Consider the following 538,735-nt stretch of genomic DNA (forward strand, 5'->3'; position numbering starts at 1 on the left):
CATCTGATGCCAGATGGGAAAGGTACCACATATAGACAGGTAGATGTGGTTTCCTCGGGACTGCAGAAACTGAACTGGAAAGTTTCACAGAAGTACACGTGTTTTGCCCAAACCTTCCATTTCTTTCTTCCCACTGGTCTGGGAAGCTGGATGGTGTTGCCTCCATGCTAAAGAGGCAGAAAAAACATCCAGAGCAACATACATGGGCAGATTCAATGGCTTTTTGGCCTAAAGGCGAAAACGGTTTATACAGATTTGTACAAAGACAGATGCAAAAAATAAGATAATTGAAAATTATCCTAACACTAATAAATCTACCTATATTTGCTAACCGTCTAGAAAGGAATCCTGCACATCAGTTTCTGTGCAAAGGCTCAAGATTTAGCTTTTGGGGTGATTTATTTTTTGGAAGTAAATGTAATGAATTTGGTCTGAGACAAATAACAATAATCTAGTCTGGTTTATTTTATAACACTAAAATCTGCACAGAATTTGCTAGGCTGAGAAATGTCTTGCATGGCTCAGCTCAGCACCAAAAGGCCTGTCCGAGGTGATGACCTCAAATGCTTCTCCAGACCTGCAGCCCCCAGCCTGGGCTGTCACCAGGAGCCAGGACGGTACTGTGGGGAGGCTGTAGCGGGGGAGCCGAAGGGCTGCAGGGCAGCAGCAGAGACCCACGAGGCACCTCAGCCCTGCCTGAACTCCAGGTACAAAGGCTTGCTCGTACATGTCTGGTTAGCGAAGATGTACATGTGACTGCTTCAATTAACTACGAACCGTCTGAACTAGGTTTTAGTTCAAAGTGCTACAAGCGTCAGCCTAACCCCATCTAAAGTCTTATCTTTAGATAAGTCATTGACATCTGGGTGTAAATCAGACCCTTAAATGCAAAATATGCTCAGGCTTTATGAGGCCAGTTTTACGACCTTGGAATGCAGTTGCTGCCGCTAAATGTCAGGGAGTCTGTCCATAAAAGCATATACCTTATTCTCATTCCCTGGCTTACCTCCACCCTGGCTCAGATAATAAGCCTCACTTATGTCATTTGAAGATGTTAGTTCATCAGCTAACAGAGCTCTTGTAATGAAACAAAAAACCCACCAAAAAAACAAAACCAAACAAACAAAAAAAAGAAGTAGCCTTCTTCTGCCTGATTTTGTTACACTTTCCTTAATTATGCCATAACTTTAGCTCTGGAAACCCACAGTACAAACTCCTTCCCTGAATATTACAAATATCATATCCAGGTAGTTACATATTGAGTCCTCCAGATCCAATGTTTAGTCAAACATGAGCCAAGGCAATGTGTTACTTCTTGCAGTCCACTGAGGTTTTCATTTTCAGTCTTATTTTACGCTCAGAACTAACTTTTCAACAAGAGGCAGCTGCTGAAGTGTTATATTCTGTGACAGAAAGATGACTGCCTGGTCTGCAAGAATTAGTACAAAGACTGCAGGTTCCATAGACTGTTGTTTGTGTGTATGGTTAAGATGAATAGTCTCTATTTTGCACAGCTTGGGTGAATGAAGTACGTGCACCTAGAGCTAAGCCTTTTGCATGAGAAGAGGACTAGTAGCTAAAAAGCAAGTTTTGCCCCAGAAGACATGGAACATGATGATTCACCTTGAAAGAAATGAACATCTTGCTCTACATAACAATGTGCATTTAAAGCACTCAAGGACCCTTTGAAAAGAGTTTTCAGTGAGGTTCATCTCTCGCTGCAAAAATCCTTTGGGTTACCTTTGGGTAAAACATGTTAACATTCTTCCATAAGTAAAAACTTCATGTACATAAATGAGCAGATGGTTTGGGGCTGTTCTCAAGATTCTGAAGCCACAATAGAACTTGCCAGGCAGCAGCAGAAGCGAATGAGACAGGTGATTCAAACTATTCATGGCATGCACCAGCTGCTGCCTAACTTCTCTCCGCTGACCCACAATATGGTGAGTTAGCTTAGCAGACATGTCCTCCTTGTAAACAGCAAGAAGTTTCCTGGGTGGGTGATATCTGTTGCTCTATGGCTAAGCTTTACATCAGAATCCATTTGAGTTAACTTTTCTGAAGATCAGATCAACTGGATCTGAATATAATAATTGTTGAAAATGCTCAGTCATAACAGAAAATTATTTAATCTGTATTTGTAACATAGGAAAGTTCTAGTATGTGTCCTACATGCTTGTTAGAGTCATGCTTTTCCTTGAAATGGAGTTCTGCTTCACAAGCAGTAACAGCCCAGCACAAACTGTTGTTTATTTTCTCAACCAGGGACAGTTACATGTGAGCGAAGATAAAGCTTTGCTGATTTATTACACTTTCTTTAAAAATCGTGTGACAATTTATTCTGAATACTTCTACAACAATTAGAAAAAATTAGAAAAATTCCAGCAGTTCTGAAATTAGAACTCCTGTGCTCAAATCAGAAGTTTGTGAACCCTAGGAGAGAGTTTATGTTTGCTGCATCACAGTCGTGTTTCTAGAACAGAATTAAGAAGTTTGAGAAAACTCATCTAGACCAGTCCCTCAGAGATTCTGGGGCATGGTTACACTAATTTCTGTCAGAATCCTACTTCCCTGATTGGCCATGCCCATCATGTGTTAGTTTTACAGTCAGTCATGATCCCGGTGAGATCCTTGGGCTGTTGTATCTCCTTAGTTAAAGGGAGTGGGAGACCTGTCCAGGTTGCCAAAAGCAAGGAGTTCATGTGCTTAGCCATCTCCTGAAGGGGACAGATGCATAAGCCCTCTTTGTTACACATCACAGGGGTATTCAAATCAATGTCTGGAAGGCAAAACCCGCTGCATTCTGCCTTTCAACGGGGATACAAAACCACCTTCAAAATGCATCATGGCTCTGAATACAGGCTGCATAGTCTTAGGACTTCTGCACCTCTGCTCTGCGAGTACTACACTCCCAAACAGCTGAACTATCAAGCTGACAGCAAGTACAGCTGTTTTTCTCTCCGAGTAACTGAAAATGTTATCCTACTACAGGATTTGAAACTGCTGTGTCTCCCAGCTTATTTAACTGAGACAGCTTTAAATGTGACAAAGGCAGCACAGACATCGCTACAGGTGTGAAAACCTACTCAAAAAGCTGAGTAAATCCTAGGCAAGTAGCCCACCACAAGCATTCCTGCATAAAACTGATCTGACTGAGTTTCTTCACTCTTTCTTCTTCTATTGTCTTCCTTTTTTTTTTTTTTTTTTTATCTACTGCCCATCAAGGATGATGCAGCATTTAGTCCTTCGTTTACAAAAAAGCTGAAACAGGCAACTACTCCAAAAGCCAGGGCAATTTGACTAACCTACAGTTTGAAATACAGGAAGGAAAAGATGGGATTTTACCTTTACAAATGAGAAAACATTTTGAAGGGCTTCAAAATACTGAGAAAAATAAACAGATTGAGAAATTCTACAGCAACACAATCCAATCAATTTGGGCTGTCTTGAGTCCATCTTTCTCCCTTACCAGTGCTGGTATTCACATATTTGCACAGAGAAGTGATCTCAGGGAAGAGTGACTACTGAGTAGCTCCATGCATGGCTCTCCGGGGTCCTGCACAAAAGAGGGCACAGGGCCCTTGGTACGCCCTGACACTGCAGCCACCTTTTGGTTTGTGCTCTACTGCTACTGAACCTCCTCCCCAGTCACAGCAGCAGGCTGCATCCAAATAATGCTGTTAGAAAGGGGAAAATCATCAAATATTATGGATCAGAAATTACAAATCTTATATAAAATTAGCTTCCACTTTATCCTGAACAACAGCTATTTCATGGGTGGGTCCTGCAGTATGAATCCACTCTCTAACAAAACAGGATGTTCTCACTCTGCTATACATAGAGTTGTGCCTAGAATCCCAAATTCTGTAACTTTCAAGGCAAATACCTTTAACATGTGAGATAAAGGAGCATGTAAAAGTTATGGGACAACAGACACTACTTGTCTTAGCCACACTAAACCTCCAGGTGGTATTCTAACCCACCAGCCAGTATCCAGAAATAACCAGGTCAAAAGCCTGTGAAGTTGTGTATTTCAACCAGTTGTGTATGTGAAACCAGTTCTTGCACAATATACTATCTGGGCAGAGACAAGAAATTCTGCACTCAATTTATTCTCTTTTAATATGTAGGTTATCACTATTCAGTGCCAACTTATAGGAAGTAGCTTCATATGCTTTTATCAAGCCAGCAAGGTGCACTTAAGAAATCCAAGGAATCAAAACTATAAGCAAAACATCTCATATGACTGACAGTCTATAGCCATACCAGAGTTCACATACCAGATAAGAAACATCTGAACTTGGTTTCATCTGAACTAGTGTTAGATGCCTTCTATAGATTTGTAGAATAGGTGTAGATAAACCAGATTTCTAGACTACCGTTAATCTTTATCTCTTCAGCAAATGGAGGTCAAGGTATGAGTCCTCTGCCAACACAGAGGTGCCTGGAGTTAAATGAACTGTGCTCCATTTGATAAAATGAGGGGGGATCCACTGACTTGGTAGCATGAAGAGCAAAACAGTTTCAGCTGTTCAGTTCATACAAAGAACAGTTTAATGAGGCATTTTCCTACTGACTTAATAGCTCTCCAGCTGACTGGAGTAGCATCGACAGCCTGCTCAGAGTATAGGGTGTTCTCCACCTCTGACTTTAGCCATGGTCTGCGGACAAGGACAAAACGGGCTTTATCTCTTTGTGACCATTTTGGCAGAAAATGATGCCTATACATGCTAATTGTTATCTAGGCGAAGTGTAGCTGTTCCTGCCCTTCTTTTTACTCCTTACCCTTCTCCTCCACCCCTGTTCTCACCTATACTGACTTTGTGTTCAGTACTTGTTTGAAAAAAATGGGATTATTAGAATTTAAGGACAGAAACAACCTTAAAAGCAGCTAGTCAGACCTTCTATGTATCTTGCATGCTTACAATTCTCCACATACCATGGATTTAGGTAAAGATATCTAGATGGAGCTTGTCTTCCAGAAAGTATTGGAGGTGAAACTTTTATCATTTGTTGAGGAAATTTGTTCCCCTGTTAAACAATGTCACTGTTACAGAAAATATCACTTCTTGTGTTAAAAACTGACATTGGCTTAAGTTCCCAGCCACTGCTTCTCATTATGTCATTCTCAGATGCTTCACAGAGCTGTGGCAAAGCTGACATTTTCTCCTTATGAAGGTACTTAACACTTACAAGGAGGCACTTCTATTTTTTTTATTTTTAATACTTGCACAGGTCACTTTTAAGCTTCCCAGTGTCAGGCAAGTTTCTCCAATCATTTATTCATTTTTAGGGTTCCTTTCAACAAGTGTTTAAGCTTTCAATATGCACACCAAGAGATTGCAGTAGTATTTTTTTACAGTTTCACATTGACTGTTATGTTGATTTCTTTGTCCTGTACTACTACAAAATAGTTTTCAGTGACAAAGCTGCCCCCCCACACCCAGTCTGTTGCTATAGGTAGCTTTGCTCCTTAATAGCTATAAAACTTTGGTTTCTTTGGCTGTATTACCAAAACAAAACAAAATAAAAAAACAAGAAAAAAAGAGTCCACTTGAGACTGACCTCTCTATGTGTGGATCCTGGTTGCTAAAAACCGCCAGTGTCTTGTAAAACTGCTCTGTTTTAATCTCATTTTGTTTATTATCATGTCACTAATGACATATTGACCCGCAGTGATGTGTTCATTGTCTCTTTTTACTAATCTCTGTGTTACCCAGTTTCACACTGTGCTTGTAGTAAAACCTGAAAAAGAACCCTGGAGCAAAAAAATACCGTCTCATTTCCCATTCTCCCATCCTCCCAACAGACTGACTGAACAATAATGGGAGCAATGCCCTGGTCCAAAAGGGTCCAAACACGAATGCTGTCTGCTGCCTTCTTACCTTACCTCCTGCTGCAAGCAAGCACTGGCTTAGAATGTTCTATTTTCCTTCATCACCCATTCACTACCCCCCACTGTATGAAGACAGACTCGAAATGGTTCTCTGTACCTCTGGAATAAAATAATTCATTCTAAAGGTCAACAGTTAGCGTCTGCTCTCAGTTAGGAGGCCTGTAATCTCTGTGCATATGTGGTCAATTATTGTATTAATACATAGGATTAATTCCTTCCTTTTTAGGTAGGTCACTAGGCTAAGCTGAGTTTTAAGCCTTTTTCTTCCCCCTTTATAGAGGTTGTTTATAAAGTCTGGAAAGGTTTAAACACACACAAAACCAGTGCCATTTCTTGAGCTTGAATCATTTCATCTATTTAATTACACCCAAGGCAAACAGGGCAACGAATGGAACTGATGTGTATTTTTGTTGGTGCTTCTTTGTTTTGCCAATAGAAAAATATTTCCATGGGCCTGTGGCAAAACTTCTTAAGAAAGGAAGCAAGGAGGATGGAAGCCAGAGAAAGGCAAGAAGGAAAAAAGCCTTGAAACCTGATCATTAGAACAGACACTGCTTTCGTGGTATGTAGGTTAAGTAATTCTGACAAAGTGAAATATATATCCCTCCTACACAACATCATAATATCTTCAGATGGGGAAACTCATACATACAGAGGCATACGATGTGCCTGAAGCTATAGACTGATCCATTGCATGTATTAGAACTTCACCATTTCTATCAACACAGTGATCCTCCCAGTCAGCCCTAGTGCCCAGCTTGTGCCTCTCCAAACCCAAGGGCATACAATTATTCAGAATCAGAATGTCCATAATAAAAACATGATATTTTTTTTTTTTTTACATTAGTTCAAAATCAGTTTGGGAGTGCTCCCTTTTAGGCTTCATTCTTAGGAGTCAAATCAGATAAGCAGTTTGAAGAGCTGTGTGTAGAAGCGAGGCTCAGCACAGAACTTTTTCCTGGAGCAATTCCCTACCTTCACTTCTGTATCTATGGCTTGGAACAGGGATACAGCAATTCTAAAATGATAAAACAGCAGAACGATGGGTGTTTTCTTAATTTGTTCCCATTCCCTGCCACTAGCCCTTGCTACAGATCATCTCTCAGCACAGAACTGGAGCCAGCACTGCCACATTTTATACCTATGACATGCTATTACTACAGTGCTGTTCAGCAAACACTCTGGGTACACACGGGTCATAAACAAAGGCATTTTGTGACTTCACAAAGATGTACGTTTTGCTCAGACATTCTGAATAATAGGAGGTGTCTGAACTCAGTGGATTGCCTAATGGCAATCCGAAATGTGCTGCTTTTCTCAAATTTTTGCCCTATGCTTTCTTCTCTGGCATAGCACGATCCTGGGGGCTCTTCCATCTACAAGGAGAGTCACTAGTAAAAGACAGTAGCCTGGAAGAGGACCAACTCTCTGTCACCTTCATCCTCTCACACTACACTAAGCAAGGGCCTTGAACAAGGACCTGGTACTTTCCACAACACACTGGATTTGGATGAGACCTGGGTCAGTTCCGGGGCTCTGTAGCTGTGGGCAGAGTGGTTCCTTTCATGTCTCAGATGCTCAGGTAACCCCTGAAAAATACCCTGGGAATCTGACATGAAAAACACTGTGAAAATCATGTGCTGTCATCTCAAGTAGGCTTGTCTTTATACCAGTGGTCTTGCCGCTATGAATAGAAGAACGATGCAACAAAGAGCCCCAGCTCCTAGTTTGTGTCTAGCCTCAGGCCCCAAGAGGAACACAGCCACCCGTATCCTTTCTGCTGCACTGCAGGCACATGTGCTGTGCTCCCTGTGGTCACCAGCCCAGACACAGGGGTCCAGAGCAACGTAACTCTGGCTCTTACCTCAGAAGACTTATCTAGATATCTTGAACGTACCAGCAGCTATTTCTGTTGATAGGGCATGTCCTGTGCTCCACTGAGATCATGAAATCTTGTTACTCTGATGCCCCAGAACATCAGGGTGTTAGCAGATAATCTTTGGATCCATCTGAGCTGCAATTCAGATGGGATTTCTATGAATACTTTAAGTATTCACAGAACAGGTTGCTCATAGATGTCACCCTCATCACAACTGTTCTTGAAGTTACAGACTTCCATACATATGATCCATTTGACTGAACATAAAATCAAAACAAAAATAAAAATAGGAAGACAGAATTCTATATTACAATTTTATATTTGTGCTTCCTTTCAGAAAATGGAACTTCATAGAACTCCCACAGTTCCTGATATAAACTAAAATAATTTGCAAATAAAATATATTTGTTTTCAGATAGTTTAAACTTATATCAAAGGTATCTTTTGAATGAAATTCAAAAACTGTTCTGTTGGTCTAGACGAATAAAACACCCTTGCATATAGTTTTTGTAATTAACACATTCAACATTTTCATAACGAGTGACTAATGCTGCCGTTATTTGCAACGGCAGCCATTCTCTGGAAACTGGTCCTGCAAAGTCCATGCAGCTTCTAATCAGGAACAATTTAAACATGTATACGCTGGCTACTGATGATATATCTTACAGAAGGAGTCAATGCTAACAATCCTTTCAAGTAATTTCAGCACATCCATTTCTGATCAAAACACAATCTCTTGGTGTATTAAGACTTCTTGTTAGCCCTTCTGTTCGTCATTCTGAATATGCTATGACAACTCAGTCGTCATGAAATTAAGCAAACTGAACTAGTCTTTCCCCTCTTGCTTCTTGCCTTGTCTTGCTCCTCCAGACATATCTACATGTGATTTAGGGATGATCCATACAAAGCACTTGATTAGAATCACTGTCTTCATAAGCTCGTATGTAACCATCCTCACCTCCGCCTCAGCAGCAACCAGAACTGCCAGCACACTATATTCAGTGTATTACTGGAAATAATAGATCTGGGGCAATTCTCTATGGGCACACCAGCAAGCCTTGGAAATGTAGCCTTTGTTTCAAAATAAAAACCAAAGGTGAATAGTTTATTTTACAAGGTATTAACTGTGAGTGCTCTTTTACCTTCTTCAGAACCATGCAGCACAGGGTATCAACAGTAGTGGTATATTAGATTAGAAAAGCCTCTGGCCAGTCCAAGTTTAAAACCACTGAAATAATAGTTTATTATTTCAGATCTATTTGATGAAAACAATTTTAAGGAACACTACCAAATACCCCTCTTCTATGATTATCAAAATAAAAAATCTGGAAAGCTCCAAATAAAACTCATGATGTTTTCTTAATAGACCAGAGTTCTCCTCCAAAATACAGCTAGTACAGCTAGGCTGGAAGCATAGTATCTACTACTCTGTTCGTTCCAGGAACAGGTAACTCAGGAGATAAGGATTTCCTATGCCCTGAAAGATTATCTCATCTCTGATATATCTCCATTTTAAAAAAGTTAGGAATTGAGGTCTTTGAGATTGTGGTAAAGCGGAAGGACCTTCATTAGAAGGAATATAGATTATATGACATTATAAGGTACCGGCGTCCATGACTTTAAATACTATATTATTCTTTGAGAAGCTCTTGCATACTGAACTTCTAATGCATAAATGCAAGAAATAAGTGGATATGTTTGAGTTCCTAATTAGGTTATTTTTATTGAAGAAAACATAGGTGAACATAAAAAATGTCTATGAGTAGATGACTATCAAAGCAAATAGTATCGCGCATGAGGTATCTGATTTGGTACACTGGAGAGTTCTTTTTTTTTTTTTTAGAATAAACCTGAGTTGAGGTTAAGATTGGGACCTAATGCTCCTGAAAGTAAGACTCAACCTTATCTTATTTTTGGCCACAGGGTGCTTCTAGAGCAAGGTTGATGGAATGTCACCACAAGAACCTGGAGTAGTTGTGCAAATAAAAAGAATACCTTTTCAGTTACCTGTGATATGCACTTGCGGAACCTCTTGACTAGAGTAGTGCAGAGGCACATCAAACTTCTTGAAATCTATCAGAACTCAAACACTTTGCATGTCTTAATATTCATACTTGGGTTTACTCCACTTAATCTAATGGAATTGAGGATTTGTTGGGGACGGTTTCGTAATTTTTGCAAAGGAAAATGCAGTTTGGACTTAAGTTTATGCAGCAATTTGGAACAAATTTTACAAAAAATGTATAACCAAAAAGTATTAATCTGTTATGGATTTTGGATTGAGGCACAAATAACAGAACTATCATAACCAAAATTTAAAAGAATAGGAAGCAATACCTTACTGTGTCTTTCAATTCAGTCACCTACTCTGTGGCAGCACTCAATTTAAAACCATATAATATACGATTCAGAGCAAGACTGGAATTAAAGTCTCAGAAATGGCTCTGACCAGACTCCTACCAAGTATTCTGTATTAAATCGCTCCCCGTATCCCCAGGTGGAAGATAGCTTCTCTTTTATATATATATGTATAAATATATAAGCAAACAGTAAAAAGATGGAGAACTCCTAATTCTGGAAGAATCCTATAGTTCAGTAATGTGAGCAGCATCCTGCACAGAAAGACTCATTCCCTCTTGGAATCAAGGATAACTGGTATTAGAACCTGAGCTTCTCACACGGCTGTGGCAGGCCATCTCCAGGGCGCTGGCAACCCTGTACCTCAGCTTTTGTTAAAAAAGCAGACCTGCTAAAGGCATCTCTTTTGTAAAGTAGAGCACAAAATGGTGTTTAAGAAGATTCTGCCCCACCTACCTTTATTTTAATTCACTGAACTTACTATGCATGTCTCTACCTGATGAAATAACCTACAAAGGCCTTGGGAGCCTGGGGAGGTCATCGCTGACTGGGAGCTAGGCAACATTATTCTAATTTACGAGAAGGGCATGAGGGAAGATCCAGGAAACTACAGACCTGTTAGCCTAATCTCAGTACATGGAAAATTATGGAGAAAATTATACTGGCTGCTATTGAAAAGCATTTAAAGAATTATGCAACCATCAGGCACAGCCAGCGTGTTCACTGGGGAACGTCCTAACTCATTTGACGTCCTTCTACTGTAACGCTGCCTACCCAGTGGGTGAAGGGAAAGCAGTAGACGTAATTCATCTCAATTTTAGTAAGACCTTCAGTACCTTCCCTCACACTATCCTCCTGGGCAAGCTGTTCTGCTGCGGGCTGGGCAGGTGCACATGCGCTGGGTGAAGAGCTGGCTGGGCAGCCCGGCTCTGAGGGCTCTGGGGGACAGGGCTGTGTCTCCCTGGTGACTGGCCACCCGTGGTGTGCCTCGGGGCTCAGTTCTAGGGCCACTTCTGTTTAATGTATTTATATCAGTGACCTGGATGAAGGAGCTGAATGCACTGCCAGCAAGTTCACTGATAATACCAAACTGGGAGGTGCTGTTGACTCTCTGAGGGACAAGAGGCCTTGCAGGGGGATCTAGATAGATTGGAGCACCGGGCAGTCACCAGTGGCTGAAATTCAACTGGAACAAATGCAGGATTCTGCACCCGGGAGAGAGGAACACCAGGCACAAGCACCAGCTGGGAGCAGAGTGGCCGGCCATGGCCCCGCAGGGAGCGCCCTGGGGTGCTGGCGGGCAGCGGGCTCTGCAGGAGCCAGCAGTGAGCCCTGGCAGCCGAGGGCAGCCGCACCCCAGGGCGCAGCACCCGCAGCATCACCGGCCGGACCGGGGGTATCCCACTGCACTCAGCGCTGGGGCGGCCTCATCTCCCACCCTGGGGGCAGCTCTGGGTCTCACACTGTGAGGAGGGTGCAAAGACCCTCGAACACGTCCCGAGGAGGGCAACAGAGCTGCTGGAGGGGCTGGAAGGCACGTTCCATGGGGAGCAGCCAAAGGCACTGGGTCTTCCTGGCTTGGGCAGAGGGGGCTGAGGGGTGGCCCCGCGCTCTGTGACTTCCAAAGAGGGCAAGGGGAGAGGGAGCGCAGAGCTCTCCTCCCTGGTATCCAGCGATAGCACACGTGGGAATGGTTCAAAGCTGCACCAGGGGAGGCTCAGAACTGATATTCGAAAACACTTCTACACCGGGAGGGTGCTCCAACATGGGAACATGCTTCTTAGAGAGGTGGTGGATGCCCCAGCCTGTCAGTGTTGAAGGGGCATTTGGACAACGCCCATAATAACACGCTTTAACCTTTGGTCAGCCCTGAAGTGATCAGGCAGTTGGACTAGGTGGTCGTTGTAGGTCCCTTCCAACTAGAAATATACTATCCTATTCTAATTTAAAAAGAAAATTAAACTGGATTTCAAACATGAAAACAACTTTGAACTATTGGTGTAGCCTTATGAGACAACAGAAGAGGATGTGAATACTGGTCAAAAGGTCATCTGTTCTTGGGCTCACTTGGACAGACTAACTGAGGTCAATGAGGTTGGACAGTGTCACTGAGAGTAGGATTTAGCTCATAAAAATGCAGTGCTGTGGGCTGTTTATGTTACATAATAAACCTTTAGATAAACCTGTTAGAAAAAGTCACTCTTAAAAATACAGTCATTTATGGTAATGACTACTTTCCTAATACTTTATTAGCAGTGCTGCATTCCTCAGCATGTTATCTATGTAATCATCTAGAAGAATGTCACAGACAGTTCTACATGAAATTCCAGTTCCTGCTAGGTAGTGGGGTGCTTTTTAGATATGTGAATAAACAACACTGGTGTAACACAAAACATGAGCACACCACTGATACCACTTGGATTTACCTACATCAGGAACACATGTATTGTTGAGAAATGTTATGCATTTTTTCTAGTGATATATGCATAATTTAATGATCTATAATAATTTTAAAATGCATAATCAATATATATATATATAATCATTTAAATAAAAAAAAACCCTCTGGAAAATCAACTCATTCCTATTTTTAATGCAACACAAAATTACAGTATGTTACCCCTTAAGATATAGTCAAAGGTTTTATTCAGCATTAGCCTACTGGGAGACAAGAGTTCACCAAAAAGGAAGCTCTCCCTGCACTGTGAGGTTGAAAATGGGGAGAGGTAATACAAGTTATCGAAAGCCATGCACCTTTATCAATTTAAAATTCAGGATTAAAAGCTGCTTGTACTCTTTTTATTGCGTGAAAGTGGGGCAACATAGCCTTGGCCACGTTGTGCCACAGTGACAGCTCACTAATTCAGTGTTGTGTCAGAGAACACGGCCAGAGACATGTATGATGCAGAAAGATGCCAGAGGATTTTTAAATGCTAGTGTCGGGATCAGATCCGTTCGTAAAGTACACAAGGCAGTGTGCCTGTTGCGGGGCAGGGGCAGTGCCATATAAACTGGCATAGTAGCACTGAGGACAGGACAATCCGCAGTACCTGTAACTGTCTCTTTCCTGGTAGGGCTTCACCTTGAGAATGCTGTTAAACAAGTCTCTTGCATCTCCCACTGCATACACTAGTTCTGTGGTATTAGCCATGGTATGAATGTCATCTACCTTAAAAACCCCAACCCACCCCCAAACTCTAGTTTCTCTACACTTTTTTTTTTTCCAATTGTGCTGTGCATTTACCTCACTATACCCAGTTCCAGAAGTGTTTTACACTTTCTGTAAAAAGCATTGCTTTTTTCAGTTGGCAACATCTCTTATTTCTTCCATTAAATGAAGGACAGAATCAACCTTCCCTTTTCATTCAGTATTGTAGGAAATCTTCCCTCTACGCACACACCCTCCCACTTACTAATCTTTCTAAACCAAACAATTTAAACTGTCTCACATCGTATTTTCTTCATGCTTTAAATAAGTTTTTGTATCCATTCTTACATTCCCTTTATTTTTTTGAGACAGGATAACCAAGGCCGAACACATGATTCCAGCAAAAAGGTGTCTTACTCATTTACAGAATGGGACAGGAATAAGTCTTCTGCGGGATGTTGGCTCCACGACTGTCACTTCTCTCATTCAACTTGTGGCTGCTTCTAGCCCTAGGCATTACAATATTCTCATTGTTATCCTCTTCCTTTTAAATAGGCTAAATTTTTTAAAAAGGAAGTCACTAACAATGAAAATATTCTAACATCTTACCACTTTCCTGTTTTCAGACACGTTCCATTAATTTCAGTATTTGCTCTGAACAGTTCATTAATTCAGTGGTAGTGAACTTTGGTAATAGAGCAGGAGGGCTTAGGAAAAAGGTTTCCAGTTGCTAACCTTCTAGTTACTGTACAATTACTGGCCCTCTGGTCTTTGGTTCTCAAGCCAGGTTTTACTGCCTTCATGTTTGTGAATTCCTCAGGTGCAAGCCATCACAATTAAGCCAAACAGAATTACAGCATGCACACCCTAAGACTGAATAGAATGAAAACTGATCAAGCCAGTCCTGTGGTTCACCTGTTTGGCCACCCACAGGACAGTGATCAGTACTCACCCACATTGCAGTTCTGTTTCCCCAAACACCTTGCAAGAGCAGAATCCACAGCAGCTACTATGTTAGCACTATGAACATTTTTCCTTCAACAATTTTTTCTTTCTCCTGCTGTATTCTGACCACCCAGCTATAGAGCAGCAGGTCACCTTGATCATCCCCTCCCTCTCCTAAAAATCATTCCAGTAATACTGATGCTATGGCTACTATGGTGTGGGTCCCGAAAATTAGCAACAGCCATGATTGCTAACTCCCTGCAAGTAGGGATGAGATACTTCTCAGACAGCTAAAACTCAGAGGAACTAGTTGGCTACCCATTCACCAAGCACACTTCGTTGAAGTGTGTGCCAGTGTTGAAGTGATAGTCCCTTTGCCAGCCTGATTTCAGGCTGTTCGACTATCCTTCACCTCACTGGACCTCACTGTTGGAAAAGGATGTCAAAAGCATGGCAGCAGAGCAAGGTGGATCAACAGCCAGCACGTTCTGTCTTGGGTTGCAGCTGCACAACCATTGTGGGGGGAGCTCAGTCCCACCCTTGTCTCTGCCCCAGGTATGTGATCTCCCACATCTCCTTCTGCCACGATTAATTCCTGTTCAGTTCACAACACATCAAGAACCCACACAGCTGAGAACAAACCTTTTTCTCAGGTTTCAGTTTGCAACAAGCAACAAGCTTACTTCTCTGCTCCAGCACACAGCCCCGCCATGCCACACTAACATTGGCGTGTTCACAAGGGAAGTGATACAGTAGACATAGAAAGTCTTGGACACAAGGAGAAAACTTCTGCTTTCAGTGGCAGCCAAAGCACATAACATCAGCTTACTGAGACCACATCAATTCAGCCTCACCAAAGAGGCTCTACAATTACTCACTGGCTGACTTTCGTCCCCTAGGACTATGCATCTAGATGGTGGAAGGTGCCTGTAATCACTGTTTTATTCTTCTTCACAGTCACACATTTTAAAAAGCTTTAAAAATTTGTCCCTAGCCACAACCATTTTGGCAGAGAAGAGACATATCAGAGAGGACATGATATAAATATGGGTGTGACATATCAAATTTCTGGTTGCAATTAGGCCAAAGGTCAGAGCATGGCTCCCTCAAGCCCACGAACTATTAATGATGGCAAAAGATTCTTATGTCTGTTGTGCTTTCCCTGACCATCTGGAGCTGCTGAATTCCCAGTTGTCAAATCAGCTATGCCGTTGTGTTGTAGTGTCCTTCATTTTGTCCTCAGCATCTTTGGAATGCCCATTTCTTAACGCCCAATGATATATGAAAGCAAGAACTGTTTCTAAACTACCTGGAGACAGCAATTATTCTCTGCATCGAAGTCTAGGGCAAAACACTGGTAAATGCCAGGTGGGGACAACAGACAAGAAAAAACCACCAACCAACCCTGAAGCAAAAGGCAGAAGGAACAGTAAGTCTTGCACATACCTTTTTTTGCTGCAGTACGTTGATTTTGTCCAGGCACCTAGCCTGAGTTCTTTCACCCTGTAAGCTGGGAACAAAAGAGTTCCAGAGGAGCAACACACAATTCTTAGGCAGGACCATCCCCACAGTTCTGCACCCTCCACAGCCAAGCTCAGGCTGCTGCCTCTATCTCTTTCCCTCTCAGTTCTACATGGGGTAACACATTGCAAGTGGAAACAGGTGCTTCTGCAGAAATAGTCAGTGCAGAAGAAAGGCAGAGAACTGCAACCCTTAGCTATGACAGAAAACCTGTCTGGGTTTCAGAGACAGGCAGCCTGCTGCAGGGTTGCTGAGAAGAGGTAGCAAGCACCTCTCTTCCAGACCCCTTCCTGATTTAAAGGGAGGCAGCTTTCTTCAGATGCTGCAAGAGGTCTGCTGTGTTCTGCAGAAAGTCTTGTTTGTGGTCCACACAGGACTTCCAGCACATATCTTCAAGAACAGGTTTTTAAGAGAAACAGCAGAGTTACAAGAGAAGTGTCAAGGGTTGTCAGGGGCTCTGTTTTACATCCTCTCCTTTTCACTTTCTTTCTCTTCCAGGTACATTCTGTCACTGTCTGCAGAAGAGGGAACACTGATAGGGACAAGAGACCAAATGGGAAGATTTGCTTGAAGCTCCTCTTGCTTTAAATTCTAGGCAAGCTTCTCTCTTGCATCTCTTTCTACCACAAGTGAGCTCGCATGCATATGCTTAAAACCCAGTCCTGGCTGTCCTACCTATGCCCTCTGGCTGTCCTAAGGTGTTCTTTTCCCCATGTGTGAGTCATTAAACCAAAAGTCTATCAGCAAAGGGGTCGAGAAGGGGTCACTTCTGTAAGTTCTCTTTAGTGCAGACCTCTGTTACACCTACAAAAATATCCTTGCAAGTACTTGCTACCCCTGAATGAAAAATTTCATCACTGCAGATTGGCAATAAAAAAATGTGAGGGCCCAGGAATCAGGCTATCATTTCTTCTTTCTCTCATACTACCCAACTGACTGAACATGAAAAGCACACCAACCCAAAACTGACATGTGAGGCTGAGTTAGGTTATGGGTCTCTTGTTAAACAGATATAACATAGCCATAGTATAATCTAGCTGGCACCATAAACCCAGAATGGCAGTCTCATTCCCTAATCATGACCAGAAATCAAAGAAAACTTGTTTTGATCCGTAAAGCATGAGTTGGAATGATTGTAATCTGCTGCAGGTTTGGCAGGCTCGCTCGAGCCAGGTCTTTGGGTGCGAACCAACCACTGAGCTGCAGGAGGATAAACCCTGTGAACTCAGAGCCTCACTGCCCCGATGCATGTAAGACCGCTGCTTTCCTGCCAAAGGGCTTGTGGGGAGGCGGGGCGGGTGGGCAAGGACAGGTGTGAGAACCTTGCTGACGGGGAACATAAGCATCCCTTGCCTTCCAGCATCACGGACAGTCAGGGTGGGAGATCTGTCTTTCTGCAAACAGATAAATGGCTTTAAAGGGGTGGGGAAAACATAGGTAACTCAATCCGTATAGCTGCCTGGCATCTGGCTCACATGAGGGTCTGTGACAGTGGGTTCAGGTTAGATAGGAACACGTGTTCATGCCAGCACCTTGCTTCAGGCACAACTGCTCTGTGGGTTGTATTCTCAGGAGCATTTACTAGAGAGATGAGACAAACTTTGTTCTAGTTATCTTAGCTGAAGAACAGTCTCTCGAAAAGTGATTAAATGTGAAGGGCCTGACTTTTGACAAGGAAAAGGCCTAGAAAAGTCTGCCCTGCCCTCTCAGAACCATCTCACTCCCTGTCAGCCATTCAGTACTTTGAAAGAGCTGACCCATGTCTTTACTGAGAAAAGTCAAATCAGGCACAGCAAACAGATAGAACTTTTTAGATAGACAGGATTTGTTTTCCTCAGAGCTGAGCAGCAACCAAAACAGCATATAAGTTTGTCCACAAGCGGACACAGATGAGTTTGGATGCCACAGCATTCACATGGGTGCATGTGCTAAGGGGGGATTCCTGCAGACCCAGATGGGGCTGAAGTACATGTTGCAATGTAGTAGTCAAACTGAAAATTATTTTTTTAAATAAGATTACTCCAATACACACAGAGCAAAATGGAAATTTGCCCAGACAAAAAAGATCAGGTTACAAATGTTCAAGAAACTGTTTGATTGTCTGATTTTCCTAAGGTTTGTGGGGGCAATATCCTGGAACATCAAAATATTTTTTCTAGTGTTTTCAAAAGCATTTCATTTTTTTAAATGTAGATAGGCTTTTGTCCTTATAATTTAAAATTGATCCTTCTCCTCCAAATTTTACACTATTTTTATATGCTTGATGAGGTACTTTATTTCTGCCAGCCATTTCTCATCCTAGGTAACTCAGCTTTACAGCAGCCATGTACATTGATTTGACCAAGTAAGGAGACATTCTTTTTATCAAGCATTTCAGTGTTTGGCGTGAGAAGGAAGTCCTATTGCGAATGCAATCAAGCTGCAAAATGCTGGTGAAATGAAAGAACCTATCTATATACAATACAGCTGCTGGTCATTTAAAATATGTTCCTTCTCACACTTGTGGGTCTCAAAAGTACAGATAACTGAGCTGCACTTGTGATTCATATCAGCTTGGATTTAAATGGTCTTTGTGTGTCTTTAACACCAATCTAATCAGTGCTACTGGAAAATATAAAAAGATCACAAAAGCAGCTGAGGCTGGAGGAGGCCTCTGGAGGCCATTGTCCAACCCCCCTGCTCAAACAGGTTCACCTACAGCAGGCTGTCCAGGACCATGTCCAGACCACTTTTGAGTATCTCCAAGAATGGAGACTCTGCAACGTCCCTGGGCAAAAGAAGTGTTTCCTGAAATTCAAACAGAGCCTTCTGTGTTTCAGTTGGTGCCTGCTGCCTCTGGTCCTGCCACTGGACACCACCTGAAAAAGGCCTGGCTCCATCCTCCTGGCCTCCTCCCTTCAAGTATTTGTGCAGATCGATGGATCCCCGCGCCCCCCCGCCCCCCCCCCCCCCCAAAGGCTTCTCTCCAGGCTGAACAGTCCCAGCTCTCTCAGCCTCTCCTTATACAAGAGGTACTCTGTCCCTTTGCTGGACTCTCTCCATTATGTCCATGTCTCTCATGTACTGAGGAGCCCAGAACTTGACACAGGACTCTAAGTGTGGCCCCACCAGAGCTGAGCAGAGGGGAAAGATCTCCCTTGACCTGCCACTAATAATACTTGGTCTAATGCAGCTCAGGATACCCTTAGCTACCTTTGTGGCAAGGGCACTTTGCTGGCTCATCGTCAGCTTGGTGTCCACCAGGACTTCAAGGTCCTTTCCTGCCAGGCTGCCTCCCAGCCAGTGGCCCCAGCATGTGCTGGTGCGTGGGGTTGCTCCTCCCCAGGTGCAGGACTCTGCATTTCCCCTGGCTGAACTTCATGGGTGTCCTGTCAGCCCATTTCTCCAGCCTGCCGAAGTTCCTCTGGATGGCAGTGTGCCCCTGAATTTGTTCAGAGCCTATAGTTTATAGATAGTTGTATACATCCAGTAGAATGGCCTGCTCGCTATACTATTATATGTATCTTAGGTGTACTCTAAAGTGATGTTAATGTGACAGCAACTGTGCTGCCAAATACTTTTATTTCCTTGGGCAGCTTAACTCTGTATCTCAATTCCATGGTATGCAAAATGGGAACAATAACACTAAATTTTATTTGTCTTAGTGTGACCAATTAGCTCCCAATCTTCAATGATAATCTCAAATACTACTATGGTAAATAGCTTTTATGTCTTTAATGTTTGTAACCCTCTGTAGGCAAGAGGTGCTAGGAAATGCTTAAGAGTCATTGTGCAAGGCAGAGGAAGAGGATCAGTTAATTACATACTGAATTTGCTGTGTCGATAGTAAGGACTGTTGCAGGGGGGTAGGGAGAAGGGAGTATGTGGTCTTGTGGAGGTTATTGTTTGCACTTAGCAAGGCAAGTTTAAGCCTAAGTGGGCTGTGGTACTACCTTTTAACTCTAAAAAACCCTTCTCTCAATTAGGACTGTATCATGAGTTAGCTAACTTCAGGTGAGAGTGCATTCATGCATTCCCATTTCCTCCCTTTCATCCATAAATACAACCAGAGCAAAAAATCTGGTATCTGGGGATACTGATTTTATTTTTTTATTCAGCTGTTTTCAAGTGTAGTTCAGGTTTGGGAATTGAACCCTAAATATGTACCCTACATAGAACTCCATACTTATCATCTACTCTTTGGTAGTAGCCTCTCTGATTCAAGTTTTTCATTTGAAAGATATGAATTTGTCTAGCTCCATATTAACTGTTATTTTTACAAATTTAACCTGGGGACTAAGAGGTAAGCAATCTTACTTTTTATTCTCCGAATTTAGTCATCCTATAAAAAAACCCCAACATTGCAAAGCATGCTAGATCTCAAAGCAGTGATAGATCAGCACTGCAGGATGACAATTCTCACACATTAATACAATGATTTTACACAGTAGCAAATAAAACAAGTGTATTCAATTGGAATGATTTTCAAAATCACACAGTAATGGCTTTGCTCCCTGACTGGATTACTGAAATTTTTAAAGCATGGAAATAACAAATATCTCAAATAAGCAAGCTCTTCTTAATGCAAATTTTCAGATCCTAATAATCAGAAAAATTTAAGGACTGATAGATATTTATGGATATAAAAACCAGAAGTTACCAGTAAGCCTTCTTGACATGCTAAAACTGCCTTCTGGATTTCTGACTGAAAAGTAGCCCTGCCTTTGAGATTTGGAAGCATTCAGTTCCTACTGCAAATGAGGTTATTGAGGTCAAAGCAGAAGGCAGACTTCCAAAGTGACACTGAGCTCAGTGAAAGAGTTGAGTTCCTTTTCCTTCTGTAATTATGAATTGTGTGAAGTGCTAACATTAAATAGATCAACGCTTCAGCTGTAATCCCAAAGCCAGTGAAGTGATGCCTGTTTAATTGTGTTGCACTTCCACTTAAAAAGGGGAAACACTATAAACTTCCCCTAAAGGGAAATTGAAAGGAAAATCGTGAAAGTTTCATTTTTATCTAGTGCCTCAACGCTGTTGTATTTCTGGTTCAAATACATCTCTCTCTCTCTTGTAACTAGCTGTCTAGATTTTTATCATAATACAGAAAGGCCCCCCCAAATGGATGAAATGTTTGCTAAGAAGTAGACCACTTGCAGAGGAATCAAAGTTGAAATGTACACCACTAATTGTTGCTACTTTGAGAGTTCATAAATAATCAGTAACCTGCACTTAGTTCTAATTTAAACTAGTCACACATGTGTGTTTTTAAAATTAACAAGTATCTTATCACAGCAAAATCCTGCTACGCAAGGGAGTGATCAGGAAATTAACTTCCTTGCAGCTCAGCGTATTAGGTCTTGATTGATGTAGGGGCAGATATCTTAACTAAATTGTAGACATCTGTATGTCACTAGTCAGATAGTAAAGTTCCCTCTATAACCGAGAGAGGCTCCCAAGGCTGGATGTGCTCCCATCTGAAGCAGTCTCCTGCTGTTGACCATTGACAAAACCTGAGGTATAGCAGCTGCCTAATATTCACATGGTTAAACTTAAAGGAAATCCACTGCCTGAAGTCAGAAATAAACTTCTGAGTAGTTTTAGCTGGAATTAAGTAGATGACCTTGTGTGGAGAAGTATGTCTATGTTTTCCATTGTAATTTTTTGGTATGTTTTTCATGGTCCTGTATTTCTTTATGAGATTTCTTTACATTTTAATGTTTGTGTGATTTATTTAAAGCTTGTTAAGATTGTGAACAGGATTATATGGTATTACAGTCTTGTGATAGTGAGGAATCAAAATCTGTGATCCTTCCTGGCACACAGTGTATATATAGTTTTGCACTATGGAATATTTTTACCTCTCTTCATTAGCAAAAAAAGCTAACATACCTCCCAGCTTTGAAAACAATCTCTAAACGCAGCCATATGAACAAACCCTGACATCAGCTGTATATAAGGAATGAAGGAAAAGCCTTTTAACGTGTTTTTCAGTTGTGTCAATTTCCTGAACAAAGAGGTGTTAGTCAAGACAACTACAAGGGGGCTGTTGGAGGAAGCAGTCACTGGAGCGCACTGTTGGGTCGATCACTGCTCTGGATAGAGAAGCACATCCACTTAGCTACGTATCGTTAGCTTCATTAGCCTAGTACAGCTAGAAACTGATAGACATCAGTTAAGCAGTTGATGCCTGAACTTTCATTACAATTAAAACATAAGTCTTGCTATAGAAGACTAATGTCTTTTAAGATTCCATGGATACAGGGTTATTGTTTGTATGAGAAACAGATTTAGAGTGTTCTTATATGGGCAGCAGCACTACCAATTCCCTATATGTCTAATGGGAAAAACCACCTTGAGTAACAGGCAGTTGTGAATTACTTAGAGATTTATGGACTGAAGAGAGCCACGCATTGTCAACATGGAAAATGGCTGTTAAAGAACTTAACACAGCAATTCAGCACTTACGTTCCAGGAGCAGCAGGGAGGGGGTTAAGTCAGACGCTGTGGCACAGAAATGCTCATTCTTAATGTATGTGCTAGTCAATCTGGTTCTAGATCAGCTTAGCTCTCCATAAAGAGGCTAATAAAAATTTGCAGTAAAGCTGGCCATGAGACATTGCTGCAGAAGGTCATGACAGGAAGGCAGTTCTGTGGTTAGAACGTGTAAAAACAGAGAGAAGAGTAATTTTCTGTGTTGAGGTCTAATAGTATCTTCTCATGTAATTTTGGGCAGCGTTTAGGTTGAACACTTCAGGATCTTCAGATCTTGAGTAAAGATTTGATAGACCCAGTAACTAAACTTCCTCTAAACTGTAAGAATTTTCAATTACTCTTCTTTTCAGTTCCTTCAATGTGACTATTGCTAGGATGCACAATTGTGTCCCTCTTTATGGGATATTTCAAGTGTTTTGACATCTCTACATGGTTCTGGACACAGAAATGTAAATGCTACTGACAACACTCAAGATAAAGTTATGAGAAAGCAGGTGAAAGCCGGCTAAATATTACACACTCTGGAAACAAAACACAGAGGAAGGTTTTGAGCTGAACTGACCACATGATTTGGTCTTACAGAGCAAGATGCAATTAGAAAGTGGGAGCATATGTCCAGCATTGTAAATCTGAACTCTCTTCAACCTGGAGAGTGGATGCTTCCACTCTCCACAGGCAGCCTACTTATTTATTAAAGTAAGCCTTTACCAGAACGGTCAGAAATTGTCTAGAATTACTACAACACATGCCCAAGTTCCAAATAGGCTGGGCTGTTTATTCCATTATTCTAACCTCCTTTGGGATCCAGAGAACAGGAGCTCTATAGTACAAGATGTTTGATGAGCTTAGTCTGTTGCCTAAAAGTACAGATTCTACCATTGTTTTCTAACAGATAGACATTGCAGAAGAGTTGTACTTTAAGAGAAGATGCTCAATGTTTTCAAGACAATGTTTTACAAAGCAACTTCTGCCAAAGATATTGAAGAAATTGCACATGAAAGATGGACATTATGGAGAAATAAACCCATTTTTTTCTCTGTTCCATTTTTCAGCTGCCCCTGTAATAGCTCCTGTAAAGCAGAGGAGTGTCGTGTTGCCTGTTAATATGGAAGGGCATGAAGAGCTAGCATACTGGTAAGGTCACATCAGAAGGGCATTATTTTCATTACAAAACCAAACTTCCAAGTCTCTCTCTTCTTAATGTGAAAATACCCTGGAATTAGTTGTCTTATTTTTGTTTATAGCTCACCAAGGAAGTGGTAACTTAACTTGGTAAAGTTATACTTTATAAGACTGAGTTTTGTCAGTGCTCTGGAAAATACAGTTATAAAGGCAAAAGCAGGGACCACTGTAAGTGATCAGCATGCAACTGTATTTGCATGAAAAGAAGAATGATTAGTGCTGCATTTGTTACAAGGAGTTCATATGTAAAATCCATATGTAAATCCCAAGGTGTTATTTGAAACACTTTGTATGATATTAGAGATGACCATGTAAATAGCTTCAAATATGAAGACACAAAACTCTCTTTTCCCCTTTCTTACATGAGGGAATTATAATTTAACTCTTTAGGCTGTTGCATACATAATTTTTATAAATAAATTTGAATATTGGAAGAAATTTTTTATACAACTTTTAAAAAACTGAGACTGAAAGAAAAACGTATTAGAATTCACACCTATCATTGGCAAAATTTGAATCCCTATTCCATAATCCTAATAATCATCATTGATTTCTGTGATGCCATAGCAAGTTTTTAAATTTCTTTAATGGTTTTTAAGTATGACAAACTAATACTTTGTTACAATGTCCATTCATTTGATATGTTACCATCTCAAACCAGTTGGTGACTGGGATAAAAACACTATTTGGGCATAAAACTGGAACTGCTGTGACAAATATCTTATTTGGATGGTTAATTTATTTTGACTACTGATTTTTGCATTAGCTCTTCTGTTAAGATGCTGGTAGTTCCCAAAAAATGTTTATGCTCTGTTGTAAATCTGAAGAGAATTTTACTAGTACAGAGCATTGTCTATTGAGAGATTTTTACATTCTAAGTAAGAAGACAAATAAGATACACTATTAGTCTAAAGAAGGAGGTATGAAGAGATTGTTCCTGGAGAGCAGAAACAGAGAAAATACTGTTCAAAAAAGTAGAGAGGGAAGTTATCTGCTGTTGAGAAGAAAGATTGTCTGCCTTATAAGGCACACTGACAGTCAAGTTCAGTCAGAAAATAAAACCAAATATTTGGATAGCACTTAAGGTGGTAGCTGAGGATGATTTGCTTAAATCTGTGTAAACAGAATCCTGAGGTTTGGTCAGGTTTTTGGAAAAATGAGACGAGACAATTCTGTATATAATGTTTGCCTACACTAACAAAAGCTGTAGATTTTCTGAACATTTATTTAAAACTTCATTTTCCAGTGGCCTTTAAAGGAAAATCTGATTTTGCTTTTTACTTTTGTCATACTTTCAATTAAAGCAGTCAGCAGCCTCCAACATACATACACACACACACATAAATTCTGTTCTTTCTTTCTTTCTTCCCACACTTATCTTCAATGTTGACACTGCAGTTCTAAGTCCTAATTTATTTGATTTAGCAAATGCATTTTTTTCCCCCAGTTCTGCTTATCCATTATCGTTTTCTAGTGTTCTTATTTTCCTCAGAGTAAAAGCTTGACTCATACGTTGCTGTTTCTCTTTGAAGTATGGAGGTCTGAATACTAACATGACCCAACACGAACAGGTACTGAAACTATCAACTGTAATTTAACAGTTTATTACGTAAATTAGGTAGCTGTTATGAGAAAAAGCTTTTACTATGACACCACTCAGCTAAAAACATCTCTGAGATATAAAAGTATCCCTAACAGACTGCCACCAGACTGATGTTCACCTTACACAGGTACTGAAAAGAAAAAATAATGACAGAACCTGAAAGCAAATTCATATGTGAGTGTGCACGCATGAGTATTCACAAAGCGACAGGCACACAGATATGTATGAGGCCAAAGCTCAGAGTCCTTTATGAGCTTACTTAGAGGATTAAATTTTTTGTTTTAATCTTCTGTAATGAAATTGCTGTCCTTTGTTGGCCCTCTGAATAGTCAACAGTTTTTCTAGTTTGCTTTTCTCCATTTCATTGCATGCCCTCTTAGCCACTGCTCTGTCTGTAATGAGAAATCTGAGCTATTTTCTACTTCGTTCTTCAGTCTACACAGGATTTTTTTCACCTCTGCATTTTTTGAATCACTGAGTTCATAGGGAGAAACAGTGTATCTGCTTTTAACCCCTCTGATCCTCTGTTATCTTCTTTTATCTTTAAGACTTTTTAAGGTCAAGCCGAAACAACACTTCATGGGAACTGTTGTCTTCTCTATATGCCTTAAGCAGAAAACATAAAGAGAAAGACCTGGCAGAATCTGGTGCATGCATTGCACTGGGGCCACCCTCATGCCACAATGTTTTGGGGTCTGCTGTTGCATTTGCTCCATGGTTCTGGGAAACCTCACTCTTTCTGGTGTGTATTGTCAGCCTCCGAGCTGGGGAAACAACTTGCATGAGGTTCAGCTTCCATCACTCATTTTATCCGTGGGCTGGCCAAAGCTGCTGCTCAGGAAGCTCTCAGCCACGAATGGAAATTTTAGAGTATCTTTTAACCCTGGTTCAATTGGTACTCTGCTGTGCCAGGATTTCAGTACATGTTAAGGAAAATAATTCACACTCCTATTCTAGCAAATCTGGGCAATGTTGGACATAGCAAGTTATTGAATCCTTTCTTTTCCACCTACTCTTTTAGAGATGCAGCTTCAAAGAGTGATTAGTGCCTTTATTTTCTAAGTACTGGGTACTTATGTTAATGCTTCCAAGTCTTAAAAAAGCTCCCCAACAGTGTTCTATTAGACAACAGATATTGTGAAGCAATGTCTATTGGCTTGACAAACAAAAGAAGAAACAAATTATTGGAAAGGCAAAGTGACTTGGCAAAGAGGATACCACAAAGCAGTAGAGGAATGGGAATAACTGAATCCACATGTCCAGATGGAATGATTCATGTGTTTTCTCAAATAAAACTAAACTCATACACACAAGCAGGCTTAATATACACTAAACCACATTCCTCCAAACTGTCCTTTCCTTAAAGAGTACTTCAGACATTTTTTGCTGCTTTAATGAGAAAGAACGAACGGTGGGAGTTAGCAACTATCTGCTAAGCACAGCCACTAGCCCAGCCTGGTAACATACCTAAGAGGATCAGGCTTCTCACATGAGCTTTCCAGGGAAACCTGAGAATCCCTCCAGGGTTTAAAAAACAGAATTTAGATAGTTGCATGGATAGCTCGTCAAGGAAGTGTTGATGACCAGGCTACCTCATGGGTAGAAACATGGGGTCAGGAGTGCTTAGGAGTCTTCAGTACTAGAGTGTACCTGCCCAAAGGATTCTGCTGCAAGAAAAGGCAATTTATTACCATTTTCAGATCGCAAGAAATCATTATCTTCATATTATTTTCCTCATATTTTGGGGGTTCCTTAGTTTCTTTTTTTTTTTCTTTAGTGCTACTTAGGACCAGATTCGACAAGACTTAATGTCGATTTAATGCAATTATACTGTAACTTTGATGTTATACTTGGAGATTTTCCTAGTGTCTGTGTGAATAAAGCAGAAAGGATTTGGTTCCCAACATGACAGATCACCAAAGTTTCCATTGCTCCCTATGTAAACTGCCATATAATACTGCTGTTTAAATTCTCCACCAGAGCTACATGTCTTAATAGTTCCATGTTCTTCCTCAGCCTCAAGTATCAAAGGGCACGCATATCTTCTGGTTCATTGCTAAGAAATATTTATAATATAGCAGCACATGGTGTTTCCACCCTGTAAAATCACCACCATTAATAGGATCTGAAGTAATCATGGGCTCTGTTCCAGCTACTGCATAAAATCAAATTCCTAGGAAACCACAGTCACTCACTGCATTGCCTGTGGTGATGTTTCCTGCACTCAGTAATACATGGAAAACCCCTCACTTTCTTCGTCATTCGGAAAAACATTTCTTTTCAATGAAGTTCTCATTGCTTTTATTTACATATGCATTTTCAGCGCAGTGTTACATCTGCAGACAACTAGTATGAGATTTTTCCACTTTTGTCCAAGGAATCTCTTCATGCTCTAACACAGAGGGTGTGTATCTCCTCTTCAGATTATCAAATTTTACAATCTGCAGTTCCCCATGACTGTATAATGGCTTCTAAATCATCTGGGTCTTGCTGAAATAGAATTATTTTTTAATATTTTTTTTAAAAAAAACTTATCTCTGGATTCAAAACAGTATATCTAACACACTTCTTTATGGTAATCACTTCAGCTCTGGTAGCTGTTGTAATTAGTGAAGAGTGAATAGAGTCTTATGGTTCTAAATTGTAACAAAGCTCTGCCTTTGTCATAGTCTGAAGAGTAAGTAAGTGTCTACTAGTAGCTATACTAAAATTCATTGTGTCCATGAGCTGCTTGGCACTTTTCCTCTCTACAGCTTTAACAGAACAGGTCCTCAATCTGCTTATTTTTATTTTTTTAAAAATCTTTAGTATTTTACAAGCAGATGTTCAGTCATGGGGCTATATTCCCATGCTAAAGTTCAATCTGCAAGCAGAGTTCAAGCACTTCAAGATCATACAGGATGCTGATGAAAAGCTGAGTTTCAGCTTTCTTCCTTTGCTTATATTTCCATCATCCATGTACTAGTAACCTGACCTGAATTCAGATGTGTGCTTCCATTAGATAAACAGATAGCAGGAGTACATCGATGTGCAGAAGTAAGAAGGTACGATGTGCACTCACCCATTGGTGACCAAGCAGAACAAAGTGACACGCATGTACCATGACAACATTACATTGCTGAAGTAGCACCTTTCAGATTTTGCTTTGTCAGTCAGCCATGTATTTGTGTGCATAGATTAATACAGCATTTAAGGAAGAGAATAACGTCATTTTATTTACTCCCATTTCCAGAGAAGTCTCAGATTGTTATGGTTTAAACCCAGGTGACGACCGAGAACCAGGTAGCTGCTCATTCACTCCCCCGTTCTCTCCTGATGGGATTGGGGAGCAGAATCAGGAGAAAGGTAAAACTCTTGGGTTGAGGTAAGAACAATTTAATATTTGAAATAGAATGAAATATAATAGCAACAACAACAATTGTAATGAAAAGGGGACAAAGGCAGAGAGGAATTAAATCCAAAAGGAACAAAAACCAACAAGTGATGCACAGTGCAGCTGCTCACCCCCTGCTGAGCGATGCCCAGCCGGTCCCCCCAAGCAGCGATCCACCAGCCCACACCAACCACCACCCCCCACCACCACCCCCCCCCCCCAGTTCATACACCGAGCGTGGCGCTCTATGCTATGGAATATCCCTCTGGCCAGCTGGGGTCAGCCCTGGCTGTGCGCCCCTGCCCCCCCCCCCCCCCCCCCCCCCCCCGCCCCGGTTTCTTGTGCCCCCAGCCTGCTGGCTGGCAGGGCCTGAGGAGCTGAGAAGCCCTTGAGTTGGTATAACCACCACTGAGCCACAGCCGCAACCAGCCACGGGCTGCCAGCACCGCTCTCAGCCGAACCCAAAGCACGGCACCGCACCAGCTACCAAAAAGAAAATTCACTCTGTCACAGCTGAAAGCAGGACACAAACACCCGTGCTCAGATACGCGCTTCATGTGTACTCAAACTGTTTGCATAAAAGATCATGCACCAGCAAGTTTTTGGGCAAGGGGGATAAGAGTAGACAACATAGACCCAAACATGGAATTGTTTAGGGCATGGATGGGTCAGACACATTCAGTCCTCTTTACCTGAAGTCTAGCACCAGGTACATCTCATGACAGTTTGTCCCTGCTCAGCACTAGGTAATAAATAGCGTGTGGCTGTTGTGGATGCTCCTTCCTGGTTGCAGCAAAGAGTAAGGTAACAGGACAGCCTGAACATAGCAAGAGTGTTCTGTACTTCTGCACGGGTACATGGACCTAGCTGGCTTTCCCCAGGGACAAGCCACCCTTTAGGTTATCACACACAGCCAAGGTGTCTTGTCAAAATGAACTTAGGAAACCCTCATCAGCAATAAAATATGTCATTTTTCTTTACATTTTGCTTCTATGGGTATTATGTCTAGTATGTCTGATGGATGCATTTGGTATATTTTCATGATTATTATGGTACAATGCCTGAACACAGGAGGATAACAAGTTTCTTTTGAGAACACTACTACATCATTCCTCTACTCTGACATGGATATTTGTTAGGGAGAGTGGATGAATGCTGTTTGGAGGCAGAACAGAGAGATTACTGTCAGGGTATCTTGACTCACATCAGCAACCTGTGTTGATTCTTTTTTGCTCGATATATCAAACCCCCTTAGATGACAAAGAACCCAGTGTGTTACATGCATTGTAGGATTATGTTACAGGATGCATTACATTACAGGACAGCAACATCTGTTCCAAATTCAGGCACATTCAGTCCAGCACACAACATTTCATCCTTCTTGCCACTGTAGCGGGATGTTATCAAATAGAGTACCAAGTACTGACTAGAAAAGGATTTTCAAGGTTTCAAACATCTCTATGTACCTTAAGGAACACAGACCCTAACTATTATATAAATCAGTATGGGAATTTACATAAAGCCTGGCCCCATAGACTAACTGAGCAAAATTGCATCTAGAAGCACAGAGGAATTGGGAGTGGAAGGGCTACCTAAGCCCAGTGCTTCCCACATGAAAAGAAAAAAAACCACCTAAACAACCAAACCCAATGTTGTTTTGTCATCAATCAGTGACTCTTCAGGTAAAATCTTGTTGAATTATTATGCAGCTACAATGAAAGTGTTCTCAGAAGGACTTGATAAGCAGGAAGAACTGGTTGCACTTATTATAATCAGTGACATCCTTGAAATAAGGGAGCTCATGGTACTGAAGGGTGTGAGGAAGAAGAGTAGCAGCGTACAGACCCTGGATTTCAAATGACCAGATTCAAGTTTCTCCAGGAAACTGGCAGGTGGGATTCCACAGGAGGAAATTCTAAAGTGATCCCTAAAAACACTCAGGAAGCCCCAAAGGTCTTTAAGGACGGCACCCTCCAAGTACAGGAATAGTCCATCCCAGTACTCAGGCACTGAGACAGGTGTCCCTGGAGGCTGCTTTGGCTAAGCAGGAAATTCGTGGTGGAGCTCCAATGCAAAAGGACAGCATACAGAAGTGGAAGCAAGGTCAGATTACATGTCACAGCACTCCCAAAACTAGCTGGCTGCAACAAGGCTTTTACCATCACATATCAAGTTAACTTCAATAAGTAGTTTGCACACCTTGCTCCAGCACAGCCACCAATCCCCCACAAGATCTCAAGGGTCCATCTATTGTTCCTACTGTTTCTTCATACTCTTCAGGCCAGCCCCTCTGCTGCCTTCTCCTTGTCTCTCCTCATCCAGAGCACTCACTCTCCTCCATCTACTCCTTCCAGCTCTCTCCTCCTTAACTACTCCTCTTCCCACCCCTCCTTAGAGCTATTTAACTACTTAGCAGGAACCAGCCACAGCTGTACATTATCCACATCAGCCACCCTGCCGCCCCTGAAGCCAGTCCACAGCTGTATGTTGTCAATGTTAATTAACCCAGCTTCATTCCTCTACAGCTACAGAGGAGAAATATTTCATAAACAGGTAGGAATGACGTTAGGAAAGTGAAAGCTCAGCTAGAATTGGCATTTGCAGGGACATCAAGATCAACAAAAAGAGCTTCTATTGCCACGTTAGTAGTAAAAGGCAGAAGAAAGAAAACGATGGCCTACTCTTGAATGGGTGGGGAATGCAGAGTCAGCGGGCATCGAAAAGGTTGAGGTACACAGAACCTTTTTTGCTCAGTCTTCACCAGCAAGCCCTCTTAGGCCTCTGTGCTTGGCAGCAGAGTCTAATGAGAAGGAGAACTACCAGTGGAAGGCTGAGTAAATGATCACAGACTGGGGAACATCAAGTTGAATAGCTTCACTTTAGTCACTGGACAAAATCCTCTTGGGATGTGCACAGAAGGTGATTTGGAACAGTCCACATAGATTGGGTAAGGTTAAATCATGCCTGCCCAACTTGATTTCTTTCTGTGATAATATTATTTGATTTGTGGATAAAGGGAGAGTAACAGATGTTACTTACACCAAGTTTGGCAAAGCCCTCAATGCTTTCTTGCTCAGTATTCTCATATTCAAGTTAGGACATTGTGGTCTGGATGGGTGGACAGATAGGCTTTTTAATGGATTTCAGCAATTTGGAGTCTGTAAAGGCAATAATGAAGAACTGTTTTGTAAATTGGTCAACCATCTAATTTCTGACCTTCAGCGATGTCACTCTGAATGACAAGTCCATTATAAAGAGGGACAAGGTAGCTTTTTTTATATTACTGTGGAAAATAAATGGTTATGCCTTTGTTCTCATGGGCCCCATCTTCTTAGTACATTATATACACAGCCAGCAGTACAACAGGTGTGGTTATGTTTCCCTTTATTTCATTTTTTTTAAATTAGATTCCCCTGCATTTTGTTCTAAGCCTATACTGAAGGTACTGTTTTGCGTACCTTTTGCATAGGGCTTAGTGCCTAAGTGGAGGTGCTTGACAGACGAATACAGTTCTAGACCCCTTTGAACTATGTGCTGCTCCAGAAGGACCCTGTGCCTGAAGATGAAATTGATGTGATTAAGAGGTAGACAAAAGATTAGGAAAAGACCCAGAGGAGAATATACATGTGAAGAATATCTCAGAAGGTTGAGATTTTTTCTGTATTTGAGCCCCAGGAGAAGATCTTCCTATAAAATCTCATTTTCTAACAGGCCGTGCACATTAGTTTTGGCATCAGGTTGCACATGATATTAAAAAGGGAGCTTCTATTTGTCACAGCTGCAAAACCCTCTAAAACAGCTTTTAAGTCTATCATGTAATAAAATCAGGGAAAGTCTTGATCATATCTTTTCCTGTCAGGAAGTGGCCCCAGTGTTATTGATTGACAAAAGGCATTTGAGATAAAAATAGAGAGTTTTAAAAGACAAGCTGACAGATTATTCCATACTCAAATAGTTATATAGAAGTATATAGGGAAGGAACTGCTGGAATAATGAACAAAGAGAAGGACAGAAACAGAAAAATATTTATTCCTTCCTGCTAAAGAAAATCCAGACATACAGGAGGTTAAAATGTGAAGACAAATGCACATCTAGAGGAAGTATTTCTTAGCATAGATCATCAAAATGGGTGTCAGAACCCCTTACCACCAACAACACTGACATGACTGTTGTAAGTTTAAGGATTTATTTAATTAGCTATTAGCAATATCCTTTGATCAGTCAGTAGGAAGGCTGGTCTGATATAGGTAGACACACTTAAATATAAGCAATTTTTTACTTTAACATCCAATCATATGCCTGAATCTTTGGACTTAAGTCTTTGGAAATTATTGGTGAGGTAAAGTTTTGAAAAGATCTTCCCAAGAAAATTCAGAGTTCCTGACTATATCACTTTACCCTTTTCCTTTTAGTAGTGAAGAACTGTGCTATAGTTACAAAATGTCCTCATGTTTCAGCATTCATATATATATTTGAGTTTAAATAGATGATCTATTTTGTATTATGAGAAGGTAGATCTGACAGTAGCTCCTTTGGTCTGTATTGATTGCTCTGCCAGGAAAAACAGCACCATTGTGTCTACATTTGTACTACTTTTCTAACGGAGTGCTCCCTCAGGCCATCCTAATACCCAGTTCACCAACTACTGGTGTTGAAAAGCCCTCTTAAAACACTCAAAAATCACTTCCAGTGATGCTTTCTTTACCTGAGCAGTGTTCAAGGCTATAGAACTTGCCTTTCATGAAGGAAAAATGTTGAACAAAGCCATAAATGGCAACTCCCTTCGGACTGATGAAAAGGGGGAAATACGTTGCTACCATATGTAAAAAGCATTTCAGAGCATTATACCTTTGCCCTTCACAGAGAATAGGAGGAGAACATCCAGGCTGGTTATGAGAAGGTGGTGACTAAAGATCACAGCACAGCCAAATAACCCGCGCAGACCACATGCCTTCTTTCAGCATGGATTCCAGCAGACCATGGGTCTGATGAAACTGTTATGTGCTAAGACCAGCTAGGATCACCATCTGCAAGCTGGTCAGCCACTCCTTTCATCAGCCCCTCCCTGGTGAGATCAGTATTTGTTAAAGGTCAGTTGCTTTAGCATGACGATTGACACCCAGGTATGTGTGTACAGGCTGTCTGGAGCCAGTGCCAGTGGCTGACACAATGCCATGAAGGTGACCTTTTGCACACTGACTTTCGTGATCCATTCCTGATTATTTCATATGTGGAATATCATGTGGTCTTACTGATGGGAATTGGTGAGGCTCATCCCAAACACTGAGACATAGGAGGAATAAGCATGCCAGTGTTCGCAAGCACCTCAGCTACATCCCCAGTGCATCGCACCAGTGAGCCAGTCTCTGTCCTTCAACAAGCCTGGACGCTGTTCCCAGTAGACCAAGTACCTGAAAAAAGAACAGTAACTGAATAAAGAACTAACTCTTATCTGAATCCATTAGATTCCGGATTGTGTCTGTCATAAAGGACAATACGTGGAAGCAGTATGTACGTCTATGTGCAGAAGCAGCATAGGTGGAGTTCTGGGAAAATTATGAGTAGCTGTGATCTCATTGCTTTGTGAAAAAGACTCAGTTCAAATTCTTCTGCTTACATCTGCCTTGCACCTCCTTAAAACCTATTCTTGTCATTTTGTTGTCTTTTAGTTCAAGTGCAAGAAGATTAATTATATCCCACTTAGTCTTTGCATCTTTGAAAAGTTTGGATTTTTCACATTTAATTCAAGTTCTAGCATTTGCCATGTAACATCATCATCTACAGCCAAAAATCTTATTGCAGGTTTCTTTAGAAACCTAGTCTGAACTCAGTTTATAACCAGCTTAAGCAAACAGTTGAAGATAAAACCTTCAGCCTGTAATGCACACTTTTCACTGATTTAATGTAAAAATGGCTTCAGAAATTGGATGTTTGTGATTCTTTTCTCGTTTTCTGACTGTAGCTGTACTGTGAAGCTCTTTCCTTAATGAAAGAGAAAAAAACCCTCTCCTTTGCTCCTCCTCCCCTGCCCTCCTTCCCTACAACCTTCCTTCCCTGCTTCCTCTCCCCCTCCTTTTCCTCCCTCCCACCCTTCCTTTCCTTCCTCCCTCCTTCCTTCTTCCTCCCACATGATTTGATCATATCACAAACACCCTGATACCTAAGCACCCATGTCTGTTCCTTGTTAATCCCCAAATGTCTGCATTAGCACTTACTAAACTTTTATGATCACTAAATTCCAGTTTTATTTCTGCCAAAGAAGTGTTTCTGTGTTTTGGAATCTGTCAACTCAAAGATACTAAAAATGTATCACAACATCACGGTACTACAAAGTTGCATCCCTGCTGTAAAGCAAAGTTTTAAAATGGTGAGCAACTTTGTCTGAAGTTTGGAGTTAAATAATCATTCTCCAGTGTTTAGCCATTATATTGTCCCAAAGTTTGGAAACAATGTCTGTGAAAATCAGCTTTCCTGACTAACTCACAGGGGCACTGCTCTGAACGCTGTGTGACAGCAACCAGTTTCTTCTGCAGCATGCATAGCCCTGATCAGCAGGGCTGATTCCTCTTGGCTAGTTTGAGCCCTGCTGTGGCCAGCAAGCTTGAGGAGACGCCAGCATGACAGTGTGAAAGCCACACATATGTGCTGTCAACTTTCTGCAATCAGGGAAAGGCTGGATCATGAAAAATTGCACATGAACTGCAATTTAAGCAAAAGCAGCCAAACTAAGGTGGGGTGTAGATTCAGCGACTTGGGAGGAAGCCCTCATACTTTTTTTAATGACAGGCTGAACTATTTCAGTCTTCTGCATCACACAAACCGCGAACTCTGCGAAACACAGTGAGCTTAGCACTTCAGAAAGTCGTCTTTGAGGCTACAAAGCAAAACCAGCCCCCCGTTGCCTTGTCAGTATACCTTAAGCAAGGCACTCAGGGAGAAGAGTTTTCAAAATTGATGTTCTTGTCCTAATTACCAGTATACAACATTTTGTTGAAGCCTAGTAGGAGCTTTATGAAGACCCACACCCTCCAAATTTCTTCCAGAGACCTTTCAATATGCTTCAGCTGGTGTCCTTCGGCAGGGAAGGGCTCCCCAGTTTACTGGTGTGCAAGGTGACCCAGAAGGCAGATGGCGCTATCAGGTGTACCCTTAATCCCAGGGGTTACAAGGTTATTTTTCACACTAGGGATCAGAAAAACATCAAGACAGATGTACAGTTTAATACTATTTGCTAAGTGGAATTAAGCAAATATTTTTAGCTCAATTTTTTTTCCTGTAAATATAAAACTCATCTCTTCAGTACTGCAGCAATTAATGTGGTTTGTATATGTATATATTTAAGCCTATACAAAGTCATACTAAGCTCTAAAATGCTGGTGGATGACAAAATACAGGCACAAGATGGGAGAGGAGAAATTACAGGAGACAGTAATGATGGACTTTTTCATTTTCTGTGGGGATGAGGAGTCAAAGGCAGCTATTAATGTTTGAATAATAAGGGACAATGATCAATTGTGACTTGAGAGGTTCAGGCCAGACATCAGAAAAAAAAAGTTCTTACCAAGGCGTGGTGCAGCACAGAAACAGGTACACAGAGGAGTTTTTGGATCTCCATCTTTAAGATTTCCAAGAGTCTGGAAGACAAAGTCATGGTGGACACAATCTGATATTTGATGATCACAGATGTCCTTTACAACTATTTTTTCTATAAGCCAATGGATAAATCTTGCTAGAAATCTGCCAACCTCAAATCTTTCATTCACTTCTTAATCACTCGCTTTTCCTATACCTTCAAATCCAAGCTGATTTGTAAAATTCTCCTGTAGATAATGCCACTGTTAGTGATCCGAATCAATAGTATTTATTTGTGGGAAGAATTAGTCCAGTCTATTTCACCTCTAGGTGAAAAACTAGAGCTTTATTTGTCAAGCACTGAACACTTAAAAAAAAGGATGAAGGGTGACTGAGTCAAATCTCCTTCCAGAAGAGTTTTTCCAGGCAAGCTAGTGAATTTTCTATTATTTATCAGAAGCGTAATGGGAGAAGCGAGAGAACACTATACAACACAAATGAGAGCAACACTGGGCAAGTACTTAAATTGTTGCTTTAACTTGTTTACTTCTGTAAAAGACATAGATAGTGATGGGTTTGTTACTGTTTTTGTTATAAAAATCTGAAAAAAATAACACATTATGGGGACTAAAGCTAGATATTGCAAACAAAAAAACCCCAACCCAACTGCAAATAGAAAGCTATTGTTTTAGTATATTAGCAATTTTATTGATATCTAATAAACAAGCAAATCTTTGTTTACATCTGAGTTCCTCAAGAGTACAAAACGCCCTTTGATAGGAGTTTATGGGAATTCATTAATCAGGATTCATCCCATTAGTTTGACTTGCAGTTTCTTTGCCTTGGTTGCTTTAATGTGCAATGTAAGATGAAGCCCTTACCCAGACTAGAAAGGAAATCTTAGTAATAATTTATGAAATGGTGTAAACATTGAATTTGGTGAACTACAATTAACCATAGTTATACATGCAAAACTGGGCTATTTGTGTCTGTTTTGCATGTGTATTACTGAGACAACTCTCTGTACCTATGTGAATTTTAATTGCAGGCAGCTATAGCTTATATGTCACCTCACCACCCAAAGTAGGTCATTCCACCAACATGAAAATATGTCTTCTCCAGAGAGCTTGTACTGCAGTTTTCACTAAATATTCAATGACTGTAAAACACAAGGGCCTTGATAGTTCTTATTTTGATCTGGAGACCAGTGTTTGAAACTCTATACAAATTTTGTATAAAGAAATTTCTGAAGTGGATTGCTGTGGAAAACCAGCTTTAATTCAAAAGATTTAACATGAACCTGCATGTGACAATCCAAGCAATTTATCAGCTAATGTCCCTGACTGCTACTAAAGAAACAAACACAAAAATTGACCCATAATATTTATTTTAGACATAAAGAAGCAAACAATGTGCTCCATATATTTATTATTTTTATTGTCAGCGAAATACTTCTCATTTTATTACAAGCATCTGGATCAAGACATTCATTCTTATCACATCATAAACTCAGAAGCTGCTTCAGTAATGTAGAAGATAGTTTGAGGTTAGCCGTTTCAAGGAGGGGAGGAATGTCTACTTTGAAATTATTGCAATATTGTTAGTAGGGAGAGGAAAGACACCTTGCAATGGTAAGGAGCACCAACACTGTTTTAGAACTTTAGGATATAACTACATTACAAAATGCAAAAATTTGAAGCAAATACTGAAGCAGCAAATTCTTGCAGAATATATACAGCAAAGGTGCTTTGCCTTTGTGTGACTGTAGTCATTGCTGTTTCCAAGACTGAGCCAGATTGCATTGAGCCAGCCCAAATGTTATTCTAGTCTAGTGCCTCCTGTTACTTCATCATCTGAGGGTCACGTGGTCACAGCTCACATGTACGCGTACCAGCAGGAGAGGGCAGGTACTCCACATCTGGCAGAATGGTGTGCCCACTATATCTGCTGACTTTTCCTACCTCAAATTTTCTTCTACAGCTGTTTATTCTCCAGATCAAATAAATTATGCTAAAAATACTCTGCACCACTCATTATCAACAAAAAGGCTGGAGAATCAATTACTATTGGTAAAATACGATCTTTTTCCAGGATTTTTTTTTTTAATATGCAAGTCACCTCAGGAAACTGGAAGCCAAGTTTCAGTAATAGTCAGGGGGAATTTTTTTACCATGAGGGTGGTGAAACAGTGGCACAGGTTGCCCAGTGAGGTGCCCAGGCCCCATCCCTGGAAGAATTCAAAGTCAGATTGGAAGGGGGTCTAAGCAACCTGATCTAGCTGAAGGTGTCCCTGCCCACTGCAGGGGGTTGACGAGATGGCTTTTAAAGGTCCCTTCCCACCCAAAATATTCCATTATTTTCTATATTATTTACATTAGGCAACTCCAAAGACAGGAAATAAATCACACAGTTCTGATGCTGCTCTGAGCAAAGAGTCTGAAAGCTAACTATCACAGAGTGTAATTTTACAAGAGAAGGTACTTCCTTAAATATATCTGCTATTGGATTTTTGTTTTCTTTTTATGGAGAGCAGATGCGGAAATCTCTCACGGCCCAGCACTGTTATAGGAGTTCTGCTCTGCCTCCTGCAATGTCAGTATCTTTCTTTGAGTTCCAAGATCAACATTCTCATTATTGTTTATAGGAATGAAGAACACAAAATCAGAACCAGGGCTTAAACATCTTATGCTACAAACTAGCTTTTTAATTATTATTGTTATTTGTCACAAAGAGGAGTACTTTTGTAGAAATAGCTATAAGCGACTCCGTTGTATTTCTGCAGGTTTTTAAACTGGTGGCATTGCTGCTGCCCTTGGCGGGGGGGGGGGGGGGGGGGCGGCAGCGTCCCCCTTCCCGGCCGCAGCGGGTGCCGGTTGGAGCTGGACGTGTGTCGGCGGTTTGACTGAGACAGGCGGAGCGAACGGGCTGTTAAGGGTTAATCCAGGCTACGAACCCCGTGTGCGCCGGCAAACGCCGTTGTGCAGAAAAGGCCCCTCGCAGAGGCAGCGCCCCCCCCCTTGCAGAGGCAGCGCCTCCAGGGGCGAGCGGGCGGGGGGGGGGAGGGGGAGGCTTATCCCGGGCAAAGCTCGGTGCAGCCGGGGAAAGGCAGCTGCGGCGGGGGGAGATCGGCACCCGCGGCCCGAGAAACCCCCCTGCCCGGCAGAGGGGAGGCTGAGCGCGCGGGCTGGTGAAGGCGCGAAGCGAGAGAACGTAAGACAGACGGGACGGAGCACTGAGGAGTGACGGAGCTGGGTGGCTTGTAACCGGGGGGCTGATGGGTTTGTACGCCGAACTGCATCAACCGTGCGGGCCTTTGACAGCGGGGGGCGGGGCGGGGGGCGGGGCGCAGCGCCGGTGGGGGGAGGGGCACCAGGGACCGAGCCCGCTTGGGGGACAACAGCGGTATCGCCCATCCACAGTGAAAGAAAATTCCTCTACGACCAGAGCAGCAGGTTGCAGCGCTGGGTACCACACCGCATGGCCCCATCTCCACAGGCCGCCAATACAAACCCCAAGGATCTCGGGAACGGCTGACAATACTTCAGTAGGAGACCAGGCAACACTTCCAATTCAACAAAATGAGTCAACTCAAAAGAATGGGGCTGAATTCCAGCCAGTCTTCTGTCAGTCTTCCACCAGAACATAAATAAGGGAAGAACATACCGAAATAAATACACATAATCGCAAAGATCATTATGCCCATTACAGCACCTGCAAACGAGGAGATGGAGGAGATATTTGTAGTGATATTTCAATACAATTTGGCTCAAAATCTCATGCTAGATAATAATCCTCGGTTTCTTCAACAAAGTCTGTTACTAGTCCTGTTGGAAGGAAATGTTAAGACCACGGATTTCTTTCCACTTCTGCTATTGGAAAGAAAGTCCATTCTCTGAGAATACAAAGCAGCCTGAAACGACAGTCCATTTCTCTGACCATTTCCCCATTTTTTTTTAAGTGGCCCTAGGCAGATGACAAATTAACAGACTGGCACAGCATTGTGCCCGGGAGGGAACTGTGTGGATGACTCCGTTGTTCATTGCATAGTTTTAGACTTTCAGAGAGAGAGTGCACCAGTTTCTGAACTGCCTGTGCTATAGCTTGCTCATGTACCCAACATTTCCTCTCCATTTCTTTCAATGCTATATTGTAGCTCATATATGTAGCTCAACCCAGCCTTGATGGCTCAGTTACAAGCCAGAGAGCTATGGTTCAGAATCCTACTCTTCCACAGAAAACAAAAGAGGCGCTTCAGCTCACTCGGGAGATTAACAGCTCTTGCTGAAATTTCACGCTACTAAGTGTCACCTAACCAGGTTATACATGCTCTCATTAGGAAAAGAATTTCCCACTTCAGACCCTTCAGAATCCTCGCAGGAATAGCAATCACTTCTTTTCAAAAGCTTATAGTGCATTCACCTGAGTGACAATAAAATAAAATAAACAAAACCATACCAATACACACACCCACCCTCCCAAGAAGCAAATCAAACCAAGCCAACCGTCCTGCCAAGGTAGCAACGTTGAAAATGCAGTTCACAGAGACTGCCTTTCCTCAGAGGGCAGAGTCTGTCAGGCCCTGCACGCCAGCTCAGTAGTTACAGTCCTTTTAATCGTCACAGTGTCACAGTTACCTTCGTCCCCAAGCAGGGGCTTACAAGGTTTTTCTCAGTTCCATACCAGATCGTAAAACAGAACTTCAGTCAGGTCTCTCCTATGAAAGCACTGGGATTTTGTGGAACTGGAGGGTGAGATTATACTGTATGCAACAGTCTGGAAGAGGTCTTACTGATCACTTCTCTGTTAAATGGATGCTGGCCTCCTTCGCTCATTTCTGTAGGACTTTACAAAGGATAACAAACTACCACAGATCCCAGCTCAACAAGCCTATCAGCTTGGTGCAAATATCAGTGCAACAGCAGACACTCAGATGTAGGACAGAAAAGACTGCATTCATATCTTGTAGCATAGATGCCATGAACTGTTCACCAGCAGAGTTCTTCAAGGCTGACCAATGTGTGTAACATGCTGGAGTCTGTATGAAAGTTGGAGAAGACAACTGTTGTTGCAAAAGTAATCTGCGTTGTGAGGTAAAAAATCCCAGGCTTCTTAGACATCATAGACCTCCTCTTCCATGGCATGACCAACCTCTCCACCAAGTTGGTACAAGGTGTTACGCCTCAGGATCTCCCAGCCACGGTGAGAGCTAGTCCTGGATGTGCTCCGTGACAATGGCAGAGTGGTCAGTTCCTTCTTGTACAGGATGTCCCTATTGATTTCCAGCTTTTCCAAACTTTTGTCATAGTTATTCCCATCCTGAGCCTTAAATGCTTCTGTGTACCGCATCATCTTGTGTTTGTTGGGATCAACCCTGTCTTCAACTCTGTTAAGAGGATTAAAAGACAAAGTGAATTCATAGAAATGTGTTTGTCTATCCACAAGACCGAGCAGCCACAAGAAGCAAGACACTTCCAAAAATATGTCTACTGACCCAGACATTCCAGAAAACCTACATGGAAGCAGGAAACTGGTTATAGGCATGGTGCTAGCAGTGGCGAGCACAAAATTATCTCCTAGACCTTCATCCCTGTCATTGACCTCAGTACACTTATCTGCCCATGATTTCCTGTCCTTTAACTCATTTCCCGGTCATCATTTGCCCCTTCTATTTTGCCAGCTGCAAGCTATTGGCAGACCTGCCCCATCTGACTCCAGCTCCAGATCCTTTGTACATATGCATGTATTCATCCATTTCCTTTGCCCTTGCCTTTCCTCCTCTGACACTCCATGGCTGCTAGCCTCAGGATGCCACTTATCTTCTGTCGAACTTTTATGTAACTGCTTCACTTCCACCAACCCCTCTCTACACTACTTACAACTTGTCTTCTGAAATACTGGACCACAGCACACACAATGAGCATACATGTAATTCAACAGAACTAGATCACACTGACACACTTTTCTCAGAACATTCAATGAAGAACTGTTACTGGAATATTGCTTTTGCAAAGTTATATTCTGGACCCTGGACTGAAGGCATTGAATATTGGTACCACTTTAGGTCTGCTTGTTCTGCCCAGCAAATCTGAAAAAATCTACGAGGTTAATTTCTCTGCTAAAACCTGCAGAAATTCCCATTTCATACAGCCACCACTCCCCCTTCTGGATTTGTCAGCAAAAGATGACGCATTTAGAAAAGACACATGCCCAAAGTTTAATTTTTCTTCACCCTTGTATAAATTTTGATTAAAATCAGAAATAATGAGGAATCTAGTGTTACCTAGACTACAGATAGTTCATTTGTTATTTCAGTACCTAAACAGAAATTCTGGACCTAAAACTTTGCCACATAATGCAGTCTTTGCAAGGTATAACATAGTTACTAGGTTCACACAAGAAAGAAACCTTGCCTTTATTCCTGTTTTGGTTTTGAATCATCTATAGTGCAGGTCATTGATGCTGAATGCCTAATTGATTGATGTTGCTTCTGCCATTTCACACATCTAACGTAGGAACAACCAAACCCAGCAGTAAAGTACTGTGGTACTCATAAGAAATTTGAGAGAAAAATTCAGGCCTTATAACCCATGCAATTTCTGTCTCTTGTGACTACTGGATAAGAAAACATCAGCTTATTTCAAAAGGAACTGCACAGCAGAGCTTTCTGAGGGGAACAGTGCTTGTCTATCAATCGCAGACAGAAAATACACTGGGGTCTGTATTCTGCAAGGGAAGGACTCCAGACACTCCCCCCTAGGCCACTGGAAAGGCTCCTTACTAACATCCATATATCCATACATTGGATTCTTCCTCTGGGATCCTTATGCATGCACACTAGAAGAGACCTCACCTGAGGTACCATCGGTCCCCCAGCCCATACTCCCGCCCGCAGATTCCGGAGCGAGGCCAGAGACATCGCGGCAGTTTCCGCTCGAGCATCACGGTAGTAGCAACAACCTTTAGAATAAAAAGGAAAAAAAGAAAGAACTTGAATGAATTAGAAAAAAAAAAAATCAGACTCTCTTTCAAAATTATCAGTTTCCTAAGTAGTGACCCATTAACATATTTCATTACAGCTCCACGTGTAATGAAAAAAAATCATAGAGTCAATATTCCATTTATTATAGGGAAATTCACTATTTTAGTCCTAATTGTGCAGTGTTTTGAGGAATCAATGGTGCTCTTAAAACACTGTTAAATTTCTTTCCTTTTTTTACCTGATGGCAATGAGTAGGATAGTTAATTTGCAAGCTAGAGAAGAGGGCAGTATTTGTATCTGCCTTAGCTATCATCAGAACTTCCCAACGTGGCCACACAACTACATGTAACCATTTGACTTAAGATTTTCCCACAGAAAAATACTAGAAAATACATTTCCTGTTGAGCAGCTATATAACTGATCTGGCTGAATTTTTTGCCTTTTGAACAAGAGAGTCAGACCAACTTCTCATAATGGATCAAAAGACATTACTGACCTGCTTGTAATCATTACCTTGTATTCTATTGCCCCTCAGTCAATCCCTATCATTATAACTTTCAGTTACACAGGTATGTGACTTGTAAAAAAAAAAAAAATTGCAACTTTAATTCTATTTATCAAGAGATTCTGTGCATAAAGAACAAACAGCTAAGGAGACACAGAATGGTCCAGAAAGACTGGATGGGCTTCTAGCTGCTTTTTGAAGTAAGGTATGTATGCCTGCATGGCAAAGATGTACTGGAGAACAGTTTCACATGGGAAGATGTGCAGAAGAGTAGTCTTGTGCTTAGACCCTTCAGACTCATAACAAGGGTGAAAGAAATTTGGTGGATGATATACAGAAGCTGTAAAACAGAATTAAAAGGACATGGCTTCTTGTATTAGCCCCTGAGAAAAGTGAAGGTCAGGGAAAGGTTTCAAAGTACCTCCTTTAGAGCTCGGGTGGCAGAGTAAGTAATTGCACTGTCTAGCACATTTTCCCTGGACAACTTTCAAAGCAAACTCCCTACCATGTAAATCACATTACCTGGGCTCTCCAGAGCTCATCCCGCTCATGGGCCACTCTCCAGTGGGTGTCACCCATCATGGCAATTAACAAGTTGAGCATAAGGAGGGCAGCAATGATGGCGAAGGCAAAGTATACCACGCTGTACATAAAGGGCAGGTCCACATCATAGTTTGCAGGGCCATCAATGATAGTGAGGAACAGCTCAAAGGTGGTGAACAAGGACATGGGGTAGTTGTAGAACTGCCCAAGTTTTTCAGGGTTCTCTGTCTGGAAGACGATGTAGAAAGCTAGAGGAGAGCAACGGGGTGGAAAAGAGAGTGTTTAATAACAGGAATCACATCCCAAGAACAACAGGGTCCCTGTAAGAGGTGCTGACAACACAAAGTGGTCTGGGAAGCAGCTGCATGTGTTTCTATGCTAGTGCAGTACCCAGCATAACAAGGACAAACCCCTGACTAGAGTCACCGATCTGTATTATAAAATGACTAAGAATTACTTTGATTATTTATTTGTTCTCAAAATACTCATATTGTCTTCTTCAAATAATAAAGTTGTGTATCTTATTCTCATTTTCCAAAGACAAATACCATAAAAGCAGTATGTTTTTAAACCTTGACATAAATATATATACGTGGAATTATCTGGATCGTCCTAATTCCTGTTACAGTGGAAAGAACAAGAGTTGAAAACTCATGAGAACAGAAATTGGTACTGGGAAAGGGACTGTGCTCCAAGAAATAGAAGCTATACATCATCATAACCTCCACCAGCTAACTCAGCGGGCAACCCGAGAATGAACCAAACCCCATGCACTTCATTCATACTAAAGAAGTTGGCGGGGTAACACATTGCTGTTTTCCTTTTGTAGACTCACCTGATGCAAAGCCTAGTATCACCACAGCCATGAGCCAGCAAAAGCGCATAAGATCTCCGAATATCATCTGTAGAGCAGACAGAACCACCGTAAGGCCCAACCGTTCCACCAAGTGACAATGCAACCCCATGTAAACAGTTTCCCACATTCTAAGACCATGAGCAGACCGAAGGAAACTTCTGCTCTAAAGAGAGAATGTGAAAGTCCCAAACCCTCTGTGCAGGCAAGAACTTGTCCATTTCCCATTACAGTCCTGAGGGAAAAAAAGTGTTCTTTCAGCTCTCCATATCTGCAAAGATGTGTCAGGAAGTGCGTAACACCTGTATTTGTTTGTGTCTTATACCTTCTGGATCATGATAGTAAAGGGTCCGAGCATCTGAAAGCCTCGTGCAAAGTACATGACATTGCACCACCCTAGCACCAGGGCAAAGGACATGGGCACCACCTCGCCAGTTGTGCTGGTGAGACGCATCACCATGGTTACCAGAATCATGCAAGCATATGTGATGCTGCAAAGAAAGAAGAGACAGTGAAAAAAGTTCAGTAAAGTAATCTTTATAGATAGAATCATGGAATGGTTTGGGTTGGAAGGGACCTTAAAATGACCTAGACCCAACCCCCTGCCAAGGCAGAGACACCTCCCACCAGCCCAGGCCGCTTCAAGCCCTGTCCAACCTGGCCTTGAACCCTGCCAGGGATAGGACATCCACGGAGCTACTCCGGGCAGCCTGTGCCAGTGTCTCACCACCTTCACAGTAAAGAATTTCTTCCCAATATCTGACCTAAATCTACCCTCTTTGAGCTTAAAACCATTTCCCCTTGTCCTATCACTACATGCCTTTGTAAAAAGCCCCTCTCCAGCTCTCCTGTTGGCCCCTTTAGGCACTGGAAGGCTGCGATAAGGTCTCTCTGGAGCCTTCTCTTCTCCAGGCTGAAACCCCCCAAACCTCTCAGTCTGCATAGGAGAGGTGCTCCAGCCCTCTGATTATTTTCGTGGCCTTCCCTGGGCTCGCTCCAACAGGTCCGTGTCCCTCTTATACTGGGTGCCCCGAGCTGGAGGCAGTGCTGCAGGGGATCTCACCCGAGTGGGGCAGAGGGGCAGAGCCCCCTCCCTCAACCACGCTGCTGGGGATGCAGCCCAGGGCTCAGCTGGGTTTCTGGGCTGCGAGCGTGCATTGCTGGGCCATGTGGAGGTTCCCGTCCCCCAGCACCTGCAAGTCCTTCTCCCCAGGGATGCTCTCAGTCGTTCCCTGCCCAGCTTGTATTTGTGCTTGAGATTGCCCCAACCTACATGCAGGACCTTGCACTTGGCCTTGTTGAACTTCATGAGGTTTGCATAGGCCCATCTCTCAAGCCTATCAGTGTCCCTCTGGATGGCACCCAGGCCCTCTGGAGATCCTCTTACCCTCCTTTTTGTTTTCTTTTCAAAAAATTCCAAGACAGGAACATACAGCCACCAGCTCCACAGGCAGAGACCTCTTAGCACCATCAATTCTACCTGTCCAGTCGCCTAGCTTCCTACACACCAACTAATCCAGTGGAAGAAAAAAATCAAGACGAGGAATACTTTAAAAGGTTGGAGAAAGTGACTTAACTAGCAAAAGACAGCAGTGGGGGAAATGAGAGATATTATGTTATATTTATTAGACTCAAGAGGTGGTGTACTTACACAATTATGTGGAAAGGTCCTCCTAGGATGGTTTGTCCAAAGTATTTTGCTGCTCCAACTCTAAGGATATCTGGGATCTAAAAGAGACATCCTATTGACTTTAGGACACAAATGGATTCAATTTTACTATTAAATGTCATGGTAATGGGCAATCTTCACAGGATCTTCAGGCCAACTGCATCTGCTTTGTTTGCAGGTTCAAAGTTTGAATTTTATATTACTTTAGAAACAGAATGATTGAGTCAGGTGTGCCCCTCTTGGGATGTGACGGAGATTGCTGGAAAACCTAAGAAAAAACTCTGTTTGCCTGGGTAAACAGAAAGGCTTTGGTATGTGGCAGAGAGATGTTGTAGCAGAGAGGTGTGAGCCCAAAGTTCATACAGATTACTGAGAGAAGATCATACAAACAGCTGAGCCTCAGAAATGAAGGCAAAAGACCTTGAGGAATCAAAGAAGTCTGTTATAATTCTCTCTGTGCTGGTTGTAGTGTAGCCCCAGAGTCCTGACCAAACGCAAGAAGAAGGACCTGCCCTTCTGGAACACACATGGCTAGACAGAAAGCTGTTAACAAGCCCCATTTGATTTCAGTTCTCCCTGGCATCATCATTTGAGTTTTCTCATATAGAAGTTTCAGTCTTATATTACATATCATAACAAAATCAAGTGGAGTATTGTTTTAAAGAACTTTTCCTTTTTTTGAGAGAGAGTTCATGGTAAGGAGAACACCTACACATGCCCACCGCAGAACTCTGGTTGAGCACGGCTCCTGTATAGATCTGTACAGTCACTGATCTCCAATTAAACAGAAACCTTTCTGTGTATGCTCAGAAGTTGCTTCACCCAGCACTAAACACATGAGTATTTAGGTGTGCTGGGTAAAGAATCTCTAAGAACCTCATGAAGCAGCTGGGATTCAGCTGGACCTACAGATGCTGCTAAAGGCAACTGTGTTGTTACCCTGCAAATGGTATTTGAGAGCGCGGCCAGTACTTCCAATTGCTGCTTCTGCACCTGGAGTCTTATTAGGACGCTGTCTCTGTCTCTGTTTCATTGGATAGATACTGTTGACAACATCTATTGCCCTAGACACATCAAAGCCCTTAGACTAAGCAAATAACCCCTACCAAGTTGTGAGCACAAACTCCTGTTTGTATAGCATGTAAAATTTGTCTTGATGAAACTCAAAAGTATCTAGCTCACTGTTTCTCTTACCTCAAGGATTAAAATCACGACAGCTCCAATGACTGTGATCAGCTCCCCCACCAGCCTCAGCTCATCCTCGTATGTCATATATGATTCCTGGGGGACAGGGGGAGGGGAAAAAGAAAAAGTGAATGGAAATTAAAATGACACTTTACAGGGAGTGAAATGAAATTAAACTAGAGGATGGAGGAAAAGAAGGCCCATTAGTGTAATGAATATGGCTAGGTGTGACAAGGGCACAGGAACCAGCCCAGCCCCAGCACGGGGAACTGACCATGCTGCACATTCTGCGCTGGCAAAGGGCAGCTGGCAGAAAGAGGGGAGGGTGGCGGACAAGTAGTGGGAACCTGGGAAAGGCTTGGGCTCCCCAGTTTAGTAGGTTAGATGAGAATTGCCCAGTCTGGCCCCGGCTCCTGTAGGCACAGTACCTGCAGCATTTTCTGGACATAGATTGTGTTGTCTCTGCTGCTTGTTTTGTTGCCTGCTCGGGGTTTCAGAGGCCGGTAGACGCAGCACATGGTGAAGCAGACCATGTAGAGTATATAGAATAAAGCCAGGAAACAGAAATAGGGACGACCATACATATTCCACTTCAGGCTCACCAGCTCCTTCACAGGTGTTAGGTCCAAGATCTGACGTGCCTGAGAAGGATAGAAAGAAGGAATTAATTGCCATAAGGGAATTTGTTTATAAGCATCATTCACACTGCTCCCTGGGAGAATATTAGCAATCTAGTCTCAACTACTCTAGCTGGCATTAGGAAGCTGAACTTATTTTGCAAAACTGGAATGGGCAAGTGGGTTTGGATTTGCTCGGTTTGCCGGTGAAGAGCTTTGAAAGAAAGAAAAAAAGATATTTCCTGAATGCCAGTGGGAATGCAAAAAACCCCATGTTAGATACTGGAATAAGTTTGTTGTCTGTGTAGGCCTGGATGTATATAAACACTTGAGACAGACCTATAATCTAAGTCCATGAATGTAAATACATGAGGATGTGTTGCAGAAAATAAAAGGTATTATTTAAAATAGTGTTTGATAGCATGTTTTAAGAAAGATCCCATTATCTTTTACAAGGCTATCTGCATCTGTATCAGATGATTTAGGGTAAGAGAACTGGAACATTTTTCCAAATAAGTCAGGCAAACAGGGTATAGTTTACATCTTGCTTATGAATTCAACCCACACACTTTTTTAAAATCTTCTAGACCTACTTCCTACAGTGATGTTTAGGGGAACACTGCAATAAGCCAAAAGGAGGTGCAAGTCAAACTGGCACGAGTGGGTTAAAGGAAAACTCCTTATGGCACTCTGGATGTTTTTCTCTTGGTACATTGGCCTGTTGCCTCTAAGGCAGCCAAAAACAGACTGGGCAAATGTTTCAGTAGACAGACATGACTAACAGAACTCCTGAATGGCCTACGGGATATCCTAAAGAATCAAAATTAAGTGAGAGATAATTAACCTAGCTAGATAGCCTTAGGTCTTCCCTTTTCTGTAGAAGTCTGTATTCTAGAATGTTTTCCATAGGAGAGTAAATTTCATTTTCAAAGGAATGATGTAAGTTTGACACTTTAATCTTCCTGTAGCTCAGTTGCCTTCTATTTTTTCCACTTTTCATCCACTTATGGGTCAGAAAATATATCTTAGTACCTATTTATGTATACAACCCCCTTAATAAAAGAGGAACCTTCTTCAGATTGGGGCCTAAAAATGCTCCTCTAATCCAGTACTGGACTGGGAAGGTATGGTACGATGGGATACTCAATCAGTATTGGTTACAGAAAGCTACTTGCTAGAGCTACTTTAAAGATACTTGTTGCTGATCTCTTTGAGCCTGGTGAAAGACAGAGAACCCTTCACTGAATCCCACAGTGTCTTTTTTTGTAGTTTGCTCATACTAAGTTCTTCCAATCACCTGCAAGTTTCACACCTCAGAATGAGGTATAGGAAGCACTGGATGTAGCTAGATCATGAATAAGCTGATGTGTTTCATGTATTCCCTGCAGCACGTGGTACAAAGCCCTTGCTCTACGCAATAGTATAGACCTTGAACCTTCAACCTCATCATTCTTCTCCTTTTATTATAACTGTGGCCTGCACATAGAAAACACGTGGTACCTCTCTCTTCTTGGTTGAGACAATGAGCTCAAGGAAAGACTGATCTTCAGCCCAGGAGTCAATCTCTGTGAGATCATAGAGCACAGTGGTCAAGGGGCCAAAGGACCAGAGGTTGTACTTGCGCTTCTGCATAAGGTACTGAAACATCTGAGGAGAAAAGAAGAGGGTTGAGAATATTAGAAACTTCCCAGTATATAGTGTGTTTGCAATGAGAACTGATAAAATTGTAAAAAGTCCTTAACTGCAGTGTATTTTCCTTGAACTTGGCAGTTGTTGTAGTTCTCATATCTCCCAGAAACAATTAGAGCAGGTTAAGTGGAAGAACTTCTTCTGATTCCCATTGGACTATTAGCTCATGCTTGAAGTAAAGGAGTGATTTTTACTCTAAAGTCTAATCAAGCCGCTGAAGTTACTTGACACAGTTATAAATCTTGACAGTCAATTTCATATGGAATTATATGTGAATTAGAAAAAAAATCCTTTTATACCTTTTATAATCTTCTATATGTTATGAGGAAAGAGGTGTTGCAAGAGAAATGACCCTGTCCTTTGTGGATCTACAGAAGAAACACTAACCACCTCTGCCTTTTCATTAAGGGGAAGGATGAGATTTTACATTAAATATTGAATTCTTGCCTATGAATAAATGCCTGTGGATACATGAAGAAGTTTCCCATGTGTCACATTTAGGGTAATGAAATCTAGACAAAGAGTATAATTTCAGTCATAATTTCAAAAAAATTACTAGGGGTGGATCATTCTGTTAATATCTTTTTAACTCAAATGCTTCAAAAATTTGGTGTAAAGTTCTATAACTTAAGCACTTGTTTTTTTTCATTAAGACAAAGAAATTTCTTGTAAAGGGTTTTCTGGTCCTACAAAAGACTTCTGGCAAAAAACGAAAAAGAGGAAAAGGGATTTGTTATGTATCTTCTACCCACTAAGGACATGCACACATTCCCTCATGGTCTGGTTGATGTTATTTCAAGTTCTCCATTTCTCTTATGTATGGGGCAACCGTGTCACACCAACTCACCACAGTGTTGCCTTCAACTCCAGCCAGTTTGAAGGGAGTAAGCCCCTCATTGTTAGGAATCATTTCAAGTGATCCAGGTCCCTCTTTGCTCTTGTCATAGGAAAGTATCAGGCTGTACATGTGGCAGGCAAACGTCTTTGTGGGTTGGAGAACCAGGAGGTGAAGGACAGTGTTACCTACGAAGGAAGCAGACCAGATGAAGTATTTTGAGTAGCCCAGCCCCATGCAAAGACTGGCACAACTGACTGATTACTTTCATTTTTCTTGCATCTCTCATCTCACAGCTGTTTGCAATGAGAGAAAAACACGTGCATGCACAGATGACAGTCTGGTTTAAAGTGTCCAGATCCACTGTATGCACATCACTAGGTCTCACAGCACATACCAAGGTAATCTTGAGCTCTAATGTCAGCTCCATTTTCAATGAGCAACTGTACAATTTCTTCATTTCCCGCACAGGCAGCAAATGATAAAACATGCTCTCCTGCAGAGAAAGGAATGGGAGAATCCACATTAAGACCTCAGGAGGCAGGAGAGGTTGAAGCACACTGAGGGAAGGCTATCCATGCTATGAAGCCAGAAGATATGAAAGGAAGAGTTACTTCAGGTAACCTGCAAGTTTCCTGCCCCACTCCTCATCTACTCAGAAAGGGAAAAAAAGACCTGCCCCACACAACACAAAGGAAGAAGTATTCTTTTCAGGGGATCACCTTCATAAGAAGGTTGACAAGTGGTATGGTTTAACCCAACTGGCAATTAAGAACTAGGCAGCTGCCTGCTCACTCTCCCCTCTCTCCTGGTGGAAAGTGGAGCAGAACTGGGAAAAAGATAAAACTCATGGGTTGAAATATGAACAACTTAACACTTGAAATTAAATGAAACATAATGATAATAATAATAGTAGTAGTAGTCATACTAGTAATGAAGAGGAGAAAGAGAGGGAGAGAGTAATAAAATCCAAAAGGAAAAAGAAAAAAACCCAAGTGAGGCACAATAAAACTGCTCATCACCCGCTGAGCGATGCCCAGCTGGTCCCTGAGCAGCGATCGCCTGGCCCTGGTCAACTCCCCCCAGTTTATATACTGAGCATGACATTCTATGGTATGGAATAGCCCTTTGGTTAGTTTGGGACACCTGCCCTGGCTGCATCCCCTCCCAATTTCTTGTGCCCTTCCAGCCCTCTCCCTGGCAGGACCTAAAGAACTGAAAAGTCATTGACTTAGTATAAATATTACCTATCAACAACTGCAAACATCAATGTGCTATCAATAGTATTCTCATAATAAGTCCAAAACACAGCACTGCACCAGCTACTGAAAAGAAAATTAACTCTGTCCTATTTGAAATCAGGACAATTTGTAGTATATGCTGATAGGAAGAAAATAAATTATAATTTAATGCAATATATATTTTTGTATACATGCAAATGTATAAAATGTGTATGATTTATACATTTACATTTATGTAGTATTTACATATTCAGGAGGAGTCTTATTGTCTGCTAAAAGGTGTGTGACTGATGATGCCTGGGGACAGGAGCCTCTGCTTATCCGGTTCAGATGAGGACTAGAGCAAGCCTCCCTTATATTCCCTCATCACTGTGCCAGCTCCCACCCGTAGCTGCAGGGGGAGAGGTAAGGCTGTACCGAAATAGAGAAGGTTCTGAGAGCTGCGCCTGAAGAAATGCCCAGTGGCCTGTGCCGTGCAGGCGTTGGCCCCTCTCTTGAGTAAAGCTTTCACCAAAGGGATGTTCTGGTTCACTGCTGCAATGTGGAGAGCTGTCTGTCCTGTAAGACACAGAAATAAAACCTTGCCTTTCAAGGAAGCACTTTCAGGCTGATCAGTAGCCTGCAGTTCACATTTCAGTCATGGTAAATCTAAGGCGTCTGGGACTGCTTCCCCAGTGACTATATGATTTAGCTTTGAAGTTGCCCCTGTTGTGTGCAGAGGGTTGGACTACAGATTTTTTAGAGGTCCCATTCTACTTAAAACTTTTTATGGGTTCATGAAAACTGACTTCGCAACCTGCCAAAAAAAACAACAGGATACACTTTCTAGATTTTTTCTGAGGGAAAACAAGACATGCCACACTCTTCCAGGAAGCACACTGAAAGCTGCGTGACTGTATGTTCCTTCACGAGACATGAAGGCTAGGTCAAAACAAAGCTCCCAAAGAAGATTTACTTTAATTTTTCTATGTATTAGAGTGTTTTAAACCACATCATTATTATTTTAGTGGTTTCAAGATTCTGTCTGGCATACCTGCATTGGTAGTCAGAACCATTTTTTAAAAACTTGGCTCAGAGTCTAGACTCAAAAGCAGTGGCCACATTTGTTTTCAATCCCCATTCTTTGTCAGCCAAAGAACTAGTTTTTTCTCCTTTCAGAGGAGACCGGGTGGGTATCCCCTTTGTTACACATGAGCATGCCAGAAAGCAGACTGCACATACCCTGGCAATCCCGCAACAGCAGCAGGCTCACCTGTGGCTGAGGGTTTGTCAATTGCGCATTGGCATGTTTGCACATGTCTGTACCTGGCTTTAATATAATTCTGCCTTCCACAGATGGTCCCATTTGTATGTTGGTTTTGCTGTGTAACAGTTCAGCAATATGTTGAACCAGGAACCATATAGGTCAGTTCCCTAAATGTACAGGTAGTACCCCCTCTCTCCCCTGCCGAATCCTGCCCATCCTCCTTCCCTGAGGTGTTACCTTCATAGAGCTCTGAAGTCATCCTCTCATTGACAAGCTCAGGAGCTGCTTCCATCAGAGTCACTGCTGCCTCCATGTTGTCGTACAAGGCAGCTACATGAAGGGCAGTCTCCCCCACTGCACCTAGGAACAGCAGAAGCATACGAGTCATCTAAATGCTCACCTATTCCGGACAAAAGCAGAAATGGATTTATTGGGGTGGAGAATTGCAGGAGTGCTAGGTCCTCCCTCAAGTACTGCTGGGTGCTACCTCATCAGATGTCATGTCACAGCCATGTAACTGCACAGTCTCTGTCCTTCATCAAAGCCTGACAGCTGAACAGGGACTTGGGTGCTTGTAAGGAACAGCAGACGCTGACATGAAGCAAACAAGCACCCATCCCTTCCACGGGCCACCTTCCACAGCAAATCACCTCCCGTGGTCCCTCTAGACAAAAGGCCCATTCAAGCTGTAAATCTCTGATCTTCACCATTCCTGCAGGGTTTGATGAGCTCGCCAAGTCAGAAAACTCACTTGGTCGCAAAGCTGCTGACACAGACTTCAGCAGTTTGAGGTTGCTAACGCAAATGTTGCAGCAAACCAACGTACATACTACTCTGTTTGTTGTAGCAGGCTCTTGCCTTCCACAGGAAACCATTTGTTGCAAATAATCATTACCTCTCTGATAGATATCACATGTTCCATCAGTGAGAAGTTTCCTGATGGCTGGGAGGTTGTTCTCTTTGGCAGCCTGGAGGAGCGGGGATTCCCAGATCCTGCAGTCAAGAAAAACTGGCTGATAAGAAACGCAGTCAGGTACGTGGTGCCTCTCTGCAGAGCCAGCATGGCCTTTGCCTGGAATAGCATGTATCCTCAGCATCGCCACGGACAGGTCATGCACACTTACTGTCTGAGGTATTGTTTGAATGCAAAAAAATAAATCAAGAAAAGAACCAGGAAAAGCAGGAGAGTGCAGATCTAAAAACCCAGGTAGTTTATCACTGCTCGGTTCACGACGCTCAACCGTGCGGCGGCAGCAGAGGGAAGGATGGAGAAACCAGCAACCACCATGTTCTGCGTTACACAGCTCATATTTTGAGGCACAGAAGACAGCGAATGATGGGTCATTTGATATCTTTCCTGCCAGCAGACTAGGTATCTCAGAGGCCAGAAAAAGGCAGTAGTTTGTGGTTTGTGTGGTTTTGGGTTGGTTTTTTTTGGTTGTTTGTTTGTTTTTTTACACAGCATAATAAATTGTAAAAAGGTCAGAATCTTAATTACTCCCATAAGGAATGGAAAAGAAAAAGTACAAAGAAGAATTCACCTGGTGTTGTAGCAACACTTCCTATGGCATAATTAAAAGAATGAGCTCTGAAATGTAGCTCCTCATCAAAGTTATGAGGCAAAATCTGAAAGCTGGAATTCTCCTCAGTGTGCCTAAGTACATAAGGGGACATTGCAAAGAGCTACCTGCCACACTGCTTGCTCAGCATCCAAACAGGTTTTGCCAATATTCAAAATGATGAGTTAGCCACCCAAAAATCACAAAAAATAGGACAAAATCCACAAATTTGGGGTAAATATTTATTTTATCCTCTAATATTTTGAGAATATACTTTAAATTCATAAAAAGTGGTTTGGAGTGGGGCTTTCTGATTTTTGTTTTTATGCAAATAAAAATTCTAGTAGCCCAAGTTCAGGAGCTAAAGATTTAAGGGGAAGAAACACCCTCAAACCCAAAGAAACAGACTATATCTCACAAATGTTCAGTATTGAATAAAGATTCCTCTCTCCACATAGGAGATTTCTCCACAAAGCAAATTTTGTGCTTTTATCTCACCTCTGCTTTCCTGTAGTACAGATTTTTAATCTATTGATTAATAGATAATTATTTTAATTATTTTTATAATATTATATATTATTTACATTATATAATATATATTATATAATTAAAGAATTATATATATTATTATTAATAGAAAAAATCTAGATATATTAATATATCTAGCATGGCTCAGGTCAAGCTGTAACGTGTGATGTTGAACAAGTTTAAGGAGCACAGTAAAACAACAAATTCAAGCTGTTATGAACAAGGAGAACGGCAGCCCTCATTTTCTTACCTGTCCCTGTCTGTCCTTTTACTACCATCTAACAGCCACCAACAGATGAATGTTAGTTTTTCACACACACACAGAGATGCATAAAAAGCATATGGGACAAATGCATTAGTCAAACCAGGAGATACATTCGGTGCTTTCTCCTTGTGACCTCCCAAAGGTCTTCCTTTTATTCTGGGGTTATTGTGTTAACGAGACTTTGGGGATACAGTTTATAAGGCTACTACTATATAAAGAAATAAGTGTTTTGCATTAAGTGATAACACTGATGTTAGAATACGTTATCTATGAATATAACTCTATCATTAGTCACATGAAACCCCAGATCAGAGAAAGAGACAGAGAATATAAAATGGCAATAAAATTTATTGCACAAAAGTCTTCTCGGAACTTGTGCTTGCTAGGTATGGATAATTTAAAAATAAAACTATAGGAAAACAGGCAACGTACATTCTGGTGCTTACAGAAATGTACATTTCTTGCTTTAAGTGATTCTTTTATGCACAATAGAATCTCACAGCAAAAGAAAACATTTGATACACCATTATCTCTGAATTTAATACACCTCAAACGTGAAAGTTCTGCACACCTTTGTAGCAGAAAGATACTGACACACTTGAGAGGACTTGGGGGATAAAGCAAAACAAAGGGACAGGTTAGATAAATAGGAGCAATTTGAATAAGTGTAAATTAATGGGCACGTGCTACAAGTAATAAAAGAATAACTGAACATTATATTTATCATTCCACAAAAGGAGCATTTCCTGTCACTGGCAGCACCTCATTACCTAAGTCACTAGAAACTAGACTAGAAAAATGCTGAAGAACATAGGAGAAATAAAAACATTCAGAATACGAAGAATCATCCTGAACCACCCAGGGAGCCATTCTGAGATATTTTTGTGTGTCCTTCAAACTCCCAGCCTTTCTGCTTTGAGAAGCATTCCTTCTTCAGCTTCCTCACGTGCCAGTTGCCTTAGTCGCTAATTACATGATGATTTGATGAGAACATTGCACCTGGGGTCAGGCAAACAGGAACAAAATAAAAAGGCACTCTGAGCAAAAGCATAAGGGCAGGTATCAGCAAGGCAAGCTTGTCACCCCTGCCATTAGCCTGGCTGAGAAAGACCCTGTGTTCCTGAAAATAGAAGTGTCAGAGGCAGGACGTGAGAAGGAGGTGGGGTTTCTATAGTATAAACACTGCTACAATTAATACGTTAGTGTTTTACTGGGTAGGCCTTTATCCCTCAAATGACTTCAGATAGGAGGAATGATTGGGCAAGAGACAATGTGGGAGGACACAAACACAATACCTTTCTCACAAAATTCTCCAAAGCCCTTATAAACAACTAATTAAACTACAAGCCTGCAAAGAGGGAGATACCTAATAACTGATATACTCACCTTTCAGAAATTTAGGGCAAAACTGTCAAACCTTTCTAATTATGTAGGAACCTCCAATTGGGCTTAAAGAACTGGAGATCCCAGGCCAAACAGCAGGCTGGAGAAGAACCCAGAAAGGTTAGTAGATGTTGTGGCACACTACCCCTGATGCCTCTAAGGTCCCTGACTAACACGTTTATACCATATGCTTTTACTCTCATTTAATTTTCTGTCCCATATTTGGGGAAATAATTTGCTCCCATTTAAAACATACCATTATAATTATCAACTCCTTTTTGATACATTACAGCAATGTACTGAGTGTATAAATGCCAAGTACTAGATGAGCCAAATTCACCAATATAAAAATAAAACAAAGTCACCTGAATCTATACACTTCAAAACATTTGAATTTCTTTAAGTTCTGCATATCTAACCAATTTTCTTCCAGACCCATCAAACACAGCATGAATTTTACAACTCTAGTTCCTGTGTGTCAAAGCAGCAGCAGGTGAAATCTGTACCTTAGTCTCTTAACAGCGCTGCCTACAGCAGACGCTGAGTTTCTGTAAAGTGCCATTGCGTCACTGGATGGAGTGGGTGGCTTTCAGAGAATGATTCAGCAGAGACCTGTTGAGACACTCAGACGATAATCAGCACATCTAAGTTAAGCTCCAGTTCTAAATCATTCTCTTCATCAGCTATGGAGTCAAGGGGCACTCAGCTCCTAACTGAGGCAGCTGGGTTAGGTCTGTGACACTAGGCAATACCGATGTTGCCTGGCAGGATCAGTTTAGGACAGGCACAGCTACACAGCTAGCCAGTAGTTCCGATGGGCAACAAAAACCACAACGGTATCCACCTGGAAGCATTCCTGAGTTCTTCTTACTGAGCTAAGGAACTTAGCTGGGCTGAGGCACTTGGTAAGCCTCGATCATGCATTATTGTCAGTCGGTTTTCTTAACAGATGATTCAATTATATGCTTAGGAAGCTGTGAGTTGTTCTTCAATATAGGTGAGGAAAAAAATAAGGGATAACTGAAAATTCATTGTGAAACAAAGGAGCAGATAGAATGTAGGTCAGATTCTAACTGAGGGAGTCATGTAAAATGCTTTTAAACAAGGTTAAGGATTTCACAAGCAGTTTCTGCTGGTAGCATGTACCCTTTCCGATTTACAGCTTCTTAAACACTTCTTTTGGAGAGCATCCCTCTCACTACACTTATGAAGAGGAAAAGAATGCAAGGACAAGTCTATAAGTCTTAACTCTTATGAAAAGAAGAATTTGGATTTATAAGGTTATTCTTTTAAAACAAGGAAATAAGTTAAATATGTGAACTGCCTGGACAACCACCAATCTGAAGATTCTTTTTCAAGGCTGAGCTCACCAGAGGTGCAATGGAGCATATCTTTCTTCCCTTCCCTTCTCAGATTCTGCTACTTGAGTCATTCACTGTATGCAATTTTCTTATTGTTTGCTCTAGTTTAAGTTTGGCATCTGCTAGCTTCATGCTTCATCCCCAAGGCTGTCAGTTACTGAGGGTCTAAAGCAATTCTAACTGAGCTATAAATTCATCAGCAGGGTATTATTTCAACTTTCTTTTCCTCCCCTCTTGTGGTGTTCAGAATATCCATGCTCAGCACTTCATCATGCAATTGCCAGAGAAGATTAATCTTCTTCCTTCCTTCTGCTATTATGTTTATGTAAACATGTGTAAGACTTCAAGAGAGCAGAGAAGTGCTCAGAGAAAGCCAAGGAGCCAGAAAAAAAGGATCAGAGCAATCACCTAACAAGATGCTAAAAAATGAGTTAGGAAGTAATAGCATGAAGTGAAAAGTAGGCAAATAACAGGGCCTTGGGCAATCAGGGTCAGCAAATCTCTTCAGCACCAACAGCAAGGCTCAGCAAATTAACTGGAATCTCTTGTGCATGCATGTCAAAGCCCCCTCAGCTGACAGTAAACAGAGCGTGCCTGAAAATAAATTAAACAGGCTATTAATTGCTGATTCTACTAGAGAATAAATCGATGGGGAAGCCTTCTTCTTTCATCTATTTAGCCATCTACCACACTAAACAATAGAGATCTTAGTCACTTCCAGCTGGGCAAACTCCCTGCATTCATTTCCTTTTTTAAAGTTCTGCATCTGAGACCATCCTAAGAACAATCTCATGCTAGAACTGGATTATCAGTTCAGCAGAGGCTAGTTGTTATTTATTATCACTGAACTACTCATAAAACAAATGTGTTCTCTGAAGCATAAACCTCATCCTGCATCAAAACTTCCAGCCTGGGTGCTGGGTTTTTTTTTTCCAGTTTTATTCTAGGTTGTGTTCCTTACCCTGTGTCTAATTAGTTTTCTCCAACAATTTCTTAAATTTAAGTAGGGCTTGGTGTTTTTTTTTTCAGAACACAAATTTCATGTTTACTTCTTCACAAGGAAACCTATAGCCAAGTTTAAGGTAGCAGATTGCTTCCTCAATCTTTGAGCCCAAGCCATGTCTCAGGCACTGAGGGTAGCTGTGCATGTGTCTGTGTGTTGCTGGCAAAATGTGAGCTCTGCAGGACCTTTACACCTGCAAAATTAAGGAGGCACATTTGCCTGTTATTAGTCTTAAAACTTCCATTAGGATGAAAGTGTAACAGCTTAAGTCCAGAAATGCTGCTTTGACTTCATCTCACTTCATGGAGCAGAAGAGTTACCAACAGGCTGCTGTTTGCGTCTGGACTGCTCAGAAGCTGTTACTGAGACACAGCACAAGGGCAGCAGTGGAGCTGGGAGATGGCATCTTTATTGCACAGTCACCTTTGGGAGCAAAGGAACAGATTCATATGGAGACAGACACTGTGGATTTTAAGCAGGACAGTCCTGTGTGAATTTGTGCACTGAAAACTCAGGGAAGTTGTTTAGACAAACAGCAACACTATGGCGATATCTCTTATTCACCACCAGCTTGAGAGAGACTTGTCTAGAAGCTGCAGGCTCTCTGGGTCCCTGTACAGCTCTTCAGCAACTTAGTTTACTAGTGTCAGGCTGAGCTACTTTTTATTTGTGCCATGTTTGTTTTCAGGGTAAGCAAAGCACTTCAGTAATACATCTGTAAGACTGAAGAGCCACAAAAAGATTTGGAAATTAGAGGGGATATAAACTTTTTATTGCAATATGTTTGGAATGACCATGGCCTTCTGCTAGTTATGCAAATTGTCCCAAGCACCTCTAATGCGCTATTTCTCATAGCGCAAATTTCTATAGTTAACTATTGTGTAAAAATGCTTTGGGTTTCTTTTTTTTTTTAATGTATCACACAACTGTTTTATCATCATTAGAATAATCAAGCCTCAGAGCATCCCATGAAGGCCAGGTGATACCGCTAATTCCTAAGCAGCAGCTGTGAGAGAGAAGAGACACACAGAAGATAAATTATTAAATCAACCAAAATTATAGAGGCAGGCTACAGCAGAGAAAAACATAACAATTGTCCTGGATCCATGTGCTTCCTTCCTCTGATTCATTTACTAGTTATTTTTTATGAACACTGCAATTCTCATATGGTGGAATTTCTAAAATTACATGCTAGGGAGATTTTGTTCACATTTCCTTAGAACATCTTACACTGGAAACCAGATTACAAAAAAACCCACAACAAAACAAAACTCAAGCAATGGCTCTCAGTTTCTGGAAGATCTATTAGATCTATTAGACTGTGACAGGCATGTGATTTCTTTTCACCTCTGTCAGGTCTGAATTTTCATAAGTATTTATCTCTTTGTTCCCCATGATTATGAACTGTGTTGGGGTTTTAGGTTCATGTGCTCCAGGCTGTGTAGATCCCAGAGTTTATTTTCAAAGATAATTCTGGTAAGGACATACAAGATGTGACCACTCTCCCTGGGACTCCACACAGAGCTGTTTAAAACACACAGGCCGTTTAAAAACAAGAGCCTTGAACAGAAAGAAATGAGCAGAATAAGGCAAAATAAATTCAAGTTAAGTACCAAAGAAGTTAGCTTTCAGGTATCGTCATCACCAGATGCAGGTCAGGAAAAAGCACAGTTCTCTCGCAGACTTCCTCTGTGCAGTCAGAGCATACTAGTTAAATAGCAACAAATTTACCAATGGTTTTCAATAAGGTAATAGTAGAATTTAATTGCTGCTTATTACTGTATGTATTCCAGCACCATTAACACTAAGAACTCAAGCTGAAGCCATAACACTGCAATTCCACACAACAAAGTGACAGGATGAAGTAAAAGCCCTCTTGGCTTACAACAGTTTTTCCACAAAAGCAAAAGTTTTATAAGAGTACTTCCCACACATGAGGCACCACAGGTGTTTCTGGGTTTTCATCTGGACATAATTAAGAATATGAAAGCAATAAAACTGATTCCAGTCCTCTGCAAAATGTTCATTTTCTTTCACCTCAAACTGAGCATCTCTGGGGACAAGAAAGGAAAGGATAAGATAATAAGAGGGAGAAATGGTCCCGTCCCTCTTTAGGAAGAGTATCTGCATATTGGCACCATGGAATTTCTGACCACATAGCAGAAGGCTAATTATGTTAGTTGAAAGCTGTGGGAAACAGCTAAAACAGAAGGGAAGAATTGTGTCCCCATGCAACACTGATTTCACAGACAAGGATATCATAAGCAGAAAATGTGGTTTTACACAGAGTCTGATAAAGAAGACCAAAAATGTTAGGTTTTGGGACCACTGGAGTTGCACTGTAGTGCTCTAAGAGAAGTTTATGAAGAAGTGTTTATATGCCCAACAGTTTTTCTGATTCCCTTGATATGTAGCAACACACAAGATGTTCATGTGCCTGCAGCACATCACTAACCAGGATTGTCAGGCAAAGAGAAGGCTGAATGGCAACCTAATAGCAGCCTATGTGAAACGGAGCAACAAAAGGGGCTAAACCCTTCTTGGTAACAACAGATGGTAAGACAAGGGGTTACAGCATCAAATAATGATTTTGGAGGTTCAGGTTGAACATTTGGGAAAAACCCTTTGTCACTAGGAGTTTACCACAACCCTGTAACAAGTACCTAAATGTACGGTGGAATCTCTGCCCTGGGAGGCTTTCAAGACCAAGCTAGACAAAGCCAGAGCAGCATGATCTGTTGCTGGCAGTAGCCCAGCTTCAAGGGAGAGGTTAGACAGAGATGTCCAGATGTCCCTTCCATATCTCAATGACTTAAAAACATGAAGTTAATGTTATAATTATACAAATATTGATATATTTATACTTTTCTTTGGCACACCTTCATTTGGATATTGCAGAATATCTGAGAACTCAGTTTTCAGTTACCTGTGATGCTTTTCATGGATATACTAAAATGTAAAGGCTTCAGCATTCTGTGGAGACACTAATGTTCCCATTGTCCCTCCCCTTTTAAGCATATTTAAGTCACACTTCTCTGAAGTATAGTAGAACAGGCTTCTGTTATTTGGTCAGGAGTTAGATGATGATATATGTAAGTTTTTATGTCTACATAAAAACATTTGTCCCTCTTAAGGTACTATCCTACTTATTTCTGTGTATAGATAGTTAGGTTTTGTCCCACACAGCCACCGTTTTGTCGCCAGAGATGTTCAAAGTGTTGTTATGAAAGAAAAAAATTTACAAGGGACTGGAAGCAATTTGTTATTTGAGTACTGTAGAGTTTGTGCATACAGAAATTACAAGGAACAATGAAAAACAGATTCAGCTGGATTTCCATGAATACTCCTGCATGGCTGTGTGCAGAGGAAGCAACCCTGTACAGTAGTAACAAACAGCCTTGACTCAGTATTTACATGTGAAGACACAGGAAATCTTGATAATCTGACAGGAGTCGCTGTATGTGTTGACACCTGGGCCATGGGAGTGAGGGACAGCAATCGACCCCAGCAAGAGGCTGACCACCAGGGTGTGGAACAACTTTAAATCCACTCTATCCCACAGCAAGTGCAACCTTTAGAGAAACAGAAAGCAGAATCCTTGCAAAAACCAAGCCATTATTTCAGCTGGCTGCAGCGTATGTGTCACACACACTCTTAATAATAACTAAAGGAAATCAAACCCTCATGTATTTTCTCATGAGCTTTGCCAATGAAGCAGGGAAGACAAGAGTGTACATTATTAATTTGTGACTGGAGTCCGGCACTCAGGGTAATTAAATTGCGACCTAGTAAACCCACCTGTGAAAGCAGATAAGATTGGAACTTCAGAAGCATTCCACCTTGAAAGAAGAAATCTGATAGAGAAAAGTGCTCCAGGGTTGTTTAAAGTTTATCTACTGGCAGAAAAGCCTAAGGGAAAAGAGTGAGAATCAGCTGCAGGGAGAGAGCAGCAGAAGAAAGGGAAGAAGGCTGAAACACACTGTACCTTTTCTGCTGCAGTAAGTAGATTTCATCCAGGTGTTTATCCCAGGATTTTTTGCTTTGCAACTTTTGACTTACTCCACTCCAGATTCGGAAATAGAAGGGCTTGCTGTCCCCAAATAAAGGCACCCCCATAGCACGTGCCTTTTTTTCTCTTGCCTATCTGCCTGAAAGCCAGCGATCCTCACTTTGGAAGACCTCAGGGAAGGCTCACTGCAGGTCACGACTCCTCTGCCCCTGGACTGCCACAGAGAAGACTGTCCATCAGTGCATCAGCTGATTGAAGTACATGTAAAAACACAAAATAAAATCACTTGCCCCTAGCAGACCGTACCCTGAGCCTCATGAAGTACTTAGTTGCCAAAATAGCCCAACCCAAAGGTGTGTCTGATTAGAAGTAGCTCACCGGGAGCCTGCCCCTCACAAAGACCCTATACAGCGCCGAGGAATTCACACAGCATCGATGCCCTAGGCTTCTAGTAGTTCATTTCTGAAGCCCAGAATTGAGAAGCAATCATCCTTCTTATGTATCTCTGAATTCCTCTGGAAAGCAACATGTAAGCTATTTTGAAATCAACAACTGAACAGGTCAGGTGAACACCGTTTAAGTGAGTGAACATGTGGGGACGTGCCCTAAAAGGCACCATGCTCTGGGAAGGTAGCACAGAGAGCACACCTCCACCCCAGCTGGCTGCAAATCCCAGCAAAGAAATCATCATTATAGACTCCACCTCCTCTGCATCAAACAAAATCACTCTACCTCACAAGCTGGAATAAGAATTTATGTAGATTAATGTGTAAACTTTGCATATTTGTTTTCCTTTAATGTTCTACATTCTCTCACTCTTTCTTCACACTTCTTCCAGAAAAGCTTATTTAGGAAAGGGATGAAAATTTCTATTTAACAGAACCTAGATTTTGGTATAGAAAAAAACACCGTCAAGTTCATAGGGCGGTGTCTGCAAAGCAGTAGACAAGATATCAAAATGAAGAGAGGAGATAATTCTTCTTCTTGCGAAGAAGCTAGAAGCTACAGGAGAAGAAAAAAAAAAAAAAAAAAGATAAAAGCTCCTAGTTTCCAGTCTTCTTTCTCTAAAGACTTGTCATATTCTTGCATCTTGAATCAACAGACATGTCCCTTCGTTCTTACTCCTGCTGTAGTGGAAAAAGGATTTGGTTCAGAGTGCTGGGCAGAATCAGTGGGTCAGGGGGAAAAGTGTGTAAAGCAGCAGGGCTAAGTCACCTCTTGGAAACTCCTGCTCTGTTTTGAGGTCACTTACTTACCAAACCAGGATTCACATCTAAACTTCAGTAAACTCATGATGTGTCCTGTCCTATCCTATAAAAGTATAAATTACCACACAGAAAAAACAATGCTTTAAGGCAGACTTGAGGAGTCATGTCGTACAATGCAAGCTTCACTGAATTGTCCAGTTCTGGGAGGAAGTGTTGAGTTAAACTGTCAGAATGGGAAAAATTTATTGCTCGCTACACTGAGAGGTTAGAGCATAATACCAGGCAGACCCGACTAGCAAAGTGTGAGGGGTTTTAACAATATCAGTAATGTATCCCTCCTAACATTCTTGAGGAGGGGAAGCAACCCCACTCAAAGTTGAGAAGGTATTTAGACACTGAAGTCTAAATGTGTGAAGACACAATCCCTGTTTTCCTGAGCAGTTCTCCCAGGCAGAGAATACTTTCTGCTGCCCCTCCAAAGAGCAAAAGCCTTAGAAGCCTGGCATTGGCAGGATGGGCTGGCAGGGACACCGTTCTCCCTCCCTTGGTCAGCAGTGCTACAGCCACCCAGAAACGCTACTCCAAGGTGCAAAATCAGAGTAAGCCAAGAGAGCAGGCTGAGGGGAGTGTGGGTCCAGGGACTTTGAAACTAGGGCAGAGTCAGCTGGGCTACCCACAGGGTCTGGGGTGTTCGTTACAGCTTCATAATAGCCTCAAGTTGCACTAAATCTGACTCCATAGTTTTCCTTTACCCACTTGTTACATAAATATTTATATCTTAATACTGCAAAAGATGTTTTCTTGTAATTCATGACAGAGGTCAAAGCGCAGAGACAAAAGACGGGTGAAATAAGATGCGAGTATCGCATGGACCAAAGCCTCTGGCAGATCGTGACCACGCTGCCTAAGCACTGCCAGGCTCTCAGTCTAGCAGCAGGCTGCCAACAGCTTTTCAGAAACCAAGGGCCTGATAAGGCCTATAGTTGAGAGGTGGATTGTACATCTGTACAGCTTCAGTGTATGTGGGTTTCCATGTTCCTGGGATCTGCTTTTAGCTCTTTGTATCCCTTTCCACAGCTCCCCTCCCAGCTCCAACTGTGGCTCTGGCTCCCAGTCCTTGTTCTCCAGGCCTGACTGTAGCTCCTGACATTATTCTGGCTCTACTGTCCTTTTTCCCAGGTTCCCACTGCAAATAGGGTCTTGATCCCAGCTGCCAGTGATGCCCTTTCCTGGCATGTGCCTTGACTTCCCATTTCTGACTTGGGCTGACACTGACTGACCCAATTCCTAGAATCTCTTGATTCCAGCTTGGCCCTACCTAACGAATGTGACAGCTGATGTCAGAGTCTTACACACAATATCCCTCATATGTCCATAGGCCACAAGTAGCAATGTAAGCATGAAGACCTACAAAACACAACCTGGCCAAATGTGTTCTTCACACCACAGTGTCTAACAACACAAAATCGGAAGTGGGCTAGCAATGATAGGACAACATTGGTTCTGGGCAGTTCAGTCACCCCATGGTTCTAAAAGATCTATCAACATTACATATGGCAGTTAGCATGTGCTGCCCTTTGCAGAGCTATAGAAACTGTGTAAATAAGCCAATATGTGGAAATACTTCAGCAATAACCAAGGAATTCCTGTTTTCACATACCTTCTACAAAGGAAGAAGAAAGCCATTTTTGCCACTGGGGATCATGATCTTGCCAGACACTACTCTCACTTTTTTGTAGTGCATTGCATTTCTTTCAGTTCAGCCTAGATTAAAAAAAAAAAAAAAACAAAAAAAAACCAAAAAAACCCACACACAACAACAACAAAACAACCACATCTGAATAGCTAAGTATGAATTGCTTGACTTTTGGTGACCCTGGAACTTAAATTAGACTTTTCTAGCAACATGCCTGAAAACGAAAAATTACAGATAAAGACCACAGGAAAATTTTCTACATAATCTCCAGTTTTGTCTTCATCCCATCCACCTCTTTCTTTCAAAGATAAACCAAAATGGCTATTACCTGACCTATCATAAAAGTAGATTCAGTGCTAAGGCAGAGAGAGACATAATTTGCATAGTACATGGCAGGGATTCCTTTCCTTCTGAATGGCCCTGACCCTTACATTCCACGTTTTCACAAAACTCCTGTTAACCTTCCTGGGAATTTTGAGTGCTGAAGGCATGTAGGATTGAACCAAATGTGTTTATCTGCTGACATGGGAGTGCATGTTCTTTTTTTGCCTTTTCTGGCTTTCTCTTACAATTTCTTTAGAAGGGGGAAATTTACAAGAGCCACAAGATATTTTAAAATTACTACAAAGATCTAAATGTAATCCCAGTCTTTCACAAAATCCATGAGACTATGAACTGTGCTTAGCAGGAAACAAGACAAAAGGCATTGTAAAAGTAAGGAAGCCTGTTGAACCTACAGGAGAAACAATATTACCTGCACATGGTAGGAGTCCCCCTTTTATATCTTCCGAAAAGATCTTAAAGGTTTCTGTTAATCACAGAAAAGTACATAATGAATGGTACCAGGACAACTTAGACAAAGTGGCTTTTGAAGAAAAAGAGGATTCAACTTATATATTATGATGAATTGAAATTATCTTCTACATTTGCTTTCCAAATTTACCCCAAAACCCCATGTTAAATATCCAGTAGAAAAATAAAGTAGCATAATTGGATGCTTTACATATCTTCAGAGCATTGTGGAGCCACTGAGTGGCTAAGTTGCCTTGGTCAGTCAAGTTAACCCAAGTTGTCTATATACAGAGATAAGTATTGCCCCAGCCTTTCTGCTTGGACAAATTTCAGCAAAAAGACTTGCCTGTTTTGCTGACTTGTGGACAGCACCAGAGCCACAGGCTTCCAGGCCATTTCAGAATGACCTTATTCTTCCACTGTATATTTCTCCCTGTCTTGTTCCATATGTTCCTTCAGAATCACATACATGCTCAAACATTAAAAATAAAATGCCATTTTCTATTATTTGCTCCCGTTTGCAACAATCTTTCGCCTTGCCTCTCATAAAATTTTGCTTTTAAAAGATTCCTGCTTCAGAAATCATAAAACAAATGCTGTCATTTCAGCAACAGCAAAACCAAAGCGTATGGATTGCATACTCAAGTTTAGGCTACCATCTTAAGAGCAAGAGTGGAAGTTCAGCCTACAACCAGATTTCAGTCTTTCAACATCACCCCTGTACATTTCTGGTTCTACTGCAATTCTTTTTCTGACATCACAGCACCTAATACAAGCTCTAGAGATGTGACTTATAAGAGAAAAGAATGAGAGAAGCAGAAGTACAGGAAAATGGAATGAAAGATAAGTTTCTGAGTATAGACAGGCCAAAGAACAAAATCCAGAACTCACCAAGTCAGCAGTGATGTAGTTTCTCCATATGTATAATAGATAATCTTCCATTGGAGAAGGTTGTAATAATGACTAGCCAACAATTTCTTGATGTATTACAGATATGTTAGGGAATCCTGTTGGACTGTGATATTTCCAGTTATTCAAGTTACAGTATCTTACTTGTGTAGCATAGGAAAACAAAGCTGTGGATAATTGCATGCAAATGCATAGTATTATGTAGTTTCATATCACACAACTGAGTGGTGACATATATCAAAACCCAAACGTAAGTAACAAAAGAAAATAAGTAGATATTCCAGAAGAAGCATACTAGTAGTCTTATCTCTACCAGTCTTGAGAAACTCTTATGGTCGCAAGATCTCCTCTATGGTATAAATAGGAATTACTTAACTACCAGTATATCACAGATAACTTAGAAATAGAGGTAACTTAACAATGCATTAAAAACTATATTAAGGCCTAATATTGTTTTATATTAAAAAAAAAGAAATCTTTAAGGTTCTACAATATATTAAGCATCTAATACTGGCGGGCAGTTCTGCTAATCCCTCTCCCAGCCTGAAAAAACATAAAAGGCTAGAGGCAAGCTTGCTTTAAATAAAATACTACGCTGAATTATCTTAATTAATAGTGTGTGTTTCTTGTTTGTTAACATGTGTGGGCAGTAAGCCTGTTTAAGAAGAGACTTAAAGTGAAGTGGATCTCTACTTTTTGACTTGGAGTAGCAGGAGCAAGGCTAGCTACTTGTGGTGGGGAATGGCAGCACCAGTGCCTTTTGAAAGATGCATTCCCAGGGTCATGGTGAGTTAGATGAGGGAGCTGCCATAGTTTTGTTGGATGCTACAGAAAATCCTGGTGCAGTGGCACAAAGATCACTAGACTTCATAAAACTGACCCCACCAATGTTTGCAGTAGACTGTAGTGTTTCCAGGAAAAGCCAAGAGACAATAGCAAGAAATGAAGGCCCCCGGTGAGTGCAGCTATAGTAAAGGAAAGCTTTTAGTGAAAAGAGGATTGTCAAGAAACTTCCTAATTCATAAGTAACCTTGAATGAGTGGGTCAGTGGGATTCTGCCCCACTGGGGAGTCCTGGATGCTTTCCTACTGCTGTCATTTGAGCTATTAGATTAAGTCAGAAAGCTTTCTGTTGGTGAGCTGGGGAGTTTAGAGTTTACCATTGGTTTAACTGAGAGACCAATCCCCCAACCTCCCCTTCAGGGACAGTGTCTCAGGGACTCATGTACTCAATAAAAGCAGAAGTATATTCCTTTGGAAAAGATGGAATGAGTGAACATGAAACCGGCATTCTAGTTCTACACAGAGGGAACTGGTAGTGACTCCTAACATAAAAATAGGTAATGTAGAAAAGGGCTTGGAACCTCACCTGGACTGTGGGCTAGCATAAAAATTGTTACAGTAGGACCTGAAGCTTTGAGACATTGAAATCAAGCCATGAGAGCCTTTTCATCTGGACTTCTTCAAATGAGGTCTGGGATCTTAAAACAGCCCAAAGGTGATACTAAGAATCTCTAAACCAGCCTCTACCATGGGAGAAAGCATTAGCAAAAAAGAGCCCCTCACTAGTTTTACCTTGTGGTCAGGAGTGCCATATGAATACCTGTCTTTAGTTCAGTAACTGTAAAGTTCTGCATGGAAGTGTTGGAATTGGTACACCCTGCTTTTTAGTAGAAATTCTCCTGAAGATACAGAAAAGGGTGAAAATATGTATTTGGGATGCATACACCGGAACGTTAACCCCCAAACCTGTGGCTAGCAACACTTTTCCATTTGGAAAAAGGAAGAAGTTAGTGTGACAGTTGCTAGGTGTTCGTGCCTTATAGTGTTGAATTCAGACTGAGTGTGAGCACGCTGGCTCCCAGTTTCATAGCTTGCTGGCATCAGGCTTTGAAGATTCTTAGAAACCTCTGAAAAATGAATCTGTCCTGGCTTGACTTTTTGTTATTTGGGTCTTAGCCTGTGGTAATTGTGCTACTGTCTCAGGATAACAGACAAGAAATCAAACTTGGATTGTGGCTGGTTTATTTGTTTGACAACAGGTGACACCACTTAGTACTTGGAACAAGCAGCTCTGAGTTATGCTGTTGTCCAAAGCATCATTAGGGAGCTCCTGAATATATGTTTTGATGGAAAAGGGAGAATTTTGAGGGTAACTGCTTATGACAAAGGTCCAGCTTTGGTCCTGGCTAACATGGGAAATCTGGGCTCTGTTAAATATTTGTCTTTAAGAATATTATTTGCTGATGGTTTCTTAGAGCCATATATCACAGATCATAGGGCATGCTATAAACACCTGTAACCTGTGAAATCACAGATTACAGTGAAAATATTTTACTTCTTTTTTTATACCCCTCTCCTACCTTGGCCAGGTCCCTGAGTGTAATGGCCTTCCTTTAATGGCCTTGACCAGCGTCACATGGGGTGTCCACCCACATACCCATCACCTCAAACCTGGCCAGCATCCTGCTCTGCTACCCAGCCCCAAGTCTCCCACGCCTTCTTTCTCTCAGTACCCTGTCCTTGGCGCTGTGTCTCCTGAGATAGTCCTACAAATCCCCACAATTAAACCACTCTGCTAACAGTCCTTTCTGACCCCAGATACTTGTAAGGTGTGAGGATACATGTTGCTGGGAGGGGACACTATTAGGTTCCTGAGTACACTAATGGGCTTTGATGGCCCTGACTAGTCTAACCCGCAGCCTTCACAAACACACACACCACATACACCCTGCCCACGAGTATGGAGCCCCGTTTAAAATCTGTCTTGTGTCTTCAATTCCTTCCTGATCTGTTCTGAAGGAGCATAAATATTTAGCTCAGCTACAGCTCTGCTTGTATTTGGCCATGGGCTCCAAAGGTCTAGACCCTGGCCTGCTGACTAACTCCTAGCTTGACTTCAAACTTGCTTTGTCAATATGGACCCTACCTAGTGATAAGTGAATCTTGGTTACGACCACTGGACATCATTCTGATCAATGAATTAGCTTCCTAGTTTGATCTGAGACCTGCCTCATCACCACAAAACTGCCTGACAATATAGGCTCTTGCCTGAACCTGGCTACCATCTCCAGGCCTGCCTGCTCACTTCGCTCTGGCAGTGTGGGGCTGTACCTGGGGTGATGAGGCCTCTGTAGTCTGGCATGGAGTCATGCTCAGCTTCCCATCCCTTCGGGTGCAGCCAGCCCTTGCTGCTTCCTAATGTTTCCCTCACAATTTAAGTGGTCCTATAAATACCTCTGCACTTATTACTCTTCAAATTGCAGCATCAAAGATTGTCCCAGTGAAGTCTTGACCTGTTCTGAAAGTTTTGGCAGTAGCAAGAGATCATGGGAAGAGGCCAGATCTGACTGGCTGTTCTGCAAAATCAGCTTTGATAACCCACTGTTCCTAGAAGTAATATTAAAGTATAAATAAATATCTCTGCTTACGTGAACTTGTTGCTTTCAACAACAGAAAATAAGTAATCACTGAGAAATGGTAGAGTCCACTTCTGGTATCTGAAGAACTGTTTATAGAATTTTTCTGGCAGAGAAGTGACAAAGGATCCAGCGGTTTCTTGCATTAACTATTGGAAGCCCTTTGATTAGGTGAGTTTGATCCCAAGCAGAGAGAGTTTAAAGAGGTCTCCTCTGAAAAATAGCATAGAAACTAGAAATGTTCCTCTCAAGCAGGTTATCCTGAAGAAGGATATTCATCAATGGGCTCGCCTATAGACAGAGGAAGTCTGTCTGTTAATCATCTTTGGTTAGTTAAGCCAGGGAAGGTTCAGGCTACTGTGTTACTCTGCAAGTAATCCTGTTCTTTCTGTGCAGTACTGATTTGCAATAGTTAAGAAACATACTCAAAGGCTGTAGCACTCATTGTCCTGAACTTCTGGGAAAAGGACTGTTATACACCTCATGGAAAATTTTACAGTAGAAACTGAAGAGTGCTGTACGCAAAGTGAAACTGATTCAGGGAGAAGGCAGGGAACTAAACTTTATAAGAAATTTTAACAGCACTGAGAAAGGAAATGACAAATCTCCTGTAAAGTGGAACTGGTTGGTTTTTTTTTATTTAATGCATTTCTTAACTGCTAAGACTCAAATAATTTATTTGTAAATTTAGTTATTTATTAGCAGTTAGTTATTTTCCCCTTTTTTTCTGCTGGAAAAGTTGGTGGTTGAGATATTTTTGTTGTTTGAATTTTTGTTTTTCCTCAGGTTCTGTTGTTTTCACCCTATTTAATAATGCAGAATCCTTTTTTGTGCCTGCCAAAACACTGTGCTAGATCAGAAAGTTTCATTTCATTATCATTCTTCTGTATTATGTTGAGGTTTTCTTCACATTCATGTTATCCAATTAGACTTCATCAGCTAATGAATTTCAGCCTGATATACCATGACACCTGAAGAGCTACAACAGCTGTATGTGCATTGGTGATTTGTTTCCCCCACCCCCGCCAACAAGATGACAGAAATTTTACTCCACAGCAGAAACAGGTTTGTCATTACAACCACATAATTAAGAACATGATGAATGACCAAAATTAAACATTACCCTCTCTTCCCACTGAGAATGTTGAATATACCAAGAAGCTGTTCCTTAAAACAGACCTGCACTGATTAAAAACTGAGTACAGAGCAAAAGTGATGCCGAGAAGTGAGGTCTTCAGGCACTGGGCTTAGCTAAAGTGATGAACTTGTTGTCTCTGGTGTGTGTTCAACTGTTGTCCCACCCCCCCCACCCCCCCCAAGTAACAGTTGAATTTTTCTATTCTTCAGTTGCCTGAAGCATACAAAGCACATGTTTGCAACAACTACCAACTAGGATCTTATGGGGAAAGAAGTTACATTGACTTAGATAACTCTGAATAGGGCAAACATTTAGAAAACAAACTATTAAAGCAAGCATTCTATCATTCTGAGGGTTTCTAATAGAACCTGAATAAAAAGTTACCTTTCCCTTTTCAAGTATGATTCATGACATTTTCCAGTCAGAGGCTCATTTATAGCCTCCCTGAAGTCTCTTATTACCAGTGGCCATGGACCAAACAATTAAATATGTTTAAATATTCTTTAAACTACATCTTAGCGAAGGATTTCTTTCTTTTGTTGTTTAGGTGATCCAAAATGACACTTTTTCCTTGAGTGAGCAACAAAAATATCACTTGTGCTGCTGAAGGGAGTATAGATAATGAGACACAAAGATCACAACTTAAAAAATTACTGCAGACGTGATATCATAAAATGGCATTAGGAGGTGACTCAGTAGTAACCTCACTTCTCCTTGATTCAGTCCTTGTGTCCCAAGACGGAGGTGTGGTCACTGTATATCCACTCTCACTAAACACAAGCTCAAGGCTCAATGTAATGCCCAACAACCGAGTAACAAACATAAATGCATACTGTATTTAGTTATTCCCAGGGATCTCCGTAGTGGGTGTCCTAGTTCTTAACCTACTCAGGAGCTGGTGTAGGGGTGTACGTATGCTTTGAAATTCCTCTGTGCCCTGTGGGTTATTTAGCAGAGACCGACCACCCTCTTCTGGATGGGTGAAAGCTTGTTCATATCGTTAATGGTATCACACATACATTCAAAGCACAACGGGCACCTTCAGTAAGTTTGCAGATGACACCAAAGTGTGGTGAGTGATTGCAGTGCTGGGGGACAGGGCTGCTGTTCCGAGGCTACTTGATAAAATGAAGTAACATGGAGTTCAACAGACACAAAGCCAGTGCTGGGTCTGGGGTTGGAAAACCTCTGCTGTCAGTACAGGTTAGGGAAGGATTGGTCTGGGGCCACCTCTGCAGAAAAGGGTCTCCAAGTCGAGCAGAAGCCAGCAGCGTGCCCATGCAGCGATGAAGGTCAACCACGTGCAAGACTGCATTAGCAGCACTGTAGACAGTACGTCAAGCAGAATTATTTCCTTTCACTTCAGAGGGGTTACACCGCGCACAAGAGGCTGTGTCCAGGGCTGGGCTCCCCAGCACAGAAGAGAGACTGGCAAACAGGAGCACGTCAAGCAGAGCGACCCTAAGATGGACAACACTGTTCAAGGAGACACTGAGGGAGCTGGGTTTATCATGGAGATAGCCACAGGGGAGGGGAAGGTGCAGGTCTAATAGCAGTGTTTAACTAGCTTAAACAAGGGCATAGAGAAGACAGAGCCAGACTCTTCTCAGAGCTACCAAGGACAAAAAACAACAACTTTCAAACACTGCAGTGAGGATGGTTCAGCAGTGGAACAGGTGGTCAGGAGAGGCTGTGAAATCTTCATTCTCTGAGCTTTTCAAAACTGACTCTCAGCAAGCTGATCTAGTTTGGATGTTCTCACTGCTTTGAGCAAGGAAAGAGTACAGCCCTTTTAAAGACTATGAATCTATAGAAGTGCTTTTAAGAACAAAAAATTTGACAACTCTTTAGAATTTGTATTTTGTTCATTAACATATGGACTTTCTGTATCTAATCATTACCTGTTCGCTGAAATTAGTACATGCTAGAACTGTACAGCCATCAAAATTACATCACTGTCTTCTTCAAGTGTTAGCCAAAATAGATACTGGAGGTGAACAACTATCCAATAAATGTGTCCTTCAGGGTTTTGTGTGCGAACAAGCCTATTTGTATTTTCAGTACTTGCTGGATCTGAATACTGCTTACAAACATGCTTCTATTTGTGATATAGTCATGAGTTGTTCTAGCTAAATCAACAAATTATACTTACAAGTGGTAGAAAGCTAAAGCTGCAATTCTTATTCCTGCTGAAAATTAATTTTTAAAAGCTGACCTTAGGAAACAAGATCAACTCACATTGCAGAATTGTTTTTAAAACTATTTTCTGAGCTGAAATACGTGTGGTTTGGAGGATTTGAATTTTGCTAAAATAAACTTGCAAGATCTCAGTTTTCAGGGAAAAAAAGAATAATTTGCCTCTCATAATGCCTGGAAAACAACTGTCTTCTCAGGATGTACCCTCTACCAAATAATTTTAACCTTGACCTGTCTGGAACATATACACACCAAGGGTACAACCATGCTGTAGTCAGCATGGTAGCTCTGTGTGTTAGCTAAAGGATATAGCTAACCAGAACCTGCCACCAAGCAGCCAAAGCAGCTCAGAATTCAGTGTAAACTGATACTGCTGCCACTAACCAAGCTAGCTAATTTGGTTAGCTGGGGTATCTCACCACTACAGACTGCAGGGTAAACCTGCTTCAACAAAAACCCTTTTAGCTTTCTCTGCACACAAGAGTCCACCATGAACCATTCTGCTTCTTAATCTGGTATCTCTTGAAACACATATGAACTTTGCATTTATAGATAGGAAGAAGCAACTTCGTATCTGCTCCTCATGCTTTCAGAGTCAAGTTGCTGGAGGTTCAAGGCCATCATTCTCAAAAAAAAAGAAAAAAGAAAAAAAGTAGAATCACATGTTTTTAGGAAGACACTTCTTGAGGTATCCAGTGTAGCCTCTCACTTAGAGTGGGACCTTCACAAACACTAAATCAGATCAGCTGAAGCTCTTGAGTAGATGATTTCCCATTAATGTGGCAGAGTAACCAGCACTACGGCCCAAGTCTTTGCCCATCTTCTGATTTTAAGCCTGTAAGATCAGAGGCCACATCTCTAGAACTGCTGTAGGAACACTGAATCTGGGTGACCTTCATCCAAACCCTGGGGAAAAGTCCACAAAGTATTTTTCCACCTGAACATCCCCAGTGCACCCACGGCATTTTTCCATAATTTGCCCTTTGGAGTCACCAAGTTTATTCTCCTGTATGTGCAATTGCCAAGGAAAATTGTTATATACTAAAGCCTTCTCTGCCTCTTAAGTTCCTTCTGAAATCAACTGTAAATGTTGACTCCCAAACTATTTTCATGTGATACCATATACAAACTTTGTTTGAAAACAGATTATTTCTATTACAGATCAGTTTATCAGTTTAGTGTTTTGGTTCCAGTCTTTAAAAAGTGTAATGTCACCTCTTGCTCCTTTCTTCTTTAGGAAGAAAACAACTATGTAGTGTTTTTAATCTTTCCTCATTTGGAAATTTCTTTCTCCTTTTCCCAACAGTTTGAGACATTTTCATTTCCATCATCAGGTAACAAAACCCTGATACCTGTTTATTTTTCAGAAATAATGAAATCAGAACTTGGAGTATGGGAAGCACATACATATAACGAATACACTAATCCTTATGAAACCTTATAGGACTTACTTTGCCAGCTGATTTCCACAGTTCACAAAACATTACTGATTTGCAGACCCATGAGTGCTCTGCAGCAATGCCACTGTTTCACAGACACCGTTAGCTCCATAGCATTTTTGGTTAAAAATGCCTTTGAAAAGGACACGTTATTGTCAAGAAGTTGAGGACTGATAGTTACTTACTATTTATAGAAAAATTGGAAGCAACAACACCAAGAATAAAAATTTAAACTGTATTACTGAACTTCTTATCTGAACTGGTAGTTCCTTCTGTTACTGCAACTATGTCTGAAACTACCTATACTGATTTCTTTGCTGTGGTATGATGAACAAACTGCATTGTGCATCTTAGCTGCATTTTTAGTTCACATGCTGCCATACAGTGAGTGTTTTGTAAAGATATCCTGGTGATGACTCTGTGAATTAGGGCAGTCATTCAGTTACTGTTGAGTTTTTTGCATTACTTGTGGGAGATAATTTTTTTAATAATAGAGGAATGATAATACAATAATAAAGTATAAGATAATGTAACACCAAATAATTGAAACGGTCAGTTTTTCCACACCTATCTGCCCAAGGAGAGTGATATACATTGAAACCTTACCCAAATGAACAAATTACTTTAAAAACCAGGAGTAAATTACCATAGGGCTAATAAAAGATCATTTTGCAATTTTAAGAATATTTCTCACTACCAGGAAGCATATATAATTTCTACCATTCTATCTTTTGAGTCAGTTCTTTAATATTGTATATGCTCTGAGTAATATCATCCTTTCCTATGAAATTATATAACATATTTTATATTAATAGTATGCTTATTGATTATGTTACGTAGAAACAACAAGTATTCCAAGCCATGAGTAGGAACTCATGGGAAGAAAACCCTACAAATATACATTTCAGATATGTCATTTCACACGAAACGGAGCTCAGAAGGCAGTCACGTAAGTTATTAAATGTAAGGCATTTGAACTTCTCCACCTTTGGGTGAATCTGCTTGCGAATCTGCTATCTTTTGGAAAGAAAGAGGAACAACAGAAAAAAATATCTTCAAAACAACTTCTGCTATTTGTTTCCCAGGGCTAGACTACAGGACACACAAAGAAACTCGGCATGGAGCTGAGCTTCTACTGTAGTTGTGGGCACAGTTTGCATGCCGGAACATACAGATCAGATTGAGGGTCAGGCATCGCATTATCAAGAGTATTATGGGAAGAATGTACATTCTGGCAACTTCTGCCCTCTGGCGCAATTCTGAGAAAGCATGACAGTATCATGGTGCCAGGGAGTATTCTGCCACAACTAGGTTTCCAGAACGTGTCCATTTGCATTATAAACAGGGAATGTCACCTGTTGGTAGTACGTATGTATTCCCATTTTAGAAGGAATTTCTGTAAAAGGGAGGGCCCCAGGTTTAAAAAAACTTTATCCAATAGATAAAGAGAAGGTCAAGCACATTACAGAAGATGCAGATAATGCAAAGCATCTAAGATCCTATCTTTGCAGCTGCAGCCGTTACTTGTCCAGTCTGTCCTGCAGCACAGTCCTCTCAGTCCAAGTGCTTCACAGCCAGACACAAATACTTCTCCCTCCCTCTCCAGACAACTCTGTTGTTTATAAAGTTCAAATGATTTACCAAGAAATAACACAAACCTTTAATTGTGGGTTAACTGGTTTTGTTTCAGCAAACTGAAAGAAAAAACCCCAAACCCAAAAAACAATGGAAAACAAGGAGCACTCTGAAACATCCGGAGCACTGTATTGTGTAACCACCTGCATCAACACCTTGAAAAGTATTTGTAATACTCCCACTTAGCTAGTACATATGCAGATACTACTTAAAAAGAATCTTGGCTCCAAATTAAGGCATTCCTATTTTGCAACTTCTTTTAAAAACCCGGGTGCAGTTACATTTAAAGGGGCAGTGCAATATCTTACATCTGCCTATCCCCATACAGCAAGTCAGTATTGGAAAAACCAGGCTTATAAATGCTGAAAGAAGGAACAGTGAGATTGGAAGAGTAAAAATTCTCTGAACAGAGAAACACTGGAATGATAACTGATCCATGGGAATTCAGAAGTGAAAGTCACTGAGGTTAACACAGTGTTCCATGGCTATTTAGAAGAAAACAATTAGAATAATAAGAATGAAGTAAGACTCATTTTCTTAATAATCACATTTAAAAGTTTGAACACAGAATTATTTATTTAGTTCTTTTAGTGCTAAATATTCTTCGCTAGTAAGAGTGACTAAGACATGTTGCTTGACACAGATTGTGCAGTTTCAGGGACAGTTCATAGTAACACCTCTGGCAGCAGTGAACTATCACAGTCTTTCTTACAAACTACCTGATTATCTTGGATCTCCATCTTATCATTGTACTGCCCTGATTTACCCCAAACCAAATTACAGCCTGGAAGAAGATTGTAGCAGTGATTTGTGTACCTTATCTAATGAATAGTTACATCATGTGGTCAGCTCTGGAACAGGTTCAAAAGAAATTAAGACAGAACCTTGTATAATTGCCCATTCATAAAAAAAACCACGTCAGAACAATGTCACTGATGTTTTGCCTGGGGAGAAAGGGATTCCAGGCCCTGACCGTGCACTTAATGACTTTTGCATTCCCACAGTAGCTATTCTATTCCTCTTCTCTATACTTTCTGTAAGCCCATGGAGAGTTGCCTAACATTCTCATTTGCAAGAACCCTGAGTATATGTAGCCTCCACCCACTTGGAGGTCTCACTCTATTGTCATAATGATATACATTAATGTATTAAACAATAATAACTAATTATAGTTACAAATTTGATTAAATAATCATGCAATTATTTCTGTTTCTGCATAGGCCTTATATCACTTCACACATGAAGAAAAACATTAACATTTACATCATAAAAGCTGCATAAAAATCAGAGGGATGGATATACGTGGATTCCATGGGAAATGAACATAACTTGCATTGTACAAGCACTACAATGACTTCTGCAGAAAGACCTTCAAAGCCTATGGTGCATATTGGACTGCATCCCCGAGTTTTGGCAGTTTTTTAAAAAAGTGACTTCCTAGATTTCATTACTAAAAAAAGAACGCTGAAAATATTAAGCAAGTATATTCAGAGAGCATAAGGAAAACAAAATTTCCCATATTGTGTTTCCTATAATCTTAAAGATAGTCTACTAATTTTCTTAAGAACTCGCTTAACAACTGTGACTTTCTGAAATAATGGGAAGCTGAAATTCTTTTCAAGTCATTTATGTTTTATCTTGTGTCTAAATTCAGTCAGGGTAGCTTGAAGTAAATCAGAGAAAAAAACAACAGAATGCTTTAAAACAAACATAATAAGATGACTGTAAAGGAGATTTCAGAATTTATTGAACGCATAGGGAGGTGGTTGATGAGAGCCATAAATGTATTTGGATAAATGATGTGAGGCTTGACAGGCCAGACAGCAAGGTGCTTCTAACAGTTAAAACTTCTCCCTTGGCTACACCGACTTCTCTGCTGCTGCTGAAGGCATCACATTCCTCGTGTTTAAAAGAAGGGGCCTGGCAGGCGATGGAGTGGTCTGATTTAGAAGCTCCCAGCTGTGAAAGTCCTCTTTTATCTGAATTCACTTTCTTCAAAATTACAAGCAGGGGTGCATATCTCACTTAAATCTAGGTATTTAAAATTTAGTTATGTCTGAGTTAGTGTAAAAAGTAATTTATCTTGTCCTAGTGCAGCTGTTTGAGCTAGTTGGGAAGGATTCCCTGCTGGAGGTGACTCCTCCTCTTGCTATCAAAGATGATTAGGCTTAATAGCACTTTGATTCACACAATGTAGCTTGCCTATGCTTCCACTGTTATTATTTTAAATAATTAATAGCAATCAAGACAAGGGCAGATGAAAACAGAAATGGGACAAGAAGAGGATGAGCAGGGAAACTGGCAACACAGCCCATCCTCCAGTGGAAATCCATGTCACACTGTTTTTTTACAAGATCATCAGCCGTTGTCACCATGGCTCCCAGCTCAGGAGGTTTTAGTTTCTTGTACTGTGTCATGGTGAGATAGATTAAACCTCTGGGGTATGGAGATTATCTCCATCTCTTGTGTGGAATGATACACCCTGCCTGCTGCTATCTGCTGTTAGAAGCAGCAAGGCATTTTCAGTTTCAGGATCCATTACTAGCAGTGGAAAATGGCCATTTTTTGAAACTCCAGAGAGGTTTCTGCTCTTTCTCACTCGTCTTTCTAAGTTTTCTGTGTACTGATGACCTCAGCAGCTGTAAATTCTGCATGAGAAAGCGAAGAGGGAGAACCAGTGCCTTCCTGTGTAACGGATATGACAGTCATGAAAACGAGATTCCAGCAGACTAGTTACCATTCTGACAATAAGCGTGGCAGAAAAATAAAAAGAACTGTCTCCAGTGGGGAATTTGCAGTGTGCGTTTTGGCTCCCTGCGACCAGCCCCGCAGCCACAGCCGAGCTGCCTGCAGGCGCCCCGCGCCGGGCCCCGCCCCCACCGATCTCCCTCGCGCGGAGCCGGGGCCGCGCGCTGCCCTCGGCGCTGCCCCTCCCCACACCGGCGCTGCGCCCCGCCCCCCGCCCCGCCCCCCGCTGTCAAAGGCCCGCACGGTTGATGCAGTTCGGCGTACAAACCCATCAGCCCCCCGGTTACAAGCCACCCAGCTCCGTCACTCCTCAGTGCTCCGTCCCGTCTGTCTTACGTTCTCTCGCTTCGCGCCTTCACCAGCCCGCGCGCTCAGCCTCCCCTCTGCCGGGCAGGGGGGTTTCTCGGGCCGCGGGTGCCGATCTCCCCCCGCCGCAGCTGCCTTTCCCCGGCTGCACCGAGCTTTGCCCGGGATAAGCCTCCCCCTCCCCCCCCCGCCCGCTCGCCCCTGGAGGCGCTGCCTCTGCAAGGGGGGGGGCGCTGCCTCTGCGAGGGGCCTTTTCTGCACAACGGCGTTTGCCGGCGCACACGGGGTTCGTAGCCTGGATTAACCCTTAACAGCCCGTTCGCTCCGCCTGTCTCAGTCAAACCGCCGACACACGTCCAGCTCCAACCGGCACCCGCTGCTATCACCTCCACTGGCAAGTGTCTGTGCCCTGAGCTGAGCAGTTCATTCATCTCCAGCCCAGAACCTCCAACACCCATCGTTCCTGTCTTGCAGCTGCCCAGCCATTCCCATCCTACGGTCCCAAAAAACCTCTGCCAGTTCCCTCTGTCCTGCCCTGCATCTGTCCACTTATTCCTGTTCTGGGATCTTCACACAGTTCTGCATTTGGCATTTCTCCCTACCCTGGCCCTCGTAGTTCTGGGCACTCCTAAGGGGATCTGCTCTCAGAAGTTCCCCGTTACAACTGGAGTATCCCCAAGTTCTCCATCTCAGTTTTCTGATCATGGCATCAACTAAATTGTGTGCCTTTAGTTTCCTGGCATTACCCTGTTCTCTGAGGAATACAGCCTTGGGGTAGGATGCAGAAATTCACTGATTATGATCTTTCGTCCATTTCCTTTCTTCCCTCCATTGGTTCCTTTTTGCCTCAAGGCCCTCACTGCTTCATCTTGGAAATGACTTTGCGGCCTCCTCCACCTCCTCGTTACAAATCCATGGAGCTTTGACCTCACATAGGAGAGTCATCTGATGCAGACAGTGATAACCTTCCTGGTGCTGCCAATTCTCCTGTGCTTCACTGGACCGGAGAGCTGCTTTACTAGATTTCATGCACCAGCTTGTCCAGCCTGGTGAGGGAGAAAGCGTACATTAACTAGTTTGTTTTATCCCCCTGTCCCAGCCCAATCTGAGACCAGTGGCCAGCATGCGGTACTGCCTTGGATATTTTCCTTGCCTTTGCACCTCACACTGGGTCATGTTGCAGAATTAGCTAAGGGAGGAAAACATGAAATATTGAGTCAAAATCTCCAGAAAGAGAAATTATTGATATGACTCTGGTTTATCCAATTGTTTCAATGTGTTAATGTCTCTCATAGGCTGCTCATTTCCTGCCACTCTGGATCCACTGTCTGGACTGAGGAATCCATATCCACAGTTCCTTTCTACCTCGGAACCTCTACCTCAGAGTAGTCCAAGGGCAGGCCTTTGGACTACACTAAGAATCTGCTCCATTGTCTGCAGAACTTGCACCTCCTGTTAGGTTAGAAAACCACAGCCTTAGGCCAGGATCTGATGTCCAGCACAGTCAGTGTGACAATAAGCAGAAATGACTGTGAGGATTCCAGGAAAGGACAAGGCCATGTGGAATGGGATTTCTGAACAGAAGTCAGCCCTCTTCAGAAGTAAAGTGATGCTAACCTACTAGTGTGCAGGCCAGGGGAGCCCAAGCACCAAAAGGCTCAGTTCAAAATATGTCCAACTTAGACACAATATCCAACAACTTTTTAAACAAATCAGTTTAATTAATGTGTTGAAGATAGATTTGTATAATGTAGAACAATCTTTACCTCCACATGGGGTGGCAATGCTGACAAAGTATGATTTAATTATGGGAACAGAAATTAAATAGGGAAAAAAGGCCATATTAATTCTTTCAGCCTTTCTTTGCTCTATCTTTCTTATGCTGAATGCAGGGAAACTGAAATTTTCACACATACTTGCACCCACACATGGAAAACACTGTAACAAGGAACATCCAGAGAAATATACATACAAGGTCTGTCTGAGATGGGCAGCTGAATATCTTACTACTGTCAGCCAGACTGAGCAAAAATCCATTTGCTAGACTGTCTGGTTCTGTTCTCCAACTTTTCAATTTTTTAAAAAAATAATTTTGCATTTTGATTTTTATCAATTCTTCAGCGATGGAGCTGTGTTTCAGAAGTGCTGCTATTAGCTTGAATCTTTCTCATTCTGCATTTCATCTTAGTACATCCCTTTCCTATCTTTATCACAACATGTTCTTTGCTGGTGAACATATAGAACAACAAATGAAGAGAAAGAAGAGCCAGAATTTTCTGAACTCAAGCAAGGATTTGGTAGTCACTCTGTCTCTTCTGAAGACCATGGCTTCTATTGAATGTGTAGTGTCCGGCACTCAGTAAAGCGCAGCCTAGCCTTCCTCCATCCCACCCTAATCATTTGTGTCTTCTGCCTTGCTGCAGACTAGTCTTTGTGTCACTGCAGCTATCTGGATCCAAAACTCACCCATTAGAAAACTGACCTAATAAAGCCTGTATTTAAAATGGTTTTGTCACCTAATATACCTCATTAACTGAGTCACACCAACACAGGAAATGATGTAGGAGCAAGAGTCTGGTGGCAGGATCCCTTCCTCAGGCAGGAGCTTGGTCTGATGTCAGAGTAAGTACGTCACCATGACCTCAGTAGAAGTATGATTTCCCACATCTGGCATCTATTTACTTACCTACTTTGCTTAAATAAAGAGTTTTAGAGGTGTGGGTGAGGACTTGTAAGTATTCCACACTCCCTGTGAGGAATGCTGAACACTTTTGATATATAATCTTACGCTGAACTGGGTACAGATTCCTTTAGATCCAGAGATCTCTGTAGGGAACATGCCCCTTGAAGTTGCTTTACTAGTCATGCTGCAGGACTGAAAATCTCAAGTTCCAGTCCCACTCCCTCTTACTCTATCCAATGCACTCTGTCTTCAGATCTGTTGAAGCTTCTGCCCTTCTCCTATGTTGAGAGTACTCAACTACTCATACCTGGTGTATTCATCTCACTCCTTATTATACACTGTTCAGTAGGAGATCGTATATAAGAATTTTATACAGCCATGTAATATTCAGGAATTCAATTTAATGAATATTTCTGACAAATTAATCTTTGAAGTTCTTGAAGTCTGGTTCTAATTAGCAGTTTCTGGGCTGAGTGTAAAATCTTTTGAAGACTAGCTGGAAAAAAATCCTTTAGTATTTTGGACAGCAAGATGACCCAGAACCACCGCCTGGTGTAGAAATCTCAGTGTTTATAAATCAGAGTCTATATATCCTTGCATGTGCTTCCTTCTGTAGTGACTTTCAAAGGCTTGGGATAATTATTATCTTGATTTGACAAGCTAAATTCCCAACCTGCCTAAATTCCAGACAGGTTTTTTGGGCATCTCAGAAAAAAATGCGAAGGTCTTGAATAAAAATGCCATTATTAATAGTAGAAAAGGACAACCCACCCCCCACCCACCCCCCACCCCCAAACAAACAAACACCAACCCAAAAAGGAAAAGGGAAAGCCAATGGTAACATACAACTGTATTTAAATTCAAGAAGTGTGGAAGATATTTAGTACAGCAAATGATAGTTGGCGTTAAACGTGAGTTTGAAAATAAATAGAAAATTGTCTCCCAGGCTACATGGTGGAAAGTCATGATTAGACTCCTAAAATGTGGTCTGGACAGACTCAACTAGAGTGGGTAATTTGGTCTGGCAAAGTGAATGGCAAGGGTTAATAAGACTTGAGATCCACACCCCCCACCCGCGGGTGCTTTGTAAGGTGAGCTGTTTCTGCACGACGTTGTTAGATCACCATCTAGGGGACACTTGAAAACACATGCTTGTCATTCTACTGTTGGTTTAGTAAAATGGATTTCTATTCACAGAGGCTGTGTGAGCGAAACAGCACAAACTACTAATAATTAGTTAAGCAATGAACTGAGAAGGTCATAACATTTTCCTTCCCCCTCCACTCGCATCAGTTTTATAAAGCATTTTTTGTCCAGTTTCAGTCAGTTATTTGTGAGCACTGCTTCTGAGGGGGAGCTACAGAAACTCTCAGGATGGTATCCTATCGTTATGATCTCATATTCCATTTTCTTTTAACTTCGAGCAGAGACATACTTTTACTGATTCCCAAAAGCTTCCACACTTTTCATGCTATAGGGTGTCCTTAGCTACACATGATGCTGCGGAACAGTGTACGAGACACCTTTGTACATCATACACGCCCAGGGATGTCACAATGTGCCGGAGCAGGACCGTGGCACTGGGAAACCCTGACTCTGTCAGCTGGAAAGGCTTGAGGGGCTAAAGTGTCTTGTGCTTGATGGGAGAGTCGGATGGAGGGTAATGCAGCCCTGAGAGCTCCCCTGGGATTTACCATCTGTCTGGTGGTTGTGTTCCCAGCCACTTACTGTTCAGCCTTCGCTAAAGCCGTCACGCTGCTGGAAAGCCAGACCATGATTCGCACAGCCAGCAATGGTCAGTGGGAGGAAAGGAGTCCATCAGGAGGTGGGAGGGTGGGCTGAGGTGGGACAATGAGAAAGAGGAGGCTTGGAGAGCGAGTAAAGGCAGAAAATGAGATGCAGTGTATTCACAGAAGCTTGGCTTTGCAAAGACAAAAGTGGAAGAGGAATGCAAAGGTATGTGCCAGGGGACAGAGGGGTCCAATGGTCCCTAAGGAGAAGGGAGCCAGCAAGTGAGCAGTGGCAAGGCCAGCAGGCAGACAGGGCCCCCTCCCTGCAGGACAGGCCTGGGGATCGTCATCAGGATCATACAAGAGATCACCAGGGAAGTCTGCGATGGTGAGATAGGTCCAAGTTCAAGGAGGAAAGCTGGTCAGTGTCAGAACCAGATGCAGTGGCAGTGACCAGAGACGCAGTCCCGCAGCTGCCCAGCCCTGCAGCCAGGCAGGGCAGGGGCTGAGGGATGAGGCACATGGGTTCAGGCTGGCCAAGGACATCAAGGCCCCTTGGCTCACTCATGTTCCTGACTGCAGCCTCCCATCTCGGCAGTCCCCCCTCATGACCTACAGAGACCTGGGTTCAGAATGGACATGCTGTAGAGTGGCTTAATTGCTATGGGATGCCACAGGGCGATTTCTAAAGGTAAAGAGCCAGGAAAGAGATGGAAGACTGGGAAATGGGCCTGGCATATGGGGGGCTTAAAGCCTGGGGAAAAGGGGTGAGGTGTGGGCCAGGCTGCCCAAGAGGAGCTTTGGGGGTTCAGTGGGCTTGAGAAGAAAAGTCCAGGCCCCGCCAGGGAGCCCCAGAGGCTGGGCAGCCAGAAGGGCAGGGGGCTTCACTCAGAGCCCTGGGGGCAGTACGCAGGGCCAGGCTGCTCCTGTAAGAGGGTTCTCTGCCCCGCTTGGCAGCAGGCCTGTCTCTGTGGCAGCCACCTCAGTGCTCAAGAAAGCCCGAGTTAACTTCCAGGGAGCAGCGAGTTCCAGCTGCTTTCTAGGGGACAGGGAGATGGCTGGGCAGGTGCCCCACACACAAGGGCCCAGCCCCCACAGCCCCCACACGAGGCAGGCCTGGGGATGACGTTAGGTACCCATTGGCAGGGATAGGTAGGTATTCTGCCAGGAATACAGACCATCAAGCAAGTCCATAATCATAAGGCAGGCTCAAAGTCAAACCAGGAATAAAAGTCAGTGAGCCAGGGACAGGATCAGATCCAATGAAAGAAACCAGGGTCAGGCACAGTCCCATGACTACTGGGCAAGCTCATAGTGATAAGCCATATTCAAGGTCAAACCGTGAAGTCAGTTTGTAGGCCAAGATTCAGAATAACAGGATCCATGGTCAGGCACAGTTGTGGTGGCACTGGAGCGGGGGCTAGGTATGCTTGCAGCAGACCACAAATAGATTGGAGACTCAGGTCTGAGCTTACATGTTGCCCCTGGAACCATGGTCAGGGGATGGGGGTGGAGATGCCATCTGAGGCTGGTAGGGGCCATTAAGGCCTATTCAGTTATGGCTCTGAAAAGATAAAAGAATTAATCTAGCGTGACTCTTACAAGGGAAGAGCACAGGAAATGAGAGCAAAGTCGGATAGTCATTCTAGGAGACAGTCAGATTTGCCACTGTGGTTGCAGTCTTTCTCGTGCCACATCTCCTACTATTACTCAAGGGGATATAGTTTAATATTAAAGTTCTTTGCCCCAAAACCAGTGGTTTCTCAGAATAGAGCCTTAAGGAAGCAGTTGGTTTGTTCCAAGCCAAGTTTCCTCTGAGTGTGGTGGAACCAGGAAGCCAGAAGTCCTGTCGGAATCTTAGAGGCAAGAGTTAAGACTTTCTAAGAAGAAGATAAATTCTGAGAAGATCCTACCTGCAATAAGCAGCAACTTTTCCTAACACATAAGTCCTTCTAAAAATCAGTTTGCTGCTTGAGAGAACAATATCTAAAACAACTTAAATTGGCCTGTGACAAGTTGGTAATCAATGCCCCTAAAAATACCTAACTGGCTGTGCAGTGGAAAAGGCAACGGCTTCTGACCCTGATCTGCTATCTTTGGAGTTGTGGCTCAGTTTAAGATCTGGCACCTTTTCTGAAGTGATCAGTTCCTCTCCACCTGACAATAGATTCCTCTTTAAAAAAACCAAATTAGAGCTTGTGACATGCTGGCCATTCAAGTACTGTTTCCTGGGAAGGGCCTGAGTGATGCTCCTCTTTCCTCTTCCGTCCTCCTACCTCTTTGCTCTACTGAACACTTTTCTACTGTCTGTCATGCAGCAATGAAATTGAGGAAGAAAAATGAGACATTGTCACAGCACACAGCATACCCAGGAAACAACCAAAGTGCTGCAATTCAGGGAGAATAAGTCTGAGAAGTAGAGCCAGTGTGGGGAGAGAAAAAGCAAGACAGGCAACAGTCAGGGAGGAAGTGTGTGGAGAAATAAGTGAGAAATTGATCAAATGTATGAGTGAGAAAATGAGAGAAGAGAAATCAATGGAAGACAGACGCACTTGTGACAAGAAGATGGGAAAGATTGTGTTGAGAAAAGATGCGAAACAAAAAAAAATCCTGCAAGTGTCAAATCACAGGAGTCCAGATTCCAGTCCCTAGTCCTTCCAGCACTTTGCTTCTCTGTACCTCAGTTCCCCTTGTAAAATAGCAGTAATGATGGTCTCACCTTCCTGAATGACCACTTACCACCCTGCTACAATTGCATGCCCTTAGCAGGGCAAAGGGAGAGAAGTTTAGGTCAGGCTTGCGCACTCACATCTATACACATGAAGCAACCACACTTGGGAATTATGAGGATGCTATGGGGAGGGTGGGCATAGAGGAATATATACTTAATGAGGAAGAATAGAAACAAGGACAAGGGAAGTGGAGAGTGGGAAGGGGTATGGATGAAAACCTGTGTAGTATGAAGGAGAAAATGGACACATGGTAAGGTTGAAATGGAATTGAAAGTATAGAAAACAGGGGGAGAAAAGAGGGAGGGAAACAGAAGCGAAAATTATCCAAGTATGAAAGAAGAGAATAAGAAAGCTTATGTTGTTCTTACCCACCCCTAGTTACAGGGTACGAGCAAATGGAGGAAACATTTGTGGCCTCGTCAATGGGAGAAGGAATGGAGGTGATCGACATGGTGCAGCATGAGGACTCACAGAGACTGAGGAATTCAGTGGTGAAAGATCCACTGTTGGATCTGGCTCTTTTCCTGAACACTATCAGCATTGTTCTATTTTTCATATGTGTGACATAAAACATGAAATAATTTCTATGGTCATGGATGATAACAATTTGAACATCTACCTGTGTTTCATGATTACCTACTAGGGAGCATAGCTTCTCTTCACCAACCACATCCCAGGGAACTTGCAATACTGAGAACAAGGGCAGGGGCCTTGTGCACGTATCTCTTTGAGAAACACAATAAATTCTCAGTCCAAGACTCATGCAATTTTTTCTAAGCCAGACTTCCCTTCTTGCACTTCCCATATGTGCTTTGTGTAAAAACATCATAGTTAGTAATAAACAAGAATTGATTCAACTCACCAATTTCAAGGGTGACCCTGCCTTTTGAACAGAGTATTCGTAAATCCGTCATACATTATAAGAACAAGAAAAAACTGCGTATTCCAGGGAACTTTCCCCCCATACACTTAACAAGATAGATACAAGAAAAGTTAAAGATGCTTAATATGGAGACTGTTAATAGCTTTTGCTTTTTTCTATACATTATAAACAAAGAAGCCAAGTAGTCTCATTACACTAAAATAACTTCTGTATTACACACAAGGTCTGGTACAATGCTAATTGCTATTAGCATCTAAAAGAAAGACCGTCTGGACACTCTGCTAGGACAAAATTAATTAAATGAGTAGAGTAAATGCATACAGTGTTTAAATGGTAAAGATAAGCACAAGCCCATTTTTTTAATATTTCATGATGGGTAAATAAGTCAAATTGTTTTGAGGTATTATTATTTATTACTTGTGCAGTCATGCTGGGAACAGTACAAATACAGAACAAAGAAGTGGGCCTGGTCATAAAGAGTTTGCAATGAATTTTTTCCTCTGAAGCAAACACTTTATTAATATTTTAGTTAATTAATGAAAAAATATCTCTGAACAGTCTGTTCTTGGAAAATGTTTTGCTGTATTGGTCAGTATTTGGAAAAGATTAACACAATTTTAGGATTGTCACAATTTTTACAAAGCTTACATCGATAAGGGATGTTCCCACTTGCCATCACCTGTTCCCCAAACAATCCCCAGGCAGCTAACATAACAAGTAAAATAAAAATGCTCCCATAATCAAGAACAGTTTGAAGAGTCTGCAAAGAGTAAGAGTATTTTGTATACTTATTAACTTTGGTAAATTTTAGAACATTGGTATAAATTTTTAATTAACAGAACCTGAAAATGATACGATTATTGTGTTAATCTTGAGAATGTGCTTTAAGCACTTCTCCTGCTACCTTAAAATACGTTACTTCCTACTCTCTTTTTCCTCTAAAGTAAATAAATACCTAAAATTCAATTTCAAATAGAAAGTAAAATCCTACAGCAGCTCTACTTCTCTGTTTGGATGGTAAATATTTACAAATGTAGTGATGAAAGAACTTTTAGCATGAGAGAACCAGGTTCAGATCCAGAGAAGTTCTTGGAATTCTAATTGTTCAGTCTTCAGAGACTTCTAGAAACCCTTGTGACTGTCCCATACTCCACCTTCAGCCATAGCCTCAACCATAAATAAAGACTAAAAAAAGACAATCTTTTTGGAAAAGGAAGAAGAACGAGAATCTATGCTCAGCCTCCAGTCCCCTCCCACCAATAAGGATGTTCTAGGAGATTTCCTGATGAAACAAAAACAGAACTGGGAAGGCCTTCAGTAACCTTCATTATTAAGTGATGTCTCCTTCAGCCTAGAAGCTGCAGCCACTGAGTCTTTCCTAGTACCCATCTCCATTTATTGGCAGGAGAAAAGAAGAAGATTCTTCCCTCTCTGCTAACTTACATGTGTGGTTTGCATAGTAATGCACAGGATTTCCCTAAGAGCCAATCTTACACGAACAGGTCTTAGACCTCCACTTTATTGACCTGTCCATTCAACATGACTGTGAGGCTGCTGGAGTAGACAAGGAAATACACTGAACAGAGGGACTAATAATGTAACAGTCCTTCTGTTTACAGCTTCTCAGATGTTGTTGCCTCCTAGAGACTGGCTAGTCATCTTACTAATGTGGGACTTGCTGAACTCCAGAGTTGTCTAATCTGGGACAGTGTGCTGAGAGCAGTAGGAGGAGAGCCTCTTTCCTTATGAGCTCAGTGGAAAAAATTTGCTACCATCAGCTGCTGAGGAAAGGATAACAAGAAAAGAAAGGTAGAGGAGGTCAGGTCTTTCTCTCACTGAGGACATACTTCTCTTCCTCCTTTTCCAGGCAGATTACCAGATGTGGCACTTCTTGTGTGGGTTCATTGGGGATCCACTGGGACAGTAGAAGTGCTTGGCAAAGTCCTGGCTGTTGCTGACAGACCCACAAACACGAAGTGGCAAAGGACTGTGAGGATCTGTGTTCAGGGAAGACTGTAGTTTCTCAGGATCCTGGTGTCCACACATTGCCTGAAAGGAGGCAAAACAGGAAAGTCAGTTTGACTGAAAGTCCTTGTGTGAACAAGACTTAAGGCTCCTCGTGCCTCCACCCATGTGACTGAAACTGCTGGAGTAAACAATGAAACACACTTATGTGGGTGCCGACAATGTTCAGATTTTTCCCTTCACCACCACAATTTCTGACTGTTTTCCCTTTCCCTAAACTTCCTTGTTCCAATTTCCTATCTGAAAAGCCATCTGCTCTCTTTCTATACTGTGTAGTCCAGAACACAGGGAATTTAGACCACCTTGGAGTTTAGGCTCGTGCAACCTTGGACTCCATCTAAAATAAAGGTATAGATGTAGTCTCAGTGTCCAGATTCAGCATCTTAAGCAAAAGCAATGAGAGCTCATCAAGAACACAACATCTCATTACTACCTGAGAGATTGAGGGGAAGGTTATGTGACTTTACTGGTGTTAAACTAGCACTCCAAGTCTTCACTCTTGTGATTTCAGTCTTTTTTCATTGGTAAATTATGCAGTAGCTGCCAGATAGCCTCTGAAATGCAAATCTTGCCACCAAGACCCAATAATATGCAATTTCAGAACTGCTTTTCTACGTACTGCTCTGACCTAATGTCAATACATGCACAAAACTTTTCCCTTTGTACAATTACAGTGACTTACAAGGGTGTGACTTTTATGAACATAGAAATCCAACGATCTATGATGAAGAACTCAACTGTACAGTTATGCACAACTACACAACTTGGCACAAATCCTTAAACCAGGTTCCCACAGAAATCCTGAACTAGGTGTACATGTACTTCTAGTTCTTTATCTCTAAATAACATTCGAAACTCTCTTTTTTCACTATCAGTCACTCAATGATACAACATCTAGTTATTCACCACAACAGAGAGGCAGATGAAGGAAGGGATGGAAAGAGACATGCCTTTTCCAGTAAAATTCCACTTTCCCTGTGTAACATTGCTCACAACAGCAAAAAATATACTCAGAAGCTGGCAATGAAGCATGCTTTCCCTGACACAGCTTATCTGCTACAGCTTAATTTTGGTAGATTTCAAAGCTTTGTAAAAGATATATTTGCAGACAAGCCCTTTGCTAGCTTTGAGATCCGTAACAGGTTAGGGGCCCTACATGTGAAATTTAGTTTTCTAAATAAGATTCTGCATCTCTCGGGAACATCGGACATTCCCAGTTCTGTGAATAAGGGGAAAAGTGATTAAATATTGAGAAAGACAAACTCCAATGATGTGGAAGACAATGGAGAGTGAGAGACATATGGCTAGCCTAGAATTCATTACGTGAGCAAAACTGAGGTAGAAAAGCTGGTCATGTGAAAGTCCAATCTTAGGTAAATCCTTCTCTTCTTTGTGCTTTTTCAGCCAATTCTTATAGGCCTGTGGAGAAAGAAAACTATTAATAAATCCCCCCTCAGACAGTGTCCCAAAACCATGTCTTCTGTCAAAGAATTATATCAATCTAATATATAACAAATACGCAAATTTTTATATCTCTCTCCTCATTGGGATGCTCCCTGCTGCTGGCCGTGCCCTGAATAACTCTAAGATGGGAGAATAACAATATAACCCCTTTCCTTCCCATTTCAGACGCTACCACACACACACATTGTCATAACAGAAGATGTGGTGACTGCACCATGAAAGAATGAAAATTACTTTCAAAGCAAGTCACAAGTATTTGAAGAAAAATTAAAAGACTTTCTCCCTCCCAACATTCTTTGTGCAAGAACGTAACAAGTAACAATCTGTGACCTAGAGATCCCAGAGCACCCTGCATTCATGAGCTGCTTGAGCAAATAAAAAATTCTCTCTAGACTAAAGCATTGCTGAAAACATCGTTATGGAGTCATTTTACCACCACACAGAATTCTGGTTCATGTCTCATCTTAGATCCTCAGGTATAACATAAACATATAAATAATGACATGGTTTTGTGTGCATGACATAAATAGGGAAGTAAAGAAAGGCCCATCCCAGGACTGGTGAAGGGGAGAAGCGGTCTTACATGGAACTAGTGAGGTTATGAGCAAAGCTTTGTGAGGAACCTGTGTCTGGACTAGCAGAGGACATGCAGGACACACGCTGCACTGGCACAGGCGTGCAAGCAATCTCGAACTGGAGCAGCATGCAGGAGAGGGATGCGGCAGAGCAGTCTTGCGATATGGCCATTGAGTTATGTGGTAAGGCTGTGAGATTAGAGAAGTAAGTAGACTACAATACCTGGTAAGCGATGGCAAGCCCTCCAGTGTCAGCTGTATTCTCCAACAGTGTAAAAGTACCATTGACCTTAAAGCCATAGCTTTCATACTGTTCAACTAAGCAGTCTATAGATTTCTGTAGTGCACTACTGTTGCATGTAGGACAGCCCCCAGGCAGCACTGTAGGGGGAAAAAAAATCCTGGAAAGTAAAGGTATCCCTGGCATTCACCTGTATTCGTCACATTAACCACCGAGTCTTCTTATTAGTCAGCATGGCCTGGAATGGGTTTTCCTTACCTTCATCTACCTTAATAATATATACATTATACATTTATATAAGGACCATGATTTCACATCCCCTGAGGGAAAGCACCAGTGGGGACCCAGAAGAGCAAAGAAAGACACCACAGCTGGTACCCACCATAGCCATAGAATGTGTGAAGAAGTTCATGTGCCATGAAGACCCCAATGGCTCCGAAGTTCACAGCACTGAAAAATGAACATGAAAAGAGTGCTTTTGAAAAGAAAAAGAGGGCAGATGAACATTCTTTATAGCCACTGAGCACAACTGTGGGCTACACAGGAACATTCTATTCTGACAGCCCACAGAAGCATTTTCTATTTATTGTCTCTCAGATGCAGTGCACTGTAAAAATGCAGATACAAGTGTAAATTACTCTATTAATCTTTAAAATTGTACTATGGGCTTGCTTTAAAGTATTCATAGCTAATAAGCCATCATAATAATGACGAGTCTGTGAACAAGATTCTGCCTTTATTAACTCATATTTGTTATTGTTGGGGTATGGCCTTATTTACCCACTACTGGCTGAACTGCACAAACTAACTGCAATGGTAATCATACAAAAGCAGGATAGTTGGAGAAGCAATCTTGCAAAAGTTGTCTAATGAAAGACGATGCATAAAACTGGCAAGGCAAATTAAAATCATGAAAGTTTGATTACAGTTATTCTGGTCTAGCACTGGTGATCTCACTGCAAGCAAGAGATTGCACAAGAGACCTCCAGCAGTTCTTTCTAATCAGAATATATATGATTTATTCAATGAATTTACAGTCACACAAGAGTACACTCAAAATGCATTTCTGTAATATGAAATTATGAGCTCTTTCTTTCTTTACATGTACTGATTAACATTGCTTAAGCATGAAATTATTGTAGTAGATCATCACTGGGAACTCACTAGGAAGTGACAAAAAACAACTAATGCTTATCTTCTTTTAGAACTGCTCTTTCAGAAGCTCTGTAGCTGATAACTTGTAATTGCTGCCAGAGAAGCTGTGGATGCCTCACCATTGGATGTGGTCAAGGTCACATTGGACAGGGCTTTGAGCAACCTGATCTAGTGAAAGGTGTCCCTGCCCATGGCAGGGCGATTGGACTGGTTAACTTTAAAGGTCCCTTCCAGCCCAAACCATTCTATGATTCTAGGATTCCATAACAATTTTATTGCTTTGCTGACTTCTTATTTTAAAAATTTCCCTTACAGTCATCTGATTTGGCTTTTGTCAGTAAGATTTAGGCTTTGGAGCATCATCTGAGAAAATGTTATTGTGCCAACTCACCAAAAGCTGTTCAAGTCTGACTTATTTCATTCGATGGGGATGACAGTGAGAAAAATATATTTTACTAACACTCAACAGAAAAGGATTAAGAAGTTGTAGACACTTTTTCAGAGAGGAAGGATATGGCAGGTGACAGCCCGTACCACTGGAAAATTTATTTTTTCCTGTTATTCTTTTGAGGTGTCTGGTTTTTCATGCTATAATGAATTCATTAAATACTGCAAGCGCTAGAAGATGTCATACAACTAGTGGTAGAAGATCATCATGGAGAAAATAATTGCTTTTAACTGAGACATGTTTCTTTCAAAATGCAGCCTCTTGCCACAATGTGAGATTAGCTTTCAGTACAATGGGATTAGGATGTTTCTATCCATTATTGTGTAAAAAAGGACATCAAATAATATTTTTACAGTCAACTGTTTTAAGTGCTTTTAATATCAGAAAAAAATCACTTAATAGATCTATTCCATATGATGAAAGAACCCAACTCTAAGAGTGTAGCCCACAGAAGTGTCATTGTTGCAGGGGAAGACTCAGAATGAAAAATGTATTTCCTTTTTAGAAAAAGTTTCTTTAAAAAAAAGGAAGAGAAGAACTATGTTTGATCCATTTGAAAAAGACTTCTGATAAGAAGTTGCTCTGTGAGGCTCCTATTTTCTCTGCATTAGATTTCTATGGGTTAGATGCTGGAACTCTTGGAGTCTAGAAATTAGAGGCAAATGTGAAACATATTTTTTGCAGTTAAGCTACATGGGACTTCTGTCTTTTCGCTCTGGAGTAATATACTTGGCTTAGCTTAGCTTCGCCTAGATTCTGATTTTGTTCCAGCAGAGTCAATTATCACACTCTTTCAGAATTCATAAGGCAGTATCCATGTGGCTTTAGAAAAAGCTAGTTTTCCCCCCTTTACAGTGTCATTCTGGGATGCAGTAAGAAAGAGGTTAAAGACAGACCCATTAAGGTTCTTCCTTGGAAACATGGTGCAGCCAAGGGCCTACATCCATCTTCCACCTTTGCAGACCCTCCATACCTGGGAAACTCCATGTGGAAAAAAGGGCTGCGGAACATTCCAGCAGGAAAGACCACCATGTGGTGCCTTATTGAGTAGTAAGAACGCACAGTCCAGGGGGACACATACCAGCTAGAAGCAGAAAAAGAGAAATGAGAGAATGTGTTAACTCCTTATCTCATACCTTGCTCCTTTCCTCCACTGGGCTTGCAAAAATGGTCTCCTCAATACAATTATTCATACAGCAGCAGCAAATGATGAAATTCACATTGTCTGGAGTTAAAGGAGTTTGAAATAAACCTTCACTTGTTTACAGATGGTCAGACCTATTAGCTTAACTTTCACACACATTAGGGGATTCACTCTCACAACTTCAAGGCTATTTTAAGCAGCATGCAGCAGTGCAGCCTTGCAGCAAAGGACAACAGCATCTTGTCTTGCATTAGAAGTGTTGCTGGCAGGTCAAGAGAGGTGATTATGCCCCTCTAATCCAGGACTAGTGAAACCACAGCTGGAAGTACTGTGTCCAGCTCTCCCCACCTCCCTGCCCGTCCCTCCTGTCCTGTCCCTCCTTCCTCAGAAGAAGAGAGACAGACATTTAACTGAACGCAGCCCTGAGTGATCTGATCTAGCTGACCCTGCTTTGAGCAGGACAGTTGGACTTGAGGATCTCCATAGGTCACTTCCAACCTCAGTTAGTCCACAAGTGCATGATTCTGTTATATTTTTCAGATCAGTATCTGTCACTTACTTATCCTGTGAGTGATTCTGAAGGAGTTTCAAGTAGGAATTTTCCCTCAGTACTTTCAAGCAAGCCACCACATTGAGGAAAAAAGTGTCTTCATTTATCTCCAACTGAGGGGAGAGACAGGTAATGTGACTCATAGGGCATGAGTGAGAAGTGAATTAGTATGAGAAAAAGTCTCATGGGTCAAAAAAGGATTCATCAAAAAACAAACCAATGGAATACTTGTGGGTTTTCTCCCCCAGTTCTAAAGATCTTCAGTTTAAGATATGACAGGAATGTTATCTGCAGGCCGAACAGAACGTACAAGGAGGTAACAAACAATCTGTATCAGGCCAGCCACTCTGAATAGGAGACAGCACAGGCAACAGTACAGAAGCAGCAGATAAAGGTTCTGTGGGCCCATATGTTCCCAGAAAATGAACAGTAGGAAATTATTATTGTTCCAGAGGTCATAGCCTCTTTTAGCAGCAGATAAGATAGCAGTTGGTACAGGTAAACTGCCAATAATGAGGCAGGCATGTTTACATTGTATAGCTCACATTCTGGTATTCCAGGTTCACTTTGGCAGACTGGAGTATGTCAGCTGGATAGCCAATGTCCACTTGTAGTTTGGAAACCTAAAATCATAATAAACAAACAAACAAACAGACAAACAAAAAGAAACATGACCAATAGGAGGCTTTACATTCTAGAAGTCCTATTTAAACTCTATTTCTAAACAACTTAAATATAATCTGTGAATCAACCCTTCAAAATGACAGCTACTCTGTTTCAACAAGACTTCTACTCTTGCTGCTCTGCTTTCTTAACTCAATGACCTGAGGTCTAATGTTATTCTACTCTGCTTTTTTTTTTATAGCATAGTTTTTATCCGTGGACAAATAAACAATGAGCCTTTCTATGCCTACACATCAACGTATGGCCACACGTGTGTGATAGCACTTGCAGACACCACATACAGTTTGCACCGTGTACAAGACATCTATTTAAGGCTGTGTGCCTGTGGAAGCAGGTGGAATATGTGAAGGTGCAGGCCCCTTCCTTTCCTTCTCCAAAGACTTCAGGGAAAGGAACGCCTCAGCAACTCCTGCCTTCTGCACGCACCAAGACTTTAGCCTCTTGGCGGGTCTGTTCATCCATCCATTCCAACTGATCCAGTTGGCCATAGAGAGCATTTTGGATTTCAGAGAACATCTGCTCAGCCTGCCACGGAGAAAAGAAGGCACATTCAGGACTGCAGAAAAACATTGCTCAGGCTTAGGTACCATCACTCCATGTTCCAGCAATTCAGCCACAGAATAACTGGGGGGAAATTCCTTTTCTTGTGATGAAAGAGGAGATTTCAGTTTCTACAATGATTTAGGTTATTTGGCATTCAGTGGTTCCTCACAGGGCTCACCATTCTCTCCCATACACCTTTTCATCTTGCCTCTCATGGTAACTGAGGGAAACATAATTCTTTTTTCATTCAATCCCTGCAGGGATAGGAATGGACCAGATGATTGCCCCACTTCTTAAATGAAATGAAAATTCAGTATCCACAAGTATTTCATGCTGGTGTCTCCCTTTCCACAGTTATGGCAATCTGAGTCTCTTCACAAAATTATGCTTTGTTCATTCAGCTTTGTGCTTCACTACACATAGTCTTAGTTTTCCCATTAACATTTCTTGGGATTACTTACTCTTGTCACTTTTTACACTGCAAACTCTTTACAAGACCTAGCACCTACATTAACTTCCTTCAAAAGAAAAAGGAACGCTAATCATCAAAGGAAAAAAAAGTATCTTTTTCCACACTGCAGGCAGGTGTTCCTTTTACTGTGGATCTACTCAGAATGTTTTGGCATTGATTTGTTTTTGTACAACTGGTCATACAATGGTTTAATGGCTTTGCAATTGAAAATCTTATTTGATACGTCAGATTGGTAATGAATACTGTTAATACTGCCACTCCAGGAAGCACAGGGAGACTGCATGCATTTGTAGGGCTGTCATAGATATTGGTGCTGCACACATGACTTTGCTAACAATTGAGATAAAGATATTTTTTAATAATATTTTAACATAGATTATTCTAGAAATGACAGCAATGTCTTGGTCTGACATCTTTCATACCCAAAATAGGAGGTGAAGTGTGTAAGTACGGGAATATGTAAAAAGGTATAAAACCTACACATGATTTTGCTGCCTTAATGTGGTCTTAAACTGGCATGCCAAAAAAAGAAAGAGGTGAAGCTGAGCTCTGCTTGGGGGTTAGGAGTATGAATACCTACAAGTTTCTTGGTCTGCTGAGGGAAAATTTCTTGCACAATCATCTGCCCTAGAACTGGCTCAAAGAAAGAGCTGGTATCAGTCAAGCACTTCCTCCAGCGCTCAGTTGGGACCTGTAAGAACAGAGAAAGAAATAAAGACATGAGAGTGAGGCCAAAGAGATAGGAAGACAGTAAAAAGATATGTAAACATGCAGTCAGTATCAAATACGCCGCTATCTAAAAATGACAGCAGTGAGTGATAAGTAATGTAGTTCCATTTAGGCTACCTCAGAAAGCTTTAATCAATAGAAGACTGATTTCCTTACGATTTACTTCACTTACTTTCACACAAGATGAAGTTCACATGCTAGCTGACACCCCATGATACAGTGCACTTAGCTCTCTAAAGTTTTGTGCCATGTCTACTCCCACATTTCTTTTGAGAAAAAGGAAGCAGTTAATGCCCTAGGGCAGGGGTCCTCAACCTTTTTAACCAGGGGGCTGGCACGCGGATGACATGGCAGGAATCATCTGTGGCTGCTTGGTTTCCCCCGCCAACCCCCAGCGGGTGTGTTTGTGTGTGGGGGATGGTGGTTCTTTAAATACAGGGAGCCAGATTGAGGACCCTGGGGGGGTGTATCCGTCCCACGGGCCGTAGTTTGAGGACCCCTGCTCCAGTAAGAGTAAGAGTCACAAATCTGAGAAACTCCATCCAGACGAGGCATCAAGAGAACATCCAGAAGGCATGTCCCGGTGTGTTCAGCTGCTGGTGAGTCTGAAGAAGATGGTTAAGGGCTAACTCACCATTCTAGATCCCATTTTTCCATAAAGAATCTTAGATAGCTCCAGGCGTGCATCTTGGAATCTACTGTCAAGGGCTGGCGAGAGATTCCCAACCAGACAAACAATCATATAAATGTGAAGGATCCTGTAGGAAAATGACATTTAAAAAGACTGAAGATTGAAGGTTGGTCACTATAAACACAGAGGCGTGGCAAGTGTCAGAGGAATAATTTCATGCAGAGGAACCCCAGTAACCTGAACAATGGCAATGAAGTACTCTGGATGGGCTACACCTGGGGCTGAGTCAACCAAAGAAATGCTCTCCCCAGAACACTGATGACTCAAGGGGTAATTGCCTGCTGGGGCACAGGATTCTTTGTGGGAAGCAGGAGAAAGAGTGTTTTTAGGACTGGGTGAAACTTATAGAGTATTTTGAGGGGTCTGTGGGATTCGTTAAGACTTATTATGGGATGTTTACGGGAAGGACCAAAGGCAGGGAAAGGGAAGGGATCATGGTGTATTGGGGGAAACACATGTGGGAAAGTGGAGAGGAAAAGTGGTAAGAGGGAATGGTTGAGCATAAACTCGTGGCTTGCCTGACTGAGCCTTGCACATGGTCACCAGAATCTGTCCTATCTTATTAAATGCTGTTCTTAAATAACATTCTGTTCTCAGTGTGTGGGGATGGGACTGGATACTGGAGAGACAAGGAGTCTGAGAGTTGCCTGCTGGAGGGACTTTGGTTCAGGCTAGCTGCTGGAGACAGCACGGGTCTGAGGGTTGGCTGTTGGAGAGACTAGCAGTTTGGACCAGCTGCTGGAGAGATCTGCCTGTATATGTGTGTTTGTAACAGGAAGGTACTAGAGTACCAGCAACCAAAGTGGTGCTGCAGGACTCGGGAGCTCATACATCCAGGTGCCAGCAGCTGTGGACACCAGGGGATCTGGCCCCAGCTTCTGGACAGACTGAATATCTGAGACCAGCTACTGGAGTGATCCTTACTGTGTATGTTCATATATATATTTCACTAGTATAGACCAATACTGATCAGCTGGAGAGGAGGAACAGGATCAGGCTGTCTGGGCTGTTCATGTTTGTATGAATGCTATGCATGGGTGGGTGCCAGTAAAGGCACTGTGTTCCATCTCTGTTCATCTGTGTGACATCACATACATTTGTATGTGTGTACATATATGGTGCGTGAATGTGCAAGTCTATTTGGAATATATGCTAAGCCTTAGTACTGGCTAAACCTGTGGATACAGAGCCACAGCACCCTTGCAATCATTAGGCTACTGGATTCAGCAGGCTTTAACATAGGCCTCTTTAATATTTCTTGAGGCGTGAACAACTAAAACCAGAGATATTGACTCCTACCTTTTCTTGTGCCACTGTTTGATGAGCTGTGACATGCCTCTTAAGTAATCCATGTCATGCACTGCAACTGGCTGAGAGAGGTTCATTGGCATAGGGTGGAAGACAGCCTGGAGACACGACAGCCAGTCAATAGCAGGTGCCTTTTCCTAGAAGTAAAACGGAGCTTACATGCTGAACTATGGATCCAAGAAATAGCTGGGATAGTCTCCCTAATACTGTGTAAAGAGATACTTCCAACAAGTTAAACTGCTTTCATAATGTGGGTATTGATTATAGTAGAAAAGGACAATTGCCTTTTTTTATCAAATTAGCACTGGGGAAGGGGTGGGCCTGAAAAATCCAACTGCTGTCAATAAAAGATCATAAGTTAATAGATTATTTAAAGCTCAACAGACTTCAAGTTGCAAAGGAATAGTATCTAAACAGACTGTCTCATATCTGTTTTAATCTAGATCTTTGGAATGTCTATGTATGAGCCACATGGAATTGTGTTGCTCGAGTTCGAAGGCATAGATACCTGTAGCTCCCTAATGGTAGTGCGAAAGAACAGCATCCCCCTCTGCTGTCTTTCCTGCAGTGGGGTGACAACTCGCTGGAGGTTAGAGATGAAGGACAAAGTAAGGGAAAAGGAATCAGTGGGATCATCCAGTGGCCCTCCAAGTAGACCCCCCAATTTCCTCAAATATGAGAGATACACACGGAGAACCTGCAATACAAAGCATATGATCAGCGGGAGAAACGTGACTGAAAATTAGTCACCCCACCCATCCAACCACCTTGACCACGTAAGCTTCAATTTTTCAAAACCACTACATCCCTGTACCTAAAACTGTCTTCTTCACTGCAACATTCTCATGTAATTCTTCATGTGGAATCAGTTTGCCAAGTACAGCTCCTCTCTCAGTGAAGAACACCGAATTCTCAAGAGGCTATTTTTGTCCCAGCTTACAATTACATTAAATACCAGAGTAATTTTGGGGATGTAGGCCTGCCTTTTCTGAAGGCAAAGGAGAGATGTGTAGTAATACAATGAACCAGTATTTTTGATGGAAACAAAATGCCAGAGTCTTACTTCTATGTTCATGAGGTATCAAAGGAATGCTTGTGATGGGTAGACAGGGGTTTTGGGTTTTTTTGAGGACTTCTCTGAAATTCAGACCGAGAAACTGAAATAAACTCAGGTTTTATAAAGTTCAGAAAAATGACAGAGCTCTGATTAAATTAATTTTGCTGCAATGACTCCCAAAGTCAAAGAGCTTTTTTCCCCTGCTTAGGTGAAAACATTTTAAAATAACTTCTAAAATGCTAGTTACCCCTCCCCCAATACACAGATTTAAAGTTACAAAGCCTTTCTTTGGATGGTATTTTTTATAAATGTTCATTCAAGGTGGAACCTAGAGGGAAGCCCAGGTTCATGTTATTTAGCAAATACAAATTTGAACTATAGCATTCTGTTTCTACAGTAGGAGTTGTAATCCTGGCATATAAAATGATTTGCACTTTACAAACTACCTTTTTGGAAAAGTAGAGACTTTTGTAAAGAATTCCTTCTGGAGACATTTTCAGAGGTCAGTGACTGTAACCCACGGAAACAGACCACTCTGAGCCAGGAGGCATTTCAAGGAAATTCCTACACCAAATACCTTTTTACCTTTCTTCAGCCTCTGATATGTTACCTCAAGATAATTTTGTTCTTTGATTTTACTCTCAGGTGGCATCTCAAACTCAGGATGATCAATCTGCAAAAAGGAGTAAAGGAAAAGCATCTCACTATTTTCAGAAACACTAGAAATGTGAGAATATGCTTAACAGGCTTTGTTAATTTCTGTGTCTTACTTTTGGAAAATGTTTGCTAAGTAATTTTTGTGGCTCTGTCATATTCTGCAGCTCATTTACAAGCTCATTACAATCTGCAGTGACTGATGGTCAAATGCAAACCACATTGAATATTTCTACATGATGTAGTGGATTTGGCTGACAGAGAGTTAAGTTTCTTCATAGCAGCTCGTATAGGGCTGTGTTTTGGATTTGTGATGAAAACAGTGTTGATAATGCAGGAATGTTGTAGTTACTGCTGAGCAGTGCTTACACAGAGCCAAGGGCTTTTCTGCTGCTCACACCATCCCACCAGTGAGTGGGCTGGGGGGCACAAGAAGCTGGGAGGGGACACAGCTGGGACGGCTGACCCCAACTGACCACCGGTGTTTGCCATACCATGACATTGTACTCAATAATAAAAGTGGGTGTGAAGGAGGTTGGCAAGGGCTGCCATTGCTTGGGAACTGGCTGGGCAGTGATCAGTTGATGGTGAGCAATTGGTGGGTTTTGCATCTATTCCTTTTTTACCTTATTGTTCTTTTTTTCCCTCTTTTTTCCACTATTAAACCATCTTTTTCTCAACCTGTGAGTTTTCACACTTCTATACTTCTGATTTGGGGTGGGGGTGTGAACAAGCAGCTGTGTGGTGCTTAGCTGCCTAGCAGGTTTCAGTCACAACAGTGAGCTGCAAAATTCATAGTACACTGTGTATTAGACACTTAGCACTCAGAGTCCGTTATTGTACTAGTCATACCAATCAGCATTAGAAGAACCGGTCCCTTCCACAATGAAGTACAGTCTACACTGTCAGGCAGGAGAAGTGAGAAGTAAGCAATTTATTCTTCCTCATCTGCTTATTTCCAGAAATAAGTGCTTTTTATGTCATAAAATCAAGTTTACTGAAATTTAGGGAAAACTTTCTTCACAGAAGAACATAGGCTTAAATTCAGCAAGTTTGGGTCTCATGGGCCATGTAATTGACTCTTTATTCCCAGTGCTTCCTGAAAAATTTCTTTCTTTAACCTGCTTACCTGAATAATATTGGTCTTGAGGTCAAAAGGACTGGGTCCTACATGGACTCTGAAAAAGGGAAATGTGCTGTATCTGCCCATGAGAGTCCGAAGAGTTTCATTAAAGTCTTCTGCTTTCCCTGCACCTGTCATATTCCATCCACCAACCTAGAGAGGGGGAGACACAGCATGACAGCAGGTGAGAAAAACACTTGTTTGGTCCATATTTACAAAATAATTTTTCACTTGTATGAGCTCAGTCATTATGACAACTGAGAAGCAACAAAGCAAATAGCAACAGGGAAAACTCGTGAAGAAGTCTACATACCCTGTTGGCTTTAAAATGACCTGATACTTTCACCTAAGCAAAGCAATGAACTGCAAAATGACACAGGGAAAAGGAATGGTATTCAACAGAACAAGTTATACAGGAAAAAAGCAGGAGAAGGTGAGACGAAAAAGGTCTCTGTTCTAAAGCCATCCAGAAGGACAGCCAGGGATCAGGGATTACAGGTCCCGCCTCCCTGACATGCAGATTTGCAGATAGACCTGCAGTCACTGTTCCTTCTGCTGGAAGGTTCTGCGTCCTCCTTGGAGATAGGTTGTAATCACATTTAGCATGGCAGCCATGTACAACCATCCCTGGCACTGAGAAGAGTCTCCCAGAATGGAAAGAAAAGCATTTTCCTCTTTAAACAAGCTCCCCTGAAGCCTGGAGTAGTGGATGGCCATCACATCTTAGACACAAAAATTTCACCCATTTTGCAAGATGATCCTTGATCTGGAAGTTGAATCCTATTGAACTGAGCTTCTGAGATTAAAAGTGATCCCTCTTTGCAGTCTTGGTTGTTGTTCAGTCCTGAAGTAATATGTAAGGTCATGAGGAATGATTCAGATACCTGATGTCAGAAAATCACATCTTGAAACAGCATTTAAAGCTAGACTTCTGATTTAACACCTAGAAGTTGTACTGTGAACCATGAGCTTATTTCAGGGCCAGCTGCCAGCAAAATTCCAATATGTAGGGCCATATGATCCTAACTTCCTTTTCCCTGCAGGAATTACCTTCTAAAGGGAGAGGAGATAGCAGAAACATTCACCTGATTTAGGAAGTCCTTCAATGGTTGAGTTCCTTGGGATTCTATCCGTTGCGTATCCATGCAGGATCGATAGAACCGGATTGCTTTCTCCTTAGCTGAGCCTCTTATCCCAGACTGTGGGGCCTCTGAGGAAAAAAATAATTAATTTGGGACAGTATTAGAGCACAGAAAGCTGTGAGAAAATATTATACTGTGCTTTGATTCAGACCAATTTAGTAAATACATCCACACTTTCCATGGTCACTCAAAGCAAGAGACCTTCTAGTGCCATGAGTCTTCCTGAGGCCAAATACGTGAGTTTCTTTGCATGGGAACAGGGGCACAAGCAGAAGGTGGTACACATCTGGGCTTCAGTCCCACTTGGAGTCAGGACACATGACCAGAGCGCACATTCAGACAAGCACAGTGTCTGCTTTTACAAGGGAACAGGAAATGGTTTGGGCTGCTGTCAGAATTTTAAAGTGTGACTTTCATCTGTTAGATTTGGTAAAGGGTACTAAAATGTTTTAAATGCAGCTGTTGTAATATGATATGATCAAGAATAAATCTGTACATGTAAGATTGTCATACACAGAAGAATGAAGAGGCTGGACACAGTCCCTGTTAGGAATGATTGTGCTCTCAGTTAGTATTCCCAGCTCTGACTGAGGAAGATGCTGAAGGTAACACACCAATCATCTGTCCCTACCTAAGAGCCTTTTCAGGATCAACTGGTTTTCTTCCAACAACACATCAAATACATTTAGTGATTCTTCTGTGGTTCTGTTTGAGTGTTTGCCTTCCCAGCTGCCACAGGCATATTTGTAGAAATCCTCACAGGGGTCTATAGTGTCATTCCTAGAATTCAGGAGTCTGGCCAACAGTGTAAGACCCAGCTCGGCATCACAGGATCCTGGGCAGGAAGTAAATAGGAGAGAACTGAACAGTAACAGTGGAGAGTGAGAACAACTCCAAATGAAAAAACGAGAAGTTATCTGTGGGACATTTCCCCTGAAAGATTTAGTTTTGGTACAAACCCCTTTGCACGCAGAATGTTGAATTCCATGTAAGTTTTTGCTGAATATGCAACAAAGCGTGCTCTTTCACTTCACAGGAAGACTGCCTTTGCACATTACAAGGGAGATACTTTGAATAAAGGACAAGTAATCAGTCCAGAGATGGTGTCCTTTGTTCATACTACCTAGGCAGTCACAGGTTGGATTATTCTGCCTTCTCAGTGTATTTTCTCTGAATCAGCCAAATCTGGCCAAATGATAAACAAGAAGCAACTGATGGTGTCAACATATGGAGCAAAAGAAGGGCAGAGCACAGAGAAAATAAGGAGCCAAGTTTAAAATGTGGAGGGAGATGTTCATGTACGGGAAACATTTCTCAGCAATCACATCTGTTAAATCAGGACAGACTTTCTAGTACATCTTGCTTTGATCTAAAACTCCCTTTATCTAAACTGCTGTAGATCACTGGGTATGTGTTCTCATCTTGGTTCAGTGTCTTGTATCAACATCAGTTCAGATCAATTATTTACTGAGATAAGCTACTTGTAAATCAAAGTAAAGCATTCTATACTATGGTTTCAACAGTTGACATGGTAAAAGGTAGGCAGAGTAGAAGCAGACAAGATCTAAATTAACAGTTTTCCCTCGGTCTATGTAGGTTTCCAACACATAACAGGGGCAAAAGAATAATAGTACATGAAGAGTCAATGATTTATTTTTGAGCAGGGAATGTGTGTATCCACCAATGTAATTGCACTTTTAGTACCAAGCATTCCATATGCATAAACATCTACATGGACCATTCTTCAGATAGTCCTTTAGCAAATTTGAAAGGCAAATTAATATTTCTGGGCTATGCTCACAGCTCCCCCATTAGCGAGGGACTGTAGCTTTTCTTTTGATACTATGACTGCACTGATCTGTACTAGAGAACTAGGACTAGACTTACTAAGTCAGAGACAAAAAGGTGGAGGAGGAGCTCAAAATTTCATATTCAGTCCAGTTTCCTGGAGGTGACTACAGACAGAGCATGACATGATGATGAGATACAAGCAATATAATGATGCTTTCCCTCAAAACTGGGCCCAGGCATATTAAATGGCAGGCAGAGAAGGAGGACAAGTTTGGGGTTCCCTCCCCACTATGACCCAAGGAAGATACATAATAGTGTACCTTTTTTACATTTGGTGTTAGGATTCTTTGAGATACTGAAAATCTGATTCTTAAGAGAGATGCGAAGCCTAATACACAATGGAGGCATCTAGGAGAGAAAGGGGTCTTACAAATGGGGTGGATGAGGAAGCAGGGAAAAGGATAACCCATCTTATACCTAGACCACAAGTCATCATGATGTAGGTGACAAGCAGTGTAAAGCCAAGGAGAGTACTGAGAAGAAGTGTACACAGAAGTAGGCTTTTCCCCTGAAGGCATCGTTCTTTTGTTGCACCTGTTCTCAGCTGCTGGTCACAGGTCTGAAGAGAGAAAAATAAGACAAAAAATGAAGACAGAAAAATTAATATTAAAGCTAGCACCGGTCATATACTCTGTCTTCCATCTAATCTACTAGAAAATCACTTGCAGGACTACTGCCAGAATACCAACAGTCATCCAAGTCATCTAGGTGACTCTATTCCAAGGGGCTTTCTCACCTCCTTCGTTTCCCTGTCTTTTCCAGCTACAACTGTTGAACAGTGTTATGAATAATGCATTGAGAAGCCAGCTTGCCTTGAAGAGGTCTGTCCCGCCATAGTTCCTTTTGGTTTATGCACCTTGCATACACCTCCTGAAGATATCAAAGCCTTTTTGAGCCCATAAAGCTAATAACAGGATGGCTAGGACTGGTCATTCTTTATTCTGTTACAGTCTGGCAACCTGGGCACTAATTTCTTATTCCTCCTGAAGAAATGGCTCCTGGATCCTAAGCACTCTAGTCCAATTCAAGCAGGAGAAAAGACTTGCCCTAGTCTAAAAACTGCAGTAAGTCACAGAGAAGATGTTATATACAGATTTTATCTCACTTTAATTTAGTTGTGTTCATAATCTAGGTGTGTCTCTTTAGCCAGTGGAGAAGGCCAGGCACCTTATGGGGACAGCTCTGTTTTAGACATCTGCCTTAGAATGAGCTGAAGTGTCCTGCCCAGTTACCTGTCTTTTTCTCTGTTGACTATGAAGGAAGCTAGCTGACTATGTTAGGATACACCTCTGATGTCTACCTGAATAAAGTTAGATAAAGTGACATTTACTTTATGTGTCCACTGGTTCTACCTACTTTGTTGTACATAAGAGGGCAGAACAGCAGATTACAAAAGAACAGATCAGGAATGGACGCTGGTAATATAAGGAAAGGGAAAGAACTGGGGAAAAAAAAAAGTGGAATAACTGAATAAGAATATACAGTGAGAAAATGGAGGCAAAAGGGAGAAAAGCAGAAGATAATGGAAAACCCGAGAGGAACAGGGATAGAGAAGAAATAGTACAGCAAGCAAGGAGTAAAACTCATAGGTGTAAAACTGATGGGAGTGCTACTTGGAGAGTCTTACATGCCAGTGTCAGGGCCAATCCCAACAGCCTCAAGCTTAGCTCCCTGTGCTCAAGCCTGGTTCTCCAATAAAAGAAAGCTGTTTGAGAAACCTTGACAGCCCTTGGAACTCTTTGAGAAAAAGCTAGAAGCAGCCTCGGTGGAGGTGCCCACTTCTTCACCCAGGAGCTGCTTTATGCAGCTGCCGCGCATGATCTCCACCTGAGCTACGCTGCAGCAGCAGTTGTGCCTGCAGCCGGCTGTGTAACCCACTGCCCTGGTCCTGACCTTCCTGCAGACCCGATTCTGCAGGTTTGACCTTGGTCCTGCCTCCTTGCAATGGACTTGCCTGGCAATCTGCATTCTTGGTTCACCCTGGCTACTGCCACCAGACCTGCCTCACCCGCTGCCCCCATTCCCATGCTGTGGGGGTGTACCCCTTGCTGATGAAGTCTTTACTTTTTGCCTGCCTTGTCATGACTCTCAGTTGCTAGACTGCCTACCCTGCTGCTCCCTTACATGCAGTAGGTAAACCGCATTTGTCACTACACTCTGTATCTGTCTTCTTTTCCACAAAAACAGAAAACAGATCTTTACAAAAATCACAAGAAGAAATGAAGCAAAGGAAAGCCAAGGAAATTAATAAGTCTGCTGTTAATGATCTTGCCTAATATACTATGTACAATTCCTGTACAAAAATATTAGCAGAACAGAAAACGCAGAAAGAAACAGAAAAATGGACCTCATAATTTTATATTTTTCAAATGTGCATTTTATTCAGTCATTAACAGAAGCCTCTCAAGAGCAGACGTTAGCTTACTTGACTCATGGAAAATGCTAACAAGGGTTAAGTGCCTAGCTGCTTTTCTCCCTTTTAAAATACTATTCTCCTGACTTCTTTAGGCAGGATGCAGAATAACTAAATGGAGAGCAAGTACATACAAGTGAATCCTGGCATTAAAAGATGCTAGATACAGAACATGATCATACTGGCAAAATACAGTGTAGGAAATATAAAGCAGGAAATCCAAATTCCTTTCATACACCCCTTGTAGTAAAAAAGCTCTCAAGTAGAGACTAAGTGTCATGACCTAACAGTATGGCAGGGAAGTGAGTGAAAGAAAATTTGCTTGGCTGAAAAGGAATAAGAAAAAGTATTCTCCAACATGCAAGCCCTCATCTCTCACCATTTGGGAGAGAGTGAATTGTTTACATTCACAATGCTCCAGATTTCTCTATTGCAATGAACATTTTGCTTTTCACATTGAAAATCTGGCCTATTCCTAGTACAAAATATTGGTAAGTTTGCAGTTCTTTGGTTTCATGTTATCGGAGGACATCTGTTTCTCTCTTTTGAGTAAGATATGTCATGGCTGTGGAGATCCTAGCAAGACAGTGGTATTTCAAGGCTGTCACAGCAATTTCTGCTGAAATCCCAGTTAACAGTAGGTCTATATTGGGCTTATACATTATGTTCGTTTTGAAATGGGAAGTGCATTAAATAATAGTTTTTTTATAAAACTGTAGGAGAGCTAGACTGTCCCCCTCAAGAACCCAATGTGAAACAACTAGGGAAGTAGCTGTCTGAGCACAGCACACGCCAAAAGAAGAGACAAGGGTGGAAATTGGTTGTGTACCTCTACTTGGAAACTGTATTAAGGTTTGTGTTACGTGAGCCATAAGCATAAACAGTGTTCTTCAAAGAGTCCACCTTCAACAGGAATCTCATTCTAATCTTTACTCTGTTACTGGGGATGAATTTGAGAGAACTTGTGGACTTACATAAACCAAGAAAATAGAGGAAGGCAGTCATACTTAGTTTTCCCTTATATCTTTTCCATGACAACAGCTTAAAGAAAACCATACAAACACCTGCTCTTTCAGTACTCTTGTCAAGATACTGACCTGGGCAATAGCCTTGTCAGAATCCTTGTCTTGTGTGACCTCCACTTTTATGCCACAAATGGACTATATGTTTCACAGGCACCGAAAAACAGAGCCTTTCCTAATTCAGAGACCCTTGGTCGAGGAAGTATGCATTTGACTGGATGGAACTGGAGATGGGATATAAACACTTCTCACGCTCAGGATGCAGGAGCGTTACACACTTGCAGGAAGCAGAAGCACTTTATTGTGGTGTGTTTTGAGGCTTGGCTGCCTCAGCCAGCATGCTCCACATAAAGGGACAAGTGAATAGTTTGAACAAGCCTGTGGAACAGAATAGAACGCCTTTAAGCTCTGACAGAGGTTTTCCATATGGGCCTCGATTATGAGTAAGTGAGAAGGATGATTCGTATTTGCATGAAGTTGAAGGTGAATGTAATTTCCACTACAATTTCAGGTTTTTTATGCTTTTCTTTGAAGAATGTGCAAGTGCTCAGATTTAAATGGCTTCACTGTAGCTAAGTGAGATCAAATGCCTGTAAAATGACTAAAAGCTGACTTATAATTGTCCTTAATTATAAAATGAATAGTTTTGAATTTGTGTACTACATGAATCAGCCAATTCAAATATGAGCATGGTTTAGGCTAGCAGAATCTTGACAGGTACTATTATTACTAAAACAAGAACTATTTGATGCAATTAAATCAGCCAAAGAACTTTATTTTCCTTCAGCATCTCCTTCTTTCTGTTTGTGAGCTATTCTTCAGTTCTGCAAGGGACACTGAAGTTCTTTTGTGCGCTTCTTCCTCACCTTGCATTTTCCCAGTGTTTTAGTGCTGATGCAGAAATAGAAGCATCTAACTTTTATGAAAATCTAGTAAATTAAAATAAAGACATCAAAGGCAGGGAGAATGGGAGTTATTTTTCATAACTATTTACCAGACAGTTTTGGTGTATTATTTTTCAGCCAGTAGATTATCCACGAACTACTGAATTTGGCTATTACCCAAATTGTGTTTATCACATTAGTTATATGGTTGACATGTTTTCAGACTAATGCCTCAATACTCAGAAAAGCATCAACATTTTCTTAAATTTATCTTTTGTCAGTAAATCACCTAAGCATATAAACTGAGCACATTATATGCCATTTGAGAAATAGTATTTTAGCCATAGTACCTGCTAACATGAGGAACTAAACAGAAAGTTTGCTGAATTATATTCTGGAGTACTAAAAGCCTGAAGCATAACCACAGCCAATAACTTTAAAATCGTGGTTGTTGTCTGATCTTTATCACACAGAAATATGATAATGGATGCACAAATCAAACATTTCTGCACATTATTCAGCCGGAAAATTGCAGACAAGATAAAGTGACTGTATTACAGACACAATTCTTGCAATACATTGAACGGCTCTCACACAACAAAACATACACATTTCTTTTTTGTATTATTTAGTTACACAGAAAACTTTACTTATCTCTATTGTCCTTGAATGTTTTGTACATTTTAGCAACACTGAGCTAACAGTTCAGTTTGGTGCAATTTGCCTGTAAATATGCAATTAGCACTTCACTAGTTACTTATATAAGACATCAAATCAGGAAAAGGACAATGCATTAAGTGGGGAGCAATTAGGCTTAGCATACATTCAGAACATTATGCCATGTTTACCCACAATTATTTGTGGGGGGAAAATCTGTGTCTTAGTAACTCCTTAAAATATTTTGTTGAAAAAAATGGGGATACAATAAAAGATATTGTTATTGTTAATTGTTATTATTGTTACTATTACTACTACTACTACTACTATGTATTGGCCAGTGCTTCAGACAGATCCAAATGCAGCCTCAGAGTGGCCTTTAGGATGAGGAATAAGAAAGGCAAGAACCTCTGACTACTCACACCACATACCCATCATTAACTCTGAACACCCTGTTGCAGACCCAGCCGCTGCGGTTCCAGGGGCAGTGAGCGGCGCAGTGCAGCAGTGCAAAGAGGGGTGCAGTGCAGGTGCGCAGCAGGGCGCAAGGCAAGCCTGTGTTCTTACCTCTGCAGGAGTGCTCATCCTGGTCCCTGCACAGGCTTTGCTCCTGTGGCTTCCACAGCCCGCAGATCTGTTGCTTGTTTACTACCAGTCTTCTGTGCTGAGACGCCGCTAAGCTCAGAGACAATCTCCTCTTCCCAGCTTGGCTGATTGCTGTGGGGAGGAGAAAAGAAAGGGAAAGCCCTGAGAAAAACACCCTTACAGAAGATGGGAGGGGGGGATGGATACACTTCAGCTGCTCTCCACCACCTTCTCTTCTCAACACCTCTGCTTCTCATAAAAGTGTATTTTTTGTTCCCTTCTGCCTCCCTTGATGATCCACGTGTCTCTCTGTGCCTTGGAGGGGACTGAAACCTTTTCGAACAGAAGTAGGTGATTCTCCAGCTCCCCCAGCCTCTCCTCAGCCCTTTGCTGCTCCCTTTCTCCCCGACAGCCTTACTACCCTGCCCACCCAACGAGCCTGTTTTGGTCTGATATTCTCACTGCTGCTAACCTGTTCCAACCTGCTGCTCTGGGGCCTGGAGGCCCCTGCCTATCACAAGATAGCATGGGTTTGGATCCCGTGCTCCTCCCCCAGCACAGGCAAGGCCAGCATCCTGACTCTCTTGGTGCTGTCGCTCATCTGCACCCCTAAGTCCATTCAAGGGGTGAATACACAACTACTTCTGATTCTTTTTCTTTTCATTAAGAGGCATAAAAGAAACAGCTCATTACGGATTCTATTTACAGTGGTTTGTGGCTTCTCAGGTGACGGCCCAGCCTGGGGGTCATTGCTTCCCTAAGGATGCATATTGGAAAGATCTGAGAGGGAAGTTTCTCTGCTTTGCGGACTGGGAACCAGATTCCTTCCCTAAGACGTTAAAAGCTGAGTAGTGGACTTTGGGAATTGAGACCTTCTCAAGAGGCAGCTAGGAGGTGAGAAAGATGGTGGGGAGCAGTTTGGTGTCAGCTTCCAAAAAGACTGAGCCAAGCAGAATACCAGGAGAGAACTGTTTACCTCCCCGCCTCACTGGTTTCTCAGGGCAGCATGGTGCCTTGGTTCACTAGTCTGAAGATAATTAGATAACTGTCCAGTTGTTCAGAGCTTGCTAAATCTTTGGTCGCTGTCCTAAAGTCCAAATCTTCTCACCTTCATCAATTTGACTTTTTCCCCTATTCCTGTAGTGGTGCATAATTTCTTAACATCTTTGATTATACTGTGACAACAGACTTCTTACATGACTGAAAGCAGTAACTTACTGCCAGTCCTCTCCACCACTCGGGTCGCTGGTAGCTATACATTTCTACATTTACCAAACAGCTCTACATACTGTAAAAAAGGCCCTTGCATACAGCAAAAAAGGTCCCTGTTGACCTTTCTTGCCTTGCAATAGGCTACTTCCTTTCAGCTTAACATCAGAATCCAATTTGTGAATACTTCTTGCATAAATGACTGAGAATCTTGTTAGTGGAAGTAACAAGATGCTCTTGGTAGTCACAACTCTTGCATTGCTGGGAGCAGCATTACTGTGATCCACACTGTCCAACAGATACAGAGGTGGTCTGTTCATTGTGGCTTAAATTAATTTACAGCTAGTCAAATCTCAAATCTTTGTGTAAACGGCAAAATGGGAATATGTAAGAAAATTCAACCCATTTAATCCTTTGGTTTAACATAGCTTTAAGTCTTCCATATGTTTCTGCTGCATTCCCCTTTGAGCCTTTTCCACTCTTCCCTACTGTGCATCTTTTTTCACAATATCTGCATTTCCAGTACTCTCTCACAAATGCTTTTCAGTAGTTGCACTGGTAGTATAGACAAAGAAATGGTACAATAGTGGCCTGGCTAGGTTTAACTGTAAGTGATCTTACTGTGGAGTTACCTTTGTAAACAGATGGGACAAATTTTGTTCATAACATTATGTAGGTTATTTATCTGCTTTATCCATGTGTCTGAATTCTTCCATCTTCTAATTACAGCATCCTAAAGTTCTCGAGCTTTAAGTAATGAAATTAATTTTACTTCTATTTTTTCTCATGAACACTTTCTAGGCTTTGAAATTTCTCTGGACAAGGAATTTATTGCCTTTTTGATTATAAAGTGGCTATGATCATTTTGAACACAATGTAATTCAAATTGAAGAAAGTAATAAAATCTTGGCTGAAGTATTCAGCTTTAAAATAGAATTTGGGAAGAGCAAAAAAGCCATTTGCTTAATATGCCAGTGAGTTATGATTGGAGTTAACATGGTTTCATGAGCCCGTATATTTTAACAGGTCCGCTACCTCCTGCTGATTAAATGTTATTTTACCAAATAACTTGACAAAATCTTACATTAATATTGCCACACCAAATGGATTGTCCCACATGCATTATCTAGAAACACTTTGAATGTGTATATACGGACAATTTTTTCCAGATCTTGTAAATGAATCAGGACACATCTTGAAAAGTAGTTGGATCACAGTCTCAGTGTAGGTGTGCATAGGATGTTTCAGGACATGAAATGCACATCAGTTTCTCAGTGAAGAGCATGGGTGGTCTTCGAATTTAGTACACGCTTCAGTGGTGCTGTGATGCTGAGAAAACTGTCTTGCAAGATCTGGCATGGAGATTATGTTCCATCTCTTAAGTCATCACAGATCATAATAACATTATACACTGGATCTGACAGACATGACTGTTGGTTTCCATTGGAAGACTGTGCTCCTGAGCACCATTCTGTTGCATAGAGCTCATTAAATAATTCAGTAGGAAGGTTGAACTGTTACGGACAGAATGAAATCATTAAGATTTGTATTTATTCAAAAAGCCATATCTTTCTTTGGAGAAAATGTGGATTTATTTCACACATATGCTCTCTCTGTGCTTGTGCTCTGAGATACACAGGTATAAGACATATTTAACCCCAAATTAGATGACCCATGCTTCAGAAAAACCTGACTGTGGCCATTAGCTGAAGCTGAGTAACTCAGACACTGCAGTTATGTACTTCTCCAAGCAGAGTTTCTTGCAGCTGTTGGAGTAAGGGCAGAACACATTTGCATCTGGCAGCAACAAGCTGGGGCAGCATATCTTACATTTTCCACACTATCAATAGGATATGGAAGTCTTCAAGTTAGGTGCCACAGGACAGTGTAATGGCTGCATATGCATTTAAGCCTTGAAGAAGGTCTGCCTTGGAGGGGATTGCATGATGGCAGTGTGCAGTCCAACGTCTTTATTGAATATACATCCTGTAGAGCTTCAGGGATATTGTGAGCTGCATACGTGCAGTATTCACATGTACAAGAACATGGTGCTGTATACATGCTGTTTTTTCCTGCTAGCACATAAGTTTCTTTAAAGATGCCTTTATCAGCTACTGAATACAACAACAAAAAGTTTCCCTGTAAACTTTTTCTAACTACCGATGCAGGAAGAAGGACTGGTGTGTGTGTGTGTGTGTGTGAGACGTCACGAGTAATCCTTATCGGCTGATTCCCTTCTTATCTTTGAGGCACAGATGACAGCTCTGCTCTCTGGAGTCCACAAATTAGGACCCCCTGGCTTTTTTCTGTGTGATAGGCTCTTTCTCTTCTCTAGCTAGCAGTACACTAGCTTTTCCAAATGTAACACTGATCAGCACATTGAAAAAAAGAGCGTTGGACAGGCCTTCCAGCTGTCACACATAAAACTGTTTAATGGCAATTATCTTTTAGACTCTTAGATTTAAATAGGTGTATGGTTCAAAGAAATGTGGAATTATTAAGTGCATTGATGTGTGCTTGACAGATGGGGTTACAAGCGTTCCTTATAGATTCAAGAGTTAGAAAATTAGGCAGATTTCAGAAATTATTTTCTTAATATCTGTCCTGAAGTGAAATTGAATTGGGACTTTGATCTTCAGCATTGTGTGAATGGTAAATTCCCCTGCAGCACTTTGGCAGGGCAAAATTTTGCTTCATAGATTGATATCCCAGCTTCAACCTTTCCAAAATAGGTATGTATCATAGACTGCACAAAAATTTGCCAGATTTTTGTAATTAAAGGAAAAAAAGAACATTAGGAAAATATGATGCAGCAATGTTAATGTCACCAGACATCTTGGAAACTCATGTGGAAAAGTTATCCCTTACAAAGAGATTGCTTAGTTTCAAAAACAAGCTTGCCTAACTCGAGCTTTTCTACCTCAGATGGTCACTGATGGCCCTACTACCAGTAAGCAGTGTCATTTGTGGGGTAAAGCAACATGAAAGAAATTCCTATTTATATGAAAGACTGTCTGCCAAAGGCTAGTAGTAGTTCTGGTCACCATCAAAAGCACAAATTTGTTTTGAAAACATCAGAACACCAAAGCACTGCGAGAGCTTGCTGCTTCACTAGAGAAGTTCAGGAAACCGGAGGCAGTATAATCTGAGAGCCCTCGTCCTCTGCTGTGGATGGGAGGACTGATAGCAGGATAAACTCATTTTAAGCAGCCCAGAACTGGAGCTGCCAGTCAGGGATCTAGCAGAGTGTTCTAACTGCCCTATGGGTAGCACAGAGTGATCCCTTCTGTGGCAAAATTGTTCTCAGAGACTCTTAGTCACATAGGCAGATGGGAACTTTTCACTGCCTTTTTATCCCACCAAATACTTGCTCTCCCATCTACCTTCAGCCCACCAGGTACACAGAATCATAGAGTCACAGAATGGTTTGGGCTGGAAGGAACCTTTTAAAGATTGTGTAGTCCAATCCCCCTGCCATGGTCAGGGGCATCTTTCATTTGATCAGGTTGCTTAAAGCCTCATTCAACCTGGCCTTGAACATTTTGAGTGATGGAGCATCCCCAGCTTCCCTGGGCAACTTGTTCTTCCAACTTCTCTGGGCCACTTGTTAACACCTTTATTTAGGAAAAAGGACAGAAAAGTTGCTGATTCTTCTAACCACTAACATCAGGCAAAAGACATTAGGTTCAGAGGAGGCAGGAAGAAGAGGAAAGACAAAGGCTGTAAGCATGGACTAGCTCAGTGTGTGGTAGTTCAGTTACCTGGCTGAATCTGTTAAAGGTGATGAGAAAAAAGGAGGGCTAGCCTGACCTGTCTGGGTCCTTCTAACTGAAGGTTCATCAACCCATCCAAAAGGAAGAGCATACTCAGGCCTGGAAGCCAAGTGGATAAAAGAGATGCAAGGCATGTGAATCAGAAGTAGAGAGGAAGGGTAGCCTTGATGGCAGAAAAGAAAAGGGGTGGGTTTCAGATAGTAGAGAAGGGAAGCTTGAGAATTAAGACAGAAGGGTAAAGAAGGTTAGCCAAAGAAGCCAGAAGGGGAAAGCACTGAAAGTAAGAATGGCAGAAGATGTTGAAGCTGAAACTACAAAACACCCACCCTATTCTCCTGGATTTCCCTGGGCATAATCCTGCCCTACATGAATGTCTTGTGTTACTGTCTATCTCACTTTAGTGTCTCATTTTATTGCTTCACTGGGCACAATCTCTAAGGACAAATAAGCTTAATTATGATAACACTTCAGGCTATTGTTAATGATTTTGTAGTTTGTTGCAGTTACTGTACTAGTGCAAACTTGAATTTTTTTTCTATGCAACCAGGTAAAGACCTATATTAAAAAGGTTTTTCTGTAGTTGCCTGTCTTTTCACACAGTCAAACATTAACAGTGAAATCATCCCAAAACCCCCACGAAGCATTGTTTTCCATTCAGAAAAGCAAGCCTTAGCCTCTGAAACTTTTATTTAAAATGAAGGAGGGCAAGAAAGGGTAAAAACATAATCCCTGAATAAGCAGCCATGCAGCCTGCTATTGTGGAGGCATGGTCAGGCAAATGGAATGTCTGAGGCCAGCAGGCTGCCAGATGGACTGTTAGAACTGAATGTCTACCAGCTCTGCTCTTGCTTCTTCGCAGTGCCCCACCTTCTGAGATACATCCTAAAAACCCATTTTCTATAGTTCTTTGAAATACTGGGTACCTTCTTTGTCTTTTAAAATTGCTTACAGGCTGATTTAAAAGGATATTTGCTCTAAAATTCAGTTCTTATTCTGAAAAGTCAGTAGAACTAAAAATCCCCTTTCATATTCAACACAATCAAAAGTGGTGAATTTAATGACACCAAAGCTATGGCCCACATTAGCCCTACAGAATTGATTGAGATGAGAGGCAGCCTTGTGTGAGATGTGGAGCTGTTCACTAATACCTGCTTGCAGCATGCCCAGGCTAACTTCTGTGATTGTGGCAGCAAGATAGAGCTAAGCCTTATGACTTAACGGGTGCTGATGTGTGACGTGAAATTTCAGAGTAATTCCAGACATTATGGGGCTAGTAAGCAGAATCAAATATATTTCATGTGTAGATTAAGTTCTTCTGATGCAGCATCACTTGAGTCATGACTGTTAAAATCAATGGTCATGACCAAAACTCAGAGGTTTGTGTCTCAACACGTATGTTTTAACTATAATGCCACAACTAGAAATTATGTGGAAGCATAATTTTTACAGTTAAATTAGAAACTATAGGAATTCCAGGGCCATTGGTAATGCTTTAAAAGGTGTCAGCAAGAACACCATTTTCCAATTTTTTTTACAAATAAAAGTACATCCATATTGTTCACCTTTAATTACAGCTGTGGACCAGATATTGAAGTGTCATCGGTCATAAAAATTCTCCTCTTCTGTTTAGGCCCCAAATCTGCTGTCCCCTTCTGCGTTTTAGATTGTACTCGATTCTAAAGTTCTTCATATACTTTGCAGTATCACAAAAAATGCCTGTGAAACACAAAGAGGACTGACATATTTAAAAAAAAAAGAAAAAGTGACCTTGTCTCTCCTGAGCTGAACCCTCAATTGCCTGGTGTGTATTTCCACTAAGTTTTCATTTTATCTTGTCTCTTCCTATGCTTTTCATCCTGTTTGGTACCTCCAGCTGCTGCACTCTGTGTCAGTGGTTAAGGCCTAAACTCAGGACTCTGGAGATTTCGTGTTCCACTCCTTGATCCCGACGTACCATGTGGGTTTGAGCTGCCAGGTAACTTACCGACGCATCTGTAAATGGAGTGGTTTGTATCTGCCCAGCAATGTGGCATGTTTTGAAATTAGCTAATTTCCTGCGTGACTATGAGGTATTACTAAGAAGTAAAGACTCCAATACACAAAGTCAAAAGACAAACTGAACAGCCTAATTAGCTGGGAAAGATTTTCTCCCAGACTGATGAAGTGGAAACAAATGCATGTTTACTAGACTTCTGCGTAGTTAAATGACCAAGTTGTGCTGTCATTCACTTCTTTTCTCAAAGGCAGGATCAGCTTTCCCTCTGTGATACTCTTGCAGCTTCTTGTTCAAAATCTTCTAAAAATTTTGCAATAAGAATATATGTGACTTTTTTTCCTCTGAGTTTTAACACTCTAATTGTAAAAAGGATCAGACTTAGTTATTATGAAGCCTGACACTCCTTGCCCTCCCCATAATGTACACGGAGAAGAGCTTCAGTTATTTTTCGCATGTGTAAGACCTTTTGCAGATTTCTTCTCTCTAAACTAAACAAGGCTGGTGCTTTCAATTTGTGCATTTTTTTTTTTAAATTTGCAGTTCTGCAGAAAAACCTTACTAGAGCTACACAGAACAGTACAATGCCTTAATTTGTACAGCAAACAAAACCTGCTGTTTGTATTTCACAGCATCCCAGCTGTAGTTTTATGATTGTCTTCACAACTGTTGCTGTACCCACCAGATCCTTCCCTGTACTTCTGTTGACACCTTCTTCCTCATCCAGTACTTATGCATGTCTTTTTGTGTCTATAAGTATCTGTCCATATTTTTCAGTCTGCATCTCTGGTTTGTCAAGATGATTTTGAATTCTGAATCTGTCTTCCAAAAACTTTGCACCTAATCCAAACCTACTGAATCTGCAGATTTAATAGTCTCCAGTCACTAGAAAAATAAAATTACCCCTGAATATTGGATGCAGCATTCCAGATGCTGTCTTAAAAAGTGCTGAGAGAATCACTTCCCTTGGTCTACTGGCTATGCTCCTGTTCAAACAGCCCAGAATACTGTACACGGTACACTTGTTCTCTATACATTTACTGAACTACTTTAGTAATTAACTACCCATCTACTGCAGAAGTTAATCCTGTTTAAACAAACTGGGTTTTTTTGGTCGAACCCTTGGAATTTACTTGTGTTGAATAGCACTGATATTATTCGTTTTACCACCAGATGTCAGAAAGATGGTACTGGAATGGACTCACTGACAAAGTTCTCAGGTGCTGCCCCAGCAGTGCTGTCAGGTCTTGGGCCATTCCCTGCCCCTGCTGAGGGGTCTGCCTGCCTCAGTGTAGAGCCAGCACTCACAGCCTTGACACAGATTGCTGCGGGAAGCTGCAGTGGGGCCTGGCCCCCCATACTTTCAGGAGATGCTTCTAGGATGCTCACCCTTGGTCTCTGCCTGGGCAGCACTGCAGCTATGCCTGTGCCTTGACACATGCTCAGCCGGTCTGGGTGCTGATCCTGACCTGCAGACTTGAATTCCTGGCTTGGTCTTGGACATGCCTTATCACTATGGACTTGTCTGGCAATCAGTGGGCTGCTGGCTGACCCCAGTTACCATCACAGAGCTTATCTGGTATCCTTGCTCATATGCTGTGGGATGGCATGCTGGACCCTGCCCTTACTGTCCCTGCCTTGCCTTCTGGTAACTTCTTCTTCACTTTCCCTCATGGAACAGCTCCTCCTGATACTCCTTGACACCCATGGCCATTGTAATGCATACTTCATCCATAATTGTCTCTCTGGACTTGCAACATTTTGAGTAGCTTTTTAAATGTACTGATGTTAGCCTCTTCATAAATAGCATACAGGGATATGTACGTACACATTGTGTCCATGAAGATGGGGAGTTCAGGTTCAGCTAACACCCATCTTATCTCTGTGATGTCTCTGACTCATGGGTAAATAGTCTGGAAGATGGCCTGGGAGACCTGCACCTCCATCTGTGCTATGAACTTCAAATTGGCTGCCTAGCAATCAACATTGAGATGGTAAGGCTACACAATGCAGTAGAGGACCTTCTTCACAAGTGTTGGCACCCAGAATGTGATAAGGTGACACTTGGTGACAGGCACTAGGTTACTGCATAGAACCTTGAAGGTGACCTTCTTGATGTCAAAATTTGGCCATTCCTGCTGGCCCACCCAGGCACACAACACCATATGACCCCAGGAGCTGGAGGGTCATCTTCTGCAGCGTGAAGAAATGATCTACCCTCCAGCACCTCAGTTTTCCCCTTCCTGGAGAAAAAGATGGGTCCGGTACTTTCTGGATAAATCTAACTGAGACGACAGCAGGAGTAGAATAAAACCCAGCAGCTATAATGGCAGCAGCACCAGTTAGCTTGTCAGTCAGTTGCCAGACAAATGCTCCCCTTAGGTAGCACTAGCTATTCCATTCTAGTTCCTTAAGCTGAACCAAGGTCTGAATCCTTTGTTTTGTTAGGAAAAATCAAGCAAATAGTAGCCAAGCTGAATGTCTTTTCTGCAAACCTAGGACCCACAGTGAGAATGCTTGCCAAACAGTTGCAGGAGTGAGGGAAGAGGAAGAATAACTGCATCATGGCCAGATGTGGAAATCAGATCAAGCTCCTCAAACAGGTTTAAGATGCTTTAAGCATTTGTGTACAAAATTTAGTTAATTGTGTATTTTCTGAAAATGTCTAACATTTCTTGCACTTTCTGATATTGAAATGATCTTTCTCTCCCGCCAGACAGGGGCATGGGGCCCAGTCCTAGCATGAGACAGCATACACACATGTGAAACTCTTCTCCACCTGTAAATACATAAATTCAGAGAGTTCTGTGAACTGGATTACCACAAGTTTTTAAAAATGCATCTGAGCCCTTTAAATGCAAATCCTTTTTCTGAACTGAAAAGTCTGTAACTGAATCTTTATCGAATTTGCATGAATAGAGAAAACAGCTGAGCTATTTTAATCATCAAAAAATGTAAAATAACATAGATATTAAATGACTTATTATGATACTTCTTCCTCTGATATAAATAGGTGAGCATGCACTGTTAACAGCTAGTTGCATTGCCCTGCAAGTCTAAGGCTTTCAGGAGCTCACGAAAAGCTGAGTAAAAATTGTGAGTTCTTGAGTTGCTATGTCCATGTTACTTTCTCTCCTTTTTCTAGCAATTGCTATAATTGAATCCATGGCAGGACTTCTAGGAAATGGAACTATTTTGGTTGCCAGTTCAACTAGCTGCATCAGGAGCAAAATATTGTCCTCATATGATGCAATTATGATCTTTCTGAGTTTATCCAGATTCTTTTTGCAGTCCTGGATGATGCTGGATTTGTTCCTAAGTCTGTTTTGCGAAACTTCCTATTATGAAGAACATTTGTTTGTAATTTTAAAGACAGTTTTTATGTTTCTGAACTACTCCAGCTTCTGGTCTGCAGCCTGGCTTAGTGCCTTCTATTGTATCAAGATTGCTAGTTTTACTCAGTCTTTCTTCATCTGGTTGAAGCAAAGAATTTCCTGTCTCGTGCCCTGGGTGCTGATAACATCATCTCTTTTCTCCTTTGCAACCTCTCTTCCTTTCGCCTGGGATGTCTACGATGTGCACGACAACTTCTCTGCTCCTTCAACCATGACAAATTCTTCAGAAAGGAGAGTCACAATGAAAGCTAGTTTCTTTTTATTGATTATTCTCTGTAATGCTGGTATAGCTTTGCCTTTAATAGTGTTTGTGGTTTCAAGCATCCTGCTGATCAGATCTCTCTGGATACACACCAGGCAGATACAAAACAGTGCAACTGGCTTCAGGAATCCCAGCTTAGAGGCCCATATTGGTGCCATCAAGTCAGTCCTTTCCTTCCTTATCTTCTATGTTACGTATTTTATTTCTTTGGTTCCAATTTTAGCTGACGTTTTTTTACCTTTAAGCATCGGGGAAGCCATGTGTATAGCTGTAATGGCTGCCTGTCCTGCAGGACACTCAATGGTCTTAATACGGAGCAACCCCAAATTTCAAGAGCTACTAGCTAGGGTTTTGCACCATGCAAGCTGTCCTGTCAGAACTAGATCCATGGAAAAGACAGTGGGCTAGTCTGGGCTTTCCAGTTTAGATCCAAGTCACCACCAGAGGTATGAAGTAATAGAAGCATGAATGAGTAGGCTATAGGCCTGATCTGGAAACGTGAAGAAGCTGGGAATTTGCTTCATTTAGAGATGATCTTGTAATGAAGAATTCAAAAAGTTCTCTCCTATGTTGAAAGATGATTGCCTGCAGAATACATGTACTCTGCTTGCTGTATTTCTTTAGAAATCACCACTGTTTCTCTAAGACAGCAGAAAAACAAGGCCAAGACTCGGACAATAATGTAATCACTCAAAATGCTCTAAGTTACAAATCAGACTCATGATGCTGACAGAACAGACTTGCTTAAGCACCAGCACGTGCAAATGTTATATGTGAATATGAAACTTGAAAGCTGTTTCTGGTCAGTTAGCACATAATGAGGATGCTAAGGAATTCCCAAGAATTTTTGACTGCTTGTTGATTCTGTAAGTAGAAAAATATTTGTTGATTCTAAAAGCATCTTTAAGATTCCAGTATGATTTGGTAAAGAATGAGACAGCCTTCTGAGCTTCCTGCTATTGATGAACTAGTAATCAGTGTCTGTTCCCAGCAAAAAGGTATATTGGATAGGAAAAATAATTTCCTTAATATCAGACTCTTCTGAATAATGAATTGACAGGATACTATTTTGGGATTTGCTATGGAGAATAGATTCTTCAAATCAGAAGCATGGATTTGTGTCATTTAAATATTGTCAAGTATCATTAAATTACTAAAATATTAAAATTAATTAATTAGCATTACTGATAAAGTAGTTCAGAAATGTTTAAATGCATGGCTCGATATTATCTTTAAAATTTTCTAGAAATTGCACATCTCCCTGAAGTGTCTCAATTTTCACAAGCTGTGTCCTCTAATTTTTTCTACACAGGAATTCCTTCAGCTTTAGAAATAAATTACAAATTCCTGGACAAATCACATGTTTTGGCAGAGTCCGAAACTCAGCACATTATCGTTAGACTAGGACTGGAAGTTTATGATCTTTTTCAGTTGCAGTGGGAGTTTACGTTCTTTTAAAGTGATCATCACTTGTGTGGACAAAGCCCATTCTGATTTCACATACCTGGTTTTGATGTCATCACAGTCAGTCTGCTTGAAGCAATCTATCTGTCAACTAAGCGAGTGCCGGAACTGGGTCTTCAAAGAGATTTAAAAATACCAAGTCAAATAATTATTTCTGTTGGGAGTCATTCTTCCCCTTGTAAACTGTTCCACAGGTGACAGCAGTGGCTCACAGAGGAATTTTCTATGGCAGGACGTGGCAATGACACCATGATGTGGCATCTTCACCATCTGTGAAAAAGGGTTATTCCCAGCTTAGCAGCACAAAACACATGTGCTGGGAGGTCTGGTGTACCCTCTGCCCCTGTATGGCATGCTCTCACTGGCCCTGGGGAAACAAACTCTGACCTCTCTGGCCACAGGAACAAGCAAGACACATGGGGTACGGTCAACCCAGAGAACATGCGTTTTGTCCTGCTGCAGGCTGAGCCATAAGGTACGTGGCTGCTCAGCAGGAATAGCCCTTATCATATGATTTGATTTACATTATGTTGTTCCTTTTCCATTTCCCCCCTCATGAACAAAGAGCCTAACCGTGTTCCTCAGTGGACATGTGCTTTGAAAGAGGTTCCTGTGTTACCTTTAAGGCTCTTTAAATGGGTCTTCCCTCCAAAGCTTTCTTTGCCTAGAGTTAAATGAAAAAGTTACCTGTGCCTCAACACACATTTTGGAATCTAAAAGAGAAAGTAGGCAGAAATACTGGAATACACCTTGTAGGGTCAATGTTCTGGCAGATGTTTCTTTCTGTAACTTCTTTCTGTAACAGCTAACTTGTCATATTAATAAAAATATCTTTAAAATGCATCTCACAGTCTACTAAATCCTTGTTGTTCTATTAGATAAATTATTAAATAAGATTGATAAATATTTGTTCTGGGAAAAAAAAACAACCCATTTGCTAGTAAGAAAATAATAGTTACTAGAGTTAAGATTCTTTAATGTTATGCATCTTATCTGATAGTAGGCATTTTTCTTTTCTCTGTTTTGTTTAAAAGCTGGAAGTTGGTTTGATTCCCCCATCTCAAAGGAAATTGGAAATTCATCTTATCAGATCTTTCTAAAACATCCCAACTATTTCCACGCACCCCAATGTTAATTAGATGCACTGGCAGGTCTATTTAAAATCTGGTATCATAAATCAGATCAGGAAACAAGCAAAGTTCAAAGCTTATCCTGTTCTATCGTCAGCAGAATGAGATGATACAAATCATGTTGTCTTATAGTTCTTTGTATTGAGGATGCAGGAACAAAAAAAAAAAAGACAAAAGAAAAAAGACAAGATTTTCTAGGAAACTGCTCAAATGTAGCATAAAACAAAGATGCCAGCATTTAAAACAGAACTCTTTTCCGCTAACAAGACTTTTCTGGAGTTCTGTAGTTTTCTGGTTTAATCAGAAGCCTTTATTTTTGTCTGAGGACCAAATTCCTCTTAAGTTACTATGTGATGTGATTTCTGTTCCCTGAAGGGAAGTATTAAAATATGGCAACATTATGACTGTATTTTAACAAGGTATATGGCCTTTAGTATTCCTTTGTAGCAGACAGACAGAAAATTACTTCTGTTACTGTAGAGGAGTGAAGGCAGAGGGTTGATGAGCACTGATAATCTGCAGCTGTGGCCTTGCTGCCAAGGCAGTGGGTTGATTGACATGGACAGTGTGCAGCTGTAGCTTGTTCCTGCTAAGTAGTTAAATAGCCCTGAGGAATATGGGAGAGGGGGGATGAGTGGGGGAAGAGTGGTGTGGTCCGACCTCTGGAGGAAGAGCAAAAAGCATGGAGAGTAGAATCTGACTGACCATAAAAGCCTTGTTGCAGCCTGATAGCTTGCTTGTGCTGCAACAGTGGGTGCCCCATGTGAGGCTGACTGATTTGGGCTCCGACTGCAACAACTGGCGCCCAGCGTAGCTGAGGCAAGTGGGAGAACCTGCGCCCCGTAACAGACACAGTGAGAGGTGAGCCGTTGCAACTAATTGATATGGGTGTATTGCAATCTTTGTTGTTTGTCTTAATCCAAATTGCAACTTGTTATGCTGCATGAGACTGTGGACTATTGGATACTGATGAAGCCATACACCGAAAAGGCTCTGAACAAAATGGTTAATAAAATGGGTTACAGTTAGAACTTCAGGTTTGTGATAATATCAACATATGGTATTAAAATATCCTACAGATGAATGGTAAATCATAAATCCCTTCGTACAATAAAAGATCATCAATGGGTACTTCAGAGAAAGAAAAGGAAAACAGCTCTCATTTGTTTTCTAAATCAGTCTTGCCTTTTTTCCAAGTAATGAAACAGTAATTTGATTCTAGTCATTAGCTCCAGGCAAGAAATGCAAAGATGTGCTATGTAACTGACAGACTTGATCACTACAGGATCCTTCTCTGCTTTGCATACCCATAAGCACAGCTGGAATTTTCATAACTGAAACTCTGGAAAACCTGCTATGGATGCTATTTTCAATGCCTGTCAGAACATCATTTTAAGAAATAGGAAGAGCTATCAATAGTACACGTATAGTTCATTCCTCACAGACCTTCCTGAAATGAACACTACAGGCACACACCAACATATACATGCACAGGAATATATTGACAACCAGGCGTCTTGCATGATGGTTCTTTACACCTCTGCGTTTGCTTACAGAAATGGAAGGCAGGACTTCAACATTAAACTGGATAACTAATTAAACCTAATAATAGATCTTTTAAAAGAGCATAGTTTCTCATTACACTTCATTTTCTTTCCTCTCCACATAATTTGTGGGGCTAGCGGAATGCAGCTATTCCATGTGCCTAAAACAGTGTATCTGGTACGGCAGGCTGCACAAGTCTTGCCCAAGCTCAGGGAGCAGAGTCCTTGTTTCCAGTTCCTTTTCTGTCCATGGGTTGTCAGGCTTATGTGAAATGTTTATTGGACAAAAATCCAGTAGAAATAGGATGAGGAAAAAACCCCACGCAGATCCAATCCTACAGATAGGAGCTGTAGTGTGTTCCTGGGGATCTGATGTCATGCTCACGCTTGAGTTATGTGCTGTTGGCCTATATTTTGCTCTAGAGCAGCCCTGAGTGTTCTTTCTTTGTACATGGGTTCCAAATCCCCTGTGGGGATTCTATCCCTCTGCTTTCCCTAATCAATGTCATGTAACCTCCAGAGCCTTGATTATTGGTATTAGCTAGGTCAGCTCTATTCTAGGTGTGCAATACTCATTTCTACTTCTGTAGACTCTTCAGGCAGTAGTTACAAAGCAAATGCAGCTTAACTAGCACAGCTTCCAGTTAATTCCTAAATTTTTTATTGCCTGTTCTTTCTGGACACAAGATGGAACTGTGCAGAAAGACAATACAGGTTAAATGTAGAAAGAGTTAAATGGTTGAAACAGTATGTGCAAACAGCCATTCACTGTAGTTTGCATCCTTGTGGTTACTGATGGGCTTTTACAATCAAAGCATTCTTTCCTGAGCTAAGAGAAATGGAAAATCCTATGGCATCTTGGAGGCTTTCCCAGGGATCCACAACTCTGCGTTTATCAAGGTAGTATTTTAAGAGCAGTACTGCTATCCTGATTTTGTTTGATTAATTTTTTTGATTAATTGAGTTTGATTAATGTCTATACACAGATGGTACTTGCAAAGGGTGATAAATAATTTTAAGACAGTATCTTGAAATTGTGCTCAATATATGTTGTATGTAATGCAAAAATATAAAAAACCTTGAAAGTTTAGTCAAAAGTGACTAATCATACTTGGCACCCAAATGTTCAGTGCTGAAATTATTTCCTTGGAAAGATACAGGCATTTTTCTATTCTCCAAACTTGAAAATGTAAGGATTCAATCAGACATACATAACAGGAGCACTTAAAACTCTTGACTAGATTGTCTCCTTCTGTGTATCAATACATGTGATATTAGGGTTACTGCAAATCCTACTTTCCTTGACAGAAGATTACACCTTGGAGAAACCCAGATCACAAAAAATACTTACTTTAATGTCTTTTACTAATTAAGCTGCTGTTTTCTTAGAATACCTTTTTCATTAATAGATAGCTATTTGAACAGTACATGCTTACCCCCTTACACAGTTCCCTTCTCTCTTTCTGTCTCACATAGACCCACCCCCACCCCCAACACACACATACTCACTTGCAGTAGCCTGCTCAGAGTAATGGCTGAGAGACCAGCCCCAGCTGTTTATTCAACAGCTGCCCAACTGCAGCTTTTAGAACAATGTTCAGAAAATTCCTAAAGGGATCCTTCCTCTCATCAAATATACATAGATATGTATATATTTAATCTTATAATCTTTGTATATAACACCCATTGCCTCCTTGGCTGTGCCCTGAGCTATTCAACCTGTGCTGACACCAGTGGGTGCTGGTGGCTGAGCACCCATCCATCAGTCTTCTCATGTTCTGAACTTACCAGTTCCTGTGCATTCCACAGTACCACTGGTGCCCAGACTGTATCAGTGGTTGGGAGACATTCTCATGACACCTCTAAGCATGCAGTTTTCAGTTCTTCAACCTGCTGCTTTCTGTTAAATATTTCTCCACCTGCACCCTACACAAATTCATACAGAATGACTTTTGTGGTGTAGTGATGAGAATTTTTGCAAGAAGGTCTTGTGCCAGAACAGTGAGCATGAAGAGGTGCTCAGATCTTTTTTGCAGTTTCTTTCCACTCCCTTGACTTCCTTTAAATGTATTTTCCTTCCTACAGTACTAGATAGAATTATTTTTTCCTGTTTTTCTCCTGTATGTGTAGGATTCACTCACACACCCCTAATGTAATTACAAAAGGAAACCAGAATTGCAATATTAGCAACAATCAATCACTAGCACTGAAGGAAGAAAATATGCAAATGTTGTGGGCAGCAGTAGAAAGTTATTAACTGATTTGCATCCCTAGGATCACCATCTGAAAGCACTTTCTTAAGCTAGATTAGAGTTATTTTCAGTCTCGCTCTTTCTGAATCTTTCTTTGATACCTAGGGAAAAAGAATCCTGAAGAACAAATGTTCAGTCATGCTCTAGTAAAACCTTTCACCCCAGAATAATTCCTGCTGGAACTCCAGCCTGTGGAGTTTATCTGGGAAAAGGCTTCCTCCACTTTCTGAAATGCACTTCAAAATAACTTATGCAAAGTAATTTCCTGTCATCCCCAACATGTCCTGCTTGTTTACTTGCATCATGTAGAAACCTGTTAACAGTGCTTCTCACTTCAGGGGAGATGCTCCTTCAGTGCAATTTCTGCTGTGACCCTAAAGAGGTTCTGTTATGGACTGTCACTTGTAACAGATATAACAGATGTTATAAAGCATTGCTTTGTTACATAGGACAAGGACATGGACACACTCTTACATGTTTATGGAAAGTTAACCTTGAAAAACAGTTGGTTTTAATGTTTCCATTTGTGTTCACTGGTTTAATTTCTGTTCCACAATTTTTAAGGCTCTTACCTGTCATTGTCAGCTAGCCCAGGTCACTGCATGTTTTAACCACAACTTGGAACCACGTTTCCTCTCTTGCCCAGTGGATTTCTGCCTCTCGCTCTCTCCACGTCTGAGCTGTGAAGGCAGCAGAGCCTCCAGCCCCACCTGGGGTAGTGTTGGTCTTCCCCCCCACCCCCTGCAGAAGGCTGCCACAAGCCCCTCTGCACGGAGAGCTGACCCTGACCCTGTGTGCAGAACAGCCAGCAGCCCCCATGCGTGTGCCTGTGCAGCTCTTCTGGGAGGGGGGACAGGAGTATGTGCCTCGACTTCCTGGGGAAACCGAGGCCTCAGGTTCAGAACTATGAAGAAATTATAGGAGGTTCGTGGCTTCCTGTTCAAAGATCCTCCCAACCCCCCAACAACGGAGATTGTGGGATACACATAGCAGTGCTGTCCACTCTTCTGTTCCCCACAAACCAGAAGGACCAGAAGTCCATCCTGGGGAGGTGCGGCTGGCAGAAGTGAGGGACTTGGAACCCCTGTTCTCAAGTGTTCTCTGGAATTTTCCAACATTTGGGGTTATGTTATGCCACAGCCTGGTGCTTTTGGGTGCTACTAGCTCCTCCACCACATACAAGCAGCTCAGGAAGCCAGCCCAGCACCACTGGCTACCCCTCATGTTTGGTGGCTTTTGGAGCACAGCTGTCCCTGGGCATCTTTATTCCTTCAGAGGGAAGCCTGCATCCATGAGCTGTCACGCCAGCCCTGGCATTTTTGGGCATCGCTGGTTCCACTGCATCCGCAGGAGGTCCACAGCAGAGTTTTGGTTTTGGCAGTTGGCTGAAAATAATTTTTGTGCTTTTGCTGATTGTCTTACATTTAGGTGTGTTTTGTAGCCTAAGTTGGTGTTTTTTAGTGTGGTACCACACAGATGCAGATGGAGATGGTGGTGTACCAGCAAACTTCAAGCTGGGCTTGCTGGTGAGTAGAGTAAGAAGCTTAGGAGTTAAGTACTGGAGGACCTGAGGGCCTGGAGACGGCTGCCAGAGAGACCTGATCCACTGGTTTTTATCTGTGCCTTCAAGTTCAGGGATGAAGGATTTAAAAATTTAGAGAAAGTTTAGAAATCTTATCTTAGAAAAGGGACAAGCACAGACATACACACATCACCTCCCTTCTGTTGAAACTTGGAAAAAAACATTTTTGATCTTGAGAATTGAGGTCCTGGCATTTAATTAAAAAACAGGGGTCACCTCACAATCCTCTGAAGCAAAGGTCACAGCATAATGCACCATCGTTAATGCAACTTTTCAGGAGCCATTGGATCAGTTGTTCTGTCATTAGTTGATTGCATACTCATGATGAAACTGTGGACAGTTACCTCAAGTTAACTTTACCATACGTGGCTTGAATAAACAGTGATTTCATGACTACTTGGAACTAATAAAAACTGGGGGGGGGAAGCAACACAATCATACTAAAAGATTTTTTTCATTATTATTTTTAAGGAAAAATGGGACAGAAAGAAATAATAGCCACAAAAAGAAGCCACCAAAGTTTCCATGTATAAATTAAAATGTCTCAGAGAAAGTGCACCACAAACATCTGCCTTAGACCACAATTCCAAGAAAAAGTCACTAAGACTTTACTTTCTATTTAACTCTTGGGGACACAGACATTCAATGGATCATAAGATTGAAATATAGTTTATTCTGAAACTGAATGACATCTTAATTTTTCTTACAATATAAATCATATTGGCTTGCACTTAAGCCCTCTATAAAAACAAATTTTGTCAAATACATGTGTGTTTTTTAAAGTACACTTTTCTAAAGTCATACTTTTGTTGGAAAATTTCTTACAGCCACTTCTCCGAAAGCATTTGGACCCACAAGAGTAACAAAACGTATGACTAGCTTTTGGAAGTTTTTGAAAAATACATTCGTAAAGATACACAAAGGTAAATGCCACTTCAGATGACTTCATTTCAGATGTTTGTTTAAACCATTGTCAGTTTGAGATACAGAGATTAATCCTTATCAATGCTCAGGTTTAACTTAACCACAGGATACATCTAATTTCTCTGAAACTCGTAATCCCTCCAGCACAGCCCAAGTAAGAAAGTGGTTTCCTTCCTAACTGCTTGTTTTCCTGCAGACACAATCATCTTTACCTTAGCATCGCGTATTAGCTCCATCTATGTTTTGTTTTAAGATAACAGCAGTTCAAAGATGCATACTTATATAGCCCCCAAACAAGTTTTGGAGCAGACTGTATTAACTCTAGATCACAAGATGTGTGTTTATCTTCCTCACCCACTTTCATAGACCTATGGGACTAAAAGTCTTAAGACCTGGAGGAGTCTTTTAGAAATGTGTACAGCCTTCCACACAAAAAGGTTCGTATCCTGATTAAGTCCATTCAATAACACTGTAGGATAAATATTTAGGAGTTTGGCTTTACCTGCAGCAGTTTGACAGCTTACGAGAAGCCCTTACCAACAGCACTGTCTGGTAAGTGGGGAGTGCAGCAGCTCTCCCTGAACGCTGCAGAGCAAGCGGCTATGTTGGCTGGGGCGGAGGCTCCCCCACCTGCCCACCTTTTGGGGCCAGAGGGGCTGGCGGGGCAGCAGCTGAGGGCCAGCAGAAGCAGCTGCAGGATGACAGTCCCTGGAATGCTGTCCAGCTGCGCGGGCTGGAGACCCACAACTTATAGGCAAGGATCTGCTGTGCTTTGCCGGTTTAACTAGTGTGCTCTGCCAGTTTAACTAGAAACCCAGCACCCCTGGAGCCAAAACTGCAGAAAACAGAGCTCTGTGGGGACCCAGTTCCTGTCATCTGAGTGGGCTCAGTGTCTCGGCATGTGGTAGACTGAATTAAAACAATGGGGCTATAGCTATTTGCCTCCTGGTTTCTTTGCACTGAGTGACATATTTTAAAATTCTGGGTTTTAATGTGCAGCAACCATAAAGGTATACATTGTACATAAATACAAGAGAGCTGTGTCCAAAGGGATTGGTGGTAAAGATCGCAGCTGCGAGCTGAAATCTGGAGAGAAGTGTCCTGTGGATCACATGCAGATTTATGGATCAGCTCAGGCACTGCATTTCTGTCATAAAAGCCCATATCATATGAATTTGCCTGAATGAGTGGTGCCTACGTGTGTGAATGGAAAAACGGTAACCAGAAACCAGATCAAAGGAAGGACGGGTAGGTGCTGAAAGGCAGCATGCAAGAGTCTTCCGGAAACACACACTGTGTGGAGACCCTCAGTCCTGTGGGTCCACAAGAACACGGAAACAGAACAAGAACCTCAAGTCTCTTGGCGTTACCAGCACGCAATGATACCAACAGTGGCTTGTGTAACTTCGACTGCCTCCCAGGATGCAGTGAGTTCCATGCGCAAAGATAACAGGATTGCATTCAGACCTACTGAAAATGGGCCCTAAAGGCTCCTCCTGAGCTCAGCTGGCAGTCCTGGTGTGCCAGCCCTTGGCATACTGCATGGGCCTCCCAGATCCTGCTCTAAACAGGTAACTGTTGGTGTCTGCCTGGGAGGTGGTAACTGAGCGTTCCCTGTGAATAGTTATCTGCTATTCATAATAACAGATTAATTCTATTAACAGTTTAACCAGGAAAAGATGATCTAATAAACATCAACTGTGGTCTTCGCTGACTTGGACACCTGTCAGGAAAATTCATAGTTCTACTCATGAAACCATCCTGCCCCTGCTTGTCTTTTTAGGATTAGCTCAGGCTCATCAGTTGTTGTCTGCCTGAGTCCCATCTGTACCTCACTTGACCAATAAATATTCCACTAATATTGCTCATTCCCCCTTTTGTTGGTTGCAATGTAGGGAAATCTGGGATTTTACATGTCTACAGCGGAGAGTCCATTGTCAAGTACCAGGTGAAAATGTCACGTGGCAGCTATGGAGTAAGGGCTTTTTGTCTACTCTACAGCAACATTCTCTTCAAATTTAGATTTACTTCTCTGGGTAGTTCCAGGGAACAGTGGAGTTTGTAGTTCTATTGCGCCTTGCACTATGTTATTTGCTGTGTTTTTACAGCAAAAGTATGGCTTATCCAGAAGGTCTGTTGTGGTAATTCCTGAATTATGGGGCAAGGGAATTGAGGGGACCACCTCGGCTGTCAGGTCCACACCTGTGTTAACTGAAGGAAACATGTCCAGTAATTCCTTTCAGTGATTATGACCTTGGCCTTTACTACAAAAGTTTCTTTCTGTTACTATTTTTATTGGAGGTTTCTTCCAGGAGCTCATTTTTCTGATTGTCAGAAGCCTCCTTGTGACATCCAGTCTTACATATCTTCACACCAACTTCATACTTTTCTTCACGTTACACAGCCCTGCAGTTAGTGTTAACCTGTCTGAAGATACTTAGATGCAGAAGTTTGTTTTCTTAGGCTGACATTTTTTGTTAGTCTCTTCATCACCTTTTGACTGTAAGACAGACTTTGTATTCCTCTGGATAGGCAGACCAAGATGTTTGTGCTTAGTGGAGATGGTGCTGGATTTTTTCTTCTGCTGCCAGAGCACAGAAGATGCCCCCGAGTGCCTGTCTATCAAGACAAAGGATACCAACAGTGCTGATGGGTTGTGCAATGCTAACCGCTGGGTTACTTTTCCATAGAGGAACATTCTGTGTCTAGTGAGAAGATACCCTTAAGGTCATTCACAACTGTTGCTAGGTAGATAAGGATGACAGATGCAGTGTCATGTTGCTGTTGAACTTGTTCTTGAATACATGTCTTCTCCTGGTGGGATAGGAAAGTGTCCTGTGGATCACCTGGAAGCACATCCTGGTGTCACCAGACATATTCAAGACTTGTTAGAAGTCATTGTGGGGACTGTGGTTTTTAGATAAGCCCTCATGCCCATGGGGCACAGGGAATCCCTGCTGCTGCTGGTCTTGGCCCAAGTGACTACCAGTCCTGATGACATGCCTCTTTGTAATGGGAAAGAGAAGCAAAGGGGAGTACAGCTGGGAATTCTGGAGTTCTAACATCCACAGGCACTGGCATGTACCTGGTTCCTTGGTCACAGTGCCCGTGAAGGAGACTCCAGCCATCAAAGGGCTGCATGCTGAGAAACAGATCTCACTCTTAGACTTTCTGGAGAGGTTTTAAAATGTCAATGAGAATTCTGTTGACAGCTGGTAATCAGCAAGGAAAAGAGTGCTAAGTGAAACCACTGAACCTCGGTACAGGAGCAGGCGTTGTGATGGGTACCTTGTCCTGGTGTTGGCTGGGACGGTGATTTCCTCCCCAGCAGCTGGTGCGGTGCCGTGCTTTGGGCTCGGCTGAGAGCGGTGCTGGCAGCCCGCGGCTGGTTGCGGCTGTGGCTCAGTGGTGGTTATACCAACTCAAGGGCTTCTCAGCTCCTCAGGCCCTGCCAGCCAGCAGGCTGGGGGCACAAGAAGCTGCGGGGGGCACAGCCAGGGCTGACCCCAGCTGGCCAGAGGGATATTCCATACCATAGAGCACCACGCTCGGTATATGAACTGGGGGGGGGTTGGTGTGGGCTGGTGGATCACTGCTTGGGGACCGGCTGGGCACCGCTCAGTGGGTGCTGAGAGATTGTATTGTGCATCACTTGTAGTTCTATTTTTCCTTTTGGATTTCTTCCCCCTCTCCCCTTCTTTCCTTTTCATTACAATTGTTGTTGTTATTATTATTATTATTATATTTAATTTTATTTCTATTATTAAATTATTCTCACCTCAACTCACAACTTTTACCTTTTTCCCAGTTCTGCTCCCCATCCCACCAGGGGAGAGCAGGGCTGAGCAAATGGCTGCCTGGTTCTCAGTTGACAGCTGGGGTTAAACCACAACCCTTGTCTGTCTCTCATTCACACACCTGTAGTGTTTTCTTCCTCACCCTGATTAGACTTCCAATGGAGTGGCAGTGACAGTTTTTCAGAGGTCCATATCAGGCAGCAGAAGCAGGCTGCTCTGCAAGAGAAGGTCACCCAGGAGCCAACACTGACAGCAAGCCAGGCATGAAGCAGGTCCCTCAGCAAGAGGTACAGTCCCACAGTACCTGAGCAAAAGCAGAGTAGGTGCAGTGACTGCAACCAGGTTAAGTCGGCAGTCCTGGCAATCTGGACAAAGCCGTGGTAAGATAGTAGGTCCAAGATGAAACCATAAAGTCAAGTTAGCAGTTCAGGGTCAGTATGAGCAAAGTTCACAGCTGGACCCAAACTTGCCTGCCATATAGCTCTAGCAGAGACCGCAGACAAGTGTCTGAGCTCCTGAGTAAAGAACAGGGAGCCTCTAGCCAGACTTCTCCCTGCTCTTCTTCATGCAGCTCTTTCCACAGCAGTTTGACACTGCTGCAAGGTTATACAGACCTCGCATGGGCAGGCAAAGCCCAGGGAGAAGGGGAAGAGGCTACAGAGCTTGTTCAAAGGACCTGACACCTTGAATGTCACAGAGATTGGGATTCTAGCTGAACACCAGACATGCCATCAGGCAAAAGGCATGCGTGTGTCAGTGTCGTAAAGAGGAGTGTGTGTTTAGATGGGAGTAAGCAGACAGCACCCTGCAACTTGTTCCAGTTGCCAAGAATGAGCAACTGGAAGTAGCCACGGTGTGTTTAACAGCAGCTTTTATTTCCCTAAATTCACCATTCTAGAGTGAATGAGCGAGTAGGCAGAGCTACCAGTATACGTAACTTGAAACAAAAAGAAACTCAGCAGAGGAAGCGGGAGCTCACGTAATTTGCACCCTGGGGAAGATGGGCTTTCAAGGGCTTCTGCCCAGACAGTCCTCAGGTTTGGGCTGAATAAGGAAACCCTGAGCAGCGCTTGCCTCCAAGACAGTGCGAGTATAATTTTTTACTCACAGAACCACCACTGATGATAAACATAACTTCTGTTGATTTTATAGTAAGAGTACGATTTCTCCCAAGGAGATGGATGAGCTACAAATTTAGGGATTTTCTTCTTCTTTTTCTTTTCTGAAGTGACCTATAAAAAGACCAGTGTTCTGCACTTTCACATTACTTTGCCAGGTGAGAAATAACCATTTTGTGTACTGCTCTGCCTGTACAACTGATATTGGTCCCATAATAAAACAAGGCAATACCAATGGCGTCAGAAGTGCAATCGTCCTTCATATAAGGCCATAGGCACAAATTTCAAATTTTATTGGAGGTTTTGGTTCCTTCAGATTTGAGATTAATCTGCTGATAATGTCTAAAAAGGTGAACAGTATTTCTATTGGTTCCTTCACTTAGTTCATGCTAGCATGTGAACCTATATATTTCCTCCTTTGTAGTCATTCGTGAGGCACAGAGAAGCCCATGCAGAGTTTGGTCTAGACAGTGCCTGATAGAGCATGATGTTTCATCTGTCTGCAATCAGGATGGCAGCAAAAGGACATCTTTCTACTCCAGTGCTGTGGTTGCTTCTCCTCTCTGTTCAGGCCTCCCTAGGTAAGTACATACTTTTTTTCACATAAGGCAGTGAGATAGGAAAATACTGTAAATTCAATATGAATAAGTTGTTATTCCATCAATCTGCCAGGAAAAGTGACAAGAAGGTGTTTAAATACATTTCTGTCTTTGATTCAGTCTCCTTGGCAATCCTGAGAGAACGAAGGGTAAGCCGTGTGTGATGGTTTTGTGTTTTACTCAGACATCAGTGACTGGCCATTCTCACAGGAATTCGAGCCCAGGTTTAGTAAACAGCCAAACTGTAATGGAAACCAGCTAGGTATCCTTACTACTGCCTTGCCTCCCCTGTTGAGCTCTGTGTAGACAGAATTAATAACTCCAGGCTTTTATCCAACACCAGTAAGATGAAGTTGTGGTGCTCTGTGTGCCCAGTGGGGTTTGGCTGGATAACGTACCGTCCCCTCCATTGTTCCTGTATATCTGAAGCTTACCGCTATTTGTCTCTGCTCTTCTAGAGCTCTGTGTACATGTTTGAAGCTGATAATAAAAGACTGATTTGGAATCCTCATCTTTTTCCCTGTACACGTGGAGGTGGCACTTTGGTATTGTGGTGGTGGTTGCATCTCCATATAACAAGAACAAGACTTCGCTGTGGTTGATATTTTGAGGTAGCATGGCCCTAGTCTTAAAGGTTCTTACTGGTTGTGTGGATGTAGTCATGGTTCAAATGGATGGGAGGAGGAGGTACAGGCCTTTCTGTGCAAAGGAGTGGGAAGAACAATATTAAACGTTTGTATTTAGACCTCTTTGTAGCAATGTTTGAGTGTCAGCTGAGCAGTACTGTAGAAAATAGAGTAAGTTTTCTGCCAACTTCTTTTTAACAGTGATGGTATAAATAGTAATGGTAAAATAGAGACTGACTGGCAGATGCAGACAGGAGTAGCTTTATCTTGAGACCATCAGCAGCACCTAGGAGCCACATCTCTGCCCTGGCAGTGCATCCCCACGCCGCTGCAGCCCCTGCCGCTCACGCGGCCCCTTGCTTGGGTTATGCTGCCTCTGCGCCCAGCCCTGCATGCTGCCGCGTGTTGAAAACAGCAGGTGTTGGATTATTTAGAAATGTAGTTGCAGAAAGGTTGATCGGTCAAGTGAGGAGCTGTGTGTTTTACTCCTGGATATGGCTTATGGAAATAGTTATCTTGTTCCTTTAATAATTTACTATGAACTTCTCTTAGAAATTATTTCTCTTTTAAATACACATACTTTTAGCTGCGAAAACTTTTTCGGACTATGTTCTGCAAATACACTGTAGGTTGCTCTCCAGAACATCTTTCAGAATAGTTTTAAAGATTTCTTACAGAAAGATTATACTCCTGAGACAACAAGTTGCAAGTACAAGGGATTTTGTAGTGATCAGAGGTTCGTGCTACGTGTGTAAGAGACTCTTACTCAGGAAATTTGAGGAGCGAGGCTAGTCTACAGAAAAAATAGGTTTTGTAAGTTACTAGCTGTAAGTCACTTGAATAATGTACCTTAAAGTTTTTGTATTTCAGAATCTAAATAATAAAGAATAAATTGTAAGAAAGTCCAGCACTGTCAGCAAACAGGTAAAACCTTTTCCCTATGTATAAGAGGAAGTCGTGTGTCAGAGCTACATTGTCTGTGTCTGATGCAGCAGGCAAGAATCAGCTTACAATCAGACAGAGATGGAGGCAGAATCGCTTCTTAGTTGACTAGCAGTTTACTCTGGGAAGAGAAATGAAGCAATAGTTAGTGACTGAAGGAAGTGGCTGCGTTAGCATCAGTTCATGGGCTGATATACTGACAAGGAACAGAGAGAGAAATTAGGTCTGTTTTCAAATGCAAATAAAAATGACATATTCATGTTTCAGTCTCAAGTGACAGCAAGCAGTGTGATACCTAGGAACAGAATCACAGCATCACAGCATGTTTGGGGTGGGAAGGGACCCCTGGAGATCAACCAGCCCAACCCCCTGCTAAAGCAGAGTCACCTCGAACGGGCTGCACAGAGCTGCGTCCAGGTGGGTGTGGATGTCTCCAGAGAATGAGACTCTACAGCCTCTCTGGGCAGCCTCTGCCAGTGCCCCATCACCCTCACAGTAAAGTTCTTCCTTGTGTTCAGATGGAACTTCTCATGTTGCAGTTTGTGGCCGTTTCCCCTTGCCCTGTTGCAGGGCACCACTGAACAGAGCCCGGCCCCATCCTGCTGACACTCACCCTTAAAGTACTTGCATGCATTAATAAGATTCTCCCTCAACCTCTCCAGGCTGAACAGCTCCAGCTCTCTCAGCCTTTCCTCGTAAACAAGATGCTGCCATCCCCTCATCATCTTCGTAGCCTCTGCTGGCCCCTCTGATGTGCCTCCCCAGGGCAGAGCAGAGGGGCAGGATCCCCTCCCTCAACCTGCTTGTCACACTCCTCGTGCCCCCCAGGGTCCTGCTGGCCCCTTGGCCACACAGACACACTGCTGGCCTATGGGCAACTTGCTGCCCCCCAGCACTCTCAGGTCTTTCCCCACAGAGCTGCCTTCCCACAGGTCAGCCCCAGCTCATACTGGTGTGTGGGGCTGTCCCTCCCCAGGGGCAGGACCCTATACTTCCCTTTGAACTCCGTGAGGTCCCTCGGTGCCCAGCTCTCCAGCCTGGCCAGGGCTGGCTGAACGGCAGCGCAGCCTCTGGGGTACCAGCTGCTCCTCCCAGTCCTGTATCATCAACAAACTGGCTGGGGGTGCGCTCTGCCCCTTTGGCCGGGTCAGTGATGGACAAGCTGAACAGGACTGGCCCCAGCACTGACCCTGGGGAACCCCGTGAGCTACAGCCTCCAGCTCAGCCCTGTGCTGTTGTCTGTGATGTTTTATATCTTCCACCTTGGAGGTTTGATCTATACCATTTCCGTAAGTTAGCAGGTTCTGAAGAAAAGGCCAGACAGAAGACAGGGGCGGCAGGAGCCAGCACTCTGCAGGTGACAGCGGCCATATGATGGCCCTTTGGCTCTTTCTGGGCACCGGTCCTGCCTACCTGGTGCTCCCCTTTGGCCTGAGGCGCTGCTCGGGCATGCAGCAGCCCTCAGCGTGTGCTGTTATGGGAGCTGAGCGAGTGGTCACGAATGGAATGAGGATCAGAAGGGTAAAAGTGAGGAAAAACTTCTGGGTTGAGATAAACACAATTTAATAGGTAAAGCAAAATCTGTGTGTGGAAGCAAAGCAAAACAAAGGAATTCATTCACCACTTCCCATCACAGGCAGGAGCCACCACTTCCCATCAGCCACTTCCAGGATGGCAGGACTCCATCGTGTGTAATGCTTACTTGAGAAGACAAATGTAACTCCAAATATTCCCCCTTCCTCCAGTTTTATAAGCTGAGCATGATGTCATATAGTATGGACTATCTGTTTGGTCAGTTGGGGTCAGCTGTCCCAGCTGTGTCCCCTCCCAGCTTCTTGTGCCCCCCAGCCCACTCACTGGTGGGATGGTGTGAGCAGCAGAAAAGCCCTTGGCTCTGTGTAAGCACTGCTCAGCAGTAACTACAACATCCCTGCATTAATCAACACTGTTTTCATCACAAATCCAAAACACAGCCCTATACGAGCTGCTATGAAGAAACTTAACTGTCAGCCAAAACCAGTACAGCACCAAAGATATGTGCTTCTGTGACCTGTGGTCCAGCCGCACTCACCGGCACTTAGCCCTCCGTATACACACATGCACACCGACTAGTCACCTCACCCAGGAAAACAGCTAGAAACATTTTACTGAGGAGACACAATGGACAGTGCTGCTTAGGTGCAGGGTGTAGCCAGACAATCATACCGATCAGCAGCCCACCTACCCACCCCTGGCTGCTTCTCACAGAATCACAGAGTGGCTGAGGCTGGAAGGGGCCCCTGGAGCTATCTGCCCCAGCCTCCCACCCAGAGCCAGCTGGCAGGACCACATCCAGATGGCTTCCGAGTATGTCCAGGAGAGCCAACCCCACAGCTTCCCTGGGTAATCTGTTCCAGTGCTCAGTCATCCTCGTAGAAAAAAAGCGTTTCCTGAAGTTCAGAAGTAAGCTCCTGTGTTTCAATTTGTGCCTGTTTCCTCTGGTCCTTTTGTCCACCTAACCTATTTTCCCACACTTCCTCCTACCCAAACATCCTTGATCCCTCCCTTTCCCCACCTTTGATTCCTCTCCTAAATGTCCCATCATAAGCCTTGTGCAAGTCCAAGATGCTCTTCCCATGCATCCCATGGTGTTCCATCCCCTTGAGCCTCTACGGTGACCGGGGAAGCCGTTGCGTTGATCACAGCTGCAGAGCGGAGCTGGTGGCTCTGTTGGCAGGGTCCCAGAGAGGGTCAGGGCAGGGCCACCCCTTCACCCATTGTGCCTCTGTTCTCCTTTGCACGTGGAGACAAGCTTTCTAGCACATACCCTAACAAATGCATGCCATGCGTATTGTTGTTTAATTACAATGGTGACTGTTTTCAAGGAATTTGGCAGAAGGTTTGGGCGGGGTTTTTTTGTTTCAACATTTTTTTTCACAAACGTCTACAGAAAATCATTGTCTGTGTCAATTCAGAACCTTAACTCACCATGTTCTACGATTCTGTGATTCTGTGTATACTTTTCACAAAGCAGCTATGAACCTTCCTGTAAGTAAAGAAACTTTTTAATGAAAATATGTTCCAAAACTCTTGCCTTAGAATTCCTGACTCGGAAAAAAAACTAGATTAAGACAGTTCCTGAACAAGTCAACTTTTTTTCTTTAGGTGTCATTACACCTTAGACTACACACTTCAGTTTTTCCAGTGTTGACTGTCTGTGTAAGGTGCAGACTCAGACCTGTTCCCCTGCATTTCTTGGGTCCCAGTAGGTTTTTGTGTAGCTTGGCTTCCTAAGGACTGCATCTGGGTCCCACCGTTATTCCTGCATTTGACTGTAACAAAATTCTCTGTGTTCTCTACCTTTTAAATCCCTGTGCTAAGCTACTATATGGTATTTGAAGCATCTGTAGTAGCAGACCAGCATTGTAGAGCAAGAAACCAATGTGTGCATCTTCCCTCTTCTGTCAGGCTCTTTGTCAAGTGCTCTGTGGTTACTGCAATGTTATTTTGTGAGTCCACAGGAAAAAGAACTGGTAAAAGTGTATCCATACCAAAGGAAAGAGGCATGCCTGGGAGCAGAGCAGGAAAAGAGGGTTCTTTGGGCATCAGCCCCACTCCAAGAGATGATGGGGCGTGAGGAACAACATGAAGACCTACCTGTCCTTCTGCTGCTTATGCTGCTGCATCTCCTGAGATAGCTTGCCCCGCCCCCCCCCCTTAAGTAATCCTCTTCTCTTGTTGGGGACCCTGTGTCTCGAGCAAGAAAGGAGGGAACGAATAGAGAGTACTGGAACACTGAGGTGCAAGTAATAGTTTGTCTGAGAGGAAGAAGCTGAGGCAGATGAGGGAAATTGCTTCTTCACACCGTACTGAACATAGGAATGAAGGAACATGGGGATGTGCCCAGCAAGCATTTTCAGCTGAGTATCATCATGGCAGAACAGCAAAGAAAAAGGAGGCGTTCCTGTTGAAGCCACTGTGAATCACACAGCAGGGACATCACTCAGCATTTCCGAGCCCTGTCAGGTCAGAAAAAGAGAAAACTCACCAGTCATTAGAAATAATTTACATTTTAGCAGTATGGTTAGCTCAAACTTGTAAATACAGACACAACTCCCTGCAAAAAAAGTTTAAGTTGGACTACTTAGAAAGGTGAATGGAATAAGTCTAATTTAATAGTAAATTAAGAGTAGTAATAATCTCATTAACCATATGCAATAGGTAATCATGATTAGGCACTGTCCTTTCCATAACCTGGCTCTGTCTCTGTGTACAAAGGTGCTGTTGAATTGAGGCTGTCAAATGGAACTGGCCCCTGCTCTGGGAGAGTGGAAGTAAAATATGAGGAGCAGTGGGGAACTGTGTGTGATGGTGACTGGACCATAGATGATGCTGAGGTTGTTTGTAAGCAGTTACGATGTGGATCTGCTGTTCAGGCCCTTGAACAATCTCCTTTTGGAGAAGGATCCGGACCGACGTGGCTGTATCGGGTTGATTGCCGTGGTGATGAACCCAATCTCTGGAACTGTTCACATACAGGATGGGGTGCTTTTACCTGCCCTCATTACTATGATACTGGAGTGATCTGCTCAGGTAAGAAGTCATCCAACCTTGTATAATGGAAAATGTTACAGGGCTGAGATTAAACTTTGTCGTAGCTGGATAAAACCAGGCACTGCGTAGAGGTAATGCTTTCTCCATGGCCTCCGCTCCGCCAAAGCACGTTGCATCAGCATTATGTCTTCTGCTGACTGTCAAGTGTATGGCTCCTTTGCTGGGGCACAGCAATGACATAGAAAGGAAGCAGACATAGTAAATGACATAGAACAGGACAAGAAACACTTGGTTTCTATCACAGCTATCCCAGGCAACAGGAGAGCAGTACTAAACTTGTCTTTGACCAAGAATAGGAGTTAAAAAGGCAGATGTAGGTAGAGAAGCAAGAAAACGCTATGTTGTGCCATACAGCTACCCTTCTCCAGCTCTTTGTGTAAGCTAAGACAGGACAATCTACAACGGCAAAAAACTCCAATGTCTGTGTGGCTGCCTTCCTCTGCAAAATGTGCTTGGTTTTGCTCTTTGGATAAAGGACCATCGCAGGAGGTGTTTCCTTCCCAGCTTCAGGACTTCACATTTGTCCTTTTTGATTTTCATAAGGTTCCTGTCAAGCCCATTAATCCAGCCTGTCTAGGTCCCTCCAAACGGCAGTTCTGCCCTTGGGGTTCTCTCTCCAACCCCCTAAATGGATAAGAGTGCACTCTCACCTCCTCCAGGCTCTTGGAAAAGGTGCTGAACAGAGCAGTTCCCAGGAATGGCCCGACAAGTGGCATTCCCGTGCTGCCAGCCCCAGGGAGAGTGCCACCCACTGATGGCTCCTCTCTGAGCCTGATCCTCTGGTTAGCTTTCCAGCCAAGTAGTTGTCCAACCACCCAGACTGTAACATCCTAGTCTGGATACAAGGCTATTGTTCAAGAGAGTGTCAAAGGCCTTGCTAAATGTGAAGTAAATGGCATGCACTGGTCTCCCCCCATCCACAAATCCAGTCACTTAAATTTATCAGAGAAAGTAATGTCACACAGGCATGATCTACCCTGGGTAAATCTGTGCTGCCTCTTCCCACTCACTTTCCTGTGCCCAGAAATGTGTTCCAGGAGGACTCACTCCATGCTTTTCCCAGGTACCAAGGGAGGCTGACCAGCCTGTAGATCACCAGGCTGTCTTTTTAGCTTTTTCCGAGGATGGGTGCAACATCCTGTCTTCTTTCTGGGACACTTTGGTTTCCTATTCATTTGAACAATGGAGTCTCAAGGACACACACTAGGAAATGGCTATTTATTTATCTGTTTATCTGGGGATTGCTGCTCCCCAAGCATTTGGCAAATGTTCAAAACTTCCCTTCTTCTGTAGTTTCCCAAGGATTTAGTATTTTCACATACTAAGAAATCAGCATTCCTGCACACAATTTTCTCTTGTTAGTGGCATACAGGAATTGCCACAAAAGTGTCAGTGGTCCTCACAGAGGTGAGGTGTCTTGCTCACAGCAGTGATTTGTCTTGCCCACAAAGTTATGGGAGTTTCTAAATCAGGTCAGTACAACCAGCCCTTGATGATGGATTTCTCGGAATTTTTTTCCCAGGTTTCTCTGAGCTGCGTCTGACTGGAGGGGACACTGCCTGCTCAGGACAGCTGAAAGTAAAGCAAAAAGAAACCTGGGCTACGGTCTGCTTTTCACATGTGGATTTCAAAGCTGCCTCTGCTGTATGTAACGAGTTAGCGTGCGGCCAAGCTGTGGGTATCTCGAGAGGAACTCACTTTGGAGACAGAAGTGAAGTGACCTGGCAAGAAGAGTTTCACTGTGTGGGGAATGAGACTCACCTGGCACACTGTCCAAGGGCGCCGCACCGCAGCGAGGCCTGCTCGCATGGCGCCACTGTGGCGTGTTCAGGTGAGACTTCGGACTGAGAGGCATCATTCATAGGTGACATTCCTATGTCGTCTTCCCATTGACCCACAGTTCAGACCCACCTCAGGGCTCTGGGGTGCTTCCCCTGCCGTGCCTCAAGCCACCCAGGGAAGGCCAGGGCACAGTCGAGAGCAGCCCAGCCTTTTCTCGTTTGCTCTGCCGAGAGCCCGCGCCTCACACAGGCCTTACTGTCACTTGGCTTCTGCACCAGGGGTGCTGATCTCAAAAAGGCTGTGACTTATTTTATGCTACCAGAGGTGTGCACTCTATAGTGCTGAGAATTCCTTCCATGTCTTTCTCATGCACATAAAAGGGGAGATGGCCAGAGCAGACAAGCAGGAACATGGAGAAACGGAATTATTTTCTGTGCTGCCAGTGTGTGTGTTAATCCCTGGCATTTCAGTTAATCATGAAACTGGGAGAGGTGCCATATCTCCAAAAGGTTAAAGGAGGCACAAGTTACAAATCTATTAAAAAAAAAAAAAAGTTGTCAGAGGCCTGGATGTCTTTAGATGTGACTGTCAGATAACATTATTTAAGAACTCCATATGGTCTATGGCTGCTCTAAATACAGCTAACTTACTGCCAGCCACTACCGAAATGGTGAGTAGACCTAGCAAACACAACTTTTTTCCAAGGGCACAAATCAAAGTGAGTAAACTGAGCATGGGCCAGAGCTGCTACAACATGCTGCCACCAGACATGCCTGGGAAGGACCAGTTCAGCCGCCCCCCAGCTGAGCAGCAGCAGTCTGTCCAAGGCTGCTGTGGGCACTTCCCTACAGCCATGGTGACCTGCAGCCCCAAACACTGAGCTGTGCCCACCAAGCTGTGCTGAGCTGTGCCAGCCAAGTTGTGCCAGATGAGCTGTGCCCGCTGAGTGGCCCCGTTAGCTGAGGTATCAGTAGCTGGCAAGTCTTGATTCCTGCCTCCACTTGCAAGTCACAGCTTGGAGCAGGAATACAGGTCTTGTTGGGGAGTACGCTGCAGGGACCAGGGAAGTGCAAGTGACAGCATGGGAAGGCAGCGGGGCTGCACAGGGCCAGCAGCAGGGTACCACAGTCCTACCCATGCTGCACTTAAATTACTGTGAATTTGCCTGTGGGCATGGCCCATTGTGTTCAGAGTTTTGTGCTGTGAAATGGATGAAAGCTGAGAATTGCACACAGCTGCTTACTAGGTAGTGTGAGATGACCAGCTACTAGGAGAGAGAGTGTTACTGGGAGCTCCTGCTGTGAGTTTCTCACATGCTCCAAATGCAAGGTGTGATGTTGGAACTGCCTCTGCAAGAAAAAAATGTTGCAAGGTAGCAGCAGTATTGTGGGAGGAGGAGACAGCAGAGCAGAGGAGGAGAGGCTGAACTTAAAGAGTCAAGACACTTTTAGTCATGTAGTGCAGGCTACAGCATGGACAATTAAAGACTTATTTTCAGAGCTGGCTCGTGAACATCCTGGTCTAACATGCTTCCCAGTAACTTCAGACATAGCAACTGCTAGTTCCTTGCAGCTGCATCCCTCTTACAAATTTCAGTACAACAGCATGCACACACACAAAAGTAACTGCTAAGTTCCTGTATTCTTCCTGCAGGCTATGGTGGGTACAGGCTGGCAAATGGCAGTACCGCATGTTCAGGGAGAGTAGAGCTACTTCATGGAGGCATGTGGGGAACCCTGTGTGACTACCTGTGGGATTTCCCAGCTGCCAATGCCCTCTGCCAGCAGCTGGACTGTGGAGTTGCTGTGCTGATACCAGGTGGACGGTCCTTTGGGCAAGGAAATGCATCTGTCTGGAACGGCACATTCAGCTGCAAGAAGAATGGCTCCCACCCGAGAGACTGCCCTGTGAGTGCACTGGGTCACGATGAGTGCCCTGCCGGGAGAGAGGCTCGTGTGGTATGTTCAGGTGAGCAGTGGAAAAGTCTAAGAGCAGAACAGAAAAATCTCTTTGAGGAAAAATACTGACCCAAACTCCAGAGGGTGTTTGTGGAGCCAGGCTCTGTCTTTTGTCCACTGCTACAGGCATTTCCAGGAGTTGAGCTGCACTTTCACTCATGCCACGAGGCTGCTCTCTGTGAAATGCTCCTGGTGTCAGGGGACAGCAAGAACAGGGCTGCTCCACCAGGTAGGATGAGTTGGGGGCAGAGGGTGAGAACAACACAGGCAGCATCCTTATGCACCGAGGCACAGTCCACACCACCCGCACAGGGGAAGGTGCTGATGGCAAGGTCTATGGTCAGTTCCAGACAAGGCAAAGTAATGAATCAGATGTAGGGCCCAGCTGGAGAGGGTTGGCAGGATTAGCGAGAGATGGGACTGGAGACAGTTAAACCAGTCACATCGTTGAGGCAAGGACTGAAGGTCTGGTCCAGTTTCAGAGCCTTGGACCAGCAACCTGGAGGTGCACAGCTGGACACCCCAGCTGAGGCTGGTCAGAACAATCAAGGTCTAATGGCTCAGCCAGAGCCCTGAAACCTGGTGCCCTGAGTTTAAAAATTGCAAAGGGGACCAGATCCTGATTTCTAGTCATTCTTCTCAGTAAAATAGGATGGGCTGAATTCTAGGTATGAGTATGGAAGTTGCAGTGGTCCAGTGGAGTAATTTTTGCTACTGAATGCTAAGGAGAACTCATTCCCTTTTCCCAGTCCCTTTCAGGTCATGCCCATGAGCAGTTACCGGTGCCACACCTCAGTGCTCACCTTCTTTTGTGTGCAGGGTGCCCGGGGGGCAGGTTGGTGAATGGCACCACATGCTCTGGCAGGGTGGAGATCCGCCATGGAGACACATGGGGAGGGCTCTGCCGCTCCCACTGGAATTTGCAAGCTGCCAACGTCCTCTGCTATCAGCTGAACTGCGGCTATGCGAAGTCAATCCAGACAGGAGACCGTTTTTTGGAGGAGAGTGGGCCTATATGGAGAGATGCTTTTCACTGCGAAGGGACAGAGTCCTGCCTGTGGGACTGTGCTCAAGTGACTTTGGGCAATCCAGCCTGCTCAGCCAGAGAAGCAGCCACTGTTGTTTGCTCAGGTGAGTCAGGAGCAGCCATTTAGGCAGTGCAACTTCAGACCAGAGCACGGCTGGTGATCTCGCCCTGCCAAGCAAGTCTGGTATGTCAGCCTATCTTTAATGGCCTTTTCTTTCCCCCCTGCCTCCAACCTTTACTTCAGCACAGAAACTTCATGTAGTAGAAGGCTTCACATTGTTTAGATGTGCCTGACTCCTGACAGGATCTAGTCTTTGAGCTAGGGAAGCCTTTCTCGCTTCCCATTACAGACCCTTGTGTGCATGCAAGCAAATAAATCCTTAACAGATGCCGTCTCCTTAACCAGTGGTGAGAATTATTCTTTTACCAACATAGAGATTTGTCTTTCCCATCTTTTCTGCATGTTATTTCTACTGCAGTAAGAGTGGCAGATGTTATTCAATACATTTTCCAATTCTCTTGAGCCCAGGTCTTGATGAATCGCTCAGACTCTCAGGTGGTAACAGCCGCTGTGATGGGCGTGTTGAGATCTCACTCCATGGCATGTGGAGCAGAGTCCTGGATGATGACTGGGGCATTAAAGACGCCCATGTGGTCTGCAGGCAGCTCCAGTGCGGAATTGCCAAGAAAGCCTATTACCTCCCAAGGTCTGAGCGAGGCGTGGGTCATGTTGGCTTGAGAAGTGTCCAGTGTGCTGGAACCGAGACTCAGCTGATGCTGTGTAAGACCTCCCTTTCCCAGGCAGAGCCAGTGGGAGTTGCTGAAGATGTTGGTGTGATTTGCTCAGGTGAGTTACTGTGCAAAAGGTACACAGTGCTTCCCAGGGCTGCCTCTAGCCCACCATGATGTGGCCTCACCCGGTGTTAAACAGGCATGGGGCTGAGCTTGCAAAATCCACCTGCTTCTGTACTCTAGGGGACAATGATAGTTAAGGAAGCAAATGTAATTTACATAGTGTTTCCTTCATTTGGATTTGTTAGAGGATTTATCCCACACAATCAAAAAAAAAAAATAGAATACAGAAGCCATAAGAACACTAATTTGGCCACGACTGCCACACATTCTGGCTGTCGCTTAGGAATTAAATAGGTGACATTTTGTGACGTTTCTGTATGTATAGATAGCTGCAGTCTTTCCAAGGTAAATTAGAACTGTTTCTACTCTTATCTTGTAATCCATCTGTAACAGAAACTGTCTCTGTCTCTGCCAAACTAAATGAGTTTAGATAGAAAACAGCTTCTCCGGCTTTCTAAGATAAGGCGATCTCTGCATATACTCGCTATGACTAGACACTCCTTTTCTGCTACATCTCACAGGAACTGTTCAAACATTTACTTGATGCAGGAGTAGGCCTTCCCTTTTGTGTGGTTTTAGCATCACAGGCGTTCTACCCAAGAAACCATAACACAAGAATATAACACTGGAATATAACAAGAACGTGATGCCTTAACAGTGCTTTAAACGTGCATCCATTGCACTGGCCTGTGCATCACTGTTACGTTGCGTGCTGACAGCTGGGTTTTCTCCCTGCAGGTAGCAGACGGATCAGGTTGGTGAATGGAACAAAGCGGTGTGCTGGGAGAGTAGAGCTTTATCATGATGGCATCTGGGGCACCATCTGTGACGATAACTGGGATCTAGCAGATGCTAATGTTGTTTGCAAACAGCTGGGATGTGGACATGCCATCAAGGCATTTGTATCTGCTCATTACGGTGAAGGCTCAGGACAGATCTGGCTGGATGATGTGAACTGCACTGGGGCTGAATCCAATCTCTGGGCATGTCCCTCTAGGGCATGGGGTGAGCACAACTGCCAACACAAAGAGGATGCTGGAGTCCTGTGCTCAGGTATGTTTGGAAAAGCCTTTTCTGAGTCTGTGGGTTGAAAGGGAAGGGTTACATGAAGGAGAAGCAGAGAATAGAGGAGAGTTGCTTGGACAGCCTCTTGCTTTCTAGGCTACAAGCATAGCTGGTCAGCCCATCCCCTTGGTCCCACCAAGATGCAAAGGGTCTACAGAAGTCCTTATTTTGCATTAACGCACACATGCATATGAGTGTGTGGTGGAGTGGGATAACTGGGTGGTAAATTTGAGGGTTTTGGTAAAGATTTCCACAGCAAAGGGCTGTGCGTGTTCCTCGTGTGGGAAAGGCCATCAACTGCCATGTCCCCATTACAGTCAGTTATGACTGGCTCTGACACCAACAGAAATAAACCTTTGGGCCCCACAGCATCCACCGATCAGAGGAGCATATGGTGGCTCTGCCTATGCATATTTAAGACAGAGTGGCAGCTGCAAGAAAGCAGAAATGAAGGAGAAGTGGAAAAAGACACTGCTGGGGACACGGATGAAGACATGGTTTCTGTGCCAGAGGAGGTATGCTGTCCCTGTGGTAAGCCACACTGGAACAGATAAACTCCTGAGGGCACTGCAGCCTGTGGAGCACCCACAGTGGAGCAAATACAATCCCTGAAGGGATTGCAGGCTGTGGAGCATGCATGCAGGCTGTGGAGCATGCATGCATGCTGGAGTAGAGGAAAATGAATAAGAAGCCAGGAGCAGAAAAAACCACAACCTCCTGCACTGCCACCCTCACTGAAGGAATTGGGAGGGAAAATAAAGGAAGTTAGGACAAATGGAGTGGATCAAAGGAGTTTCCCTAATGTTTAATTGTTAATGTTTTCTTTTCTCCTTGTTACCCAAAGTAATAGTTAAGATTATATTAAGTGCAAAAAAAAAAAAAAAAAATATTCTTTTTCCCAAGTGGAAACTGTTTTGCCCATGATAGCAGACAGTAAATGTAGGAGACACTCCAGCAACACTGGTACCTGGCATGCCCTGGGACTGGAATAATTGCTGCTTGTGGGAGCACCTACAGCTCGTATTGGCTGACCTGGAAGTGGACCCTGACACCTTGGGAGGGGAAACTGGGGGCTTATGATGAATTAAAAAAACGAGTCCTTTCAGCAGCCCTAGTTACAGTAATTACAGAGTCCTACAGAAAAGGGTATGCTGCTCCGCAGACTATGACCATTCGATGGGTCTTTGAGCATAAATGAATGGAGAAACTTGCAGTCACTGCTCCAGGGAGAGGCCTCTGCAGTGGCTGTGGCATTGCTGGGACACCAGAGCAGAAGAGATAGAGCTGAAAGCTTCAGACAGCAGGGCTTTGGGGAGTTCAGGTCATAAGCCACTTGTAAAGGTCATACTGCACAACGTAGGAGGGCTTTGGGACCAGTTTATGGAGAGGTATGTTGAACAGTGCCTAATTGTGCTGATTCTACAAACAAAATACCCCTCTGAAAGGACTGGGAAGGAGCTAATAATCAACTGCAGTTTCCTGGACTGCTGGAGTGTGGTCACAGGCAAAGGGAGAGAGATCCTGAAATGCTTGTGATCATTAATGTTAGAGCTTGGGTTCTCCACTGGCTAGGCACAGCTACTTGTGCCCCTCTGGTACCACCTGGGGGGATGCCCTGCTGATCAAGTCAAGGAGTGACCTATGTATACCATTCTGGAGTGAGGATGCCAGAAGAAGAGTGCAAGCTTAGCAGCGCAGACTAGGATAATACTGAGGATCCAGCAGCATGGCCAGCCTCAGGAAAATGAGAATGGGAGAACTGTGTGTCCCCCTCCTACACACTGAGACTTAAGGATGGATCTGAAAGAAAAGGGAGACAATATGAGAGACTGGGAGGAAAAGCCCTCTAGGTCCATAGACCTAGAATTTTGAGCACAGGAGAGAGGTGAGAGCTTATTTAAACCACTCCCTTTTGCTGCTACCCCCACTTTTGGACCACATTGTGCTCTGCAGCTGATCTGAACTTACTGCACTGAGGGGGGGTGTCCCCTGGCCTGGCAGTGGATGAAGTTAACCAAAGTTATTAGGCTGGCCAGACAAGGTGGCCAGGCACCCTTGCCTCAACAACACTGTGCACTGGGTCGATACTGAACTATAGCAGCACTCGGGGCATCTTACTGTCCCCTCTGTGTAGCAGTGGCAAATAAACTGTCCTTGGAGTAACTGGAGGAGAAACATGCCCAGCTCTGGAGGAAGGGAATCTGAGCTTGAACAGGCGGGTTTGGCACACCCTATTTGCTGCCACTGGCTCTACTACCCCTGTCACCCTTGACACTGACTTTCTTGACCACCAGAGATGGATGGATGGGACAGAAAGGCTTCAGGGTTTTTGGAATAGGCACTGTGGCTTGCACAGGTGAGAACAAGCTATGGGACTCCCCAGGACTCTCTAATCATCCAAACATTGCTGAATTTGCTTAAATAGATCCCGGTGTCAGTCCTTTGCCAATCCAAGCGATTTGCTGAAAGCACTATCAACCTGACCATGGGGCTGCCAATAAAATCCCCTAAATAATTGTTTCCCTGGGAAAGCAAGTGGTGGTCTTAAACACACGCCATACAACAGTGCTGTTTGACCTGTGTGGAGTCTGCTGGAGGATGATGGTTTACAATAGACTTCAGAACTCTGAATGAAGTCACACACCCTTTAGCTGCAGCTGCTACAGTTCCAGACCCATTGCAGCTCTTGTATGAGCTAGAAGCTAAAGAATGTACCAGGTATGCCATAACTCATATTGCAAATACTTTTTTTTCTCTTTTCTCTCAATCCCACTGGTCGAAGATGCAGGACCTCAGTTTGCCTTCACCTGGAGTGGTGTGCAGCACATCTGGAACCAGCTGTCCCAAGCGTGGAAACACAGCCCTTGCTATTTGCTATAGCACCATCCACCAGATTTTAAAGCAATAGCATTCCAAAGAACTTTCCTCTAACTTGATGATGTATTGATTGGAGGAACAACTCCAGAAGTACTAAGTACAGGGCTCTAGGTAACCATACCTTTCTCAGTGCTGCGTTTGCCATCAAGCACTCCCAAGTAAAAAGGGCCCCTCAAGATATGCGTGTTTTAGGCACACAAAATGGATGCAGATACATGCCAGCTGACCAGTTTGCTTGGATAAGCACCATGGACCTCCACACAACAAACAAGAACCTGGGCTTTCTTGGGCACTGCTGAATTTTACAAAAATGGCATAGGAAAGAGTAATCTTACTTTACCTCATAAGCTATATTCTCGCTCATGCATTTTGCAGGGACAAGTTCTGAATCTTCTAACAAATATATGTTGAGATTGGTATATGATGTTAACTTTTGGGTTTAAGTGTTTGTCCCTTCCAGAGTGTTTTTTTTCTGACTCAGCATGATGAACAGGATTGTTAGCAGATTCTGGATTTCACTGATCACAGCCAAGTTCCTGGCTAATTACATTTTTGTGTCTTCACTTCTAGAGTTCTTGGCTCTGAGGCTGGTGAATGGCAATGACTGTGCTGGGCGGCTAGAAGTTTTCTACAATGGGACATGGGGGAGCATTTGCTCAAATTACATGTCTCAAGTCACTGCAAGAACCGTATGCAAACACTTGAATTGTGGAGACGATGGGGAAATCGCAAGTGACTTCCAGTACGGCAGAGGTTCTGGGCCCACGTGGCTGGACCACGTTGAGTGTACAGAGCAACATAGCTCTCTCTGGCAATGTCAGTCAGACCCCTGGGATCCTCAGTCATGTGATAACCGCGCAGAAGAGACCCATATTTCTTGCCGTGGTAATTAGAAATGCATCTGTACGGGACTGCCCAGGCATACACATAAACCTACGCAAGCATATATGGGCATTGTACTAATTACCTCATGTTCATTTGTTATCTGGTATATATTATTTCTAGTTTCATGCAAATGGCACAAACATTTTCTTTTGTCTATGTCCTTGATATAAATGAGTAAATTATAGTTACATGAATGGCACCGAGTGCAGTTACACAGTGAAAATCCCAAGGAAGTTCCTGATAGGATGGTGCCATTGCATATTTTTAAAGCAAAAAATCTATGCTACAGTCAGTCTGTGAGATCTGATTTAAGGTCAGACTTCTCAAGACGTCTAGAGGCATGTATGTGTTTCTACATGTATGGAGGTGCATCAGTGCATATGTACATGTACACTCATGCATGCACATAGCCATAGACAAGTGTATGAATTAGTTTAGTTCTAAAGGTCCATTTCTAGTGCCTGCTTTTATGACAGTATTTCATATCTGTGGGTTCCCACTGTAATATAAATGAATTCTAGATGACATTTAAATCTACTGAAAGGGATTGCAGCTGCCTCACACAAGAAGAAAGAAAGAAAGCAAGCAGAGTCATCAGGAAGATTATTTAATTCACAGCAATAGCCGAACAGTGATTCACCAAGTACAGGCCATGTATGTTATAGGAAAAAATTAACCTGATGCTGAATTTTCAAGCATTTTATTCTCCCTTGCACTTTTCAGAGAATAATTATTTACTTCGGTATTTAAATTTTGCAGGAAGAAAAGAGGCAACGACCCCAACCTCATTTGCTGAGTGCCCGAACGCTACAAGTTGCTCAGGTACCTCTACCTCTTTGGTTCTCCTTACCACTTCCTGCAGACCTTCCTGCTGTTTCAGCAATACAGAAGGTTTCTGTGTCTTGCAGACAGGGAGAAGTTACGAGTCATAGGAGGAGAGGATGGATGTTCAGGCCGAGTGGAGATTTGGCACCAAGGTTCTTGGGGAACGGTCTGTGACGATTCCTGGGATGTGGCAGATGCTAATGTCGTATGCAGACAGCTGGGCTGTGGATCTGCTGTGTCTGCTCTGGGTGAAGCTGCCTTTGGGGAAGGGACTGGTCCCATCTGGCTGGAGAAGGTGCATTGTAAAGGAACGGAGCTGTCTCTCTGGGACTGTCCTGCCAAGCCCTTGGTGGGCAAAACCTGTGATCATAAAGAAGATGCTGCTGTGGATTGCTCTGGTTAGTGACTGGTCCTTTGGTTCATTACACAGATCTGGGAAGGAGGTGGATAGAGCCCCACTGTGCCAGCTGTACAGCCCAGTGACTAGCCCCTTCATAATTCTGACTGCAGTAATATTATGAATGACATGAAGATGTTCTCCCTATTTTTCACATTTGCATCTTCCTTAACCTGGACTCACCTTCCTTTTGCAGGTATGACAGAAACAACAGCATCACCCACTAGAACAGGTAACACATTGCTTCTTCCCTCTTTCTTTCTTCCATCAAATGAGAATTTAAAGTCCCTGATCCATCAGCAGTATATTCCAGCTCATCAGCAAGCATCTCCAGCAGCCTTTTGTAAAGGAGAGCTCAGTGGCGCCATCCCCAGCTGCTGAATTCCAGCTGCTTGAGCGGGATCCACCACTGGGCAGCAGGTGACCTGCCTCACCCTGCCAGCGTGGGCACAGCAGGAGGCCACAGAGGATCAGCCCTTTGGGTCACCTGATTCTCTATCTGTTGCTTCTCCATTTCCATTCAGATCCTCCCCGCCGCCCTCCAACAGACAGTACAAGAATTTCAGTGCCTGTCATCCTCTGCATTGTCCTGGGGGCCCTTCTCTGCCTGGTCCTTGCCATTCTTGCTGGACAGATCCGACATGCCAGGGCACAGCAGAGAGGTGGGTCCCTTGGGACTGGTATGAGATGCCTCCTCCACATGGCTGGCAAGCGTCTAGTTGGCTGGGGAGGCTGGGGCTGGGTGACTGAGATGAGTGGCATGTGCTGCTACACTGAGATTCTCACTTACCATCTGGCTGGGAAAGAGCCTAGCAGTGCTTATCCTCAGCCAGCACCTCTCGGTGACCTGGGTACCGGCCGGGCCATGCAGACCCCTTTAGGTGACTTCTCCTTTTCATGACCCCAGCCTGAGTATGAGCAGAGGCTGTGTGACTGATCACTGCCTTTTACTTGCAGGCTATCGACTGTCCTATGACCCCTTCCCTGAGACTGTCTATGAGGAGATCGACTACGACGTGGTGAAGGAAAAGCAGGGCATGGCTGGCCTGGCAGGTCTGTGTGTCTTCCTCTTGTCAAGGGAAAATTCCTCCTGGTGGCCCAGATCCCAAGCTGAAACTTTGCAGGTCCCAAATATCCAGGGAAACAGAATTCCTAGATTTGAGTTGAGAAGTTTGCTGCCCACTGGACCCTGCCAGTTCCTCTCACAGGGACAGTTCATTTCATGCTGTCCTCACTGCAGCCATATAGGTCAAACCAATTAACAAGAAAACCTGCCACAAACAAACAAATAAAAAGATTCTTGCTGCCATTATTTAAAGCAGGAACAAATAAAGGAATAATTTGTATCTCCCTCCCAGCAGCTGTGTCTCTGTAGGCTTCCCCCTGCCGACTCTTTTCTTCCTTGGTGGCTTGCACCCCACCATGAGCCACAGGAGGCATTATGGGGCTCCTAGTGGATCCTTGGTTAGGGCGTTGTAAGCTCTTTACCTTGCAGGAGTAATACTGGCTGCCCAGGAATCTGTTGACCTTGGATGGTATTACTGTAGCCTACCCTTGTCCTCATGATGCAGTCTTAGCAGCTAAGGCGAGTTTAATCTGATACCATTGTCTTTCTCATTTGCCTAGATTCTTATTCAGAGAGTACAAAACCAAAAGCACAGTTTTATAGTGGGGACAGTGATGAAGAAAATGGTCCCGGAGCAACTCAAGGTAATGGAAGATGGGGATCCTACAAAGAAAGAGACTCAAAATCAGGGCAGCTTTTAATTTCCAAAGCGTTATTGGCCATTAAAACTTTTTTTCTTGCTGCACTTCATGTCCACTAGTGAAGTTTTGATGTGAGCCAAAAATTTCTGTTTAACTCTTGTGGTTGGAGAATGCAATGCAATCTCATATATAAGTGCTAGTCTTCTCTTCTATATGAGAAATTGCAAATAGATGTTTACTGGCAGTATTGCACTCTTCACAGGATCCAGTCATATGAATCTAACAATTTGACCACTGTTCTCCCAGAAATTGAGACTGTAGCAGCTTGTAAGCTGTCCCTTCATTTCTGAGATAAATGAGGAGAATTAAGATACAGGAAAAACATGCTCCAAATAAGAATGTTGGCAGGTCATTGGAGCTGATTTAAGATTTTTAATCTGAGTGATCTGAAGAAAATGCAGTTTGCCAGATGTGGGGGATTTTTTTGTGTTTTGTTTGGTTTTGTTTTTGTTTTTTATAATTTGAAAAAGCCGAGTAAGAGAAAGTGTTTGGAGAAGAATTTCATTTTCCTAGAGCTGATCAAAATGCTCTCTTAGCTATTGCCTGGTCTCTGAGAGATCAACTGTCAAAGGCACAAGCAGTTTTGGACCTCAGCTGCTCATATCCCAGACTCTCTGCTGTACCATGTCTTTGATTTTATTTTCTATTGCTTTTTTTATATTAAGGGGGTTTACTATTTAAAATAAAACTAAAAGCTTTTCTTTTCCTTACGCGATTTGAAATACTTATTAAGAAGATAATTATTCCAAAATAGATCTCTTTTTCTTATTCAGATTGAATATTGAGTAATAGGTTAAAAGTGAAATAAGAGTGCTTTTTGTTTTTTGTATGTATTTTAATTTTATGTATGTATTATTTGTATGTCTATGTGTATATACATTTATACATACATACACACATATATACATATATTCCATAAAACAATGAAAGCCAGTATTTTCTGAGGGGTGGATTCCAGTGCAGTTTGGATCACAGGGCTAGCTGCCCTGAGAAATGAGAGAGCGAGCTGGCTGCGCACAGAAGTGAGTGTGATGGGTAGAACGTTCCATGGATAAGGAATTGGCTGGATGGCTGCATCCAGAGAACTGCAGTCAGCAGCTCACTGTGCAAATGGGGTCCCTCAGTGGTCCGTCCTGGGACTGGCACTGTTCAACATCCTTATTAATGACACAGGGAGTGTGATGGAGCGCACCTGCAGCAGGTCTGCAGGTGACACTAAGCTGAGCGGTGCAGTTGGTACGTGTGAGGGAAGGGATGCCACCCAGGGGGACCTTGAGAGGTTTGATAAGTAGGCCAACGTGAACCTCATCTCATGAAGTCTACCAAGGCCAAGTGCGAGGTCCTGCACCTGGCTCAGGGCAATCCGCAGGGTCAGTACCGGCTGGCGAGGAACGCGCTGAGAGCAGCCCTGTGGAGGACCTGGGCTGCTGGTGACAAATGACATGACCTGATAGTGTGCACCTGCAGCCCAGAAAGCCAGCCGAGCCCTGGGCTGCATCCTCAGCAGCGTGGCCAGCAGGGCGAGGGAGGGGGCTCTGCCCCTCTGCCCCTGGGTGAGACCCCCTGCAGCGCTGCCTCCAGCTCAGGGCACCCCGTGCAGGACAGACATGGACCTGTTGGAGCGGGTCCAGAGGAGGCCACAAACGTGATCAGAGGGCTGGAGTCCTCTGCTGTGGAGAGGGTCTGAGAGAGCTGAGGTTGTTCAGCCTGGAGAAAAGGAGCAGAACTGCAGGTATTTTTCTCCACAGGTTTGCCCTAAGCTTGTAGCCACATGTCCATATGCAAACAGCCAAGGATGGCTACTTAGCTAGACCATTTCAGGGCAATTTAACAGAAGGTGGTTAAAGTAACGAAAATAGTAAGAAGCAGGTGCCACAGAGGGATAAAAAAGGAGCAGTTTGTCATTGTGCAATTATGAAATGCAGTGGGGAATCTTAGTCTGAAATAAAACCCTGTCACTAACTGCCTCCCTCTTCAGATCGTCTTCTGCCTCCTGTCCCTCCTCCGTGTTGATTTTCGCTTTCTACTTGTAACAGCAATGTATAACAATTATTGGAGTTATATCATTGTTGTCTGAAACACCTCAGAGTCCTCAGGAGGATTCTTGGGTTATTATTGTTCATTAGCATCATAATATCAGTATTACAGGCCCTTATTGCTGGATCATCAGCTACTGCTTTCTGTCGTGGAGGATCTTTCCCTGTTATAATTAATGCCTGTACTGTTCCAGAGGCCTCCCCGCTGCCTGAAAATGCCCTGGAAGATGGTTATGATGATGCAACAGAAGCTTTTGGACCTAAAGATGCTTCCCCTTCTGGGCAGAATGGACAGGAAATCACTGGGATCTCTGAAGAAAGTGACGGAAACCAGGATCCACAGACGGGTGAGGCCAGAAGGGCAGTGCTTTCATGTTTGTTTTCATAATCTATAGCTACTGTACTGAACCCAGGGGAAAACAAGGTGGAGGGTACCTCAGGGGATCACCCAGGCTCTATCTAAGCCCTGTCAGGGGGAACGCTACCTGCCTGCATGAGGATGCAGGTTGGATGTCATCACTCTGTTCTTATAGCCATTCAGTAGCACATTCCCACGTTCCCACAGCTTCTACAGGTAACGTATACCCGTGCAGTACCTTCCTTACAGCTACAAAATGCCTGCGGCCTAACATAAGTCTTCAATGCTGCAAATTAGAATTGTTACTTCTTATTCCAATGACCGTGGGAATAGAGGAGTTGCATTCATCTTTGTAACACCCTTTTTAAGTACCTGAAGACTGTTAACATATCCCCCCTCAGTTCGGTTTTGCATTTTGTTTCTCTAGACTACCACAACCTACATCAGTCAATTTTTTGCTTCTTGTCGACTAGACTTCTGCTTATTCTGTATGTCTCCACTCAGGCTGTGTCAGTAGGTCCATATCTTTCAATAACTGTTTCAGAAACAATATTTTACAGTATTTCTGTACAGCATGCTACTAAGACCTTACTAGTATCAGGTAGAGCCAAAGGACTACTTCTTATGTCTTAGAGGTTATTCTTCTGTTTATGCATGTTGGTGTGATGTTTCCCTTTTTTGCAACAGCATGACACTCCTGACTTTGAATCCTGATCTGGGTTCATCATCCCTGGCCTGATGCAACTTCAAATCCTGCTCTGTAAAATGCTACATACCATTAGACACCGATCTTTCTAATTATGCAGTTGATTGTTTCCCCCTTCATCTGTAGTCTTGTAAATGTCGTTACTAGATTTCATTCTATGTCCCTCAAAACCTTGTCAGTATGGCATCATCTGGAAAATGTAATAAGAACATGTCTCTCTTATCTTAGGACTTAATGAAAATGCTTAGTGGTATTTAGGGCTGTCAAAGAATTTCACCTGGTACAGTGAGCTACACCAAGAATACCATTTTTCACTGAATATGTACCCAGTCTACAGAGGTTTGAGTTAGACTCTAATTTACTTATAAAAATATCCCATGAGTTGAGTGACAATTTACTTTACTCCCTTATAAAAGCACTTTTAAATAATCAAAAAGAAAAATCAGATTTATCTGCTGTGATTTATTTTTGTTAAATCCATGTTACCTGTTATTTACCTGCTTTTTTTCTTCTGTCTCCTTACAAGGAGTTTATTTGTTCACATACCTTTCTGAAGCTGAACTTTCTGTAACTCCTAATCTTCTTTCTTCTCCCACACACACCATCTTAAAAATCAGCATAAGTTGTTCATGTTTTTCCAGTCCCTCAGAGCCTGATCTCTTTGAGCTCTTAAAGACAATGGACAGTGCCTGGAGGGTGGATTTAGCTAGGTTTACATCCTAGCACTAAGTTTTGTCAGGCACTTAATTCAGAAAGAATTAACAAAAAATATTTAAGACAGACTTTTCTTTCTCTGTGTACTTAGTGTAACCACGGAACACTTTCTGATCAGCTCCACGTTTTGGGGTAGGGATAAACATATTTGACAGACTGAAGGTGTGAAAAAAATAATGAAAATATTTTAGGACTCAAAGTGATTAGAGAAACGTTAGAGAGTTGGGGGGTTTTCAAGGCCCATGATTATATTAATTCTAACATTATGTATAAAGTTTTATACACTTCTACCTTACTCAAATGAATTCTCAGTGTCCTTGTGAACCTCACTTGCTGTTGACTTCATACAAAGCTGCTCTGTTGTATTGACGAACTTTGCTGTTTGCAAAAACTGCATATAGTTAAGGTATATTCACCTCTCTGGTCTGTTGCTTGTCTTCTAAAAATTAGGAGGTGCTAGGGCCTGCTAAATCTGGTAGTGGGATGGAGCTCCAGCCAGGGGTGAGGCTGAGCACATGTAGGCATGCACACACAGGCACACAGGGCTGGCTTACGGAGCCAACACAGACAGCAAACGTAGCCCTCAAACACCAGCAGCACCAACGGCCTCATCCTGTTCCCCACTCTGGCTGACCAGGGTGAAAGGCTACTGGTGGAACATGCCTATGTACACACGTGGCAGGGATTCCTCCCTCCCCTTGCTGGCCTTAGGCACTTTGTCCAGCAGCTGTCCCAGGACCCGGCTCGTCCAGCTGCTGGCACCTGCATGTGCTAACCCTGGGCACCCATGGACCCACTCCAGTTTCTGGTAATCAGACCTACACACACATGCACCTCCCCATGCACATGCACACTATACTTCCACCAGTAACTGAGACACTCGGCCTATCCAATAACTGGTCCTGGAAGCCCCTGGCTTTCCAGTTACTCCACACACCCACGTGCACACTGGTCCCCCAGTACCTGGGCTTAGACATGCAGCCTCCCAGGCAACTGGCCCCTGGGTCCCCTACCCCAGCTGCTGGCACCTGGGCAGGCCCTGAGTCCCACCCCAGCTGGTGGCACTTCAGAGTTCTGCCCACTCCAGTCTCTCCGGTTACTGGCATGACCCCTCTGAGCCATGCTCCAGCTCTGGTTGCTGGCACTCAGACCCCTGTGCACACACAGGCACACCAAACAGAGACACCTGGGAGGGAAGCAGTTAGAGATGGAGTTCAAGAAGACAACAGGATACTGCTGATCAGGCACAGGGCATGGCCAAACACACAGACTGGCCAGCAGCCTGTTTACAGGCTACCAGCCCCTTTTATCCACTTACTGTTCTATTTGCTCATGTTTGTTCCTCCCCAAGCTACATGGACCCCTCCTCTGTGCTTCTGTTTCCTCCCCTAAGCAGTCCCTAGTAAGCTGTCTATAGTCCCAAGATGTTCTCCCCTGTATGTCCCAACAAGTCACATGCCTTTGTGCCTCCCCGGTCACCAGGTTGGGTGACATCCTCTTCACAGGCTTCAAACCCAGTGGGCTGAGCACTCCGTCACAGCCCTGGGACACGATGTATCAGGGCATGTTTGTGGGATGGACAAGGACAGACCTACTAAATTTGCAATGTGTCAGATAACACTGGAGGTAGTAAAATGGAATTATTTAGGGATTTTGAAGAATTGCCCTTATTAGTAGTGTTTAAAGTCTGATCAGTAGCTTGTTTTCTGGGAACAACAAGCTTGATCCTTGGACATGTGTACATGTAGCAGGAGGTAAAATGAGACAAGCAGTCCTCAGGTCTTTCACAGCCATGCGTATCTCAGGTTCTAACTTCTGGAGGAGACAACTGACAGCCCATGCTGCCAGCTGCACAACCATGTACAGGTAATGTGCACAGGACATCCATTTACCTCGGTGTTCTTCCCTTCATGTTTTCAGACAGGAGTCCGAACGTGTCAGGAAACAGGACCGCTGGGGCTGAGAGGCGTGTGTCCCCTGCTCGTGAAGATACAGGCTATGATGACGTTGAAGAGCTGAGATAGTGACAGAGGCTGCTGAGTTGTACTGACCACTTTTCGAAATACACCTTTGTCCATGAAATGCTAACTGGGTAGTAGCAGAGGCAGAACAACCTGCATGTAGGATTAGTTTACCTAAGTTTGGTTTATTTGCAGAGAAGTGATTGCATACTTAGAAGACGTACAAGCGTGACTGTTAAGAAAACTTTTCTTATTTCCCTTACAATTTTTTGTTGCCAAAACTGCTTGGACACTTGGTGCTTCTTATTTCTAAATATTTTCTTTGTAACTTTTTTCATCTTACAATATTTTCTTATTAGAAATGGTTTAAAGATCTCTTCTCAAATTTATGCTTCTCCTTCCAGACACACAGGATGGCTTTCTGGAGACTGTTAGGAATGGAGACTGAACTGCAAGAAATCATCAAAGTTCTGTTTCATCATTTGGGTATTGATGCTTGTCACATAGAATGTGAGGACTAGAAATAATTTTCTAGAGAGCACTTTGTGAGAAGAGAAACTCAACAAGGTTGTTCTTGTCCTTGCTTTAGATGCAGGCCTGTCATCTGAATTATGTACAAGTGAATCACACATTCGATTGGAGGGAAAAGCTTCTCTTCTCTTTTCTCTCTCTATACCATGATGATTTATTGTCTCCCAAAGCAGTACCAATCATATGGTAAGAGAAAATTTCTTTCCACAAATGGCAAGTGGTGGTCATACCTACAGGTGTCTGTCATGTAATTTCTTTTAATCATATGAAGGTAGTTTGAAAAAGTCCACATGCTGATGGAATAGAGGGTGAAGTTTTGTTGCCTTGTCTCCTAATGGAATTTCTTTCAGGCCTTGAAAGAGAAAACCTCCCTTGCATTCTGTCATCTCTCTTGGCCTCCATTTATCCCTCAAAATCCAAGTCCTACCCTTCCAGTAGACACACCCTCTCCACCCAAGAAAGTTGCTAATTTATTGAAGAATGTGAAGGATTTTTTTAATGAACCTTATTCAGATCAACTAAGTATATCAAAAGAATAAGGTCTGAAACTTCAACATGGGTATGATTTTTTGGATCAGAGGGTAAATGTTGTGGAAATGCAGATTGTTGAGAACTTGTCCAGAGCACCCCAGCATCATATGCCTAGAAGAAATACCTGTGGGAGTCAGCACGGTCTAGACAAGACTCATTTGTGCATAAACACAACTGTTGTTCTAGCCATCATCATACATAAAGAAATATGAGTTTGTCTCAGACAGCTGAGAAGACACACAGATAAGCAAATCCTTTCCCACACAACGCCACTAACCTCATTAGCCCAGCACCAGGACCCCCTACCACCCCGTGCCAAGGACTGAGGCAGAAAAGGCTGCACTGAGATGAACGGAATACTTCTTTGTAATCGGTGAGTATCCCAGCAAAGATGCACTTCCCTGGCTGTCTTCCTCTCAACACCAAACAGAGCTTCCCGTGGAATATTGTGCAAGCAGAGGAGTACTTGGCACTGCTACGATTCTGGGATGCATGGGATGTTTCTGTCTGGGTACCTTCACCCTTTCCAAGCTACACTGCAAGCAGTGAGGAGGAAATGCAGAAGGGAAGGCTTGTCTGGTGAAGACAAGGCACTTTGTTAAAAAAGATCCTAAGGGAAAGCAACCACCTTGCCATCTAGCTCCAGCCAAGAGTGGTTTACTTCTTCCCTAGGTAAACCTAGGATCACAGGAGGACATAAAGCCATTGCAGCAGCCAAGGCTTTGAGAAAGGAATTCTTGCTGATTGCTTGCTTCTCCAGCAGCACCAGCAAGACCCGAGAGGCATGCTACAGGCACGCTGTGGGACACAGAAGGAGAGAAACACATATACCCATGTAATTTAACTGCATCACACCACCTGCTCTTCCTGGGTCACTAATATAAAAAATAGGAAAGTGGAAATAGTGCGTAAATAGTGAGTATCTGCAAGTAATAGGAAAAGGCAGCAGAAGGTGACAGGTGCAACCAATTCTATCCCAGAAATAGGTGTAGCACACTTTATCCCTGTTAGAACCACCTATAGAGGACAGGCCCTCCCCTCTCTGGGTGCACCATGCCAGGCTCCCACCCATGCAGACATACAAGCGTGCACACAGAGCTCACCGGGACAACCTGGGACCCTGCGGCAGCCAAGTCACGTTTACATACAACCAGCCCTTTTTATCCCCTTATACCTCTGTTTTCCCATATTCCTCCCAACATCACCAACATTCGCTCCTTTCCCTGCCTTTGTTTCCTCCCATAAAAGTCCAACCAGAAACCCAAAACGATCTTTCCTTGCATCCCAGACCCCCTTGCAGCACCTTCCCCCGCTGCTGATGTAATGGATTTTACCTCTACACCATGGGGCTGATGTCTATCTGGGGACAGCCCTGGAAGGAGCCCAGAACAGTGGAATTTGGGTTCTCATGTGCCATTGTACCCCTGAGCACCTTTGGGCTGGGGGAGATGGGACATGCTCTTGTGACAGCCTGGAAGCAGCCAGGGTAGGGTACCACTTAGGCTTTCCCCCACCCCCCATCATCTTTCTGTGCTCCTCTGTGGATGCGCAGATTAGTTTTTCCATCAGATGACCTAATAACTTCAAGCTGTACAACCCAGTTCATAGGAGGAAAACCTGGAAAGACTCATGTCTGAGTGGGAGGTGGCTACAGGAGCTTAGAGCACAGCCCGTGGACCAAGCTGGGAGCCTTTGCTGATGATCAAGGGATCGACAAGTGTAAAAGTGCTTGTGAGACAAATGTGTGAGTGTGTGCCTCTGCCAGTGAGCATGGAACTGAACTAGCTGGCAAGTAAAAGACCCATATACTGGGCAAGAGGGCTCACGATCAGGGCGTGAACCTGAGAGGGGCTGAGGGCCCATGCTGATATTTCAGAGACCTGCAAATACCCATGTGCTCGTGAATCTAAAAGATGAAGGGGTGTGTTTTCACTAGTGACCTTAAACCGCAGAGCAGCAGGACTGAACTATCACCACTTTCTTTCTGAGTTCTGGTAGCAGTGTATGCCAGTGTCCTTACAGGCAGTGCCCTGTCCATTGTGTTCTGTGTCAGCGTCCCCTCTGTGTGTATACACGACTGTATCTTGTGGGACACCCACTCAGCCTCACTACTGCCTGGCCCTGCATGCGAGGAAGCAGTAGCCACGTCCACAGGCTCCAGCAGCCTGACAAGAAGAACACTCAGACCCCAGAGAATGCCAGAGGCAGCGTCTTGTAGCATCCATTAATGGCATACACTACAGTTTTGTTGACCTCTTGAAAAACAATAAGGCAGGATTCTCCTTTAAAGAAGCCCTACCAGTTCTTCTAAATAGACTTTCTTATTCAATTGTTCATTAATTCTTTTTTGCTACCATGTCTACCAATGCAGCTGGTAAAGGCCTCACACACACTGAGGTTTCCTGGCAGTCTCTGAAACCCTTTCTTGACAGCTGGCTCACTGCCCAGTACTCAGGTGTTACAGAAGATGTCAATGAGAGGTCACAAGCTATTGTTGGCAGTTCAGATTTTTCATCCTTGAGTTAAAGCAACTTTAATTTCAGAAAGCTGCTTCATTGAAAAACCAAGATTACAGCAAGATGATTCATCAGGAGCATATTCCAGACCACATATCGGACTAAAGGGGGTTGCTGCCCAGGGGACTGTGACACGTGACAGGATGCAGGGGAAGAGCGTTTTGGGATTGTGCGGGACTCCTTACAGGATGGTTAGGGGAGGAACCAAAGGTGGGAACAGGGCAGGTTTAGGTGACTGGAGGAGGAATAAATGTGGGAAAACAGAGTAAAGGGATAAAAGGGCCAGTCACATGTAGTTTGCTACAGTTTGGTCTCTAAGGGCAAGACTGCAGGGGGGTCAGCTGCTGGGACATAGGAAGACCTGGCTGGCTCTGTGTTGTGTGTACGCTGACAGTCAGTACCGGCAGCTGGAGGGGGCTATAGCCTCAAGGGCTACAGGTGCCAGCGACGGGGCAGAGTGGCATCCAGGGGCAGCTCTGGAAGCAGGCTGAGTGTCCGAGCCCAGCCTCGGAAGGAAGCCACCTCGTACACACGTGTGTATACACGTATACACTCTCATTAGTGGACTTTCATCTTGCTCATCCGGAGGGCAGCAGAATGAGGCCATGGGTGCCGAGTGTTCCAGGCGCCTCTGTGACCTGTACGCTGTGCACGTACGTGCATTTGTGGCTCATGTGTGTGTGCACCTACTGGGAATCATCTTCAGCCTCACCACTGGCTGCACCTGGCGGGCACGGGGCCGCAGCAGCCTTGCCTCTCCCGAGCTGCGGGACCCAGCGCGATGCAATTCCTGCGGCATCCGCGACTTCCCTCTCCCGCAGAACCGCCCAGCTGGAGCCCCTCGCCCACCCGGATCTGCCCGGCCGCACTGGCAGCACCGCAGTTTCCTCGCAAGCTTTTCACAAGCATGGCACCAGCGGCCTCCTGCGGCTCCGCGTGGCTCGGGGACTTTACCCTCAACTCCGCAGCGCCCCCGGCCCCGCCCCGCGGCAGCGGGGCCCTCGCGCGACGGCCTCCCGCAGCCCCTCTCGGCGCGCACACAGTAACGCAGCCACCGCCTGGGCTTGGTGGGGCGGGTTCTGTGGGGGCGCTGCAGCCTGCGGCAGAGAGGCGGGCCGGGGGCGGGGCCGGGCGGGCGAGGGGCGGCATGGCGCGGACGGTGGTGGAGCTGTTTTACGACGTGGTGTCCCCTTACTCCTGGCTGGGGTTTGAGGTGAGGGAGCGGGGCACGGGCGACTCGGGGCGCCCCTCGGTCGGGCCTGTGCGGCGGCGGGCGCCCGGCCGGGCCCCGGCGGCGGCTGCCCTCAGGAGGCGGCTGCCCTCAGGAGGCGGCTGAAGGGCAGCGCGTCCGCCCGCCTCCTGCTGGGCTTCTATTTTCGTCCCGCTCGGGAGATACCGTTGGTTTTATGCCGATGTAAGTATATGTAGTTATTTTTGCGGCGCCCGTGCCTCACGTGCCGAAAGGCGGGGCACTGGGGCGGCGCGGCCCGTGCTTCGCGTTCGTTCGCGGCCCTGCCGGCCCCGGCCGCTGGCAGCGCCCCCGCGGCTGTCGGGACTGTCCGGGCTGTCCGGGCGGCCGCTGCGGTAACGGAAGGGTTCACCTGCAGCGCCTGGCGCCGCGGTGTGCGTGGCGGCTGCGCGGACGTCCTGACCGCCGTGCCTCCTTGCAGGTGCTCTGCCGGTACCAGCACGTCTGGAACATCGACCTGCGCCTTCGGCCGGCCTTCCTCGGCGGCATAATGCAGGCGACGGGTAGGCGGGGCGGGGGCGCGCAGCCCCCTCTGGGCCACTGGGACCTGGCGGGCAAGCTGCCGAGCGCAGGGCGCCGGGCCGGCCTGACGCTCATTTTGGCAGCGATAACTTTTAACTACGGGACTGTGGGGCTCGGCGGGGGTTGAGGCATCAGAGAGGAGGGATTTCGTACTGTTGCAACTACGAGCCGCTGTTTGCGACACATAGTCTCTGCCAAAGTTTGTCAGTTCTGAAATACGTTAATAATAACTTGATATGGAATTTTTCCTACAAGTTTTCTGTTGCCTGCAAGCCAGAAGTAATTTGTGGAAGATGTGCAGTTTGTAATATGCGTGGAGGATCCAAGTATGCCCTAAAACAGTACTTGTAGCCTTAATAGAAGGAAATAATCACTGAGACTTCGAACTTACAAATCATGAAATTAACAAGTTTCTACACTTGTTCACCCATGCATTAGTAGTTGTTTACCTTAAAAGTAATCTTTTATATATTTATATAAAACATATAAATCCCCGCTAGAACACTTTTACCTTGGTTTAAAACTGATTCTGCTAACTGAAAGGGTTGATCTGTGCAAAACCAAAGAAAAGTCATGTTTAAATCCCAGCATTATCTTTGGGAAAGCTGTGTGTGTTTCAGTTAGCCAACATGAAATTATACTCTTCCTTAGGCACTTGTATGCATGAGGTTTAATTTGTCTGATTTTGTTCTGATCAGTGTTACTATAATGCAGTTGAAAATCTCAACAGAAATTTTTCCTGAAAGGTAACAAGCCCCCAGCAATGTTGCCACGGCGTGGAGAATACATGCTGAAGGATATAAAAAGGATGGCAAAATACTACCAAGTGCCTGTAAAAATTTCAGAAGATGTCTTCCGTCGTATCCTTGGTACAAGTAAGACACTTAGCTTAGCTGGTATCTTTCAGCACTCCTGCTTCAAATTCTCCCTAACAGTAAAGGTGAAGATGAATTCTCTGTCCACAGCCTCTTGCTGTATCTGTGAGCAAGACGAAGTCTGTACATTTTTAACCATAAAAGGAGCTTCTGGAAAAATACAGTTATGACTGATATTAGCATTGAAGATACTGTGAATCAATATAAGCTTTACCGTTCAGGGATTGTTACAGAGAAGATCATACTGTTCTTAGTGCTTGTGCAGACCTGATTCTGATCCTGTGCCTTGTATCAGTATGTTTCTCTGTGTCCCCGCTAACCCCAGGCAGTCTTCAGGCCATGCGCTTTATCACAGCCATCGATATGACAGAACCACGATACCTGGAACCTTTATCTAGGGAGTTCTGGATGCGTTTTTGGTCACAGGTCAGTATTTTATGAAGCGGGCTTCTTGGTCCTGTCACCCTTCCTGTCCTGTGGAATTCAACCAAGAGAAAGGAAATGTCTTTTAATGAAAAGTCATAGCAGGAGACAAGGTTGTGGTCGTTCAGGAGTCATTACAGCTATCTTAATTACATGAAATTAATCAGCTTAATTTGCTTTCTCTAGGTATGTATGGTGGGTCTCATGGGCTGAGTGGATCCGTAGTTCACACCAGAAAGCACTTAATACACTCCTAAATTAGTGGCTTAAAATTTTTTCTGAGGAAATTTCTCCAGCAGCTAGTATTGTTTTGATTTCTATTTTCTTAGAAAACTTGCTTTCAAGTCCAGAGCTGAGCTTTGTTCTTAAGTACTGAATTACTTGTTTTATTCTTTTACCAGCATGAAGATATCAGTCAGCCAGACAACATATTGACTGTAAGTGTCTGCTTTTTGTTGGTGCTTCTGCATTTCTGATACAAATTCTTATTGATGACTTGAATCAGTAATTAGGCACGAAGACAGCTGATTCTAATGATCACTTATGAGTTTTAAAAAAATTCAGCTAGATAAAAGAAAAAAGATTTGATTTCTTTAGCAGCTCTGTTTGGAATGTGTTTTTTTGGTCATGCTTTGAATGATACTCAGAGCCAGAATGTCCTTTTTTGTTAATTCATGTTGCAAGATACCCAAGCTGGACAAGTAATTGTCTGTTAATAGTTTTATTGACGGTAGTGAAAGTATGAACAGTGTCTCCAGAATGCATTGAGGTTTTGCTGCTATATAAAATCCTCAGGTGAAATGCAACACTTTGGGGAATTTGACATTCCTTGGAGTCATGGAACCAAGTTTTACTATTAAGTTCAGTGCTGTGTTGCCCTTGTATGTGCTTAGAAATTGTAATCTTGTCATATATTTTCTTTTGCTGTCTAGATTTTATTACAGTAAAAGCGGTAATGGCATGTAAGTTAGTATGCCATGAGATCCTCTTTAAGGGCTCACGTTTCTACGTTATTTTTTTAATTTCTTGGAATATGAAGAAAAGAGAGAAATTGTCCATGACTAGTCTCCTATCCAACATCCCTATCTGAAACCTTAAAACTTGCAGCAGTCTTGGTGTTTCCCCAGAAGTCTAGTCCTTGCACTTCAGCTTCATCTTAGTGTACCCTTTTTAGCAGAATTTTCAGCAAAGGTTTGCATTTTGCCTTTTCAAGAGGCAAGATTTGAAGGATATAATTAAACTGTGGTGTGTTAACGCTGGTAGGTAGCTAAGCACCACACAGGTGCTTGCTCACTTCCCCCTGCTGGCCAGTGGGACAGGGGAAAAGGAAAAGAAGAATAAAAGCAAGAAAACTCATGGGTCAAGATAAAATTGGTTAGAGGAGAAGTGGAAGAAGAGAGAAAGAAAACAAAATGAGTGGTGCAAAGGCAATCACTCACCACCTTGCACAGGTAGATTGATGGCCAGCCAGTTCCCAAGCAAATGGTGGCTAACCTTCCTAAACCCCCTCCTCAGCTCTTAATGCTGAGCATGATGTTGTATGGCATAGATCATCTTTTTGGTTAGTTTGGGCTATCTGCCTTGTGTCGTCTCCCAGCCTCTTGCACACCCCCCAGTTTATTCGTTGCAGGGAGAGGGGCAGGGGGAAGAGTGAGAAACAGAGATGGCCTTGACACTGTGCAAACATCATTCAACAAAAGCTAAAACATTAATGTGTTACCAGCATTGTTTTGGTCGCAGATCTAAAACACAGAACCATAGAAGCTACTGTGAAGAAAACTTAACTTCATCTCAGCCAGACCCAGTACATAAATATATACGGAAAGTCCCCACATAGTCTCTGAATCCATCATTATTTAAAAAAAGATAAAGCAAGGACATGCAGAGCTTCAGAGAAACAAACTGAATACTCAGAAAGATCTCTGTGTAATTCAGTTATTGTTTGGCAGCCTATGAGTATCTGCCTGTGCTCGGCAAGGCAGAGGTAGGCATCTCCCTGTTTGCTTGTGTCTGTCTTCATTCACCCCTGCAGCAAATAGCTTTCCTCTCATGGAAGTAATCCATCCAGAGGTCGGTGAGGGGTCCCAACCCTTTTCATCTGAGTCTTTATAGGTGAATTTATTTTACACATCAATTAGAAAAATGGAATGTTGTTTACTTGCTATAGTTCCTTAGCATTTTTAACTTATTTTTTTAGTCAGCAGTAGCTTCACATAAATTACTATAGAAGCAACATGTAGTCTTTCGAGTCTTGCCACAGTCCACTTAAATACCCCTTCTGGCCTAAAATGGTGAGGACCAGATACTACATCTGTGTGTAAATATGGCAGTCTAAACACTGTGGCTACCAAGCATACACATAATTTTGTTCTGCTCCAATGCTACACTCATTTAATCTCCTGTTCAAGCAGTCAGAAAGAAAAGTGCTCCTAATCTCCCTGATGGTGAAGTAGAAGAAGGTACAAGAAAATGTGGATGCGACATGAAAAGTGATTGAGAGAAAGAAAGAAAAAATCATTAACACCTGCATGTGCAGGATTACTATCTATGTGTAATACTGTAAGCATTTAATTTTTTTTAAGAAAAAGCAAGGGCATGTCATCCAGGTAGGTGGCATGGAAGTTAACATTTTCGGTGAAATACTTCAATGTTATCTGATAAACACTGGACCTTTACCTTTGACAACTTTATCTCATTCCTGTGTGGCAGAGACAGACAGGAGGCTAAAAAGATACAGCAATACTACTAGTAACTTGAACCTCTGTGACAGTCTCTTTCATGCAGTATCACTTGGAGGTTCTATGCAGCCGCATTTGTCTCAGAAACTGTTTTTGTCTTGGCAGGCTTGTACAGTAAGATTTACTTTTTCAGAACAACTTTTTTTTTTTCTTTTTTTCTGTTACCTGATAAGTCATTGACTCAGGTTGAACTTGGTATTTATCTTCCCCCCTCCTTCTTTAGGAACTCCTGAAAAAAAGTGCAGATTTGGGGCTTAGAATTTTAAAATACCCTGTCTACTTCATATCTGAGGGTTGATAAATGATGAATGCGGTGGGAATACAGCCAGACAGTTGTGCAAGAAGTGCTTCAAGGGTATTTTGTAATTTGTTTTGGTAATAGACTTCAGGTGATAAAACTGAAGATTAAATTAATTAGATCATAGTAGGATTTAGAATATTTAGTATTAAGAGTATTCTTAATTATATCATCATTTCTTAGGTTGCCAGACAGGCTGGGCTAACATCAGAGCTCAGCCAGAAGCTACTTGAAATGATTTCAACCCCTGCAGTGAAGAACCGCCTGAAAGAGACAACAGAGGAAGCATTAAAATATGGGGTGAGATGCTTCCCATGCCATGTGGCATCACAGCTATGCATTCCTTCCCTATTGAGAACACTGGGAAGCAAGTAACAATGAAGGTGATGATTAGAAAGCACTATATAGACCATCTCTCTTAGCTTTCACTGTTCAAAGACCACCTAACTTGTTGGTAGTTTATCTCACTGTCATCTGGGAAACCAAGGCTGGCCCATTCGGCTCGTTCCATCTGGAGAGCAAGGATGGGGGACCTACAGGACCAGCACTAAGAAATACTGTTTATTGCTACTTTGCACAAAACTGGATTAGTCAGGTTGCTTTTTTTGCCCTGTAAAAAGGGGCAGACAGGCTTTAGGGAGTTCCTGACTTTCTGATGGCTCCCTTAGACTCATCTTTAAGAATGAAGAAGGTGAAAAGAAGGGGAGGAAAAAAGGCCAAAGTTACTGCTTTTTATTCCTTAAAACTGATGTCATCAAAAATTTCTCTCATTATAACATTCTCTGTTTCATGTCCATGGTGTCAATAGGCATTTGGGATGCCTGCTGTTGTGGCACATTTTCATGGGGAACCTCATCTCTTTTTTGGCTCTGATCGTTTAGAGCTGCTAGGCAGCATTATAGGTGAGTGTACTTTTGATTTCATGCTTTCACCCTCTTTTTAATGAAATACTTAATACAGCTAAATACAGCACTGTTAAGGTCTTCCAAATATTAAATAATGTGTGGCATCCTTCTCATGGGATGAAACTGCAGACTAGAATGTAATCTCGGTATAGTTAGTGACTTCGTAGTCCTTTTCCAGGCGAGAAGTAACAAGTTCTCCATCCTCTCTCGGTATGTTTCAAAGCTTTGTGCTCCACATGCCATTCTCAAATTACTGCTGAAACTCTTTAGTTTTCAAAATGTTCATATTTAACCTTGTGGTACTGGGCATTAGGTCTTACCTAAGGTTAAGATTATGGCTGATAGTGGGTTGTGGATTTTTTGTAGTTTTAAGATTTTCGTTTTATAGCTGTTCCTTCTTAATAAAAAGCACATTATCACAGCTCTCCAATCCATGTCTTGTAACTACCTGATTACACAACTTTTTAACAAATATTCATATATTAACAGGAAAATGAAGAGAAGGATGGTCAATTGAATACAAACTTTAAATTTTTAAAGAACATTGGAATCAGTTGTGTTAACTAATAAAACTCAGCCACCTGTTTTTATATGAGTTAGAGGGCATTTGACTCAATCTATCTCCAGATTTGGCACTTGAGTTTGTCACTAGATAAGAGTTCTATACATCATTAGCTCTGATGCATTTGTTGAAAAATTTCAGCAGAAGATCTTAATGTAAATTAAAATTAGTCATAAGCTTAAACAGAAGGGAAATTGGGGGGGGGGGGTATTTTCTTTTCTGGATGGGTTTCTGATTCTATAAAAATATTCTGGATAAAAATGAGAAGTGAGGAAGATGAATACCCAACACCCACTCCAGTAGGTGCTGATCTGAATTGGAATGTTGTGGCCTGGTTTGTATTCTCAGCTCCAAGGACTTTTAACACATTTGCCTTTTGTTTCTCTGACTCCCCAGCCTTCCACTCTTTTTCTCTTCCTTACCTCCAGCCCCTCAAGAAAGAAATCCCAAAAAGAATTGGCTTCACCCTCGTGTGGAATGCACCAGACCTACAGAATCTGTCTGTGACATAGGAATATAATTCTTCTGTACAGCTTCCGTTGTGACTAGACAGTGAAAGACTTAGGGAGCTGGCGGAAGCAAACCAAACAAGATACAAATCTGTACTCCATTGTCAGTAGCTACCCTTCAAAAAAGGAGTAGAAACAGTCATCCTGCTGCAGAAATGTGACCAGCCAGTCACTTCTGTGTATTAAATTTTAACATTCTCTTTTGTGCTGCTTTGTTTTGCAGGTGAAAAATGGCTGGGACCAGTTCCATCAGTGCCAAGCCCCAAGATGTGAAAAGTCCTAGGGAAATATATAAGATTGAACATTTATGTACATGGTCAATCTTCAGTGATTATCTGAATGTATCTAATTTTATGGAGAGATGGCTTTCGCATCCTTAACAGTTCAGTCTCATCTCTGCAATGATGAAGAATTTCAAGGTTTGTCAGTAATTACCAGTCTGGTGGGGTCTTTACCAATACAAATGTGCTTCTTTTCTTTCAACAGATTAATGATTTACATTAAAGATTAAACGTTAAATATTTAACTTCTTGCAGCTTAAAACATTCTTTCCTGAATAGTTCTTTATCTCTTACCCTAAAAGCATGAGGATTAAGTTGTTAAGGGACTGCAGTCTCTGGATTTCTCATACCTTCCTGCTTGTCCTTTAAAAATACCCATACATGCAGCCTATGAGAAGCTGGCCATGTTCTCCTTTTATTCCAAGTCCAAGGTACTACACAGACGCTACAAGCACAGGGACAAAGTATTCATGCTTCCTTTTAACTCTGCAGCATGGCAATTGGAGAGGACATGAGAGAGAAAAGTGGGAGAGAGTGGAACAATTCCAGCCCAGAGAATAATCTAGGGAATCAATCAAGTTCAATTCCAAAATGAACTTTCCCCTCCTGGGCAGGTATTTCGTACAGCTTGCTCCGCAGTGACCAATGTTGGAGGGGACCGCCGCACACATGCATTCTTGGACACCAACCCCAGGGGTTTTGAGTTAATGCCAGTTTTACAGTGATGTCTTTTGGAGGACAGCAGTGAATACCATGTAAGTTTAGTTGGTAACTGAATCAGACTCTGCTTTGCTTCCTCAGGGATGGCCTAATTGCTGCCTATCCGAAGGTGATTTGGATGTGGCTGTGAGGGGTTTCCCATCCCATAGTCTGCGGAGGGAAGGATGTGCAAACTAACATTCAGAAAGTTCATGCTAAAATAGTTTGAATCTGGCCCTGTATTGGCTGAATTGGATTTGAATTAATTTGATTTGTATGAGGCTTGAGTTCTTGGTGATTTGTGGCTGTCTCTGACGCATCACTGAAGGAAGCAGAAGAACTAGCAGCAGCTGGAATTCTGGTTTTTGTTCTCTTCCTGAACTTTAAGGTAAAGCATATTCATGCTTGTTCACTGGAACAGCAAATCCTGGAACAAAGCATCAGAAAAAAAAAAAACTGTACCCTTCATGTTCTTACAGCTCTAAGTGTTGGGGGAGTATCATTTGTTCCCCCACCCACAATTTTTCCTTCTTACACCTCTTTCAGCTCTTCAGGAAATATCCTATAATTTAAGAACATATTCCTTCTTTCCACCAGTGCACCCATTAGTCCTTGGGCAAATCCAGACTGGGATTTAAGGAGATCTTTGTGAGATACAAGAGGCTACATTCATTTAGGAGTTAGAATAGCTGGGAAATTATGTACGTACGTGGTAATGCCATAGGTTTCTTAGAATCCCTTAAAGCCATGTTAAATAATTTTTTTACCGTTCCCCCCAAAAAAAAATTTGCTAGTCTCTGGTTTGTGCTATCAAACTGATTCTGAGGTTGTGATAAAAATGGAATGACTGAAACATCACCTTAAGCCAGATCACCTCAGTGACATGGGCCACTGCCATAGGCAGTGCTGTTTCAGGAACGGCTAGAATGCAGTGCTGTGGAGGTAATGAACTCTGCGGGAAGGTGGGGAGAATGCAAGAAACATCTTGAAATAGGCTGATGGTGAAAGCCAGGGCCTCATGAAACTCTCCTTGGAACCAGCTTGACTGAAACAAACAAAAAACCAAACAGCCTTTGTGACTACATTGTTGATTTGGCAGATGGACCAAATGAGACAGATCTGATGGATTGCTATGCATTTCCCAAAATTATCTTAAAGGCCCTTAGACTTACTAAAATCAGTGGAAATGAAATGCCTAAAGCCTTAGGTACTAAAATAGTACCTAAACAGTACTGAGACAAGGAAAATCCAAACTTGGCATTTTCCGTACATTGCTTATTGCCTGTGGTAACCGCTAGCGAGTGGTTACAGCCTTTGCAGTTGTATCCGTGAGTATGCATGTTGCTGCAATTCTGACCGCGTTCAGATTGCAATTCAAGCAAAAATGCCATGGTTTGGGAGCAGAACTTTGAGGAAGTTCTGCCTCCTATTTAGGCAGCCTTACTCCTGTGTTACAGAGACACGATCAGGAGCACAAGCTCTCAGCAGGCACGCTGGTGACTGCCCCAGTGACACTGGGCTGGCAGCTACACTCTCATTCTCAGTACCAAGCCTCAGTGCTGAGCACCAGCAGCTTGACCTGGCTTCCCCTTCTATCTGCTGCCAAAATACCAGTCTGCTGTGACACTGTGGCCACCCACCACTGCATGGAGCTGAACTGTTTATCTGCCTGCTTTTAATACCACCAGGTGCCAGGGCAGCAAAAAACAGAGCATCGAAAAAATACTGAGGATCTAAACTGGTGTCAGGCATGGGGGGCAGATGCTAAGCACTAATAAGAACTGCCAGATATTTAGGAATAGCTGGAAGAATTTTCTTCCATAAAGATCTCTCTCCTACTTAGCTGTATGCCAGACTAGTTCCCAAGAGCCTCACATCCACATGGCTTTCATGGTAGCATGCTGTTCAGCTGTCAGGCCAGAGAAGGTACTGGGCAAGGAAAGGGACTTTGAGCCAAAAGAGCTCAGCAGCGGCAGAAATGCAGGCAGAACTGGACTATGAACTCTGAGGAACAAACTTGGAGCTGTGTTCCCTTTTATCACAGACCTCACCAGGAGATCCAGTCCCACTTCCTACATCGGGAAAGGCTGCAAAACTGGCATGAAGCAGCAGGTCCCACCAACGCTAGGCTGAAAGCAAACAAGCAAGTGCAGAGATAGGCATAAAGTCACAAAATGGGCAAATGAAAGTGGTTCAGCAAAATAATGAAAGTGTGGGAAGCACAGAAAGCTAGGCTGCAGCTGAGCAATGAAAGAAAAAGAGCATAAAACTGAGCATGGATCGGGGCAGAAAGAGGTGTCTCAATGGGAGATGCTGTTCCCTTGCAGGGAGCAGGCAGCCAGGAAAGGCAGCACTTCGGCAGACCGATCAGGCTGTAGCCAGCAGGCCATGGAAGATCATTCGGGAAAGCAGATGTGGGACAGACTCTGTTTGCTGTGAAGCCGTACAGCACTTGGTGCACCCTCCCCGGTGGCCGGGCTGGCCCAGGAGCTGCCGCCAGCCTGAGCCAGGGCACTGCCCTGTGTGTTACCTGCGCCACTCAGCCAGCCTGCACCAGGATGCTCCTCCACCGTCACCTCACATGCAGCACAAAATGGAGGCCTGCAGAACAAGGCAGCTTTTTAACCTTCCCCTGCAAGCACCTGCCTGCTGTCCTTTCAACCCTCAGCAAGCAAAGTTAAGCTTTCCTTAACTCAGTTAAGTCTCTTTTTCTCCCATCCTTATCTCTGTGCAAATGAGAAGGAAACATTTCATTAAAGCACTTACTGGGTTATGGTGCTGAGCATCTGCTTTGCTGCCGTTTCCTTTTCCAGTGGAGCCAGCAGCACTGCTGGAAGGAAGCAACCTGCTTCCTAGAAGGGAACCAAGCACAGAACAATAAAAAAATGATCAAGAGGGTATCACAGGAGCTGCACACATAGCTGGTTTTACCCCAAACTTTTCAGAGATCTGTGGCTCATCCACAGGTAAGAGTGTAAGGAATGTATCTACATTCAACTTGACTAATGTCACCTTGGTCTGCTTCTCATTCCAGCTTGAAACACAAGGAAAGTGACTACTTGGCTTTCCTTTCATTCAAAATAAAATCATTGGCCACAGGTTCCACACTGTGTTTCAGTGCCGTATATCTGTTCTGGCCATAGCTTCTTGCCTGAAAAAGCTACACCTATAGCTATCTAATAAGTAATGAAGGCATCCTCCAACTATCCCAAATGTTTCCATCAGTCCAGTTTTCAATTTCTGTTACAGTCTACTGTTATATACAAAAAAAGTATAAAATAATATGGCAGGTTCCAGTAGGTGACAGCATCATGCAGCTGAACTATGAAATGCCATTACTGATACACATGCGCAACCCGAATGCCTTATCCTTCAGAATACACTTTGTGAAGCGCAGTCTAGCCTTGGGCTCTCACGGTGTTTCTTTTCCTTCTCTTCTCTCTGCACCCTCCCTTCAGATTCCCACATCTGATCTCAGGGCTGAAGGAATTTGCCTATCATCACATATCAACACGATGGCAAAAGCAGGGATGAAATACTTCGCAAAATTCACAAACCTTAAACATCCTTTTGCTTTCCATGATCATCTTCAGAAATTGGTGTGAAGTCTTTAATGTAACAGCCCTCTTTCTTACACCATTCTAATTTATTCTTAGGTGACCCTCCATCCTATCCACTAAGGATGGTTTAAAATTATTAAGTATCATAATTTCATAAACAGTGTAGTTTCTGGGAGCTCATGTATAGCTGTATTGCAACAGTAGATCTGTGTTATAACTCTTTTCCTTGAATTAGAGGAAAATGGAATGAGTTTGAATTAAAGAGTTGGCATCAGTGTGGAATGTGCTCAGGGGGCAGAAGGAGCAGAGGAATGACTTTGATGGCATACCTATCGACCATTCAATCAGGAAAGTTAAGGAAGCTGTAAAATTCAGCTAACAAGGGCCTCCTGAAAGTTGGTAAGCCAAGATGCTCTTCAAATGATATTTTTTTTTCTTTTTGACCTATACATGATCATACCAGTATTTTCTAGGGAACAGATGAGATGCAACCATGTTTCAGCAGCTTTTCAAGAGCAGACTACCCTCTTTCCCAGTTTCATGATTTAATTTAAAGCTTTAAAGTTTAAAAACATAGCTGGTAAATCATTGTTACTTGTTGCTAAACCGTGGCTTTAAACAACACAAATTTGCAGTACTAGGGTTCGTCTCCATTTTGTGTATATCTCAGCTCCAGTACTCTGAAATTTAATTAAGAAGTATGTTTGCAGGTGGTGACTAATAGACCAAGTAACTGAATAAAAACACATCTAAAACATCTATGCAAATTAACTAACATAGAAGTTTCTTAAATATAATGTTAAGGAGGGTTATAGGTAAATTTAATTTATACCCTGGCCCTGAGGCTATGGAGAAAGTCATCTGCCTTACGTGATATGCGCTGCCCTATAAGACATGCTGGTGCTTTGACGCCAAATTAGAAAACAGCTGTTCTAAGACGGCAGTTCTCTGTGTCTTTATCTAGCTCTGGCAGCCCCATGGCCATGGGCTGCTGCCCTTTTTTCTTTTTTTTTTTTTCCTTTTCTGTAACTTTGCTCTCTCAATCTGAATGGCAAATTGGAGAATCCAAGAATATATCCATGGGCTAGGAATTCTAGAATCATTCAGCATAAGATCCAGACCTACAGGGGGCATCTAAAATGTCTTAGGTTCCTTCATAAAAAAACAGTTCAGTCTAATTTTACACAGTACCTTACTGCAGCTGAGTAGTTACTTTACAGCTCACTGAAGGGCAAAACTAAAACACCCGGATGCCTCTGTCCCAAGCTGTTTCCTTTGCTTTCAGTTTAGCTTAACTCTGCCATTTCTTCTAGTTTATTATGCTTGGTTACAGATGATCACAGTTCTTCCCTGATGCTTAGATTAACCCAAAATAACAATGTTCATTTAAATGTCATTTTGTCTAAGAATATTAACATGTATTGCCATACTCGATCTTTTGGTAATTAGTCTTCTATCAGGACTGGCTGTAGTAGATAAATAGAAAACATTTTAGTACTTGCAAAAATCAAAATAAGTATATCATCCTGTTTCTTTTCCTAATTTTTTTTAGCACAACGAATTGCTCTTAGTCCTGTCTTTTTCTAGCTCAAGAACTGTCAGTATGTCTGGAAAATAAAATTTAAAAACCTTTTAAATTCCTAAGTACAAGATTTCACTTTGTGCTTAGAAAATGCAGGGTCAACCCTGCTACCTCATGTACCTCATACACACACGTAGCCTTTTATTTCCTTCTGCTCTGCCCCTTCATCTGTTACCACAAACACATTCTAAATGGTGTGGATGGTGACACCATCACACTTCTTACTGCAATCAGCAGTTGCACTCAAGACTACATCTCTGCAGTCTCCAGATTAGGTGACTTGATGTAACTAGTCAGAAAAGTATCCACTATCTTTATCCCTTTTAACCACGGCTCTCTTGGCATAAAGCAGTTCAATCCTTATACAAACCTGCATGTTTGCTGGGGTACGTTTATATATATTTAATAAAAAAAAAGTTTTTAAAAAAATATCTGCACTGAAGATAGACAAGTAGATATGGTACAGCAAAACATCACCACTCCTGCAGGGTGCAGCTGTCTTACCACGCCAAGGTACTGAGAAACCACAGTGAAAGTTGTGCAGTGGCAGTATCAGATCACTGCCATTGGCAATGGAGTGTATAAAACCTAACATTTATGTTTAACTTTACATGACATTCTCTGTAATTGTTACTCTCAGTGATGTATATTAATGGTCCATACACCCGTGGGATAATAAGGCATCAGCAGATAGGGAAACTATCTGGGAAGAGCAGCAGAGGCCACTGGAAAGCACACCTAGTGCCAATATCTGTAAGGAAAGGAACAGCTAGGCTGAATACTCCAGTGCTTTTCTACTGGGCAGTATATCAAGTCAGCTTTTCCCCGAGGCAGCAAGCTGGGAGCTCAGAGCGAGCTGCACTATCAACCTAGCACTTGGGACTGGATCTGAAGTTCCACAGCTCAGCTACAGCTCCAGGATTCAGTGGGATTTTCTGGCAAGAAAAAGAATTGCAGGAAAGAAAATGTTGCACAAGTGAGTAGAGGGGTAAAAGGAAAGAGAAGCCAAGGCAATAATATAACGGAGCCTTACAGCGGCTCGCTTCCACTTTTATGTGACGTGGGTTGATGGGAGCGATAAGTCAATTTGTGGGAAGATCACGCGTGGATTAAATGATGGGCCATGGCAGGGGAGGCACACAACACTGTTAAACACAGCACGGGACTGTGCCTGCACCTGGGAGTGCACTCAGGAACGGAGGGCGAGAGGATCTGCAGTTACCCACAAGGTCAAAAGCAATCTGAACTCTTTTACTTGGTGCCAATAGACAATTTCTGATGCGTGAGCCAAACAAACGAGTTTGCATTTACATTACATTTCTGCTCCTGTTAGTATTTCTCTTCACAAGTAAACACAGGCATTTCATTCGCTTCCGACCAGGAACCACCTTTCACACCTGCCTGCTCCCAGTGTGGTGCCGCAAGGCAAAGGGAATGGATATGGCCCAAGCATTTGGAGGGCAGCTGTGACCTGCTGCAGGTAATCCCAGCCTGGGGGAATGGTGGCCTGGGCCGTGCCATGGTGGTGCAGTGGAAACCCTCGCAACACCATGCACAAAGGAGATGTTACCTTTACGGTGCCATTTCCAGTGCCCTTCAAAAAGAGAGAGTTCCATAGTGCTGGGCCTCCTGGCCTTACAGGATTTATTTATCACTCTTTCTCTCAGTGGGCAACACTGAACTCTCCCTTCCCTGCCTTCAATACAAGGCTCTACAGAAGCTCATTCCCAACTTCTGCCTCTTCATAGCAGCCCATTATCTGTCCTGTGCTGGGAGGGTTCCTGACACGCTGCTTTTTCTTATCACCACACCTAACGCTCCGCTCCGTGCCTCTCAGGCTCTGTACACAGCACCTCACTTCCTAGTTACAGCATTTGCTATGGTGCTCTCCTGCCTTCCCACGACTAACAACTCTGCTCATTTTTCCTGTTCTTCTGGAGTTTCACTACCTGCCCCTTGGGCTCTCCTGTGCCTCCCAGTATACAAGTCCTCACACTGTGAGTTGTTCTGCACAAGTAGAGAAGCTCTACTGAGCATCTCACCAAACAGAGGTCTCTGCAGAACATCGCACAGTACCACATCTTCAGTGCTGTCACTGAGATACGAGCAACTTTAAGCAGGGATCTGATGGCCACTCTTAGTATCTCAGATATGACCGCTACAGAGACTGAGACACCAAAATCTGTCTTCAGAGTACATTGGCTCCGCTTCCTGACCCTTGTAATCTTTTCCAACAATTCCTTTTCACAAAATTCCTATAAAGGTTTTTCTGTTCCTTCCAGCCACCTCTCTTCCTTGCCACCAACACAATCCTTAGTACCTCGTACCATCACAACCGGTTCCTTTTCCAGAATTTTTTAGAAACAAATGTTAAGTTTTGCCTTCCACAGTTCCCAATGACTTCCCAATCTCAAAAGTTCAGTCTTTTTCAATCATACTTTCTCAAAATCTTACACAGTCCCTTCAGCTTCGTTCTCAGAAACAAATTGAAACTGATTTAGATTTTCCATAATTTTAGCTTTAGGTTGATGCTCAACAAGAAATGCTTCAATCCCAAACAGTTCATGTTAATGAAGTGAAACAACCGCAAACAGGGTCTGAGGTCAAGGCAGCTGGTACAGCCTCAACAGCAGATACTGCAATGGTTCTGCCTGCTATGGGACTAAAAAGAACTTCTAACGACTATAATAATCTCTGCACTGTGAATGGATCCAAGCTGACTGTACTCAACTGCTTCAACTTCAATCAAGTACTCCACTAAGAGCCCAGCCTTGGCAGTCAAAAAGGGCAGTGCAGGCTAGAAATGAGATTACCCACCCTCTCAGGAGCTTGCTGCTTTGGTCAGGAAGCAGTTTCTGTAATTCCCATATCCAAATTATCTAGTTTATAAGGAGATATAAACTGCATGGGCACTGCATTCAGAAAAGTAATCACTGAAATACATGCTTTCCATAGAAACACATAAACATATTAATTATTTGCAATCTCCCCTAACTCCGTCCGTGGCGTGTAAAAAACTGCTCATTCACACTACTGAAACAACTCCCCCTCCCATACTCTCCCCATTAAAGTTTTCATGCTAGCTTCTGTCCCCCTTTCTCTGAGCCTGTCATCTACCTATGCTCCTCAAATCTTAAGTGCAGCATACAAAAGATGTGGCTCAACCTCCCATGTGCTTCTAGAAGTGTAAGCAGAGGCTTTTTTCTTTCTTTTTTACCTGGTGAGCTGGAAGTACTGGGTGTGCAGTCACTGTCATCCAGCCACATACTCTGAACCATTGAATCCTGTTTTGGAGGGCCCTCAAGAGAGCACGTCAGCTCCTGGAGAGGGCAAAGAAGATGTGTTTTAATAATGTACTTGGTAAAATCAGGCGAGGTAGCCTATGTTCACTGGGGATCGTACACCCACCCTGCCGTTCTCTTCTTCCTCAGATGTTTCATTTTCCCTCAAACCACTACAACAACTGCTTGCACTGGATGAAGAACGTGAGAATGGCTGCATCACACAGTATCCTGCAGTCTGACTCCCGAGCATTCTGTGAAATGCAAGCATTCAACATCGTCATGCTTATTGTTACACACAGGCTTGCACTTTTTGTGACATAGCTTTAAGATATAGCAGTCAGAAATGGTAAGAAGAAATTAGTCATCCACAGCTAGTTTTTCCACCTAGGAACAGACTTCAGGTGAACGGCCTTGCATTCCTTGTTGCTGCTTTATTTAGTAGAAGCACCACTTTTTGTTTCCATTCAGGATAACTATATAAAAGGACAAGACTAAGTGATTTTTTTAAGTCACAGATCCAAGTGTCTTAAAAGCAAAGTGAGTAAACCACCTGCATTTAAGCACTGTTTACCTGTAGACATTCATTAAGGTCAACAGATACCTTCATTTTGGCTGTCAGAGATGGCAGGAGCCTAAACACAATGTGACAAGGTGTTAAAGTGGGTAGCCAGCCTAGCCCACCCGTTCCCACAGCCACTCTCCGCCTGTCACAGCTGGTCTCAGGTGAAATTCCAGACAGTACAAGGTGACTGTAAAAGCACATTTTTCATGCCACAGAGCTTATAAACTGTTACTGCTGTGCTTCTGGGCAGCTGTAACAGGAGCAGTCAGGACAGCACAGAGACATTAACCAGTATTACAGAATGATTAACTAAGAAAGTTTAAGGAAGCAATGGGGAGGTAGAAACAAATTACTGAGATCTGCATTATCGTAGGCTGTCTCAGTGCCAAACTATTTAGGATCAAGTGCCAACCTCTTGCACAGACAGGTCAGAACCCTCCCCCTGCTTACAGACAGGAACATACCTACGTCAGGATGCCCATCCTGGTGATTTTGCATGTGCCTAGTTGCCAACAGACTGGCTCCTGTAGGACCATCCCACTAGACTTTTAGCTCTCACAGCATCATTACAAAGGGAATGTTCAAAGCAAACTGTACTGGATCACTTGACCACCATTCTCTCAAACTTCATGGACACTGAGGCAGCCTGGTGCATGTTTCAGATCTGTCAAGAAAGACCCTTACGGCCAGCTTCTCCCAGCTCAGAATTTGGGATCCACTGCTTGCAGTCATCTAGGAGAAAAAGCAGCCCACAAGGCCAATATGCTTACGTGGTGGAAGGTGTGCTGTGCATGTAAGCCTAACATTTATGGTGAAATACACACTGCCTGCACAAGAGACCAGCCAATAAAAGAGAGATTAAGTGCTTAGAAATGTTAAGAAACTCAAAAAAAAAAAAAAGCTGTCAGAGGCAAGAAAGATAAAGACACCTTTAACATACTAAATATATTTATTCTTTCAGAAACACTGCAAAATGTGGCCAGTCTTGACCTACAAGCAGCAATGAAACCTAAAGTCCCAGGCATATTACATGCCAGCATGCAACGGGGAGAACAGTAGATAGGGCCAATATAGGCCAAAGATACTTCCTCAGGAGATTAGGAATTATATTTTGGAGGAAGTGAAGGCCAACATGCTTCTCCCTTGGCAGAGCAAATCAATAACATGAATTTAAGTGAGCTGGGACCTAGATTTCCACAAAGTTATCTCCTTCTCAGTCTCCTTCCTCAGCACTTCCTGACCTATGTCATCCAAAGGCACTAGAGACCAGAGGTGGAAACATGTTCTTCTGCTCTTGCCTTCTGCAGGCCAAGCGGTTCTCTTCTCACTCATCTGAGGGGCAGGGGAGAGGAGGGGGGGCACTCGAGGTGGCCTCCTTCCCCCACCATTAGTAGAGGCCGGTTCAGTGGCTGCTGACTGGGCAATGGGAAGGGCACAGAGCCAAAGTGCTCCAATGGGAACTATCTGTCCATCTCCCTTTCCTGGGACTCCTGCTGCAGGAACGGCCAGTGGAGCGTTACTTGGTGCCACTTGGTCTCTCCACAGTCCTTGAGGTCCTCTAAGTAAGTTCATGCTCCTCTTAGCCAGGGCTCTCCTTTCACCCCAAAAGTCCCGCCAGTATCTTCAGTGAGGTAACCAGTGACTGAGTAGCATCCGGTCCACTCCTGACAGGCTTGATGTCCCCACTCAGATGTGTCTGAGGAGGGAAAACACACACACAAAACACCCATGTACTTTTCCTAGGATATGGACATACACAGTACAGCGCCTGATTTTTCCGATGCAGCCCAGAAAGCTGTCTGATCCCGAGGAATTTTGCTACCCGGTTACTTAGGCTAGGTTCACTCTTTTGCATCTGTCCCTTGGGAAGAATGATTGTTTGGAAGGCTACCTGCAGGCAGAGCAGACAAACTAAGGACAATTGCCCCTGCATGTGGGAGAGAAGACACTGTTAGCCCAAGCGAACAATGCGGTTTCAGGGACTGGAGGCTGCTCGATCCCTGCAGAAGGGCATGTTGGAAATCAGCACGCAAGGACAGAAAGTAAGTCCTGCTTCGTCTCTACTGTAAAAGTATGAATCTCTTATTTACATGTTCCCTTCGCATTTATTTCCAGGTTGGTTATAGTAGCACATAGGTGAAGAGCTTGATCATTCAAGTTGGGAATCGGAAACAATTATTCAAGACAGCAGCAACACGCTGGACATTTTTGCAATAGATTTCCTGTGACGCTACTCCCTGGTGAGAACCAGGAGCGCATTGATGACATACTACCAGGGATAACATGTTTAATATGGGCTGCGTCATTTACTTCTAGAACCAGCTGGAACTCCTTTTTATTAGAAATATGCCTATATCGTGACCCTGACTTGTGGTTCCACAATTAACAATGAATAGACTATTCCAGTAGAATGCTAATACCATTATGATGAAAATGGTGTGCTTTACGTGGAATTACACAGCCTTGAACCCCTGTCCCCGATACAATGCAGAAGGTATGACTGCACATGGGATGGTCTCTGACTATGAAGTCACAACTCTAACGCTACGCTACTAGATCACAGCTCTAACTAAAGCTGGCTAATCACCAGTTGTGCAAAACTCCGTGCTACATCCCACCTCGTAAACCAGCTGTCCAGAAATGGGCTAAACCACCATAATGGTGAAGAAACTTTTTCTGGTGTACAAGTGGTTTTGAGTCCATGACTGGAAAAAGATGCATAGAGAGAATCCCGGGGACAGAAGCAGACAGACTGCCAAATCATACAGGTCATGCCTCATGTGCACAACAATATTCATGCAAGTTTTGTTGAGTGAAACCCCATGCCACGTTCGCTCTCCGAAAGAATGTGACACCAACTGCAGCTGGGTCACCTCCTAAGCTGATGAATGGAAAATGGGTGTTGGGAAGTGGGGGAAGCCCACAACCAAACGCAGAAATCAAGAACAGATGGCAAGAAAGCTTCATCTTTTTTTTTTTTTTTTTCCCCAGGACACGCACACATTGTACAGTAGGGTAAGCAGCACTAGCTGAGCTACGAGATGTTTTCTTACTAGGCAAAATTCTTGCTGATTATGAAAAGTTATCTCAGCTACCTAATCGGAGCAAGTCCTTCACCCATGGCTAGCCAGGAACTTCCAGTTCTCTAACAAGGTCCCAGGCAAGATGAGGAAGGGGAGATGGAATGATGTGGTAATGCTGGAAGATGGGCGTTGCTGACCAGTCAGCAATTCCACGTCCTGTATTTTCTCTTGTCCTTGGCTGTTAGAGCTAGTGTCTTAAATAGTTTCTATCTCCTAGCTGTGCTCCCATCCTCCTCCCCACCAAAGGTTTGGACACCCACCCAACCCTAAATCTAGTATCACAAAAGCATACTTGCCAGAACTCTGCACCTTGGCTGTGACAAAATTCTGGGCAGTCCTACAAGGCACAACTGAGGAGCTGGGCTACTGCAGCTAGTCACCAGCCTGTGATTCTTAGGGAGCATTAGGTCTAGTTAGAAGGAAGGTCCTTCCTTGTCAGTCTGGCATCTGGAGCAACTACAGCAATAGAGGCCTGGTTCTAGGGCACGTTTCAAAATTGTCTTAGGGTAGCCCCAGTCCCAGGGACATGCCCTACCACAAAGTACTTATTGCCTTTTTTGCCACAGGTCTCATGCAAGTTCTCGTGAAAAAAAATCAGGTGTGGCAAGCTGCTCCAGAAAGCCAGCTGCAGTCCTGGATTTAGAGACAGGCTGCTCTGCAGTCTTGTAAATGTAAACGTGTGGTTTCCACGAAGACCTGGAGTATCCTAGATAGGATCACATCCCAGCATAATACAGCTTAGCAATAACAAAGCTGCACTATCAGGAAAGTGCATTTTTCCAGGTTTTGACCACCAGAAACTGAAGAACAATTTTGCAGGCTACTGCAGGAAGTGTTTGGCAGGAGAACGCTGGGTGCGGTGTGCTTTAGCAGCGAAACAGAGGGGCAATGCACAAGACCCTGCTGTAATACTCTGGGAGGGCTGAAGACAGGCTGGGTCATGCTGGTGGGGAGCAGCAGCATGAACCCTGCTTCAAGGGGCAGAACTTGAGTACAACCCAACACCACAACATACCCTTGTCCAAGCTTCTCCCTGAAGCTCCAAAATCACTCCAGAGCAAACTATAGAGGAAACATACACATGAGTAAGCATGGATAACTGGACAGCTAGGGCTTTGCGTATCCTGTTGGATGTAAGCTAACAATACAGTACAGATATAGCCAAAATCACTTTTAAGTAGTCCAGTCATTCTTCACTGGCTGCTTAAGAAAGCCAAGTTCTCTACTTACATGCTCTGAATTACTGTGCCACGGCCAGACATCTAACTTTTAAGATGCTGCAATGCCTGATGTGTACAATCTCAGTAAAGCCTCCCACAAAGCAAGACATGCACCACACTTAAGCAAATACCAGACACAGTGAGTGTACTTAAAATATTAAAATTATTTTCAACTCACTTGCTCTTCCTGCTGGGGAACTCTGGGGAGCTGGGACTGGATGATCCATCAGACTTCAGGTCAAAGAAAGTTCCTGGACTGTCCAGCACTTTCTGTATCCTCTCTGCAGCATCTCTGCTGGGACAAAAGAAACCAGCTACATTCCAGGACCAGAGTTAACCTCTATCTCTTCTAACACTTCCTTACAAGCCATGATACAAAGCTGGATCTCTCATATACACATGGAAGGGAAGCAAATGTGGTTGTGCTGAAAAGGGCAGACTCCTTAGATGTGACCTGTTGAGGGCAATAGATTAGAAATGGCCAACTTTAAACTCCTTTTGAATTGATATAAAACTGTAAATTAATTTAAATAGTAATTCTTCAACTACTTCTTCTACTCTCCCCATTGCATTGGTCTTAAGAAGCTTTAGCGTTGATTAGAAAGCTTATATATTTATCGCATAAAGAAAAAGAATTCAGCAAATTTCACTGTTTCAGGCTGGCTACAATAGTTTTATTGCTACTAGCACTTGTGAAGATACTTATGAAGAAAGTTGTGTGAGTAACTGAAAAGTGGGGTGTGATTAATTAAGGATTGGAAAACTCAGATATTTTGGAGTTGGTTTTGTAGCTTCAGTGATGGAGTTCACTAAGTGCCTCCTCTGCTCCCTTGGCCAGTTGGTGCTACCCGTGCCCCTCACATCACAGTGTCTCCTGCCCTCACTTGTGCTCAAACAATGGTTTGCAAGACAGGGAACTGTCATGACAGAAAACAAACCTGGAACTAAGGCAACCCTGAAATTTCCACGACACGCAAACAAGCCGGCCGGACTGGGCCAGCTCTGCCATCAAAGCCTCTGCACATCATTCAACCACAGCTGCGGGGCGAAGATGCCCGTGAGGCACTGAGCTCACCCTTGCCAGAGAGGGCTGCTCCAGCCTCCATCGCTCTTGTCCAGGGTGCTTCCACCCATGCTGGTACCCATGAGACACCCCTAGGAGCCAGTTCACAGCAGAATCTGGCAGACAATTAACCAACAAGAGTAAGTTGATACTTTTTCTGTTAGATTAATGGGCTGAATCAGTTCCACGAAGGGTCCAACTAAGCATCTGAGCCTTCCCAAGGAGTGGAGCAGGATGGGGTAGTTGAGACAGTGGGCGAGGGAAATACATCTGCTTTCCAGTAGCAACGAGCTGTTCGGAGAGACCAGCTGCCAGTAAAACCTTCAAGAACCACCCAGTCAGTCTTTCATAAAACAGAAGATAAGGCTCACTGTTCCTTGTATCTGAGACTGCAAATAAGCCAAAGGAAACCAAAATAAACCCAAGAGCTTACCAACTCCCTCCTAGCAAAGAGCAGGAAAAAAAAAAGAAAATAAATTCAAGGGTTTTTGTTACTGTAGAAAACTTTTACAGAACTTCTAAGGGGATAGTCAAGTATGTTGTACATGAAGTAATGGATTGAGGGGCACAGCTGCATAAGGTACAAAATTATTTAAAGTAATGAGGAGCTGTGGCTACTGTGTTGGCTTAGGCTGTTACAGGGAAGCTGTTTCAGAAGATTTTATTTGTCTCAAAGAAAGTTCTATGCTATTTTTATCCAGATTAGTCATAGGCACCTCATTAAGGAAAGGCCCAACAGAATAAATGGAAAGAAGGGAAAATGTAGTAATTCTTCCTGTCGTGAAATCACCAGTTTCTACATTAAAGACGGCTTCTCCCATTTTACACTGAGCCTCTAAGCTGTTCCCTGGAATTCTTGCAACTGGGAAAACAGCATGTTAGATGCAGAGCATTCATGTGACTTTTGAGACAGCTAGAGCCGAGACAAATTTATTGCTTTAACTAACCAATCTCTCATGACCAGTAGACAACTTCTGAATGGTTACAATTCAGTCAAATATGCCATATAACTCCTACAACTTATATGGTACCCCTTTATAATTATTTCTCAGACCACCCAATTTAAACACTAGTCATTTTGACTTGACTTTTTTTAAAAAAAAATCCTTTAAGATATCATAAGTTTTAGCTATTTTAACTTTTTAACATGAAAACAAACAATCAAGTACCCAGTTCCCCCTTCCCAAGAAAATCCTTTCCTCCGACTCTTATCTAAAAGTGGTGAAAACAGAACAGGAGAATCAAGAGTCCTGGATCACACTGCACAATGCTTCATAGCAATCTTACCATGTTCCTCCACCCGCCTCTTCCCTTCTTCCTTAAATATTGATTCTCCTCATTCCCAAATGTCCTTTTTTTATTTTGTTTTGGCCATTTGTCCATTAGCTGATGATCAGGCTTTTCTTCCTCTTCCAACCATTTCCATTTCAGTTCTCATTCCTGTCGACTGCCCTGCTGCCCTCGCTGCCTGCCCTTCTATACCTCCCTTTTCTCATCTCCTTCTGTTTTTTCCCTTGCTTTGTCTCCTCTTCCCATGGCTCATACCTTTTTTCCTCCTGTATGTTCTCAATACCAATGGCACTACTCCGTCGCCCATGGAAGCGGCTGGCTCGAGTACGTGATGGGCTCCTACCAGGCAAGGCAAAAGACTAGAAAAAAGGAAAGTGTGACAGAAAGGGTGGAGGGGAACAAGACAGGAAAAGCTGTGGAGAACTGGAAGCATGGGAGAGGGAGTCTGCGATGCTGATCAGGTCCTCTCCTCTGCTCTGCAATGCAAGAGCACAGCCCAGCTCCATGCAAGCAGGAGTGCCTGTTGTCAGTGAGAATGGGAAGCTAGAGCTTGCAAAGGGGCTATGAGAAAGAGACAGAGGGACACAGGAACAAAGGCAGAACAAGATACACAGCCAGTGTGCAGAGAAGGAGGCCCAGGCAGGGACGCATCCCCATAGTATGACAGAAGGAGAGGCAGAATCAGAAAGGTAGGGAAAACCGGGAGTTAAAGGAGAGAAGGAAGCAGGAAACCCAGCTCAGTTCTGTGCCTTTGTTGTCCTGAGATAAAGAATGTGTACAAAGGGTCACCAAGAGATTTCTTCACTGGAAGGCACCTTCTTGGCTTACTCAGAGATTTATTTATTTTATTTTTTTTTTAGTTTGCCTGTATTGACATCGCTAGTGCAGAGACCGCAATCAGCTGTGTACACTTTGGCCAAGGTAACCGTATTTCCACTATCAGAAGCACAGATCCTCTTCCGGAAACATCTGTCATGAATTTATTACGCTCACGGTGATCATGTATGTTTAGTGTCCCTATCAGATAAGAAAGGCTTTGATAGTGATTAGAAATATTCACTCTTTCTCTTACCCCAAACTATTAATTCTGCTGTTTGTTCCCAACATGCTATTTACAGCAAAACAGCGCCTTGAATAAACTTGTGCACCTGCTGATATTACAGAAAACAGCCTGTCTGGTGGGACCGAAGGAAATGGGACAGCTCTAGTGTCCCTGTGTTCTCAGCTCTTGCCATATGGCAGTACAGCACCATTCTAGTCAAACCACAGCACATGTTTTTTTAAGGTATGGCAACACAGAGGACCTAATCCAGGACAGATGTCTGACACAGAGCCACCTTTGGCTTTCTTTCCCCCATCCGCATCAATCTCGGCTCTAGTTTACAGACAGTCTGGGGCTGGATATCGGCACAGACAAAACAGCTGGCACCACATGCTGCCACCACTTGGGAAGTGGGGCGACACAGCAAAAAGATTCACAGCAGGACAAGAGGGCAAACTAATAAGGGAAGAGAAATAAAATGTATGGGTGGGTCAAAAAGGTATGCCAGGTTTCTCCTTAGAACCCACCCAAGTACCTTACCGCAGCAATGGCCTTAGGGCCCTCGGCGACACTCTGGCTGAGGGCAAGGCCAGCGGTAGTGGGGCGGCTGGGCAGGGTGGCCGGCTGCTGCTTTCTCATGGATATCCCCATGGTATCCAGGCTCTGGCTGCGGCCTCTGATCACCCGCTGAACAGGAGGGAGGCAGGGAAACAGACAAACACAGGTACACATATAGACATGCACACGGTAGGGCAGTACGAATTGCACCACAGGCTGGGTGGAGAGCTGGGACAGACCAACACCAGAACCACACAAGCCCCAACTCCTAGCAGGCACGGACGTGGATGCTGCCCACTTTTGGTCCGAGCTGGCTGCCAGGGAAGGATTCTCCCTCAGCTAGGTTCTCTACTATCCCCTCCCTTGTCCTGTTGCAGTAAGTGAGGGCTCCAGACCAGCACCACAGCGCACTGAGTAAGGCAGCAGTGTTGGGAGCATCCCACCCAGTACAGGCTGCAACACACACAATCAACCTCCTCCTCCTCCTCCAGACTGTGGGGTTCAGTCCTGCATGAACCTGAGTGCTGGGTCCAAGGGGAAAGCTGCCATGTCAAAACCTGAGGCATCTGAAAAAGCCATTTTCTGAGTTTATTCAGCCTTTTACAAAGGCCACCTGTGTATTGACATGCGAATCACAGCACCTGCTGAAGTCAGAGAAGGACATCTGGGGATCACTAGGGCGTGCCATGGATGGGTATGAAACTCCTGGTTAGCAGGAGTAGACTGATCGTACATAAAAATACACCTCACCAAAGCACCTCAGCTCTGATCAAAGCTACACGTATGGCTACCAAACCTATATGTGAATGGATTAGTTTCATAGCCCTTAAAGACTCTGACCAGCCTACCATACAAGGTGGTCGTCTGAAGAAATGCTGTTTGTAATACATTCCTCTGTTCAGACAGGTAACTTATTATACAAAAGAAGTATAAAAGAAGTTTCCCACAGCAGTAGGAAAGGGGAAGTAGATAGGAAAGTGATGTACGTTTCTCTGTGTATAATCAGTTCAAACCTCAGTTTGCCTGATTGTAATAAACCTCTGCTTTCTTTTATCATCTTGATCACTTTCAAAAGTAAATTCTGTCACCCAGTCCTGATTTATTAGAAAAAAAAAAAAAAAAAGGCATCATCTACGTTGAACAAAGGTAAATTAACTCTGGCTTTTGGAGGGTAAATAAAGCATCACAGTTTTTCTAGACAGTACACTTGCAGGTAAGTTAAAATTGCCTTGCAGTGGCTCTTCCAACTCCTTCAGTTGTAATGAAAATTAATTGGAAAAGATCTGTTGTAGGCACTGAAAGCTGCTTCCTTCTAGTTATTACAATTCCTCTTGCAAACACTCCTTTTTCTCTAAGTCATGGAGTGAAACCCCATCTGACACCAGATGCCAACATGACCCATAAAGAGTTTGACTTCTCAGGGACAGTACAGAATTCCACTCTGGACTATGTTGTTGCTCTGTAGGAAGGAGCACAGGCAGAGGGGAAATGTCTTTACTGGAGAAATACTGTGAAGCACAGCTGAAGATGCTCTAAAGACAGGCTGCTGGATGGCAAGATGACCTGAGCACAGCTGGTCAGCAGGGCCAATATTCCTTGGAGGGACACACGATGAGCTTAAGCATGAGCAACTGGGTAAGGAATCAATCCTCTATGGCTCACCTTGAAATTCTCAAGGAAGCCCCCACTGCCATTCTCTATCTTGTCATCCTCTCCTATGGGTAATCCCATCATACTGCGGCTGCGAAGCTGCAGCTCCTCAAAAAGGCTCTCCAGGAGGGCACTCCGGGTTCTTTCCTGCATCAACATTGGGAATGAAAATACAGCTATCATTGGGAGTGGAGAGACTTTTTCCCCTCATTTTTGCAATGTCTCACATTCTCCTTAAAAAAACCCAAACTTTTAAACGCTTTCTAAAGCAAGTCATAAAGGACATCAGTACTTTTTTTACAGCTGATGCAACGGAGGCATGTTTTTTCTAGATCAGTCAAGCAGCAGAGTCTGGAACAGAATTTTGGTGCCTTGAACCAAAATCCAGTTGTATCTGCACGCATCCTATAGCACAATACTGAGTTTCAGGTAATACAGAATTTCCTCCAGCAAAATGTACGCATCACATTCCCATTCTTATTTGACCATTAGATCTTTACCTTAGAATGTACCTGTTCATATTCTATCATGCCTGCTGTGAAACACAAAGGAAGCATCACATAGCTGAGCATAAGTACATTTACTCTTCCTGTTTTAAGCAACACAAAATTAGAAGAAAGTAAAAAATTGTACTTTTTCTTAATCTGGCAGTAATACAGTTTTATAATTTTAAAGGGAAGCAACCAGGTAATAGACTCACCTCTAATTTAGCAAATTTCTCAGCTCGATAGCAGCTGTACTCAGCATTGATGAGCTTGACCAGGAGGAATTCGCGGAACTCGGCGCTCTACAAGACAAAATGAAGACTAGACTGGAGATGAAAACAGTAATAAAAATATCCCATGAGAAAAGCTCTACCTTACTACTCTTTAGACCTCTGAAGTCCTCTAGCTGGACTGGCAGTACTGACCCAGAACACAGGGCTGTGTATCGCATCCCCACCATCTAACACTGGAACAGAGAAACGAACCTTTCTAAATATGGCTGGGTTTGGCAGAGGGGGTCCAAAGAAGGGGACATCGTCTCGAGCTGTGACTGAAACCTGGAACAATACAAGGAGAAAAACGTAAGTATCATAACTTCAAACTGCTAAGGTATGTCTGATCCCACCTGAATCATCTACATAGCCAAAAGAGATCTAACATGCTGTCCTGTGCACCCATCTATTTCTGCACTCCACGAATGGATGTGCTGATGTATCCCGCAGAAATTCAGTAAGCTAGATGCTCACACAGTAAAAGCAACAAAACAGTTGAACCAATTGCTTTTTAAAAAAATATTTTTCATAAATACTTTTAATAATAACCAGAGTGTTTAGAACAACAAAAAAAATATAAAATTAAGGTACTTCCATTCAGCCTGCAAGCTTTACCTCCACTAGAAGAATTTTTGTCAACATGGTTGTACTGACCTATTTTTTTTGACAGACTCCTCAGTGGAAATGTACTGCACGCTGAGGGGGCTAGCTCAGTGACACCACCTCTCTAAGCCACATATGGTTCACATACAAAAGCACTTTCCCAGTAAGAGATATGGAAATGCATGCTTTTTTTAAAAAATAACAACAAACAAACAACAAAACATGCTCCTACCTGATATACCAATACCAGAAAAAGAAACTGTAATGCAGTTCAATTTTTACATACTGTCACTTGGCTCTTCACAGCACTTACCTGTAATTACATGCAGCTGTCTTACCAGATACATACAGCATTTAAGAATATTTCACAGTTGGCTTTTTTTTGTCACGTTTGAGATGCAAAAATACCATTACTTGCCATTTCATACAACAGGGAACAATGTCATAATAACAGCAACTGCCTCAAAATAACACTCCAGTGTAAATGTCACAGAGGCAATGCCAGGCACAAGCTTAACAAGAGGAGGGAGAGGGGCCCTGAGCTTAAATCAGGTTTCTCACCTTGCAGGCCAGCCTCCCTAATTACAAGGCCTCCCTCTCCCTCCTAATAGACATCTACCAGTTAAAATCCTGCTTTGCATTTTTAATTTTGTGATTGCAAAAATTAGTTTGAAGAAATAAATTCCATTAATATTCCGAATTAACCACTAGGCACTAAAGCTGAAGCAAATGGAACAACAGATGGAAAAAAGTCTTCCCAAACTGCAGTCTCTGATGTACTCGAGTGCTTCAAGGCAGAATGAGCTAAAACCTCCTTGCAAAAGCCTTTGCAGAAAACTCTGTGTGGGCTCTAGGGTCCTGACCAGGACTACTTTTTCATGAAAAGACACAAGCAGCCCTATTACACAGACACAAACAGTGGCAGTGCAGACAGGCAAAGATGAAAACAATAGCAGGAAGAGACAAGACGAATGGCAGGCTTCCCCAGCTCTTCCTCTTGCCATCCAGTGAATTCCTGCACCCTACAGAGCCGACGGTGAGAGAAGAACTGGGGCCCCGCGCCCCTGATCAGCATGAGGCCATCGTGTCCCTCCAGAGCTGGCTGCCCACAGTGTCGGGAGCCATGTAGGGTGGCTGTCCTGCTCCAGCACCCTCCTTCGCGGCAGAGGAGATGGGGATCCTCTCCAAATTTTTATATTCGTGGTGTTCTTGTAGACCTCCAAGGCATAAGGGCTCATCATCACCAAATCAGCATTGCTACGTAATGTGAGACACAGCACTTTGATCAAAATGTTCCTACAATGGAAAATCCACCACAGAATGCAAGCTCCTATGTATTTTCTGCTCTCTCGGAGTGACTCTAAGTTGAACATAAAGTTATATAGACACCCATACAGAGGTGTGTGACAGGGAAAAAGTCATGTCCAAGGGCTGCAGATAGTGAATTCATGTCCTAGCAGGGCTTCTTTCAGCTGGAGGGCCCTGACAGGTAGGCATCAGTTTGGTGACCCCTAAAAGCAGATGTACCTCCTATGGATTCCACAGGTGAGACCAAGCAGCTGTATCTGCCCTGCAGGCTCCGGCCACACGCGCTCTCTCATCACAGCGCGGTGCGGCACAAGCCACGTGGACGTGGATGCGTTTTACCGACTTGTATAATGCAAGCAAGACATCCCGCACAATGGGGTCAACTGTGCCTCATGCTCTTTGATGTAAACAAAATTTTTCTATCTGAACTCATCCTGCTTCAATTCCCAAGTGTCAAGCTTCAGGAATGCATGAGCTGCTTCAAACAACATGCAACTGCGTTCTACTTTCATGCGTAGATACTCAACAGGTCAGATGGCAGCTGGCCGAACCGCACCTCTCCCGGAGGCACAAGAACGGGTTTCCACCTGGAGGATCAGCAATGGCAAGTCAGTACAGAGGAACACACTGACTGCGTTTACCTTGTAGAGGGTGTTCCCAGCGGTGCCGTGGGTGAGCTGAACTACCACATAAGCATGGAGGAAGTTAGAAGCAATCATATCAGGGACAAAAGTCGTGCTTTCATCCTGGAAGATGATGGCTACAATGTCATTCCCAATGTGACGCTTTCGCTGAAGCTGGAGAGGAGAAAATAAAGGCAGGTGAAAAAAAGCAGAAAAAGATACAATGGGCCTCAAATGTAAGGGAGGAAAATAAGCTGACCTTGTAGAGGAACAAGGCTGAATTGGCAGAGCTGTTAGTGTACAGGTGGCCATGAAACCGCAAGCACGTGAACAGCTCGTAAGGAGCAACTGCTTTGCTACATGTAGACATATTCCCAGGTGCTTTGCTGCACGTAGGCACATTCCAAGGCAGAATTTGGGTAGATAAGTGATTGTATATAATCAGCACTTATGCACGCAATAAACGATCTCACTTCTTCACTGGCTTGGGGTCCGTGTCTTAATATGCCACACACAAACACCAGCTGCCTAGCATCCCCAACCCCTCTGCTCAACCAAACCCCTCGTCTCTACTTTTACCATTACTCCAGCCATAATTCCCCACATTACACAGTCTGGCATTCCCCCCTCCTCGCCGTCCCTCAGCAAACACCCCTCATCTCTTAGCCAGGCTGTCACATGCCTCAGTTCTCCTTCCAGTACCTGCTGGGAGTCTCCTTCTGTGAAGGGCAGCTTTGTAGACACATGGAACATGATTTCCTTGCCCCGGAAATTTGTATAGACGGACTCAGTGCCCGTCTGACCTCTGGTGACATCCAAGCCTCCCCGGAACCTGAGAGAGTCCATGGGTCAGGCAGGACAGAGGGGAGAGAGTGGAGAGAAGAAAGTATCAGTAACAGTAGCATGGTACATCGATGTTATCAAAGGTAATTTTTAAGAAATCAGTGATAGTGAGGCACCACATCTTCCCAAAACAAATGCACTGACTGAAGCTGCACAACATTTCTGCCAAGGAGCATCCTTGCTTGCTAAAATCCATGAAGCTAAACCAGGGATCCTCAAAGGAGGTACTTTCTTTGGCACTCTTCTGAGCAACAAAAACCATCTTTTACAACTACAGAAAGGATGGGCTACCCCACAGAAGGAGACTAAAACAACACCCACCCTGACCATCACAAAACAAACATGCACTCACACAGTCAAATAACATTATTCTTTACTGGTACCATGGGTCAGATTGAGAGACCAGGAGACCTTTAAATGAAAATACCAGCAGAGACCAAAGCTCCAACTTGTTCCCAGATATGGTGGCTGACAAGAGCATCCTGGGCTTTTCCACCTGCACTGGATTCAGAGGACACAGGACTTCCCAGGAAGCAGGGCTCTAACAGGGTCACAGTCACAGCCCTGAGCACCCGCATCCCCTGGCCCAGCCTGGCTCTCCAGCTGTGCGGGGTACGCACCCACGGAAATCCTGCAGTTGAATCCTGTCACCAAGGAAATCCAGGAACTCCAGGAAGCCCAGGCTCTCTTCTGTGTTACTGAAGACTTCTTCTTCGGTCGTCTTCAAAAGGAAAGGAGGAGTCAGAAGGAGCACAGTAGTACAAACAGCAGGTGGGAACTTCTACGCGGGGTTCAACCAGTTTTGAGGACCGGTGCAAACACACCGACCGACATGGGGAACGCTTCCCTCCCTTCTCTTTACGGCATCTGCATTTGCCATGGGGTAGAGTAGACCATGTTATGACATTTAAGCTAAGGCAACGGACTCTGTGTTTTGTCTCAAGTGTCACGGGATCTGAGGGAGCTTACCTGCCCAGGCTTCTGGTAGATGACCCCGAATTTGAAGTTATTGCTTATTACATGTTCATCAAACGCAACAATAAGCTGTGAAGCCTAAGGTAATGAAAATACAAATTATCAGCTGGACACCATTAGCCAGACGTTGATGGAAAAGGGATAGAGAGATACATCAGAAGATGATACCTTGGGGTAGAGGACAGGGAAGAAGCGTTCAACGTTCACATCCTCACAGAGCAGCTGTGGAGCGAGAGAGGGAGGGAAGCAGAAGGGTGATTACCGTGTGCCCGAGCTCACTGCGGGCACAAGGGCATAGGCACCTGGCACGAGTCCCTTTAGGCAAAAATTATGAGGTAAAGTCAGAAGAGAGAGAAGTTAATGAAAGTATAAAAGGGAAGTAGATGACAGTACTGTTGGGGAATGGCAGAAGAGAGGGAAACGGGAGGACAGAGGGGAAAAGGACTTGGAGAACAAGGCGTTAGGAGTGAACAGGGAAGCATGGATCTCACCTTGGCCATCTGGACAGCATTGGGGAACTCATTCAGGCAGGAAATTGGGATCAGATCATGTTTGGTGCCAGTCCGAGTCCTGACACAAAACAAAACATGCCTTAGGACAAAGGCTGAGGGGATGCACAAGCAACAGCAGCTCTTTAACGGTCTCCTTTCTTCCAGATTATCCTTAATGCAGTTAATTCTAGAGGACTCATTTTAAGCCTGGTGCATAAAATCACTCAAAGAGGGAGGCAAGCACACTTTCTTTTTGAGGGAAGAACATTTTTTTCTCTCATGAACTCTAAACATGTGCCTGCAAATGCCATTTCGGCTTCCCAAAGAAAACTGCTGAGAGGAGAAGGCAAGAAAGGAAAGCTCACAGGTTTCTTTGCAGTCCTCCCCAGGAGAAAGACACGAGGTTCACACCCGTATCCCTGCAGGGGAAGCTCAGGGCAAGACGAGAGGCACAGCACAGTGACATATGCTTCAGCAGGCATCGTTACCTCAGCAGCAGGCGCAGGTTTTCCTGTTTCTCAATCTGTTCGTACTTCACAGAAAGTACCAGGTAGCCCAAGGACACGTCACTGGAGTAAAAGTTCTGGTGCTCCTGAAAACAGGAAGCCAAAATACATTACTCCTAACACAACCCCACCACGAGTTTACCAGATTTTTTGCATACAACCTGTCACTCAAGACAAGCTAACTTTCCACAACCTAGCAATGGCATGCTTGAAGACACGTGTATGCTGTCTCCCAGCCCCCTGGACAATCAATGCACGAGCATATCAGAGTTCATCCACTGTCATTTAGCTCCTTCCCAGCTGCGCATCATCAGAAGGGCTCCCAAGAAGGAACAGGATGAGAACATTCGGCAACATATTTTGAAGAAATCAGGTTTCTTGTAAATAAATTCATATCTTTCATGGATTTTCCTGTATCCATTTGGACTTTGTGTGACTAAGTAGTGGTCTCCAGCACACTCAGCTGGATGTGGTCTTGGGAATTCATTTATACAAACAGTAACGGCAGGATCGTTAGACCAAACAGTTGATCTCTAAGAGCACTCGCATCTCAGGAGGATGCAGTCAGAGCTGCAGGTAACTGCCTTGCAGATGAACACTGCTCTCAGCGGTGCCACTGCCACCGCCCGAGCTTTGTGGAGTGAGCCTCCAACAGAGGGAGTCACTCGGTCAAACAGGGAACCGTAACACAAACGTTTTCACGGGCTCTGTACAGAAGTGGCTGTGGCCATACGTTTCTTCTGGCTATACAGTCATGTTCCAATGGTCTGGGTATAGCAATATATATTTTATATATTTTTTACATATATATACATATATAAAACATACATATTGCTTACATATTGCTTTGTATAGCCTCTAACCTCAAAAGATTATGAAGCCTTTTGACAAGGGATGTGAACGGAAACCTTTAGCACAATGAGAATACTATATAGGTGGAATCACCCAGAAATGCTTAGATCACTCCCATCCTCCTAGTGGAACACCACTTTATGGCCAAGTTTTGGAGCTGTCTGCTACATTAACTCAGACCAAACAAAGAGCTGAGATTGAGCTCATGCTTTCAGCAAACAGTGCAAAATTATTTGGTTTGAGGTATAGCAGGACAGAGAGATCAATGAGAATGTCATGCAGGGGATCCAATTCCCTTTAGATTAGATTTTCTTAGATTAATATCATAATCTCTTGCTGCTAATGAGAACTTCTGTTGAAATGGGCAGAAGTACATTCTAGTATTTAGCCTCCAACCCAGGGGTATGGTACTTCTGAGCTAGCCATGATGGAAGCTGGAGTAAAACTCCTTCTCAGCAAAGCAAAATCATAATGAATACAACAAAATAAAACAAAATAAAGAATACCAAAACGAAAATAATCTCAGCTACCCTATCACAGGCAGAATTATCAGTGCCTCCTTATGCCTTGGGAACATGAAAATCAGAAGAAAGTCATATAGCAGTCTTACTGACAGCGGAATCGGGCATGTGCCCACAGAGATCTTCAGTGCATAACAGTTCAGGCAACGAAGACAAAAAAATTAAACCAAGGCTTTCTTTTAGTATCTTTTGTAGACAAAGCTTGGGATTTTCCAAATCCCAGATGACGTACTTCAAGATATCAGCTGGATCTCCCACTTGTGGTTCTGTAGGAAAAAGCAGCTCTGTCCATGCATTGAGAAGTCAGATGCTCCCAGGAGATAACATACACACACTTTAATGGGGAGTCTGATTCCCAAATTCCACTTATCAACTGTTTCACAGAGAAGAGGTACCCACTCACAGAGAAGAGGTATCTTGTTTGTTGATACATTTTCTAATGATAGTGTTGCTCACCACCAACTTGAAAGATATAACCAAAGTACTCTGCATACATTTCAGCGTGTACAGATTCTGTTCTGATGTACACCAGTGGGTTTATGCTGTTTGGTCATACAAGTGATGTCCCCAGCCTAAATGCCAAGTGTTTGCCGGTCAAATTCAATGGAGGAGAGATATAAAACACCATTCCCATGCAAATAATAAACAGGCTGTTCTACCGCCAGAGCAGCAGTCATGTCAAATCAAGGACAGTCACTTGCAACCCAAGAAGACGGCCAAGGAGCATGAAGCCAGTAATCAGGACTGCAAGACTCAGAGGGAGCATCACAGGAGGCACCATATTAGTGCATCCTAACACAAAAGTGTTATGCACTGGGACAGCAAGTTAGGTGCCTAGTTGTTTGGTCAGCACTTGCATGACTTGGAATGTGCTCTGTGAAAGGAATACTCCAGAGACAATAAATTAGTAATAAGGACTGACTCAGCAAAGTGTATAATTTGATCAGAAAGAGCTGCTAGTCTGACAGTTCCTTCCTCAGCCTTTTGCCTAGAAAATACAGGTCTGCTCTGTCTCTGGTGGTTTGCAACCCCTCTCAAGACGCTGATGAGATTGCCTTTTGCTGTGGAAAAAAATCTAAACTATTTTTTGTATTAGTCATACTCCTGGCTCACTGTGAAATAAAGATACACCTAGTGAAATACTGATACCTATGTGGACATAGGCATCTTGAAGTCAATAGACATAAATCAATCCCCACTTTGGAAAAAAAAAAGGGGGGGGGGAATAACTAAAACTACAGTCACTATCCTGAACCTGGACATGGAGATGAAGCTATTGAACTTCTTCAATTATTAGAGATATCGTCATCCTCACTTCCTCTTTGAGATGAAAATAAATAAATAAATAAATAAATCAACAGCCAGGACTGCCCTGCTACTGACTTGCATGGAAAACACTTCATGGCTTTTGGTGCTAGCAGCATAGTCTACCTTCTGCTGAAACAGGCCAAACAAGCGGGTCCTATAAAAGATAAGGTAAGTAAAGAGCGGCAAACAGAATAACATGGCCTCCAGCTGTAGCACTCAGATCACAAAGTCCAGTGTGATGCATCACACAAGTCAAGGACAGCAACTGAAATTCCCTGCACGTGGGAAGAAAAGCTGAAATCAAAGGAAGCCACAAAGGCTGAGCAGGCAGTTTATTTATTCTGACCGTGGCTTTCAGGATACTAGCAGATCTTTGGGATGCAAACAAGAATCAGGTGCAGTAGTCATTGTGAGCAAGGGCAGAAAGACAGCAGCTGAGGAACAGACCAACTCAAGGAGCAAAACAAGAGCATGCTCAATGGTCAGCTGAAGTCTGGAATCAAAGAAGTCCATAAACCAAAGAAGGCATACACCAGGGCAGATGCCCAAGACAGGCTGTTAAGGAAAAAAGATGTCACAATGCCAACAAAAGTCAGGGCCAGAAGGCAGAACAAAGGAATAGGAGCCAAAGCCTGAGGTCAGCTGCAGCCAAAAGTAACACTGAGCTGCGGAGACCAGGAAAGAGGAAGCGCCTTCCTAGGCCAGACCCCGGCAGGTCTGACACATGGGGGTCTCTGCTGCTTTGGAGACTGGGCTCTCAGCTCCGCAGCCAGCATAGCCAGGCAGAGCAGCCCAAAGGGGTGCAGTCTGCACAGGGGAACGGGCACCAGAATTAGTGGGCATCTTACACAATGGAGTCTTTGCCAAAGCTGCTCTGGCTGCCCAGCTTGATCCTGAACGTGACCCTGGGTTTTAAACCCAGATCTGAGTAATTGCGTGTATGAACAAAACAATAATTTCCTCGTTACTTTTTCTTCCTTCTGTGATTTTCTTTCTTTGTAAAAGCACGTAGGCAACAGAGGCAGACTCAAGAGTCCTTCAGCATACAAAAGCATTTATTGTTAGCTGTTCCGAAGTTAGAGATGAACCGTCAAAAGGCTTTACAGTCAATACTGAAGACCAATAAACTTATGGTACTGAAGTACATAAGTTACTGGTACAGCATCATTATTGCAGCAAGCCTTCTGGTTGGAAAAGTGTAAGGTGTTGCCTGCCAGTTGGATGACAACGAGGACCTGGAAGCTGCTGCCATTGCTGGTAACTACAGAACACAGACCCACTGAGAGTGGGCTGGTATTGAAATAATACCTGATAAGGCTGTTTCCTTGCAGGCCCCCCCTCCTGCACCTCTGCTTGGACAAAACTTAAAAAGAAAAAAATATTATCTTGGGCTGATGTTAGCATGCCATGGCAGGAAAATAGCGGCAAGCTCCAAAAGACATGTACTTGCATACCAGAGGAAAATGATCCTAAATATGAAAGACTTGCAGTCTCAGCAAGTTCACTAAAGCACACACTCAGACAGCACGTTCACTAAAAGCATAGACTTGTAGTAATGAAACAAAATTAGAGAGACTTTAAAACAGCAGAAGAGATCATTACAATTATACCTAATAACAAAAATGTCCTTTGACTGCTTCAGATGGTTTCTGCCTCTTTGTCCTAGGTTAAGCTAGAATTTCACACTAATAACTTAAATCATAGTTCTTTCCACGGAGAGGACTCCAGGGAGTCAGTTCCCCAGCAGCCCACAGGACCGCAGCAGCAGCACTTTAACCAGCACAAAGAAAGGACAGCCTGATGGAGAAATACATGACCACGCACCAATGCATGGCAAGAAAGCTCCTCTAACCAGCACTGCCAGCTCCGTGTGCTTGTGAAACGGCACCCCAGGGTTCTTCTGCCTGGCATGTCCAGTGCATACCTTTATTAAATCCTTCCTGGCCTCAGGCCATTTCTCTTTATCATAGTCCCACAGCACAAGACAGAAGGTTTTACAGCCTTCTTCCTACAGGCAAAATGAATCTTACCGTATAATCGTCATACAAAATACAGACCATGAAACAAAAGGAACTGGGCTACGGCTTGTATGTCCTAGCATTAATTTTTTGTTTGTTTGTTTTATAGGCTCTGCTGTAAGGTGCAAAAAGTGTCAAAAGAATTGTCTGAGTTTGAGTGACTTTGTATACGCACACCCGCAACAAGGACACACACATTGAGTTTGTAATACCACACATGCTCTGATCTCCTGTCTTGCTTAAAGGATATTCCCTAAACCACTGGCTATGCCTCTCCCATCGCGTGATGCTCATGGACTCTTCTTCAGCTAAGAACCATCTGCAGTTACTCCAAGCATGCAGGACACCTTTCCTTACCTTTCAAAATAACCTTCCCGTGTTATCAGCAAGAAAGGATCCAGTCCACACAGCATCAAAATCACTGGTCTCTCTGATTTTGCACTGATGAAACACCCTCCTTGTGGAAAAGCTCTGAGCTCTCTCCTGACCTAAGCTTTTGAGCCACAGGTAAAGACACGGGAACAGCCTTCTACCTCTGGGTAGAGGTTTCTACGACAAGAGTCCTGCTCACCTTGTTCTTTTCTGACACTGGCTTGCTCAAAGACTTGCATGTTTAACTGGACACGGACACACTTTCAATCAATTAAGACAAAGAATAAAGCACTGAACACTGTAGAAAAGGAAGAGTATAGGAGTGAGGAGTTTTTCTGTAGCAACGATAGCTAGACACCTTTGCAAATGCAGGGAGTCTGGTGACAGGGGAATTCCTGAATCTCACTTGGAAGCACACCGACAATACGGCCCTGCAGAGCAGGAGTGTGGACAAGATGAGCTCCAGAGGTCCTTCCAACCTCAACTGTTCTGTGATTCTGGAATACCAGGTCAGCAGTGAATCCTACAATCAGACTAAAAAAATCATATCCCAGTTTGCCTCTCATCCTAGCTGGCTCTGGAAACCTTCAAGCACAATCCTAAATTTACCACGACAGAAAAATAGTTACAGTTTGCATACTGAAAGCTTCCAGAATGTCAAAGGATGAGTGTCGATGTACACCAGATCTGTCAGTAGGGAGGAGGCTCCAGGAGCGGTGCTCCACATGTCAGGGGTACCCACATCAGCTTCTAGTGGTGCACGCTAGTGGCTGTGGTACGCAACACAGGATCATCCAGACAAGCCCAGCTACTGCAGAACAGGTCCTCAGCACTGCTCAAAGTGCCACCTCCTCCTGCTTTTCAACTTACTAAGCAGCCCCAGAGGGAAACCGCTGGATAAGATGCAGCGTGAGTATACCTTATCAGGCTCTCTTATCTCGTTATGCCACGAACTGAAACTCAGGAAAGATCATAAGTTTGTTCACGCTTGTTCTTGATGGTTGACATCATCCTGAGATCCAGTCCAGGAATCAGCCAACTCCCTAAACAGGCCAACCCAGATGGGCCTTCTTAAACAACTATAAAACATGTTGCCCAGTTTCTTCAAACACATTCTGTGGTGACCATACTCGCTACTTATCTACACCAAGGCAAACGGACCATCTGGCTTATGACTGAGGGGCTCGCGCTGCCAGCGCCAAAGCCCCCTCTACAAATAATACCGTCTCCATTTCCAGTATCATGACACTTCCTTCCTCTTGTCACCCCAAGGCTGGTATCTGTCCAGGAGCCGCAAAAGAGCTTCTTGGCCAAACATAAGCACTCCCTGTGCAAGTCCTTCTCACCTGTCAGCGCGCAGGGTGATGCACAATCACAGGGGGATGGGACGGAACCGACACGCCACAGGCCACACAGGGGCACATACCCTATTGGCATTAGTTCGAGGCATCGTGAGGGGTTCAAACAGAGCGGCGGCACAGTTACTTCCAAGTCTATCAGAAACAGCCCGCGATGCATGTCAGCCCCGAGGCTGGGTGGGCAGGGAAGGCTCTGAAGGCTCTTACCTTCCCCAGAAAGTGCTTGCGGTACAGCTTGGCCGTAGGGTCGCTTTCCAGTTTCACTTTCCCACTCCATGGAAAGGGCACATCAGGCAGGGCTGGACTCAGTCTGGAGAGGTTGTGGCTGGTCCCTTCGATCCAGTAGCCCCCAAACTGGGGTAAGATAATGAGAGGATACGGCCACCCTTTCTGTAATACCTATGCAGAAGGACAGAGAACATGGAAGCTGACAGGCCAGTAAAGTCCAAGGAAAAGCAGAAATGAGCAGTAGTAACTCACCTCGTGGATGCTGGGGTAAGGAATATACTCCTCTTCTGTCTGAAATCAGAAGAGACCATTAGCAAAAAAGGTTCAGTGTTATCCTCTCACAGCAGCGCAAGCTGTGTCCTCAGCCCCTGCTCTGCCCTCATCCACCTTTAGAACTTTACTTTAGGATCAAAGGTTAGGCTCCATTTCCCAGGTCTCAGCATTATCACACAGAACTTTGAGAACCAATAAATTTAGGAGTCTGACTTCACCCACCTTCCTCCTTGAAACTACACAGAACACAGGCACGCCACGTGAGAAGGCAGCCATACAGGCACACGGGTGAAGTCAGGAGTGACAGCCGGTCTCCTTTCCTTCCAGCGCCAGGCAGCTGCTGTTCTGCACAGGTGACAGCAGAGATGGTAGAAACTGTACCATCACCTGCAGCGAGACCAAGGCTCTGCCATCTCCACAGCTAGAGCTGTGGCATACAACCGAGGCGTGACTGCGGGGCCAGGGGCAGCGCCACAGCCATGTCACGCCAGGTGGGCGCCCCTTCCACCACCAAGAGCCAGGCCAGCTCCACCACAGCCCAGTGGCATCAGTGCTCTATGGGCTGCTCTTAAAGGCCATTAAAGGATTAAATTCAAGGTCATGGCTGATTTCAAGGTTACTGTGGCTGAGCTGAGACTGGAGGAATGGAGAGGAAGAGTTGAGAATTTAAAGATGGGAATCTGTTCTTATCGGCATAATAGTAAGGGAAACAGAGAAGCTTTCTAGTAGCATCCATAGCAGTCCTCAAGCATACTGAAATAAATGCAACATGGTTTCATAATTCTTATTATTATTATAGCTTTTAAACTGAATAAAATTAAAGAAAGTACTTAGTCAAAACTAAGTTTTTTAATAATAATAAACACTTATTGGAACCACTTAAATTTGAAAAAGGGAAGCATTGATTCTATTTCAGCTACATAGTTTCACCCTCTTGTGCAGTGACTTAAAAAAAAAAAAAAAAAAAGGCAAGCATATATGTGTCCTTGCACTGTTTGTAGGCTCCATGTTCATTTCAAGATGAAAATACACTGCAAACCAGATCAGTAATTATCTGTCATTCTCAGCAACTTCGGAGGCAACAAGGACTTTGCCTGACCTTGAGAGGAGCTGGAAGGGAACATCTTTGCTCATCCAGACGACTCCCCTGGAAACAAAGTCACAGACAGTGAATCCTATGTTTGAGCAAGTCTGTTTCTGTTACCCTCTGTCCCCTTCTCTGTACCCTCAATATGCATATTTTGCCTCTCTAATTTTCTACTTTATGCAGGTTTGGAGTAAACAAGAGGAGTAAAAGCTAGAACTTGGCCAGTCCCCTGGCTTGGCATGTAAACGGAAAAGCTCCCCTGGCCACCTTACATCTCTTAAAAAACAGAAAGCTGGCAGAAATCAAAAGCAATCTCCCAGACTGATGCTCTTACTTAATTCTCTAATCTCTTCTAGCTACTTTAAAACACTTGTTTTGACAATTGGGGCTAGGCGAGAAGACTTTTCTTATTAAGCAGGTTATGTGCCTTGCTCCCATCCACGTAAGAGAACACATCTGTTCTTACGTGCCACAGAGTGCGGCTGCGGAGCTTGGGGGCTGCTTCCCCAGGCAGCCTTGCTGGCAGGTGGCTTGGGATGCAGGGCAGGAGATGACTGGATGCCTGGCTGCTTCCTGAACCAGCAGCTGGCATCCAGACTTGCTTCTCTTTCTCAAGGCTATTCCATCCTCCCTTCTCACTGTGGCAAGAGTAGCTTGTGTGCACCACAGTTCCGCAGCAGAAGCACATAGAACAGCGAAACTGTAGTGAGGACAGTGCCAACATGAACGGAGCAGAGGCAGAATAGGAGGAGCCCCAGAGATACGGGGGGCAGCAAGGTGCACAACGTGCTGGCCACTGTCCAAGCCAACATCAGTACAGGCGAAAGAGTAAGAGGCAAAACTGGCATCACCAGATAGGAAGCTGCAGACCAGGATTTAAGTTGCAGCTGTCTCTTAGACACAACACCTGAGTATTCAGCTACTGGCACCTAAATCCTGTAACTCATATCAGAACATTTTTATACACCATCAGTGACGCTGCGCAATAAAGTGGCTATCAGGGATTCCAGACAGGAGAAGTAGCTCTCAACTTTGTTCTGAAAATAAGCAGGATCTGATTTATAACAGCTATGTCTATGCAAGTATTCTACAGTGGAACTAGCTTGTAAACTAGTGTCTGGTAGAAATACGTAACTCTCACTGGAGCCCTGCGGTGGGGATCTGAAGAGGCTCTAGAGCAAACATTTGAGGCCAATGCTCCACCATGCAGGGTGAAAAAACTTCCAGTATAGCAACAACATTAACATCGAGGAATAGCAGCATTACAGCATGGATTAATAATGATCCTTGAAGAAGCAACAAAAGAAAGAAAGGAAAATAAAAAAAAGAGAGAGAGAAAAAAAAAAGACATCCATTACACATATAACTGGGGTCATAAAAAAATGAGAAAGCTTATTAAACGAGCCATAAAAGAGCTAAACCTTCGTGAAATGATGAGGAGCCAGACCTTGAGCTTACAACAAATGCATAACACCTTCCAAAAACTCCTAGAAACACCAGAAGTAAGCCATAATGGCTGAACGCCAGGGTAAGGGAGACTAGTAGCAGATGCACGAGGGCATTCCTCATAAGTCTGAAGTTGAGTTCAAGCACAAAAAATAGATACAACAACAAATCTTAGTTGGTTAAATACAGAAACACAGTAAAGCAAGTGAGGAACAATCTGCAGATAACATAGTAACAGAAATAAACAATAATAATAACAAAAATAAAGAATTATTTTCCTTAACTACATTAGGAGAAAGAAGCTTGTCAAAACGTCTACAGGGTGACATAGGACCAAACTACAAAAGCTGAGCTTAGAAAGAATTACTCTCCCCCAAGAAAAGGTATTTTTTTAAAACTGTATTTTCAACAGGGAGCCTGAACAAATACCAGTTTAGAGCTATTCTTCATAGGGCAACATCAGAAGACCTGTTTCAAATTGCAGTGTCAGTAGACAGCACTGACAAAATGAACATTAGCAGGATGCGGTGGGTTGTGAAATTAAGAGGGAACAAAGGCTGGCGAGCGATCTTCACCTTTGCAGAGGCAGTAGTGACCGATTAGCATCTGGGGAGGTCACGAGGCTAAGAAAGGGGCGTGCATGAAATACAAGTGTGAACGGGTATTTTGTTGATGCAGCCTGGAGTTTCCTGGTCAGCCAGGGCTCACAGGGAGTGCTGGGCTCGGGAACAGGTCTCTGGGGCAAGACAGGCCCATGCTCTATCCAAACAGGACCGAGACGGGAGGTACGCATATGCACAAAGCAGCCCCAGCCCCTCCAGGACAAGCCCTGGGAAGGACTGGGACAAGCTTGCTACACTCCCGAGCATTTCTGCACACAGAAACGCAGGCAGGGAAACCGTGGTTTTGCGGGTTCTCTCTCCCCTTCCTTGGCATTTTTGGCAGATCTGGTAAGTGCAGAAAGTTTCCAGTTACAAGGGAGGTCCCAGTAGGAGACCAGTAGTTCAGAGTGGCCTGAAGGAAACCTTCCCTGGCTGCTGTAAAGGGGGTGCTGCCTGCAGTGGAGGCTCTGCAGAGCACGGAGGAACGCGCCGGCACATTCCATGACTCTGCACTGTTAAAGGAGCTCCAGGGAGCAGGAGACGCAGCCCGAACCCAACCAGCTTCCCTCTGGAGTGAAGCCCGAGGTACTGGCACAGCTCTAAGGCAGCCCTGAGCTGTGCAGCCCGAGGCTTTATTCCAGAGGGTGACCAGGGCCTCAGAGAACTGGCACGTACGCTGCTGACGGGTGGCAGCGCAGGCGGAACAACCGGTGGAGATGGCTGTCATTCCCCAAAGGGGGGCACAACCTGTGGCAGCGTCACCCACCTGCTGGGAGCCCCTTGGCATTCGGGGCGGCTCGGCTGCTGGTGCTGCCTTTAGGGCAAGGCCCCCCCTGGCCACCCCCAGCCCACCACAGACAGCAGCCTGGGGACCCCACACTGCCAGGGTCCCGCGCCGGGAGTGCCTGGCCTGAGCGGGGACAGAACAGACAGAGGAAAAACTGCCCGGACGCACAGCCGGGTCCACCACGGCCTAACGATAGCACCCGCTTTCTGCAGGGAGAGCACTGGTTCAAAGCAGACAGCTTGGATACGAAGGGGAGACAGGAAAGAAAACATGGAGGTGGCTGTGAGAAAATGAGATGGAAGGGTATGCTGGAACCATACGGATGCAGGCTGGAGGTGGCAACATCACACCACAAAAGACAAAAGCAGGTAAGTGAGGAAGGATTGGCTATGCAAGTATGCAAAGACCTACAACATCAGGGTTTATCAGCTGAAATCAGATTTGCTTGCTTTTCAACTGCCCGCACTGCAGAGCAACCAAGGAACATCGTACGGCCCAGCGCCCTTAGAGGGTATTTCCTGTGGCATCACCACATCTGCAGCACAGAACAATGTGGCCAGTAGCCCGTTTACTTCAAGTAATGAGTATTAAGATTACAAAGGAAGAAAAAAAAAAAGGAAAAAAAGCAAACTTCATTCCCAGATTTCAGAGGCAGGTTTCAGTTTAAGAAGATAGTACAACTTTACGCATTAATTCATCACACATAATGTGAAATGGCTACGTTAACTTTCAGTCAAGCGATTCTACTCCAATCCCATTGTTAAAGTACTCAGATACTAATTCTATCCTGTGGCTTTGTTGTTGTTATTTTACGGAGAAATGCCCAAGCCTCCTGCTTTGCCTTTTACTCACTTGTTTGGTAATGAAAATCCCAGATTTAAATTTCAAGAGTGATTCAACAAATCTAAAGGATAGCTGGAGTCAAATGGAAGGAAAGGGAAAGCAAATACAGAGAAAAAAAGGATAAAGAAATAATTAGTAAAAATCTAAAGAAAGATCACAATTTAAAGATAAATAATAAAAATAAATTGGGGAGAGTTCTTTTGGAAAACATCTCCTTTCAAAAAGTTGCTGTCATAATTAAGCAGCAGCTATTAATTCTCCTAGTGCAAGTCAGGTGACAAAACAAGCTAAATTAAAAAGCAAACAAACAAACTACTAGACAGTCTGAACAATGGGCAGCTAAGAAACCAATACAGATGCAAAATTAGGTGGTCTGCATATGCCAGCAATTCTCAGCAGCTCCTCGTTACACCCCTAACTGAAGCGGTCCGAATCCAGTGGGATGTAGTTCTCACACGGCCAACGGGGAGCTGAGGAACCCTGAGATCTTCAGTACCGCAGTGTCCCAGTGAGGGACACCTGGCAGCGGCCGGTGTTCGCCCAGCTGGCAGAGGCTGGACAGGCCGTGGCAGCGCCCGCAGTGCCCGCAGTGCCCACAGCCCCGCGCTCAGCTCCCCCCAGCGCGCCCCACGGCCTGGCACAGCCAGCGCTTGCGGTTCTGTCGTGCTGAGAACATACCCCAACGGGGAGGGGGGGGCAGCACGGTGGTTTCAAGGTCTGTGCCTGCCTACACATGACTGTACAGAAGACATACCTTCAGACCCCCCCTGTACAGAAGACATACCTTCAGACCCCCTCCCCCGCACCCCCTCCTAGCCTGCCAGGCAGCACTTCATCCTCACAGCTCCATGCTTGGTCCTGCACTGCTGCCGTCCACCTCCTCACCTTCACACTCCCACCAAAGCTTGTGTTTCCATCATATCCACAGTATGATCACCCAAATTCCAGAAAATAAGTTAATTGTTTCTTCTAAGTTTAATTCCTGCACATAATAGGAGGCAGGAGTTGTGTGCCATGTCAGGTCAGGCCAGTCACCCACAGCATTTTAAAGGTGTACCACTTAGAAAATACTGGTAATCTGTAAGGATGCTCTGGGAAGAGATTTTGTTGTTAGATATGTAACACATATAACATTATTAGATTATTATCTCTTTATTTGGTAGGGCAGGATTGGTTTTTTCCTCCCTTTTACTGTATTTTAATTTTATAATGTAATATATGCTATTAAATGCACGTATTGCCGTAACAGAATTAAGCCAGTCCTTCTTTCTTGTGCAAGTTGAAGACAGGGCCTGCAGTAGTTATTTATTAAACTGTTTGACCTTGCTAAATGCAGTTATGTTAACATCCTATTAATCACCTGTCATTAGCAGCTGCTGCCCAGCAGAAGCAATTTCTTGAAGATGCCAGAGATACCTTAACGCAACTTTGATTTTCTCAGAATCACACTTCTGCAAAGAACATAACTATAATATTTGCATCTATTCCTTCCATCATGCTGGTTGGAAAAATTAACACAGGGAAACACTTCTGAAACCCCATTTAAGGGTAGGTGTAGGTGCTTGGGCCTGGGAGAGCTAAATATTCTGCAAGACTAAATTAAAGCATACTGGGAGCAAAGCGACAACGCAAATTGCAGCCAATTATTTGTTTGGCTATGAAAAATCACGAGATGTCAAAGTCTGACAGAGTAGCTTCTCCTTACCTGCATTTTTTCAATCATCTCAAACAAGTCCACAGTCTGTGAAAAGACAACAGGGAAAAGAATTTAACATTTGCAGAAGCTAACATTATCTTCTCTGCTAACTCAGACACCAAAAGAGCCAACAGCTCCTTCCACATTTTGGCACAGAAACTACTTGCTCGCTGAAGACAAGATGGAATCATTCTTCCTTAGCTGACAGCAGGGACAAAAGAACTAGCCAAATTGTCTTCAGCTTGTGTGGCAAAAGCTTGCCCTGGAACCTGGTTGAACAGTTACTAGAAATTTCTCTCTTTCAATGGGCCAGACCACTGACTCAGTACAGTACAGCATAAGAAATGAATAAATGAAGCCTGGGATTGCCACAGAAGTGAGCAACTACAGCCATAAGACATGCACGCACACAAGCTTGCTTCAGTCATTTCTTCTGCTCAGTGGTTCAAGGCACATTCCAACCTCAGCCAGAGGGACATGGGCTGTCTTTACCTTGTTGGGGACAGCAGGAGCGAGAGCATATGGAAAGCCTTGGGTGGGAGGGTCTATAACATCACTGAAGCAGCGCACCCCTTCCTCGGACCTCCTGCAAGGGGAGGAGAAAGAAGGAATATCTTCTAACTCTTGGATATCTCAAGACACCAGTGCCTGCCTGCAGTGCCGCCTCTGCCTTCTGCTGCCCTCTGCTTACTGTTCCTCTCCCCAGACCACTTCCTGCCCATGAGGGACCTTCACGCCCTGTGAGATTCCCTGAGCTGTCTCAGCTCACCACTTGCCACCTGCAAACGTCCTGGATGTAACAGCAAAAGCCGCCTGGCCCCGACTGCTCCGCCTCTGTTCGCACGCTGTTTTCCTCACCACTGTCCTGTAAGTGCTGCACGATCTCTTTTGCCAGGTTCCTCCTCTATCATAGATCTGTAGCAGAATAAACACAGGACACGGGAAGCTACGGGACCAGATCTGAAAGCTGAACCATAGTAAAAGAGCAGAAAGTTCTGAAATGTCACTGAAATGACAAATGAGCACCCAAAGGACAGCCCCAGCTGCCACAGCCTGGGTATCAGTGTCCGAGACAGCAGCGTAGCAGAGATGGTGCTACAGCGGGACTGAGAGGAGCCTGCACCCCTCCTGCAGCCTGCGGGTTACTGCTGCTGGGAAAGCCAGCGTGCAGGCTGGATGAGCTTTTATCTGCACATCTTCTGTTGAAAACACATTGTTATTTTGGCCCTGCTGGAGCAGCAGTGTCAACAAATAGCAGCAGCACTTATTTGACTTCATAGAAGAGAAAGCAAAAAATAACACAAACAATACACTGTAGTTTAAAAGACATACCCTGCATCGGCCACCGCGCTGTGGGCAGCCTCACTGCTAGCTGCAGCTCTCCTACTGTTAGTTAATAAACCTCCTGTGCTGCTCACAGTTTTTACTAGCAATGACAACTGGGGTGTAAGTCATGGTAGAGGTCGCATAGGTGGGGCGGGGAAGAAAGCCCAAGTTCCTAATACAAGACTTGTCCGCTTTGTAATGCAATCATGAATATGCTGGTTACGTGATCATATAACACAATCATAAATTGCTATCCTTCAGCTGTTTGATGCACAGACTCCTACTGCTTCCACGTGAAGGGATCAGCACCTGTAAGTCATGCAGGCTCTTGCTTTGCCACATTCCCTGTTGCACGGAAGTGCGATGCATTCCCGTCATCATGAAGCCACACTCCATTACATGCTCCAACAATCTCAATGCCCACCAATTCTCTGACAATTCACAATTTATTTTAGTAGCCCAATGACATCATGTAACTTGTATATAGGCTGATCTACACAAAATAACACAATTCTTCCATCCCACAATTTTCTCCTAAAATTCAAAATGAGAGAGATCTGTGCAATGCGTCTAGAGACTAAAGCCGTAATGTATATGGGAGGAAAGATGTAGGAGTTAGACTTGACATCCTCAAACAAATATTGGAATAGTTAGATGGCAAATGTATTTTAAATGAATATTAATATCATACCAACACATGCTTTATTTATCATCTTATTCATTTACTTGCAAGTTTGGGAGTAGCAAAATTTATGTCCAAGCAGTACACGACATATTTTCATTGGGTTTTTTAGGAATCTGAAGTTTCTGCTCTGCAAGCCCTAAAAAGGTAAGAGCTTAATTTGATAAGTTTTCATTTTCAGAAACTAGCCATCTCCAGAGAAGTGTAATAGCAGAACTTTTGTGCAACTGGATGCTCTGGGGCCTTGCTACATGCTGTAGTGGGTTTTTTTGCCCTGTCACTGGTTTGAATCCTGAATCATTCAGCAGAGAGCAAAACACATGCCAGCACCATGGAAGCTGGCAGCTCCCAGGGCAGGTCAGCGTGGCCGGTCCTGCCCCGCTCCCATCTCTGCCCCTGGGGCCGGCCAGGGCACCTCGCACAGGGCTGCTTCTTACTGCTCAAGCCAAGCACAGTCCTAGTGTCAAAGGTCCTCCAGCAGATGCCAGACTCACTGGTCTTATTACATTTAGAGATGTTCTCAATTCTGTCATTATCTCAGGTTAGGGATGTGCTGAGGGAACTCAAAAATCCAGGTGAATGACTTAGATTTTATGTTATCTTTCACGAAATATCACGAATGCTTGGGGCCGTTGTAACTATTGCTTGAAAGTCCATTTGTGAATTTAAAACTTCTTGAATGAAAAACATTAAGCTTTATTTATAGAAAGAGAACATACTGCCTTTCAAATTGGAACTTCAAGCTCCTTGGCCACAGAAAAGCAGAATATCAACCTTCTGAGAAAGAAAACCAGTTCTGCAGGGAGAGGAATACGCATGTGCAAATGTATCCTGGCTGAACCTTTATTTTTAGGAAATAGCAACAAGGGGAAGCAGGGGGCCCAGAAAATGTCAAAAACTAAACTAGGATTTTACTAGTGACAGTAACCAGTGCATTAATTTCAAGCAGGTAGCCAAACTACAAGTAGGCACTGCTGATCCACCACTAACAATGCAACTCTCAATACTCAGCAGCACATAAAGGACCTTTGCAGACCTCCAAGCCACTATATCCACACACAGAGCTCTGCTCACCCCCTGTATTCCTGCCTGGCAGCATCCTTTGCTATTTTACTCCTGGGATCAGTCTGTACAGCTCTCTCAAAATCATTCCCATCTGCTATAGCTGAGCCAGTTCAATAACCAAGTCAATGCAAATATTTGCTCTGAGAAAAGCACAAGTCAGCCTTGACAGATTCCATCCATCCTTTCATCCATCTTTCATAAGTATTAAGGAAGTGAGAAGTGTCTGAAGAGATAAGTGCCCCAAACCCTCAGGTAAACCCTCCTGAAAGTTCACAGGGAAGCAGGCATATAGCTACTGTAAAAACCTCTGCTAACCTGAAGCCTTCCAGTAGGAGAAACAATACAGCATGGTCAGAACAACCCCCAGTATTGACACAGGTTGAGCGGGGAACAGACCAAGGGCATCCCTGAGGGGAAGGACTTGGGGGTGCTGGGGGATGAGAACCTCCACATGGCCCAGCAATGCACGCTCGCAGCCCAGAAAGCCCCCCGAGCCCTGGGCTGCATCCCCAGCGACGTGGTCGAGGGAGGGGGCTCTGCCCCTCTGTCCTGCTCAGGTGAGGCCCCCGGCAGCACTGCCTCCAGCTCGGGGCACCCAGTATAAGGACCCATCGGAGCGGGTCCAGAGGAGGCCACGAGGATGCTCAGGGGGCTGGAGTCCTCTGCTGTGCAGACAGGCTGAGCGCTGGGGGTGTTCAGCCCGGAGAAGGCTCCGGGAGACCGTGGGGCACCTTCCAGTGCCTGAAAGAGCCGGCAAGAAAGCTGGAGAGGGGCTTTTTTTCAAGGGCATGTAGCAACAGGACCAGGGGGAACAGTTTTAAACTAAAAGAAGGGAGATTTAGATTAGGTATCAGGAATAAATTCTTCACTGTGAAGGTGGTGAGACACTGGCCCAGGCTGCCCAGAGCAGCTGTGGGTGCCCCATCCCTGGCAGGGCTCAGGGCCAGGTTGGACGGGGCTGGGAGCGACCTGGGCTGGTGGGGGGGGGTCCCTGCCTGTGACAGGGGGCTGGACTGAGTGGTCTATAAGGTCCCTTCCAACCCAACCTGTCCTATGATTTGCAGCTAGTTATGGAATGGCAGTCAGCACACTGACCGAGTCCCAGCCTCACAGCTGGTTCTTGCAGTGAGACAAGGGCACGTTGTAGCCCCCCCCCCAGCAGGGCCAGGCAGCCAGCGCCGCGCGGAGTCCGGAGCGGCAGCCCCGAGGCGCCTGTGAGAGAAATCCTGTGCAACCGCTCCCCAAACAACAGCTGCTGCCCCTTCTCGCCCTTTCTCCCCCCTTAGCGAGGCACATCTGCCTCCTCCCACACCCGCAGGCAGCCCCAGAGCACGGGGCCCCCTCCCGTGCGCACCCGCGCCCCTTCCCACAGCTCCGCCAAGGAATGGCCAGCCCAGAACGGGGGGGACGGGGGGAACCAGGCCAGAACCCGGGGGTCCCTCTGCCGCCGGGACAGTTTGCTCTCAGCTGGTCACAGACTTTTCAGCCCACGGACGCTGCGCTCAGCCGGGACCCCCGGCTTCGCTCCCGGCCGCAGGGCGGCTGCCCCAGCTCCTCCTGCCCCCGCACCGACGGGGGGACCCGGGGAGCCCCGCCGGCCCCCGCCCCCGCGGGACCGAGGCAAGGGGAACTCCCCCGGGGAATTCATCCCGCCCGGCAGGTCCACGCCGGTGAGCCCCCCGCTCCCCGGGAGAGGGAGGGGAGCAAGCGGGCCGCCCCCGCGCCCCCCTCCCCCCCGGCACCCGCCCGGCTCCCCCCCTTCCGTCGCAGCGGCACCGGGGGGACGCGGGGCGGCCGGGTCCGAGCGGCCGGGGGGTGCGCGGCCGCCACCCTCCCCCCGCCAGGCTCCCGCAGAGAACCCCGGGGCCCCCCTCCTGCCGCCGCCGCCCGGCCCCGCGCCAGAGCTTCCCCCGCCCGCAGCCGCTGCCCGGCCCCAGCCCCGCACGTACCGGCCGCAGACTGCGGCGGGGAACCCGCGGCCGGGGAAAGGGGCCGGGCCGGGCCGCGCTGCCCCCCCGGGAGCCGCCGCGCCCCTCGCCCCGCCATGGGGAAGGGCCGCGGCTGCCCCCGGCTCCCCCGCCAGCCCTCCTCTTCCTCGCCGCCGGGCCCCGGAGCAGAGCGCGGAGGGCGCCCCGCAGCCGCCGCACAGGGGGCGCGGGAAGAGACTGAGGAAGATGAAGCCGCGGGGGTGAAGCGGTGCCTTGTCCCCTCCTCCGCCGGGGACGCTCAGCCCCCGCCCCTCGCTGGGCGCCGCCGCAGGAGCTGCGGGGGCTGCCGAGCCCAGGGGCGGCGACACGTGGTGCCCCTGGCCAGCTCCACGGCACAGCAACAGCTCTTCCCCAGGCTCTCAGTATCCAGCGGGAAAAGTGAGCATCGAGGCGACCCCCCCACCCCACCCCCCAGCTTCCCACACCCTTCCAGGGTAGACCAGGAGGGTACCAAAACCGCCCTTGGTACCTGGAGCCGATGGACATCGAAGGCTGTGGAGATCTGGCCATACGCCCCCCTTACGGGACGGCTCCCTCACCTGATGTGCAAGCTGGTCTCCGGGGAAGCCCAAATTTTCAGGGGCAGAAACCCCTCAGCCACATGTATTAGCATTCACTCCCCGATAGATCATAATTCCTGACAAAAACTGAGGATGACAACATGATCGTCCATTGCAAGAGCACGCATACACTTCTGTTTAAATAAAAGCAGAGAGTGCTTCCAGACACATTTTTGGCCTGTGATTCCCAATTTCATTCCACAGGATGATGTCATGTTTCCTCTTTACATGCAGACTTGCAAAGGCAGCAGCCCCAGCTTTAAGGTAAGTGTCAGCCTCACACTGGGCTTGGTCTGACCCGTGAAGGGGACAGTAGGGAACATGGGACCAGAGGCAGCATGTGCCAGAGGAGCTGCAGGAAGGTGCAAGGGAAGAGCAAAAGCAGAATTCGGAGAGACCAGACAGAAAACATGAGATTGCTAATACAGACGGGCAAAAAGACAAACAGAGAAAGCAAGCAGCTACACCAAAGTTTTAGGGACAGGAGTGCAGCAATTCATCCTAATGCTCTCTGCAAGTTTTACTTATGCAGGGCCTGGATAGAAATTATGGGGGCTTCGGGGGTCTGTGGGTGGGAAGAGAGCCTGTAAGGAGTAAGGAATCAATCAAGGCAGCTGGCAGCTTTGAATGGATGAAGAAGGGATCCACTTGCTGCTTGTAGGAACCTGCCTGGAGGCCAGCTGCTTCCTCTCCCTGGCAGCTCAGGTGCTGGCGTAGGGCCGGCACAGCACACCCCTTGCTCCCAGTCCAGTGCTGCTGGCAGGGCTCGGGCAAGGCAGGGCAGCCACTCTATGCACGGCAGCTCATACTTCCCTGGCCGAGCCTCCAAGCAGTGTGATGGGCCAGGGCGAGGAGCCACAGCCAGGCCTGCCCGCTCCGCTGTGGCCAGAAGGGAGAAGAGCCGGTTCCTGGGGAGAGAGGGGCTGCTGCCCACCCCCACCACGAGGCATCCACAGCAGCACTGGCGAGCCTGGCCCCGGCAAAAGCCAAGCACATGGACAGGCCCAGGTTCTTCTGCCATTCTTTGGCAACTTGCCACTGTGGACAAGAGCCAACTTTGTTCATGTACAAAACCACACCGGGCTCAATCTAACAGCCTTGCAGCTTTACCTAACCTCCTGTGCAACTCCAGCTGTGTACAATGCCCTCAAGATGCACAAGCAAACAATTATTAAATACCCTAGTTACTGTTCTAATTAGCCTTCTTTAGCAATAATCATATGAATAAATCATTTCCACATGTATGCAAATCACAGGCCACCCTTTCCCCTTACGGTTCCTTGACTTACAATGAAGCTAACCATTGCTACTGTTCACACAGCTACTGCAACAACGTCACCTAATACCAGCCTTTAGTTGTACTAGGTAGATTCAGTTCCCAGACTAATTCTCTGTACTTACAGTCTTACATTATGGATTACATTGTAATCCATATCTTTGTCTACATTTGCATAATCATTATGCATTTTATAGCTATCATGTGGCTTAGGGACTGGGACACAAATTTCTGTTCTTTCAGGTACCCCTGTAGGTATGTTAACACAGGTACTACAGTAATTGGTGTCTATACCTTTTGCTATGTATTTTTCCCAGTTTTTGTTAACAGAACTTTTTCTTTCTTATACTTGCATTAGCATTTTATCGCGCTCATAAAGGATAAGTCTGTATTAGCTGTAAAACAGAAACTGATCTCTGCAATTTTATTAATTGAGTCATTGTGAGAGCATCAGAAGCTCCACCAAAGCTGCGCAGTACCACATACACACAGCAGCACATCCTTCAACAGTAAACTCTTCAGGGCAGAAACTGTTTGGGTTGGTTTTTTTATGTTTTCCTACAATATTACACTCGGTCGTCACAAGCCCAGAGCTGCACCCACAAATAAAAACATACATGTTTTCCCATCAGCTGTTTCCACAGATCTATGCACACAGCTTCTAAATATAGTACTGAGTGTGCACAGACAGCACCTCCCACGGCCCGCTTGGAATCATCGTTTTATGTCAAAGGCTGACAGAATTAGGGTGGGTTCCCCCCGAGTCCGGACAGACCCTCTTTCATGCTCCTCCACCTCTTCACTTTGTCTCATTTCCTACAGAGGCACCCGCGCCCCCCATCTCCACTCTCACTCTCCCGGCTGCTGCCCTACATACAATGCAGCAGCACAATGTTCTTTAAAAATCACAGAGCCATGTTCCCTGCCGAGGCTGGAGCTGCCCCGAGGTCCGTCCATTACGCAACGCCATGCAAGCAGCGCAGGAGATCTGGATCAGCCCTCCCCCAGCTCTCTTTGCTCCCGTTCCTTCTAGATGCAAAATATGTTTAATTGGCATTGGAGGCAAGATGAGAATAAAGCCGCTAAGCTGTTCGTCCCCTACCTGAGCAAGGACCTCTCATCCCCAGCTGGTGAGCAGATGGAGACAGGGAACCCAGCTGCTCTCCTTTCCTTGCACCATCAATTATTCACGTAGGTTGCAGTGTCCTCCCTCCCTCTGCCTCCCTCCCTCTCTCCCTCTCTCTCCCCCGCTGCCCCCACCTGCAGATGAACAGTGAGCCAGGTCGGTGCTGTCAGCTGGAAGCTGGGGCTCAGGGTGGGCTGCACAGGAGCCGCTGCTGCTCCCCAGCATGGGAGGTCGATGCCAGCGGCAGGGGCCTGAGCGCGGGGGGCTGCATGCACCCCATCCTGCTCCCTGCACTGCTGAGCCCCGCAGCCATGACCCTTACAATCCAGAGCTGGTTGTTGGGGTGGGTTTTTTTCCCCCACGGAAAAGCACATTTTTTTAGTTCTCTCAAGTATAATGACAGTTATTTGCTGATAGTGAAATGGGTCATGTGAATTAGTGTATATAGATCAGATTAGGAAGGGAAAGTAGCAGGCTGGAAAAATCTGAAAGATGCTGACTTAGTCCTGACTTAGCCCCATAGCAAAGGCACTGAAAGGGGGTAATCTGGGGGGATGGGGTGACACGGGACTTTCTGCAAATGCTTTTGGTAATCATTACTCATGAGACGGTCTGTGGATTGGAATGATTGTTCAGTCACAATTTTTGCCGATAATTAAAGAATTTCCTACGTGGTACCAGTCATAGGCAATGGTAAAATTAGTTCTGGCAGACCTAGGTGAGGTGTTTAAAGCATTTTGCCTTTGCAGAGGGCTATTACCTACTGGGTGAGTGCTCTAGATCTGCCTCAGAGCAAAATCAGGTTTAATTCCCAGGCCAAATTAACCACTCCATTTTGCACTGGCTCAGCCTGACTCATTCTGGTCCCATCAGTAAGGGGTACCTCCTACTATGTCATCTCAAACATCACAATAATTTCTTCTGTTAATTCTTCCCATGACCAGACAGCCATGGCAGAGGCACCACAGAGACACAAAAAGCATACAAGGTTGCTCAAACACTAGGTCATCATTGGCTTCTCTGTCCTAGTGAACTTTTCCCATATTTTTAAAATATATCTGCAGGAGTTTTACCAGAAGTAATAGTTTCCTGAAATCAAGTGAAAAATAAAGTGCCTAATAAAAATTATCAGTATTGCAACCTCAGCTGTGAGCAAGACTCCTGAAAACCAGCAACTCTTTTTTAAGAGGACACTGTGATTTGTTTTATCTACAATTGGTTTCAATTATGTTCTTGCTTTCAAAACTTCATGGATCAAGCTTTGTCAAACTTTTATCCACAATTATACAAGCTGGAAATGCTTTGTTTTAAATAAAGAAAAACTCAGTACCTTCTTGTTTTCACATGAGCATGGGAACCGATGAGTTCTATAGATGGAACAGCAATGAAATTCCCATGGATTTGTTTTGTTTAGTTGTTCCAGGTCTCAGAGTTCTGCCTGAATCTGCTGGAGCACTTATAAGAGCCTTCTCTCCTGCTGAATCTTTGATGAGTGTCACTTTGCAACCTCCATCTCTTTTGGGACCTTTACAGAAAATTTTTTTTCCTGGTTGACCATTTTAATTAAGTTTATAGGAACCTTTTCTCTGAGATCAGAAAACTAGTTCTCTTTGAGATAATTATCAAAGTTATATCAGAGAGATAATTGTCAAATTATCAAAGTAGCATTTTGAGAAAATTATCAAAGGAACAAATTATCTCCGAGACCTTAGTCCCCTGGTTTTGGCAGAACTATTCCAAAGGTGACCAGAGGGGTGATGGTGTATGGACACACCCACACAGGGCTGCCTTAAAATACAGGTTTGTTTCCAGAAAAGCAGGCTAAGAACAAAATATGGTAAAACTCAATGAAAGTAAGAAAACTGGCACTGTAAACATTAGAAAAGCAATCATGTTTAGCTTTCCACTAAACAGCAGGTATCGATACCTGTCCATCTACCTAGATATAGAGATATACAATTAGGCATTTTATTCTGAATATTAGACTCATATTGGCCTTACTGTGTGACTATCCTGGCATCTTACAACTTTAAATTAGTATTATTTGTAACCTAATTAATACAATTATAATATCCTGCCATTTCTACAAGCCTATAAATCACCCTTAGATTATAAACAGACTGAGTCTTCACAGCTGTATATAAAGAATCTAGAAGAATATGTTTCTATATAAGCACTAACACCTCACATTTCCCTGCCACCTTTATCCAAAGATCTCACAACACGTTACTGATATTGGTTCCCATTATTACCGCTACTCCACAGACCAATAAACCTGCACAGAGAGATGAACCCTCACTGTCACCCAGGGCTGGGGAAGGAGAGCGGAGCTTGAAGCCCCTCAGCACAGCTGCAATGGCCAAAGCTGTCTGTGTACCACACCGACCCGCCAGCCCTGCCGGCATCAGCCCGCCAGCCCGGGCAGCATCCTCACTGCTACTACTGGTGCAGAGAAGGGGATGGGAAAAAGTGGCCAAGGATGGACATGGAATGTGGCAGGACTCCTTGTTTCACAAGCAACAGAATTTTAGGCTGGCCTGTGAAACTGCATCATTAATCTCCTGGCAGAGCCCCAAGATAACAACTCAGTTTATTTTCAAGCTTTGAGCAAAGCTGCCTGCTGGTAGAACTTAATGATATGAGAAATATTTATTAATTTTTCTGATCATCAGTACTGTATGAATTTGGGGAGCTTTTGGCACTATAACTCTGGATATTTGTCAGCAAGGAAAATTCATACGGATGGAAGTTATGGAATTACTTGCTAATTTCCGAGATGACTGGAACGGGGCCATGATTCAGAAAAGAGGAAGCAACTCCTCCTAGGTTCTCACATACGTGCCCAGCAGAAGGAGAAGAGGCAACATTCAGGTTGCACCAAGGAAAAGTTCAGCAATATGTGAGGAAAAATTGGTTCCCCCTGTGAGGGCGGTTCAGTACTGGGCAGAAGTGCCGACTGCGGCTGAGTAATCTGTTCTTGGAGATCTTCAGGACATGTATCGACAAGGCCCTGAGCAACCTCTTCTAGCTTTGAGGTTGTCCCTTTTGTGCAGGGTAGTTGACCTAAATGAGACCTTTCCATCCTAATCTACTCTGTGATTTTGCTCACCGCACGTCAGAACACCTGTATCATGGACCGCTCCAAAGCTCAAAGTTCTGTACAAAACCTAAGAGCTTCAGGCGCCGCAGTGCGTCAGGACACAACCGAGCAGAGGAGCTTCACAGACAGCTGCCGCCCAGGAGCCACCAGCCTTCCCAGCCACTCCGCCGGGGAACGCTGGCCCCGGGGAGAGCTCCACAAGCCGCAGGGCTCGCAGCACCCAACGGGGCCACACGCCGCGCCGGGCGGGTCCGGGCTCCGGCCAGCCCGTCACCCAGCGCCCATCTGTGCGGTGATCCCCACCCCGAGGACGGACTCGGTACCTGGGCTCTGCTGCACAACCCACCTCGTAATTGGCTCCAACTAATAATGTGAACGAAGAATAACTTACTTTATGCTCTCAGTCAGCCCAGTCCCTCAAGCGCAGCGATACGGGGGTGCCCGCAGCCCCCGTGCCAGCGGGCTCCCCGCGCGCGGCCGGCAGGGAGGCGGGAGGGCGCCGGGCTGGGCTGGGCTCGGCCCCGCGGCAGCGAGGCGGGTCCCCGCGGCGGGGCGGGCCGGGGGCACCGGCGGAGGGGGGGGCACAGCCGGCAGCAACGGGACGGAGGCAGCCCCAGGCGCGGTTTCTGCGCCATGCACGGACCCACAAGCGCCCAGCCGAGCCCTGGGGCCGCCGGGGACACACGAGGGGGGGAGGGAGGTCAGGCCCGGGGGGCGCAGCCGGGGACGGCGGAGCGCGGCCGGCGTGGAGGGGCCATCGGGCGGGCACGGCCCTTCTGCAGAGCTGGGGACAAAGCGGCTCCGGCCTCCCGCAGGCCGGCTCATCGGATCGTGCCCCCCACGCGTCCCCTGTCGGCCCGAGGGGAGCCGGAGGGGCTCAGGCAGGCGCAGCACGGTGGGGGACAAGGAGCGGCCCATGCCAGGGCCCCCCCCCCGCCGGGCAGCCCCTGGCCACAGCACACCCGCAGCCCAGGCCCCTCCGGCTGGGGCGCCCGCCCTTTGCCGAGACCCTAAGCGACGAGAAAGATGCCGCGTCCCCTTTAAGGGCAGCAGCGGCTGCTCATCAGTGTGGACGGCACGATCCACTGCGGAGCGGGGGGCGGTGTGCTGCGGGGCGGGGCGGGGCGGGGCGGGGCGGGGCCGGGCAGTGCGATGCTGCGGGGCGGGGCGCTGCCGCAGACCCCTTGCCCTAAGCAGGGCCGTGGAGCCGGGCGGGACTCGCCCCCCGAGCCCCCGCAGCCCCGCGCAGCCCCGCGGCAGGGGCGGTCGGTGCCGGTGGCTCCTCAGGCTCGGCCAGCAGCCGTAGTGCGGTGGTTCCCGCCGGGGCGGCTGCGGGGCAGCCCGGCACGGCCTCGGCCCCGCACGCCGGGCACAGCGCACGCCGCGGGCCCCGTTCCGAACCCATCCGTTCTCCGAGCGGCCCGCAGCGACCCGGGGGATCTGCTCAACCCACAGCCGCAGGGCTGCAGCAAGCGGGAACGGTGCTGCGGCTTCTGGGGCGGGGGAGGGACTTGACGGGTTGGCGGCTTGCTCGGGCCGGGGCCGCAAACGGGCAGCGCGGGCTGCTCCGGCCGGTCCTCGGGACGATTCCGTCAGAAAGCGCCGGGCAGTCACCGCCCGCCACCAGCCGCCCGGGGCGCGGCGTCGGGAGCCCAGGTAACGGGCCGTGTGCTGGCCAGCTGGTAACCGCGCTCAGGAGAGTCTAGCAGTGCGTGTGCCGCAGCAGAGAACAGCCCACGCTCGCTTTGACAAATATATAAGGTCTTAAAAGAAGCACTCCCTGGTATTCCATAAGGGAACGCCTACCACTTCGGAGCCATATGCTGACCCCAATCACTCAGAAAATCTGTTAATGAAGAATGTGGGGGATACCTTACTTGCCTGAATAGCTAAATATATATCCTGCTGTGTTTTGCAGTAGATACCACAGCAGGACATGGTTCCATTCGGGATGTGTGGGCTCTACCATGTAGGTACCCATTAATTTATAAAATACATAATATAACCTGTCTATCGGCTCCGCAGTAAAAACTGAATCCACAGCTTCACCTTTCTGTATTACAGAGAAATGCTCCCTAAACCTTTTGGAGCACTGTCAGGCAACAAACACGTCCCACAAAATAGTGTTTCCACATCGTACTTACATGACCGAATAACCAAGGAGAAGGGATTCCATAGACCACGCTGTTAGGCACCTCACTGGCCTGGGTAGCGCTAAGAGCACAAACAACTGAACACCGCTGGAAAATCACCCTGCACAGAGCACTGTGGACAAGTGGGATTCCTGGACTGCACGGAGCTGGACTGCTACAATAAAAAAAACCCTCATAGATTGCAGTGACATCAGCACAGGATAAAGTGCATCCAGCCATTCTTAGACAGCAGTTGACAACTTGGCTGGAATAGGAGACATCCAGTCTCTAAACTCCTGGAAATTGTGGACCTGAAATAAAGAATGCCAGCAAAGCTTTGGTGGCACATAACACAGAGACCATGCAGCAATCTTCTAACAGCAAGTAGAGCTCCTCTACCAAAATGAGGAGACTTAGATTTGTTGGTCAGTAAGTATTTCTACTGTGCTAGTGCTCAAACTCCAACTGGCTTGGTGTGAATGCTATGGAGAGAACTCAGAAGGGTCAACAGCTGAACCGGAGACTTCAGGAGCAGCAACAACAACCAGTTGCTCTCTCATCCTGTGGAGTTTTGCATGGGCATGTCAAATGTGGGGAAGCAGCTAACCACAGCCCCTTTGTTTACAATACTGGTATTTCATCTGTCACCAAAAAACCAGTAATTTTTCCCCCCTTGTCTTGTCCAAAGGCATACATCCAGTGTTGATTCAGAGACTATCAGGTTTTGTTCTGCACCATTTTCTGTGTGTTCTTCAAGCTGTTCCACTTCAGTTGTCTCTTACCCGCCTACCACGAAAACCTCTTACTGCAGCAATTTCCAGCCAAAACGTCTCCATCTAGAGAGCCACAATTCACAAGAAGCCTTCCTTTTGTCTACGGGTGGTTTTTATTTTGGAAACGTGTTTACAGTCAGATCCTACACTTCTTGTCTGACCTACCAGTTTCAACACAACCTGTAGGAAAAACATTCAGCCTGCAAATTAACAAAATATAACATAGGAGCATAAAATCTCTGGAAAGAGCTCTAGAAGTGTTCTAATGACTCATACTTTGGTCTTAATTACATTAAATCAGCCACTTGTAGTTTGCATGGAAATTAACGTATCTCTGCCTTCTCCAGCCCGGTGATGAAGTGTGTTGATCTGGTAGAAACTCATGTTGTCAGTTGCGTGTACTTGAGGTTTGGAATTTTAGAAACTGTGACACAGACTTAAAGTTCACTGTAGCTGGGCTGCCGTGCAAGGACACTTCAGGGCAGGGCTGCAAGGGGAAAGGAGAAAGCGGAAGCAAGGATGCAGAAAGCTGTGGTGCTCAACATAAGCAAACATCTTTTGGGGATTTTGCATGAATACAGTTCAGAGCATCATTTGGCCTTCACAGTGCTCACAGGGAACTGATTGAACAAATCACCTTCACCCCACACATTCCTCATTCTGCCCTGTCCCTTTGCAAATACAATCTCAAGAACAACAGCTGAACATGACATTGCCCAGAAAGCAGAGGAGTAAGCTCTCATGATGAAGGCCCTTTATCTTCTCTTCAGATGGCCCACTGTACATCCCTTAGCAATGGCTGAAGTAGAAATTTAGGAAGTCTGGATGACAGTCAGAGTTGGTGAGTAGCTTCTTGGTACGGTGGTGTGCTCACCCTGACTTCTGCTTAAGCAATAGCCACCAGTGGTGGTCATGGCGGCTGTGTCTGGCTTAAGTTGAAACTTGGGGAGACAGATAACAACACGTTGAGCCAGTCTGGGACTGGGATTGGATCCAGCCACACCGGGCTTCTCTCTGATAAGGAGTTTGGAAATCAAGGGGGTCCTTTCTGAACCTTGTGACTGAACAGGAGGGTCTCCCTGACGGTTCTGCCTGACCCTGTCCTCAGTGCAGTAAAAAATCAAGTGCATCTTGCCCCTGAATCTTGTTGAACCACTGTTGCATTTGCCACTGAATTTTGTTAAACCACTGCTTTATATCAATAAAGTATATTGTTGCTTCTCTCTTACCAGTGAAGTGCATTACTCCATTCACAACAGATAAGCAGGAGAATCAGGGTGAAAATAGCACCACCATGTATCAAAGACTTGGAAACTTCATCAACATCACTGGCGACTTGTAAACTTTGTCAGTATCAATGGATCTACAGCCAGGTGTGGGCTGGAAAATTGTGAGAGATCTGGGTGTCACACACTGCCATACTTACAAGTGTGGGAAGTAAAGGGTCATATAAAGGTGATTCTGACAACAGGCTATTTATTATCCCTGGGTTTAATCAAGTGAGACAAAACTCAGAGGAAGCGGGGAGGAACAGGGGCGGCAGTGGACAAGAATAGACACCTCATTGGTAGTTCCAATATATTCAAGGAAGTCTCTTCAGTCAAAGCTGTGATCTCCCAGGCACTGAGTGTCAATGAGAGCTTTTCAACTAGTTAACACCGTCTCCTGAATCCCTCTGACATCTTTCAGCAGCAAGGGATTTTACAGAACAGTCTTATGAACCAGAGGTTGCCAATAGCCAGCAGACTTGGCAACTCTTCTCAGGAAACAGTGGCACTGTTGTGTGGATCATCTTTGGCATCAAGTGTGACTTCAGTCCAACACAGATGTCTACGAACTCTGACCACTCGATCCTGAAATTCTCCCTTCATGGGCAAACTTCTCATGCTCGCAGAGAGACCCTTTGCAACCAGTCATCCCTTTTCTCATGCATACAGACATGACAAACAAACTTGCACAGTTATCACCATCAGTAACTGCTGTCAACACCATCTGTTCAACCAGACATACACTTCATTCCACATATTGAGGGTTCTGGGGCTTTATTGCCTACAGTGAACAAGAAAGCTATCCCTCAGCAACAGAAGCTTTGATTAAACAAGAGTTCCCCTTCACAAACAGTAGGAGTTGCTGTATCACTACTGCTGCTGCCTCAGGAAAAGCAGAAGTGGTGTATTGTTCTCCTGTCGCTGATTTACACACAGCAGCCTGCTCTGGCAGCGATAGGGCACAGTGCTTTTCACGGGACTGCTCCTGGAGCTGATGGCTGACCTTGGAAACAGTCATTCACTCCACAGGAAAAAACATCCCAAACACCTTCACAATGCCAAGCTAGAATGTACCAGGATAACGATTCAGATGCCATACAATCTGCAATCCCGCAGGGCACGATCATGGCACATACCAGAAATGCATTATGATGTGCTCTTGCTAATTTGGTGGTGTCCATTGGAAATGCAAATCCATGTTGGAACTGGATAAAACCTGTACATATCACTAAATAAACTGACAGCTCTCACACTGAGGAACCATGCCAAGGTAAAAGCTGTGTTCTTTTCAGGTCATGTTTTTCATAAAGTAACCATTTCCATTTGCTTGCATAAAGTAACCAAGAAAATGCTCTTTCACTGACCCCTATGAACACCTATTTGCACCGATCCAAACGAAATGTAACACTCATTTTTCCGGAGGCAGAGAAAGGAGCCCGTGGAGCTTCCTCTTCCAGAGGTGTGCTGCCTGTATGACTCGTGGCTGGAGCACAGCGCAGTGAAAACTAGCACTGAAACTAGCACTGGGACAAACCACATGCCTTTGGACGGACAACATCTAATGAAGCAAAAAAAGCGTCACTGTTATAGATCTAGTTTTCAAGCAAAACCTGCCTTTGTTAAAATAATTTTACTTTTTTTTTTTTTTCTTTCGTATTTGTTTTCTTACCAAGTTGTCTCTCTCTGGCCTTCCGTACTCAAACTGTTCTGTGGCTTTGTCACACTTGCCTCAGACTATGAGCACCTTGGGCTCCTGGGATTCTGCGCTGCATCTGCTATAAAGCACAATGCTCAGAGAATGACCAATACTGGTATCAGCACTGTATCTCCAGGGCATAGCTCATCAATAAAATACCTGTGAGCCCTTTTTCTGGCAACACCTCCCCTGTTCTCCCACCCCACTATTTACTGAAAGAATTTGAAGAAAGTGCGTTAAGCAGTAGGAAAGTAAGAGTACCTGAGGGAGAGGCACTGTGGGTACCACCAGCAACAGCGAACCAAGCCAAATTCCTGCTCACCAAGCTACATTCTGCGACAGCAACTCCAACCTCTTTCTCCTCCTCTCATGCCTATTACTTTTCAATCCACAATTATTTAGTATTACAATGAGTTTCACAGCTGCTATATTTTAATGTTGGGTGGTGATTCCTCAGCATCTCAGGTATGCTTTCCTAGCAGAACCATCTAAAGCTGTTGAAAGGAAAAGGGCATCCTCCATCCTTCAGCACAGAAATAGGCCATGAGGTCCTTTCTCCTCTCTTGTGGCTATACTGGTGCTTCCAGCAGGTTTGCATGCCTGTTAGTTTACTAACCCAACATAAAATAGCACTTTTTTCCTTCTTACTTGGTTAGTTTTACGCCCTGCTAGCAATTCAGAACATGTCAGGGAAGGCTCCAGTGCATAACAGGTTTGGCAACATAAGCAGCAAGAGTATGTCCTAGGACCAGGGAGGAAGATCGAGAACAGGATGTCTGTGGCATTTACACATCAACTTTTCTCACTGCATCTCACATCCTTTGGCTGAAACCCTGCCCATTTTGGAATGGTGAAATTACACCTGGAGAAAAGAAATGCACTGTTCTATAGTAAAACAGATCAGAGTATACAGGTCTTATTTTCTCTTATTTCCAGACACACCTAGTACAGTCTACAATGACAGCAAATGTTCTTCCCATGTTCTTTTAACTATTCTCAATCGATTCCTTAATTTCATCTTGAAACTATTCCTTTCTACTCGCTTGCTCTTCCCATGCTAGGTATTCCACTTGATTCTTTCACCATATTCCAGGAACAGGATCTTAACTGCCCTCATTCTCCTTCACCTTTAGTCACAGGCAAGTTGTCTCCTCCTCTGTCTGATCCACATGAGGAGCTCTAAATTAACACAAAAGAGGGGTCACTGTAGTGTTCCATTTAGCAGCATTACAGTCACCAGGGTGAATTCCTCCAAAAGAGTGCACGCCACCCGTCTACAACCTGTACGCAACAGTGTCGGCTCCTTCACCAGCAGAAGCACTGCCATGTGCAGAGATTCTGCACAAGTATACAAAGTTCCCCAACACAAAGTAAATAATACAGACCAGATCGGGCTCTGTCATCACACTAAACCAGCTGCAGAAAGTTCTACTGATGTGAATGAAACCTCACAGTTTTAAAGCCCCTGCCCTAAGGAGACCTCAGAACAAAAAAGATGAAGTTTCTAGCCTTCACTTTCTTTTTTTGCAGAGAAAAAGTGAAATATGTGACATAAGTGAATTTAAAAGGCTGTAATAGGAGATAAAAAACATCATATATCACAGCCTTGGTAAATGCTTGTTACTTTTCTGTCCTTCTCATGGCAGAAGAGGAGGTGCTGCTTTGTTAATTTTAAATACTTAGGAACTTTAGGTGTGCAGACATCCCTGAAAACACTCCTCACCTTGAATGTGACGCCCCGACTTTCAGAAAAGAGAAATCCACAGTTCTGTGCAACATAACAAGTGTCTCTGAGCCTCTGTAGGTCGATGCTTTTCAGGTATCCCTGAGCCACCTGAGGAGCCAGGAGCAGCAGCAGATACTCTCCTTGCAGTATCAGTCCTTCTGTAACCACATCTGAACCCTGATCAAAAGAGAAGAGCCATGGCAGGTAGAAGACAATGATGCCAAAAAACCACCATACAGTGACTACACATACTATAACTTTCAACCATTGTCCTGTAAGAACTGGAATAAGCTGGGAGACAAAAGGAGATTGCCGGCTTCCAACAAATATATGAACATTCAGCTATGGAAGGTCAAGAACAACTGGGTTTCTCAAAGTTACACAAAGTTTTTGGACACCCGAGCATAGACATAACTTCCTTTGGCTTTTGCTTTCTCCTGCTCAAGTCATTATACTGACCAGAAATATATCAACCCTAGTTCATGGCTGCCCCATGACCTCTGCAGATACAACGTCATCGTGCTCCTGAACAGAAAAATCACAGTCATATTTCACAAAGGTGACTAGGCAGAACCTGGGAGACAAAAGGAGAGGCCACCCAGACAGGAGAAGGCGGTTTGGTAGCACTTTGTCCCCAGTACGTGCTCAGGCTCTCAGGAACTGCTTCAGGACAAGGTTATAGGGAAGAATGTACTTAGTGATTACAGGGAGATTAATCATGCTGTGGTATGTATGTCACAAGCCCTTGGGAATAAAGCAAGCTTCTCTGCATACAAGCTGATAAGTGAGCTTACTGCAGGTACGCAGTTAATTAGTAGCAGTCTGGGCAGGAGGGAGAGTAGATAGTGAGATGGAACAGGGGAAAGGTGAAATGCTTCCTAGGGACTGGATGGAGAACAACGATCAGCAGTGAGATACTGCAAGAAAGGAAGAATAAAGAGAAGGAAATCTGTGCTCTCAACTAAAGAAAACTGCTGTTAAATGAAGTCGAGTCCCCACAGCATGACTGAACAAGGGAGAATGGAAAGCTTTTGTAAAAACACCCCTACTACACATGAAAGGGAGACAGTGTCGGACGGCAGTGGAAGTGTCCTCGTCTACTCTTCCTGACTTCTTCCCCTTGTTTCACAAACACGGCAGTGACACCTCTCAGGCCCTGCCTGAGCCCCATTTTCTGAATCTTATAACCAAAAACCTCCTGATGCAGCTATGTGACCAATTTTTCTTTGTTATGGACACCCCGCCCCACCCCCCCACCCCGCCGGTAACCAATGACAGTCTGAACCAGACCATGAAGAGACTCAGAATGGGGCAGACAGGTAAAGATTTCAGAAGTCCTTCAGAAATGCCAAAAGGCCTCATATAGAAGCATCGTGTTGCTAGCAATCATATTGCAAAGGTTAGTTCACAGTTCATCCTGCTTTGTCCCCTTAGATCCACAAAGCAGTCAGTGTCACATTCATAAATGCATCCAACCAATGCTTTCACAGCTGCATGGCAATTACCGCTCTTGTAAATGCATAAAAATAATTCCTAAAGGTTCAGCCCAGTCATCCATGCAACTCCATGGGTAAAATGTATAGGAGTTACCGAACTCTGAACTTCAACTAAAATAAACTGAATACAAGCAACAACTAATGCAGCAGAGACACCTACCATTTTTAGCCTTTTTCATTCTGATATTTCATAACTATGTCTATAAATATTTTTTTAAATGGTGCACTGATCAAAACTACTACACAAATTTACAGCAGAACCTGTATCTTTCTATCCATCCACAAATGAAATACAGCCTTTCCCATCACAGAGGTAGTTTTCCACCAAACAATGAAGAATTTTTTCACCTGACTTTCTCCTAACTTAGCAAAAAGGTCCAGCCCAAAGCAGCCATGTGCCCACTCCTCACCAGAGAACGTGCAGAAGAGCGAAGTGCCTCAGCTCCCTCCACACAGCTTACAGAAGGGTAAGTGCCTCCTGTGGGTACTTACAACAGACATTCAACAACAGTCAGGTTGTTGGGGGAATTTCGTGATACTCAGTGCAAGTACCAGAGCTGGGAGTTGCCTAAAGTCATCAGGCTGAACTGGAAATCCCTGATGTAATTAACAGGATTTGCTGAGGACAAGATGATTCTTAGATTCTACTCTTTTCTGTGGGGCTTGCTCCATCAAAGAAGGAAGAAATTCCTTCCCCTCCAGTGGGGCTGGGCTGACCAAACCATGCCCACGGCAGCCCTGGCAGTCATTCCTGCGCTCCCCTCTTCCCCTCCAGCACTCTAGCTATGCATTCCCATTGCTTGCCTCAAATGGGAATCTAGTGGTTAGATGATCTGTTGGTGACAAGCTTCAGCCCACTAAATTCCCTCTAAAAAACCCATAAATATTTTCCCGCCGGCTGAGGCAGCTGAGCTGGCCCAGCAAGAGATCGGCCGAGCTGTAGGATCACTGCAAGGAGGAGATGAAGAAGAGGCAGGCAGGGGAAAGGACTACCATGTTCTGCAGCGATTATCTATTAGGTTTGTTCAGCTGCCTTGTCAAACCACACTTTTGCTCGCTACTTCAAAAAGTAGAACCCTATTCTCTGGAAATTCACTGCTAGAATCCTTATAGCGATGATGCTCTTGTATTACAGTAGCTTAGTAAACAGAACACTTAGCCAGCATTTGTAGGTTATTTTAATTCCCTTCTCAACCCTGTGGGATGTAAATCTTCTCTCTCTAAGGAACAGTGCTAACGGCCACCAGCAACCCCAGTTAGAAGGAAGCTGTTGTTAGCACCGAGGCGTCCGGACCCCGCCACAGCTCAGGTATGCTTTCTGGGTAGAGAGGCTGCGGGAACAGTTTTGTCCAGTCTTCCTTAGCAGTTAAGGTGTTCTCCACACTGGGCAATCCCAAAATTGAAAGAGCTGTAGGAAACAAATTGGTTTTCCCATTTAAATTTCAGCCTTGCAAAATGACATGCTACCGTGCACCAGAAGCCTGACTTGCTCCCCTTCACATGGAAGTTAATTTTGGCATCTTCAAAGGAGTTCTCTTGAAAGTGAAGAATGGGTAACAACCAGACCTGACAGTCCTGTATCTGTCAGCAGTCAAAAAGGCAATTATAAGGGAAGAAATATTCGAAACATAGGAACATTGACAAGTCTGGGCTAGATGTGGAGATCACCTGGTCCAACCTCCCACTGAAAGCAGAGCCTTAAGACTCAGCTGCACCTTGAATATTTCCAGCCAAGGTGATTCCTCCAATTTTCTGGGCAAGTAATGGCAACGTTTTGCTGTTTTCACATTAAAGACTTTTTTTTTCTTAAATCCAGAGGCACTTACCCTCTTTCTATTGCCTCTTGTCCTGTCACCATGTGCCCTCATGAAGAGTACCTCCCTCCTTTCCGTAACTACCTACCAGACGTGGTAAAACTGTGAGCAGACACTCAGCACCTGCCCAAGCCTTCTCTCCTCTAGGCTGTACAAACCCAGCTCCTTACGTTCTCAGAGTTCTCCAACCCTCAAATGATATTGGTGGCAATTCACCAGACCATATCCAATGTTTCAATCTCTCTCTTGAACTGGGGGGACCAAAACTGTATGCAATATTCCAGGTGTGTCCTAGCAAATGCTGAGTAGAGTAGAATAATCACATCCCTTGATTTACTATTACTGATCTCTTCTCCCTGGTATCCAGTGATAGGATGTGTGGGAATGGTTCAAAGCTGTGCCAGGGGAGGTTTAGACTGGACATGGGGAAGCATTTCTTTACCAAGAGCTGGTCAAACCCTGGAACAGGCTTTCTGGAGAGCTGCTTGATGCTCCATGCCTGTCAGTGTCTAACAGGCGTTTGGACAGTGCCCTTAATAACATGATCTAACTTTTGGTCAGCCCTGAATTGGTCAGGCAGTTGGACTAGATGATTGTTGTAGGTCCCTGCCAAATGAAATAGTTTATTCTATTCTATTCTATTCTATTCTACTCTATTTTATTCTATTCTATTTTCAGATACACTCTAAAGGTTCAGGTGGTACCAGACTTCACAAAGTAATTCAGTACCTCTTCTTTTGCTTATCAGTACCCCTCATTCCCAGATACATCAGGGGGCAAAAAGGATTTTAACTCAGCTCTCTGTGAAACAATAACCCATTGCCTCCTTTTTTCCTTTTGTTTGTAAAATCAAAAAGGGCAAAACCCAACACCTGACAAACAGCCCCTAATCAGGATAGAAAAACGTACAGATTTGTGCTTTACAGAACTGATAAAAAGATTTATCTGGAGGCCGTGTGACGTGGGCTGGGCCAGCAGCCCTTCTGGCCTTCTGAGACAGGGATCAGGATTCCTCTGCTGTGCGGGGGACACACATAATTTTCAGGGCAGTTTCTCTCACCAAAGCAAAGCGGACCAAACAGCTCCAACACAGGTAAGCACTCCCCCACTGCTCACTCCGCCCTCTTCCCGAATGAGTTTCCTGCTTCTGTGGGACAGACCTGGGAGAGCTGCAACAGAGCAGAAGGTGTGTGATCGTCTAGAAATTGCTTTGGATTCAGAACCTGGGAAAACGAGGTTCTAGTTTTCTGCTCAGAATTTGTACCACGGGATCTTCCATCGTTTCCTATCTTCCCACATTCACTAGTTTCCAGCTTTTAGTTTCAACAGAAACCTTTGCTGCCTCCCTACCAGAAAATTCAAAAGGAGGAAGGGAGAGTTTTACTGGTGTCCCATACTCAGGTCTGAAGGGGAAGAAGCGGGGGCAAAAGAGCTTGCACATTTTTCCTTGTGATGAAGAGAGAAGTTAAAGCATGACTGCTCCTACCTACCAAACCCCCTCTCTGGTAAGTATATGCTGGAAAAGAATGTATTTCTTTTTCTGGCATTTGTGTATATACATCTATTTTTGCTGTAACAAGGGAATGCATGTAGTGTGCAAAAGCACAAAGTTTAACGTGGAACTATATAAAATTGTTTGTTTGGAGATGCATGTTCATAAAAAATAAGCCCACTGTCATGCTTTTTTCCTTCAAAGGGGACTTCATCAAAATGGTGGGATTTATGTAGGTTAGTATAACACCTGCAAGATGACCCCTTAATTACAGTATGCTTGCATACCACAGAACCCTGGTGCTCATTCCATACTGACTGCACGCAGCACCTGGGGCACTCTTTTTCACAGAGATGGGGTTTGGAACGGCGGACAGGAGGGGCTCTCCTGACTGAGGATGGTGCAAGAAAGCACATCCACAGAAAAAGAACTGAGGATATAGGCTAATATTGAACCGCATGTCCACGTTTGGCAAAACCAGACATACCCCAGCTGTATCTAGCACCTGAAGTAAAGTTATTGCTGCAGCATTACACTGAAGCCAGACACTTGTTCCGCTGGGGCAGACGGCCCCATGAATAAGGCTGGTTTTCTTCCGGGATCTGACCTAGTGTCTGAATGTTCATTATGCAAGGTACAAATGTCCTCGAGTTAACCTTTGGAGTGTTCTGTGTCTCATTTTTGTAGTAAGCTCAGACCTGCACCGCAGACTGCTCTGAGTTCCATTAAGAAGCTAGACTTTTTTAGATAACCCTGGCAATAAGTGCTGATGGTCTATTTATGCATTTTACGTCTTGCAATTGTGTGTCCGCGTGTTCCCATTATCAATGAGCATTTGTGCAGGAAATTCTAGTACGCTTATATCGGCATGCATTTATGCACAGGTTTCCCAGGCTTATGACATACGTCCATAGCTGCGTGTTCTCATGATGGTGTCGACCAGAGTGCCTATGTTCTTATTTTGGTTGCGATACTTGTGCTGTGTTTGGATACTCATGCTTCATGTTGCAAAAACTATTCTGCCTTCCACAGATGTCTGTCCCCTTAACCGCTCACCTGTTGTCAGCTGCCTGCTGCCTCCTTTCTTGCCATGTGGTTAGAGACACACTGGAAGAACATCCGCCAAACCCTGCTGCTTCTGTTCACCGCTGCTCTTCTCATCGGGGTCACCATGCTGGCCATCTCATCTAACATCAACCCAGTGGGCTATTTCTTCCTGGGGGTAGGGGGCGTGTGCCTCATCGGCTACTTGCTGAGTGTGTTTGTCGAGTGTTACCTGAGCAATCAGCACCGACGTGATGCGAATGAGACGCCTCCAAATAGGCAAAGCCAAGCAGGGTAAGGAGCAACTCGGCTACCCCTCTTGCTATAACTCTCCTCAGCCGTGGCCATTTTACGTATTGGTTTGCTGCCTTTCCCCTAGGGCACCAAACACAGACTTCATTCCAGAAGAAAAAGGTTCTTTTTAGGTTGTTTTTCTTCATTCTTCAGGTGGAGGTTGCAAACATCTATGCCGTGCATGTCCTGTGTCTTGTCCGATGTATTTTCTTCCCCACCATGAGCTGATCCACTAACTATTTCCAAGGTTAAACAGATCTGGGCCCAGTTTTATTTTCCTTTGAGTAATCAAGCCTTGCCAAACAATGAGTCAGACAAGGAAAAAGAAAAAACGCTGAAGCAATACGGAATCTTAGCTGGGTTTAGCTCTATAAACCTTATCTCCAGAGCACATGTTCCTCGGCAAACTTTTGAAAAGGGACCTGTAACTGGGTGTGTTTCCAGTCTCAAAAGCCCGACTTGCCACTGATAAACCCTGATTCTGAGAGGCTCTGAGTGCTCCCACATCTCTTTGGCTTCATGTACATTCGCAGGTTCTCAGCATCACCCAATTTAACCCCGATTTGCCTGCTGTAATTGAAGAATTTAATTTTGTATCTTTGCTTCCTTGTCTGTAAAATCCAGGTAATCATTACCTCCATCTATAAATGACCTGACATTCTCAACTACAGGGTTTGTAGGAGGGTAAAAATGTCATAATGTGTTTATTTTTAGAAAGACTACATAAAAAGAAGTCTACATTGGGCTTTGCTAGCTTGGAGGGTGTGCTAGAAGAAAGTCAGTATCTATTTGTTTAAAAATATGACCTACAAAGAAGAATGTTTCTAAAGTAACATTTTTTCTCTGCAGATACTCTTTTTAACACAGACTAACTAGTCCTTGTTTAAACTAAATGAAAATACTTAATTTTCTCCACTCCTTAAAAACAGATGAACATTGAGCTAACGTATTAAAAAAGCAAGGTCCTGTGCTATTCCAAGAAGTAATTAGCAGTTAGTAAACTGGCAGGAGATTCTAGAGGAGGGGCAGCAGGGTAAGCCCAGGACGTGGGGCTGGGTGGTGTGGGATGCTGGCCCTGGGAGCGATGCTCCGCGCTGGGGGTCACATAGCAGCGCCAGGCAGGAGGGACAGCCTGCCACAGCCCCGGCTGGGTTCGTGGCACGGTTCCAACAGCAGCTTACCCAGACTACCTGCCTCTGCATTAACAGCAATAAAATAACCAGTGCAACTGCCTTTCCCCTCTTGGTGCCCAGGGTGAACGCTGCCTACGAAGCGCCCACCTATGAGGAGGTGATGACCACATCAGTTCCAGCAATATGGACGATTGCCTCCAACCCAGGCTCGGTGCCCTCCCCGCTGAACGAGCCTCCTCCTTACAACGCAGTTATTGAATCGTCCTCCCGAGAGGAGATGACGGTGGAGGCTCTCAGGGTGTCGGTGGCATCAGAGCCCGAGGCAGGCGCAGGCTCCAGGCTCCAGCTGCAGCTGGTGCTGCCCCCAAGGCTGCAGCGCTTTGTTTCTGACATCCATGAAGTGAAAGGCATTGAGGAGAGGTTTGAGCCGCTGGCGCCACTCACTCCACCACCTGCTTATGAGACTGCCATCAATGATGATGTCTTCGAAGATGCTTTCCAGCCTACCATGCTATGATTAATTTCACCTTCCGTGACTGCAGAACCAATCCTCCACCCCAATACAGGATGGTCCTAGAGGGAAGGTGAAAGAGCTGAGATTTTTCACACCTGGAACTGCAGAAGTTTGTCTCACCATTCTTACAACCAGAGTGGAGAGACAGACGCAGCTTCTAATGTCACTAGAATCTTTTTGCACAAAATATCAATCAATGCAATACCACAACACTGTCTCGGCAGATACATAGAACCACTGTGAGGACAGTTGTGTTCTCAGTGGCACCAGTTCTCAAACAGGAGATGCACCTTCCTGGGGGAGGAGAGGGAACCACGAGAGAGGACAAGGTTGCCAAAGGACCTCTGAAGGACTGTGGGATGCAGCCAGAAGCTGCCTGGGGAAGGGGGGGGGGGGACAGAAGCTGCACCGAGGCAGTTCTACCTGCGCGTTGCAAACAGCAGCACTGCTGAGAGCTGTGCAGTCACCAGCCACCCTAAAATCCCTGCAGAGTGACCGAGGCTGCTGTTTCACAGCAATACAGATCTATGGTCTGTGCTGCTTGTTGCTACTCCCCTGTTGCACCTTCTCCACATCCTCGCTGCACTGCGTGGGAGCACAGCTGGGGGGAGGCTGGTGGGCCTCCTTCATCTGCCTGGTACCTGGCATTTGGGGTTGAAGCGCTGAAGGCAAACGTGGCACCAGGAATGACTTCTGTGGTTCACCAGGTCCTCATCCCACCCGGCCCGCCATGGTGGGCAAGAGGGAGATAATAGCAATGTGTCACCCATGAGAGTGGCCAGCAGTGGGATGCACCCACAGAGGCATCCTCTGCCTGCACTGCTGCCCTTCACAGCCCCACGGGGGAGGGGAGGGGGTTCTGCTGCCCTACAGACCCACCCAAGCAGGTGGCTCTCTGTACTTCACTGTCCTCATGGCCAGCGTTTGTGCAGAAAGGCACACGCTCCTCCGATTCTCTGTAGCTGTGCACGGAAGCTTCTTGTCAGCCCCAGGAGGGGCCACCTGCCTGCTGAGGCCACAGCCGAGGGCACCTGAGTCACAGCCCCAGCGCGCTTGCCGTCCTTGTCACGGTGGCTCTGCGTCACAGCCAGTGCAAGCTGCCAGCGAGTGACACTGGCAGGCTCTGCAGCGTCACGGCCGTCTGCAGTACACAGACTGACACAGGCCTGGGCAATGTCCAAAGCAAAAATAAAAATGCGGTGGCCTGAACCTCCTCATGGTGGGGAGCAGCAGCTGTCACAGCCTTGTCTCATGCAACTGCATTGTCTGTAATTCATATGAGGAACCATCAAACTGTAAGCAAATAAATTATTTCTTGTTTCTTTATAGTTCAAAGGAAAAAAAAAAGACCTTTAATGTTGTTTACAAATAAATGAGACTGTACTAAAAATGCCTGGTGGCATCATCAGTTTTTCTTCCCAAAAGAAGCACCCCACAAAGCCACGCTCTTGCGTGCGCTCTGCTTACTGGGTGGCCTTGCCCTAGAACGGGGGACCCCAGCCGCTCGGTATCGCTGGTGATGAGGCTGCGGCAACAGCTCTGCCCCGAGTCCTGCGGGGCACGGCCGGGGGGGCAAAGGTGGTAGGGAGCGCGGGGGGCACCTCGCAGGGTGTAAAGGGGGACACCCCGCAGGGAGCGGCGGGGGGGGGGTGGGGAACACAAGCCGCAGCGGGGGCGGGGGGACACAGCGCAGGTGCAGGAACTTCGGGGCCGCCCCGGGCAGCCCCGGCCCTGGGCAGCAGCCTGGGCGAGGTTCAGGTGGCGGCGGCGATTAACATGGTCCGCGAAGAGTCATCAGCGCCGATTCTGCGGGCTCCGCCGCACTGGTTCTGCTCGGCTCGGCTCGGCTCGGTTCGGCGCGGCAAGGCATAGCCCGCGTGCAACACAGCCTCCACAGGCAGTACAAAGTCCAGAACAATCCCGCAGCCCCCGGGCGGGTGCGTGCGACGGCGGCTGCGCACTCCTCGGTGCTGCCCGCACGCTGAGCTCGCCCCGCACCCTGAGGCGCACGGCTACGGCCACCGCCCCGTGGCTGTGCCCCGCCCAGCGCCCCGCCCCACCGCCGCGGCTGGGCCCCGCCCTGCAGCGGGGGGCAGGCCACGCGCGCTGACTGACAGCCACCGGGACACGCCCCGCGTGCCGCGGCCCGGCCCGGAAGAGGCGCGAAGCCTCCGCGCCGCGAGCCACCGAGTGGGCGGCCCCGCGCGTGCGCACGGCGGCTGCGCCTGCGCAGTGTCGCTGCCGCGGAGGGCGGGGCCGCGGCCTTGGTCACGTGGCCGGAGGAAGCGGGTCCCGCGGTTTGAATCGCTGGGGCCGCCGGGAAGCGGCGGCGCGCGGGTGAGCGGTGGGGAGTGCCCTGCGGCAGCTGGGCACGGGAGAGTGGTCCCGGGCCTCCCCGCGGCCTCCCGCCACCCCCGGGCCTCCCGCTACCCCCGAGCATCCCCGCGGCCCTCCGGCCACCTCGGGACCTCGGGTCAAGTGGCGACGGCGCCCCCGCGGGCGGGAGGCGGGCAGCTGGGGGCTGCTGAGGCCGGCCTGGGTCGACCCCCGGCGGGATGCTGGCCGCGTGCGGCATGCAGCGGTGCCACCAGGAAGCGCTGAAGAAGAACCGGGTGATGCTGGCGAGGCAGCTGGTGCTGAAGGAGCTGATGGAGCACATGATCGAGAAGGACATCATCACCGCCGAGATGGTGGAGACCATACAGGTGTGCGGGGGGCGGCCGCTGCGCGGTGAGCTGCGCTTCTGGTGGAGCTCGTGTCGTTCGTGGCAGGGCCAGCGCGGTAAAACTCATGTTTTACCCGAATATTTTAGTGTGATTACATTCGTAGAACGCTCAGAGTGGAGTGGGGTTTGACAGCAGCATGCAGCAGAACTGCTGGCCGCTCTTGGCAGGGCGGGTTTTATCGGAGGCTTGCATGCTGGTGTGCAGATGCAGCAGGCTGCACTTCAGGAGTCAGGGAGTAGTTTCCACTCCTTTGTTGTTATTTCGTGCATTCCCCCCCCCATCTGTAGAAGTAGGAGTAATACCTGTTTCCAAAAGAATTCAGTGCAGGTAGTTAAATGAATATGTTATAATCCAGTTTGTCGTGGCACCTTTCACTTAAAGAGTTTGTACCTCTTACGTGTTCTTGCACATTGTGTGAAGAGCCTTATGTGATCCAAGACTCACTCTCAGATAACAAATGCTGTTCGTAGGCTTTTGTTACTTATCCTGAGCAGCAGGTACTGTGAAGAGAAGTCATTGGCAGTAGCTTGGGATCCTACAGCCTAATGCACTGAAGGCTGTGCAGGATGGTGATACAAGTCTCCAAAGAGAAAGTAAACTAGAAAAAGAATGACTGAAAATGCACATCAAGTGTATCACAAGACTCAAGTAAGCAATTAAGGGACTTTTTGGTCCCTTAGTAAGGTTGATAGTCCTGGCGATAAAAACAGATGCTGAAAAATAGATTTATGAGCTATTTGGTGGGTACTAGCGCAGAAGGTGTGGACCTGAGACTGGTAAGGTTTTTGAAAGCAATGAAGAAATAACTTCCTGATGAATTTTGACTTGTTGTGTGTCAAAGGTAATGTGAAATTCCGCATGGGGCCTGTTGAGGATACCTGTGCTAAGCTGCAGGAGATGCAGGCAGTCTCACCTGGCATAGCTGCAGTCTCTAGTGAAAGAGGACAGTGAAAGTAAGAGAATGAATCAGGAAGTGATTGTGCTGATTTTGGCTAGGATAGAGTTAATTTCTTCATAGTAGTCTATATGGGGCAATGTTTTGGATTTGTTGTGGAAACAGCGTTGATTAACACAGGGATGTTGTAGTTACTGCTGAGCAGTGCTTACACAGAGCCAAGGGCTTTACTGTGGCTCACACCATCCCACCAGTGAGCGGGCTGGGGGGCACAAGAAGCTGGGAGGGGACACAGCTGGGACAGCTGACACTGATCACTGGCATATGCCATACCATATGATGCTGTGTTCAGCAATAAAAGCTGTGGGAAGAAGGAGGGAACATTTGGAGTTACGACGTTTGTGTTCCCAGGTAACCATTATGCATGATGGAGCCCTGCCATCCTGGGGATGGCTGAACACCTGCCTGTGATGGGGAGTAGTAAATGAATTCCTTATTTTGCTCCACTTGCGTGCACGGCTTTTGTTTTACATATTAAACCATCTTTATCTCACCCCATAAGTGTTTTCACTTTTACCCTTCCAATTCTTCCCACTATCCTGCTGGGGAGGGGGTGGCTGAGCAGCTGTATGGGTGCATGGTAGCCCACGGGGATTAAACATGATACTGCTGAAGTCTGGGTGGTTAGTAGGGATGTTCAGTTGCTGGCCTGCAGCTAGTCACTGAAGTGCGGGAGAGGAAAGAAAAGGAGAAGAGGGGAGGGAAAAAACCACCCTTTCAAAGGTAGGATAATGCCGGAGAAAATATTCTTTTTGGCGAAATGCTGCTGTAGTTAAGAACTGTTAAACTGAGATGGAGGGGAAGACTGAGGGAATCTTCCCCTCCAGGTGTGATTGGGTAAAAGGAGATGCAGCAATACTTAGGGTTATCAGTAAGGAGAAAGGTGTTATGGTGGGTAAGTCAGATAAATAGTAATAGCTTAGTGGAAAAATACAATGTATACACATAACTGAGAGCTTAAATGTATATAAAGAGTGACAGCAGCCTGAGCAAGAGAACAAAGTGTCTTAAACTACTGTTGCAGGGTATGAATCTGGAAGTTGTGGCAAAAATAGAAATATGGCTGGGGTAGGAGGAAAGCATTCACAACTGGAACAGTAGTATTGCAAAATACGCAGTGTACTAGAAGGATAGAAATGAAGGGAACATTTACAGGATAGTACTAATCATAATAATGCTATAGAGAAACAAAGTAACATGCATCAAAAAAATAATTTCAGTCAAAAATATTTTTACTTACTTTTCTTTTTTCTGTAGTAGGTCTGTGAATTTGTAACAGTCTTCTACTCTCTGGCTCAAATGTGAACAAAACTCTTGGGAGTCCTGTTAGGTAGCCTGTTCTTGAACATTTACTGTGACGCTAATTGTCAGGTACTCTATTGGTAGCAAGAGGAGACAAATGCCACCATGTCTGATGATATAGCATAAATTTTCTTGGCTGTTTTATCTGATTGGTTCTATGTATCCATCTGCTCCCCCCAAAAGTCAGGAAATCAAGATCTGGATAAGTAGTTTTGTTTTAAATTATCTTGACTTAAAAACACAATTATACTGGTCCTGTTGGTTTGATTTAAACTAAACTGAAGAATAAACAAAATGGTTCTGGAAATAGGGCACTTCACTTAAACTTTTGTAATCTAAGATATAAACAGAGGAGTTCAGGGAGATGAAGGAGGGGTGAAATTCCTTAGAAGTGTGAGGTGCTAACAAGTGCTGAAGCTTTACCACAAAGAAGAAAAAGGTGCGGGGGACGACGACGTTGCAGGAAGAGCCACTGAAGACAAAGGTGGTTGAGCTGGATGAAGAGCTCACAAGGAATATGAAGACTAAGTATAGAATTTATAGGCGTACACTGGAGAAGAATTAATAAATAGGAGCAGCTTCCTTTGGTGTCTGAAATGGAGAGAGTAGGAACTGACAGGAATTAGTTTAAACTGTCATTCAGAAAGAAACTAAGCAATTGGATTTTTTTCAATTGTATACACTTTAAAGAAAGAATAAAGAAAAAAACCCCCGCGTTCACTGTGCAGAGAAGATGATGTAAATATAGTTACCTAGATGAAGGCTCAGAAGAGAGGGATTTCAAACACAGAGCAAAAATTATAGTGGAAATAGTGGGACAAGTGGAAACAGCTGTTTTTAAGATGAAGTCCAAAATTCACTTCATTAATGCTTTCTTGTCAGAGCATCAGATGTTCTTCCAGAGCTCTGGGATGGACCTTCAGTATTGCAGATACAACAGCAAAAGCTTTCACTCAGGTTTTAAACAAGTTGAATACTCTGTACTGTAATGGAAGATGATCAGATTGTGTAGATACAGAGATTTAAATGCTCTGTGTTGATCACTAGACAGTAATGAAGGGATCACTGGCTTAGACAAAGTGACAAATTTCATTAGTATGTTTGTCAACTATATATGCTCTCTCTACAGAGTCTGTGTGTATGTTCAGGCTCAGTAATACAACTAATACTATGGGATTTTGACAGGAATTCAGTTTATTGTGCAACCAGTTCCTGTTATCCAGATTATCAAACTCATCTGTGAGAGCACAAAAATAAATTAAGGATGTACTAGAAAGTGAAATGGAATAAATCTGTCTTATGAAATTTTTAGTTCTGTCGTTTGCTGAATGTTATTTAGTGTAATCTAAATGTGATGTTCATGTGAAAGTTAAATGAGGAGGTACAGCACTTTGGGTATTTAAGGGAGCATTAAGGAAGAAGTCTGCCAAGAGCTGACTGCTGTATATACAAAGTGCAGAATATGAACTTTGTGGAAATTTCTTAACTTTTCTATAAAACTTAAGATTCGATTCTTGAGGTCAGATTGTGTTCTTAGTTATGACTTATGGCTTAGAGTCACAGACTATGAAGGCATAAAGTGAAGAACATTAATAATTCTAAGCTTGTTGTAAACAGCTACGGTTCTACTAGAAAGGAAGAAATGATTAACAGGTACTTTAGAATATCAGCTGTCATTTTACTTTGTTAGGCAGAATAAAATTCAGTGGGCTTACAGCAAGGTATAGGTATATGGAGCTAGTTATCATCTGTGGACTGATGGAGAAGTGTTACCAGGAGAAAGGCGCAAATATTTTCTTGCATCTGGGAAGGCACAGGTGAGATATTGCTGTATGCACTTCCAGGCAACAGTGCTCTGAAAGTTGAGGTTTCTGTGGGAATAGGAAGGGGTACTTGCATCGGCAAGGGGAAGAGGCCATTTACAGGGAGGCTGAAAGAAAGCAGCTTGTGTACTGTAGGCAATGGAGACGGGTTTGTGGAAAGGTGCTTGATAAATAAGGGGAAGGACAGGAGAAGGCTGCAGTCAAGGGACACTTGATAAATAAATGCTATCAGACAGTCATGAGTGAGCATAGGTCTGAAATTTCAGAATAGGTTCATAAGCATTGGCTCAGTAAGACTTTGCAGTATCCTTCCAAATAATGTGATGGAATAAAAGCCAAACTACTTTTAACACCAAGCTTGGGAGGAAATCGGATGATGTGAAATCTTCTGTAGCAGAGGATTTACATGTGTGACTCGAGGCTTTTTTTTTTTTTTTTTTTAGATTTTCTTGCGATTGCAAATGTGGTGTTAGGCCTTGATTCTGTGTAACTCACCAGCCATTTCTCTTCTTTTGATGGGTGCTAAGATCTTGGATCTAAGGGGTGATTAAAAAAAATAGGATTAATTCTGTTGAATGGATAACATATATTTGCGATACGCAGTATTTTAGTACATGACGTTTTGGTGTGTTTTAGATTTCACGGGGAAGGTTATTACTGTATAAATTATACCATTAGTTGGCAAATGCCCTATTAATATTTTAAGACTTAGAACGTGTTGAGAATTATTTACAGATACATAAATTTCATTTTTTGTTATTAATTTTTCTTATATACTACTGTATATTGCTGCTTTGATCTAAATGTTACAGTCTATACCTATGTAGTATCTTCTTGGAATTGACTGCATGTAATTAAGTATTTTATTTAACACTTTCTGAGGGGTTCACGTATTTGTTCATGAGACCATAAGCTATTGGACAGTAGTGGAAGCATACTCTGGACTTATGTATTCAATGAGGGGAAATAAATACTATTCCAACAGTAACTGGAAATAAGTTTAGAGAGAAGAGGTGTGTCATAATGTGTGAATTGATGGCTTGCTGTGTTGCCATATGCTTTTCCCCTTCACCTAATGCGAACAGAGGAGTGGGAGTGAAATCAGCTGTGAAGAGCTATAAAAATGGATATAGCACATCTAAGCATAGTGGTGAAACATTTACATGAAGTAAAAAAAAATTCAGTTGTCCTGAAGATGCATTGAAAATTGATTGTGTTGGGGTGTTACTTTGAGTGTGGATTTTTGTTTTTTTTTCTGGATCTAGGCCAAGTCTGGGAGCTTCAGCCAAAATGTGGAATTCCTCAATTTGCTGCCCAAGAGAGGCCCCAATGCCTTCTCAGCCTTCTGTGAAGCACTGCAAGAAACCAAACAGCAACATCTGGAGGCAGTGATCTTGAAGACTGCATCCAACCTGAGCCATGGGATTGCAAGGGTACAGCAGTTTTAAAAAAATAAGATGGATGGACTGCCTTTCAGATTGGGTTTAGGCACAAACTGATCTTTTTCAAAGGGAAAAAAACCCAAAAATTGTTTACAAAGGACAGGTTGGGTTTTTGTTGCAAATTGAAACTTGTAGTAGCCTCAGTCAAAGCAGAGGGGAAAGAATTTGAGAAGAGAGTTTTCACACAGAATCACAAGACAGTAGAGGTTGGAAGGGACCTCTGGAGGTCACCTGGTCCAGCTCCCCTGCTCAAGCAGTGTCACCTTGAGCAGGTGGCCCAGGACCGTGTCCAGGCAGCATTTGAGTATCTCCAGGGAGGAGACTCGTCTGCCTCTCTGGGCAACCTCCCACAGTGCTCAGCCATCCTCCCAGTGAAAAGGGGTTTCCTGGTGCGCAGGGGGAGCCCCCTGTGTGTCTGTGTGCCCACGGCCTCTCGCTGGGACCCGCTGAGCAGAGCCTGGCGCCCTCCCCCTCGCACCCCCCTTCAGGTGGCTGTATGCAGTGATAAACCTCCCCTTGAGCTTTTTCTTCTCCTGGCTGAGCAGTCCCAGCTCTCTCGGCCTTTCCGCAAAGGAGAGATGCTCCAGCCCCATCCTCCTCTCTGTGGCCTGTTGCTGGCCTCTCTCCGGCACCCCCGGTTGTGCTGGGGAGTGCAGAGCCAGACACAGGACTCCAGGTGCAGCCTGGCCAGATCTGCACCCAGGGGACGGACCCCTCCGCAGCCCAGGCAGCGCGCCTCCTAAGGCAGCCCAGGATGCCATTAGCCTCGCATGCTGGCTCCTGGTCACCCTGGTGGCCACCAGCACCCCATGTCCTTTCCTGCCAGGCTGCCTCCCAGACATGCCCCCAGCAGGTGCTGGTGCGTGGGGTCGCCCCTCCCCAGGGGCAGGGCTCTGCGCTTCTCTTTGTTGAGGTTCCTGGACGTTCTTAACACCCAGCGCACTCTTAATGGCTGTGTTATCAAGAACCCAAAAGCTGCAAAGGAAATATTTTCTCTGAAATCTTTTAGTTCAGTGATTCTCTGAATAGAAAGCTACTAAAAGCTAGTCTGGTCAGTTGAGGAGAGAGAGACTTCTCTTTCTTTTGTTATTTTCACCTTTTCACTGTCTGCAGTTGGTAGTGTTGGGCTAAAGAAAGAATTTAGCAAAGATTCAGTGTTTTTAGTGCATGGACAAGCGTGGAAACTCACAGTAAATAAGGGAAGACCAGATATTTTTGCACAGAGATGTTCCCTTATTAAAATGTAGGCTTTATTAGACTACCCTTTCTGTTTTTTGTTTTCAGTTGTGCTTTACTAGACAATGAAGTCTTGAAAGCAAACAAAAAATATAGGAGTCACTAGACAATTTTTGGCAAAATCAAGGAGGGTACCATAACCTCAGTGTGAAGTTTTCCTGGGGATTTGGGCAGAAGTAGAGATGAGCAAAGGAGGGTAGGAATTTTGCATTGCCAGGAAATGCTGTTGCTGTTATGTCGTTTGATTTGGATATAAACCAGAATATTTGTAGTTTTATGTGTGTGTGTATAAATGCATGTATCTTTGTTACATGATGGCTACAGGCTTGTACTGTAGAGAAAAAAATAGCTGTTTTGTGCTACTATTTCTCATGGATTTATTGGATGTCTTGTAGCTTGAACACTGTTATGGATCAAATCTTCCATTCCCTGCCAGTGAGTCATGTAATTCAAAAAGACGGCGCTGGACTGGTGAGTTGCACAGGACATCATGAATACTTGGTTGGCTATCTAGTTGCTTCCAACTTCTTAATACTGTCTTAATTTTATTCTAGAAATAAGCTTGCCACCACTTTGCTCATTCCAGGAATACAAACCTGACAGTGAACTGACCATGTTACAATCGGATGCAGGAGGCAGAATTAGGCTAGAAAATAAAAGTTAAGTAGCATACTGGGAAAGAGAACCCAATCAGTTTCTAGGTAGCTTCATTTATTCTTACTGGAAATCTTGTTGCTTAAACAGCATATGTCAGTAAAATTTAGATTTTTCAAAAATATTATTTAAGATTTGTAGTAGAGTTTAATTAAACTAGAGCTATGAAAAGATACTGGTTTGGGGTAATGTCTTTAACTTAGATTTCCTTCTTAGCAAGTAAGTACAAGGCCTTACGCATGTTACGTGGGCCCAATGCAGATTTCTGTAGCTTCTGTCAAGTGCAGCAAATCAGCTTTTCTTCAGCAAGCATTTGTGACTTCAGTCAGGGAACTAAATGTTGGAGTGAATCTCCCTGGTAGTTTTTACGTTGCCTCTGGTAATGCTTGGAGTAATCATGGTCTCTAACCATGGTTTTAATTGTATGCTGGCTACTAGGAGCTCTCTGATACTAAAGAATAAGTGTCTAGATTTTGAAGGTTTATTTTCTTATTTAGGTGCAAAGGTTTTAGGGTGGGTTGTTTTGGTTTTTTAGAGCATATGTTCCTCCAACCAGGAGAGCCATGCCTCAGAAGGCTGAAAAAGGATTTGAAAGGAGATTGTGAATGTCTTTAGTTCCGTTTCTTCAGGACAGAGGAGTGAGTGTTTGTCTGCAAATTGCAAATAATTGATTATCATTCCCCTCATCTACTGTTACCCAGAGGAAAGGCTTGTTCAGAGGCAGATAAACAAAAAAGGGCATTGCATTTTATGGACGTTAGAAATGTCAAGTTTGATCACTTATGCATGTGTTCAGCAAAAAATAAACAGTTGTATGTAGTGAGCATGGGAGGCCTTTTATGAAAGGAAAATAGTCTATTTGAGTATTTCTAGCAATGGTTTGTCAGCCTAACTGTGAAAGGAATAACATACTGTGCAAAATGACAGAAAGCACACAGCTCTGATTTGAAATAAGAATTCTGTTTTCATACTCTGTAGAACCAAATTTACTAGGCCTTGGGTAAAGATAACCCACATACACAACAAAAGTATTTGCCAACTGAAATTATGAAAAAAGTATACGATTCCGGTACTTTGTTTTCTTCTGCCATGTTTCATTGTGTTTCTGTAGTCCATGATCAAGCGAAGTTTTTAGAGGTATGAATAGCATGATAAAGGAATATACCTTAGACCACATAGTTCAGAATTTGTGAGTTACTACCTTAATGCAGAGGTTTTGTAGTTGGAATTTGTTACTGTTATTGATACGTTTGTTTTGCACAGAACCAAAGGAACATTCCTTGGATAATGGAGATGGTCCCCTGATACCTTTGGTGAAGTACTGCACTCCTGAATTTTATCATGATCATCAGCACTTGGTAAGTAGTTGACAGAGAAAATCTCCTTCACATGTGAAAGATGTGAGGTGTTTGGATATATGAACTGAACAAGTGCTACTTAAAACTGAGTCGAAACACATGCTTCATTGGGATGCAGATCAGTATTGTGCTGTTTGTTAGTTGTGTTACCAGTCAAGTTCAATTCGATGTAGTTGTCATCTGCAAGTTGCAAGAAATTCTGGGAAGTTCTGTAACTGTATGAATTTCTCCCTGGTTTTTGTTCACGAAGAACTTTGGAGAATGCCTTCTGTTCTGTTGCTCTGTGTATGCTGTCAGTATTATTGCCTTGTATTTGTCTGCATCCTCATCCCCTTCTGTGTGATGACACACCCTGCAATTGACTGCAAGGTACCAAAACTGTACTTCAACCAGTAGTCACAGTCTGGGCTGTTTTAATTGCTGGCTATACCCAGAAGAGTCTCTCCTTGTGCTCAAGAACCTGTGCTGCGTAGTACTGGGTAGATCAACTGGAATTTCTAATCTTCTGCAACCATTGAAGTTATATAGGGAGTCTAATTACTCTTTATTCTGTTTGTAAAGCATAGGTTATGGTGGGGTGGGCTTAAGGAGAAAAAATAGTTTTATGTAAGGGGGCAGAGACTTTGCTAGAGTTACACAATGTGCTAACACTTAACACCTCTGTTACAGGCTCTGTGTACAGGCAAAACAGATATTTATTTTTTTTTTAACTGTCTATTGAGGAGACCTAATTAGGCATTGTCGGTGTGATCTTGACTTGGCTCCTTTTACATCTGTGCCTGGGTAAACCTTATTTGATATGCTCCTTTATTATTAAATTTCACTTACAATTTACAGGAGCGTTAGTAACTGATGTACTATTGATTTGTTGTTGTTAGTGGGAGGGGCAGAGAGGGAACTTAATCTGAAGATACCCCTCTTAAATTAGTTCTTTCCCTGTTAACTTTTTTTGTCAGCTGCATAACTTTCAGGATCAGTGACTGACAGTCCCTTGCTGTTAGAATTGCACATGTGCAATTCTAACATCTCTGTCTGCTCCCAATAGCAATTAAAAAATGTTAGCTAAATTTTGCATAGTATTGTCTTAAAGCCAGTGATGGAAATATATGGGGCTGTGCTGGCATAAAGGTGGGGAAAGGGAAAAAAGTTAGCAAGACCTAATTCCCAGTTTAAAATGGATTAACTGTGTTTCTTTTAAAATGAGAATTAAGGCAAGCTAGTGTAACATCTTAGCAAGTGTTGTAGCATCATCAGCTGTGGACACTTGCAGTTGTCTTTGGGACCCTTTGCAATACAAATATTTGTTTATCAAAAAAACCCCAAACAAACAACAAAGACAAAACCAAACTTCAAAAATTTGACCTCTGCTGTTTTTGTGACTTCTCAATCAAGAAATTCTGCATCTCATATCAAATTGTGATTGCTGTTCTACTGTAACACTTTATTATTTCCTTGTGTAGTCTAAATTTACTGATTTTTAAATCTTCTCAGGCATATAAACTGGTATCAGAGCCCAGAGGCTTGGCACTTATTCTCAGCAACGTCCATTTCAGCAGTGAGAAGGACTTGGAGTATCGCGCAGGGGGGGATGTGGACTGTACTGCCCTGGAGATGCTTTTCAAGCATCTTGGGTATCAAGTGACTGTCTTTCATGATCAAACTGCACAGGTAAGGAGGATGGATCCCAGTACTTCACAATCAGTATGGATGAGAGTTTGTGACTGTGACATAAACACCTGAAGAGGTTCCCTAAGGTAGAACTAAGCTTGAACAGGAAGATGTGAATGATCACTTATGAATAGAAAATAAGGCTAAATGTGGTAATGTCTGCTCACATACTGACAAATATGAAGAAGCTTGGAAGGCAGAGGACTTACGATGGAAAGTAGGATCACAAAGGACCACAAGAGTTACTACTCTGGTCTGACTAGTGCAAGGGGCAAGAATTTCTAGACCATACTTGGCATGTGTGTTTAAAATCACAAATGAATGAAGTCTCCAGTTTACTCTAGATAGGCTTCTCCAGTGTTCTGCTATCCTAAAAGTTAAACTTTGCAAATATTTGACCTAGTCTTTGCAAGTGTTAAGTGATATTTTCATGTCGTTTCACTGATGGAGTCAATTGCCATCCTATTTATCAGTCTTCCAGTATTTATGCAGTTCAGTTCCACTGCTTTGGTCTTTGCTTTGCTAGAGAAGTGGCTGTGCTTCACTTAGGAAAATTGGTAGCTCCGTGACTGACTGACTGAAGCCGCCTTGTTCCCTAGGAATTCAATTGCTGCCTTGTCCAGGCTCATTTGTTCTTCCTCCTTTTAAATCCCTATGAAACCAAGTGATACATAACCTGTTAAAAGCATATTTTATTCAAGAAGGAAGCTTTTGCAACAATATAATAAGACTTTTGTACTTACCATGTTGTCAGAGTTCCTAAAGTTTTCCATTTCAAATTGTGTTTTGATCACTAATGTTTGAATGCCTGAAGTACCAGGGTATGTATCTGTTAAGTTGCTGCAGTATCGCAGCCAGACTCAAGTGTCAGTGTAAAATCTTTGTAAAATATTGGTTGGTTTCTCTTATGTTGAATCTGTGTGTACCAACTCATACTTCTTGCATCCCCCTGTTGGCCTAAGTGATTCCTACTTCACAGTGTTATACTTCAGACTGAATGTTACGTAAAGAGCAAGAATGTTTTGCTGGTGTTTTTTTTATGGAACACGTGTCTTTAGTCCTATAAATTTGCTGTACATAAGGTTTATTTCATAACATGAGGACTGTGTATGTTCTTCCCTGTATATTGACCCACTTCCTCTGTGCAAGTCTGGAAAGCGTTGAACTTTTATTTTTCTCTCTTCAAGGAGATGCAGAATGCATTGGAGAGATTCTCTAAGCTGCCAGATCATCGGGATGTGGATTCCTGTATTGTAGCTTTACTTTCCCACGGTGTGGAGGGTGGGGTTTATGGCAGTGATGGCAAACTACTACAGGTATATTGCTATGTTCTGACGTGGTGTTGTAGGTTATCTCTTGGAAAGTAACAATGGAATGGGGGGAAAAATGTTTGGGTTTTTTTCTAAATCAAACAAAACCAAAACCCGCTCAAAAAACAACAAAGTGACTGAAGAGTCACTTTTTTCTAAAAGGAGAAAATAAGGGTTGTGGGAAGGGCAGGAGGCTGTCTTATTATAAGAGGTCTGTAAGATAAAGAATGGCATACAAATAGGGCAAGTAGGGGAGGTTTTTTCATTCTCTCTTCCTGTACAAGTACTAGGTAGAGTGCATGAACTCAGACTGGTAGGAGCCCCAGGAAAGGGTAGGGAGGGGATGTGTTTGTCACATGGTGAGTTTGGAGATAAAGGAGGAAATATCAAGACTGGTGAGGTAATCGCCAAAATGCAGGGAAGCAAGGTGACACTGGGTTTTGCTCACAGAAGGCTGCAGTGAAGAATTTTTATCTTCTTTCTTCTCTCAGTTGCAGGAGGCTTTCCGGCTCTTTGATAATGCAAACTGTCCAAATCTCCAGAATAAGCCGAAAATGTTCTTTATTCAGGCCTGCCGAGGAGGTGAGTGCCTTAATACTAAAAGCCATGTATTTGGCATGCCATTAAGGCTCATTTTACACACATACACACCCTCACATTCAACTTGCTGTCAACTCTCCTCTTTGCTTCTCTCAGGTGTAAGTGGGACCCATATTCACCTCCCTCTGCCCTGCTGCTGCCACTGCATCTGTTGCTCTGTAAGTGTCTTTTGCTCTGCATGAGGTGTGTGCATTGACTTGCAGACCCCAGAGCACCATAGCGATGTGAAGCTCTATCATATCCCACCATATGTTGAGGCTTTCTCTTGCTATGCCTGCAGGAGGGGGAGTGGGGCATACTCTGCATCAAATTGTGGCACAGCATGGAGTGGTACACTAGCACTGGAGTCTTGTTTGGGGTCCTGTCTTTCTGTTGCTCCTGGATGTGTTGCTGTCTCTTGAGCTATCAAGCTGGGCTCAAAGTTTTTTTTTGTTTTTTTTTTTTACCCTGTCCTGTTTTGAACCTCCAAATGACCTTTCCTTACATCCTTTTTCACATACTGTAGTAGAATTCGTACATACTGTTGTACAGAACTCTTTTCTTGATTCTCATAGACCTTTTCCTTTTCACTCTTTCTGTTCCTTTTTTATTTAATTCTGCTATTTGTTTTCCCTTCTTTTGTTTCTAAACACATGTCTGCAACTACCTACCTTTCAGATCTGCTAATGACCACAAATTTTCCCCTGAAGTGTCTGGACTTTTTGACATTGCTGTGAAACTGCAGATACTCCAAAGAGAAGTTCTGTTGTAGAAAGCTTTGTTTTTTCCCTTATGGTAGAGAAATTTTTCTAACATTATGCTCTTTACCCTTCTTTTCCCGTGTTCCTTGCATTGTCGTCTGCCTTTTTCATTTTTAGCAGAGGTTTATAGTTTGTCCTCTAGCCAAGAGGATGTTTCATTCACCTGTTACCTACTTGTGTTTAAATCCCAATGCAGGGAAAACCCTAAAGTCTACGTGAAGTATTTTGGTGATCAAAAATGTTTGTTCCTTCTAAGTGTTTGGAAATATTGTAATGTCCATGTTTACAATACAAATTGAATGTGATTGCTTTCCTTATGTTACTGAATCTTTAGATACTCTAACAAATGTGAAAATGCAGACTCGTAACAGTGTAGAAATAAGTGTAATAAGCCAGAACTTGCCACTGACCTAATTGGGTAATTAGGTTTATTTTACTGTAATGTTACCATAAGGGGTTGTTCACATCAACAAATCAGGCTTGGCCTTCCTATTCCCAAAAAGGTTTTGGTTAAGGGTGGTAAGCTCACTATGCAAAATGATGTAGAACTGGGATACTGCAGTAGGCCAAGGGTTGAGACTTGAGCAACTGAAAGGGAAAAAACTTTCTTCAATTTAAAAAAAAAAAAAAAACAAAAAAAAAAAAACAAAAAACAAACCTGCCTTTTTTTTAACCCTTCTTGTAAACCTTGATTAATAGTTGGAGGGAAAAGATAGTTACAAGGTAATTGAGCTATCAACAAAAATGTGTATCTTTTCATGTTAGCGTTTGAAGGTTAGACTAGCCAATACAAAGACTGTATAAATAGTGTGGATAACTTCAAATTACTACTCAGTATCTCTTTGCCATACAAGTTAGCTGGAACTAGTTGAAAAAAAATGAGAAATGCACAGGTTATTCTTTCTCCCTAAGTTTATGTAATAGGCTTTTACCTGTCTTCTATTAATGACACATTAAAAAATGTAGATGAAGAGTTGGTACAGTCTACTTAATTTCCAAAAGGCCTTTGGCAGAAGTCTACTAAAGGATTGAAGCAGCTGACCTACAGTTACGGATCAAAAACCAATGGCAACAGAAAGCAATGGGAAAAGACAACTAGTTGGATTTCACTACAGCATAAAAGGAGATGTTTTAAGCCACTTTACATCTGTGTTTAAATATAGTGGTTGATCCAGAAAAATAAAGAACTTGGGTAGATAATGACAAATCGGTAGTTAGCTGTTTTGCCAATTGATTTAAGTAACTGCTATCAGGGAGCTTCCGTAGAATTGACCCTGTCTGTTTAAATCTGAGTGGTAGTTACTGCTGATATAAATTAGAGGTTAAGTATGTGGAGGATATCCTGATAGGGTTAATGCTTTACACTTTTTAGTTCTGTTGATAAGTTGACTGGAATGATGCTTGAAGACAAATGCATGAGGAAGACATCTAATTCCGAAGCGTTAATGAAAAAGGTTTTGACTTTGTATGTTATGAGATGATGTCAGTGTGAATAATATAGCCTGACTGTCAAATTACCTGAGTCTTACCTGAAATAACATACACTGTGAACAGCACACTATTTTTAAGAAGATACAGAACTATAAAGATTCGGAGAAGTTTGATAAAAACCATGAAAAAAAGTGGTTAAATATGGAAAAGTTTGCAACCCTAAAGAGATGATGAAGGGACTTGATGGAAATAATCATGAAATTGAGCTATGGGGCCTTAATTATAGGCTATATCTAGTCTATCAATCACACCCCTCCCACTGCTGCTTTCATAGAGGAAAAGAATAACGTTGGTGACTTACAAACTGACCATTTCCTGGGCACAACTGAGATGCCACCAGTGTCGCTGTCTTTAAAAGGGTTAGAAATCCAAATGCATTTCTAGGCATGACCTGGCAACAACAGTCTAGAATCATCGCAGCAGGAAAGCTCTGAAGTGGAGGCTTATGCCTCCTAAGACTAGAATCTGACCCGTGCTGTTAGGATGGAAGTAGAATAGTACTTCATCTTAAACACAAGGGCAAAGTCATATAGAAAACCTGTGAAATGCAGTTTTATTTTTAATACAGCATATCTGGACTATCGCCACTAAGCAGTTGGTCTAGATTACAATCGAAACTCTGCATCATGTAAACAACCAATTGAGAATATCTACATTTGTCATAATACATACTAATGAATCCTGGAAAGGACTTTAAATGTCTCCGGGTTTTAAGCTAATTTCCATGTACTGGAGTTCTCTCTCATGTTCGGGGTCAATTTATTTTGTATTTTACTGTTACACAATTTATGCTTTTGATTGAGAAACTGATATTAGTCAAGATTTACAACGAGGTGAGATATTTGGTCCATGTTTTCTTGATGTCTTGGAGGTAGGACTTAGCAACTAAAATAATAGCTGTCGTTTGAGTTCTGCAGTAAGTAGGTAGTTAGCATTGCAAACTAGAATAGACATTTTTGGACATTTCTAAGATAGGTGAAAGTGGAAAATAGAAACTTTTTTAAGGCTAGGCAGTCAAATCCTTCCATGTGTGGTGAAGAACTATCAGAAACTTCTTTGCTTTCTGGTTATCCCATGATCTGCCTAGGAAAGGCGGGGGGGAGGGGGTGGGGGGCAGAAATCAAATGGTGTGTGGACTAAGGGTCCCGTTAGGTTGAGCAAGTTCAGCAGTTGTGGGTATCTGCATTAGTCTGTGCAGAAGAACTGTCAGATAAGCTTTTTCAGCTGTTTTTAAAACTCAAAGTTAATGCAAAAGCGCAAAAGCTTTCTGCTTGACAGCAGTTCTGGCATTGCTGACCAGAGCCCAAAACAAAGAAAGTGCAAGAAAACTACACCCAGTAATTTCTTCTTTTGTTTCCGCCCCCCCCCCCCCCCCCCCCCCCCCCTCCTGCTTGCCCCCATTGTTTATTGCCCCCCCCCCCAGACGAGACTGATCGGGGAGTGGATCAAAGGGATGGGAAAGAATGGTCGGATTCCCCAGGTTGTGAGGAAAGTGATGCAAACAAGGAAGAAAATCTCAAGCTGCGTCTGCCTACATGCTCTGATATGATCTGTGGATATGCTTGTCTGAAAGGTACTGGGGAGAGGCTCCGGTTGGTAGGGGGCGTAAGGAGGTTTTGTGCGTCTGTGTTCCACAAACTTTATCACACCTGCTTTCTTCGCAGGCACTGCGGCCATGCGAAACACCAAGCGTGGATCCTGGTATATTGAGGCTCTCACCTCTGTGTTTGCAGAGGACTCCCGAGACACTCACGTGGCTGACATGTTGGTGAAGGTGAGGTGGTGTGTCTTTTCTCTCCCACACTTACCTGGTTTCTGAGGAGCCTTCCAGTACCTCAGATTGCTAGGATTAATTAAAGCAATTGGTCTTGCCTTGATTGTAGCAAAATTATTACTACTTTCTGTTTTTATATATGTTTATGGTTTTATATATATAATATTTGTATTTATATGCAGTTCCACAGCAGTTTAACCAAAGTAAAACTGCTGTTTCATTCAGTCCTTCCATTTCACTTGTTAATCTGGCTTGTCAAGAATTACTTTTCCTCTATAGAAATCGCTTTTTTTCAGGTGGATTTATTCCCTAAACTGGTTCACCTTTACATAAGGTAAACATTTAAGAAAATAAGGGAAGAGGAAGTGGAGACAGCAGTGTGACTACAGCAACCTGAGCTGCTGTGGAACTCTGCACCCTAATTCTTTATACTTCTTATAATTAGAGAATATGTAGGGGACTACTTAATAAGTTAAACAGAATAATCTATGAGTATAGAAAGCAGTGACATTTTATTACTTGTGTCATCTTAAATCGTTCCAGTAATATTTTTTTTTTCCATTTTCACATCTAGGTGAATAGGCAAATCAAGCAACGAGAAGGTTATGCCCCAGGCACAGAATTTCACCGCTGCAAGGAAATGTCAGAATATTGTAGCACACTCTGTCAGGACCTTTACCTGTTTCCTGGCTATCTGCCAGGAAAATAACCCAGCAGGCACTGCTGGAAGAGAGACACTGCCAAAGCAGGACTTCTGAGTACGGATGTCTGTGTTTCCATTCTGACAGGCTGTGACATTAGATGTGTAAGCAAGGAATGCTTGTTTATATCTGGCCAGTCCAAATCTTGATGTCTTTTGTCTAAAATAGTCTGGCAGCTCTCTTTTTAATCTGATTCAGTTCAGGGTTTAAAATTCTAGTATCCTGACTTATTCCATGTATATAGAAATGGATAGAAAGAGGATCAGCACTGGAACTGGGAAGAACTGGGAACATCCTTTGGAAGAATACATAAGGACATTTGTAAGCGAAGTGAATATGAAAAGGGAAATGGACTATTCATACGGCTTTTTTTAAGTTTTCTAAAAGGAAAGTTATTCATAAAATGCTACTTATTCTTGTATTGTAAAAATTTTAAATACTTTCTGCCTGGTTCTTCATGTGGGACAGTCAGCTCCTGTGCACATTAGAAAAGGGCTCCCTTGTGAAAGAGAATCCTTCCCCTTTTTAAATGGAAGGTTATTGTTATCAGTGCTTGACAGTTTCCTATCCATCTTGATCACTTAAAAGTCTATTTTTGCACATTCTTTCTTATAGCCAAGTTATCAAGAGAACTACAAGACATCCCAGGCTATCAACAAAACAGAGATCCGGCATTTCTCATACAGACAAATAAGCCTCCATGAACTGCCCCAGAAATAGTTTTGAATCTGGAAATTCCAGATTAGCTCCCCTTAGTCCCAAGAATGAACAACTGCATGGAATATTACTTTTGAGGAATTTGTTTGCCATAGTATCTGTGTGTCACAACAGGCACGGCATTCAGTCCACTAGCTTTTCGGGAGTCTATAAACTGCGCTGTACAACTGAATCCCTAGAGTTCTACAAAAGGCTCTTTTGGCTTTTGTTTAATTAACAAAAATATTCAAGGCAGCTCTTCACAGTCCAGGCATGTTGCTTGGATTATATATAACTGCAATTTGTTTCCCTTTTAAATCAAAGGGAAGAGTTTCACATTATTATCCTGTTATGTGAGTTTTCTTTCTTCAGTCGTCATCATTTAAAGCTGTTTGTTTAGCTAATACTTTTGCAAAGCATCATTTCAGCTGATCAACAATGTTGTGGCATAATCCATGATGACTTTTGGAAATTTCCTACACAGTCTCTTCATGCTGTAATTTGTCTCTTGCTTGTGTCCGGTTGCAGTTACTCCCACTTGATGTGACATGGGAGATGAGCACTGTTCTCTTTTTGTGGTAGAGCCTAAATCCTGATATACTGGGTTATAGACAGACTATGGTCTGTTCACTTGAGTCTCTATTTTCTCCATTTTTATAGCAGTAAGTTAGCATAGTATCTGGCTTTCTTTTAAAGTAGATGTGGCTTTAAAAATATTTTTTTCATGATAGAATTATGAATAGGAAGCACAAAGGGATATGGAGGAAGGCTGGAAAACTAGTCATGTGCTTTTTTTTATTGTTCTGTCTAGGAAAATGAAGGCTGCGTTTCCTCCGGCTGACAAAGGTGCAGCATTAACATGTATCTTGCACTTACCTTACAACATGATGTGATGAACAGAACAAGGATCATACCTGCCAGTTGGTGCCTTACTCTGAAATTTAAGATACCAGTTTAGGGGCTGTTGTACCTCCCTGGAGTATGAACACTTTCTTCCTGAGTGCTCCCTCTTTGAAATGGTGCAATATTTTACAGATAGAGTGGACTGCTTCATCAGTATACCTGATGGATTAGATTTCTGTAGGATTGCATCAAGCTGCATTATCACTGCCACTTTCATATATTCTTTTTGTATACTTGTATTTTACCGCCTTGAAGTGTCAAAATAAATAATTCTTGTTTGATTAATCTGTGCAGTACCTTCCCTTTTGGAGAGTTATACCTCTGTGTGGAAATGGAGCTTCTATATAAAGATTTTTGCATCATTTCTTGAGGGTAGTACCTCACGGAGGCACTTTTCAGCTCTCAGGCAGAAGCCTACTGCTTGCTAGCTGCAGCAAGTATGGGCTGCTTGTACTTTTTGATAACACCTGGACTAAATGAAAGTGAATGTTAATCAAGAGAATGAGGCAGAACCACCCAGCAGGAGGCTGATGTGTTTCAGCACATAAAATATTTAGACTGGGGAAATTGCAGGCTTGGTGTTTGTGAATGAAGAGTTGGTGCCAAAATGAATCGTTCCTGAAAAAGGGAGTCTTGGAGGGAGGAAGGGCCCAGGAAGAAGGTGAAGGTGCCAGCTGCAGAATGTCCAGGGGATCAGTGAGCTGCATGGAAGTGAATGCCAGGGGATGTCCAGAGGCCCTCATGTGTAATGCCCAAGACTGGTGACTGGGAGCAGCTGTACAGCACAGAACCAACACGGCTTTCTGCTCTACCTTCACAGATCAGTAATGATCTCACTACTGGGAAGGCAAGCTGAGACCCCGGTACTGCACCTGGGAGAAAGCCAGTGTGTGCTTGTATGTTCAGAGAAGTAAGTTTTGAGCAACTAGCATAGGAATGACATTTAATAACTGTGGGATAGTAGGAAAGTTTAACTGGTTCACGTTTTGGCTCGAAACCAAAAAAACAAGGTCAAAAGTTTTCATGGGATGGGGAGTGACAACAGTGTACAGGACGTAGACGAGGTATTTAGCAGATCTTGAGCTGCATGAAAATCATTGTATTTATAAATAGAACAAGTCAGTAAATGAATACAAATTGTAGCAATTCTAAACTAATTTTCTTTCCCTTTTGGCCATTACAAAAGTGAGATACTTAAAGGATTTGATTTTGTAAAAATAGTCATTGATCCCCTTAAAAATTAGGATGTACAGAATGGTGTTGAAAGAGGATATACTTTCTAAAGCGTGAAAAGATTTGGCTAAACATCTACCAAGCAACTTATAAAATAAAATCTATGCCAAGCAGACACACCTAACATACACCGTACTTGTGTTGTGCAATGTGTTCTTACCCTTGTCTTCAGGGTACAGAACTCTTTGCTGCACCACAACACTAAATTATTAAAGTTAGGAGAAGGAAATGCAAGAATAGATATTGTTACTAATAGGTCATTTCATTACAGTGATGATGTCATCAGCACATGCATACAGAAAACAGTTTCTTTAAAAGGAAGGAAATGAAACAAGAATCTCCAGAGAAGTTAATAATCAACTGTTGTCACAGGATTGGCAGCCTTGGTGAGGCTGTGTCACAAGGAATGAGTACCAAGTACTGCTCGGTGCAGTTTGGCGTAGCGTTGCTGCTTTTGCCAGTTCTACTTGTGGAACTGTCTTGTGAAGGTTTGGTATTCTTTTGTTTCCTGTCATCTGCATTTGGTGTCTTGTTTATGGTCCCTGTTGTATTGAAGTTAGTCTCCAGACTGTGTTTCCCTAAACTGTTAACACCCGTGTGCACAAATTCTTAAGAACACATCTTCTATGTAATTCACTACATCTTTGAAAGAGCTCAGGGTTGTATTCAGACTTCTCTAAATTAAGAAAGAGAACTGGAATTGCTGTGGTTTAGTTGTTTTTTTATTTCCTTTGTCACTCCTAAAAGTTGATTTTCAGCTGCAAATTAAGGAGAAACAGTAACACCTCCCACAGAAACCACGCTTTGACAAAGGTGAACGTCATGCTGCATTGAGAAAATAATTAATTTGTAAAGAAAACACAAACTAGCTAGCTGTTAGTTATTCAGTTGCTTTTAAAGTGACAATGTGAGGGGAAAAGGTCACACATAGGCTTAAATTTTGTAAATTGATTTAACATAAACAGTTAAGGGATGGTAATAAACTGTGGTGGTCTCCTGCCCAGCCCAGAAACCCTGGGCTTTGTGTCTCAGGCTGGTGGCTGTAGCTGCTGATTTTCTATTTGCAGGTTGAAACGGTAGGAAGGCTGAGTGTGCATCTCAGAAACAGACGCGTGTATGAAGGATGCTGACATGGCTGGCTCCACAGACTGTGACAGATCTAAGGCACTGCCTGCAGCAGCACTAACTTCAGTGCTACCAGGACTCAAAGCATAAATACAGACAGCCACATGCCCTTTCTTCTCTTCAGCTAGTAAGGACTGAAGGTCAGTAGTAAAAGCAGTCACACCCCCACTCTCTAGATTCATAGGCATGTTCGTGGATCCATGGAGTATGCAGGGACTGTGGCCTCTCCATCACCCCCATACTCCTGCCTGGATCTTAGGCCACCTTACCTGCTCTGTGTGTCTGCTACCTGCTGGTGAGTCCAGCTTGGTGCTTGCTAGCAAACAGGCAGGTGCACATGCTCCTCACACAGGCACCCCATGCTCATGGGTCCTCCTGAATACCCAGTAACCCTGACCAGACCCAGGGTCTCCTGCTTGCTGGTTAATCCAGACTGAAGCTTGCCAACACCTTATGTACTCTCAGCAGCTGGCACCCAGCATGAGGGCTGTTGTGACCCACAGCCCTGCTCCAGCTGCTGGCACAGAGTCCTCCCCACCTTACCTTGCTCGTGATGGTCCCTTCTGCAGCTGTGCCCAGGGCTTTTACTGATCCCATCTTAGAGGCTGGAGCAGACACTCACCCACTCTTGTTGCTGACACTGCAGGTCTGGGGTGCCTACGCCCCTGGTCTGACTCGAGTTGCTGGCACCAAGTCCCCTCATGCAGATTTGACCTGTAGCTAGCACCCTGGGCACCCAGTGAGATGATCTAGAGAGCTATGGCAGCTCCAGCTGCTGATGCTGGACCCCACTTGCTCCAGTTCCTGGCCCCAGAGTCCCTACGCCCCTGGTCTCAGTACAGCTGCTGACCCCAAATTTGTTTGTGCCTGTCTTGCCGGTTGTTGGCACCTCAACCTTACAACACTAGTATGTGGGATAGTGAGATTTCATGGTGAGAGTTAAGAAAGGATTTAATAAGGAGATAGGACAGACCCTGGTCATCAGGAGTCAGTGCTCAGTCAGACAAGTGCACTGACCAGGCTTGGTTTTCACAAAACTGGCCCCTTTCCATCTATCCCCACTTTGTTTCTCCCCAGCCCTTTTCCTTGACAAGTTTTGCATAGCACTACTGCCCAGTTCAAATATCTCAGGTCCTTAGGTTCCTCTTATTTCCCCTTATTAGTTATAAAGTCCCGGCTGGCCCTCTCCAGAGCTGTGGCTGTAGTTCCTTTGTGGCCCATTGAATAGTGACTGGAGGCATTTGGTCTTTAGCATGGTGTCTGTTACCGCTCGTCTCTCAGGTCTGTCTCTCCGGGTTTGTGGCTTCCCCCTTTCTTTATTGTCACCTTCTGTACTGGAAAGGTGCTTGCCTGGATAACCTTAATAAAGGAGGTGTTTTCAGCTTTCACATACCCTTATGTAACGTTTGGTGAGAGAGACAGCTCAGGAAGCCCTGATGTTGCCCTAAGTAACTGTTTTGCCTAGGTACAGAATTTATCAAATTCCCATGACTTCCCTCAGTGCTTTGTTTCTCAAGGTGGTAGCCCAGAGCAGCAACCTGATTTTGCCCTTTCTACCCTGTTAGTTCATCCTTGCTTTTCTTGTGTTCTGCCAAAGGCCTTCGCTCTGCACCGCTACTGATGGTCCAGGATCCTCAACACCCCATCGACCCTTCCTGACTGTGCAGGTGAGCAGCTTTGACTGGTTTTAGGTATAACATTTGGTTAAGCGTAGCTTTTTTGTAGTCTTCTATATTCCCATATCATTTCTAGTCGGAGATTAAGAAAAAAACCCCAACATTAACCCAAGAGGAAAATATGAGATCTTTTCAAGATAATTCTCAGGAATGAAATTACATATATGTAGATGTTAGAATGTGCATTCTTTTAGTGTATCTATTGTATCATAAAATGTTTCAAAACATTAGAAAGCAAACTGGAGGGAAGATGGGAAAGTGAATCATTGAGTTGAAACCTCATGAAGTCAACCTCATGAAGTTCAACAAAGAGAAGCGCAGAGCCCTGCCCCTGGGGAGGGGCGACCCCACGCACCAGCACCTGCTGGGGGCATGTCTGGGAGGCAGCCTGGCAGGAAAGGACATGGGGTGCTGGTGGCCACCAGGGTGACCAGGAGCCAGCATGCGAGGCTAATGGCATCCTGGGCTGCCTTAGGAGGCGCGCTGCCTGGGCTGCGGAGGGGTCCGTCCCCTGGGTGCAGATCTGGCCAGGCTGCACCTGGAGTCCTGTGTCTGGCTCTGCACTCCCCAGCACAACCGGGGGTGCCGGAGAGAGGCCAGCAACAGGCCACAGAGAGGAGGATGGGGCTGGAGCATCTCTCCTTTGCGGAAAGGCCGAGAGAGCTGGGACTGCTCAGCCAGGAGAAGAAAAAGCTCAAGGGGAGGTTTATCACTGCATACAGCCACCTGAAGGGGGGTGCGAGGGGGAGGGCGCCAGGCTCTGCTCAGCGGGTCCCAGCGAGAGGCCGTGGGCACACAGACACACAGGGGGCTCCCCCTGCGCACCAGGAAACCCCTTTTCACTGGGAGGATGGCTGAGCACTGTGGGAGGTTGCCCAGAGAGGCAGACGAGTCTCCTCCCTGGAGATACTCAAATGCTGCCTGGACACGGTCCTGGGCCACCTGCTCAAGGTGACACTGCTTGAGCAGGGGAGCTGGACCAGGTGACCTCCAGAGGTCCCTTCCAACCTCTACTGTTCTGTGATTCTGTATGAAAAAGGTACTGAGTGTTGGTTATGCCAGTGGATGAAGGCTCATGAAGGTACAAAGACTGTGAGGAAGGCTGTTTATCTGTGGTAAGGTGTTGTGGCCAGGGAATCTGCAGTAATGGGTATGCTTTAAGAAAACTTAAAATGTGAGGACGCCATGCAATTTATATGAGGAATGATCTCCCAAGGCCCGCTGGGAGGACTTGCCCTCTCAGATGCTGGTGTTTCACAAAGTCGTCCCTGAAACAGGTTGTAGGAATAATTCTTCTGAAGTTGCAGGATGGTTCACTTGTCTCTAGTTCTGGTACTTTACTTCCATCCTCTTCTTCCTTAGTCTCTCTGTCATCAGCCCCCATTCTTTCTATGGTCCTGCTGTTGATCCCTTCCAAATTCAGTGAAGAATGATACTGCCCAAGAGAGGAGAGGGAAACCTTATCTCCTGTTAATTTACTGAGCTGTCCTGATGCCAGGGCAGCAGAGAGATATTAAAGCAGGGAAGCGGCTGCTGTGTCCCAGCACAGAGGGAACAGGAGGGGCCAGGGAGTCTCTGGTTACACTGTCCCTCTCTGTCTTTCCCTCACCAGTAACCTTCTCTCTCAGGGTGCTCGGTGGGACTCTAGCTAAAGCCTTATGTCTGTTGCACACCCATGATTTTGCTGTGGAGAGCAGCCGGGAAGACATCGCCCTGAACGGCCCCTACTCCACAGAACGTTGTCTCTGGGGATATGACTGGGGATGCCTCTCCGACAAAAGCCTTCCGATACCAGCAAACTCTGGTGAGTACAATACCTGCAGAAGGACAGAATGTTTTGTACATGATAGCGGTTCCCTTCTCTGTTCAAGGGGCTAAACACTTCCTTTGCCTGCAAAATATCCTTCCCAGTTTGCATTAGGAAGAATCTGTGCAGGTTCTGCCTGAGCACATGCCCAGTAGCATCTTCCTCCAAGACAGAACGAGGCCATATTCTCCTTTCGTCGGTATGGAAACGGGAAGCGTTCCTAATTCCCTTGAGTGAAAAATATACACCACTGAATTCACCAGACAAGGGAAAACGTGCTGGAGAGACTGAGGGCTGAGTCTGTAGGGATGCCTGGTCTGCAGAGCTGTGTAGAAATGCAACTGCTGGTTGTAAATAGGTTTCCTTTTTCCAGACAACCACAGATAAAGCACTGAAACCTGTCTCTGCCCTTCGTTACAGCTGCCAGAAGGTGTGATTAGGATTCTGCGGCGCTGGGTGTTACCGGGTGCTGTGAGAGCACAGAGCGTGTTGCTCTATGGTGTCTTTTGGGCACATCTGAGAGTGGGGTCTTTGTTTTATAGGTGTTAGGATATAGGCTGTTGCCCCACTTTCTGGTTTAAGTACTTTTAAGACATTACTGCCAACTAGGGAGAACTGCGATCTGTTGCATTTCATGAGTCCTCACACTTCTCTGGACAAGGTGAGGTAGCAGTTTGTACTGTATCTAAAAAGCTACTGCCTTTTGTCACTGAAGTGAGAGTTGGCATCTTGCACTCCAGGTTGCCTAAGGAACAGTGCAAATGGAATCCCAGCCTCTAAAAACGAATGGTGGCATGTTTGTGCCTGAGCACGCAGGGTTTTAAAGGTGGCAGTGTTTGGAGACAAGTAAGACTGTGTTGGGGCTGAGGAAGACATTAAATCTCTTCTTCTTTGAGCTGCTGCAAAGAAAGGTGGAGAGAATTTCTATAGAAGCTAGAACACCGTTTGCTAAGAGGAGTGTATGGTTGCCTTTGGGAACAGAAAGCTGAGGTCTGAGTTCCAACGTTTTCTGCTACTGAGCCCTGCTCTTGTATATGAATGAAGAATTGCACAATGTTTACTGTGACCATGTAGCCCTTCATGACTGAAGGCTTGATTTCAAATCCAGACTTATGTAATGAATGTAAATTTCGTAGCACTCCACATAGGCACATCACAAGCAAGGCTCTCAGCTCAACAGTGTTTTACTAACGTTGCTGAAGGCTGGTCATTACAGTGGAATGGCTAGATTATGAAATATTTCATCTCTGTTGGCCTGGCTTTCTGTAGTGCAGTACAAAATGTAGCATCCTTAGTGTTGGGATTGAGTAACACCAACACTAGGGCACTGAGACTGGGCCTAACAGACATACTGGGATTGCAGTGGCCTCGGCACAGTACACAGACATGTAAGGTTTGTGGAGGGAGAACAGGAGTGTGGTTTTGAGGTCAAAAATTCAGACTGAGTTGGTTGATCTGAGCTGATCAGATTGTATGAGGTACTGAACTGTAAGGGAATACTACAGACCTGAACAAATGCAGTGGTAAAAGAAGAGAGCGTGAGACAGCAAAAATAGTGAGTATGCTATATGGGAAAAATGGCTGCATTTCCTCTGTAACAAACTCATGAATCTCTAGAATTTTCAGTTTAGATTATTTAATTTAGAACTAGACTAGTCAGAGTAGAATAGTGACAGTTTTCTTGCACACTTGTGAGAAGACACAACTAGTATTAGACTTCTTGAGTTCAAAGGGCATCATCTATATAGCTTGAGCTAAGGCAAGTCTGACAAAACATTTGTACATTACTAAATAGCTGTTTAGGAGAGGAAGACAATGTATTGTGGTGTTTAGTCTGGAGAGGAGGAGGCTCAGGGGAGACCTGCTCGCTCTCTGCAACTATCTGAAAGGAGGCTGTGGCGGTTGGGGGTTGGTCTCTTCTCCCAAGTGACAAGTGATAGGAGACGAGGAAATGGCTTCAAGTTGTGCCAGGGGAGATTTAGATTGGATATTAGGAAAAAATTCTTCACTGAAAGCATTGTCAAGCACTGGAACAAGCTGCCCAGGGAGGTGATTGAGTCCCCATCCCTGGAAGTGTTTAAAAAATACATAGGTGTGGCACTTAGGGACATGGTTTAGTGGTGGACTTGGCAGTCCTGGGTTAATGATTAGACTTGATGGTCTTAAAGGTCTTTTCCAACCCAAATAATTCAATGATTCTATGATCTTCATTTATTAATAAATTTATCCCAAATATTTACCATTGAGAGCTTTTTTGGCTTCTGGACAGGACAGGATTGTGTAATAAATGGTAGCTGTTTGATCCCTCAATTGTTCGCATCGGTAAATGCTTACTTCTTTAATTAAATTCAAGTCACTCACATCCCTTTATAATGAGCTTTATGATAAGGAGGCAACTATGCTACAACCTATTTTGTTAAAGAGGTGGCTATAAATTTAGAAATTCTTCAAGAATTACCATATATACTTGAGTTCTTAGGGATCACAGACAGAGTGGCAGCTAGTTGCTGAGAGCATCTAGTTGCTGGATCTAATCCCAGGCATCAGTGCTAAGTAGATGCTGAATCACTAACCTTGATGAAGGATGAATTACTTCTCAAAACAAGAAAAATGTAGAATAGTTACAAGGCTTAGGTAGCTCGTGAACAAGGGACTGTAATTGTGGATGTAGTTGCCTCAAGTGGATCCCAGACACTTTTCGGACTTGAGTGTCAGCAATTTATGCCTTAAAATGCTATCATTAGGAGCATGTTCCTATCAAGTATCATCGTTACCACTATCCACTCCATGTAGTCAGTTATGTTATTTCTTGTTTAGTAAGTGAACAGTAGCAGAGAGCACTTTGAAACTAATGCTACATACATCAGTTTTCATACATAGAGCAATCGCTACTCTGGGCATGCTGCTCTGTAGTAGAAGAGAGACAGTAGGTTATCACTTGTCTTCAAAGACTGTAGGAAGGACTTCTGTTTTCCTCTGATTTAGAAAATCTATTGCAGTGGCACAATCCAAAACCAAAGTCACTTAGGAAGCCCTTATCTTGGGATGAGGGGAGATGGTAGACTGGGTAGTTGCTGGTCAGCCTTCAAGGTCACATATCATCTGCATAAGAGTGCTGATGAGTCAGCAGACCATTTCTTGTCCTTCGATCTCTTCTGTGATTAAAGTATCTCTGGTTATTTATATAACATGTCCACCTTATTAAATTTTCCTCCTCCTGGCTCAGCCTTTTGCCATTTCTTTTCCAGGTGTTTATTGCCTCTCTGTCACTTATGCTTTTAACATTTTCTTGTTATCCTCACACCCCCTTTCCTCACTCTTTGTCTTCCTCTGTGTCTCCTCAGTTTGTTTCTCTGCCGTTCCTGCCCTCAGTATATATGAAGCCAAGTGTTAGGTTTCACAGCTGTGTTTTTCTCTGTGCCTTCCTCACATCACTGCCGTTGGATTCTGTTCTAAAAATATCCCATATGACCCTTTCCCTGTGCTTTCTCAAGGCAGTGAGGGTATTCTCCACAGCCCCCCCTCCCCTCTTTTTGAAGATGTTGTCAATCATACAGAAAGTAATGTTAGAAGGCAGGAGAGACCTGGAGAACTGAGGTCATGAGAAAGATCACTTCTGCTGATTTTTGTTGCTAATTCCAGTGCAACATTCACTGTTAATACAGGGCCAAGCTCTACAGGGCAAGCTGTAGGCTGCTGACAATGACAACAGAAAAGAAGAAAAAGAGTTCTTCAGTTTCTTACTGTCTGATTAAAAGTGCAGGCATTTAGAAGCATCACCTACGGCTATCTGAGAACAATTTTTAGCTTCTCATATTCAGTCTTTGTGGGGGGAGAGAGTCACCTCTTGGATACTGGCAGTATTTATTGGCTCACAGGCTAGCCTCTGCTGAAACTAATGGAGGAGAAAAGAAGAGGTCCATTGCCCATCTTCCGGTAAGTCAGATGGGAGTTTAGTATCTACTGAAGTTAAAGGCTTCCTGTCCACTTACCCACCGCACCCACCTTGCCGTCTACTTCCCCTTGCTCTGGCATCTACTGACTCAGTTCTATAGGCATGTTTGAAGATCTGCACCGATTTCTCTCCCTGCTTCCCATTAGTGGGATCACGCAACTAATACCTTGCCTTGTCAGAAATCTGCTGCAGAAATCAGGGACAGGGTCTTGTCCTGGCTGCATGGTACAAATGCCTGGGGAGCTGAAAGGCATTGCCTTCTGATGTACACGTAGCAGTACTCCTCTCCTGTAACCATCAGCCAGTCCCCGGGCAAACAGACCTCCTGCTTTTGTGCTGTGGGACTGTGCCTGCACATTTCGGAGCTGAGGGCTGGGCTGGTTTCAGAATCCCACTGGGCAACAGCAAGGTTTTCCATGCCACCAGGCATGTCAGGAGGAAGGCTGGGGAAAAGAAAAATGAGACCAGGCCTAGTAACAACTAGCTTTTTCTTAAAGTAATGTGGATTTTACTTGAAGATTTTAGTAAGGTGGAAGACGCATGCCATTCATTGATTCTGGATTAGGAGCAGGTTAAAGGGTGTTTTGAATATAGATTTGCTTCTCCAGAGTGCCAGGCCCTAGACACAAATCATGAGGCACTGTTAACAGCTGTCCTGTCTACCCTGTTTGCAAATAATTTGTTTAAGAACTTCTTCCCCAAACAAGAGTAGTGCTATGTCCATCACTGCAAGGGAGAGATGTTCAGAGCTACCCTACCCATTTAAAACTTGGGAATAGGGAATTTTCATATATTTTGCTGTGGCTGTAAGCTCCACCGTGAGACCTAGCAGCTTCTTGAACAAATTACCTCATTTCCAGTTTCTATTGCTAGCAGATCTGGTCTTCATAGTTATATTAATAATCAAAGTTTATCTGCCAGTATTTTGTTATTGTCTCTATTGAAGTGAAAACAAGAGAGGCACAGAAACATTTAGATGAGAAGGAGCCTCTGGCAGTGTCCAGTTCAAGCCCCTGCTTAGTCATTAATTTCCCTTGTTGCAAGTCATGGCTGTTGCCTCTTGGGCTTTCCCTGGGCCTCTCTGAGAAGAGCCTGGGTCCGACTGGGCTATGCCCTCCCTCCTGGGTAGTGGCAGGCAGCAGACACGTCCCCTTCAGCCTCTTCTTCTCTGCGGTGAATAAACCCAGCTCCATCAGCCTCTCCAGTCAGCAACCCAGGCAAGACTTCCCGAGGTGACACCCACAGCTGCTGTTTATTACTGCTTTATGTTTATATTATTTTATTATTTTATGTTTTTATTATTTTATTATTAGTAATTCATATATATATATAAATAATGATTTATATTATTAAATGCTTTTCCCATGGAGAAAGTTTGATGTAACAGTAACGTGCAACAGAATCAGCACCAAAGATTTTGCTTGCCACTCAGCACTATCTTGCCGGGCTGTCGCCCACATTGTCCTCGTACTAAACTGCAGGAGCAGTTGCAGCCTGGCAGGTGCAGGTTGCCTGCAGGCACCCTACCCTAGATGGCACCATCCTGACAGGGTGCTGCAAGGGGCCTTTTCTGTTACTTCCAGAAAAACAGATTTTTCACCCATTTCCAACACCGTTCAGGTACTGGGTTCTGTCGTGAAGGTGTCCGGGATTATATGTTCTCATATATTTCCAAACAGTCCGAGGTGTCCAGGTACAAACTGGAGCTCTCACACACCAGGAACTAGCTGAAGAGTGGTGGTGGTTGATGCCTCTCAGCACTGCAGTGGTCTATTCGTGAGAAAGCTGTCACAACCATAGCACAGTAGCAGTAAGAATATCTGTATACTTAAGTGGGTTTGTCCAGTTACATGTCCCTTATAATGCTATAAAATTGAAGCTTTTCCACAACCTGTACAGACCTCATGTCCAAGCGATAAATGCTAAGGGCTGGCAGCATGCTGATCAATATAACCCTTCCCATTGATCTTGTGCTGTAAGAAGTAAAATAACCTGCTTGTGTGTAAATGGCATAAGGGGGCATTCCACATTTGTTTGAAACCTGGTCATGTAGCTGCATGCTATAAGCTTTTTTACATGGACTAAGAAAGTACATCATTGTTTTGACAGCTGATACTGGCATGGTAATTTGGTAGTATAGCAGACTAAATTATTTCAGACAAGTTCAGGGTGGGGCAGAAAGACCATGTACTAGCGTTCCTGATATTTAAAAAAAGATAGACCTGTTGCTAGTAAAATCATCAACAATGGTAGTAGAGGGGCAACTGGAATACAGAGGTTACTGCCCAAGCTGTGCAGCAGGTGGCATACAAAGTACAGTACATGAGAAATAATGCAGCAATACAGCAATGTAGAGCAATTACAAATTCTCAAGGTAAACCCCCTGCTGTTGTGAACCTCCACAAAATCACAGCAAAGAACCTGGCCACACTGGAGAGAAGCTGGCAGTAAACACTACCTAAAAATAATTTATCTTGTCAACGCTTGCTTTACTGAAGCAGTGGGAAGTTGCTGATGATGTTGCTGCTGCCAGTGTTGATAGAACAGCTTCTACATACCTGCATGGTGCAATGATAAATGTTAACACAAAGGGAAGACAGATGTAGGTATTAATGCTGGAGGCTACCTTATCAGAACTGCTTTTAAAGTGTTTTCATTTACTTTTAAGTGAGTTAGAACTACTTAGGGAACCAGATTTCATTACTGGTTATTCATGCGAAGGCAATGCTATGCTGTTGTATTTGATAATGGTACAAGCCTCCACACTGAACACAGGAGCAGCAAAAAGATCCTCCACAAGTTGCTGCAACAGAAACTTCAGTGTTTGGACATCACTAAGGATACACGCAGGGTTAAAGGGTTTGCTGACATTGTTAAAACTGAGCCATGTATCTCTACAACAAATTCCAGCCTCCTGGTGAAGTAATTGATGCTTATGTGTCTTTAAAGGAAACAAGTGATTGTTGGCATTGACAGTCATCCATTTCCACAAATACTTATGAAAGGTCATGGATCAAGAATCTTGCCTGTCAGCTGTCGGTATGGGGAGTGGATTCTACAAGTACATAAGACTACAGAGCATCTTTACCGTATTTATTGCATGGTGCTAACACAAGTGTGAGTGGCACCTACACCTTTTCAAAGAAAGCCATTACCTGCAGCATTAAAAACTGACAAATTACATGCATTGTGTTCTTTCCTGCTTTGATGATGTGAGGAAACACAGTGTTTAAGTACATTACCTTGTGGACCCTCAAGTTTGTATCAGATTGAAATTAGGCCAGTTAGTCTTGATGGTGCATAGTCTAGTATACACATTCTTTGATTCTGGGTTAACTACTGTAGTGACTATGGATGTCTATAACCTGAGACTTGGAGGAGCTACCCAAAGCTCTGCTGGGACACTGACGAGAACAGAATTTGCCTGAAGATCAGTCACAGAAGCCGACGAAATGTTTCACTGTTAAAATGAAATTACTCCCTTTAACAGCTACAGAGAAATACCCATTTTTTGAGTACGTGGTCAGCCTAGGTAGAGGCCACAGTCCTGAAGGAGACTTCAGAATTAGATGTGGCTTTCTTCAGACAGCTGGCAGAGCCTCCTGTTCACAGTCCCTGGAAGCAGTCTGCTGGAGCAACAACACAGCAGGGCACACGCAATCCAGGAGGTTTCTGGAGTGCATTGACAACAAGTTCTTAACACAGATAATCAAGGAGGCAGCAAGGGGAGGTGCTAAGGGCCTGATACTTACAAACAAGGAAGGACTGGCTGGGGGTGTGAGGGTCTGGGACAGCCTCAGGGTCTGAGGAGGGCTAAAAACAAGGTCACGGTGTTTGAGTTCAGGAGAGTAGTCTTCGGCTCTCCAGGGCTCTGCTTGGAAGAATCCCATGGGATATGGCCCTGAAGAGAAGAGGGGTCCAAGAGAGCTGGTTGATGTACAGGAATAGTCTCCTGCAGTCTCAGCAGTGACCCATCCTGATAAGTAGGAGGTCAAGGAGAGGCAGCAGGAAGCCTGCCTGAATGAGCAAAGAGCTCCTGGCTGAACTCAGACATAAGTGTGTGAGCAGGGTCGTGTGACCTGGGAGGGATACAGGAATGCTGGCCAAGTGTGCAAGGATGAGGTTAAAAGAGCCAAAGCTCACCTGGACTTCAATCTGGTGAGGGGCATGAAGGGCAACAAGAATGGCTGCTGCAGGTGTATGTGCAGCAAAACAAAGGCAATGGAGAAGAGGACTGAGGACTGGAAGAAAACAAATGTCACTCCTATCTTCAGAAGAGGCAAGAAGTCAAGCAGAGTGCAGGCTTGCCCACCTCACCTCGCTCTCTAGAAAGGTGTGGAGCAGCTCATCCTGGGAACCATTTCCAGACATGTGAAGGACAGGAAGGCAATTGGGAGTAGCTAGCATGGATTTATGTAGGGAAAAATCATACTTAAGCAACCTAACAGCTGTCTGTGATCAGAAGAGAGCTTGGTGAATGAAGGGAGAGCAGTGGATTTTGTTTACCTCTACTTTAGCAAGGCATTTGACACTGTCTCCTACAGCATCCTCATAGCAAGCTGATTAAGGACAGGTTAAAATGGACTTTGAAGCCGATTGAAAACTGGCTGCACTGCAGGGCTCATAAAGTAGTGATCAGTAGCACAAAGGCCAGCTGGAAGCCAATCATTAGCAGTACACCCCAAGGGTCAATACTGGATCCAATACTGTTTAACTTCTTCATTAATTATCTAGATGATGGAACTGAGTAAACTTCAGCAAAGTTGCAGATAATAAAAAGCTGGGATGAGTAGTTGATGTACCAGAGGGTTGCGCTGCCAATTCAGAGGGACTTTGGCAGGCTGGAGGAACAGAGAAGAACCTCACGAAGTTCAGCAAAGGGAAGTGTAGAGTCCTGCACCTGGGGAGGAATAACTCGATGCACCAGTACATGCAGGGGACTGACTGACTGGGAAGCAGCTTGGCAGAAAAGGGCCTGGGGGTCTTGGTGGACACCAGTTTGAAGGCAAGTTAGCAGTGTGACCTTGCTGCAAAGAAGGCTGGTGGCATCCTGGGTGGCATTGGGAGGAGTGTTGCCCGTAGGTTGTGGGAAGTGATCAGTCCTGTCCACTTATCTGTGGCAAGGCCACATCTGGAGTTTTGTGTCCAGTTCTGAGCTCCCCAGTTCAAAAGACATACGGAGCTACTGGACAGAGTTCTGTGAAGGGCCACAAAGGTGATGAAGGGACTGGAGCATCTCTCAGGTGAGGAAAGGCTGAGAGAGCTGGGGCTGTTTAGCCTGGAGAAGAGAAGGTTCAGGGAGGATCTTGTCATCTGATGGGAGGCTGAAGATGATGGAGCCAGGCTCCTCTTAGTGGTGCCCAGTGACAGGGCAAGATGGAACGAGCACAAACTGAAATACAGGAAATTCTGTCTGAATATAAGGAGATAGGGTTTTTTTGCTGTGATTGGGTGTTGGCACAGGTTGCCTGGAGAGGTTGTAGAATTTGCATCCTTGGAGATATGCAAAAGCTTTCTGGACATATCTCAGGGCAAACTGCTTCAGTTAACACAGCTTGAGCATGGTACTGGACAAGACAGCAGGTGTCCCATCCAAAGCTCAAATATACTGTGATTCTGTAATTAACTGAAGTACTCGGAGGAACAGTAGTGCAAGTTACCTACTGGTTGACAAGATTATTGTCTTCTGTGTATGACACAATGTATTTTTACTTCCTCATCTGTAATGAACTCTCTTATCTACCCTTATTTTTAAAGGACTCACAAAAAAAATGGCATTTACTTCTATTACAGAAAAGCAAATTGAACTGTTTACCTGCATCTAAATCCCCAAAAGTTGTGGCTTTAATAGAACAAGATGCATACTGTCTGCCCAACAATATTTTTTTTTGTTCTGAACCCACCGCCTACCTCCTGAGATATAGCAAAACAAACCTTGCCAGTTGGCTTTCTCCATGTCACTCATGGTTTTATTAATATCCAGCTCTCGTTGCTCTTCCCAGCCTGGGAGGTTCAAGTCTGCTTAGCTGTTCCTCATACAGAAGCTGTTCCATAATTTTGACAATCCTCTGAAACTCTTCCAGTCTACTATATTATTTTTGAGAGTGGGAGAAACAGAAATGCAAATATTACTCAAGATGTAGGTGCACATTGCATTTAATTTGGTCTTGCTTTCCTACTTCTTAAGCCATGGTTCTAAAAAAACCACTGAGGTAGTCGTTACCATGACCATTCTATCTAACCTCGAGACCTTGAATAGTAAAAGTCAGCTTAGTGACAGTTGGACGATTCTTGTTTATGCAAAGCTAGAATGTATGTTCCTCCTCACAGTGATCACTTTATGTTTGTTGCGACTATTTCATCTGTCATTTTATTGCTCAGTCATCTTCAGCCAGCCTTTGGTTTTACTCCTCTGAATGACTTGCCAACAAAATGTGAGCCCTTTTCCAGACAGAGAGGTATTTGATGTTACACTGCTTGGCATCAAGTTTATTGTCAGTGGTAGAGGATAAGGTGCTGCGTGTATGCTGCTTTTAGTTCCAGTTCCATATAGAAACAGGGCACGTCGGAAACCTCATTTCCATGAACTGGAAGTCCATAATGCTCCAGGCCCGTAGGGTGAACAAACGGCAGGTTCACCTGAGCTCTGCAGGAACGGTAAAGGCAAATGCAAGATGGAACCCATCACAGCTGTGCAGTGTAGTGGTGACAGAAGAGACAGCTGACGTGTGTAGGAACTTTATTCCATATGTATATGGAAATATTTCCATTGGGAAGACTAAGCAGGGGTCAAGTGAAGTCCTGCTCTTACCTAAACATGTGTTCTAATGCTTCATATGAGGATGTACATTGTGGCTGAGATGGTCTGTTGGCCACCGCATGTAACAGCTTCTTAAGAGCTGCTTCCCTGACCTAGGGTGAACTCAATCAGAGCAGGACCCTGAGCAGTTAACAGCATAAAGACACAAATGTTTTCCCATCGTTTACTGGTGTGTGGGGCTGTCCCTCCCCAGGGGCAGGACCCTATACTTCCCTTTGAACTCCGTGAGGTCCCTCGGTGCCCAGCTCTCCAGCCTGGCCAGGGCTGGCTGAACGGCAGCGCAGCCTCTGGGGTACCAGCTGCTCCTCCCAGTCCTGTATCATCAACAAACTGGCTGGGGGTGCGCTCTGCCCCTTTGGCCAGGTCAGTGATGGACAAGCTGAACAGGACTGGCCCCAGCACTGACCCTGGGGAACCCCGTGAGCTACAGCCTCCAGCTCAGCCCTGTGCTGCTGATTCCAGCCCTCTGAGCTCTGCCATTCAGCCAGTTCTCAACCCACCTCACCATCCGCCCATCTAACCCACCCTTCCTGAGCTCACCTATGAGGATGTTATGGGAGACAGTGTCAGAAGCCTTGCTAAGGTCAAGGCAGACAACATCCGCCACCCTCCCCTCATCTACCCAGCCAGCCATTCCATCATAGAAGGCTATTAGGTTGGTCAGGTGTGGTTTCCCCTCGGTGAATCCATGTTGTCTGCTCCTGATGAACTTCTTATCTCAGAGCATGTGGAGGAAGACCTCCAGGATGAGCTGTTCCATCACCTTTCCAGGGATGGAGGTGAGGCTGACTGGCCTGCAGTTTCCTGGGTCCCTCTTTCTGCCCTTTTTGAAGACTGGAATGACACTGGCTTTCACAATGCTAAGGGTAGATATATCAGAGCTGGTGCAAGGAAAAGAATGTGACTGTCTTTCTTTATGCTGCTCACAATTTTGAGGCAACTGTAAAGGTTCAGGCCAACACTGAAAAATCTTGAATTACTGTGCGTTCTCTCCTCTTTAACCCACCTCGTACCTATCTACCAAAACCAGTCTGAACTACCCCTACCCCATGACCCCTAAAGACTTCCTTTTCTTTTTAACTGCCCTCATGCCAAAAGATAAAAGACCAGACTTGACACTTTGCCTGGAAATGTGGAATAAGGGAGACTAAGAAGTTCAAGGTCTGAGGCATTATTCGCTTTTGAGGAGGCAGGTGCACAGTGTGCCGGGCAGCAGGGCTCAGTGCCAGCCTGACTAGTGGCCCTTCACCACAAGCCCACAGAATGAGAGTCAAGAGTATCTGCAAGAGCAGCCCTTCCCCACAGTACCCTTCGTTCAGTTCTGGGCCTAAGCTACCCCATGTCACCCTTACTCTTTACTTTTACTGTTCCATCACTGTGGGAAACTGCTCGAATGCTATGTAGGCTACCCGTAAGCACAAGCATGTTAAAGAAACACCACTCCTGAAGCACGAATCACAACGGTTTAAACCTGTGAAGAAGTACCAACAACTGCCCAATGTGCCCTGCTGGGTCAACCCTTGTGAGCTCTGCCCCGCTCCTTCATCTCAGCAGTCTTAGGGAACAGAAACCTTTTCCTTCAAAAGTGCTAGTCCTGGGCAGGAAAGAGAGGGAACTCGTGTATCTTCAGTTGGTAGCAAGAAGTTCACCAAATATAGCTTGCTTATTATTTCTTAATGTGCTGTTTCTTCCCGTCTTGCTCGTTTTATATTCTACTCTGCCACCTAAGTCCTGATACCTTACAGAACCTGATAATCCTTAGAGCAAGTGTGCAGTATAATGTTAGTATAATGTGTTAAGGAAACACCCTAAAATACCCAAGCACACGCTTTCCAAATCCTTCCCCAAGGATTTTAGACTGTTTCAGAATGTCTAGTTGTTTCCGCTTCCGACACAACCCCTTTTTTACAAGTGTAGGGGTCTCTGGCCTTCTCCCCACTTTCCCAGATCAGTGTGTTTGGGTTTGTAGTAAACGAATCTTGTCTAAAGAGAATGAGCAACCATCAAATGATCTTAAAGGTCTTTTCCAAACTAAATGATTCTGTAGTTCTGTGATTCTATGACATTTTGCTAGTGAATGTGGAGAACTGCGGGTCTGACACAACTGCTTCTGTAACAGTATATCAGCTGACTCTATGCTTTTCAAGGTGAAGTTTTACAATATAATGTGATCTACTGGTAGGTAGCTGTGAAAGGGGCAGGCTTATTTTTTTCCTTCTGTGTTTGGACTGCCCCTGTTGTGATGGATCTAGTGCCCGTGATTGCAATGTTAAATGAGCTCAGGCCATTGATTGAACAGAAACCTAACCCATCAAAACAGTTTTCCATAAATGCAGCTTGGTCACCTCTCAGTCACGTGATTGCTCAAACCCCACAAAAGGAAGAGGAAATTGTTTGGTAGTACAATGCTATGGACTATTGTAAAGAATGACTTTGTACGGGAGGGACAGCGCAGCTACGGGAGTCAGGCTTCTGATGCTGAACATTAAGAGGGTTATCAGTGCACTTTCAGACTGAAGATTTAGGAGAAGAAAACAGATGCAAAAAACATTTTCTTTAAGTCATTTCTATGAAGGATAATTCTGTATCCTCAAGTGCAGGGCAGTTTGGAGTCTGTGAACAATCAATTTAGACATAGAAAACAAATATGGTTCCATTTAAGTAGAGTACCAAAACAAGAACCAAAGTAGCAGTGTACCTACTTCTGTGCAAATGCTAGGATTAAAATAACATGTAGGACCAGTCTTTTGTCCTAACAGAAGATATACCAGGACATAAAAACCTTTGTGGCAGAGAATCAATGGGAAATTATGATACCAGAGTACAAAATATGCAGAAAGATAAGGTAAACCATACTAGTGATAGACAAGGAGGAGGAGTAGAGGGAGTGGGATTTTAAAAATTTCTCAAGGATCATCTCTGCTTTTTTTTTGTTTTCTGATTGATGCCTATCAAAATATGTTCTAGACATAACACTACTTGTGGAATAGAGTATGGCAATACATACAATAGATAGGCAAAAATAGAGTTACACCCCAGATCAAGAGCATTGTCTGAACAAGGTACCACAAATACTCTTAGAGATTTTTGCTGACCCTGAACACCAGACAATGCACGTGAGCAGGACTGTGAGCAATGTTATTAAACATATGAACATAGTATCTAAAAATCAGTAATCTCTCATAAACAGTGTGAGTTAGCAGCTTCTAGAACTTAAGTTCTCAAATTAAATGCAAGTTAGAATAGTTCCCATAATTTATCCTCTGAGCCTTCTTTTTCATTGGCCCTTTACCCCTTCACCACTCCTGACTGATCAATAGCTTCTAATACTGATCTACAGCTACTCCCTGGATTCTTGTTCCAGGTTGAATATTTTCAGATGACATGGACGTTAAATGTCAGCCCTGGTACGCAATGCCATTTGTGAGTCATTTCCTGCACTTTCTTCTAATGATTGATCTTGTCCTGGGCTTGAAATACTAGGCTACCCATTCCTTACATCAGGAGATTGTGGCTCCCTCATGGCCCTGGGGTACTTTTTGCACCTCTTCCCCTCGTGACAGTCAAAATTGGTCCTTGCTGGGAAGTATACAGCAGCTTTAGTTTAATGAATCCTGCAGAGAAAAAGACTCTCTGTAGCCTCGTGTCGAAGTGTGACCCAGTGCTTCAACCTGGATGCGCTTGCTCCATGCAGTTCTTCCCTTCCCCCATGCAGTTCTTCCCTTCCCCCAACGCTTCCCTGCAAGTCAAAGCAGGGGGCTTATAAAAGAGGGAGGGAGTCCTGTGAATGTTATGCTGACTCTCACTATCATCCCTGTGTCAGCAGCCAGTGATAACAGGAAAGGTTACTGCCGCAGGGAAATTGCTTTGCCCTCGTTTGTGATGGATTTAGTATGTGCACTGCCAAGGGAACCGCTGTCTTCACTCCATTTACTTCGTCTTTATCTCATATTACTACCAGGGATCGTTTTATGGGAAACAGGCAAGAACCTTGCTGTGCAGGGTGGTTAGGTGGTTTTGTACAGAATCTGCGTTTGGATGGGGAAGGAGGAGAGCAGGAAGCTTAGTCAAAACTGTACAGGATTTACTAGTATAACTTTGATAGTAAATTAAGTATTTAAAAAATCCGTAATGGCAGTGATAACGTATCAGTGCTACAATTTTTGATATTGACATCATTTATCTCAGTTAGCTGAGACAGGGCAGGACAAACTAGTACAGTCAGCAACTAGTTCTTGGCAACTGTAGAATTCATACAAGTGTGGCATTTTCTTTAATAATGGTGAAAGTCTGAAATGTAAGCAAGACCTGAGTGTTACTGAGAAAAGGTTTATGGTTGCTTATGTCTCTGCTGCAATCAGAAAAGACAGTCCCTTTCCTAATTTCTAGGTTTGTTCCTGACCCCTTTCCTAACATGCATGTGGCCATGCATCAACTGGAATTGAGATCTGAGCAGGCTGAAAATTAATTTTTTGTTGTCTCAAGCTTCTTGATCACTAGTTCCAGTACGTAACAAATTGGGACTGTCCTTTTCAACAAGTCTGCTCCTTAAGTCCCCTAAATCAGTAGCATGATCACCCTCTCGGAGAGATCAGTAGGTTCTAGGGCCTCAAAGAAGTGACTTTTCAGGCATTTGAAAGTTGAACATCTATCAGGAAAATGAAATAAATTATTTCTTTTCTGTCATCCATTTAATCCTAGCCATGGCCTCCTGGAGGTATCTGTCCATACTCAAGGTTTCTTTTTCTTGCCCAACCCCAGCTCAAGCATACCCCTAACATGTCCTTGAAACCTTCCCTTTTCATCTTATTCCAAATAATTTTGTTTCGTAACCCAGTCCTCCTCCTAAACTTTTCCGTGATGACCCTTTTTTCCTAGTTGGCCATGACTTACATAAGAGGTAGCATTCTTCTCTTGAAATTAGCCAAGTCCAACAGAAAACCAGGAGCCCTAGCACAGCCGGTGCCAGCCCATTTCTGCACAGCTGACCGCTGCCTTTTCTTTCCACCCTCACGATGTCAGTCATGCTGCTGTGTAGTTCCATGATTGATAGATTGAATGTGCAATTATTAATTTTACCTGTGCAACAATCAGTCTACAGGGAGGAGGGGAAGAAAGGCACAAATTATCTACCATGGACTGCCTACCATCTCTCAAGGATGGTTTTAGCTGACAACAAAATACAGGTCATGGTGCAGGTGACTTATTAGGAGGGTACATTCACCATTTGGAATCAGAGTTCATCATCTAGACCAGGGGTCCTCAAACTACTGCCTGCAGGCTGGATACGGCCCCCCAGGGTCCTCAATCCGGCCCCCGGTATTTACAGAACCCCCTTGCACCCCCCGCCCCCCCCCCCCCCCCGCGGGTTGGTGCGGGGGAAACTGAGCAGCCGCAGATGACCTTCTGCCACGTCATCCACGCGCCGGCCCCCTGTTTAAAAAGGTTGAGGACCCCTGATCTAGATACAAAGGTAAAGAGCAATTTCCCAGACAGTCTGTAGATTCTCTGTCCTGGAATAATAGCATTCACAAGCTTAGAAGCATCTCTAATATGTTTTGGTCGCTAGGGACGAATCTGTATTTCCTAGATGTTCCTTAGTCTCTTTGCTAAAAATGTCTTCAAGCTGATTACTTCAGAGAATGTTTGTGATGCAGCATTACTCTCCTAGAAAATAAGAAATCCACTGAACCCCCTTCAAACCGCTCATCATGTGTTTGCTAGTTCTTGATTTTAGCTGCTTTTGGATGCATAATACAGTTATTAGAAGTTTTCTCCCTCTCAGCAGTCTAATTCTACTTTTTATATTTTATTTTTCTTTTTTGCTTTAACTTTTTGATACTTGCATACACACTGTGCCTATTTGATTTGTTCTCAGCTTATTCTGAGACAGGACAATCTCTACCCCACCAGTAAGACATCTCTTCCTTTGGAAAGCCATTGAGCATAAGCAAGGAAGAAATGGTTTAATAGAGGTTACAGGGTGCTGTAGGGTAGAGAGTCACCGAGGGAATTGAGGGTTGCAATTTAAGAAGAGGGGCAGCTGTAGGGGAGGAGCCATCCAAGCTGTGGAGGTGTGGAAACAATCTCCTAGGCAATGAAGTGTAAGCACAAAATTTTAGCAGCTCAGAAGGTCACCGAGTTAATTGCAACCAGGGGTGTAGTGGGTGGGCAAGAGTTGTGTGAACACTATAGATTTATTTCTGAGCTTCCTGACTTATACTGAAGTTTTCTCTATTGAAAAAAAAAAATCAAATAATCTTATTTTTATTCTAGTAAAGACTGTTTTATTTTAAGTTTTGAAGCCTGCTGGTCCTGACCAAAGCGCTCGCCAGGGCATTCTAGGCAGATCCACTTTGAAGTTCTGGATGAGCTGGGATCCATTTGAAACACCTAATTTTGCTGTCTTCTCTTTTATCTGATTTTCTGTGTCTGGCTCTTGTTGCTTGGTTTAAGTTCTCTGCTTGTTCCTTTCGCTGTCGGTTCAAAACTACACTGCAATGTAAGATAAGTAATTTACCTTAGGTACCCGCATCAACATAGATATGGCTTTGTTTCATTTGATTTTGGGGTGAATTCACAAAGTGCTCTGTGCAGACTGTCACAGTTGGGTTGTTTCTGGAACATAAATGGAACACAAAGGACATAAGCCTGCCCTTTAAAGCTCATTTGGTTTTTGCCAAGTCATGGCATATCATGCTGTTGTATGATGTTGTACCACGGTGTCATCATGTCTTACATGATCTGTTCAAGTTTCCATCCAAGTTCATCTGTTCCAACATCTGCTTCAATGGCTCCTTCATGACCCCGTCTTCCTATAAGTGTTTTTCTGCTCTCAGCTGAGAGATCTTTTTTTTTTTTCTTTTCCATTCTGCCTTTCCACTGGTAACATCACCATGTCCCTATTTGAGTTATCAAAAGCTGATGATTCTCAAAATCTGCCCTGTTTCTGTCCATTCTGTTCTATTCAGCCTAGTATTAGTCAGTACATGTCCTCTTGAATGTCATCATATTATCTTGTTATGTCTCCACGATGAAAGCCCTTAAACTTTCTGGACTTTTTCTTTCTACTTTTACTGTGAACTCAACCCTTCTTTCAAGTGTCCTCTGAGAGTTCTCTGTCGTCATCTTCCCATGTTCAGCCTTGCTTACAAGGCGCTCCTGCACTGCTTAAATTTCTGTCTTTTGCTGCTGTTTAAGCCTTAATCCATGGTCTATTTCTCTCTTTCATTATAAATGCTGTCTTTTATCCCAGTCTTCCTCCCTCTTCCTAATACTTTTAGCAGCATTATTTCTCTCCCAAAGCTCCAGTTGCCTCCTGTACCTCTTTGAATCCTCCATGGGTATCTTGTCTTATAAAAAGTCCCATTTAAGCACCTTGTTCTCCTCTACAAGCCATTACCTTATCTTATGTCTACTGAAGTCTTTTTCCTGCCTTTCCACTCTTTGCTGCTCCATCTGCAGCTGTTGCTAGAGGTAAAGAACACTTGCTGTGACTTCTTCCTGTCCTGCATCCCATCCCTTCGTGTCCTCCTGTGCTTTCTTTGTCTCTTGCTGCCTCTGTGGTTATTATCTCTTAGAGCTGCTGTTACTGTTAAGGAGTCCTCCTTTTGTCACCTTTCACAGAATAATTTAGATTGGAGAAGACCTGTAAGATCATCAAGTCCAACTGATAACCCAGGACCTCCTCCTTCAAAACTCCCTTTTTCCCTTTCGCCTTTACAGTTTCTTTTGTCTCATAGCCTGTCTTTTATATTCTCTCCTTCACAGCCTTACGGACCTCTTGGACTGAGCTCTCTTAAGCTTGGAATATTATCTTTTCTTTATTCTTGAATGACTGCTTTTCTATTCCACATACGTGGTTCTGAGTAACAATAACCCTGCCTCCACAAATCCAACTCTTCTGTCTGGGGTGGTGGTGGGCTCTGTACCACCATCTGCGGCGGTGCTTGTGTGTGCAGTGTGTTACATTCCAGTGGCAGCTGCAGTCGTAAGGCTCGTACACAGTGGGTCAGGAAGTGGGCTAGATCTTTTAGGGTGAATCTGCTAAAGAAACAAAACCAGAAAGCTCTGGTATAAGCAAAAGGCTCAGAAGTTAGTATGATGTCTGATAATTTTGTGGGCAGGGCACAGAGAACAACATCAAGCTTGACACTGTTGATTAAAAGCACTTGGATTTCAGGTGATAAATCTCCTGAGACAGGACCGTGAGAGAACTGCGAGTCTTCAATCATCCCTCCTCCCATACTGTCAGAGCTTTCACTATAAAGGCAGTAGGATGGGAAGGCTAGGAGTTCTACTTCTGCATCCTGAAAAGCATTCAGGGAAAAAAATAAAGGCAGAGAAAGGGAGACTTGTGACAAAACTGGGAAGAAGAGAGAGAAAGATAGATGTCTGACTCGAGAAGAGACCCATCTTGGGTAAGAGTTCTTCTGTTCCTTTCTTTTTCCTCACCTAAGACTCTAATTTAGGCTGTAGCTGTAGTTTTATCTGTCCTGAAGATGTCCTGCTCGAAGAAAGTACCACAGAAACACACTCTGAAGTCCTTCTAAGGGCCTGTAATATGCAAAGAAAGAACTGGTGTATGAGCAGGTTGTATACCTGTCCTCTTGTGTGCTGTGGGGCAGGCTAGGAACTGCGGTGAGCCCTTTCAAGAGGCTTAGGTGCACCAGAGGAGTCAGGCCATACATACAGGTCATCTCTGTTTGTTGCAAGCGCAGGATGCATCCTCCTCTGTTTCCACACTAGTCTCCTGGGTCTGTGGGCAGCCGCTCAAGCAACAGCAGTGCCACACTGCTGTGTCCTGGTACAAACGCAGAGCTAGGTCTTGGTAGTATAAAGCAGGACAGATGAGCAGTGAAGCAAATACGTAAAGGAGGACTGTGGCAGGAAATTAGAGGAAGAGCGATAGGGAGATCGGGCAGCAGTTGCTGGGCAGCAGCAGTGCAGAAAGGCAGGTCTAGTCAGGCTGTGCTCAGTATTCTGTACCTTTGGGACTCTGCTCATCTAAAAACGTGGACAAGACAGTGGGCAGAGCTGGGACAATACCTTTCGTTAGGTCAGCTGTGACAGCTGGAAAAAGTGGACAAGCTGTTGGGTCTACAGTTTTTCCTTTGAGTCTGAAGCAGAAGCAGCAGATCTCAAAGTGAATACAAGTTGAGAATAGCTGCTTTGAATGTAACTAGACTAGTGTCAGTGAGACTGTGGCGAAAGGTTATTGGTGCCTTGTGGGATAAAGAGGACATTAATAGTGACCAGAATGCTGACAAAGCACTTCCCTCCCAGGGGAAAGAGGGAGAGACTGATTTATAAGCTGTGGAGCATGGTAGGATTAGTGTTCAGGACGCAGGAAACAATGTGACATAAATCCAGTATCTCTACAAATGGCATATATTTTGTCATGCACTGGAATGGTGAATTTCAGTTCTCAGTTTTTGCCTTGGTACCAAGACAATATCTGGGTGCAGAAATTTGAAGTAGTGATGTTATCTGATGAGAAGTGGTCTCCCACAGGGACCGAGAGAAGTGCTAGGTCCTTAGCTGCAGCTGTCCGTAGGACTAGGTCCTTGGAGTCTACACGTGCGCCGCTGTGTGCATAACGGTTGTTCAGTTTCATGCTGTGTAGCTGTCAGTCTGTCACTTGGTCTAGTCAGTGAGGTGTATTACACTGCGGAAAGTACGAGTGAGGGCACAGGGGGTTTGTGGGTTGTCTTCCTCCAGGTTTCTTGTTTGAGTAGCATCTAGAGCCATTTGATGAATGCTGACCTTGGGGTCCTTCATGCTTTTATCGATGAGGTGAGTGAGGCTGGGGCCAGTTTGGAGGCTGAGAGGGACAGCTCTAGGAAATAACTTTTCAGGGTAGGAAACTATAGGGTTACGCTATAACTATATAATTATTTTCCGTGGAATTTCCACCACAGTGTTGTACAAGACAGAGAGGAGAGTTTGATTAGCTGGCAGTATGGCATTCTTTTTTATACTGAAGCAATTTCTGATGTGCTGTTCTTGTGCCTTTTGAAAAACAAGAGCTAGAAGAGTGCACTGTGGGGTAAAGGTTCCCAATAATTTTCTCCAGTGTCTGTGATGAGTGTTCTTCTCCAGTAAACGTAATAGTAACTGGAGATCTGGAGCTGTATTACAGCTTCAAAGTTTGCTAGGGCTTACTGTGGTTGGTCTTTAGGTTTCCTACATATGATGTACACATATTCTATACAGTATTTTGTATTTTACACACTATATAGCATACGCTATGCATAATTTTTTATGTAAGCCATAGTGACATCGGTCTTCCAAAAGCATCTCAATATGTTGGGAACAATTAATGCCTTTATGATGGAAATCTGTGGGGGTATCCCAGAGTTCTTCACTGAGTTCCTAGACATGGTCACTTAGAAACTCTTCTTTAAGATGGTTTATTACAAGTTTTGTCCTACTGACGGGCCACAGTCTTCCTCCAGGGAACATGGCTTATTGACAGTGAAGTGGGTGCTGGTGAGAATAAAACAGATGAAGCTGTGTGTTTTGAGTCAGCACTGATACTGCTTCTGTAAGTATTCAGAGCTTACCTGGCCTGCCACCAGGTGTGGGTTGTACAGACTTAACACTATCCATATGGGTATTTTTGCTAATGGATATCCATATGGATATGGTTAGCAGAAACGTTGTAGGAGGTAAGGAGGTGGTTTATGGAGGAAATCAAGTATGTCTTCTTCTCGGAGACTTTCTTTGTACCCCACTCTCAAGGAGCATGCAGACTGAGAAAAAGCAAAACGAGCCTCCAGGAGAAATGTTTTACAGGGATCAGCAAAATGAAATAAGGTTCTGGACCCAAAAGAAGGGTGTTTTGCCTTTCTCTCCCCACTATCCTGCCTGCAAATGTCTTATCCTGCAGTGTGAGAAGCTTGGAAACCGTTACTCTGGAGAGGTGGCAGTGTACAAGAGAAGGAAGAAGGAGTTAACAGTAGCTCTTCAGTGACTGTGTTTGAGGGATGTGGGGCCATCTTTTCTTGTACACAGTTTCTAGGATCTTGAACTCATTGCCCTTCATTGATTAATAGCCATCAAAAGACATATGGTCACAGGCAGCACACCGACAGTACTGGGAGGTGTCTTTAGACCACGTTGCTGGAACATGCTTCTAATTCCTGTCACTGGCTCGTAGCTTACGGGTGTTGGCTGAGCTTATTGCTTTTTTGCCTGGCTGAGAAACAAGTGGCAGAGTGGAAAGGAGAAGCTGTTGAATGCTCTAGCATGTGGAAAAGTGAGCATCAAGAATAAATTTCTGCATATAACCATAATTGAATACCCACAGAGCAATTTGGTGACATTCTGCGTAACAGGGATGCCTGACTTCTCCACTAGGGCTTGCTGCTTCTCTTGTGGACCATGGACTTGGAAAAATTGTCTTGGGACTCTGAGTGTGCACCCATCTAGTTCTATCTCACCATAGCTGCTGGTGTCTTTATGATTGCCACTCAGTCTTTTGGACACCTGGTATCTGCGCAGAGAATGAGGAAGCCCACTGAATTTTGTTCTCATTACAGATATGGCTTGCTCAGGATGGGGCGGTGTCAAAAAAGAGATCCCCTGGATAACAATTTCTGCTTCCTCCTGTCTGCTTTCTGTCTCTGTACCTCTAGCTCTGTCTGTCTTAGCGCCTTCTTTTCTCCTTACCCCCCCTTCCCTCTCCTTCAGGAGTTCCCCTCTTGCACGCACCTGATATTCAATCCCAGCAGAGTTAGTGCCTTTTGCTGAGATCAGACATGACACTGGGGAATCATGTGGCAGAGGAAGGTTGCTATAAATATAATTAAACCCTGCAATCACTGCCTTTGGGCAGGAAGGGGAGAAAGTGAGAGAGGCATAAGGAGGAGGAGGAGGAGGAGGAGGGGCAGAGAGAAAGTGAGCGCAGGAACAGGGTAAGTCAGAGTGGTCTGGGGAGAGAAAGAGAGGAAGGAGGGAGCAGAAGTGCAAAGGCCATACTCTCAGCCAGAACACAAGGTGGTTCTAGGTAAGCGTGAAGACAAGTAGAGGCATGGATAGCTCAGAGATCATGACGCAGGAACCCAGCTCGAAGTCAGCTTTGTGGGGGGGCACACCGCAATACAACTATGTCTGCTTTGAGAAATGCACCCATTACGGGATACGTTTGGAGGCAGGACGCGAGGCCGGGGGGACAGGGGACGACCTGGAGAACTCCCTCAGCCACCCACAGGTAGGGCTGGACAAGGGGATGTTTGTGGCAGCACAGGTCTCCCTGGGATCGCAGAGGCTCCTGGGGCTCACAGAACGGTGCTGCAGAGCACACATCCCTGTCCATTCCCAACCCCACCAGCTCTCCCCATCGCTTGCTGACTCCCAGGTCAGGCATTGACTTTCATGTTTGTACTTAACATCCGGGAGTACTGTCAGCATTTTGAGTCAGGGACATTTTCACCTGCCATGGACACAAAGAGAGTTAGAGTGGGTGAACTGGGATGGGGAAAATCAACCAAACCATTAGTGTATTTGTAACAGCAAAGAGGAGCTGCAGCTGCCTTCAGCAGCATGATACTAAGTAGAGCAGAAGAGTGAATAAAACCAAAGAAAACCGTAATGTATATAGTGGGTATCTTTCTGCACAGCTGTATAGGCTAAGTCATGCGGAGCTCTTTTCTGACTTCCCTCTGACCGAAAAGCACTTCGTGGTCAGACCCATACAGGGAGATTGATGGTTTTGGTAACTCTTAGGGGAGCTGTGAGGGGTTTTCTAACCCTTAAACTTGACCTGACTCTTGCCCGGGTTCATACAAGCTGCGGTTCAGAAAAATATCTGGGACATAGATGTACTCTGGTTATAGCTTCTTGTTCCGTTATCCTCTGTATCTCCTCTACCTCCCCGTTGGGGACAGCCTCCTGGAAAGGGGAGGTTTCACAGCGAGCCCCGGTGTCTTATTGCCCGCGGCTCTGCTCAGACTGAGCTGCCTGGGAGGGCTTTGGAGCACTGCAGGCAGGGACAGGGTGAGGGAGAGGGCCGGTGAATCTGGCATTCATAGCGTGAGTGTTTATCCTCACATGACTACAGATCCCCAAACATGAATGCTTAGGTGAGTGGCTGGGGGGTGAGGGAGGGGATGCATTGACCACCTGAATGCTTTCGTGATTTAGTGCTAAGAAAAAATCCACATTTGCCACATAGAAAAACTTCCAGTAGATAAGCATCCCAGCGTGGATATGTGCCACACTGCAAAAAATTGGAGACTGGGTTCCAGGCCAGTGTTCAGGAGTTTCTCTTCTGCAAGTGCCTAAAACACCCGCGGGTTTGCAGCGTCTCCTGCACCGAACTGCCCCATCGGGCGCCGCTGCGCTGGGGTCACCCCGGCGGGGGCCAACGGCTCCTGCAGTGGCCGCACTGAGGCCGAGCTCCACCGGGGTTCAGTCTTGAATCGCCGCCTGCTGCCGAGTGCCAGCCCCGCGGCCCGGCCCGGCCCGGCTCGGGCGGGCGGCTGGACCCGGGGCGGGGACGGGAGCGGGACGACACGGGGCGGCGGGCGGTAGGACCCGGGGCGGGGCGGACCCGGGGCAGGCGGGGGAGCAGCGCGTGCCTCAGCGGGGCGCAGACCCACCCCGGCGCGTGCCGCCCGGCGTACTGGTGCCCCGCGCGTGTCACGGCGCGGGGGGGAGGGGGCGTCCCCCGCGCAGATAAGGGCGTCCCGTGTGCCCCCCGCAATGTCCCCAGGCGGGCACGCGCCTGCGAGAGGCCGGCGATTGCGGGACAGGGCGCGGCATCCGCAGGTCCGCGGGAAGTGACTGCGCCACGGGAGCGCTGGGACCGGGCCGCCGCGCACGGGACTGCACGTGTGTTCACGTGTGTGCTCCGCACGCAGGCGTGTGCACGTGTGTTCATGTGTGCGCTCCGCAAGCAGGCGTGTGCTGGCAGAGCCGGGTGAGCTGCGTCTGTGTGCTGTGCAGGCGAAGTACAAACAGGCATGCTGATGCACACCTGGTGCACACGTGCACAGGACGCATTATTAGCATGACAACCACCGCGCTGCACGTGCCTTCGCCCACTCCGGTGCGGGTAACCCGTAAGGTTTCCTTGGCCGCAGTCCTGTGAGAGAGCAGTTGGCAGAGGGGTCTGGGGCGGTTGTGCCCTTTGCCGTTCGCTGCTGGCTGTTTGAGGCGTGGGCTGGAGCTTGGTTCGGGCTGGCTCGGCACAGACCCCACAGCAGCACAATCCTGACCGGCGCCCCAGGCCCTTCAGGTCACGGATGGTCAAAACCATGTTGTCGTTAATGGATAATAAAATAGTAATAGTAGTCAGGTGATGATATTAATACAGACATAATTTTGGGCCATTGAGATAACAGTAGATATATGATAGATGAGGTAATATACATTGGTAAAAATACACATTATCGTACACTGTAGGATTTTGTGGTGTTTTCTTTCTGCATGAGAAAGCAGCTACAGCTATGCCAGGCTGTGCTACTCGGTGCTCGGCATGTGTCCATGGCAGAGAGCTTGCTCAGCAATACACAGAAGGGAGGAGTGGGAGGGATGCCTAATGACTAATTAGGCAACGCAGTAATATAGAGTAACAGACCCACAGAAAGGGGGTGGGGGGGGGGGCTCTGGAGGTGTTTAGCCCAAGCTCCTGCTGACAGCCGGGCAGACTCCAAAGCTCGGTGAGGTTGTCCAGGGCCATGTCCAGGCACGTTCTGAACATCTCCAAGACTGAAGGTTCCCCAGCCCCTCTGGGCACCCTCTCCCATGCTGAACCACCCTCAAGAGGAGGTGGATGGGGACACTGTCCTTTCGCACAGTTTCCTTTCTTGCAAGTGATACCTTTTTCCTTTGCCCTTCTCTCTGCCCCTCTGAGAGGTCTTGCTCAGTTGTTTCTGTCCAAGCCCCCTCTCCCTTCAGCTGGTGGGGCTGCTGTTGGAGCTCCCCTTTGCCTTCTGTCCTTCGACTATTATTCTGTTGCTGCCCCCTGCCCCTGGCATGTGCCTCATTGCCCTATGCCTGAGCAGTTGAGCCTAGACTTTTTACTGACATTTCAATTTACTTACGAGGTGAGTTTGGGGAGATTTCACCTTTGAGATGAAATATGGTTACTCTTTTGTGATCCATCAGAAAACAAACCTAAGAAAGGTCATTTCAGAACAGCAGAGTGGCTACAAGGAGGGAGTGAGAGGGATGAGCAGCAGAGCCCAAGGCTGTCTCAGTGGCCAGAAGCAGCAGGTAAGAACAGCATGCACTGGCAGTGCTGGGGGAAGGGATTTCGGGACTGGGGTATGCTGTGGAGAACGACTGCTCAGTCTGAATGGCATGGGAAGTAGCTCAGGCTTTGGGCTGTGAGGGCAGTGTTATGCAGGTGCTGAGCTCTCAGAAAATAGTGCCCAGAAAGGTCTTGAGGCTGTGGTGCTGTATGTATTTTTCCCCTGAGATTCCGTGCAGCTTTTCCTCTATTACTCAAGCAATGAAACTTCCCCATCTTTTTTGAAAGACAGAACCTGCTGGTTTACAGTTAAACATTAATAAATGCTTCCTCCCTGAAAATGAACTTTACCCTGGTTGTGCTTTCTCCCTGGATGTTTTTTAGGGTTCCTCCCCCACCCCTTAGTGGTATTTATACCATCAGCTGTTTTTGCACCATTATCATGGTCTTGCTCAGCATTGAGCCAAGCTAGGCATGATGGTACTTTTTCTGGCTCAACCCTTTAGGTGGTAATTGATATCTTTTAAAGTTCTCTCCAGTTCTTCTGGTGCTCAGAAACCCCATGTCCCTTGTGTTAGAGAGGGCACATCAGAAGAAGGAACAGTCTTAAGTCCTACTGTGTTATATTTTTAGGTTTACATGTCTTCTAATAAAGTGGATATTTCTTGCCTAACCTAATTTTGCTTTAAGGTCATCCTCTGATTTCCAGATTCTTTCTCTGTCCCACAGTCTCCTACCATTTTCAATATTGCCAGAGTCCTGGAGAAGGAAAGCACATGTGTGAAGCATTCTTTAAGTGAGCTGAGACTAACTTGTTCTCTAGGACAGAACCTTCATTTTTGTGTCTGGAGACTAACTGCTTTTCTCCCACATCCTGAGTGTACCATTTTCCAGCCAGCCAGAAGCAGTGAACTAGGTTACCCTCTGAGAACTTGTACCATTCATACTGCTATACTGTTATGCTGTTCCACCTGGGCAGATTTGCCCTAATTTGAAGGCTAATTTGAACATCATACTTGGCACAGGTTTGAGTTTCTAGTTTGGATTAAGCTGTATTTGATATAAACCCATCCCTCATGACCATGTAAAGGCAATGGAACATCAACTGAGGTGATTTGAAGATGCATTTGTCTAAAATCTGCTAGTACTTGGCGTTTCTGGCTGAAACCGACACAGAAAAAAGGAGCAGCCTGCTGCTTAGAACTGGGTTCCGCATGTGACAGCTTACCTTGTACATGCGGTTCTTCAGCCTGCTGTTACACTATCCTGTCTGTATTATGGGGGTCAGAGCATGGCCATTCCTCACTGCAAGGAGGCTGCACTGCTTAAATTTACCTGAGTGTGTATTGATAATCATGTGGCGGTTAATTAAATTTGTCACCTTCCAATACAGTGATGAATGGAAGAATACTTTCAGATGTTCAAATAGGATCGATTTTTCTAAGAGACAGCAGGTAAGCCACATTAAGAACAGGATGATTTAAAAAAGCCCAGGTGTGTCTTCTGTGAAAAAAACCCCTAGGGTTTTCCAAGGGAGTTATTGCATGTGGTTCAAGTGTCTCTTGAGGAATATATACAAATAAATATACTACTTAGGACCTTCAGTCATATTTGTTATGTGGAAATACGAATTGGTAGAGCACTGAAACAGGTGCTCAGAGAAGATGGGGAATTTCCACTCTTGGAGATGTTTAGGAGTTGCCTGGACAAGGTCTCGAGCAGCCTGATCTGGTTTTGGAGGTTGCATACCATGAGCAGGGGCTTGGACTAGAAAACTCCAGAGGTGCTTTCCAGTGTAAATCTCTCTCTGAATCTCTGAATCTATTTGATCTCGGTGGAACAGGAGCAACATCTCCTGTGTCACTTTGAAAGGAGGCATGGAACTGTCAAATAGAAATGTCTCCTAAGCATGTGATGGTGCTTTATCTCTCTCACGTCTTGTCATTCTCTGACTGAAGTGTCTGATTTTGCTATGCAAAGCATTGCTTGCTCTCCTCCTGCCACTCGAACATCTTGGAGAAGCAGGTGTGCTGGGGAGGAAGCCAAAGGTCACCTCCTTGCAGGTGGGAAGTGCCACACTCAGGGGCTGTGCACCAGGTGGTAACCTCACTTCAGGGGAAGCCAAGGCTGGTTTGCTGGAGGACGTGTGAGGAGGAGAGGCTTGTTCTCTGCTTCTCAAATGCTTACCTTCCCCTCTGTACTCTGAAAGAGTGAGGTGGGGGAGCTGTTCTTTGGGGAATCTGATAAACAAACATGGGGGCACAGTCAGGATTCTTCGGGCTTCCTTGAGATCTTGTTGTTGACGAGATGGTACAAGTACCAAGTTTGCTGCAGATCCGTGTGAGAAATGGCATTGGTAAGTTAGCTGTCCATTGCAAACCGACTGCAGTTCAAGATTAGCATTTGACCACAAAGATAGATCAAGTCGTTAGGAAATTCAGGGAAACTGGAGATATGTGTGCATTTAGCATGTTGATTTGGGTAAATAGGGGGAGGAGGTGTGCAGTACCCTGTGATATTTCTGAGCTGATGCTGCTGCTTTTCCTCCACAGGCACCATCAGTCACTATGTGCCCTATTAAGCATTCCTTGGCAGCAGGAGGAACAGATGCAGGACATTCCTGCAGCCTGTTTGATAGTGTAATACTTCTCAAAACCTTCAGAGATGTGCTACAGTGCTACTGAAATCTATGAGACAGTCCTGAGGGTGACAGCCTTGTGAACTATTTTGACCTTTTATACCTCCAGGAAGCCTGCTCAATCTCTTCAGACCACAGCCACCTCTTTTGCAGGATGTTAGAAATAAATTAATATTCTGTGATCATGTACTCCCAAAAAGACAGTGAAAAGATTTTGGAGAGATATGGAAGAGGGAAACAGGAAAAAGAAGGAAAAAAAAGATAAGCTGCATCTGTCCGAGGGTTTCTGTGTCTGTGTCCCAGCTTGAGTATGTTTGGGTCTGCACCTCGGACTGTTAGTAGCTCTGCCTTTCCATCTTCAGTGCTGTTTGTGAAGAAGCATTTGCCTCACCTTTTCTTTCTGATCTGTCTTGCTTTCTGTTCCTCTAGCTTTATGGCCAGTACACAGACCAGGTAACTGACTTCGCAGAGAAGGAAGCAGCAAAGCTACTGAATAAGAAGCTGGCCCAGAAGAACAATGGAAGACCCCTGAAACGTGACAGTCAAGTACAGATCAAAGAAGAGCACTATTCCAAATGTCAAGGTGGGGACAGTTCATCTTTCACTATCCTATGACCAGATATTGGGTAGGCCAGCCAGAGAGAGGTAATTTAATCAAGGCAAAAAGACAGGAAAATTGTGACTGGGGAGAAGCAGGGAAGGAAGGAAAAGGAGGCACAGTGGATTGAAAGACTTTTTCATGAGAGCTTTCATCCTAGGAAGAGCCAAGACCTGTCTGGAAAATTAACCAGTCCCAAGTTAATTTTTTTCCACAAACAGATCTCTGCAATGAGAGGAAAAGGGCTTTCTTGTGTCGGATTTTTGCTGCTGGTGCACAAGATGTTAAATTCTGCCTTGTGTCCCCCTCTGCTTTTTTTTTTTTTTTCCTTGAAACACATAGCTTTTTGCAGCACTGTGAAAGAGAGGGATGGGTACCACTCTTTCACACAAAGCCCATGATGCTTCCAAATAAATCCTTATTGTAGTCTGTTCTTTGCATAGGAGTGGAGAGACAGGCACCGGCTTCATGCTTCATCTATGTTCCCTCAGGTTTTTCTGGCTCACTCTTCCCTCCACAGACTGTGCTAGACGCATCCAGAAATATGTTACCAAGAAGCTTGGAGAGGACTGGATTTTCTTGGTTCTTTTGGGTCTGGTCATGGCGTTGGTGAGCTGGGGAATGGATTATGCCAGTGCAAAGAGCCTACAGGGTAGGTCCTGTTCAGGTGTTGTGAAAGCACGCTGTAAATGATACAAATGTTTTACAAAGCCCAGTGACTAATGTTCCTCCTCCTTTAACATCAGTGTCCCATCCTCACCCCACACTGCCTGGGAAGTTTGAAGTACTTGCAACATAGCAGAGAAAAGGTTAACTAGGAAGAGATTCTTCAAAGGGATGACAGGGAAAAATTTGGAAGTAAGTGGTCAGAAACAAAGGATACGTGTATGATAAGTCAAAGACAAACGGTTATTTTTACTCCCTTTCCCTCCTGCTCCCTTGAATATGCAGGGACACAGGGGTGTGGTACTGTGGTCCTTCCTCTTAGGCTGATTCCCATCCTCCCCAGGAATATTGAGCACAGGGGGAAGGGGAGAGACACTGTTTTTGATTTTTACCTCATTATTGTTCATTCCAATTTTTATGTATGCAGTGCCCTGCAGTTTTCTGCTACCTGACCACATAGCGCTCTCTCCTTTGGCTCTTTTCACAAAGGTCTCCTGATCACTGCCTTATATCCTTTCCCTGCATTTTTCCTGTGGACCCTCTCCCTTTATGCCAGCTGTAACAATTACAAGACCTTTCTGTGCGCCTGCCCCCGTTTCGTGCACACACGACATTGCTCATATTCTGTTAACTGCACTGTTCCTTCGTCCTTCTTCTCGGTGTCCCAGTCCGGACTTGCAGACACCCCCAACCCTTTCCTCTTGGCGCTCTTGGCTGCTGACGTCCACCTGCAGACATTGCAGCTCCTCAAGGGCCCCCACGCTTCAGCCCAGGGCTCCTCCATGTAGAGCTTCCCCACCTACCAGCCATCTGGCTCAGCCTGCCAGTCTTGGAGAGCCCCTGTCTTTTATACTCCCCGCAGCTGAGTCCTCTGGGGTGTTTTTTTCTCTCCCTCCACCAAGCCTGAGGCTCCTGCTGTGGGGGAGCCAGCTCGAGGGGGGCAGACGAGTGGCACAGGAGCTGCAGTTCAGTTTGGACTCTGGGCAGCTTGTGCACGGTACCTGGCTGAGCGATGGTACCACTGCGCTTGCAGCGGCTGACACAGCTGCCTTCATGCTGCTGCTCTAAAAGGCAAATCATAATCTGAGCTTTTAAGCTAGTTTTTGTGAAGGAATGATTTTTCACATGACTGAGGTGGAGGAGAGGGTGCTAGCTGTTGGTGGACCACTTTATTGTCACCCTTCAGGACCCACATAAGGCCCTCAGGCTGCCAAATGAACAGACCCTGTACAGTGGGTCATTCTCACAGCTGCACGTAACACGCCGCTTCTTACACCACATCTGGGCACAGGAATTAGTAGCGTCTAAGAACAGAGAGCCGCTTCTGTCCCTTCCTGCAGAACATCTGCTTTATTTGGGAACTTGTACTCAAAATGTAACAAGGCTTGTCTCAGAGGCCTCCAGGACAGCATTTCTCAGGGAGATTTAGCAAGGGCAGGTTTAGCAATTGTGTGATTCTTTGATATCTGCCAACCTGTTTGGAGCAGCTGTGGTTACTGACCGCTTCTTTCTTTGTCTGCCTACAGCCTACAAGTGGATGTACCAAGCGCTGCACCCGAATGTTCCTATGCAGTATCTGGCGTGGGTCACATACCCACTTGTTCTTATTCTGTTTGCGGCCATTTTCTGCCACCTCGTCTCTCCGCAGGCTGTTGGTGAGGGCAGAAGGCATGGCAAGACCTGTTTCTGTCTGTCTGAGTTACTCCATTTGCCTGCTGGTTTTGTTCATCCCCTCCTCTGCTGTTGTTTTCAGGGTCTGGGATCCCAGAGCTCAAGACTATCATGAGGGGAGTGGTCCTCAAGGAATATCTCACTCTCAAAGCTTTTGTGGCCAAAGTTGTGGGCCTCACGGCTGGGCTTGGAAGTGGCATGCCTGTGGGGAAGGAGGTAAGTATTGCTGTTTTCATGTTCAGTAGTGGCCAGGGTCTGGGAGGTGGGAGAGTTGTCGGTGAAAGAAGAGTCATAAATGTTTTCTTCTTTTTGCCGCCATTCTTCTTCTCAAAGCTCTGCTCTTGCTAGCAACACTTACCTTCAATTGGCCATTTTCCTTCCACTTTGCAAGTCTTGACATAAAAAACATCAAAGAACTCAAGTCAAGTAGACTTTGAGATAAGGAATAAAAAAAAAAATAAGAAAAGAGAGTTGGAGGACTGGCTGAGGTGGCCAAAGAGAAATTGCAAGATCTGCCATGGTTAAGTGGTTGTCTTAGACCAGAGGGTAACTAACCCTCTCTGATTTCCTCCTCCGCTCGCAGGGTCCTTTTGTGCACATTGCCAGTATCTGCGCTGCTGTACTCAGCAAGTTCATGTCAATCTTCTGTGGTGTGTATGAGGTAAGGCACATGTCTCTGCATGCAGTTCTGCCATAGGCTCAACTCCTAAGACACGTAGGATAGCGTTGGTAGGCCACAAAACACGGAGGAAACATGGATTGACGTTCACTGTACTGCTTTAGAGCAGCAGAATACAAGCTAAAGAAGATGGTAGTGGGAGACCAGATAGACAGTCACATAACTCTGCAGGACCACCAATGTGGCCTAGCAGTTACACAGAAGCTGGTTAGGAATATACATCTGACAAGTTTTCAGCCTCGTGATGCTGATACCTTTGCACTGTGATCATTGTATAAAAAAGTACCTGCAGACAAAGATTAATTTGTCTTTAAGACAAATTTGTACAGCATTGCTAATTATAGGCACTGACAACTGTCTCTAGGCTTTTGCTGTTGCAGAACAGCCTCTGCAGGCTGATCACTGTATTGACTGGTTGTATAAAAAAATCTATTAGCTGCCTATGTAGCTAAATGTAGGAACTGCTTTACATACAGGCTCCTAGCAGAAACTGGCTGTGTAATGCAACGATGGGAGGTGCTGTTCTACTTGAGTAGATCCTGTCTGTGCATAAGAACCAGATGTCGCTGCTGAAGACCAGCTGCCAGTACTAAAGACCGCACTGAAGCATGTAGAGCCTGCTATTTGTAATAGCAAGGGCTGAATCTGCTGCTGGCTGTTGCTTTGTTTCATTGTTCTGGACCTAACCCCTAGCTTTGCTCCCTCTAACCCCAGCATGCCCTTCTCTGGCTGCACTCTCTGTTCCAGAATGTGCATAGGCAGTTCGACCTCCTGGTGGTGGCTTGCGCAGTTGGAGTTGGATGTTGCTTCGGGGCTCCTCTTGGAGGCAAGTGTCTTCCTGTGTGTGACATTTAATGCACAACTCATTTAGCCTCTTGTGAGATTTCCTGCACTCAGGAAAGGTTCTCCACAGATACCTCTGCACTCTGGCAATATGAGTTCTTTCTTTTCGCCTCTAACTGGTGGCAGTGGAAGGAAAGGAAGGTTATAGGAAAAGTGACACCTACGGATGTGCTGATTTCCAATGATGCAGTGTGTTCAGTCCCTGCCTGCCATGGACATTGTTGAACCTGGTGAGCACCAAGGGTTGTGCAGAAAATCAATAAGGATCAAGTAGAGAGCAGGAGTTGAAAACAAAAATTCATGTAAGGAGTAGCAACAGCAAAGGTCAGGAGATGATGGCAAGTGTGACACGACGTGATAATGTGAATAGGAAACTACTATCAACAGTGGGCTGGAGGACAGAAATAGCAGTGTTTAAAGGTTTGGACCTCTCATACAAGAGAGGTGTGAAGGGACAGTAAGATTGTCAGGAGGCTGGAACAATGGTATGTGAGGAGAAGCTGAGGAAGCTGGGTTTGCTTGGCCTAAGGGAGAAAAGGCTAAAGGAGGATGCTCTAACTGATGTCATCTACCACCTGAAGGGGGACTTCAGTGAAGAGTGAAACAGGGCTTTCAGAGCGGCACAGTGCAAGAGGCAATGGGCACAACTTGCCCCAAGGGAAATTCTGACAGTGTATAAGGAAAACACGTTCCCCACCCCAGGGGTGGTTCAGCACTGGCACAGATGCCTCAGGGGGTCCAGGGAATCCCTACCTTTGGAGACGTTTAGGAAGGATTCACCTGGACAAGAACGTGATCTAGCCTTGGAATTAGCACAATTCTGAGCAGGGGGTTAGAGGAGACACCTCCAGTGTTCCCTTCCCACATTTCTGTGGTTCCATGCGAGGAGAAACAAGGAAATTTCTCTCAGTTCCTTCATGTTTTTCCTAGTCTTCTGATTCACAGAATTTCCTTAAACAGCACACATGCCAGAGCCACATGGCAACTTCTTCCTAAAACGGTGGAAATACATCCATAAATAGTCTTTAAATGTTCTCCGTTCTTCATTCTGCCTTCATTTCACTTTCCCCCCATGCACTGCCCTGAACCTCTCTCCATGGTTATTGTGCCCAGAAGTTTAAGGAGTTTTTGAAATGAGATGTTTTTTCAAAGTTGGCTTTATTTCTTCCGTGCAGTACTTTCCTGTTAGACTTCAAATGGATGCGTTAGCTGACAAATGTGACCATGGTCTTGCACCAGCAATAACAATGATCTTTACTCTGGTTTGATATTAAAAGGAAAGGAAGGAACATAGTTTGTCAGCTACAAATTAGATGTTCTTCAGTTAATAACTTGAGAAAAGATGTGCCAGGAAGAAAATCAGGTTCAGCAAGAGAGAGGCTGAGAGCTCTGTGTGCGTGGGCAGCGTAGCAAGTTTGAGACAGCCTGAGCTGGACCTGAGGCTTCAGGGCAAAACCTGTAAGTCTGCCAGAAACGCTGAGAGGAAGCAGGTTGAGACCCCAGGACTAGAGCACCGTCAGGTGGAGCCTTTGGTAGTGTGCAGGAGAGTGGTACCTCTCAATGGTAAAAAACCCATGAAAAAAACCCAAACCAGCACAACACACCTTCCATAACACACTCCGCGGTTCTTGTTTCTTTCTCCATACCTGGAACTGACAGTCTCAGAGACTGCGGGACACATTGTAGGTAGCCCACTAGGAGAGGCTAGGGAAGAAAGGTCTGAGAGGGGAGAGGTCTGATTGCTGTCCTCTGCTGCTGAGGAGAGGTTAGGGAGACAAAGTAGCCAAACTTTGCTCAGAGAACAGTGAAAGAACAAGAGACAAGGGCAGAAGCAACAAGGGAAATTCTGTCTATGCATAAAATTAATTTCTCCCCTTGCCCCTAAGGTGCCTCAGGGTGGCACAGGTGTCAGGAGGGGCTGGGTAATCTCCAGTCTTGGGCATGCTCAAGGTTCCACCTTGCACCCTCATCTGAGCACCCTGATCTCACCTTTGTCAGCCCACCTCTGGGTGGTGAGTTAGAGAACCAGCGTTCAGGGCTGCCTTCCAGGCCAAAACCTGCTGTCAGTCTGTGGTAACTGTGCTGTGGGAACAAATGAAAGTTCTCACAGCTTTTGTAGCCTTAGTTGGGTTCCTCTGACAGATTCACACCAAGTTGCTGAGTGGGATTTCCATTACCTGGGAGTCATTTAGTCCTGAGCTGACCTTAGTCCAGGATGTAGCTTGCAGCTTCACACCATATTGCCCACGGTGCAGAACTTCGTGGTGGTGTTGCTGGGGAACGCCACCCTGTGTATTGATGAGGAGCCCTCAAAATGCATTTGAAAAGCCAGTTTAGCCCTTGACAAGCAAAAGGTGCCCAGTCTACTTTTTCTGGGCGCACTCTGGTACTCTTTGTTTGCCTGTTTATTTTGGTCTGTCTGGCTACTCCTGTGCTGCTGCCCAGCACCAGCACTGACACAGTGCTGGGTCCTGGGTGATGCCATGTGCCACGGGCTGTTCTCAGGGGTTGCTATAGGTGTCTCTCTTGTACCCTTCTTCAACACTGTCCCATCAGGATTTGTGCCTTTGAACAACTCAACCTCTTACCGTACTGCAGGCCATGTCGTGTGTATCCTTGGTTTCCAGCTGTTAACCACCATGCTGGTGGGCTATAATGCAACACTCCCACTCTTCCAGACACTTTGAACTGAAACCCATCCCCATTCTGGACACATCTTAGGACTGTATGGGCACAAATAGGACCTAGAAGTTACCCGGGACAAAACATGGGTAAGGACACCTTGTTCTGAGTCAGGGACTGGTCATGGCCCTTTTCTGTTGGGCTGTGCAGGGATAGCCCTGGGACACCTCCTGGCTGAGGCTGTGTCAGTCACCTTCTGGCCTTAGAATTTATCCTGGTCACTCAGATTCCCACCGTAACACAGGACCACCCTTTCTAGGAACTCTCATGGGACATCTAACAGGCTACTGTGGGAACATGCAATAGTGGAAAGTACCAAATGCACAGGCTTCTAACGCTGATGCATTTTACACCACCTAGGATATAGACAAAATAAAATTAAATAAAACCTCTCAAGCCACCTTTCAGCATTCTCAGACACTTCAGGGCCAAGTCTTGCAGAAAGAGTGGCAGAGCATTTTCTCCCTTTCAGCAGCTCTGTGTCTTCCAGAACTGTCTCAGGAGAGACTCTCTACCTTTTATACCTCCCATTTCCCTTTATTGTTTTGGCCAGGACAGCACAGTGCTTTACGGGCAGGTCTGTCACCCACTGACCTCCCCGGGGTGACAGGACCTTCAGCACCCGCCCTCACTTGGCTCTGGGCACGCCTGTGCCCACGGCTCACAGGGGAGTTCTGAGGCACTCCCGGCACATGTGCATCCTGACATTCCGCACCAAAGTAAAACAGATGGAGCAAAACGTACTTATGTGCCCTCCACCCTCTGGAGGATTTTCCACAAGACTTTTCTTCTACAGGGACAGAAATGTGCATGTTTCAGTGAAAGATGAGATGACGCCCTCTCCACATGTGTCAAAGAGGTGATGCCAGTTGTATGCCTGTCTTGTGCCAGGTCTTGTCTTTTTGAATATTTTGAGGCAATCCAGAAGGGAGAAGCAAGATAAATATAGCTATAACTCAGACGGGTGACAGAGCTGGGTGACATCATTTGGCCATACCTGCCAATTCTGTTACTCACTCTCTGCTTTCTTTCCTCTTTCTTCTCTTTGTCTGTATCCCTTTGTCTCTTTCACCAGTAGCAGCCATATTATTACACAGATGTCCTGACCGTGGGTTGTGCTGTGGGGGTCGGCTGCTGCTTTGGGACACCACTTGGAGGCAAGTGGCTGTTCTGTTTGCTTTTTCTCAGGTACCAAAATTCTCTCCTGCCTCGTCCTTTTCTCCTCTCCCCCCTCCTGCACTGCACTTTTGATCTGCCATCTACTCTGAACAAGGCAGCTTACCTTGAGTGTTACCAGCCTCCCCAGCATCTCTGACAGCCCCTTTCCCACATGTTGTCAGCCTTTGGAGGCAAGGGGGGAACGCTCTCTAGAGCAGTGGTCTCCAGGGGCGGCGTGCAAACCCCAGGGGGTGTGCAAGATGGTCCACTGCGAGGTGGAAAGGAAATGCTGGAACTTCTTTTTTTTTTTAATCTTAAAAAAAAAAAAAAAAAAAAGACGTACACTAAGCTTTACTAATATTCAGTGTACATATTGGCATTGGTGCCCTCACTCTGTCCGTGTGTCAGACGGCCACTTGTCACATCCAGTGCACGAGGTGTCCTGGCTGCAGAGCTGTTCACAACACCGAGGGCTGACCGTGGTGCCCTCACCCACTTGGTGGCTTTCAGCATATTGCAATTGCATTGCAACCAGTCTGTGCCCACTTAAGTGGGTTTATGGATTGTATTATCTACTGTTAACTAAACTAGCCCTTACAAAATGGACAAGTGGCTTAAAAAGGTTCCTGCGAAGAGACCGTGGCTTGAAGATAATACTAATAGTGTGAGTACAGAAGAATGACAGGAAAATGACAGAGCTGACACTTCTACTCCTAATGCAGGCTGTTGATCAGCCATGTTATGCGGTACGAACAATGACCAGCTAATCAGATCTGACAAGAAGTTGGCCAGAAAAAATCAAAATTATCAAAGGCTATTTTAAATATGGATTTACATCTGCTGTCATTAACGATGAACCTCACCCTAAGTGTATATTGTGCTTTGAGAAGTTAGCTAATGATGGTATGAAGCCATCAGAATTAGCAAGATACTTAAAAGCAAAGCATCCGGAACGTGGAGACAAACCTCTACAATTTTTTCAGCGACTTTTCAAGCTATTCTATTGAAAATACTCGGTCCATTAATTTAAAAAGTTTCACTGAACTTAATGATAAATGTTTAGAAGCCTCCTTTGAGGTTTCTTGCCTCATAGCAAAAGACAAAAAGCCACATACCACTGGGGAAAGGCTCATTCTTCTTGCCATGGTAAAAATGGCTGCAGTAATACACCAAAAGCGATACAGCGGCAAACCAAAATGCATTCCTTCGTCAGTAAACGCTGTTGGAAGATGCATAGAAAACATTACTAAAGGTTTGAAGAAACAAACACGAATACAAATTACAAAGTGTGAGAGGCTTGCTATGCCGCTGAGTGAAAGTACAGGTGCTTCTAACCTGGATCGGCTGATGGTATTTGCTAGATTCTGTTTTGATAGTGAAATACATGAAGAACTACATTCTGTGAGCCACTAAAGGAAAGATCTACCAGAGAAGCTACATTCTCAACAGTAAATTACTTCTTTCATTAAATGTTTTATGGAAAAGCTGTGCAAGCGTGATGGCCGGTGGAGCAGCTGCTTTGAGTGGCATAAGCAAAGGGTTGCACGGTGAGGCTGCAGGCACAGCCCCGCACCTGGAGTCATTCGCTGCGCTGCCCGTAGGCAAGCTATTGCAGCACAGAAATGGGAGCCAGATGGGCACCAAGTGCTACAGGACATCGTTGATGTGGTTGGTTTTGTAAAAACAAAGACCTTGAAACAGTAGAAGCTTTACAATAAATACTTCCTAATGAGATGGGGAGTGACCATAAAAACCCTTTGTCCAGTGCAGACCTGTGCTGGTTATCTCATGGCAGTGGGCTTTTGAAAGAGCTGTTGAATTGAAAGACCAGTTATGCATTTTTCTTTTACAAAAAGACCAGTGTTCTGAATTTGCTGATCTTTTCTGTGATGATGAGCATCTGTCAGTAGCATGCTACCTAGCAGTTGTTTTCAGAAAAATAAACATACTTGATGAAGCCCTTCAAGGTGAAAGCGCTGCTGTAGCAGTGGGTGAGAAAGTAACAGCTTCTCAAAAGAAACTTATTGAGATTTTCTGGATTTGTTGCCAAATACAATGTGAGTATGTTACCTGCAAAACCTCATATGTGTACACTTTAAATACTTGGAAACAGACATTTATAACCTGTTTAAAATTCAGATTAAGAGTTTCAGTGTTAAAGATATAAAAATTCAACACCACCTGATTAGTTTGCAGGAACAACTGATTGACATCAGGGAAGATGGAAATTTACTATCCAGATTTTAACAAAAATCTATGCATAAGTTCTGGTTGAGATTGAAAAAACAGTATCATGATTTACTCAGTATGGCCAGCGATGCATTTCTTGCGTTTGGATCTATGTGTCTTTGTGAGATATCTTTTTCAGCTATGACAGCCATTAAGACCGAGTATCAAAATAAACTGAACATAGAACTGGACCTTTGAATCACTGTGTCACAAATTGTTAAAACAAGATTTTGAAAAATAATAATATTTTTAGTGAGAACAACAATTTTTTGTTCCATTAATAAATGAAACAAGTTACTTTTAAAAAATTGTTTATTTCATCTTTATCTCATTCTTTTTTTATTTCCATTTTTCATGTATGTTTTATATTGTACATAATATATTAGTACAGTAGTGCTTCATACAGTTTTGAAATAAATACACATATGTTGGGGGATACATGCTCCAAAAACTTTTATGGGTAGGGGTGCACAGTCAAGAAGTGTGAGACCACTGCTCTAGAATACTGTTTATAAGCCTCTGTCATGCTTCTAACATCACACTTCTGATTTTAACTTTGCTCCCTTTCCAACTCTTTCTAGGGGTCCTTTTCAGCATTGAGGTCACTTCCACTTACTTTGCTGTGCGCAATTATTGGAGAGGTTTCTTTGCCGCTACCTTTAGTGCCTTCATTTTCCGGGTCCTTGCAGTCTGGAACAAGGATGCAGGTAAGCTAAGAGCCATTTCTGGGTTTTGTACAAAGGTTGCTCTGTGGATTTTTTTCCATCTTCTTCAGAACCCCAACCCTGTGGGGTGTTTGAAACCTCTGCCATGGCATGTGACTTCCAGCAGTACAGAAGGAAAGAGAAAGGGAAGTATCTGATGTCATCAGTTGTACAACCCAACCTACTCCTAGGTGTGCTGGGGATATGACCGGGAAACAACTGAATATGAGTCCTTGGCAAGTAAGAGGGCCCCTGAGGTGGGTAATTTCTTGACTAGAAGCCAAATGGTCTAGAAAATTAAGGTGATGAAATGATTAGGAGGCTACAGGATTGGGAAAATCTGACTGAAGGTCCTGAAAAAATAAGTCTCGACTGAAACGTGTGAATGCAACACAGAAATAGCACAAGACAGGCTTGTCCAGGAGAGTGTTTCAGATGCTGCAGGCATGGAGTTCAGCTGATGCAGCAGGCTGCCATTGCTTTGTAAGCTTCTTGCTTATGCCTTTATCTTTGATTCTTGCACCTACATCTATTTTATTGATCTGAGCTCCATGTGGGCAGTTCCCTTACTTAAAACTGCTATAACGTAAGCCCCTCCTGACTTCACAGAGCTAGATGGTTTTTGTGCTACATTATTTGTCTTGAATGTTCTCTGGAATATAGAAAGTGACTATATCTTTGTTTATGAAACATTGCCTCATATTGAGGGGTATTCAACCGTCAGATCTGTCACAAAAACCACATCTTTCTGTTCCTTCCAGAGAAAAACGTAAGAAATTCAAAGACAGATGACAGAGATAATCTCTTATCCTTCATTCTATCTGCTCTAGCTCCCTTGCTGATCTCCCAGATCATTACAAATTAGCTTAATCCTGAAATGTCTTAATTACTGTCCCTTCTTCAAAACCATCCAGACAGCTTTAATACCCATATTAATGGCTCCTTACAGTCAGCTTCATTAACTGTCTGGGTTGAAAGGTTCCATGATCCAATTGTCTATGAAAAATAATTCCTTTTCATAGTTCTGAATTTTCTTTGTCTATATTGCCAGTCTTCTTGTCCTTGTATTAAGGAACCAGAAACTTTTGTCTAGCAAAGTCATTCATTATTTCACAATCTTTTATCATGCCTGCTCTAACTTATCTTTCATCTCTTTTCTTGCTCATTTCCTTCTGAAAGGTACAAGCCTGGCCTTTTCAGCCTTTGTTCATGCAAGGGTTTTTCTTAGGTCCCCTCTTCGATGTCTTCACAATCTCTAAGGTCTTGCCTCCTCCCAGAGCTGTGCATTCGGTAGGTGAGCAGGTGTCCCTGCTGTCACCAGCTGGTGGGAAAGCCTTTGTGTCAGGTAGGGCAGCATGCTTGGAAGTGGAAGAAGCTGCTTGCCTTAATGCGCACTGTGTGCATCTACCTGTAATGTCCATGTGGAACAAGTAACCTATTGCAAATTCATACATAATGTGTGGACTGACTTTTCTGCTTAGGCAGGTATTTGCCAACTTCTTCCAGAATATTTTTGAGATGAAACGATCAGAGTTCCTGCAAGTGTGGCTATTGTATGTATCTACTAGGAGGCATTACAACACTGCAATGCAACACTGTGCATTATGATACCATTTTTATGCAACTTTTGCACATTTCTAGAAGCTACAGTTAGGAAGAAGGTGAAAAGACCATTTTCTTTGAGCTGTCCACACTGATCCAACTCTCCCCCACTGTATTACTTTACATTCTTCAACACAGAACATTGCCTTTCTTATGCAGTCCTGTGTGATTCAAACCAGGGTAAACTGATTCAGGATCACATGCAGATTTTGCCATCTTCCACAGAAAATTCTGAATCACAGAAAGATTTAATTTGGAAGAGACCCCTGGAACTCTCTACTCCAAACTCCTGCTTACAGCAGGGACAAACTTCCACTGCCTCTCTGTGCATCTGTTCCAGTGCTGAACCACCTTCCCAAAAAGCAGCATTTGTCATTATATGTAGACAAAATTCCCTCACTAGAAGTTGGGCCCATTGCCTCTTTCACTGTGTCTTTACAACTTCCCCGTGAGGAGGGGAACTGCTGTTTGAACCCCCTTGGGCATTCTCATTTCCAATGGAGTTGACCTCGGCCCTGCAGCCTCTCCTGGTGCACATGCACTGGACCATGTTGTGGCTCACTACTGGGCCCTCTCCAGTTTAGTCACATTTCATTTGTACTGGGTTTTCTAGATGCGGCTTCATCAGTGCCCCGTAGAAGGAAGCACCCACCGCTCTCACCCAGCTGGCTGCACTTTTGCTGACGTGGCCCAGAACACGGTTAGCTGTCATTGCCACAGGGGCACGTACTGAGCATTGTATCCAACAGGGCCCACTGGCATGGGAGCAGAGCTTCTCCTGTTCGCTGGGCCCCCAGGCTGTAGGTACACCTGCCATGCCAGGTACGGGACTAAATATTTGTCTTTTTGTTGCATTTATGATGTTCCTACTGGTCAGCTCCTCTGGTTTGCGGAGGCCACTCTGAGTGAAGCCCTCTAGGTGACAAACCACCGCCTTTCCTCCCTCCCCAGTTCACTATGGTCACTGACAAGTGAGTTCCATCCTGTCATCTGGGACCTTGATGGAGATGTTAAACCAAATACTATGACACGTATGGTTACATGGCTGACAGGATAAACTCACTTTTTTTCTCTCTCTGGCTTAGCTTCTGATCCATGGTAGTATTTTCCCATTTGCTGTTTGACCAGTGGAGCTCTACATGAGGCTCCACAGCCTCACGTGGGACTGTTTAACAATCTAAATAAATACAATTCCCTTTAATATGGTTTTACTGTTTTGTTAAAAAAAAAATCCACATCACAAATTTTTTATTCATTTGAATTCTCTTTCTGGATTTTTTCCTCACTTTTGAGGTTAAAAATAGGCATTTCCAGTGTTGTGCTTGCTTTTAAAATCTATATGTATTTTACCAATTTGCCAGGTGCTAATGCTCTCTTTGCATTTCACCATGTTGCGCTATAACCTTCTTAAACACATCTGCTACCTGTCAGTCCCCCTCCAGCCCCTGGAAGCCCTGATGCTCATGAGAAGTGGTGAGTTATTTTTATTAATAGCTCATCCACCTCATTCCTAGTCTGCCTCAGATCTTAATGCCTTTTAAGTCGACAGCTTGTTTAACGCCTCTTTTATTGTCATTGTTTAGCTCCAAGCTGCACCGTTGGAGCCAGGAAGCGGCAGGTAGGGAAGCAATCACATCAGAGTAGACGGATGCGAATAAGTTGTGTAGCATCTCACCAAAATTCTTTTCTTTCTTAGACCCATAAAATCTCTGCTGGCTTCTAGATGCTGATGGCCTTATTGGCTGGCTTTACACCATTACCTGTACTTCCCCAGTAACACCTGGCCCCCTGGGGTGGCTGCCACAGCTCAGGCCCCTGCTCACTAATTATGCAAGACTGGGGTTCTGCAGTCTGCAGGATTTCTGTTTACTGTGTCCTGAGCCTTCATCGTATTTGCCATAGTGTTACACGGTGCCTTCCCGCTCTGTCTGATCTCTTCTACATATGGCTTAGTATTATTTTAAAGTTCAAAGCTTTTTTTCGTAGACCTTCCCATGAAGTAGACTTTCTTATTTCTTTTTGCTTCTTTTATCTTTCACCTTGTAAGAGCTGGACGTCTACTCTAAACTAGTAGAGTTTGTAGCTGATGGAGAGCAAAGGGCTTAACCATTCAGTTTCAGGCTGGCTTTGTCACTCAGGAGAGAGGATGAAGATAGGCAGGATGACTCTGTAGAAATCTCTGTCTTGTGGGAGTAGAGAGGGAACCCTAGAAAGACTCAGACTAAGTGCTGTGTGTTTCCCTTTGCTCATCTTTGCCACCCTGGGGCAAAACTCTTTGCAAGTGAGCCCTACTATGCTCTTTAATGCCCTGTCATTTAGTGGCTTGGACTGTCTCTTTCCTAAAACTAAACTGAGATGATCTTTCCTCGGGCTGATCTAACAAAAAAGGACATCCTGCTTTTCACCGTCTTTTGTCCTGATGGTTCTCCCACCCCTCCCTTGTACTACCTCTGTCTGCTGGGCCCCTCTAGTCAGCTCACTTCCCTGGCAGAGGACTGATCCTGGAAAGAGCAGACACATTTTCTGGTAGGTTTTAATGTGGTGGAAGAAGGCAGTAAAGGCTTTGGCATGTGCTGGAGTGGGCCTGACCCCGATGGGAGGGGAGAGCAGTGCAGCCAGGAGGGAAGGAATGGGGCAATGCAGCAGGGAGTTAGGTCTTCCAGTTTTGGCTAGTACCATGCCCCGCAGGCATCAGGGTACCTCATTGCTCTAAACATAGTCCTGCTGCTTGACCAATTAACAATTAATTCATGCCTCTGTAATTATCATCTAATGCTAGATTTTCACTGCTGCTTTCCTTTCCTCATTGTGCAAATAATTCATTCATCTAGGGCAAACTGGGATTTATATCCATCCTCATTCAGCTGTTTCCACTCTGCACTAGATAGCTCATTGGCACTTCACCTGTTGGCATACAGGTATTTACTGTTCCCACACAATTAGGTACCTCCAGGTAAAAGCAGGGCAGGTTTCAGTGTCTAAGTCATTTCAGCCGTGCAGTGCTACCAGGAGAGGCGAGCAGGAGAAGATGGGGCTGAGCTGATCTTTTCTGTCTCTGATTTCTAAAACTTTCCTTCTTCTGGTACCAGACAAAAAATTTGCAGGTACAAATTCAGGGAGGATGTGAGTTTTGTTTCTAGAAAGAAATCACAGCTGTGTGTGACAGCTTCTCCAGGTATATGAGCATTGCCTGCTTAGACAGTTGTCAATGACTGTAGTGGGAAGTTTTTATTTTCTAAAGAATGGATGTTAAAAGAAAAGAAACCCCTTTAAAAATCTGGAATTGTAGCTAAAAAAATACATACATCCTCTGGAAACAAACATATACCACCTAGATTGCTGGTGTCGCAAGTGCTCAGTAATAGGCACTACTAAAATCAGAGCATCTGCCAATCTGAAATATTGCATATAATGTCATTAAACCACCCAGGAGCTTGTATAAACTAGTTCCCTTGCCCCTAGCCTTTATGGCATTTAACTTCTTACCTCATTATTCTCTTCCTCCTCCACCTCTTTCTTCTCTGGCAGTTACCATCACTGCCCTGTTCAGAACGAACTTCCGCATGGATTTCCCCTTTGATCTGCAGGAGCTGCCGGCGTTCGCTGTAATAGGGTAAGTCCCTGGGCTCCTGGCTTCTGGCCCTTGTGGTTATCATGTGAGCTCTGTAAGGGAGTCTTCTGCAAAACTGTTACATACATCTCTTTTAGACGTTCTGGTTGTCACAAATAAGAGTGTTGGAGGAAAATGCCAGATCAGTGCTACTGTAGGCTGAACACCTCAGCTTTTGTCCCCTGTATAGCCCCAGACCAGGACTGCAAGCACAGTCGGTAAATAGATGCTAGACAATGAAAGTTTAATATTAGTAAGACTGTACCTGACAGTTCAAAGAAGTTTCTAAGAACAGAAGACCCTGACCTCTAGGAGGCTGAGACGGTGGAGATTGTCCTTTGTGATTACTCAGAACTGAGACGTGCAGAACCTGAAGTGATCATCCTTGAAAGAAATAAAATAGCGAAGTGGTCAAGATACAGAACAACTTGTGAAACAGACTGTCAAGGTAATGACTAATAAAAGACTTGTTTGAAACCAATAGATTAGGTAATGCTTTGTAGAGACTATAAATGTAGAGCTGAAAATCTTGTAAGCTTGTCACACTCTGCGGAGGTCACCCAACGCTGCTGGACCGATTAAAACATGCAAACCTAGAGTAACCTGTAAGAGTTTGAGTCTCTTCTTTTACGAAGGGCTCTGCTTGTTGGGATTCCTCCTTTAGAAGTGATGCCCAGGTAGCCCAATGGGTAAGGAGGGAAATGCAGGTATTATCAAGCCATTTGTTACTTCCTTTTCATATATCTTTTTCAGAAATTAAGTTCTGGAGAGGAAAAAAAAAAGTCTACCTTGGTCTAGGTTCTGGATATAGATTTACCGAATGGCCCTTTAACCATTTTGGTGGCATCCCCTAATGAACTGACCCAACAAGTGTGGCCTTTTCACCTGACAAAAATGGGGCAAAATTAACCAGGAAATTTCCGTTTTACAAGGTCAGAATGGTTATCCTTTTCAAGAGAGGCTGTCACACTCAACATGGTGGCAAGGGTAACTGAACCATAACTGGATTCAGTGAGAACAACGATTTATTGAGTGTTGGTTTTATTTTATTTGTGGAGATAGCTGAGCTGATTTCATTTGTGGAGAAAGTTTTGGGAAATGAAAGAATGAACTTAAGGAAAATGAGAATACAATTGGGAAATACTAGAGAAAAACTGGATTTGAAATCGCTGTGAGGAGAATGTTTGGGTTTGAGCTTGAGAGAGGCTTCAGGGCACTCCCTGCGGAGCAGTGCTGAAGGGAGTACACTGCAGGAACAAATACCTGTGCTGGCTTCGTGAGCATATGCTGTTGCTAGACCAGGATCCAAGACCAGAAATACATTTCCAGCTCCTTTTAGTAGGCTGCCCTCATATTCATTTCCTTGAATATGAACTCAAGTGGGATTTTTTTAAGACATCATATGTGTTGAAAATCTATGAATATACAGGAGCTTTTGCTAGTAATATGTATGCAGTTTGGTCGTCTTAAATAGACTTGCATGCTGCACTTGGGGCAATCGAATTGCTTAGATTGGCAATGAAAAAGGTAATCCTTATGATTTACAGCTGATGGAATGCACAACTTCTTGTCATCATGTTTTGAACAGAGTTGGCAGAGCTGTATTTTTCAGTACTACACACGGGCTAGGAAAGGAGTATATGGCAGCTGTGAAACGCTTTCAAATGCCTGGGTGTCCAACGTGGTACTTAAAAAAAAAAAAAAGTCTTGGATAAAGTCCTGATGCCAGCTTGGAATCCTCCAAATTCTCTAAACATTAAGTCTCAAAGTTGAACACTCTTTCTATCCAACATATTCCTTCGCTTTCAGATAAGACAAAAAACCTGAGCCAGCCCAAGCTCTATCAACAGGTAGATCCTGTTCTGGGTCAGCAGATGTTGGTAATTTGCAAAATACATACAGGAGGAGCACTTTATTGACAAACTGATAGCCAGGAATAGAGGGATCTGTTTTTTAATATAAAGTATTACTAAAGAAATTCAGTTCAGTGTGCATCCCTTGGGCTTATATTGCTGAAGGGACTGGTCTAACAGTAGCGCTAAACAGTGCCAGCTTCCAATATTTAAAATAAACTCCCTGGACATGTTTGTGAACAGCTTTGTATTTAGTTTAAACTTGGTTTTATGCAATTTTTAAATGATGAAGCAGGATGTTTTCAACAAACAACTTTTTAAGTAAGCTGAATTAATCTTTGAATGTGATTTGGCTAAAGTCTGCATAACTTATAATAAAGGAAAATTCCATTAATTTTAAAAACTAACAGAATGAAAATGTTATCTGGTTATCTTCAGAATTCTGTGGGTTGTTTGCCACATAAAATAATACTTCCCTTTACCAATTCTAAATGCACTCTTCGTTTTACTTTTTTTTATTTACTTCACCTTTACTTCACCTTTTTTTACTTCACCCTATTTATCCAGGTCTCATTAAGCTACAGAGCATAAGGGTCAAGGCCAGTTCTTAGACAACTATACCTTTTTTTTTTTTTTTTTTACTTTATTAAGATCGGGAACGTAGATCTAAGTAATTAGTATCACAGAGATGACATACCTTGCTTTAGGCACAAGAGTTGCTATTACTTTTAATATTTGATGTAGATGTATAATTTTGTTCTGACAGTGCTGGTCTTCGCCCAGCTGCTCCTCGCCAGCCCCGCCAAGGTCTGAGTGTCCCTTTTTATAGATTATTTTATAGATCTTTATAGATGAGATTTCCCCCTCTAAGCAAGAGCAAATGTCAGTGGTAGAGCGGCAGTGTGCATGGCAGAGAGGCCCAAATTAATCCCTCCCCTTTGGTCAGAGTTAGCATCGCCGGGCGAGCAGGGGGCAAACCGCTGGGGGAGGCAGAAAGGTCCCTGAACAGCTGGAGGAGCAGAACACTTAAACTCATTTTCCTGGTTGATGGTTTGTGTGTTATCTGTTGTTTGGTACGATTTTATTTCTTTCTCTCCTCTTCAGGATATGTTCTGGATTCCTTGGAGCGTTTTTCGTTTATCTCAATCGCCAGGTGGTCCTGTGCATCCGGCGCCACACAGCACTCAACCAGTTTCTCACCAAATAGTGGGTGCCTTTGAAGATACTCTCTTTAGGGACCAGGTTTTTGTACCCTACTGGTATTGCATAGTAACAAATGCTTTCTGGATTATAGTAGATAATAGTGGAAATAGTAGAATGTAAGGTAGTGAAAATACAAGAAACTGAAGTTATGTGAGAGTAAGAGATCTGCAGACATCAAGAGAATTTGTTCTGCACTGGATTTTCTTCTTGATCAGCCCAAAGTTTCAAATAGCTTCTTGATTTAGAAGGGAGACTATGTAACGTTCGTGAAGAGGACAAGGGAAACGATTGATTGGACAGAAAATGTTTTTAATCAAAAAATCAATGATCACGCTTCGTAAGATCATGCTGCTTCTGTGGGGTTTTTTTTAGAATCTGTAAAAAATTCAATGCCATTTATATTTTAAGAAAATTAAATACAACTGAAATCTAACTGTCTTTAAAATCTAATTCTTTTTAAATCAAAATGTAGGCAAAAACATAAAGAATGTGCTGCAGTATTGCACTTACTGCATGCTTACGGACCAAAAGCTGAAACTGATAGTAGCGAAAGGGTGTGAATGGCAGCATGGAAAAGAAATGCAAAACCAAATAAAAACCTTAGCAATAAAGTTTTTACTGAGCACTTGAAGATACTTTTTTCCTGTCTGTAATACAAGTTATAACCTGAAGAAGAAAAGGTGAGTAACTGTAAACATCTCCAGTCTCTTCACAGATGCTCTGTGGATTTTGTAGGGTTTCTGAGCGGTGCAGAGGGCCTGCATTTCTTGGCAAGTTGCAGATCTGAGCAGAAGAAAACCACTTATTTTTAACAAAGAAGTTCAAACTAAGTTAATTTATTATGTGGAAGAAAAATTGTCTGTCTTCATTACATAGTGTTAGCCACAAGCACCAGAGAGCCATCAGACAAAGTTAATGGAGATGTGGAGCAAAGCCTGAAAAGCGGGAATTCAAACTTTTGACTGATTTCTCAGAATTTTGTTGGTCCTTAGACTGAAAGAAATTAAAGGTTATATTTTGACTTCCTGAATACCACAGCACCTCAGGCAGAACCTCCTGTAGGAAACCCACAAATTTCTCAGGGGAGACCTTATGGGATTAATCCAGCACATGGAGGCAGCTGAGACTGGTGGTGTCTTAGTGCCCCTGAAGTGTCACAGTGTACCCAGAAACCTGTCCTGGCGCTGGACACAGCAGGAGGAAAGCACAGGTGGCTTCAGCCTCCTGCGCTTTGCTGCTCCAGCATGCCTAGACCCACTGCCCACCTAGGACATTTTCCCCAAAATTGTGACAGTCAGCAATTCAGTGGAAAGAAAAGCAGTTTTTCTCGTAAGAATTAACGCAATGGGGGATGCCTGCAGAAATGTATGAAAAACCCCACCCTACGTTTCAATATACTAAGACAGGATACATTGCATGGGAGTGAAGAAGCAAGACTGGCGTGGTAAGGACAAATGGAGGAGGTGCTGGCTTGTGACAATAGGTCAATGCATCACTGTAAATATACATCCTACCCCCATGTATTCGAGTCTGTGCACTTTGTGCATCCCCCTCCATCCCTCCCATCACATAATTCTCATGGGGAAAATGGTTTTGCTGACAGTTGAGCTCTCTGTGAGCGGAGCAGGGTGTTGAATTGCCAGTAGCAGAACTCCAAAGCAGTGGATACAGATGTGGCAGAGAGCTCTCACGGAAATGGCATCCATAGTCCTGAAGTAACAGTGCTACAAGAATGTGAGGTTATATTTTAATAAACTTTCCTTTCTTTCCAGCCGTCTCATATACCCTGGTGTTATCACCTTCCTTATAGCAACTGTGACCTTTCCTCCTGGATTTGGGCAGTTCATGGCAGGAGAGGTGAGAGTGGGATATTTGCAATTCTGTGCAGTTCTGCGGAACAGCCTCACCTTGTCCTGTGCCCCCATAACCTTAGGTCATGGAGGGGGGGAAGATAGACACGGGAAGAGTTTGGGCTGAGCGGGGGACTGTATTCTGAGACTCATGATCTCTGCTATCACCTTGATATAAAATTTGAAAAAGGTCCACTCACCTGAGCAAGTAGTAAGGAAGGTGTTACCCGGTGTGTAAAAATAGTTATCCTTTCACCAGTTCTGGTAAAGTCCTGTTTGTCTTCCTGAAGATTAAAAATGTGAGTTAAGTCTCATAATCATGAATTACCCAAGTGAAAATCTCCTCCACTTCCTTGGAACAGAGGTGAAATATTTACCTGGTCTAATATCATGGCTTATGCCTGTTTTTTTCTGTTTAGTTGATGCCACGGGAAGCCATCAGCTCTCTCTTTGATAACTACACCTGGGCAAGATACACAGGGGACCCTCTGATCCTGGGGAAATCTGCTGCCTGGATCCATCCTAAAGTCAGCGTCTTCATCATCATCCTGCTTTTCTTCCTTGTGAAGGTAGGAAACCCAGCTCACCGTAGCCCTTCTCCGCTCAGACTGAGTGTTCCTGATCCTTTGTAAAATAGCTTGTGAACTGCCAGTGAGGAGCTCCTGGGTACTGAACGAAGCAACTGTAGTGGGTTCTTACATCTTTTAATGTGATGTTTGCCCAACCTGAATGCAAGATCACCCAAATTATTAGGGAATAGTTTCCTGGCCTTAACATAGTAAGCTCCTTCACTGCTCCCTAGGTCGCCATCCTCATGCATCCTGCTGAATGACCTTTGGTGCCCACTGTGTAGTACTTGGCTGGGAGGACTACATCAGGGAAGTTTTCTCAGGTTCCACAAAAATAAATAATTTAGTAGAAAGCTCTCAGATAATTTGTATTTGGTCTAAATGAAGTCTGATACAGCCTACCTGATATTCCTGATTACAGATAGGAGACAAAGGAAAGTATGCAAGCACAAGCTATAGTTGTGTGAGGCTCAAAGATTTGTTAGCAGTACCATATATTTATGGAGAAATGCAGCTGAAAACAGTTTTGTTCACTTCTTGGAAAGCAGCAGCAGTTTAAGTGTTCTGAGCTGACATGGTCTGTGGAAGTTGCAACTGTTCAGCCTCTGGAAGGATCAGCTGTGTAACTGGTATGTGACAGAGCAAGAGAAGAGATTTGAAAGAAGAAAACATTATGTTCCAGTGTTCAAAATACAAGTAGCAAGAGAGAGGTTTTCCTAAGGGCAGGGAAATAAAAGGGTAAAAATACAGAAATGGTGATTTGCTTTGTTTCAGAGGAGCAAAAAGCTGGGGCCACCTTGCAGTATCAGTTGAACTTTTCAGTAGATCAGGAAGGGACATCAGTGATTGACACAGCTGATTCCATCTAAAGTAAAACACAGGATCAAGTTTTTGACAGGCAGTTAAGGGTTCTGTTTCTGTGATTATAGTGTACCAAGCAGATAAGGTCTCATTTACTTGAATAAGAGAGTGATGGACTACATGGTATATCTGTCCTGATTCCCATCTGTTTTCCTTTGGGAGAGCTGTATCCTCAGACACTAGGCTCATTGGCCTTGTCACATTAACTAAAGGCTTTCTCAACTCACTAGAGAACTGCTCCAAGCAGCTTATTTTCTTCTGGATAGATTCAGAGTTGGGATAGACCACATAAAAAAGAAACTGCTGTTTCAACTCTGGGCAAAGGCTTGGCCTGATTCTCCACTGCACTGTAGTCCCAGTTCCCAGCTGTATGTGGCCTGGGTTTGGTACTGCAAAGACAGAGCTTGGTTAGCTGTATTCCACTTCTGCAGCTTGCTGGCCTCCCAGCCGGCTGGGAGCTTCTCCTCTGGAATATTCAAATGGCTTATGGAAGGAAGAGCAGCACTCAGTATCACATTGGTGGCCCAACCCATCCTCACAGCATGTTCCTCTACCATGGGCTGAGAAATGCTGTTGTGATGGCTCTTTGTTACCTTTGTAGAGGGCTTTCCTAAATGGCAAATAAAAATTGGCTTCATCCTATAGGGGTTTCAGCAGAAAAGCTGTCTTGGGTGGATGTCCTCTCGCCAAACTGTCTGTCTACAGATTGGTATCTCATCTGTCTATGGCTACAACAATGTCTGCAGAGGTCCTCAAAGGTGGACCTTGAACAGGAAGGATTTGCCGAGTCTGAGGAGAATATGGTCCTGAAACATCTGGCAGTATGGCTCTTGATGTGCTGGACCATGGTTGTCTCCCTCCTATGGACGATACTGCTGCAGCAAGGGACATCTTGCCAGTACACTTTTCTGTGCCAGCTTTTCAAACAGCAGCTTCTCCGTGTTTCCCTCAACTGTGGAAACCTCTTATATTGCCTGAGAAAGTCTGAACGTATTAGCCTTTGAGGTGTTTTTAAGATTAGGCTGTTGCCTCCAGAAGAAGTCTGTACGTGCTGGGCCAAGTCAGCATGAATTGGTCTTAGCAGCACTGGGATGGGTTTCATCATTTTGCCCAACACAGTGATAGCACAAGAGGCCACAGAGACAAGCTAGAATAAAGGAAACTTACGACAGTTGGACTTCAGGAAAAAGTTATCCCGAGTGTGGGTCAGCAGTGGCACAAATGCCCAGAGGAGCTGACCCTGTGAAATTTTGACAAGCTTGTTCTATGAAAAGTTAAGCCACTTGGAGCAGTGGGAAATCTCAGCTTCTGAGGTCCGAGGCAAAGGCGCTCTCATGTTCATCCATCCCCTCGGTGACCGAGCTTCCCTGCCGCCACGGCAGTCCCCCAGAGGCCCTCGGTGTCGGTGCTGGTGTGTTGCCAGAGCTCCTCCGGCTCCCCCTCACACCCCACAGCTCCTTTACCCTTGGCTTTCTGGCAGAGTGGCCAGCTCCCTCAGGACGTGTCTGCTCGTGGGCTCGCAGACTGGGCAGACTGGGGCTGCGGGAAGTGCCGTTGCTGTGCAGTAACACCCGCACCTTCTGCCTCTGTTCCAGTTCTGGATGTCTGTTGTTGCTACCACAATGCCAATCCCCTGTGGAGGCTTCATGCCGGTTTTTGTGCTAGGTGAGTTTCCACCTCCTGCTGCAGCGTGTGGGTCCGACAGCTGAGAGGGTCAGAGACACTGCGCACATGCCCGGTGGGTTTCTTCTAACGGCTGAGGAGTCACCACTTGATGTCCATGGCAGCCTTGGTTAACAGTCCATATACCAGCCTCCAGGTTTCTGCTTCTGTCATTTTCCCACCCCCCAAATCCAAACGCCGAGGAGAAAATCCCTGTCCTTCTACGCAAGGAGAGCCACACTGTGGGAGGCATGCTGAGCCACGGCCTCCTGATAAACAAGCCAGGCGATCCTGGAGAAGCTGGGCTTGTTCAGCCTGCAGAAGAGAAGGCTAGGAGGGGATCTCCATGGCTTTCACCACCCAGCAGAGTGGGGATAGGGGGGACAGCTGGAGACCTCCATGAGAGGTCCCAGTAAATAGGAAGTAAAGGCACAAGTTGTAACAGGGACGTTCTGGTGGGACGTTAGAAAAAAAATTGTTTCCTTGGTTAAGGCGCTCAGAAAGGCTGGAGAAGCTCCATCCTTGCTGACTTTCAAGGCTTGTCTGCACAAGGGTCTGGGTGACTTATCTCACTTTGAAATGAGCCCTGTTGTGAGCAGGGGTCAGAACAAGGCTCCCAAAGTCCCTTTCCACCTAAACTCTTCAGTAAGCTGTGACGGCGGGGTGTGGGCATTCACAGAACGCGCGTGTGAACGGCCTCAGCTGTGACGGGGACTGGCATTTTGCGTACTCGGAAAATATTTCCTCCTACCTGGGAATCACAGATACCACTGTGCCTGGTGTGCCTAAGTGGAAGAATGAGGGGTCAAGTATTTACAGATCTTAGTACATTTTTCGCCTCTTGGAGTCTTAACTTCTATATTTTGTAACTGAGAACTACTCTTTAGTCCCCAGAGTCATCTTAATGTAAGATTTGATTTCGTGTCTGTTATAAAATACTTGAGTGATTGCCCAGCGCAGACTGGGTGTTCCTGAGATCTTAATTCCATAATCGTCAGTGATATTTTCCAGGTGCTGCATTTGGGCGCCTTATTGGGGAAATCATGGCATCGCTTTTTCCGAACGGGATCCTCTTTGATGGTATCGTTTATCAGATCTTACCCGGAGGGTATGCTGTTATTGGTGAGCCCCCATGTCTGTCTTTTCTTCACCTGGTCCCATCCCCATGACTTTCCTGGTTGACGTGAGATGTCGTTTCTATATGACAGTCTTCTCTACTTGTCCCTTTTCCACCCTGCCTGGGAAAGGTGCAGCAGCTCTGACAGGAGCGGTGAGCCACACTGTCTCCACTGCCGTGATCTGCTTCGAGCTGACAGGCCAGATCTCCCACATCCTCCCCATGATGGTGGCGGTCATTCTGGCCAACATGGTGGCCCAGAGCCTACAGCCCAGCCTCTACGACAGCATCATTCAGGTGAAGAAGTTGCCCTACCTGCCAGACCTGGGCTGGAACCACATAAGGTACGGTAGTGAAACAGAGGTGCAGGTGGGGAGTGGCAAAGAAATAAAGGAGAAGAGGTGCAACCATGGGAGAATAAAAGGGCGTAAAAGGGGATAGTACTATAAAAAGGCGGCATAGACCTGCAGCAAGAAAAAACAAGCAATGGAGTAGAATTAGGGTTCGTACATAGAAATGGAGAGCAGTCCTTTTTTTTTTCCCCACAGGAAACACAGGTTTGAATAATCTGCAATGTTACTGAATTTGTATTAACAGTGCCAAACTGCTTCCATTTAAAAAATTCAAAATCGTGTCCCATTTCCATTTTGTTCTGAATTCAGTGGGGTTTGGATTTTGTTCTCCAGGAAATGTTTGAAATTTCCTTTTATTTGGATATTTCTCTTAAAAAATAATTCAGTTATTCATATACATGTCTTCCTCTCTCTAGTATATATAATATACATAAGTATGTATATATAAAACATCTGTACGTGTATATTTACGTATGTGCTTTTATGGTGAGGGGCAGTGGAGTGGAACACAACTGTAGTGAAAATCCAGTTAATCTGTTTTGATCCTGTTGGAAAGTTCTCTTCAGTTACTCTCACAAAACACTATTTAGCAACTGTATTGAGAACACTTTTTAAAGAAGCGGTCATTTACGTATTTCTTCAAGGAATTTATCCACTAGACATTTTAATATGATAACTCTTCCCCTCACTGTCCATAAATTCACAGCAAATACAATATCTTTGTTGAGGATATTATGGTCCAAGATGTGAAATTCGTCTCCTCCAACTGTAAATACCGAGACTTGCAAACTCTGCTCCAGAGCACCACTGTTAAGACTTTGCCTTTGGTGGACTCGCCAGGTAAGCAGCACGGAGAAACTGGTCCTTCCTGAAGGCTGTCTCAGCTTAAAAGGCAAATAAACTAGCTTTCAAATGACATGCTATGAAGGAGACGGTGTGACCCACCACATTAAAAAAAAAAAATCATCCTAAAAGTCTTCTGCTATGGATGATGTATAACAGAAGGCTGTTCCAGCTGGTGGGACAGGTAAGCCAGGGTGCGGGCAGCAAAGCAGATGAAGAGGTAAAGGGCTGAGGGGGGAGTTTGTGGGCTGCTCTGTGACAGCAGCAAGGGATCTGGTGTAAGGAAAGAGCCTGCTCTGGCTGTGGTGCTGAGGGGTGGCACAGCTAGGGGCCGATGAGCTTCCTGCAGCCCCGCAGGGTGCCAGCAGCAGGGCTGGGCGCTGGCTCTTGGGCAGCTGTAGTACAAATCCGAGCACTTTGAGGAGGTTGGAGGGAGGAAGGGGCAGCATGGGGCAGGGGACATTCAAAACCCTGAGGCAGCTTAATGGCTTCTCTGCTCTGTGTTGCGCAGAGACCATGATCCTTCTGGGGTCCGTAGAGCGCTCTGAGCTGCAGGCTCTCCTCCAGAGACACATAAGCCCAGAACGGCGGCGGCTCCTCAACAGAGAGATGCAGCAGAAGCTGTGCGAAGCACCCTATGACGGGCACAGCAAGGGACCGTGGGCAGCCCTGCCAAAGCTGAAGCACGAATCTTTTGCTTATGTTGATGAGGATGAGGATACGGATGAGAAGGGAGAGGTGAGAGTGAGGAGTGGCGAGATGCCACACAGACTGCCTAGGCAGCCCTAAGGCATTTGGAGAGGCTGAGAAAGAAATGACACAGGGTGGGCTGTGTTCTATCCATGACAGCTGCCTCGGCCCCCAAGTCCTGCGCCCAGTTACCCAGAGGAGCCCAATGGCCCAACAAGTCCTCCGAAACAAACGCCTGAAGCTCTGGAGCCACAGCAGCCCCCAGGTACGGCAACTGCTGGCATGTCCCAGCCATGTCCGCCAGGTACAGTAACTGCTGGCATGTCCCAGCCGTGTCCTGCCTGCCTGTGGGAGCTCTCCTGCCACTATGCCTGCCAGCTGCTGCCAGCTGCTCGTTTCTCAAGGACAGAGGAGGAGCTTTCTCTGCTGTTCCTGTATTAAAAGTGTTCTGTAGTTTGTAAAAAAACAAAACCCACAACATCATCAGTATAACATAACTGGAAATACTTTCTGTTTGTGCCCCTCAGAGAGCTTGGCAAAAGCAGGCCACTCAGGCTGCTTGCTCTCGGTCCCAGCACCCCACTCCATCTTCTGCAATAGCGTTGCCTCGGGCACCTTCTGCAGAGTCTGCATGGAAGGGTCCCGTCTCTTGCCCCCTTCACCCTGTGAATGAATTTCCCTGGGAGAACCAGCCCAAGAGCTAAACTTTTGTACTTGTTCTTTCTGCTGCTTGGCCACCTCCAAAACTGAGCAGCTTCTCCCTTGGACATGCATCCCTGATTCAGCTATTTAACGCCACAGACAGACACTGATGTATTGTGCTGTTTGTGTGCCGCCCCAGCCTGTATTAGCCTTGCTTCCAGGGCTGTCTTCACAGCTCGTTCTGATTCGGGTAGCACGTATAGTTGATGCAGGGTGGTGGTTTTTTTTCTTTATGTGTCTTGAAATATGCACAGAGGTGTAGCCCAATCTTGAGAATGAATACAGGGGATAGGGCTCCGCGGGCTTGTGCTTTCAGGCACCCAAAGGTTAGCATGTAATAGAGCATATACCACTCTCTGGTTCCTCAACACCACTAATGTACGACCAAACCTCTCAGGCACAGGAAAATCCACTTTATGCTTCCAGGGCAGCAGAGTGGTGGGACAGCCATCCACCCTCCTTTCCAAATCGGAAAAAGAGTTGCATCAAAACAAGGACAGTGTGTGAGACGTTTTGCGTGCAGCTGGTAGTGAGTGGCCCAGGCCTGCCCAGAGGAATTGGAGCAGGAGCGACTTCGCGAGGCTTTCCCTGCAGTAACTTTTAATTTGGCTCACAGCTGTCACTTTCTGACCAACCATCCTCCGCAGCCTCGTTCACTTCACAGCAGCAGCAAACCCTGTCTCCTCCTCTCTGCTAGTTCCTGACTGTCCTGCCTGGGAGAGTAATTCTGCAGTCTTTTGCATTGCCACCATTATACTGTTGGCACAACCCAGGGACTCCTTACCCCTTTGTACCCGTCACAGTCAGGCTGTTGGTATGTTTTGTCTTTTAAGTAGTTTCTAAATTCTCACCTCCCCTTTCCATATTCATCCTACAAACCACATTCTCTTTGTGGACCGCAGAAGCCTCTCATTACAGCAGTTTACCCCTTCTGTCAGATTGTTTGCTGTGTTAGTAGTCATGCTTCTCTCTTGTTTGTTTTTTTTTTCAGGGACACTGATTTATGAATATTACCTGCAAGGGCTATTTTGTAATGGTTTGTTTCCTCTCCCTGAGGAAAAGATACTGCATGGGAATATTTGTTCTGGCATGTCCCAGGCACCATCTTACAAATGGAATCTAGGTTGTGGCTTCACAGCCTGCCTTGGGCAAGAAGACGGGCATGGGGCTTTGTGTCTCTCACTTGTTCTTCTCTCTTATCCATGTGTTTGTTTTCATCCTTCAGGCAATTTCAGGAGTTTGAGGCAACTGATCCAGCAGCTCTTGTGTCATTACAACCGTCCACTTGAAGCAGAGAGTGCCGTCCAGGTCAGGGTTACAGAGAGCCTAGCAGTGCCCTGAAGAGGGAAGGGAATGCAGTGGAAACAGAACTTACTTCTCAGAGCCGTTCAGTGTTGGCCAAAGCGTGGGGGCGCTTATGGTCCTGAACTCTGAGAGCATCAGTGGGGGACCCTCTCCAAGGAGAAGGGCTGTGATTACTGTAAAGGAGTGTGCATCATCCTAAAGAGCCATCTGTGCTCAGGCAGCAAGGCTACCAGCATGACTGAGTGTGGGCATCTTTTTCTCAGTGAATAACTTAATGCTAATTTGACTAGCCTGGGATAAAGTGCAGTTTTATTGCATTTGGCAAACAGTTTTGGCCAGATAAAAATTTAAAAAATGCTTTTGGTTTGTGTCATGTTAGATGCCCTTGGGTTTCTGACATACCTGCACAGGGCTGGTAGATACCATACAGAGCCTATGGAGACCCATCCGCTCTAGGGTGGTGCTTGGACCCCATGTGGGATATCTGGGAGCACCTAAAGCAGCACTAGAAGACCGTGTGTAGGCACCTGAATTGCCCCACCAGCATTCCATAGCCAATCTTCGTTGGCCAGGGAAGCACAGCAAGTACAGAGTACACCTTGTAATGTATGAGTATAAAGAAAAACGGAACACTCAGTCATATTCTATTTGGAACAAAAAGGGGACCACATGGGGTGAGGAAGCTGTGCAAATCTTTCCTCTCTGTACTCTGAAACTGTGAGTTCTGTCTGTCCTGAGCAGTGTTTTCTCCTGCAGGAGCCAGTGGAAGTCATTGAGACAATGAGGCCAGAAGAGGTAAAACTGGGTGCAGAAAGGGAGTGAAGTTAATTGAGTGCTTCTTTTGCCCTTTTCCTATTGCTTGCAATACTTCCTGAACTCCAGCAACCTCCGCGATTGCCACACAAAGCCATAGCTAAAGCCATTTTCCCCTTAGAGTTGCACAGTGGGCAAGTCTTGCCCAGTAAGAGCAGAGATCGTTCTGCTAGGTGTGCTGAGTAAGGCTCTGACTAATCTGATCTAGCCTGGGAGTCAGCCCTGCCGTGATGCCGTGAGCAGGGTTTTGGACTAGGGGCTGCCACACGTTCCACCCTCACCTAAATCTTTCTGTGGGTCTATGTTGTTCCTTCATTTTTTACACAAAGGAACAAATGTCTTACAATGACAAGGGGAAGATGTGCTCCAAAAGGAAAGAGAAGATGTTCGCTCCTCCTTTAAGCAGGGAGGAGCAAAACCTCACCTTCTCAGAAAACCTCTGAGATACTGGAATTGCTCTGTTTCCATAGGGACTTGACATCTGGCAAGGGATGGGAAGGGAGCATGATGGGAAGGGATGGGAAAGCTGAGGGGGGTGATATAATGGGAAGATGAATGATCTACACAGGAAGGAAGAAGCATTAAGAGGAGAATGGGACTAGTGTGGGTACACCAGACGGCAACACTGCTAATTATTGTAAGAGTGATTCCTCCTCTTTCCTGTGTCAGATAGATGCTTGGGAACAGCAGGAGCTGAACAAGACTGTGTGCTTTGACAGCTGCCGCATAGACCCTTCCCCTTTCCAGCTGGTGGAGAGAACTTCCCTGCACAAGGTGGGTGCAGATGGCTCTGGGACACACACTGTCTTTCTCCACCCTATCATTGCAAATCCAGTCTATGACTTATTTCTTCTCCTTGCCTTCACCTACAACTACTACTGCCAGCTACTTCCCTTATCCAGGTACAGAAGTCAGTTTGTTCCTTCTGCGGGTACCTCCAGTCTCCTGCAAAATGGAAGGCCACCTGATAAGAAGTCTGAGTGCATTTACTAAAACAGCTTTTGGACACCACATAGGATTTTCCAGCCACTACATTAGCAGAAGCACTGTATGCCTCACTGCTGGGGGCATTACACTGGGATTTACACACTGCTTTGTCAGCATGCAGCATCAGAATGAGTGCTCCTGGGTCTCTCAGGGTGCTTTTGTCAGGGTGTAGAACCTGCCTCAGTGCACAAGAAGAGTTGCTTGAAACCACCCTGTAGCACAGGCTCTTTTCTTGAACCAAGCACAAGGGAGGAGGAAGCTAGATCATACAGCTTCTGGAGTTAGCACAGGATGACGGGATAGAAGCAGTCACTGTATATCAGGTGTAAGAGGGGACCAGCTTTCACTCAGTGGAAAGGGAAAGCAGTCTACTGGAGTGCACCGCGCGTGCTTTTGTCAATATTCATTTAACGTGGGTGGTCAGCATATGCCTTGCACAAAATTAACTGATTACTGTTATCAAAGCGGTAAGATCTCTGCCTTGAGCAAAAGGACAGGTTAGCCTATACTTAAGATGAGTTTGGTGTTTTCTAAGCAGCTGACTGAAGCAGTCTGAAAACCACTCTCATTTATCTTTGAGAACACAGGGGTTACAAGAAATTACCCCTGAAGACTGCAAATGGGGAAGGTTTCATACCTCTTATAAAAAAGAGCAAATGAGAAACTCTGAAGTAACAGGGATGCACAAAAAATGCAGGAATAAGTAATCAAACTATTTGAGGTACGCATAGTTAGAGCTACGTGTGAGAGTGTTGACAATGGCAAGAATATCACAGCTTATGGTGATGAAATTGTATTTAACCAGCCTGATTTTCTTTTACATTAGGGTATAATGTCTTGTTCCTGAGAAATTAGATTTTCCCTAGTTCACTTAAACATGACATTCAACATCTTATGTGATGTTAAAAGAAAGGCAAAAACCAGCTGTAAAAGAATGACTTCATGTAAGGCCACAGGTAAAGTCCAGCTAGAGCTCAGCTTAAAAAACTCAGAGGTTGGAAATATGCCACAGATGAACACTGAGAACACTGAAACTTTCAGAAAGTCTGATCTATAAAGAGCAATAAAAAAATTGGGTATATTTAAGCTGAAGAAAAGATGACAGTATGATAATCTGTCCTTTTGAGACGGCTTTGTAAGAGAAAGGAAGTAACTTGTTCTCGGTGGTCCTGCTGCACTGGATAAGCAGCAACAAGCTTAAGTTTTGACCAGAAAAATTCTGGAAGAGCAAAAAAAGAAATAGTTTTGTGTTAAGGAAAGCACTAGAATAAATAACCTAAGCAGGTTCTGACTTTGCATATTACTATACGATAGCTGAATTTCCAGCATGGAAATTAAGTAGGAGCTGCATAAGCACCCAAATACAGGGTGTTGCACATGATTCTGTTTGCAGAGCAGGATGGGGGTGACCTCGAGGATGTGCTCCCCATCACCAGCATGCCCCAGCTAGGGCTGTGCAGCAGAAGGACCGAAGGGCAGCGTGTGCTGGCTGCAGAGGGGGGAGGGACAAGGTAGTTTCTCACTGGATACCTGCAGACTTGTGCACCTTTGTGATTCCCATTTCTAAATCCCAAGTCCCAGCTCTAGCACCAAATATCATGTTTCCAAAGTCCCTGAAATGTTTTTTTGTGGTTTTGCTCACAGACGCATACGTTGTTCTCATTACTGGGCCTCAGCCATGCCTATGTAACCAGCATGGGGAAGCTGCGGGGAGTGTTGGCTTTGGAAGAGGTAAGTACAGGTCCTTCCATCTCCTAACCAATTGCACGTGTCCTGTGGACCACTGCGATAGCTTACAGGCACTGGATGATCCAGCTGCAAATATACGCAATTGCTACGTTTTTAATCCAGCACGGAATTCTGAGTCAGCCCTTTGGAAGCCACGCAGAGGAATGGATGGCTGTGTTTCAGAGGAGGCAGCAGGTGTTGTTTACAGGGATGTGAGGTGGTTCATCCTTTTTATGAACACAGGGCTCTTAACTGAGCGGCTATTACTGTCTCTGGAAGTGGTGTGGAATTTGTTATTTACCCTGGAATGAAAAATTACACCACCAGTGTAAAAGGTGATCTGCACAGCCCGTGGAGGTAGAGCTGTGACTCTCTGCTTGTGGCCCCTTTACCCTGGAGGGTAGATGAACTTCTGCTGGGAAGGGCTAGGTCAGCTTCCCTTTATTTTTCTGAACTTTTTCTCTTCTCCCAGCTCCAGAAGGCAATAGAAGGTTCCACGCGCTCTGGGGTTCGCCTCCGCCCGCCCCTCGCCAGCTTCCGCGACACCAACCGGACTTCAACCAGCAGCGAGAAGGTCGGTCAGGCCGCTCAGGTGTGGAGCCAGCAGGACAACTGTGTGGTGGCTGCACTGCAAGCAGCGGCCCCGGGCATGGAGAGCCCACTGCCACCCTGCTCGCACTGCTCCCAGCCCCAGCACGGGCGTGAAGAGGGGGAGTTTCTGGGCTCCACTTATGCCACAGATACTGAGCTGGAAGAGATGGAGCTGACAGGGCCAGTTGCTGACAATATCTCGGACATCCTCAAGGACATAAGCCTACACTCCACTGACCTGGATGAGGATGAAGATGAGGATGATGATGTCCCCTTATAGCTGGTATGAGGGGCGTAGTCCATCACAGTCTTCACTTGAGCCAGTCGTCTTGTGTTTGCTCCTGAAAGAGAAGCTTTTGGGTGTTCTCTGCAATCCCCGCAGAGGATTAATTCATCTGGGAGAGGGGGCATCAGAGCAACCCTCTCCTCTGCTGCTCTCCTTCTGTGCTGCAATGGCTGGGCTGGGCTGCAGGGCTGTGCGGGGGGCAGGCGGGCTGTGGGGTGCCTGAGGGCACCTCATCACCCTCAGGCTTCTGCCGCGCCTTCCTAGCATGGCAGGAGGGATTGTGACTGGGCATGAATGCTGCTGGACACAGTTGGGAAGCTCTGGGTCAATGTGCCACGTGGAAAGTGGGGGAGAAGCAGCTCTTCTCATTCTCCATGGGTGTCAACCTCCCAGTCACACCTGGCCTGCGCGCACCACTGCAAACAAGCCAGACCTCCAGCCTAGAAGCTTGTTGCTGCTTCTGACAGCAATCCTGTCCGTGTTGCTGCAGCTCCTTTTCACTAGCTCTTACCTTGCATCCCCCCAAACATTCCCACGTAGAACATTTTTCCTCTTTCTCAGGTTTTACTCTGGGATTTTCCTGGATGGGAGTGCAGTTAGGAGCTTCTCCTCTGTCCTTTAGCTGAGGCATGCCCTAAAAACAGATGGGAGAAAAACACTTGACCTACATCTCAGGTCTTTAATTCAGCCAGGGCTCTAAGAAAAGCACTGGAAGGGAGGAAAGCCTCTTTGTTTTTCCACCATCTCTGGAATTTTAAAATAGAATGTGAAAATCTTAAGTGGGGGCATCCTCAGTATTGGAGGAAGAGGAGTAAAACAGCATGTATGCACCTATATTTTAAATACCTGTGTTTGTCTCTCTAAATCACTGTTCATGATTTTTACAAATTTAGTCTTAAAATACAAGAACTAAAAAAAACCAGTATTATGGAGCATTAGCAGGCTGCCAAGAAATACAGCAGAGGGAAGCAGTGTTTTCTAAACTTTGAAAACAGGTCTCTGAAAATTCCTGCTCTCTCTCCTGGTAATTCTACCCTGCCTACTTTCCACATATTTTTGCATACCTCAGATCTGAGAATTCCAGCTCTCACTTTTGCCAACTTGTCTCCATTGTAACTAACAGCAGAGACCTCAACCCTTGTCTGCAGCGTCCCTCTCTATTCCAGTTCTAAATCTGGAGCAGATCTTGATCTGTATCTTGCAAAAAGATGTCTTGTCAGTTTGTGTCATGCATGCAAAACTTTAGCATCCAAAGATAAGATGCTGCTTTGTTTAACTCACTGTCCTTGTGAGGTTTTCTCAGTAAATAAGGCAAAATCAAATTCTGTGTATTCTGCAGCTTTCCTCTAACATTCTACATCTCTTTCTAGCACATTTTTGGTGTGTCATGGCTCTTAGATGCAGTCCCAAACAGCCCATTGGATGTATTTCCACTTACCAGCAACAGAGAAGAAATCCAGACTCTGCAGATACGTTCGTGGGGGGTATTCTCCCAGATGCTGGGCCACATCCCCTTTCCTGGTATTAGGAAAGCATTATCTAACCTAGAGTGACCAGTTTCACCTTAGCAGGTGATTTTTCATAAGCTGTCTCAGGAGCAAGTAAAGAATATCATTACCTCTAACCCAGTCTCCCTAGGAAAATTCCCTCCTGGCTTTAATTCCAAGGATTGACCTTGCACCAGTTCTTCTCTGATGATGCTCATGGGTGGGAGAGTCTGTAACAAACTTAGAGCAGTGGGAAGTCTCCCCAGCTGCTCTCTTGAGGAGAGAGATATTTTATTTTGCTGCCTGGAATTCAGAGCCCACCAACTCTGTATTGTTTTTGACAGGTGATCCCCCTCTACAAGCTAACTGGGGACAGCCTTTCCCTGCCTAAGTGATCATCAGTCCTCCGAGGATCTCCTGTCCCTCTGTGAGGAGGGGGTGATGCAAGGGCAAGGCTGGTGCCCCCCGCTGCAGGGTTATGGTGGGTGCCTGGCTGCCAGGTGGTAGCACGGAGCCTCCCTGCCACCTTGGTGTCACCCTCCCCTGCCCGCAGAGCACAGGCTAAACTGTTTTTTCTCAGGGAAACTGCAATAGTCCTTTGAATGAGCAGGGCAGAAGGGACACTCCTTTAAAAACGCATAGGTGTGCGGTGAGCGGCAGCACTCTGAGGCCAAAGCTGGCCAAGGGTCCCCACGCCCTGCGGGAGGACACGTTCCCCCCAGCCCGTGCCTGGTGGGCGCAGAGCGGGGTCACCCCGTGCAGCTCAGCCAAACGCTCGCACCGAGGCCGATGCGACAAGGAGAGACTTGGAGGCTGGAGTCCGTACGCCTTCCCCCTCCTCGCTCCCGGACAGAGATGTTCTGCTCTGGTCCCACACTGCTGCGGCGTGTGGCAGGAGAGCTGGGCTCTGGCTGGCTGAGAAAGCAGATGGAGTCTAAATCAAAGCCAGAGAGTGTGAGTCATGACAGACAGATTGTGAGCTGGGGGAGACGAAGCTGGAACAAAACCAATAAGCACGGAGAGGCTCAGGGAGCTCGGAGCGAGACGCAGGCTAACCTGGAGAGTTTCCTGAGGTTTGTCACCTGAGAGTACGAGAGCACAGCCGTGTGTGTCCGCATGGGCACACATCCCCCCACACCCACCCACCATTCCTGTTGCCTTCAGCTGTCCCAGTTACCACAAGGAGCTGGGGAAGCTGGACACTGGGGGTACCGGGGCTCTTCAGAGGTGCTGCTCAACCCATCCCAGCTTGCCCCTGCCCCAGAGCAAAAGCAGCATCCATCTGCACCATCTTCTCACCTGGGAAAGGGTATGCATACGTGAGCCTGTACAGGGTGCCAGGAGGGAACAAAAATCATACTGCAAAGGTGGTTTGCGATGGCTGAAGTATTTCCACCTCCATTGTACCAATAAAATCTTCACTGAGCTGATGCCAAGTACTTTATAGGTGTAAAATGTGCAGTAAACTGACACCAAACCTTTGTCAAGGGAATTCTTCCAAGCTCACACCCTCTGTGGCAATCCCAGTACACCCCCTCAAAGTTTCAGCTTGAGAACTCTGTCCAGCAGACAGTGTCACACTGATCTGTCAGCCCAGAACCTACCCAAACAGCACAGCCTTGGCTACCTACACACAAAAATAATTTTTTCCCCAATCCAAAATATCCCCAGAATTGGTACTGGCACTCTGGCTTTCCCATTCAGTTGGAAGGCCAAACCTCAGTTCTGCCCCCAAAAATCCAAGCACATGCCGTGAAAAACAAGGAGCTCTGGGGCTGTTTTGAACCCAGAAGCTTGCTTTTCTCCTAATAGCATGTGCAGTTGCTTAGAATCATTGTTTTGGGCAGAGATTCATGTTGTGCCAAGCTTGTCACTACCCCTCAAAGCACTAAAACGGAGCTGATCTTGTTCAGCATTTTCAACTCCAAGCACCTGCTGAGCTACATTTGGTGCCCAACATATGATAGTCTGAGAAGAACATGATAGCAAAAAATCTCCATCAGAGCAGAGAATTTTGGGAAAACTCCACCACTATCACCACCAACAAAAAAACTAAAACAAAATCCTCTGACCTTGTATCTTTAAGATAAGGGCAGTCTGAATTGCAGCTAGTTGCCAGTTTAATGATTTCAGTTAACCAAGACAAGAAGTTATCTATTAAATTTTAACCTAGCAAAAAGCTGAACTCTTCCTTTTACATGGCACTTAAACGTGAAAGCAGAAATCTTGGTTTTAAACTCATCAATATAAAGAATCAAAAAAATAAGGAAGACTTCAGGGGAACAAGACAACAGGTAGAGCTTTGGATGGTTATGACAAGGCTGAGACTGGGTCATGAGTCGGATGAAGGAGAAAGCAGATGGAGATGGACTGCTGGGCAACGAGAACAATTTGCCTGAACGATATAACTTTTTTTGGTTGGCAAATGATTTCAGAGTAGAAAAATTCTAGTTTGCTAACCCTATGGACAAAACCAGTTAGTACAAGCAGAAACAGAGAGACCGAATCAAGAATTCATAAAAAATAACTCTGCCCCCCCCCAGTTATACAAACACTGTACAGAAGTGTGTGTTTTGTGGCCAATGAGTACAAGACAGGGCAATAACCAGCTGAGCAAGTGAAGATCCCTCTTTTCCCATTAGTCCAATCCCAGGAAGGGTATAATAAAAGCCACACTATTAAAAATACTGTCACAACAGGCACTGAGTGGCCACATAAGCAAAGACTGGGCTCAGCTCTCATAACAGTTCAACCAGCACTGGGGACCGATCGTTGCTGGTTCCTCACAAAAGCCGTGCCTGGAGTCTCCACTGCGTTAGGAGTCTCAAATAGAGAAAAAACATTTTTTTGCCAAGTGATGCAAAATTTTTTAAGGCTTTATTTGTGGGAGGAAGCTTAAAGTGGTCCTGACCGTAGCCCACTAGCTCTTGTCATGTGCCCCTTGGACACCAGACAGGCGACCCTGGGCACGGGTGCTCACCCCCTCACAAGTGCCACCTTTTCCAAGTCACAGGCATGCAAGAGCTGAGGCTCTGTGGCCGTGGGCTGCGCTCCGAGGCACCTCTCCTCCTGCAGCATGCGGGAAGGTGGCAAGTGCTACTCACGCGCTGCTGTGGGCGCTGCTGGCACCAGTGTGTGGGCTGAATGAAACCAGTCCCGGCCAAACCTGCTGCCAGTTCAGGCACTGGCCTTCCAAGCAAGTATTTGCTCACATCCCAGCAGTTCTGGTGTGCTGCTTGTGCAAACACCTCACGCTTTGTCGTAAAACCCATTACTGAAACCTATCTAGCCAGCTTGGACTGCACCAGATACAGAGGACAAAGTATGTGGAGGAAGAGTCCAGTAGCAAATTTATAAAGGAAACAAAATGTAGGAGAAATGAAAAAGTGAATTGCCTGCTTTATATGAACAACAACCTAAAAGGTACTAATGGCTGGCTATTAATGGAATAGCAACTTAATCAGTTTGAAGAACAGAAGGTGAAAATACAAGACCTACTGAGATATGTACAGAATTAGAGCCACACAAACGCAAATTAGAAGCTTCTCAGTTTTTCCATACAGAAACAAGTGCAAAGACAGTAATGGAAGGTTTATGAGGAATACAGTTCCAAAAAAAGAATTAATCTGCATCCCTGTCCCCCGCCCTGCCGCCCCCCCCCAAAAAAAAAACACCCCCACACACAAAACCTCTATAGTGCAATTTAAGCAAATGGGCTGTGAAAAGAAAGGGGAGCTGTGAGGTGGCTGGATTATGACCAAACATGCCACACAATATTATGCTTAAATCAAAACTCCAGTTTCTCTGGCACAGAAGATATGACCTGAGGGACAGTACAGAAAATACCCTTGCAGCTGGCAAAGCGCAGAGCCAGTGAGGGGTGCAGCAAGAATCATCTTAAGTCCTTTCTATTTACTGTTTTCATTGATGACTTCAAAGTAACGTATGAGAGCTCGTAAGACAGTAACACGAGAGAAACAAATGGTAGGCTTGCCAGCTAGTCTAAACGGAGAAATAAGCAGAAAGTAGAGATCAGAGACAGGGGCAGATAGTGCAGAATGAGGCACGTTGGGGCTATGCAGCTAAATCCAGAGGCGATGTACTTAACTGAGGGATAAATTGAGTCTAGTACGATGGTAAAAGAGTTCTGTCAATGCATCCGAGATGCACTCAGTAGCTGGAGACTTTGTAGCATAATGGGAAATTAAGAAAATAAGACATTTCTCCTATGCAGAGGTACAATTTACAGGCCCAGAGACATGTCATTTTCCCAGAGACTCAAGTCTTAAACATATGTGGAATAACGGATTTCATTTGACACTACATGTAAAAAAAAAAAAAAAAAAAGTGACAATTTAGAGGCTATTTGGGAAAAAAACCACAACAAAACAGGAGCAAGTGCTGAGGGACTTACAGGACTGACTGAAAAAACCCAAACAGAAACCTAAAGGAGTTAAGTATGTGTTGTCTGTAAGTCACAGTTAATTATATGACCATAATTAAGCAGACATACCTACCAAGGGGTGGGTGGGAATCTATTCAGTAGCAAAGGCAGGTAAACTGAAAGGAAGGAAATAACTTCAAACAGAACACAGAGAGCAGCAATCAGCTACATAGTCCCGATAGTGAAATATACTGTGCTTCGGCAGGGCAGCTGGCACTGCTCAGCCCCTGAAGAACCGGTGGCAAAGTACAAGTCTCTTCACAAGGCAATAGGTATCCTTTATGGCTAGAACTTAAAATTCTCATATGCTAAACAGAGTGCTACTGGACCTGGCCTGATGCCCTAGACCAGCAGCAGGATGCTGGAAGTGCAGATACTCCTTTCCCTCCAGGTCGACCCATTCCCTGGCTGCTACGAGCCGGCAGACGGAGAGGCACGGGTGTCAAGCCGCAGTGTAAGCGCAGGGTCCCGCCGCCCAGTGCCAGCGCCTCTTGCAGCCCCGCATCAGACAACTCCTGCGCCCTGTCCTAACCCGCCAGGGTGAAGCTGCCGCCCAGCTCTGTGCCAGACATGTCTGCACGTCACCTACATTGCGGCAGAACTGACACGTGCCATCCAGAAAATGCTGTTTCAGTGCAGCAGCAAAACTCAGCCTATGCTAAGCTAGGGGATCCTGTCGACATGATGCTGCCCATCATCAAATCTGCCACCACGGGCTGGGATTCGTGTCAGGGTAGCCACAGGCACGCAGGAGATTTTAGCCCTGTGTAGTAAAACACGTGATGTTCTTATCTTCTTAATGAGAAACAGCGTATCATGTATTCCCTACCCTGGGATGCTCTCCAAGCCACTGTGGATCCTTTGCCACGTCCTGTGTCAGACTATCTCATGGAGACCCACCCCCCCTTCCTAGGGCCCTCCTTCCTCAGACGCAACTCCCCTGGATCCAGCCCCACAGAAATAAAACACTTCCACCAGCCAGGATGGCAAGACCACATTCTGTTTAATAACAACTCCATAAAGGACTGTACATGCTGTTTTGAGCTACCTCCCTTCCTTTTCTGTGGTTGCTGCCACATACAGGTGTGGAGGTGTATAGTGCCATATAGTTTCCTAAGTCTATATGTAGTGGGTGTACATGTATGTATGTTGTTGTACATGTATGTATTTATATATATCTTTGCAGAAGTGTTATAAGTCACATTATCAAAACATGCGAAGTATATCCAACAAAAATTTTCAGGCAAACATGTTTTGGAGCTGGAAGACCAAAGGCAAATCAGACTCATTTTAGTTATTAAGGGCCAGTGTGGGACAAGGTAGGGATGAAAGCTTCCAGGAGTAGGTCCCTTTTCTCTTGTTGTTTTACTTCCATCCAGTACTTTCTTTCCCCCACAGACATCAGGGCGCCTCTGTAAACACTAGCTTGAAAGAACACACATAATCACCAGCACCCTCCAGCTAGCAGAAAACGCATACAGGCTTGGGAGAAGCTCTTTCAAATTGCTTTGCAGCACCCTCCGCTGTCCCACCTGCTTATGCCAAAGCAGTTTCAGATACCGAGAACACAACATTTGGAGACCCAAGCCTTTAGTTGCTTTCAAACATGTTTCAGGGATCCATTCCGCACGCCACCCCCGAGACTCCCATCCACCACCCTTGTACCCCCCAAATCTTCCATCCGTACCCTCCCGCATCTGAAAAGAGCCAAAACGAGAAATCCTGTTCCCTGTAAAATTACTTTTATAGTGTAGGGATTCCCAGAGGCCTCCAGTCATGCACAACATCCACAAATCAGAGAAGAAAAATTGAAGCCAAACGAGAATATATACCTGCAAAAGAGCTTTTGGCTTGCTACATTGCTCACACATGCAGTGTCTGAAAAGAAGGGAAGTCCACCTGTGCTTGCCTCATGGGAAGCTGGCAGAGCTCTGGAAGGGGGTTCTCAACATTTCAACCTCCAACTCATGACTGGATTTCCATGCCCAATGAAAATGAATCCAGAAGGCCACCGAACCTGGACTTAGATACCTCACTAGGAGGAAAACTGGTGCCTTTACCTTATTAAAAGTAAATCTTGGTGCACGATCTTGTCTCCATAATGGAGAAAAGTCTTTTTAGATGTTTTTTTGTCTTGCTGGCATGAATATTTGATCCCTTACGGGAAAGCAAAAACAAGACTAGGCTCCAGAGGGCATTTAAAACGTCCCCAGTCAAAGGAGATGAGGCAGACCCTCAGCAGCATTCTTCCCATGGAACATCGCAGCCCCTCTCCTCCCGAGAGACAGCAGCGGCTGCTCAGCCTCAGGTGAGTCCTGCCCACGGCAGGGGGCTGGAACTGGATGATCTTTAAGGTCCCTTCCCACCCAAAGCATTCTGTGATATCTGCACTGAGAATATTCTTGAACAAGTCTTTACAGTTCCGGTAAATGTACTCTTGCTCAGAGAACCACAGCGTGACTAAATTTTTCCTCTCCCAACGATATGCATCTGCACTGGAAAAACACATCACGTATTTATTTTCTTCTGCGCAGACCAACACTGACAATCACAAAGCTTCTCTCGATCTCCAAGGAAAAGATAAGACTTTGTTCTGCCTATGCCGGGGAAAAACCTCAGTGCAAGGATGTAAACAGACCCCCATACCCTAAGCGCAGGTCCTCCACCTGTTACCACCATAACCATTTGTGTTCAGCGCTGCCCCAGCCGCCTCACGAAGCTGGCCAAGCTGCTGGGCCAGCAGCGTCCCCCGGCCTTGCCCAGGCTCCAAGCATGCTCCGAGGTGCCGGCCTGGCACAGGCACCCAGCCACGCTCTGCTGGGGGGGGGGGGGGGGGTGAGTTGCTGCTGCTTAGCCTGGGGAACACCTACAGTACAACAGAGGCACCCGACGTTGACCCCATAGCTCATGTTCAGCTCTGTGCTCTAACGACCATGGACTGTCCTACAGGTACATTTAGTTGTAACAGGCACTACTTCACTCACGTTTTCCCTGAGCCACGGCACAGAAACCTTTCCCAGTCACATTGCTACAGGGGAGGAGAATCAAAGATTAAACTGTTACTTATCCGTATTTTCCTAGATGTAAGGGCACCAGCTGCTGATAACCTCTGTACTGGAATGGCTTTGTCCCCGTCCCATGCCCCCCACCTTTCTTTTCCTTTTTGTTCTGGAAAAAGTCAAACAGCCAGCTTGGTTAGAGTTGTCTGAACAAGGAACATGGGAAATTCCATCTGGGAGAAATTAGAAGGAAGCACTTAGGTTATGCCAACATTGCTCTGCACTCTACAACATTTAGAGGTGGGTTTATTTTGGTTTGTTTCTCCTTCTAGGCAATTACCAATGCAACAGTTAAGGCAAACTGAGCTAAATTTAGGTATTTGGGGTTTCCATGGAGAACAGAACTCACATTAACTTCATTTGAACAGCATCTGAGTACTCATTTGGTGTATTCCTTATATGATTCCCCTGAAGAATTCAGCATGTTGTGAAGTGTTTTTCAAAGATGATGAAAAAGAAGCCAGTAGGTGCCCAAAGTCAAGGAGGATTCTTTCCCATCACTGTCCAGCAGAGAGAAGCGCGGCTTGGACCAAGGAGCACCATAACCCGTGCCAGCCCCGCAGCCTCAGCTTGTGTAGCGACTACACTTGAGCCCGTTCTGCCTGGAGTCTGCTGTGAAGCTTCCTACCTGGGTTGTGCAAATGTAAGACACTAAGCTTTTCTTGATCTTCGTCTCAAGCCCTTCTCTCAAAGCCTTCCCTCTCTGGCTAGCCTTCTCCTTGCTCCTGCCCAGCGCACCCAGAGCTGTCTACAAGCCCACGCTGTTGCACGCTGCCCTGCCTCACCGCATCCCTCATCCCCCTGTTGCATGCAAAGAACAGTTTGCTTCTGTCCAGTTCTCTTCTCTAAGCCTACAACTAATATTTTTTTAGTTGTTGTACGCAGTACATCATGCACAGACTCTGCGTAGGTGTGAAGTGCCATTCTGGATCTCGCTAGATTGGAACTCACTCAAAGACAGGGACAGATGTCACCTCCAGCAGCTGTGCCTCACTCCTGCACAAGGCTCTGCTGCTTGCAAGTACAGGAGGAGACTTACCAGTCAGTATCTTTAGCTGCTGTGGAGTGTAATCACTGAGTGCATACCAGATTTGTGCATGTTAATTTTATTAATTCTATGTGTATATCAAGTTATTCATCTCCTCCTGCCCAGTTGCAAGGGTCTATCTCAAAGGAGCCTTTGGATGGGGAGGGAATAGTGAAGGAAACAGCAGGACATTAAACAACAACAGAGACCAAAGCAGATCCAGCCCATACTAGAAATTCTGAAGAAAACACCAGGGAAGGAAGGGGGTAGTATGTCCTCCCTGGTACCCCAGCTGGGTTTATTCTTCTCAGACAGGTATTTCACAGTCAGCTTAAGCCAGTTCAAGTTGCATATGCAACCAAAGGAATATTCTTCAACATGACCATCTGCATGTTGTGCCAGCCCTCAGTGGCACTTGCCTCACCAAGGGAACCAATACAAGGAGCTGATCCCTCAAACCCTTATTTTGATAGGGGAGTGGGTTAGTTCTTAATGGGGCAGTTCCCAAGCAGCCGAACGGGCAATGACGCTGGTGCTCCTTCAGCAGCAGAAGCACACAGATCACGGTGACGAAAGGGAGGAGGCATGGCAGCTCCTTTTAGCAGCTTAGACTCACCATGAAGGTGCCATTTCAAAGTGCACTTTCCCAGTTTCCCTAACGTGGCCTAAAGGCGGGCCAGCTGCTGAGATGAGTGCTTTCTCTCTCTCTGCTCATATCTGGTCCCTCTTCACTTTCCTAGTAGGGTGGCAGTGCTCTGACTTGCAGTGGGGTCAGCTGTGCATCAGCATCCCCACAGGGCAGCAGGAGGCCAGCAGAGCCAGGGCTGCCCCCTGCACAGCAGCTCACCGTCCGACCAGCTTAGAGGTACGGTTAAACTCTGTCCTCTGCTGCAACACCACCATCGCGGGCAACGTTAAAGTTTTCAAGGGGGAAAAGCAAGCGTGTGACTTGTCAGCAGCTTCCCAGAAGATGATGATTTACAGGCACAGAAACAGAAAGCAGCAGATTGACTTCTCCATCCCAGAGCCTGAGGCAACGGAGTTGAAGGGAATGCACAAGGCTTGTAAAGAAAGCTTAAGACTTACATAAAAGAAAACCCTATGAAACAGTGTAACTGGTCAGATATGAGCAATTAGGTGAAAAGGAACAAGAGAGGATTTTCTCGCAGTGGAAGCTGAGGCCTTTTTCATAGGGTCACTTGTGTTCAAGCTTTACTTGGCGTTCAGCACAATCACTTCAACAAGCTCCTGCTGAAGACCAGGGCTTGGGGCGAAAGATGAGAACCTTCTACCTCTCCTGCTTCAAGAAAATCCAGAATTTTTATGTATTGCAGCTCTGCTTTACAAAGGGTTTATGTAAATGCGCAGCAGGGCTGGGTTTCTTAGTAACTGTAGATCAGGGATACTGAGCTTACCTTTCCTTCTTATTTTCAGCCTCATAAATTCAATTTGGCCTCTGAGTATTTGGCTGGACTCTCTCCAACATCCCTCCTCACCAGGATAAAGGAATTTCAGGCCAAGTTTTGCTCACAGAGCACCTGTGCTGTCCATATGCTTGAATAGGTGTAGCTATAGAACAGCAGCTTTTCTGGGAAACGCACGGTAGGTTCCAGGTCCCTCTCCCTGTTATTGGGCATGCACGAGCAGCAGGCCTGTTGCATAAGAAAAGGCCAGCTTGTACAGACCATCTTCCATTTTCACAGAGCTTCAAACTGCCTCCCAGTTCAGCTCTGGATGCCCACTCAGGCAGCAAGTGTGGACGGGCAGACCTGCTCCCGCCAGCCACGCTCCTGGCAAACGCAGACACAGTTTTCAACTGTGGAGAGGTAACGGAAAATAGCCTTTGCTTTTTTTTTTCCAGGAAAAAGGCTGAAATTTAATTATTCACATAAAGTCAAGACTTTTATGAAAAAAATGTATAGAATTTAGTAAGCTTGAAAGTTTTTGTGGAGAGTAGTGGTCAAATCAGCCTAAATTCACAGAGAACGAGAGTCTATCTACAAGTTGCTAGAAATCAGGTTATGGAATTATACAGCAGGGTATAATTCCCTATCCTATTCCACAGGTTAGAAAACTCTACAGAAAGGTTTTCTCTTCCTATTGAACTCCACAGAATTTTCTATAAGGTCCTTTCCCCTCCCCCCCCCCCATTTTTTCCCATGTAGATAATTCCCTGTCACTGCCTTGCACAGAGACAACATACATCGTTCAGACATCAGTCAGACATCTTAGCAAATGTACCACATATCCACATTAAAAGAAAAAAACAAGTTGACCCACTTGTCGCAGTCCTATAAACAACACAGAGGGATCATGAGAAGCTACTCAGAAAGTTGCTGTAAACAGCCAGATTGGTCCTGGAGAGGCACGTGGAGAAGAAAAAGCAACGAGCCATCCAAACCTCCTCCACAAAGGAACACACCCAACCACTTTTGTTTCCCTTTTTTAAAAGGGAAACCACTTTGTTTTCCTTTTTAAAAAAGAAATAAGGAAAGGTTAACACTTACTCATTTGGCACCTGCCCCGTCTCCCTGTCCTGGCTGGTGGGATTCCTAGGCCCTGCTCCACCACTGGTCCCAAGCCAGGTCAGGACAAGGAGCCAGCACTGGCCCTGCAAGAGCTGCAGGAGCTCATCTTTATCAAGCTCTCCCACCCAGGGGAGGAGCACCTGAATGTGTAAACATCCTTAAAAAGATACTGGAAGGTCATCATTCAGGAGAGGAGCTACCTCCTTAGAGAGATGTAAGCAAGCCCAAGGGTAAAAAAAGGTGGTCACAAAACCTCTTCTATCTACACCAAATTACCAGTCCTACTTAAATATCCCAAAGGTCTTTCCTTTAGAGGTGCAATGGAGAGGGATGACAGATCCGCTCAAAGTGGATGTGGCTGGAAAGACTCTGGCAGTGACAGAGGAGACCCCCTTCATGCAGCTGCCCAGGTGGGTGGGAGAAAGCGGAGTAGGGTGAAGTTCTACCTGAGAGTCCCGTTCGTACTCTCATCATTCCTGCTTTGCCTGCCAGCAGCTGGCTGAACTGTGACACTTGATTATATTACTTCAGACACATTTTATTCTCCTCGGACATTCTTCCCTGCAAATATGCTGGGACTAAACCTGAATCAGGGAAGGAGCATGTGTCACTCTCCTGTCACCCAAAAAATACACCAAGCCTGAAGAGGAGGTAAAGAGGCAAAGGTGTCATTAATTAAACAGGGTAGAAATGAGTCAGTCAGAAGGAGTTGCCCCTGGGACAGTATGGCAGTGTCCGGGCAAATTCCCTTCTCTAGTTCATCAGATTGCGCATCTGGTCTAAGCCCCTGCTTTGCTGATGCTTCCTTGCAAGAGGTATTGCAATTAAAACTCAGCACTTGGGTTGTCTCTGTTCAGTCCTCCAGCAAAATCGATAACCTTGTACAATGTTTTCTTTTGCTTCTCCCCCTGTTTATTTTCTGGTGAGAGCTCAAAAGGCAGCAGTTTGCTGAATTTCCTTTCAAAACCCCTCCCCCTCAAAAGGACATTTGTAGAAACATGGCGAGGAATTGCAAGAGACCAAACCCCCCCTAGTCAACAAACCATATTTTTAACAAAAACAACAAAAGAAAATAGAACTTGTACGAACAGGAAAAACTTGAAATCAGCTTTCTCCACTCCTAAAAAAGAGATGGGAGGGAAAAACAAACAGACCAAGTACTGAGCATTATTTACATTGCTTGGGGATAGGAAAACAAAAGAAGAAAATATAGGCAGGAAAAAGAAATAAATAGGAGGAGAAAACTTCCTCTCACCCCTTTTCCTCCAGCTCCATTTGGCACTGCAGAGGGAGTGGCAGAAATGGGAAAGGTGCAGTAATTCTCCTAAGTGGCGACTGGAGTACAAGCCTTTCCCACTGTTAATTGCGTCGTTAGGAACACTTACCCAGCAATATAAAAAGGTTAAAAAAAGCAAAAACTGAAAACTCTAATGTAAACTGGATATCTGTGATCTCATAGCTGTACACACCGTTCCTGGGTCTGCTGCCTACTCTCTGGGTCTCCCCACACTGCTGGCAAGGGAAAAGGCAGGAGGATACAGCAGCAGCACCAGGATGGACGTGTTCTCAAGCTCCCTGCCAGAGTCAGCTTTTTATGAGTGTCTCCGTAGCTGAAAATGTCCTTTCCACTGGCATCCAGTGCCCAGTCCCAAAAGGACGCACCATTCTTGCCAGCTCCTGGGAAGGTAGAAATTTCAAAGAGAGAAACAAATGAAAGAGACCGAGGCATGAATATCTGAGAGCAGGGCGAGACTCGTATCTGCATCCATCCTTCCACGCCACAAGAGCCATGCCCACAGAGCCACAGCATCTGCACCGCAGCGCAGCCTGTGCCCACGGAGCGTGGTTTGCATCCATCGAGCCTACGTCTCCTATCAAGGTGCTATTGAGGATCTGGTTACACAGCAAATCTTTCATCTCAGTACAGTCTGTATCGGATACAGCCTTAGCCTCGGTATCAGCCACAATCACAATACTAGTGCAACCCATATTTGTAAAGCCATATCTTCATTTTAAACCGGTTTATATTCATATGTTCTATCAAAGGGAACCATGTCCACAGAGCAACATCCATTCTGCCAGGATGGATTCTAGCCACCTACACCAAGCCTGTCTCATCAGCCACAGCCCCAGTACGAGAAGAGTTTGTATCCACAGCCAAGACTTTGTATTAAATAGATTTAGAAACAATTTACCAATCCAGATCTCTACAAGCACCTCACGTGTTGCCCAGACCAATGAAAATCAAACATGTGTGCCCATGGTCGAGGGGAGGAAGAGGTCTTCATGTGTCAGTCACTGAGATTTTCCTCTTGTTTAAAAAAATAATTCAATGTCAGGAACGGAAGGTGTGTCTGCTCAGAAGTATGGGGAGCTGGAGAGAAGAATCCCTGTAATTTCATTCCTTGCTACCCCTCTCTTTGTTCAGCAGTGATAAGAACTTCACTGAAAGCATCAGTTGTTTGTTTCTCCCTCTTCCTCATCAAAGGACTGCACCCCAGAGGAAGTAACATCTGAGACTTTGCGGCTCAGTGCAGCGTGTTCCATCTCCTCTCGAGGAGACAGTGATTCCAGGTCCCGGCACACCACGTCATCCTCCTCTGGAGAGGGCTTCTTGTTTAGGAGAGGAGCCTTCTCCAGCCGTGGGTTCCCTTCATCCTCAATGTGGTCCTCCATGTATGTGCTGGACTCAGCCCCTCCCTGAGCAGTCTGCAGGGGCCACACATGGACCAGCCCCGTGCTCTGGAGGAAGTTCTGCTCCTGCCGCTGTTGCTGCAGCTGTTGGTGCTGGAGAAGGCTGCTCTGAATCAAAATGCTTTCCTGAAGGTTCGTCTGGGACTCATCAAAATTCTGGCCTAAGTAGGAGCCAGTTGCTGGGGAAGCAATGAGGGACTGGTCACTGGTCTCCCAGGCGTCGGATGAACCTAAGCAATACATGCCCTGCGAGACGTAGGAATGAGGCCAGCTATCATACTGCGTCTGGGCCATATGCTCTGCAAGCAAAGGAGGGAAACAACACACGGTCAGGCTCTCTTGAGGCCAAGCCGGCTCATTCGGGCAGCCTATGCGAGGCACTGCACTGTGCAGGGTAGACAAACCCTTTAGAGGGGAGCAGGGTGAAAAGAAAAGGCATTTCTAGGCAGCAGGCAGAAGAACTCGATTATACCCACAGCTGACTGCAAGAGCTGGTGGTTTTCCACAGCCATGACCAAAAAAAAGGCAAAGGAACTGGGCTTTGGAGCCTCCCTGTTACGGTTAGATTCCTTGGGCAGCTCCACAAATAGGTGATGTCTCTGCTAGATCCCAATCCCAAAACCTGAGGCTACAGAATAAAACAGGGCAGGGGGAAAGAAACATGACAACAAGAGCAGAAAAGGGATGTTTCAAGATTAGGAAGAGGCACTGGAGCTCACCTTGGCTCTCCATCAGCTCCTGGTAGTTCTCAGAGTAGTTGCCTGCTGGGTTCTCCTGGTTTGAATTCACACTCACATCCTCACCATCCATGGAGGACCAGGCCATGAGAGTTGCCTCGGAAATGGCAAATTGCTCCATTACTCCTGTGCCAAAGGAGACGAAAAGATGGAGCAGGGATGTGTGAAAGCCTCCACTTTTCACCACCCTCTTTAACATCATCTCTTGGTCACACTGTCCCACTCACTCCATCTCAGCAACATCACCCACCCCCCACCAGCCCTCACTCTCTTCACTTTGCATTCCATTGGTCGTACTCCAAGCACAGTCTCCCTCTTCGGCCATCTGAACCACCCGCAGCCTCTCCGGAGTCTTCCAGGTTCCTGCACTTTGGTCTCTCAGGGGTTGTGCCCTGGGACACCCCCACCAATCCAATGCACGTGCCAGAAAGCCAGCGCTACCTGCGAGGAACCGCGCCTCCTTTTCACCATCACTCAGGTCTGAGTAGGCGTCAGCATCTTTGCGCGCCGTCTCATGGGTGTGCTGCTGCTGCTGGCTGTTACCCTTGCCCCAGCCTTGCCACTCAATCATGTGAGCCACGCGGCCTTGGCCCATCGCCGTCGGCTTCGTGACATGGTCCTTCATGCTGCGAGATATCCCTAAGGGGCCAGACATCAGAAAACAAGAAGGGGCTATTACACAGCTCCAGGGGGGTCTGCCAAGCTCATGGCCTCTCTTGGAAGTGGAGCTTCTGCCCTCCTTTCCTGACCGGGCTCAGGCCAGGGTGGTGGAGGGGGCGGGGGGGGGGGGGCGGCCGTTGTGTCTCCCACCCTTCACTCTATCACTCTTCAGGAGAGTTTCTCCATCTTTCCTTGGACTGGCTCTCAGAAGGGCGGGAAAGGGAAACCTTAGATATGAAAGACCATTTCCTTCCTTGCCTAGAATCCATTTAGGACAGAGTTGGGCAGAGGGATGAAGCCTGGAATGAACAAACTTAGAAACAGAAAATGGGGTTAAACCCAGACTGCTTGGGGGGAAGCAACGGAAGATGTCTGAGCAGGGGTGCATGGTAAGAAGCCAACGGGAGTAAGGCAAATGCGTTCTTTGAAAGGGCAACAGCTAAGAGATTTTGTATCTGGAGCCATGGTAGTGAAGACTCCTCTGTGGCCTCAGGAAGGCAAGAGTCAGAAAGGAGCACTTGGGGGAGCAACAGAGAGGCATGGGAAGAGGCACAAAGGCCTGTGGAGAGAAGCTGCCAGGGATAAACCCAAATTTTGAGGACCTCACCAGAGAAAGATGATTTAGCCAAAGCCCCAATCCCATAAGCATTGGAGTTGCGTTTCAGCTTGGGGAGGATGGAGGTCGTATCTTCCATGGAGAGCTGAAAAGAGAGAGAATATGAAGAAATGATATACAGGGAGGAGAAAAGGAAGTGAAGTGAGCAATCAGTATAAGGATTCCAGAAGGCAGGGGGAAGATGAGGAGCAGAAGCAAGCAACAAGAAAAAGAGCAAAAGAAGGGAAGGAGAAATTAGAGGCTATTTAACCAGGACCGGATACTGCACAGCATTGGGACCGAGTGAGGCAAGGTCAGTGAGAGAGGCGGAATCAGGCTGCGAGGAGCCTCCTTTGGCTGCTGCCCACCCTCTGCTGCTGTGCTGCACTGTTCCAGCTCTTTGTTAGAGATGCAGGACATGGCTGGAGGGCAATTCAGGGAGCTTACAGTGGGGACCTGACAATGGGATACAGTAGCGCATCATATGTGCATCATACTACAGATATTAATTTTTATATGTTATTTTTGGTTTCCATCTCTTCTCATATGATCTCAGTAAAACGAAAAGTGACTGTATCAGTGATGTGTTCTGTTTCAAGTACCTACAACTACCCGTAAAGAAATGAGGTCTACAGTTCTGCCTAATTTCCTTTACCCTTTTCTCTCTGCTCATCCTCAGTCCCTGAACAACAAGGAGAGGGAATTATTGGGAGGGGCAGCACTCCCAAACATCATCATAAACCACAGTCCCTCAAGATGAATCCATCAGGCTTCTTCAGAGAGGCCAGGCACTGCATATGGGACTTGGTTTTCACAAGGGCTAAACAAGCATTGCTTCTGCTCTCCATTTTCAACCTTTTGATTTCAATCAAGTCCAGCATGTTTCAAACACAAAGATACTGAAAAGTAGTGACCGTGACACTGAAATTTTCAAATTTCAAATCCTGACATGAAGCAAGCATTTGGTCATAGGCACAAACCTCACAAAAGGTAAGCGGAGCATAACTGGGTACTCAAATAGTTGGAGGCAAAGGCAGGCTTTGTAAAGAGTGTGAGCTGCACACAAACCCCGGTCAGCTGCCAAAATGTGAGAGACGAGTTTGCCTGGAAGTGGAGTGAAAATGCAGCAGCTCAGGCACCCTGTAGCTTTGGAGCGAGGAACGTGCAAGTAACGTGTGAGCTGGAGAAATCAGAAAGCAGGGGAAGAACAGTGAAAAGTGAGAAGGCAGCCCTTGCCCCACGGTGCCTCGCCGTTGGTGACGAAGCTGGCTGCAGAACCCCACCTGCGCCCCACCAGCCTCTGGCCCCCCAGTGCCCGCCGGGTCCTTTCCAGCCAGCCCAGGGGCTGCGCGGTGAGCCGCCCCGGGGGAACGGCAGGGAACCTCCACCGCCCCAAGGCTGCAGAGCAATGGCAGGAGGGCAGGAGTGAACGGGACAGGAAGGGCATTCATGAGCCTGCTTTGATACCAAAGATCTATGGAACTACACCGAGAAAGAGGAAGAGCTGCATTGTGGAAGAGCTCCATGGATTCAGAATGGGTTGGAAAATGGGAAACTGCAAGTAAGGAAACTGTCTTCTACCATCTTGAAGGAAACATGACCTTGCGTATCTGGCTTTCAGCTAGACAGAGGTGCAGTGAGGAAAAAAAGTGACGTATTTCTTCCACGTGGTCGCTGCATGCACCGTTACTTTCCTGCACAAGTTGTTTCTTTAACTGAGCCAAGGCAAAAGATCCCAAGCTGCCAGTGCCACAATGAAAGATGTCAGTAGGGAGAGGGATAGTTAAAAATGTAAGTCCCCTTGATGTTCAGCATCCCAAGAGCTTTCAAACCACAGAGAACCAGCAAATTACAGCCATTGAAAAGTTCTGAAAGTATCTGGAATTTGAAAATACTTATACTACCAAAAGCAGAGCATCTAATCCTGCCTTTCCAAGTGTACAGCACTATCAAACTGATTTATGTGAACACATTTTTTAAGCCTCCAGAGAGAAAAAAAAAAGTTTGGTAGCACCAATATGCATTATTTCCTTTTCAGGATGCTAGTTTTGCATTAGTGAAAAAGAAAGAAAGAAAACCATATTTTTTCATGGCGTCAGTATTAAGAGCAAAGGGAACACATGTTATTAAAATGTTTGTTTGTTTCTTCTTTCATTTGCTAACTAAAGTAAACGGGTGCCAACCATCTCCTCCAGAGAACATTAAGGATTCTTTTACTTCTGTATGTAACGGCAAAGAAGGGATACATTTCTCTCAGACTTCTGGAGAAGATCAAATGATGCTCTAATCAAAGAATACTGATTTTTTAAACATGCTGGACAGACACCTCTTTTACCTAGCAGTGATATCTCAAAAAATAGAAACCTCAAAAGTAGAACACATGAAGTGACATGCATTTGTCCCAAAGAGGACAATGACAATTTAATAGCCACCTGCAGATCTAAATACCTGCCAGACAGCAAAAGACCCAGAGGCAAACGAAAATTCATCACCATCCCCTGAATTGTAGACAAGTCCCAGAATTTCAGTGGCAGTAAAGGCTTCCAGTCACATTTCCATTCTGGTATCCACTGCACCCACTGGCAGACAAATCCTGGTCTTCCTATGACTAGAAATTTGAACAGTGGTGTGGAGCATACTCACATTGATACCATCCCAGGAGAAATCCGTCCGTGTTTGCTAAAGAAAGCAAGGAACGAGATCGTATTAGTGCAACAAACAGGCTGCAAACAGCCCTGCATCTCCATCGCCACAATCAACAGCCACTACCTTATCTGATTACGTGAAAAAAGAGTTGTGTCTTTCAAGTTGGTTTCATTCCCTGCTGTTGGTTCTGGCGTCTGTAGGTATCACGGTGCCTGCAGGTACCCAACAGGATGACACAGGGAGCCAGAGAGAAGCAAGCACCTTTCCTTAGAGGTCCCTTGCTATAGGGCGCAGGGCTGGCACCCCTGCGCAGGTGCTGCATGGCTTGGAGGCAAACAGAAGGAGGAGCTACACCACCTATGTATTTTGAGTATAATACAGCCAGTTACAAAATTATTTTCTGTTGAAATTATTTCCTCTTGTAGCTTTTCAGTTTGTCCATTCTGACCCACTTTCCCCTCACAAGCTAGAGCCGTTTCCCACACTGGCCACTACAGCACCAGCTCCCAGTGCCTTTCCTTCAGCCACCAGGACTCAGGTCGCAGCATCATGGTTTGGGGGATGCGGACATCCAGGGAAATTCAGATGAATCTCTTACACCTATGGGATCCACTCACATAAACCAAAATGTTCACTGAGGCATAGCGTACGCTCATTGACTTTCAGATCCACATTTGATTTAACTGCATTTTCCATACAAGGTCAGGCCCCACAATTTCTGCCAGGATTCCATGAACCTCCAAGTCTCTTGAAGTTATGTTCCAAGCCAACAAGGTATAATAAGGAAATGAAAATACCTATACATTAGCATTTTGTAAGGTTTTGCAAATGGGATGTTGTTGGGTAATGTAATTTGTGAGCATTATTTGTGATTCCTCAAATATTATGTGTTTAAAAGATCTGTGATCTTTTTATTACTTGTGACTGCATACCCTGAACCTTACAGAGCTGAAAATGCAGGTATCTAAGATTGCAGAAGCCACAATAATTCAGAACAGCAAACGAACCAGCCCTCGAGATACTGCATGGTAAATCAATCGGCAGTGAGTTCCTAATGAATGCATCCCTAAAGACCAAAATGGAGACAAATGTGTTTCTTCAAAAGATTTTATGGCTGTGCTGCAGAAGACGGGACAGACACGCTGCCGGACATTTCAATGAATCCATTATTAAGGCATGCAGATCTACACGCTTGTCAGAACTGCCACATTTTTTCCCACGTTCTGTGCCATTCCAGTCATGAGTGGTTAAAAGCACTTTCATTTGCAAAATCTTACTCACTGTGGATATTTCGAAGGGAATGATTCAACTCTGCTCAGTGCAAGCCAGACTGCACAGATACGAAGCTCTGAAGCTCTGCCCCTCAGGTGTGCACCGGCACTCCGGTCCCCTCCCAGCTGATGCCTCAGGGATGCACAACACCCATTTTCTGGGCAGAACTGAAACTTTCTGATCCCCCTGGGTAAGTGGCTCTGGGACAGGCACTCACCTCGGTGGAAGGTCGATGGAAGCTGCTGCCGTGCAGTGAACTGGTGCTGTCCATATTGATTTGGTCCACATCTTTCAGTCCTTTCCAGTCCACTGCGATCACCTCGTTTCCTGTGGGAACACATCTAGTCAGGCTTTTGAACGTTACCACAACTTGTCCTAGCAGTCTCAAGCCAACTCAGCTCAGCACACAGGAGAATTGCTGAGTTTAAGGCCACAAAAGCCTTAAATCAGACCTTCCAATTTTAATCAGACCACTTGCACATTATCAGCTATTATATTTCACACACTTTTCTCCATATTAAGACCAGTCATTTGAGTTTTTCTCAGGCATAATGTATGCTTGGCTAAATGACAGCTCCCCAGACAAAAAAAGCATCTAGTCATGATGTGTGACTGAGAAAGTACCAATTCTTTTGATATCCTGTTCCAATATTAAACCATCATCACTTTAAAAGGCATTTCTCCTTTATAATTTGAATCGGTCTGACATCAACTTAGAGCTGCTGCTGCCCTTGCTTTGCCGTTCTCAGCAAGATTAAAGACCCTTTTAATACCTGCCATTACATTTCAGGAAAGTTAGACATACACTTGCTTTTCTTCTTGACAAACTAAACAGAGTGAGATCTTTAGGTTTCTTACCATACAGCATCTTTCCAGTCCTCTTAATAAATCTGCCTCTTTAAAAGACATCTCAAATTTTTCGGTTCTTCAAAATGTGGACATAAAAGCATACACAGTAATATATGTACAACTAAAACTAGTTGCTTGTGACTCCCCTTGACATTAACCCATTGTGGCGCAACCTCACAGCAGATCCCAACATCCAGCCATTGTCCCCTCAGGCCAGGGTGCACTTTGCGCAGCTCTCCAGGACAGTCCCCTGCACAAAAGCAGAGCCTGTGCCCTTTGATTTTAGATGCATTTTAATACAACTTAAAGGATCAAGTAAAATTAAATATTAACTACATAAAATAGAAATTATAATATTGAATGAATAAAGATAAAGAATGGTATCATTAAATAAGATCAAATTGCAATAAAAGTGAGGCTAAACACAAAGCAGCACCCGTTAAACAGCTGGCCACGCACCCAGGGCCGCTCTGCCCAGCCAGGACGCACTGTGCCTGCAGCCTCCGTCCCACCCTCAAACTCTGCTGCAAGCTATTTGCTCCCATGTCACGGAGAAAAGATCGTACTGTGTTTGAACCTGAGCCTTTTAGAACCTGGCAAGAAATACAGCTCCTGAAATGATCATCTGTTCCTGGGATCAATTCAGCAATATCTAGTCTATTTGCAACACATGCCATTGAATGTGAATGGTTCTATTTTCGTTGGCTTTTAGCTTTTTATTTACTCTTTATAGCAAATTTCTCCTTCAGAGACATATGCAACCCCCCTTGCTCGTTCTAGCAGCTCTGGCACGTTGACACTGGCTCACCACTGCGCTTCCCCGGTAGGAATCTTCTACCAGGCAAGAGATGCTGTACTCCACCCTGCACAGGCTGCAGGAGCTACCTAGGCACTTACAGGTGGGAAGCCTGAGGCACCCCTCAGCTAGAATTCAAAATGCAAAAAAGTAATTTGGTCCCTTAAAAATGCTAAACACGGTGAGATGAAAACCACCAGAAAGCAATCTCTATTTGAGTTGCACTCTACCACACCTTCACACCCACAGCTTTCTGCTGCGCAAGATCTCCCTTTCTGAAAGAGCCAAGGCATATCCTCCCCTTCACACCTGAAGCATGTTTCTGTTCATCAGGATAATTAGAACCAAGTGCTTTAATAGCATCCCCCATATGCCTTTGACTAAGCTGAGTAAAGCTGCTGTTCTCTGACTTGCAGGGAACTTAAAATAAAAAGGAGATTCCTGCACTGTGTGCTATGGAGGTCAGACACAGCCGGGCTTGGGAGGGGGCAGGCTGTGGCTATGACAAGCACCATGAGGGCCACCTTCCAAGCTCATGGTCTTCTTGACTCATTTGCTTGACAGCCACGTGTGTACATTTGGCTTTACTGAGTTTAGTTATTTATTTCTACTTGTGATTACTACCAACCGCAATCAGCTCCTGAGCTGTAAGTGTAGAGCTGAATTTGCATTAAATTCTGGTCAGATCACTTGGCTCCTGTCTGCAGGCACCCCCCTTTGCAGGGTGTAATTTTAGGTTGTGTGGCAAAAGCTGGGTTGTGTGTCCACCGAGGAGCTCCAGGAGATGACATTAGGAGGGGGAGCCCCAAGGGCACCCTGCCGGGCTGCTTCCCAGCACAGGGGCCAACAGCCCACCAAAGGACGATCTCCAAACACCCAGCGGTACAGTAGCAGGTGGGAACCCAAACTATGGGCTCACAAGAAGGGATACCCTGTCTGGGCACCTTAGGGCTGTCCCTGGAGAGCCACAACCCCAGGGTCCTGGGAAGCCTGTCAAGATCAGTCAGAGGGAGAGGCTTTCAGAAGCAGCTCCATAACCAAGGATGGTGGTTGGTGGCTGCCCAGGGGTATGGAACCCTTCATGGGATGCAGGAAAGGAGCATCTGGGGATTGCATTAGATTCATGTGATGTTCAGGGGAAGAACAATGGCAGGGAAAGGGAGGGATCTAGGTGGTTTGGGGAGAAACAGATGTGACAAAATCGATAAAGGGATAAAAGGGGCTGGTAGGATGTAAATGGGCTGCTGATGGGTACAGCCGTCTGGCCATGCCCTGCCCTTGGTTGTGCAGTCTGCCCTGTCCTCCTGTTACATTCCATTTCTAACCATTTTCTGGCATGAAGGAAGCTTTATTCTGGGTGCATGTGTTTCATGACAGAGGTCCAAGTGCCAGGAACTGGACAAACCAGGTGAAATGAACTGGCGTGAGTGAGGGCATGTGAACGAATGTGCGATCGCAGCCAGAACGAAGGCAAAGTGCTCTGGGTGCCAGGTGCATGCTCGGGGTGAGGCTGCGGGATGAGCTGGCTACCAGAGGGCTTGGGGAGTCCCAGCCAGTTGTCACAGAGCTGGGGAGGGGGGTATCTGTGAGCGAGGGGTCCGCACCAGCAACTGCAGCATGGCTGTGGCTCCGGAGGCTGCTACATCCGTGTGCCAACAGCCCAGGAGACTGGGATCTGGGGGCAGCTGCTGGGTAGCCCTGGGGCAGGAGGGATCCATGCTGCATGTGGTGGATCTCCATCACACCCAACCAGTGGCAGGAGCAGGATGAGGCTGTTGGTGCTGTTTATGTGAGTGCTGAGTCCATCTGTGCTGATCTGTGTGACTGGCACGTATGCACGTGTGCATGTGTTGTGCATGTGTGTTTATGTGTTTGCACACCAGGAACACCAGCCGTGCCTGCAGCAGCCTCGCCTCCGTTGTGCTGCCAGATCCAGCCCTGCACATCAGGGTGCCCAGGGGAGTGCACCAGTGTCTCCCAGCAGGTCCGGGGACATCACTGCTCCCGGGCCTCGGCATCCCATCCTGTCAGGGCCAGCCTGGATGGGAACCCCGCTCCCTCTGGCCAGGGAGTACCGCTCAGCTAGCCCACCCTGAGCAAACGCTTCCTTTATCCTGCATAAAGCCCAGGCACCTCTACCTTCTACCCAGCCGTCGTGGTTTAACCCCAGACGGCAACTAAGCACCACACAGCTGCTTGCTTGCTCCCCCCGCAGCAGTATGGGGGCAAGGACTGGGAAGAGGGTAAAAGTCAAGGGATGAGATAAGAACAATTTAATAATTTAAGTAAAATGAAATAATAATAACAACAAAACTAGAAACAATAGCAATTATAATGAAAAGGAGAGAGAAGTGGGGAGAAATAAAATCCAAAGGGAAAGGGGGAAAAAACCCAAGTGACACCCAATAGAATTCTCAACACTGATGCTGACAACTGCTGAGCGGTGCCCAGCCGGTCCCCAAGCAGTGATCCACCAGCCCACACCAACCCCCCCCAGTTCATATACCGAGCGTGGTGCTCTATGGTATGGAATATCCCTCTGGCCAGCTGAGGTCAGCCCTGGCTGTGCCCCCCGCAGCTTCTTGTGCCCCCAGCCTGCTGGCTGGCAGGGCCTGAGGAGCTGAGAAGCCCTTGAGTTGGTATAACCACCACTGAGCCACAGCCACAACCAGCCGCGGGCTGCCAGCACCGCTCTCAGCCGAACCCAAAGCACGGCACCGCACCAGCTGCTGGGGAGGAAATCACCGTCCCAGCCGACACCAGGACACCAACTTTTGACTATCTTCCCCACCCCCACCCCACCCCCATTTGACAGGAGTTTCTTTTATTTCAATTTTGCTCCGTAAAGCTGCGGCTGCCAGCGCTGCCCCATGGCACCAGCAGTGTGAGCTGGGCAAAGCCAGAGGAGCTCTGGGGGCGCTGGATGGAGCGAGCAGGGCAGAGCCGTGGTGGGCGCCCTGCTGAGCTGCCGGCTCCTAGCGTGGCCCGAGACCTCTTGGATTTGGGGTCCAAGCAAACCTGCTAGGGCTAGAAATATCCAACTGTTGGTCCAGGGGTGTCACCTGTAAGATTTGGCTGTGGCTTAGAATCAAATACCTCTGTATCGGGTCTCCCTTGAACAGGGAAGGGGTAAAGGGGAGGAGGAAGGAGCACTGCCAGCAGAGCACATCTAGAGAGGGCAGGTACAGGACGGAGTGAAGGTGATCGGGGTGAGCCGAGGGATCAACAGAGCTTGGCGGGACAATAAAACTGGAGCTAAGAGCAGAGCAGGAGCCTCTCCCTGCCCCTTCCCTCCACGCTAGCAGGGAAGGGCTGGGGCACTCCTGCCACAGAGCCCATCCAGACAGTGATGCCGGGGAGATGCCACCTCTCCAGCGCAGAAGGCAGCTGCGCAGCAGCCATTAGTGCAGGTAGCAGTGTCGTGCATTGCTTCATCTCCATTTACCCCAGGGTCTTTTTGCTGTGCTCTCCACTGTTTCTGAACACGGTGCTGCGGCCCCGCTGCACGCCACCCTGGCACACGGAGCAAAGCAGGCTGCAGCCCTGCTCGGCCAAGGCGCTGCCGAGACCCCCCCACCAAAGAGAGAGACCAGCCCCGTGGTGCTGGCTCTCAGCACACGAGATGTGACAGCCCCAAAGGCTGGCAAGTGACCGCCAGCCTCTGCTCTCACTCCTGCTGGCCCACTGGCAGCTCCCACCAAGCGTTAGTCTGTGGAAAATATTCATGTCATTCTGGCAGATGGGGCATCAAATAGTTGAAGGACATTAACATCAATTATTTGTCTCAAAGTCCACACCTGTTCCATAATAGTAGAACTAAAGGCTGATAAAAACGTACTTATTACTGTTTTTCTCCAGTTGCAATATCTCATCTATGTAGACAAGGCAAAAGCGTGAGCAATATGTGCTCTTGCATGCACGACAGTCATAAAGACTGCATAATTACTGACGATTCTTAGTCTAAACAGTTTTGCAGATGCTAAGAAAGAAATACACTGCAAGAAAATAACTCTTTAATATCTGTTAAATGCTTTTAAATGCAGTACTATCTGCTGAAGAGTTACAACATCACACGCTGCGGCTGAGAAGCAGCTCTCTGGGTTCCGAGTGGCCCTGGCCCTGCGGCGCTGTTACTGCCCATCCCTGGAAGCTGGGCGCGGGTCAGTGGGCTTCTCTCCTCTGCTAGAAACAGCCAGGGCAATGGCAATGCGCAGGCAGGGAACATCAAGTTCTGCTCTGACAGACGAAAGGAAAGAAACACAGAAAATCAGAAGAAAGTACGGACGGTGAAGTGAGGAAAAAGAAATGGAAAGCAGTACGTTATGTTGTAGCATTGTTCTCATCCAGCCTCTTTCTCCCCTGAATTAGTACGGTGTTTTGCTTTGGTAATGGTATGTTTCTTCTCCCATATGATTTGTTTTCTCTTATCCATCTTCAATTCCAGCTCCTGTTAATCATCGTGACTATTCCATTTGTAACTCTGTCATCAGTCACCTCTTACAGAACAGTATTTGCTCCGCTCCATACAAAGCGGATAAGCATTCTAAAACACGAGTAGGTCACAAAACTGGTTTTAAAATGGGTTTTTGACAAACATGTGCTACTGAATTCCTCATTGAAATGTTCTGAAAGGAGACGACGAAAGTTGAAAGATAGCTGGGTGTCTCATTTCCTTGTCATCATTTCTGTATGGTGTCCATAGAAGGGACATAAAGGGGTTTTGTTTCCATTGAACTTTTTAAAGATTTCTTGATTTAAAAAAAATAAAAAATATTTGTTTTGGAGTTTTTTTAACATCATCAGATTTATCCTTGCTCTGGAAGACTCAGTAGATGACTGAAGAACAAGTAGGAAGCTAATTACATCAAGCAATGAGATAAAACTCAAGCAGCTGAAATACATAAATACATTAAGCCACACTGCAGATCATGGTTGCTTTGTATTTTTAACACAAATTCGATAAAAAAAACCTCTGACAAACACTCATCAGAAAAAGATGTCTCCATCACAACTGAAGTGATGTTCCAACTGAAGTCTTCTACACCTCTGAGGGAAAAATATCATCCCTCTTTCTGTTACAATACTGTTGAGGTAAAACCCAAGACTCATTTTTAAGTCGGGCCTTTCTAAATAATAAAGATGAAAAACACTTCAAGAGGAAAAAAGATGGAGGAAAGAGAATACCCTTTTCCCTGCCTTTTTTTTTTTGTTGTTGTTTTGAGGGGTTTTGTTTGTTGAGCACTGTAACTTTGGACTCTCAGTTATTAGAAAATGTGTGTACTAAGCATTCCCAAGCAATATGGAATATTGCCAAGAAATAATGACCGTTTTGATGAATGCACTGGGAAAATCCAAGAAGCCTTCTGGATGTCTGTACCCCACCTTGCTGATTTAATGTTACTATTTTTTTCCTGTTTCAGTAGCTCATTTATTTTGCCATATACTTTATCATGGAAACACAGAATTTCTTTGTTGGACATATTTTAATTTTCTTTGCATTTCTGTGATCATCAGAAATCTGCCTTGTTTTGAATTACTTATTACTTAAGCTAAACAAGTCCATCCTCCTTGGGCTTCCTCTTGACATTTTTCTCAATTTCTATTACCACTGTGTATTTGTTGACATCATATTTGGTACCTGTGCCTGTATTTTGTTCATTTAACAAGATACATGCTTGAATCAGGCATCTACATCTATGCAGAAGCGTCTAATAATCTATTTTGTTGTAACTTTTGGGCTGGATGCTAGCCATCATCTCTGATTTGTCTTCTCTAATTTGTTCCACACTAAGAAGACAAACACAGTTTTAGAGTCTTAAATTCTGCTTTTTCCTTTGTGACATAACGCTGGTGAAGATGTACACCATCCGCCAAACATGTATTTGTGTTGATTGCTTTCTGATGTGCCATGCCAATTAACGTGAGAAGAAACATATTAATTAAACAGTGAATTCGCAGCACCACTATTATCCACTGTTAGCAAACTTTCTTCTGGTTCTCAACTTTTACTTTCCAGCAGGGAGTAGGAACATTATCATTCGGTATTGGTAGCCAATGCTAATGTTGGTAAAGACCAATATTTAGAGTAAATGGTTCAATTATTCTTTTCCATTCCTTTCTTTTCCCTGAAAAGAAAACAACAATTATAATTGCAGTAATTATGATCAGTCTTTAAATTGTTCTTTCCCTAATATCAATTTTCATGATACTTGTGGGAGTGTAGTATCTTTGTCAAACACAACATCATTGTGTCCTGCCAAATGTGGTGGAAATGGAAGCAGCTGAAGCTCCAGGGAAGGACTGATGGACGGATAGCATCTCCACAGAAACACCTCCCTGCCTGCACACTTTACAGAGCCAAAGCCAGCCAAGAGGCCAACGTCAAGGAAAGGAATGAATCTCTACCAGGAGAACTGTCTCTGAGGTGAACATCAGATGGAAGCACTGAAATCCTCCCGGGTAAAGCTGCGAAGTCCACCAGCCTGAGTCACTCACATAGCTGTGTAAGTATTCCAGCTTGTACTGCGTAAGGAAACACAGAAAGGAGCTGCTGTTGGCACCTACCAACAGAACCACCTGTGGAAGGCGAACAGAAAAAAGTCTGTTTTCCTGGATGGAGAGGGCTGAGCAGGCTGGTGCTCATCCAGGCACAGAAATGTCTTGGTCGCCACAAAAGAGAGATGTCTGAAATCTCTGATCAACAATGAAAACACCTACAGCTCTGAGATGTCTGTAAGATTAGGAATCAGAAGGGCAGTTCACCAGGTCTTTCCTTTGGATTTGGGTACTCTACATTTTTTTCCGGACCATTCTGCCTCTTTCTGAAGGTAGGTCCCTTTTTAGAGCTGCTTAGGAAATAGAATTAATGAACAAAGCTCCAACACCAACATTTTTCTTCTTGACTGGTAACATTTTCAAACCAATACTAAAGGCTACTGCGGAGCGTGCCCTTGCCACCAAAAGAAGCTGAGCAGAGCGCCCGACATCAGACACAGGCAGCTCTGCTCTGAGCATTTAAGCTAAGGAGGTACCGCAAAACAAAACACATCCAATTAACACAATTTATAAAAAAAATCTCAAAGCCCTGTCTCATCTGCAGAACAAGCATCAGCCAGCAGAAACAGCGGGACGGGTTTATCCTCATTCTTCGCTGCTTCTCTGAAGTGCAGAGAATGTGTCCCCAGGGGCCATGGTCAGCATAGCCAGTATGACAACGACAGCAATGTGAACCAAGGTAGCAGCCTTTTTTTCCTGGCCTACAGCCAACATTACAGAAGTAATATGCAGCAGTTGCTCTCCATATGTATTTAAATTTTAATCTCTGTGGCCAGCATGTCACATGGGCACTGTCCTAGAGCATAAGAATACCTGGAGTTGTGACATCAACGTCCCACAGCTTCATCTCTACCAGTGGGGAAGAAGAACCATCCCGAATACTCCTCAACTGGCAGATCCCAACACCCCTTTCTCATCCCAGGGATGCCCTTGGCCCCTCTCTGCGGGGTGGGCAGCACCACTGCCAGGGTGATGTCCACAGGCCAAGGCAAGACTCCATGGCTGTGCCTTTGGGCTCGCTACCATTCAGAGGGAGAAGCAGAACAAGAGCCTGCAGGAAGCACCAGCACCTGGGGGCAGTGGCAGCCCAGCAGTTCCAGGCTCCACGCTGCTAACCTGTCCCCCCTCAGCTGTGGGGTGTCACTCTGGCAGCCCCAGAGTACATACAGCCAGATGGCTACATCCTTCTCCACCGCAGCCATCGCACCTGGGCACAGTCCCCATCAAGCATCTGGCTCAGGAACAGCAGCAACAGTCAGCGCCAGCCGGGAGGCAGAGACTGCCGCCTCCCTCCTCCAAACACAAAGCGTGGGAGTCTCCAGAGGCAGCGATGCCCTAGGGCATGGCAATGGCCTCCAAGTCACGGTAGGTTTTCTTCCAGACAACACAAGGCACTCCATGGGAGGCAAAGGGTAAAAGGCTCTTGGTGAGGGGCTCTTCATTCTCCTCAAGCCCCTCCAGGTGCTGGGTGTAGAGGTGACACAAACTTCTGTCTCACCCCTCTTCTTCCCACTGCTGCTCTCCTCATTATCATGCCCTTGTTTGCCCTGAAGAAGCTGGTATTTCCCAGCTGTACGGCTGCAGAGGACAACTACCTCAGCCCATGAGATCCCAGCCAGACGGTGGGGCAGGATGCAGCACGGAGAGCTGCAGAGTCCTTTATCATTCAACAGCAGGAATCTTCTTGTATACCCACAGTTCCTCAAGGGATAATCAGGGCTTCCCTTGCTGGGCCTGGGACACTTCTGAATTGACCGCTTTCTAGCCCAGGGTCATCAGTCCTCCAAACAGTGAAGGATGGAAGTGGTCACAACACGAGCAGATGCCCACCCCACCTGGGGGACACCACACTGGGAGGAAAAGGGAAAAATTGTTACCTCTCCTGCCTCCTTCCTCCATGCATCTCCTTTGGAGACCCAAACCCTTGTCTTGTGGGCAGATGGAGAGCACACTAGTGGGCCAAACATCTCCCATCCCTTGAGGGAAGACAGAACTCCTCCACACCCCCAGAGACGGCCACTTCAAGCCATGGCTGGACCCTCAAAGACGGCCAAGAGGGCAGGGCTGGCCTCAGCTGGCGAGGAAGAATGAGATCATTGCAGTCTTCCTCTGGGAAGGCCCAAGCCATGAGACCTCAGAACGGTCCACCCATCTCTGCACCTTTGGTCGCTGCGGTCAGCGCTGAATTTGAGATCCTTGGCCAGTGGGGGGATGGCCCCTGTCTTTGACAAGACTGACCAGCCTCCAAGGGAAAGTCCTGGACTCTGGATGGTCTCTTCTGGTTCAGACAGTCCAGCCCGGATTGTGCCTTCCCCCACCACCTCCGAGAGGTCTATCATTCTACACCAGTGACACAAGAGGTCCCTTGCAAGACTGCCTTGAACTACTGGTGTTTTACAAGCCTCTCCTCAGAACCTAGAAGCTCTCTGGAGTAATCAAGTCCCTCACGATGACCGACAAGGGGGAGTCTCCCTGTTGAGCCCCAGCTGTACAGAACTCACCCCCAAGCGCAGGCAGAAACCTCATCGCTGCAGCATCACTAAAACTGGGGACCCCGGGGTCTACAGCCAGCGAGTCTGGCCAACCCCATGCTGTTTGCCTGGTGTACAGCATAGAACACTCACATTATACCCCCATCTCCTACCTCAGGTGAGTCCCACAGGAGGGTAGTCCCCCCCCAACACCTGGCTCCATGGAGATACCTCTCCATGACCTGTCAAAATCACAAATGACCTCAGTAAGCCCTGAGCAATGCCACGAGCTCCCTTGAAAACACCTCTGCATATCCATGTGTCAACTGCTCGACCTCCTCCCCCTTACACCCAATTACAACACATGGTTGTAGGACCACTCATCAGGAGAAGACGAGGTATCCTGGTGGCCAGTTTCTACTCCAAGCTAATTCCATGGACCATGAGGAACATCAGCTGGAAAAATCCTCCGTCAAGCAGAAGGCCCAAGTTTGCTCACGGGACTCCCCGACTCACGTTTCTTACGCAATGGGAGTGAGACTGGTGCCTCCGTACATCAAGCCTGCCAGTCTCCTGGCTCCTCCAGAGCTTGTTATCAAGATTCTGGCTGCACTTCTCACATCTTCACTTGTACAGTTTCCATCCCAAGATCTACTAAATTCTGCGCCCTCCTCATCAGCTTCCCCATTTCTCCCCAAGCTGGCCACCTCCAGCTCCAGGAAGAGGAAAACCCAAGGTACCAGCAACTAGCAGTACTATTTCTGTTCCCTTGTTCTGGGCAGGGCATCACTGGGCAGCGTCTACCAGCCCCTGGACACCATGGAAATGCAGGGGTGTTCTGCTCGCTGTTTCTCTCTGGTGGCTTATTTTCCTGGGCTTAGCCTTAGTCTTCACTCTGCTCTCTTATTTTTTCCTTCTCCTCCACCCACCACCCCACCACCATCTCAGTGACTTGTCTTTTTTTCTCCCTGGTTTCTTTTCTTCACTCTCTTCTTCTTTGGGGGGGAGGTGGGAAAGTAGGTATTTAGTACTTGTTTGGGATGGATATCAGCTTGTCCCCAAAGTGGGAGTTCATGTCTAAGAAAGTGTATAAGAATAGGGGAAACAGTAGTGATATTTTCCCAGAATACTTGTCCTAGCCTGCCACGATTTACACCTCAAGTAGTTCCTGAGACAGAGATGTCGCCTCTGTATTTAGTCATCTTTAAAGGAGTTTTCTTCTATTCATCTGTTCACTTTTTAAACCAAAAAAAATCTTTTAGTACCCACAGAATCCTGTGTCAAGGAGTTCTGCAGCTTAACTCTGCATCGTATGAAGAAGTGCTGGCTTTTGTCTGTTTGAAACTTGCCACTTGCTAGTTCCATTTGATGTATAGGTTTTGTTTTGAAACAGATAATGAAAGTCTTCCCTCCTTATTTTCTCCATGCTGCTCATATCACAGAGGAAATTCATTATTTTATAGATATCCGTCATAACTTCCCCTAATTATCTCTTTTCCATACTTGAGAAATCCCTGTCTATTTAAATGGCTCCTCACACATAAGCCATACCACACTTTTGATTGTCTTTGCTGCCCTTTTCTGAATCTCTTCCAGTTCGATTATGTCCTTTCTGAAACGGGAATGGACAATCAAGGGCAATACATCACATTCAAAACAATGGCAGAGTATGGATTTCTGCACAGTATAATGCTGTTTCTCATTTTATTCTCTATTCTCTTCCTAATTACTAACATTTGATTGGAATTTTTACTGAGAATTAAGCTACTCATTATAACCCCAAGATCTTGCTCTCGCATGGAAATAGTAAACTCGAAACCTCCATCGCTGCAAATGTAACACTAGAATTGCTTTGCCTGTGTGCATCATTTTACATTTATCTACATCAAATTTCACCCATAATTTTAACACCTAGTCATTTGATATTGTGAGATCCTTTTGCAAAGCTCTGCATACAGCTCTTCATTTGCTCCCCCAAATGATGACTGTCATTATCATACTTTGCTACCTCATTATTTACCCCCCTTTTTCATATCATTCATGGATACACACAAACCTGAAAAAAACATTCCTGTGAAAACCATCCATTTCATCTAATCCTTGTTTGTCGTCTTTACCCAGCCACTTAATAATTTCAGGCGCTTCCCTTTGATTCAACAGCAGATTCATGTCTTGAACAGCCCGAGGCAGGTGACCTTTACAGGGGTGCTTTGCAAATCCAAGTAGACCACCGCCACTGGGTCTCCTTTGTCCCTTCTATGACTTACAAGGCATGATATCCTTAACAACAGTAGCGTCAGTGCTTCCTCATTTGTCCATGCATGCACTAATTCTGTTCTTTAAAGTTTATTAGATTGCTGCTAGGCATATCTAGCCTACAGTTTGCCAGATCTCAAAATAATTTTAAAAACTAGCACCACATTAGCTACCTTCCAACCTTCTCATACCAAAGTAATTGGAAGGTGTCACAAATCCTAATCAGCTCTTCAGCTCGTTCAGCCTCAGATTTCTCCAGAAGTCTTGCATGAATACCGTCTGATGACTTGTTACGTGTCTGCCTGCCTGCTCTACAACCTCATTTACTGAGGCTTTGAATTGAAGCTGATCTTCTGTTGCATACCCAACAAGGAAAAGTTCCACAGGATAAAATTCCACAGCTTCCTCTAGAAGGAACAGATACACAATTTTTCTTTGGTTTTTGTTGAGGTTGGGGATGGGGGGGGGGGGGGTCTGCTATGGTCTCTGAGTCCCCTGAAGCCTCTTCAGGAGTAACATCATGCACTAAGGCCTCCTGATCACTGCACAAGGCAGTGAACGGCTCCCAAAGTAAACATTTAACGTGCCAGCCTCCCCATAGGGTTAACCAAGTCCCTGCTGCCACTGCGTTCCCCACCTTCACAGCCTCCTTGATCTTCCTCTGGCCATCACAGACTCCTGCCACCATCCTGGTCAGCCACCCGAAACTGTCAGACGAGTCATCCCTACAGCAGTTTTTCCCATGGGGAATGTCAATCCACATGCCAGCCATTTGGATCAGCAAGCTATTTTCTCCAGTTTAGTCAAGATATTTTGCACTGAAACTTCTCCCATAAGCCATGTCTGATCAGCATCTGTGGGTACAGCCACATCTTCCCAGGATACAGAAACCATCTTTTCTTTAAAATTCTAGTCTGCTCCCAGACTTGAGAACTTGCGTCTGAAACTCACAGAGAAACATCCTGATCATCTAATCTGACCTCATTAAAATAAGAGACGCTAAAAGTATCCCCTTTGTTAATTATACTTTCTGTTGCTGTGCTTGAACTAGATTATTTTTTTAATCTTAGTTTTTATGCATTCAGATGACAGAGGACTCAATATAACTCTTAGTAAATTATTTCCAATAGTTAAGTATTTTTACCATTTGATTTTTTTGCCTCATTTCCAATCTGAATGTATCTGCATTCCCTCCATCACATCTTAACTGTTTTCTGCCAGGTTGAAGAGTCAGATGGTTTTGAGGGTATTTTTCTTCACTCAAACACCTAGAGGCTGTCATCAAGTCACTTCTGGAAGTTTTCATTCACGGTTCCATGTTTATTTTCTGGCCGTTCCTCAGCTTTGCAGTACTCCTCGAAGTGATAATGAAAGAATTAGGCAAAGCAGATGAAAAATAATTTTTTCACAGGTGCCAAACACAGAGAAAAATATAACCTTCTCCCCTCCTGTTCAATATTCAGCTCTTAATAGATCAAAGAGCCACTTCAGCTTCTTCGGCTGCAGCACCACAATAGTAGCTGTTGACCTACCGATCCTCTGCTCAGATATCTATAAGCGTTTGCAGTGTGACTGCTTTCTAGCACAGAGCCCTGGTCCTGTAAATGCTGCTCACACCCTGTCATTAGGTACATGACCTTACCTTTGGATAGACTGAAACACGCTGTCTGTCAAGATTCAGTACCCCAAATGACTCAGATTGTTGCATACCAGTGATTTATCCTTTTCATTTGTATTTTCATTTTTAGCAGTTCTTCCAGTCTTTGTAGATTCTACCAAGTTTATCAGCATTTTAGATTTCCCTCAGGATTTTGAGCAATATGTTAAAATCAGATGGTACTGACAACTGTATTGAGAAACGTGGGATCACACAAGAAACAGAAGCTTTTCAGCAATGATTCTTTGTTACTGTTTTGCTATCTATTGAATGTTGATGCCCTCAAAATGTACCTTATTCATATGTTAGACAAAGAATCATGTGGTACTAAGTTGGTTGCTAACCAATTAGTGGTTTTATCTTTTACAAATATAGTATTCTAGATCAATTCCCATGACTGTAGGCAAAGGCACTTCTATCACAGAAGTATTTGGCTGCAGGGAGTCCCATAAAAGTCGTGAACTGAAGTTAGCTTGGCAGGACCTGTTTTGCATATACCCACTCTGACTGGCATATGTTCTTCTGATATTTTATCAGGAATTTTATCAGACTGACAAAACCAAGTAACGAGGTTAAGTTGGGATAGAGCCCCAGCCTTTCACTTCCAGATCTTCCTCACTATTTCAAGATTTACTGAAACACAAAGCTTTAACTTTTTATCCCACTGCTTAAAAATACTTGAGGGCAAGTAATCTTGAACTGGCTGTTGTTAAGTATCAGTCTAAAATCATGACTGCTTGCTGCTAGAGAGCATGTCCTTATAAAATGAGCTGAAAACTCTTTTTCTCCTACTTCCCCCCCAAGAAAACAGGCCTAAAATATTTATTGATTAGTTCACTTTTTCTGCTTCTATGAACATCAGTCTACAGAAGTCAGACTCCCGGCTCAATCACGTGAATGAAATATTACTCATTACTTCCATTTTTCCATCAGCTACTTTGTAATTTCTCACATAACCATGAACACTGCTGATACCCTTCCCCACGTCTTCTAGTACGGATTCCTTACAAAGCCAGGCTTACGCGACCGTGCTGTTCCTTAGCCCTCTCCCTACAACTTCGAGACCACCAACCTATTTCGGTAACCCTGGCAAGACAGAGGGGGGTCTCTGACATCGTCACTTTGCACATGCCTCACCACAGCCGGCTGCTGGGCTTGGGAGACGGTCTCTGCTCGGATCCCGACCGGCAGAAGTAAGTTCTTACCCCACAGCTCTTGAGTTTTTTGAGAATGGCTCAAAAGAGAGGCCAGCCTGGGAAGAAGTAGCAGTAATGGAGCCAGACCAAGCACCAGGCAGTCTGATCCAGAGGGAGGAGCATCCCTTTGTCCCTCTGCTGCATGTGCCCCCCCCCCCCCCCCCCCCCCGAGCTGAGAGAGGAAAGGGGTACCCGGTGCCCTGCCAGGTGTCCCCATACTCCCTCAGCACGGCGCCTGGTGGTGGCGGGTTCTGCACAGGGATCTGTGCTCCCTGCCCTCCCACCTGTGTGACCCCCAGAAAGTGGATACAGCCCTAATGTCACGACTCAGCTTCCTCCTGCACGACCCTGTCCTCTTCGAGGCTTCTCCCTCTCTTTCCTTCTTTCACCGACTTGCTTCTGTGTCAAAGGTGGAGGAGGAGGAGGGGGACACCGGCCCCCCGAGAGGGCGTATGGGTGCAGACTGGGCATCTCACTTTTTCAGACCAAGCGTGAAGGCTATCCTTTCCATGCCAGATCTCACTCCACACACCTTCAGATCCATGGGGAAACAAGTAAGGAGGAAAATGAAGGGCATGTTCACCGACAGCCCCTGCTGCCTGCCCCCCTGCTGCCAGTCTCCGGTCCTGCTCCCACCCTGCAGAATCTAAAAGGCCTGGATTGGGGGGTGGGGGGGGTGGGGGTGTCTCTGGCTCTATTTCTCCCACCATGGATGCTATGAGCCATTTGTTTAGACTTAGTATGGTGCACACATTGAGAAAGCAACACAGAGAGGATGTACTCCTCCCTCCGACAGCACGCTGACGGCTCCTCGGTGGAGGGGAGCCCAGCACCCCAGCTACGGGCACTGGCAAGCCAGGCCTGAGCCAGGGGCTGCGAAGCGAAGAGCACTGCCTTTGGCATCCTGCACGGCAGGTGACTGACACTGTGCCTGAGCTAAATCACTTCAGCTGTCTCTTGCAAAATTGCCAGACCAAAAAAGCATGGGGAGGACTTCAGCTGACAGTGGGGCTGCCGTGGGGAGGCAGCCTGTGGCACACGGTACCCTCAGGAGTCACAGGGAGGTGGTGGTGGGGAAAGGTACAAGAGCATACTAAGGACATGTAGAAGACCTGGGGTCCTCTGACAGAACAGGACCAAAGTAACAGGTCTAACCTGACTCGGAAAGGCAACTACTCCAGGCTTTAGATCCTGAGCATAGGATCACAGGATAATTCAGGCTGGAAGGTACCTCTTGAGGTCTGAGCTCCTGCTCAGAGCAGAGTCAGCTATGTGGCTAGACCAGGTTGCTCAGGGTTTTATCCAGTCTGGTCTTGAAAACTTCAAGAATGGACACTGCACAGCCTCTGTGGGAAACCCCTTCCAAAGCCTGACATTCCTCATGGTCAAAAAGCTTTTCCTGATACTCAGTGCAAGCACCTCTAGTTTCTCTTCCCCCACACTCCAAAAGTATTACCAGTTTTTAATTTCTTGGAATATATTTCCACCGTTTTATGTCACTTCACAAAACATATTTGCTGCAGGCTTCTGTGCAAAGACAAGAGAGAAATCAGAGGCATCACCAGAAAAACCAGAGCAACCTTGAGCTTTCTATCCATTTTAATCCATTCAAGGAATTAAGAGAGATCCTGCCACACTAGTTAGAACAGCTAGAACTATTAGGAGATGTCTAAGCTGTGGTCAAAGGTACACTTGCAATGCATTCAAGCACCTATGCAGGCCTGAAATCTTACATTTGGCTAACTCAGCTACTGACAGTAATCAAGCTGATCTTTGCATTTAGTTGGCACTCAAATATCTACAAGTTCCCAGCTGGATTTTGCAACCTTAGCTGTCCAGCAGCCTCAGTGAAAACCTCCCTCACGTTCACTGAAGCTGAGTCCCAGCTAGGACGAGAGTCACTCGGCAGCTCCCTCAGAACTACGATGGGCTAACTATCACTGATACACTGACCTGATGTGTAGCTCCAACCAGAGGCAGAAGCCAGCTGCAGTGCTCACTGTGCAACTGCTACCTTACCATTGCACGCACAGCACATGTATGGCATTGAGGCGTGACTGGGTACACCTGTGGAGAAGGCAACTGGGTATCAGTTTCACCTTTTAAGATCACCTTTCTGCTTTTTTCATACCCTAGGAGATCCTAATCTGATCGTTGCCATTGTGATTTCTGATGTCCTCTATAAGACTGAAAGATGTTATATGACTCTTATTTCAATTTTACGCATACGGAGCTGCTCTGCTATGACCCTCTCAATTACTTTTCCCCAGGGAGAAATAACCAGAAAGCTCATATTTAGGAAAGAAAATGTGAAGTTGCACATCACTAAACATGTGCAAACTATGACATCTAACTAGACCATAGTAAAATGTCCCTGCGGGAGATGGAGAAATCATGTGGCTTGCTTAAAACTGGAATGGAAAAAGGCCCGGAGCAAGCTCAGGGCACAATCCTGCACTGGCCCTTGTGTGGTGAATAAACTAAATGTGACTGATTACAAGCTTTCTATCACTAATTAAAACCTCCCAAGTTCCGAGTTCAAAATCTGCCACTTGAAAATTCCAAGGTAAAACCAATACAACTGCACCACCCTCCTATCTCTAGGACCTACCTGGTCTTGGAAAGGCAACACAGAGCCCGTCTATTGAACTGATCCTGCAAAAATCTAACCAGGTGTGCTATACAGCAAGAACACAAAGCTCTACTTGTGCTAGGCTGTTAGTTTCCAAACACATCCTCAAAGCCCAAACCTAACACTTAAAAGCACTCATCCCTCAAAACGGGTCCGAAGGATCCTCCCAGTAACTCCAGCAACGCTGGAGTGAAAAACCTAGGCTGCCAAGTAAGAATCACCCTGACAAACCTCCATAGGTGGGGGAGTCCAAGTAAAACTCAAGGATCCCACCATCACCCAGCCCAGCCTCTAGGGCTTGAAACAGATGAAGTCCCCACTGAAGCAGTACCACTTTCACACAAAGCATCAGGCACTATTACTGCTTTCATATCTGACTCCCATAAAGATCAGAATCACGGATGCGCAATGCCCCGTAACATGCATCTTCATAATACGAGATCAAGAAAAATTCCTCCATTAACTACATAAATAGGTCCCTAACGCCCACTGTGGTCTCACCATCTAGAATGAGCACATATTGCATAACCCAAAAGTCACTACAGTATGGAAAGTCCAGTACCTGTACCATTAAGGTCTGTATTTAGGGAATGCAATCTGCAGACAAAACAAATTTTCAATTATCGCTATTCTAACATTTTAATGCATAGATGCTCTTTTGTATTTTCAACTGTGCCCACATATCCATATGACATTTATAAAGATATATAAATACAGTATTCCCATACAGACAGATATATATATACACAAGAACAGTAATTGCAATAGCTCAGGTTACACAAGGCTTTTTTGAAACACAGATTCCAGGTCACAGATCATAAGAATGCTGCCATGCCCAGGAACAAACACCTGTGTGGGTAAGTACGACAGCTCCACCACATCCTGGAGCGGGGAGTGGATCTCACCAGGTGTGTGCCTGTTCTTTATCTGCTCAGCATTGTGGGAAGAGGGACCAAGAATTGATGCTGCTAGTTTAAACACACATCGATAAAAGGGGTATAGATAATTTGCCAGCTGACAAGATAATAATGCCCTTGGCAGCATGTGGGTGTGGAGGATACGGGAAAGGCAGAGGCAGGAGGCAATACATGCTTTGATATGCTACAGAGACAGATCCAGGTGAGCCCAAAGAATCTTGAAGGAAAACACTGCAGTGATCTTTGCCATGTGGATGTTACAGAAGACATAAGAGATTTCTTAGGTCATGAGGATGTTTGAGACTGGCAAGAGACACAGGCTAGATGTGGGAATAAATCCCAAAGTGGCAACTGGAGTCTGCAGCGTAAAGTTTGCTGCTGCAGGAGTCGACGGTTCCCTGGAAGTGCTCACAAAGGGTCTGCCCCTCCAGCCAAGGAGCGTCACCGCACCGGGCTTCGACACAGCCCCTCGGGTTTGTTTCGGGGAGGTAGTTCAGCCGCCTTGCCCACAGACGTCACAGTGCCTATGTGCCTTGTGGAAGGGCTCAGAGAGCACCGTGCCCTACGAGCCGTGGTTTTCTCTCAGAGGCCTTTTTGAGTGGCTTGAACGACACATCCCCACGTAACTGATGTCCGTGCATGTGTTTTGCATAGAGGAATTTTCCTGTGGGGAGGAAAGTGTGCCACGGGATGCTGGTTTTGCCTGTCAAGACCCGCACTTAGGGACCAAGGGATATCTCTCGGTACCGCATGTGTGTGGGAGGGGGGAGCTGGGTTACACAGCCCAGCGGCCCGGGATCCTCCGCTGTGAAATGTGCGTGGCCCAGCGGGAAGCTGCGATTCCTCCCACCGCGTCCCCTCGCAGCGGCTCTGGGGAGTGAGGGGATCCGGGCTGGCCCCCAGGGATGCTAGCGGCGGGGACGGGAGCCGGACGTGCGGCTCGGGCAGCCCCGGGCAACAACGAACCGCCGCCGGGCGAAGGACGCAGCCGCCGGCCGCCCGCTCCGTTCCCGCTGCCGGCGGCACGCCCCGCACCCACCGCCCGCGCCCCGCTCCGCGCTCATCCACCGCCCGCGACCTTCCCCCGCGAGCACCGCCGTGCCCGGCCCCGGGCGTGCCCCGGCCCCGCTGCCGACACCCAGGCCGGCGGCCGCCCGCCCCGCCGCGGGGGCCGGGGCAGCGGGGGGTGGGCGACGGTGGCGCTCAGCTAATGGCGCTGGTCGGGCCCGGGGCCGGCCGTGAGGGGGCGGCGGGGGACGACCCGCCACCCTCCGTGCCGGTGGCCGTCGTGCCAGTACCCGGGGCGGGGGCCGCGGCCGCCCGAGCATCCTCCCGTGCCAACGCCTTACCCACGGTGCGGGACCCGATGCAGCCCATCACTCCGGCGGGGCTCCGGGGGGAGGCAGCGGCCTCGGCAGCGCGGAGGAGGCGGAGGGAGGCAACGCGGCGGGCGGCTCGCAGCCGGTCCCCTCAGCGGCAGCCGCCGGGCTGGGTCATGGCCAGGTGCGGGCGCAGGGTGCCGCCGCCGGGGCGGCGCGGGCGGGAGGGGACCCGCGGGCCGGGTCTCACCTGCCCCCGCCGCCGCGCTTTGTCCCGCTCCCCTGCGGCTCCGCGGCCGCGGCCCTGCCTCCCCGGGCCCCCGCGCCCGCCCCCGCCTCGGCGGCTGCCGGCGGGGGGCGGCCTCGGATTGGGCCGGCAGCGCCGCTCCCATTGGCTGCCGCTCTCCGCGGCCCGGGGGGCTGGGCCGTGCCGAGCCGAGCCGGACCGTGCCGTGCCGTGCCGTGCCCCGATCCGAGCCGCGCCGTACCGAGCTGGGCCAGGCCGATCCTAGCCGGGCTGAGGCGTGCCGAGCCGTGCCAACCCGGGCCGGACCGCCCGCCCTCGGGGAGCGCGGACCGGGGCGGCGGCGGGCGGGCGCGATGCGGGGCTGCGCGGGGCCCTCCCGGCCGCCGGGGAGCGGAGCGGGGCGGGGGCTGGCGCAGGTGAGCAGCGGGGGGAGCCGGGAGGGGCCCCGGAGGAAGGGGCGCGGGGATGCGGGAGGCCGGGCGGGGATGCGGGCGGTGGGGACGGAGGCGGCCGGGCGGGGATGCAGCGGCCGGCGGTTTCCCGGTAACTACACTTGCCGGCCCGCCTCAGGGCCGGGCAGCCCGCCAGCGGCCGTCTCCCCCGGGGCTCCGTGCCTCGCTCGCTGCCGGCGGGACTGGGGGGCGGCCCGGCCCCGGGAGCAGCCCCGCCGCAGCCCTGCGGGGACTGCGGGCGCCGCCGAGGGGCGGGCGGTGGGACGGCGGCCCCTGCCCGGTTCCTTCCCGGCCCCCTGCCCGGTCCCCGGGCTCGCTGCGGCGCTCCGGAGGCGGGGGCGTCCCCTCCCCCCGGCGCCCTGCAAGCGGTGGAGGATGCAAGCTGAGCCCAGTGGCAGATCGGTGAGACCTTTCCCGCAACCTCCCCGCTGACACGGCAGCGAGGAGGGGGTTCTGCGCATGCAGGAGGTGCAGGGGGTCTGCCCCCTTCGCAGCCCAAATTCCCCCTCACCCAACAGCAGCGGCAACAGGCAGCGCCCCCCACCCCGCTCCGCCACTCCACGGGCTCTCCCCAGCCTGCTCCTTCATCCCCGAAATGCCCGTGGTCTGTCTCCTTCCCTTTGCACTCCCTTCGCCCTCAAAGCCTCACTGATCTCCCCAGCTTCCTTCCACCCATCTCTAGTCACAGCAAATTCGATTTTGCTGGTCGCAAACGAGCCACTTTGCTCTCATCCTTGGGCCTGGGCTTGTGTCTGCAGTGCTGAAAAGTCACGCAAGGCAGCTGAGCAGGCCAGCTGGCAGCAGGGATGGGGAGCAGGTAAGTTGGGTCATTTTCCCGTTCACAACTCACAGTCAGCCTAAGGAGGGGGAAAGAAAAGATTAAAAAGAAAAAGACTTCACATAGAACATATTTTGCCTGACCCTCTGAAACAATAAGCATGAAATCTACCCACACAAAGGCAGTTTACAAACTAAAATTTATGTAGGAAGGACGTGGGCAGAAAAAGAGATAGCAATATCTGAATATATGCAGCCATCGTATCTTTTCCGTTCTTCATGGTATTGAAGGTTCACTAAGCACGGTGAACGTGACACTGCTGAAGGGTGAGAGGCTCTAGTCCCCTCCTGCCCGGGTGCCTGGGGCCAGCGAGGGTCTGCTCTGGTGCTGCACCACCTCGCACTGGGCACAGCACAATAGATCTCTGCTGAGGGTGAAGTTTTCCCGTGGCTAGAATTCTCTCACTGTTTCACTCCTTCTACCTCCCCCATATATTTCCAAACCTATCAGTTTTCATCTAGTCTTTTTGAATGACTCATTAAAGATATTTCCTTCGATGTATCTGCACTCTTGCAATCAAAGTTGTAAAAATGTTGGGAAACCATAGATCTGGTGGAACTTCATGTTAACCAGAGGTGTTTCAGCATCTCTGAAAAGCAGATCTGTACTGACTTCTAGAGCTAAATGCAAGGGGAGGGGAAACAAAAGCAAATTGGAATGGGAAGAGCAGTATATTAAGACACAAGGCCTGTCTCAGTTAAGTGTTTTCTGAGTTGGTGGCTGCCTGGCCAGCTTTTGTCATCCCCAGCCTCCTGTGGCCAGACCGATCAGGACAGCTGTCCTTCAGGAGCTTCACCGCAAACCTCACCAAGCAGCACCTGCATCTCATCCTAGCCTGAGCAGGTGTATTACTGACGCAGCTGTGGCCAAGTTCTTCTCCTCTGTTCAGAGCAATTCCAGTTTCATTTTAATCCCCTTCTCCCCCTCACCCACCCACCTGATCTAAATCTCTTCCTCTGTGAGCCTCCTCTCTGCCCTGGCAGTGGCCTCTGCCGTGGTTTCCTTTTCAGGGAAGATTGCAGGTATGTCACATTGAGTCTTCTTACTTTACTCCTCCCACATGATGCTTTAGGTTGACTACCCCTTTGTCTCAAACTCGAAGTCACACCCCAGGTCCCGGCAAGCAGGCATCTGCTTTTCCTTTCATTAAGTTATAACATGGTCTACATCAGTCTGTTCTGACTTCTGCCTCAGGGTGTGATTCCACAGGCAGGTGAGCAAGTCCCAGCACTTACCCTGCCTGAAAAGCACCTTTCCAGTTCTTGATGAGTTTGTGTTCTGCTGCTTTAGCGAGGTGGTCACTCACACAGGGATCTGGCAACACCCGTGCTGCCGCCAGGCAAGCATCAGGCATGCGTTGGGCAGGCGCAGCGGGGAAAGCAAACTGGAAAGGAGGAGGGTTACACCCAGGCATTCATTCATTCACTCCATGGAACTCTTGGCCCGTGTCATGGCTATCTCATGTGTCCTGATGCCACAAGCTATCTCCTTTTGTTACTTCTCCAATATCACTCAGCTGCTGGAGGCACTGCCTGTCTTGCCACCTACAGCCACGCTTTGTCTGCCATTTTTAACATGGTCGATTAAATCAAAAGGTAGGCTCTTCGCCATCTTTCAGTTCTTACCCATACCTTCATTCGTTATGGACCTTGTGTACATGAATCTCCATATTTTAAGTAAACTTCACTCTCATGAGAAGCTGAGAAGACTCCGTTAGACTATAAGCTGTCAGTTTTGACAGTTGCTTGGCTCTTCCATACAATTCTGTGCAATAGGGAGCTCATCATCAGTGAACAGCATCTAGTTTTTAATAAGCCAATACCTAACTTTTACTTCCTAAATTCAATTAAAGTACATCTATCATACAGTAGCATAAGGAAACAGTAGCTATTTTACGTTCTGAAGAAATGCATGATTTAATGAGTTACCATATAAGACTGAATATTTGAACAAGGGACTAAACCAGCATAAATCTTAACTGTCCTGCACAGCTTCTGTCCTTGCTCTTTCTGAGCAACACCTTTCCCGCTGCTGTTGCAAGGAACAGGAGGTAAATGACAAAACATAAATGGTTTTGTTTACTTTGAAATACACTTTCTGACAGGCCCTGAATATTTTCTCTAAGCATTACAGGTACTTTCTTAAAGAATAAGGCTACAATTTCATGTAGTAAATTGTGTACAAAATAAGTTTTGTAAGCGCTGATTTCAATGCTGGTCTGAAAGGTCTTCGTAAATGTAAGTTTTCACGCAGGGTTAGGAGAGGAAGACAAATTTAAGTATCTAGAGAGAGAAAGCATGGACAGATTCTTTCCATAGCTGGACATCTCAGAAGGAAGGAGTGGCAGGGAGCAGCCACCTGCAACCTCCTAAATCATTTGTATGGTGGGTGGAATTATGTGCCCCTGTGTTCACTGTAGAGCTGCAGAGCTCCCCCTGCACAGACCCTGCTAGAGGGGTGCGCTGGGCAATGGAGAAGGAAGCGCACCTGGGCTGTCCTGGGCTGCAGGTTGCTGCCCTTCGGGACCTCTGTCTGCAGAGCAGAGCTCCAGGGTTCACCCCAGGCCAAGGGTGCTGCTGGTGGGAGGGGACGTGGGGCAGCCTTGACCTTTGTCTTCCCCCACTCCCACACCTGTGCCGTGAATTTGACAGAGAAACTGCCTGAGCTGCCGTAACCAGCTGAGGACGCACACACCGCGGGGTGAGGACCCCCTGGTCTTGGGGCTGGGTGCCACGGTCAGCTGGGGACACCAACAAGGACCTAATCCCTCCAGTGGGGTCTTCCCCACACCCCTGCCCCCTGCACAGGCAGAGCCGCTGGAGGTCTGAGCAGGGAGGATGGGACAGGAAAGCTACAACAGTTCCAGCAAAGCCAAAGATCAGGACTTTGTGCCTGGTAGAGGGGCTGGTGACTGCACAGAGCCAAGCAGTTTCAGAGCAAGCTCTGACTGTTAACAACTTGTTCTAAACTGAGGCACCACCATTGTAACCCTGAGGCACGCTTATGCTGTAAATTGTCAACTGTCTGCTTTTTAAGAGACAGCTGTTTAGCATTGTTTATCTTTTCTATAAGCCATCGATGAATCTATTAAACCTATTTTTCCATATGTTCTCTATAGCTCTATATAAAGGTCTTATAAATTATAAATACTGGAACAGCTTCTTCCTAAGAAGCACTGCTTATAAAATACAGAGCTATTGTCACTGTTTTACCTGCTGAGTAAATTCATTCTTTTAATCAATTAATTATGAGGGATGCAGATTATACCACAGTGGGTAACGTGCCCCTATTGTCTCCCTCAGCTGCCATTTAAACCAGTTAAAATGAAAAAAAAATCACCAATGTAAATCTTGCCACCTAATGTTCCACTTCCAAGTAAACGTTGCTAATGCCCAAATAACTTTGAATGTCTTCCTTCTGTCTATCACTCATCCTCACATCAGCTCCTGCCCCCAGAGGTCTCATGAGCGACCATGTCTACCCTTGCATGAAAATGCTCTGCAAAATTACTGTTCGCCTTCTTTGGCCCTTTTTAAAATTCTCATTTAAAATCCTGTGCCCTGACCAACTACTATCACAGAAAGACATGGAGAAACTTCCTACATGCAATTCTTGCATGACATGTCTTTAGCTGTGGAAAATATAGAGAGGCCTGTGAAGTTCACGAGTAGGAGATGTTTACAGAAATAGTCTCTGTATCAGCTTTACAGAGGCAGGAATCATCCTCCCGGGACTGTTGCTCCATATGCTGCTCTGCTGGCCTCCTGCCACTGGCAGTATGGATTCCCCAGTAAATGCTGCTGCTGGCAGAGAGCTCTGTAATTGCTTCATCGAAGTAATGGAGTAGATGCCACAAGAGTTAATTCTACATCAAGCTGTATTAGCTACCGATAGGATTTTCGTGTGGACCGAAAAGGAAATGAGATAGCAACATGACTCATACAGTTCTTTCTTGTTCAGAGCTCCTTCAGTGCTGGCGACAAACAGAAAGGCTTTTTATGAGGTTCAAAGAATGAAAAAAGCAGTGCCAGCATAGTTCGGCTCCTGAAGGTGGTGTGACTTAACTGACATACGTGGAAGTCTGGGTCCTTTCAGGCTGGGAAAATATTTGAGGCTGTGTGAATCAGCAAAGATTACAAGGGGCAATCAGTGGAGGGAGGTGCAGGTGCAGGACACGTTTGCATTGCACACTGTGATATAAGCTGGCGCTTACGCACGCTCACGTCTGAGCGAATGTGCTCTGGTTCTGCCTGCGCCCAGAGCTCATAAAAAACTTTATGAGAGCATATTAGTTCAGTGCTGAGACAGAACCAGTCAATCCACCCTCTCAATGGTGTGTTTATTAGAAAACCCTCATGGGCATTTTGTCCCATATTGTTGAAGAGAGGTAACGGCGAGCACCAAAACATTATTTTTCCCTTCCCTGCATGGTGAGTTCTCACATTGGCCTATGGTGCCGAAGTAGAGACACATGCTTGGGATATCCTGGCATCATCTATTGGAAACTGAACGTTGATGGAGTGTCCCAAATTAAGGACAGTCTCACACAGAGGAATGAAATACTTTGATATTAGCCAGATACCTTAAAAGCACACTCGTTTCAATGCAGGTTGAATCTTTAAAAATATATATTTCTGAAATAAATTTTAAGAACTCCTACAGTGGAGAGGTATGTCACCCCAGCACATAAAGTGCAGGCAAGCAGCGAGCTATCTGTAATGTAACAACAGGCAGTGCTCTCACGCCTGCTTTCCTGCAAGATCCCTTTTACGTAACCTAGCTTATTTGGCGGTATTCTATTAAAGCACAATCACCATACTTTATAACACATAGGTTTGGTGTATTGGTACATACTTACATAAATGTCCGATGCTCAGCATTCACCATTCTTTTCTCACCTTACCTTGATATTTGCCTTCCATTACTTTTTCTTAAGGATTTGTAGCTTCATGGTTTTCCAGAACAACACTGCTGTTGTGCAGATTTTTAGCAAGTGTAATATTCTCCCAGCATCTTTATCCATGTTTGATTTTTATCCAGAGTCATGCAGAAGTGTCATGTTCTGTTCTATATATATTAAGTAAGATGTCATCGTTCATGCAGTTGCCATTTCTAGACTTTTCAGAAGACATAGGAAAGGAATTTACCATCTGGAAGTGTGGCGGTGTGGTTTGTGCTGTTAGCATTTCCCAGTGCCTCGGTAGCACACTGACCTGCCGCAGGCCATCGTGCATCACCCCCCACGCGAGCACCGGGAGCTGCAGCGTGGTGTCAGGGACCAGCCAGCCTGGCCTGCCCCGGCGGGCCAGCACCGTTCCGGCCCGTACCTTTCACAGATCTGTCCTGCACCCTCGTGTATCCTCACCTGGTGCCTGAGCCAGCCCGGTGCCTGCTGGCACAGGGGAGAGTGAGGCCAGCTGGGCCATGCTTTGAAATTCCAGATTCTTCTGCCATAACCTGGGGCTTGGCCAGTGGCCATGCAGTGGGAAGATGAGTGAGTTCCCAGATAAGGGACTCTTTCCCACTCCCTCCCTGCCTGGAAGGGCTCAGCAGATACTAACAAATGAGGAGGCAAAAAGGAGGGGAATTCTAGGAATGTCAGGGAAAAGGAGCTTGGTGAACCTCTGGCAGTCACAGCATGAAGGTTACTCACCTTCAGGTAGGTAGTGCCAAGGGGGGAGGTTGTAGGAGATGGCTTTGGAGGGTCAGAAAGGGTGCCCGATGTGCCCTAGGAAAACAGACACTGTCAATGGCTTAAATGCGAGGTGTGTATTAGGGTGCAGACATCTTTGATGCAGTCCCAGTCTTATTTTGCCTTTTTAAAAACATTTACTTCATTCTGTAGCTGAATGTCTCCTTTCCAAACAGTGAAGCTATACAGCAGCTACTTCTCCTAAATGTCAGCTGAATCTATACTAGTGGTGTTGCTCAAACTGCATTTTTAAAAATAATCTGCAAGCAGTTAATGTGCTTTTTAAATTCCCAGTGTTATGTAAAAAGGCACAATATTTTTAGCCTTACAAAATAGCAGTTGTCATCTCCTCACTCTCTCCCTTTGATATACTGGAGATGGGGGACTAGAGGCTCACAAAAACTGTAGATACTGACCCTTTTAAAAATAAGGAGTTTTTTTTCCTGCAATGTTGTTTTGGTGCTATGCAGATCTTAATAAAAATAATTAAGGTATGAAAATAACCAAAACCTTAAAATCAAGTCCAAACAAAGTACTGCTTATTTGAAGAGCTAGTGGTTCTGCCCTCACTGCCGAATTCTTATGCCTGAAATCATGATAGTGTGATGTATCCAGAAGCAAAACATCAACTTAAGCTGTTCACTCATGCGCTGACAGAATGGCCTTTGTATTTAAAAAACCTCCAGAAAGTACCTCTGCAATATAACAGAGCACACAGCTGCTGTGAGTAGGCTCTGGCAAATCAACATTGACTCGAACTATTTTTGGAATCAAGTCAGGGCTGCTGCTGTTTCTGGAGGATGTGAGTACATCTACCTCCTCTGCTGGGCTGTACCTCGTAAGGGATACGGCGGGATCCAAAGTGCTCGCCACTGTGCTTCTCTGGGGGTGACCTTCCCATTCCCACCTGTGTTTGCACAGTTTCTGAGGTCCCATGTTTTCACAACTGCTTTAATAAGAGCACTGGGACCTTGCTTCTTTCTGTGTTTTCTACTGAAATCTGAGGAACAGGATCTCAGAAGAGGCTGCCTTGCTGTCTTGTCCTACTGCCTTGCAACCTTTGACATCCTGATGGTGCCCTCAGGTGCTTCTGGCTTGGAGACATCCCCTGCCAGAAGCAGGCCAGGGAAGAAGAGCATCCTGTCCTCAAACCCGTTGTGACCGTAGCTGATCCTTGAAAGAAATCCCCTGGCTTCCTGGGGTTTGGGTCACCAATGCAATTCAAGAGGTGGCCACTAGAAACTCTGGGAATAATAATGTTTTGCTGTCGCACTGCACAGTACGCGGAGTGACATGTATCGGTACGGGGCTAAGGCAAAAGCCCCCCAGCCCATTACGGGAAGGACAGGAGCCACCAGCCTAGGCAGCATGATGCCAGCACCTGGTGACCCTGGCACTTCCCACCATGTGAAGGGCTGCTGCTGCCTTGGAAGAAAGCAGCAGCCAGGGCAGAGCGCCCGCTGGCCCGGGCTGCCCAGGGCTGCCTCTGACGTCGGCTGGCTTTCGTGCCGGCTGGCCATTGTGCTGGTTTTTCCTCAAACCTGGCTGAGTTTGTTACTGGCCAGCAGCTGCAGCTGGGTACCCTTGCCATGAATCATGAGTGGTTTTAATCCCTGTGAGCACTTCATATCCATAGAATGATATCCACAGAGCACATCACAGAATGGTTTGGGTTGGAAGGGACCTTTAAAAGTCACCCCATCCAACACCCCCCTGCCGTGGACAGGGACATCTTTCATAGATCAGGTTGCTCAAAGCCCTGTCTGACCTGAAGGGCAGTGGCTTGTCCTTACCCCCAGCATCTTTAATCTTCATCCAAGTGCATTCTGTCCATCTTTTTGGCAGAAAAGCAATTTTAAATGGAATCAAGACATACACACGCACAGTATCCCGTATGTGCGTTTAGCTATCACGATGTTTCAAAAAGGTTCCCACTTCTCACAGTTTCGTGTGTAGCAGCCCATTCTTAATGTAGTGAGGTCCTGAAACATCAGGCTCAGCTCATGCAAGGGCATGTCTTCTGCATTTTGGGGGATCTTAGCTTTTCTCTGCTCTCACAGAAAGCTGCTCTCCCTTTCTGTCTCCCCAACACTAGTTTTAATCTGCAGTAGGTACAAGAACACTTATCATGCTTTCATATCTATTGCTTCTTCCTCAGTTTACTGTCAGCTGGGAGAAAGAGTTGAAACAACTGTACCCAAGAAGAATTCTGGCCTGCTGTTCCCCCAAATCACATAGGTAATTGCTGTGTTTAGGACAGGGGAACTCTTCAGGCACCAGCTATGTAACCTGAGATTCCGTTCCTCACTTGGATGCGCAGGGGCTTGGAGAACAACGATTCCCCAGTTGAAAGCAAACACCAATGGAGACTCTAGGGCTCTGGTATAACCTGGCAAGACAGCAAAGGAGACAGGATGCAGCATACCGTCGGCTTCTCATCAGGGCAGGCTGAAAGACAATGAATTCTGGGTCTAATAAGGGAGTCATTCCAGACTCAAAACCAAGCCAGGAGCCTGAGGATAGGGAACATGGAAGAGTCAAAAAGAGTCTACAGCTTGGTGTCCCTCCAACCTTGACCACAAGCTAAGATCATTAAGTAGAATTTAGGCTTTTGGCACCGAAGGGCTGATATCTATTTGCAGTGACAGCGAGTGTGAGGATAAAGAGACAATGAACGGCATCAACTAGACCAGACCTTCATCCATATTCTTCAAATATTCCTCCCGGTACTGAACCATACCTCCACCCTTCTCTGTCCCATTCCTCAGCAAGACTCATCTGCAGTGTGTAGTCTAGCCCCTGTGGAATGCCTCCTTTGGGAACTTAGGAGGGAATGCATACAGGGCGCATACATACGTAACAGATAGGTTGAATTTGGTCTTCTATGCAGACTTCCTCTTTCTTGGGTCAGAAAAAAAAATGGGAGTCATTTTACTGCATTGGAGAAGTGCAGGCTGCCCGGTGTGTCCCAAAGAAAGTGGACAAGTGGAACTGAGTAGGAAGGCCCCCTCCCCTTCAGGGTGTTACCTCTGAGGTTGCTGTGGTTATGGCACCTCACGCTGCTTGCCTACATGTTGTTTGGATATAATATGGGGCTCATCCACTGCTTCAGATTTACCACATCCTCACACAAATCCACTATATTTTCTGTTTTACTTCAAAAATATGTTTTCAGTACAAGTAATACCCTTGCTTTTTTATCAGATCTCATTTTTTTTTTATACTCTTAAGACAGAGACTTGGTGACCAGCTGGGGAGGAGGCAGGTGTGGAGAGCATGGCTGTAAGGGCCAAATGGACAGGAAGAGAAAGGATCTCTGCCAGTAGGACCCCGCCATTCTTTTCAAGACATTGAAGACTGTGTACCAAGGTATTCAGAAGAAAGGTGTTGGTGGGAGGCCCAGGAAAAGCAACACTGATCTGGAGAAATAGCTTTGTAAGTATCTCATTTATTTCTTTTGGCAGCAGCAAGTCTAACAAAGCCTCTGAAACCAAGAGTCACCCTGCAGAAAATGGTTTGAGAGGGCTTTCCTCATAACCAGACCCACCCTGTTTTCATTCATTTATTTTCACCCAATTGTCATCTCATAATCTCATTTATGATGAGATTCTGCTGGCTGAGTTTCCCAGCATCTCTCACCACCTGCCACTCCCAGGTTTCTGCCAGCACTGTCTCAGCAGCTCCTGGGACTCGCCAACCCCAGGGAAGAAGCGTATCTCTATATGAGGCCTGAACACTGTGACCTTCATATAAATTCCAACTGCCCAAATGCACACCTAAAGTTGTTCACATGAAAACTGAAATGCTTTGGATAGGGCTGAAGGTTCCAAGTAACTTTTTTCATGAGTCATGGAAGCAAAGGGCCAGGAAGTTTGCCAAGTACCTAGGAGACACAGGCGTCATATTCACCTTCATCAAGGCAACTGAAGAATGCCTTGGCTGAAGGAAATGGGGCTCCAGAAATGTACATCCACAGCTGAGTTCTTTAATGCTGTCTTGAGCCCTTACCCAAGCATCTACTGCTGATGGGCAGGGATGGTTCACAGGGGAGAGGAAAAGCCCTTCATGTTGGCGTGAAGTGGTGGTAGGCAGCTGATCCAGAAACCGGGCTGTGCCTTTGACATCCCAGCACACCTCCAGATAAGCCAGTGTGCAAATTGTCAATGACTTGTTCATACGGGGCGGAACACTTTCTGAGGACCTCTCCTGCTCTGAGGGCCAGTGGCTGTGGCTACTGGTCCCTCAATACACTTAGACCAGCCTTAAAGTGCTGGCAATGGTGGCCCGTAGCTGCTGCTACCTAGGGCTTTCGTACAGCGCTTGGTCATTTTGCTAGAAACAGAATGAACTTTGCACAAATCTTCCGTAAGGCCTATCACACCCTTATGTACTCAACGTACTGAAAATCGTAGTCTGCTTGAAGAGCAGCTCTCTCCCATAAGCTGTCACTTGTCACAGACTCCTAGCTGCCACTGAAAGGACAGTGGCTCCACTATAAGGAGATTATTATCCTGCTAATTATCCTGACAACCCCATGAAACAGTCAAAAGACTTTTTTCTGGTCTGTAGTCATCCTCTTATTCATACTGGCAGTAAATTAACTAGCAAACAGAGTAGTAGCCACATGTATTAGACCTGGGAACTGAAGAAAACTTTGCATGGCTCCACACCTCTTGCTTTTGGAAAGCAAGGGCTTGAGGGGCTGCGCTTCTCAAAGCTGTGCTCAGATTGTGGTTTACTGTGCAGTTTGTAGGTAACATTTGGCCTAGTACTTTTTGCAAGCAGACTGTTGGACCATATGCCTATATTGTCTGTTTGGTTCGCTTGTTGCTTTGCTCCAGGGCCTTGGTTCCCTGATCATCTACCCCGTGTATGTACTAGGCTTTGTCAGGACTCTAGTCTGGAGTTAACCAGTTATTTGGTTTTGTGAGGCTCAAGAGAGGGTAGTTTGGTCCAGGATCCACACCCTATAGGTAATGTAGGTGTGGACTACACCAGGCTTCATGCATCCTGACCAGAACAATCTTCTTAGGTATTCCTAATGGAGTGGCAAGTCCAACATGCCCTGGCATATGCATGGCACATCTTTGCAGGCACCCTACAGAATGGAGAGCTAGCAGTCTTTGAAACCCATCCCTGTTGTCTGGCGCTTTCTCTTCTTAAGCAAGAAGATGATAGCACTTGGGCTAGGAAGGGGCCACGTGGAGACTGGAGTGACCAGGACCCTGTCCCAAGTTAATGTGACTGAGGCTGCAGCTTGGCACTGCTGCTGCTCCAGTACTGAGCAGCTGCACCGGGTGCTTCTCGGGGAAGCCACCACAGAACTTCTCCTATTATATGGCATAGGAGGAGGCTCAGTGTGAGACCAAGGGAGTCGAGAACCTGCTTTTGCCTCTCAGCTGTGTCACAAGGAAGATGTGGGGGAAAGACCCTCTTCCCAGAAACCACACTCTCCCCCTGACAGATATACACACCACAAAGTATTCCTGGGACTCTGTCAAAATCCCCTGGGATACAACAAGGTGTGCACCCAGCTCTGTGGAGTACAGACATCCATCGGATTACACTTTGCTGGAAGGAGCAGGCTTGGCTGTGCCATGTTTACAGGACTACGTAACAAGTGAAGAAAGGAGAATTCTACAATGATAGCATGGCACTCGGGGGTGGAAATGGGCTTGCACCACACACAGGAACTCTTTAATTAGAGCCCAACAGATCCGTGACTTTGACAGTCAGCTCTGACAAGCAGCGTTTGCCACAGAAGAGCCAAATAACATCGCTGCTTGTCTGGCTGGTGGCAAGGGTGGGGCAGGAATGGACGGGCGCCTTGGGACTTGGAAATGGCTGCTTTCCGGCAGAAGGGGCTCTGGCAGCCGTCCCTACTCAGCTGCATACGTGGGCATGCCCTGGTCACCCCCCAGGCTCAGGCTGCACCCCACTGCCTTCGCCAGGCCTTGGCTGGTGGCTCACGGCATTCCAGAGCTGCAGGACAGCTCGTGCTCCTGCCCAGCCAGCCTGTCCCACCACGCAGGGCCAGCAGCCAGAGGTGCAGGGCAGCGGCACGAGGGGGAGGAAGCCCCCCCAGCCTTGGAGCTGCAGGCCTGGCCCCCCTGCCAAGCAGTGGACCGAGGCAGCAGCTCCGCAGGAAATCCTGGTGGCAGGAGACAAGGGAACAGCAGTGGTGACTCTTGTGGGAGCTGCATCCCCTGCCCAGGACCCCTGCCCTGGCTCTGTCTGGGAAAGACCTGCCAGCCCTGCTGGGAGTGGAGCTTCTTCCCTGGGCAGATGCCACCCTGGACCCCCGCTCCCCGGCTGCCCAGCCCCTCTGATGTGCTGGCATGACCAAGGTCATACTGCAGAGGTACTTTGCTCCCTCTTGTTTGTATATGGCTGATGTGCCTTGCTAAAAAGCGTTTCCTGGCACAGCAAGGGTTTAGGGTTTTTTTGTTTACAGTTTATGGCCTATTATAGTGTTTTAGCCAAGGTGACCTGTATGTGTATGGCTGGAATGGCCTTTTTAAGTGTGTACGTGTGTGTGTGCGTGCCATGCAATACCTTCACAGTGGGATTTGAGGACCTGCAGTGACACTTTCCAGAGATCGCGGAAGCTTTCTGCAGCTGCTAAACAGCTCGCCTTCCTGGGGAGGGATGCTTCCAAAGTGTGCTTTGTGCGTGTGGTTCACTCAGTTTTGAAGGGAAGCAGCAGAGAGACACTAGTTACCTGTCCTGGGCTGTTGGTTGTTCACGGGCTTCTCCAGGAGAATCCATGACCTTTGCAAATAGTGTCTGTGACTGTGTACCAGTCTCACAGATGCAGGAGGGTGGTGACTGGGCTCGTCAGGACTGGAGGCTCTGCCATCCCCATCCCTGTGCTTGGCGTGTGGCTGTCAACACACCCTCGGCAGCAGGGGTGATGCACTCCAACCTGAAAGTGCCCGCTGGTCACCAGGACAGCTCTGCTTGTGGCAGCCTCCAGCCAGGCTGGGGGCAGCAGCCGCGCCGGGGCAGCCCTCAGGGTGCAGAAGGCCCTGCGTGAGGGACAGGGCGAGGAGCACACCAGGAGAGGGCTGTGCTGCAGGAGCGCACCAGAGCCCTGGCGAGCTTTTGCCGGGCGTGTTACACCCGTTGGTCTGTATGGGTGCAGGCAATCTGCTGCAGGGGACCCTGCCCTGGACGGCGCGGGTCCAGCCTCATCTGCACCTCTTGGCCTGGGACCAAAGCGGGCCCATTATACATTCCCAGCTTTTCCAATAGGCCCAGACGTAGCATGTAATACAGCACCGGGAAAGCTTCTAAGCAGCACCTTAGCATTAATCAATAAAATGTGGTTAGACTAAACAGAAGGTGTATGACTAAAGTGTCAGAGAGGCAACAGGTATGTGAGAACTTTCCATTGGTCAGGAAAAACACAGACTCCTATGTGGCATCAGTAATTATTAACCAACGTTGAGATCAAATGGCACTAATTGATCCATTGATATGGATGGAAATTGTACAGATGCAGATCTTTTACATTATTAACACAACTAAAGCCTCCTGCCCAGCATCCAGATTGCTTTCCTCTGACCTTAAACCTATTGTTAACACAGATTCCCATCTGCAGCTACCCGAACCCTCTTGAGTCTAGGTAAGATTTTCTGCCAGGCTAGTTTAGCTCCCCTTTAGTGTTCTTGCATATAATCCTTCCTTTTGCATTCAAGGACTTTTTTTTTTCCCTCTCTTACATCCATTTTTGTTTTCCTTTTACAGGCATCTAAGCATTGCTAGCATATTCCTCATCTCAGTGTGCAGTACACAAATTTGCCACATCACTTCCGTATGGCATTGCTCTTTATTTACTCATTGCATTACACAGTTGAATTACCAGCGAAGCTTCTTTATATCTGCCTCCATGAAAACGGTCTCTCTGAGATGGGTTCTGTGAACCCTAAGAATTTCTAGGCTTTGATGGTCAGTACTGGGGTTTGCTTCCTCGCTCATCTCCAAGAGGTGCCCAGCTAGAACTGCACATTCAGAATCCCTCCAGCATCTGCCTTGTGGTGGGCTGTCATTGCACCGGTGGTGCACAGTAGCATTCACAACACAATGTACTCCAAAATACCAGATCCCTTCTTCCATGGCATGGGACAGCCAAAGTGATTTATGCAGAGGGCTGCTGCTAATTCCAGAAATGACAAGGTCTAGCACAACGAGATGAGCCAACCTGCTGATCCATCTCTGTACCCAGACAGCTAAATGCTTATTCAGGACTAGTGTTTTGCTTTGGCTAATGAGATTTGACTACAGCTGCATATAACTCAAGGTTCTAATTTCAGTTTGCAGCAGCAAAATGTCTACTTTCCCAAGCAAAGAATCACATGGAGGAAGATTGCTAGCATAAGGAGATTCTTATTTTCTTTCCAGAGGAATCAGAACAAACATAGGGAAGTTAGATCATCTTTGTTTCCGATTACAAAAGCACAGACTTTCAACTGGCAAGAACGAGATCAGACTAAAGTTTCCCCCTGTGTATTCTGATGTATGCTGACTTGAGAATTCTAGCTTTCACGGGTCCAACCTGCTGAACGCTGCTCTGTTTTGTATTGGTTTCCTCACAGTGAGGAGTTAATACAAAATGCCTGAGAGGGTCTGCTTGTTTCTTATTCCCACTTCTCTTGATCTGCCTTCATGAGCGTGGAACATCACCGCATTGGTGAGACAATCAAACATGCAAGCATCTGGATTTATGGGGATGTGAACAGAAAGTATGAGCACACAGATTTATTTCATATTCTCTCAGCACTTTTTTAATCTCTGTCCGAGACATTCTTTGTTTTCCCTGGAGTCAGGGCTAGCCCAGGGAACAGCGGCAGAGTATCGGAGGGCAGGCTGATTGTGTAAGGTATATTGGGATGTGCCACAATTTGGTTGCCGATTCCACAACGAAATCTTTTTAGCTCTGCATTGACATCTTTACCCAAACAAGAGGGGAGAAAAAGATGGTTTGTGCTAGAAAAGTGACAGTGTTAGAAGACCCAGCACAGAGATACCTTCCCTATCCTATATAACTGCTTTATGCATCAGTCATGGGAGGTAACAGGCCTGATGCCACACCTACAAAAGCAGCAGTAACTCCAGGATTATTTAGCACCCCTACAAGAACTATATATCCCTGAGCAACTGAAAGCTATAGATCAATAGTTCAATGGCTGCAGCTATGTAAGGAGCAAGATGCTCAGCGCTATTATGCATTGCTACGGGTGACATTTGAATACAGTATGTAAAAATGAAAAAACCTCACAGAGGGCCCAATTTTTCCAACTGTATCAGCTGGTTAAATAAAAGATACTATGTACAAATCTTGCGTGTAAAAGTAAAGATTTGTTTACACTGGACTTCTCAAGCTTCGATGAATACCTTTGTGTAGCTCTCTGACTGGCGCATTTAGCGGTATGCGCACTGGGAGTCTGAGCTGGTGTGGTCTGTGCTTAACTCACCCACCTGTGAGTAAACTACCGGTCCTGAAGTGTCCCGGTGTTGGTAGGTAAGCCTTGGGAGCGGGCAAGCCCCGGATCTCCTGAACCTTATGGAGCACAGTCATTCCCCAAGGAATGTGCGGCAGCTGGGGCATTAGCCCCGATACTGAGGCCAGATTCCAAAGGTGACGACTGCGCGAGGCGCAGTAATTCTGTCGCGATCGCTATCCCTGCTCCCCGAGGGGCGAGGGGCCGAGCGGAGCAGGGCTGCGTGCTGCTGTGCTGGGCCCAGCCGCCCCGCCGCAGAGCGAGGCCAGCGCCGGTCCGCAGGGAGGCGGGCGGCTGAGCCGCGCCAGCCCGGTGCGGGCCCCGCGGCGGGACGGGGGCCCCAGCCGCGCGGCGGAGCCGGCGGGTGGCCGCTTGAGTTACCGGGGACCGTGAGCCAGATCCTGCCGCAGCCAGGCGGGCCGGGGGACCCCGACTCACCCGGCCTGCGGGCTCCGTCCCGGCGCCCCGCGCAGGGGCAGCGCTGGCGGTGGGGGGGGGGAAGGCACAAACGAAAAAAAGGAGCGAGCCTGGCCGCCCCGTCCCCGTCCCTCGGCCCCCCACAGCCGGCAGCTCCCACAGCCCCACAGCCCTCCCTCGGCCCCCCACAGCCGGCAGCCCCCCCAGCCCCCCCTCACCCCCCCACAGCCGGCAGCCCCCCCAGGCCCCCCTCACCCCCCCACAGCCGGCAGCCCCCCCAGGCCCCCCTCACCCCCCCACAGCCGGCAGCCCCCCCCACAGCCGGCAGCCCCCCCAGGCCCCCCTCACCCCCCCACAGCCGGCAGCCCCCCCCACAGCCGACAGCCCCCCCAGCCCCCGCTGCATTCCCCCGCGGGTGAGCTCAGCCGCTCGCGCAGCCGCGCTCCTTTTATGGTCAAACAACTTTGCCTGGGCGAGGCCTTTTCGCGAGCCGGCGGGGCCCGGCCGCTCCCGCGCGCCGCCGTTGCTCGCCTGCCCGCCCGCCCGCCGGCACAGCGCTCCGCGGCCCCGCTCCGCAGCCCGGGGGCGCCCCGGCCCTCCGGTGAGTCTCTGCGCTTGCAGCCGGGCTGTGGGCTCCCCGCGGCTCGCCCTGCCCGGGCTCGAGTCGTGGGCCGGAGGGGGGGTCCTGCCGTTTCGCACGGGAGAGGCTCGTGGGGGAGCGTGGATCTAGTGAGCTGTTCGCCCCGCGGTGAGACGCAGGCGCACGGGAGCGGGGGATGTTGCCCGGTTTGTCTCGGGACAGACGCTCTTTTGTGTGCGCACGGATGGGCGAGACACCTAGGGAGCCCTCCCCAGATGTGCGGGGGGGCGGGGGGCTCTTTGTGCCTGAAATTTGCTTTAGGAGCTTCAGTCTCTCTGGGAGTGCCCTGAGAATGAGAAGACGCAAGTGCTTGCAAAGCCGTAGAACTTTCTAACGTTTTAATTCCGTTTGCATCGCTTTTCGGAGTTGTCCATCTGCCCGCCCCCCCGGGAGGAGGCCAGGCGAGCCCCGCGTACGTGCAAGAAGGTTGCGGCTCTGCCGCCCCGCCCCCCCCTTCCCCCCCCCCTTCCCCCCCCTTCCCCCCCCCTTCCCCCCCCCTTCCCCCCCCTTCCCCCCCCTTCCCCCCCCTTCCCCCCCCTTCCCCCCCCTTCCCCCCCCTTCTCCCCCCCTTCCCCCCCCCCTTCCCCCCCCTTCTCCCCCCCCTTCCCCCCCCCCTTCCCCCCCTCCCCCCGCTGCTCGCGGCTCTGCCCCGCAGCCTCCCCAGCCGCAGGACTTTGCTCTCTTTGAAGTTCTGTACCTTTAGGCCAGCCTGGGAGAACTTCCTGGGGTTGGTATGTAGGGGAGGATGAAAATACTTCTAAGTCTGTTTGATCTGTTGCTTTCGTATTCTCAGTTTTTTGCTGGAGTTCCCCTTCCGACCCCCTCCGTGGGGAGGAAGCTGCAGACGGGGAAGTACCGACACTGGGTGTCAGTGGTGGGGGGCTACCTGGCTGGAGCCGAGCTGCTCACTGCGCACCGAGGTGGTGAACAGCGCTTAGCTCACTGCTTCCTCGAGTTCCTCCTCCTCATGCCACCCCAGGAAAGGAGCAGAGCCTTTGGAAGTGCTGCCTTGGGGTCAAAGAACTGAGGGTCATCTGGGTGCGCAAGAGGTGGCAGAGCCACCATGGGACCTTCTGGGAGGTGACCCTGCTGCTGAGGGGGTGTTGCTTGCTTCAGACCGCTTGCTTTTTTGCTCTCTGTTGGAGAGAAGCAGCGTATGAGGCAGCTAATGATCCTGACCGTGTCCTTTGGGGACATCTTTCTTCATAGCTCTGCTTGAGTCATCTTAAATAGTGTTACAGCAGGCAGAAAAATGTCTGCCCTCAGGGGAAATGTGACGGCAAGGAGGGTTTGTGATTAGGTCGGCTGGCAGGACACTTCCTCTCCAACAGCCTGTGCAAACCACCACGGTACTTGTCTGAGCCTGGTGTTCCTGGTGTGGCTTCAGTGGCGTTGGTAGTGCTCAGGGCTGGGGGGGGATGCTTGGCCCCGCATGGCCAGCCTCCCCCGGCCCGCTGGGTCAGGGGGACACACCGCTGCAGAGGCGTGAGGATGAGCAGGGGCAGCTGTTGGATGGAGGCACCCTGAGCAGCAAGGGCCTCGAGTGTGGCAGCATGGCGGGAAGCAGGCCACTGGGCTCAGGGGAGAGCAGCAGCTGCAGCAATGCTAGCGCTTTTCTGCGTGGCAGCTGATGTCCCGAGACTGCGCTGCCCAACCCCGGTGCAGATCGTGATCAGAAGTGACATCGCAGGCATGTTCTGCTGTGAGCAGCACTGTCAGTTCTGGTAGAAGTGGCTGCCATCAGTTCTAGTAGAGCTGCTACCAAGTGGTTCGTTACACCGGAGTGTAACAGGAGCAGAAGTCCCTAAGGAAAGGCCGGAGCTTCTGTAGCTCGATGGGAAGCAGCAGGCTGGGGGGACTCGGACTGGCAGGTCTGAGGGGCTGAGGACAGAGCCTGCTCCTTACTCCTCTGCCTCAGCCCTTCCTGTGCTGGCTGCGTGGGAGATGCTCAGTGCGGCTCGGTGGCTGCGGCTGGCTCTGGCACCCCGTGGTGTTTGTCAGAGCGCAGGCAGCTCGTCTGCCCTGCGCAGAGGGGCACAGCACAAGCAGCGTGGGCCGAACGCTTGTCCCTGTCACACGCCTGTGACCTGGGGAGGCTGTCACAGGTCACGGTGCCGCACTCTACTGCACTCGACCAAGGGAGCACTTGGAGCAGGGGCGTGGGGGCATGGGGTCTTGGCAGCAGTCATGGGCGAGCTGGCATCGGCAGTGTTTGTGGCACCCAGGGCTGCCTGTCCCAGCTGCTCTTATTGTCCCAGCGAGAGGGCCTGGCAGCACCGGGGGGCACCGACATGAGCCTGCCAGCTTGAGCTGCTGGCACCGAGCCCCTGTGCTGGCGGAAGCAGCACTGTGTGTGTGCGTGTGAGCAGCAGCACTGGGGGGGTGGGGTGTGTGTGAGCAGCAGCACTGCGGGGGGGAGTGTGTGTGTGAGCAGCCGCACATAGTGCGGGGAGGTGGCAGCCCCACGGCCGTGCTGGGCTTCGCAACAAAGCGCCTGGCTCCGGGGGCTTCCGGCGCGGCTGCGGCGTCTGGCCTGGCCTGCGGGACCGGGGGTGCCCCGTTCCGTGCCTGCAGGCCGCGGGGAATGCTCACCCCCCCCGGGCTGACCGTGCGGGGCCGCTGCCGCCGTGCTGCCCGCACCCCTCCATGCCCAGCGGGATGGGCTGGGGGGCGGCACCGGGGGGGAGGTGGCGCCCCGGGGGAGGCGGAGCCGGCGGGGGGCGGCCGGCAGCGCTTCCTGGCGGGGGCGGGGCGGGGGGCGGTGGCCGGCAGCGCTTCCTGCCGGGGGGCGGCAGCGCAGCCGAGGGGGGGACAGCGGGGGACGGCGGCGGAGCGGGGGGGCTCCCGGCCCGCCCCGCCGTCCTGCCTCTGCCGCCCCGCTGCCCCGGCGCGCAGGGCCCGAGGTGAGGGGTGGGGGGTGGGAGGTGCGGAGGGGCCGGCGACGTTACCGGGGCGGTCACCGGCCGGGGGCCGGGGTGGCACCGTCGGACAGGTGTGGGGGGGTGGCGTGCGGGCCCCTTCGGGCGCAGGGCCTGGCTGTGGCGGCGGGGGGCGGCGCGGTGCCGTGCCCTGTTGCGGGGCGCTGCCGCGGCCCGGCTCACTTTGGCTGCGGCCGGAGCCCCCTTGTCACCAGCGCCGCGACACGGCCCCGCTGGCCCCCGCTGGCCGCCTGCTGCGGCTTCTGTCCCTGGGACCCCTGGGCACACGCTGCGCTCAGCTCGGGTGCCTCAGCCCCTGGCCGGGCTTCAAATGCCCCTGTCCCCCGTGTTCCTCTCTGCCAGTTTCCACTGGCTTCATGCAGGTTTCCTCCCTTTTCTCCCCTGCCAGGCGCTGAGAAGATGGCCTCCCAAGGCGCCCCGGGGACCCGCATGACATCCACAGTCAGCATCAACATTTCCACGCCTGCCTTCTACAATCCGCAGAAAAAGTTTGCACCCGTGGTCGCCCCTAAGCCCAAGGTGAACCCCTTCAAGGCTGGGGGTGCGTTGGAGTCATCGCTGCCCCCACCTCCCGGCGCTGGTGCCCAGCGTGCGCAGATGGGGAAGGTGGGCGAGATTCCGTCCCAGTCCCTGCCGGCAGAAGGTAGGTGGGGGTGGGGGGTGGGGGTGGGGTGCGCGTTTCCAGGCTCAGGGCACGAGGTCCATGACAGGGCTGAGCACAAGAGCAGGAGCCTAACCACCCTTGGTGACTGATGCACTCGCTGTAGGGGCTGGCAGGTTCCACAAGAGATAAAACAATTGTAAAGAGATCTCAAAGTACGTAGTATCTCCACTCGTAAAGGAGGTGGGAAGGCAATCCTGCACTGCACTGGTGCTGGAGGAATGCAGTGGATTTCTCATCGAAATCCCTGAGTGCATAGTTGTGTAACTGCAGGCAGTTTCTGGCCAGCGTGTCTGAGAGCAAACATGATGCAGGGAAATTGACCCTGATGATGATGAATCATGCTGTTCCCCTTCTTGTTTGATCTCTGCTCAACTTGGTTGTCTCTGACTGTAGAGATCCTTCTCGTGGACTCTGCAGTTGCCATCTTTGCTGCTGGAGATGAGGAGGAAGAAGTAACCTCATGAAAAAATGGTGGAAGCTGTCATAAACAGGAAGGGAGGCTTAGAGTTCGTGTGGCTTGTAGAGTTTTACACCTCTTCCTAGTGGTTTGGGTTGGGTGTGTTTTCCTGTGTAGAGTGACTTCTTGTTTTAGTGTGGTTTTCTTTTTCTTGCTTTTAAATATTTCTTTTATATCCTGTGTGGTGGTGGAGTGGTTTTTTTGTTTAATTTTTTGGTTGGCTGGTTGGTTTTGTGTCCTCTTAAGAGGCAGAAGGTTCCTTGCTGTGTGACCCCCTAGTTGGAATTGATGAGCGTGGGGCCACCAGACATTTCCCTAGGGACCTCTTGCTGATGCTTGATGCTGCGACTTACCACAGGACTCCCCCAGGGCGCACCTCAGCTGGGACACGCATGTTCAGATAATGCAGCCTGCTGGTTTATGTTTCTTTCCTTTCACCATCTCGCATAGACCATGCAACACTTACGCTTTCTAGTTTAGCATGCTGTTAGTGGGCGGCTGGCCTGATGGTAGGAAGGCTGGTCCTGTGCTCAGAGGAGACGAGTTACTAAGCCATTTTTTCCATTTCTCAGGTCACAAGGACCTGTTGGTGCTTCTCTCTCCTAGAACTGTACCAGCTAACTGGTGACCCTTTTCTCTGTGCTGCTGGCTGGAATCTTGTGTCTGTAATCCAAGGTCTCATCGTAGGCTTTATGATTTTCTGCTATAGTTGTGTGGATGTGTCTGTCAGAAAGTCTCAAACTGACACAAATAACTGAATCACAAAAGTAGACAGCTGGATGTTAAAACTTAGTTTTCAATATCCCATGCGAGTGAAGCACTGGGTGTTTCTTGCTCCACTTCTCCCTTCCTTATAAAGCTTATTATGGAGGAACTAACTTGACAGAAAGGTGAGCAAAAGAACTGTTTAGCTTGAGCTGCTGCGTTGCCATCAGGTGAGGGCTGCCAGCAGACATCTGAAGTGCAGATGAGCCACCACCAACACTTAAGTCATGACAGAAATGCACCTGATCCTTCTCCGATGCGTTTCTTAATCCTTCTCTCCCTTTCTTGTACCCTCCCCAAACAAACAGCCGTAGCAATTGGTCTCTTTGTCTCAAATGGCAGGATGGCTCAGTTACTGTTGCTGTAGGAATGTTACGTTTAGTATTGACCATTCTGTAAATCTGGTATAGTAACTTAGCGGCAAACTCTTTTGTTTGTGTGAATAATTCATAACATGGGCTTTTAGTGCATCTGAAATAATGTGACAGCAGATCAGGGTTTTGCTTCTGCAATATTCTTCATCATTTTAATAAACCAAAAGGCAAGTGTGTACAAACTTGATCCTAAACTGTAGTTTAAAAGAAAAAATACCAGCCTAGTATTATCCCCCCACCCCGAGCAGAATTTCTGTGGCACAAGGAGGCTTAGAAGAGGTGCTGCGTGCCAGTGTGCATTCTGCTGGCTGATAAGAAATTGGCTTTCATTTTCTGAATTGTGTCCTTTCAGTATTGTGTCACTTAGGTTACCAATGAGAAGCCCTTAGAAAGTCTGCTGGCAGCGGCTGGATATAAAGATGAGACAATTCAAACGCTGCTGTTAAGTTGCATGTGGAGTAGCAGGAGTGAAAAACCTGGTGTTACACCCTGCTGCTGGTTGGGGCTAGCTAGGAAGAGAGGTGGGTGCCCAGAAGAAGGGATGTGGAAGCTCTGCCTCCTTGTTGTCAGTGTTCCTACCTGCTTGGATGTGAAGAGGGCAATGTCACCCATACATGGCGAAGGGAAAAGGATTCACGTTTGAGTGCGTTGTAGCAGAAAATGTCTCTTTTTGCCTGTTCCACATCTTTGGCAAATACGCATAGGTGGAAGCAGTGGGGTTTTCTTCTGGGAGATTGAGGTGCTTTGGTGCTTTTCAGCCTGCTTCAGAGGGTTCTGGAAAATTTCTCACATCGTAGTCTGTGTCAGGTATGGGGACATCGTCGCCTCCAAAAGAAAAGCTGTTTTCATCTCCTGGAAAAATAAAGCAGTTTCAGAGATTCCTCATACGCATAAGAGGTATGCGTATCTGACTTGCTTTTTTCCCCCCACTTGTCCCTTGTAGTGCTTACTAGCCAGTGGCGAGGTGCCAGCTTATTTTCCTGTAAGAATGCAGGCTTCTCAGGGTCCTGGGTTGACCGCTGGCATTCCTGCTAACGCTGCTCTGTATTCTGCAGTCTGAGTCGGTTACTGGCAGGAGGAGCATATGGTATGGTAGGGACCAAAGAATGAGGGGAGGAGTGGGAAAGGGCACAGTAAGACGTGTTTTGCAATTAGGCAATGACTATTCCCAGACACTAATTGCAGTAGCTACTAAGGAAACTTTATATGATGGCAAATAGCTTTGAGCAAGGTGAAAGCCAGCCTGTGAAGTTCAGTTGTCCTCGATGGGTGCTGGGTGTCCCCTGGGTGACTGCTGGGGAGCTATTTGCTGTAATGCCTTCAGGACCACAAACCTCCCGGGGTTTTTGCTGGCTAAGAGTAAGAAATTATCCAAACTTGCTTTTATTCTCATTCTTCCCCATAGAGCTGCCGCTGCCACCTCCTCCCCCGCCTGGAGAGGAGGCAAGTTTCTCCTCAAACTGTGCTTTTCCCCCACCCCCACCCCCCTTTGAAGAGCCTTTTCCACCAGCCCCAGAAGAAGTTTTTCCTTCTCCACCTCCTCCTCCTCCTCCACCGATGTTTGATGAAGGACCTGTGAGCAAGGTGCCTACCCCACAGGTGAGTGAGGTCAAGGGAAGTACGGTTTCTTGTGATGCTCTGTGAGCTGCGACAGCTTCTTGCTGCTCTCCGAACTCCGCAGCGGGAAGCCCAGAGATCTGGGAGAGCAGAAAAATGCCACCACCCCATGGACCAGCACAGGTTAGGTCAGGTGGCCAGGCTGCAGCTTTGCAGATGAAGGACCTGGGGGGTTCCTGGTGGATGGTGAATTGAGTGTGAGCCAGCACTGCACCCTCGAGGCGCTAAAGGCCAACCCCCTGCTGGGCTGCATTGGTGAGCATAGCCAGCAGGACAAGGACAGTGATTATTCCTCTCTGCGGTGCTGGTGAGGCTGCATCTTGGAGGACTGTTTCCGGTTGGGCTCCCCAGTATAATAACCCCAGAGGAACCCCAAACTAGATGCAGTCCAGCAAAGGGTGATAGCGACCCTTGGGGGTTGGAGCCCGTGATGCGAGAGCTGAGTTTGTTCAGCCTGCAGAAGATGAGGCCAAGGCAGGGATCTAACTGGAGTGTGCAATACCTAAAGGAGGGATGGAGAGAAGACAGGTACTTCTTACTGGGGCACAGAAGAACAAGAGACGATGGACAAGAGTTGCGGCAAGGGAAATTGCTGTTGGACAAAAGAAAATTCTGCTCTTCCTCTCCAAGGGTGGCTCAGCACTGGCACAGGTGCCCAGAGAGGCTGGGGAATCCGCATCCTTGGGGATGTTCAGTAATGACCTGGACAAGGCCCTGAGCAACCTGGTCTAGCTTGGGAGCTAGCCCCGCTTTGAGCAGCGTGCTGCACTGAGACCTTCAGATGTCTTTTCCCACCTAAACCTGTCCGCGAGTTTCTGTGCGTTTTCCTACTGTTTGTAGACTTTGGAGACTGTGCCCTGTTCATCCTCACCAGCTTGCTACCTGCTCAAAGCAAGGAGCAGATCTGTACCACAGTCCGAAGTGTCAAAATCTGCTATTGTAAGGGGATGCACCTGGTTCTCTGGCTGTTCCTGTAATGTGCTCTGCTCCCTCTTTCCTCATGGATGGTGGTGTAGGTACGTGGCAAGATGAGCAGCATTGATCTTGAGATTGACTCACTGTCCGTAATGTTGGATAACATGGAGAAGAATGATCCCTTCAAATCCCGGGTGAGCATTCCAGAATGGCACAGGTGGAAGGAGAGATGTCTGGTTTGCTGAACAGAGGTATTGAGAAGGGTGCTGCTAAAGATGAAAATCTCTGGATAGAGATGTAGTGCCGAAGTGTACATGAAGGACCAGAAAGCATAGATGTGGCCACTTGGCAGGAGCGCTAAATGCGTAACGGTGTGGGAACTCTTTAAGTTGTGGGCCTGGGATAGCTGCTGAGTTACTGCTGTAGACAGTGTATTTTCTGTTCCACCTCGCTGATAACTGCCTGTTTCTCTCTGCTGCTTCCTTTTACAGATACCTGCAGGGTCCACAGGTTCTCTGGAGAAACCATCGGCCCCAAAAGCCCATGTGGAAATACCATCTGCACCCAGAGATACTCCTCATTCCATTCCTTCCAAGTTCACTCCAAAGCCAAGTGGAAGCTTATCTTCCAAGCCCCCTGGAGTGGATCTGACCCCCAACCCAACCCCATGGGCAGCCCCACAGCAACGCAAGGAGCCCTTAGCACCAGTCCCTCCACCCCCTTCCCTCCCTCCTGCTCAGCCTTCCCTTAAATTCACCCCACCCTCTGTTGCTGGCTCTCCCAAGCCTGGGTCCAAGTCAGGTGCCAGTGTCCCTGTGGCTCCCTCAAACCCTGCCAGGTACCCTACCTCCATTCAGACCCACTTCACAGTCCCTCCACCTTCAGGGCTCTCCTCTCGGCCACAGCCTCCCAATTTCACCTATGCCCAGCAGAGGGAGAGACCCCAAGTCCAGGAGAAGCCACATCCAACAGAACAACCTGCTGCCACCAAGGACAAGGTACGGGGCAGAGCTGTGGGACCCGTGGCTTTGGGCAGGCACAGCGTCACCAGCTGTGAAGCTGGAGGATGAGGAGGGAGGGTCTGTCCTGGGCCTGGGGAGGCTGTTGCGGATCTGAAAGAGAGATGTAACTAGAGACAGTGGTGGAGAGGGATAGGATTTCATGTAAAGGTGGAAAGGGGCAAGTATGGTGGGTGGCAGATTGCTCCAAAGAGGACAAGTAAAGGTGAGACAAGTAGATTTATTAGGGACAGTGAGAAGGGGTCTGTCTCTGCGTGTCCTTTGGCACTGAACGTTTCCTCTTCCTGCAGCATAGACCCACAGGCTCCAGTGCAGATCCACCTAGGGGAAATTCCTGTCTCACCATGAAGGAGGTAGAAGAGCTGGAGATGTTGACCCAGAAACTAATGAAGGATATGGAGCATCCGCCCTCAGCGGAGTCTGCTATTTCTGGTGTGTTCCCGCAATGGACAGCAGTAGGGCTAAGACTGTGGTGGGTTTCCATCTCTCCTGATCCCTTTATTCTTCCACTGGCAGAGCTCTGTGGCTTCTGCAGGAAGCCCCTGTCAAGAACCCAGCCAGCTGTGAGGGCCCTGGACTGCCTCTTCCACGTGGAATGCTTCACCTGCTTCAAATGTGAGAAGCAGCTGCAGGGGCAGCAGTTCTACAATGTGGATGAGAAGCCCTTCTGTGAGGACTGCTATGCTGTGAGTCACGGGGCTGAAAGCTGCTGGGGGGAGCTGAGCTTGCTGTGGTTGTCCTCTCTTGCTTTCCCTTCCTCCTTGCATCTTGCCTGGCTGCGGTGTAGTCTCCCAGGGGTGGGAGATCAGATTAACGTGTTTTATTTGTTTCCTTTGGGCTCAGGGGACCTTGGAAAAGTGCAGCGTCTGCAAACAGACCATCACAGACCGGATGCTGAAGGCCACCGGTAACTCGTACCATCCCCAATGCTTCACCTGCGTGATGTGCCATACGCCTCTTGAGGGGGCCTCTTTTATCGTGGACCAGGCCAACCAGCCTCACTGTGTGGACGACTACCACAGGTAGGGAGCACACAGGTGTGGTGGGGTGTCTGGAGGAAGGCAGGTTACCTCCCACCTCTTGAAACTTGGTGCAATGTGAGCTCGGGTTGCCCCAGGACATGAAGTGAGCGATGAGTCAGCAGTGTGCCTTGTAGCAGTTAAGGTCTTTTCCCACCTAGACTTCTTTGTGATTTGTTATTCCTCTGCTGCTAATACTACTGTACGGCAGTGAGGACCTTGCGTTGGATGTCACCACGATGATCTCCTCCATGTTTTTGCGTGTTGCAGGAAGTATGCTCCGCGCTGCTCGGTCTGCAGCGAGCCTATCATGCCAGAGCCTGGAAAGGATGAGACGGTGCGTGTGGTGGCATTGGAGAAGAATTTCCACATGAAATGTTACAAGTGTGAGGTAAGCCTGTGGTCCCACTCTTCACATCCCTCCTGTGCCCATCACCAGTGACTTGGGCACCTTTGTTGTCTATCCTGACCAAACAGCAGGGTGGCTTTGCATGCATCTGGAGCATTCCTGAAGCAGGTTCAGGAAAAGATTAGACATTTCACTGGCCACAGGTCCATGAACAAGGATTCTGCAGGTCTGTAGCCTCTGACATCCCTAATATGGCAGCTGTGTGTACCGGGGGAACATGCCAGGATCACAGAGGGGGCTTGCTCTTTCCTCAGAATAGCATCTCCCATTAGCATCATCGGAGACAGAGCGGCAGGCTGCGAGCTGGTACCCTGACCCAGCGGGGCACTTCTTACATCCTTGAATGCATTTATCCTGCTGCTGGCTGTCGTCGAGCTCCCTCCCTCTTTTTCTTTCCCTGCTTAGGACTGTGGGAAACCCTTGTCCATTGAAGCAGATGAGAATGGGTGCTTTCCACTGGATGGGCACGTGCTGTGCATCAAATGTCACACCATTCGTGCCAAAACGACACGCTGAGGAGCTTGGAGTGGGCATACCCTTAAAGACCCCTGCGCTCAGTACTCTTCCCCTCCCCACCGTCGTCCTATCCCTCTGCCTGCCAAGGCAGGTTGCTACCGACGGAGACTATGCTAGCGCACCTCTTTACTCAAGTAGGATTCACCCGCCGCCCCCAGCCTCGGCCCTGTGCACCCACTGGGAAAGGCCTGTCACCACTGCCTGGCCGGGGGCTATGCCAGGCCAGGGGCTACAGAGAGATGGGTGGGTGCAGCCCCACTGCTCCTGCAGGGCTTGGGAGGAGAAAGCCCAGATCTCCACCAGCACCTGGTGGAAGCAGCAAGACTGACCCGGTGGCAGGTGCTGGGGTGGGCTGAGCGCTCGCCTGTTCCACAGAGCCGAGAAGGACGATTTGACCGATTTGACCTTACAAAGTGGGAGCCTCCGTCTCGGCACCGCTTCTGTCTGATCTTATTTTATTTCTGGTGCCGCCACATTGTCAGGATGTCTTCCCCTGCCCCCTCCCTCTCTCCTGGCTTCGAGTGTGGAGGTAGAACATATTGGGAATCTGTATAATTGCTGGAAGAAGCAAACCTCCTATAGCTTTTCTGTCTCTAATGGATTTTACTGGCTAACTGTCCTGTCACTTTTTGTTCCTTGGCCAGATTAAACTGGCAATGTTTGGAATCCTACTCTGTTCCTGAATTTGAAAACTTGTTTTAAAAAAATCCTTTTTCCTCTCCCCAAAATGAGTCATTTCCCAGTGTGGTTTCTGGGCAGCCAGGCTGGGCACCGGCGTAGCAAAGCAGTCCAAAGAATGCATGTTTACAAATAAAGGCCATCATAAGGACGGGCAGCACATGGTGAGGAGGCGTCTCAGTGCGTGGACGAGGATGCAGCAGGCTGAGGAACGCCTTCCTGTTCCAGTAGGGATCCTGCCCCTGCTGTCAGCAAGAGCTGCAGTCTAACTGCGATGTACTGTCTGGCTCCAAGTGTTACTGCACTGAGCCCCACTCCTGGACTAGGAACTCTCAAACTGAACAAACCTTCTTAATATCTACACTGTCCAACCACTGTTTGCATTCAATAAAATGTGGGGGTTTTCCACATGTGTCTGCTGTATTTCTTCAGCTATCTGTGAGAACTCATGTGGTAGAGAGAATGCCGTGTAGGGAATGCAGAACTGCTGTTCCCCCAAGCCCCTGAAGACGAGGCGTCTGAGAATGGCCTTTCTCTGTCCACCATTGTCTCCTTTTCAAACCGTTCAGTTTCCTGCTTTTCCGTGCCTGAAGAGTAGCTCTCATGGGAAGCAGTGGAAGGCTGCGTCGCAGTGCAGCAAGGCTGTAGTCTGCGTGATGCGTCACGGGGAGGTGAGTTCTTGCACCCGCCTGCACCACGCTGGGAGGAAGCAGCCAGTTTGCGTGCTTTGCCCTAACTGTTGCTACTCAAAGTGTTTGTGCTTGATGTTTATGGTTTTAAGCGTGGTGCTGTCTTGGTCACTGCTTGTGGAACTCCTTTGTGGTAAGCGTCAATGCTTCTACACTTCAAAGACATGAAACCTACTCTTGTTCTCTTGCCAGTTTGGGGGGAGATCTTTAATAACTCCTTGCAAATTGATCCAGTAAATGCTTTGAGGTTTCCTATAGGATGAGCAAATACATGAATTGTACATTTGCTTGCTTTCTTTTTGTAGCTGAGATCTTGCTGGTTTGTAGGCATTGTTTGGAGTGGTAGTTTCTAGATTATGTGGTTAGAAGTTCATGCCCACAAACGCCAAGGAGCAGAGCGAGCTGAGGGTGAGGGAGAGGAGCACCGCAGCCCAGCTGCTCCCAGCTGTCAGGGCTACAGCCGGTGCCTGGGTATGGATCTGTCCAGGGGAGTCAAGGGGATTCTGGATCATCTTGCAGATTAGGGGGAGGCTGATCCCTCCGGGAGGCACCGTGTGCAGAGGAAAAGCATTTGGTGACTGTACACACTCATTATGGGATGTGCAGGGGCAGGACCAAAAGGGAGTGATCAAGAAGAGGAAGCATCATGTGGAAAGGGATGGGGGGAGGCGCACAGAAGGGGCTGGCTGTGCATCCCCAGTATGCTTGTCTGGCGGGGTCCTCTGTGTCACTAGCACAGTTTGTCCTGCCTTCTTACTAAACTTTTTTTTTTCCTTCCCCCCCCCCGCCCCATCCCCCCGCCCCCCGCCCCTTCCCCCTGTGAAGGGACTGTTCAGTGTGTGTGGAGACCTAACAGCAGTGACTGGAGACACCGAGTGCATGGATAGTGGGGGGTGTGTATGTGTGTGTCATCACTAGTGAAAACCAAGTCAGAGTAAGTGGTGAGAATGGGGTAAGAGACGGGCACGGCTGGGCGTCTGGGGTAAGAGACGGGCACGGCTGGGCGTCTGGGGTAAGAGACTGGCACGGCTGGGCGTCTGGGGTAAGAGACTGGCACGGCTGGGCGTCTGGGGTAAGAGACTGGTACGGCTGGGCGTCTGGGGTAAGAGACGGGCACGGCTGGGCGTCTGGGGTAAGAGACTGGTACGGCTGGGCGTCTGGCACAGCCAGCTCAGGCAGCGGCTTGAGCTCCCGGGGAGAGGCTGGTACCAGCCGCTCAGCTCAGCTCGGGCTCCAGCTGTGGAGCCAGCTGCTGGACAGCTGGTCTCGGACACTAGAGGGATCCATGGTGTAGCTGTATGGGTGTCCCGCTAAGGTTCGTCCTGATCAGCCAGGGAAGTGAATGGGCTCAGGCTGTTTGTGCTGCGCTTGCTCGGCTGCTGTGTGTTCTGCCTCAGGCCAGTCATGTGCAGCGTCTCTGCATATGTATACATGCACATATATACGTTCTGTCTGCATGGGTGCCTACTGGGAATACGTGCTTAGGCTTGCTGCTGGCTGTACCTGAGGACACGGCCGAGCTGCCCCTACCAGGCTGGCAGACTCAGCAGCTCCTGCGAGCTGGACCTCCCTGCTCAGAGCAGGGGCAGCCGGAGCAGGTCACTCAGGGATGTACCCACATCGGTTTTATAACACCTCCGTGGATGAGAACTCCACAGCCTCCCTGGGTAACCTGCTCCAGTGTTGAACAACACTCACAGTAAGTTTTTTTTCTTACCTTCAAATGGAATTAATTGTATTTTGGTGTGTTCCCATAGCTGCTCCTTTCACTGGATACTACTGAGGAGAGTCTGGCTCCCTCTTCTTTGATCCCTCCTATCAGGTATTTATACACCATAGCAAGAGCCACCAAAACATTCTCATCTCAAGGCTGAATAGTCCTAGCTTTCTCAGCCTCTCATATGTCAGATGCTCTAATCCCTTCAAAATCACAGTGGCCTCTCACTGGACTTGCTCCAGTAAGCCCATGTGTTCCTTTGTACTGGGGAGCCCGAACCTGGACACAGTGCTGAGCAGAGGGGAACAAGCACCTCCTTCCAGCCACCAGCAATGCGTTTGCTAATGTCGCCCCGACACCACTGGCCCCCTTCACTACAGGGGCACGTTACCAGCTCGAGTGCAGCATGCTGTTCGCTATGGCCTCCAAGTCTGCTCCTGCCGAGCTGCTTCCCAGCCAGCCAGCCCCCAGCAGGTACTGGCGCGTGGGGCTATTCCTCCCCAGCTGCAGGGCTCGGCCTTTCCCTTTGCTCGGCATCACGAGTCTCCTCTCTTCCCCTCTTCCCTGCCTGTTGAGGTCCCTCTGAATGGCAGCACAACTACCTGATGGACCAACCACTCCCAATTTTCTATCATTTGCAAGGGTAGTCTGAAGTTTACCTGTGCATGGCACAAGCTCATACTCTTGTGTCAGCCTCATCAGGGCTTATCTTCTAGCCTGGATATCCGCCATGTAGCAACTTGTATTTATTATCTAACAAGAGCTTATCTTGAGTAGCTGAGGCACACGTTCACTATGGGTCCTTGTATATACTCTGCTGCTTCTTGGGCTGAACAGAAACCAGCTGCCTTGCTTTCATTTGCAGTGCTTCAGATCTCTGCTTCGTAACCCTTCTGTCATTTACAGTTAAGCAAGACCTTCCCAGAGGCAGGAGTGTTAATTTATAGCCTTAAGAATTTGAAGCATTATACAATTAAGGAAACACCGATAGCTATCTACAGCAAATAACTGATTGCTGAATGGCTATCACTCACCTTCTTCACCAACCTGGACTTACTTCAATCACTGAAAAATAAGTCTTGAGGTGACTACTCTTCCCAAGTAGGAGAAAGTCTTAAGAACATCAGAGGGAGATTTTCTTCCACCATCACCACACACACACCGCCACCCCCCAGTCTGTTCTGCAGGAGAAAGTACTACCCACATGTATTTCATCAAACTACAGCAGTAGCTTCTAATACTTCTCATGGTTTGGGAATTAAGCGCAGGAGCTGTACAAAGATAGGCTTGGCTAATGATGGATACAGCTGTAACTGGATTTAGAGAAAAAAAAAAAGTCTGACATGACCAGCTGCATATATATCCTTTAATCCTAAATGCAACTGCATTTCCACATTAAATCTGCAGTTAGTGGACAAAGAACATTGGCTGAAACAACTAAATGTGGATGTAAGGACCCTGCTGGAATTTACAATATACATGCTAAATTAAGGGTCCCAATCAGATTTGAAATGACCCAAAGAAGTCCAACACAGCCTGCTCTGCCACAGGTTTATTTACAAAATATTATTTACAGTCTATAACTGTCTTGAGCTCTGATAAATAATAACATTTCCTCCACAGAGAAGGAATAAGACAGACCACCTACACATTTTTCTGTTGCAAATACCCTATCCAGCCAAACAAGACTATTTTCTCTTTTAAAAAGGGGCAGAGAAAAATAGGTACCTAAGGGGTTTTCTGTCCATGGCACAAGTAAAAGTATTAAGCAAGTTGGAGAGATGTAAATCCCCCCTCCTGAAGTGTGCATGTGCAAAAGAGCAACATGCTGAGGTTACGTGATCGCACAAGTTGTAGCACGGTGTGCCGCTATTCCCGACTTCTCCTCCAAAGAAAGAAGTACACCGTGAGTTGCTGTTTAAGGCAAGAACAGCTGAATTAAAATATACATCCCTTACCAGCAGCCTTGTGGAAGACTGAATAGTTCATTCCTGTTGTAAAACAAGGAAGACAGAAGGCTGCTGAAGTGAGAAGGGATGTATGCCAGGGAGTGAATGGGCCCAATCTCTACATGTCTGTGTCCCTGTGCACATTCCTTGAATGCCCCAGTCTACCTGAACCCTCAGCTCCAATCTTAAAGCATTATCCACTGCCCCCAACCCACTTCATATGTATCCTTATGTTTCCACATGATATACTGAGGGTCTGAAACTCCAGTATGTGGACTACAGGGATTACTTAGTGCTGCACAGAACAGACTACAGCAGACAGGGCTGAGAACAGTTTCTATGACCAGTGCTCTGAAACATATCGATGGCTGCTGTAGAGCTAAAGCAAGGGGGAACAGAAATGAGAGCAGGTGGTGTTGCCTCAGGAGCCCTTTCAGTTCTGCTTGTTTTGCTTTGCTTGTCCCAGTCACTCATTTGGAAGCAATTGCCATAGGAATGATTCCAAGTGATATCTGGTAAGAATGGGCATTTAGCAAGCTTAAGAGAGCAATGACTGATCACTCCTTAAAGCCTTGGATGCTACACAGGATCCTCTTCTGGTGGCCTGGAAGTGACACTCCCATCTGTTTCAAGTCCCTGAAGGAAAAGGGAAAAGAAAGAAAGAAAGAAATTAATTGCTGTTCTTGTTCCTTGGGGACTTGGATGTGGATAAGGGCAGAAAGTTACTAAGCATTAGTTCAGAAAGCTTCCTTTCTCTCAGTGCCTCCTACTGCGCCTACCTTTCCTCTAGAGGGCAGAAACTTCATGTTCCTGCCCTTCCCCGGCTACCTCTGCCCACCCAGTCAACTGGCTTTTCCCACCTTATGACTAGGCCTGTGCTCCCATGAAATCAGGGCTCTGTCCACTTCAGCTCGTGATATGGGCCATGTCTCAGCCCTTTAGCAGGTCTGTCCCTGCTCATTTGTTTATGTAACTGCCCTGGCTGGAGCTGGCTGCACATCCCCAGCCCTGCAACAGAACACAGCTACGTTGGTAAAGCATCTGACCCGAGTCCTTCTAAGGGGCCCAGAAGGACTTTGCTCTCTGATAGAACAGTGCCCAGCTGATGATGGGGGGCAATATCACCAGCCCATCTGGTGTTCAAGGCAAGAAAATTATCTCATAAAGTCCTACAAGGCTGGAAAGATGGTTAAGGTTAGAGAACTGTCTGCCATCTGTCATTTCCCCTTGCTGTTTGTGTCCACTGCGAGTTCAGAACAGCTCAGACCCCTGAAGAGCCTCAAGCACGGACAGTTAGGGAATTAGTCTCACAGTCCACTTCCATTTAACTATATACAGAAGGATGGAGAGAAGCCTTCCAAGTAAATACAAGTGCCTGTTCAGGTAGCACAGGAACAGACACAGCTACCTGTAGCATACCCGGGGCGCCCTGTGGGAGCTTAGCCTGCCCTTACTCAGCAGTGAGCTCCAGAATGGACTCCATGGTGTCCAGGCCAGCAGTGCGGAAGTTGGAGATGTAGCGCTTCATGCGAATGGATTCCAGCCACTCAGGGATGGATCGATACGGGATCCCATCAGACCCACTGCAGCTGGGGAGCCGGAGCGTTACCCTAAAGACAGGTAAAACCCTCATTAGCCAGGCAATTACCTTAAATGGCCTGCACTATGAGACAGTAGCTAAAGGGCAAGCAACCCCTGCCAGGGCTAGGCCAACTTATCCGCTTCCTGCACAGCGAGGTCAGAGTGCCCAGGCCAGTGGCTGTGCCCTCTGCCACCATCAGAGAGAGAGATGACTACTATCTTCTGCACACTGAGCATTCAAAATGCCTCTGGCCAGCCTGCCTTGCCAGCACTGCCTCTTCTCCTGCAGGAGGCGGGGAGGTGAAAATCCCTCACTTAAAGTCTCTTCTTCCAGTGACAGCCTGCTCACCTGGGATCAAAGTCTGCAACAGGACGGAGGAGCTGCGGACTTGAGATGAAATGTTGCAGTTGTGCCCGGATTTCCTGAAAATGAGGCCTCCTCATCCTGTCTTGTGACCAGCAGCACTTCATGAGCTCATAGAGGATAGACGGGCAGTCCACAGGTGGGGGGAGCCGGTACCCATCCTCTAAGCTTTTCATCACCTGCACAAGAGGACAGAGAGAAATCAGGCCAAGAGCAGAGAGTTCGAAAGAGGAGGCAGAGCCCTCTGCGGGGCTGGGAGCAGGCAGTTCACCATTCCGCACAGTGTGCAGTCAGGAGGTGTTGAAGCAGATTACACGTGTATGAAGTAGGGTTTGGGCAGCACAGCAAAGGATCAAGACATCTGAGGGATGTCAAAGAGTGAAGCAGCATATGCACGTACTTTCGATTCTTTACTGGCTTAGCCCCCATTTGCCATTTAGGGCATGTGCTCATGAGAAGTGAGGACCAGATGATCCTGGCACAGGCCCAGAGAGAAAAGTGGAACCAGGCTTTAAGGAATAATTTCAACAGCATGTGCTAACCTTACAGATGTGCTGTACCTAGAATGAGACCAGATATAACACCCCAGAGCAAGGACAGAAAGAAACTAACAGAGAACATCTCCAGACACAAAGGCCATGGCTGATTTAACTAGTCTTCAGTTTGGCTCACTGCTGCTAAGACCTGAACACAGTTCGGACACCCAAACGCTTACTGCCCTTGACCTTCTTGCATTGATTTTTCGCAGAGAGGGAGACACAGTACTTGCGTATTCAAAAGAACGTCAAGACTGCAGGCTGAGGGAGATCTACAAAAGTTGGGCCTACGTGCCTCGTTATTTTTTTAATCAGCACTTGAGCTCAGTGTCGGTTACCTCTTGATTGGTCATGTCCCCATACGGTTTGTCACCAAATGACAGCACCTCCCACATGACAATTCCAAAGCTCCAGACATCACTGGCTGAGGTGAAAATCCGATGAGCAATGGCCTCTGGGGCTGTCCATCGAATGGGAATCTTACCACCCTGTGAAAAAGCAGCAACACAGTGTATCCAGCAAGTATCATTGAGCTGTATTTCTCCAGTACTCCTGTGCAAGGACCTTACAAAGTGGTTCAAAGACTGGGCCAGCTTCACTTGAAGAAACGTGTAACCACCCCTGGGGAAACTTCTCAAAAGGACAGAAACATTCTGGGAAAGTGAATGAGTTTAAGCTGTTCAGTTGAATGCTACACAAAACCAGGAGTAAGAGCCTGATGCCGGTCACAGCCCTACATTGGATGACTCCAGACATTAGAATCACTGGAACTTCCATTGAAAGAGACCTGTAGGTGTCTCGAGTCCAAACCCCTGATCACAGCAGGGCCATCTTCAAAGCCAGATATAGTTAACTGAATCCAAAAGATCAGTCCTCTTAATTTGCTTCTCATTTTAAAACCACAGTCCCCCTGAATCTCTTAGCAAACAAAATCAACATGGACTTCAGAGAAGTACCACCTTCTGAATCACCCATGCTGTGACTTGCAGTTTTACTATGGGTTTTCCTCAGAGATTTTTCCATCCAAATCTTCCCCCAGCCTGGTGTTTCCTATTGTGAAGAAATTCTGCCACTCTTACCTGGCAGAATCCTGATCGCCCCGAGACCACAGTTCATTTACAAGACTGAGAGGTTGTTCCGCATCATTCTCCAATATTCGGGAGAGACCAAAGTCAGACACCTTGCATTGAAGACTGCGTGTTACCAGAATGTTGCGAGCAGCCAGATCCCGGTGCACATAGTTGTGCTCTGAAAGGTAGGTCATGCCAGAGGCTATTCCCTGCAGCATACTCACAAGCTGCACAGGGCTAAATTTTTCCTCATTCTCCTGCATGGAAGAAGTGAGAGAAGATCCTGGTCAAGTGACATCAGTCTGCTTGGTTTCTAGTTACTGGCCTTATCAACTTGCAAAAGTGGGCATTGGTAAACAAGCCAAAATGTAATGCTGCAGCCTCAAGGACCCAACAGGTTCTCGCTAAGGGACTGGTGGTGGTCTCCAGAGTCATCATTAGGCACCTGCACTTCAACTACCAAAGACAGCACTCTGGACGCTGAGCAAACTGGATGGCATCAAGCTTCAGCTGCTGAGACCAGAAATGTTAGTGAGCAGAAAGTAAGTGGATGTCTGAATCTTATTTCTAAAGTCTTCTCTCAGGGTCCTAAATCCAGGTCAAGTGCAAGTTCCAGCAGTACACAAGCCTATTACAGATTGGAGTCTCTCACCCGGAGGAAGGTATCCAGCGCTCCATTCTCCATATACTCGGTGATGATCATCATTGGCCTCCCTTGAGGAAGACAAAAAGATGTCAGCCTTTTTGCAGTTCTCCTGCTCTTGCCTATCCATGCTCTCCACTTTGCTCCAACACAGAGAACTGTATCCAGGCCCAGCCAACATACCCACCCTGCTGGCACAGCTGGCTGACCCTTCTCCTTAGGCCTCTCCCAATGATCTTTTTTTCCTCCTTGTGTCACACATGTAACCTTACAGTGTCCCTTACCCTAGCCCAACTTCTCATCCACTCACCAACCCAAGAAGGCCTCCCGTAACATTGTCTCGTGAGTGTCGGAAATCCATACCTCTCTTCCCTCCCCTCCTGTCACTCCCTGCCATAGGCTAACACAATGATGCCTGTCTTCTCCCAGCGCAGCCTCTCTGACAGCATCCTCTCTGAGGAAGGCCCAAGCAATATGCCAGTTTCTGCTCTCATTCCATGATTCTCTCCCATACACTCTTACTTTTGGTGACGACTCCTTCCAGACGCACAATGTTTGGGTGATTGAACTGCCCCATAATTGTCGCTTCACGCAGGAAGTTCCACCACTGTGAGTCTGAATACGTTGACTTCAGGGTCTTGATGGCAACCACGATACGTTCTTTCCCTGGGAGCCGCAGGGACCCACGATAAACCTCCCCAAACTCCCCTAAGGACAACCAGAAGCAAAAGGTCACAGATGAACTCAGGAATAGGCAGCAAAATATAGGGGAAACTGAAAGATGGGGAGAGCAACAAGTAACTCACCCTCTCCAATCACATTTTCCATAGTGACACAAGAGACATCCAGTTCCTTAGTGAATTCCAGCACCCCTCTGCTGGGGTCATCATATGGTTGCAGGTCTACATAGGGCTTCAACCAAACCTTCTCTATGGTAAAGGGAAACAAAAGAGCAAACTAACCTGTCAGGTCTTTGGACAAGCTTTGTAGGGCAAATCTACGGAAGCAAAGGTGAATCCATGGGATTCTGACAATGGCAGTAAACAAATCTACCAGACATACATTGAAGACTAGAGCTGTTACCGGAAGAGGTGAATTATATCAGAAAATCCAGGCCAGTGTCTGGTTTGAAACTACTATTTCTTTTCATTCCTTCCAATCCATTCCAGGCTTTTCTCCCTAGTTCTGCTACTCCTTTAAAGCTCACCTCGATCAAAGCCTGAAGTATTGTAATCCGGCCGTGCCTGTCTCCGACGAGCCTGCCTGGAACATAAGAAGCAGTCATGAAAATAAAGTGGTCAGCAGATAGCAAAGACAAAAGCAAGACTTCCAGGGTGTCTGCCCCAATTGGTCAGGGACAGAGTTCAGAGTAGTGCAAAGCAAAGCAGAATCAGGCACTGCACCTACTTGGTAGAGTACATTTAGCAAGAAAATGTGATGCTTCATCTACATTTAGAAACAGGGCTTTGTTTCCATGCAGGTAGTTTTGTTCATCCTTCTGCGTGCTGAATTACAGATTAATTTCTATTTATTTCATGTTTTCTGTACACTTTCAGCACGATACCTGATCTTCTTAAAACCAAACAATAGTAGCTTTATAGACATTTAGAAAGGAAGCGGAATTTTGTATCTGGGTAGAGAACCACTACGGTAATGGTGTATGGAAAATGGTTTGAAATGGCTGGATACATTTATTGCCCACTTAATTGACCAGCAGATACAGAAATGATTGTACCATAACAATATTTTTATTAATCTGTCTTGATAACAGTACGGTAGGGCTAGTTTGTAACAAAACTGAGAAATCATCACATATTCTTCTGTCCTCAGCAGCAAGCACCATCTTACAGACAGATCAAGCCCTCCAGTCCTGCTAATCCAAATTATTTACTGAGACTCATTCCACCTTGCTGCAGCACACTGGTCTGACTTCTCTACCTAACCTCTACCTATCCAATATCCCGTGAGAAATCGAGGCCTTTCCTCCCACCCTCCCTCTCTTTCTCAAGCTCCTGTAGCTCAGCTATTCCTACATCTACACCTTTTTCAATACCAAAAATCAACACTTACTTTCGCCGAAAGATGAAAAATCCCATAAGCAGCCCAACAAACAGTAGAACTCCAAAGATAATAGAGACTATGACTCCACCAGACAGAGCTCCTGTGTCTGAAGAAACAAAGAGAAAGGCCATGCATCATTTAAAAGACCAAGAACCATTTGTCTGGAATGTAGCAACCACTTCTACCAACCAATGGTATTAGGTAAGCTACAGCCATTTGTCTTCCAGGCAGCAGGGCCACCAGATTTGAGTCCTAATCATACTGTTATTCATGTGCATGGAGCACCTTCTGGGGGGTATGTGGTTGACTTATCTACAGTTTGGTCTTCTAGTTGAGTAATTTGTCCCAATGCCTGATTTCCTATATAAATTCCATGACACTTTCAAAAACAAAGAACAGCTGTTCCTTCCCTCCCAATCCTCTCCAACTGCTCTTTCAGATCAGATCCTGCTTCCTGCTCAGTAGCTGACTTAGACTACGGCACAGCAAAGACATGATTTTCCCCAGCAGTCTAACTTGACTCTCTTCTTGTTTATGAAATTAATTACCCCCTTCGCTTCCATCAGTCTGTAGGGTTGGTCTTTTGCCTAATTACCTTAACAGAAGCCACTGTCTGCTCAGGACTTTTGAAACAAGCAAGTACTGACTTACAAACCTGCAGTCTAACATCCTGTTCCTGCTTTCTCAAAACCAAGCGTCAGGTGGTTTCATGTTGTGATTGGACAGCATTCAGATAGCATTCACATAACACCGGTTGTCTTCTTCCATTTAGATTCTCAACCTAAAGCCATCCATTTCCATATAGTATATTGAATTCATCAGAGGAAATGCTGCATTAACTTGTTGGTGTGAAGTATGTGTTTTTAAACCTTATTTCCTATAACTTTAAAAACTATTTCAAAAACTTAAAAATACATTAATAGGAAGTGTTCATACCCATATCTAAGAGAGTCTACATTTTTTAATATTTTCCCTAAAAGGATTTAGGAAAACATCCAGAAGAAAGAAAATTCCTAAAGAAATTGTTTCAATAAATGAGCAGATTTTAAAGCAAGGAACAGCTTGTGCAACACAAACAACCATGTCTGGAAGTGTTTCCTAACATCCAGTCCAATGGTCAGCATGTGTAAAGCCTAATTAACACTTGTTATTCTTGCTCAATTTGACGCTGACTCATCCCACTGAAATTATTAAAAATCACCAGCTTAGTTAAGCAGAAATCAAGAGGCAGAGTTAACATTCTTTTTTGTTAATATTGAAAAGGCAAGATTTGGAAGGTGAAATGATATCTTTTACTAATAAAATGGACAAGCTTTCAGGTACACAGCACTTCTACAGGAAATTAAGGAACCTAAATTCTCAAATTCAGATTAGAAAAAATTGTCTCACCTTGCAAGTCTTGTTCCACTAATATGCCTAGACCTTTACAGCTAAACAATGCTTCTAGTATTATCAAAGAACTCCCACCAAATGAAACCTTGCTGGCATTTCTTTTCAATTCCTTTCACATTCAAAACACCTCCCTGTTGGCATGAGGAAGTCATCAACTTTTATTTAATAAAAAGCATAATCTGGATGAAAGTATTTTCTAACGTGTTCTTTTATAATAAAAATCACCTAAGGTACATGTTAACTTAAGTATTTTTAACAGAATCTTTGTGGTACATTATAATGTTGGTTAAAAATCTTTGACGACATCATCATTTGGCACTGTGACTTCAGGAAAATTTTACCAAAAGCTCCTGGTGCCAAAAAAAGCCCAATCTTTAAATTACACTCCAATCATGGTAACACAACTCCTTATCAGCTTTTACACAGTTTATTTATTTAGTTACATTAAGGCATGCCTTTGTTTTCTTCCATGTCCTTATTTCATTAGAGTAAAACTAGCCTTTCAAAGGCATAATTTCAATGGATGTATTTCTAAAATTATCCATAAGGTCAGCAGGAGGATCTGAGAATGTGTGGAATGAAGAGAGAACAAACTCCATTACAGAAAATGTTTGATAAAGTGGAAGTCTCCAGGTAACCCAGGGAAAGAGAAGGCTGGATGTGAGGCCTGTATGAGATGTTCTTTGACACAGGAGAAAGGTCTTCTTGTGACCTCAATAGCCTGACCTTCTACACTTTGCACTTTGGTGGAGAACTTTTTTCAGAGGCATGTACCATCTTTGGGGGCAGAGTTACATTCAGGGGCTGGACTATGTACAGTGGAAATGACAAAGCTGGAAAAAAGTAGGGGCGAGCTCCTTTGAGTTCTCCTTTTCACTAGCAACTTTCACACAAAAATAGGTATATGGTAATCATTTTTCTACCATTCAAACTTAGAAACATCAGCTACAATCAAAATGTCTTGCAGGAGAACTAGATGAAGAGCTGGTTAAGTAACTTGTCAGTACAACAAACAAACCTGAGTCTGATCAGTTCTGAATGGGAAAGTACAAGTAGATTTTATACAACAGCAAGGAAACAAGATACATTTCTCCTTGTTCTACATTTTTACAAAGCAATAGGCTTGGTCCTGGTGACATGGAACTCAAGAATGTGGTGTCTGTGACCCACTGCTAGCAGAACACAGAGATCCATGTACTGTGTGAATATACAATCTGATGGAGAAGTGAGTTTCTCCCAAATGAGGTATCAGTGATTGTTCTTTACCTGGTGGAAGGGTGCGGAATTCCTGCTCTGGGGAGTAGGGTCCAGGCCCGAGGGGTGTGATGGATCTCACACGAAGCAGGTAGGCTGTGTCTGGCTGCAGGTCCCTCAGGGTGACGTTTGGCTCAAGGAGGTGCTTCACTGTGTAACGTGCCTCCTCTCCCTGCAGAAATCAAACAGGGTCAAGTAACAAATACATGCTGAACAAAGAGGACACTTCCACCCTGCCTTGGGTGAGAGGGGGAAGAGGTAGACCTCACCTTCTCAAAGAACATGACCTCATACTCCACTGAGGTCCGGCTGCGCTGCCGTGGGGCAAGCCAAGAAACAGAAAGACTGCTGTCATCTCTTTGTGTCAGGATAAACTGGGACACTGTCACCGGGGCTGCAGGGGAGAGAACAGAGAACATCAGGAAGAAATACAAACACAATGCAAACCAGGCCCTCTCTCCACCAGAAGCTCTCGCTTTCCTTCTCTGGTCACACCACACAATTAGAACCGACTCTCTATGCCACTGCCACTCCCTCATCTTTCTCTTCTGTGGTGAAAGGGAAATGAGATCTCCAGTTTTTATTAATTGCTTTCCATAAATAGTAGTATGCTTCTACCCCAACAGTGGAAGCATAACTTTGGCCTTCTAAACAAAATCAGTGTTCTAAGAAATTACTGCTTAAAGAAGAAATTACTTAATCAAGGACTGCACTGAAAATGTGTAATTTGAAGTAAAAGTGTTAGGGGTTTGTGCTTTTACAGCAGTAGTAACAACCACCCTACGTGATTTATGAACACAGCTCCATTTCATAAGGGCACAGTGAAATTAAATGCTCAAAATCTCTCAGCTGACTGCAAATGCACGCTGTTCATGAATAAAAATATAATTCTCAACAGTCTGCAAGGACTGAAGAGTCAGGCCTGGTTCTCTCCTTGTCCTTCATCATCACCAGGAAGTGAAGAAGCATGCCAAGAGTAGCTCTGCTTCTCTAGCTCAGAGTTGCGCTGCCCCTGCATAGCATCAGGAAGAAAAGTCAGATTTCATGACTAAATCAGAACTTGAGGAAAGCACCAAGGGCTGTTGAGCACTACGATGTCACTTTTCTATAATCACATTTCACAGCACTCTGGAAAGTATTCGCAGAACAGGCAAACTAGCCAGTTTGAAGCTAAACTACAGAAACGTGTCAAGAACTTGCATGTTTTTAACATCCCTATTTCTCCATGCTTCCAAAGCTTCCCCCCCTGCCCCCCCGAGTTACAGCAGGGTTTCTGTTGTGTTTCACTGGATGTTTTGCAATACCGAGTCATGGGGAATACTTCATGCCACAGTCCATGTTCTTCCTGTCACACAGGTGACAATACTTAGGCTGGACTACACTAGTGTATGACAGGGACAGCTTTATCCTCCTCACCTCTGTTAAGTCCTTGGTGGATTCATACCTCTTGGTGGGTAAAGATTACTGCTGCTTTGACTTGCAAGGAATATGACTGATGGACTCTACATGCCAGAGGCAGAAGTATCTTAGAGTCCTTATCATACCATACCAACACATGCAGCAGACAGGAAAAGATGGAGAAAGCCTAAACATTCACAGAGATTCCTCTTCCTTTTCCTGATGAGCAGGAAATTCTTGTCTCTGCTTCTGCTAACCTGCATGTCCAACTGCGACCCAGACAGCTGGAGCTGTTCTCTGAGGAGCAGGTCCCATTCCCGAGACACCATTGTGGGCTTCCACAGCAAATGTGTAGTTGGTGTAAGCTTCCAGGCCATCTACATCCACAGCGGGTTTCGTGAGACCGGAAGCACTGGGGGAGAATACCACACCAGCCTCACATGGCTCACATGCCAGGAAATGGCAACGACGACAGAAGACTGTGTAAGTCAGGTCCTTTCGCCCACCGTGGTCGCTGGGTGGCTGCCACCACAGACTCAGCTGCGTGCCAATAAGGGAGAAGCTGACATTGCGGGGAGCTGAGGGGGGGCCTACAAGAAGTATGAAAGAAAGTATTAGATCCAGCTGTTAATACCCAAAGTAGTTGTGGCAGTTTCCCTTCTGCTGATGCATTTTGAATGGAGCCCTCTGTCTCCCCAGCCTCTCCCTCTCTGATCTCTCACTCCCATTTCCCAACATTTCATTTCCTTCCATCTCTTTGTTCATAAAAATCACAGAATGATTTGGGTTGGTAGGGACCTTTACAGATCACCTAGTACAATCCCCCTGCCATGGCAGGGACAACTTCCACCGGATCAGATTGCTCAAAGGCCCATCCAACCTAGCCCCCAAACACAGGGCATCCACAGCTTCTCTGAGCAACCTGCTCTGGTGTCTCACCACTCTCACTGACATAGAAATGTCTTCCGTATGTCGCATCTAAATCCACTCTCTATCAGTTAAAAATGACTGCCCCTTGTCCTGTCACTACAGGCCACGGTCATAAAGTCTCTCTGTTTTTCTTACATGCCCCCTTCAGGTATTCAAAGGCCACAATAAGATTTCCCCAAAGCCTTCTCTTCTCCAGGCTGAACAACCCCAGCTCTCTCAGCCTTTCTTCATTAGAAGAAGTGCTCCAGCCCTCTTCTGGATTCACTTTAGCAGGTCCATGTCTCTTTTGCACCCCAGAGCTGGATGCACTACTCCGGGTCAGTTCTCAAGAGAGCAGAGTAGAGGAAGAGAACCACCTCCCCTGACCTGCCAGCCACGCTTCCTTTCATGCAGCCCAGGATACAATTGAGTTTCTGAGCTGCAAGCACACGTGGCCAGCTCATGTCCAACTTTTTGCCCATCAGTATCCCTAAGTCCTTCTCTGTAAGGCTGCTTTCAGTAAGTTCACCCCTCCGTCTGTATAGATATTGTTCTTTCTATTTGAGACTCACGGGTACAAGCAATGTTCTGGCCCTCTGAAGGTGCTCGGTAGAAGCCTGCATTGCAGGAACAAGACGTAGCCCCTGACTCACTGGACAAGCTGTTGGGGGGGCACTTCAGGCAGCGTTTAGTCTCTAGGGAGTGGCGGTAGAATCCTCGCTGGCAGGCTGTGATGAGACAAAAAAGTCAATATCAGATCAACAATACACCAAAATCAACAAAACACCTGCTTCTCAAGCGCTCCTTTATCTGTTCACTTTTCTTCCATTTTCTTAGCTCACAGACATATTTAGGTTGGAAGGGACCCCTGCAGGTCACCTAGACTGATCATCTTCTCACAGCAGACAGAGAAGAGGTGCAAACTCAAGGTAGGATCAATGTTATAATGAGACTTGTAGACTGAGGAAGGGAAATCTTATTCATCATGGGTGCCATATGAAAACAGAAGCTAAGCTAGTCAGCCTCAGAGACTTCTTTCATCATAAACCAAGACTGGTCCCCACCTTGCCCTTCAAGCTTTCCACACGATAAATAAGAGCTGTAAATGCCAGCTCCAAGTCCTTGTGCTCCTCAGAGTCCTCTACTTGCTGATTTCCTATGGGATAGCCAGTGGGCTTTTTAGCAGAAGCAGCTTTTCTGATTTCAAGTTTTGTACCACAGCATCACCTAGTAGAGCCCTGGGGAATATCTAGATAACTATCAGCTGGCCTAACAATGCTGAGCGTAACTGGCTACAGAGCCAACATAAACTGCAAGAGAATCTGTGCCATGTGCTTTCTACTTGCAGGCCTACAAAAATAAGCAGCCACATCACTCTCTAACACCTGACTCTGTTTTTGCTGTATTACTGTTAGCTTGATCTACAGAAGCACTGGCATGTCTACCAGTAATCTCAAGGTCAATGCTTCACTTTTACAGGTGTGTAGCAAGGAGAAAATGAGCAAGGGAGGCTGAAGGAACCTGTGAATTTAATGGCTTACCAGCCTGTCCTAAATGAATCTATCAAATGTTCTTAAACTAAAGAAACATTGCTAATCAGATGGTTGGGGAATGCATACCCTGATTTTCTGTCACAGCTACCACCTTGCATTTAACTGGAGCACTGTGGGAATGGCCCTTTTCGTATTGTGCTATAAAAGCAACAGTGTCCTGTAGGAGATACCAACGGAGAAAGCCATCTGCTCAGGAGCCTGACACAAATGGTGTACTGTGGTGGAGCACAGCACAGGAAATGATCTTTTATCCAGAAAACAAAAAACAATCCAGCCATTCCTACTATGTGATGCAGAGGAACACCTAGGGGACCTAAAAACATTTCCACTAACAAAGGCCAAACAAGATTCCTCACCATCAGTCTCAGAAGAAGTCATTACCCTCACTGTATGTGGAGATCTCTCTCTCAACTATCATCGGAGAATTGGCTTCATCTCACTCCTATTGCCCCCCCCCTCCCCCTTGCCCTGGAATGGCAGGCAGGCTGCCCCGTTAACTCCAGGTGATGGATGACAGCCACCCCATCAGTTGCATGGTGATACCATTGCACAGCCATTGACAGTACATGGGCCAGAAGGATTCACAGCAGTGAAGCCTAAAGAGCACAGAAAGGTGAAATAATCACACCAAGTAGAAGCAACCAGCACCTCCTGGTTTTGGGAAGTGACAGAACTGCTCAGGGACGTGTCACTGAGCTGCAATCATGCCACTGTGCGGTCAGGGACAGCAAAAGCTGCTGAAAGAATCCAAAGGCTCAACACTGATTGTCACCAGCCCGAAGAGATTCCATTGATACTCCGGATCACATCATCCCCTTGAGACGCAGGCAAGAAGAAAAGTGACTTTGATCTCTAGGCCGCTCGCAACCAAGAACACTGCCTCACGCTGAAGGCAGATGAAAGCTTTGTGGCCTCCTGTCACTTTGCTCCAGCATCAGATTTCCAAATTCCTGACAGTCGATCAGTTTGGGTCAGGAGAGCTTTGACAGCAGCGAGGAAAAACAGACGAGGTGCAGGGCCAGAGCCCGGTGTCGGTCCGGGGCTGCCCGGGCACCACTGCCTGCACCAACACGGCACAGCACACGGACCCCGGGGGGGAAACAGGGACATTTGGGGCCGGGGGCCTTTGCCGGTGCAGCCCCCGGGTCCCCGGAGGCGCCTCTGTGAGGCCTCCGCTGCCCCAGCCCGCCACCCCTACCCGCCCCGCCCGCCGGCGGTGCCGAGTCCCCGGCAGCAGGGCGGCCCTGGGACGGCCACAGCGGGGCAGCCGGGTCGGGGCGCAGCGGCAGCCGAGGCAGTCCGCCGCCGGCACGGCCCCGGCCCCGGGCGCAGCCGGTATGAGCACAGCACGGCCCGGGCCGGGCAAGCCCGGGCCGGCCTACGACCGGCGCCCTGGGAGCGGCGCGCACAGCCGGGCCCCGCCGCCAGGCGAGCGCCCGCGGCCCGGCAGGGAGCGGCCCCGCCGCCTCAGGGCGGAGCCCCCGAGGCCTCGCGGTGGCGGGCCCGACGCCTCGGCAAGGGGGGCGCAGGCCGCGGCCGGGCGGGGGCTGGGGGCGGCGGGGCCTCGCAGCGATGAGGCGGCGCTGGCGGGCGGGCGCGGGCCAGGGAGCCGCCGCTGCCTGCCCGCCCTCCCCGGCGGCCCGCGGCTGCAGCAGGGCAGGTGCGCAGCCGGCAGCCCCGGCTCCCGCCGGCCCCTCGGGCTCCCCAGCCTTGGGCGCCCGCCCCCGGCGACGCTATGGGGAAAGCAGGCCTGGGAGCTGCCGGCCGGGCACCGGGGGGGCCCTGCCCGCCCTGCTCCCACAGGTGCCCCTCGGGTGAGGGCGCCGGCTCCCCCTTCAGTGCACCGCCCGTGGTGGGGAGCCCAGGCGCCGGCCAGCCGCACAGCCAGCCCTAGGTTCGTGGTGAGTGACCCACCCGAGGAAGTTCATCGTGCAGCTCTGGGTTTGCCGGCTATGGGAGGCTCTGGGCAGGCACATTTTTTCCTGGAATCACGGGATGGCTGAGCCATCGTGTGCCCAGCAGAGCTTTATACGGCTGGGGATTCACCCAGGGCTTGGGTGAGCGAGCTGAGAACCTCGACCTGTGGCTTTCTGTTGCCTCCTGTCCTGTAATGGAGGGCTGGTTCTCTTCCCTGTTATGAGGGAAGGGATCAGCTTCCCTTTTGTCAGCTCCTGCTTAAGGCAAAACTCAGAACCAGAAGACGCTGCCAGGTCTTCCTCCATCCTGACCCCCTTTGAAGGAGAAGTCCTTCCTTCCATCTTCTGAGGACAAAGTGGAGGCTGTGACCTCAGCCTTTATCCTGACCTGGACTATTCCCATGTCCCTTGCACGATCAGTGCCTGGTCTTTTCCATTGAGGGAGAGGACCCCAAGACACCCCCAGCAGGCCACCTACAGTCACCACCTCCTCTGATCCTCCAGTGAGAGCCGGCTCTGGATGGTAAGTGCCTCACCCTGCCCCCGACAGGGTCTCCGCTCTGCCCTTCCTTTCCTGGGAGACCTCCCCAGTCCCTACTGAGCCTACAAAAGACAATTCTGGCTGCAGCTGTGCTTGGGCGGAGCAGGATAAAAGCACAGATGTAGAAGGAACCTGTGCTGTGATAGTAGCCAGGGCTTGCCCAGACTTGACAGCTTCCCTGCCCCTTACCAGGGCAGTGCTCTCAGGAGGGCGGGGAGAGCTCTGTAGCACCTAAGTGGAAAAACTGGCTGGGCTGTGCAAGGAGGGGATTGCTGGAGGAGGGCAAGGATTTTGTGCTTCAGCCTCCACCAGCTCCCCAAGCGAAATGAGCAGCAAGCAGCAGGGATTCCCAAGGGCACCAGATCCTCGTGGCAGAGCAAAGGCAGAACCAAGCAGAGAGACGGGGCACCCACTGACCCTGACAGCACTACATGGATTCCTTTTTCTTGTGGCTTAGCCTTATGCCATATAGCTCTGACAAGAGCAGAGATGTGCTCTCTTTTACCTCTCTCTCTGCAGCGACACATACTCCCCCAAAACACGACACATGTCCTCTCCCCTGGCAAACGCACAAAGTTGCCCTGAGAAGCTGAATCTTGTCCCTCTGCGACAAAGGGAGAGTGCTGCACTGCTTGTTCCAACAGCCCTGGCTCAATCCGTGGCTCCAGTAGCATGGTGACTCCTATGCTCACTGATTGCTCTTCCTCAGAAATGAAACAGGCACCGATGGTATTGCGCAATGTGCTTTATGCGGTTTCCCGTGGCAGAAAAGCCATCCTGGTCCAAGCAGAAGGGGAGACAGAGGGAGAAACTTGCCCCTCTGCAGCTCTCAGCTTTCTAGTCACGGGGCAAACCCACTGTTCCATGTGTCTGACCCATCTGCCCTGAGAGAACAAGGCTGCCATTTAAGGGTTGGGAACCAGTTGTTGAGTGAGTCAGTGTCAATCACACAGTTACAGCTCGCAGAAACTAGCTCCAGAGCTGAAGGCTCCTGGATGAAGCCCAAGAGGGAGTGGAGAGGTGTGTGCAGCTCTTACACCTGACACAGGAGGAGAAAAATTGCAATCAAAAAAGAGAGGCTGAGGGGAGGAAAGGTTATGAGATACACCTGGCAGGCACAGGGGGCAGGCAGGAGGGGAGCAGACCACACTAACTCCCCTGATCCCACTTTACAAAGTGCTCTGATCTCCAGCTCCCTGGAACCTCTCCCGTGGCCCACAGCCAGTGTCTGTCTGCATACTCACCTACACAGCTCCCATCGACTTCCTCAAACCCCACAGCACAAAGGCATCGGCCCACGGGTACCAGCCACTCCCCGTCAGTGCTGCAGTGCATCCGGGGCGGAGAACCCACTTCTTCAGCTGCGTACTCCACACAGACCCCAGGCACTTCTGTCAGCCCCTCTGAACCCGCTAGTGTCTCTGGAAAACGGGCCAGACCCCGCACTGCCTCCGGGCAAGTCTTGTAATACACTCGGACAGACACCATCGCTACACAAGCCCCAGAGTTCTGGAAAGCCAGGTAGAAGCCCCGGCGAGACAGCTTCCCAATGGGGCACACTTCGGTGTTCAGCTGCATAACACCCGATTCAATGTCTCTGCTTGTGAAACTTCGATCTGCTGCCACCGTGTTGAGCTGAGTGAAAGAGAAAAAGACAACAGCTTTAACATCTGGGCAAGCAGCAGCAGCTGAGGTACCCGTGGCACTCAGACTGCTTTTACACTAAAGCCTTTCAGAGGCTGTGTAGTCAACTGCTGCTAATGCCAGTGCACTGCATCCTTTCTTTGCACTTGGCAGGGGTGTTAACAATGGGGTCCACATCCTGTCTTGCCTCACACTTTCCATCATCTCCTTTCAACTCCTCTGCAGTCATTCACTGGTCTTATACACTACCCTGTGTTCTGGGTCTCTGATCTTAGAGGCCTTTAGGAACTACCCGGAAAGGAACAAATCTCCCTTCTGTGACATTTTCCTTTGCAAATTGTATACAGTAAAATCACAACACTGCTTAAGAGCGGTGTTTTTTAAATTGACCAGTGAATTACAACTACCTGTTTCTAGGCTGTGCTCTATGCAGGTCAGATCATCTGCTGCAAGGTGCTTCTCATGCAGCACTCAACATATTTCAGCACTGTAGATACTTGGGTGAAAAATGCTCCCACGCTCAGGCATGCCCACTGTCTCAGCAAACAAAGAGGTCAGAGTGACTGAGAGATGCTTTCAGTGCTTGGGCATATGGGAAAAGCCTCCACGACCATCTATGTGATATTGGAAGAGCTGGACTGCAGGTGGAGTGGTCTTTCTTCTCAGAGGGAGAGCCTGATAACTGATCCTCGTCACCTCAGGCTCCTACACCACCCGCTCCATGTAGCTGGATGGCAGATGAAAGGATCTGCACAGAAGCTGCTTCTGGCAGTGGGAAGGTTTAGGAGTTGTGGAGCTATCACACAAATGCATGTGGTAGGCTGCAGGGGAGGTGGGGGAGCACCGGGGAGGGAGGGGAATCTGTTACCAGGGTCCTGCTCTGCCTGTGGTGGCCTTTACTGTTCTTTGGTTTCATCACATGCCATTTAAATGGCAGAGGAGGAAAGGGCAGTCAAATAATTTAGGTCTGTGGCTTCTTTCAGGACAGAACTGGGTTGTAGAATTTCCACTACAAAAAAAGCTGAGGCTCAGTGTTCTGCAGTTCAAATATTTCTACGGCAAGAGGGCACTACACTGGGGGAAACAGCAGCTAAAATACGGTGGTGCTAAATACTTTCACACATGGGAGAATTTCATTATAGCAAGCCATCACTTCCAGTTTTAGAAAATAAGACTCTATATCTCATATCAATCAGAGTAAATGATCAGGAGCATGGAGGCCTGAACTCGATTCTGTCCTTCACTTGCTTTATCACCTAAGGCAAGCCAAATTCCTTTGGTCTCTGCTTTACTATTTCTAAAAATTGGTGTAACCATCCAGCACCGTTACAACCCTTCAGAGTCCTTACCCATGCGGTGTCCAGTTAAATAAGTGGTTGTGCAGAATGGAGGTCTGGTCTCATTTGAGAACCCCTGTGCCTCCTGTAGCAAAGACTGCTCTGAGCATCACAGAGGGCACAAGGGGCAAAGTTTATTCTAAGGACAACACTTACTATCCCTGCCCCTCCCAGATGCTGGTTCTCCTGGCCTCCCCCAGCCAGCAAGACACACCCAGTTTAAGCTGAAAGATATGACAAGTTTAAACTGAAAAATGTGACCCAGCCTTCACCCCAGCACTACAGACCTTGGTGAACAGCGGGCGGCGGAACTGGATCCCGACATCTTGTTCAGACTCCATGTAATAGAGATTAAAGGTCTCTTTGCAGGTCACCACTTCACCTTTGAAGCTCTTGCAGTCCCTCACAGTAAACTTTAGCTCCACATAAATGCGGGAGGCTGCCTCACCCCGATAAATCCAGTTGGTGCGAAGCCAGTGATCAGTGTCGCCCTCAGAAAGCACACTGCAGTCCTGATACATATAGACTGGGGTGCCATTTATCATCTGCTGCACTTCACTCCACTGCTCCCAGGGTAGAAGAAAAACACACATTGTTAGACAGATGTGAGAAACAAGTTTCGCTTCAAATATGACAAAAATCTTACCTAAAAGATTGATTCCTACATAGCATTCAGAATTCAAACCCTGGCTAGCTAAAAGGTCTCCTACACTGAGCAAAAGCTGCCCCTGTTCTAGAGCCCCACAGCTGCCTAAACTCTTTACGCAGGGAGCAATGAGGATACTGTAATGGGGATCTGACTTACGCCAAATTGAAGGGAACCACGGGCTCTTGCACATCCCCTTCATCCCACCTTGGTCCCAAGTTATTTCTTTCATACACTGCCTTATCTTAGATTGAGACAAAGACAAATGCCATGCCATGTATCGGCCACTTCCCTCTGCCACCATTTACCTTCGAAGGGTATGGTAAGACATACCAGCTCAGGACGATTGTCTGCCCCTGAAAATAACGCACAGCACTTTGGGCCAAGAGAGCAGATGGCCCAGCACAACGGGAAGGTCAGCTGCAGCAGGACTGTGCTAGAGCAAGTGCCCATTAATTTGGAGTTTGTGCTTCTTTAAGTGTGGTATTTTGCAAACCCTAATTTAACTATTAAAACTCAGTTGATTTTCCTGACTTCATACTGGGTTCTGCTTCTTCCGCGGGCAAATAATGGCTGAGAGGAGGACACGGGCCCAGCTGGTTAGATGGCCTCACTGATACTATTTGTATGAATCCAATATGGTCTGATACATATTTTAACAGAGGCTTTTGCTGAATTTTCTGTTTCTAGTTTTGTTTCCTCACCACAGGTCAGGTACACAATGCAGAGTATTCGCTTTTCAGTTAAGTCACACATGAGAACTGAAAACTTGGAAAACAAAGTTTCATCCACAGGGAAAATAACTTAGTTCCTTTTTCCTCCCATGCTAAGACTACCTTTCTCATTATGCTTTAAATATTTAATCAAATTAAATTGAAACAAGTGCCCACGTACGTATTGGCACAAGTTTAAGCATCTTGGTTTTAAATCACACCCCAGGTTAAGATGCAATTTAAACAAGGCCTCAGTCTTTATATTGCTCTAGGCTTGTCAAGTCCCATGGGCTGAGCATGAGATTCACACACTTCTCCAGCGGCACCTCCCGTGCTCACAGCACAGCCTGCAGCCTCTCTCCAGCGCCTGAGCCCCCGCTGCCAGGTCTCCGCCAGGGGAATACAAGAGATGGACCCAGGGAGCGCCAAAGGAGGCTCTGCTTTGGTGCCATGACTTGGAGCACACCTCCTGCACAGCCCCACTCCGAACACTACCAAGAACACTTGTTTCCTTTTTCTCCATGTAATTAATCCCCAGTGTTACCCCACCCTTTTAATCTGAGCCAGCTGGCATATACCTGCACCACACAGGATTTACACCTATTTCACTTACTGGAGGTCAGAGGACTTAGGATGGCAAGAGAGAGAAACGGACTGATCAATCCTGGCTGTTCAACCAGAAGGGGCAATCGCTTAATCACCTCCTGCACTATTTCATTGAAAATCTCGAAAATGCTACAGAGCTGAATTCACAACACATCCTGAAGCATATTGAAATGGAAGAAAAGACGTTAGAAAGGACAGTAAGAGCACAGTGGCTTTTGTAAGAAGCTGCCAGTGTTAGGACTGGCTTTTAGAAGCATTTTTCCATGAGTGTCTGCCTCCGCCGACCTGATGGGAAAGGCATAATTGCATTTAAAGGCCGAGGGTTAGACAAGTTTACATTAGCCGTTTATCCTAAGGCAGTTCCACAGACAAGCACCACCAGAAAGTGATTTTTGCATGTCTCACCAAAAGACATGAGCTGTTGTGATGCATGTCCTGAATCTACCATTTCTAAAACTTAAGTGATCCAGGACCAAAGTTTCATTTTCAATACTGACAACTCTAGCAGAAAAAAATTCCTTTAAACTCTACTGCTGGAAAAAAATCCAACTGCTAACTCCTGTATTTCTTAGCTCAATTTCTTCCAGACTGAGCTCTTCAGGGCAAAGATGCTCAGCACTGACTAGTGTGCCGTTTCATATGCAGTGCGGTGCAAAGAAATAACAAGGGAGTCAGACTTGGTTTTTCTAGATTCTACTGTGAATGGGTAAAGGAAGTAAAATGAGGATATTATTTATGCTAACAATACAGAACTATTGTTAAACATGCTTGTGACTTCATTATTCAGTGAAGCTTTTAAATTCAAAGTAGTAGAGAAAAACTGTTACATACAACACTTAATGAAAGGGTGATGAGTCCAGGAGTTGCTAGGCAACTGTCTCACGTCCTCAAAGAATCTGCTGCAAAATCAAAGTGTATGCCTCTGATTCTTAATGTAATGTTCTTAATAAACGTGTGGTAAAGTCTGGCTCAATCAATATTAATTACTTGGCTCTCCAGTTTGTCTGCCAATGACATTGAATCAACCTCCTTTGATAATGTAACTCTCTACCCATTTCATTCCAGACACCGCATCCTTACTCCAGTCATCAGTCTGGCCGTAAGATGGGAAACGTTATTCCAGAAGTGGGGGACAGTGCAAGTCAGACTTCCTCATTTGAGCAGCAAGTGAACTGTGGTTTTACGTTGCTACAGAAAACTTTCTCGTGAGATTCAGAACCTTAGAAAAACTCAGGTTGGAAAGGACCCTTGGAGATCCTCTAGTCCAATTCCCTGCTCCAAGCAATCTAAGGGCTTCTTAAATTATTTAAATTTTATACTGTAAAACTCCTTTTAAAATCTTTTAGATTTTAATTCTTTTTTAAGTTTGTTAACTGTCTTTAAACTAGTCCTTTAAATTCTAAAACCTTTTAGAATTCTTAAGAAGGTGCTAAGAAAACAAAAGCCACTGCATTCAGCAGAATACCATAAATTAGTAGCTTGAATTCTGAGAAGTCTCAGGATGTGGCCATTGGATTTGAGAACAAAAGGGTGTTCTGGACTTCTTGGGAACCTGTATACTAACACAGGCACTTAGTTCCAGAGATTTGTTCTTGAAAGTCTTGGTGTGGTGGTATAATACGGAGCAAAATTTCAGTACAGCAATTAGTGTGAAGTGAATGGCAGCCTCAAAGCAAAAGTACTACCTTAATAACCTCAGAGCACTGCAAGTTCAGGGAAAAGGATGGCAACTTTCCTCCCATTGCTAGGTTGGATTCAGTACAAAGAAAGCAATAGTGGAGGCAAGCTGTCTTTATGAAGGCAGTTCAGAATGACTTGAACAACAGTCTGGAAGGACACCAGGAGATATCTGGTAGTAAACAGTATTGGTTTGGTCTGCTATGTGAGTAAAAACTCAAAGGTAAGATAAGGTACATGCCTTTTAATATCTGCCTTCATCAACTCTGAATTGATTCCACAGTTTGAAGCTCTGAAGCCTAAGGAAGGTTTACTCTGTTTTTTCTATAAATGAGCTTTCTCTGGGTTACGCCTGCATCAAGGAGCCCATCTAGGACAGCCTGTGACTCCTCTATCCATCTGTGGTCTGCTCTTCCTAGGATCTGCCATAAGGTATAAGACAGAAACAGAGGCAGTTTGTAGGTCTTCTTGGAGTTACTGTCTCAGGCTCTGCAGGTGTCAGTAAAGTGATCTCCTTTGGTTTTAGGGTTTTTTATGTGGAAATAAAACCCAACAAACCTTTTATGATGACGAATACAAGCCTCATCCTTGCTAATAAAGAGGTAGGCTGCCAGTGACAGAGGCAGCAGGCTGTGACAGTATTGCACATCCTGAGGCTCAGACTGGAGTAAAAAGAGCTTGTGGCTCGCAACAGTAATGCTGTCTCCATCTCCAGCCTGCCAGGAACTTGCCCCGTCTCCTTTCAGATAAGAGGCTGCTGGCTGTAACCTATATTTCACTTGTTTTCGCATTAGCTTGGCACGGTGGCTTCCAGTCTGTGGCCTGCACACCCCTGGGGAAAGGCACCGTGATACTTCTACAAGACTTACAGAAGGCAACCGCAAGGCAAGCATCTCGCCAATAGGCTTAAAGTTACTAAACTTAAGATGCATGTCTCCGCTGGAAAAGTTAGGACTTCTATATAATGAAAAACAATAAATAGTTTGACTTTTGGGTCAAACATTTGATTTGGGTGAGAGAGTTGCACCAACTACTCCAGCCAGCTACAGCACACTTGGGGCTTAGCCAGCATATCTCTTTCCCATCTAATTTGCAACAGAATTCAGAGTGCTATTTTAAACCATGAAATCTCTTCCTGAAGAAAAATCGCAGGGCCCCAAACCAGCAGATTTTTTCAGCAACAGTACATCACTAGCGTGCCAAGCCTGAAGCCACCTCATGGAACATGCTCCGCTGAATGCTTTCTGTCTCTTTCCCCTGGCAGCACTTTGGCCTGTGAGTCTCTTTGCCCTGTGTGCAGCAGCATCCGCGTGGGACCGCCACCCAGCCCCTTCCCGGAGCAGACTCAGAGCTGCAGGCAGCTCGCATGGCAGGTGCGGCAGTACTGCGTTCCCGGCATAGTGCCTCGAGGAAGGGCTGTGACAATCAAGGCACCTTGGTGGTACCTGCGGTGATACGATGAACAGCTCTTCAGTTCAAATGCATCTGCACAAACCCGTCAGCAGGCAAAGCCAGACCCCAGACCCCAGGCAGCCAAAGCCATCAGCACCACAGTGGTGCCTGGCAGTGTCCCGAAGTTTCTGTGAGCCTGCACTCAAATTTTACCAGTACTCTCGCAAGTCCTTTTGCTGTTGTGGAGGACAATTCAGATGACGATAGAAGTGTGGTGGCATAGAGACATTTAACTTCATAAGTCCTATAACATTAAATCTGAGAAGAGCAGAGTCTGTGTTTATTTCTTTGATCATTTGGCAAGGGCCAGGGAAGTCTGATTTCATCCCATCATCACAGAGTCTTTGACACCACTGAATGCAGAAGTGATGTTTACTTGTCTACAGTATCTTTCTGGGTGGGAGGATACGTTTTTTTTCCCCCACAATGATCCATCGATTATTTCCAGGGAGGAGCAACTTCACAACTTCATTATGTAATTACTTGCCCTTTAGGGCACTAGCACACAGGTCTCCATCCCACTCATCTCCTTCCCATTTACCTTGTACTCAGGCTCTTATGGAAAGATAAGGTGCTAACGTGAGCCACAGAGCTCCAGCGCACTGATTATGGAACCTGTTTATCAGACCCAGGTTCTGCTGTCTGCTCATTCCCCAAACTGTCTGACCACATTAAAGTCTTGCATGAAAACAGGGCTGGTCACAGCAGATGCTGCTCGGCGAGGGATGCTGCTGCTCTAGTCCAGCATTTCACCCAGCCACTTTGGAATGCTGGTTTCATATATACCAGTTTTGCTAACACCCACTAACAGTATCAGTGACTACAAAAAGGACAGGAGTGGAAAATCAGAGGGTGCATCTTAAGAGTTCAGAATTCGTGGCTAAAGTCATATCACCGATAAAGAAAAGGCTAACTCTTGTGTTGGCTTTGCACTACATTGTACATTGCATAGGATCCATTGAAATGGAAGTAATTTTTTTTTCATCCAAGGCAAAGAGTTTTGTATGGTGTGAGTTACGGTTTTGTATGGTGTGTCAAATATACTTCCAGTATTTATGGAGAACCTGGGAAATGAGTCTGATGGTGACGGGCAATGCTTGCTGTTTGTATAGGTTCCTTTTTAAAGTGCAATCCCAGACAGGGTAACTGTGCCTTTTCTTTAAGGTGATCAAACCTGCCTAAAGAAAAGAAGCTGCAGGAGATGGCAGCATTAAAGTCACAGTGAGGAACTGCCAGGCTCCAGGTCAAGCCTAGAGAAGCAAGGAACTAGGCCTTAGAAGCAACGGAAATGAGCTTCCAAGATGAGATGGGCACATTTTTCTGCATCTCTGCCTCCCAGATGGTAAGAATCACACTTCAAAGCATAGGTCCATCCAGCAGGGACGCAGCAGGCAACAAAAGATACAAAGCCTTTCCTTTCTAACCTGCCTGCCTGCAAACTTACCAGCATTTTGGTTGGTATTATAATAAAAGTTGTTTTGTTTTCATTTTAATAGCCTGTCAGTCTTCTTGGAGGACCATGCTATAGGCAGACTCATCTAGAGCTCCAGCTGACTTGTGGTGCTTTTGTGTTGACATGAGGAAGTTAAGTGAACCTTGTCCACTCTCATTCAACAGCGATAAAAGGGTGAATCATCTTCCTGAAGCTGCTAGGCAACACTGCTGTCATCACCTGATGCCTGAGCAGCCAGCGATGAATGTCATGGCTGCACAGCATCTTCGCTCTGGCTCAGAACATTTTCTTTCTCAGGTCTTTTCTGCCCTTTGGGTCGCAATGCTGAGTGCTCTAGCCAAGACTGCTACTCGGGTCTGTGGCAGTGACTTCATCCTCCGCTACCTGGCTGGTGGCTCATGCAGCCTGTCCTATGGTACAGCTATTAGTCTCCACTTTACTTCCTCTCGCCTCACTTTTTTTACTCCCCCCGTCTTACCCCTCTGAGTCAAGTATATCTGGATACACATAACATTTTTTTCCTTCTCTCCCAAATCTACACAAAATAACTAATTCTCACTTAACAGAATATCATCAACAGCAAGCAGGGCATGTCAGGATATGATGCTGAAGCCAGGGCTGTTCCCATTCCCAGTTAGCTGACTTTCTAAGCATTTGCCCCTTACACAAATGCTGTTCCCATGGGGGCTAAGCCCCTATGAGAGCAGCCTGAGGTCTATACAGCTACTCTATTCCAGGGACAGACACGATGGCATCACTTTGAATTAGGTCTTAAAGGACATGCATGGGCAACAGCTGTGGGAAGAGATGCACATAATAGCATTTCTGGTGGCCATTTTTGACACCACCTTCAGATGCTACAAAAAGCTGGCTTGCTCCAGGTAAGACTATCTGAGGAAGACACCAAGAAGTCTAGTTAAGTGAACTGCCCAGGTTAAATGACATTGGAGCACTGTGCTGTGATCACTTGCAGGTTGAAGGCTGCATGGCCCACAACACTATTTCCTTCATGACCAAGCCTATCTGCCTAAGCAGAAGTGGTGGAAAACAGAAACCAGCCATCAGCTGTTATCAACGTCTGGGACCTCTCACTTCAGTGGAACACAGCCTTGCCTTGCTAGAATCAGAAGTTGTGTAAGCACTGACATGTGGTTACTGATAAAAAAGTTGCTGATGGGTCACAGGTACTTGATCTAGTCTATTCCCTAAAGAAAGTAATTGAGCAGTGTAGAATTTTTACTATGCCCGGGGTTTAATAGGAAAACATCAGTGTCAAAAATGAAAATAAATCGGAGCACTGGCTTACTGACATTGAATTCACATGACTTTGGCAGCTGCTACATTCATAATCAGACCCCTGTGAAACATGGGGTGCAGAAATGCACAAGAATTACATCATTGCCAAAGTTTTTCAAGTGTTTTTGGAACCACAGTAGTTGCAGTTAGTGGATATTTATGAATAGCCTCTGGGATACGTTAGGTCACTGGGATTAAATGCACACCCGTAGTCCTGTGCGAAGGTAGAATTTGGAAGTGTCGAGCAGATAAGGTGCTATGCACACTGAGAGGCCCCGCAGAAAGTTTGAAACCAATAGCATCACTTTGAAGTATGTGTGGAAGCAAGCAAGAGTATGGAATATGCAGAAAACAAATTATGTCCTCCACCTCACCATGCACAGGAGATTGAGAACAACAGCAGCCTAGAAAGGAGACTAAGAAAATCATCTGGAAGCTTTAATAAAACTATGATGTATGCAGAAATATAGTTTGGGAAAAATAAGCTCCATAAACCAGCTACCAGTTGAGAACTGAGCACCACTGAACCCTTCATATGCAATAAATATGAAACAATCTGGCACTTAGTGGCAGCAGCAGGGTTCATGCAATTCCTGAAATAACAGATAACTAATTTAAAAACAAGGTTAGTGTGAAGAAGGACTCTTTTACAAGCAAAGACAGCTGTAGAACTGATGAAAGCATGCCTCCCAAGAAAATGTACCAGCCTAAAAATAATAAAGTGTGTTTAATTTACAATCCATTCAACAGCACAGAGACAGAAAGTCCTATTGGGATGCCCAGTGCATGGCACCCTACAGCACAAATGGCTAGAAGCTTAAGTAGTCACGTGTACTTGTGAAAGTGTGACTGGATTGTGCAAATACTATTCACATACACAAAAAGGAAAGAGTGGACAAAAGGAAAATTTCAAGTAAAGCTGAAATGAAATGGTCTAAATGTGCCTGGTCTAAAAATTCAAGCTCAGAATGCTAGCGAACAAGCAACGCAGAACTGTCAGGTAAACACAGAGCGAGTTGGGTGGGAAGGGACCTTTGGGTCCCCAAGCCCTGCCCAGCAAGGCTAACTGCAAAGCCAGGCTGGGCTGCTCAGGGCCAGCCTATCGAAAGTAAAATGCAGGAGGATAACATAACATCTCATCACCATCTGTTCAAAGCTGATGCAATTATATTTGAAAGCAAAAGAGAGATAAGTAACTTTGTTCGCAGTTATTTTACAAGCTACCAAGCAGCAACGCTACCATGCCCTGCACTGTAACTGAATTTGTTCATGATAGGATTTGAAAAGTCCTTTTAGGTCAGTTTCAGTGATTTTTGAAATCAGTTCAAATAGCCAGGTTGTTTGTACAGCACGGGGAGCCTTAAAGAAATGTCAGAGCAAATGAATTCTGGACTCCTGACACCTTCAAAGTCATTAGCTCTAATATATGTTAAAACATGGGAACTTATCACAAGTACTGTTAACAGCTCCCCGGCCCAACTGGTATTGCTGTCTCAAAACTTCAAAGACAAAAAAGTTGTCAAGAAATTTGTTAGATGATGGAGGGTGGGGGTGGTAAGGTAGATAAGCAAGTGATTATAGGAACTACAGCCTGTCTTTCTGAGGGCCTAGTTTCCAATACTAGCCTAAAATGAATGAAATCCTCTCTAAACAGCTACTACAAAGCAAGCTAGCACAAACCTTTCAGCAAACTTCTACAGACACTTTCACTTAGAGACTACCTTTAAGTTTAGACAAGATGCCGCTTAGCGTGCCCTGGAAGTCCAGACAAAAGGACCCATGCTGCCCAAAGGCGGCTGGAGCAAAGCTCAGCGTGCCGAGGCTGAGCACGTTAAGAGCACTGCCTGTCCTGGACACAGAGCTGGCCGAGAAGCAGCCACACGTGGCTGCCACTACTGAAAAGCGAGGAGAAAACGAAGGTATAACCCTGCCTCCACAGAATTACCCAGCCTCTTCTGGGCTATGCCTCCGAGACTGTGTCCATATAAAGCATGAAAATTCCTCACAGCAGGTTCCTCCTCTGTGCGATAAGGATACTGACACCAGTCCAGCTCACTGATGGGAGAGCTCTGGCACCTCAGGTGAGGTACAGGTAGCACTGCTACATGAAATACACCCTTCAGCTCTGTACGCAATACAGCTCAATGCTTCCAGCCTGCTACTAAAGAAGCTACTCAGACTATTCTGTATTAATCTTAGCTCTTGTGTGCCAAAAAATGTTCTGAATTAATCACAGCTCTTTTTCAAACGTATTATCACTGAATGATTTAGGCTGGAACGGACCTCAAAGACCACCCAGTTCCAACCCCCTGCCATGGGTAGGGACACCTCCCACTAGCCCAGATTGTTCCCAGCCCCGTCCAACCTGGCCTTGAACACATTTTACCTATTCATTTTGGAAGAATGCTTTCAGAAACACTTGTTCAAAGTTCTGATTCCAAGAGAACCAGCCATTGTTCCCTTTTTGCTTGTGGCAATTTGTCAGCCTTCCACCTAACAGTTATTGAGAAATGATGTAATTAGACAAATCCCTGCAAAAAAGTAGCTCATCAGAAGTCAGTGAATCTATGCTTCATCCTCTGTTAGTTTATCAGTCATCAGCATCCCAATCTATTAGTTTAGATTGGTCTCAGGCCATGCTTTCCAGCATCTTCTACAATTCCCAGTTACAACTACTATATTTTAAATATACGTATTTTTTAAAAGCAGATGTAGCACAAGTAGGAAGGAATGCTAACTCCTAGCACTGCCAGGAGCCCCCTGTGCAAAAACCAGATGTCTGGTAATAAAGGCTTTGTCTTCTTTCTATGAGATTATTTTTAGAATGCACTTTTCAGTGTTTTTTTCTCTTTGAGAGGCAACTTCATCCTGAACACGCCTGAAGGCTGGTATCGGATTAAAATTACCACACAGACAGTTGATGGGGACAACAAAGGGAACAGTGGGCAAAGCATGATCTACATGTATGTCTCACTAGGGCACCTCTTCTGAGTAAGGTTAATAATAATAATAATAACCAAAACAGCTGTACTAATGAAACCAGTACAGTTATGCCAGTGCAGGAGAACCTCACTGTCTAGCCCTAGTTCACCCAGGAGGAGGAGGTGGTGGCTGGGGTGAATTTAAACCAGGCACAGCACATTGTATGAAAATGAGTTAGGAACAGGCTGAACCCAGGTCTGTAAGCAGCAAGGGTAAAGACAATTTCTCCATTGGAGAACTTGGGGCTTGCCAGAAAGATAAGTGCATGGATGAGAAACTGGAACTATGTATTAACACATGTCCTTCTAACTCCTGCAGCATCGTCCCTGAATTCCCTTTTCTTTGTGCCTGCCTCCCACCACTCCCACCGCCTTGCCACGGCGAAGGAAACCCCTCGGAGAGCAGAGGCTGCGGTGCCAGAGGGGCTGCTCAGCTGCGCCTCAGACACAGCAGCTGACCTGTACGAAACCAGCTGAGAGCTCAGCTGCCCTTTCGGGTCCAATTTTGCAGTGATTTCAAGAGTAGATTTTGAAGCGCTTCCATCAACTCAATTTTACAGTCACAGAACAAAGGGAAATGCCTCAGCCATTATCAGCTGTGTGGGCCAAACATGGCGTGAGGGCTGGGTATAGAGTCCTAGAACCCTGCAGCCCACCCCAGCAGGCCAGATGGCTGCCCCATGAGATAACCATCACCTCTTCAGCCAGCTGCAGAGTTAGGAGATGTGTAACCGAATCATTCAGTTCAGTACTCAAGAGGAAAAAGACAGAACAACCTTAAACAGATAAAGATTCTAAATTCTTGAGAGACTTGGGAGACAGAAATACTTCTGCCATGGCTACCTGCCCAGAAAAGGAGACATAAGAAGTATCTGCAACATGTGAGAATGAAAAGCTAGGTGATTATTTGATTTTTCCCTTTTTCTTCATTAAGTTTTATTACTTCGTGGAAACAACATATTTCAAGGACATGTTTAATCATTGAAAGCTACTGGAAGGCAATAGGCATCAGAAGAGCTACTAGAAGTCAATGAGGCATCAGTCCTCAAACAGCTGGCTAGCGGCTGAGGCTGCAGAGGTGAAGGGGCTGCAAGGAAGAGGGGCTGATGAAGTATACAATGTGCAGGACAGATTGGAGCTGCAGAAGCCTGATTTTGGGAGGCAGGGTGAAATTTCAATTTGGATTGTGCTTTTCCATCATTTACCACTCCCAGTGGCTCCCCTTCCTTGAACGTGCATACTCACCCCTACTTCTGGAGGGTCTGGAAGCCAGCCCAGTTCACCCTGAGCAGTGCTTGTGTCAAGTAGATCCACTGAAAACCAGAAGAGGGGGAAAAAAAAAAAGTTACCACTGACCCAACTCATACAGCCCATGGAATGGCCTCATCCTTATTTTGTCACAGATGATGAAGCCTGTGCTTCATCCCCTCTCTCAACCCCACATCGTTTGTGACCTTCTACCTTCAAACAGTGCGGCTGCAGAAAGGATGGGAAGATAGAAGACAGTGCAGCCAGCCGTGAGTTAAAATATACAAGGAAAACATAAGACCCCCTCCCCTTTCACCCTCCTCTCGAGTAATACCCACACGCATCCAAAAAAATGTGACCCTGACAAATTTTTCTGCTTCCTAAAGCTGCCCCATAATGGGAGCAGGAGGCTGACTCCTGTTGGGATGGGAACCCAGCATCAGCAGCCGAACACAGCTTTCCTTGGAATAGGAAGGCAGCAGACAAGATGGATGAAAAGGCAGGCAATCAAATAAATTACCAACAACAACAAAAAAATAATCAATCGGTGTTGCCTAGAGGTACCATTCAGTGCTCCGAACACATCGGAGAAGTGCAGAGGCAGCATGAGGTGGTGGAAGGGACTTTCTGCTGTCACAGCCCCGTAAGCCATGAGATGCACCAGTTGCTGAGGCTGCTGAGCCCACCACGGAGAAATCCGTTCACTCACTCCCCGCCGCGAGTGTTCCAGCCCCATCAGCAAGAGCGTAGGCTGCCGGGTGCAGCCTTGCCACCTCTTGCTGAACTTGGCTGTATTAAGCCCTGGCTCCTGGAGTCATGTCACAAAGCAGAAAATCAGTGGTATGTTCATTTTTAACCCTTTGAAATTGAGATCAGAGTTTGCCCTGAGGTCTTGATCCGAGGAGTTAAAAACTAATCGCTTTGTAGGCGAACGGGGAGAAGAGAGAGGAGCTGAAATAAGTCACACCACTGGATGTGTGGCTTCGTGCTGGCCGTGGGTCCGGCGGTGCTGCCGGCACACGCTGCTGCTCTCGGTGCACCTCGCACAGCCCGGCTGGGAATGTAAAAAACATGAAAAATTCCTTGGATTCCCTTTTAGATTCCTGTGGGTATATTCAGAGGGGTCATTCCTAAACATCTCAGAAAAAAATCTGGGGATGAAAGGTGGAGGGAAAAGATATTTAAATGGCATTTAAGTAACCAGATTTCCTCCCCCTCATCGACTGCTTTACGAATACTGCCTGCCAACTACAACTAGTAGAGTGTAAAGTGCAGATCGGCAAGAGTCCTATGGAATGAGGAAGCAGGCTGTGGGCCCAGAATCAGAGATAAGAGGGATTGCACTGCTGTTCTCACCTCTGAAACACCCTTTCAGGATTGGGAGAAGGGAAAAGCAGGAATCCAGGTTTTGCAAGTTTGCAGTGTTTGCTGCATGGTCACAGCAAAACCTTCCTAGCCACAGACTCCCTGTCCAGACAAGGCTCCTCACTCCCTTCCCTTCTGCTCTCAGTCTTGCTACTCAAGATACTGCTCTTGCATTGTTGGCTTCAAAAACTCTCAGGTGAGGTAGCCTGTCCTTCCAGAACTGTCACCCAGATAATACCTATCCCACATGCTTCAGGCCTGAAGCAGCGATGTGGAAGTGAGAGGGGTTGCATGACAAGTTCTAGCAGAGCAAGGGAAAAGGAACATGGAAGCGGCCAGGACGGGAACCGCTCGGAGCCTGTGTGCCAGTGTGCCATGCCGCTGCACCGCCGGCAGCCGCTGTCTCCACAGCCAAGGGCCCATGGGAACAGGCGAAGTCCCCTCTCGGGAAGCACCTCTCAAAGTGAAACCCACAACGGGGATTCTCCAAGGAGTGGAAGAATGAGTCAGCAAGGCTACAGGAGTGCTGGGAGTATGAGTAGTCAGGGGCTACTAGCTCCTTGGTCCACAGCGTCACTGCTCAGCATCTTACATGGCTGCCCAGCCCCATGGGAGGAGGTCCGCCAAAAAGAAGAAAGACTTCAGATAAGAGAGGACGCCGGGGAAATGAGCTGCTCCCAGATAGACACATTAGGGAAGAGTGGGTCACAGGCACAGCCCAAATGAGATGGCTGAGATAGGGGAGAAGCTGGCAGAGAAGTCCCTGAGCGTTGCTGCCAACTACTGGTCGCACACCTATGGAAGCCAGCGCTACCTTGTATTACTTCTCACCTAGGCTGGCCTTCTCCACCATGCCTGCTAGCTGCGTCCGCGCAGCTGGATCCCCAACACGAGCGTGCTGGTCAAGAATGCTTTAGAAGAGCAGTCAGCACTCGCCGAGTCTGAGACGAGCCCGTGGCTGAACCGCCATCTGTGACAGTCCTCTCGCTGGAGAGCCCAGAGCACCGAAGGAGAGGGCTGTCCTCGGGCTGGAAAAGCCCCAACACCTCTCACTGTGCGAAACAGTGACTAGGAGTCTCTGGCAGGAATTAACTGCAGGAGAAGGTGGGGAACGGAACAGAGACTTGTTCTTCCTCACCTCTCTTCAAAATTCCCATTCCCCAGACGTTTCATAACCACTGTGCAACTGCCAAGTGGAAGAAGAAAGATCACTACATCTAATAAAAGGGACTAAGTGGAACAGAGAAGGGAAGCACAAGAGTCTTCTTAAGAGGAGGTGGGAGAGGGAACTGTTAAGCCCAGCTCTGCCTTCCAGTGCCGGGGCAAGTGAGGCCGCCTGGCCCCCCAGGCTTCGCACCGCTGCCCCTGCTCACGAGAGTTCATCCCAGGAGGGCTTCGGGGGGAACTGCGGGGGTGTTGCCGGGGCGGGGGGGGGTGTTGGAAGTTTCTAAGTTTGTGTTTAAACTTGTTAACTGCAACGCCTGTGTTTAAGGCAAACAGAGGCGGAATTCTCGCGGCTCAGCGGCTGTGCCGCGTTAGTGCTTCTGTTGGGAGGGGGCGGAGAGGGACTGGGAGGGCGCACCTGGGCTCGGTCTGCGGGGGCTGCCCCTGGCCCTCGGCCCCCCACGCCCCCCTGCCCTCCCCGGGACCCCCGTTCCCCGCCCCTCAGAGAGGTGCCCCCAGCAGCCCGACCCCCCGGGCAGAGCCAGCAGCGGTCCCAGCTTACCTTCCTTCCCGGGCACCTCGAGGGGGAGCAGAGCCCAGACGAGCAGGACCCCGAGGGAGAACCCGGCCCCGCCGCGGGCGCTGGGCTCCATGCTGGCTGGGGAGGGGGCCGGCCGCCAGCCCCTGCCTGCCCTGCCGGCTCAGGCCTGCGAGCCGGGGCCGCTGCATGAAGCGCTGCCGCAGCCGCCCGACGGGAGCGCGGGCATTGCACAACGCCCGCCTGGCCCGCGCTTATGATGAAAGACCGAGGCGAGTGGGTGGAGAAGCCTTACTGCCTTTACCTGTTTTAAAGGGGCTGGGCACAGACTTCCCATCTGGCAGGCAAATAAACCCACCTTAAAGCAGCCACGTTTTCCTGGGAGCCTCCCTCCACCTTTGCTCCAGTCCCGAAAGAGGCTCCCGGTCGCCACCTCCCGGGCAGCGCTCGCCATCGGCCTCGGCGGGGGCTGCCGGGGCTTCGGCGGGGGCTGCCGGGGGTTCGGCGGGGCTGGGGCTGACCTCGCTCTGCCGCCCCCCCGGGGGCTGCGGGGAGCAGCGCCGCCCCCCACCAGCGCCGCCCGCCCCGCTTCGCGCCGGTGCGGCGGCCGCCCCGCAGCCCGTGTCTGGCAGGACCGCCCCGAACAGCGGGCCCCGGCGGGCCCCCGGCGGCGACAGCACGGCAGAACCGCGGCCGCCCCGTCGGGCAGAAGGGCTCCCTGCTCCCGGGAGGCTCCTGGGCGGCGGCGCCGGCCAAGCCGCGGGCGCGGAGCGGGGCCGGAGCTCCCCGTGCGGGCAGAGCCCTCGGGGCTCTGAGCTCCCTTCGCGAGGGACAGAAACGTGGAAGAACTCGCTTCTGTTGCAGCTCTGCCTCCAGCCAGCACGGATGTTACTCCCACCCATGCCCAGCTGTCACACCCCTCCCTGTAAGATACAGACAGCATTATTGCCACGCTTGCTGGGAAGCTGCATTCCTCTTGCTCTCCTCCTCCCCAAGGAAGGCTAGAGGAAGGACTTTGTCAGGTTGCCTAAAGAATCTGAGGGATCTCGACCCTGGGAGATGTCCCGGGCTCACCGGGACACAGGCCTAAGCGATTGCCACCTCTGGAGCAGCAGGGGCCAGGGGCGCAGAGCTCCTGCGGGCCCTGGTGCCTGCATCCCTCAGGGAGTTCCATGATCCTTGAACCATACATCTTGGAAAACCAAAATCCACCCCAAGAATCTCAAACACGGGCAAGAGAAATTTGAGAACAAATGGTTAAAATGCTAAGTTTTCAATTTTATGTAGCACATGAAGTGAAACATCAATACAAATAATTTAAATATTAATGTCATTCAGAGTAGTTATATCTTAAATTTATTCCATGTTAATCCTGTCTAAAGTGCTTTTTCTCATTCTACAGTGCTAAGCCTCCAATTTTTATGCCCACCTTTCCCCACCTTTGAGCAACTCCCATTGCAGCTCCAGCACAAGGTTTCCTTGTCCGCATCCCACACCTTGAGTTTGCACTAGTGGAACGTGTCCGTCTTAGCCTTCACTTGCACCATCCTGTGTCTCCTCCAGTCTGTGGTGTAGCAGGGGGCAGATGGGCCCATGGCTACCTTCCGTGTGACGGGGCTACACAGGTGAGACCTACACAGACATGAAGTGGGAAAGAACCATTCGCAGCCGGAGGGTAAGGCTCTAGGGCGGCTCAGGCGCCCGTATCCTTCCTAAGGCAAAAACAAACCCCAAACCAGTGTTGCAGCCTTGCATTCAGCTCCTCAGGGCTACCCAGGTTTGCATCTGTGGAATCTCAGAAGTGCCAGAGCTTGGGGTGAAGAAGCTGGGGATGCTCTGGCTCAGTTGCATTAGTGGGCAGGTAGTCCGGACACTTGATCTAAACTGTTCGGAACAGCAGGAACAGATTTACTAGGGCTTGTTGGAGAAGATGGCCTAAAAAAAGATCTACTTTCTTTTTCTTCCCTTGTTGGTGTTGGCTGATGGTGGTCAGGAGTTGGGGTATTCCAGGTGACAGTGGTCAGAAATCATATGTACGGCTTTGTTATTTTGTAGGTTGAAGTTCAGCTGCAGTAGGTCCCAGTCAGGATGTGTGCAATGGCAATCAAAACAGAAAAGCAAGGTCAGGATCTGCAGCAAATCTATAAGCAAGTAGAAACCTCCAAACGCCTGGAACTTTACGGATACCTGTAAAAGCTCCACTGCATTACCTTGCCATGTGTCCTCTGCACCAAAAGGCAGATCCAAAGGGTAAAAGAGCGAATTACACAGAGGCTGTACCAGTACAGTGGAGCACTACACATGAATTATTCATTCAGCTCTGCCGAGCGTTTCATTGACAGCATCCTTTTGCTTGGTGCATCACAAGGTTCGGTTTTGTCTTTGTAAACAGTTGGACAAAACTAATTCCCTGAGCATCTAGTGGGGAAAAAAAATCTGAAATAACTTTAAAAAAATATCTTTATCTTTATAATAATATTCTATGATTCTGTGATATATACCTCCACAGCTTTTTCATTATTGTGGCTTCCCATCTCTGGCATGCTTTTTGATGGCAAGAAGATAATTGCATCTTTTAAAGTCACTCTCAGCATGCCTTTGGGTTGAGGCTCATCCTGTGTTTCTAGTCCCTCTGAGTATTTCTGAATTGCACGGCATATTTTCTCCTTCCATTTCCCAGTATCCTGTTTCAAGTATCACTGAGACTAGGTATCTAGCTGGAAAATATCACTACACAACACACCTGGGCTTTCCTCCTACGGATACTTGGGCTTGTGGTGAGGGAACTGAGGAGGAAGGGTGTACACCAGGTTTTGTCTTCATGTGCTGTTGGGACAGTCAAAGGGCACTCCCAAGGCTGAGCTGGGATGTGCTTCTTTTGAACTGCACTTCAGACAGAACTCCTTCTTATGTTTCTTATAAACTGTTGACTGTGCGTGCTGCTCCTCACATTTTAGAAAGAGCTGTGAGTTTCACCATTAATTAGGTGTCCTTCTAGATGATGAATGAAACCAAATGTAGAAATAATGTCTGGAGTTCCCCGCTTGATATTACTTCCCAAGCTATCAAAGCATCCCTTTGGTATTAACTTGAATCTGTGCATCTTGAACTGGCTTTCAGTAAGGCATTATAGTAACACAGACGTATGGTGCTCCCAGGGACCCCAATCACATTCTGCAATGAGCCCCACTTCAGTCTAATGGAGGAACTTGCCCTTGCTCTGTGGCCTCTGATAACTTCCTTTATCCACCATCTCTACAGCTCTACGAAACATCTATGACAGCTCTGTAGAGCTCAGGGGATGCTCTGTTCCCATCTTTCATTTCCTGTGGAGAGTTTGTGCTCTCTACGTCCCTCATTCTCCCTTCCATGACCACAGTTTTAATATTCTAGTATTTTCTTTTTTATCTTGGAAAATTTCCTGGCTCTACTCCACCAGCAATTATCTTAGAGTATTTCAAACAGCTGACTGCAGGCAGTCTTTCTGCAAAAAATAGACTCCTACCATCTAGTGGTTTGTTAAATTAGTTTTTTACATGGACTTTTTTCATTCAGAAACCCAGACTTTATTTTAAAGAGATACCTTAAACTCCAACAAAGGAGCACAAGTGACTCCTCTTGATCACAAAGTGGTCACCCCTCACTTAGGGACTGCACAAGTAGTTAAGCTGGTTATCGTTCCCCCCTGAGAAGAATAACAAGGGCAAGGGATGAAGCTGATCGGGACAGAGTGTAGATCTGTTTTCTCATTCCCAGTAAAAACAGGGGACACTCCCTCACACATCCAGAGAGAAACACCCTTGGAGATGTACAGGATTTGCCTGAACAAGGCCCTGAGCAGCCTGCCACAGCCTTGATGTTAACCCTGCTGTGGGTAGGTATTTGGGCTGAAGAGCTCCAGTAGTCCCTTCCCACCTTGATCTTCTGATTCTGTTTGTCACCAGTAGATGAAGCATCATGTCTTCCTCCACCAGGAATGTAGACATCTCCTTACTAGGGCTCCGGTGAAAATGGGAGGGCAGCTTCCCGTATGTATTCTTCACCTAAAAGAGATGGCATACCAGAGGGAAGGACACAGATATGGGCTAGAAGCCCATATCCCTGCATAAAACTCCACTGAGCTGTTCATCACTCCCAGGTGTTTCTCTACCTGCTGATGCCCTGGACACCTAACCAGGCACAGCAGCCTATTTCCACTGTTGGCTGAACCATGGCTCTCTGGCTCTTGTCTCTCGATAAGCTGTCTTGCACATGGTCTGCCATGCTCTTACTGGGCTTGCAAACCAGGGTAAATTAAATTATTGTGCCATCTTGAAAACGAGGAGGAAGACCTTTCTTTGCCCCAGAAATTACCTGAGGAAATTCTGTTTCCTTCATAGGCCAGTTCTGCTCCCTGTGGTGGTCCAGTGGCTGTGGAGCCCAGGGGGTCCCGGCTGCCTCAGGGTGCTGTGGCAGGAGCAGAGAGCACGCCCCACCCATCGGCACCAGTGCAGTTTAGGGGCGATGCAGTCAATTTTGTCTGGTGATGGCTGGGATTTTGTTTCTTTCCCACTTAACACTTTTGGCCAACAGTGAAACCAGGAGAGACTGAGGGACATATTGCAAAAAGGAAAAAAAAATCTAAGCAAAATGGCTTCACTTATGTTAAGATGTGATGTCTTGATTAGACAAGTGGAAAGCAATGCAAACTCAGCCCTAATCTAATCTGATTCATGTCTCCCTTCAGAAAACTGCTCTATGTGGTACCAGTCTGTGTCACAAGACTTAAGTACTTTCTAACAGATATTATAGCACATTATATACTTGTAAACACAAAAAGTGCTGTTCTGCACTTTCCACTGGTCTTGGAAAGCACATTGTTCATGGGCACATTTGAAGATATTAATTTATCCTGTTGGCATTAAGTTTTCATTTTTTTATTACTTATATTACTGACCTCAGGAAGCAAAAAAAAAGAGCGAAAAAAAAAGAGCAGGATTTCTCCTTCAGCATTACTAACACAACCGTGTGTGTGCAATGAACATAAAATCTGACCCAGAGAAATGTGATTTCTAGCAGATTCTTGTAACTTCTTCAACCAGGTTGTAGAAAAATAGGTTTATAATATTTTCAGTAATTGAATCACAGCTCAAAATATAACAGTAGTAGTCCCTGCATGACAAATACATACCACTCTGTAATTTATAATTTGTTCATATTTTCTATCTGTTCTTTCCCGCTTTTGGATTAATTATACTTGTGTGAAAATACCTCACCAATATTGAAAAAAATCATTAACCTTGATAATGTGCAGTAAGCAGCCATATCTCTAGCCACTTTGGTGGTGTGATTTTAAATTTCTTTTTTCTACACTGACAGCTGAATGTGTAAATTAATCAATTTTTTAATTTCTGGGAGGTTCAATAGAAATTTTAAAGCTTTTATGTCTGTTTCAAATCTGCAGTTATTTTTATGGTCCTCTTCTTGACAAATTACGATCCAAACACAGTGAGGTTGCCCTTATTTCTTGCTGTTGTAGCTTATGCTTGGTGTTGTAGCGTCGCAGTGCTGTGCAGAAGTGAAGTGGTTGCCCACTGTCCCTGTGTTAACAACCTCTGTTTTCAACGTTGACATCAAGAGAAGATATTTGAAACAGACACTTGACGTCTTGTGGGTGGCAGGAGGGCACTGATTGTGGTAACATCTTACCAGCTCACTGTCAACTCTATTCCCAGTCTAGCTTCCCACCTGGTTTTTGAAACCTGAACTCTTAATTAAACCAAAACATGAAAACTGAAATAAGTGCTGAGAGCAATCGTAGACCAAAAACACAATAAAAACATGCCACAGGTTTTAGGGGACCTGATTTTCAGCAGCGACTAGGCTAGAGGCCGCATGCTGCTGAGCCATCTGGTCTTCCCTCAGCTTTACATAGCCGTTTGTAGAACCAGACGGTCTTGTGTCTTCACTTTTTGCAGGTAAAGCCAAGGGTACACGCTGGCTGGCTATTGACCTTCCCATTCTCACTTGTCCCTGGGCTGGTCTAGAAGATAACTGAGCATGGCAGGATCCTCAGAGCCAAGCGCTCTGGGTTAAGGATGCAATGCTGGAATTATTAATAGCACCTCAGTCAGCTTTTTGATGTGGAGCTGATTGCAGAGCAAAGTGAAACCGTGGCTGAAACCAGCCAGTTGGCACGGGGCTTCGCCTCGTTCCTCAGCTCGGCTTTGGTCTTTCCTTATTTCTTGCTTCCTGAGGCAGCTCATTAAAGGGGACCGAAGACCTGCACAACAACCCAGATGGAAAATAAAAAGCTTTCAGAGTCTAGAAAATCTTGGTTCTGGGAGGGAAGGGCAGAATATTTAGGCATATTTGTTCCCCATTAGACTGTTTATTAGGGATGTGGACTTCATTTTTTTGTATCCTATAGGGTCCTATCAGATTTTATATGCTGGGTAAGTAATTTCATATAAAGGCACGAAACAATCCCAGGAAGGACTCATCTCTCTTCTTCCATAAATCTTCTATCTATAAATATCTGCAAGAGAAACTCCTATAGCACGCTCGTTTTTATCACAGTAAAGTCAATATGGCTATTGCCCTTGGCATGTTGAATGATAAACCGAAGGGAAACAGGGGCCTTTTCTCAGTAAAGCACATCACCATCTTTGACAGCTTTTCACCCTCATGATATTGAAGTAGCTTTCTAGGTTTAATCCTATCCCCACATCCATTTTCACTGGCTACAATGCCATTGTTGTGAATAGCTGTATTCATTTCACCTTGATGCTTTCCTCTTGCTTCAGATCAAAAGACAAAGAAGCGATTTGGGTAAATACAGAATTAGTTGCTGGTTTTCTAAGCCTTTAAAGAATCCAAAGGAAGGGAGGCCGGTGGACTCACTTTCCACACAAGCCAAAATGGATAGGCTGTGGTAACGCAACTTTGTCAAGGAGGGCGAATACATCGAAACATCTTCCGTGCTCTTAAAATTGGGCTTCCAGGAGAATTTCAGCTTCTCTAACCCATAACGGAAACACATACCCTTAGTAAACTTTTTGTATTTAGCCTCCTAGAACAGTAAGGAAATATTTTCAATGCAAGTGCACTTAATTCTTTTAGGAGATTGATTAAAGGAACAATTTTTAGGAACTGTCTTACCTGGATTGCTAGCAAAACATGGCAGTGTGCAAAAATAAAGGAGCTTTCACTAGTTTCTCTACACTGAAAAGCAGATTTCACTGGTACGCTACCAATATCAGTGGTACTGGCAGGTAGCACTCAAGATACCTCCTGGAAGTGTCTCCGTCAGTGATTCATTCAGCTTCGAATGGCATGTACCATTTGAGGTACTGGACCTTGAGTACCCTGAATGCTATTCAGTGTCTCTTCCTCCAAACTCTCATCATTTTTGAGCACATGGATGGCACTGACGTGACATTACAGGCCTTACAGGTTGAGCTCCAGTGCTCTGCTCAGCCACTGCTAGGATCTGTGTCCTCATCCAGCACCTTGCTCAGTGCAGCCTTTACAAAACTCATTGCAGGGATGAACATGCTGTCTTTATGGCTGTGTAAACCATGAAGGGATTCTTAGAGATGTCTTAGGTGGTTTCATTGGAAAATTTTATGACACCTGTGTTTGCCAGATCTCAGGCCTCTGCAAATTTGGGATGTAGGCTTTCTTCCAGAAAGGACAGGACCACTTGTGGAATGCAGGCACCCAGCTGTACTCATACACTGGAGGGTCTTGAGGCCAAACCCAGACCAAACAGTTATGATGTCCATGGAAAGATCTTTGCCCTGCCCATCTTTGGCTGGAGGTGGAATATGCTGTACTCGTTTAACTCTGCACTGCCTGACTGCATCCTGCTGTTCCATGAGAAGTTCTGAAAAGGACTGAGAAATTCTTTTTTTTTTTCCTTGTGCTCCTCCATCCATCCATCAGGGATGTCACTGTCTCACTTCACTTAAGCACCCTCCAGCTCTCAGCACACAGCTTACAGGGTCAACGGGACTGGAACTGCCACTAGCAAAGGTGGGTGGAAAACAGACCTCGGGCAGCTCCCGGCAATTGAATGACAGCATTTAAAAAGAAAGTGGTTCTGATGTCTCTTACACATCGCTGCTGCTCTTGCCTCAAGCTTCCCTCTTCCCACTCTCGAGCCCTCTCTACAGATCTGTAGAGCAAAGCCCTGCACTCAGCACAGCTGGGGACAGCAAAGGGGCTGAGGGTGCCGTGACTGGGTGCGGGAATACTGGTGGGGATAGTCTTGGGCTCTGGGATATCTCCTCAATCTGTTCATCTTGCAAGGACATCAGGTGGAGACAGTGTCTGCAGAAAGCCTCCACGGCTTGTGGTGCTTCCCGGAGGTATCTCAGGTCTCAAGAGCCAGGAGTCTAGCCTGGCTGCCCTGTCGGTCATGCCATCCTTCCCAGAGGCATCGTCCGTGTCCCTGCGACAAAGGGAGGTGTGCCGAGCTGCTCTGCTCAGCAGCTGGTGAGGGACACCCCCAGCCGAGGACGCATCCCGCTGCCCTCTCACAGCTCACGGTGGGTGACAGTCACAGCTCTGCCAACCTGTGCCCACAGCTGCCACCAACAGGTGAAGGCCTCTACCGAGGTTTTGATCAGTATTATAAACCTCAGTACCTTTCTGTCCCTTAGCTTTATTGCCGGGTGTCTGAAAGTGTCAGTGCCTCCTAGGAGGCAGGCTAGAAACCGCTGCTGTAGCATCCTACCCACCTCAGCAGGGACCTCTGGAGGTCTGCAGGCCAGCCCATGCCTGCAGCAGGACTAACTTCCAAGCTTGGTTTGACTTGACAGGGTTTTGAATTGATGCTGCCGTTTTGTCCTATGCTCCTTACAGTTACTTAATGATAGTTGATTCAAAGTACTTCCCTAACATCCTTCTAAAGCACTTCTCTGTTAGCAAGTGACGTGCTTTTGCTGAGACCCTCCCCTTCTCCTCTTTGGAGACCTGGCAGGTGATTAAAATGTTTACTACAACTTTGATGATAATTTTAAATGATGCAGATAAACCTTTGCTGACAGCAGTAATTAGTTATTCATTGACATGAGACCCAATATGCCGTGCTAATATTTTAGGCTGGCTAGACTGTCAGCTTGAAGACAGCTTTTAATGTGAGTTTTAAATTCCACAGTTCTCCTTTGTCAGATGGCTCCAGCATAAATCCGTTGGTTACAGCGCCAGTTTTGTACGTTAGCCAAATCCACTTACCGCAATGAGTAATGATTGTGGCCCAGGGAAAGCAAGTATCACCCTGCGCTCTCGATCTGCCAAGGGGCAGCTGGGGGCAGCTGGGGTGCTGGGACTGCCTTGGATTAGACAGGGAAAAGAAGCAAGCCTTTTGATTTTTTCTCAACAGCTGGATATGTAAGAGGCGAGTTCTCAATCATAGTGTCTGTCTGGGCTTTAGAGCCACGGCAGGGGGAAGTATTAAGCAAAATAATGAACTTGCTTCTTTCCCCCTTGTTCCTGTCCAAAACTGATCTTCCCTAATTTCTCAGAATCATCCTGTTCTACCTACATGTAGGAAACACAAAATAATGCCACTTTGCACCTCTCGGACTCCTACATCTGCTGCAGGGCAGTGTGTGCTCTAACTTTCCCTGGTTTTGCTAAAGAAATGCCAGTAGCTGTGTCAATGGTATTATTAATCTCACAATGATAGATTTCAACACTCCTCAGGCATCTTTATTTATATGAACCAGTCTTTCCTGATAGAAGTCACATGATAAGACCAGTATCTTAGCCTTTATGTTGCCATAGGAACAATCCAAACCTAAAGTATCTCCCTATAAAAAGAAAAATTGCTCCCTGCCGTCTTCCCAGGTGCAGGAAAGTCATACTCCTGTCAAATCAATGGTGATTTCATTTTCATTATCTAGGATAATGCAAAGATGAGTTTACACCACAGCCTTTCCCCTTGTGATGGGATGCTGGAGTGCAGCCTTCTGCTAATTTTGGAGAAGACCACAGCTTAATTTCCATATCTTTCTAGGCATGGGATTTCTTCTTCTAACTTTCCAATAATCCTCTTCAGATTTTTTGTGCTGATAAATTTACCAATCTGAAATTTTTATTGACTTCCCACCTTACAGTTTCTACTGTCATCTTGATAGAAAAATAATGAAACCAATACAGCAGCTTTAAAAAAATTTTTGTTGATCTTTCAATTGTGCTGACATGACCATTAATGCAAACGAGCATGATGTGATGTGTGATCACAGAAGCGAGACCACAAAGTGATCAGAGCTCTTCATCCTCATGAGTCATTAAAGCATTTCCCTTTAGGTAAAGTGTTATGTTAGAGATCTTTTCTCATTCGTGGTTGTTTTTTTTAAGCAGAGATGTCTTTTTGTCATAAATGTATTGAAGCTGTTGAATCCTGCCTGGATATTTGCCACAGAGAAGGCTACGGAGAATCTGGTCCTACCATGGTTATGGGGCTGGTTTTCCAATACACATACATTCATTCGTTCTGCTGAAGTTTACCGCACACACACATCATAGCTCTGATATCATCCCAGTTCAGCTGAGCTTTTTTCTTCTTCCTCAACATTTTCCTGAGGACTCCCCTGATTTCCTTGTTCCTCAGGCTATAGATGAGGGGATACAGTAATGGAGTAAAGTTGGTGTAAACCAGAGACACCGTCTTATCTCGAGCTGGGGAGTAACTGGACTTGGGACGAACGTACATGAAGGTGGCACATCCATAGTGTAGCAAGGTGATGGCCAAGTGTGAAACACAGGTGGAAACGGCCTTTCCCCTTCCCACGGAGGAGGTGACATGTACCAAAGCAGCAGCAATGCAGACATATGAGGTGAGGATGAGAAGGAAGGGGAGCAGCAGGAAAAGCACAAAGGCAGCCAGCAACGGCAGCTCAGCGGCGTAACTCTGTGTGCACACCAGGTGCAGCACAGCAGGGACATCGCAGAAGAAGTGGTTGATGCAACGTGACTGGCAGAAAGGCAAGCAGAACACAGCCAGTGTCAGCCCCAGGGCGACGGCAAAGGCCACCAGGCAGCACGTCACAGCCAACCTGAGGCAGAACCCCTCGCTCATCACTGCCACATAGTGCAGGGGCTGGCAGATGGCAACGTAACGGTCGTATGACATGGCTGCCAGGAGGAAGCACTCGGCCCCACCGAGCGCCACAAAGAGGTGCATCTGCACGGCACAGCCCATGAAAGAAATGGTGCTGCTGTCCCCCACGATCAGGCTGAGAAGCGCCTTGGGGACAATGACTAAGGTGTAGCACAGCTCTATGACGGACAGCTGGCAGAGGAAAAAAAGCATGGGAGGACGGGAAGGCTCCATAACCACTGCCACAAAGATCATCGCATTCCCCACCAATGTGACCAAATGGACAGTGAGAAAAATAAGGAAGAGGAGGACCCGCAGACAGAGCAGCTCGGAGAAGCCGAGCAGGAGGAACTCCATGGCTGCATCCGTGCTCTTATTGTCCCTCTCCATACAGCCTCCACATGGCATCTACAGGGAGAGAAACAGCAGGGAGCCAGTTCAATTTGACCTGATGTCTAGCAAGCAGTTCCATATAGGAAATCATGTTGCAGTGCTGTAGAACCAGTGTGGTAAAGCTCGTTGTGTGGGCAGGAAGGTGATTTCATTTAAAAACAAAACTGTTTTCACTCAATCACATTCAGGACACTCTCAGACCCATATTCCCACAACCACCAAGGTCCTTGTGCCCACATGATCTGCTTAAGATTCTTTGCCATGACATTGATGACAAGACATATCAGCCTTTGGGTCTTCATGACTTCTTCTGAGCCATTCTTAGGTTGGTGACCATGTGCAGGTTTTGAATATGCATTAGGTGCCCTTTAGGAGCTGATGCTGATTAGTCTCTCCATCCTGTCCTGCTTTTAAGAGTCATCTTTGGACTCTCCCTCCTGATCTGAGCATCCTAGAGCAGCTGCAGGTGGATGTGTTGGGATCTTGATGGCCATCAACACCTAGGTCATGCATACGTTCCGCTGCTGCTCCTTCTGGTGCTTCATTCCCTGTTCACACCAACACTGCAGTTCCCTACACCTGTGCCAGGATGTACAAGGACATCCAGGTAGTGCTGGAGCTTCTGCTCTACAACCTGACTCCAATTCCCATGAACTGGAGGTGTTTTCTGACTAGCTCCTCCCTTCCCCCCAATGGGTCTGCCTCAGAGTTCATATGGAAACAGGGTTTCTAGGTAATTAGATGTGAGGATTCCAAAATTAGAGTTGACATTTTGGCTGCTTGCATCTTTATGCCTGGCTCAGCCCTATGGCATCAGAGTTAAAGCAAACAAACTTCCAGACTCAAACCCAAAGACATCCATGGCAGCGTATTCTGTATAACAATTTTTTAAAGAAAATACAAAGTTAATACCTTAGACTCGGATAGAACAAGATCTTGCTTGTCACAGGAAGAATGGGAAGTTCCTAGGGATGTGGAGTGATGCAAAGCTGTTAAAGTTGTAAAGATCTAGAACAGTTAAGGTCATAGAGAGCCATATAATAATAAACTACATATAGTGCTCATTGCTCATGTGTTCATCACATAATGTAATATTTACTACGACGAATAATTCCAACTCTTTCTACACTTTACTGTAAACCAGGAATAAAGGCAGAGATTCCTTGAAGACTTCTACTCACATCAAAACCCCAGAAATATTTAAGTAATGAAAGAAGCTGCAAAATTGCATGAAATTTTCCAATGTCATCAAGAGCAAAGAGAAGGAATGGGAAGGCGATGGAAAAAATTATTAGTGGAGACAGGGATTTTCCTGGAAAGAAAACATCTCAAAAAAACTCCAGAAAGAAGTAATAAAGTTGAGGAGGTGATAAGCTTACATGCTTTGGCGTTTATTTTTGCCACTGCAGTTGCTGGAACTTGCTGCTCCAAGGTTTCCTTGTGATCCAGTATCTCAGCGGGGTACAAAACATCTGGGGACTCAGGTGAATAAAGAAAACATCTGCAATTATGTCACCTCAGGTGCAAAACTAAGAACTAAATCTCTCGGCTTCAGAACATAAGTCAGCAAAATGACTAAGTTAGGAAGAAACTTTACCATAAGCTGCAGGACAAAAAAATGCACAGCCACTGAAGACCAAGAAGGAGCTCCTTGGAGAATACAGAGGCAGCAGTGGTCCTACAGAACCGGGCAGCTCAGCATGGGCTACAGTGGCCATGAAGCCATGGCTGCCTCCTACAGCCACCTCTGCCACCGCAGCCTGTCCTCTGCAGCCTGGCTCAGACACTTGCCCAACGCGGTGCGCAGGTGGCCAGGCTCCACAGACGACAGGACCGATGGCTCCGCGTGGTCTGAAGGCTGCGGGCTCAGTCACTGGGGACCAGCTGGGGCTCCCTGTTCTCCCAGTACTGAGACTTCAAGAGGAATCTGCTAAACGCAATAAAGCTAAAGAGTGGGGAAGACACAGGGGTTTCCTTCCTTTTGTTTGGAGCTGATCACTTCAGCCACAACGTACTGTCTCTCGGTTCGCAGATACGAAACCCAGATGTCTTCCTCCTGGCGATGTGCGGGGCAGCCAGGGCTGAGGTGCTGTTTCTTGCCCAGCCTGGGCTCCCTCTGGCTCTGAGTGCCCCTGCAGTCCGTTTTCTTTCAGCATTTCATAATCATCCCCTCTCCTTTTCTGCAGGATACAGTTCCTTATATACAAGAGACAGAGGTCCTTCCTCTTCCCAGCCACCCCTGCCCTCCCAGCAGGAATGGCAGGTGGTTCCATTCCTCCCGAGGAAAGGGGGTTTGCAGGTTTTTTTGTAAATCGAGCGGCAGGATGTGATTGCACCCTTGGAGGAAGGCAGAGCTGTAACACCCTCCTAGAGGGCCGTTGCTCCTTTTGCTGAAGCAGCTGAAAGGAGCCAATTATCCATTGGGCTGGTATGTACCCAAAATGGCAACGATTTAATTAACAGAATTCATTGCTGCTCATCTTAAATAAAAATAAATCTGTGGGTCTTTAAGTAAATTTAAAACAAACTCACACTTAAAGGCAAAGCAGAGCGGATGTGAAAACTTTAAACCCATCTGTAGAACTGTGTGTGGAGCTTTCACCCACCCAGATAATCCATTATTTCTCACTGACTCGGATGAAATCACCGTTCAGCTGTGGATGGGACTGAGATTATTCAGGCCCAATTTATTTTTATAACCAGTGCTACATTCATTCCTGGCCACTTACACTGAAATCATTAAGGAGCTCTGTAGGTTTATGCAAGTAGAAAAGAGAGGCAAAGTCAAGATTTTTGACAGCTCAAATGGAACCGTGTTGCATTAACACAGCTTGGAAGAAACATGTAAATCTGGTACCTTAAGATTTTCCCCAGGACATGGTTTAGAGGAGGTTTACCTTTCAAAATATTCTTCTATAATATTTTATGTATATGGCATAGTCATTTGGGGACAAAACTACCGTGTGTATCAGTCCCGTCTGAGGACTAATTGTGTTGGGAGCGGCTCTGCGGCAGAGCCTGGGCTTCCAGCGGGCAGCAAGCTGAACACCAGCCGGGAGGAGGCAATGGAGACCCACCACCCACGGGGCGGCAATAGCAAGAATGTGGCCAGCAGGTGAAGGGGGGAGGTTGTTCCCCTTCAGCTGTCACACACAGAGCCACACCTGGAGCACTGCGCCCGCTGTCACACTCCCCCATACGAAGGTGGCACAAGGTCGAGAGGAGCGCATGATGTCCGAGGAGAGGACGGGGGAGCTAGGCTTGCTCAGCCTGGCGGAGAGCGGGCCAAAGAGGGATCCAAGTGATGACTTTAGCCTAAGGGGGGGGGCTACAGAGACAACAGAGCCAGAGTCCTCTCAGAGGGGTGCAGTGAAACAGTCACAACATTTGCTTCAAAGAAAATTCTGATCGGCCTTCCACACAGGGCGGCTACTGTGGAACAGGTGCCCGAGAGCCTGGGAGGGGGTCCTCCTTGGAGATGGTCTCCTGTTGCCTGGACAAGGCCACGAGCACCCTGGCCTGGCTGTGGAGCCAGCTGGTGGGAGCAGGGGGTGGGCTAGAGCCCTTCGCAGCCCCCTCCCACCCCCCGGCGCCGTGAGCCCCTCACCTGCGCAGCCTGGGCCAGGGCTCCGGCAGGAGTGGGACCCTGCTGGGGGCTGCGTGGCCGCAGGCTGCGGTGCTTGTGGGGCTGCGGCCCCTCCAAGGCCACTAACTGGCATTCGGTAGTGTCACAGCTTTGAAATTAGGCAGAACTTAAACACCAAAGTTGTTAATTACGTGGGTTTACTCTTTTTTAAACCTGTCATGCAGCTTCTTAGAATTAAAGCTGTGATGGTGGAGTCTATCCTCTTCAGTCTCTTAAATCACTTCCTTAACTTTCAACTTGTCAAACTTTTTTTTATTTCATCTTTTTTCCCTACACTTTATTTTTTTGTTTAAGAAGCTGCAAACAATTCAGGGCACAGAATGTCCTTAAAACATTTACAAAGCTGGGTTCTCAATCTGGCTGGTATTTCTAGATACTGTTGTATAATAATGAATAAAACAACAACCCTGAAGCCTCTCTCTGTGGCACACTGTCTCTGCAGCTGTAACAGGAATAAAATCAAGGAGCTGGTTATTTTGTAATTCCACCTAGCAAATTAGGAGGATTATAAGTGGAAGTAAATCTTTACAGTAACGAGCTTGTTTTAGTCAAATGCTTAGCAGAGTGGGATTGCTCCCTCTATCAAATTCTGTGAGAATTTCAGAACATCAGATGATTAACTCATACATAGTTTCTGTTTGTGTTATAAAATACAATTCTGGGGCTTAGGTGCCATTTCTTACTTTCATTTATATTTATCCTCTCCTCTAACACAAACCACAGGAGAAAATCTGCCAGCTCAGTAACAGTGCAAAAATAATTACAAGGAACTATTTTGACAAGTCTATTCTAACTTTTTTATCTTCAGATGGTCCTTTTCTGCTGCTCAACGGGAGGTGAACCCAGGTGAGTCAGCACGTACCTAGTAACCAGTACCACACAGTCAGCAGTAATATGCACTACTTTTTTTTTTTTACCATAGTGCCCAGCCTTACACTGAAATAAATAAGGCAAATTATTGTTTCAGTCTGTGTGTGTGCAGATAAGCTGTCATTTATTAACATGCAACTCACCCCTCCCACAACATTTCAACACATGCCTACACATTACCTCTGAAACATGGCTCACCGAGCAGGAGAGTATTCGCTGGGGTGAGGCATGCATCCCAGTGCCAGAGTGCATGGCAACAAGACAAACAAGGAGCAGCAGAGGATGAGAATATGCATGTCAAAGTGACTCCATACTTCCTCCTCTAGCCCACACCTTTCAGGTTCCCAGCATTTTCATTGCATCATCTTACATTCAAATTCATAGTAGATTAATAAAAGCTGCACGTTAGCATTAGCGTTTGCATGCCTTGAGTCTACAGCACGTCAAAGAGATGTAGGCTCTTCCTTGCTGCAGAGTTCAGTCCTGTTCTCCTCCCCTGTACTCTTAACTCCATGATTTTTTTTCGCTACACACCTGCAAGGCTTTGGGGCTGGCCTACCTTAGCCTGGATTTGTACAAAGAGTTTCTTGGAATCCAGCTACAGTTAGTGAATCACATCGTATCAGTTTCTATCAGCAATTGCAACAGACTTCAGAGGATGTTCCCCTTGGTCTTCGGAAAAAGGACCGGTGCTGGGCTTGCCTAGCACCCTCGCGAATCGCCAGCCTGCTCCACAGCAAGCTGCCTGGGAAGCTCTGTAGCCAGGAGCAGTCTGGGCAGAAATGGAAACAGCTGAGAGCCGTGTGAGGAGCCCAGTGGCAAGGGACGGCCAGCCCCGGCCAGAGCCAAGGGGCCGGCGTGCTCAGCCTGGGCAGCCCTGTGCCTGCAGCGTGGTGGAGATGCACAGCTGTTCATTTGGTGGGTCCAAAAATCATGTTCCAGCGACACGAAGTTAACTAGCCAGTGATAGAAGACAATAAAGAGGATAAAAAAGATTGATGATCCTCTCTGCATGCAGAAGCACATTAACAATGATCCTCTGGGGGTATCATAGTGGTGTAGAAAGCAAAGATTTTGGCTTTAGCAGCCTCACTGATGTTCTGCTGCAAGTATGTTCACAAGCAGAAGTGACTTTGTTGTTCGGAAACACTGTGGTGACTTATCTGGTTAGAGAAATTAAGGCAGTTTTGAGGTAGATTTCTGGGATTGGTTTTGGTGACTGATGAGAAGTAAGAGTCACTCTAATGAAAATGTAACAGTGGCACCATGAAAATAAATGTTGATACCATTTTAGAAAGTGCATTTGTAATTCCAGTAAAGCCAGCTATGATCAGAGTGTAATGGGGCCAGGGGCTTGGAAGTGCAGCATCTTGACAGAGACCTTTTACCAGCCTCTGGATCCCCATTCTGCAGCCAACAGGAGCCAAGAAATGCTGCCTCCCACAGAGGCAAGACACCAAAACAATTGTGCGCAGCCCTTAGGAGAAGCAGCATTTCCTTATTCCTGTGGTGTTCAGAGCTTTCTGGGAACTGGGAACTGAAATTAGCTGAGGTGGTAACAGCAGGGTGACTGACATCAATTTGCCTTGGTGAGAGAAAGCATCACCCTGTTCCTGAGTTTCTGTTGTTTGGCTTGATAAATACTGGCTGGGAACTCACCCTGGGAAAGATGCTGAACCACAAACCAACCAAAACAGAGTTTTGTAGAAAAAGGGCAGGCAGCCCTGCAGCTGACTTCTCCTCATGGTTTGTTAAAGGTAGGGCGTTTCTTTCACCTCATTGTACTTACTCATACTCTAACCCAGCCAAAGGCTTTGTCTGGCACCTCTGCTAAGGACATGGCTGCACATAGCAGTTAATGCTATCATAAACATGCAAGCTTTTCCTATTTGGAAACAAAATAATGAAGCTACTGAAAGAAAAGTGGTTTAGAACCAGAGAGAGCAAGGACAAATGTAAAAAGGGAAGTCATGAAAGAGGGGATGGAAATAATTCAACTGAAAACAGAAGTGAAAATGAAGCAGACAGACAAATGGAAAATCAAGCTACAGGCCCTGAAAAGATTAACTTGAAATCCTGTAGGCAAGAAAGAAGGGGAAGGTCACAAGGAAAGCTGACAGTCTGAAACCAGATCTAAGTTTTCCTATCTGACAGAGAAGTTGCTTCATGATTATTCTGGGATTTCAGCTTTGCTGGGCATCTGGCTGTTTCTGTGGAGTAACCAGTGTAGGGGTCCTCAGCCCTTCACAGCCCTTCGGGGAATCACCCTGCACTCATTCTCAAAAACCTGAGGTTCCTTTCAGCTGCCCTTTCCAACCCTTCCTCTCGCCACATGACAGCCCATCACACTGGGTCTCACATGATCCCTCCACCTTATCTACAACATCAGTCAAGTTCTCAACAAAACAGCCCCTAAAAGAGCCTAAATGGCGGGACTCAATGACACAGAGTGACACGGCCTCACACTGCTGTAGGGCAAGGGAAGCGCGACATGGTCACATACCAGTAACTGAAAGCATGCAAGAGTGAACAGATGCCAGTGGCATCGCAAGGACCTCAGAAATGTCGGGCTGGGGAAGAAGAAGATGGACCTGGATCACTGTGCGACCAAGAAGTGGGAAAGCCCCCCTGGCCAGGGGAAGGAGCAGGCAGCATTACTGGGGGGGGTGGTGCCCTTCGCCTTGCTCTGGATGTCTTCCCCAGGTTCAAAATGGGCTGCTGAGCAGAGGCGATACCTGGAGAGTGTAACTCTTCATGTTATTGGAAGTTAGTTTCAGATTAATTTGGACAACTTCGTGGATGTCTCTGTGGATCTAATTAAGGTTTGTTTTTTAACTGCCAGTTCATAGCCAGCAGCCAGAGGAGCTCATCTGGAAGGGAATGGAGTAGCTGCATCTCTCATAGTCCTTGAAGGAGCTCAGCAGTGCTTGGCCCCTCTTGGAACTGCAGTCATCACACCCTGGGGCCTTGCTGCGAACCACTGATGTTGACATCTGAAGATTTGTTGCCTCCTTTTGTTCCCTGTGCAATGGTAAATGAGGCATTGTCCCACCTGAGCTCTTCCTTAGGGTGGCAGTGGCTGAGACACTCCACCTGGGGACATCGATTGTTTTTGCTGAATTTGAGCTGATGCAACTGCAGCGCCTGGGAGGAATGGCAGGAAAGCTCATTTTCTTGCAAAGTTTTCCACAGGACACACCATGCCAAGCTGATGCTGCATGCATTCCATCCCCCGTGTACCCAGGCTACTGCTCGTCCCTCCTCCTCCCGTCTCATGTTTGGCCATCTAGGCCAGTGTTGTGCACCTATGTCACTTAGGAACCCAAGGCTCATTTTCAGGGTAGTGAGGCAAGTAACTATTAGACTAACATGTTTTTTCAAAGAAGTTTATTGCAGAATGTAAACTCTGGCAACCAGCATCCCAGCCTGAACAAACAAAATCCAGATGAACTGGAGCCCATTTAGACAAAAAGACTGTGGTAGACATTCAAGGTATGTGGTCAGAGGAAGCAGGTGGGCTGCAGAATCCATTCTAGCACCAAACTCTTGAGGTTGTTTCAAGCAAGTTGGCTGGAGGTAAAAGAAAAGAGAAATCTGTCATTAACAGCGGACAGAACTTAGGTTTTAGAAACCATATGTAGCTGCTTGTTGGACTGGACAGCAAGGGATCAGATGCTGAATCAAAGAGCCATCCAGCTCTTGCCTTCAGAATTCTTTAGCATCACTTTTACTTGCTGTCACACCCAATGATGTATGCTTTATTCACTTCTATTATTCTGTTTCTCATGTTCACAACTTCTTTATTTACTTATCTAGCATAAAAGCAGAAACTAAAACAACTCTGTGAGAATGCAGCAAACTTTCCTTAATACAAAGCCAAGCACTGCAGCACCGCTGCAGAATGCGGGGTGAGATGCAGTGAAATGATGCTAGTGCAGGTGTCCATGAACACAGGCTTGCAGAAAACAGTTTTGAGATAAGTGGATACGAGAAAGACAGACTTCTAATAGCTTTTCTTCATGATAACCTGTTAGAGATAAGGGAGAGATGTATCAGTTTGCGGGGATCCTTGTCAACATATATGTCATATATTTTATTTCTTCATTGTGCTCCATGGGTGACCAAAGCCCTTACCTGAAAGGAGACTTCAAATGGCACAACAAGATCATGAGCTGCATGGAGGAACAAGGGGAAGAAGGGGACAACAGCCCCATTATGGTCCTACCAAGCAGGCAAACTATACCAGTCAGCTTCACTGCCCGTTTCCATCCACTTGTGTTGTTGGGACACCCCCAGCACAAATAATTGGCAGGTAAGTTGACATTGAACTTTGCTGTAAACACAGGGCTAAAAGATCAGGCCCGTACCCCCTCCTGGGTGCCTGAATGAAGACGTGGCAGTGACAGAAGACAGTGCATGGCCAGGCTCTCTGGAACCTTCTGAGGCACCTTGCATGACTGACAAACACCCTCTGGCTGTGGAAGCCCTGAACCCTGTCCGGGGCAGGGCACCTGTGGGCACACTTACATTTAGCAAGAGACCATGCTCGTGCTTACGTGCTGGCTGACCGATACAGCAGAGTAGGCCCTGGGTGGGTGACCAACAGTCTGATACCTCTAGTGCCCCCAAGGCTTTCCAAGCCATATTGTCACAGATCTATTTGGTGCAAAGACTTGTATTTAGAAATAAGCATTCACATGCTAGCCGAGAAGCGTATCTATGCCTATTCCTTTATATTCAAACATTGAGAAGAACTTTCTCCATATTCAGTTTCAGAAACTTTCTTTTATTAGCAAAACTTAATTTTCCCTAATTAGGAAACATAGGCTGAAGATCTTGACAACAGCCTGAGCAATAGAGCAAGCTAAGTACACAGATGTTCTTTCAGGCTGATGAATGGGAAATCTAATGACACTACATTGAGTGGATGTGATACCAAAACACTCTCCAGCCCTACAGAAGCTCTTCAATGAATGACAGAAACAGCAGAAACTAGACTGGAAGATCCAGCCTCCTGCCCAGAGCTGGAGCATCACTAAGACTACATCACATCATCATGGCCTTTGTCCAACTGAGCCTCGAAAGCCTCCAAGGTTGGAGACTCCTTCACTGAGTACCAGTTCCAGAGCTGTGCTGCCTCCAGGTGAACGTTTCTCCTAATCTCCAGCTAGAACCTCCCAAGCTGTGACTTACAGCCATTGACCAGTACTGCTAATTTAATAGACCTGTCATAAACCTCTGCTGTTCGGCACTGGAACACAGAGGCGAGAGGGGGCAAGACAGGGAGGAGGAAAATCAGCATCAGTAGTTCAAAACCATGCTGGAAAACAGCCCGTTAGAACAGCATAAAGAAGGACTAGCCTTCTTTACTCTTTTCTACATGAAGTCACAAGGTGAAAGAGTTGAAGGAGTAGACAGGCAGTGAAGTCTAGACCTTCTTCGCAAAAAGCACCATGTAAATGCAACACCTACCTTTGAACTGCTGTGCTTATTAGCCAGCAGCCTTTCCACACTAAGCAACTGCATTTGGACTGGTACTGAAATGAAAAGCATGAAATGCATAGTCTTCTGTGATACGGGGCAAGAACTCGGCAGGCAGAGCCTGTTGGCTGCTACATTGCCGATGGCTTGCGCTGAGCTGACTGTAGGTAGCCATGCAGTGAAACAGGACCTACTGCAACTGAGCCTGTGCCTGAGAAATACCTTGTGCTCCTGGGAGACACTGATAGCAAAGACCTATTCATAATTTTTCTTTTGTGTTTGCTTTCCACCTCCCTATAAGCTCATTGATCACCATCTCTCTCTCATTCACTGCTCTCAGTTCACAGTGGTCAGGTCTTCAGAATAACAGAGTCATCAGTTCAAAGGGGCTGCAGATACGAAAGCTTGTCGATGAGGTAAATGAAAGTTGTGAATCCATCACCAAAGTGCACTAATGTAGACTGTTTTGTCTCTGCTGAGGAGCCAGACAAATGAAGATTATCCTACAAAAGCTCTTACAGTCTCCAGAGGTGAGCCGTCACTGGCAAAGATGACCCTAAGCTGGACAGTAACAGGCACTGCCGTACCCACCAGCCCCATGCTCTTGAGACCAACCTTAGTTGTGACAAGAAGGGGCCACCCATGGCTCTGAAGGACATGAAATTACGGAAATCTGTTAGACGCTACCTGGAATTACCAGAGATGAAACTCTGCAAATTTTGCATGTTCTTAAAAACAATTTTTTTTTTGTTCTGGGCTTTGATGCATAGAGCAGCCTTTTGTCACCAGAAATTTAGAATAGTGTTAATGTTGCATAAGTTAGATCACAGAGACAGGAATCTTGATAAGTAGCTCTCAACACTTCTGCTGGACACTAAAATTAGAAGACCAAATTCATTGGAATTAAATAATGCATATAATTGTATCTAAAAATTAAGTATTTTTTTCCAAGATTCTCCAATCCAAGGCTTTAGTTTTTACCCACGGTGGAGCAGTGTTATAAACGATAACAATTAAAACAATTTTATTTTTGGGTTCAATCGATTTAGGCTGAGAAACAATAAGCAAAAACAGCCCTGGGTGCGCGGAGAGCTCCCATAGCTCCACCACACGCACACCTGAGTCCTAAAAGCAGCATCTTTTATGCCCAGATCTTGACCAATCTCTTCACGCCGGATGTTCATCCTGTTCTTTCCGCAGAAGCAAAAACAGCGCTGGGTGCACAGAGAACTCAATTAGTTCCACCACACACACCCAGCACTGTTTTTGCTTATTGTTTCTCAGCCTAAATTGATTGAACCCAAAAATAAAATTGGTTTTGTTGTTATCGTTTATAACAATTTGGTGACCCCAACGTGATCTCGCTGTGCTTTCCTGGACTGTGACTTCTTGAGGGGTACCCCACAGATTGTGGCTCAAGAGTAGCAGTCTAGGTCAGTCTCCGGGGTCTTTGTCTCCTTCGGTGGGCTTTCCCTGGTGTGCTCTCCTTATCTCCTTTGGCAGGCTTTTCCAAGCAGCGATTGCCTCAGGGGAAGCTGTCACACTGTCTCAAAGGAGAATCACACGCACCCATTCATTACAATTGTGATACAGGTTTTAGATATACACAGGTAGAACAATTACACTTATCACACTACATTCTATTTTTGACATAAATCATGACTGCATTTATCACATTATGATAGTCTTCTACTTCTGCTATGTCAAAAGCAATAAAAGAGCACGCTGAAAAAATCAGTCTCACAAAAACCCCCACAAAATTACGACCAGAAAAATCCTGAAACACTAAATTGAGGCCTAAGGGTAGAATCACAGATTTACAGAAGATAAAGTGGAAGGGACCGCTGGAGGCACGTAGTCCAACATCCTGCTGACAACAAGGCTAAGTCCAAAGGTAGGTGCTGGTCCTCAGCACCTTGTCCAGATAAGTTCTAAATCACAGAATGATTTGGAAGGGACCTTTAGAGATCACCTGTTGCAGCACAAGCAAGCTATCAGGCTGCAACAAGGCTGTACCATCAGCCAGATTCTACTGTCCATGCTGTTTGCTCTTCCTCCAGAGACCAGACCACACTACTCCTCCATCCGACCACCCCTCTCCCTCATGCCTCAGGGCTATTTCACCACTTAGCAGGAACCAGCCACAGCTGCACATCATCCATGTCAGCCAACCCACTGCCCCTGAAGCAAGGCCACAGCTGTATATTATCAATGTTAATTAACCTGCTTTCATACCTCTATAATTCCTCTACAATCACCCAGTTCTGACCCCCTGCCATGGGCAGGGACACCTTCCACCAGCCCAGCTTGCTCCAAGCTGTGTCCTGGACTTGAGCATTGCTAGGGATGGGGCACCCGCAGCTGCTCTGGGCAGCCTCTGCCAGTGTGTCACCACCCTCATTGTAAGAAATGTCTGCCATATGTCCCATCTAAATCTACTTTTTCAGTTGAAAACCACTGCCCCTGGTCCTGACACTACAGGCCACGGTAAAAAAGTATCTCTCTGTCTTTCTTACCAATCCCCTTTAAGCACTGAGAGGCTGCAGTGAGGTCTCCCGGAGCCTTCTCCGGGCTGAACACCCCCAGCGCTCGGCCTGTCTGCACAGCAGAGGACTCCAGCCCCCTGAGCATCCTCGTGGCCGCCCCTGGACCCGCTCCGATGGGTCCTTATACTGGGTGCCCCGAGCTGGAGGCAGCGCTGCAGGGGGCCTCACCCGAGCGGGGCAGGTGGCAGAGCCCCCTCCCTCGCCCTGCTGGCCATGCTGCTGGGGATGCAGCCCAGGGCTCGGGGGGCTTTCTGGGCTGCGAATGCACATGGGCAGCTCATGTCTGTTCTTTCATCCACCAGTGCTCCCAAGTCCTTCTCGGCAGGGCTGCTCTCTGTCCATCCCCCCTCCAGTCTGCACTGGTCCTGCGGATTGCCCCAGCCCAGGTGCAGGACCTTGCACTTGGCCTTGTTGAACTGCCTGGGGTTCACATGAGGCCACTCCTCAAGCCCTTCACGGTCCCCCTGGGCAGCATCCCTCCCCTCCAGCACACCAGCTGCACCACTGGGCTTGGTGTCATCCGCAAACGTGCTGAGGGTGCGCTCCATCCCACGCTCTGTGTCATTGGAGAAGACATTAAATAGTATTGGTGCCAGTAAGGACCCTTGAGGGACACCACTCGTTATTGGTTTCCATTGATCCTGATAAGGCCTATCGTGTATTCACCATGTGTGTGGCACCAGAAGAGTTAATGTGTCAGTAGCATGGCACTAATGCTGTAAATGAAGGTATTCCCTCAAGGGACAATACAACTATCAAGATTTGTTGTCTTTTACAGGAGAACTGCACTTAACCAGTGACTTGTTCGGTTAAGATGATTCAGAAAGCAGGTGCATTAACAATTAATGATATCAAACTACTTCCTTCTTGTTATCTATTTCTGTATTTCTGACAGTTGCATGCTAATTTAGACAAGACACCCTTGCCCCTGTCCTCCACAGTCATCCTGGTCTCCTAATGCAACAGCTCTCACCCTGATAGTCTAGCATCTTGTTCCCAGGCAGCTGTGAATTTCCAGCGTGTTCGTGTCACTCACAACTCCTGAAAGATGGTGCTGTTGACGTTTGCAAGATCCATCTTATGTGTCGTGGGCATTTCCATGAGCAGATGTGCTGCATCCAGGGTTCCCAGGTGCAGTCCATCAGCCCATTGCCTACTGTGTGCACTTGTCAGTCACTAATTCTGTTAGCATCTCTTGCCCTTGGTTCCTGAGTGGCCACAGGAGAGGGAGCACACACAGTGACGAGCAGACACCTGCCTTGCTGTCAGTGGTCATCTCTGTCAGTGGTCACCTCTTAAACATGCAAGAGGTCTTCCTCTGGTACATCTGTTTGTTGTGAGTCCCTGCCGGGGGGAGCCTGACTAGTAGGCTGTGGCTTCACTGATACCAAAAAGGAGTTTGTTACTAACTGTTGTGAAGCCACCTGACTTGGTTTTGCAGCCTCATTTATTGCTCTGTCTGATTTACGAGGTCTGGCGGTGCACGTGAGCTCATTCCGCCTGGTGCTGCTGGTAAGGGCGCTCCATGCTACGCCATCCTTGGGCCCCAGTACTGCTGCAATGGGAACTGAGAGGCAGCGGCTCTAGATCGATGAGTTGCCCACTGCTCTGGGGGGGGTCTCACGGCAGCAGCCCCCGAGCAGGCTCAGCTGGTGGAGTGCGTCTGCCCGTCGGGCACTGGCCCACAGGGGTGCCTGGAGTGGGGGGGCTCAGGCTGAGCCCGCGCTGGGCTCTAGGGCTGACGGTGTCCAGTGAACTGCGCCCAGGGATGGGTGGGACTGTGAACACGAACAGGGATTTGGGACCCTACAAATGCCAAAGTTTGCTTCACAAAGGCGAATTCCTTGTAGGAATAACCTGCTGCAGCTGCGTCACCATGTCACAGTTATTTTCCCGGTGATCTCCACAGACCTCCGAAGGAAGGTATCTCCTTGCTGCTTTTGTCAGCTTCATGCTTTGTATTTTTTGAGGTTTGGTTTACAAGGATGGAGAATCTCACTTAGGCTTCGCCATAGTATTGCTCCAATTAAACCAAAGTAAGGAGTAGGCACTGCCGAGGAACCACAGCCCCAAGAGGGGGAGGAATATTCAGACAAAGAAAACCAAGAAGAAATTAAAGGACGAATCAGCAACTGAATGGAAGGTGGGGTAGCCGTGCTGCTGGGTAAAGAGATGTGTTCCATGATCCAGATGGAAACAAAAGAAGTCGCTGCAGCCCTGCTTCCTCCATGGGCTCTCGGCGTGGGATACATAGCTTGAGAGCTGCCGCGGTGCCAGGCTGGGGCAGCACCAGCGCTGCATGAAATGAGCGGGGCAGACAACAGCACCGCAAGCCCACCAGTGTGCAAACAGCAGCTTTGCCAAGTCTGTATTTGAAAAACAGCCTGAGTTTCCCCAAGTGAATGTTAAGCCCTTTGGTCAAAAATAGCGATCGAGACCTGTGCAGCAGAACACCGGCCGTCTGGCTTCCCTCGGCTCCTCCGGCTGGGGGCTGCCGGGGCAGGGGCTGATGCTGCAGGGTGGGAGCCGAGCGGCCCTGGGGAGTGGGGCACAGCCCCGGAGCCATGACACATGGGGGGCTAATCCTGGTCACCTGCCTGGGGTTATGGCCATCTTCCATTATGGCTCTTCCATTGTGTGAAAGGCTCCAGGCTCCGGTGCCGCGACTGAGAGATGGGACGCAGCTTGATGCAAGCAAATGTCACTTTAATTAGCCTAATAGCATGATTATATACACACAAGCAATTGTTACATCTTATTCTGATTGGTCCAAAAACTTGCGTATTCTATAACTATGTGGCAACTCGCGCAAAGATCTCATGCTAGCTGTTTAGAAATTCAGCAATAGTTAAAGACGTCAACGTCTGCAGCTCTTGTACCATGTCCTTGAGCAAGCTGACTAACCGACCGCCTTGTTCCCTGCGTAGTCTCAACTTGACGCTTAGTCCCTGTTTCTATACCCTTCAACAATTTTTCATGTCACCGGGGCTTGTGACCCACAAGCTCGAGCACATTCCTTTCAGCTAACTGATTGTTACTTATGGTCCTGACTTCCAGCCCCCCTCCTGCAACAAACGTTGTTTGTGTGACCCCAAAGCCTTTAACCAGGATTTCGAAAGCTGCTATCTGCCCTCAGATGCATCATTCTCCACCCGAATGCGAAACAATAACTGCCTGCCCATGCGTAACAGGTTTTACACCATCCTGAGGTGCTTCCTTTGCAACAAGAGTTTCAAAACCAGCTGGTAGGTTCCCCTCTGAACAAGCGTGCCGGTACCAAGCCTGTGAGTGCAACAAGGATGCTGCTCCCCAGTGCAGGGCTGAAGCCCTTCAGCAGGATCCTTCTCCTGGGCAATGGCTCAGCCCACACCTGCACCGCTACACGTGCAGCTGCTGAAGCTCTGCGGGGTTTCTCCTCAGAGGGCCTCTGAACCTGAGGTGCAAATTAACATTTGTGCCGCCTTAAGCTCTGTACATATTCACGCCTGGGAGGTAATTGCTCCCGTGGGCTCATCTGAGTATAGGTTGCTGTGCGAGTGGCTCGCACGTGCCCGACAGTAACTTCTGGTGTGAGTAAGGGGAAAAAATCCCAGGAGACGAGAAGCAGGGTGTGATGGGTGTGTTACACAACTTTGAAGAGAGGAGGTATATATTTTTGCTGTTAATGATTGTACACAGAGATTTAAAGGTTTCAGCTTCTAGGCAATATTTTCTGAATGAAATTTGGATCTAGAGTCTGTAAGTCACGCCAAACAGTTCTTCCCGTGAACACCACGGCCTGAAGGATGGTCACCCGGTGTTCTGTCTGCCAGGAGTCATGACCCATCGGTGCACAAAGCCCAGCCATGAGCCGAGAGCTGAGCCAGTACGAGGAGTCAGCTCTAGGAAAGTTTTCGGAAAAAATCTGTTGTCTAATCAGCAATGCCACCCAGCATGGTTACGCAACAAGGTAAGTGGTTAATGTGTAATCATCGCCCTGCTTCTGGGTAGGCAAGATCTGACCTTAAACCCAAGTTTTATGTTCTGTGGTTACCCAAACATGTCTGAACGGTTCTGTGGATGTTTCTAACCAAGCAGAGAAAAGTTCAGCCCGTTTGTGTATCACTGCTCAGCCATACCCATGGTGCCGCCTTCTCAAGATATCCCGTCTTGGTAACCCACTCCCTGGGCAGCATTCTGTTCCAACACCCATTTGCACTTCACTGTGGATCAGCAATAGTCCCCTCTGTGAAACTTTTTCACTGACAGTTTATTTTGGAAGCAGCCTTTTTACCCTGTCTCAGGCCCACAGGCAGGTTAACAGGGCTTGGGGCCTCTCTGTACTGTTCATCCCACGCCAATGGGCAGACTGAGGTGCCAAAGCTGTAGCCTTTCCCGAGCAAGGGTGATCCAGGACTTTTTTACAGGGGTGCACTTCACATGAGAATGCCAGGGATGCCAGGGAGGGTGCTGTGTCCTTCTGAGATGCCCCTTGAAGCGCATTGCAAGGGCGAGTATGATCGGAGAACATGGTTCAGGGGTACTGCTGTCTGAGCACTGCTAGCCTGCAGGCACTGCCCCCTGAAAGCAACCTCACCCCCAACTCCAAATTAAAGAAAATCCCCTCTCTGGTGACCAGGAGAACCAGAGACAAGCAGAAACGTGAGATGGTTAAAATCACAGAGTAACAGCAGCTTTGAGAGGTAGTGTAATCTTCTCTTTGCCCGAGAGAAGCAGAGGGAAAACTCAGAGATAGAAAATACCTGATTCGGAGGCAGCCTGGCTGTAAATAACTTTTCAGTTATATAGGCCAAGAAAATAAGAGAATGCCTTCTTTCTTCTTTAACAAATGGCATTTTTCACAAAGTGAAATCATTAACTGTATTTCCTAAGAAAGGTAATTAGAGACAGCCTAAATAATCTCTCTTCTGTTAACAGTGCCAATGTAACATCGTTACTGTGCTGTGGTGCTGTAAGGAATCCCTCAGGTGTGACAAAGGCAATTCAATAGGATCTCCAAAAGAATTTCTTCCACAAATTTGGCTTGGGCAGATTAAAACATTTGCCACTTGATTTGCTACTCCAAAAGGTATTAGTATTATAGAGTAGCATTAATACAGGGATCAAAAACATACTGTGCATTGGTGTTCTGCAGCTTTGTCATACACTGTGCAGCAAAGCGCAGTGCTTGGGCCCTCTGGAAGCAGTGCAATGGTGGTGACACAGGGCTCTGCACAGTCTGGCTTACCTTGCTGAGAAGGCTGAGGACGCTGCATACCACACACCCTCTGACAGCCTTGCTCCAGCCCGCGCTAGGACACCCCAGTGTCTGCTGTCCCCCTCCCAATATGCTGTCGCCTTCCTTTGGGCACAGCCACCTGTACCTGGCGAGTGCTCGGTGCTCCCAGGTCATTTTGGTCTGGAGTAGGGAGAATGCTCCACGTTCCTGGAACTGAATTTGAAAGCCCATTAAAAGAAGATCTTTGGTTAAGAGAGCAAGGAAACCTGAAACTGGCTGCAAAGCAGAAGAAGAGTCCCCAGACACATCTGAGCGTCCCCGAAGCTGAGCTGTCACCATTGCACCTGCCCGCGTGTGCCCAGCGAGGGAGTGCACACAGCACAGCCCGCAGCCTTCCTTTCAAAATGGGAGCAAAGCCCAGCACAGGAGAGCACAGCATGTTCTGGGCTTCATTTTTAGCTATGAGAGAGTCATGGCAAACAGGGGCTCAGCAGAGAGCCAGACGGACGCTGCAATGCAGGGCTGCGTGACGGCTGCCACCACACATGGCTCAGAGAATGCAGCTGCACTTAGTGGGAACACAGAACTGCGGCTCTGCGCTCCCCAGGTAAGCCTGCACATGGCAAACCAGTTTTTGAAATGGCTAGCGACCCCACATCTGCAAGAAGGCCTTGCACAGTCCATATTCCAAAGGCAATGACTTTGAAGTTGGCTCTGTCATGCAGGTTTTACCGTACTGCTTTGGCATGGTCACCATCCTGCAGTGCTGCGGTGGAGAGACGGGACGCAGCTTGATGCAAGCAAATGTCAATTTATTGTACAGAAGCACGAGTTTATATACACTTTCAGAAGCTGCGCGTTTTAAACAGATTGGTTCTTGAAGCTAAGCATTGCATACTAGGCAATGCCCGACTGGTGCTTAACTACCATCAATTAACAGCAAGGTGTTACCTTTCCTTGGTGCCATCCGTCCCCCACTGCCCTATGCTCTCTCAGCATGACTCATCATGTTAATTGTTGTGTCTATTCACACTCCTTGTCTTCCCAGGGTTCATGACCTACAAGCTCGAGCACATTCCCCTCAGCTAACTGATTGTCACGAATGGTCCTAATTTCCAGCCCGCTCCTGCACTGCAGGAGTGCTGAGCAGTGGCTCACTCCCCAGGCTTGCTGCAGGTGCTTCAGCAGCCCTTCTCCTGCAGCTCACCACTTCCCGCAGCTGGCATCTTCATCCTCCATTTGCCTCCTTGCCCTGTGAAAGCTCTAGTTTGTGGCCTGTGGCACCCATGGGTTTGGCGAAGGACAAAGAAGGGCCCCCCAGGATCCACTGGTGCTCGTGGCATTGAGAACCCCAGTACTGCTCGGTGTGCTGGAGGGCCTGGAGCTACCTGAGCTAGTATGTAAGGCTGCCCTGCAGTAGAGCTTACCACGTGGTGACTCTGCAGACTGTTAAAACAGTAAAACACCCATTACCGCGTTGAATTACAGTGGAGGTAACTTTAGAAGCTGGAGATTTTCTGTTCTGATTGAAATGCTGTGATTTCAAAATGATACATCTCTTATCAAGGTAACAAAGTTTTAAAGAAACCAGACAGGTTTTTCTAGTACCATCAACCGATCAATCAATTCAGATTTACCAAAACTTTCTGCTTGATTACCTAACTCAGGGCAGTAGAAGACTGCATTGCGAGCAAGATCAATGCCTTGAGATGCACTCAGGGTCGTGGTGGCTCAGTCAGCTCTGCAGGTAAGAGCTTGGCCGGGACCACAGCAGTGCTTGGCATGCTCACCAGGACCTCACATCTGGTTGATTCAAGGCTGAATCCAATGTTGCTGACAAGTGAAAATGTAAGGGGATAAAACCTTCCAGGAGAGATCCATGAGAAATATTTATAAGTGTGCGCATGAACCATTCTCTGAATACATAGGGGTATCTCATCATGAAAGGGCAATATGTATCCATATGAAACCACAAGTAAAAAATAAAAAAGACCCGTTGCTTTCAATGGCTTTTTTAATGGCAACAGTGCAAAATGGAAAGCAAAAATATAATGGCAGAGGCTATGTAAAGCAAGAGTGCTGTAAAACAAATCACAAAGTGATGCTGGTTAAACATGTTTTGTTTATGTATTTAGCAACAGAAGCTACGTGCAATGCTTTTACATTATTTAGTATGGAAAAATCACAATACAGGTGCAATAGGCTGCACACCCCTGGCATGCCTCTTATCTTTGAGTGTCTTTCGTTTGACGACGTATGATAGTTCTTGCGTTTGCAGGCACCGTAGGGAGGCAGAGCAGTGCAAAGCAGGACTGGGGCAGGCAGGTGTGCAGTGCAGCAGGGAAGCGCTCTCCCATTCGGCGTGGTGCAGCGGGAAAAAGCAGTACAAGTACAGACAGGGATCTGGGTGTGCACCTCCTGCTGGGGCTGCATCTTGCCTCAGCGCTGCAGGTTTTGCAGCCCAACAGCCTCAGCTCCTGCCAGGGATCAGGGGACGCAGAAACGAGAGCTTGTCATTGAAATTGATGGCACCGTAATATGGGAGGTGCTTATTTTCTCTCGCAATATAGCGAAAACCGCTCCCATCGCTGTGTTCACACAACAGCCAGACACCGCGCTGGACTTTGTGGGAAGATATGGTGTCGTTGTCATGTCCCCTGGCAAGGTTGGTTGCTTCTCTTATCACCCTGCTCTTCCCTTGGTAATGGGCATGTTCGTAGAGAGTGATCTGGGGACTGCACAGATTTTCAGTGATCAGCTGCAGAGAAGTGATCTTATCATTCATCTCTCTGCCAACAAAGCCATGTTCTCCCTCCTCAAACACCAGCAACTGGCCTCTGTAATTGCTGTGCTCATAAGCCACCCAAGGCTGGCCGAATACTTTCACTGAGGAGATACAATCATTCCAATCTACATCTTTTAGATTGGCAATGTCACTAGTGAATTCTCTGGAGTAACCTTGGAAGTTGGCATGCTCGTAAATGATGATTTTTCCCATCTTGGCAGGGCTTCTGTGGGCTGGACTTCTTGCTGTAGGAGCTGGGTGGCAGCCTGCAGAAAAGAAAAGCAGAAAATATGCAACACTTGTGAGAAGCCTTTTCACACCAGGCACAGGATGCTGGAGAGGGGGAAAGGAAAAAGAAAAAATGAAAGGTAAAACATTTTGAGCAGAGGATAAATATAGCAACAGCTGGAAAAGAGTGAGAGCGTGGCACAGACATTTGAATTGGGAAGAAAAACGTAAAATGAGATATGTATTCAAAAAACATCCAGTCCTATTTAGTTGTGTATATGTGCGAGGCTCATCTAAGCATTTAGTTTAACATCTTATTGGTATATCCTAAATTATAATGAAATAAAATATATAACCGGTGATAAATCTTTCAGTTGATAACTGACACTGCATTTGAGAATTATTTCAGAAATCAGCATTAGTTGTTTGGACTAGATTCCATGATCCACATAATATTACAAGTAGTGAGACCTTCAATTAATTTCTAAATGAAAGTGCTTTTTGTACTGTAAATACAAAACCACCTATTCTGTTCAGGCCAGAACTGAACTTCTAGACTGAAATACCTTATTTCTCTTTTTATATTAAATCCTATTGAAATCAAGAGATTCCTGTTTGTGATGTAAGCTGAGAAGCGATCGAGATCAAAGCATCATCTCTTTGCATCAGACTAAATTTCAGGTTGTAAATGTCTTTTTGTAGCACTGTTACAAATACTCATACCGAATTTCACACAAAGTCACCTGGAATCAGATGAAGAACCACAGTATTTGTTAGCAACAGCTGCAGGGACAGAAACAAGTGGCCAGTTAAGACAACAGCTCCCTTCCTAAACCACGTAACAGTCATCGAAGCAAAGTTGTAGATTTCAGGGCAAATACGTCGGATGGAAAGAAGCAGTTACTCTAATTAATTCTACAAAGCCATGGAAGATCAGATCTGCCCAAGTAAGAGGAAAAGTCAGACTAAAATTGCAAGACCTGAGCAACACAATTAACCTTAAAAAAAAACCCTCACTTAAATTTCACTTAAGAAAAATACCTCACTATGTGATTAAAAATATTTAAGCATTTTTTCAGTTATAACTGAATTTACGGAGGCTGTGGCTGCCTGAACTTTAATTTATTGATCGATGAGCACTGGTATAATGACCTTCTGCCTGCAGAAAAAGAAGCAGCAATAATAATAAGCCAGTTAATTTTTCTGACACAGCATAAAGATCCTATGCACAAAATTAATTTGTAAAATAGTCTCATTTTCACCCCTCGGAATTTTGTAGCAAGGGCTCCCTCCATCCTTGCCCTTTGCAAGGTGTGCTTGTCCTGCAGCTCTCATCACCTGAACGGCGTGTGAAGTTTCAGCGAGCACAGACATCAGATCCTCACATACATGTTGCAGCCTTATGCTAACACAAACTTCCTCAGCTGCATTTCGCAGTAGCTGCCCAAGAAGCCGTTGGAAGTTGTCACACACAAGCACGCGTCTCACCTCGGTGTCGGCTCTGGACAGAGACCCGACTGCGCTTCCTCTGGTCCGGCTCTAACGATGATGGGAGCAGCTCGCTCACCTACTTTTATAGCTTGCACAGAGGTCTTGGGAAACACCCTATGCCACGGAACTGAGAAGTGGCTGATATTACCCTCAGGGATCAAAAGTCACTAACTGTTTTGGGTTTGGTTTGATCTTTCTACAACCCGCCATCTCATTGTTTCAGGTCAAAAGTTTATTGAGGAAGCAACTTGCGAAACCTTAGAGCTTTGCTTATTGATTGCGTTATTCTCCAGAAACCAGCTCTGTGACAGTAATAAAAACAAGTCAAAGTATTTTGTGGCACATGGGCTGTAGAATTTTTTGCTTACTGCAGTTTTCATTTTTCCTTACCTAGGAAGCACGTCTAATACATGATGTTAGTTCTTCAGAGGGTTTCTGTGTGAAATGTCCAGGTGGCAGAGGTGACATTTAAGTAGTTTTTTTTTTAAATTCACTTTCCCTCTTCTCACCTACGTATCCGTTTGAGCAGCCATAGGGATGCAGAGCTGGTAAAGCAGGGCAGGGAGGCACCGGCAGAGCTGCAGTAGCAATATTTTTGCTTGTTTTCACATTGCAGGTTTACTCTGTAATGTATGGTCAGACATGGGAACGGGGCAGCGTACCGGCAAGCTGCACTGCAGTGGGAGGAAACAATGGGATCTTCGTCAGGCCAAGAGCAAACCAGACCCTGCAAATACCTGCAGCAGTGAAGAGGTTCCCTTTAAAGGCTTCTTTGGCCTGAGCTGTCTCCAAATTTTGAAATCAGCCAACAGTCTGATGAATGATAACAACAGTGTAAACAATGAACAAGCTGCACCACCAGTGAACAGCAGCGAGCGGCTCCACAGGTAGGAAGGAGCCTCTGGAGGTCCTGTCCAACGCCCCCCCATAGCCAGCCTGAATCTGCGCAGCGCCTTGCCTGGTGACTCCTGAACATCTCCCAGGCCAGAGAGTGCCCATCCTTGGAGGTCAGCGGTCCCTCCCTTGCCATCAGACACGAGAAAGCTCACAACAAAGCCTCAGAGGAGATTTTGTGGGTTATTGGCACAAGCGAATCCAATGCCCACACGCTCAATAGTAGTAGATCTCAGTTAGACCTTAGGTATGGGCAGAGTGGCCGGGCAGGGTGCGCAGCCCTCTGAGAGGAGCCAAGGGTGCAGGGGCTACGAGCTGCTTTTTCATACACCAGAACTCCCATGAAAGAGAATACGCAGCCGCACATACAGCTACAGAACCAGTGCCGTGCTGGGCTGCCGTGAATCGATGACTTCAAGGGGTGGTATCTGACCAGCAGGGCCTCTTTCAAGGTCACTCTTAGAACATGCCCTGCCGCAGGATGCTTCAGGGACCCCTGCTCCGCAGGTAGGATGTGACTGGAGAAGATGGGAAGCTGGGAAGGGAGAGAGCTCCCCCCTGCCAGAACAGACAGCCCTACACTGGCTCCATCCAAACTCTCCTGCTGCATCTCTTCCACCAGTGGTCGGCTGAGCTCATGGTGTGCCAGGTGACGGAACACCGCTAACACAAAGCCACACCGCTTCTTTTCCACATAGCTCTTTCTTTTGATGCTCTGCAGAGGCTGGAAGCAGAGCAATTGACATTTGCATTCTGGGCTTTGGAGGAAAGCAGCAGGACCTCATTGTCTAGCAACAGCAAGATGCGAAATCAGCCCTGCTGTGCTGGCAAGCTGCGGCTTTGCAGCGCAGTTTGCTGTGGTGCAGGGAGCTCACCCTACAGCATGGCACCAAGAGGAAGAACAAGGCCCCATCCCACTCCTGAACCATGCTGTCCACCGCTGGCTAGGAGAAGGGAGAATACAAGCACACCAGTGGCAGGAATGTTTAGAAGATGGACTAAAACAGCCTAGAACAGGATGGATTTATGCCACCACTGAACAGCATTCACGCTTCTTAGTCTGCTAGTATATTTTATTCATGAAATTATTTAGTTGCGTTTCTGAAAAAAAGAAGTATTTTTTTAATATATATATATGACATAATTCATCATAAACTAAACGCTTCCATCTATCTCAACACCTGCATACTCACAAAAGCCCTTTGAACAAATGTATGTGCCACAAAGGCAGCACAAAGGTGAGTCAGAGCATGGCCCAGCTGTGTCAGAGCCATGCAGCCCACAGCACGCTCAGAAGTCCCCCACATCCTCTCTGCAGGGCACCAAAGCTGGCAGCGGGGCTTTCCATGGCACCAGGGAAAGTCAGGAGGGGATGTATGGTGGGATGAGTTGGCACAAAAGCTTGGCAAAGGATGTGTGTATAAACACACCCAAGCTCACATAAAGAAATGAGTTCCTGGTACTAATGGCCATCTTTCCGAATGTTATGGGGACTGAAAATCAAAAGGATTCCAGTGTCACTCACCTCATTTCTATGGGGCTTTACGCACGAGGAATTAAGCCACTGCACACAGCAGAATAGCACTGGGTGGGACTAGGAGTTTAAGACTGGAAATATTTATGGCTTATGGGTTTTTTTGTTATACTTATGGGAAATTATGTTTCCCAAACTTCCCTCCACCTCCCTCCTGCAGAAACAGCAGTGTCTCAAAATCTGGAAAAGAAACTGTGACAAAGAAGTGCAAATAAAAACAAAACTCAAAGAGGAAAAGGATAACCCCCTCTTCCTCTATTGCCCTCAGCAGACAAAAGTGAAAGAATGAGCAAGACTAATGATGAACATGCAGTGTCTTTGAAAATGTCCAGAACACATTAAGCAAAAAAACACTTGAACAAATAAAGACTTACCCTATTTGGAGCAAAAATTACTAAAATATTTTGATCTTTTCCATAAAATCCATCTTCTCTCTCTCTCTCTTTTTGACAAAGCTTAATAGTGAGCTTATTGTTTTGTTTTCCTATAGAATAATCTCCAAATACATCAAGACTTTTATTGATTTCCTCTGTAGTTGGCTTCATCATCATTGCACTGCCAGAGTCTGTTTTCCACTAGATTGCAGGGTGACAAAACAATTTCACTTAAAGCTGTGGATGCCACGTAGGTACCCACTCCGCAGTGCTGGAACAGGCAAAATGTTAGAAAAATCAAATTAACCACAAACCCCTTCCTCCTCCAGATCCTCTTGTATTCCCACCATTCTCCACCACAGTAGATACCTTAGTTTGTATCTCAATCTCACATCCTTTTATTCCTTACTTTAAAATAAGGGTTTTAAAAACAATAAATAAATAAAATCACACATGCACTGCATCTCCCCAGTTTCTGATTGCTATTTGGTCGACAGTCGTGGACTCAAGGCAGCAGGACATTAATTTCTTTGGGCTGGAGAGGCTTTTTGTGGTTGAGGGGATGTTTTTTGGTTTTACTCTCTTTGCAGTTGTTAGGGTTGGTAAAGTAATTCATCATAAAGATGGAGTTTCTTTCTCACTTTTGGCTCTAAGCCTTCTGTTTCTCAAACAACACAGCCCCCAGAAATGCAACATCAGAACATGCAGTGGGACATAGGACTGCAAGCAGCCCACCGACCAGTAAATGCATTCACTGCCAAACGCTGGAGGGGGAAAAGGCGCCTCCTTTTTTGCCCAGCATGTATCTCACACAAGCTCCCTTTTTTTCTTCTTTTCTCTTTGTTTACCACTGTTTGCCACGCTCCCCCATTGCCAGCGCTCCGTACAGGGGACTGAACAGCACTCGTTCAGCAGAGACTAGAAGAGGGATGGTAGCGCTGTGCTGGGTGGGTGCTGCAGCCCCACTCGCAGCAGCAGGGAACGAGCTCCGCCAAAGTCGTGCTGGGAGGAGAGGCACAGCAAACACTGGCAAAGCCTTACGGGTCCCACTTGACAAGACGCAGAAGCCAGAAAGGAAAGGAAAGAGCTTTTCTAACTATTCTTTCCTTCCCAAAGTCTCCCTTTTCCAGATAAAGGAAAAGGTAACAGGCTGTCTGTGAGTAACTGTTTTAGCTCACAATGTCAGAAACCCAGCTGGGTCGCTTTCTGTCCCCACATTTAATAAACGTGCAAACGGGTTTCCACGGCATGGTTGCTAAGCTGGGCTTTGCAAACGCAAAGGCCCAGACTAATCAGATGCTCGGTACCTGATGCAGGACCTCACCTGTCATGGACTCTCAAAAGGTTCCCAACTCCACAGCACCAGTTTGGCTGGGAAAGCCCCTCCGGCTCTGAGGCTCACGTCCAGCACGTTGCTCCCTGCTGGGCTGCTGAACCCTTGCACCCCTGTGCTGGCCTGCCCCACCCAGCATGAGTGTCACTTCTGCCTAGGAAATGTGACAGAGAAATGGAAAAGTTCCAGGAAAAAGCCTACCCACCCGGCATCAGATTTTCAGGGGATCTCTGTACCCACAACCCTTCCTAAAGCGATGGACACTTGCAGAGCTTTGAAGTTTCACACACCTCAAGTGAGGTGCCCCAAAGCTTCGGCAAACACCAGGCAACGCTCTGCCCGTACTAAGTGTAACGGTGACCGCTGAAACGTTTCTCTCATTTTTTGGGGGAGCAAGGAAGCTCATGCCTAGTGAGCGAGGGCCTGCCAGGTGGGGAAGCTGCCAGCACCCGCTCCGACAGCTCTGCCTGGCCGGCACCCCTCGGGCTGCTCCGCGCTCAGGTGGGCAGCCCTGCGCTGCTGGCCGTCCCTCCAGCACAGGCTTGCCTGCCAAAAGGGTCCTGAGCACCAGGGGCTGACTCAGAGGAGGAGAAACATGCGTGGAGGAGTCGGTGGTCAGGGCCCCGAGGCAGGCGAGGGCACGAAGGGAGCCCTGGCAATGACACAGGGGAAGCAGAGAAGGTGCAGGAGCATGGGCACAGCGGCAGGGAAAGGGCTCCCTCTGGGGAGACACAGAATGCACTAGAACCGTAATATTTGCTCTCTCTTACAGTAACAGGCCACGAAGGAAGAAGTAGCAGGCTTAAAACAAAAGAGAGTAATTTGGATATCTAAACGCAGTTCTTCTGTGCATCCACAGGACATTGCAGAGACCAAAAGCACCACCCGTCTTAAAAATCAAGGCACAGACAGAGAACGAATTCACCAAAGGCTATTAAACTGACACAGTTTCTGTGCCAGGCAGTCTTTAAAGCAGCAGGATCCCTAGAAAATATGAGGGTACTGTCACAGTCCACTCAGTGGACTCGTGATGGTTCATTAACTATGATCTTGAAGCGCAAAAATCAAGGCGACCACGCCAAGGGGTTATGCTTCAATTAAACAGCACAGTTTTATTGTTTGCCCGTAAAGCGGCGTGCAATAGGTAGAAAGACAGAAAGTGAATAAAAGGTAAAGTAAAAAGAAAAGGAAAGAGGATTATAGCTACCACCATGGGTCCAAGGTGTCCCTATGGTCCCAGGTCCAGGCAGCATCCCGCCGGTCCTTCCTATCATCGTGATCCTTGGTGGGGAAGATCTCCAAAGTTCAGTTGCTAAGAAGGCATCTTTTTATGCCAAGCAACACACCTTGCTCCTCCTCTGGTCCATGGATTGTTGCCAGTCTCTGCCTTCTCGAGCCAGGTTATCATGCATGTCCAAAGAAGAGTGCCCGAGGCGTGGTTTGCCTCAGAGGTGGGTGGCTTCAGACCAGGAGTGTTTTTGTATTGTTTTCTGGTTTGTTGTTATGACCACGGTTGTGATCCATCTTCTGGACAGCTGTTATGAGGCCTTATTGTAGTTGTTCCTTTCAATCCCAGGTGGCAGGGAATGGCACAGCACTCCTTGTACCGTGCAGTTCTCTTTCCCAGGGTCTTTGTGTCTTGGTGTCCATGAGGACCACATTCCATCTCCAGGTCTCTGTTGGCAATGTTGAGACAATATTGTTCTCTTTAGACCGACTCTTACAGGTACCCACTACATGCTGGCCCTTATACCCTTTCCATGAACACCCAGTTCAGGTCACCACTCCTAGAGGACCGGTCCAAGCCCCTTCCAGGCTGGAAAGGCTTCAGCACACACAGGCAGGTGAGGTAGGGGCCTGGGACCCGAAACAAGACATCAAGGGGTGGTAACTCGAGAAAACCCAGGATGATAACAAAGCTCAGCAGCTCAAGGTGAGGAAACAGCAGTGGTAAACCAGAGTGTACGGTGGCAGCACGCCCACCTTCTCGACAAGCATAAACACTAACGAGGAGCACAGTGGAGAGAGGTATAAGGATTTCAGCACATAGACTTCCATTTGCTGGTACCTTCCAGCTGCAAGTCGAGTTAAGGTCAGCACCAGGAGACAAGAGATTCTCAGATTTATTGGAAGCAGCAAATAAATAAAACACTGAAAACACAACAAGAAGCATGGGTGGAAGAACATGTACTGAACCATCCCTTTTGACTGCACCTCCAGTGCCCTGTGAAAGATCTAGTTCGGGTCCTGTAGCACCCACAGACTTGGAAAAGAACAGAAAAGGGCCTGTGGGCTCCCCTTATGCTTCTAGTGGCGACAGGCCCTGCCGCTGCTCTGTGTGCTTGGGACAGTACAAGAGGAGAAAGCACAAAAATTGCAGAGCATGCTCATTTGTAAGGCCCTCAGCTACCTGGTCTAGCATCCAAGGCAGGCCTGTTGTGACAGGGGAGTGGATTAGGGACCCCCAAACACCCCTCGCTGCCTCACCTGTGATTCTGAAATGCTCGGCACCTGCTGACCACCCCCACTGTACGACAGGGCCTGGCACCAGACGGTGTAGCTGGAAATGCAAACGAGAACCAAGGTACTTCCAGAGCCCCAGCGCAAGCCTGGTTCAGAGGTGGCTGGAGGGCAGGCGAAAGGCGTGAACAGGACCCACAATCCGGATACGATCAGCCAGCTGCTGCTCCCTGCACCAAAGTGCCCTTTCCAAAGACAATTTTTAACAGGACAAGGTTAGACATGGTCTGGACAGAAGCAGCTCGGTCTTACTCAGCCCTGGGAGGCTGAAACGGGACCTCATGTCTAGGTGAAGATCTGGCCTCAGCAAAGGCAGCACACGTGCTAGGAGATGATTTAAGGTGGGGGGGAGGGAAGAAAGAACAACTTACAGGGAAAGAGAACAAATGGTGACAGCTCACTCTAGCTACAGAGACAGGAGGGGATGTGCGATAGGTAAGGACACCAAGCACAAAGCCAAGAGATCAAGCCGAATAGCAAGGGACATTGAGACAACTAGGAAATCAAGGAGAAGAGAAGCGTTAATGGCATCCGAGGATGAGAAAAAGGGAAGGCCAAGCAGTGACAATGGGAGTGTGAATAGAGAGGAATGCAGTGCAGCAGAGAGGCAAAGAAAATCAGTGGCAGGGGGGACCACAGGGAACAGAGAAAGGGAGATCAGGTGGACAGCAGGTGAGGAACAGCACAGGCACTAATGTTTTCTTTTGCTGAGAAGAATCTGACAAGGATTGAGATCAGTGAAAACCAAAAGGCACTTCTCTGACCAGGAGCAGCACGTGTTAGCAGGATCCAGAAGTAATGTTTCCCTTCCTTTTAGACAGCACAAGCAGCAAATCATTTATGTATGCATTGCAGCAGTTTCAGAATAGTGCATGTAGGTTTTAGTGCCACAGGGCTGGATGTGAGACATGGGAAGCTAGAATGCAGAAGACACAGCAAGAACTATTCTCTGCCCATACTTTCTGCTCCTGATTGTTACAGCTGTGAGAAAAACAAGCCTGTGAGGCAGAGGTAGGAAGAAACAGGTGCCTGGTGGAAGAGGAAGGGTAAGCTGAGCCCCAGGTCTCGACTACCACAGCAGGAGGGTTCCTCAATGAGATGACAAAATGTAACACAATTTTCCCACTGCAGAGAGCAGGAAACCTGGAAATTGGGGTGGGGGTGTGTGTGTGCTGTGTGTAGGGAGTGCTTCACTGATCCCTAAACCTAAGCAAGGAAAACGCTTTTGGCACAAGGAAGCTCTCCTGCTGGCTCATAGAACTAAAGCCCAAGGCTACAGCAAAATTAGGGCCTTTGAGCTTCATTTGCATATGAGTTATCAATAAAACAAAACCTGGATCAAAAGGGGAAACAAACTCAGACTCTGATCTATCTTTTGAAAGTCAGTGGGCTTAGACTCCCAGAGTGATATACACTACCCACTGCATGCAGCTCCAGAGGCACAAAGATGTCATTTTGGCAATTTTAATTCTCCCCCCTTTATTATACAAAATACTTTACAATTAAAAAACATTTTCCCCAACAGAATCATATACAGATATTTATAATTAACAAGATTCAGTTACACACAAGATGGAGAACTTCTGCACAAAGGAAAACAATGACAGATGATCAAGTGAAAATCAAGACTTGACCCTTTCCCCACCATATTCTGGGAGGGGAGATTACATTTTTGTACTTTTCTTCTTATCACATTCCCTCAAGTCTGAACTCTGGGATCTCCTCTTACCCTGACAGGGTAAGGGCCTCCACTTGTGTCCCTAGCGTAAGTAAAATATTCTGCTCTTAAAAGGTTCCTTAAAAGACACTGAGAAACTAGCATGTGGCTGTACCATGAAGCTACCAGTACCCAGAAAAGGTGACTGCGCCCCCAGTTTTCCCTAGCAACCCACATATACACACATGCAAGCACATACATGCGGAACCATGCTCAAAACCCAGAATTTTTCACCCTTTCACTAAACGGCAATCCCACCCCACCAAAGCAACCTGCACTCGAGACACATCCAGCAGGTAGTCTCTGCAGAATGGCTATTGTAAGGTCTCATAGTCACGCTGGGGCATTACAGCAAATGCAGTCTGGCAAGAGAGCTGGATGTTGCCATCTTCCCACTTGGATCATCTGCCTACCAGCAGAGCGCCAGTCAGTCACGGAGGTGATAGCATGAACCGCTCAGAGATGCTCAGGGCACAACAGACAGGTAGGGGAAGTTGCACACTTCAGCGGGAGGTCCTTGAAAAAACAGTCGCCAACGATCTGCCCTACCAGAGCAAAGATATGCGTGAACCCTAGTGAACATTTTCTCTCTAAGGAAGGTCACTGCTGGGCTGGGCCAACCCTGCACTCGCAGGGGATCCCATCCCAGAGTCACTGCTGGAGGCCAAATGCCTGAAGCAGTGTGGGTAGATCACGGGCATCAGCTGCCCCATACAGGTCACTCTGCCCCAGCATGGAGAGGGCCATGCGGAGGGTGCTCCAGATGTTGTCAGACATAGCGCCTTGCTGCCCTCGCGGACCTCGGCTCTTCTGCTGCATGTGCAAAGCCTCTAAGAAGTGCTCCACGGCCTCACTGTCAACAAGAGAGCATACACACGCTTACTGGAGAAGATGGTACATCTCATACTCCCTCCCTCATTTGCTTCTGAAGTACTTCCTCTCCGAAACAGCTTCCTCCACCAGATCCTGCCCCGCTCCAGAACCATCAGAGATCCCCCTTTTCCCTCTTAACAGAAAGCAAAGTTCAGATGGTCCCGACTCCAACTGCATCTGCATGACACAGCTCTCAGGGCAGTCCACACACTTGCTCTGCTCTCCTATGCCAAGGGAAGGCTGCAAGCAGCGTGGCACTGCCCTAGGGATCTGTGGATCTGTCACAGTCTCTCTCCCACAAACATATGCACACTCATGGCTTACAGCAGATCTGCCCACCCTGTGCTCACCGGTGGGCACCTAAGTTGATGCAACTAATGCCCAAGTTGTAGCGAGAGCGGATGTATCCTGGCTGGAGCTCCAGTGCCCGACGATACGCAGCCACAGCTTCCTCACTCCGGTTCCCATTGGCCAGGGTGGCACCAAGCTTGTTCCATAGAAGATGGTCCTGCAGGAGAGGGCAGGGAGAAAGGGCTGAGATAAACTGGAATTTTTTAAGCTCCAAGTCAGCCCCTCCCTTCCCCATGTGTCTATCTTATTCCTTCACTCCAAAAGCATACCTCATACAAGCAGCACCTCCCCCCAGACCTTCACCCATAAACCTCCAGGTACCTCCAGCATCCACAGTCCGCACTTTCTTACATTGGGGCGCACACTGAGCGCAGCACTGAAGCAATCCACAGCCTTCTCATACTCGCCACTAAGGTTGAAAAGGACACCCAGGCCGCACTGAACATCAGGATCGACAGTCGAGGGGTTGCTGCGCACAGCTGCTAGGAACAGCTCTTTCACCTCCACAAAGAGCGAGCTGGAAAAGCACAGAACAAGGATATTGGTGTGCTGTGGAGAGAGCTGGCCTTGGGTTGCTCCCTCTGCTCCTGCCTGGGCCAGTCCCAACCCTCCATGAAGCCTGTCAGCTGAAGGCTGAAATTTGTAACCCTAACTCACTCAGATAGTAGGGAACCTAGGACACGCTTGGAAGGTCCCAGGTTTGTCCCCGAGACACTCTCCTCCGCCTCCTTCTCCAGCAGGTGAGCATAGTCCGGCTTATGGCGTAGCCAGTCCCGCAGGGTCTCACATGCCTGCTTCTGCAAGGACTCGTTGGTGAAGCTGACTGCTAAAGCCATAAGTGCCGTGAGGTTCCCAGGCTGCAGTTCCAAGCACCTGCAGTTCAAAGACAGACAAGTGAATACAGTATTAAATCCGCCTGGGAGACACCCAGATACAGGAGGTATCACAACCAAGACAGAGCACACCACGCTAGCCATATGGTCCTTGTGGCACCATGCTAGACAAGGAGTCACACTCAAAAGCTCTTCGGCAACACTCACTGTCTGAGGGCACTGATTGCCAAAAGCTCCTGTTCATTCTCTGCTTGGGTGGTTCCCAGATATTGCCAGGCCTGGAAGAGACAGAGATGCACAAAGTCAGACTTCACATAGAGAGAAAAAGCTGGGCTGATAAACCACGGACACAGAGATTAAATCCACCATATTATCCTGCACGTTTTCAGCGTGAGACCAAGTATATGCAAGTATACACTAGCCACAGATATGAAGTTTCTCTTGAAAGACATATAGACTTTATGGCACGTAGGTCCTCAAGGCCAATAAAACTGGCACTGTTATAGTGAAAAGAAGCAAATGTCTACCTGGAGCTCTATCTAAGCTCTGCCAAGTTTGATGGCAGTTTTACACTTTGAAGTCACAGCACCTCCACTTTTAACTTCTAACTGTGGTCACATTGCAGAGGAAGGAGGGAAAAGTAGATCTCTTATTTCCCAAGAACAAAATGGCATTGTGGCAGTGCTAATAATAAGGGGACCCCCAAGGCAGGCAGCTGCATATACTTGTGCAGTGGTCCACTAGCAAGTGACAATCTTGGCGAGTTGACCATCAGACCTGAAAGTAGAAGCACTGCCATTTTACTGAATCTTCAGTCATCATGAGATCAGTACATGAAAGCCACTTCCATCTCCAGGCTGCTGACGTAGGGAATATTTAATTAAGGCACTAAATCCAAAGTACCTATTCACTTTATGTACATTAACTACACCCCTTGCTCAAAAATAGGCTAGACAGTTGGCGGGACTGTCAGCTTGAAGTACCCGCATTTTGAACACAGGTCACAAAATGCAGTATCCTGTCTCAAGGAAGGAAATTTTTCATTAGCAAAGAGGCAATCCACTGCCTCAAATACCTCACCATATAGCTAGCTGCAAGTCAGGAAGAGCTGACCAGTGATAACTGCACAGTGTTCTGCAGGCAGAAGAGCTGAGATTCAAGGTAAAATTGTGATTTGGACTAAAGCAACCATGACATTTCCTTCAGAGCAATTAATTGTTCAAGCCTATTTGATCACTATATCATTTATGAAGTCTTGACTTCTCCTGTATTTTCTGCAGAGTTACAGTAGAAGTATTCAACATGTTTTCAATACAGCTAGCCAGAAGTTTTCTTCCTCTAAAGTTTTACCTCTCTCCCAATTATGCTCAGCCTGCAGTCTATGCTGCCTATGAGAAGAGAGTGACAATTCTAAAGGAACATTGGCCACACCTTTTGACCACTTTAAAGCTAAAGTAGATCTTCAAAACCTTTGTTTACTTTTCACCTACTCCCAGTAACCCAGAAAGTTAGATGCCCATATTCCCAGAAGCCAATAAGCTCTGTTCCGAGAGGTTACTCATCTAAGCCTCAGGATTAACAAATTATGTTATTTCCAGTCATATACAATTAGCAGGGCTTGATTCAGACACACCGAGAATTCAGCATCCCTGTGTCCATGATGCAGGGACTCCAGAAATGGCCGACATGGGTGTATTTGCATTCTTCCTCTTCCTGCTGAGAATGTCCACATCCTCTACCTCTGGAGAAAGGCGCACAGACTACTCTATTTCTCAACCCATCTTGCAGAAGCTGAAGTACTTTATGGAAATAAGTATTCACTGAATTAGGAGCTGGAAACTTGTCTTCAATATAAAAATCATTCTCTGGCCCACAGCTTCAATGGATGACTGAAGACATCCAAGCCATCTCCCTCAACACTTTCAAGTTACATCCTCTCCTGGCACGTAGATGGAAGACCTGGCCAGGACCTCTAGTCTAATGAGCTGTGCAGGATTAGTCTTTAATACGGATGTTGAGAGCAGTTATCTCCCATAATCGCCTCCAAAGTTGCAATGACAAAGACTTCCACAGAAGCTACTTAAGAGACAAGAACTCTTTGTCTTGGCCCCATGCACAGCCCCATGTGCTCCAAAGATTTCACACAACTCTGATTCGCAGGCTTTGTGACCTCCTCGCCCACAGCCCTCCTGGGAATTCACATACATCAGCTACAAACTCAGAGCCACAGAAAAATTACATGTTTCATACACCCTGCACAGCTCGTAACACGGAAGTGAGATTTCTACACACCCCCTGACACCTCACCTCAAGAGAAGGATTCAAGTAGCAGGACACCTGGCCAAGGCCTGTTGTCTCTGCTCTCACTCACCTCCATGTGATCGGGTTTCTGCTGCACTGCAGCCTCAAAGAGCAAGACAGCATTGGGGAGGTCACCTTCCTCCAAGCGCTTCTGCCCCTCTTCAAACGCATCTGGATGATCCCTCATGGGATTATCTTCCTCAAACTGGTAACCCTAGCAGGGAAGACAGATGCTAAGCATAGGAGACAGGCTTAGGGAGAAAAGCACTCTCTACAGTACGGTGCAGTCTAGTCTTGGTGCATCAGAAACACCCAGACTGGTGTTTCTATCCAGCTCCTTGTCCTCTATGCTGATTTTTAGCGGATCAGAGAACAGTGGTTTTTCTTCCTGCCTGCTCTGTGCTGAAAAATTCCCCCAAACCAGACCTGGAATAAGTTGCAACAGAGACTAAACATTTGGTGTGGGTCCTATCAGCTTGAGAGAGTAAGCAACAACACTTGCACTCATTGCAAAGAACCCCAGCATACACTAGTATTTGGTGCAAGACAAGGACTAGACAGCATTTGCAGGCAAGCACAAGTATTTGTTTAACCCCTAGCTGATCTGGCATGAGGGTACAAGTGACGGGAGAAGATCAATGCAAGAAGGAATCCTAGCAGCATTTGGGGCCTGTGGAGCTCACCCGCGAGGAAGACATACTGCCAGTCTCCTTGAGGCAGTCCACCACAATGCTGGGACCAAGAGACCCCCTTCTCTATTACCTTGTCGTATGAGGAGGAACTGAGGTCTTCATAATCAGAGAGCCAAGGGTGTGCCTCTGCATCTCTCTTGGCCATCTCCTCCCATTCCACCTGGAGTTTGTCCCAGAAGTCCACATCTGACTGAAGGGGAGAACGGAACATGACTAGAGTATCTCAACCATAAATTCAGCTCTACAGACATCCCAGGGAACACCCTCTTAAATGTTTTTAGTCATCCTCACAACTTGCAAAGGAGAGAGGTAACTCTACCATGGGCTCTCAGTTGGTACCCCAGCCCTCCGCCTCCATCAGTTTTACCTCCACAGCAGTCTTGGCCTGCTCAAATTCCGTATCAAGAGTTGACATGTTCCCAGATCGCGCAAATTGATCCACCCAGGCATCAGATGCCCCCTGGGAGGTTGGAAACAGAAACACACTTTTCTTTTTAGGATTTGGCAACATCAGGGCACATCCCAAAACAGCAAGAGGGTCGGTGATGACCGCTCCTCCCCATCAGCAAGAACTGATGGCCTATGAAGTGGAAAAGCATTCATTTGGGTATCCCCTTCCTCCCAGGTGCTACAGGAGACAAGAGAACTCATGCTGCCCAAACACCTTCCCAGCTCCTGGCTAGACTCTGCTAAGAGCCCAACAGCCCCCCCCTTGCCTCCCCCAACCTAACCATTAGTAGAGCGCTGCTGAGAGCTGGACTTGCCATTCTCCCTTGCTCCCAGGCTGCGCTGTGGCAAAAAGCTTTCCTCCTTCAGAGCACACAGGGCTGGGGCTCCTACCTGCTGCTGTATAAACTCAGCTGCCCATTGCTCTGCCTGATCTTGGTCTCTGTGGGTCACCTGATTAGCTTCGATCGATACCCTCCCATCTCCGATCTGGCGGACAAACTTTAGGAACTGTGGCAGAGAAATGAAACAAGGGTGGAGCTGGGCAGACGCTTTGCCAGCAAGCCCTCTGCCCACGCCCGCCTTCCTTCACTAAGAGGACTTCTCTCTGCAAAGTGAGCACAAAAGGCCCAAAAAGGTGGAAAGGACAGGACTTCACCAGAGTCACGTGGCAGAGACTGACAATATCTAAGAGCAGATTGTGGAGTTCAACTTCTAGGAATCGGGGAAGAAATGGAAACATGGGACAGCAGGAGGTTTGATTCCTTTACTGCTTTCCCCCTTCTCAATTCCCCACACCCCTTATTCACACTAGCTACCTGTGAGCCTCAGTCAGGGAATTGCTCACCTCAGAATTCTTGAGTTTTGGATCATCCACTTCAGAGAGGAAATCACTAACAGTTTTCTTAAGATCATCCTCAGGTTGATATTCCTCATACCTGCGTTCAGAGGCAGTAAAAGGGAAAGAGATAAGTCTGATACCAGGCAACAGCGAACTGTTTCACTAACAACAGTCTACACAATGGGCCAGACAACAGTACTGAGGGATACTACCCCTCCTCAAAGACTCTGGGGTTCTCCTAAGTGATTCAGTACCTTTATCCACCTGTAAAAATTCAAAACTACTCCAAGGTTAACTATGCAAGTGACTGACACAAAGAGTAGCAGAATTAAACAGCTACAGTGACAGCACAGTTCTGCAGAACTGTCTGGATTCCTTGGCAAGCTCACATGCTATCAGACATTGCGAGTTTTAGCACTACACCAGAAACAAGGTCATCTGTCTGGGAACAAAGAAAGTAGGTCGTGCTCATGCAAGAGGAACAGTGCCTTGGAAAAGCATCAGCTCCACAGAGGACTGAGGGCTCACAGTAAGCACACAACTCAATGTGCTGTCTGGCTTACAGCAGGATAGCACCAGTTCCAGGTGTTACCACTACATTCAGTCTTGGTGAAGTCTTTGGATCTGGCAGCAATAACTCAGGGATGTCCATATTTTCAGAAAGGTATTGTTACAGATCTGCTAATAAGTTAGAATTAATTGACTTTATTTGATTTTATAAAATCATTTGGAATAAAAGATGTATTTTAATGAAACTTGTAGATGCACAGTAAAAGCTGCTATGAAATCCTTTGTACAGCCCTGTACCAAGGCCAGAAGAATGGGCTAGAATCATTGTTTAAAACTTAGGTAACAAATTTGGGATTTTACAGATTTTTTTTGTACTTGACTAGCCTTCTGTATGTAGAAAGCGTATTGAAATGTCAGAATACAGAATTAATGGGAACTGGGGAGAGTCAACTGGAACAATTTGTAGTTACCTGCCAAGAAACTGTGAACTTTAGTAAAAGGTAATTCCGGCAGGGGGAGATCGCGACCACTGACTCATATACCACCTACCCAAATCGTACCCCAGACCCATTTCTGGACCTTTCTAACCTTTACTGCACAGAATCGGATATGGGAGGAGAGTATGTTAATGATTTTTGGGAAGTATTATGATTATGCATGAATACTTAATGAATATGTATGAATAAGTTCTATATATGATGTGTGATTTTGAAGCTTGGTGTGCGTTGATCGTGAGGAGACTCACTCTCGCACCCGGCCATCAATAAAGAAGTGTCTGCTTATCTGCATCACATTGGTGTCGATAAGTTCTTCATTCCGAGATTTCGGTAACAGTATCAGAAAAGGCAAAAGCCAGGAGGAAGGAGAATCCAAATATGCAAAAATCTCTTTTAGGGAAAGACCTAAGCAGCCCAAAACGCTTGCTTGTGTTTTGCTGCTTTAATTGAAAAACATGACTGTAGTCAACAGGTACCTATACAAAGATCTGAAGTAGCAGGCTGTCCTTTAACCTACCACACAAAACCACATGAAAATAATGTCTGGAAGGCTGAATCTAGAAACAGGCAGAGGATGTGGTTGGTCAGATAGGTAGAATAAAGTGCTGAAAGTTTACAGTACTAGTCGAGTCTAGCACTTGAGATCTCTAAATCTAAAAGAGTACCTGTTAGGGAAAAAAGTTCTGCCTGAACTCACTCTTGAAATCACTTTAAGGATCTTTGCATTAGGCATGAGATTAAGTTAGCCTACATGATCACAGTATCTTCCTGGAACTAGAAAATAGAAAAGCTAGGCTATCTTAAACACTTTAGTCTCCAAGCATAGTTTCCTCCTTTCTCTGAAACCAAAGGCCTGAGAACATCAATCTGTGTTACACAATTCAAAAGCATTCAGGTCACAGCAGATTTCTGTCACCTATCCAGACTTCACCCACCCGAGGGCCTAACAGCAATAACTAGTTTTGAGAAGACAAACTCACCATTTATCTGCCAAAGACTGGTCTTCCGATTCCCCAAGCCACAGTTTCTCCTCTGACTGCTCCAGATATTCTTCTGCCCACTTGGCAGGAGACACAGACAGTGGATCTACATAGGACATCAGGAAGAATGGGGGGAAGAGTAAGATAGGTAGACCATTACTCATATTCACTTTAGATTTTGTGCTCTCCACTTCACACAGTTAGCTAACACACAGAAGGACCTCTTCAAAGAAAGACTGTTTAAAGCTTGTTTCTTCCAACTCTGTATATTCTGATCTAAAGATCAAGCCTGAGGTTCAGGCTGTGTATTAATACAGATGTCACTGCGGTGCCAATAACCTCATGATTCTCTACTTTAATTTCACAACTTATTTGTCTGCTCCACGTGGGACACTACGTAGGTCAAGAAAATTAGCAATGCATTATGATTCTCTGTCAAAAGCACAGCCTACAAAGCACTAGGTTTTTATCAGAATTTTCTCAAAGACCTTTGTAAATGCTGATTTATATTCCCAGAAGCCTAAAGTGCAAAGGTCAAAGGATAGGACGACCTGGCTCTCCTGCAGTAGCCACTCCTGGAGAAGAGAAGAGCATCTATTAAATTCTTACTGATAACTTCCAGATGAGGTTGTGAATGACAAAAGGACCCTATTTCCAGCCCCAGCTCTATACACAATGCAGGATGGCTTTTACACTGCTGGCTTGCTTGAACCAGCAGGTTTAACCTTTGGGCCAGAAACATTTGTTTTGCTCGTTTCCCAGATGCAACATCCCTCCACCTCCCTGAAACTGACAAAAGGTATCGGGCCAAAGCACACTAAACAAGATTTACCTTTGTACCAAAGGCAAATTTAGCCTTGGGATAGGGAATCAGAAAAATATGTAAGCAAGAAGCAGTATCAGACCACCTCCAGAACCTGCATTGGTTGAATCACAGCTTGAATAGCTTGCTTCTCCTAAGTTCTCCAAGTAAGCTAAACTAAGAACAAAAGACCCTTATACTTGAATAAAAGCTTCCACACCACACTGTTCACAATTCGGCTAAACCATCACGAAGTAGCTTCCCCCGCTGCCGCCCCCCATTAAAGCTGCTACAGCAAACACTGACTGCTGGGCTCAAAGCACTACTCCAGTTTCACATTCAGTAACTCTCCACTATACACAGGCATGTGACTGGGCAGCATCTTGACAGAAATTCCAAAAGGGACCCTCCACCTGTCACTTCAGCGATGAACTCCTGTGACCAGTCAGCCTCGTTGTAATCTGAAGAGACATCACCAGCACTATCTGCTGTAGCCAAGAATTCCTGGGTCCAGTTTTCAGACAGTGCCAGGGCTGCCACACCTGGAGCTACAAGAATTAAAAAGAACAGAAGTGAGGACTGGAGAACTCAAAGGCATCATTTAAGTGTTCCAGGCTAGCCCTCATCATCTCTGATCTTTCTCTTTGGTAGAATGAAATCACAGAAAGATTCCGCTCAGAAGGAACCTCTGGGCAGCTTCTCACAGCAGGTTAACACTAAAGCTAGAGATTAGGTTGCTCAGGGCATTCATCAGGTAACTTCTGAACTTGTCCAAAGCTGGCAGTTCTCCAGCCTCCCTGGGCACCTGTCCCAGTACTGAACCATTCCAGTACTTCCCTCTCCAAGGGAAGAAACATTTCCTTACATCCAGCCAGTTCCCCTTTCTGCACATTGTGTCTGTTGCCCCTTGCCCTTTTGCTGTGTATCGCTGCAAAGATCTTGGCTGCAGCTGCTGAAGACAGCAACTAGACACCCTACCACCCACCCACCCTACCCCTTCGGCTCTTCTTCCTGAGGCTGAACAAACTCAGTCCCCTCAGTCTTTCCTCTTACACTGCGTATCCCAGCCCCTGAACACCTTACTGACTGTCCACTGGACTCGTTCCAGTATGTCAGTGCACTGGGAAGCCTAAATCTGGAAACAATACTCCAGCTGAATAGATGGGAACCACCCTGCTAGGAGCTTAACCGTAACACTAATATCTTTTCCAGCTTTCCACCTACTCTAGCTACACTTACCTCGCTGAGGGGCCTGTCGGAAGCTTGACTGTTCAATCTCTTGCATCTCAGCCAACAGGTCATCCATCTTAAACGTCTGGGGTGCACGGGACAGTAAAGGGGCATTCTGCTCTTGCAGGAACTCTCCAACCAGCTGCCAAAGACAGAGGTGGATTACAAACACTGTGTAGAAGATGAATGGGCAGAACCGTGGAAGATGAGAGAGAAATCAGTTTGTCAGAAGGGAAGATTAATACCAGGTACAGAGAAAAACATCAAACAGTATTGGTGAGAAAAACAGTAAGAAGATGCACCAATCTGTTCTTACCTCATCTTCGGTGGCCACTCCCAGGGGTTTGGATATCTACAGGGAATAGAGTGCAATTATCCCAACAGCTTTAACCCCGTACCCCTCTCCACATGCACACCCCATGACCCTGCTTAGTTTACATCTTCCTCTTCCATGAGCTTAGGGCTGTCAGCATTCTTGTGCATTAGCTGCCAGCCTACGTATGAGCTAAAGGAGCAGGAATACCTCGAGTGAGGCTGTCCAGCCCCTCTCCCAGCACCTTCTGGGTCAGAGCCTGCAGCAGCCAGGTGCACGGCTCGCCACCACGACCAGCACCCCCCGGCTCACCACCAGCACCCCCCTGCTGCCCACAGACGCACCTTCCACAACAGGCCCTGGCCTCGCAGCCCCCCACAAGCCAAGTGACCCCAAGGCACCTTCTCCCAGAAAGACCACCACTGGCACCTCCCTGCACTAACGCCCCCCACCACCGCCCACCCCATGGCCCCCATCCCCTGCTGGCCGGCCCAGCCGCGGGCAGGCCCCGCACCCGGACCCCGCTCTCCCGCACCCGAGCCCCCGGACCCCCGCTCCCCGCCCGAGGGGCAGCACTCACGGCCGCAGCAGCGGGCGCGCCGGGGGGCCAAGCCAGCGGCCCCTGGAGCCCCTCCTGCTGCAAGGCTTTATCCTGGGTGAAGTGCCCGGCCAGCTTCATCAGGGGGTTGGAGCCCCCGCACTCCGGCTCCACCAGCTCCCTCATGGCCATGGCACCAGGCAGGGGGAGAGTGTCCGCGCCGAACCCCGCCTGGCCTGCACACACAGCGGGTCAGCGCCGCCACCGCAGCCCCGGCGGGGCAGGGAGGCCGCCCCCCCCCAGCCCAGAGGCGCCGCCGCCGGGCCGGACCCCTCAGGCGGCGGCCTGGCCCCGAGACACGCCGCCAGCCCGCCCGCCCGCCGGCCGGCCCCCGCGGCCGGGAGGACCCTCCGCCCCCGGGAGCGGGACACCCCCTGCTCGCCCCCCAGCCCCGGCCCCCGCCCGCCACCAGGCCAGGACAGCCGCTCGCCAGGACGGCAAGGCCGCGGCCCGCCCAGCGAGCCCCATGCGCCCCCGGCCGCCCCCCCCCGCAGCCCCCCCAGCGGCGGGACCAGGGGCCGGGCGGGCGGAGGGGCCGGGGGAGCGAGGGGGCGGCGCGGCAAGACCCCCCCGCCCGGTGCCGTACCTGGCGCTGCCAGGGCTCACGGTGCTGCCGGGCCGGGGGCGGGGCTAGCCCTTAAAGGGCCAGGCGCCCCAGCGCCGCCGATCAGCGCCTTAAAGGGGCAGAGTCCCTGGGGCTGCCGGTCTCCGGGGGAGTGCCCGGCCACCTACCGTGTCGCCCACGCCCCCGGTGGCCGCGCGGCCTCCCCGGGAGGGCGGTGCGTGCACGCAGCCCACGGGCACCCGTGCTGCTCCGCCATTGCGCGGTGTCACCAGTGACTGGGTGGTGCCGGGTCAGAGCCTGGCGCCGGCCGGGCTCGGGTGAACCGCGCTCGGTGGAGCGGCCAGGTTCGGTAAACGTGGTGGGGCGGTTTTCACACCGAGAGGAGCTGCAGCCCATCCTGCAGCGGGTGCGGGGCTGCGTCCCACCCGGCTCACTGCAAAGGCGTGTGGAGAACGGGGGTCCCGCAGCGCGTGTAACACGCGTGTACCCGGCCGACGGACCGCTGTTGTGTGCTTCGGGTCACTGGAACGTTGAGGCTGGCGGTAGCAGGCTGAGCGCCTGCACTTAGCCGAGAAGTACGCGATGGCTTCAGACCAGCCACAGAAATGCCAGCTTCTCTACAGCCTTCCTCCTTCTTACATGTGTGATGGCAAGGGAAGAGCCAGCCACCTGGAAAACTGGAGCTCATTCATGTACAGCTTCTAAAAGAGAGGGGGAAGCACAAAAAGGCATTTGCGTGACAGGTACTGCCTCCTGTGACGTCAGGGTGCTAGAAATCAGTGGTTTGCAGAATCAAATCCCATCTCCTTTTCAAAAGGAATATGGTCCTCTGCAGGGTTCCCTCCAGACTTGCCAGATGCAGTTACCTGTCCAAAACCTGATGTCTGGTGCTGTTTTAGACACCATTCCTTGGCAGCAAGTCTTCCTACTGCTCTCCTTGCAGCTTTGAAACTCATCAGACACCTACAGCCAGGTCTGTGCTAGCAAGTAGCATGGCTCAACAGGAGGAAAACTTTGAAGTGATAAAAGTTGGGTCTGGAAATCCACTACCCACACCAAACGCATTTGGAGAGCTTTAGATTATGTCTTCCCTGGTGCCATGGGCTGAACGCCACTTTGTGGCTGGAACACGGGAGGAGTGCTGCCGTGTCCAGCATGCCTGCTCGCTCCCCACCACCTGAAAGCAATCTCGATTGCATGCCAACACTGCTCTGCCATACAGAACAAATCCCAGCAAGTGGGGACCGCTGGCAGGTCCACTTGGAAAGCGCACTTGAGGCATCCATTCAGCCACCGATATGCCAGCACCCTACATCTAGCAGGCAGCTGCACTGAGATGGTGACACTTGAAAAGACATTTACATAAGCACTCTTACACTTGGAGACTGAGGCTGCCCATGCTGCCTAATGCTGGCACGATACACTGACATTGCTCCCTACCCGCCTGTAAGTTGCAGTCATCCTAGGACTATGAGTACACTAACCCAGCCCTCCCAGAATGAAGCCCCTGCAATGACAAACAAGACTCACTACTACCAAATACACTCGGAGTGATCAAGACCACCTGAAGACAGAGGGAGGAGGCTTTTTGGCAGAATCCTAAATTACTTTCAAGAAGTACAGACAGACAGTGCTGCTGCTAGGAAAAACAATAGACTGCACAAAGGCATGGAGAAGGGGAGTGTAGGGATTGAGATAAGGCATGGGCAGAAGTCCAAAAGCTGTCAGAGCCTGAGCAGTGAAGCAGTCAAGGGGAAGCAGTTTTGATTTATAAATGTTTGTATCAGGATCTTGGGTATATGCCTATGACACCAGCCTAGGATACCAGTCCAGCCTGGCCTACTGGTTCAGGACATGGACCCTGAAAGACTGCTCTGTAAAAAGTCCTCACAGCCTCCTGTCTTCAATCTGAGCAGCAAGGACACAGGGAATGCACCCAGGGTCACTGCTGCTGCCTGCAGGGACAAGGCACACCAAAAAAAAATGTATCCTCTTTTCTCTTCCCCTCTTTCTTTTCTCCTGGGAAGACAGCGCCTTTTCCTTGACCCTTGGCTGCCTTCAGGCTTGCCAAGATTCTTGCAAAGCAGCGCTCGTCATTGAACCATTCCAACATTAAGCAATCCTTTGATCTACTGAAAATGTCATGGTATCGCTCACACCAGCCTGAAGACAGCCTGTAGAAGGCCTTCAGAAAGCATCTTCCATGGCTCAGTCAGTTTGCCATTGCTTCAGAGTGAGGCATGGGTGCCCCTTCACCTGAAGGTACAGAGAGAGACCTTGCAGAGTGAGACTTAGAAAGGTCTTAGACCCAGAGCAAAGGAGGCAGAAGGAAAAGCTGGATGGCCCCATTTATCCCTTACACTCCCAAAGTCCCGAAAGGCTGTGATGCAACTAAAGGCATCAGAGGTGGCAGTGGTGGCAGAGCATCCAAGACAACCACAGCTATAGCTCCTGGTGGTTAAGTATCCTCCTGAGGCCACAAATATTTCTGTTTCCAGGTAGAAAGCAAAGGATCTGATCTAAAGTCATCAGGAAAGGGAGCAAAGTCAGTGGACCCTTGCATGTGAAGCGTAAATATTTTGGCAGTGAGAACTGAAATACCAGAGGGCCTCAATAACTCTTGGACAGGTGAGAAAAGCACATTGAACAGTTCCCAAAAAGATTGTTCCAGGCTCGGCATCCTTCAGCCAGCCTGGTGTGATGGTGGCCAGTACTCTGCTGAAGGTCCTGGCCTAAGGGGGACCAGTGACAAATGGAGGTCTCTGCCTGGCTATTCCCATTCTGACTTTGCAAAATCCATTTCTTTCTAAGCACAGAACTTTGCACTTGCTTGTATTAAATGGTGTTCTGCTCTTTCAGGCCACTTCTCCCTTAGATCAAGATCATTTGAATACTAATCCTGTCTTCCAAACACATTGCAACCCCAACTGCAGGTTAGCGTTGCCTGCAAATTTAATAAGCACACTTTCCACTGTATAAATCACTGAATAAACTATTAGCACCACACTGAGAACAGATCTCTGCAGGATTCCTTCCTGTTACTTTTCTTCAAATAGAGAGCATAGCACTGAAAACCAATCTTGGAGTTTTCTAATCAGCATCACACTCTCCTAACAGCGATTTCAGTAGCTCCAGTTTCCCATGTTTCATAGCTTGTTTGTAAGACTGTCAGAGGAAACAGAATAAAAATCCTTACTGAAGGCAAAATATGTGACATCTTTTGTTACATCCTCATGCACCAGGCCTGTTAGCCTGCTGGGAAAGATTGGTTTGACTCTTTTTTCAGCATATGGAAGATGTGGGTTGTCTACTGAATGTTTATTCGTTCCAGTATCACAGGCAATAAAGTAATGATGGCTGGCCAGTAATTCCTCAGATCCTTTCTTTCTTTCTTTTTTTTTTTTTTTTAATAGCCAATATGTTTGGCCTTTTCCAGTCTTCTGAAACTCTCCATTCTCTAGAGTTCTCAAAGATTACTGCTGGTGGGCCTGACATTGGGTCAGCGAGTTCTCCAGCCATGATAGAATTAATTTCATCAAGCCTAGCTGGTCTGAAAGCATTGACTTTCCCTAAGTGCTTCGAAATCTGGAATGATTTTTACCCACTTGTCATTGGTGCTATTTAAGGTATTCACCCATCCACCGTCACAGCAAAGGCAAGTGAAAAATACTCGCAACTTTTTGGTATCTTTGGTCAATTTTCCATTACACTGACCAGAAGGCCAATCCTTTCACTGGTCTTCCCCTCGCTGACAAGCACTACTGGTGGGCTGATAGTTCTTTTCTTCTCCACCACAGGTAAGGTAATTATTCATTTCCCCTTTGAAGTATCTTTTTTCACACTTGAAGTCAGTTGCCACATCTCCCTCAGTTGCCCCTTCCCCAGAGCACACACACAGGTTTTCCAGCCCTCCTGCCTGGCTGTTGCAGGCAAGTTGCTCCCCTCTGTGGGTTCACTCTCCCATGTTTGCTTGTTCTGTCGCAGAATGGTACCCAAATGGGACACTCAGCCCAGTGTCACTTGGTGCAGTGACTGAAGCTACAGTAGCACAGAGCTGATCTGACAGCTTATTTCAGCTGACCTACAGGCTGTCCTTCCGGCCATACAGCCCGCTCTGTGTGTGCCTGTTGGGGGGGGGGGGGGGGGCGGCCCGGCGGGGAGCGGAGGCGGGGAGGCGGCCCGGCGGGGAGGCGGCCCGGCGGGGAGGCGGCCCGGCGGGGAGGCAGGCTGCCCAGGCAGAGCGCCGGGCCATGCCGCAGCACAGCACCCTGCTCCACCTGCTCGCCGGAGGGTGAGTGGCCGCCGCGGGGCCCTGCCCCGGGACGCACGGCCGGCGTGGGCCCCAGGGCCGTCCTCCTCGCCGGGCCGGCCCGAGCCACGCGGCTGCGGCGGCCCCCCGGGGAGCGCCGGGCCTGCGCCCCTCTCCCGCCCGCCGGCGGGCCGGGCTCCCTCCCACCGGCCGCGGCCCGCCCGCCCCAGCGCTGCCCGCCCGGCCTGGAGCGGGGGGCCCGGCCGGCCCTCAGCCAGGCACCGCCGGGGCCCCGCGGCGCCACCCGCGCCTTCTTCGCCGGGCCGGGGCCAGCGCGGCGGCGCCAGCCGCAGGGACGGCCCGGCCGCAGGCGTGGCCCGGCGGCCTGGGGCGGGGGGGAGCCCCCCGGGCGAGTCGGGGCCCTTGCCCGGCCTGACAGCCGGCCCGAGCTGGGGGCGGGGGGAGCGGGGTGCGGAGGGGGGCTGTGGGGGGTGCCGAGGGGTCTAGAGCAGCGTGCAGAGCAGAGCATCCGCCTTCGGGAGGGCGGCCGGCCCCCCCACCCCGCCCGGCCGAGACCCCCGCCCGCCCCCCGGCTGTGCGCGGCGGGCCCTGGGCCGCGGGTCCCAGCGGCGCCCCCGATCCGCAGCGTGCCCTTGAGCGAGTCCGGCTCACGTGGCGCTTCACCCTGCCTCGCATTAAGAAACATTTGTCGTTTAAGTCTTTAATGAGCTGTAGGTTCACGATGTCCTAAAGCAGAAGACACTGTGTCCTCCGGGCTTTGCTGAGCCACGACGGGCCTGCCCTGCCCAGGCAGCACCTGGTCCCTTCCCAACTCCCGCAGGCTGTTGGAGTCTGCTTGGCACCGAGGTCCGGTATAGCATGTGCAATAAAGCACATCGTTTAATTGCTCCTAATTAGTAGATTTCTGGGGGTTTGCAGCTGATGGTGGTTGTGCTGTGTGGATCTTTGCTTACATGTCCCTGCCCTCTCTATTTGCAGTGTTATTTTACATATCTTACTCTCTTCCATTAATTTAACCTTTGAACTATATAGGCACTGCATCTTAGCCTTTCTTAATATATTTTTTCATATTTCTTACTATTCTTCTTAAGCTTTTCCTCATCCTTGCTTTCCACTTTCCTTCCTGAAAAGCTATGAGTTTGGCTAGCAACAGGAGCATTGCTGGCGGGAGCTTTGTCAGTCTGTATCCTGCCCTCACTCACTGAGCAATAATCCTTGAATTACAGTTAATCAAAACCCAAGAGACAAATAAGAAGTTTTGGTATTGCTGCAGTGTATAGTTAATAATATTGTTTTACCTAATGGAACAGATCTCACAAAGGAATGGTTGTTCACTTTCTCTCCTAGGAGGAAAACTGGGGACCATCAAATGAAACTTGTGAGAGGTTTGTTCAAAACTAATGCAAGAACATAACTCTTAACACAACGTGCAGTTAAACTGTGGGACTCCTGGCCAGAGGATATTAGAGGATAAAAGCTTTTTATGTGCCCAGAAAGCATTTTAAAAAGATTAATGAAATGAATGTGTTGAAGGCTATTAAATGCAGTGCAGCATTTCTGGCTGAGGAAGTCCCTGAGCTGAAAATTGTGGAAGCTGGGACAGTATTTTGGAGATGAGTATTTCTCCTACTCTTTGGCAGGTGGTCTTTATTTGCCTGTGTCCTAGGCAGAATCCTGGTTTAACTGCTGAATTGTCTGACCTGTCACTGTTATTTTTAAATTAATATCTTCAAGCCATTTCAATTTTTGGATAGCCTAAGGGCGGGCTAAAATGGGAATTACCAGTAAACCTTGTGTCATGTTTTAAACACAACTGGTAACTAAGTACCGTGCAGCTGCTTACTCAGCCCCCCTGCCCCAGTGGGATAGGGAGGAAAACCAAAAAGAAAGTGAAACCCGTGGGTTGAAATAAGAAAGGTTTAGTAATTGAAATAATGATGATTATGATAATATAATTGTAATGAAAAAGGAGACAACAAAAAGAGGGAAAGAAATAAACCCCAAGGAAGATAAGGGATGCACAATATGGTTGCTCCTCACCGACTGACCGATGGCAGTCCCTGAGCAGCAATTCCCCCCCCCCCCAGCCAATATACAGAGCGTGGCGTTCTATGGTATGGAATAGGGAATAGCCCTTTGGCTAGTTGGGGTCAGCTGTCCTGGTTATGCTCCCTCACAGCTTCTTGTGCACCTCCTGAGAGGCAGGGCATGGGAGCTGAAAAGTCCTTGATTTAGGCTGGGTAAGCGCTACTTAGCAACAACTAAAACATCAGTGCGTTATCAACATTATTCTCATACCTAACTCAAACCACAGCACTGCACCAGCTCCTAGGAAGAAGATTAACTCTCTTCCAGCTGAAATGAGGACACCGTGTTGCCTCAGTGTATGTTCTCATACCCTTTTTAGATCATTGAAAAAATGCTAATGGCATTTTTTGTGTTTCTCTCAACTAATCCACTTTTTCTGCCACTTCAAACTTTACAGTTTTCCTTTTAAAATGTGAAAGCGCGATTTAGAGGCAAGTACTGTTTTCTGAGGTGAAATTACCTGCCTTCTTCAATTAGCTCTTTTTGCTGCTGCTTTTCTCTGGGAGCACACGTACTGGTTGTCTGCTGCTGCTCTTCATCGTATTCTGCAGGAATTGCTTTTGTTTCTGCTTCTGGAGTAACGGCTTCAGTCAGGGGGTTGGTTTTGTTAAACCAGTCTGTTTAAGCCCAGTGTAAGTACCCTTGGTGACTGCTCAGTTCCATGTGGATATTTGTTACTTGCCAGTCATCACGGCTTGGCTCAGTACTGTGACAATCTTTGACATCCATGGATTTTATCAAGAGTAAAACATTACCTCCTGTCTGTTAGTGGAAAACCTGAAAATTGTTAGGTCTGGTTTGAAGTGATTTTCCTGGACTCTTGCTGGACCACTGCTGACAACTGGTTTCAGGGCAGGAAAAAAGTGGGGCTAATTTTTTTTTCTTCTTCTTCTTCTTCTTTTTGAGATTTTGTGCTCTGATTTGAAGCCATTCAGCATCTATGCTGTAGACAGAGTGCTAAGGCTCTAAGCGTGCTTTTATGAGATACCAAGCTTATTTTTTTTTGCAAAACTGAAGTATGTGTACATCTTTGTAGTTGCTTTTGTGAATCCACCTTTTGTTTAAGTTCTGTTAAAAAGCAAAATCAACGTAGCTCCCTGACAAACACTGATTAATACAAAGTGTCTCTTAAGTCTATAGTGATCTGATTCCATAATTCTCTTCTGTCATGAATCTCAGGTCATATAATCATATAACCTTAGCAGCATAAATTACTACAAATACACATTTTTTTTTTAGTCCTGATAGACATTAGAACTCTTCTAAGCTAGTATATTTCCCCAGTCTCCTAACATTTCTTAAACATTTAAATCTATAGGTATGACGTCTCCCCAGTCAGCTATTTTTAGCCGGTTTTGTGCCTGCTGATTTTTAAAATATTTCCTCTGACTAAATTTTGTTCAATTTTGCCTTCCTTAGTATTGGACTGAAAAAAGTTCATTTCTTTGTGACGAGAGTACATAATTTTCCATTTCTCCTGAAACAGAAGATTTTGGAGACCTATGCCTTTCATGCATTGTGAGCAGCTGTATCATCATGTAGCGTGTAATAATGCATCATAGTTTAGATTTCTTCTAGCTTTGAACAACTGCTGTGCCTTATTTCCTTAGCTTTCCTTAATCAGTGTTCTTCACTCCCCGAAAAATCTTCCTTAGTCCCGCCATTGAGCCATAGTGGCTCAGAGGTCCCCCTTCACCTCGGATGCTCTTACTGCTGAGTAAGTGGCCACCACACTAAGGAGTAACAATTTCTTTAACTCTTCTTACTGCTTTTAAAATTCTTATCTATTTTCTATACATACCAGTAGCCCGAGGAACTTGAACTCAGGAAACTGTTACTTATACTGGAGGTGTGGGTTCAACTTCATATCCTGACCAGGCTCGGGTAGGGGCTTCTTGAAGAAATGAGATATTATGAAGACATTACATAAAGCTGTGTCTGCTTATGCACTGAGAGAGAGACAAGAATCTTTAGGCTACCAAGAAATTGCTTCTCTAAATGTTGTCCTGTTGTAGCGTTTGCTCAGCTTTTAGATACTGGGAGCGCTACTTGTTTCTGCTTTGTTTCTTTTTATGTTTCTACTTTGTTTCTTTCTATGTTTCTACTTTGTTTCTTTCTATGTTTCTACTTTGTTTCTTTCTATGTTTCTACTTTGTTTCTTTCTATGTTTCTACTTTGTTTCTTTCTATGTTTCTACTTTGTTTCTTTCTATGTTTCTACTTTGTTTCTTTTCATGTTTCTACTTTGTTTCTTTCTATGTTTCTACTTTGTTTCTTTCTATGTTTCTACTTTGTTTCTTTCTATGTTTCTACTTTGTTTCTTTCTATGTTTCTACTTTGTTTCTTTCTATGTTTCTACTTTGTTTCTTTCTATGTTTCTACTTTGTTTCTTTTCATGTTTCTACTTTGTTTCTTTTCATGTTTCTACTTTGTTTCTTTTCATGTTTCTACTTTGCTTCTTGTTTCTTTTTTCTTTCTTTTTGTTTCTTTTTGGTTTATGTTTCTACTTTGATTCTTCTCTCTTTGTTTCTTCTTTTGTTTTTTTTCTCCCTAACCTGCCGGCAGTAATACGCGAAGCCCTAGGAGCAGAGGCTGTGAGAGCAATGTTATGTGTGCACTGAGCTGTACAGACTTTCAAAAGAATCCTTCAGCACTCTGGCCATTGCCCGTCCTATACCGTCATATGCCATTCTGTTGATACACTTGATTCTTCTCTGACACCTTGCAGTTCTTTGGCTGGCTTTTCTTTCCTTGGAGCAGAGGGAGCTTTTTTTAAAGCCTCCGCCTGTTGTGGAACACAGTGCGTTTGGCTGTGGCAGATATGAACACTGTCCATCAAAGCCCCTGGTACGGCTTTGTGTGCAAATGCACCTCAGACCATCTCTCCGGTGGTGAGCATCCTCCAGAAGAACAGAGCCAAAGAACAGCTGGAGGCTCTGAAGGGGCAGAAGCCGAGAACCGAACGTTTCAGTTCTGACTTGTCGCTGGCTGGCAGAAAGGGAAAAAGGGGATGCGTGTCCTTTCTGTGTTACTGAGGTGTGACTGGGCTGACTGGTGGTGATGGTTCATGAGTTCCAAAAATAATTTCTTTCTGCTGAAGGCCGGGCTCCTCTTTCATTAGGCAAGCCAGGCCAGGGGTGACACAGATCTTGCGTACAGGGCCTTGCCGACGTGGGGCGGATCGGATGGTGGGTGGCGCAGACAGGGGGTGGGAGAGTTTTGTGCTGCCCCGCCCTGAGCCAGTGCTGCTGTGGGGAGGTGTGGGGCACGGTGCCTGGTGATCTCAGCAGAAGGCATTGCAGCCAGGTCAGGCAGCAGAAATGTTTGCTCTGGGAAATTCTGAATGCAAAGATCAGCAGCTTTGAGCTGAGGGACTGCTGAGCTCCTATGGACTTGGGACTGTTTGAGTGAAATACTGAGTGAGGTTTCGGAGTGAGGCTGCCAGGTGTCCCAAGCCAAGCCACTGCTGCGTTAATCGATGTCAGAGCAGGAGGCCATGTGTGACGCAGGCTGGGGGACCTGACCTCTCCTAGAGGGGAGAGGTGGTGGACTTGCAGGGTTAAAATTATTGCCCTGTTCATGCACAGGGGTCTTTTTTATGTGTGCTGTTATGCCCTAGATGTGGTGGCACAGCTGGAGCCATCCTGACCTGTCCCCTGGAGGTGGTGAAGACACGTCTGCAGTCATCCCAGCTGGGCCTGCGGCCTCTGTGCCTCTCGGAGCTCCAGCTGCCGGAGGTGAGCGTGAGGCTGACGAACCCCAACCCACCGGCTCCTGGAGTGCTCAAGCTGCTGCGGTGAGTAGGACAGGGCAGTGTGCATGTCAGCGCCAGGGAGGTGAAGGTCTGGCCACCAGGGAGAGGGGAGTGGGGGGAGCAAGAGAGCTGGAAGTAGCGTTTGAGCTAAGGCTCTGGAAACCACAAGTGCAGTAGGAAGTTTAATCAAAGAACAGGTACATCTGCTTCTCACAGCTGACCTGTGCTTTGAACTCTGAGCCTGCAAAGCAGCTTTTGGGACTGAGAAATGTCTCAGCTAGTGGTTTGATCAGACCCAGACTGATGGTGTCGGCAAGAATAGGAATCAACTGAAGGAGCGACAAGTGGCTGGAGAGAAAATGAGAGTAGGGCAGAAAAAGGATAACATGGAAAGTGAGGAGAGGATGTTACAAGAGTTACTGAAGAATGAAGAGGAATGGGAGAGCCCCCAGCTTAGTTATTCTGCTGATTCCTCTGTTCATTTCCTTCTGTAGGGCCATCCTTGAGAAGGAAGGCATGCGATCCCTGTTCCGAGGTTTGGGTCCAAACCTTGTTGGTGTTGCTCCTTCCCGGTGAGTGCTGCTCCCTGAGGACAGATGCTGATCACTCTTTAAAGGAGCTCCGTGACAGCTATTGCTCCACATTCTGAAAGCGGTCTGGGCCTTGCGATCATTGTGAAACAGAACTCCTTCGCGCACGTATTTTCTGGACCTTCTGATCATAGTTGTAAGATAAGATGATTGCTATAGGCTTAGCATAAATGGTACCTGATATCACATGAGACAGACCTGTGTTGGGAGTAAGAAAAGTTGGAGTGAGACCCCACAGCAGTGTTGTCTCTGCTCCTCACAGGTGAGCTGTAACCTCTTTGCATTTCTTTCCAAACAGGGCTATATATTTTGCTGCCTATTCTGGTGTTAAGGAGAAGCTCAATGCTGTCCTTGTGCCAGAGTCCAAGAAAGTACACATGCTAGCAGCAGCCAGTGCAGGTGAGCCTCTTTTTTCTCAAATTGGAGCCAAGGGGTCCTTCTGTCCATAAGTGTAAATGGTTCCATTCCTTCCCCATCAGTCCTGCTCTCTCTTCTGACATTTTCTCCCTCCACACCTGTAGTAGTGAGTTCCTTGTGTAATCAAAATGTTTTCTCACTCTTTGTTCTTCTTAGGCTCATGTCTTCAAGTCAAGGATCTAGCCTTCACACCCTTCAGCAGCTATTGGGAAAAGAGCTCTATTCAGGTGTGGGAGGGAGAAGGCAGTGTGTAATTTAGACCACTCACAGAATCATTTCTCTTTATGCACCCTGGTTCCCTAACAAAGAACTTCCACTCTTGCATGTTTAGCCTGTTTTTTCCTGCAATGCCAGGGCCTGTAGCAGGGTTATGGTTGGAGGCAGGGGAGCTAATTACCACCAGGCAAAAGCTTGGAATGGGGGAGGAGGAGAATCAGATAGTCTGCCCTAAATGTCTCTTCTCCCATGGGAGCTCAAGGTCATTCTCAAATTGCAAATGCCTGAGGTTTGCCAAGCAGAATTCAGAGAGCTGATAGATCAGCACCTCCTCATAAACTGCCAGCATGATCCTGGTGCTCATGGTTCTCTTCATCTTCTCCAGGCATTACTTCTGCCACGCTCACCAACCCTATCTGGTTAGTGAAAACCAGGATGCAGCTGGAAGCCAGGTAAGGCAGGTGAGCAATGCAGAGCCACTCTGTGTCAAATCTGGACCAGCTTGGGGGTGGGCTTGGGTAAGGGTCTGTGACTTGCCATCAGAACATAGGTCTTCAAGGTATGCAGAGCCATAGAGATGCGTTCACAGCAGTCTTTTAGGTCAGCGGAGCAGTATGCCGTTCTAACCCTTCTTCCTCTTTACAGGGCGAAGGGGGAGATGGCCAGCAATGCCCTCCAATGTGCCATGCACGTGTACCACACTGAAGGCCTTTGTGGGTTTTACCGTGGTATCACTGCCTCCTATGCTGGAGTGTCAGAGACCATCATACACTTTGTCATCTATGAAGCACTGAAACAGCAGCTGAGAAACAGCCATCATTCCCTTTCCCCGCCGCTCACACTGTCATCAAACAGCCATGATTTCTTTGGACTAATGGGAGCTGCTGCTGTCTCCAAAACATGTGCTTCATGCATTGCATATCCACATGGTGAGTGGGTCCACTCTCCTTGCTTATGTTCCCCTCAATGGGAGATGCTGCACCTGTGTGATCAACCTGCTAATATCACTTCCCTTTTTGTCTCTGCAGAGGTCATTCGGACACGGTTGCGAGAAGAAGGGTCACGATACCGTTCCTTTATACAGACTCTGCAGCTTGTGGTCCATGAAGAGGGACCCTTGGCTTTATACCGAGGGCTCCTGGCTCATTTGATCCGCCAGATCCCAAACACAGCTATCATGATGGCTACCTATGAACTCATCGTACGCTTGGCCTCTTCCACCTCATAAGCATGCTGTAGCACCTGGCTGAGGCTGCTGTAGGGACCTCATGGTCCTGAGACTTGGTTTTTTCAGTGCTCCAAGAGGTGGTGCTTTTTATCAGATAGCTATCAGAACTGGGTCAGGCGTAGCATCCTCAGGACATAAGACTATTTTGTGCAATGTTTTTGGCTCCAATGTGCACAGTGTACCCATTCTTCTTTCTGGAGACTTGAATTATTCCAGTGTTTCAGGATGTTAGGGCAGTGGTTTGACAGTTCCTGCCTTAAGCTCCTTGAATGAAAAAAGGGCATGGAACTTACTGGGAAGGAGACAAAGGAGAAATCATAAGAATATCTTAGACAGCCTCAGCATGTTCACTTCTTTTGGACTCGGCAACAACCGTATGTGGGCACAGTTGGACATGAAGGCAGGCTAGAGCCGAGACATCTGAGAGAACTGCAGCAAGCAGAGACCTTGCGCTGAAACCTTTCATGCCCTCAGAGAGGGGCTCTTCCATTCTCGCCTACTGTGCTACTGTCCTGCCCCTGAGGAAGATTTCTCAACCTTGCTGCTACCAAATGTCCTATTGCAGAATCTGCCCTTTGGTCCTTAATGTAATCCATTGTTGCCCCGAGACAAGTCAGGCAGCTGGCAGCCTTGCAGGGTCTGAACAACCAGACCAAGTTGATGAAGCGAAGAAGCACTACCCTAACAAATCATGCTACTGGGCTCATAGCTGTGCTTTGCCAATACCTATTGTGCCTTCGTCTCCTCCGTTCCCAAGAGAAAGAGGACACCTCCTTCCCTCAGAAGTGCTGGGACTGTTCTGCTACAAGCTGGAACCCCTGGTGTGAAAAATATTCTTTTATGCTGGTAAAGAAAGTGGATTGGGTAAAAAGATGGATGAGGCTGAGTATTTGGCCTGTTTCTACTGATGTTACACTAAGTGTATGGAAAGAGCCTTACTTTTCTTCTGCAATCAAGAATTCAGTTTGCTGCATGCATTGCACTTGCCTGGGACAGGCTGGGATGCCTTCTGTTCCTCTCTGGGTTCCTAGCCCTGTGTCCTGGGGAAGGCTACCTGTGTTTACAAAGAGTATTTTGACTCTCAAAAAGGCAGGAGGTCAGGGGTGATGTGTTTTTCTTGTTCCAACACATACACTAAAGAATGTAACCCTTCCCCAAGATAAGGCAGTAATTTCAGTAAATACATGTTCCGGACAATCTCCAGTCTCACGTTAGAGGCTCTGCTGCCTTTTTCTTTCCCTGCTCGTAGTGAAAAACTGCAGAAGCCCTGAACATTTTATTTGAAATCCATTTATTTTAAAATCCACTTTGTTTCCTCATCCTTCTTGCCTTCATTCATTTAGTTTAGGAGTATCGACAATTTTACAAAGCGACACAAGCTGCAGTGGTTTGGGTTCGGGTTTTTTTTGCATGAAACGAGAATAAACCTCAAACGACAACATTGAAAAAATATACAATATATATATAATATCTGGGGAGGGTTGTGAGACCCCACTCTGAGCCCTATGGCTGGCTCCTCCATCCAAATTCCTGTTCTTTCCAAGCCCCTCCTTCCTCATCGCAGTTTGACCTGTGCCACTGTCATGTGCAAGTGCCCTAACACATGTTTCTAGAGAGCCAGATGGGGGGTCAATAATGTGGGGGAGGTCCACAATGGGAATGGCAGAAGACGAAGGAACGTGGGAGGCAGAAATGATGATTGGGGGAGGAGCGCATGTGTACACGGTGGGGGAAGGAAGAAGTTAGACACCTCTTCCTTCCAGCCATGTTTCTGGGGGATCCCTTGGACTGGTGTTTTAAAGCTCCTAGTAGCGGTGAGAGCCGTCGCTTTTGCCGATGTGTCGGTCATCCATGTCATTGCTGTCTGGGGAGTCGGGTGTCTCCGAGTCGGTGCTGTCATCTTCATCCTCCGTGCCCTTGCTAGCTCTGCCTTCGCCGCTTTCTGCTGCTCTCTCCTGGCAGCTCTGGTAGGACTGGGGTGGTGAGACATGGGGTAAGGGGAAGGATCTGGCCACCTAGCTGCCAGCCCAGCCCCAGACACAGTGGCTGCTCCTCACCTCCATGGGGTTGACTATGATGGTGAGGGCTGAGTCGTCCCAGAACATGTCGCTCTCTTTGCCTCCAGTGCTCATGTGCCCAACCTCGGCAGCCCCAGGAACCTCTTGGCCTGCTCCCCGCCGGTGGAGGGAATGGATGCGCAGGATGCCAAGGATCACCATGAGTGCCAGAAAACCCACACACACCACAATGATGACAGTGGCAGCACTGGGGACCACTTTGGAGAAAGAAAATGAGAAGACATGGTTAGAGTCTGTCACAGTAACATGCATTTCCAACCTGACCAGGAGCTGGGGTTCCTGGGTGGAGCCTGGAGTTTCTGGTCTAGGCAGGAACATATCCTGACTTTCCTGCTCCCCTGAGCACAGGCAGTTCCCGCCTTCAGCTGCTGCACCTTCGCCTGAGGCCTGCATGGTTTTCCAAGGTGCCTACATTCGGGTGTCCTCTGGTGCCATCCTGGCCTGTAGACTGCACATCTTTTATCTACAGAGCTCACCGATATACGCTGCACAGCAGCCATCTGTATGCCCCTCCTGGGAGGGAGAAACATGCTGGGGCGAGCCCCTAAGGGCACTTGGATGCTTTTTGAGGGTGTGATTTCTGTGCAAGCACCAGAGAAAGAAGGGTGCCAAAAGAAGTCTGAGCAGGGGCAGAGGTGAGGGCTATGGTGGCCATCTACTTAATGCCATGGTCAAAGCCTGGTTTCTCCACAGGAAAAAACTTGAGATTCATCCAAGACCCCTACACAACTCCCACCCCTTTGCTCTAGGCCTGCAGGCTGAGCCTCGCCTCTCCAGACACCCCCCTTCCCTGCAGAACCGACCCAGGCCCCCCGTGGGTTCGGCTGGGGCTGCTGGGGGCCACAGGGGCAGCTCTTCCTTCTCCTACACAATGGGGCAGGGCTGGAGCGGCAAAGGCTGGGCTGGTGCTGGCCCAGCACGTGCCGGCCGGCCCCGCGATGCTTGTGGCACAGGGCTGCCAGCACAGACCAACAAGGCTCAGCTCTAGTTTTCAGGCTTCTCTCTCCTCTGTTTCAGGGGCAAGAATCCTCCTTTTGTCTGTGTGGTGCCGTCCCCTACATTTACCTGCCTTGCTGCCCACCACCCAGTCCCATCTCTTTTTTTCTTTTTTCTTTAAAGATGGTGGCAGTCTTGTTTCTCTTGTTTCTCTCCTGCTCTTGAAGCTTCTTTCTGAAATTATGTTACCCAAGCCTGCATAGCACCTTTGCAAGGTGCAGGATGAAACCGTACCAGCTTACGGTTGTTATTTTTAGACCTTCTCAGGTGTAGATTTCAGACTGCTTCTACATCAAGAAAGCAACACACCAAAAGAGGAGGATTGTTGTACCAAGCTCTAAAACACAATTTGACACAAGAGTGCAGGTCGTTCGCTAATGGCGAGTGGGACAGGGCAGTAGGATGAGAACTCAATAACATGGGTACAGGGAGCCTGAAAGGAATCCTCTGCTGTGGGTTCTACCAGGATATCAGAAAATTGGCACCCTGACCTAAAGGAATAAACTCAAAAGATAGCGTCACGTACTTGGGTTATTATGGGTGCTTGCCAAAGTGTGCCCAGATAACTCCGGGGGTAAATGTTGGCCTTGGTGCATGAACTGCTGCGAACTCAGAATATGGTTAGGGTGAGCAGCTCGGTTCATGTTGTGGAGGACGTTCACCTGCAGAAAGACGAGACAAAGAGAGACTCAGCCCTGTGTTCATGGTACACTCCACACAGTGCATGTTCCCGTCCACCATGTCCTCTCCATGCATGCACAAGTACACATATGTGCAGGCATTGCTCTTGTACCTCAACAGTAAACTCATTGCTGGAGTAGCGTCCGTTCATCTCAGTGCAGGACAGGTGAAACTTCCTTTCATAAAGAGCAGCACCATGGCTGATGTGGTACGAGACCTGGCGTAGTATTTCCTCATAAACTGCAATGCTCTCCACGCCTGAGACAAGAAGAGAGAGTTGGTGTGGGGTGAGGAAGCTCCTGCTCCAGAGTCATCTGGCATCGTAACCTCATAGCAACCAGGAGCTACAGAGGAATCCAAGGCAATGTTGGGTTCATTAATTTTAGGAAGGGAGCAGAAATGGAGCTGGCTGCAAAGGGCCTGATGAAATCCCTGCTTGCATTGCTAAACAAGGCAAAGGGAAGGAAGGATTAAGAGCAACAGCCCTGTTAAGTTCTGGAGAGTGCCATCCCCCAGTTGTGTCCTGTAAACTGCTGCTGGCACCCAAGACCACCAGACCCCAGGGAGTAAGTCGGGAGGGGTGACACAAGCCTGGGTGAGGGCTCGGACACCATGCCCTAGCACCATGTGCTGGACGAGCAGCCCTGTCCCCAAGAAAATGGCATGGGACTTCCCAAAGCCAGGAATTTGACAGACGGTTACATCGCAGAGGCTCGCAAAGTACACCAATGCATCACTAACGTCGGGCTACGTGCTTCTCCCAGCGCTGCCGGAGGGGCCGCTGGCACGGTCAGCTGTGGCCAGGAGGGACGTACCAGTGATGGCCAGGTAGGCAGAGGTGTTCGCAAGCTCCAGGCCCCGCTGCTGCAGCAGAGCCCCATCCAGCAGCAGATACTCCCTCTCTGGGTCCAAGTCGTCTCCTACCAGCGAGATCTCGCAGCCGTCCAGGTTGTGCACAATCTCATCTGACATTCGAGTGTCTGTCACTGGAGCGCAAGCAGGAAGAAAACAGGGCCAGAAAGCCAGCCAGCCATCAGTGAAGGCAGGAGTTACTCAGAGTGGTACCCACTTACTTAAAAATGTTCACATCATACCTAATGACTTTTCTCTGGCTAGCACTGACCTTGAGTAAAATTGCTGTCAGCCTAATTACTTGTTGGAGGAGTCCCCTGGTTCTAACGACATTATTTATGCACATAATAAAGTCACTTTATTTTGGAACAACGTATTATCAGACTGGTTCATGATAACACATCTTGGCTGTAAGGACTCTTGTTGACAGTGACAATGTGCAAATTAGGAACAATCCTATCACACGTTCCCAGACCCTGAGTGCTTTTGAAAGATTTCCCCTGTCTCGGGACTGCTAGTTACCACGGCTGAGATCGTACCTTCTTTAAAATGGCAACCACATTCAACGGCTACCTGCTTTCAGCAGGGCTAACATTAACTTAACCATCACAGGAGGAAAGGCAAAGCTGCTAAACAGAAAACTGAGCAAAAAAATCCATTACCAGAGGAGAGGTGAAAGAATTGAAAGGACATGTAAAGCACAAAGTGCAGGGAAATAGTCTGAGAATGATGGAGAAAAACGGAGGGACAAGATATTATAGGGTGTGAGGAAACTGACTGGAGAATTCATGGGAATAAGTGATGCAGGAGGAGACGGGAGGATGCAACAAATGAGGAAAGCAGGAGAGCAAGAAGCAGGAGGAGACTGAGTAAGTGCAAGAGTGGAGAGGGTAGCAGGCAGGACATCCAGCCCGTGCTGAATTCAATAAAGGGAAATGTAGGTAAAATGTGAAAGGGATTAGGAATAAGCAGCCTGGGAAAGGAGGAGAGAATGAGGCAAAGGAACCCGGTAGATAGAAAAAATACAGGGAGGAGCAGAAAGGGATAAGAACTGATTAGCCTACATATTGATAGACAATGTGCTGTGCTACTATATTTTTAAACTCTCTATTTTAGGTGTAACAAGGGGCTCTACTTCCTCTGCAGGACAGCAGCTTGTGTAGGTCCTTCCAGTTTGTCTCTCACACCTCACCCTGTGCTCCACTCACCAGTACTGTGCCAGTTCTCATCCTTCTTGGCCTCCACCTGGTGAGAAATAGAGCAGGTGATCTGGAGGTTGGGGAACAGGGGGACCCCATCTGGAGCCTCAAAGTCTGATGCAGGATGAGCAAAGTGGGTGTTGCCACTCAATAGGATCTGGGGGGCATCCGGCTGTAGCACCACAACATAACCTTCCACATCAGGAATGGAGACACAGGACTCTTCACTGAAACACCTGAAGGAGAGCAGTAGAAAGCATCAGTTGGCCCAAGCTTCCACCAGCAACACCATGAAAGAACACCTCCTGCCCGTTACTGCCAGCAAAGAGAATAGCCTTTCTCTGGTAGTCTTCCTAAAGCTTCCCTATAACCTGCTGTGCGAGACAGGGAAGGAATGCCTTCCCTACAAAGGCAGTGGTAGGAATGACACCATCAGCTTTCAGGTAACTTGGTCACATTCACACATCACAGAGAAAGCCAGCCCACGTGCCCAGAACAGCAGGAGTGAAGGTGGAAGTTCTGCCACCCACACAGACACCAGGACCCAGCGTTATCTGGGTACGGGATGTGATGTTTTCAGCAAGACTTCAACCCATTTCGAGACCATCCACTAGAATTAAAATAGAAGGTGAAGGAGTGCAATTCCATTCAAAAGAGAGGCGACCTGCCGGCTACACTTGGCCAGAGGTGCTACTTTGTCCACTTACTTGACGGTAGTGGTGAGCCTGAGTGGCCGGACCCCAGGGGTAGCAAAGCGCAGTGAATTCATGTAGGCCACATGCTGGATTGCATGGTTGAAGGTTTCCACATCGTCACCCTCCAAGGTGAGCAGGGACTGAGAGGGGTTCACATGAACCTAGAGGTGGAAGAGAAGAAAATACTCAGGACTCCTTGGCAAATGTCAAGAGTTCAGGCTAACAGAGATGCAAAGGAGAAAGGTGGGGAGTTGTCCAAGGTGGGGGAGCAGGCAAAGTCCTGGGAAGCAAGGCTGGGGAGGAGAGTGGAGGAAACCCATGCAAGCTGGGCAGATGGGCATACCTTCATCCCTTTGCCCAGACTGTCGAAGTCACTGTAATCAAGCCCCTCACGGCAGGCATACAGGCATTCAATAACCTCCCGGCTCTCCAAGCTACCAGGGCGCACAGTGAAGCCAGCCAAGTAACCATGGAAGTAGTGGTGTATCGACAGAGGATCTCCTGAGGGAAACATGGGAGGTGGAGGGTGTGAGAGACACAGCGAGGAAGAGTGCAAAACCAATAAAAGCAACAGTGTGAGGGACATACAGATGTTACGGGAGGTAGAGGGAAGCAGAGGGGTGCATGGGGCAGGAAAAGTAGACATGGAAAAGACAAAGACGACAAAAGCAACAGTGTGAGGGACGTACAGATGTTAAGGGACACAGAAAGAGACAGAAGGGTGCACAGGACATGGAAAAGCAAAGACAAGAAGACGGGGGATGCTGAAGTAAAAAGATGACAATTTGTTGGATTCTAGATGGGGGAAGGTGAGAAGGACAGACCAATGGGAAGACTAGGGCAGTGAACAGTGGGTAGCGTAGAGAAGTTTCTGCGAAACTGCTGAATGCCAGATGGAAACAATTTCTTGTCCCCTTCTTACTCTGCTTCCTGTGAGGGCTTTTAAAAGAAACTATATGTTCCATAGACAGTCAGGGATGAGGTGACATCTCCTGATGTCTCTAATGGCTATTGTGTTCTTCAGAGACCAACTTTAATGATCAGGCATGAGGACTGTTTCTCGACACAAAAAGCAGACTCCATCTCTCAAAGCAGGCTGTAGTCCTCCTATCAGCCTTCTCATGCTCCACAGATATCAAAGTGCCAAGGACCAATCTCCCACATAAGGGCTTTCCTCCCAAGATGGGGGGAGGTGGCAGGACGGGAGCGGGGGAGCTGCACGAGGAAGGCACCATGCAAGAAGTGGTAGTCATGCACAATGAAGAGGGGAAGAGAATCGTCTTCTCTCTTCTCCCTACCTTGTACAGCATCAGTAGAGTTCTCGCTTCCTTTGATTTTCTCTTTGTTTTTCTCCTCTGCAAAAGGAGAGCATTCAGACGAGCAGTAAGGCATTGGGAAGGGGTAGTTACAGGGTCAGGCAAGTGCCTGTACAAGTGCCTGCCTTGGCCAGTCCGAAAGATCAGGTCTGGGCTCATGTGCCCAGCAGTGCACCCTTCAGCCCTAAAGCCAGCCCATCACACATGAAAGAGGGCAGAGTGCCCCCGTGGAGGGGGTGGTGAGACTCCAGGGTGAATAACTGCTACAAGGGAGAAAGTGTAGTTGGGCTGTTTTCTCCTCCTTTCCCAATGATAGCTGTTTGGGGAATTAATTGATTTCCATTTATGGAACATGCTCCTACCCATGTTCACAACAAGCCACGTTCTCAACACCCCTTTGAAACTGACGGTTTCACAAAGGTGTCCCATGCTGGTTAACATTTGTTGGTTGCAAAAGGCCAGTCGAGAGGACAGAGCTGTGGAAGGGTCCCTGACCTGGAAGAAGCAGTACAACAGTAAAGATCTGATCTTGCTAGAAAATTCTGCTGGAGCGAAGGCAAGCGACAGGCAGATTCTTCTAGTTCTGTCCTGCTTCAGTCTTGCAGGAGAACTGAAAGACCAGGGAAATGCGGATTTACATCTCCACAGAACAGGTTTTAATCTGGTAGTGGCTTAACTACGCTCCTAACTTGATCTTTGTCCTCCAACCCAATTCCTCTACAGAAGGGTTTGTGATTTCTTCATATGGACCTTCAAGACACAGAAATCCCCTTTGGTACACCCGGCAGCACAAACAGTACCGCCTGCTTTCTAGTGAAAAGCGCTGACAGAAACACCAACACCTGAACGAGGTGCAGAGTTTCAACTGCACTGACACTGCCTGCTATGGCAGCGTCCATCGCATGTTCTACTGCTGTGGGCACGAAGCTGCCAGTGCCGCTTGTCCCTGAGCTATCGCTTCCATGGCCTGCTGGCTTGGTGTGTGAGGAAGGAAGGAGCCACGCTGGCATCAGTGCCAAGAAGGCAAGAGGGCTGCAGTGCAGTTTGCACTGTTCAGTATTGGGTGGTGGTTCTTTCACCTCTTCTGGCTCTCCCTCCATGCCTCCGTTTCCCGTGTGGGTGAGGGTGCGGGCACTCACCGCTCCAGCAGGCTCCGATCATGAGTGAGGGCTCCTGCCGTGGTGGGTGGATGAGGCCATTGTCGTGGATGAGGGCAGGGTCATAGGAGACGCCATCCACGTAGAGCGTGACGGTGGGGAACTCCAGGTTGAGGGCATAGTGGTGCCATTCATCATCGCAGACCTGCGGCAGGCAGCAGCCAAAGGGGTCAGCGAAGGGCAGAAAGAGGAGGGACACAGGAGGAGACAGACGCTTTCCTCACCTGCTCGAGCTTCCAGAGGAATTTCACAGGCCTCGCACTTTCCAGCAGTGGCCAGTAGAGGAAAGCAATCCGGCAGCCGTGCACAGTCAGCGAGTAATGCGAGTAGCCATCCTCTGCCGAGGGCAAGCACAGGGGTCACCCACCACAGCCCAGAGGGGCCACGCACCGCACCCCTGCACCTCGGAGCCAGAGCCCAGCAGCATGGGCTGGCCTGCACGCCTGGCGCTTGCCCCGCAGGCTCCAGCGGCTTGGCCACTCCCAGAAGTGACACCCGAAGCTGTGTTCCTAAGGAGGGACCCCTGCCCAGGTCCTGCCGTGGGACACCAGAGATCTCCCCCTGCAGGGACAACCCCCTCTAACAAGTCAGAGGCAGTGGGCAGAAGCATCACCCCGGGAAAAGCATCTCACCGCTCTGCACTGTGCTGCAGATCACTGTCTCCTCTTCCCGCCTGCCTTTGCTGGGCACCACGGCATGCTTCATCCACAAAGACAGGGTGAAGTGGTCACTCAGCCCCTCGTGGGCATTGGGCCCATTCACCACAGGCACTTGGGCAGCCTGGCTGCCGTTAAACCAGTAGATGAGGCTGCTGTCCTGGCTGTAGTGCACCGAGAGCCGCGCGGTCCAGTTCGCCATGGGGCCAGGCACGGGCAGCAGGTCAATCTCTCCCGAGGCAGCACCTACCAAGAAGGGAAGACATCAGGAACGTCAGCAGAACAGGAGAAGAGGGAACCTGAGAACTGGAGAACAAACCAAGAGGGTGCTGGAGGGCTCATTGTGACACCCCAGAGCCCAGGGAGAGGACGAGTTGCCTACAGCCCTTCTGTCTGGAGAAGGTTGGTGACTTTTCCGTCTGTGCTAGAGAAGTCCCATAGACTGTGGGCTGGGGCAACGCACAGAAACCTCTGCTTTCCCAGCAAGGAAGGCACAGGGAGCACAGGCAGGGTGCTCACTGCCCCTCAATGCAGCACATGAGCCAGGTGCCCTCCCAGCCCTGCTGACCACAGCAGATGCAAGGAACACGTCCCCTAGCACCTCTGCTGTGTGAATCCCTTAGCTACCGCTGGGAACCCCTCCAGGGGAAGGGTGCCTAGAGCATGGTTTAGCTGTGCCACAGCTGCCCTCGGCCCAGGAAAGAACCAATTCACCACAGAGTTTGCGTAGTGACTTCTCGGAGTAGTTATCCCGGTCGCAGCCCTTGGCCACATGGTTGGTCTGCAGCTCCACCGTGGCCTGGATGTTCCACAGGGGCTCGTCGCAGGTCTCCAGGTGAATGCTGGGGAACAGTGCGAGGCTGCCTGCACCCGGTGTGTATTCAATCCTCTTGTTCCAGCCTAATGAAGAAGAGCCAAAGAGAGGGGCTAGGTCCTGCCAAGGACCCAAGGCCAGAACATTTGGCACACACACAAGTGGCATCCATGGACTAGCCCAGAAACAGAGATTTTTGGCCCTTTCCACACTGACAAGACAACTTTACGCAGCTGGCATCAGTGCAAGGGAAGATTTCCTAGAAGCACCAAGTCCAAATTCTCATTTTCTACAGCTAGCAGCAGTGGAGCATCACTCCTTGGATTGTCAACCCTTCTTATCAAGCAGAGCAGACATTTAGTTGTGTGGATTTCCCCTTCATTCTACAGGTGAACCTGTAGGCGTACAACATCACTGGAAAAGCCAAATATTCTCAAGATGAGCAGCCCCAATAACAATCTACGTTGAATATAGTCCTATGAGCCTTATCAAATACATAGTTCACAGTAATCCAAGGAATAATTTTCCAGTGTTTGTCTTTCAGTGACTTTGCAACAGACTTAGATAGATGCCTGCTGCATCCCCTCAGATGGGACTGATGGGCTGGTGCCAGAGCCGAACCATATAGATGGACATACAGATCTGTACGTTTATATACAAACGTTTGCCATGAGGAGGACCGAGCAGCAGTTCAGCAAAAGCAAAGGGAAGGCCTAGCTGTGTTTGGAGGTGTCATACCCTGCCAGCTGGGCTTGCAGGTGGGTTTCACCTGGATTTCCACTTCTGCATCATCAGAAGCTCGCTTCTTTCCACAGTCATAGGCTGTCACCGTGAATTTGTAGAGATGATCCCCACTGTACTGCAGCTTCTCTGTGTTCTCGATGTTCCCTAGTTAGCAAAGCGAAGACATCAAGGGAGAGGAAAGACAGTTTCCTCAAAGATGTTCCATCTAGAAATCACTTATTTTTGATCCACTACAAAAACAACCAAAAAGGGGTTGAGTCGTGCCCCCACATTGCCACTCTGTAACAACCTACAGCATCCCACAAAATGGCTGCTGCATCTCTGCACCAGCAGAGAGAGGTCAGCAGTGCTAGAAAATTCATATAGCACAGCTCTGCCAGCAAATGGGACTGGCGGAGAGGGAGCAGAGCAGGAGCTGGGGGGTGACATGCTTCTTACCATCATTGTCAATCAGAAAGGGAATGTTGGGGGTGAGAATCTCATAGTAGCAGATCTGGCTGTACTGTGGCGAGCAGTCTCCATCAATGGCCTCCACACGCAAGATGCGGTCGTACAGCTTTCCCTCAGTCACTGCCACTCGATACAGCTTTTCCACAAAGACAGGAGCAAACTCGTTCACATCGTTTACTCGAACGTGCACTGTGGCCCTGATGCAGAAAGTCATCAGTAAGAACTGCTCCGCTGATAAGGGGCCATTACACCACCTAAATGTCAGTGTAAGTCACTCCCCCAAAGTGCACCAGCCTGATTTCCAGCCATCAAAAGCAAGGACAAGGAAAGAAACCTTGGGTTTCAATGCAGCAATGCTGGCACGCAGGGATGTGGGCAGTGGTTTCCCACCCCAGAGGAAGAGCAAAAGAAATGATAAAGTAATCAGGATCTCCTGCCCGTATGCAGCAACAGTCCTTAGACACAGCTGCCAACCAGCCCTCCTCTCCAGTGCAGTCACTCCTATGACTCAGTCAGTGAACGTTTCTCTTTGGGTTTTATTAACATGTTGAGTTACAGTATCAAGGCTAGGGAAAAATACTTCTGGCTAAAGGAAGCATTTCCACGGCAATTTTTGTTTGTGTTTCTGTGTCAGATCGCATTTTGTATCATGCGGCAATGACCACAGGGACTTACTTGTGTGATTTCTTGGTATTTGCTCCATCAGGTCCCTCTCCACAGTCATAAGCCTGGATGGTGAACGTGTGCTCCTTGTGTGCTTCACAGTCCACTGGCTCCTTGGCCCGGATCAGCCCCTCGCCTGTAGCTTTGTCCAGGATCACGGCTTCAAAAGGCACCCCTGCCCCATGGATCCTGAAGCCACAGATTTCACCTGGCACCCACGAAGGCAGAGAGAAAGGGGAGAAAGAAAAGACCTGAGGACTGTGCCTTGTGCCCCCTGGCTTCCCTCTCCCATATTTTCTTCCTCCCAGGCTGACGCTCCCCTTTTGCCCCCAGTGCCACCGTTTCCAGCAGGCTGTGGCTCCCAGGGGCCCCTCCGGCCACCTCCCAGTGCCGTCAGTGGTCCGGATTGCCCTCTGCTGGGGACCGCTCCCACAGCCAGGAGCCCCGACCAGCACCGAGAGACAGAGGTGGCAAGGCTCGAGGTGGGTTACTCGTGCCACACGGGCACAGCGCTGGGGGAGCACCTTACTTCTCCTCTGCATGCCCCGGGGAGGCAGGAGGCCACACACTGCAGGCAGCCAGAGCACGGGGATGCGCGGTGCCTCAGCATCCCCCCCGGGCAGGATGTGCGCAGCATGTGGAGCGGCAGGCCTGAATCCCAAAGTTCAGCTCACAGGGACCACGTTTCCTCTCCCAGGGCCGAGGGAAGAGGCAATGAGGAAGCTCCAAGCACGGCCTAAGCCAGCACCGGGAATACAACCCTCACAAAGCCTCTTCCATGGTTGCAGGGCGTTGTGCTTACTGCGAGGGGATGCGGCCCTGCCAACGCAGCGTGCCCTACCAGCTTTCTCTGGCGCTCACAGACACACAGAGCTGTGCATGTGATCTTTGGAAATAGCAGAACTGCGTCAAAAAGTAGCTGGCTCCACCCTCAGTTTCTCTCCCTGAGGGAAATGGCTCACAGCATCCTAAATCAAGCTGTGCCCAAACCACCTCTAGACTTGGCCGGGGAACTCCTCTGGAGCAAGCTTTGGAGGGGATTGTTTCCTGGAGAGAGCTGGAACCCAGCCCAGCGGTGAACATGTCCCTGCCTCTGCCTCTTCAGAAGCCCCCCCCTGCCCGCCAGTCTTGCAGGGCTGCTGCCCACCTACCTGCGTAGCGCAGCGGCGCGTCCTTGTCCAGTGCAAAGAGCGGTGGGTTGAGCAGGACTGTGTTGTCGTTCTCCATGACAATGCCCTGATACTCAGCTTCGATCCAGGGTTTGTGCTTGTTTGCTGAGGTGGGTTTCAGGTAAGGCATGGAGCACAGGAATGTATTAGCCATCAGTGACAGATTCAGTAGAAAAAGACCAGAATATCAACCAGTGGCAGGTAACAACCACACCTCCCCACCTTTGCTGAAAGTAAGTCTACAATAGGCTAGGAAGAAGTTATCTTTCTTTAGTTCCACTCTACATGGCTTTCAGGAGATCTCATCAGAAACAATGTGTTCCTTCTGGCCTCCTCATTACTTATTACTCCTCATCTTACTAGACATATGTGGAGAGGCACCTGAGTGCCCAGGAAAGCTGGAGCAGTTAAAAAAAAAATAATGAAATCAAGAGGCAGAAGTAGCCTGATTCTGGAAACACGTTGCAAACACTAAATCCTTTAGCTCACTGAAGCCATAATTAGAAGTTCCAGGATACACCTTCCCTTGGGGTGTCCCTGGGGGGGGCAAGACTTGCACGCAGCCATTATCACTTACACCTTGTACCCTCTGGACTGAGGCCCAGGGACCACACGCATGCACTCAGGTACACTTGCAGCCTGGCATCCTACGCCTATAATAACCTGCTCTGAGAGCCCCCTTGCTCCTTCCTTCCCCACTCCATGGCGAGTACCATATTCCCTTGGCCCCTCCTTGCTAATCCCGTGGGCTGGAGCCCAGCCAGGCTTGGCATGAAGGCAGCAGCCAGCAGGAGGCTCTGAAAAATGTCACAGGCCCAGAAATAGCAAATTAATCTTTATCGCACAGGCTCCGGGGCAGGGAAAGGGAGAAATAAAGGGGTGGGGGTGGGGGGGAAGGGGAGAGGAGAGGAGAAGAGGGGAGAGAGAAGAAAAATCATTACAAATTAAAAACCCCTCCCCCATGCCCACTCCCTGCCAAATGAGCCTCAGAGATTATATTACATGGCCTAGTTACAACCCCTATTCCCAGATAATCCCCCACTCTCCAGCCCCCTGGAGACCAAGATTTATTACGACCAAGCAATGCTCTGAGCAGAGATGGCTTGGGCTGATGGGGAGCAGGAGATGCAGCCCTCCCCTCAAGGGCACTACTCCCAGTATGCAAATTCCTCTTCTGCAGCACGGTATGCTCTGAAGATACTGGCATGGTGTGATGCGTTGACCCCAAAGGGACTGCGTCCCTTACCACAAGCACTCCTGCAAATGGGGACGGGGGTGCGGCTGGAGCTGGGTGGGGGACCAGCGGGCAGGGCGGCAGGACAGAGCGGGGATGCACCAGGGCAGAGTGGGTAGACCCAGCCTGGCGTAGCGGCAAGGAGCGTGGGGTGGCATTTCTCCCTCATCCTATCGATTGGGATTATAGAGCATTGCGCAGTGAATCCAGAGGAACATCCATGCTGCTCAGTATGCAGGTGGAATCCTCCCCGTGTGCAAGTGCCCATGTTTCACCCCAGCCCTCCACGGCCCCCACCAGATTCCGCTCTGCAATGGCTCTGGTCCGTGCATCCCCGAGGTGGGGGCCCACAGCTACAGACGCCCGGTGTGCCCTGTTGCTGGGGTAACAAGCTGGTGGCAAAGGGAGAAATCCTTCGCTGCATCCACCTGCAACTTGGGAATAACCAACCCGATCTCTCGGGAAATGAGTTCCTAGAGATCAGAAAAACATTTGGGGAATACTTTTAGGATACAGACTCCTGCCAGCTTCGAGAAAGCTCCCATCAATTTGAAATAATTTGCCAAAGGTGGGTAGAGGTTTCAGGGTGTAAATTCACAGAGACAGAAAATCCAGAGCACAAGGGGCCTCACCTTGCCACAGGGCCCCAGCACCAGAGTGACACAAATGAACGCCCCTGCCAACGCCAGCACCGCAGAACGCGGTGCCCACCCCACAGCCTGGCGAGCACCCCAAGGTGCCGCATTCCCACTGACCCCAGCCTCCTGGATCTTCTCACTTTCTCCCATGCTGCTGGGTTATTGATGCACTGACTCCCCTCAGATGAATTTCTCACACCTGCCTCTACAGCCATAGGCCTGGAAACCAGCTCTGCCCATCACCCTGCGGCTTCAGAGAACATCTGCATTCAGGGCGTCACAACTGTAGCGTTAGGGTTGGGGGGGGTTTACGTATTTAGCACATAAAATACTGTTTTATATAAGCAACCTGCATTGTTACTGCGTAACGGCGTAATTCCTATTGACAGATTGTGGATGGATGAGCAGGAATTGGAAGATGAAGGTGGGGGACGTGTGTTGGAGGTGGCTGGAGAAGCAACACATTCTCTGTGCACACGCAAGGGAGGGAAAGCTGGATCCACACCACGGCGACTGAAACAAAAGCAAGGCAAGCGGGTGGGAAAGGGGAAACACGAGGGGAATGCTAGGAGGAGAAGGAGGAACGGAGGAAAAGCAGCTGCAGGAGACCAAGGGAGAAAGTAGGGAGATGAAATGGGATGGGATGGGATGGGGTGGGATGGGATGCAGTGGGATGGGGCAGGGTGGGATGCGGTGGGACAGGGTGGGACATGGCAGGGTGCGGTGGGGTGGGATGGGATGCGGTGGGATGGGGCAGGGTGGGATGCGGTGAGATGGGGTGGGACGCAGCGGGATGCAGTGGGGTGGAGCGGGATGCGGCGGGATGGGGCAGGGTGGGGTGCGGTGGGATGCGGCGGGACAGGGTGAGATGCGGAGGGATGCGGAAGCCCGAAGAGGCGGAAAAATCCGGAGCCGGCGGGGACGCGGGGTGCCCGGCAGCAGCGGGCGGGGGGCAGAGCGGAGCGCCGCGGGCAGACCGCGCCTCAGCCCCCCGCCCCGGGGCCTCGCCGTGCCCGCCGCTCACCTTTGTTGGAGGCGCCGCCGGGCAGCGCGGCGCAGAGGCAGAGCAGAGGGAGCAGGACGGCGGCGCGGGGCCGAGGGGCGCCCATGGCGGCAGCGGGTTGCAGCCCGGCCCGCGGCCCCGCTCCCGCACCCGGCCCGCACCCGCCCGCGCCCGGCCCGGCCCCGCCCCGCCACTGCAGCATGACGTCACGGGCGCGGCGGGGGCCGCGGGGGTCGGCAGCCAATGGGAGGGGCCGCCGCGCCAGGTGCGGCGGGGGGGGGGCGCGGGGCGGGGCCGGGCGGGGCGGGGCCGGGGGAGAGGGTTGGGTGGGGCGGGGCGGGGCCAGGCGATGGGACGGAGCTGCGGAGCGGGGGTGCAGGGCGGGGCGGGGGTGCCGGGCCGTGCGGGGCTGAGGTGCAGTGTACTGCAGGGCGAGGCGGGGGGGCGGGGCGAGGGGGTGCAGGGGTGCGGTGCGGAGGGGCGGTGCGGAGCGGTGTGCTGTGATGCGGGGCGGGGGTCCGGTGTGCTGTGATGCGGAGCGGTGCGGAGCGATGTGCTGTGATGCGGGGCGGGGCGGAGCGCTGCGGAGCGGGACGGCGCGGTGCAGCCGCTGTTTTCCCTCTCACTGCAACCCGGCCAGGGCAGGGAGCGGGGCGAGGGCTGGGGGCGCCTGGCCGTGCTGGGCCTGGGGGCTTCGAGAGGGAAGGGAGGGGCCGGCCGGGGCCGGGGGTGAAGCGATCGGGGGGGTAGCGGTGAAGGGGGTGCGGAGCGCACCCGCCCCCCGCCCGGCCCGGGCTCGGCAGAGCGGAGCTGCTGCCCGCGTCGTGTGCCCTGGACGGGGCGGCCGGGCCGGGGGCAGCGCGGGCCGGGGCACAGCTGGGTGGAAGCCCGCAGCCGCGGCGCCGCGGCGGCAGGAGGGGCAGGTTTACGGTGGGTCCGCAGCCCGGGGTTTAACCCCGGCAGCCCCCGAGGAGGGCGGAGGGTGAGGCGGGGACCTGCCGCTCCCGGCCCCCCCCCGCCGAGCTGGCGATGCGGACAGCGGGGGCAGTCCCGGCCTTTTCCGCGCCCCCCGGCGCGGGGACTTTTACGGCAGCGGGGGGCCGGGAGCGGGGCGGCCCCGCAGCCCTCCGCAGCCCCCCCGCCCTGCCCGGCCCGGCCCGCGCGCGCTGCCCGGCCCCTCTCCGTGCCCTGCGCTGCCCGCCCGGCCGTGCCCCCCGGGATGCCCCCCAACCTCACCGGCTACTACCGCTTCGTCTCCCAGGAGAACATGGACAACTACCTGCGCGCTCTAGGTAACCCACCCGCCTCGCCCCCTCCTTCCTCCCCTCTTGCGCCTCTAAAAACACCAGAAAGGGGTTGAGAGCTCCCCCCCCTTCTGCCCGCGACCACCGCCTTTGTGCAGCGGGAGGGGGCAGAGGGGTCACGGCTGGGGGTCCCTGGCTGAAAGAGTGGAGGGGCTCTGCGGGGGTGCTGCTGGGGGGGCGGGGGGGCAGGTCATCCATAGGTTTTCCCCTCCCCCTCCAGATATCAATGTGGTCCTGCGAAAGGTGGTTTGCCTCCTGAAGCCCGATAAAGAGATCATCCATACTGGAAATCACATGGTCATCCGCACGATCACCTCCCTGCGGGACTACGTTATGGATTTTGACCTGGGAGTCCAGTTTGAGGAAGACCTGGGACCTGTGGATGGACGCAAGTGCCAGGTGAGAAGTCCATGCAGTGCCCTGGGGGAACGTGTGTGTGTGTCTGTGTGCGTGTGCATGTGTGTGTGCGTGCACAAGAACTTGCTCAACTTTTGTTTCCCAAAGAGCTGATATGCTGGCTGGGAGCTGGCATGCCCCTGCAGGCCCAGGAGCAGGTTCTGGGTAAACCACGGCAGCACGGGTGGGTGCCAGCCGGGCAGAACCCCAGCACTCTGGGGCCCAGGGGTGCTGTCCTCTGAGCAAAGCCCTGCGGAGCAGAGTGGCAGGGCAGTACTCTGCTGCACTTGGAAACCGGAGGGTCATTCACTCCCCGCAGAGCATCAGTTCCAAGCAGCCACCAAAGCAACACCAGGTCAGGGGCTGCCTCTGAAAATGTGTCTGAGAAAAAGAGTGTCATGGCTGGAAAGCTGTACTGCCCCGACACACTTGCCTTGGGACAACGTCTTCCCCTCTCCTCCTTTTTTTCAGACAACTGTCTCCTGGGAGGGGGATCAGCTGGTGTGTGAGCAGCTAGGAGAGAAGAGAAACCGAGGCTGGAGGCACTGGCTGGAGGGGGACAAGCTGCATCTGGTGAGGACGCAGCTTGCTAAATCCCAGTTGCAGTGGGTGGGGGACACAGACAGGGTGAGTGCTGTGGGATCTAAGCCAGCCATGCAGCTTCCTGCCAGCTCCTCTCAGACTTCAGCCCCGTCTCTGCGGGGCAGCCACTGCTGCACACAAACATCCACCTCCAGGGTTTAAAAGTTAACGCAGCTTGACAAAGGCAACAGCCCGTCCGTGTGCCCTGCTGCCTGGCCCATCCCTGTGCCCTGCCGCCTGGCCCATCCGTGCCACCTGGCCCAATCTCTGCTGCCTGGCCCATCTGTGCTACCTGGCCCACTGGGGCTTTGGGGGGTTCGGGAAGACCACACAGCAGCATCTCACCTGTGTGACTCTGGCAAGCACAGGGAGGGCAGGCAGGGCTGCAGTGGCAGCAGCTGAGGAGGGAGAGAAGTGGGGGATCCGGCCTAAACTCCTCTTTTGCCTCCCCTTTCCCCAGCATATGACTGTTGAAGACGAGGTCTGTGTCCAGGTTTTCCAGAAGGTGAAGTGAGCGCTCCCTGACCAGGACCCCGCTCCTGAGGGCAAACTGCCCCATGCTGAAAAAGAACCGAGACCTGAGCGAGTCGAGCCCCCTGCAGCAGCATGCTTTCTTTGGCCCCTCAGAGCTGGGATGGGATGGGATGGGCCAGGCTGGGATGGGATGCCATGGACCGGGCCAGGATGGGATGCCATGGGTTGGCATGGACCTGGCCAGGATGGGATACAATGGGTCAGGATGTGCCAGGGGGGATGGGATGCCATGGGCTGGGATGGACTGGAATGGACCTGGCCGGGATGGGGTGCCATGGGCTGGGATGGACCGGGCCAGCACGCAGTGGGCTGGGATGGACCTGGCGAGGATGCGATGCTATGGGTCAGGATGTGCCAGGCCGGGATGGGATGTGATGGGCCAGGATGGACCGGGCCGTGGTGGGATGCGATGGGCCAGGATGGACCGGGCCGTGGTGGGATGCGATGGGCCGGGATGGCCCGGACCGGGGTGGGATGCGATGGGCCGGGATGGCCCGGACCGGGGTGGGATGCGATGGGCCGGGATGGCCCGGACCGGGGTGGCTCGGACCGGGTCGGCCCGCGGGCAGGGATCCCGGCGGGGCCGGGCGGGAGGCGGGGAGAGGCGGCGGGCAGGGCGGCGGGGCCGGCAGCGCTCGGAGGCTCCTTTCAGAATAAGAGCGGGGCGGGGAGGAACGGGGCGGGGGCTGCTCCAGGCGCGGCCGGCCCCCAGGGCCGCCTCTTGCCTTCCGCGCCCAGGCCAAGCCCCCGGCTCCCGGGGAAGCGAGGGCTGATGCCCGGGCGGGCGGCGGGGCTGAGCCTGCCGCTGCTGCAGCCACCGGCACCCGCCGTCGGCTCGGGGCCCCGGGGCGCCACGCTCCTCCCAGCGCCCTGGGGCCCCCCGGCAGGACGGTGAGAAGCAGCGCTTGGCCTCCGGAGTCGGGGACTCGCACGTGGCGGTGCGAAATCCTTGCGCTGCTCCCCCGGGAAGGTCCCGGGGGTGAGGAGGATCCCGGCTTTCCTGGAGTAAGAAGCCACAGCCACCGGCTTCGGCCACAGCACCCCTGGGCCCCCCCACAGCCGTCACAGCTGCCCTGCTTCTCCGAGACCAAGGGACAGCACCGGAGGAGGCCAGGTCCCCTGCAAAGCCGGCCCGGTGCCAAAGGCAGAGGCGTCCTTCCGCGCAGAGAGCTGACAGGACATGCAGGAGCCCACAGGCAGCTATTTCTGAAGGGCACTTGTGGTTGCCCCCACAGCAATAGGTTGAGGAGCAGCGTACGCAGAAGCATGTGGCTGCTGACACCGCGAACCAAGAGGCAGGCGGGTTTTGAAAACACGGGCCCTTCTCCAGCTGAGAAAATGCAATTTCTTTCTTCCAGCAGCTCATCTAAAAAGTAGTATTTTCCAAAGAGCTTCTTCTCAGGGAACTGCAAAGATGAGTGCCATGGGAAATGCGTTACTGCAGAACACGGGATAAGCAAGGGGTTGGAGAGCTGCAGCTGCACCTATAGCTCTGGCCCCTCAGCATTGCCTCTGAGGGCATCCCAGGCTGCAGCACCCTGTCAGCACCCACAGCACCCACCACCCAGCATGCCATTCATCAGCTCTATGCAGACCTCCACAATACACCATTCCCTCCAGCATAAGGAGCCTCTACATGATCTCCATTGCATCCCGTGGTTGCAGAAGGCATAGCTTTGTCTGACAGCAGCTGAAGCTGGTTCAATGCTTGCCCTCTTCATACTCCGCCATACAGTGAGAGCCCTCCTGAGCTGCCCGTGAGCCCCAACACCAAGCTCGCTTCACCACGTCTGGACTGGTATCTTCCAGACCATGTGATCAACAACTAATCAACTCATTTCAGGCCCTGCACCACAGGCTGGTCCAAACTACGCTTTTCTGAGCCTACATTCTGGTTTGCGGGTAGACAGCCACTGCCTTCAGTGGTTAGCCAGACTCTCCCGCTGGCATGCCAGCCACATAATCGGCATGCAAGCCTGTGGGGCAACCTGCTGAGTGCATTGCTCCTGACTGGTTGCCAGCCATCATATAGATCCATGACAGCTTCTTGTCTTCAGGAAGCATCTGGTTGTACCAGAACCACAGACAGAAATCAAACCCACTTGATGGGGTCCACACAATACTCCTGAGGGATGATGGTATTCCAGCCTATGCCAGGACTCCAGTGGGTAACTGCCAGCACTAACTCACTTGTTTTTTCTTTTGGCATCACACTAAAGGTGTGATGCCCAAGTCAGATGGTGAGTTTGCACAGCAGCACTGTATCGCTGAGACATGAGCCTGTGGGAGGAGAGGATGCTAGCGTGGGGCAGGGGATAGGGTGCGGTGTTGTGAGGACACTGTTCTTGCCCCTTGCTGAGCGACTAGTGCTGCAGAACAACCTCCCTGCTGGGGTATTGCACTTGGCTTTGCTCCTTGATTTAGAAGGCACAGAAACAGACAGCCAAGCTGCTGCTGCTGGCCACCATCTCATACCAGGGGGAAGACCTTCACTCTTCAGTGAGTCCTGAGCCTTCTTTTGGTGTAGGTCATCTTTGTATCAGCCAGAGCTGCAGGAGTGGCATGATTTGTCTGAAAAAGCAATAAGGCACTGAACACCACAGGCCTGGCCATGGGAAGCCGAAGCCCAGTGGCTAGTGGCAGTGTCCCCAGAAGGCTGCAGTGGGTCATCAAACCAAGGGGTTGAGTGTAGATGCCCTGGGAAAGCGCCTTAGTGTTTATGGGTGACCCTGGGTCTGTGGCCTTGCTGTACTGCAGGGTGGGTGGTGTAGCTGTAGGAGGCCCAGCAGAGGTATTTCTCTGTCCTCCTTCCTTCAGGTTTGAGGATAAAGTATCCAACTTCTCCTCCATGGTGGATGAGAGGGTCTGCACATCAGAGGATGGTCTCATGGCTTCTGAGGCTGTGGTCTCCAATGACCTGCTGTAACACACTGTATTCAAAGCAGGAGTCTGTCACCATGAGAGGAGGTTGGCATCTTTGACTGTGTTGAAGATCTACACTTCCTTTACTTTGCTCTGACACAGTCTGGATTTATTGTCCAGTCCTTTTGTGAGCCCAGCAGGCAGCAGACAGGCGCTGGTCTTGGCGTTCTAGGCTCCTACATGTATTCCGTGGTCCTACATGTATTCTGCTCTTAAGTGAAGTCAGGCACAGACATCTTCCTGAGGGAATAAATGATAGCAGGTATCTCCTGGCTCCTACCTGCCAGCAAGAGGACTGCAGAGAGCATCTGAAGGGGAACGCCACCAGTATGAGCACTGGAGCAGGACTGGGGGGCATAGCTGTGTTGTCCAAATCAGGTGGTTCTGTGGGATGTGTTAGAGGTGGGCTGTTTCAGTTAGACATATCCCCGCTAACCACCCTGGCTTCACCGCCTGAAGTACTCTGCTGGTAGCCCAGGTAGTGTTACGAGGGTGAGGGGAGGAAACGAGGACATGGGAGATGTGTCCTGGAAGGGGCGCTCCCAGGAGTGCCTCCTGCACAGAAGATTCCTTCCCTCAAGCACACCGAGATGATCAGCTCCCCGGCAAGGGATCCTGTGCCACTCTGCCTGCCGGCGCTGTGCCGAGGAGCCCTGCCCGTGCTGCCCCACATGCTGCATCGCTCCCAGAGCGGTTCCCAGCCCTGCCCGCGCTGTCCCGCTGCGGTGCCGGGACATCATCTCCCCTCCACGGTGGTGGGACCATGAGCTGGCATCGCTCTCCGCATGGCACAGCACAGTGGGAGCGTTCATCCCACGGAGGGGATGGCTGGAGGTCTGGAAGTACTGGGGTAAGGTCCCCCACTTAACCTTAATTCTGATGCATGGGGCCATACAGTGTTATGACAGAGCCACTAATTACATGTTCATGTGATCTTTTTCAGATAATAACTCAAAGACATTTGATGAGCAGGTTCTCTAGTACACTTCCATAAATATCCCAAAGATGCTTTCTTCATTCTTTTTCTATTTTCATCTTCATTCAACAGGTTTTTGAGGCTGTGAACTGTTTCCTGTGATTTCAATGCAAGAAACTTGTTGATTTCTCTGAAGCCACTCATTAATTCTAAGGGAAAAACACTAAAATGATGTTTTATCTCTTACACCAAAGTCTGAAAGCCAAGAAATTTCAAACTTCATGAATTCTGTGGCACACAATACGTGTCTTGGGCACTAAGCTGATAAAAGATTGAAAGGTGTTTTTAAGTTGCTGTGTTTCCTTATTTCCTCATTAAATAACACAGGCCTTATCTAGCTAGCTGGTTTCTCCTAAAAATGCTTGCAGAAGAAACAGCAAGAAGTGTCCTTGGAAAGGAACGTGTTCTCAGAGTGCTTTTAATTCCATATGTTTGCTTATTTTTCTTAATATTTAAGGCAAATGCCCAAGTTTTCTTGCTTCCCCTGAAGAAGCTCCCAGTTCCCATCCCCAAAAAAACTCCCAGGTGCTCTTCCTCAGCAAGCCAGAACAGAGAAAACTTGGCTTTTTTTGGTGGTTTGATGTTTTTTTGTAAGCTTCATTTATTAAGACTAAAATTTCTGGTCTTCTTCCCACAGCAGAAACCTGCCTATATGGGGTGGGGGGAGTGAAGGAGAACATCTCGGGGGGGACGGGACACAAACCCAGAGCAGCTGCGGGGTGGCGGCTCCAGCCCCGGGGGGGCTCCATCGGGCGTTCCGCTGCCTCCCCGCCCGGGAGAGACGGACTGGCCCTGCCCGGCGCGGGGGTGAGACCCCCGGGAGCGCCTCCCGGAGCGCGGCGGCAGCAGGGGGCAGCAGTGCCGGGCGCCCGGGCGGCCGCAGCCTCTGTCACCGGGCCCCCTCCCGGCTCCCCCGCCCCCGCCCCCCCCCGCTCCCCCGACTCCTCCCCCCCGCCCGCCCCCGGCTCCCCCCGGCTCCCCCCGCCCCCGACTCCGTCCCTGTCCCCCTCGTCCCCGTCCCCCTCCCGGCTCCCCCCACCGGCTTCCCCCGCCCCCGTCCCCCCCCCGCCCCGCCGAGCCGCCCCGGTCCCCGCCGCCAGCCGCCCGCAGCCGGAGCCGCGCACGGACATGTGAGTGGGGGGGCGGTGGGCTGGACCCCTCCAGGGCGAAGGGGCCGCGGTGCAGCTCCGCGGGCACGCAGGGCTGCAGAAGAGGGAATTCCCCGGCTGGTGGTTCTGTGAGCTCTGGGCAGGGAGCTTGTTTTGGAGGAACACGGAGAGTCCCGTTCCCCGGGGGGGGATCTGCAGAATGAGGAAAAAGAAAGAAAAAAAAATAAGTGCCAGCTTTTGGAGGAGAGAAACCAAGGCATGGCGGGGTCCAGGGCTGCCCGGGGGGCACTGGGGGATGGCTCCTCCGCAAACTGGGCTTGAGAGCCGCAGACCCTCACCGCCCCCACCGGGCAGAGAGCTTCCGATCTAGCGGTGTCCAGAAACGATCCACCAGCCCAGGGCCAGAGGGAGCAGCCCCCCCCCCCCCCCCCGGCTCTGAGGGAGCAGCCCCCCACCCCCACCCCCAGCCTCTGAGGGACCGGGGAGCTTGCCTGTGCCCCCTCAGATCGATGCCTCCCTTGGCTGGTGGCAGCACCTTGCTGGAAGCTGGCTGGTGCTGCTGGCTGCCATGTCAGCTGTCCCTCTCGCTCCTGGGCCACCCAAGCCAGAAGGGGGACCTGCAGCAAGGCTCCCGTTAGGTAGTGCACAAGTCACCTGTGAAGTCTCCTCCGACTTCGGATGACCTAATTTTGTGCAATGTCATCGTTTACTTGCCATGTTCACAGGCACACTCTTCCGCTCCTGTGGGCCTTCCTTTTCTTTGGAGTCATCAATTCCAGTACAGTCCCAGGAAAGTTCTTTGGGGAGATCAGATCCCCTGGTTATCCCAAGCCGTATCCCAACAATAACATCAGCGTCTGGGACATCCATGTCCCAAAAGGCTATGTGGTGAAGCTGACCTTCATGTATTTTGACCTGGAGCCATCTGAGTCCTGCTTCTATGACTATGTTAAGGTACCTGCATAGACACTGGGGCTGAGGGGTGGCTGGAGATTGGAATTTGGTGGCCACCACACGCAGTGGGTCCTCATTCACCAGGCTTCCTCTCATGCTTCCCACAAAGGGAAGGGAAGGAGTTAAAGAGAGAAATGGGAGGAGCAGGTACTGGCAGCTCATGGCTGGGTGACAGGGGTCCACAGGCAGGTGGCATCTTCTCAGCAACGGTGATTTCCCCTTAACCTTGACAGATCAAAGCAGACAAGAGGAACCTGGGCCGATACTGTGGCCGGCTTGAGTCACCCACAGGCAATCACCCAGGAAGGAAGGAGTTTGTGTCTAAGGGGAACAGGATGCACCTGGCGTTTCACTCCGATTTCTCCAACGAAGAAAACGGCACGGTGATCCCCTACAGGGGCTTCCTGGCCTATTACCGAGCTGTGGGTGAGTAGGCAATACCCTCGGCATGCAAAAAGGTACCTGTGTGGCTCTAACCAATTTTTCTTCTTGTCAGACAAATAAAGAGAAGGTGTAAGCAAGGACATGGGTGTCTGTGTACTTTCAGTGAGTGGCAGTTTTAACACTTTCCTCCCCTTGTCCCTGCATCTCATATGTCCTCAGATCTTGATGAATGTGGCCCTAACTATGCTGCTGAGATAGAAGAAAGGCCTCGGTGCCAGCACTTCTGCCACAACTATGTGGGTGGCTACTTCTGTTCTTGCCGGGCTGGCTACCAGCTTCAGAGTGACCAGCACTCCTGCAAAGGTAAACTGAAATTGGTAAAGATCAGAGAGTTCCAGGGAAGGAGCCCTGCAGCCAGGAAGGGTGGGAGAAGTGGCTTAGGGAGCAGCCGGCAGGGCCACAGAAGACATGGCTCCACAACGTGACCTCTGCTTTCTTCCTTTGTGCCAGTGGAGTGCAGCAGCCAGTTGTTCACAGAGGCAGCTGGGTACCTGAGCAGCCCGGAGTACCCCCAGCCTTACCCTGAGGACCTCCAGTGTAACTACAGCATCCGTCTGCAGAAGGGCCTGTCTGTCATCCTCAAGTTCTTGGATCCCTTTGAGATTGATGACCACCAGCAAGTCCGCTGTCCTTATGACCAGCTCAAGGTACTGGAGACTGGCAAACTCCACTTCCAACCCCACTGCCGGATCCAGACAGGAATTGTGGGGACACCACTCCTGGGATGAGAAATACAGGATCAGTACAAGGAGGGTGCCTGGCACAAAGGACTGAGCTCTTCCCCTGTCTTCCTCCCTCGGTGCACTTAATTACTGCTGTCCTGAGGTCAGAGGCTCTGGGTCACAGGCCGCTCTGAGGGAAGCCAAAAAAATCATCCCTCTTCCAGTTTTATCTCCCTTTGATTTAATCTCATGATTTGAAGGGGTCAATAGCTCTGTTTCCCCTGAGAAGGGGGACACAGAGCTTGTGGTCGGTCGGCCCCCTGCTCTCATCGGTCAGCAAGGGTGGGTCAGACCGCCAGCCCTGCTCGCCATCACAGGCACTGTCGCACTTGGTCTGGACTGAGATACGGGTGCTGGGGCAGAGAGGCATTTGTGTTTCTGTCCCTGTGATACCTGTTCTCCTCATCAGATCCAAGCACGTGAGAGAGAGATTGGTGAATTCTGTGGCAAGGAGTCACCCGGCATCATTGAAACCAACAGCAATGAGGTGGACATACTCTTCCTCACTGATGAGTCGGGGTTCAGCCGTGGCTGGAAGATCCACTACACCTCGGAGAGTAAGCCATTTCTTCCCCAGAGGCTGCTACAGCCGATCTACGCCATTGGTTAATGCCGACTTACTTTGTCCCATTCTCTAACAGAAATACGGTGCCCGCAGCCTGTCCCACAGGATCAGTTCACCATCATCAGGGACCTTCAGCCTGTGTATCAATTTCAGGACTATTTCATCGTCAGCTGCAAGACTGGGTATAACCTGGTGGAGGTGAGACCCCTTCTCTGCTCCCTCCAGCCATGCTCTGGCTGCTCTTCAGCCTGTGTAAGCCTCTCACCTGTCAGCAAAACTGTCTTCGGAGATTTCGCTCATGGCAACCTCTTGCAACTGCTGTTTCTTCCTTGCTCCTGTCGGCTTTCTTCCAGTGGTTTCTCCCTTCCCAGCTCCCTTCCTTATGTAGTTACTGTCTCACAAAGCCTTGGTAGAAGATGAGAGACAAAGATCCCAAGAAACACTGGTAAACAAGACTGTCTCTTTGGAAGGATGTGAAATTGGATGTGAAGGAGATGCATCTGCCCCCCTTGCTATCCTGTTGCCAGGACTGGGTAGCACCCCAGACTCGCCACGGTGCCGTGGTTGCTGGCTGCTGCTGCCTGTGCCTGCTGGGAAGGGTCTGTAGCCTGTGGCAAGCACAGGACAGAGGGAAGGCAGCAAAGGGAGAGGGCAGCAGCTGGAACAGACTGCAGAGGGGCACCTGTTGGACAGCAGTGAACAGAAGGGCAGACAGAACAATATTTTGATGTGGGGGAGGGAATGTAAGGCTGTACAACCAACAGAGGTGGTTTTCTCTCCCCCACAGGGGCACCGAAAGCTGCTGTCCTTTACGGCTGTCTGCCAGGCAGATGGAACGTGGCACCAGTCCATGCCCCACTGTGAAAGTGAGTGAGCTGAGAAGAGGGATTATGGCCCCTGCTGTGGCTTTCCCCCTCCGGGAACATGGGGACCTCAGTATCTATGACTCAGTTTGGCTGTGGCCATAGAATCATGGATCTGCTGGTTGGAAGGACTTGTGGAGGTCCAGTGTTGACTTTCATGACGTTTTTCCACTTGCAAAAGCTTAACCGTTTCTCCTCCCTTACAGAAATGCATAAAATATCACTAAAAATTTGCTATAAAGTTGTAAGACCTAAAAGCAAAAGATCCCAGTCAGGGATCCATTTTGGAACAAGGTCTCTCTGCCCGCTGTACTGACTGGTCCTTCCCACCACGGGCACGGTCGAGGCTGCCCCTAACCCTGCAGGCAGTAAGGCTGGCTTTGGCTCATCTCGCTTTTCTTCTGCTTTTTTTTTTTTTTTTTTTTCGTAGTTGTGAGCTGTGGCGACCCTACACCCCTGAGCAACGGGGCATTCAGCTATGTCAACGAGCCTGCAGACAACACCTACCAGTCGGTGATCACATACCGATGCAATGAGCCATATTATCACATTGTCACCAGAACAGGTGGCGGTGAGTCCTAACCCCACGTGGGCATTGAAATCCCTGTACAAAAAGCCCTCCCAGATTCCCAGTTAGAGTCGTCCCTGCTCCCCAGGCTCAGGGCTCATGCTCTCCTCCTGCAGAGGCTCTCCCATCTTTCCTTGGCTCTGCAGCACAGCTCCTGAGGCTTGTCACCCCAGCTATTCCCAACTCTGCTTCATTCCCAGAGTCCGTCACGCCCCTCCTACACACTCTCCTTAACTTTTGCAGAAGGTCTTATTCTCTCACCTGTAGTCATGATTTGTTCTTCCCTAGTGGATTTCATTCTTTCACTGAAATTTGAGGCATGGTGGCTGGGAATCACCAAAACTCTGAAAACTCACCACACCAGCCCAAGTTGCTACAGATGCAAATAAACAAACTCACATTTCACTCCACTGTAATGCTGTTTACCTTTTGGAATATTGTCCAGCAGCAGAGACGTCTAAGGGCTAAATAACATACAGACAGAAAAACCCGTTTTCATGCAGCAGGTCAGAAAAATTAAGGCAACGTTCAAACCCATTCACATGACTTCTTTTTGCACCTGGATCATGATTTGATGGCACAGGAGCTTTGGTTACGGGAACAGCATAAGGAGTTTATGATTTCCTTGCCTTGGCTGCTCATTTAGACTCCAGAGAAAAAAATGTAGATTTTTAAGCTGAGTCAGTTCTTGACATGGTTGCCAGCATGGGCGTAGAGTTGTGCAGCATGCCTGAGAGGGGTGAGACGCTCCCTGGGGCCAGGAGCAAACAGCTAAGGAGTTCTTTAAGTTGGTAGTAACGTTGAATTTGATTATTCTTGTACCCGAGTTTAACTCCTTCATAAAGAGTCAGAGCTGAACCTCAACAGAAAAAAGTCAGGAGCAAGTAAATATCAGTACCAGCCACATTCTGGTGGTGAGTCATCGTGATTTAGGCAATTTTGAAAGAGAACAGCAAACCCTTTATTGGAAGCATTTGCTACAGTGTAAGACAAATTGTATCTCAATTATTTTTAGTCACCAGCACAAACTTTCTATGACAAGCAGGAATGTTGGAGGTAGGGGAGTCTCTGCTGAGAGGTGACAGGCAACTTCGCTGACCTGCAGTGTAGCCTCCGAAATAGATACTGAACATGTACAGTAATGGTCTCATCTTTTTTTCTGTTTCTGGAACAAACCACGTTGTCCAACTCTCTGCAAACTACAGAGACCAAAACCTTGGATTTAAAATCCACGTCCTTACTTCTCTCCCTTCCTTGGGCTAATAAGAGCTCTGTAAGCATGTGAAGTCTTTGCTTCACTCAGATAACTCTTCAGGTTTTTCTTCTAGGGAAGCAATGCCTGAGCTTTACTGCTCCCCTGGAGCTGAGGTGCTCTGAGATGCACATGCTACCCCAGATGGAGATGTTCCAGACTATACCCCCGGTGGCTTTTCCTGGGAGAGGCTGTTTTGGGATGGAAGGGCTGAGAGCAACATGTGGGATAGCTTGGAAAGAGGAACCCCTTGAAAATATTCTGTTGTGTTCTGTTCTTCTGTGCTGTCCTGTCCTATCCTATCCTATTCTTTCTTCCCACCCCATCCCTGGAGGCCTGGGTCTCATTCACTTCCCTCTCCATCCTACAGACACATTCACCTGCTCTCCTGAGGGAACCTGGGTGGATCGAGATGGCCAGATGAAGATTCCTGCCTGTTTGCCAGGTCAGTAAAAAACTCTGACTTTGGTGTTTACTGATCCATGCTTACAGTCAGCACAAAGCCAGGACAAAATGCAGGGAGGGGAATGAGGACAATGGTGTCAGTGAGGGAGGACAGGGAAATCTATCCAGGAAGGCAAAAATAAGGTGAAATCAAACAGTGGTGGTAGGAAGGAGAGAGACAAGCCAGGGCAACAGAGGGTGTCATCATCTCCTTGCGTTTCTTCACAGTGTGCGGGAAGCCGGTCAACCCCGTTACTGAAGTCCAGCGGATCTTGGGTGGCAAGTCGGCAAAGACAGGCAACTTCCCTTGGCAGGCTCTGACTGGCATCCACGGGCGAGGGGGCGGCGCGCTCCTGGGCGACCGCTGGATCCTGACTGCCGCCCACACCATCTTCCCCAAAGGGGCTGGGGGGAGCAATGTCAGCCTGGAGCAGCTGGCAGAGGAGGCTAACATTTTCCTCGGCCACGAGAAGGTAGAAGAGCTCCACAAGATGGGTAACCACCCTGTACGTAGGATCTTTATCCATCCAGATTACAACCCCAGTGATGAGTACAACTTCAATGGGGACATAGCCCTGCTGGAGCTGAAACACCCAGTGACCCTGGGCCCTACCGTACTGCCCATCTGTCTCCCAGATACCACCAACACCACGTTCTACGTGCATGGGCACATGGGCTATGTGAGCGGGTTTGGTGTGGAAAAAAATTTCATTTCAAATCATTTGAAGTATGTGAGCCTGCCAGCTGTTGCTCGAGAGGAGTGTCAGAGGTGGCTGGACAGTAAGAAGGGACATGTACCTATGGTTTTTTCTGAGAACATGTTCTGTGCTGGCTTCCTCAGAGACAAGCGAGACACCTGCCAGGGGGACAGTGGGAGTGTCTACACGGTGCTAGATGCAGGAAGTGGTCGCTGGGTGGCTACCGGTATTGTTTCTTGGGGTATCGGCTGTGCTGAAGGTTATGGCTTCTACACCAAGATCCTCAACTACTTGGACTGGATCAAAGGGATAGCAGGGGAGGACAGGCTCTAGACACTGCTCTGTCCTGCTAGCTGAAGAATCACCAACAACATGTAAATTTCCAGACACAGAAAATCCTATCTAAAGCTTTGGATGATGTACCAAAAGCTTTCCAAACACACAGACTATGTCTGAAAGCCACCACACTGTTTGATAAATTTTTGGTGGCACCATCAAAACTTACCAAAGCTGTTGTACCACTGGCGGCCTGTGGGATGCCTCTGAGGATGCTCTCGTTCTTCCAGATCTTATTACTGGATGAAGCCTTAATAATATCATGAAATCTCAGGACAGCAAACCTATTCTTGTTTGAAGCGCTCACGATACCATCAGATTGCTGCAATCTACTGCTGTACTCTGTGGTGTGGGAGGGCTGCAGGGCAGCAGACTTTCCTGAAGGATGTGGCTCTTTGTGCCGAGTACAGCATACATATGCCCATTGGCATCAGTGAGTTTCTACAAATATTAAAATCATTGCTGGAGAAACCAGGTGTGCTGTGGTTTTCTGTCTTTGCTTTTAGCAACTAGTAAACATTCCCCATCACTGAAAGCAACCTATGGAGTTTATACAGGGATCGCTTTACCTGCCACTAAAACGTTTCCAGTTCTTTAACGGCACGTGGCATTTAGTCACCTGTCACAAAACTACCATTAGATTACCTGGTCTGAAACTCCAGGTGGCTTCAACGGAGGCAAAAATAAGTTGTCTGTGTGATGCCACATTCAAAAGACAGGGAAGACGACAACCAGTCTCATGGAGAAAAGAGCCCAGGAACCGTTACTGATCAGAATTTGGGGATGAATTTTTTTATACTCTACAAAATAAGGCCCTGACTGCAGGACAGCAGCTCTGAAATGATGCCAACTCAGAGAGGAGGTGACACCTCTTGTGTTGTGGGTATTCTCTGGAGTTCTTGACTAGTTTTGCTGCTGCAGAACAGCCTGCCTTTTTCTGATGAGTCATTGAGAGAACTGAGGTCTGCGACAGCCTGGCAGGAACTCGGGGGGGCAAGGTCATAGCTGCCTTCTCGCACTGTTTTCTGTGAGATCCAGCTGTGGATCTCCTCAGGTGTCAGTATGTCTCATTTGCTTTTGAGATAACATACCCTGGGGAGCGAGCTGCGAAATTGCACATCTGATACAAGTTCACCCATGATCTCCAGGGTTGGAATTCTGTTGATCTTTCCCATTTGTGTGGGCAAGAGAGGAGCAGGAGAGACAACAGGAGCATGGTAAAACAAGGTGCCCAGTTTTACAGGAGCAATGGATAAAACCTGGTCTGGGGGAGGGAAGGGAGGATGCAGAATATGCAGCTGGGGGAGTATTCCAGGTGAAGAACAGGGAATTTCTGAGATGTTCAGTGAGTACAGGTGGCAAGGACAGAAAAATACCCAACTCTTCGGTCCTTGTAAAAATTGAGAAAAATTACAGAGAAGGCATCTTAAAGGATCTCCTACTTTGCAGGAGACTAGGAAACTTCAGGAAACTGAGGCATGGAGAACAGATGATTTGCCTCAAAACCCCAGTGGAACCTGTGACCCCCCTAGGAACAGCAATCCCAGCTAAGCGAGTTGCTTTCCTGTCTCCTGCTCTTCGACCATTCAGCCACGTTTCTGTTTCTCTTCTCCTTGGCTGTCCTGAATTGATTTCAGCAGTTTGCCTTCCCTTGCTTTTGAGAAAGACTGGAGTTCATCAGCAGGTTGGTGAGTAATCACGCGATGCTGCTTGCCTGAGTGGCTTTGTGGGCAGAGGAGTTGAGGAAATGTCTTACCTTAGTTTGAAGGTCACTTTTCAGAACTTAAAATGGATTAATTTTCCCCAAATCATACTTTGTTGAGCTGTTCCTACTGCTGAAGTATCCATCACATAGCCAAGGCAGAAGCTTCCTAACAGCCAGACACAGCAGGCTGTAAGATTTCTAGTGGCTTTCGCTCATGATTACCCCAGATGTTTGGCCTTGTCTGTATAATTTGTAAAATTCTAATACATACTGTGAAGCTATAAAAAATTGTCACCACGGCACCACTGCATCGTTGTTTCTTTGCCAGTATGCAGTCACCTCTTTGCCCAAGAGGGACACGAGCTAAATTTGCAGCCGCGACTGGATACCAGGGCTGGACACCTGCCTTTGGCGCTCCGTGAGGATGCCAGGAAAGCTGGGATGAGTCCACCTACTTAGCCACAAGAAGGGATGACTATAAAACTTCATACAAGATTCAAGCTTGACACATACAGATATAAAAGTAAAAAGCATTCAGTGTCCTGTGGGTCCAGTTCCTCAGGAATGTGGTGTAAGATCCTTGGTTACCAGCCCAATGACAAAATAACCTTTTGCTGGTTACTCAAACCTGAAGGTGCTTGCACTGAGTGTGGGAATCTGTGGAATCTCCCAAGAGCTGCACACCTCCTCCTCCTCACCATTTCCCCGACTCTCAGAAAAACTTTGGCTGGAAGAGGAGGTCTCTAGTCCAACGCGCTGCTGACAGCAGTACTTCAGAGCTTCAGGGCCTCGTCTGGGCAAGTTATGGAGATTCCCGGGATCCCGCAGTGTTATGGTACTTGTTCCAGTTTTGACCCCCGCCCTG

At 46.5% G+C, this 538,735-nt stretch overlaps 19 protein-coding genes across 73 annotated transcripts; 10 read left to right on the plus strand and 9 right to left on the minus strand.

Annotated features, from left to right (window-relative positions):
* Positions 1 to 28,598: 28,598 nt before the first annotated feature.
* LOC308065422 (transient receptor potential cation channel subfamily V member 6-like) lies at positions 28,599 to 63,316 on the minus strand. Its single transcript, XM_080391391.1, has 14 exons — positions 54,206 to 63,316; positions 53,548 to 53,670; positions 52,482 to 52,622; positions 51,221 to 51,319; positions 50,836 to 51,011; positions 49,800 to 49,946; positions 48,111 to 48,323; positions 47,692 to 47,778; positions 46,480 to 46,556; positions 45,154 to 45,319; positions 44,811 to 44,877; positions 43,955 to 44,223; positions 42,799 to 42,905; positions 28,599 to 41,331 (listed from the first exon to the last, which is right to left on the minus strand). Exons 1-14 carry the CDS (start codon positions 54,405 to 54,407, stop codon positions 41,058 to 41,060), a joined length of 2,148 nt encoding a protein of 715 aa, XP_080247517.1. The 5' UTR covers positions 54,408 to 63,316; the 3' UTR covers positions 28,599 to 41,057.
* Positions 63,317 to 84,421: 21,105 nt separating this feature from the next.
* Positions 84,422 to 124,515, minus strand: KEL (Kell metallo-endopeptidase (Kell blood group)). Of its 11 annotated transcripts, XM_080391386.1 has the most exons (20): positions 112,577 to 112,814; positions 112,331 to 112,480; positions 110,298 to 110,600; positions 107,205 to 107,346; positions 105,568 to 105,797; positions 104,880 to 105,004; positions 103,801 to 103,947; positions 102,595 to 102,690; positions 101,469 to 101,657; positions 100,952 to 101,097; positions 99,596 to 99,719; positions 98,813 to 98,923; positions 97,644 to 97,742; positions 97,079 to 97,156; positions 96,543 to 96,646; positions 95,813 to 95,923; positions 93,619 to 93,686; positions 93,219 to 93,376; positions 92,280 to 92,375; positions 84,422 to 90,980 (listed from the first exon to the last, which is right to left on the minus strand). In XM_080391386.1, exons 4-20 carry the CDS (start codon positions 107,303 to 107,305, stop codon positions 90,804 to 90,806), a joined length of 2,160 nt encoding a protein of 719 aa, XP_080247512.1. In that variant the 5' UTR covers positions 107,306 to 107,346; positions 110,298 to 110,600; positions 112,331 to 112,480; positions 112,577 to 112,814; the 3' UTR covers positions 84,422 to 90,803. The 11 variants fall into 11 exon arrangements, 9 of the variants coding, with proteins under 9 accessions (XP_080247512.1, XP_080247508.1, XP_080247511.1 ...); XM_080391382.1 differs by lacking the exon at positions 110,298 to 110,600 and having other exon boundaries at positions 105,568 to 105,771; XM_080391385.1 differs by lacking the exon at positions 110,298 to 110,600.
* LOC308065423 (taste receptor type 2 member 40-like) lies at positions 121,998 to 124,477 on the plus strand. The gene has a single exon (XM_080391392.1). It carries the CDS (start codon positions 122,438 to 122,440, stop codon positions 123,386 to 123,388), a length of 951 nt encoding a protein of 316 aa, XP_080247518.1. The 5' UTR covers positions 121,998 to 122,437; the 3' UTR covers positions 123,389 to 124,477.
* Positions 124,516 to 137,301: 12,786 nt separating the features above from the next.
* On the plus strand, positions 137,302 to 163,617 carry LOC308065802 (antigen WC1.1-like). 2 transcript variants are annotated; one of them, XM_080392268.1, is made up of 16 exons: positions 137,302 to 137,372; positions 143,216 to 143,530; positions 145,074 to 145,382; positions 146,987 to 147,301; positions 148,111 to 148,422; positions 148,848 to 149,165; positions 149,912 to 150,226; positions 153,686 to 154,000; positions 154,760 to 154,822; positions 154,909 to 155,223; positions 155,419 to 155,454; positions 155,747 to 155,884; positions 156,180 to 156,275; positions 156,849 to 156,932; positions 159,220 to 159,372; positions 162,724 to 163,617. In XM_080392268.1, exons 1-16 carry the CDS (start codon positions 137,303 to 137,305, stop codon positions 162,825 to 162,827), a joined length of 3,258 nt encoding a protein of 1,085 aa, XP_080248394.1. In that variant the 5' UTR covers position 137,302; the 3' UTR covers positions 162,828 to 163,617. The 2 variants fall into 2 exon arrangements, with proteins under 2 accessions (XP_080248394.1, XP_080248393.1); XM_080392267.1 differs by lacking the exons at positions 137,302 to 137,372; positions 143,216 to 143,530; positions 145,074 to 145,382; positions 146,987 to 147,301 and adding an exon at positions 147,357 to 147,520.
* A 3,789-nt stretch (positions 163,618 to 167,406) lies between these two features.
* On the plus strand, positions 167,407 to 174,949 carry GSTK1 (glutathione S-transferase kappa 1). Its single transcript, XM_080392269.1, has 8 exons — positions 167,407 to 167,555; positions 168,013 to 168,094; positions 168,860 to 168,988; positions 169,314 to 169,414; positions 169,813 to 169,848; positions 172,631 to 172,747; positions 173,256 to 173,349; positions 174,647 to 174,949. The coding sequence occupies exons 1-8, from the start codon at positions 167,490 to 167,492 to the stop codon at positions 174,694 to 174,696; spliced, it is 675 nt and encodes a 224-aa protein (XP_080248395.1). The 5' UTR covers positions 167,407 to 167,489; the 3' UTR covers positions 174,697 to 174,949.
* A 144-nt stretch (positions 174,950 to 175,093) lies between these two features.
* Positions 175,094 to 225,426, minus strand: LOC308065800 (rap1 GTPase-activating protein 1-like). Of its 26 annotated transcripts, XM_080392257.1 has the most exons (25): positions 218,817 to 225,426; positions 214,564 to 214,709; positions 214,287 to 214,380; positions 213,804 to 213,839; positions 208,433 to 208,480; positions 207,313 to 207,351; positions 207,040 to 207,231; positions 200,386 to 200,489; positions 199,898 to 199,976; positions 199,575 to 199,628; positions 199,401 to 199,484; positions 199,052 to 199,152; positions 198,291 to 198,420; positions 197,607 to 197,762; positions 195,268 to 195,339; positions 194,998 to 195,084; positions 194,310 to 194,444; positions 192,630 to 192,776; positions 191,303 to 191,406; positions 188,873 to 188,986; positions 183,954 to 184,080; positions 183,763 to 183,865; positions 178,170 to 178,255; positions 177,934 to 178,004; positions 175,094 to 175,830 (listed from the first exon to the last, which is right to left on the minus strand). In XM_080392257.1, exons 1-24 carry the CDS (start codon positions 219,363 to 219,365, stop codon positions 177,981 to 177,983), a joined length of 2,811 nt encoding a protein of 936 aa, XP_080248383.1. In that variant the 5' UTR covers positions 219,366 to 225,426; the 3' UTR covers positions 175,094 to 175,830; positions 177,934 to 177,980. The 26 variants fall into 26 exon arrangements, 19 of the variants coding, with proteins under 19 accessions (XP_080248383.1, XP_080248384.1, XP_080248382.1 ...); XR_013928923.1 differs by having other exon boundaries at positions 175,094 to 176,448; positions 177,450 to 178,255; XM_080392258.1 differs by lacking the exon at positions 177,934 to 178,004.
* Positions 225,427 to 226,594: 1,168 nt separating this feature from the next.
* Positions 226,595 to 241,920, plus strand: TMEM139 (transmembrane protein 139). Its single transcript, XM_080390987.1, has 2 exons — positions 226,595 to 238,652; positions 239,906 to 241,920. Exons 1-2 carry the CDS (start codon positions 238,405 to 238,407, stop codon positions 240,300 to 240,302), a joined length of 645 nt encoding a protein of 214 aa, XP_080247113.1. The 5' UTR covers positions 226,595 to 238,404; the 3' UTR covers positions 240,303 to 241,920.
* Positions 241,921 to 242,717: 797 nt separating this feature from the next.
* CASP2 (caspase 2) lies at positions 242,718 to 261,963 on the plus strand. Its single transcript, XM_080391356.1, has 10 exons — positions 242,718 to 243,004; positions 248,371 to 248,538; positions 250,179 to 250,254; positions 251,701 to 251,795; positions 253,287 to 253,463; positions 254,651 to 254,779; positions 255,265 to 255,355; positions 259,028 to 259,177; positions 259,269 to 259,378; positions 259,953 to 261,963. Exons 1-10 carry the CDS (start codon positions 242,855 to 242,857, stop codon positions 260,085 to 260,087), a joined length of 1,281 nt encoding a protein of 426 aa, XP_080247482.1. The 5' UTR covers positions 242,718 to 242,854; the 3' UTR covers positions 260,088 to 261,963.
* A 137-nt stretch (positions 261,964 to 262,100) lies between these two features.
* Positions 262,101 to 331,308, plus strand: CLCN1 (chloride voltage-gated channel 1). Of its 5 annotated transcripts, XM_080391344.1 has the most exons (25): positions 262,101 to 263,399; positions 263,979 to 264,176; positions 265,634 to 290,508; positions 296,561 to 296,714; positions 297,250 to 297,381; positions 298,922 to 299,050; positions 299,149 to 299,282; positions 299,650 to 299,727; positions 304,349 to 304,427; positions 307,239 to 307,364; positions 312,492 to 312,576; positions 315,531 to 315,632; positions 317,402 to 317,486; positions 317,899 to 318,048; positions 320,505 to 320,574; positions 321,583 to 321,693; positions 321,819 to 322,032; positions 322,748 to 322,881; positions 323,396 to 323,622; positions 323,734 to 323,839; positions 325,502 to 325,584; positions 326,338 to 326,376; positions 327,064 to 327,168; positions 329,026 to 329,112; positions 329,582 to 331,308. In XM_080391344.1, exons 3-25 carry the CDS (start codon positions 290,329 to 290,331, stop codon positions 329,978 to 329,980), a joined length of 3,009 nt encoding a protein of 1,002 aa, XP_080247470.1. In that variant the 5' UTR covers positions 262,101 to 263,399; positions 263,979 to 264,176; positions 265,634 to 290,328; the 3' UTR covers positions 329,981 to 331,308. The 5 variants fall into 5 exon arrangements, 4 of the variants coding, with proteins under 4 accessions (XP_080247470.1, XP_080247469.1, XP_080247472.1 ...); XM_080391343.1 differs by lacking the exons at positions 262,101 to 263,399; positions 263,979 to 264,176; positions 265,634 to 290,508 and adding an exon at positions 293,533 to 294,947; XR_013928760.1 differs by lacking the exons at positions 262,101 to 263,399; positions 263,979 to 264,176; positions 265,634 to 290,508; positions 329,582 to 331,308 and adding an exon at positions 293,533 to 294,947 and having other exon boundaries at positions 327,068 to 327,168.
* Positions 331,309 to 334,852: 3,544 nt separating this feature from the next.
* On the minus strand, positions 334,853 to 372,240 carry FAM131B (family with sequence similarity 131 member B). Of its 4 annotated transcripts, none has more exons than XM_080391354.1 (7): positions 371,814 to 371,974; positions 351,353 to 351,462; positions 349,861 to 349,896; positions 347,230 to 347,323; positions 346,404 to 346,601; positions 345,945 to 346,088; positions 334,853 to 345,524 (listed from the first exon to the last, which is right to left on the minus strand). In XM_080391354.1, the coding sequence occupies exons 1-7, from the start codon at positions 371,839 to 371,841 to the stop codon at positions 344,986 to 344,988; spliced, it is 1,149 nt and encodes a 382-aa protein (XP_080247480.1). In that variant the 5' UTR covers positions 371,842 to 371,974; the 3' UTR covers positions 334,853 to 344,985. The 4 variants fall into 4 exon arrangements, with proteins under 4 accessions (XP_080247480.1, XP_080247481.1, XP_080247479.1 ...); XM_080391355.1 differs by having other exon boundaries at positions 351,353 to 357,016; positions 371,814 to 371,899; XM_080391353.1 differs by lacking the exon at positions 347,230 to 347,323 and having other exon boundaries at positions 371,814 to 372,240.
* A 17,127-nt stretch (positions 372,241 to 389,367) lies between these two features.
* Positions 389,368 to 401,352, plus strand: ZYX (zyxin). Of its 5 annotated transcripts, none has more exons than XM_080391349.1 (10): positions 389,368 to 389,533; positions 392,900 to 393,154; positions 396,177 to 396,370; positions 397,405 to 397,497; positions 397,795 to 398,301; positions 398,613 to 398,754; positions 398,839 to 399,008; positions 399,166 to 399,344; positions 399,612 to 399,732; positions 400,156 to 401,352. In XM_080391349.1, exons 1-10 carry the CDS (start codon positions 389,383 to 389,385, stop codon positions 400,264 to 400,266), a joined length of 1,923 nt encoding a protein of 640 aa, XP_080247475.1. In that variant the 5' UTR covers positions 389,368 to 389,382; the 3' UTR covers positions 400,267 to 401,352. The 5 variants fall into 5 exon arrangements, with proteins under 5 accessions (XP_080247475.1, XP_080247477.1, XP_080247476.1 ...); XM_080391351.1 differs by lacking the exon at positions 389,368 to 389,533 and adding an exon at positions 389,564 to 389,680; XM_080391350.1 differs by lacking the exon at positions 389,368 to 389,533 and adding an exon at positions 390,213 to 390,303.
* A 3,344-nt stretch (positions 401,353 to 404,696) lies between these two features.
* On the minus strand, positions 404,697 to 440,931 carry EPHA1 (EPH receptor A1). The gene is made up of 18 exons (XM_080391358.1): positions 438,662 to 440,931; positions 435,568 to 435,635; positions 423,786 to 424,061; positions 421,762 to 422,152; positions 417,080 to 417,235; positions 415,856 to 416,188; positions 414,470 to 414,594; positions 414,213 to 414,372; positions 411,564 to 411,660; positions 410,701 to 410,756; positions 410,300 to 410,422; positions 410,016 to 410,201; positions 409,503 to 409,564; positions 408,901 to 409,107; positions 408,119 to 408,268; positions 407,230 to 407,423; positions 406,754 to 406,909; positions 404,697 to 405,935 (listed from the first exon to the last, which is right to left on the minus strand). The coding sequence occupies exons 1-18, from the start codon at positions 438,750 to 438,752 to the stop codon at positions 405,857 to 405,859; spliced, it is 2,910 nt and encodes a 969-aa protein (XP_080247484.1). The 5' UTR covers positions 438,753 to 440,931; the 3' UTR covers positions 404,697 to 405,856.
* A 146-nt stretch (positions 440,932 to 441,077) lies between these two features.
* LOC308065407 (olfactory receptor 10AC1-like) lies at positions 441,078 to 464,256 on the minus strand. Its single transcript, XM_080391357.1, has 2 exons — positions 452,135 to 464,256; positions 441,078 to 452,046 (listed from the first exon to the last, which is right to left on the minus strand). The coding sequence occupies exon 2, from the start codon at positions 450,132 to 450,134 to the stop codon at positions 449,112 to 449,114; it is 1,023 nt and encodes a 340-aa protein (XP_080247483.1). The 5' UTR covers positions 450,135 to 452,046; positions 452,135 to 464,256; the 3' UTR covers positions 441,078 to 449,111.
* A 6,094-nt stretch (positions 464,257 to 470,350) lies between these two features.
* On the minus strand, positions 470,351 to 470,878 carry LOC308065520 (epidermal differentiation-specific protein-like; the record flags this gene model as incomplete). The annotated part of the gene is made up of 1 exon (XM_080391580.1): positions 470,351 to 470,878. The coding sequence occupies one exon, from the start codon at positions 470,876 to 470,878 to the stop codon at positions 470,351 to 470,353; it is 528 nt and encodes a 175-aa protein (XP_080247706.1).
* A 7,746-nt stretch (positions 470,879 to 478,624) lies between these two features.
* On the minus strand, positions 478,625 to 493,666 carry PEX5 (peroxisomal biogenesis factor 5). Of its 4 annotated transcripts, none has more exons than XM_080391361.1 (16): positions 492,611 to 493,658; positions 492,007 to 492,200; positions 491,430 to 491,465; positions 491,123 to 491,255; positions 490,297 to 490,431; positions 489,082 to 489,187; positions 487,101 to 487,191; positions 486,647 to 486,763; positions 486,174 to 486,266; positions 485,877 to 485,996; positions 485,185 to 485,328; positions 483,021 to 483,091; positions 482,638 to 482,853; positions 482,302 to 482,497; positions 481,980 to 482,137; positions 478,625 to 481,609 (listed from the first exon to the last, which is right to left on the minus strand). In XM_080391361.1, exons 2-16 carry the CDS (start codon positions 492,154 to 492,156, stop codon positions 481,408 to 481,410), a joined length of 1,968 nt encoding a protein of 655 aa, XP_080247487.1. In that variant the 5' UTR covers positions 492,157 to 492,200; positions 492,611 to 493,658; the 3' UTR covers positions 478,625 to 481,407. The 4 variants fall into 4 exon arrangements, with proteins under 4 accessions (XP_080247487.1, XP_080247488.1, XP_080247489.1 ...); XM_080391362.1 differs by having other exon boundaries at positions 482,332 to 482,497; positions 492,611 to 492,792; XM_080391363.1 differs by lacking the exon at positions 486,647 to 486,763 and having other exon boundaries at positions 492,611 to 493,666.
* Positions 493,667 to 496,724: 3,058 nt separating this feature from the next.
* LOC308065411 (solute carrier family 25 member 36-like) lies at positions 496,725 to 506,365 on the plus strand. Of its 3 annotated transcripts, XM_080391367.1 has the most exons (8): positions 496,796 to 496,880; positions 501,675 to 501,982; positions 502,566 to 502,742; positions 503,195 to 503,272; positions 503,589 to 503,689; positions 504,309 to 504,375; positions 504,569 to 504,852; positions 504,952 to 506,365. In XM_080391367.1, the coding sequence occupies exons 2-8, from the start codon at positions 501,957 to 501,959 to the stop codon at positions 505,149 to 505,151; spliced, it is 933 nt and encodes a 310-aa protein (XP_080247493.1). In that variant the 5' UTR covers positions 496,796 to 496,880; positions 501,675 to 501,956; the 3' UTR covers positions 505,152 to 506,365. The 3 variants fall into 3 exon arrangements, with proteins under 3 accessions (XP_080247491.1, XP_080247493.1, XP_080247492.1); XM_080391365.1 differs by lacking the exon at positions 501,675 to 501,982 and having other exon boundaries at positions 496,725 to 496,880; XM_080391366.1 differs by lacking the exon at positions 496,796 to 496,880 and having other exon boundaries at positions 496,888 to 501,982.
* A 60-nt stretch (positions 506,366 to 506,425) lies between these two features.
* On the minus strand, positions 506,426 to 521,722 carry CLSTN3 (calsyntenin 3). Of its 2 annotated transcripts, XM_080391359.1 has the most exons (18): positions 521,518 to 521,721; positions 518,604 to 518,726; positions 517,465 to 517,660; positions 516,778 to 516,986; positions 516,334 to 516,483; positions 515,496 to 515,681; positions 514,758 to 515,027; positions 514,350 to 514,462; positions 514,108 to 514,270; positions 512,951 to 513,007; positions 511,996 to 512,153; positions 511,665 to 511,813; positions 510,967 to 511,193; positions 509,722 to 509,892; positions 509,019 to 509,164; positions 508,752 to 508,887; positions 507,209 to 507,426; positions 506,426 to 507,124 (listed from the first exon to the last, which is right to left on the minus strand). In XM_080391359.1, exons 1-18 carry the CDS (start codon positions 521,696 to 521,698, stop codon positions 506,957 to 506,959), a joined length of 3,021 nt encoding a protein of 1,006 aa, XP_080247485.1. In that variant the 5' UTR covers positions 521,699 to 521,721; the 3' UTR covers positions 506,426 to 506,956. The 2 variants fall into 2 exon arrangements, with proteins under 2 accessions (XP_080247485.1, XP_080247486.1); XM_080391360.1 differs by lacking the exon at positions 512,951 to 513,007 and having other exon boundaries at positions 521,518 to 521,722.
* A 553-nt stretch (positions 521,723 to 522,275) lies between these two features.
* Positions 522,276 to 524,369, plus strand: RBP5 (retinol binding protein 5). The gene is made up of 4 exons (XM_080391368.1): positions 522,276 to 522,788; positions 523,021 to 523,199; positions 523,668 to 523,769; positions 524,239 to 524,369. The coding sequence occupies exons 1-4, from the start codon at positions 522,716 to 522,718 to the stop codon at positions 524,290 to 524,292; spliced, it is 408 nt and encodes a 135-aa protein (XP_080247494.1). The 5' UTR covers positions 522,276 to 522,715; the 3' UTR covers positions 524,293 to 524,369.
* Positions 524,370 to 529,204: 4,835 nt separating this feature from the next.
* C1R (complement C1r) lies at positions 529,205 to 536,636 on the plus strand. 2 transcript variants are annotated; one of them, XM_080392575.1, is made up of 11 exons: positions 529,205 to 529,340; positions 530,045 to 530,273; positions 530,507 to 530,699; positions 530,877 to 531,020; positions 531,168 to 531,364; positions 531,849 to 531,996; positions 532,081 to 532,202; positions 532,792 to 532,870; positions 533,298 to 533,438; positions 535,058 to 535,132; positions 535,360 to 536,636. In XM_080392575.1, coding segments are annotated over exons 1-11 (2,133 nt in total). In that variant the 5' UTR covers positions 529,205 to 529,338; the 3' UTR covers positions 536,163 to 536,636. The 2 variants fall into 2 exon arrangements, with proteins under 2 accessions (XP_080248701.1, XP_080248700.1); XM_080392574.1 differs by lacking the exon at positions 529,205 to 529,340 and having other exon boundaries at positions 530,001 to 530,273.
* The last annotated feature ends 2,099 nt before the right edge of the window (positions 536,637 to 538,735 follow it).

This window comes from Falco punctatus (assembly GCF_963210335.1).
Source record: "Falco punctatus genome assembly, chromosome: 6".
Lineage (NCBI taxonomy): Eukaryota > Metazoa > Chordata > Aves > Falconiformes > Falconidae > Falco > Falco punctatus.

Excerpts from the sequence above, each read along its gene's own strand:
- C1R (XM_080392574.1), top strand. The coding sequence starts at position 530,016 with ATGTCATCGTTTACTTGCCATGTTCACAGGCACACTCTTCCGCTCCTG. Across the intron at positions 531,021-531,167 it reads TGACCAGCACTCCTGCAAAG|TGGAGTGCAGCAGCCAGTTG; the intron begins GTAAACTGAAAT and ends CCTTTGTGCCAG. Across the intron at positions 531,365-531,848 it reads GTCCTTATGACCAGCTCAAG|ATCCAAGCACGTGAGAGAGA; the intron begins GTACTGGAGACT and ends TCTCCTCATCAG.
- LOC308065800 (XM_080392244.1), bottom strand. The coding sequence starts at position 219,365 with ATGGCCAGATCTCCACAGCCTTCGATGTCCATCGGCTCCAGGTACCAA. Across the intron at positions 188,987-191,302 it reads AACATACAGGAGGAAAAAAG|AGATGCTGCAGAGAGGATAC; the intron begins GTATGAGCCATG and ends TTGTCCCAGCAG. Across the intron at positions 183,866-183,953 it reads AGGAAGAAGAGAACGGCAGG|GAGCTGACGTGCTCTCTTGA; the intron begins GTGGGTGTACGA and ends TGCCCTCTCCAG.
- CASP2 (XM_080391356.1), top strand. The coding sequence starts at position 242,855 with ATGCTGGCCGCGTGCGGCATGCAGCGGTGCCACCAGGAAGCGCTGAAG. Across the intron at positions 254,780-255,264 it reads GTGATGGCAAACTACTACAG|TTGCAGGAGGCTTTCCGGCT; the intron begins GTATATTGCTAT and ends TTCTTCTCTCAG. Across the intron at positions 259,379-259,952 it reads TGGCTGACATGTTGGTGAAG|GTGAATAGGCAAATCAAGCA; the intron begins GTGAGGTGGTGT and ends TTTCACATCTAG.
- EPHA1 (XM_080391358.1), bottom strand. The coding sequence starts at position 438,752 with ATGGAGCCCAGCGCCCGCGGCGGGGCCGGGTTCTCCCTCGGGGTCCTG. Across the intron at positions 410,202-410,299 it reads GGAAAATGTGATTGGAGAGG|GGGAGTTTGGGGAGGTTTAT; the intron begins GTGAGTTACTTG and ends GGTTGTCCTTAG. Across the intron at positions 409,565-410,015 it reads GGAAGGAGTCGTCACCAAAA|GGAGGCCAATGATGATCATC; the intron begins GTAAGAGTGTAT and ends GTCTTCCTCAAG.
- TMEM139 (XM_080390987.1), top strand. The coding sequence starts at position 238,405 with ATGTGGTTAGAGACACACTGGAAGAACATCCGCCAAACCCTGCTGCTT. Across the intron at positions 238,653-239,905 it reads AATAGGCAAAGCCAAGCAGG|GGTGAACGCTGCCTACGAAG; the intron begins GTAAGGAGCAAC and ends CTTGGTGCCCAG.
- LOC308065423 (XM_080391392.1), top strand. The coding sequence starts at position 122,438 with ATGTCCATGTTACTTTCTCTCCTTTTTCTAGCAATTGCTATAATTGAA.
- KEL (XM_080391382.1), bottom strand. Across the intron at positions 103,948-104,879 it reads TGAAGGACTTCCTAAATCAG|GTTGGTGGATGGAATATGAC; the intron begins GTGAATGTTTCT and ends CCCCCTCTCTAG. Across the intron at positions 90,981-92,279 it reads TCTACCTCAGTTTTGCTCAC|GCAATGTGTGGACACCAGGA; the intron begins GTAATGAATTCT and ends GCCTCCTTTCAG.
- LOC308065407 (XM_080391357.1), bottom strand. The coding sequence starts at position 450,134 with ATGCCATGTGGAGGCTGTATGGAGAGGGACAATAAGAGCACGGATGCA.
- LOC308065411 (XM_080391365.1), top strand. The coding sequence starts at position 496,840 with ATGCCGCAGCACAGCACCCTGCTCCACCTGCTCGCCGGAGG. Across the intron at positions 503,273-503,588 it reads GTTGGTGTTGCTCCTTCCCG|GGCTATATATTTTGCTGCCT; the intron begins GTGAGTGCTGCT and ends CTTTCCAAACAG. Across the intron at positions 504,376-504,568 it reads AGGATGCAGCTGGAAGCCAG|GGCGAAGGGGGAGATGGCCA; the intron begins GTAAGGCAGGTG and ends TCCTCTTTACAG.
- CLSTN3 (XM_080391359.1), bottom strand. The coding sequence starts at position 521,698 with ATGCTGCAGTGGCGGGGCGGGGCCGGGCCGGGCGCGGGCGGGTGCGGG. Across the intron at positions 515,028-515,495 it reads GTCACTACGCAAACTCTGTG|GTGCTGCCTCGGGAGAGATT; the intron begins GTGAATTGGTTC and ends CCTTCTTGGTAG. Across the intron at positions 508,888-509,018 it reads GCAATGAGTTTACTGTTGAG|GTGAACGTCCTCCACAACAT; the intron begins GTACAAGAGCAA and ends GTCTTTCTGCAG.
- GSTK1 (XM_080392269.1), top strand. The coding sequence starts at position 167,490 with ATGGCGCGGACGGTGGTGGAGCTGTTTTACGACGTGGTGTCCCCTTAC. Across the intron at positions 169,415-169,812 it reads GGATGCGTTTTTGGTCACAG|CATGAAGATATCAGTCAGCC; the intron begins GTCAGTATTTTA and ends TTCTTTTACCAG. Across the intron at positions 173,350-174,646 it reads GCTGCTAGGCAGCATTATAG|GTGAAAAATGGCTGGGACCA; the intron begins GTGAGTGTACTT and ends TTTGTTTTGCAG.
- ZYX (XM_080391347.1), top strand. The coding sequence starts at position 392,157 with ATGCTCACCCCCCCCGGGCTGACCGTGCGGGGCCGCTGCCGCCGTGCT. Across the intron at positions 398,302-398,612 it reads CTGCTGCCACCAAGGACAAG|CATAGACCCACAGGCTCCAG; the intron begins GTACGGGGCAGA and ends CTCTTCCTGCAG. Across the intron at positions 399,345-399,611 it reads TGTGTGGACGACTACCACAG|GAAGTATGCTCCGCGCTGCT; the intron begins GTAGGGAGCACA and ends TGCGTGTTGCAG.
- LOC308065422 (XM_080391391.1), bottom strand. The coding sequence starts at position 54,407 with ATGCTGAGGATACATGCTATTCCAGGCAAAGGCCATGCTGGCTCTGCA. Across the intron at positions 46,557-47,691 it reads TCGTGATTTTAATCCTTGAG|ATCCCAGATATCCTTAGAGT; the intron begins GTAAGAGAAACA and ends TGTCTCTTTTAG. Across the intron at positions 45,320-46,479 it reads GGACCTTTCCACATAATTGT|CATCACATATGCTTGCATGA; the intron begins GTAAGTACACCA and ends CTTTCTTTGCAG.
- RBP5 (XM_080391368.1), top strand. The coding sequence starts at position 522,716 with ATGCCCCCCAACCTCACCGGCTACTACCGCTTCGTCTCCCAGGAGAAC. Across the intron at positions 522,789-523,020 it reads CAACTACCTGCGCGCTCTAG|ATATCAATGTGGTCCTGCGA; the intron begins GTAACCCACCCG and ends CTCCCCCTCCAG. Across the intron at positions 523,770-524,238 it reads AGGGGGACAAGCTGCATCTG|CATATGACTGTTGAAGACGA; the intron begins GTGAGGACGCAG and ends CCCTTTCCCCAG.
- PEX5 (XM_080391361.1), bottom strand. The coding sequence starts at position 492,156 with ATGGCCATGAGGGAGCTGGTGGAGCCGGAGTGCGGGGGCTCCAACCCC. Across the intron at positions 485,997-486,173 it reads AGGCCAAGACTGCTGTGGAG|TCAGATGTGGACTTCTGGGA; the intron begins GTAAAACTGATG and ends TCTCCCCTTCAG. Across the intron at positions 482,854-483,020 it reads GCAATCAGTGCCCTCAGACA|GTGCTTGGAACTGCAGCCTG; the intron begins GTGAGTGTTGCC and ends TTTGAACTGCAG.
- CLCN1 (XM_080391343.1), top strand. The coding sequence starts at position 294,729 with ATGCGGTTCTTCAGCCTGCTGTTACACTATCCTGTCTGTATTATGGGG. Across the intron at positions 318,049-320,504 it reads TGCTTTTCTTCCTTGTGAAG|TTCTGGATGTCTGTTGTTGC; the intron begins GTAGGAAACCCA and ends CCTCTGTTCCAG. Across the intron at positions 321,694-321,818 it reads CGGAGGGTATGCTGTTATTG|GTGCAGCAGCTCTGACAGGA; the intron begins GTGAGCCCCCAT and ends TGCCTGGGAAAG.
- FAM131B (XM_080391352.1), bottom strand. The coding sequence starts at position 372,175 with ATGGGAGCGGCGCTGCCGGCCCAATCCGAGGCCGCCCCCCGCCGGCAG. Across the intron at positions 346,610-349,859 it reads CTCCTGGGATGGTATCAATG|CCCCTTAGGGATATCTCGCA; the intron begins TGAGTATGCTCC and ends TCTGATGTCTGG. Across the intron at positions 346,089-346,403 it reads GGAGGCGCGGTTCCTCGCAG|GAGTAATGGAGCAATTTGCC; the intron begins GTAGCGCTGGCT and ends CCTTTGGCACAG.
- LOC308065802 (XM_080392268.1), top strand. The coding sequence starts at position 137,303 with ATGGCAGCAAAAGGACATCTTTCTACTCCAGTGCTGTGGTTGCTTCTC. Across the intron at positions 155,885-156,179 it reads TGCCAGGGCACAGCAGAGAG|GCTATCGACTGTCCTATGAC; the intron begins GTGGGTCCCTTG and ends TTTTACTTGCAG. Across the intron at positions 156,933-159,219 it reads TGGTCCCGGAGCAACTCAAG|AGGCCTCCCCGCTGCCTGAA; the intron begins GTAATGGAAGAT and ends GTACTGTTCCAG.